The 502,322-nt window shown below is 40.6% G+C and overlaps 2 protein-coding genes and 3 pseudogenes across 5 annotated transcripts; 1 reads left to right on the top strand and 4 right to left on the bottom strand.

Moving 5' to 3' along the window:
• Nucleotides 1-77,100: 77,100 nt before the first annotated feature.
• Nucleotides 77,101-78,152, bottom strand: LOC148093287 (phospholipid-transporting ATPase IK pseudogene; annotated as a pseudogene).
• Nucleotides 78,153-81,605: 3,453 nt separating this feature from the next.
• On the bottom strand, nucleotides 81,606-82,838 carry LOC148093286 (phospholipid-transporting ATPase IK pseudogene; annotated as a pseudogene).
• Nucleotides 82,839-86,289: 3,451 nt separating this feature from the next.
• LOC148093285 (phospholipid-transporting ATPase IK pseudogene) lies at nucleotides 86,290-86,979 on the bottom strand (annotated as a pseudogene).
• Nucleotides 86,980-100,347: 13,368 nt separating this feature from the next.
• Nucleotides 100,348-116,528, top strand: CBR4 (carbonyl reductase 4). Its single transcript, XM_087815967.1, has 5 exons — nucleotides 100,348-100,621; nucleotides 102,748-102,868; nucleotides 103,612-103,748; nucleotides 106,197-106,331; nucleotides 115,915-116,528. Exons 1-5 carry the CDS (start codon nucleotides 100,480-100,482, stop codon nucleotides 116,091-116,093), a joined length of 714 nt encoding a protein of 237 aa, XP_087672093.1. The 5' UTR covers nucleotides 100,348-100,479; the 3' UTR covers nucleotides 116,094-116,528.
• A 14,582-nt stretch (nucleotides 116,529-131,110) lies between these two features.
• On the bottom strand, nucleotides 131,111-475,992 carry PALLD (palladin, cytoskeletal associated protein). 4 transcript variants are annotated; one of them, XM_087816541.1, is made up of 22 exons: nucleotides 475,875-475,992; nucleotides 460,917-461,885; nucleotides 331,748-331,926; nucleotides 324,608-324,674; nucleotides 323,254-323,359; nucleotides 320,691-320,765; nucleotides 316,444-316,585; nucleotides 316,037-316,060; nucleotides 303,973-304,092; nucleotides 301,218-301,560; nucleotides 167,789-168,463; nucleotides 158,401-158,536; nucleotides 155,135-155,233; nucleotides 154,333-154,383; nucleotides 152,954-153,175; nucleotides 149,241-149,390; nucleotides 140,585-140,679; nucleotides 138,533-138,665; nucleotides 136,181-136,388; nucleotides 133,602-133,767; nucleotides 132,973-133,106; nucleotides 131,111-131,858 (listed from the first exon to the last, which is right to left on the bottom strand). In XM_087816541.1, exons 2-22 carry the CDS (start codon nucleotides 461,807-461,809, stop codon nucleotides 131,686-131,688), a joined length of 4,191 nt encoding a protein of 1,396 aa, XP_087672667.1. In that variant the 5' UTR covers nucleotides 461,810-461,885; nucleotides 475,875-475,992; the 3' UTR covers nucleotides 131,111-131,685. The 4 variants fall into 4 exon arrangements, with proteins under 4 accessions (XP_087672667.1, XP_087672669.1, XP_087672670.1 ...); XM_087816543.1 differs by lacking the exon at nucleotides 154,333-154,383; XM_087816544.1 differs by lacking the exons at nucleotides 460,917-461,885; nucleotides 475,875-475,992 and adding an exon at nucleotides 363,396-363,487.
• Between the last annotated feature and the right edge of the window lie 26,330 nt (nucleotides 475,993-502,322).

Raw genomic sequence — 502,322 nt, 5'->3', positions numbered from 1 at the left:
ATCCTGGCTGGGGTGGGTGGGAGGGTTCTGTGGGTAAAAGTCCTTTTTCTGTTTTAGAAGATACCAGATGACAGCATCCGCGAATCTTGTGGGTCTTTTGTGTGAAATAATGGGGGGCTTTAAACCACTCCTATCCAGTGAGACCACCTTGGTGTGCAGATCCTCTGTGTACAGTAAAATTAGATGGACATAGGAAATAACTTGAGACATGGTGCTTAAGAGTGGCTCGTGTATGATGTAGACTTCACGATGCTCAAGCAGCCAAGCCCACGCAAAACAACCACCTGCTAGGACACACATCTGAGGTAAGGCGTGAGGACTGGCTCCTCCGTTCCCATCTGGAAAGGAAGCGCCGGGCCCTCGCAAAGGGGAGGAAACAGGGCAGGCCGCCCGCTCGCTCTCTCAGGCCACCATGGCACTAGGCCGGCTCCATATATAGCCCACGGGCTCGTTCTGGGGTAGCAATTGTGGATCCTGTGATGTGGTGATGGTTGCAGAAATCAAAGCTGGCCTTGGATTTCTACCCTTTAAGCTGAAATGTTCTTTCCTATGATTTATGTACCCACCAAGACAGATGTGTGGGATTGGCAGATATCAAGTCAGCCCCTATAATAAAACCAGAGTGAGTGAAGCTCTCCAGAAGAAAGGAGATGGCAAAAGAAATGCTTCACAGAAGCAAGGCTGTAATAATCTCTCCCGCCATCTGAGCTCGCCCCGTGGCTTGGGCACGGAGAAAGCCGACTCGGGACTCGCAGTCAGAATCTTCGCCTTTGGTTCTGAACTCTGTTCTTTATTCTGGAGAATGCATTTTTTCTTTCCTTAGGAAAAACTACATTTTGGATTATTTCTTTCTTATCTCACTGTCTGTCTGTGCCTGTCTCCACGTCTGCCTGCTCGACCCTCTTCCACCCCCTTGTCCCTGACCCACTCTTTTCAGTGTAGATGGTGAGCACTTGAGCTTGGTGTCTGGTGGAATATTCCACGAACGAGTGTCCTCGGCTAGAAATGGTCTGCCTCCTACTCCCCTTAAATTCATTTGAAGAGCCATTGAGATTTTTGTAGTTTGTTTTTACCTTTTCTCTCTTTAGTTTTAGTTGTATCACATCATTATCAGGGTCCAGAATATGTGTGTGTGTGTATGTGTATAAAACCAGCACAGCTGAATCAGGGGAACATGACTTAAATGATTCCATTTGATTTGGATTCTGAAGAAGCTGAATATATTGCTTCAGTTGTCTAAAACTAATGCATATATGCCCTACTATATTGCAAACTTATTATGTATTTATTGAGTGAGTTCTCACAAACAGCTGTGTATTTAGCTAGCACAGTGATAGGTATTATAAAAGATATAGAAGAAATGCTTTTTTAAATTTTTTATCTCCATCCCAGGATTTTTTTTTTCTGTTGCTTTTCAGAGAGAGTGGAAGGGAGTGAGAGAGAGAGAGAGAGGGGGAGAGAAACTTTGATGTGAGAGAGAGACATCGATTGGTTGCCTTCCGCATGCACCCCGGCCCGGGCTGAGGATTGAGCCCGCAACCGAGGTACGTGCCCTTGACTGGAATCGAACCCAGGACCCCTACAGTCTGGCCAGGGAGAAAATACAAACAAAATTATAACAGATTAGAGGACAATGCATGATAATAATTTTAAGGTAGAGATTACAAATACAGGTAGAGAGTACAAATACATCTCAGAGGAGAGGGAGAGGCTGGAGTAGGTTTTAGATAAAAAGGTGATAGGACCTGGGCAGTGAATGGAGAAACTCTGAGAAGATATCAGGAAGTGAAGGACATTCTGGGGACAGGACACGGGGCACAGTGGCTCTGCAGCTCTCTGGTGGGAGATAGAAAACCCATGACTCATGCAGAAATGTGTATTTGGGGGGGGGTTTCTGGTAGTTAGTTTAGGGCCAGGTACTAGGAAGTCGTGAAAGCCAAGCAGAAGTATTTACACACCTTGATGCTGCTAGAGGTTTCCAGGTACAGAGAAGAAGTGGAGAAGAGATTAGACCGGCAGTGGCCTGTAAGGGGAGAGTTACAGAGAGGAGCAGGGGGTCAGGGAGTCAGGGACAGCCTGAGGACATAGGGCCTATACCATGGGGGGGGGGTGCAGAGGAAATGACAAGGAAAGGAAAGCTAGGAGAGACATTTTGGAAAACAGGTCAATAGGCATTGATGACTGAGTGAAGATGGGAAGCAGAGGTGATCAAACAAAAACCATAACTGCGATCTCCACCAGGATGACTGTAGGGAAGGTGGAGCTTCTGAGAGGGTTGCGGAAGTTGGGTGGGGAGAGTATTTCGAGGTAAAAATAAGTTTTATTTTTGGAAATGTTGAGTTTGAAATGATGGTAGGAGTTTAAACTAAATGCCTATGGGCAGCTGAAAATATGGAATTTAAGTTCAAGTAGGGCGACGGTGAGAAAAATCTCGATGGTGTGACTCTGAACTCCTTCAAGGAAAACAGGAACGTGGAGAGAGACCAGCTCAGGCCCGGGCTGCTGCTGGGGAAGGCCGGCAGGGGGGCGGCCTGTCGCCGCACTTCCTCCGACAGCAGGGCCGGAGGAGGGCGACAGGTAAGTCACAGCCCAGGAACCAGGAGAGCTGTCCCAGGATATATCGCAGCAGAGAGAGGAGCCGAGAGAGAAGTTGGTGTTTCCCCCAATCTCCCCTCCCATCGCCGGCCATCCCAACTGAATCCCCAAGCGAGGTGCTGCATCTGACATTCTGAGAAATTCTGCTCAGGATGCTTTGGAACCGAACCAAGAAGTTCTTGGCAGCTGTCCTGACCCTTTTCCCTCCTCTGTTTAAAAAAAAACAAAACAAAAAAACAGAAAGAGAAGGAAGGAAAGAAGGGAAGAAATAAAGAAAGCTATTTCTCTTCAAAAAAAGAATGTAAAGATCTCGTAGACCCAATCAAAGCTGAAATAAAGTTTCTGTGCTCCTGGTATTTGCTGTGTAAACATGACTGTGTTTTCCTTGCATGCATCTTTCCTCTGTGAAATAAGAGCACATCATTTATGAGAACAGGCACACACCCCCCAGGTCTCCTGGGCCCATCACACGACTGCGTGCAGAGGACCCCACCCCTGGTACAAGGAGCAGCTTCGGCAAGTGCTTGCTGCCGCGGACACTTACAAGCACGTCCATTTGCTATTTGGATTCACATCTTGGCCGGCTGTTCGCTTTCTGTGATTTTTCCCATCCCTAATCGTCTTCTCTGCATCTTGTGTTACATCGCTCACCCTGGGCATGTGGCCACGGCGAGGGAAGGAACACACGCTGCTGTTGACTCGGCGGTGCTCGTGATGTCTGTTAACTCTGGTGATTTTTCAAGATCAAGAACACAGGGTGACTTGGAAAAAGGTTTCCTTCCTGATAGGACAAAATGGGAAGTGCCCAGAATAGTCTGTGTTTCTTCCTTGCAGAAAGAAAACATCCTGGGAGCCATGAAACATCCTGGGAGCCAGTCCTCAAAGACAGCACGTCCAGACGGTGGATTCCTGTGTCTCAGATTGCCAAGCATGTTCCCTTTGCCTATGCTGGGGGACCAAAGCTACCCCCTTGGAGCTGGCTGGCACCAGCTGGGAGGCGTCACCTGATGTGACTCAGGATTCTCCCCAGCAGCCTGTGTTGGTACAGACTCCCCCTATTCCTGCTGCCCTGGGTTGATAGTTTATCACACACAGTGCTAGGTAGCGTGGAGGGCTGACCTATAAAGCACAGTATTATTGCAAACTCAAGTCCTCCAAGGCTCAGCTCTGCTCCTCCGCTTGCAGGTAACTGCCAGGTGTCAGTGCAGAAAGCTGCTGAGGAAGGCTGGGGTATGGTGATTTACTATAAGTATATATCTGGCCTTCGTCCCCATTTCTACCACAGAGCTCCTAAAACCCTTGAAATTTCCTAATGAGAGCAGCAAAGGTGTCTCTTGTTATGTTAATAAGGTGATTTTGGGAGGCTTTTATGGATGGGGCTGGTCGCCAGTGGAGCCGACCCTGTGAATGGAGGGTTGGAACTTTCAGTCCCACCCCCTGACCTCCAGGAGGGGAGGGGATAGAGGTTGACTCAATCATCAGTGGCCAATGATTTAATCAATCATGCCTAAGTAATGAGGCTGCCATAAAAATTCAAAAAAGGACAGGGTTTGTAGAGCACCTGGGTCGGCGAACACATGAAGATTGGGGAGAGTGGCATACCTTGCTCTTTGAATATCTTCCATCTGGATGCTCCTGAGTCATATCATTTTATAAGAAACCAGTAATCTAGTAAGTAAAATGTTTCTTTGTGAGCCACTCTTGCAAATAAATCTAGCCCAAGGTGGAGGTTGTTGGAACTTCCAATTTGTAGCCTGTTGGTCAGAAGCACCGGTAATAACTGGGCTTGTGCTGGTGTCTGAAGCATGGAGGAGGCGGGCAGTCTTGTAGGACTGAACCCTTTACCTGTGGAATCTGACACTGTCTCCTGGTAGATAGCATCAAAATTAAATTCTTGGACACCCTGCTAGTCTCTGAGAATTGCTTGGTGTTGTGTGGGAAGCCCCCCCACGCCCCACGCCCCTGCCCCACTTCCCCAACACACACATTGGAATGGGGTATAGGCACCTAGATTAAGGCCCACCTGGAAACTATTTTGTAATTACTCATTAAGAGTATGAGTTAGGCATGTTCTCTAAGTGTTTGTAGTCTTTCAGTGTTCTTTGAAAGGGGCCAGTTACTCAGATATTTCAGGTTGGTCTCTGCACTGTTCAGTCTTTTCAAGCAAATAGATTTTTGTTTGTTGTTATTTTGCTTATCCTTAAAGAGGGGGGCGTCTATGTGTATCTGGTGATGCGAACTGAAATGTGTTCTTTTAGACTGGGGTGGCTTCTGTGCAAACCTTTGGGAGATGGAAAATGTTTAGATTTACTGTAGTTCTCTTTGACATCTCACAGATAAGGATGAGAGTAGGTAGAAGGTTGTTGGTGCCAAAGGCCATCTCTTCTGGGCCTAAAGATTTCGTTGAGGAATAACATGACCCATCCATCCCCAGAGAGCAAACGTCGCCATAATGGCAGGAAATCCAGAGGTCAGTCTTTCTGAAATGCTCCAAATCTTTTCATCCTATCTGTCTGCGTTTCCTAGTAGTTTGGGTGTGGGGGTGGGTCCAGATGCGCTTGATCCCATGTTAGTAAGTGATTAGAGTGGAGAGGAGCTGCTGACTGAACAGGGCCTTGTTATGTCCAGAGCCCAGAGCTGGACAAAGCCCTGCTCACCTAGTGGCCAAGGGTATTCAGGAGAGAGGCAGTATCTCCTGCAGAAATTGATCTTGGAGTTTGTATTCCATCTCTTCCAGTCTTCCTGGCCGGGACCTTCAGGTTAAAGATGTTGCATATTATATTCATCTCAGGGAAGGAGGCTCCCAGCCACACTGGCCTAGGGACTTTAAGTCAAACCCCTTCGATTCCTTGTCCGCTCTGAGTGTAGGGGGGCTGAGGGTGGTGGTGAGCACAAGCAGCTAAGCAGTTGGGAGTGGTTGGGCCTTTTCGGTAGAAGGGGATGGAGTAGGGATTGAAGTTGTCCCTGAATTTTGTGTCTCTGTAGAGCAAAGCCCTTTGTAGGATCTATGGAAACAGCGACTCCCTAGAGCCAGGCTTGGTTGTGGGAACCTCACTCTCTACTAGGCCCAAGCCCAGAGTGTTGCAGGCCTTAGTTACCAACTCTTTCATCATAAGCACAGTTGCACCCAGGAGAGGAGCCACAGCTTTGTGCAGTTGCAGAGCACACCATCAGGCGTCTTGTGTGTGAGTGACCCGCTGCAGCAGTACCGCCAGGGCCTGGGCTGGAATGACTTCCAGCTCATCACTCTGCAGACAAGAGCACCCCACCCTCCTTTTTTGAGGAGTGGAGCAGATTTCCTTTCAAACCCTCAAAGCACAAAGTGTCTTGTGAGTTTACCCCTTCCTCCAGGCAATTTAGGTTTTGACCCATGCCTATTCTCCTCACGGAGGGTCTTCTCTTCCATTCTCACCAAATTAGGAAATGTCTCAGTGCTCATTTCTGGCAGGGTACCACCTTCAAAAGGCACCCCACCACACACACGTCTCACAGCCATCTGAAGTTATCCAGGGCAGTGACCTTGCTCTAACTACACAGCTGCCCACGTTGGAGCCAGAGTAGAGAGGGACCTGACTATCTCAACACCCCATCTGTGCTAAATGTAAGCCCCAAGCACTGCACCCAGATGTCCCTGGTATGGAATCCAGCATCTGGTAACTTCTAAGAGGCATCAGTGGGGCAAGTTGTTGCTGTGCCAAGTGCCCAGTGGCCTCATCTCCAGCCTCACCCAAACCTGAAAGGTTGGAGGGTTCCCACTGAGAGTGATTATCCTTCTCTCAGACAGGACCTTCCCCTCTGATACAATGGATCATGGCCTGGTTGACCCTCCTTTTTCTCTGGTCTTGACCACAATCCATGTCAAAGAAATTCCTGTTTTTGAAATGTGGATAGCACTATCCCTTACCCACTGTGAGTTGAATAGATGTTTAACTACATTGTTTTCTTGAGGTCGTTTCAATGAGAATTTAGAAGAGAAAGGGGCATTCTGGACACGATGTATTGCGAATTCTTCTGGAGTGCTTTAGGGAACCTACTTCTACTGCAGAAAAAACATCTCAGTTCTGCCAAGTTGCCCTGGCCACTTCGTAGCGTCTCGTTTCGAATTCCTGACAGTGGCCTAAATTGCCCACACCTCTGAATCTCCACTCCTGGAATGCTAGACTCAGTTTAATGAGTTAATTCTCAGAAAGCCCTTAATGTGCAGGTTCTGAGGGTTTGAATTGAAAAGTAGTCAGAATTAAAGAAAGTGTGCCCTCCAGGAAGTAGCAGTGTTAGAGAAACTGGTTTGCGTAAATAGAAAAATGAAACATTCAGTTAAAGCACTGAGTGAGAACTGACTGTGTACATGTTTTAAATCTATAAAAGAAAAATGTCTTTTACCATAAGGTGATTGGGTATGATCTCTGAGGAATCATGAAAAAAAACAGGGTGTCAGTGGGCGGTCAGGAGATGGGTAGGGTATGGTGTGCTTCTGTCTCCCCTCTGCTCTCTCCCACCTTCTCTCCCCCCACACCCCTCCGGCTCTCTGCCAACATTCTCTCAACTTCCTTTTTCCCTTCCCTTTGTGCACTTTGTTTTTTAGGAATTAAATAGAAGGCTGGCAGTTTTGAATTCCAATTGCTAGTTTGCAGCTTAAACAAATTTTGCAGGAGTTATGGAGAGTATTAAAAAATTCAGAGGTATATGGAGTATTTAGTCATATTACTCTGGATATAATTCTTCTCCTTAAAGATGACCTTCCTCCCTTGTTTTCTCACCTTTCCCAGTCTCTTCTCCTTTCTTAGACTTTTCTCTTTCTCACCTCCAACCCCAATTCTAATGGTCTGAACATTTCACTATAACGAAATAGTGTATATTTGTGCACAAAATGATTGAATTAATATAATAATTTTAAGATTGGTGATTCTAAGAAACCATTTGAAATAATCTTACAATGCTTTTGTTGGCCAAAGATATATAAACTAGATTAAGTGAGACTAAAAGGTGATGTTTAATGAAGTTAAATAAGGCCCAGGTGATATAAACTACCTTTTACAAGCCTTTCATGTTTTCCCGTGGTAGAATCTAAGTATACAATAATAGCAATGAAGTTCGAATGACCAGCAGGTGTGCCTGGGATAGGGTAGAGTTGTTTGTTTTGTTTCCCCAACATTTATAAGGTACGCACTATGACAAAGAGTGGTGTGTTTAGACTTGAGGGCATGGGGTTTTCTTGGGACATTTGACATTGCAGACAGATGGGCTAAGCCTTGTCTTGATTTTCAGGGATGTGGACAGGCTTTGAGGACATTCCATAATGTAAGCTAATGGTGTAGTCTTCAAAAATAACAGAGAATATGGAATTTCTCAACTCTCGCTTTCTGTCTGTGTTCTCAAAGAAGAATGTTTTTCAAACTGAAAACTGCAATTCAAATATACAAGAGGATTGTAGGAGTGTTTTCCCAGTTAGGAAAATTGAATCCCAGGATGCAGAGAGAGTTTGCAGAAGTGACTGAGAAGTGGTTTGAATAACTTCTGAGGAATCACGAAACAGAATAGGGCCACAAGAAATGGGGAAATTTTCTCTGTAATTTTCAAAAAGAGAAAGAAGGCCAATTCTAGACACTATAGATAAGTGAACTTGGTATTGACCCTTGGTTGGAGTCTTGAAGAGAATGCGAGAAGCTGGCTTCTGAGCTCTTAGAAAGGGAAGCAGGGATTATGAAGAGCTAGCACAAGATCACTAAAAATAAATTGTGTCAGACGGTTTTCATCTCCTTCCTTGACAGGATTATTGGACTGACAAACTTGTAAATGAGATTGATATAATGTGTCTAGATGCCAGGAAGGAATCTGACATGTTCACTCTAGCACCATGGGGAGAAGGTGGAGAAGCAGGGTATTACTCACTGTTGTTGGGTCACAAACAACAGAAACACACTCTAGATAGTTTAAGCAAAAAAAGGGATTTTATTCAAGGATATAGGGCAGCTCACAGACTCTCCAGAAGAGATAGACAACCAGGCTTGGATATCACACATCAGAACCATATCCCAAAACCACAGAGCTGGTCTCGTGAGGACATGACAGCTTTTCAACACTGGTCTGAACACCACTGTTTGTATTGCTGACACCACCGATCCTGAGGTCCCCAAAAGGGCATAAAGCTGCCCCCACCCTCTGCCAGCAGGGAATCCTGAAAGTCCCAGCTTCTTTGCATCTCTGGCTCCTGGGTTCAGCATGCCTCTGACTGGTGAAGCCTAGATTGCATACCTATCTCCTAGCTGCAAAGGAAGCTGGGAAAGCCGGTAGCTGACATTTTTTCACCTTTCATACTGGGAGGTGGTCTCTGCCTTCTAAAAGACTCATAAGGTAGATAATGGCCCCAGATGGAAAAGGGGTTCGGATGATGGCTGCCGTACAGAATGGCTAATGTTCTCCTCACAGGGGTTGAGGAATAGGGTAATTGGGTAGGTTTATACATGGTTAAAGGATCATATTAAAGGTTGTTAAATTAATCAGTCCTTTTTCATGTAAAAGAAGGTTTTTATTGACATACCACAAGATTTTTTTAAATCAGTGGTTTGGCTAAAGATAGAAAATATGCTTATTTTATTTGCAGGTGACACAGAGCTAGAGCGGAATGCTAATACATTCAAGGGCAAAATCAGAATCACAAAAGACCTCTAAAGTCTGAACCAATCAGTCCATATTTCAAGACTAGTCTATCAGTAGTAAATGGCAGGCTCTGTTTTGGGGTTTTAAAAATCCAGCTACTCAGATGTGTAGTTGCTGCTAAGAAACAAGTCATAGTTGAATGTGGCTGCCAAGAAAGCTGATTAAACCCTAGGCCGTGTGAATAGATGCATAGTATTTAGAACAAAAAGCCTGCCTCGCTCTGCACGAAAGAGACCAGAGCACTGTGCCAGGCTGTGAGCCCCAGCGTTACGAGGGACCTGACAAGTTGGACGGTGTTCAGAGGGGAGCACCGGGAAGGTAAGTCGTCTCAGACACCCGGGATAGGAAGAATGGTCACGGAAACTGAAGGAGAAAGGCCTTGAAGGGAGCGGTAAGATACAGGCATACCTTATTTTATTGCACTTCACAAATGTGTTTTTTTACAAAGTAAAGGCAAGACCCTTCACCAGCAAAAAGATTACAACTTGCTTTATTAAGATTCTTGTTTTATTGTGGTGGTCTGCAACCGAGCTGGCAATACCTCCAAGGTATGTCTGCAGTGGTCACCAATTACCCAAAGAATTCAACGTGGAAGAGGGCTCAGGTTTATCTCACTAGGTGTCAAGAAGTGAGCCTAAGGCCAATAGTGCAAATTATAGGGAGTCTTTAATAAAAGGGAGACTTTTTTATCTGAACAATCCAAAGCTGGAAGAGCCTGTGCTGAGAGGTAGTAAGTTATCTGTTGTGAAGAGATCCAGATAAGAGATTGGTGGGCAGCATTTAGAGGTGCTGTAGAGGGGCCTCAAGCTATGCTTAGATTAAATAAACTTTCAACTTCTTAAATATTTTTATTAAATTTTTTAATTGAGATATAATTGACGTAACAGGTGTGCAACATAACAGTTCAATATTTGTATATACAGTACCGTGAAATGGTTACCATAATAAGCCTGGTTAACATTGGTTATCATACATAGTTACAAAATTTTTTTCTTGTAAGGAGAACTTTCAAGAGCTAATACCTTAGCAACTTTCCAATACACAATCCAGTATTATTAACTATAGTCACCGTGATATACATTACATCCTCATGATCTATTTATTTCGTAATTAGAAGTTTGTAGCTTTTGATTCCCTTCACCCATTTTGCTGCCACCTCCTTTCCCCCCTCCCCCACCTCTGGCAACTAGCACTCTGTTTCTATGAGTTTAGTTTAGTTTGTTTTGTTTAAGATTCCACGTATAAGAGAGTCCATTGGTATTTACCTTTCTCTGTCTGGCTTATTTCACTTAGCATAATGCCCTCAAGGTCCATCCATGTTGTCACAAATGACACCATTTCCCTTCTTATGGCTGACTTAATTAAAGACCATTGTATATATATTTATATGCCTCATCTTCTTTATCTATTCATCTGTCGATGGACACTTAGGTTGTTTCCATGTCTCAGCTGTGGTAAGTGATGCTGCAGTGAACATGGGGGTGCATGGGTCTTTTTGAGTTAGTGTTTTCATTTTCTCCTGATATATATCCAGAAGTGGAAATTACTGATTATATGGTAGTTCATTTTTAATTTTTTGAGGAACCTCTTTACGGTTTTTCATAATAGCTATACCATTTATATTTCCAGTAGTGCACAAGGGTTCTCTTTTTTCCACATCCTTGCGAACAGTTGTTATTTCCTATCTTTTTTATAATAACCATGGGAACAGGTGTGAGGTGATATCTTGCTGTGGTTTTAGTTTGCATTTCACTGACACTTAGGGATAGTGAGCACCTTTTCATGTGCCTGTTGGCCATTTGTATGCCTTCTTTGGGAAACTATCCATTCAGATCTTCTGTCCATTTTTTTAAATGGGTTGTTTGGGTTTTGTTATTGAGTTGCATGATTTTTTATATATTTTGAATATAACCCCTTGTTAGATATGATCTGCAAATATATTCTCCCATTTCGTAGGTTGCCTTTTCATTTTGTTGATGGTTTCCTTTGCCATGAAGAAGCTTTTTAGATCGATACAGTCTCACTTGCTTATTTTTGCTTAAAACTTTTAACTTTAAGATTCTATTTTTTATGAAAATACAAGGCATTCCAAAGGTAAGATAACTAGTTCTAACATACATGTGAACATTTTAAAAGATTGTTTAATATAAAAAATGCCTTAACATGTTTTATGGAACCTCCAAAGGCAGAGTAGACCTGCTGTGGGGTGGGGCGCACAGATGGCCAAGGGCCAGGGTCTTCCTGGGCCTGTTTGATTTGGGCTCCATGCATGTGGGCCCCTAACAAAAAATAAATTGCCAAGAATTCTGAGTCTTAAGGACAGACTCAGAACAGAGCTGAGGCAGCAGTCCCAGGGAGCTCCATGTTTTCTGGCCTCACTCAAGCCAACAAGCTACTCCCCAAGGACAGCCAAAGCAGACAACCAGTAATCTCTAGTTGAGTCTCCACTGAGAACTTGGGCTACACCCAGTGTCTAATGGAACTCACAGAACAACCTCATTTTTACCTTCATGATTTGTAATACTTTTATCTCAGTTGCTCATGAATCATTCCAGTCACGTAGGCCTGGGAGCAGCAGCCTCCTTGTACAGAGGGGAGAGGGAAAGAAATGAAATTACTCCAGAGAAAACCAGCAAGGACGTTTAGCTCCAGGGCTCTTGGAGAACCACAGTCTGAGCCTCTCACCCACACACCTGGAGAAAAATAACTCAGAGGCCTAACAAAGGGAAGCATACTGGTCAGACTGGTTGAACACCTGGCAGACTGCACCCAGCTACACAGGGGTGGTGTCTGTGAGGTACTCCTAACCATTAAAGATGTCATTTAAAGAGGACAGTTGTAGAAAGTGTGTACATTATAATTTTCTGTTTCCAAGATATCAGATTAAAGCAAGAAGAAGTGAGGAAAAACCTAGACACTGTACTGTGCTATGTACCATATTATCTTAGATTAGGCATCACAGTAGTGGTGGTGATTAGGATGGCATTGGGGCTATCAGTGTTTATATCATCGTTCAATGTTCATGTCCCCTATATGAAAAACCAGTTGTTTCTCTCTCCTGAATACTTCCCCAAGTTAGAATTCTAGAAGTTCAAAGTAATGCTTTGATAGTAGATTTCTGGAAGTTCAAAGTATTCCTGCGCTGGTCAGGTAGCTCACTTGGTTAGAGCATCATCCTGATACACGAAGGTTGTGGGTTCGATCCCTGGTCAGGGCACATACAGGGATCAAGAATCAACCAATAAATACATAAATAAATGGAACAACAAATCAATGTTTCTCTCTCTCTCTCCCTTCTTCTCTCCTTCCTTCCTCTCTCTCTTCCTCTCTCTTAAATCAATAAATTTTAAAAAAGGTATTCTTGTATGTCTGGTCCAGGTCCTGCTGATCACTCCCCCAAACGTTGGCAAATTCTCAGCATACAAGGCTGCCTTTGTGATTGAAACCTTTTGGGGGCATAGAGAGGGAGGGCGGGGCTTTCTAATGGGTATAATGGGTTTTAAATTTATAGTGGCATCTCAGATGTGCAAAAATGGAACTTTCTTTCTCTATAACTACACTCGATTTGCCTATGAGGTAGTGGAAACCTCAATCTTGGCACTTTAGGATAATTGATTTCCTTCTGGCTTAAAAGCCTCTTTTGGGTAATTCCTCAGTCAATTCAGGATTTTAACTCCATCAGGGCTGCTTTCTCTTGTCTTCTCCTCCTGGTTGAGTCCTGGGTGAGTCCCATGCTTTCTATTCTCTGGCCCGAACTGGCCTCCTTAGCGGCCTCACCTTGGTCCTGGGTGTTGGCCTCGGTCCCTGGTGCCTTCACCACTGATCCGCCTTGTCACCTCTCAGGCAGCATGCGGGGGCCCCACCTCCGCAGGGGCCAGTGCTGCTCTCACCAGCTCTTCATTCTCGGCTGCTCCCTCACCCTCCGAAGGAGCTGTGGGCTCTTTTCTCGAAGCCTTCTATCAATCCAGGTCTGTGCTAATGACCTTTCGACTATACTTATCTTTCCACCCCATGCTCTTGCAGGGCAGGTGGCAAGAGTTTTAGAGGGAAACAAGGCCCGACCCCTTCTGCCCTCACTCCCTTACCTTCCACCCCAGCCAGCAGAATTTCAGCTCAGGAGGCAGGGCATAGCCCCCTTCCCCGATAGGTATGTGCTCCTATATAAGACTTTTTCCCTCTAGGCTCACCCCCCACCCCCACCCCCATATCCTGAGTCAGAAAATATTTTTATTGCTTCCTTTTTGATGGAGAAATGACCTTGTACCATGACCTCTATCCTTTAGAGGTTAAAAACTATAAACTCTATGCCCTGGTCCTCCAAGCTTTTACTATCATCTTAAAGCTAAGCCTTTTTTGGAGTTCAAAATAAAACACATCTCTCCCTCCCCCTCCCCCCCTCCCCTCCCCCTTTCCCCCTCCCCTCCCTCTCTCCCTCTCCCAGCTCTTTCAAGTCTCTTCAACTTCGGATGCTGCAAATTATAAATCCATTCAGCACCTCCATTAATTGCCTTCTTCGGGCTATTTCCACTTTTTTCTTAAGTAACGGATGGTGTTGAGCCAATAGGTGGAGAGCCAATAATTTTGGGAAGAAAAAGAACCTCAATTTAAAAATTTTAAATATTATTTTAATTTTTGATCACCCATATACCTCCACTTTAAATAAATGAAGATCAAAAAAATGTGAATAAAAGTCAAGATGGCATCAGTCTAGTTTTTCCCAGTCCCGTAAGTAAAAGCAGGTGTCCCTAGTAAAAGCTCAAAGTAACTCACCAAGTTTGTTAATATTGCTCTGTTTCCAAACCATCCCACAAAGAAAATCACATGTAGATGACATTACCTTCACCAAAATCTAGTGGACACTTATGCCATTGGGATTACTGTTTACATCTGCAAAGAACTGATAGACTTTCAATAAGCACAGTGGGCATTATTTCTCCTGTAGCTTATTGTCATAAAGGCTTTATGTTTTAGAGAAAAGCTAGGCTTTTGTTCTTCAAGTCTGACTTGAACGAGTTTTATGTTGTCTTTGACATATTTTCTGTAAATTTCAGTTATAGAAATGATGGTGCAGTTCAAGGTCAACACCAGTGGTAACTGGGATGGCTTTTGTGCTCCCTCTGGGCCTTCCTCTGAAGTGTTGCTGCTAGCACAGGTGTCACCAGCGTCCCCTCACTTCTAGAGGCCATCTCCTCCACCAAGCCCAGTCCACCCCTGGTCTCCTGGATTGTAAGCAAGTGTCTCAGCAGAGTTGGTGAGCTTCTGGTGGATGGTCCTGATGGCAGGTGGAGAAAGTGGTCAAGAGGAGGCAGCTCTAGGGGACCCAGAGAAATGTATGAGTTTGGTGGAGTTGAGTCTGGGCTTATTGGTGAAACAGGGAGAGAGAGAGAGAACGAAGCAGAGCACATGATTTTTAGTGAGGAAGAGGGAGCAGCGTTTAATTTGGCCAACAGTTAGAGTGTACTATTTCCAACGTTTTCAACATTTTACCCAGCACTTTTCTACATGCTGTGGGGCATAGAGGCGGATCCTGGTTTTGTGGAGCCTGAAGTTTACATAATCTGGGGGGCACTCTTTACCAAAAAAAAAAAAAGTCATATTACCAAATTTGTTATGACATAAGAGGCAAAGAAGTCACAACAAATTACATATTTTAAAAAGTTAACAAATGGTACAAGATCACAAAATCCAAAAAAGGGTGCAATATTTTGTTAATTAACTGGATGCTATAGTTCTGTACTACCTTTTTCTTCCTACAGCCTTTGGCTGTATATTCTTTGGTCACCCTTTTTAAAGAAAACAATGTTATAATTTCATTTTTTCTAGAGAAGAGAATCATTCCATCTTTCCTCTGGCATGGCTGATTGAAATTTGGTCACGGATCGTTTGAAAGAATTGTTATTGGTAATATCAGTTACAGTTCTAGGGTTGTTGTTAAATTTGGGATAACCTCCATCAGGTTCTCTTTATATATAAGCTGTAAAATCTGGAAGAATTTTCCCCCAGACTGGCTTCTGGCTCCATGTGTTTCAAACTATGTTTTAAGTTCATGATCCACACACTTGTGGATGCCAGAAGCCACAGCACAATCTATGCTGTGATGCAAACTCTTGTCATGATGCCGGGTGAGTTGGCCCAATGGGTGGTAGCTTTCCTGGAAGCCATTCCGACATTGGATGACTAGCAGTAACTACACACAGACGTGTCTGTGAACCAGATGAATATATCCCACTAAGTCCAACTAAACGTGTCCTTAACTTCCCCTTAGCTGGATCCCCAAGATGCTCAGGGTCCCTTCTATACCATCTAACACAAGGGGGGTAGAGTGGAATGCAATTGGTCTTAATCATCTGAAGTTAAAATAGCTTATGTTTGTATATTTTATTAAAAAAACAGATGAACACATTGCTCGGGGCCCTCCTGGGACGTTGGAAAGAGCCTGGGCAGATGAGGGATTCTGAAGCTTCATTCTCATTGACCTCACAGTGTAGCCATATCTGATGGGATGGAGAGTACTGAGCAAGGATAGAAACCAGATTTCTGCAGAGAAGACCAGCCCAAAAGACCACAGCATGCAACGTCCAGTTCAAGGTCAGTGACCTGCTGACTACGTCATTTGAAGGAGAGCTGGGGGTGAAGATAAATAATGCACGAGTGGCAGCTCAGGGAGAGACAGGGAGGATGTTTGCAGGCTCTGGAGCACTTGCTTGCCCCAGCGCCCACTGGCCTAGGCAGATCACCCCCTCCCCTGGCACAGCCTCCTCACTGTGAGTTTCAGGAGAGATTTTAGCAAAGTCCCTTCTACCTTAACTTTTCAGACATTCAAGTGATGTGATTTTTCTTATCACTCTGTTTTTCTTCTACGCTCTGCTCCCTCTGCGAATGGCCGGTACAGCTGGTGTTCAGTGACATATCTGTGAACAAGGAGCCCTCTTTGATACGTGGAAAACGCAGTGCCCCTGCCATCGAGGCGTTCGCTGGAGAGCACATAGACTTAGAGGCCACAAAGGCAGCATTTAGCTGAGGTATTACAGTTGCTACCCATTAGGGTATATTTTCCTCTGCCTGCAAACGTTAATGTGTTTCACGGTTGCTACCAGGGAAGGACTCGGGCCTGGGAGACCCTGGTTCAACAATGACTGTCTTATGTAAGAGTCATTTGCTTTACGACCACCTCAGGAATCACTAAGGGACATAGGAAGAAATACACAGGACCGGTTGTGGTGCTGCCCTTTCTCCTTGTAATTCAGATGGGAAAAGATAAAGCCACATGGCTCTGGGGACCTCTTGCACAGGGCCGGAACGACCAAAAAGTCACTAAGGAACAGTGACTATGCGTGGGTGTGAGCCAGTGCTTGTCCTGGCACCGCCGTGCCTATCTGCTGTGATCTGAATATTCTCTAAACACTCTTCCTGTTCGGTGCTGTCAGAATTTTAGGAGCGATGCTTAAGTAATGATCTTTTCCCCTCCCCTTTCCCTATTTTCTCTTCCCTCTGAATCACTGCCAAAGCAACTAGAGTCATAAAATTTTAGAGCTGGGAGCTCAGGGAGAGAGGTTTGGATCCTGATGAGCCAAGCACGGAAGAGACTTGAAAAAAAATTGAACAACCCTTCGTTGTGGATCCTACACATTTACTTAATATTAGCTGGTGTTGGCAGAGGTTTATATTGGAAAGACTGCAGCTTTCCGTGCCCCACATAAGCAAGATAAAACTCGGGGAAAGGAGTGATGGTTTAATTTAGAAAGGCTCTGGTTTTTATTGGATGCTAAGCAAATCATGCACTTTACAAGTCCTGCGACACCCGAAGATTTAACCCGCATTTTTAAATATGCTCTATAGGGTCTATGGAGAGACAGATGCCAAGATGGGGGCTTTGAAAACATGAAACATCTGTAAGTAATAAGCCTTGCGTGTTTCACCTGCGGTTGCTTCTTTTCTTGATATCATTTTGTTCTAATAGGAATTTCGACCTGGCATCTTCTTTCTGTCCCTTAAATGCTATTTGCCAAAACATATACTTTTGGGACAAGAGGCACATTGGATGGTCAAGCTGAATTCTGTTATTCCCCAATCTGCCACCTTTTGCTTTTAATACTAGCATTTGTATTTATGGACCCATTAACCATATCCAATGTAAGTAATGAATGTACCTAGTGATATTAAGTATTTTTCAGCCAGGATTTCAAATGCTTTGGTTTAACTAGTAGAACCCATCTCTTGCAATTCCTTTGCGTTCAACAAGCTGGAGGTTCATTCACTCTCCCTCTGCCCAGGGAGACTGGAGTTTCTCAGAGGGGACTCATTTCCTATTCTGATTTATATATGTCCAGGCCTGGCTAGGGCTCTGTTCCTATGCCCTGACCTCCAAAATAAGAGATAACAGCACCTCTGAGAAGATGATTTCTGTTATCCTGGCAATCAATATAGATGTGTAGAATTGATTTTGTGCTCTAACAGGCTCCTATCTCAACAATAGTGAGAGATTCCAGGCCATTCTGCCTGCTTTGCTGGGCACAAACTTGGCAACAGGAAAGAAGAGAAACCATGTTTTCTTATAACTTGTCCATGAGGAAAAATACAGTGGGAAAGTGGTAGGTAAGCCACAAAAAGAATGGAGATGTGAGGGTGACTCTCCAGGGTTCCTTAATGAGAAAGAGAGCTCTATGGTATTGACCTTCAAAGCCTAAGACCCCAGAGGCATTGTGACTCCACAGTGGCCCCAGGAAGCTAAACATGAGGGATGCAGTAGTCAGGGTGACTTTTAAAGTTTTTTATCAGCTCCTCTCCCACAGGGAAATGTGGGACTCAAATGTTTTGCTGGAAAGGAAGCAGACTTTAGGAGGTCTGGTTTCGGGGGTGCTCCGGGAGCTGAATGTTACATTTTATTTGTTCCAGAAAGTCCTGGCAACTTGGTACAGCACATATGATCAGCGCCATACGCCTGGCCTGCCTCAGTCCTGGTGCCGTGCATGTGACAGAGACTGCAAAGCAGCATGTGTTCTTGGGGAGATGACAGACACAGGAAGGAGAAGCTGGGAGCACCAGAATTGTTCCCAGTGGTGCAGGGAGGAGTGGGGGCAACTGCCTGGCAGAGATGCATGTTGGTTGGAAGAAGGGGGTGACTGGCAGAGCTGGCAGGAAGAGGGTAGACTGTGTGAGCTAACTAACAGAAGAGGCAGCAAGCAGTCTGGAGGAACCTCAGATCCCAAAGCCCGGAGAGAGAGGGGTTTCATTTCTCCCCACCAAGGAGCTGGGCGGGAGGCCCAAAGGGACCTTTCACAGGAACTTTGGAAAGGGCTCCTCCGTCCCAGAGGGATGAGCTGTGAACTGGATGCTGACTGTTTTCAAAGGCTTAGAAGTCAGAGGCAGTTTGCTTCCATTAGTTGAAAGATATTCCATGGGGAGGATTTCTACTTAGATTCTGGCTTGAAAGAAATGCCCACCCTTTCTCCACTATCAAGATTCTTTCTCCTTACAGAAGTCTAAAGCTCACAGGTTTGCCCCAGGGTTTCTCACATTTCTCTCAAGTGGAATTACCAGTGTTGGGCCTGAGAAGCTGATTTACCAGAACATTGCTGTCACCATCGGCCTACCATGTGGCTGGTGTGGCTGATGTTTATCAGAGAGTGGTGTTTCCAGCAACGGCCTGAATGAAAGAAGTGAGGTCAGAGATGTTTGTTGGCTTTGGAAATGCTGAATTTTCTAAAGCATAAGCCTTAGTTAGACTTTTGTAAGCCTATGGAAAGAGACTCTCATGGACCTGTCCAAAGGAAGGGAGCAGAAAACAGGAAACCTTTGGAGAAATTGTCACTGGGGTTCTCTTTTCCCACCTTTCCTTGGACACACAGGCTCACACCCAGCCCTGGGAGGAGAATAATGTTCCCACGGTATGCTTTGGTGCTTCGGCTCAGAAAGGCACCATGGCATTAAGTGACATAGTGACCCTGTCTTTAGAAGGAAGCCTGAGCTCAGGGACACACTATGGGGGTGAACAGAAAGGAAGTTCCTCTGTCACTGTGCTTGAGTTACAAGTAATTGTCAACATGGGAGCTTTTTGACTTCTGTTGGTGGTGGATCTGTGACTTCCCAAGCTGGTGGCTGACCTCAAGAGGACGATTATAGACATTGTGGGACCCATAGCCTGAAAAAAGAATTACTACCTCCCTCTCTATCCCATGACCCCTGACAGTCTGGTCAACATGATGGCCTTTTGTTCTTAGAGAGCACAGGAACTTTGGAAAGTGGGGTCATTCCTTTGCTTGTGTAGGTCATCTTCCCAGACTTGCCTAAGTCTTCTGCTCTGTTTTGCACATCTGTTTTTTGAATGTTTTTTAAAACAAATTATGAGCTACTGTATTTCAAGCACACCGAAGAGTGCAGAAAGTCATATAACAGATAAACAAATATCCACCATCCAGATTTAATAAACACTAACATTTTGTCTCACATGTATCAGATATTTAAAAAAATTGCACATAGAGTTAAAACCCATGCATATCTATTTTTAGTATATAGAAAAGCATAAACAAGTTTAATTCTTAATTTATACACAGTAGCTTCCTTTGAGTCTTCAAACAATGGAACCTTTTGGAGTTTTGCACAGCACTAAGGACCCAGTAACTTGCCCCAACCAGAAAAATGGCCAATAGTGTTTGTCTCAATACTTGAACAAATTTAATCAGATTTATATTGTGTATCTTTCTCCACCAGTTTTCCAAATGTCCACAGAGTTAATGCTCATCCCGGCCAAACGCCAAGCTCCCTCTGGTTAGAAAGGCTATAGGTATGAAATAGTACACTCCACCCACGCAGGGTCTTGCCCCACTGAATAAGAAAGGATTCCTAAATATTTTTGGAAACTTAAACAACCCTTTAAATAATGTTCAAAACTTTTCAGTGTCCACATCAGAAAAACTCTTGGAAAGCCAAGTGTTACTTCACCTATTGTGACAGAGGTTAGAGTATTTAAAACTTTATAGAGAGACAGCGCTCCTGAATTCTAGTCCCGAATTTCCAATTCAAATCATTTCTACCAGAGCGCTTGCAAATGGTTCAAACTTGAAATGCCTGAAGCTAAACTCATTCTCTTTCCATCTGATTATGTCCTCTCTCCAATTTCTCCAATTTTTCATTAAAGGCACCGCCAGTCTTCCAGCCACACTGAGTCAAAGCCTTGGAGCCAGCCTCAATTCCCTGTCGCCTTTTTCTTCAATACCCAGTGATTCACTAAGTCCTGAGTCTTTCCTCAAAATGTTTCTCACATCTGTTTACTCCACTCCAGTCCCACTGCTGCCATTCAAGGGGAGATATTTTTCACCTTTATGGTTTGGTTCTTACAGCAGGTTCTGCCTTTCTCCTTTCAATCTATTATCAATATCAGATTAATCTTCTGAAAGGAGCATTTTATGCCATTCTTCTCAAAGTGATTCAGTGGTTCCCATAGCTTACCAAAGGCCAGCTTTTTTTCTTTTCTTTTTTTAAAATCCAGAACCTTTAATGTTTTTCATAATCTTTTCTATCCCCGCCTTTCTATATGTTTTTACCCCTCTGAAGCTTCTGCCCCAGGCACACAGCACTACTTGTTCTCTGTAATTCTCTGAGTGATGTTCAGTTACTTCCTCTGCCTGAACCTTCCCTCCCTTCCTTGATTAAACTAACCAGCCTTCATGGGGCACCTAATATGAACGAGATTTTGTGGTATGTTCAAAGTACAACAGTGAACAAGAGACATAACCCATGCCTGCACAGGCCTTAGAACCTAGTGGAGAAAACAAAAGAATAAATAGGCAATTGGCATTCCAGGCTATGCAGGAAGTACTATGACAAAGAAAGACAAGACTCAGGCATGGAGTTCAGAGCCAGCTTTCTAGAGGAAGGGACATCCAAATTATGGTTAATTCTTTACGATGGTTAGCTAGGTGAAGGAGAGGGAGAAGAAGAGGAAAATAACTTTGCAGCAGAGGGAATTGTTCTGCTCAACTCCTACCCATCCTTTAATACCCAGCTCAAGTGCTTTCTTGACCAGACAAGTATATTGTCACAGACCCAAATTGTAACTCTGACTCTGCTACTTGCTAGTTGTATAAATGACCATGGTTAATTTACATAATTATCCTAAGAGTCCATCTCTTAATCTGTAAAAATATAAATTCTTATATCAAGAATTTACTTATTCAATAAATATATATTAAGCATAAGAAAGAGGCAGGTACTCTTCTTGGTGATAAAGATACAACAGTGGTCATGATAGAAATCCTGGCTCTATGGCACTTATATTCTAGTAGGGAAAAAATAAACATAGAATAAATATGTAAATTATAAAGTATAATAGAGGACGAGTTCTATGGAGAAAATAAGAGAGAAGGAGATAGAGAGTGCCAAGGGGTTGCAATTTTATTCATTCATTTATTCTTTAACTCATTTATTTATTCAAAAAGTAGTATTGAACACACCAGGCACTGTTCTAGGCCCCGGAATACAGCAGGAAGCAACAGACAAAAATCCCTGCCTTTATGGAGCTCACGTTCTCCTTGGGGGGAGAGACAAGAAACGAGACAAAGAATTGGAAAATATGGAGATGTTATGTAAAGCCACAAGAATGGATAGGAAAAATAAATAGAGGTATTCAAATATTAGACAGGGAGTCTAGGTAAGCCTCCTGAGAAAACAATAGTTAATCGAAGATGCAGAGTAAAACCATGGAACAAACAGAGGAAGAGAATTCCAAGAGCAGCAAGAATGAAGGGGTCACAAGCAGGACCATGCTGGTGTGGGCAGGAGAAGCGAGAGGGGCAGGGCAGGCAGAGAGCTGGGTAGTAAGGACGGTGAGGCAGGTCAGGTTACTGTGAGGACTCCGGCTTTCATTTGGAGTGACACGGATAGGCAGTTTGGAACAGACGAGTGACTTGATTTTAACAGGATCACTCTGGCTGCTGGGTCAGCAATAGTCTGAAGGCAGACCCCGGGGGAGCAGTTGGAAGACGGCTGCGATAACTGAGGCAAGGGGGAATGGTGGCTTGGATTAGGGTGATAGCAATGGAGGTGGGGAGAAGTGATAGGGTTCTGGATCTACTTCAAAGGCAGGACCAACAGGACTTGTGATGGATATGGGGTGCTGTAGAAATAATTTGACCCCAGTATTGTCTTGAACTGGAAGAATGAAATTGCTCTTGACTGAGATAGAGGAAGACTCTGGGAAGAGCAGATTGGGGAAGTATTAAGTTTCGCTTTTGACATGCTGAATTTGATTTAGAATGCCAATAAGGTTTCCCTGAAAAAAAAAAAAAAAAAAAGATCAGTAAAGGCTTGAAGGAGACAAGGACTGGAAAGGACAAAGTAACAGGATGTGTAGAGAGCACCCAGCGAGGCGCAGTGCTAGACAAGCTCAGCCCAGTTCATTCCATCCACCATCCATAAAGACCTGCTTATGCTCCGGGGGCAGCAACTGAGGCTAATTCATCATGGCATCCTCCCTTCAGTGGCAGACCCTAGCTTGTCCACTGTAGCTGCTAAACAGTATTTTCTGAGCGCAAGAGAGAAAGGAATTAGCTATCATCTGTAAAGGACACTGTCCCAGCCATCTTCCCTTCCAAGGATGAGATTCTGGCCAAGGTGCTTTGCGTTTTGGGGGGAGGGGAACTGGTGGGCTGTATCCACACTCTTCTGGTTAATGCAATATGGGGGTTCTCCCAATGTGGCACCACGTGCAAGCAGAATCAGCAGGGCTGGGGGTCAAATTCCTGAACTCTTTCCCAGATCTTTCCAATCCGAATTTCTAGGGGAAGAAGCTGGGATCTCTCTATTATAGACTCATCGAGCGATTTTTCAGAAACTGAAATTTAAGAACTACCGACACTAAAGACGATGACCGCTCACCGACATTTTTCCTTGGAGGCAGATCATTTCTAGCTGTGAGGTGGTAAATTGCAGCCGCTCTGCAATTTTATGATAATGTATGCTCTTCGCCCAGGCAGACCGCTCCAGTTGAGTGGGAACCTGGCTGGCTCAGCCCCACGCACGTTGTCAGGTGATTGCTTCAGCAAGAGAGGCCTTTTGCCAAATGCCTCTCTGTTGAGCTTTGCAGTTTAAGGAGAAAGGCATGAGGGAGTGCCTAAATGCCCGATCTCTCACGATTCTAGGACTTTTCAAACAATGAATACAATCTCGTCACACCTTCTCAAGAAGTAAGGCAGAGCACCTGTTTCACCCTGAACTGCAGTGGAGCAGCAAACCCGGTTTCTTCACATTGTCGGTGAGTCTGTCTCATGTTGACTTTTGGTACCATATATGAACAGGGGCAAATGAGAGAATGAACCGAAGATTCAGCAGCTGAAGAAATCAACCTGAAAAATAATTGGGCAAAGGAGGAAAAGCCAAGAAATCAGACAAAGAGAATCTGAATGATGAGGCACCGTGGGCCAAGTTGTCCATGGCCCTAGCGCTCTGCCAGCAAATTAATGGATGAAAAGCCTAAGATCCCTAAAATGAGAGTGACAGGGATTGCAGGGAGAGGGAAGGGGGTTATGAAGGAGATCAAGAATGCAGACTTTGGGAGAGAGAGGGGCTGCAGCCACAAGAAGAGTGCTGTAGGCAGAAGGAGCGCATTGAGAAAGGAGAGGCCTTTTTTTAAAAAAAAAAAAAAAAAAAAAAAAGGAAGAAGAAATGGAAAAAGAGAAAGAAGCACTTCGGGATAAAGGAGAGAAGATTGAAAGTACACAATCAGTTGGCAGCTCAGAAAAGAAAACCCCACACAAAACACCAAAAAAACAAAACAAAACTGGAAAGAGAATGTAGCTGAGAGAGATGACGTAAGAAACAAGCATTGCTAGCAATGCTGCGTTACCAGCCATGGGTTTGAAGCCGATGTCCTCTGTTCCCATGATCATAGCACCAAACTGGGAATTCAGCAATAAAGAAAAGTAGGTCTCATGATCTGAGTGCATACCCCGTCCAGGAAGGAAACTGCACCAATGTGTGTTTCTGTGAAATAAACTTACAGTCTTAGCTTGTTGTTTTTTAATTTTATTTTTTCCATTACCATTTATTTCCTCTATGCCCTCCTCCCCCCGCCCCCAATCACCACACTGTTGTCCATGTCCATGAGTTCTCTCTCTTTTTCTCCCCGTTTTTGCTCAATCCCTCCCAACACCCCCCACCAGAGCTGTCCGCTGCTCTCTATGAGTTAGCTTGTTTTGCATTGATGTCAATAAATCACATCATTCAAAACAAAACAAAAATCAAAAGAAAAGGCCTTTTATGGCCTGTCTCCTCACACCGCTAAAATGTCAGCTCCACAGGGCAACGTTAGTGTTGTTCATGGCTCTCTCTCCAGCGCCTAGGAAAGTGCCGGGCGCACGGTAGTCGCCCAGTGAATGTCTGCGGATGAATGAAGAAATCCCTTCCACTTCCTGAGGTGAAGAGCCAAATTTACACACATGTCCATCTGTGGAGTATCACTGTTTCCTGTAGTTTACTTCCACATACCTCACCCCACCAGTTAACTGCCCCCTATATAAACCTCTGCAGTTTTCACTTAAGATATAACTTTCTGGTGACCCCATAAAAAATTGGCAGAAATTCCCGGGAAGGATGATATTGTAATTGGTCTTGTGGGGGATCCATGGAGGGATAAATTTCACATTATTCATGTTTCCAGATGGGCTTTAGTCCCCAGGGTAGTCATTCCAGAATCTTTTCTCAGTCTTAAGTTTACTCCAAGAAATATAAATAATGATTTAGGGCTTGATTGCTCCCACAAAAGGCTCCCCTGTTTTTGGTGCAGAGTGGGAAGCAGGGCAGAGGGGAAGGCAGCTGGGAAGCAGGCTGAGGGCCTGGCACCCACAGGGAGGGTGCTGTGTGGGAATGAGATGCTGGTTCGCAGGGTCTTCCTGGAGGATTAGGGTTTGGGGGGCAAAGAGATGGGCTAGAGATAGAATAGTCTGCATGGTCAGGGAGTTCAGGAAGCTTTGAGCAGCAATAGGCCTTGGGTGCTGGCATACCTAGGTTGGAGTAGATATGGGTCCATCTCACCCTTTTACAAAAACAGTCTTCAAATGCCAAGGCTACTTAGCTCAGCTGGTTGGGGTGCTGCATTACTAATGTTTACTTCTGGCATTTCTTGAGATTTTACTAGACTAATATATTAAATCCTTCAACAAATATTTATGTGTCAGCCTCTGAGCTGGGTACTAGAGATACAGCCATGAATGAAGATGTGAGAAACATTTTTATCAGTGAACTCTTGTCTGTTTCATGGCCTCAGATATTAGCCCTAGTCAGATATTTCTCAAATGCCTATTGTTGTTTTCAAAGGGATACACGCAGAGGAGATAGATCATAGTAAATTCTTCAGGAATTTTCAGCTCTGGGTCAGGGGAACCCCATATTCTATGGGTATAATGTAATGGATTGAAAATCATCCAGTCAAACACACACTAGGCATTCAATTCATGTAAGGCTCTCCCAGGGTTCCAGTGTGAGACCTATTCATTTGTGAAGAAGGATGGCATAGCTTCCCTGGGCTGCTGCAAAACCTCCCAGCAGAATCCTTGCTTCCACTCTTGCTCTGCAGAGTCTTTTTTCCACACAGTGGGCAAAGTGTTTTATCACAACCTGGCTGAAAATACTCCATGGACTTCCAGTTGCAATTAGAATAAAATGCCATCTTCTTATCAGGAGCAGCGTGGCCTTAGGACCTGGTTCCTGCTTACATCGCTGACTTCTCTAGAAGCATATTGTGGCCTTGGAGTTGACCTGAAAATTTTTCCCACGTTTTCTTTGCTTACCTAGCTCCTCATTATGCAGGGCTCAGGTCAGATGCCTTCTAAGAGATGTCCTTCCTGACCACTGCATCTTAAGGTGCTCCGTACCTCTTCTCCATAGTTTTGTGTGTTTTTTTTAAAGATTTTATTGATTTCATAGAGAGGAAGGGAGAGGGAGAGAGAGATAGAAACATCAATAATGAGAGAGAGTCATTGATCAGCTGCCTTCTGCATGCCCCCAACTGGGGATCGAACCCACAACCCTGGTATGTGCCCTGACCGGGAATTGAACCACGATCTCCTGGATCCTAGGCCAATGCTCAACTGCTGAGCCACATTGGCCGGGCTCTGCACAGGTTTTTTTTTTCCATTAGCATATATCATATTCTTCGTAATAGAAACTTTAAGCTGTTTATCCTAATTATTTGATTACATGTTATTACCCATCTCTTCCTACTAGAATGTAAGTTCCTTGAGAGCAGGTGGTACTCAATAAATATTTATGAAATGAATTATTGCCTATCACATTTCCTAAGCACCCAAAGGCTTTCTGGGAATGTCTGTGACTGTTACCGGATTGCCAATGGTTTGACAACACTTTAGAAATCATATTTGAAAACGTGGTACATGACACAGAGCCCCCTGGCACCTAGTGTTAACCTACTGCTAATTTTTGTCAAATTGACTTCAATTAAATTAACACCAGGCCTGTTACTGGAAAAAACACATGTGACTAAAAAATCCCATTAATTCTTCAGGGAGTCAGACAGTAGCCCAGGAAGGAGTCCATAATGGGTACTTGTTAAAAGAGTGGATGTCATCCCACACAGTCTTTACTGGAAATGCCTTGCTGTGGCAGAGCCCAGGAGCACAGTGCTACCCAAAAAAGGCATAGCCCATAACGGGGCTGGGGCTGGTCGAAATGTGATGGGAGGGTAGTGGCCCAGTGGTCTCACACTCCATGTCATATTGAGACTAGATGTTGGTAGGATGGTCCCAGTGGTAACATGTTTGGTAGCTGCACTTACTGAACTGACAGCCTCTCTGTTTAAAACTGACAAAGGGAAAATGAAGGTTTCCCTTGTTTTTTTTGTGTGTGTCGCACATGAATAACCAATTGCTTGGAAGCTAGTTAAAATTTATATTTTCCTTGTCAGGTTTTTAGCAACTGTGAAGATCAGGTTAATGTGTCTCCCCTACCTTTGCCCTCTTGGCTAACTAGTTAGTTATATTTGCATTTATTTTTATATAAATCTTTTTCTTCTGTCCCTTTGACAGCATAGTATCAGAAATGGCATATTATCTTCACAGCTGTTCCATGTCGGAATGTGTTTGCTCTTATATAAATACAGAGACATAAAAAGACACGTTGCATACATATATTTGATCCTTTTAATGACTGAAGGTCAAAGATTGCTTTTTTTCCCTCAGTGGAATGACCATCAACAAAAAAAGATTTGTCAACTAGTAGGAATTTGAGAGTTTTCTAATCCTGCTGGAATAGGAAGTTCTAAACATTTGTGAAATAGATTTTTCCACCGAATAGGTTCATTTACAGATCCTAAACCATACAATTGTGTCACTGACTCATGGAAAAGAAGACTCACTTCAACTTCAGCATGTTTTTCACACCTGCTGCGCACCTGGAATGGTATCCTTCGGCTCCTTTCTCAGTTCAGTGGAACTATCAAATCTCAGAACTGTGGAAAACAGACAAGCTTTGCTCTAACCCTTTCTTCATGTCTCTTCTTGACCTACAGCTTACATAGAATTGCAGCTGAGAATCACTTACCGGCAGCTGTAGCCCCATATCTTCTCTCCACATTTCAGAGAAATAACTGAACTGGGAATTAAGGGTTGTCTCGAGGTTTTACAAATAATGCCTCAGGACCACGGCTGGTCATCACCCTGTACAAGGGACCAGGATCGGAGAGCAGGATATGAAGTTTTCTCACCCCAAAGAAACCCCGGAGAGATACTCTCTTAAGGTTTATAGGAAATTTGTTTCTGACTCTAGGGTCACAGAATAGCTCACCATGAATTTTAATTGGCTGCCAAGTCATTGCTAATTCGTCTTTGGCTTTGGCAGAAAAAAATTAAGTGTTACCAAAAGGAATTTAACAGGAACAAATTTCATTTTTATTTTTATTTTTATATGAGTATAATTCTACAGCTGCTGAAATTCTAACAGAGGGGGTGGTAAATAAACATATGGAGCTAGAGTGCATTCATTTTCAGAACTTTCTCTTTAAAGAGGAGTCTGGAAAACGGTAAGGTTCATTTTGGATTATGAAATTTTTATTCTGACAAGGGAGTTGTCATCGTGCTACTGCCAAAACCAGGCCAAACCAATTTGGTGATGCTGTGAGACAAGCTGAAGGGACAGGGCATAAGAGGACCTGTCACACTGTACAGGTCAAATGCAACCAGCACCAACTTAACTCTAGTTTGAGAAACTGAACTCCCAGGTCGCTGACCTCCCTTCCTGTCCTCGGCTTCAGAGGATCCATCTTTGTTCCTACCCATTCCTCTCATTTCTCTTTTCCCCATTTTTTCCCCCTGACTTTTCTCTCCTCAAACTCATTTTCTTTCTTTCTCCTACTTGGTATCTATTACATATACTCATTATAATATGTTGTAAAAATTTGAAGTCGAATCATCAAACATCCAATTATCTGTAATGAAATTGAGCCTTCTTTCCGGGAATTTATGCTTCTTGACAGATAATGTCAACCTGTTCATTCAACACGCATTCCTGGCCACCTTTGCCGTTTCCTTTATTGGAGAGGCTAGAAAGAAAAATTCTCAACTCCCCAGCTTCTCTTTCTCTCTCTTTTTAAGGGACTTTAAAATGTTTATAGGCTTTTCTCCATAAAGGTCTTTTAGCTTCCCAATTTCTCTTGCAGCTAGTTGAAGCCTTAGGAATCTGATTCCTGGTTGAAAACCTCTGTTGAATTTTTCAGGCCTGACCACAGGCAGTTCCAAAGGCTTTACCTGGCAGACCTCCCAGGAGCAAGCTGTCTGCAGACACCGAACCGGTTCTCAGCCAGTGTGTTGCAATCTCTAAGGGGTGTTACGTCAGGGACTGAAGGACTCCTGGCTCGCCATGCTCTTATACATAGTTGCATTCCTAGCCCAGGGGCCCCTGTTTGAGGGTCTCCTCACTGGGGAACCTGGGAGACATTTTTTCCCTCTGACTCAGTACTTTTCCACTCCTGGCCCCTCTCCTTACACTCCTCCTTCCCCACAGGCCCACAAAACTGCAGTAACTCCTCAAAAGTAAGACAATCCAGGTCCGTGCTGACCCACCCTGCCCTCCAGTGGCGTGGAGCACCAGTTCACGGGGAAAACGAAGCTGGGAAGTCGGTGCTTTCTCAGGTTAACCTGCTGACACTGCTGCACTAAGAGACTTAAGGCTTCACTGTTGCTTTCATTTTGGCTCTTTGTTGCTTGAATTAGCAACTCCAACATCTAGCAGGTCAGCTCTCTCTCCCAGCTCACCTGAGCTCTTGATAGAGCTCTGTGACATAACTTTGGACAATAAATGGAAGAAGAAGTCAGCTGGGTGGCATATAAGAAAGCTTTTTCTTTCCTGCTCAGGCAACTAAGGTACTGAGGGTTGGGGGACAAATGGCATTCTGCCTTCATCTGACTAGACCTCAGATGTGATGTCTGTAGATGCAGCACTGATTATATGACTGTAATATGCTGAGCCAAGTCCTTAAAGACGTTGAGAAGAAAGGTGGAAAGAGCCTGGGTTCTTGAGCCACTGCAACAGCCGTGGGATATTTGTCTTTTCACTTCCTCTTGTGTAGGAAAAATAAACTTCTTATAGTCATTTAAAAGTATGTCCACAAATTCTTTGCCCCTCTCCCCATCAAAAGGAAATGTCTACTTCCCCTCTCCTTAGCTATGGAGCAGCTTCAGCTCATTGCTTATAACAAACAGTACAGCAAACATGATGCCCAGGCCAGGTCATAAAAGGTGATACAGCATCTCTCTTTCTTTTCTTCTCTCTTTCTCTGTTCTCTCTCTTTCTCTTTCTCTCAACACATGCCTTGGAGGCCCTTAGCTGACATAAGCTGTCCAGCTACACTGAAGCAGCCACACTAGAGAGACCACATTTTATTTATCTATTTATTTATCTATCTATTTATTTATTTTACTTGGGCAGGATCCTACAGCTGCTAAAAGTCTAACAGAGGGGATGGCAAATCAACATATGAGCCAGGGATAGAGAGCTGGAATGTGGAGCCCTAGGATTTGGATTACTTAGGATTTAGTGTGAGTCATTCTTAGGGGACTGAGGGGGAGTAATGAATGCTACTAATTAGCCTGCTAAGTGTTCTCTGTAACTAGAGGATATTTGGTTGCAACTAGAAAGCTGAAGTAATTATCTCTTTATTATGTCTGAATCTATTTCCATGATCCACATGGGCATTTATGACTGGTTAACTCAGATAAATGGACGACCAGGCTAATGACAGCATTACGGATTCATGCCCTGTAGCTTCCTTTTATTCTGGGGCAACAGGCTCCATGCCTTGTAGTACAACGTGGCCACCAAAAAAGTCTTCCTAACCTAACTTTAAACTGTAGGGGAGATAAAAAAATTTTTCATCTACTTTCTGAGTTCTTGAGTGAGACTCCTGTAATAAAAGAAAGATTAACGAGAAAAACAAACAGAAGTTTATTAACATGTTTACCTCATGTACACATGAGAGATGCCCAGGGGAAAAAGAATAACTCCTGAAGGTGGCTTAAAATTTGCAATTAAACATCTGAAAACACAAACATTATTTTATCATATAATATTAATAAACCATTTATTATGTATTTATCTGTGTTTCCAGAGCTTGGTGGCCACCCTGGAGACACTTTTTTGAGGGTTATCTTTACCAAAACTCAGTATTTCAGCTCTCAACCCCTTACGCCTGCTCTGAGAAACGCTTCTGACCCACATAAGTGGGCTCTGAGTAACTTGCCCTGTGTTACGTGGCCTCGCTGGCCTCAGATGACTGAACAAGAGGTGAGCACTTGGTTCAAGCAGGATCAGTCGAATTCCCTCGCAGAAGTAGGAATGGAGAGCCGGCCAGCCAGTCTCGGCTAATGACTGGACCAGCCCCACATAAATTCATTAGCTGTGGTTCAGCCTTATTCAGCCTCATGGAAACGGAGGCAGAGGAAGCCGGGCTCTAACCTGAGAGAAGGTAGCAGATGTCCCAGAAAAAGCACAGGAAAGAGGGCCCAAGAGTATATCTATTTAATTTTATTTTTTCCATCACCATTTATCCCCTCTAAGCCCCCTTCTACCCCCCCCCCCCAAACACCACACTTGTCCATGTCCATGAGTTCTCTTAATTCCAGACTTCCCCAGGGGCTAGCTACACTCCTGCCCTTAGCTCCTTGGCACACTTCTGTATCCTTATAGCAAATTCCTTCTTTGTGCTTAAGGCGACTTCAGTTGGTTTTTGTTACTTGCCACCAAAAAAGTCTACCTAACCTAACTTTAGACTGTAGGGGAGGAAAGATAAGTTTCTGCCTACCTTTCTGAGTTCTTAGATGAGACTCCTGTAATAAAAGAAAGATTAACGAGAAAAACAAACGGAAGTTTATTACCATGTTTACCTCATGTACACATGGAAAATGCCCAGGGAAAAATGAGTAACTCCTCAAGCTGGCTTAAAATTCACAATTAAATAGCATCTTAATAATGTCAGGGAAGGGGGATGCAGGGTTCTTAGGGGAGAGTAATTGATTTTTAGGAAAAATGAATAGGCCCTTAGAAGAATAGATGGCTGGCGTTTTTTGTGGTGCGGTGTCAACTTCTAGTCTCTTCTGTGACAGTCTTCCCTGGCTGACAAAGCTCCTGGGAGGGAATTGATGACAGTGGAGTTCCTTTTGGAGGCTCTGTCTTTCGGCAGATAAGGGGAGTTCAGCAAACTGCATTTGCTGTTTCACAAATGCCTGCAGCTCAAAATAATAAATATATCAGAATAGCAGATTTTGGGGGTGGTACATTCTGCTACCCTTCAGAGCCTTGTCCACCATCTCCCCAGGGTATGCCACTGGCCACGAGCATCAGTTAGGACCTTGTAGATAAGAGAGGATCCATTGTCACTGAAGTGGAGACAATTTATGAGCACCTAGAATGGCACGAGAAGCATCTTCTTTAAACGCGAAGGGCAGAGGCATCCGTCCTGCAGAGCATGGGATGCTCTCTTTCCAGACCCAAATTGATTTTTTTTTCTAATAGAAAAGTTTCCCTGAGGTACCAACTGAAGAATCTGCTCTTTGCAAAACAATTCCAAATCCTCACACGCCAGCAGATCGTTTTCCACACTAAAATGGAAACTTTTCCTCAGATAGCCGCAGCTGAATTGTCCTCATAGGTTACTTGCATTTTTTGTCACTAAAACTAACTCCACCGAGTCTAACCAAACAAAACTGCTCTCCTGGCTTAGTTCTACATATAAGGCCTCCAAACGGCACTTTGGTATTTTTGTTTGTTTGTTTGTTTTCAATCCTTACCCAAGGGTAGGTTTTTCAATGAGAGGGAGGGAGGGAGGGGGAGAGAGAGAGAGAGAGAGAGAGAGAGAGAAACATCAATGTGAGAGAGAAACACCCGTTGCCTCCTGCATGTGCCCCGACCAGGGATTGAACCTGCAACCTGGGTATGTGCCCTGACCGGGAATTGAACCTCTACTCTTTGGTGCTTGGGGTGATGCTCCAACCGACTGAACCACACCGGCCAGGGCTGTTTCTGTTGTTTCGGTTAGCAAGCGGGGGCAACACAAGGCTTTCTTATGTCAGTCTGACCCTTTTTCTTTACAGCTGGTAACTTTATAAGGCTGGGCAAAAAGTAGGAGGAAATGGCAAAAGCTTTTTAAATGTGAATGTGAAAGGCTAACAGCCCAGATATAATAACAGGAAGCAGAGGGCAGGGCGCAGGTCAGTAAGGAACTCCCTTAAGGGCCAGAGGACCGCTTTGTCCCAGGACCAAGCGCTGTGCTTGGAGGAGAACAGGAAATGAAGAAATGCTTGTGGGCTTAGCTGATTGAATGAACAAATGATTGAAAGGATTGATAAAACAAAGGCCAGAAAACTAGATTACCCACTGCTAATAGGACACGCATTTGTTTCTGTCAAATTTCAAGTATGAAACCTTCCTGAATTTGTCCACTCCAGTTAGAATCGGATGTAGCCTCTGGATATGAAAAGTAAAATTCTAAAAAGCTTGTCAGGCTCCCACAGTTAATGATCGTATACTATTTTGAATGTGAGTGTAAGTCACACCCTTGACCTCCCCACTGTATAGATAAGCAGGGGGATTCACTCTGTGCTTTCAGGTAAATTCTTGCAGCGTGACCACCTCAATATGCTAATGTCTGCTCTGTTTGGGCCACCTACTTCACAAAGGACAAGAGTGGGAGGAAGCCCCTCTGCCCTAGTGTCTCCAATCTGGTGCCAGCCCTGTCCCGGGGCACAGGGAACCAGCGCCACCCCCTTTTAATTACAGTCTCTGGAAGAAGAAGCTGAACCCCTTCTGATTTGGAGCAAGGCTGGTGTCGTCATCTTATTAACAATAACATATCCCAGTGCTCCAGTAATTACAGACCTATCCCTGAAGCAATCAAATTGCTTATTTGAAAGAAAGACTGTTTCCTTTCCCTAATGAATGTGAACAGTTCCCCAGAGCCCAAAGGTGATGTGTATGAATGCCCCACTGTAACAGTGAAAAGCGATTATAAATAAATGACACAGAGCTGCTCTGTTCTTAAAAATCACTGCATGATCAATTTGAGAGACATGCGTGGAGATGGGACTCAGGAGATTTTGTTTTAATTATTCTGCCCTAAGGAAAAAGATACTTTGTTCTTTGCTGGTACCATTTACACTGAAGCTTAAAAAGACTTTGGAAACACTCTCTTTTTCCTCCTCAAATCACTGGCAAGTACAGTTGCCCTCATTTTGTAGGAGGGGAAACTGAGGTCCAGATAGATGAGTGTGTTCATTCTGAGCAGGCTCTTTAAAGGTTCATATGTCATCATATCCAACAGATTTTTAGGTCTCTCCCCTACTCAACTACTCTGATAATTGTTTATGTTTGAAAATCCACCAAAAGGGGAGAAATTAACAGAAGGCTATGAAGAAGAAAGTGCCAACTTTTAAAAAATAATTTAAAATGAGATGTGTGTATGTGTGTGTGCGTGTACACAAGTGTGAGTACATCTTGGTTTTGGGGTCAGGAAATAGTAAGGATGGAAAGATGGGAGGAGGAGAGGACATTCTATTTCAGCCATTGACCCTAAAGCAACTGCCTTTCCCTGAAAGTTGTAGCATGTGAGGTAGAGGGCTTGGGACAGCCAGGGATTGGAGCTGGACTGATGAAAAATCATCTAAATTATGTTTTTTTTGGAATAAAGAATAATAACCTTGGAATAAAATATTTTAGAATATAAAGAAGAAATCTCGTTACTAGTTGATACAGGACCCCATCTGAGTCCACTTGCTGCCCAGAATGGCAGCTTCTAATTAGATTTTCATTCAAGGGTCACGCTGCAGACTACCAAGAAGACTCTCAGAGATCAAACTGAGAAATCAACCCGTTAGCCTTTGCCATTTATACAATACGAAAATGAAATCCATTTGAAATTCATAGACATGAGTCCAGAATTCTCAACAAGGTAAACAAAAAATTAATTCCTCAGGATCCCCAATATATATATATATTTCCAGAGATTCTTTTCTGCGTTATTAAGCTATCAGTACTTCTTTGATGAGTTTCTTGGTTCAGGATGACATGTTCCATTGTATTGCATTTTTGCACAACTATCAGCCATATGATATTCATCAGGAGTTGGCAGAACTGCCCCCCTCTGAAATTCAGAGGAACTTTATTTCTGCTAACTTTTAAAGGATAAGAACATAGAAATTGCTTAAACTGTTTCTGAAATGTGGCTATTGCTATGGTTTGATAGTTTTACAGAAATCAACTAATCACATCGACCAAATCACTAGGTAGTTCAGTAAATCAATCAGCCTAAGTCATTATCTGGGTGCCGATCAAATCAATGAGCTGCTTTTGTTTGGGTTTTTTGCTTTTGTTTGTTTTGTTTTTGATATAGTGTAGGCACAGTTCGAGTTAAGGAAACCAATCTTGTCAATGCTTATGGAATAGAAGTGGACAATAGATTTGCTGTGACTAGGTAGCTCAGTTGGTTGGAGCATTGTCCTGATAAGTCAAAGTTGTGGGTTTGATTCCTGGTCAGGGCACATATAGAAGCAACCAATAGATGCATAAATAAGTGGAACAACAAGTCAATGTCTCTCTCTCTCTCTTCCTCCCTCTCTCAAATCAATAATAAAAAAGATAAACGGACAATATTTTTACTATTTTATTTATTTACTTATTTGTTAATTCTCACCCCAGAATATTTTTTTCCATTGCTCTTCAGAGAGAGTGGAAGGGAGGGAGGGAGTGAGGAAGGAGGGGAGAGAGAGAGCGAGAAGAGAGAGAGAAACATTGATGTGAGAGAGACACATCGACTGGTTTCCTCCTATACACACCCTGACAGGGACCAGGGATTAAACCTGCAACCCAAGTACCTGTCCTTGACCAGGAATTGAATCGGTGACCCTTCGGTGCATGGGCCAAAGTTCTGACCACTGAGCCACACTGGTCAGGGCAAAAAATGGACAATATTTTTAAAATGTGAGAGTCCATGTGGAAAACAGAGCCTCATTAAAGAATTAGATGGAATTAAATGGGTTAAGCTCACTAGAAAAATAAATTAAAGGGAAAGGCTATTCTTGCCAGGGAATGAAGTCTCTGCAGAAATTGATTATAGGGAGGTTCCCTCTGGGCCTTGGAACAATTAGCTCTCAGAAAATTAGAGGACAGTCTTTGTGCTTCTGGGGATTCGAATGTAGCAGGTGTCTCCTGTCCCTTAGGAAACCGTTCACTCCTTCCAGCCTCTCATTTTTTGGATGCTTGCCCCTGCAGGGTAAACCCAAACCTTTGAGAGTTAAAGATTTCGCGTCATAAGAAGTGTGAATAATTGGATTCTTGGAAGACATCACTTTTGCAAGATTCTGCCACAGATGTACTTCCTGGGATGCTTTCTATTAAAAAAAAAAAAAAAAATCCCTCTCCTACTAAGAAAAGACAAAGAACTAAGACACTGTATTTCCTAAAGTGGATGATTGAGAGACTTCTTTTTCTTTTTTTTTTTTCTGTTTCTTTACTAACTTTATTCTTAGGACAAAGTGAGCGGTGGGAGAAGGTGAGTAGGCCTTAATCTTCTAGATGCCCGAGAAGAATGAAATGTGACCTTCGTAGTGGGCATTGTTAGGCATTCAGAGAAAACCGGGGGAACACAAGGGAAGGTAGCAAAGAAGAGCAATTTTCTCACTTTACCTGCTGAGAACGATTCGATGCGTTTATGCTGGGTGGGTGTTATTAACCTGATGAAGGACAATCTGCCAGAGAGTTAGTGCAGGATCTCGAGTGTAAGGAGCTAGAGAAATAGACATCTCCCGTCTGTGTGGAGGAGGGGGTGTGGGAAAGGGAGTCAGAAGAGGAGGGTGAGTGCTTATCCAACAAGGAGGAGTCAGCACACTCTTCCTTCAGGGTAAAAGACTTGACACATTTTGGTATGAGGTTCAGAATATTGTATATTTTTAGCAACTGATGTGAAAATTCCTCCTAGGGTGAGAGACTTCTTTGGGAAAATTGACTCGATGAATCCCCCTGGGAGGAGAGGTGGCTCCCGGGGTTTAAGGAGGTCACGGTCCAGTTTTCAGAGGTCGGAGTCAGGTGAGTTTGTCTAATAGAGAATGGGGCCTACGAGGAAGAGGAGATGATATAGATAGATGATAGATAGATAGATGATAGATAGATAGATGATAGATAGATAGATAGATAGATAGATAGATAGATAGATAGATAGATAGATAGATAGATAGATGATAGAAAGACAGCTGAGCAGACACAGACCGCAGAGGGGCTTCAGGATAAGCTAAAAGTGGCGAGATGTTTGGTAGAAATGGATGTGTGTGTGTGTGTGTGTGTGTGTGTGTGTGTGTGTGTGTGTGTGTGTGTGTCATGTATTTGGGAAGCAGTGAAATTGCTCACCTAGGCGTGGAACTGAGGTAGAATGTGTGGACGTAGGATCTGAAAGCAGAAGGGCCTTTCAATTGTAAGTCCATGGGAGGGGCACAGGCGCCACAGCGGGCCCTGCCTGAGGTCTGACTTACAGAGTAAAGCAAAGTGGGAACTGGAGAAGGTATGTTGTATTTTACTATGTGGCTGCAGAGATCAACACACAGCACATTGGACTCTGGCCTGAAGAAGAGAGAACTGCTTTGCAATATAGAAATCTACTTCCAGTGGTGGTTCTCATATAACACTATACATTGACACATCTTTCTGGAGGGAAATTTGGCAGTATCTGTCAAAACTTAAAACGGGTGCAGCTTCCAACTCAATAATTACACTTCAAGGAATCTACCCTATAGAAAAACACGTCTGCAAATAGGTAAGATCAAGGAGGTTTTATTGAAGTATGATTTGTAATAGCAAAAACTTGGAAACAACCTGGTTGTCTACAAATAGGGTAATGGCTACACTGATTATTATACAATTGGAAGATCTCCAAGATGCTGAGAGCTGATGTGTGTGTGTGTGTGTGTATATTTAATATTTCATTATGTTTACTTATTTATATTTTAAATATGTTTTTATTGATTTCAGAGAGAGGAAGGGAGAGGGAGAGAGAGAGATAGAAACATCAATGATGAGAGAGTCATTGATTGACTGCCTCCTGCACACTCCCTGCTGGGGATCAAGCCCGCAACCCAGGCATGTGCCCTGACAGGGAATGGAACCTCGATCTCCTTGATCATAGGCTGATGCTCAGCCGCTGAGCTGTGCCAGCTGGGCTGATATTTTTAATTGATGTAAAATTCACAAAGCTTAAAATTAACCATGAACCTTTTTTTTTATAAAACATATCTTTATTGATTTCAGAGAGAGGAAAGGAGGGGGAGAGAGAGAGATAGAAACGTCAATGATGAGAGAGTCATTGATCGGCTGCAGCCCGCAACCCGGGCATGTGCCCTGACCGGGAATCGAACCCTGATCTCCTGGATCCTAGGTCGATGCTCAACCGCTGAGCCACGCCGGCCGGGCACCATGAATCATTTTAAAGTATGCAATTTAGTGACATTTAGGACAGCCATAGTGTCATACAACTATCTCCCTTTTGTAGTCCCAGGATATTTTCATCACTCCAAAAGGAAACCCCATACCCATTAAGCAGTCACTCCCCATTACCCTGAAAATGATTTTTAAATGTCAGAATAGGGGATACAGTATTATCCCACTTATGTTTTTAAAACCCTCCCGACTCTGTCCTGTATACCCACACATCTATAGAGGTTGTGTACAGTCATGGTTATAGATGGGAGCTCTGGAGCCAGCCTGCCTGTTTCATATCCTGGTTCTAACAGAGACCCGCTGTGCATTTCTGGGCAAATATTTAGCCTCTCTGTGCCTCCATTTGCACAGGTGTAAGTTGGGGGTAATAATAGTACCTATAGAGTACTTGTGAAGAGTAAATCGGTGAGAACAAGCCTGATACAGACACTACTTAGTCTATCTACTTCTTTGTTGTTTGAATTTTTCAAAGCCCAAATCATACACGAATAAACCTATTTTCAGCTAAGGGAGTGGATGTGCTGAGCATGCATCCCAGAGTCACCCCTTTCTGGACACTGTGGGCTGCTCCACCACAGTGGTCGCCTCTAGCTTAGATCAAAGGCTTCGGGGAGATGCTTGTTTTAGTGCAAGCAACAGGGTAGTCTGTCCTTTAAAATTTCAACAGCACATCAGAAATTTGGGCTTTTAAGTATCAATGAAATTTCAATGAAAAGATCCATGTGAAGTCCCTACTTTTGAATTACATCTAAATCAAGGGCCAGCACACAATTCGAAGAGGACAGGGAGGAGTCTCTGTGAAGCTGAGGTATCTAAAGCGGGAAGGAAGGAGGGAAGGAGGGAGAAAAGAGGAAGGGTGGAAATAGGCATTAGGATGAAGGAAAAGAATGGAAATATAATAGGATGAAGGAAAAGGATTCTCTAATGGTAGGAAGTACAAAGAAGCAGGCATGAGAGACACCTGCCTCTGCTTGGGTTGCAGCCTCAACTATAAATGGTTCAAGCTAAAAGGGAGCCTGTGTAAAGCTCGTCCCTCAAAAATTAAAAAGAGAGAACTAAGAGGAGCATCATTGGTCCCATTTAAAAAAAATTTAGCCCAGCCAGGCGTGGCTCAGCGGTTGAGCGTCGACCTAGGATCCAGGCGATCGGGGTTCGATTCCTGGTCAGGGCACATGCAGGGTTGCGGGCTCGATCCCCAGTTGGGGGCCTGCAGGAGGCAGCCGATCAATGACTCATCATTGATGTTTCTCTCTCTCTCCCTCCCTCCTCTCTCTGAAATCAATAAAGATATATTTTAAAAATAAAATAAAAAATAAAAAAAACTTAGCCTTAATTTACATTGAGGTCAGAAATATGTCAATACAAAGCTGCTATGGCTCTTTCTACATTTCCCCTTCAGGCTGAATACCATCACCCCTCTTCCTGATGTGGCCATAGAAACCACTGCCCTGAGAAGCCTTTAAATTTGTTTCTAAATCTGAACGCAGCCCCATGCAGATTCTCGGGTGCTGGGCCCTCTTAAGTTTGAGAATATCTGATGAGGCTTGAAGATGGTAAACAGAAAGCTCAGGTCCCATCCATTTCCTTAGCAGAAGAATGTGGAAGTGCCAGTATGGGATTTGCCAAGTCTTGCAGAATGAAAAATCGAACTGCTATCTTTTCAAAGGGAACATTTTAAATCTCAAATGCCGCAGAACCATCGAAAATGAGGACAATAGCATTTTGCTAGTATTTGTTTTCAAAAGAATTAAAAAAATGTTTTGTGTGCTTCTGTTGATTTGATGAAGAGATTGGAAAGGGTTAAGCAGGGTTTGGCATCTTCAAAAGGGCGGCTTTGCTTCTGATAGCATTCCAGAAAAATTAAATGTGTTGTGAAGGATAAATTACAGTTTGATTCGCGTTGTCTTGTTAAAATGTCACTCCTCTTTCCCAGCAACCTACTTCCCGTCTCATTAAGCCAGTTGACTAGATCTATCTAGACAATTACAATGGTGATTTACTACCTTTACTGCTCAGTTGTTCCTGGAGCTGAAGGGCAGGGGAAGGGAAATAGCATTTCATCTTCTGTGTCTCATGGAGGATGACCAGGTCCTCAGCTGTAGCATTAAGCACAGCAGTAGAAAGCAGAGACCCAGTAACGCGTTTTCACTGTTGTTATGAGCTGAGATATAAAATGAGATTTATTTGCAACAATCTGATAGAGAAAATTGAGTCCTGGGGAATGGATGTCCCAGAAAGCCTTTCAAGTAGCCAGGAGTTACTAAAGGATGTGAGTCACACAGCAAAATAGGAGTCGGAAGAGAAAAAAAAAATGAGCTTTGACATTTTCTGCAGCCAGTTAAAGATAAAGGAATTGACCAGTTTGCACACTGTGAATTATGGCCACAATTACAATCTTCCTCCGATTCAGTCTCTCCCAACAGTTGGATACCTTGGGCTCTTAAAAATTGGTGCCATAATTCAGCTTTTTGCTTTTTTAAAAAAAATGCTGTTCTTCCACAGATGGAATGTCAAATAAACAAACCCCACAAATGGTGCTCTCCTTTTCCCAAAAAGTTTAATTCTAATAAATAATTTCAAATAATTGTGATTCTAGAATTGCACATTTTCTGAAAATTACCATTGAAATTTGAATTTGATGATATAGCCATCCCTAGAGTGGAAATTCGAAGTTTATGTTCAATTTCATTTACTCAGGTATTTTTTCAGCAGCCAATATTTGTCACAAGTTTGTGTGTCTGACATTGCTGGGCTATGTTCAGAGATAAGATATATGTGATTTTTCAATTTGTGTGATTTGCTTCCAGAATATTTTCCAAGCCTATACATGTTTGCAACTACCAGAGATCAAATATAAAACTAAAAATAAAAATGTGAAAGTTCCTAAATATATGAGGGCTTTGCCAGAATCAGGGATGCCTCCCTTCCCTGTAAGGCTAACTTTAGTTCTTTTTATTAAGCAAGGGGTCTGAAGCTCAGAACCTCAGGGACTGAGACCAGTTCTTCTATAGGGTTCTCTATGTTCTATCCAAGATAATGCTATACAACATTCTTATAATAGCCACGCCTGTTTTGGCTGCTTGGGAGAGCAATTTTTTCAAAAGTTACAGCAATATGGACTCTCACTTGATTTTGAGATTTTTGCCCCTGCCCCTAATCTATATCTACAGCTATTTCTAGGAATGACTAGATGACCACTTTGAAAGGAAAAACTTTCTGACACCTTTATTACCCCCTCTAGACAGAAATGAGGGTCATGATAGCAATCAAGGGTAAAGGGCACATTCTGTCATAACTCACCACCTCACTTGAGGTGACCGGGGTTGGCCCAATGGGCGGCTTCTCTTTTATTCTTCTCAAAGAGAGCTTGTGTTAGAATCTGCAAGCATTTCTTGTTTTGCTTGTTGTGAGTATGTACAATTTATCTTTCTGGGGAAAGCACATACAGCTTTTGTGTAACTTGCTTAATAGTCACAATTTTTTAATTTTTTGTTTTTTCCTGAGAGAGGCGGGAAAAATGATGAATTGCATGGTGGGTGACAGGGAGTCTTTCTTTGGCCCATAAAAAGTAATTGAATCAAGAGTTTCCCAAAACAATGCCATTGACTTGAAAATTCACATTGGCATTCTATCTATAGTTATCTTATTTTTTGACCTATTGTTCATACTTGAATAACATTCTGAAGTTCAGTTCTCTAACTAAAAATTTGAAAATACTTTCATTGTTTTATTTACCATTCATCTCTAAGTCCAAAAGATATGTATTGTTTCCTGCTTTCTTCCTCCCTACCCCAAGCTGTTCCCTCTTTCTTTCTATAATTGTAATATTTTAACCTATCAAACTTAAAAGTACATGAGAAATTTTTAAAGAAAACAACTAGAGATTCCATTCAGAAAAGATACTTTGGAGAGTCAGTTACTTATTTTTTCTGATTATTAAGACTGACATTTTTTTTTTTTTAAAAAAGCTTTTTGCTTAGAAATAATTATAGACTCACCGAAAGCTGCAAAATAAATACATAGAGGTCCCTGTGCTCTTCATTCATTGTCCCCTGATGGTGGCATCGTATATAACTGTAGTGCAATATTAAAACCAGTAAACTGTCAAGTAGACTATAGACCTTATTCAGCTTTCTGCCGGGTGTGTGTGTGTGTGTGTGTGTGTGTGTGTGTGTGTGTGTGTGTGTGTGTGTTTATAGTTCAACATAGGCTGAGCCCCTGCAGTCACTGCAAGGAAACTCCTTCATTCTACTCCTTTACATTCACATCCTCCCACTTTCCTCTGTCCCAAACCCCTGGCAACCACACAGTAGGTAACCTTTTGAGACTGACTCTATCACTAAGCATAATGCCCTTGAGATCCATCCAGGTATCAATGGTTCATCCTTTTACGCCGCTGAGTAGTATCCTATGGTATGGATGTTCCAGGTTAAACCATTCACTCTTCGAAAAACATTTGGGTTGCTTCCAGGTTTTGCTATTACAAAGATAGTTGCCATAAACATTCACGTACAGATGTGTGTGTGTGAATGTAAGTTCTCATTTCTCTGGGATAAATGCCCAAGACTGTATGAGTGCTAGGCTGTATGGGAAGTGAGTGTTTAGTTTGTACTGAAAAATTTTCCAGAGTGGCGGTACCATTTTGTATTTCCATGAGCGGTATGGGAGGGATTATTTTTCTGTGTCCTTGCCAGCATCAAACTCTTTTAGATCAGTAAAGGAACATCAAGACATGGTACAAAGTCACACGAAAGCTGCACACAGTCTGAGCAATGTGTGTGTAAAGAGATACTTGGCTTGTACATGAGCCTTAGACAACTTTCTCAAGAGGGCTGGCAGCAACATGTGCTCTCGTATAAAATTCCCTGGGCCTTCTCAGCCTGTGGCCACCTACCGGTTAGCAATGCTGCAGCTGAGAGAAAGCCACCTACAGTCAGCTAAGCACAAGGGGCTGCTTGCTCTATAACAAGAAGTCCAGCAATCAGAGGTTGCAGAGGCTCAAAGATGATGGCAGCTGTTGCTTCAGGAGTCACGCCAACATTCCTTTGGGAAATGGGGAAGAAGAACGGCCAGTGTTTGCATCAGGAAGGAAAATATTTTTCCAGGGACATCACTACTGTCTTCTGTTTTTGTCACATTGCCCTGAACACTGTCCCAAGTCCCTTGTGGCTGGAATGTTGAAAGGAGAAGGGTCTTGGAATGCTGGTTATGTCAGGCACTGACCATTGTCTGCCGCAGGGGACAGTCAACATGGACAGTCACCTTTGGCCAGCCTTAAGGCTTCACCTGATGACGCATGGTCTCATCTTGCAATATCCCAAATCCTTGAGTATTGCTGGGTAATAACCATGGGGTACCTCACTTGTACATACAAACAAAGTCCTGTCCCACTCAGCACTATTCTTCTCTGGCAGGTCCCAGTGAGGTACAATGATGCCCACAGGGCCCTGCGCGTCTTCAGGCCTCTGCCATGGTCCCCTTTCTGTCCCCATTGAGGAACTAGAACTCTCACAGCAGCTGGGCTGCAATTCATGCCACACTAGGGAGACAACTCATCATCTCGCCATGTGCACCCTTTCCACACTGTGTGCTTTGTGTCTCATGAAGCCCCTCCTGAACCTATTTTCTCACTTGGGCCTGTCACCTTTCTCTCTTCATTGGTTCTGACCTGGTCCATGGGGCTGCGCAGGTGACCAGACACTGGCGATTCTTTCCACGGATATGTTCTCTCCTTCTTGATACTCACACAGAAGTACACCTTAGCACGCCCCTTCAGAGGCAACACGTCTCATGCAAATAGACAACTGTGGGAGGGACTCACCCACCTGTCTAGACATGAATCTCAGTTTAAGCCTGAAAGGACCACCCTTGTACACTGTCTTCCTGTTTGATCACCTGTGTTAATTTAGCCGCTCTAACCAGCAGCATCCTCCCTACTGTTCAATATTTCCCTGGTGGTAGTGTTGGAGCCAAAAGGGACTGTTTTCCAATCAAGAATGAAGACCTAGTTAAAGCCTTCCTTAAATTTCAGTGGGGCAAAGAAAGCTCCTCCTAGTTTTGCCTCCTATAATTGCTGCCTTCTTAACTTAGTATATGCAATAGTAGTTGGGATCTGTATTAGTTGAGATGCAAATGCCAGTTGCTGTAACAAAGACTCCAATATAACAGTGGTTTAAACAAGACAGAAGTTTACTTTCCTCTCCGGGCTCAGAACTGTTATGGCACCTCCTCCACATCACCTAGCTGCCTTTCATCTTATTGCTCTGACATCCTCAACAGATGGCTTCAGTCCTGTGTCCTGTACGGCTAGCTCTCACCATCATGTCCACACCTAGCCAGTGAGAAGGGGAAAGTAGGTTGGGAGGAAATACTCCTTTTATTTTATGTGCATAACTAGGAAGTTCTCCGCATAGTTTTTGCTTGAATACTGTTAACCTAACTTTTGTGCCATTGCTCCTTTAGCTGCTAGGGAGGTAGGGAAGTGGGTCTTTGTTCTAGATAGCCACAAGATGAGCTAGAGTTCTATTATTATCACAGGGTTACAGATATTGGGGAGCAACTGGCAGAATTGGGTACAGTGCCCTCTAGATTTGGGGCGAGGAAGGAGTGCTACAATTTAGGGAAGTGGTTCTCAATCAGGGCGGTTTTGCCTGCCAGGGGACATTTGGCAATGTCTGGAGATATGATTGGTTGTCTCAACTGGGGTGTGTGTGCTACTGGCATCTAGTGGGTAAATGTTGCTAAACATTCCACACTGCCCAGCCCAGCCGCCATCACAACAAAATTATCTAGCCTCAAATGTCAGCAGTGCTGAGGTTGAGAAACCCTACCTTAGGAATTTATCTTTACAAAGCCTTAGCCCACCATATGTTAATCCCTGTTGGATTTCATTTTGTGTTTTCCTAAGAAAATTTCTAAGACCAGTGTCTTCTTAGGTGAGATGTGGGTGATCATGAGTACGCTTCTAATAAATTAGAATTGAAACTTGCTATGGTCTGAATATTTGTGTCCCGCACCCCATGTCCCCAGTTCATAAATTGAAATTCCAATGCCTGATGTGATGGTATGAGGAGGTGGGGCCTTTGGGACAGGCTTAGGTCATGAGGGTAGAGCCCTCATCAATGGGATTAATGCTTTTATAAAAGAGACCCCACAGAGCTCCTTTGCCCCTTCCACCTTGTGAGAACAGAGTGAAGAGCTATTAGCCTGAAAGAGGGCCCTCACCCAACCAAGTTACTGGCACCTTGATCTTGGACTTCCTGCCTCCAGGCTGTGAGAAATAAATTCCTTTTGTTGATAGGATACCCAGTCTGTGCTATTTTGTTATTGCAGCTCAAACGGATTTAGACAGTACTATAAGACAATTTGTCATAGGTCATTTTAACAAAGAACGAAACTTGTCGACCATCGTGTATATTTGCATAGTAGCCATTACCATCCCAGCTTTACTCCTAAAGAGGCAGATTTCCTTCTTTGGGTTTTCCCAAGCTATTTAATAACATAGAATACACCACTAATCCAGAGGAAAGCAGGAAATCTATTCAATTAAAGACAAGTGTAATTTTGTACAATTAATCATAATCTTCTTAAGGGAAATAAAAATAATTTGTTTTTAGTAAGAAGGAACCTATAATTATTCATGAGAGCAGAAAACCCACTCATGAATACATCATGTTTACTTTGTGGTGACATACATTGCAGTTTTGCTGTTAGTCTTTGGCATGAAAAAGTATATGTTAAGTCTTGTCATTTCTGGTTCTGATAATCTGCTCTGATGACAGATTAAAAATGCAGTTTGGTGTTTCAGGTCATAAATCTCAACTAATCAACCTGCGAGAACAGCACCAAACCCTCCAGAGAGGTTTCCAACACGAGACGATGACACTTGGTAATAAACTGCAGGATTAGTGATGTGACTTGTCACTGGTTCAGCCAGAAGAAGCAGGAAAAACGTCACGGTTGCTACAGTGACCACTCAGAAGTTGTGTTCTATAAATCTGGGAAATCAACTTCTGGAAACTCTCCCCTGGGATGAAGATACACGGCATGTCAGCCATGTGTCATGAAAACCTTTGATTATTGTAGGTTGTGACTTAGGCAGCCGACATTTTTCTTGTGCCCAGAAATAAGCCTGGTGTTCCTCATTTCCTCTTTCCCTGGATCTGAGGGACCTTCTAGGTCCTTCATAAAACTTTATAGGCAGCTCCCTTAAAACATCCATTTCACAGTGAATCACAGACTACTTTTGCATTTTTGTTCCATTTCTGTCTACTTCTTTACTCTTCACATCTTTAGTTTGTCTTTCCTATGAGACAGTAAATATCTTTTTTAAAAAAATATATATTGATTTCAGAGAGAGGAAAGGAGAGGGAAAGATAGAAACATCAGTAATGAGAGCGTCATTGATTGGCTGCCTCCCGCACATCCCCAACTGGGGATCGAGCCCTCAACTCGGGCATGTGCCTTGATCGGGACTTGAACCGTAATCTCCTGGATCCTAAGTCAATGCTCAACCACTGAGCCATGCCCAGCCAGGCTTTATACATCTTTATTGATATTTGTGTTTTAGCTTTGCTTAATACCATGGTTTTTAAGCTTGCTCTTGGAGTCACAGTTACACTTATCACCATTTTGAGACTGTATGCCATTAAATTGCTCTTAATTGGGAACACAAAAGAATTAGGAGCACAAAAGAACAGAGAATAAAAGATCTGGATTTTGTGTGATTATGAGATATTTTAAGTAGGGAAATAAGTGCACACATATATATGAAAATGATACATAGAATTATATATTGGTGTATCTGCTGATATCTAGTAAAGACCATTTAAAGTAGAATGTATCAGAAATGTTAAGCTTATGTGGCAATGAAGGAAAGCTTTTTAATATCTCTGTTAATTTGTGAGGTGGAAGGAGCACAGCTCTAGCAACCAAAACAATGGCCAAAGCACCTGGTCATGCTTCAGTACTTATTAGCTGTGTGTCTGTGAGCAAGTTACATTAACCCCCACCAGCCTCACTTTCCCTGTGTGTAAAATGGGGATTATGATATTTCCCTTTCCAAGGCTGTTGTGCATATAAATCAAAGGAATTCACATGTCAAGTACCTAGCACCCTGAGATACAGGAAGTAATAGGTATCAGAAGAAAAAAAAACAGAGGAAAAGAATGCTTTTAATATTTGTTTTTTATTTTGTTTTTTAATTTTTATATTTTTAGAAGGATATGAGACAAGGCTCTAAATAGTGATTACTAAACCATGGTTCTCAGGGCACATGCCCAGAGTTCCCATTGAAATAAAGACCTACTAGTTATTAGTAATTCTGAAGTGACAGCATTGTGCTAAGTGCTTTGTATAAGGTCAAATCATCTTATGCTTAAATAACCTGATGTGAATATCATTTTCCCCATACTGCTGATAAAGAAATTTTAACCAAAATTAAAACCACAATGATCTATCACCTCACACCTGCCAGAATGACTATTATCAATAAATCAACAAACAATAAGTGCTGGGGAGGGTGTGGAGAAAAGGGGACCCTAGTACACTGCTGTTGAGAATGCAGACTGGTACAACCCCTGTGGAAAACACTATGGAGTTTCCTCAAAAAAGTAAAAAAGGAACTTCTTTTTGACCCAGTGATCCCACTTCTGGGAATATATCCTAAGAATCCTGAAACACCAATTTGAAGGGATATATGCACCCCTGTGTTCATAGCAGCATTATTTACAACAGCCAAGATCTGGAACTAGCTCAAGTGCACACCAGTACATGAATGGATAAAAAAGCTATGGTACATTTACACAATGGAATACTAAATGGCCATAAAAAACAGAAATCTTACCTTTTACAACAACATGGATAGACCTGGAGATTATTATCCTAAGTGAAATAAGCCAGCCAGAGAAAGACAAATACCATATGACCTCACTTATAAATACCAGAGACCTCACTTCTAATGAACAAAATAAACTGACAAATAGAAATGGAGGCATGGATACATGAAACAGACTGACAGATGTCAGAGGGAGGAGAGAGGGGGAAAGTGGATGAAATAAGGTGAAGGGATTAGCCAAAGAACACATTGTCATAGACACAGACAACAATGTGGTGATGGCCAGAGAGAAGAGGGAGCGGGGGCTGGTAGAGGTAGGCAAAGGGGGGAGAGGAATGGGGTCACCTGTAATAGTGTCAACAATAAAAGTAAAGTTAAAAAAAAGATTTAAAAAACACAAAAAAGATGCTGTCATGGCTTAGATCTGGAGCGATCTTTCCTCCTGGCTTGCAGATGGCTGCCTTCTGGCTGTGTCCTCACATGGCCTTTCTTCTATGTGCACGCAGATGGGGAGAGAAAAAGAAAGAGAGAGCTCTCTGGCATCCCTTCCTCTTCTTATAAGGGCACTAATCCTATGGGATCAGGGCCTCACCCTTACTGTGTAGATGAATATTTGTGGCTCCCAATTCATATGTTGAAATCCTAACCCCTAGTGTGATGATATTAGGAGGTGGGGCCTTTGGCAGGTAATTAGGGCCTGAGGGCAGAGCCCTATGAATGGTATTATAAAAGAGACCTCAGAGAACTCCTTTGCAGTGCCAGATTTTAGTGAGATGATGGCTATGAACCAGGAAGAGCATCCTCACCAGACACTGGATCTGCCAGTGACCTGGTCTTAGACTATCCAGTCTCCAGAACTGTGAGAAATAAATTTGTTGTTAATAAGCCAATCAGTCTCTGATATTTTGTTTTAGAAACCAAAATGGACTAAGACAGCTCTTATGACTTCATTTAATTATAATTGCCTCCTTAAAGGCTCTATTCCAAATACAGTCACACCCTCATGTACATCTTGAGGGGACATAGTTCAGTCCATACAAATGAATTCCAACTGGAGACATAGTTATTCTTTATAATATTTCTTAGTTATTATTCATTTACTTTATGAATGTTACATCCTCAAGGAAGCCTTCTCTGACCTGAGACCCCACATTGGATGAAAGCCCCCAGCCATACCCTCTCCTAGTAACCTGAACTTCTCTTATTTAGGCCTCTCACTATTGCATTCAAATAGTAATTGCATGATTAATTGTTTAATATCTTTCTTCCTTGCCAGATTATTTCCCCAAAGAAAACAGGAACCAGGCCTATTTTAATAATAGCCATATCCAACACTGGTTCTTGTCCATAGCAATAAATTCCTTTTAAATGAGTTATTTCATTCACTCATTTATTCATCCATTAGCTAATGCATTTAGTATTTGCAAGACCTAGGAACTGTGCTATAAACAGGGAAGCAAAAATTAATGTGCCTGCATTCAAAGAGTTCGCAATTTAGTACAGACCGTTCCTCTGGAGAACCCGATGAAAGAAGTGGTTCCTCTCTCCAGAAATTCCTCATTTATAATGAATGCGAGATTTTGCATTGAGCTCTCTGTTCACAAATCCCTGGAGGCGTATTCACTGTCTTCCTAAAATTCCTTGGTTCCTGGAGTCAGGATCCTGTCATGAAAGGCAGACTTGAAAACATATACAAGGTAAGGGGGGTAAAGGAGGGCATGAGCGTGTCCTGCCATGGGTCAGAAAGGGCTTGCACTGGAAGAACTATGATTCCACAGGAAGCAGCGAGAGCTGTAGAGGTTAAGAAGGTGGTGTTTGTTTGGAAAGGCCTGGGGGTGTAAAAGACCATGGCACCTCAGGGAACTGCAAGGGCAGGGAGAAGTTGTCAGCGGAGGAGACTGGAGAGGTAACTAGATCAGGGAGGACCCTGCTTACCCCTGGGCTCGATGAGTAGTTTTGTTGTTGTTTATTGCAGGTGTTCTTCAGGGAGTGACAGGATCAGATTTGTAGTTTAGAAGGAGCCCTCTGGTGGTGGTGTTGAGGGCCGATAGGAGCCAGCAGACCAGCTGTACTAGCCGTCCAGGTTCCAAGGCCTGAACAAGGGCTGGGCAATGGGATTTGAGGAGAGAGTATAGGCTGGAGTGATACTTAGGAAGGAGAATCAGCAGAGTTTTGTGCAGTGGATGTGGATCGTGTGAGAGAGGGTAGGATTTTGCTTCAGGCATTGAGTGCAGGATGGTGGTAGGTTTAGAAGGTCTCCTTGGGCAGCCCCTTTGGCATGAATGCAATTCAACAAACGGAAAGTGCCCACAGACACTTTTCATTCAAAGTGCAATAAGCTTTTGTAAATGCTAAAATGTGCATTCCTTACCACTGAGATTACCCAGCAGATTGGAATGAGGAATGTCAAGAAAACCAACCTGCTTTTGAAACACAGAGGTTGTATGTGCGCAGTCACAGTGAGGTGACATTCTGATCTTTTTTCTTGCAGTGAGAGAGAGCATGGGCTGCACTGAGCAGCCAGATGGGCCACATGCAGTCTGGGTACTGTGGCTTACTCATTTCTTATAAATAAGTTTTCCTATAGGTTAGGATTCTTGGGGATTATAAATCTTAATTTATGACAAAAATATCTGTGAAAGGTACAACCCATTTACTATTACTGCAGTTTCCGACTTCATCTACTAGGACAGTGGGCTTTCAATTATTTTTTATATATTTCTTATTTTTTTAATTTTAGAGAGAGAGGAAAAGAGAGGAGAGAGAGACGGAGAGACAGAAAGAGCTATGGGAGAGGGTAATATCCACCATCTGCCTCCCCACACCCTCTACTGGTGATTGAGCCTGCAACCCAGGCCTGTGCCCTGACTAGGAATGAATGGAACTGGCAACCTTTTGGTGCACGAGACTAAGCCCAAGGCTAAGTTAATATTTTAAATAACAGCTTTATTGAGATATAATGCACATACCCTATAATTTACCCATTTAAAGTATACAACGCTTTCAGTTTCTTTTTTATATTTAAAAATACTGTTTTTTCTAAAATTCCTTTTGCAATTAAATGGTAGTCCTTTTGTACAAAGAAAAAATACTACAAAGTATGTATATTTAAAAATTTGGCTACCAGTTTTATACATAAGAAATTTTCTCATGTGCCTCTGGTTATCAGAGTCAAGAAAGAATATAGTCTTTTGTGGGTTTACATGAAAGAAAAGTGGAGAATACAGTCAAAATATTATCAGAGAAGTGACTCGCGCAGTGAGAATAGAAGAGAAGACTGAAGGTGGACTGTCCTAATGGCTCTCTCCGCTGCCCTGCTGGGGACAGCAGACCCAGTGCAATTTACAGCCTCTCAGCTCACTAGCAAGGGGCCAGGGCACCTCCCCTGCCAGCACACCTGGCTAACGGTGGATGTGCTGTCACGAGTGTATTCTCACCCAGGGTGGCAGTGGTGTTGCACTGAGGGGAAACATAAATAAATAATAGTCTCGAGTTTACACTGAAGTATGTGTTGGGGAGAAAAAGAAAAAAAAAGCGCAACCTAACCATTACTGTAGATACACAGTGGGAAAAATTGGAAGAGTTTGAGAAGTTTGGATGTCACCTCACATTGTGTGTTAATGATCTTTGAGGTTGATGGGATAGATCTAAAAAACCATGCTTTTTGCTAAAATAACAGTTGTAGGAAAAATATAACCCTTTTCCTATTGAAATCAACAGAGTTGTCCACAAAGATTGAACCTCTCTGGTTTGCCCTGAGATACTGGGTGCCAGGAATACAATTGGCCTTTAGGCTGACCCACATATTGGTCATTTGTATAAAACAGATTTTTCTTTCCAAAATTGCATATGAGTGGATAGCCAGAGAGAGGCTTAGACCAATTTGGTCCAGCCCATCCTGATAGCACTGCTAGACTATTTGTCCTTAAATGCAGCTTTTATCTTCTAACTTAAGGGGTTAAAGTGCCTCCCTATTTAATGCTTCATCTCCTTTAAAGTTTACCAGCACCATCCCAACTTTCCCATAACTAGTTCATTTCCTCGTTGTTTCAGATACACCAAGAGTCACTCGTGTCTGAATGTTTGCTTCTATTGTTTAACTTTCTATTGTATTTGCTTTTAGTAAAGTCTGCTTTGGGGTGTTGTCCTCTGCTTACAAAAATCGATGCCATTAAAATAGCATTATATAGTTTTTCATGACAACTAAGTCCACTATAATGCTAAGTCCACTATAATGCTTCCTGTGTCCTTTATGAGGATCTTGAGGAAATTTCACTCAGATCTCTCCCCTGTACAGGTGTATGTGTTTCCTATAGTTATTATTACTTGTAACCAATCATGTTTCCTTAGTTGCTTTGGCCACTAGGAAAGGTGGAATCACATATGCATCTCTTCTTTAGTATTGAATATATTCTTATGGCTTGACTTGCATAACTTTTCCTCTGACCTCATGCTATTGTTCAGGCCTTGGGGGTTGAGGGTGGTGCCCTGCCTTGTAAAGTCATTTCCTCATGTGTTTTTGAAGACAACACACATTTGTTAACCTAATAGTTTCCACGGTTCAGGGATCTGGGCCCCGTGTAGCTGAATCCTCTGCTTATGTCTCACAGGCTTGAAGTCAAGGTGTTGGCTGATGCTGCGGTTCTCATTTGCTCAGGCAATTTCCAAAAATTGAAAATAAGCTGGTATCGTTTGTTGTATAAGTCCTTAGATAAGAAATATTTAAAGTGCTTTTCAATCACAGTATTTAAATGATGGTATTATAATAGATATTTTGGGGGAAAACCCCAATCCCATTTAGAAATTTTAAACTGCATTCAGTATTCTTATTGTCAGTGTTAATATTTGTATTGTTGGGCTTTCCCCCATTTTAAAAATTGTGGTAAAATACACATAACATAAAACGTAATGTCTTGCCCTGGCTGAGTGGCTCGGTTAGTTAGAGCATCATCCCATGCACCAGAGAGGTTGTGGGTTCGATTTCCAGTTGGGGCACATACCTAGGTTGTATGTTCCATCCACGGTAGGGGCACATGCAGGAGGCAGCCGATGGATGTTTCTCTCTTGCATCAATCTTTCTTACTCTCTATCTTCCTTTCGTTTCTCTAAAATCAATGAGCATATCCTTGGGCAAAGATTAAAAAAAATTTATTGTCTTAACAATTTTTTTAAAAAATATATCTTGATTGACTTCAGAGAGAGGAAAGGAGAGGGAGATAGAGAAATAGAAACATCAATGATGAGAGAGTCATTGATCGGCTGCCCCCTGCACGCCCTCGACTGGGGATCGAGCCCACAACCCAGGCATGCGCCCGACCGGGAATCCAACCTCTACCGCCTGGCTCCTAGGTGGACGCTCAACCTCTAAGCCATGCCCGGCTGGGCTTTCTTAACTATTTTTAATTATACAACTCAGTGGTCTCAAGCACATCCATATTGTAGGGTTAAGGTTAGGATTAGGCAATCATTGCTACCATCCCTCTCCAGAACTTTTTTTCATCTTGCAAAACTGAAATATCATACTCATTAAATAATAACTCTCTATTCCTCTTCCCCTGTCCTCTCCTTTCTCTATGATTTTGACTACTCTAAATATCTCATATAAGTGGGATCATACAGTATTCATCCTTCTTGTGACTGGTTTATTTTATTTAGTATAGTGTCCTCAAAGTTCATCCGTGTTGTAGCATATTGCAGACTTTCCTTACTTTTTAAAACTGAATAATATTCCTCTGTGTGTGTGTGTGTGATTTTGCTTATCCATCTTCCCTCAGTGGTTAGTTGAGTTGCTTCCACTATTTAGCTATTATGACTAATACTGCAATGAACACTGGTATACAAATATACCTTGCTTTCAGTTCTTTTGAAATCCAGAAATGGAATTGCTGGATTATATGGTAGCTCTATTTTAATTTTTAGAGGAACCACCATACTGTTTTCCAAAGTGCCAGTTTACAGCCCCAACAACAGTGCACAGGAGTTCCAATTTCTCCACACCCTCACCAACACTTACTTTCTTTTTAATAGTAGCCATCCTAATGGGCATGAGGTTTTGCTCATGAATTTTTGCAAGTCATTTCAAATCCCTTTTGAATCTAGGTGGAATAAAAACAATATATAAAAAGGAATGCTTAATTTGCTGAGTTTTTTCTCTTCCCTTTCTTTTATTCTGCATTCAGCCCTCAAATCCAGCTTTTCTATGCATTCTTCTTTCTTCTCCCTTTTCTCTGATTTTTTTGTGTTAATATACTTTTGCACTTTATGATTTTGTTCTACTTGCTAGTGTTTCATGTGTATTTAGTCCTGTTGTCTCAGGTTGTGTGTGTGTGTTTAGTAGTAGGAACTATGGTTTACACTTTACACTTTCCTGAATTATCTCTAATGAAATGATACTATATCAAGAAATGCTTCCCTTTTACAGTATAATGGTAATAAATGCTCCACTTTTAGCTTATTAACTCTCAAGAGTACTCAGCACATACCTTCAGAATTGCTGGAATCTGTTTTTCTTTGCAGTAGCTGATGCTTGTTTTATGAGTCCTGCAAGAGCATTCAATCACTTAATTAACATTTCTTGAGTTCCTATTATATGGAATTTTTGACAGGGCATCTGCCTTTGAGATTAATGGTAATGTATAGCTGGGGTGAGGCCCATTTCTTGGCCACTTGGGGACGGGACAGGTCGGCTAGATAGCTTTTGGTATGAGTCTGATATTTGGGAACCACTTCTTCAACAGGTAGGGCATCTATTCCCCAGCCAAAGACAAATACTGGATGAAAGGCAGACACTAGAACTCCGAATAGTGTATAGCAGACCCTTGAACAACACTGGGGTTAGGAACACTGGCAGCCCCGACCCCAGGGAACATCCACCTATAACTGCATATATTCTGGGTACTAACTGTGGTGATCAACTTATCTTGGTATGATGGGGACAGTCTAGATTTTAAAACAAAAAGTCCAGGGTCTTAACAACCAGGCAAAGTGGGGTGGTTGGTCATCACAGCTCTAATTTCGACCCCTAGGTCCCAAGCGCTTTGGTGCAGCGCGCCCGCGCCTCTTCCCCTGCAGCCTCAAGACTACAAGTCCCAGCATGCAGTGCAGCCCCTCCTCGGCCAATCGTTGGCCATCCTGGCTCGTCCGCTCTGGCGTCTCCTCGCGGCTCAGCGCCTGGGGACCCGCGCGGCTGACGTCGGCTCGCGGACGCCTTCCCCTCAGTCTTCTTCCCCAGGCCTCCCGGAGGGCGGGAATCCGGCGGCAGGAGGAGGGGTAGACGGTGCTACCATTCCAGGCGGTTGGGCTTTTTTTCTCGGCGGTTGAGCTTTTTTTTTTGAACGGCGGTTGAGCTTTTTTTTTTTTTTTTTTTTTTTTTTTTGAGCGGCGGTGGTATAGAAAAGGGGCTGCCACACTCCTAGCCCGCTTTCCTCCAAGTCTGCGACTCACCGGTCCAAGATGGACAAAGTCTGCGCTGTTTTTGGAGTCTCCCGGGGCATTGGCAGGGCAGTGGCCCAGTTAATGGCCCAGAAGGGCTACCGGCTGGCCGTCATCGCCAGAAATCTGGACGTGGCCAGGGCCGCCGCCGCTGACCTAGGTGGTGTCGAGCTGCAGTCGTCCAGTTGCGTGGCTGCGGTCCACGCGCCTTGAGTCTCCCCGTTTGTTGAGGGCTCTGAAGTTCAGCAAATGCAGCTGCCCACGTGCAGGGGCTGGCCCCGAGCTGTGCTGCGGGCTGTGCGGAGACCGCCCCGCCGCCGTCCTGTGCCCGCAGAACTGCCCGCCGCCTGCCGGGCTGCCTGCCAGGGCGGCCCAGGGCTTTCCTTTGAGGCTTAGCCGTCTCGTGAGGGCCCATTAAGCACCCCCCTCCCTAGTGCCAGCCTGGAGGAGCTGCTTTGTCGTGGCGTCTGGAAGAACAGAGCCTCACAACAGTTCACTTTTTATGTGGGGCAAAGGGCTCAGCCCCTGGGGCAGGATCGCGGGCGCCCTGGAGGCAGGAAGGTTAGGGGGTGTCGGGCATAACAGGCTGTGTGTGGACCCGCAAAACGGTTGCATAGACCTGAGCACCAGCCAGTTTTGAGATGTACCTGGTTTGCGCTAATACCTCCATAGGCACTTAGTTGTTAAATTCTTTTGGTGACTTTTACAAGTGGGCATTTGAGATTTGCTCTGACAAATTCCTTTTAATTCCATTTAACCCTCATTTTTTTCCTGTTTAATACTGGATCAGTAACTTGTTTTGCGAATTTAAGTCTCTTGATGGTAGGGAGAAATAGGATGTTTGAAAGATATCTACATGCTGCCTTTTGTTTAATTGCTAGGATGGACAGATGCACCTCGTTTACTATCAGGGAGGCACTGGGGGGAAATAGAGGCCTGGGGATGCAGCTGGTAGCTGTAACCTTTAAAATAACATTACTTATGGGTTCACCCTAATTGGTTGCATAGGTTAGGAGAACATTAGGCTTTCTAAAAGAAAAGCAAAACATAAGTTATAGACCAGGGAGAATGTCAGGGAATGCTTCTTGCTCAGATTCCTTGCCATTGTTACTTTTACAAAGGGGCGAAAAAGGAGTGGTCCATATGGAGTCACTGCAAGCCACCAATGTTTGCTGGACCAGAAGAAAACTGTTGGTTGACCTTGCAAGGGTGGTTGTGGACCCAAGAGCTCCTCAGATGAAAGTCAAGAGTGAGACAGGATGGTTTTAGGCCTTTCATTTCTTTGATTCATGTTCCATGAGCAGTTTACACTCAGAAAGTGTGACTTCCCAGTGATTTACGGTTTTTAAAGGCTTCAGGGGGTACTTTTAGTGTTAACTATTAGGCAAGGTTAGCCAGAAAATAAGCATTTTTTTAAAATTCTACATTTTACAGTGTTAAAATGGTATATTATTAAATACAGAATGCTCTTTGAAGTGTAATTTTGTGTGTGTGTGTGTTTAATGTAAACATTTGGAAAAAACATTAAAAAGTTAAATAACAGTGACTTTTAGTAAAAGGGTTTTTTTTTCTTGGTTTGTAGTTCTAGCATTTTTACAGCTATATGTTCTGTCTTATCTTTCCTAATCAACAGGCTTGAAGAACAGTAGTAGTAGTAATAACAATACATGTGCCATAGTGAAGAAAAAAGAAACCGTACAGTTTATGCTCAGGGCAGGACCAGTAAAACAAATGGACAAAAATCTAACAGAATTAGACATACATTTCAAAAAAGGATTATGAAACCCAGAAGAATTTTGAGTTGAGTAGATAAGGGTCAGTGTCAAAGCTATAAATATTAGATGAATTTTACAAAACATTATAAACACAAAAAGTGCCCTCTTCCCACTTTTTGTTAATTAAAAACAAATTTTAAGATTTACATTTTGTAGTGTCACTTTATTTCTCCTTGTTCCCCACTGGCCCCCATCCCAGTTTTATTAGAGTGAACTCCACGAGAGGAGGAACCCATGACATCATCTTTTATCTCTAGGTTCTAGATTAGCACAGGCCTAGTTCATAGTAGATGCTTAACAAATGTTACTAGATAAATTTTAAGTTCCAGTTACAAGTTATAAGTAATTCTAACCTTTGTTGTGTAGGTGGTCATTTGGCATTTAGATGTTATGTTGCCAAGGAATATGACATTCAAAATATATTTGAAGAGATGGAGAAAAATTTAGGCCCTGTTAACTTCTTGGTAAATGCAGTTGGAATTAACAGGTTGGTCCCAAATTTAAGTATATTTCTAATGTCATTTTTTTCATAATATGTCTTTGATTAGTATGAGTTGATGTGACAGTTAACTTGTTTTACTTCTAATTGGAATTAAAAACTGTATTTTAAAATTTGATCTGTGAATACATAGTCTTTTATTTTAAGATAATACAATAAGGGTACAGTTCGATCAGTTTTAACATTATAATCAACATTCATGTTGAGCTGTAGAACTTTTCCAGCACTTCAGAAAGCTCTCTCAGTTTCTTCCCAGTTATTAGTTCCTTATGCTTAACTACAATTCTGACTTCTGTCATCATACATAAATTTTGTCACTTCATGAACTTAACATTAATGGAGTCACAATGGGTATTTTTTTTTTTTTATGATGAGTTTGGGACCAAGTATTTAGAAAAATATGTTAATTTTCTTGCTAAACAAGGAATGCTTAGCATGGCAATTGCTCAGTTAATTCAGGCTATTTTGGCTACATGGCACCACTTCTCACAGTTAGGAATATTTGCCACTGTACCTGAGGGGGTAGGAAGGTGGCTTCCAAGTGGATCCTTTCTGGCTTATCAGTTATTTTAGTGCCTCTGAAACCAAGTTTAAAATGGGACTTTCTAGGTATTCTAGCTCAGATACAAAGCACTTCTTACACTCTCAGTAAAAATGTTATGTATTTCTTGATTTTTGTTTTACACAATTTTTAATTTGCATGCTTTTTGTTTTAATTTATTTAGGGATAGCCTTTTAGTAAGAACAAAAACTGAAGATATGATGTCTCAGCTTCATACTTACCTTTTGGATTCTATGCTGACCTGCAGAGCTGCCATGAAAACTATGATTCAGCAAAAGAGAGGGTCTATTGTGAATGTAGGTGAGTCTTCACCTTTGTGAATTAATGATTATTTTTTAGTACCATAAAAATATTTACTTGGCTAAATTGGAATTTTCTCATGGGTGAAACTTGGATGAAATGTGTCATTTTATTATCTGTGGAAAAAGGACTTGATTAATTGATTAATGGGTAAAACAGGAATCACAAATTCACATCCTTATAGTGGTCAAGTAGGTGTTAAATGAGTTCACACCACTAAGTATTAGAAAAATGACAGCACAAGCCATGTGATAAGGGACATAAGACCCAGCTTTGGTGTCCAGAGGCCATTAGAATGGCCGGAGCAACATTGCTTAAATCCAGTAGAATGTTGCTATGCACAAATGGGGTCCCAGTTTTGCCAGCTATTTTGATTTTTTTTAAGAGAAATTGAACATCCTGATTTTTATGTGAAACCTAATTTTTAAAATACAGAGAAGGAATTGAAAACATTTATATATTGAGGGCTAAAAATGATGTCTAGAGCAGCTGCCGGGGTCACTGATTAATCAAGTACAGAGGTTAAGAGGATGCTTTCTTAAGAGAGTGACTTTTTCAGTTTTTTAGCGTGGATATAAGTAACCTGTGATCTTCAGTTCTTCTGACTTTAGACTTAAATTGCAAAATGGCTTGAAATTTTATTTCATTTTGGTAATTTGAAAAGAGCAGCGTCCAATCTGCTGTTTAATTTTAGGTGGTGATACCTTAAAAAGCCACAAAAGGGGGATACTACTTCATTGAAGTAAATGACCCTGTGCTTTTTAATTTAGGAAATGGCTTTCCATGCCAGATGTAGGGTTTTTCTTTTTTGAAGTTGAGATGAGAGAAGAATAATGTGCTAATAAGCATTAGAACATTTTTGACATTTATCCTTAAGAATATAAGAGATCAATTTTCTTATAAAAGATAGTAAATGAGTCGACCTTTACTTTCTAATGCAGCCAGGTAATAATGTTAAGTTCTTGTAAGCTGGTGGTGTACTGGCCTGTATATGAGCCAATATGGAGGAGTGCATTTGTTTAACTCTAAAATATCTCCTTTTCAGATATATTTTAAAAACCCTTTTTATTCCCTTGTATACATGCAAACCTTTAGAAATGTACTAACAGTAAATAAAAATAGATAATTTAAATCAAGAGAATCTTACTACAGAAATGACCACTTTAAACTTGTAGAAAATTGATGGTATTTCCAAAGTTACCCCTTTTGAAGAGAAAAAAAGTATTATGTGGCATGAACCACAGCTTTTAAAACTTCCTTTGGCCCTTTTTCCATGCCCGTCTTTTTCTTTCTTTTGTGTGTTTCTCCCTGTTCCTCTTTCTTCCAAGTCCTCCTTGCTCTGTCCATCTGCATTTCCCTGTCTGCTATCTGTTTTCTTTCTTTCTGTGCTTCACCGTTCTCATCATTTGTTGTGGGTTTTTTTTCATTCATTTTTTAAATCCTCATTGGAGGATATTTTTTCCATTGCTTTTCAGAGAGAGTGGAAGGGAGAGAAGGAGGGAGGAATGGAGGTACAGAGAGAGAGAGAAGGAAAGAGAGAAACATCTATGGGAGAGAGACACATCAACTGATTGCCTCCTGCTCTCTACCTGGCTGGGGGCAGGGAGTGAATTGGCAACCCAGGTAAGTGTTCTTGATGGGGAATCAAACCTGTAACCCTTTGGTACCAGAGTCAACACTCTACCACTGAGCAACACTGGCCAGGGCATCATTTGTTATTAACATATAATGTAGATAAACATTTTAATATTGGACTTGTTGATTATAATATAAAAAGCTTTGGAATGTTTTCTAAAATAAAATTACTTTTTTCAAAAATTTTTTGAGGTTCTCGATTAATTTCGTACCATAAGGATAGGTCACTGGTGCAGAAAATTACCTCTCCACTTATGTTTTGCATGAATTTATTTGCTTACAGTTGATATTTGAATTATGAGTTGTCCTTTCATATTCATATAAATGAGGCCACCCAAGAATCTTTAGTAGGCAATGCAAGTTATAATACATCACTGAAGGTAACTAAATTGCAGTTTCACCAAAAGTTAGTAATTGATGCTTTTCAGTGTTTAGATGGACAGTAATTCAAATTTAGTGAGATTTATCATCAGGTGAACTATTCTTAGGCTGAAATGAATGCTTCCTTATGTCTGTGTTGTAGAACTGTAAAATTAATGAGCCACTATCTGAACTTTCCCGGTTTCACCCCTTCCTACTAGAAGCCTTTATCAGTACTGTGCAGTTTTCACCATGTGACCCATTCAGAGAGGAGAGTAGGTTTCTTTCACTTAACGGATCAATTCTCAAACCCTTTTTGGCATTGAGGTTTCAAGTAAGCATCTTCCAAATCCTGTTTTCTGTGTATCTGGAGCAGATTCAGGCTCTTACCAGTCAAGGGACAATAGTTAGAATTCCTAATTTTAGCAAAGGACAAGGTAAAATGATTTGTATCTTATTTGTTTAGTATAAGTTATCTGCATATGCAAATAACCCCATGAAGTTGGTTTGGATTTGCTTTCATTTTTTTTTTTTTTTTAGGAAGTATTATTGGTTTAGAAGGCAATGCTGGTCAGTCTGTGTACAGTGCCAGTAAAGGAGGATTGGTTGGATTTTCACGAGCTCTTGCTAAAGAAATACTAAGAAGGAAAATTAGAGTGAATGTAGTTGTACTGGTCAGTGAAAACTTTTTTCTTTTTAAACATAATTTATGTATGCTTATGACTTTATAGAATAATTGCAAAGACTGTAAGTACATCAGCATCATTAGTGCTTCTCAGAGTATTGGCCCAGGAACCCGGAATCTGCAGTGCTACTAAACTCTTGAGCAGTGAAATGCAGGAGGGCCTGCTTACGTCCTGACAGGACTTCCACGGCCACACTGCCAGGCTGTGCACCACCCTCACGGAGGAGGCCAACAGTAATGCCCAGCTGTTTTGTTTGCATAAACCACGTTGCATATTTTACTGAATGATAACTCCCAAACTAAAATCACAAAAGAAATGTCTCATTTAAAAATCAGTTATAAATTAAGAATGTAAGAACTTCAAGTGTGTGTATGTCTCTGTGTGTGAATATAATACATCTTTTTATTTAAAATATCTGAATAGCTCTATAATACAATATGCTTTTAAGAGTGCAATTCAGAGGAAATAAACAAGGCTGTGTAGGTGATATTGTTTGCACATTTCACAAAGCAGTCATGTGCACTAACTGATCTACTGATTACTCCAGAAAGTCAGTATTTATTCAGAAAAAGAGTTGCCAGAGGTCATATAATGTTTCTTTTCCAAGTAGACAAGATACCTTTCATTGGACCTCATTGTACCCCAGAGAGCTAGCCAATGTTTGTGTTTCAAATTCAACACAAAGAAAAATTTAGAGGCAAGAAAGATATTTACATACAGAAAGATATTTTAAAAAGAAACTCCATGAAGTAATAAGATGTTATAATGATTTTAGCAGTAGTTGCCTGTTTAATGACCAAGTGGAAGCTCGTTGTGTAATGTCATGAGGGAGGAAAGTGGTAGTGCATCACAATAGAAATGAGAACACTTGTACTCTGGCATGAACAAGTTGTATTCCATATGCAGGAGGCTTCTAAAATCAGACATATTGGGAGTGGCCAACGGTGAAGATTGTTAGAGAGGTGGCTGTTTAATGAATTTTCAAAATAGAAGTCACAGTGGGCAACTTACCATAGAGCTGCCTTCCTGTAGGGAATCTATCAGGAACACTTGTGTTCTTGTTAAACATGCAGGAAAATCCAAGCCATCTGAGAGGCAATTCACCTGTAAGACAAAACAAGTGTGATTTGAGCTAAGGACACAGAAATCAGAGCACCTTTGAGAAGTCTAGAGGACTACGCAGCCAGCATGGTTTAGCGGTTGAACATTGACTTATGATCCAGGAGATCGAGGTTTGATTCCCGGTCAGGGCATAAGCCTGAGTTGGGAGATCGATCCCTGGTCAGGGGTGTGCAGGATGAAGCGGATCAATTGCTCTCACCATTGATGTTTCTATCTCTTTCTCTCCTTCTCCCTTCCTCTCCCTGAATTCAATAAAGATATAGATATATATTTTTAAAAAAGTTTAGAGGGCCATTTTTGTGCACTTGTTCCTTTTATTTTTTATGCTGACTTTGGGTATTCCACATTACTTGAAAATATTGATGGATTAAATGGGACATAAAACCAATTATGTTGGTTTGTTAGTAAGTGGTAATTGGAAAATATTAAAACATAATGACCAGAAGTATAGTACAGGTTCCTGCAGGCTAAAGAAACTCTTCATTTTTTTTGGGGTCATAGAGAAGGGAGCCACTAATTGGCCTATTAACGGTACTCATAGATGGACATCTGGGCAGAATAGCTCTAAAATGATTGTGTAAAGAATCAAAGAGTGAACTGGTGACTAGAAAACAATTCCCTGTACCTTCTATTTTCTTTAAAATCTTTAAGTTTTAATTTTGGAAAACTGTGAGGTGGAAAGGATGTTGTATATCATTTATTCCAGTCATTTTTACAGTTTAGAAGACTGGGACCTAGGGGGCAGTGACTCCCTAAAGGTTTATGTCAGGACTCTTACTAAAAGCTTTATCTTTTGATTTCTAGCTAAGGTAAGCTTAAAAGTAATGATCCCTTAGATTTCCTTTGTATCATTAGCAACCTTTTAGATCTTTTTGTCCTTTTGCTGATATGTTCTGTTGAAACTATGTGCAAGTATCCGATTTTGAAACTTTCATCTTTATATTATTTGCCTTTTGCCAAATTACTAGTTGATAAAATTGTCTGAGGTCATTAAGAGGGTAATAAAAAGGTGCTAAAATTTGAATCTACCATTATCACTCATTAGATGGTGTGATAGAAATTTTGGTTTGATATTTACTCGCTTTTGAATAATGTGAGTGTTTTCATCTACCTCTGCCAGTTAGCCATGGAATTTTGTGCTAGCTTACTACAGGTATTTAAGAATTGATTACCTGTATTAAGAAAAGACATTTTGTGTAGTTTATTGGTTATAAGAAAGAGCAGGCAAAGTAGACTTTGCCACCTTTTCATTTCAAGTCACTAATGGCTGCAGCTTGGGCGCTAGAGTTGGTGTTCCCTTTGACACTGATGTTGAACCAGCAGGGATTAGGGGATGGTCAAATGTCTGATAGCCCTTTTGCTGTATCAAGTGCCTTCATCCCAACTCTTTGTTTAGTCACAGAGACCAGCTCAATTCAAGCATTCCAGTCCATGAACATTTGATAGACTCTGGTTTCGATACAGTACATCCATTTTTCAAAACCAAACCAAAACAGGATAATCCAAAAGTTGCACTGTCATCCTGGCACTGCTTTCTGTTTGTGTGTGCTTTGTGCAGTGTGATTGATTTTAGTGTTAGCCTAGTTTATCCATATGGAGAATAGATTTTTGTGGTTTGGGACTGCATGCATTTCCTTCCTTTTCTCTTAGCGATTGCAGTGGTGTGGGTAATGAAGAGTTAATTCCAGGTCATAGTGATTTAAAAGCTGATGGTTTAGAGGTAATGCAGGTGTTCTTAACTCATAATCAGTCATTCAGCACACTTCCTTACTGTAGTGTCTCCTATGTGCAAAGCCTGTGTTAGGTTCCAAAAGTACAAAAATGAGTAAGATACTTCTGCCACAAGGAGCTAAGTACAGTGGGAAAGCCAGACACATGAACAAATAATTGCAATGGCATATGATGAATATAAAGATACATGTATGGTGCTATGGAAACGCTGAAGAATGAATGCTTAATTTTGTTAGAGTGAATTAGTTGTCAAGGCAACAGGCTAAATAGTGGGAATCCAGTTTGTATACAAAGGGAAGTTTTATGAGTCTTATGGAAGTGTGTTTGTATGTATAACCTTTTCTGAAGATCTTTCCACTGCAGTTTATACCACACACAAAAGCCTGCTGCTAAAAATGTGGTCATTTAATAAGGTGACCTTTATTACATTTTATTGGCTGCATATAAGTAGGTTTCACAGTACGAACATGCTTCATTGGTCAGAGGCAAAGTATAAGTTGAAAAAGTACAATTATAATGATTCTATGGGTTACTTATTAACTTTATTTTCTATAGTAATTATAATCAGATTCTTCACCAGATCTCTTAATAGACCTGACAAATATCAGAATTAACAAATAAATATCTTTTCATGTCAGTTTTTCTGGTCACCTTCAAACCGAGCTTCCAATTAAGGAACATAATTGAAAAGCAAATCATAACAGGAAAAGCAGGGGCAAGGAAAATAACAAACCAGGCTGTCATTCACTGCCTGATATTATTGATTTCTTTTTTCTTTTTTTTTAATCCTCACCAGAGGATATGTTTTTATTGATTTTGAGAAAGAGAGAGAAACATTGATTCGTTGCCTTCCATACGTGCCTTGACCAGTGATCTAACCCGCCGCTTAGATGTGTGCCCTGACCAGGAATTGAACTTGCAACCCTATAGTGTACCAGATGAAGCTCCAACCAATTGAGTGATCTGGCCAGAGCTATTAATTTTTTTTAAAGATCAGTTAGTTGCTAAACTTTGATATTACTTTAAATATAAAATACTCATCATTGATAAATCTTACTGATTGGAAAATATTGAATATACGAAAACAGTATTTGATAAATTGAAACAATAATGGGTATGTGTTTTCCATAGATAGTACAAACATGGTATAAAATTCAAAAGACCTAAAGGAAGAGTGAGTCTTCTCTCCTCTGCTCTTCTAGTTCCTTTCCTCAAAACAACACAATGTTAGTTTCTTCTGTTTTTCATATACAAGCAAATAAATTGTGTATTTTTAAAAAAACAGCCCGGCCGGGTGTGGCTCAGGGGTTGAGCATCGACCTAGGATCCAGGCGATTGGGGTTCGATTCCCGGTCAGGGCACATGCCCGGGTTGCGGGCTCGATCATTGACTCTGTCATCATTGATGTTTCTATCTCTCTCTCTCTCCCCCTCCTTTCCTTTCTCTGAAATCAATAAAGATATATTTAAAAATAAAAAATAAAAATAAATAAAAATAAAAACACACACAAATTGAGTCATACTGTTCACAATGTTCTGTACCTTGCTTTATTTATAGACCAATATATCTTGGAACTGATTCCGTATTATTCTATATAGTGCTGCTTCACTTTTTAAATAACAGCTTTAGGGAAATATAATTCACACAGCATACAGCCCACCCACTTAAAGTATAGGACACAGTGGTATTAGCATAGTCTTACAATTGTTCTGTTCCCACCATAATACATTTTGAACATTTTTATCATCCCAAAAGAAGCCCTGTAGCCATTAGCATTTACTCCCCATTTCTTTCCAATGCCCTGGCTTCTGGCAACCACTAATCTTTCTGCCACTATAGATTTCTCTATTCTGGACAGTTCATGTAAGTGAAATCATGCAACATCTTTTGTGATTGCTGCCTCACTTTTAATGTCTAGTTAAAAGACCGTAATTTCTGTTTTATGGGTGTACCATAATTTATTTAACCTGTTGCCTCTTGATGGACATTTAGGTTGTGTCTGATCTTTTGCCATTACAACTAATAATGCAGTGACAATACTTGCACGTAATTTATTTTCCACAAATGCAAGTATATGACTGTAATCCTGGGAATGAAACTGTTAAGGCTCAAAGGGTATATGCATTTAAAATTTTCACAAATAATATAGTATTGTATTTATTTGTTAGGGTACCTTAAGTGTTTTGCCCCCTCCCTTTTTTTTTTTTTTTTTAAGTTGAATAGCTTTTATGTAAACTATGTGGAGAAAACCTTGTGGACAAATGCTTGCATAAACTTGGCAGCTACTCAAAACAGACATTATCCTAGGTGCTCTTATGGGCTGTTTGGTGTGGAGTTGATTTTTGCACACTGCTTCCTTTTACATTTTTACAAACATAATATTAAGTCATACATATTTGTTCTGATTAAAATCTTGGTCGAGTTTTTGTCAACAGCCTTGTTTCTTCTGCCTTAAAAAAGTGTCTGGGATTATTATAATTCTTTCTAGGTCCTAGAGACTTATACCAGAGAATGGACTTCTGAACTAGTATGTATATCAAGTAGTGCACATCACATAATTGTTAATACTGGTGGTATGCTAATATTCTGGTGCCTTATTTAAATATAAAGTCTCTACTGTGTAAAAAAAATGCTCAATACTAAAATAGTGCCAAGTAATATATGGAAATGAGATGTTATTTATTTATACTATAGAGCTAGCCAGGAATGCATAAAGAAAATACATTTCATTTATCACATTAAATTCTCATTGGAAAAGAAGCATACACTTGCTTTTATGAGCAGGAGTGTCCCTGTTCCTAAAGAGTTTCTATTTTATAAAAAGTAATGACGTGTGTGTCATAGTATACAGAATTAAAAGTAGCAGTATCCTGTTCTAAGTTGGCTAAGTGCATGTCATTTCAGTAGCCAGCTGGAAACCTCTAACTGTGCAACAGGTAATCAGTACTAACACCGTTTGTTGGATAGTGGCACCTACTGGTAGTTTGTAAAGCCCAGTTTGAAAGGCATTGTAAATATGTATGTGGTAAAAAACGAGGAGCTAATTTCTGGAACATTACAAGTGAAAAGAATGACATGGAAGAGAGTTTGTGGGGCTAAGGAGAGGGAGCACAAACTGAAAAGCAATGCGAACATGGGTGTGTGGAATGTTTTAGAGCTACTGATACCTCTGCTCAGGTCTTACATAGAATCCAAAAGACTGTTGATATGTAGTGCCCTGTGAATATATGTATAGGTGAGGATTATGTGGTTCATGTGCTGTAGCATAAAATGACATTGAAATTCGGTAGTGCTGAAGTAATTTATCATTAGAGACTAGCTTCACATTTTTTATTTGATTTCTGGTAAATTGGGGGGAAGATACGAATTTTATAAAGCTGCAGGTAGATGTTTTGCATTTGTGAAAATAGAATGTACAACCCAAAGGATGAATCCTAATTTTAACTATAGACTTGATAATAACATATCCGTATTGGTTCATCAAATGTACATACTAAGGCAAGATGTCGAGGAAAATCGAGGTTGGAAGAGGCTCAATGTGATAGGGGGTGGTATTTAGGAACTCTTTCTACTTCCTCCTTTATTTTATTTATAAACCTAAAGCTGGCCTAAAAGTATAAGTCTGTTAAAAAAAAAGTTGCAGATAATTGGGTCTTTGGACATGTTGCTGTCCCTATCAAACATCATAATCAAAGAGGAAAAGCCAGTATTGGTGAATTCATTGCTTTCAACTTGGTCTCTGATGCTTACTTTATTTTAGGCTTTAGTGTAGAGGTCAGTGATGAATAGCTTCTGTCCCATGAGGTTTGTCATTCCAACTACTGGTTTGGGTAGAGGCTGTGGTATAATTCCCCTCGTGAAATAATTCTCTTGCTTCCCAAGCTTGAGCAGTGGAGGAAGAATCTTCATGTGAGGCTTGTGCCTGAACTTCATGATCCTATTTCTAGATTCTTATAATCATTGCTGGACTCAGAGGGCACCTGTTTCCCTCATTTACAAATCTAATCTAACTTGGACACGGACCACAGCCGAGCTGAATCCAGGCTGTACTGCTGAGCAAGTGCATCTAAAGCTTTAAGATATTAGCCTTTATCTGTTCCATGTATCTGGCTTAGTTGGTTGTTTTTGGAGGATCACAGTCTGCTCTCACAGCCTGTATCTCCATGTGCAAGAGGCTTCTCCACCTCATTGAGATTGTCTTTGAACCTGTCTCACTGCCTAATCTCCCTTCCTATGTAAACTTCACGTAAGGAAGCCATGGAGACTACTTAATGGAGACATAGTTTCAATTTTTAAATCATAGTTTCGTAGAGCTAAAAGAAATCTCAGTGATCTATCATTTTCAATCTACTTCACTGATTTTATCACACAGAAACAGCCACCTAGTTTTAGAGAGTACATGACTTTCCTCGGGTCATAACTTTCTTTGATAGTGTGAGCAGAGTAGGGAACACAATGTAGTTTAATAATGTGTCCTAAGGTAGTGGTCTTTTTACCACAAAATACTGCCCTCGAGAAGAAATCACCAGAGCGAATTAGAAGTTGAGACTAGAATTTGTCAATCATAGTTGCAAGGTCTCTCAATAAATCATTTTTATTATAGTTTATTGAGATCTTATAGTTTATTAAGATTAAAATAAATTATTTATTTATTTATTTATTTATTTATTTATTTATTTATTTATTTATTTATTTCTGAGAGTTTGAGAGTAGGTGGGGAAATATTTTATGCCAATTTTTCTAGAATTCAAAATGACCTTAGATTAAAGGATAATTGCGTCATGAACTCTGGGAAGAAACAAGCTTTAAATGTTACACTCGTAATTTTAATTCATTCAACTTCTTTAACGTGTGAGTTGAATTCTTTCTAATACACTCTCTGAGGCATCTTTGAAAATAAGCGTGCCCAAAGACATTGAACTTTGGATATCAGGGAGCCCAACGATAGTTCTTCTTGAGATGACTGGATTGTCCACTGATTATTGACTCTTCAGTGTAGAGGAAGCTTCATTTCCAGTTCGCTTAAAATTATGCCAAGGCTGGTTATCCAGTTTTATCATTATCTGTGTCAGCTGCTGCTTTTATTCTTGCATTCCTTCTGGCCATCTCATTGTTCTTAAAGATGAAAGGGAATGAGGGAAACTTTGCTGACTTTTTAAATAAATGTGGTAACAATGGAATACTACTTGACTGTAAAAAATAAAGAACTCTTACCCTTTGTGAGAGCATGGGTGGACCTGGAGTATATTATGCTAAATGAAATAAGCCAGGTAGCAGAAAAAGACAAGTACCATGTGATTTTACTAATATGGGGAATCTAATGAACAAAATGAACTAACAAACAAAATAGAAATACACTGATAGATACAGAGACCAGGATGATAGCTGTCAGAGGGGAGGGATTTGGGGAGCTGGGTGAAAAATATGATGGGATTAAACAAAAACCAAACCAAACAAAAAAACCCAGCTCAGCCCGGTCAGGTGTGGCTTAGTTGGTTGGAGTGTTTCATGTTGTCCCACAGCTCCCTTAGACTGTCCTCCTGTTTATTAATTGTTTTTTCTTTTTCGACCTCTGATTGAGTGATATTTTCTACCCTGTCTTCTAATTCACTGATCTAATCCTCAGCTTCCTCTAATCTGCTGTTTATTCCTTCCAATGTATTCTTTATTTCTGCTATGTCATTCTTAATTTCCTTCATAGTTTCCATATCTTTTTTCATGCTGTTGAGCATCCTTACAATCAGTATTCTAAACTCTATATCTGTTAGATTGCTTATCTCCATTTCATTTAGCTCTTTTTCTGGGGACTTCTCTTGTTCTTTCATTTGGGGTTTTGTTTTTTTTTTGTCTCCCCAGTTTGGCTGCCTATTTGGGTTTGTTTCTATGTATTAGGTAGGCCTACTGGGACTCTCAGTGTTTTTGAACAGTCTCTGGTGCAGGCCATTGTCAGATGCTATTTGTGACTGGCCTTAAGTACGCTGTTTGGAGCTATCAACATCCCATGGCTTGAGGTCCCCCCTGTTGTGACTGTGTGTGTTTGGACAGGACCAAGATGCACACCAAAATCTACTTTGGTCCAGAAGCAGATCAGGCAAAGACTCAGCACCCTGAAGTCTGCCTCTGCCTGCAGGCTGATTAATCTGATTCTCTTAATGAGCCTCAGGCTGTAGAAACTGTGGGGTATGGCGAGAGGTTTTCCAGCAGGGTAGGATAATTGCTTCCCCCTCAGGCAAAAGCTGCTTGGAAGGTAACTGTGTGCCTCTGCAGAATGGGGGAATGACTTGGTACAGCAATCCAGAGGGGTGCCCTCTGAGCTCTATCTCCAAAGCCCACAACCCTAGATTTTCCTCACACAGCTTCAGTCCACTCCTCCCTCCCTCTGCTGGAGCCCAGGGTGAGTGGCTGCACATGAAACTTTGTGCGTTGGTTCTTTAAGAGGGTGCCTGCATTTCTAGCTCTCTCTCCCTGGCAGACAGAAACCCAGCTGCTTTTCACAGCCAGATGTTATATGGGTACCACATAACGTCAGTTTTGGTGCTCTTGGCTGGGAAGCCCAGCCTGGGATTGAGGCCCCAGAATCCTCAGTGGGAACCCCCCACAGCTGAGATATCCCTCCGGACCTTCAGCTGCTGCCTGTGGGAGCTCAGCCAGCCCTCTTATGCCTCCACACTTCCTACCAGCTCTATTTGGTCTCCACTTTTCCTCCTTGGTTATGAGGGTGCTCTCCAGCTCATCTTCAGTTGCAGTTGATTATTCAGGATGGTTTTTCTGTATTTTAGTTGTAATTCTAGTTTGGTCCTGGGAGAGTGTCAGTGTAGCTTCCACTCAGTCCACCGCTGTCTTTAATCTCCCAGGAGACTGTGTTTTTGAGATTGCACATTAAACTTGTACTTCACATGTTATGTCTAACTCTTAATCCATTATTTTTTATGACCATAAAACTTTTTAATATTTTTCTAATTATTGTTCCTTTTATGAGGACTACTTATTTGCTTTCTTTTTTGAAGCTTAAATTATTGAATAGTGAATACTGATGATATAAGTTAAGTATTTTATTGGGAGTATGTATTTGTATGTCTCAGATTAACCACAAGATTTTATTAATAAATCTATAGTCCTTCTGGCATATATGTATAATATGAGTCACTTAGGACTAGTTGCTTACTGTATTACATAACACTTTATACTACATAACTTCATGCTTTAGAACATGTTCCCTGCAAGCTTTACTGCATACACCAATGCCATGTTAAAATTTTACTTTTCTCTGTATACTTGTATCAGAATTGGATATGACTGAAAGTTTCTTCTTATATGAATGTTGGAAATACTGGCCTTTCTAATCACCAGCTGTCCTAGTTATAGCAAATGGAACTAATTTTTGTCATAGTGCCTGACTGGTCCATGGGACCACCTTTGTGATGCCTTCCTTCCCTCTACCCTACCATCCACCCCTCTACCCAACTCAAGTGAAAATTAATGAATTCTGGAGTACTTTGTGCATACCTCTATAAGGATATTCACTGGACTTTCTTACATTAGAATTAAGGGTACAAGTGACTATTTCCTCCATAAGTTATATGTTCCCCAAGGAATAGAATTTTTATTCATGTTTATATGTACCCACTTACATTGTGGTATGAGTTGGGCCAAATATTTGAGAATCAAAGATTTTAGTGTTCAATAAATGTGCATTGAGTTAAATTGAATAAAAATGTAGGCTTGATTGCTAGCAAACTGTATTTCCTAAACGGTTTATTAGTAACCTCAAATTTTCTGGAGCAAATTTATTTTTATTTGAAATTGAGCCAGTGTCTTAGTGTCTACCCTTTGCTACTAAATAAACATTTCTCTTTTAGGATTTGTTCATACAGATATGACAAAAGACTTGAAAGAAGAACATTTAAAGAAAAATATCGCCATTGGGAGATTCAGAGAAACTGCTGATGTGGCACATGCAGTTGTGTTTCTCTTAGAATCACCATATATTACAGGGCATGTTCTGGTAGTGGATGGGGAATTGCAGCTCACGATATAATTTATAGATGACTCAGGTATAATGGTAATTAGAATCAAGGGCACACTTAGCTGATTAGACAATTATATCTACATGAGTGATAGTTGCTCATCAAACCTACTCATGCCACAAATGTGGATTTCCATCTTTATATGTATATATCTGAAAAGAACAATATTTGACCAACTGTGTTTTCTAAATGTTATGTACCTTATAGACTGTGGCGATGTTAGTATATAGACATTTTTCAAGTGCTATGAACAGGTATTACCTTAATTTATATATTTTGTCTCAAAAGTGGAAAAACTTATAAAGTTTAATTTTCATGAGTTATTTTATTATATCAGGCTGAATTCTCTAGAAGTTAACCTTGTGGGCCATGGCCAAAATAAGAGTATTTACAGGGCATTGGTTAGTTGTCAGTATTTTAGCAACCTGCTAAAATTAAACATTGTATTCTTTTTCATATGCCTCGGATGATCACGTTTTTATACAGGTTGAAAAAAACCCAGAATTGGTTTTATACAGACATGAATTTAGAGTCTGGTAGTGTTTTTTTCCCCAGTGGCATTACCCCTGATTGAGCTGCTGGGCAAAATAGTCTACAAATCTAAGGGTGGTGCAGTTGATCCGTTGTATAGAAATTCTCATTGATGATGAGCGTTAACCCTTATCTTAAGGTTTAAATAGCTGCTAAATTGATCTCATCAATTTAGGAAGTGAAAGTGTTTTCCTTAATCCATAAAACTCTCAGTATAACAAACTACTTAAAAATAGTATAAAAAATAATGACATTTTAAAAGTTAAGAGCATTTTTAATATAATTCTTATCCTAAAATTTTAGCAAACAATTACTTTTGAGCAATCATAAATGATAAATATGCAGCAACAATGGATTCGATGTCTTTACAAGGAACAAAAGCATTAGTCTTAAAATGTTTGCCTGAGAATAGAGATAAAAACACAAACTGAATGTAAAATATCAGGCCACATCTATTTTGCATTGAACTATTTTGTGAGGAATAGTGTGATATTTTAATGTGACAGGCTGCATGTTGATTTTTATTACTTAAAAATGTTTTAAATACTGCATTTTAAAAAGTAATCCTTTTACAGTTTTATTGGAGCTGAACATTATTTTATATAAACAGATGTAATTTTACATTGAAAGTCAGTGCAAAGCATGAATAGAATATAGTAAATAAATTCAAAGTAATACAATGAAATAAAATAAAAAGTAATAAAGGCAAATCTATGTTTTAAATTAAGATTGCTGATTCCTTAAAATTACTTTAGAATATTTCTTTAAAATAGCCTTCTTTACATACAGGAGTCTTTTTAGGATGTGAGAAAGTCCATTAAGTGTGAATAAAATTAATATGATTAATCAAATTGTCTACTAAATGAAAGCATGGTAATTTACAGAATTTATCAGGCACTAGGAATTCCAGGCACATATAAGAAATGCAGCATTAAAGATGGTTTCAAATGTGGTAATGATGCTTCTATGCTAGGAGAGTTTATGCAGACAGAGCAGACCATTTTTCTAATGCTGTCTCACCTGCAGGCCTTTGGCTCCCTGCACTTCTTTATTTTGACATCCGCTCAGGCTTGAATTCCTTTCTCTGGACACCTCGTGTTCTGAAAGTATCAGTGAGGCTGATTTGACTGGTGATTAGGAAGAAAGCAATGTATTTCATGGAACTGATGACACTGGTAGGTTTAAACTTTAAATGTGTATTTACACTTTAAGAAATATAACCCTTTTAACTCTTCCACCCTGTTCCCCAGCCCATATCAAGCTGTTGGTGTAATATGAGGAGAAATCTTGAAATTGGTAAAATAAGCTTTCACTGTTCCATTCCAGATGAATTTTCCACCCACTTCCACTAATCTGGTAGAATTTGTCATTTAATACTTGCTGAAAAAAGTTGCCAGCTGTTGCTTATGTTCAGAGGTTCAAGAAATTCAATGAATTCTTAACAATAAGTCTAATCTGTGGCTACTATGTGACAAATATGAGCCTATAATCCAAATTGTGTTTAGCATTTTTTAAAAAATGGTTTGTGCTTAAAGCCAATGTATTATAATTTTTGCATGGAAGGTTTTAACATTTTTGCTCCTTTTCATACTTTTATCCATATTCAGCTTATGAGATAGTTTTTAACTGCTTTCTAGAGATAAAATTATACATTATAAATTATATGGGGGTCAATAATAGGTGCAAAGAAGGTCATTTAATTTATATGCTTCTCTTATGTAGAATAAAGGGAGACTATTCTGGATATACAAGAGTTTTGCCTTATGTTGCTGAAACATTTTTCCAGGTTTTCAAAATGGAAATACGTGCAAATTGAGAAATCGTACCACTACCCTAATTTGAAAAAGATGCTAAAATATTTAATAATTTTTAAGTTTCCTTTATATTCAGGGTAAATACCTCTGTCTTTATTTATTTTTTATATATATATTCTGTGTCATTCATTTTTTAAAAAATATATCTTTATTGATTTCAGAGAGAGGAAGGGAGAGGGAGAGAGAAAGAGAAAAACATCAATGATTAGAGTTGTCATTGATCAGCTGCCTGGATGCCCCCAACCAGGGATCGAGCCTGCAACCTGGGCATGTGCCCTGACCATGAATTGAGCTGTGATCTCCTGGATACTAAGTTGATGCTCAAACGCTGAGCCACGCTCAACTGGGCTTTATTTTTTTATTATTATTTTTAATCTTCACCTGAGGATATTTTTTCCATTGCTTTTCAGAGAAAGTGGAAGTGGGAGAGAGAGAGTAGAAGGGGGAGAGAGAGAGAGAAATATCGATGTGAGAGAGGCACATCAATTGGTTGCCTCCTGCACTCACCCCAGTCTGGGCTGGGGATTAAGCCTGCAACTGAGGTACATGCCCTTGGCCGTAATTGAGCCCGGGCCTCTTCAGTCTGAGGGCTGATGCCTCTAACCACAGAGGGGCTAGGGCCCTCTGTCTTTATTTAGAGTGATCTTTAAGCAAGTTGTTGTAGTTTTCAGCATACACATTGCTCACAAATATGTTAATTCTATTCCTAAATACTTCATGTATTTTTAGAGATGTAATGACATGTACAACATTCTATTAGTTTCAGGTATTTAACATACTGTATCTGTATATATTGGGAAATGATCACTACAGTAAGTCTACTGAATATCCATCAGCAACATAGTTATAAAACTTTTTTTCTTGTGATGAAAACTTTTAAGATCAATTCTTTTAGCAATTTTCAGAAATAGAATATATTATTGTTAACTATAGTCACTGGGCTAGTAAATTGGCCTTTTGATATGGTTTGTAAATAAGCTTTCTGCCTAGGTAGCATGAAAAGAAAAGAAAACACACACAAAAAAGGTGAAGAACTAAGGTATTATCCTTGTTAGAAAGCTCTTGATAGTATTAAAATTTAAGGGAAGTAATTCCCTCCTTATGATTTAATATAGAACAGTTTGCAAAGACAAGGCATTAACTTGGATTTCTTTCCTCCTTTTTCATCCTTACATATTGCACTTGGTTCACTGTAGCTGTCTGAATACACTGTCACTTTAGAATCATTCTAGTATTTGTGGTACAGTTGCCTCATGTTAAGCATTCCGCACTATCATGCCATGTAGTATGTAAAACTAGTGCTTAAAGGCACTTTTGATAATATGAATTGTGGTTACCTTTGAACAGTTGGTTTCCTTTAGCATTTTAGCATTCCAGACCACTTTATTTTATTTTTATTTATTTATTTATTTATTTATTTATTTATTTATTTATTTATTTATTTATTTTTGAGCTTCAAGGAGCCCTGGGGTCAGAGAGACCCTGGTATATTAGTAAAAGGAAAGGATGTGAAGCTCTTGTTTTTGGGCGAATGCCTCCTGTTTACTGGTTGACATTTCCTGAGCCTGGGCCATCACTGTTCCTCCCCATGCTGGGTGGCTGCCCCACCAGAACAGGTGTAACTTATTTCCCACTGGGCATTGGCAGCCACTTCATGGGTGACGACGGCTACCTCTCCAAGGACGAGGGCTCCATATCCGTTGGCTTTTCATTTGTGGACCATTCTCTTCCATTTGGTGGCAGAGTGGTGTCGGACCTGGAAATTGGTGCCCTCCTTCCTTTTTTTTAAAATCCTCACACAAGGGTATGTTTTTATTGATTTTTAGAGAGAGAAGAAGGTAGAGAGACTGAGAGAAACAGAAAGAGTGAGAGGGAGAGAGAGAGAAAGAGAGACAGAGAGAGAGAGAGAGAGAGAGAAACATCAACGTGAGAGAGAAACTTCTATCGGTTGCCTCTCGTACCCGCCCTGACTGGGGATAAAACTCACAACTTAGGTGTGTGCCCTGACTGGGAATTGAACCCATCTGCAACATTTTAGTGTACAGGACAATGCTCTAACCACTGAGCGACCCATCCAGGACTGTGACTCCTTTTGCCAGATGAATGGCCAGCTCTTCTGGGACAGCAGAGTCTTTCAAAAGGACACCGCCTCCAGAGATGCTGGCTAGTTCTTTAGAGATGACTAGCCTGAAGGCAGTGGCTTGCTCTCAGAAAGTGTCATCTGGCTTTTTCTGGAGGACAGTGGCCTCTTCTTGGTTGGTGGTAGAATCTTGGGAGAATATGGCCTTGCGTGCTTCATTGGCAATTTCTTGTGGAAAGAACCAATTGCGAGAGAGCCATGTTTTTAATAAAAGAGAACTGCTCCTCCACAGTCAAGGAGGAGCTCATTGCAGATGCCGGCTGCATGTTTTTTGCTGGACGCCTTCCCCCGGTCTTGGTGCCTCTTCTTCTTCAAGGGAAACATCTTCCTCTAGTATGAGCATGACTTATTGATGCTTGGGGCCAGTTCTTCATCAGATGGGATTGTGTGATCCGCCAGCATGTCATTGTTGACCCCTGCTCACCTCCACACAGTTGTGCCCTGCGTGATGTCTGTGTAGCCTTCCCTGTGGGCAAAAGCATAGCTGGAGCACTGGGCACACGACTCCCAGTGTAGGTACAGCAAAGGCTCCCCGGTGATCTCCTCAGTTGGATCTCTTCCTCCTCCTCGTTGGGGTGTGACTCCTTGAGGACTTGGTAAATAACACCCAAGATCAGTACGGGTAGGGGGTTTAATGACACATTTAGCAGGATCACCAGCAGGATGGAGGGGTGGGACAGCATGTTTCCATCAGCATACAGAAACAGGAAGGTCTTGGGGGAGATTGTGAAGAGCCAAAAGCTTTGGCAGGCCCAAATTATGACAATGTAGAAGCAGAGGCTGAAGAAAATGGCCAGCACAGATAGGACCATCCAATACTTAATGATGATGATGACCTCCATCAGAATAGACAGCAGGCTTGATGGGTCGACTACCACAACAAAAGACTGGTAGTCACTGAGGGGCCCTGCTGTGTCATGGCTGATCCACAGGGTTGCAAAGAAGTTAACCAGGGAAGTTGCTGTGCCATGGGCAATGGTTTGGAGGAAGACCCAGTAGTTGAAGAGCTCATCTGTCTGACTGGTGATGTACAGCTTAGGCAGCTCTAGTGTCTGCTTGGTACTTATGTCCTGCTTGAAGAGCCCAAGGTACAGAACCGGGAAGATGGTGTACAGCAGGTTGAAAAGCACCAGGAGCCAACCTTCATACAGAGTCTGGGAAGTGAAGCCACTGTAGAAAACAAACCACATCTGAATCATCATGTTGCCCAGCATCTTCTAAATGAAGTAGCATAGGAACTTGCAGACTCACATGTAGGACCAACCAATGTGCACCAGCAGCAGTTGCCTCAGGAAGCAGAACTGGGTCAGCATGCAGTCTCTATACTGCACTGCCTGCAAGCCCTCCTGGCCCACCAGCCCTACATTGATGTCTGCAGTCTTGATGATGTTGATGTCATTGGAGACCCGTTCAATGGCCAGGTTCTGGTATTTCTTAACCAGTGCCACAATCAAGGTCTTCTGATTAGCCATCACCCATCAACACATGACCACTTGACACCTTGAGGCCAGTACCACAGAATCCTGCTCTGGCCACATCTCAGGGATCTTGCCCAGTGCTCCTTGCTCTGTGACAGCAGCAGCTTGTCCAGAAACTCTCCGTTAATGACCACAGCTGTCTTGAAGTGTGGAAGATTTTATTGCTCTCCCAGTAGGCCTTCAGGGTCTGAATTATTTCTATCACCTTCAGAATGGGCATGTCCTTGGACAGCAGCTGTCAGGCAAAGCCAAAATTCTTGGCTGTTTTTGGCTTGTCTCTTATGAGTACCATACACTGGAGGGTTTCAAGGACTCCATCATGGAGCCTGAGTTTAATGGCTGCAGGCGGTTTTGCTCCATCTCCTCCTACACCTGGTACAAGGCACCTCCTACACCTGAAAAAGGATGCTGGCCTCCTGTTGTCCCTGGTGCAAGCCCATGCTTGTACTCATCCACCTTTTTACAGGCCAGGCACAGAATGAGCAGGATCTGCTCCACTTAGGTTTGGGCCACTTTGGTGGTCCACTCTGTCAAGTTTATAGTCAGTGTCTGTGCCTTTGGTGTAGAGGTAGATGGAGCTGTCAGGCTTTCAGATGAGCACATACATCCACTTTAGGATGCTGTTGAAGCCATCATGGCAGAACCTGGTACACCTGCTTTGTCCCCAGCTCCATCACCGTGATGCTATATTGTGTGCATGCCATAGGCATGTAGCAGAAACTAGGAGGCAACTTTGACTAGCACCTCATCAGGAGAACCTGCAGGTACTACAGCTGGTTGTCTTTCTCCTACACCATTATGCTGTGTCAGATGGCCAGCAGGCAGCAGAACTCCAGCACCATCTTGTCCTTGTTGCTGTGCACATCACTTAGGAACCTCATGATTTGGGAGAGCAGCTTCCCATTGGCACATTTGTTGTAGAGGTAGGTGTCTTCCTTAACATAGAGCCTCCTCCTCATATGGGTGGTAGACAATGGCATTGATGCAGCACTTCCAGAGGGTCATGATGTGCTGTGTTAATGTGCCTGTCTTCTCTGAGAAGATGTACTCAACCTGGCCCAGCGGGTTGTTGAGGCTGGTGCTGTGGGGTTTCGCAGCCATGTCCTATGGCTCATAGTTTATCCACATGTCCGAGTTGATGAAGGTGCTATTTCCCAGATAGATGAATTTGTGATGAACATGGCTATTGGCACCATGACTCGTGAATAGGAGGATAAATGCCAGAAGGTGAGGAAGGACTCTGTGGCCACACTGTACATGTGCTTTTCAGACACATAGTACTGCTTGCATGGCATTGAATTTCATGACCTTGTACCAGAAACCCAAGGTCAAGGCCAGAGAGATCAGCACCAGGGACATGAAGGTTAGGGTTACCAGCCTATGCATCAGACAGTCTATGTTGGTTCTCAATGGACCATGCCACAGTTTCTCACGATCTTTGTGTCAAAACTGGCTTAGATAATTGTTCTGTAGCAGGTATTCTGTTCCACATCCTACAACTATGTAAGAGGATGTTGTCACTGTCTGGGCAGTACTTTTTGCCAAGCACTTTAGGCACCCCATAAAGTGATGCATCTGACTTTTGTGTTCCTCACACATCTGACCTTGTCAGATGTACGAAGGCTTATCCCGCCACAACTCAGAGCTATCACATGAGTGATGGAGACCTTGTTCTGCAGCACCAAACACATGCTCTTTAGCTGGATCCTGAGGGACTGCCACAAAGAGAGAATGTACCTGGTCTGCTGGAAGTCTGTCTGTGTGCTCACCTGGCTCATGCCGGGACTCCTCCATGTCCACATTCACATTTTGGATGGTGCCTTGGGGCTCCTTGTGCAGGGATAGCAGCAGCTTGTCCAGCTTGTCTCTGTTAATGACCAAATCCAACTTGATATATGACAGGTTTTGTTGCTCTCCCAGTAGGCCTGAAGTGTCAGAACTATCTTCTCCTCTTCCAGAAAGAACTTGTCCTTGGACAGTAGCTGGCAGGCAAAGCCGATATTCTCTGCTATCTCTGGCTTACCTCCTGTGATGACCCACACTTTGGTATCAGTTTTATTCCTTGAGACACTGGATGATGTCAAGCATGCCACCCTGGAGCCTGTGTTTAATGACTGTGGCTCCAAGCAGCTGGAGGATCTGCTGTTTCCTCCTATACCTTGCCACAGTTCTGAAGAAGATACTGGCCACCTGGTACTGCTGGCACCACTCCTGGTGCATGTCCTTATCCACCCCTTTCCAGGCCTGGCAGCGCATGCTCAGGGTTTGCTCTGCAAAGGAGTTGTTAAGACCTCTTATGTGTCCACTCTGTCAAGTCTTTCTCACAAAAACAATAAAAGATGACAGTGGCTGCGTCTTTAGTGTAGAGATAGATGGAGCTGCTGAGGTTTTAGACCAGCGCTGACTTCCACCCTCAAAGCTGTTGAAGACATCATGGCCAGAACGTGGTACACACTCCTCCCCCATCTACATCACTGCCATGCTGTCCTGCAGGCATGCCACGAGAACATAGCTGAAATGCCAGGGCTTCTGTGACCAGCGCCTTTTCATCAGGAAAAGCTGCTCTGGTACTACAACCATCTTTCTCCTGCACCATCACTGTGTGGCAGATGGCCAGCAGGTGCCAGCACTCCTGCAACATCCTGTCCTTGTTGTGCGCGAATCACTCAGAAGCCTTGGATTTAGAAGAGCAGCTTCAAAAAGGCAAATTTGTTCCAGATGTAGGGGTCTCCTTAATGTAGGGCCTCTAACTCATCTGGGCAGTAGACAATACCATTGATGCTGTACTTCTTGAAGTCATAATGTGCTATGTGACCATGCCTGTCTTCTCTGAGATATACTCTACCTGGCCTGCTGGGTTGTTGAGGTTGGTGCTGTCAGCTTTGGCAGCCATGTTTTGGGGCAGGTAGTCTATCCGCATGTCCGAGTTGATGAAGGCACTATTCCCCAGATAGATGAATTCATCTATGGTGAACATGGCCGTGGGTACCATGACACTGCAGGATGGGGAAGGCCCAGAAAATGAGGAATAACTCAGTGCATGGTGGTGTTTGCAAGACTTTGAATTTTGTCACCTTGTCCCAGAAACCCACAGTCAAGGCCATAGATATCAGCATCAGGGATTTAATGTCAGAATCACCCACCTGTTCATCAGACTGTCTACCTTGGTTCTCTTCAGTTGGACCTTGCCATAGTTCCTCATGATCTTTGTGTCAGAACTGGCTTAGATGATGATTTTGTAGCAGGTGACAGTGTTTCCGAACCTACATTCAGGTAGGATGTTGCCACTGTCTGGGGAGTATTTCTTCCCTCCTGCTTCAGGTGCCATGTAAAGTGGTGCATCTGACTTTTGGTTTCCTCACACACCTGACCTTGACAGCTCCACGAAGGCCCTCTCCTGTTGCACCTTGGGGCTGTCTCGTAGGTGTTGGAGTTCTCGTTCTACAGCTACAACTTTGTGCTCTTCACCTGGATCCCAAGGGCCTACCACGTCAGAGAGATGTGCCTGGCTGCAGGAAGTCTGTCCTCTGCTCACCCAGTTCCTGACAGTACTCTTGCTCATCCACATTCACATTTTGGACCAGTGCCTGGGGCTTCTTGCTCTGTGACAGCAGCAGCTTGTCCAGAAACTCTCTGTTAATGACCACAGCCACCTCGACCTGTGGCAGGTTTTGTTGCTCTGCCAGTAGGCCTCTAGGGTCTGAACTGTCTTCCTCTCCAGAACGGGCACGTCCTCGGACAGCAGCTGTCAGGCAAATCCAATACTCTCTGCTGTCTCTGGCTTGTCCCTTGTGAGCACCCACATTTTGGTGTGCCCTTGCTTGAGACTCAGGATGGTTTCACAGATGCCATTTTGGAGCCTGTATTCAATAGCTGTGGCTCCCAGCCGCTGGTGGTTGTGCTCCATCTCCTCATACACCTGTTGTAGACAGTGGCCCCGGTTCTGAAAAAGCATGCTGGCCTCCTGTTGTTACTAGGGCCACTCCTTGTACATGTCTCATCCACCTTTCTGCAGGCCTGGCACAGTGTGAGCAGGATCTGCTCTGAAAATGAAGTTAAGGCCTCTTTGTGGTTCACTCTGTCAAGCCTTTCTCACAGAACCAATCCAAGATGAGAGACAGTGCCTGTGCCTTTTGTGAAGTGGTAGATGGAGGTGTCAGGTTTTCTGACCAACATGGACATCTGATTTCAGATGCTGTTGAAGTCCATTATGGCCAAGACCTGGTCTGCCTTTTCTTCCTTCAGCTTTATCACTATGATGCTGTCTTGCATGTGTGCTAGGAGCATATAGCCGAAATTTTGGGGTCTCAGTTACCAGCACCTGCTCAGCAAGGAAATTGCCTAGTACTACAGATGGTTGTCTTTCTCCTGCACTATCATTGTGTACCAGATGGCCAGCAGGTGCCAGAACTCCAGCACCTTCCTGTCCTTGTTGCTGTGCACATTGCTTAGAAGCCTGACACTTTGGAAGAGCAGCTTCCCATCAGCACATTTGTTCCAGAGGTAGGTATTCTCCTTAACATAGGGCGGCCTTCTCATCTGTGCGGTAGACAATGGCATTGATGCAGAACTTTTTGAAGTCATGATGTCCTGTGTGGGCATGCCTGTCTTAACCAAGAAGATGTACTCCACGTGGCCTAGCTGGTTGTTGAAGCTGGTGCATTGGGGTTTGGCGGCCATGTCCTAGGGCTCATAGTTTATCTGCGTGTCCGTGTTGATGAAGATGCTATTCCCCATATAGATAAATCGTATATGATGTACATGGCTATGGGCACCGTGACTCTTGCTGTGCAGGATGGGGAAGCCACAGGAGATGAGGAAAGACTCTGTGGTCACACTGTACATGTGCTTCACAGACATATAGTGTTGCTTGCATGACCTTGAATTTTGTCAGCTTGTCTCAAGTTCAAGGTCAAGGCCATAGAAATCAGCATAAGGGACATGAAGGTCAGGATCACCAGACTGTTCCGTGGACGATCAATCTTGTTTTGTTTTCAGATGGACTTTGCCACAGCTCCTCAAGATTTCTGTTTCAAAACTGACATAGATGACCATTTTATAGCAGTTGTCTATGTTCTGGATCCTACAGCCATGTAGCAGGATGATGCCACTGTTAGGGGATATCTCTTTCCTACCACTTCAGGTGCCCTATAAAGTGGTGCATCTGACTTTTAGGTTCCTCACACACCTGACCTTGCCAGTTCCACGATGGCGCTCTCCTGTTGTACCTTGGGGCTGTCTCATGGGTGTTGGAGTCCTTGTTCTGTGGCACCAACCGTACTTTTCACCTGGATCCTAAGGGCCTGCCACATCAGAGAGATGCACCTGGCCTGCAGGAAGTCTGTCCTCTGCTCACCCAGCTCCTGACAGGACTCTTGCTCATCCACATTCACATTGTGGACCGGCTACTGGGTCTCTTGCTCTAGGACAGCAGCAGCTTGTCCAGAAACTCTCTGTTAATTACCACAGCCACCTCGACCTGTGGCAGGTTTTGTTGCTCTGCCAGTAGGTCTCTAGGATTCGAACTATCTTCCTCTCCAGAACGGGCACGTCCTCGGACAGCAGCTGTCAGGCAAAGCCGATATTCCCTGCTGTCTCTGGCTTATTCCCTGTGAGCACCCACACTTTGATGTTCCCTTGCTTGAGAGACTGGATGGTATCTGGGATGCCATCCTGGAGCCTGTGTTTAATAGCTGCGGCTCCCAGCCACTGGAAGTCCTGCTCTATCTCCTCCTATATCTTGTGCAGGGTGTGGCCCTGGTTCTGAAGAAGGATGCTGGCCGCGTGGTACTTCCGGCACCACTCCTGATGCATGTCCTAAACTCTTTTGCAAGCCTGGCACAGCATATTCGTGGGTTGTTAAGATGTCTTCTGTGGAACCCCAGGCGCTGGTCCACTCTGTCTAGTCTTTCTCACAAAAGCAATCAAAGATGACAGTGTCTGCGCCTTTGGTGTAGAGATAGGTGGAGCTGTCAGGGTTTTAGACCAGCACTGACTTCCACCCTCAAAGCTGTTGAAGACATCATGGCCAGAACGTGGTACACACTCCTCCCCCATCTACATCACTGCCATGCTGTCCTGCAGGCATGCCACGAGAACATAGCTGAAATGCCAGGGCTTCTGTGACCAGTGCCTTTTCATCAGGAAAAGCTGCCCTGGTACTACAACCATCTTTCTCCTGCACCATCACTGTGTGGCAGATGGCCAGCAGGTGCCAGCACTCCTGCAACATCCTGTCCTTGTTGTGCGCGAATCACTCAGAAGCCTTGGATTTAGAAGAGCAGCTTCAAAAAGGCAAATTTGTTCCAGATGTAGGGGTCTCCTTAATGTAGGGCCTCTAACTCATCTGGGCAGTAGACAATACCATTGATGCTGTACTTCTTGAAGTCATAATGTGCTATGTGACCATGCCTGTCTTCTCTGAGATATATTCTACCTGGCCTGCTGGGTTGTTGAGGTTGGTGCTGTCAGCTTTGGCAGCCATGTTTTGGGGCAGGTAGTCTATCCGCATGTCCGAGTTGATGAAGACACTATTCCCCAGATAGATGAATTCATCTATGGTGAACATGGCCATGGGCACTATGATGCTGTGCAGGATGGGGAAGCCCCAGAAAATGAGGAATGACTCAGTGGTCACACTGTACGTGTGTTTCTCAGACACTTAGTGTTGCTTGCACAACCTGAATTTCATCACTTTGTCCCTGAAGCCCAAGGTGTAGGCCATAGAGATAATCCCCAGAGACATTAAGGTCAGGATCACCCACCTGTTCATCAGACTGTCTACCTTGGTTCTCTTCAGTTGGACCTTGCCACAGTTCCTCATGATCTTTGTGTCAGAACTGGCTTAGATGATGATTTTGTAGCAGGTGACTGTTTCTGAACCTACATTCAGGTAGGATGTTGCCACTGTCTGGGGAGTATTTCTTCCCTCCTGCTTCAGGTGCCATGTAAAGTGGTGCATCTGACTTTTGGTTTCCTCACACACCTGACCTTGACAGCTCCACGAAGGCCCTCTCCTGTTGCACCTTGGGGCTGTCTCGTAGGTGTTGGAGTTCTCGTTCTACAGCTACAACTTTGTGCTCTTCACCTGGATCCCAAGGGCCTACCACGTCAGAGAGATGTGCCTGGCTGCAGGAAGTCTGTCCTCTGCTCACCCAGTTCCTGACAGTACTCTTGCTCATCCACATTCACATTTTGGACCAGTGCCTGGGGCTTCTTGCTCTGTGACAGCAGCAGCTTGTCCAGAAACTCTCTGTTAATGACCACAGCCACCTCGACCTGTGGCAGGTTTTGTTGCTCTGCCAGTAGGCCTCTAGGGTCTGAACTGTCTTCCTCTCCAGAACGGGCACGTCCTCAGACAGCAGCTGTCAGGCAAAGCCAATACTCTCTGCTGTCTCTGGCTTGTCCCTTGTGAGCACCCACATTTTGGTGTGCCCTTGCTTGAGACTCAGGATGGTTTCACGGACGCTGTCCTGGAGCCTGTGCTTAATGACTGTGGTTTCCCGCCGCTGGAGGTCCTGCTCCATCTCCTTGTATACCTGGTGCAGGGCACAGCACTGGTTCTCAAGGATGCTGGCCGCCTCGTTCCACTGGCACCATTCCTGGAGCTTGTCCTCATCTACTTTCTTTACAGGCCTGGCACAGCCTGCTCAGTGATTCCTTTGTAAAGGAGTAAGGCCTCTTTTGTTGTCCACTCTGTCAAGTCTTTCTCACAATATTAAAAAAATATGATAGAGCCTGTGCCTTTGGTGTAGAGGTAAATGTAGCTGTCGGGGTTTCAGATCAGCACTGACGTCTGCTTTCGGATGCTGTTGAAGCCATCATAGTGAGGACACCTGTTAAACCCACTCCTCCCCCTGCTCCCTCACCTTTGATCCTGTCCTGTGTGTGCACCAGGTACACATTACCGAAATCTGAGGCTTCTGTTACCAGCACCTGCTTATCAGGGGAAGTTGCTTAGTACTACAGCTGGTTGTCTTTCTCCTGCACCATCACTGTGGAGCAGATGGCCAGCAGACGCCAGAACTCCAGCACTATCCTGTCCTTGTTTCTGTGCCCATGGCTCAGGAGCTTCACGTTTTGGGAGAGCAGCTTCCCATCAGCACATTTGTTGCAGAGGTGGGTGTTCTCTTTAACATAGGGCCTCCTCCTCATCTGTGCAGTAGACAGTGGCATTGATGGAGCACTTCTTGAAGTCATGATGTCCTGTGTGAGCATGCCTGTCTTGACTGAGAAGATATACTCCACCTGGCCCAGCGGGTTGTTGAGGCTGGTGCTGTGAAGTTTAGGGACTATGTCCTATGGCTCATAGTTTATCCACATGTCCGAGTTGAAGATGCTATTTTCCAGATAGATGAATTTATCTATGATGAACATGGCTATGAGCACAGTGATGCTCTGCAGGATGGGGAAGCCCCAGGAGATGAGGAAAGGCTCTGTGGTCACACTGTACATGTGCTTCACAGACACATAGTGGTGCTTGCATGGTCTTGAATTTCATCACCTTATCTCAGAAACCCAAGGTCAAGGCCATAGAGATCAGCACCAGGGACATGAAGGTCAGGATCACCAGACTGTTCAGCAGACTGTCTACCCTGCTTCTTTTCAGATGGACCTTGCCACAGTTCCTCATGATCTTTGTGTTATAACTGGCTTAGATGATTGTTCTGTAGCTGGTGTCTGTATTCTTGATCCTACAACCGTGTAGCACAATGTTGCCACTGTTTGGGGAGTATTTATTTCTTCTCTACCACTTTAGGCGCCCCTTAAAGTGGTGCACCTGACTTTCAGGTTCCTCACACACCTGACCTTGCCATTCCATGAAGACCTGCTCCTGACACACTTTGGGGCAGGCTCATGGGTGTTGGAGTCCTTGTTCTGTGGTACCAACTGTGCTTTTCACCTGGATCCTAAGGGCCTGCCACATCAGAGAGATGCACCTGGCCTACAGGAAGTCTGTCCTCTGCTCACCCAGCTCCTGACAGGACTCTTACTCATCCACATTCACATTTTCGACCTGCTACTGGGTCTCTTGCTCTAGGACAGCAGCAGCTTGTCCGGAAACTCTCTGTTTTTGACCACAGCCACCTCGATCTGTGGCAGGTTTTGTTGCTCTGCCAGTAGGTCTCTAGGGTTCGAACTATCTTCCTCTCCAGAACGAGCATGTCCTCAGACAGCAGCTGTCAGGCAAAGCCAGTACTCTCTGTGGTCTCTGGCTTGTCCCCTGTGAGCACCCACATTTTGGTGTGCCCTTGCTTGAGACACAGGATGGTTTCACAGATGCCATTTTGGAGCCTGTATTCAATGGCTGTGGCTCCCAGCACCTGGAGGTGCTCTGTCTTCTCCTGCACCTTGTGTAGGGTGGCTCTGGTTCTGAAGAAGGGTGCTGGCCTCCTGGGGCCCCGGCACCACTCTTCGTAAGTGTTCTCACCCACTGTTTGCAGACCAGGCACAGCATGAACAGAGGAGAGGAGGTTAAGGCCTCTTTCGTGGTCCACTTCGTCAAGACTTTCTTATGCCAACAATTAAAGATGACAGCTTTTCTTGGATTATCTTTTGTGTTTTACTAAGAAAATGTCTATGTCCCGTGTCCTTTTAGGTGAGATTTGGGTGATATCAGTATGCTTCCAATAAAGTAATATTGAAACTTGCTATGGTCTGAATATTTGTGTTCCCTCTCATGTCCCCAGTTCATATATTGAATTTCTAATGCCTGATGTGAGGGCATGAGCAGGTTAGGCCTTTGTGCTCTGCTTAGGTTATAAGGGTGGAACCCTCATCAATAGGATTAATGCTTTTATCAAAGGGACCCACAGAGCTCCCTTGGCTTTTGCACCATGTGAGAACACAGCAAAAACTTGCTGGATATGAACCTGTAAAGGGGGTCGTCACCCAACCTTCAAGATTAAGTTCCTGGCCCCTTGATCTTGAACTTCCTGCCTCCAGAACTGTGAAAAATATTTTTGTTTGTTTGTTTATAAGATATCCAGTCTGTAGTATGTTGTTATAGCAGTCTAAACAGACTTAGAACTATAAGACAGTTTTCCATACGTTACTTTAACAAAGAACGAAACTTGTCGACCATCGTGTATATTTGCATAGTAGCCATTATCATCCCAGCTTTAGTTCTGAAGAGGCAGATTTCCTTCTTTGGGTTTCACCTACTTAATGACATAGAATACACCATTAATCCAGAGGAAAGCAGGAAATCTATTCAATTAAAGACAAGTGTGATGTTGTACAATTAATCATAATCTTCTTAAGGGAAATAAAAATAATTTGTTTTTAGTAAGAAGGAACCTATAATTATTCGTGAGAGCAGAAAACCCACTCATGAATACATCATGTTTACTTTGTGGTGACATACGTTGCAGTTTTGCTATTAGTTTTTGGCATGAAAAAGTATATGTTAAGTCTTGTCATTTCTGGTTCTGATAATCTGCTCTGATGACAGATTAAAAATGCAGTTTGGCGTTTCAGGTCATAAATCTCAAATAATCAACCCACAAGAACAGCACCAAACCCTCCAGAGAGGTTTCCAACATGAAACGATGACACTTGGTAATAAACTGCAGGATTAGTGATGTGACTTGTCACTGGTTCAGCCAGAAGAAGCAGGAAAAACATCACAGTTGCTACAGTGACCACTTAGAAGTTGTGTTCTATAAATCTGGAAAATCAACTTCTGGAAACTCTCCCCTGGGATGAAGATACACGGTGTGTCAGCCATGTACCATGAAAACCTTTGATTATTGTAGGTTGTGACTTAGGCAGCAGACATTTTTCTTGTGCCCAGAAACAAGCCTGGTGTTCCTCATTTCCTCTTTCCCTGGATCTGAGGGACCTTCTAGGTCCTTCATAAAACTTTATAGGCAGCTCCCTTAAAACATCCATTTCACAGTGAATCACAGACTACTTTTGCATTTTTGTTCCATTTCTGTCTACTTTTCACACTTTTATTTTTGCCTTTTCTATGAAAACAAAATGCATCTGAAAATGTAAGCTCATGTGGCTAAGAAGGAAAACTTTGTACTATCTCTGTTCATTTGTGAGGTGGAAAGAACACAGCTCTAGTAACGAAGACAATGACTGAAGCCCCTCGTCACACTTCACCACTTATTAGCTGTGTGTCTATGAGCAAGTTACATTAACCCCCACCAGCCTCACTTTCCCTGTGTGTAAAATGGGGATTATGATATTTCCCTATCCAAGGCTGTTGTGAATATAAATCAAAGGAATTCACATATAAAGTACCTAGCACCCTGTCTGAGATGCAGGAAGTAATAGATATCTGAAGGAAAAAAAAAAACAACCAGAGGAAAAGAATGCTTTTTATTTATTTATTTTTTATTAGAAAGCTTTTTAAATGAGAAATCAGAAGAATGATATGAGACAAGGCTCTAAATAATGATTACTAAACCATGGTTCTCAGTGCACATGAAATGAAATAAAGTCCTACTAGTTTTTAGTAATTCTGAAGTGACAGCATTGTGCTAAGTGCTTTGTATAGGATCAAATCATGTTACGCTTAAATAATCTGATGTGAATATCATTTTCCCCAGTTTGCTGATAAAGAAATTTTAACCCAGAGACTTTAGTAACTTATTCAATAGCTTATGGTACAGTCAAGATCAAACACAGATAATCTATCTCTAGTTAAACACCATGCTCTATTGCCAATTGCATATTTATTTATAGAGTCTTGCCTAGAATAGCAGACTAAGTGTTTTGACTGAAAAACATTCATGTTTGTCACCTTCTAAACAAATTGTTTTCAACAGATTTTTTCCATCTCTAGTCAGCAGAAGAAAAACCAGATAATTTCCATAATTTTGGTTAAGGATAATCCATTTTATACTCATTTATTTTAAATTACCATATATGGTTTAGGAGTTAGCCTTATAAATTAGCAAGGCAAATTAATATGTCATTTTAAAAAATAAGATGAATTACCCATTTTTTTCTACTTATAGGTTATGTAAGGACCCGTAAATATTTGTTTCCTAACTCCCTAGTGCCCTAACTTCAGCAAATTTTGATATTACTTTCCAGAGGGGACTGATTCTTACACCTTATAATGTTGGCACCTGTTCACTTAAAAATAATTCATATACCTCTCTTCAGATATTATCACCTCTTTTTGTTTTATATTTTATGTTACATGTGTTCTGGGACCCACTACTACTTACTTGGAACAAAACATTTACAGATTTCATGGAGCATTGAGCTCAGCTACTTTCAAAAGAAAAATAAAGGATAATAGTCTGTTAAGGACATTAAACAATGTACATTTTGCATTTAAAACAAATTTGCTTATTTTTAGCAAAGATCACCTATGATCTTGTATGGTTTTATCTGACCTACTGTTGAGTACCTGCCTAACCCATGTCTCCATTAATAATGGCCTTCCACTCTGAGCGCCTGTGGCAGGGGTGTTTGTCTATGGTCGCACCTTAATTCTTTGAGCTCCCAACTCACACAGCATCCCTCTTAATGCACCACCTGGTCATGACCAATCTGATCCCGTTTTGAACAGAGAAACAGGGTTTAGCCACTTGAACTGAAGAGTCTTATGGTGCTAGAGCGGCAGTTTTCAACTACCGGCATGTTGATGAGTAATAAAGTGACTCTGCAGGGAGAAGTAGGAATTTAGAATAGAAGAGAGCAGAAAAGAGGGATCTTGTGGCCTCAGAGCAAGAAGGATGCAGAGAAATGTGCTGCCGTGGAGCCTGAAGCTTCCCAATGACCACTTCCATTTCCCTTGGGGCCCCAGCTTGCTTCTTGTTGATGTGAAGTCCTCTACCACCATCCCTGGGGATCTGAATTGCTTTAGTGGGCCTCTCTTCTTTGCAGCCAGAAGAATCTCAACTACAGTTACAACTGCCTTAAGGCTGTTTCCAGATATGGCTTCATGTGTGTGTGCTAGACTTTCAGGGCTCCTGTAGGATCAGAGGGGGACACTGTACTATACTGGCTACGAGAGCATGCTCTATAGCTATACTGCCGGGGGTGGAAATCCCAGTCCTGCCCCTTACTGGTTGTGTGATCTTGGACAGTTTAACTTCTCTGTGCTTTGGTTTCCTTGTTTGCAAACATGAGAAATATTTTTCTACATTATAGTTTGTTGTGAGGATTAAACACATGTAAATAGTGTACTTGGTATGTGGTATTCAAGTATCCAATGAGCAGTAGCCGTTATCTCAGTAAAGCCTTTTACACATACACAGAGTCACACATATGCACATATAGGTACATATATACACATATATAATGTACATATGCCTATAATAGACATACCTATAATACAAGAGTATATATTTTATATGTATGTATATGTATTCACATATATAGATGTATGAACACACACACCCCTCATTACCTGCCCCAAGTCTGTGCTCCTATAGCTCTTTGTCCACATTTATATTATACCTTCATCACACTGCATTATAAGCTACTCATGTATTGTTTCTTTCACTACATGTGTGCTCCAGGGATGTGTCTGGTGTTGGTGATATTCCTGAGCTCACAAGAGACTTGTGTTTTTGGATAGGTAAATGTAGGTGATACTTCACTATTAGATCTTCATCCTCTTAACAGTTGGCTCTCTGTTAAATTCACATGTCCCTAAGAGACTTAATGCTTCCTGCTGTTTTATTTTATTATTTACACTTAAAGGGAATGAATTTTAAAGTCCTCCCTGAAAGTAAGCTTTGGCAAGAGAATAGGAGAGAGGCCTTAGGAGTTTGGATGTCTGTGAGCGATGGGCAAATGAGGAGGGTGAGATTCATAATCTTCATACATTTGTCCTGAAACAGTTCTCATGATAACATATCTCTTCCCAACTCAACTCACATGATCAGCAGCAGTGCATGATATCCAGCTGTGCTCCGCAGCTTGGTTGTAGTAGAGAAGAAAGCAAACAGTCATAATGTATTAGTCTGCTGGAGCTGCCATAACAAAATCCCACACACTGGGTGGCTTATTTATTTTCTCGTAGTTCTGTGGTCTGGAAGTCCAAGGTCAAGATGCCATCATGCATTGTATCTGGGGAGATCTTTCCTCCTGTCTTACAGGTAGCTGCCTTCTCGCTGTGTCCTCACATGGCCTTTCCTCTGTGTGCACACAGGGAGAAAGAAAAAGAAAGAGCTCTGGTATCTCTTCCTCTTCTTATAAGGACACAAGTCCTATGCAAGCAGGGCCTCACCCTTACTGTGTAGATGAATGTTTGTGGCTCCCAATCCATATGTTGAAATCCTACCCCCTAGTGTGATGATATTAGGAAGTGGGGCTTTTGGGAGTAATTAGGGCCTGAGGGCAGAGCCCTATGAATGGGATTAGTGCTCTTATAAAAAAGAGACCTCAGAGAGCTTCTTTGCCCCTTCTACTTCTGCAGTGCGAGGTTATAGTGAGATGACGGCTGTCTATGAACCAGGAAGAGCATCCTCACCAGACACTGAATCTGTTAGTGACCTGGTCTTGGACTTCCCAGTCTCCAGAACTGTGAGAAATAAATTTGTTGTTAATAAGCCATTCAGTCTCTGGTATTTTGTTTTAGAAACCAAAATGGACTAAGACAGCTCTTATGATTTCATTTAATTATAATTGCCTTCTTAAAGGCTCTATTCCAAATGCAGTCACATTGAGGGTTAGAGCTTCAACATGAATCTTGGGGGGACAGTTCAGTCCATACATATGAATTCCAACTGGAGACCTACTTTGAGTAAAATTTTTTGTGCATGTCTGGTAGGCCCAAGTTTTCTACTCTGCATAAATATGTAACCAAAATCCAAACTGAGGGATGGGTCTCTGTAGCCTGCAGATAAGAAACAAAAAGCAGTGATCATTAAAATGAGGTCCCCACAGTCACGTATGTGCAATCTAGAAATGCAGAAGCCCTTACATTTCAGTTCAGTTTCAAATACTAAAACCACACGGTGTAGATTCTGGCTTTCCCAGGTGAACTTGGAAGAGTCAGAATGTGCAGAACCCAAATGCAGTCAAGGGTGCCAGGAGGAGTCTGTGGAGGAGGTGAGATGCCCCAGAGCCATGTCAGGGCCTCTGAAACAGATCTGTTAGACTGAGGAGTGACACATCAGGATGAGAAAGGCTCACTTAAGTCTGGGAAACACAGCAGGTGAATTGAGAGTCAACTGAGACAGTACAGCCAGAAGGGCAGAGCAGGGAAGGTGCTGAAGAAACAAAGAGGTGGAAATGAAATGGTAGGAGGATGGGATCCGAGGACTGAGGCCAGAGCTAATTTTGGGAACACTGAGTTCTCCTATGTGTGGCTTGGCAGACATACTACACAGAGGGCTTGATCTGGCCTCATACCACTAGAAAAATCTTGGCAGATAAAAAAAGGGGTTTCATGAAATTTCAGGCATTATACTCTTTCATGGCACTTTCTGATGAAATGTCCAAGCTAGGTGATCTCATCTAGGAGTAATACTAACCCTACTTTGACTAATGAACTTTTTGATCATTAAAAGTGAATTTTTAAATTAGGATTTTTTTTCTTTATGTATAAATTGTGTTATCTTCCAGCTAACCCTGTAGCATGTCAATGGGTAATAACTGTAGTTATTCTTTATAATATTTCTTAGTTATTATTCATTTACTTTATGAATGTTACATCCTCAAGGAAGCCTTCTCTGACCTGAGACCCCACATTGGATGAAAGCCCCCAGCCATACCCTCTCCTAGTAACCTGAACTTCTCCTATTTAGGCCTCTCACTATTGCATTTAAATAGTAATTGCATGATTAATTGTTTAACATCTTTCTTCCTTGCCAGATTATTTCCCCAAAGAAAACAGGAACCAGGCCTATTTTAATAATAGCCATATCCAACACTGGTTCTTGTCCATAGCAATAAATTCCTTTTAAATGAGTTATTTCATTCACTCATTTATTCATCCATTAGCTAATGCATTTAGTATTTGCAAGACCTAGGAACTGTGCTATAAACAGGGAAGCAAAAATTAATGTGCCTGCATTCAAAGAGTTCGCAATTTAGTACAGACCGTTCCTCTGGAGAACCCGATGAAAGAAGTGGTTCCTCTCTCCAGAAATTCCTCATTTATAATGAATGCGAGATTTTGCATTGAGCTCTCTGTTCACAAATCCCTGGAGGCGTATTCACTGTCTTCCTAAAATTCCTTGGTTCCTGGAGTCAGGATCCTGTCATGAAAGGCAGACTTGAAAACATATACAAGGTAAGGGGGGTAAAGGAGGGCATGAGCGTGTCCTGCCATGGGTCAGAAAGGGCTTGCACTGGAAGAACTATGATTCCACAGGAAGCAGCGAGAGCTGTAGAGGTTAAGAAGGTGGTGTTTGTTTGGAAAGGCCTGGGGGTGTAAAAGACCATGGCACCTCAGGGAACTGCAAGGGCAGGGAGAAGTTGTCAGCGGAGGAGACTGGAGAGGTAACTAGATCAGGGAGGACCCTGCTTACCCCTGGGCTCGATGAGTAGTTTTGTTGTTGTTTATTGCAGGTGTTCTTCAGGGAGTGACAGGATCAGATTTGTAGTTTAGAAGGAGCCCTCTGGTGGTGGTGTTGAGGGCCGATAGGAGCCAGCAGACCAGCTGTACTAGCCGTCCAGGTTCCAAGGCCTGAACAAGGGCTGGGCAATGGGATTTGAGGAGAGAGTATAGGCTGGAGTGATACTTAGGAAGGAGAATCAGCAGAGTTTTGTGCAGTGGATGTGGATCGTGTGAGAGAGGGTAGGATTTTGCTTCAGGCATTGAGTGCAGGATGGTGGTAGGTTTAGAAGGTCTCCTTGGGCAGCCCCTTTGGCATGAATGCAATTCAACAAACGGAAAGTGCCCACAGACACTTTTCATTCAAAGTGCAATAAGCTTTTGTAAATGCTAAAATGTGCATGCCTTACCACTGAGATTACCCAGCAGATTGGAATGAGGAATGTCAAGAAAACCAACCTGCTTTTGAAACACAGAGGTTGTATGTGCGCAGTCACAGTGAGGTGACATTCTGATCTTTTTTCTTGCAGTGAGAGAGAGCATGGGCTGCACTGAGCAGCCAGATGGGCCACATGCAGTCTGGGTACTGTGGCTTACTCATTTCTTATAAATAAGTTTTCCTATAGGTTAGGATTCTTGGGGATTATAAATCTTAATTTATGACAAAAATATCTGTGAAAGGTACAACCCATTTACTATTACTGCAGTTTCCGACTTCATCTACTAGGACAGTGGGCTTTCAATTATTTTTTATATATTTCTTATTTTTTTAATTTTAGAGAGAGAGGAAAAGAGAGGAGAGAGAGACGGAGAGACAGAAAGAGCTATGGGAGAGGGTAATATCCACCATCTGCCTCCCCACACCCTCTACTGGTGATTGAGCCTGCAACCCAGGCCTGTGCCCTGACTAGGAATGAATGGAACTGGCAACCTTTTGGTGCACGAGACTAAGCCCAAGGCTAAGTTAATATTTTAAATAACAGCTTTATTGAGATATAATGCACATACCCTATAATTTACCCATTTAAAGTATACAACGCTTTCAGTTTCTTTTTTATATTTAAAAATACTGTTTTTTCTAAAATTCCTTTTGCAATTAAATGGTAGTCCTTTTGTACAAAGAAAAAATACTACAAAGTATGTATATTTAAAAATTTGGCTACCAGTTTTATACATAAGAAATTTTCTCATGTGCCTCTGGTTATCAGAGTCAAGAAAGAATATAGTCTTTTGTGGGTTTACATGAAAGAAAAGTGGAGAATACAGTCAAAATATTATCAGAGAAGTGACTCGCGCAGTGAGAATAGAAGAGAAGACTGAAGGTGGACTGTCCTAATGGCTCTCTCCGCTGCCCTGCTGGGGACAGCAGACCCAGTGCAATTTACAGCCTCTCAGCTCACTAGCAAGGGGCCAGGGCACCTCCCCTGCCAGCACACCTGGCTAACGGTGGATGTGCTGTCACGAGTGTATTCTCACCCAGGGTGGCAGTGGTGTTGCACTGAGGGGAAACATAAATAAATAATAGTCTCGAGTTTACACTGAAGTATGTGTTGAAAGAAAAAAAAAAGCTCAACCTAACCATTACTGTAGATACACAGTGGGAAAAATTGGAAGAATTTGAGAAGTTTGGATGTCACCTCACATTGTGTGTTAATGATCTTTGAGGTTGATGGGATAGATCTAAAAAACCATGCATTTTGCTAAAGTAACAGTTGTAGGAAAAATATAACCCTTTTCCTATTGAAATCAACAGAGTTGTCCACAAAGATTGAACCTCTCTGGTTTGCCCTGAGATACTGGGTGCCAGGAATACAATTGGCCTTTAGGCTGACCCACATATTGGTCATATGAGTGGATAGCCAGAGAGAGGCTTAGACCAATTTGGTCCAACCCATCCTGGCAGCACTGCTAGACTATTTGTCCTTAAATGCAGCTTTTATCTTCTAACTTAAGGGGTTAAAGTGCCTCCCTATTTAATGCTTCATCTCCTTTAAAGTTTACTATAACCAGCACCATCCCAACCTTCCCATAACTAGTTTATTTCCTCATTGTTTCAGATACAGAAAGAGTCACTCTTGTGTCTAAATGTTTGCTTCTATTGTTTAACTTTCTATTGTATTTGCTTTTAGTAAAGACTGCTTTGGAGTGTTGTCCTCTGCTTACAAAAATTGATGCTATTAAAATAGTGTTATATAGTTTTTCATGACAGCTAAGTCCACTATAATGCTTCCTGTGTCCTTTATGAGGATTTTGAGGAGGAAATTTCACTCAGATCTCTCCCCTGTACAGGTGTATGTGTTTCTTATAATTATTATTACTTGTAACTAATCATGTTTCCTTAGTTGCTTTGGCCACTAGGAAAGTCAGAATCACATATGCATCTCTTCTTTAATACTGAATATATTCTTATGGCTTGACTTGTGTAACTTTTCCTCTGACCTCATGCTATTGTTCAGGCCTTGGGGGTTGAGAGTGGTCCCCTAAAAAATCGAGGTGTAGAACAATATTTGCAGCATACAACATTTTGCATAAGAAAGAGGGTGAAACAGGATAGATATGTGCATTTTCTAATATTTTCAAAAAGAAAAATGGAAGGATAACTTTAAAAATTAACAAAATCAGCAGTTTATAGTGGTAGGAAGAACAGTGGAAACAAGGACATGGATGAAAGCTATACTTTCTGAATGTACAGTTTTGTGGTTCATACTTAAGAACCATATCAATGTTTTATATAATTAAAAGAAAAATTAAATAGATTATAAAAACAAGGAAATTTCCAAACAAGCTGGTATCATTTGTGGTGTAACTCCTTAGAGAAAAAATATTTAAAGTGCTTTTAAATCACATATTTAAATGACAGTATTACTATAGACACTTTAGGGATAAAATCCAATCCCATTAAGAAACCTTAAACTGAATTCAGTATTCTTGTTGTCAATGTTAATGTTTGTATTGCTGGGGTTTCCCCCTCCTATAATTTTTAAAATTGTAGTAAAATACACTTAACATAAAATTGATTGCCTTAACCATTTTTAAGTGTACAGCTCAGTAGTATCAAGTGCATCTATATTGTTGGCAATCATCACCACCATCACTTTCCAGAACTCTCTTCATATTTGCAAAGATGAAACATCATACCCATTAAACAATAATACCCCATTCCTCTTCCCCCAACCTCTCCTTTCTCTATGATTTTCACTAAGTACCTCATGTAAGTGGAATCATATAGTATTCATCTTTCTTGTAACTGGTTAATATCATTTAGCATAGTGTTCTCAAGTTTCGTTCATGTTGTAACATATTGCAGAATTTCCTTTCTTTTTAAGGCTGAATGATATCTGTGTGTGTGTGTGTGTGTGTGTGTGTGTGTGAGTGTGTGACATTTTTCTCATCTAACTTACCTGGATGGTTATTTAGGTTGCTTCTGTTGGGGGTGGTGGGACCGGCACGAGGTGTTAGACCGATGGGGTCAGACCAGACCTGGGTTTAGCAACGTTGGTACTCGAGTTTTGGCTAGGAAAGAATTCAGAGCCAAGGCTCAAACTACGTGAAAACATTTATTTAGAAAATCTCAGAGGTAGTAAAATAATTCATAGATGAAATGGGCTTAGGAAACGAGTTATAGAGGCAAAGGAAGGGCCCTTAGAGCTTAGGAGTGAGGAAGGTAAAAGTGAGGTGCCTGGGAGGAAGGGGAAACAGAGGAGGAGGGGCAGGGGAAAGGTAGGGTGTCCTCCTGGGGGGGGGGGAGAGCACTCTGGGTCCTCTGGCTTAAGGGTTTTAAGGGTAGAGATTTTAGGGGCGGTCCCAGGGGAAGAATAGAACATTCATCAGCTTTCCAGGTGTGTCCTTTCAGGGTTGTGGTCTGCACTGATTGATTGGTCAGCAGCGGGGCAGGGGGTCATTATCCAGTGTAGCTGGTCCTGAGGTTAGCCATGACATTGCTTATCTGGCTTTGCTGCTTTTCTGGGCCTGGAGCTGAGATACAACTGAGGCCTAGAAATTACCTCTAGGGAGGAAAGGTCAGAGGGTCTAAACCCAATGACCAGCAATATGTTAGGTGAGGAAAGGTCACCTTGGGGATGAGATCCCACCCTACAAAATTGTTCATTGCTATTTATGTGGGGCTTTTCACCCTGGTGACATCTGTACCTGGCCCACCCTCCTTGCTTTGCTCATGTATGATTTAGCCAATGTGAATAACGCTGCTATGAACATGGGTATGCAAATATCACTTGAAGACCTTGCTTTCAATTCTTTTGAGTATATACCCAGAAGTGGAATTGCTGGATTATATGGTAGCTCTATTTTTATTTTTTGAGGAACCACTATACTGTTTTCCAAAGCAACAGTTTACAGTCCCAACAATAGTGCACAAGAGTTCCAATTTCTCCACACCCTCACCAACACTTACTTTCTTTTTAATAGTAGCCATCCTAATGGGCATGAGGTTTTACTCATGAATTTTTGCAAGTCATTTCAAATCCCTTTTGAATCTAGGTAGAATAAAAATAATATTTAAAAAATAATGCTCAATTGACTTAGTTTTTTCCTCTTCTCCTTTTATTCTGCATCCAGCTCTCAAATCCAGCTTTTCCATGCATTCTTCTTTCTTCTCCCGTTTCTCTGATTTTTTGTGTTAATATAATTTTTCACTTTATGATTTTGGACTACTTGCTAGTGTTTCATGTGTATTTAGTCCTGTTGTCCCAGGCTGTGTGTGTGTGTGTTTAAGTAGTAGGGGCTATGGTTTACACTTCATCTCTAATGATATTACATCAAGAAACGCTTCATTTTTTACTGTATAATTGTAACAAATGCTCAACTTTTAGTTTATTAACTCTCAGAGTACTCAGCACATGTCTTTAGAATTGCAGGAACTTCTTTTTGTTTGCAGCAGCTGATGCTTGTTTTAGGAGTCCTGCAAGAATATTCAATCATTCAATTAACATTTCTTGAGCTCCTATTACATGGTGTCCTTGACAGGGCATCTGTCTTTGCAGCATCCTTTGAGATGACTAGTAACGTTCAGCTAGGGTGAGGCCCATTTCTGTGGCAACTTGGGGGAAGGGACAAGTAGGAGAGCTTTTGGTATGAGCCTGACACTTGGGGGCCACTTCTTCAACAGGTGGGGCATCTATTCCCCAGCCAAAGACAAACACTGGATGAAAGGCAGACACTGGAACTCTGCGAATAGTGTACAATTGACCCTGTGACAACGCTGGGGTTTGGGGGCACCAGCAGCCCTCACCCCAATGGAAGATCCACTTATAATTGCGTATATTCTGGGTTCTATGGTGATCAACCTGTTTCCATTTAATGGGGATTGCCCTGATTTTAAAACGAAAAGTCCAGCGTCTAAATAACCCCATTACTTCCAGGTAAACTGGAGTGGTTGGTCATCAGCGCTCTAATTCTGAGCCACAACCCCGTCTCTCCCCCGCCAGGTGCCTAGGGCTGTGGAGCACGCTTGAGCAGCTCGCCCACGCCTCGTTCCCTCCTGTCCCAAAACTACAAGTCCCAGCATGCAGTGCAGCCCCTTCTCAGCCAGTCCTTGGCCGCGTTACGTCATTGGCGCCCGGTCCTCTACGGGCGCGGCGCTTGGGAGCCGGTGCGCGGGGAAGTCTACGTGCTGACGCTTTGCTCTCAGAGCCCGTCCGGGCCTCCGGGATGGTCAGAGTCCCGCGGCAGGAGGAGGGGTGGGGCGCCTACTTTTTCTCGCGGCAGTTGGCTTTTTTTTTTTTTTCTCCTTTAATTAGAGCGGCGGTGGTTTAAAGGTCGCGAATCTGGAAAGGGGCCGGCACTCCTAGCCTTCTTTCCTCCAAGTGTGCGAGTTCCTGGTCCAAGATGGACAAAGTCTGCGCTGTTTTTGGAGGCTCCCGGGGCATTGGCAGGGCAGTGGCCCAGTTAATGGCCCAGAAGGGCTACCGGCTGGCCGTCATCGCCAGAAATCTGGACGTGGCCAGGGCCGCCGCCGCTGACCTCGGCAGTAGGTATCGAGCTGCAGTCGTCCAGTTGCTGCGGTCCACGCGCCTTGAGTCTCCCCGTTTGTTGAGGGCTCTGAAGTTCAGCAAATGCAGCTGCCCACGTGCAGGGGCTGGTCCCGAGCTGTGCTGCGGGCTGTGCGGAGACCGCCCCGCCGCCGTCCTGTGCCCGCAGAACTGCCCGCCGCCTGCCGGGCTGCCTGCCAGGGCGGCCCAGGGCTTTCCTTTGAGGCTTAGCCGTCTCGTGAGGGCCCATTAAGCACCCCCCTCCCTAGTGCCAGCCTGGAGGAGCTGCTTTGTCGTGGCGTCTGGAAGAACAGAGCCTCACAACAGTTCACTTTTTATGTGGGGCAAAGGGCTCAGCCCCTGGGGCAGGATCGCGGGCGCCCTGGAGGCAGGAAGGTTAGGGGGTGTCGGGCATAACAGGCTGTGTGTGGACCCGCAAAACGGTTGCATAGACCTGAGCACCAGCCAGTTTTGAGATGTACCTGGTTTGCGCTAATACCTCCATAGGCACTTAGTTGTTAAATTCTTTTGGTGACTTTTACAAGTGGGCATTTGAGATTTGCTCTGACAAATTCCTTTTAATTCCATTTAACCCTCATTTTTTTCCTGTTTAATACTGGATCAGTAACTTGTTTTGCGAATTTAAGTCTCTTGATGGTAGGGAGAAATAGGATGTTTGAAAGATATCTACATGCTGCCTTTTGTTTAATTGCTAGGATGGACAGATGCACCTCGTTTACTATCAGGGAGGCACTGGGGGGAAATAGAGGCCTGGGGATGCAGCTGGTAGCTGTAACCTTTAAAATAACATTACTTATGGGTTCACCCTGATTGGTTACATGGCTTAGGAGAAAGACTGTCTAAAAGAAAAAACCCACATAAGTTATGTTAGGGGGATTTGCCAAGGGAGAGAATGTACAGGGCTTGTTGAGAGTTTAAAACAGATTTATTGAAAACCACTTGGGTCTAGGTGGAGTGAGCCTAATGGGCAGTCACCACCCGGGAGGGGGTGGAGACTTTTTTGGACGGGAGGGGGAGTCCGGAGTTTGTACAGGTGTTCTCACTGGTTGGTTGTGGTTTGGCAGAGGCTTGTGGTCACTGTGGTTTGTAGGCTGCCAAGTTCCCGCTTCTGTGACTGCTCCTACCAAAATGGGAGCTTTGGACTTGGGTTGCTAGGGGCCTTATAAGTAATAGACCAGAGAGAATTTCAGTGAATGCTTCTTGCTCAGATTCGTTGCCATTATGTTACTTTGACAAAGGAGCGAAAAAGTGGTGGTCTGTATGGAGTCACTGCAAGCCACCAATGTTTGCTGGACCAGATGAAAACTGTTGGTTGACCTTTCAAGGGTGGTTGTGGACCCAACAGCTCCTCAGGTGAAAGCCAAGAGGGAGCCACAGGATGGTTTTAGGCCTTTCATTTCTTTGATTCATGTTCCATGAGTGGTTTACACTCAGAAAGTGTGACTTCCCAGTGATTTACGGTTTTTAAAGGCTTCAGGGGGTACTTTTAGTAAAGGATAAACAACAGTTGCTTTTAGTAAAAAGTTTTTTTTCATGGTTTGCAGTTTCAGTATTTTTACAGCTACCTGTTTTGTCTTCTCTCTCCTAATGGTCAGGCTTGAACAGTAGACATATAATAATATATGTGTCATAGTGAAAAAGAAAAATGAAATCCTAGAGTTTATGCTCAGGGGAGGACCAGGAAAACAACTGGACAAAAATCTAACAGAATTAGACATACATTTCAAAAAAAGAATATGAAACCCAGAAGAGTTTTGAGTTGAGTAGATGGAGTCAGTGTCAAAGCTATAAGTATTATAGGGTGAATTTTACAAAGCATTATGAGCCCCAAAAATGCCCTTTCCCCACTTTTTGTTGATTGAAAAGCAAGTTTTAGGATTTACATTCTGTAGTGTCACTTTATTTCTCCTTGTTCCCCACTGGCCCCCATCCCAGTTTTATTAGACTGAACTCCACTAGAGGAGGAACCCATGACATCATCTTTTATCTCTAGGTTCTAGATTAGCACAGGCCTAGTTCATAGCAGATGCTTAACAAATGTTACTAGACAAAAATTTTAAGTTCCAGTTATAAGTTATAAGTAATTCTAATCTTTGTTGTGTAGGTGGTCATTTGGCATTTAGATGTGACGTTGCCAATGAACATGATGTTCAGAATACATTTGAAGAGATGGAGAAAAATTTAGGCCCTGTTAACTTCTTGGTAAATGCAGCTGGAATTAACAGGTTGGTTCCAAATTTAAGTATATTTCTAATGTCATTTTTTCCTTAATATGTCTTTGATTAGTATGAGTTGATGTGACAATTAAGTTGTTTTACTTCTAATTGGAATTAAAAACCGTATTTTAAAATTTGATCTGTGAATCCATGCAGTCTTTTATTTTGAGATAATACAATAAGGGTACAGTTCGATCAGTTTTAACATTATAATCAACATTCATGTTGAGCTGCAGAACTTTTTCAGCACTTCAGAAAGCTCTCTCAGTTTCTTCCCAGTTAATAGTTCCTTATGCTTAACTACAATTCTGACTTCTATCATCATACATAAATTTTGTCACTTCATGAACTTAACATTAATGGAGTCACAATGGGTATTTTTTTTTTTTATGATGAGTTTGGGACCAAGTATTTAGAAAAATATGTTAATTTTCTTGCTAAACAAGGAATGCTTAGCATGGCAATTGCTCAGTTAATTCAGGCTATTTTGGCTACATGGCACCACTTCTCACAGTTAGGAATATTTGCCACTGTACCTGAGGGGGTAGGAAGGTGGCTTCCAAGTGGATCCTTTCTGGCTTATCAGTTATTTTAGTGCCTCTGAAACCAAGTTTAAAATGGGACTTTCTAGGTATTCTAGCTCAGATATGAAGCACTTCTATTCTCAGTAAAAACGTTACGTATTTCTTGATGTTTTTTGTTTTACACAATTTTTAATTTGCATGCTTTTTATTTTGTTTTATTTAATTTAGGGATAGCCTTTTAGTAAGAACAAAAACTGAAGATATGATGTCTCAGCTTCATACTAACCTTTTGGGTTCCATGCTGACTTGCAGAGCTGCCATGAAAACTATGATTCAGCAAAAGAGAGGGTCTATTGTGAATGTAGGTGAGTCTTCACCTTTGTGAATTAATGATTATTTTTTAGTACCATAAAAATATTTACTTGGCTAAATTGGAATTTTCTCATGGGTGAAACTTGGATGAAATGTGTCATTTTATTATCTGTGGAAAAAGGATTAGATTAACTGATTAATGGGTAAAATGGAATCACAAATTCACATCCTTAGAGTGGTCAAGTAGGTGATAAATGAGTTGACATCACCAAGTATAAGAAAAATGATTGGCCCAGCCGGGCGTGGCTCAGTGGTGAGCATTGACCTATGATGCAGGAGATGGAGGTTCGATTCCCGAACAGGACACATGCCCTGGTTGGGAGCTCGAACCCTGGTGGGGCACATGCAAGAGGCAGCTGATCAATGACCACTCTCTCATCATTGATGTTTCTCTCTCTCTCCCTCTCCCTTCCTCTCTTTGAAATCAATAAAGATATATTAAAAAAAGGAAAAATAAAAATAAAAATGCCAGCACAAGCCATGTGGTGAGTGACAAAGACCCAGCTTTGGTGTCCAGAGGCCATTAGAATAGCAGGAGCAACCTTTGCTTAATCCAGTAGAATGTTGCTATGCACAAATGGGGTCCCAGTTTTGCCAGCTATTTTGATTTTTTAAGAGAAATTGAACATCCTGATTTTTACATGACACCTAGTTTTTAAAATACAGAGAAGGAATTGAAAAATTTTATATATTGGGGGCTAAAAATGATGTCTAGAGCAGCTGCCTGGGTCACTGATTAATCAAGTACAGAGGTTAAGAGGAAGCTTTCTTAAGAGAGTGACTTTCTCAGTTTTTTAGCATGGATATAAGCAACCTGTGATCTTTAGTTCTTCTGACTTTAGACCTAAATTGCAAAATGGCTTGAAATTTTATTTCAGTTTGGTAATTTGAACATAGCGGCGTCCAATCTGCTGTTTAATTTTAGGTGGTGATAACTTAAAAAGCCACAAAAGGGGGATAGTTCTTCATTGAAGTAAATGACCCTGTGCTTTTTAATTTAGGAAATGGCTTTCCATTCCAGATGTAGGGCTTTTCTTTTTGGAAATTGAGACGAGAGAAGAATAATGTGCTAATAAGCATTAGAACATTTTTGACATTTATCCTTAAGAATATAAGAGATCAATTTTCTTATAAAAGACAGTAAATGAGTCGACCTTTACTTTCTAACACAGCCAGGTAATAATGTTAAGCTCTTGTAAGCTGGTGGTGTACCGGCCTGTATATATGAGCCAATAAGGAGGGGTGTATTTGTTTAACTCTAAAATATCTCCCTTTCAGATATATTTTAAAAACCCTTTTTATTCCCTTGTATACATGCAAACCTTTAGAAATGTACTAACAGTAAATAAAAATAGATAATTTAAATCAAGAGAATCTTACTACAGAAATGACCACTTTAAACTTGTAGAAAATTGATGGTATTTCCAAAGTTACCCCTTTTGAAGAGAAAAAAAGTATTATGTGGCATGAACCACAGCTTTTAAAACTTCCTTTGGCCCTTTTTCCATGCCCGTCTTTTTCTTTCTTTTGTGTGTTTCTTCCTGTTCCTCTTTCTTCCAAGTCCTCCTTGCTCTGTCCATCTGCATTTCCCTGTCTGCTATCTGTTTTCTTTCTTTCTGTGCTTCACCGTTCTCACCCTTAGTTATTAACATATAATGTAGATAAACATTTTAATATTGGACTTGTTGATTGTAACATAAATTGCATTTGGAATGTTTTCTAAAATAAAATTACTTTCCAAAAATTTTGTGAGGTTCTCGATTAATTTCATATCATAAGGATAGGTCACTGGTGCAGAAAATTACCTCTCCATTTATGTTTTGCATGAATTTATTTGCTTACAGTTGATATTTGAATTATGAGTTGTTCTTTCATATTCATATAAATGAGGCCACCCAAGAATCTTTAGTAGGCAATGCAAGTTATAATACATCACTGAAGGTAACTAAATTGCAGTTTCACCAAAAGTTAGTAATTGATGCTTTTTAGTGTTTAGATGGACAGTAATTCAAATTTAGTGAGATTTATCATCAGGTGGACTATTCTTAGGCTGAAATGAATGCTTCCTTATGTCTGTGTTGTAGAACTGTAAAATTAATGAGCCACTATCTGAGCTTTCCCGGTTTCACCCTTTCCTACTGTGCAGTTTTCACCATGTGACCCATTCAGAGAGGAGAGTAGGTTTCTTTCACTTAACGGATCAATTCTCAAACCCTTTTTGGCATTGAGGTTTCAAGTAAGCATCTTCCAAATCCTGTTTTCTGTGTATCTGGAGCAGATTCAGGCTCTTACCAGTCAAGGGACAATGGTCAGAATTCCTAATTTTAGCAAAGGACAAGGTAAAATGATTTGTATCTTATTTGTTTAGTATAAGTTATCTGCATATGCAAATAACCCCATGAAGTTGGTTTGGATTTGCTTTCATTTTTTTTTTTTTTTAGGAAGTATTATTGGTTTAAAAGGCAATGCTGGTCAGTCTGTGTACAGTGCCAGTAAAGGAGGATTGGTTGGATTTTCACGAGCTCTTGCTAAAGAAGTAGCAAGACAGAAAATTAGAGTGAATGTAGTTGCACCAGGTTAGTAAAAATTTCTTATTTATTTTTAAACATAATTTATGTATGCTTATGGCTTTATACAACAATTGCAAAGACTGTAAGTACATCAGCATCATTAGTGCTTCTCAGAGTATTGGCCTAGGAACCCGGAATCTGCAGTGCTACTAAACTCTTGAGCAGTGAAATGCAGGAGGGCCTGCTTACGTCCTGACAGGACTTCCACGGCCACACTGCCAGGCTGTGCACCACCCTCACGGAGGAGGCCAACAGTAATGCCCAGCTGTTTTGTTTGCATAAACCACGTTGCATATTTTACTGAATGATAACTCCCAAACTAAAATCACAAAAGAAATGTCTCATTTAAAAATCAGTTATAAATTAAGAATGTAAGAACTTCAAGTGTGTGTATGTCTCTGTGTGTGAATATAATACATCTTTTTATTTAAAATATCTGAATAGCTCTAATACAATATGCTTTTAAGAGTGCAATTCAGAGGAAATAAACAAGGCTGTGTAGGTGATATTGTTTGCACATTTCACAAAGCAGTCATGTGCACTAACTGATCTACTGATTACTCCAGAAAGTCAGTATTTGTTCAGAAAAAGAGTTGCCAGAGGTCATATAATGTTTCTTTTCCAAGTAGACAAGATACCTTTCATTGGACCTCATTGTACCCCAGAGAGCTAGCCAAGGTTTGTGTTTCAAATTCAACACAAAGAAAAATTTAGAGGCAAGAAAGATATTTACATACAGAAAGATATTTTAAAAAGAAACTCCATGAAGTAATAAGATGTTATAATGATTTTAGCAGTAGTTGCCTGTTTAATGACCAAGTGGAAGCTCGTTGTGTAATGTCACGAGGGAGGAAAGTGGTAGTGCATCACAATAGAAATGAGAACACTTGTACTCTGGCATGAACAAGTTGTATTCCATATGCAGGAGGCTTCTAAAATCAGACATATTGGGAGTGGCCAACAGTGAAGATTGTTAGAGAGGTGGCTGTTTAATGAATTTTCAAAATAGAAGTCACAGTGGGCAACTTACCATAGAGCTGCCTTCCTGTAGGGAATCTATCAGGAACACTTGTTTTCTTGTTAAACATGCAGGAAAAACCAAGCCATCTGAGAGGCAATTCACCTGTAAGACAAAGCAAGTGTGATTTGAGTACACAGAAATCAGATCCCCTTTAAGAAGTCCAGAGGACCATTTTTGTGCACTTGTTCCTTTTATTTATTATGCTGACTTTGGGTATTCCACATTACTTGAAAATATTGATGGATTAAATGGGACATAAAACCAATTACGTTGGTTTGTTAGTAAGTGGTAATTGGAAAATATTAAAACATAATGACCAGAAGTATAGTATAGGTTCCTGCAGGCTAAAAGAACTCTTCATCTTTTTTTGGTTCATAGAGAAGGGAACCATTAATTGGCCTATTAAGGGTACTCATAGATGGACATCTGGGCAGAATAGCTCTAAAATGATTGTGTAAAGAATCAAAGAGTGAACTGGTGACTAGAAAACAATTCCCTGTACCTTCTATTTTCTTTAAAATCTTTAAGTTTTAATTTTGGAAAACTGTGAGGTGGAAAGGATGTTGTATATCATTTATTCCAGTCATTTTTACAGTTTAGAAGACTGGGACCTAGGGGGCAGTGACTCCCTAAAGGTTTATGTCAGGACTCTTACTAAAAGCCTTATCTTTTGATTTCTAGCTAAGGTAAGCTTAAAAGTAATGGTTCCTTAGATTTGTATCATTAGAAGCTTTTTAGGTCTTTTTGTCCTTTTGCTAATATGTTCTGTTGAAACTATGTGCAAGTATCCGATTTTGTAACTTTCATCTTTATATTATTCGCCTTTGCCAAGTTAATAGTTCATAAAATTGCCTGAGGTCATTAAGAGGGTAATAAAAAGGTGCTAAAATTTGAATCTACCATTATCACTCATTAGATGGTGTGATAGAAATTTTGGTTTGATATTTACTCGCTTTTGAATAATGTGAGTGTTTTCATCTACCTCTGCCAGTTAGCCATGGAATTTTGTGCTAGCTTACTACAGGTATTTAAGAATTGATTACCTATATTAAGAAAAGACATTTTGTGTAGTTTATTGGTTATAAGAAAGAGCAGGCAAAGTAGACTTTGCCACCTTTTCATTTCAAGTCACTAATGGCTGCAGCTTGGGCGCTAGAGTTGGTGTTCCCTTTGACACTGATGTTGAACCAGCAGGGATCAGGGGATGGTCAAATGTCTGATAGCCTTTTTGCTGTATAAAGTGCCTTCATCCCAACTCATTGTTTAGTCACAGAGACCGGCTCAATTCAAGCATTCCAGTCCATGAACATTTGATAGACTCTGGTTTCGATACAGTACATCCATTTTTCAAAACCAAACCAAAACAGGATAATCCAAAAGTTGCACTGTCATCCTGGCACTGCTTTCTGTTTGTGTGTGCTTTGTGCAGTGTGATTGATTTTAGTGTTAGCCTAGTTTATCCATATGGAGAATAGATTTTTGTGGTTTGGGACTGCATGCATTTCCTTCCTTTTCTCTTAGCGATTGCAGTGGTGTGGGTAATGAAGAGTTAATTCCAGGTCATAGTGATTTAAAAGCTGATGGTTTAGAGGTAATGCAGGTGTTCTTAACTCATAATCAGTCATTCAGCACACTTCCTTACTGTAGTGTCTCCTATGTGCAAAGCCTGTGTTAAGTTCCAAAAGTACAAAAATGAGTAAGATACTTCTGCCACAAGGAGCTAAGTACAGTGGGAAAGCCAGACACATGAACAAATAATTGCAATGGCATATGATGAATATAAAGATACATGTATGGTGCTATGGAAACGCTGAAGAATGAATGCTTAATTTTGTTAGAGTGAATTAGTTGTCAAGGCAACAGGCTAAATAGTGGGAATCCAGTTTGTATACAAAGGGAAGTTTTATGAGTCTTATGGAAGTGTGTTTGTATGTATAACCTTTTCTAAAGATCTTTCCACTGCAGTTTATACCACACACAAAAGCCTGTTGCTAAAAATGTGGTCGTTTAATAAGGTGACCTTTATTACATTTTATTGGCTGCATATAAGTAGGTTTCACAGTACGAACATGCTTCATTGGTCAGAGGCAAAGTATAAGTTGAAAAAGTACAATTATAATGATTCTGTGGGTTACTTATTAACTTTATTTTCTATAGTAATTATAATCAAATTCTTCACCAGATCTCTTAATAGACCTGACAAATATCAGAATTAACAAATAAGTATCTTTTCATGTCAGTTTTTCTGGTCACTTTCAAATCGAGCTTCCAATTAAGGAACATAATTGAAAAGCAAATCATAACAGGAAAAGCAGGGGCAAGGAAAATAACAAACCAGGCTGTCATTCACTGCCTGATATTATTACTATTATTTTTATTTTTTAAAAATTCCCACTTGAGGATATGTATTTATTGGTTAGAGAGAGTGGGGCGTGGAGGAGAGAGAGAGAAAGAGAAAGAGAAAGAAACATCCATGTGAGAGAGAAACGTGGATCGGTTGCCTCCCCTACCCACCCTGAGCAGGGACTGAGTGTGCATCCTTGGTATGTGCCCTGACCTGGATTTTAACCCACAGCCTTTTTTGGTGTAAGGGATGATGCCCCAACAAACTGGGCCACACCAGCCAGGGCCACTGCCTAATATTACTGATTTATTTGTTTTAATTCTCACCCGAGCATAGGTTTTTATTGCTTTAGAGAGAGAGAGAGAGAGACGAACAACTATGTGAAAGAAAAACATGGATCGGTTGCCTCCTGTACATGCCCGCAACCTAGGTATATGCCCTGAACGGGAATTGAACTTGCAGCTCGTTGGTGTACTGGACGATGCTCTAACCAATGGAATTAGCCGGACAGAGCTACTAATTTTTTAAAGATCAATTAGTTGGTAAGCTTTGATACTACTGTAAATATGAAATAAATTACTCATCATGGATACATCTTACTGATTGGAAAATATGAAACAGTATTTGATAAATTGAAACTGTAATGGGTACATTGCTTTAAAAATATGTTTTCCAGGATCCAGGCGATTGGGGTTTGATTCCCGGTCAGGGCACATGCCCGGGTTGCGGGCTCCATCAATGACTCTCTCATCATTGATGTTTCTATCTCTCTCCCTTTCCTTTCCTCTCTCTGAAATCAATAAAGATATATTTTAAAAAAATAAAAATAAAAATAAAATGTTTTCCATATGTGTTGTTGAGCAGCATTTGCTGCAGGCCTTTCCTTTCTTCATAGCCTTGAGTGGGTTCTCTCTTCAGTTCCACTGATCTACTATATGTGTATCCCTTCACCAATACCATACTGTCTTGATTATGTAGCATTGTGGTCTTGAAGTCAGGTAGTAATTTCCCCAATTTTGTTTGCCATATATAAAACTACTTTGACTAACTTGAGAGTTTGATAGTGACGTTTGAAAGTAAGTGGGGAAATATTTTATGCCAATTTTTCTTGAATTCAGAATGACCTTAGATTAAAGGATAATTGCGTCATGAACTCTGGGAAGAAACAAGCTTTAAATGTTACACTTGTAATTTTAATTCATTCAACTTCTTTAACGTGTGAGGTGAATTCTTCTTTCTAATACACTCTCTGAGGCATCTTTGAAAATAAGCGTGCCCAAGGACATTGAACTGTGGATATCAGGGAGCCCAACGATAGTTCTTGAGATGACTGGATTGTCCACTGATTATTGACTCTTCAGCGTAGAGGAAGCTTCATTTCCAGTTCGCTTAAAATTATGCCAAGGCTGGTTATCCAGTTTGATCATTATCTGTGTCAGCTGCTGCTTTTATTCTTGCATTTCTTCTGGCCATCTCATTGTTCTTAAAGATGAAAGGGAATGAGGGAAACTTTGCTGACTTTTTAAATGAATGTGGTAAGATTTTATGGTAGAGGAGATTGTATTTCATAATGTAATCTCTCAATGAATCACAGAACTATAAACTTGTTATTTTATTCCAGGCCCTCATTATAGATAATCTGAAGTTAGTACTGTGCATCTTTTTCTATAATTTTTAATCTAAATACAAAAATAATATGTATCTGTTGTAGACATTTAGGAAAGTACAGACAAATACGAAGAAGAAAAATAACCATTATTTGTAATTCTAGTATCTAATTATAATCACTGTTAATATTTTGGTACATATATAGAGTTAGTAGTATAAGTATTTTTTTGTTTCTTTAAATTTATATATTTTTGAGGTAAAATGAACATACAACATTACATTACTTTTAGGTATACAACATTGCTCTTCCATATTTGTATATATTGAGAAATAATCACAGTAAGTATAGTAAACAACATTTGTCCCCATACATAATTAAAAATTTTTTTCTTGTGATAAGAATTTTTAAGGTCTACTCTCTTAGCTACATTCAAATGTACAATGTACAATACAGTATTATCTATAGTCGCCATGCTGGACATTGCAGTCATTATTTATTTTATAACTAAATGTGTACCTTCTAATACTAGTATGGCTCGTTTGTAAACTGTTTAACTATACAAATGTTTTCTCTTAAATATCTTTCAGTAGAATCATTTTAATACCTATATATTGTTCTATTTTGTGGATGTATCATGATTTATTCAACTAGTTCTTTTTTTTAAAATTTATCTTTATTGTTGAAAGTATTACAGATATCCCCCTTTTTCTCCCCATTGATCCCCTCCACCCCACATCTGCCCCACCCTGCCCAGGCCTTCACCACACTATTGTTTGTGTTCGTGGGTTAGGCATATAAATTCTTTGGTTAATCTCCCCCCACCCACTCCCCCACCTCTGCCTTCCCACTGAAATTCATCAGTCTGTTCATGCTTCTATGTCTCTGAATCTATTTTGTTCTTCAGTCTAGTTTGTTTATTAGATTCCACATCTGAGTGACAGTATGTAAAACCGAATGAGGAAGAATCAGAAAACCTGCAGAGGCTCATAACAACTGATGAAATTGAAGCAGCAACAAAAAAACTCCCAGCAAACAAGAGCCCTGTTCCAGACAGCTTCACAGGGGAGCTTTCTAATTCTTTAAGTTGTAGGGTTAGATAGTTTACTAAAAATTTTTCCTGCATTTTGAGGTAGGCCTGCAGTGCTATGAACTTCCCTTTTAGGACTGCCTTTGCTGTGTCCCATAGCTTTTAGGTTGTTGTGTGTTCATTTTCATTTGTTTCCAGGAAGTTTTTGATTTCTTTCTTGAGCTTATTGGTAACCCATTGATTGTTTAATAACATGTTATTTAGCCTCCATGTGTTTGAATGTTTTTGAGTGTGTTTAGTGTAGTTGATTTCTAATTTCATGCCATTGTGATCTGAGATGCTTGATATGATTTCAGTCTTCTTGAGCTTGTAGAGACTGGTTTTGTGTCCTAATATGTGGTCTGTCTTTGAGAATGACCCATGTGCACTTGAGAGGAATGTATATTCTGCAGCTTTGGGGTGAAATGTCCTATAAATATCAATTAAATCCATGTGATCTAGTGTGCCATTTAGAGTCACTGTTTCTGTGTTGACTTTTTATCTGGAAGATCTATCCAGTGAAGTCAGATGGGTATTAAAGTCCACAACTATGACTGTATTGCTGTTGATCTCTCCCTTAAAGTTGTTAAGGTTATTATTGATAGGTCCTTATTTATTGCCATTATAATTCTTTATGCCTAAGTTTCCCTCTCTATTTCTTCTTATTGTTACAGCATTCCCTTTAACATTTCTTACAGTGCTTCTATTTCTACTTCTAATTACAACAGTACCTTTAACATTTTCTGCAATGCTGGTTTGGCGGTGATAAACTCCTTTAGCCCTATTTTGTCTGGGAAGCTCTTTATTTCACCATCTATTTTGAATGGTAGCTTTGCTGGATAGAGTAGTCTTGGTTTCAGATTCTTGTTTTGTATTACCTTGAATACTTCATGCCATTCCCTTCTGGCTTGTAGAGTTTCTGATGAGAAGTCAGCTGACAGCCTTATGGGGGCTGCTTTGTAGGTAACAGATTGCTTTTCTCTTGCTGCCTTTAATATTCTCTCTTTGTCTTGAATATTTGGCATTTTAATTATGATGTGTCTGGGTGTGGGCCTCTTTGGGTTCTTGCTTGGGACTCTGTGCCTCCTGAACTTGTGTGACTTTTTCCTTCACCAGGTTAGGGAAGTTTTTTGCCAACAGATTCTCTACTCCTTGCTTACTTTCGACCTCTCTGGCATTCCTGTGATGCGAATATTGTTACGTTTCATATTGTCCCACAGCTCCCTTAGACTGTCCTCTTGTTTTTAATTGTTTTTTCTTTTTGGATCTCTGACTGAGTGACTTTTTCTACCCTGTCTTCTAATTCACTGATCTAATCCTCAGCTTCCTCTAATCTGCTATTTATTCCTCCCAATGTCTTCTTTATTTCTGCTATGTTATTCTTAATTTCCTTCAAAGTTTCCACATCTTTTTTCATGCTGTTGAGCGTCCTTGCAGTCAATATTCTGAACTCTATATCTGTTAGATTGCTTATCTCCATTTCATTTAGCTCTTTTTCTGGGGACTTCTCTTGTTCTTTCATTTGGGGTTGTTTTTTTGTCTCCCCATTTTGGCTGCCTATTTGGGTTTGTTTCTATGTAGGCTTGCTAGGTCTCTTAGGCTTTTTGGATGGTCTGTGGTGCAGGCCAGTGTCAGATGCTGTTTGTGACTGGCCTTAAGTACACTGTTGGAACTATCAGCATCCCATGGCTTGAGGTCCCCTCTGTTGGGACTGTGTGTGTTTGGACATGACCAAGATGCATACCAAAGTCTACTTTGGTCTAGAAGCAGATCAGGCAGAGACTCAAAGCATCCTGAAATCTTCCTCTGCCTGCAGGCTGATTAATCTGATTCTCTTAATGAGCCTCAGGCTGTAGAAACTCTATGGGGTATGGCGAGAGGTTTTCCAGCAGGGTAGGATAATTGCTTCCCCCTCAGGCAAAAGCTGCTTGGAAGGTAACTGTGTGCCTCTGCAGAATGGGGGAATGACTTGGTACAGCAATCCAGAGGGGTGCCCTCTGAGCTCTATCTCCAAAGCCCACAACCTTAGGTTTTCCTCACACAGCTTCAGTCCACTCCTCCCTCCCTCTGCTGGAGCCCAGGGTGAGTGGCTGCACATGAAACTTTGTGCGTTGGTTCTTTAAGAGGGTGCCTGCATTTCTAGCTCTCTCTCCCTGGCAGACAGAAACCCAGCTGCTTTTCACAGCCAGATGTTATATGGGTACCACATAACGTCAGTTTTGGTGCTCTTGGCTGGGAAGCCCAGCCTGGGATTGAGGCCCCAGAATCCTCAGTGGGAACCCCCCACAGCTGAGATATCCCTCCGGACCTTCAGCTGCTGCCTGTGGGAGCTCAGCCAGCCCTCTTATGCCTCCACACTTCCTACCAGCTCTATTTGGTCTCCACTTTTCCTCCTTGGTTATGAGGGTGCTCTCCAGCTCATCTTCAGTTGCAGTTGATTATTCAGGATGGTTTTTCTGTATTTTAGTTGTAATTCTAGTTTGGTCCTGGGAGAGTGTCAGTGTAGCTTCCACTCAGTCCACCGCTGTCTTTAATCTCCCAGGAGACTGTGTTTTTGAGATTGCACATTAAACTTGTACTTCACATGTTATGTCTAACTCTTAATCCATAATATTTTATGACCGTAAAACTTTTTAATATTTTTCTAATTATTGTTCCTTTTATGAGGACTACTTATTTGCTTTCTTTTTTGAAGCTTAAATTATTGAATAGTGAATACTGATGATATAAGTTAAGTATTTTATTGGGAGTATGTATTTGTATGTCTCAGATTAACCACAAGATTTTATTAATAAATCTATAGTCCTTCTGGCATATATGTATAATATGAGTCACTTAGGACTAGTTGCTTACTGTATTACATAACACTTTATACTACATAACTTCATGCTTTAGAACATGTTCCCTGCAAGCTTTACTGCATACACCAATGCCATGTTAAAATTTTACTTTTCTCTGTATACTTGTATCAGAATTGGATATGACTGAAAGTTTCTTCTTATATGAATGTTGGAAATACTGGCCTTTCTAATGTCATCAGCTGTCCTAGTTACAGCAAATGGAACTAATTTTTGTCATAATGCCTGACTGGTCCATGGGACCACCTTTGTGATGCCTTCCTTCCCTCTACCCTACCATCCACCCCTCTACCCAACTCAAGTGAAAATTAATGAATTCTGGAGTACTTTGTGCATACCTCTATAAGGATATTCACTGGACTTTCTTACATTAGAATTAGGGGTGCAAGTGACCAGTTCCTCCATAAGTTATATGTTCCCTGAGGAACAGAAATTTTATTCATGTTTATATGTACCCACTTACATTGTGGTATGAGTTGGGCCAAATATTTGAGAATCAAAGATTTTAGTGTTCAATAAATGTGCATTGAGTTAAATTGAATAAAAATGTAGGCTTGATTGCTAGCAAACTGTATTTCCTAAACGGTTTATTAGTAACCTCAAATTTTCTGGAGCAAATTTATTTTTATTTGAAATTGAGCCAGTGTCTTAGTGTCTACCCTTTGCTACTAAATAAACATTTCTCTTTTAGGATTTGTTCATACAGATATGACAAAAGACTTGAAAGAAGAACATTTAAAGAAAAGTATTCCCCTTGGAAGATTCGGAGAACCTATTGATGTGGCACATGCAGTTGTGTTTCTCTTAGAATCACCATATATTACAGGGCATGTTCTGGTAGTGGATGGGGGATTGCAGCTCACGATATAATTTACAGATGTCTTGCGTATAATGGTAATTAGAATCAAGGGCACACTTGATTGTACATCATATCTACATGAGTGATATTTGCTAATCAGACCTATTCATGCTACCAATGTGGATTTCTGTCTCTATATGTACATATCTGAACACAGTATTTGACCAACTGTGTTTTCTAAATGTTATGTACCTTATAGACTGTGGCAATGTTAGTATGTAGACATTTTTCAAGTGCTATAAACAGGTATTACCTTAATTTATATATTTTGTCTCAAAAGTGGAAAAGCTTACAAAGTTTAATTTTCATGAGTTATTTTATTATATCAGGCTGAATTCTCTAGAAGTTAACCTTGTGGGCCATGGCCAAAATAAGAGTATTTACAGGGCATTGGTTAGTTGTCAGTATTTTAGCAACCTGCTAAAATTAAACATTGTATTCTTTTTCATATGCCTCGGATGATCACGTTTTTATACAGGTTGAAAAAAACCCAGAATTGGTTTTATACAGACATGAATTTAGAGTCTGGTGGTGTTTTTTCCCCCAGTGGCATTACCCCTGATTGAGCTGCTGGGCAAAATAGTCTACAGATCTAAGGGTGGTGCAGTTGATCCGTTGTATAGAAATTCTCATTGATGATGAGCGTTAACCCTTATCTTAAGGTTTAAATAGCTGCTAAATTGATCTCATCAATTTAGGAAGTGAAAGTGTTTTCCTCAATCCATAAAACTCTCAGTTTAACAAACTACCTAAAAATAGTATAAAAAATAATGACATTTTAAAAGTTAAGAGTATTTTTAATATGATTCTTACCCTAAAATTTTAGTAAACAATTACTTATGAGCAATCATAAATGATAAATATGCAGCAACAATGGATTCGATGTCTTTACAAGGAACAAAAGCATTAGCCTTAAAAGAGAATATTTGTCGGAGAATAGAGATAAAAATACAAACTGAATGTAAAATATCAGGCCACGTCTATTTTACATTGAACCATTTTGTGAGGAATAGTGTGATATTTTAGTGTGACAGGCTGCATGTTGATTTTTATTACTTAAAAATGTTTTAAATATTTACTGCATTTTAAAAAGTAATTCTTTTACAGTTTTATTGGAGCTGAACATTATTTTATATAAACAGACGTAATTTTACATTGAAAGTGAGTGCAAAAGCATGAATAGGATATAGTAAATAAATGCAAAGTAAATAAAAATAAAAAGTAATAAAGGCAAATCTGTGTTTTAAATTAAGATTGCTGATTCCTTAAAATTACTTTAGAATTTATCTTTGAAATATCCTTCTTTACATATAGGAGGCTTTTATATTAATTTCACTTTTAACTGCATAAATACCTCTATCTTTATTTAATTTGGTCTTTAAGCAGGTTGTTGTCGTTTTCAGCATATACATTGCTCACAAATTTGTTAATTCTATCCCCAAGTACTTTGTGTTTTTTTAGAGATATAATGACATATACAATATCCTGTTGGTTTCGGGTGTTCAACATAATACAGTGTTTGTGTATATTGGGAAATGATCACCACAGTAAGTCTACTTAATATCTACCAGCACATAAAGTTAAAAAAGTTTTTTTCTTGTCTTCAAAGATCAACTCTTTAAAAAATTTCAGAAATAGAACACATTATTGTTAAGTATAGTTAGTGGGCTCATACATTACATCCCCAGGAATTATTTATTTTATAACTGAACGTTTGTATCTTTTGACCCCCTTCACCCATTTCACCTACCACCACTCCTTTTCTCTGGCAAACACCAATCTGTTCTCTGTATCTATGAGCTCAGGTGTTGTTTTGTTTTTTGTTTTTTAAAAAAATATCTTTATTGATTTCAGAGAGAGGAAGGAAGAGGGGGAGAGAGAGATAGACACATCAATGATGAGAGAGTCATTGATCGCCTGCCTCCTGCATGCCTCTTACAGGGGATCAAGCCCACAACCCTGGCATGTGCCCTGAGTGGAAATCGAACTGAGATCTCCTGGATCATAGGTTGATGCTCAACCGCTGAGCCATGCCGGGTGAGCTCAGGTGTTTTTTTTTTTTAAAGATTTCATGTGTGGGTGAGATTATATGGTATTTGTTTTTCTATGTCTGACTTATTTCACTTAGGACAATGCCCTCAAGGTCTAACCATGTAGTCACAAATAGCAAGATTTCATTCTTTTTTATGGCTGCATAATATTCCATTGTATATGTATATACACACAATATATATAATATTCCATATATATAATAATATTCCGTGTATATCACATTATCCATTCATCTATCAGTGGACATTTAGGTTGCTCCCATATCTTGTCTCTCGTAAGTAATGTTGTAGTGAACATAGAGGTGCGTATATCTTTTTGAGTTAGTGTTTTCATTTTATTTGAATGAAATCCTAAAGTAGAATTGCTGAATCATATATTGTAGTTATTTTTTAAATTTCTTGAGGAACTTCCATACTGTTTTCCAGAATGACTGCCCTAATTTACATTCACACCAACAGTGCACAAGGGTTCTCTATTTACTGCATCCTTGGCTATAATGATTTTTTGTATTTTTGATATTAGTCATTTCGATGCGTGGAAGGGGATATCTTACTATAGCTTTGATTTGAATTTTTTTGATTAGTAATGTTCCGGAACGTTTCATGTACCTGTTGGCTGTCTTATTTGGAAAAATGTCTAATCATAACCTCTGCCCATTTTTTAAAAAAATATCTTTTTATTGATTTTAGAGAGGAAGGGAGAGGGAGAAAGAGATAGAAACATCGATGAGAGAAACATTGATTGGCTGCCTCCTGCATGCCCCCTACTGGGGGTCTAGCCTGCAACCCAGGCATGTTTCCTGACCGGGAATCAATCTTATGACCTCTTGGTTGATGGGTCTGTGCTCAGATGCTCAACCACTGAGCAACACTGGCTCGGCCATTTAAAAATTTTTTTTTTCTATATAGTTGTATGAGTTCTTTATGTATTTTAGGTATTAACCCCTTATCAGATACATGATTTACAGATCTTTTATTCAGTAGGTTTCCTTTTCATTTTGTTCATGGTTTTCTTTGCTGTGCAGAAGCTTTTTGTTTGATGTATTCACACTTGCTTATTTTTGCTTTTGTTGCTTTTGCTTTTGGTGTTAAGTTTAAAAAATTATCACCAAGACTGACGCAAGGAGCTTACTGCCTATGTTTTCTTCTAGGAGTTTTATGGTATCAGGTTTTACATTGAAGTCTTGTCTCCATTTATGGTATAAGAAAGTGGTTGAGTTTCATTCTTTTGCACGAGACTGTCAGTTGCCCACCTTTTCTTGAAGAACTTTTTTTCCCTATTGTATGTTCTTGGCTTCTTTGTTGTGACTTGTTCATATATGTGTGGGTTTATTTCTGGGCTCTCAATTCTGTGCCATTGGTTTCTGTGTCTTTTTCTTCCAATACCGTACTATTTTGATTACTCTAGCTTTGTAGTATAGTTTGAAATTAGGGAGTGTAATACCTGCAGCCCCTCCCCCCCCTTCAGGATTGCTTTGGCTGTTCCGGGTCTTTTGTGATTCCATAGAAGTTTTAGGAGTTTTTGTTCTATTTCTGTGAAAAATGCTGTTGGGATTTTGGTAAGGATTGCATTGAGTCTGTAGATTGCTTTAGGTAACGTGTACATGTTAACAATGTTAATTTCTGTAATTTCTGAGCACAGAATATCTTCATTTTTTGTGTATTTTCAGTTTCTTTCAGCAGTGTTGTAGTTTTCAGTGTAAAGGTTTCACCTCCTTTGTTTAGTTTATTTCTAGGTATTTTATTCTTTTAGTTGTGATTGCAAATGGGATTGTATTTTTTTAATTTCTTTTTCTGATGGTAGTTAGTATATTAGAAACACAATAGTTATTTGTACGTTGATTTTTTTATCCTGCAACCTGACTGGCTTCATGTATTATTTCTAATAGTGTTTTGGTGGGGACATTACAGTTTTCTATATAAAAACCATGTCATCTGCAAATATAACAGTTTTATGTATTCCTTTCTAGTTTGGATGCTATTTATTTATTTATTTTTTCTGCTTAGTTGCACTGTCTAGGACTTCAGTAGTATGTAGAATAAAAATGGTGAAAATGTGAATCCTTGTCTTATTGCTAATCTTAGAGAAAAAACGTTTAGTTTTTAACCGTTGAGTATAATGTTAGCTGTGAGTTTGTCATATATGGCCTTTATTATGTTGAAGTACTTTTCTTACCCATTTTATTGAGAGTTTTAAAATTGTAAACGGTTATTATATCTTGTCAAATGCTTTTTCTCCATCTATTGAGATGATTGTATGATTTCACCCTTCATTTTGTTAACGTGGCATGTCACATTGACTAGCAGATATTGAACCATTTTTACATCACTGGGATAAATCCCACTTGATCATGGTATGTGATTCTTTTAATGCACTGTTGTTTTTGATTTGTTAATATTTTTTGGAGACTTTGCATTGATGTGCATCAGAGATATTGGCCTTTAGTGTTTTAATTTGTATGTGTTGTCCTTTCCTAGTTTTGGTGTTAGGGTAATGTTGGCCTTGTAAAATGAGTTAGGAAGCATTTCTTCCTCATTAATTTTTTGGAGGAGTTTGAGAAGGATAGGTATTGCATCTCTGAATGGTTGGTAGAATTCACCTGTGAAGCCGTCTGGTACTGGACTTTAGTTTTCTGTTCGGTTTTTGATTACTGTTTCGGCTTTCTTACTAGTGATCTATCCAGATTTTCTATTTATGTTTCAGTATAGGAAGGTAGTATGATTCTAAGAATTTATTTACTTTAGGTTGTCTGATTTGGTGGTGTATATTCTTTCATAGTATACTTTTACGATCCTTTGTATTTCTGTTATATCAGTTGTAACTTTATTTTTTATTCTATTTATTTGACTGTTCCCCTTCCCCCCCCCCCCCCCTCGATCCTAGGTCGTGCTCAACCACTGAGCCACACCCAGCTGGGCTTGTTTTTTTTAAAAAAATTTTATTTAAATTTTAAATTTTATAATTACAGTTTACATTCAGAATTATTTTGTATTAGTTTCAGTTATACAGCATAGTGGTTAGACAATCATAAACTTTATAAAGTGGTCCCCTTGATATTTTAAGTACCACCTGGCACTGTAATAGTTATTATAATATTATTGACTGTACTCCACATATTGTATTTTACATGCTTGTGACCATTTTGTGACTTCCAATTTGTATTTCTTAATCCCTTCACCTTTTCACCCAGCCCCCAACGCCCCATCTTCCTAGCAACAGTCAGTCTGATCTCTGCATCTATGAGTCTGTTCCTGTTTTGTTTGTTTATTTTGCACAGAGTATGTGCTTAGTAAAAGTTATTTCCATTCCTGTTAGGAATGCTTCTGGTACATTGTATCTGGAGTCCTCCTAGTGCTGGAAGCATTATGTATTGTACTCTAGTATTTTCTACTTTTATTAATGTGCTTTCTGAGCTTTATTTTTCAAGTCCTTTTTTCATCTGTTCATCTTGATCTAAAACATATGTGTTATGAGCAGTATGATTTCTGGTTTATTCACAAAATGTTGACTCTGATGTATATCTCTGAGCATATCTCAGAGAGTGAAAGCTTGTTCTAAAAGCAGTGCTGCTGTGTGGATTGAATTATTTACATCAGACACCTTAACTCCCCTTATTTGAGGGGTCAGTTAGAAGTAAATATATGTGCCCTTAGGCTGTTAGGGAACTGGCCAGCCACTGTGCTACTTTCCCATGGCTTTCCAGACTGTGACTCATTTTAATCATACCTTTCCCTGTGGCTCTGTTGTACTGAGTGCAGACAAATCCTTGTGGCCATTACTATTCCACGGTGGGCAGCTTTTATGCTCTTGGCCCCTGCTCCATGGTCTGCCTTGACCATTATCTTGACATTCATACACATGTCAGTTCTCAGGCTGGTTAACCTTCCATCCATAGTGAGGGTGGGCAGGAGCTGGGGATATATTCCCGCAGAATACTTGGGAGTGCTACCTCCCACAGTGGTTCTGCTTTTCAATTTTCTACAACTGGGAAATAGTGTAACAGTCTTGTGAGTGAGAAATGTGAAAGCAATTGAAGAGAAAACCATAATGGCATAAAATACATTCTGCCATCTTTGAAAGAGTATTAACCATTAACAGTGCCAGCAGTATCATTTTTATAGTTTAGTATATAAATTTGACTTTTTTTAATCCTCACCTGAGTATATGTTTAGAGAGAGGAAGGGAAGGAGGGAGAGAGGGAGGGAGAAGAAGAGAGAGAGGGGGAGAGAGAGGGAGAGAGAGAGGGAGGGATGGAGAGGGAGAAGTGAGAAATATCGATTAGTTGTCTTCCATATGTGGCCTGTCAGGGATCGAACCCACAACCCAGGTACGTACCCTGATCAGGAATGGAACCCAAAACGTTTTGGTGCATGGGATTATGTTCCAACCAAACTGAGCCACCCTGCCAGGGCTAAATGTAGTTTTTATGTAACTTGTACAGTAATGGAATTTGGAGAATCATTTCCTGTTCCTCAGAGAGAATCACTTCAACCTCTGATTCGTTTGGTATTAATCTCTTTATTTCTAATTAACATATTTCTTGTTTTTCAGAATTAGCCATTTTATATCAACTTCCCACTAAGGAAGATGAAGATTTAGTTTTCCTTGACAAGCACACTTCTCATTCTCCTATCCTCCACTATACTTTTGTCACAGACAGCAATTACATTATTGTAATTATGTAAATGCTCTTCATAATTGAGCTGTATAGTATTTTACAGTTACTTTTCTTTTTCTGCACAATATTTTGTTTTCCCTGGAATTCATAATCGTATTGTTTGTTCATTTATTTAGTTTTCTGTGTTCTCAACATCACTAATCCCAAACCCTTCCCAGCTGTGTAAATATCCTGTTAGCGTATGCAGAAACACTGGGTAATTTACCAATTTCCTGTCTTGGAATTTGTAGATTGCTTTGGGTAGTATTGACATTTTAACAATGTTAATTCTTCCAGTTTGTTAGAAAGCATGGAATATCTGTTTGTGTCTTCAATTTTTTTTTTTATCAGTGCCTTATAGTTTTCAGTGTATAGATCTTTTACCTTTTTGGTTAAATTTATTTTTTAGGTATTCTTTTTTATGCAATTGTAAATGGGATTGTTAATTTCTGTCTGATATTTTGTTATTCGTGTATAGAAAAACAACTGATTTTTGTATATTGATTTTGTATCTTGAAACTTCACTGAATTTGTTGATTAGTTCTAATAGTTTTGTGGTGTAGTCTTTAGGGTTTTATATATATAATATCACATCACCTGCAAATAGTCACAGTTTTACTTTCGTCCTTTGTGATGTAGATGCATTTTATGTTTTTTCTTATCGCTCCGAGAAGAAAAGTGGTGGGAGTGGGCATCTTTGTCATGTCCCTGTCTTAGAGGAAAAGCTTTTAGCTTTTCGCTGTTGAGTATGACGTTAGCTGTGGGCTTGTTGTACTTAGTCTTCATTGTGTTGAGGTATGTTCCCTCTGTACTCACATTGTTGAGAGTTTTCTTATCATAAATGGGTGTTGAATTTTGTCAAAAGCTTTTTCTCCGTCTGTTGAGATAATGAGGTTTTTATCTTTCCTTTTATTAACATGGTATAGTCCATTGATTTGCGGATGTTGAATCATCCTTGCGTTCTGGAATAAATTTCCACTGGAACATGGCGTATTATTCTTTTAATGTGTTATTGAATTTGATTTGCTAATATTTTGTTGATGATTTTTGCATCTATGTTCATCAAGGATATTGGCTAGCAGTTTTCTTTTCTTTGGTGTCCTTGTCTGATTCGGGTATCAGGATAATGCTGCCCTTGTAAAATGACTTTGGAAGTGTTCCCTCATCTTCTATTTTTTGAAAAAGATTGAGTAGGATTTGTATTAATTTTTTCAAGTGTTTGGTAGACTTCACCTGTGAAGCCATCTGGACTTTTGTTTGTTGAGAGGTTTTTGACTATTAATTCAATCTCCTTATTATTGGTCTTTTCAGACTTTCTATTTTATGGTTCAGTCTTGGTACGTTGTTTCTAGGAATTTATCCATTTCTTTTAAGTTATCCAATTTGTTGACATATAATTGTTCATAGTAATCTTATGATCCTTTGTATTTATCAGTTTTAACATCTCTTTTATTTCTGATATTTCTCTTAGTCTAGCTAAAGTATATTTTGTTTATCTTTTAAAAAACAGCTTGCTCTGATCTTTTTTATTTCTTTAACTAACTTTGGTCTTAGTTTGTTTTTTTTCTAGTTCCTTGAGGTGTAAAGTTAGGCCGTTTGAGATTTTTTTTTTTCTTGACGTAGTCATTTATCACTATCAACTTCCCTCTTACAAGTGTTTTTGCTGCCTCCAGTGAGTTTTAGTATGTTGTATGTCTATTTTCATTTGTCCCAAGGTATTTTTTGATTTCTCTTTTGAATTTTTCTTTGACACATTAGTTGTTCAGTCGCATGTTGTTTAATTTCCACATATTTTGCTTTTTCCAGTTTTCTTGTAATTGATTTATAGTTTCATATCATTGTGATCAGAGAGAAACTTGGTATGATTTTATTCTTTTTACATTTAATATGACTTGCTAGGTGGCCTAATGTAGGAACCACTCAGGAGAATGTTTCATGTGTGTGTGAGAAGAATGTGTATAATGTTGTTTTTGGATGGAATGTTCATTTAGTGTCTATTAAGTCCATCTGGTCTAACCTGTAGTTTAAGGCAATTGTTTACTTATTAATTTTCTATCTGGATGATCTATTCATTGCTGAAAGTGGGGTGTTAAAGTTCCCTACTATTATTGTATAGCTGTGTATTTCTGGCTTTAGGTCTGTCACTATTTGCTTTGCATATTTATGAGCATACATATTTACAAATGTTACATTTTCTTGTTGGACTGACTCCTTTATCGTCATATAATGACCTTCTTTGTCTTATTATAGTCTTTGTGGTAAAGTTTATTTTGTCTGATATAGGTATAGCTATCCCAGCCTTCTGTTGGTTTCCATTTGCACGGAATATTTTTTTTTCATCCCTTCACTTTTAGTTTTTGTGTCTTTACATCTGAACAGTCTCTTGTTGACAGCATATAGATGTCTTTTTTAAAAAATTAATTTTTTATGTATATATTTTTTATTTAAAATATTGCAAATGTCCCTTTATCTCCCCAATGACCCATTCCACCCCGTCCCACCCCTTTTCCCAGTCCCCACCCCTACCATTGTCCGTGTCCTTGGGTTGTGCATATATGCATATAAATTCTTTGGTTACTCTCTCCCTCTCCACCCACCCTCCTCCCTCCCACTGACCTTTTGTCAGTCTGATCTATGCTTCCATGTCATTGAATCTATTCTGTTCATCAGTTTATTAAGTTCTTTAGATTCCACATATAAGTGAGATCATGTGATGTTTGTCTTTCTCTGCCTGGCTTATTTCACTTAGCATAATATTCTCCAGGTGCATCCATACTGTCCCAAGGGTACAAGAACCTTCTTCTTTACAGCTGCGTAGTATTCCATGGTGTAAATGTCCCACAGTTTTTTATCCAGTCATCTACTGATGGGCACTTGGACTAGTTCCAGATCTTAGCTATTGTAAATTGAGCTGCTTTGAACATAGGGGTGCATATATTCTTTCTGATTAGTGTTTCAGGATTCTTAGGATACATTCCTAGAAGTGGGATCACTAGGTCAAAAGGCAGCTCCATTTTTAATTTTTTGAGGAACCTCCATACTGTTTTCCATAGTGTTTGCACCAGTCTGCATTCCCACCAGCAGTGTACTAGGGCTCCCCTTTCTCCACACCCTCGCCAGCACATGTCATTTGTTGATTTGTTGATGGTAGCCATTCTGACAGGTGTGAAGTGATACCTCATTGTGGTTTTAATTTGCATCTCTCTGATGATTATTGACGCTGAGCATTTTCTCATGTGTCTCTTGGCCATCCGTATGTCCTCTTTGGAGAAGTGTCTATTCAGGTCCTTTGCCCATTTCTTAATTGGGTTGTCTTCCTCTTGCTGAGTAGTATGAATTCTTTGTACACTTTGGAAATTAGCCCCTTATCAGATACATCCTTGGCAAATGTTTTCCCAGACTTTGTATTTTGAGGCTGTTTTCTTTTGCTGTGCAGAAACTTTTTAGTTTGATGTAGTCCCATATGTTTGTTTTTCCTTGTTTCTCTAGCCCTAAGAGATGTATCAGTGAAAATTCTGCTACGTGGGATGTCTGTGACTTTACTGCCTATGTTTTCTTCCAGGATTTTTATGGTTTCATGACTTACGTTTAAGTCTTTTATCCATTTTGAGTTTATTTTTGTGTATGGTAAAAGTTGGTGGTCTAGTTTCATTTTTTTGCATGTATCTGTCCAATTTTCCCAGCACCACTTATTGAAGAGACTGTCTTTACTCCAATGTATACTCTTGCCTCCTTTGTCAAATAGTAACTGACCATAATGGTGTGGGCCTATTTCTGAGGACTCTGTTCTGTTCCACTGATCTATATGTCTGTTGTTGTACCAATACCAGGCCATTTTGATTACAATTGCTTTGTAGTACAGTTTGGTGTCCAGCAACATGATCCCTTCCACTCTATTCTTTTTTTCAAGATGGCTGCAGCTATTCGGGGTCTTTTTTGGTTCCATATAAATTTTTGAAATGTTTGTTCTAGATCTGTGAAATATGCTGTTGGTATTTTAATAGGAACTGCATTGAATTTATAAATTGTTTTGGGTAGTACAGACATTTTAATGATATTAATTCTTCCAATCCATGAGCATGGTATATTCTTCCACTTGTTTATATCATCCTCTATTTCTTTTTTCAGTGTCCTGTAGTTTTCCGAGTACAGGTCTTTTACATCCTTGGTTAAGTTTATCCCTAGGTATCTTATTTTTTTAGTTGCAATCGTAAATGGGATTGTTTTTTTTAGTTTCTCTCTCTGAAAGTTCATTGTTGGTGTATAAGAATGCCATTTTCAGATGTTGATTTTGTATCCAGCTACCTTGCCAAATTCGTTTATGAGATCTAGTAGTACTTTGACAGAGTCTTTAGGGTTTTCTGTGTACAATAGCATGTCATCTGCAAATAATGACAGTTTTACTTCCTCCTTTCCAATTTGGATCCCTTTGATGTTTTCTTCCTGTCTGATGGCTGTGGCGAGGACTTCCAGTACTATGTTGAATAAAAGTGGTGAAAGTGGACATCCCTGTCGTGTTCCTGTTTGTAATGCAAATGGTTTTAGTTTTTTCCTGTTGAGTATGATGTTGGCTGTAGGTATGTCATATATGGCCTTTATTATGTTATAGATGTCTTTATAAAAAAAATTTTTATTCAGCCATTCTGTGTCTATTGATTGGGTAATTTAGTCCATTTACCTTTAAAGTAATTATGATAGGTATGTAAATACTGCCATTTTGTTAATTGTTTTCTTGCTGTTTTGTAATTTCTTGGTTCTTCTCTTGCTCTCTTCGTGACTTGATTATCTATAGTGGTATGCTTAAATTTCTTTATCTTTTGTATATCTACTATAGGTTTGTGTGTGTTTACCATGAGGGTTATATAAATAAACATGTTTTAAGTTGATAATGACTTAAGTTAGAACATATTTTAACATTCTATATTTTTGCTTTGTCCCCCCTTATTTTACGTTTTTGATATCATAATAGCTTTTTATTTTGTATATCCGTTAACTATTGTAGTTATTTTGACTCCTTTTATCTTTTACCCTTCACACTGGCTTTGTAAGTGATTATCTTTTAATTTTTAACTTTTGACATTTTAATGCGTCTTGGTGTGGGCCTCTGGGTTTCCTGCATCTGTATATCTGTTTTCATGCCCAGGTTAGGGAAAAATTTTCATCCATTATTTTTTCAAATATGCTTTTTCCCCTTGTTCTCTCTCTCCTTTTGAGATTCTTATAATGTGAATGTTGTTCCACTTGATGTTGTCCCATGAGCCCCTTAAGTTATCTTTATTCTTTTTCATTTTTTTTTTTTTTGTTCTTCTGATTTGATGGGTTTCTCTGCACTATGAGTTTACTGTTCCTTCTGCTTCATCAGTTCACTGTTGAACACCCTATGGTATTTTTCAGTTCAGTTATTGTACTCTTCATCTCTGTGACTTCTATTTGGTAATGTTGCTTTGTTGGAATCCTCACTTTGCTCATGCATTTTTCTCCAAGCTCTGTGAGCATCTTTATGACTGTTATTTTGAACTCTTTATCAGTTAAATCATTTATCTCCCCTTCATTAAGGTCTTTTTCTTAGTTTTTAATCTTTTGTTTGGAGTGGATTCCTTTGTTTCTTCATTTTCCTTGACATTCTGTATGTTTCTTTTAAGTAAAACAGTCACCTCTATTAGTCTTGTCTTATTGTTTAACCCTCTCCAGGCTGTTGATTTTCTCTCAAACCTTTGTAATTGTCCAAATAGCTTACTTTATTCTTAGTGGCTCCCAGTAGTTATGGGTGTGCTAAAACCTGTCAGAGTCCCAATGGATAGGACCTCATGGGTGAGTCTGTGCATGCAAGCCCTTTAAGAACTGTCTTTCAGATTGCTATAGCCTTTGGGTTTCATAGATGCAAGCCTCATTGCTTTTGAAGCGAAGTGTTTTGGGGGCACTTCTTTCATTTGCAGGTCTTAACAGTTGGGGTGTTCGATGTGAGGTTCATACCTCTTCATTCCTCAGGGAGAAGCTTGGTGGTGTGAGTTCCCTCCCAATTGTGTGTTTCTCTGCCAAGGGGTGGGGTTTTTGGCAAGATTGTGCCTCAGCCTCTCCTTTCTGATTCAGTGTGTTTTTTGACCAATGTATGTGAGTCACTCAGCTAGATTTGGTTTCTTTCAGAGGAAACTGTTCTGTAGGTACTTGTAGACTTGGTATGTTCAAGATCTCCTGGATCCCAGGTCGATACTCAACCGCTGAGCCATGCCCGGCCAGGCTATATTTAATTTCTAGGGGAGGGGATATGGTATATAGTCACAGATATGTAGTCACAGAATACTTCTGCCTAGGCCATCACATGAACCAGTATTATTTTCACACATAAAATAAACTGTTTTCAGAATTCTAAGATGGTTCCCATTGTCCCCCACTTCCCAGTATACACACACCTCTCAGTCATGCAGTCAAACACAAGTTGCTTTGAAGTGATTTTGCATATGTAATTATGTTCCACATGCACTGATTTTAAGAGGGATTATCTGAGTGGGCTTGACCTGATCATATGATCCCTTTAAAGGGATTGGGCCCCTGTTGCCAAGAGAGTCAAAGAGTGACAGGGATTTGTCTGGAGGGAGATTCTCATTGCTGATTTTGAAGATGGCAAGGAGTACAGGTGGCCTGTAGGAGTTGAGTGGCCCCCAGCTGACAGACTAAGTGAGACTCCTGACCTACAGCTGCGAGAACTGAATTCTGTCATAGCAACTTAAGCTTGGAAGAGGATCTTGAATTCCAGATGAGAACACAGTTTAGTGAACATAACTGATTTTAGCCTTTTAAGACCCTGAGCAGAGAATCTAGCCATATCATGCCTAAACTTCTGACCTACAGATCTGTGAGCTAAGAAATGAGTATTGTTTTAAACCTCTGTACTAATTTGTTACAGCAGCAATAGAAAACTAAAATGACTGAATACTTTGCTTCACAAAATTGCAACTATAACTTGTTAAATATTTATTGATGTTAAATCCACATTACACCAGCACAACAACCCAAAGTAGTATGATAGTACTATTTTTTTATAAATACAACATAAAAGGTGGCAAAATAATGCTACTTAATCCCAAACCCAGCAAATTAGCAAAAAGTCACATTCAGAAAAATTTGGCAAGTAAGATATGACATAAGTCATAGTACTACAATATAGGTAGGTCCTTGAGGGACTTAGTATGGTATCTTAAATTCCATATTAGTAATGCATATAAATGTGGTCAAAGAAGCTGTACCACTGCATAGAACATCTGCCACCCAGTGCTCAGCCTATTAATCATTTAAAACCTGGTTGGTTGGTGTTCTTACGAAGAAGTAGAAAGCTGTACATGTGAAGCAGTAATATGAAATATATGGGGTGTTACACAGATATAAAAGTACTTTAAAAAATACTATGTATTGAATTGAGTAACTGAGCTAAGAGAGTTCATCGTTTTTATTATAAATAATGAAAAGTATACGTGATTTGCATAAGGAATACAGTGTTTTCTTTTCATAGCAAAGTACCATTAAAGCCTCATGTTTTATAGTATTAGGCCAAATTATTTTTTCTTTTTAATATTTATTGGTTCCGACTTAAAACCATCAAGTCTGGTCAGAATCAACAGTCTAGCTGATGCAGAATCAAGTGCATTTAAAAATCAGTCTTTGCTGAGGTGCCTTTACAAACTCCTCAGAATGCAGCACCTTCTTAAAGCAAGGCTTCATGGGAGCAGGGATGTGAACTGATAAATTTCACCATGTCTTGGTGCCATTGAAAAAAATAAACCTGTTTTTGTCTCTCTTAAGTGTCCATTTCCCTCAGGTAGACTAGATGCTACAGGCAATGTCTCATTTACGCCAATCTTGCAGTCTCAGTCCATTGTCAACTTGCTCTAAACATCTAAAATCTTCAACTACTACACAAACTTCAGACACACTAAGATTTCCATAGCACATGTGCTCCAACTTCCAGCTGACCCTAGATTCCCTAACTCGTGAATGGCTGTTTTTTCACCTACATGTTAGATTAATTTTCAAGAAAAGCCTGGCCTTTACCATGTCTCTTGCCCCTTCTACTTTTATCTAAATGAATACAATGTAAGTATGCTGGTACCTTTTCCTTCCTTCCTTCTCCCTACTTCTTTCAGACCTTTGTTTCCTCCAAATTCTGAACACTTTGGTTATTTGGACGCCTTCCCTGGAATGGACTGTATATATTTCTGTTCTATTCAGAATACTTTATATTATTTATATTTAAATTAGCCTTTTAATATGGTTTGTAAATAAGCTTTCTACCTAGGTAGCATGAAAAGAAAATAAAACACATAAAAAGGAACTAAGGTATTACCCTTGTTAAAAAATACTTGATAGTATTAAAATTTAAGGGAATTCCCTCCTTATGATTTAATATAGAACAGTTTGCAAAGACAAGGCATCAACTTGGATTTCTTTCCTCCTTTTTCATCCTTACATATTGCACTTGGTTCACTGTAGCTGTCTGAATACACTGTCACTTCAGAATCATTCTAGTATTTGTGGTACAGTTGCCTCATGTTAAGCATTCCGCACTATCATGCCCTATAGCACCTAAAACTAGTGTTTAAAGGCTCTTATGATAATATGAATTGTGGTTACCTTTGAACAATTGGTTGCTTTCCTTTAGTATTTTGGCATTTCAGACCACTTTAATCACATCAATTCAAGAGTTGTTCTGTGCAATGTGTACATTTCTATTAGTATCACCTACTGAAACTCTTAGTTTGGTATATCAAGTAAGAAAAATATTATTTTGGTTTTTTAAATTTCTTACAGTCAAAGGTATGTTTTTGCCTTTTACATAATGTGACAAAGGCATATGCTGGTCAAGGCTGTTTCAGTGTTTCAGCTTCAACAAGAATGTCGGATCACAGGTCCTCACTTTCCACCAAGCCGGCATTCAGTGTCAGGTGAGATGGATTGGCTTCAGGTTGGAACGCTGCTTTGATGTCTAGTCCCTGGTCCGAAAGTGCTGCGTAGCGACTGGCTGAGGGGCGTACTTTTTTTGGCTTGGTGCTCTGTGGCTGCTGATGCCACTGGGCTACAAAAAAAAAAAAAAAAATTTTAACCAAGATTGCTGGGAAGCCCTCAGATGTTTCACACACATAATGTCTTTGATATACACCAGGCACTTGTTCTTTATGAAAGACTGAACACATCCATGGTGGAAATTCTAAAATTTAAGTACAGTTTCACATTTTACTCATGTTTCAGATTTACTGTCTATACAGATTATTGGGACTAGAACAGCTAGATAATAAAGACAAAGTATAGTTCATTTGACAGTAAATATTTGCTATTGCACAGGGAATTCTTTGAAACAGTCTCCAGGTTTCCTAATTCATCTCCCTCCTCTTTTTTAATTTTCAGAGTTCATAATGTATAAATGCCACAATATTTAGAGTAGTTTTGTATCCTGGATGGATCTTTTAACACTAATCAATAGAAAGGAGCTGGGCAGTAGGGAAGGTTGAGGTCACTCAGTTTCTGAAAAATGTCACAAAGTTATTTTTTATTCAAGAAGAGACATGTTCTTAATTTTTTCTGGTGGTTTTCTCTATGTCAATAGATCACATAATGTTGTACTAGTTTGTAAATTCAAAATGATTTTCTTTAAATTTAGGATGCATGTACACAAATACAAAAACAATCACAAACCTATTGTTCAGCTGCTTAAGATATATTAATGAGAAAAGCACTAAGCCACAGAAGTATGCATTCCAGGATCAATGGTACACACATTTAGAGTGCAGTAAGACACTGTGATAGGATTATAATATAAAGGCAGTCATTTGCAAAACACAGTAACAAGAATAATGTGAAAAAAACATGGTTATGCTTTTGCCTACTGTTAATGCCTATGGATGCTTAGGTAAGGAAGCCACAACTGACTAGCCAACATAAGAGAAATCAACATGCATATTTTGCTAATAATGCAAAGTTCCTGCATGATACTTGGGTATTTGTTCTCCTGGTGTAGTTCACTATTAATGTTGAGAAACTATAAATAGAAAGAGAAAGAGCAATATGAAATTTTTGGCAGAAAAAACCCCACTCAAGTTTATAAGATTAAATAGCCGTAATGTGGTTTGCTGTCCAGACGTCTGATTTTCCTAATGTAATGAATAAATGCAATAAGATGGAGTGGCACTCACTATAAACGTCCAGCCTGGCAGTGCAGGATACAATCCCCGCTTCATTCTTGGCTGACACTGTGTACCACCCGGCGTCTTCTTTTGTGGCTCCCTGAATGAGCAGGCAGATGTAGCCATGATTATCCTGGTGCATGCTAGAGGAAAGGATAAGGCCATTAGGGTTCTAAATTTTTAAGAAGTGGCTTTGGACATGAAGCATCATTTTTAATTAGATCATTAGAAACAGAATAGTGCAGGCAGGCGATAATAGGGTCGTCCTCATTCTGGAGAGGCTGCTGGCCCCATTAAAGTTAATGGGAGAGAAGGGCAGACGCCAAGAGGTTGAATAAATCTGTGCACTTAATTTCTAGTTAAGGCTTTGCCTTTACCAAACCACTGAATAGCTTCTTATCACCATTGCAGCAAAAGATTTCGTCTTTTCTTTTAGATATAAACACACACAAGAAAATCACAAGATTAAGTTAGAATGTGTTCATCACTTCTCTTCTACAGGCTTAATCACAGATTAGGGTAGAGAGTGATCTTTGCCTTTGATATCATCAGTAGCATGACTCTTACACAGATTTTCATGCTCTGTAAACTGTGTTTTCACGTATCATTAAGATTAGGCCAAGTCACTGTATTCTCACCTCACTCGGTCAGTGCTGTGAGTGAGTGATTCATTTTCTTTCTTCCAAAATATCTGAGGTGGTGGCACTCCGGAAACACGGCATTCCAGTCGCACTGGGTACCCATCAGCAACGCCAGTGTTTTGCAGCTTCTCGAGAAACACAGGGGGTTTGTGTGCTTCTTTAGCTAAGAAAACACGACATGAATGATCTGTCAGTGATAGATGAAAGGAGCACTACAAAGAATTCAAAAGCTTTTTGGAATATTGCTTAAACAGACCGTTTAGTTTATGATACTATTTGTCACGTATGCTAGTCCTTTCTCCAAATTATTATTTCACCAAGAAAGGTGACTATGCTTCATTCCACTCATTTGTTTCCTCCGTTAATTCAAGTCTGACAGGCCCACACAGTCCGTCGGCCATCTGCTCCACAGAATGCCTGTCTGACAGACTGCCCGAGACTTCTGTCACTGCTGGCATCTGGGCCGGCTGCGGTGCTAATTCTGTGAATATGCAGGCACAGCCCTTCCAACCACTGCCACCTAGTGGTGCTGAGGGGGACATGTGTTTCTAGGAATCAGATCCACTTGGAACCCTCTCCCTGCTATCTGAAATGTTTGCTATGAAGATTCTGAAACTTTGTAAGTCCTGGCTTAAGTGAGAAGTACCATAGGATTTAAACAGAGAAAAATAAAGGAGAGGCAGCTTTATCTAAACATGGCAGCTTTAAATCATTACCTATAAATTATAGATTCCAATTTGTATTCTTCTAAGGGCTATAAAAGGACAACTTTATCACCTTGAAGGAAGGAAGCCATATAAAAGGATAACTTCATTAGTCTGAAAAAACCAGAACTGACTGTTAATAACACTCTAATGTCACCATCCATGGGGAAATTGTTTTCTTGGATCTGAGGTGGAAACAACTTCAGAGAAAAACTAAGGTTTAGTTATTTTCTTCTGAGCTACCAATAATGAATTTGAGGATGCATGTCTTTCTCTACCATTTCCTGTCCTCAGGAGTGACAAATATATCAAAACAAAGCAGCCAAGGGAGAGACAGGTGAAGGGACAGATACTCTACCTGAACATTTCAAATACCCACGACTATCTAAGACTGAATTACGCAGAGTTGTGTTTTATTGGGCTTTACATGGTTACTTGACCTAGTCTATTTTGGGGGATGTGGGAACAGACCCTATTTAGTATTCCCTCTGGGTTCCAGTTTTGAAGTATAAAGTGTATAAAAAGTGTCTCAATGTCATAGCAACTCACCAGGAAGAACAGCAGTTACCACTGGGGAGCATTATGCGGGGTACCAGTGATGCAGAGCCTCACAGATGTAATCCTTATAAAACAGGTGAGGCATTATGATGTTCCCCATTTTTCATATGGGGAAATGAAATTGCAGCGATGTTATTTATTTGCCAAAGGACACAGCTAGTAAACGAGAGCTGGGATTGGAAGCGAGATCTGATGACAAAGACTTTGCTTCCAATTACCATGCACTGCCATCCTCTAACAGAGATGTCTCTCGGACCTCAAGGGTCAGTCCTGAGGACAGATGGCACATTAAACAGGAGAAAACCAAATGGTTTTAGTCTGATGAGGGATAGTTAGAGGAATGAGTGAAATCAATCCTAGTGTGTAGTAGTAATGAACACTGTCCACAGAACTAAAGCGTGGCTAACACGTAGCACCACAGTCCACATATTCACTGCTACTCTGCTTCCTGAAAGAGCTCAGTGGCTCTCAGTGTTTGGAAGAGCACTAGGAGTCAACAGGCCTTGGGAGACTGGCCCTCAGCTGACTAATGGGACCCTGGGCGAATCAATCTAATTTCCACATCCCTAACAGGATGAAAATTAATTTGCTCTAATTATCTTATAGGGCTGTTGTGAGGACTAAATGAGACACTGTATATGAGGCGCTTTGCTAGTAGAGGTAGGATGAGAAAAAACATTTTCTTTTTTTAAGAGAACAGATATCAGAATCTTTTTTACTTATGTTCAACTCCTAAGGATGTTATAAACCTTTCCATAAATAGACTGTCCTTATCTAAGGGTATGACTTAACATAACAATATTTTTACAAAGTTTACCTGACAGTATAATCAGTTAAAAAGCAAACCCTAGTTTAAGTTGACTATGACATTGGGGGTAATGAAAGGTTTTAAATTTTGGATTTGAAATCAGTGTATATTACATTACTTTAAAAGGTAGGTATATCTGTAGAACTTTATGCCTAAGCAAATTCTTATACACCAAGTTTGGTTTTTGGAGTCCTTGCTGCTATTTATTGCCCTCTCTGTATGTAACACCGAGGGCCCCCCCACACAAGTAGGATGACCCGGTAAAAACAAAATCCTTCTCTCTCTCAGCCAAGCTAGTGAGAAAGAAGAGGTAAATACTGAAGAAAAATGAATGTTTCTGATTTGCTAAGCTTTAGAACATGCCCTAATTGGCTATTTTGATGATACGATCTATTTTTTCAGCAGTTTGATTTATTTTCCGTATTGGTTACTGGTGTAAGATTAGTTCATATTTCTAAATCTGATGGCTGTTCTTGGAGAGAGAGAGGATTCACAGCTGAGCCTACCTGCAACCACAAGCTCCAGGCTGAATGAGTTCTGTCCTGCTCGGTTAGTGGCTATACACGTGTAGATGCCGGCATCTCGTGATGTGACTGGCTCTATAATCAGAGAGTGCACCCCATTCTCACGCACGAGCATCTTGTGAGCACTGTCAGGGCGGATTGGCTTTCCATCTAGTTGCCAGCTTAGATCGGGGGTTGGTAACCCACTGACCTAAACCAGAAAGAAAATGCATATAAACTTCTCTAATATTAAAACAATGAAATCAGTAGCTAAGAAATCAGCATAAGTTCCTCCTTTGGTAGTACAAAAGATGGTTTTTAGTATCAGCTCAGGTTACTCTTTTGCTTAAAACCTTTCAGTGGCTTCCAAAACACTTGTGGGCTCATGTTTAAATATTTGTTACAGAGTAACCTAGAGAAAAGTGAAATGGGGATTAAAAAAACTTATCTTACCTCACCTAGGGTTATAAAGATGACTGGGATGATGTCAGCATCGGGCCCTGAGCTCTAACAAAAAAATGTCCAACCATCACAGATACTCAGCTGGCATTTATACCCTGTGAAGCTTCTCATCAGAGTTGCCATAGCTCTGGAGACATTAGTTAATGCATCCATCAGCAAGTAGGGCTATTACTGTTATTTGATAATCCTTGAAACTAACAAGAACAATATGAAATTACCCAGAAAGCCATATCAACAAATTAGCATCACAAAATCTTGAGACCATGACAGTTGTATTGACCAGAGATCAGACAAGAGCACATTTAATTGCTAATAACAGGTTGTGAAGGGTAGGGAAGGCTGCCATCTGTCAGCTCTTCACAGCTGTGCCTTTGGTTTTGAATGGGGAGAAAAGCACCAATGAGGACGGCCCTTTTACCCACCCCACATTTACTAGTGGGAAATTACATACAAAAAGATGTCAGTTGGACTGCAAAACAATTTTTCTGATTTTGAGCTCTACCAAAATCAGCCAGAGAACTCAAATTCCGTTCCTGCTGCTCATTTATACTACCTAAAGGATGTCCCCCCTGATATGTCACAAAGGTCTAGAGAATTTAAAGGAAAAATATTAAGTACATTTAAGTTACTGGTCAAAAGGATGAGATTTTGGAAGCAAACAGCAGTAGTTGGGCAGCATGGTTTGTGAGAGGGTCAAGCTCTTATGTTCTCCCATCTGTCCCCCTGCTCTCCCCCAGATCTCCACATACACTGCTTTACCTGTCAGGTCACTGGAAGTGGAATGTAGAAAGAGGCAGTGAATACTTCTGGTCAGGTTCTAGGCCTTCCCAAGTGTAGAAATAAAGTGGCACTGCTTGTTCCCACTGTACTACGTTAGAACCCAGACCAGCAGGACCATGCATTGCGGAGGGCACAGTATGTTTAGTAGGACAGGCCTAAAGCACTGTGTACTCTCAACCCACCTAACTCACCACATACCTGTGCCAGTGGAGAGAGCTATTCACTTTAAGGCAAAGAGAAAATGCTTGATTCGACTACACCTTTTCTAACCCCAGTCTTGGTTGCATAAGTAAAGAAAGCCTGATCTCAGGAATTTAAGGTTATTATAATCAGGTCATAATTTAAATAGATCCTTTTATTTCTACAAGCCCAGATTTACTTTTGTAAAAACAATGCCCAAATCCTCTAAACTGATATTTGTGCTTTGCAATCCCAAAGAAAACCAGCAGAGGGAGCCCAAATAATTTTTAAAAACCTTAACCATATTTAAGATCAGTAAGTAACGGGGCAAACAATCAAAAAGTTTTTCAGAGCAGTGGTTTTTAAACATTTTTGGCCTTAAGCTCTTTTGAGAAATTGATGAAAGCTTTATCACGCACACCATGTGTGCTATTTCAGAGTTCACACATGCAATGAACTCTGACCTCCCTGAGTTCACAAGCCCTGCTGTAAAATGGGTGGAACAAGGCTGTCACTCTCACTTCTCTCAGAAATAAAACAGGGGAGGAACAAAATCAGAGTAGTACATGCATATAAAATTTTTATGAATAAAGAGTGAAGCTCAGCTAATTAATGATTAGGACATGTGACTGATTAATACATTTTTTACTTCAACAAAATGAAAAAAAAGGATAAAACCTTCCACTGACTTTCTGGAATGTGGTATATAGGGTTCTAAGTAAACACAGTCAATAATCATTTGAAAGTAAAGGAAAAGCATGATTTAAAACAGTATATAAACATCCTGTATATTTTGCTGATTGTTTTCCTCTCTCAAGCTGGAACACATATTAAAGGTGTATACTTTATAAACTTCCCCAAAAGAAACTAAAGAGAAATGGCAGTGAGGGGAGAACAAACACAACAGATTTATAGACAATAACAAACTCTTACTTTGCAATCCATTCTGCAGAGTTTTCCTTCTTGCACAGTCAGGTTTCCAGGAGCCTGCAAGAAGTGAGGTCTGAAGAACCGCTCCTGGATTGGTTCATTTTCATCTCCACTGTCCCTTGACCTAGAACGAGGCCTGAGAACAAGATGGATGATAGACAGACAGTAGTTATTTCCACGCTCTTAGTCATCTGTTTTGTTTTTTTTTAAAAAAATACATGGGGTAATAATATAATACCCTTGCGTGACTTCTGTCCCCAAGGTTTACGTAAAAAAAAGTCAGCAAAGCAAAATCTTGTTTCATTTGGAAGTTTATTATAAATTTAATAGTCTGCTAATTGCACATCTTAAACAATTCTGCTCTCCTAATCCTTAAAACTAGTATAAATCATAAAAGGGGAAATGGGAGAAAATGGAGTATTCTGTATTAATGTTTTTTCCTAAATAAATATTTGTAAAGCTGTATGAGAAATAGCAGCAGCTGTTGCTCATTTATTTATTACCAAGTCTTTTTCAACAGAAATTACTGTAGCTTTCCACTGTGATTTTAAATGTATCGGAAATTAGAAGTTTATTATTTTATAGAAACTTAATATCTTTCTAATCAAAATTCCTTTTCATATTAACCAGGAAAACAAATTGCATTTTAAGGTTTTCTTTTACATCGGTTATCCACTTACCTAAAGATACTTTTTTTTTTTTTTTTTACTTTTAAATAAAATTGTGGAAATCTCCCAGATTTTGTGCATCTCTCTTGTATGTTGCCAGAGGCATCTTTAAGAGCAATACAAGTTTAAAGTACTGGCAGGGAAGACTTAAGAAGAAAAGAGCAAGATGCTGAATGCAAATTCTGCCTGTAATCATTAGAAGATAAGTTTAAAAACACTTAACTAGAAAAAGAGTAGAACAGACAGAAGATTGGTATAATAGGCTGATTATCAACTTTTTAATATAGTTTACTCTATACAAGTACAGATCTAATTTTTGAACAAAGTGCTTTTCTAGGAAAAGTGGTACATGGGAAAGCTTAACTATATTGAAGACCATAAGAAAAGCAGAAGAAAATCAAGAGAATGGATGTGCTACTAAATGTGTGTTTACAGCCATAGATACAGGCCTAGGATCCTGTGAGCAGATGTTGCCACAAACAAGTCAGAATTACATTTGTACTTGCTTAGGTGCCAGAACAGTCTTCCAAATGAACAAAGGGCTCTGTGGGTCCAGACACACCACTTGTCTGGTGCTCACTCAGTTCTTCCTGGTGCCTTCTGTGAGCCTAGTTTAGTTTTTGTTCTCTCCATCAAAGGTGTTTGCATGTGTGGCCTCTATTTTACTGTCAGGACTATTTGAACATGCCCTGTCTATAAAATATCTAAATAGGAACCCGAGATGACAGGCTGGCTGACTTAACATACTCTTTTTTAAGTGCAAATGTGTTACTAAGAAGCAATATCCTTCCCCCATCCCTGCCCATCACTATTCCATCAGCATCCTTGCATAAACTCAGGGCTACTAGGAATAGAAAGCATTCTCAATGGTTAGCAGATATTTGTTGAGTATTTAAAATATGAAAAATATTACCTATAAGGTTATGGTCTAAAATAAACTTTTGAACGAAGTATCTGAAAAATGAAAAATGAACATTAGCAAGCTAGCTGATTTTAAGAAACCTAGTGACAATAGTTTATAATGGTCAATCCATACAGCTCTTGGTTTTGAATATTTGTGTAGCATTTACTCATATTTTCGTCAATGTGCCTGCTATTTAAAGGTGCCAGGGTTTGATTTCTTCATGTAAAAGTGGGCCCTATTTGACACACTAGTGATGGAGTATCTGAGCGGGCTGAATACACCCGCTCCCTAAGAAATGTTTGCTCCCCCCCTTTCTGAATTGCAGAGGAGCCTAATCAAGGAGCCATGCACTGTATGCACTTGACAGTTATACTCACATTGTCTCCAAACTACGCTGCCTTTATGGTCACCGTGATCCTAAGACAGTTGAACTTACAGCAGTAAAATAATAGTAATGCTTAAGGAAAGGAACATCTCAAATACCTCCTGACATGAGGAAGGCCCGAGGGAGAGCGGGGACTGCGACCTCTTTGGTTGACAGCCTGTACCATTAGCCGTCCAGTACAGCTGACGCGGCCCTGCCGGAGACATCGGGGAAAGGAATTAGCTGCTATGCAAAATAACTAACATGTTCTCCATAAGACATTATTAGCAAATCAATGTGTCATATTAGTGAGGACACCAACCCCTCTCGGAAACGTACTTTCCCAGAGTTAAACAAGCTTTACTGTTTTATCTAGGATGGCATTTAAAATGACAGTCTCGCTGAATTAATCGAGATCTGGTGAGGTCTGCCTAGCACAGGAAGCCAGGTTGTAAAATACAGCAGCAGGACATCCTGTCTGGTCATGATTCCATTTTTGTGGTCAAATAGCTACTGGTTGTAGCTAATTTTGAAATCAAACTAGATGATTTTAGTTTTCTGTCAGATCTTCTCAGTAATATATTTATTGAATGTTAGTAGTATCTCTTCCAAAAACCATACATTAAAAGAGGTGGCGGCATGGTAAAATGAGCATTATGAAGTAAGTATGCACAGGGATGACAGGAGAGCAGACTGGGTACAGGGCGCCCTGTCTGCGTGCAGCGAACACATTTCAAAGACCAGAAGCAGTTAAGTACCTACAGTATGTGGTCATATGATAAGGGCCTACTTAATGAAAAGCTGTATTTCATCTCTAAATTTGACAACTGAAAATCTCATAAAAGCTGTCATATGGGTAGACAAAAACAGCATTTACAAGACCCAGGTGACATGAATGAATCACCCACTGTCACTTTGGCTTTTTGTTTTAGCCCCTTCTCCTAATTTTTTTCCTCACTGTTATAAGCAGAGCAGCAAAATAGAGGATTTTCTCCTCTACTTTCTCTTCTCATCTCCCAGGAAAATGAGCAGATATACTTATAGATTCTGACAGTGGCCAAAGGGGAGCAGCAAGGAAGGCGAAACAAGAAGCCAGTTTATTATCGATTAGACTAGGGAATTCGGGCTCAGGGTGGAAGAGCAGTCCCCAGGTGCCTTCATCATCAAAATGAAATTTACCATTGACTTCCATTTTCATTCCAAGTTGCCAGTTAGACAGGTAGCAGGGGCAAGGTGCTCTGTGTGGTCTGAAGAACTGCTTTCTGAGTTCCACCTGAGAGTAGTGGGCTGGGATGAGGGAGAGGACACTGGCAGAGGGAACGGAGGAAAAACCCCACAGCAGGATGCAGTGAGGGGCAGGGACCCAGCTAGTGGGGCTCACCAGATCTTCCCAGAGCCTGGACTTCTCAAGGGCCATGACCACTCAGAAAAGGCACGTAGGAATGTAATACGGACAGGAGGAGAATCGGGAATTACCAAACAGAAAGAGGGGGTCATAAGAAATACTCCCAAGTAGTCTTTATACCATCAGATATGTACATTCTTCTAGCACTCACAATATTTGCTGTCAGGGTCACAGTTCAAACACTGCCCTTCCTGAAAATTTCCAAGGAGACATGAAGTATGACATTATGAAGGGGAATTATTTCTAACTTAGATTAATTGTAGCTGAAGTTCAGGCCACATCATACAAATTCTCCTATGCCGAGTTCCTGGCAAACACTTGTGATTCCCTAGGCTAGCTTGAAATCTGAAAATGAACTTCATCTAATCTTTCCAAATCTCTGTATGTTCTTATCTCTCTTTTTTGGATTCTTTCAAATACCTCTTTTAACCAATGCCTCCCCTGCCCATCAGTGCTCTTAATGCTGGGATGAGCCCCAGACACCTTCGTATGACACTCCCTAGCTCTGGAGTCAGTCTGGGTTTGTGAATCAGTTCTGTCCTTTATAAGTAACAACTGCCTAAGTAAGTTTTCTTATCTGTAAAACAGAATCATAAATTAATCCCTTATGGGTTGTTAATCCCTCATGGGCTCTTATGACGATTAAATGAGTCAACAGGTGTAAAATACTTGCTACTGTATTTTGTATATACTCAATGCTCAAAATGTTAAGTTATTACAGCACTGAATATAAATATAATAACAAAAACCAAATGGATATGAAGCATCTCTTAGAACTGTTTTGTTAAATACAATTTTTTCTCCATGTAATGGAGTTCTTTCCCTCTCTCTGTCTCTTTTCCTCTTTCCCCTTCCCTCTCTCTTTCTTATTAGGAGGTAATTTACTCTAGAGGAAAAAACAAAATAATCTTAGCACAGGAAGCAGAATATGTGGAGAGTAGATCAACCTTTTTAGCTTCCGCTGGTGCTTGAAGGTGCCAAGCACACAGGTATATTCAAGGTGTTTGTTTATGCAAGGGCTGCATCTGAGGCATAAGGTGAAAGATATCCTGCTCTGCTCTAACCATTTGACAATGCTTAGGATAAGTCCCGCCTCCTCTCCTCTGTTCAAAAAAAGTGGCATACTACTTTAAACATTACACATTTCTACAATGTTTTCAAGATTTTCACTGCTACTTCTTAGACCCATATGCACAAATACTGCCAGAGATATTTCCTTAAGTTCCCAAATTTAAGAAAAAGGAGTGTAAACATCTGTCACCTTTTTACTCCTACATCATGCTTCACTTCTGAACATCAAGGGAAAAGGTATGGTCTTTGGGGGGCAGAATTATTAGTTTGATAATATAGTATTGGTTAACAGTTGTTAACCAAAAGTAGGTTTACAGTTGTGAGTACTCGAAACAGTTTATTCTTGTGTTATTATTTATTAATCATTGTATTATTTTCTGTATGAACTGTAAACCTATTTTTGCCCCACTGTATCTGTTACTAATCAATTAATGACCAGGAACATTTAAAGAACATCCAAACTAATAAGATGTATAATTTTGACATCTGAATTTGGGGGAAAAATCAAGAATTTAATGAAGCACTTTCAAAAAGATGCCTCCAGTGTGCACAATGGAAAGTGCAGGCTTTTAAGCCTGAACGTGTTACTTATGAGGAAGATCATACAATATTAGCATTAAGTAATTGTAATCACACTAATGTGCCAATTAACCCTAGTAATCATCATAATTAGGCTCTGGGCACATTAATGCTGCTGCATTTGCTGTTAACTTTCTCATTTCTTTCTGCTTTATTATTAACACATGAAGTAATAATGGAAGTAAATGTTTAAAGCGAAGCTTGAAATGAGTGAAGCAACCTTATAATGCTAAAACAAAACACAATCAACAAACTATCTTTTTAAATTTAACTCAGCTGTGTGCTACTTTTCTATTCCAAACAAATCCACAGAGTTTAAAGCTACAGTACAAGTAATAAGCTGAATTCTTAAAGTGATTCTGTATTAAACATCCAGCTTGTAAAGACTGTTTGATGCCTCATGTAAGGCCAATTATTTATATAGTATGGAAATAACATTTATATTTCCTAGCTTATGAAATGTAACTTGTGGCACACAGATCTTCATAAAAGCTTGCCACTGTATACATAATGCAATGTGAGGAAACATCAAACTGCAAAACAGCCATTCCAAAATCCAAGTGCAATACAGAGTAACTTAGCAACACAGCAAAACAAAGTAAAACATTCATGTTTAGATTTAGCTGTGCCTTAAAGACAGGATTACAGTCTAAAGTAAATTGTATTTGTGATCCTCATTTTGGCATTCGGTTTGCTGTAACACTGCACAATCACTCATATCTCACTACACTATGGGGCCGCTTTGGTCTCCTATGAATTGCCTGAGCGGCACACATCGAGTGTGATGCACAGTTTGGTGTATGTTTAGGGCTGTGTGTTCTATCCCAAGTAGAATTTGGATGTAGTCAGCAATGCCTAATGTATTTCTTATTCCCCAAAGGTTGACCCAGGTGGAAAAATAGTCTATAAAATACTCTGCTGAACTTTAGTGTTTTCCTCTTTCTTTGGTTCGCACCCTTTCTCTCTTGGCTGCTTTCAGTAATTATTTTCCACTGCGCAGGGAAGCTCTGCTGTGTTTCACTACTGCACCAATTTTTCCACTCCAGCCTTTTCCTCTCTCCCTTGGTCATTTCACACATGTAGGCTACAGTGTACCAGGAAAAATAGGCATAGTTGTCTCTCTTTCAAACCCAGATACTTTTAAAATGTGAAAAAATTTTAAGATAACCACAGGGCATCAGGGAAGCAGGGAGTCAATTTCAGTTTTCTGTTGACTACATGTTATGCTTTTGGGATTAATACGTATTTTGAAAAATTCAGTTTTTACTTTTGAATTTTTTTCAGTGCCTACTATGTCATGCTTCTTTTAAATCATGTTTTATTCACAAATTATAAGAAGGGCAAAATACTTTAGTATACAATAAGAGATATAAAGTTGAGATTATGATACTGTTAAACATTTCTATTACAGTATTCCCAAAGCAACAAATGACAACTTATGCAAGGGTTAGGTAGAAAAACGGTCTGCCACTTGTCATGGTATAAATACCGCTTTGTTTTTCTAACTGGTAGTGAAGCTAAACCCGGACATAACTGCTACTGAAGACCCTAAGATGGAAAAGGAGTTTTACTTTTGAAATTGAAATCAATCAGGCAACATGCTCAGAAACTTGGAATAGTGATTGGCTATTACCAAGTGCTATAAATATTCTCTCACAACAATTTCAATTTCAGTCCTAAATGCCCACTTTTAGGATTTCCTCAGACACTCTTCCTGAGTTTTCCCTCCTATGCCTGCCTTTGGTCATTTAGGTAGGAAAGGAGGTTTTTAGCGCCACCCTCTTGCTTAGAATAATGGGCAGGCCCACTAACTGGGAGAGACAGCGGCACCCTGGGGACCTGCTTGCTCTGCCCTCTGGGTTCTGTGACTCGTGCTCCCTCGGAGCGGTCGTGTTGCTGTTTGCTTACTCATGGCTATTCTGTGAGGGGCTGGGCCTGTGGCTACCTCATGTACACGGGTCCACTTCTTTCTCTGCCTTCTCTTCAAAGGGAAGCAGAGTCGGAGGACCAGCGAGGGTTAACCGTGGGCTCCTCCCGGGCCTGGCACAGGGCAGAGCTCCGTGTGGCCAGGAGGGCAGTGGCCTCTCCTTGGGCTCCCGGCCCTGAGGACGCTGGGAGCAGAGAGCAGCTGTCAGCGGTGCTGGTGCCGTAGTCTCAGCTCCCTCCACCCAGGCCCGCAGCTGCGGCACAGCCGCGTCTGCTGCCTCGCTCCTTTCCCATGGGGGTGGTAAAAAGGAAAAGCCAGGAGGTCAGGAGACCACACACCAGCAGCATTTTGGGTAGAAATCCCATCCCAAACTGATTTGCTTACTATCTCACAGTACTGTGGGAGCGGGACACCTAGACACATAACTAACCCTTTACATCCTGTCTCCTCAGGCTTCTGCCAGCTCTTTGGGCTGCTGCTCTAAGACAGGTTATTGGGTGTCTTTGAATTAAAATAATGACAATAACTAGCATTTATTGAAAGCACAGTAATGTGCCAGGTAAACTGAGTGTTTTACATGTATTATTGAAGCCCATATTATTATCATTTCATAGATGAACAGGAACAGAGAGGTTAAGTGACTTGCTAAAGGTCACACAGATCAGGAGTGGCAGGGCTAGAAATCTAACTCTGGTCTGCTTGTTGCTCAGGTCCTTGTTGCTCTGAATTCTGCACTACACCGTCAGTACCATCAGTACTGTTCTGCAGTTCTAGACTGTCTGTCTCTTGATTTCAATCCCTTCCTCCATTTCTGTTTCCAACAGGGATCTCCAGCAGCCCTCTTTTATCTAGTGACCCATCACAGTTTGTAAATAGTTTAAGCGCTCAGAGACCACTAACCCTTGAGTCCAGGCTGCTCCCTTCAACTCTGCACACTGTCACTGGCCCTGCACAGTGAGTGAGACCTTCCCCTTCACAACTTTTCTACATGTAAAAATTCATCAGTATAATTTTAAGAGGACTAGAAGCAGACTCGTAATCACAGTTTTACATCTTTGCTCTTTTGTTCTATAAAATTGCTTACTCCAAAAACAGCTTAAAACATTTGCCAGGGAAAAATGCCTAAAAATCAACAGCAGGATCCCAGTACTGTTGTGTTTAAGGAACACAGTTAATTCTGTCTCCGTAATATATCCCAGCCTTTCTAGGGGAAAGAGGAATAAAGAACCCAACAGGAAGAAAAATTTTAGATTTTGTGAAATTCTCCACTTTTAAATAGGCAGAGAACAGAAAATTGAAATTTGTTAATAAGTCAAGGAAGTATACTGAAAATACAGTAAGAAAAAAAAGCAGGCTCCACTTTTGTTCCCTCAAATACACCAAATGTGAACACAAATAAACATTAACATGTAACTTTTTAAGTAAAGGTGGTGATTTTGACTATTTTGGAAAGTGATGGTCATATATCCATTGATTAAAACATTAGAACTTCAAGAAAGTGCACTAATGTGGAAACCACCCACTGGCACCGAAGAGTTTGCTGTGTTCTGTCACAACCTAATTTTTGGTGGATTACAGTGGTGCCTCCGTTTTCAAATGTGATCCATTCCAAAAGACCATTTGAGTTCTGAAACATTTGAAAACCGAGGGATCAGCAGGCGATAGCTGGGCCTCAGGATCTTGCCCTCAGCGGAAGCCGCTTGGCATGTTCAACTTCCGAGAAATGTTGGTCAACGGAGATGTTTGAAAACTGAGGCACTGCTGTATTTGAGGTTCATTCTAATCTTAATATTACTGAAGAAATGTATATCAGGTAGGAGGAACACTGAATAAGCTTAAAAATTTGTAAACTTTGCTAAAATTATTTGTGTCATTTTCTAACACTTCATATTTCCTTCAAAAGAAATATGGAATGATATAAATAGATCACAGATTTTAGAAAATGTCCAGGACACCCAGCTGGGCGTGGCTCAGCAGCTGAGCATTGACCCAGGATCCAGGAGATTTGTAGTTCGATCCCCAGCAGGGGGTGTGCAGGAGGCAGCTGATCAATGACAACTCTCTCATCATTGATGTTTCAACACTCTCTCTCCCTCTCCCTTCTTCTCTCTGAAATCAATAAAAATATATGTAAAAAAAAAAAGTCCAGGACAACCTTCATCAGTTACGTAATAAAACTTAATTTTAGCTTCCCTTTTTTTTTTTTTTAAAAAAAAGCATGTTATTTACATGACTTCTGCAGACTTTGTAAAATTATCCTATCACACAATGAATTCGTAAGGTACAAAGTCACTTCTTACCCATTTTTGTGTCCCCTACCTGGCATAGTGCCTAAAATATATAACATATTCAATAAAAAAGAATTTGCAATTTTGGAATGGTAACATGATACCCCGGTAGCTGCCTATTAAATTCTAAGTAGTCAATTGATTTTTTTAAAATCCTAAATCTAAGGGCAAAAACAAGAAAAAACATTTGAGTGGAAACAAATAAAAAATCCTGAATGCTATAGTAGTCCCTCCCCCTTATCTACAGGGGAATCCCTTCCAAGACCTCCAGGGGATGCCAGAAACCGAGGTTAATACCGAACGCTGTGTATACTGCTTTTCCTCTACATGCACACCTATGGTAATGCTTAATTTATAAATTAGGCACAGCAAGCAATTAGTGACAACTAATAATAAAATAGAACAATTACAACAATACACTATAATACAAGTTATATGAATGTGATCTCTTTCTCTCTCTCTAAATACCTTATTGTGCCGGACAAAGGGATGATTTATGTCCTGGGCAGGACCGCACAAGATTTCATTGCGCTGTTCCGAATGGCATGAAATTTAAAACTTATGAATTATTTCTGAAATTTTCCATTTAATATTTTTGGACTGCAGTTGACCACTGGTAACTAAAACCATGGAAAGTGAACCTACAGATTAGAGGGACTCTTGTATATGGGCACTATCAGAATTATGATTTACACTTATATTATTTAAATTCCATTGATTTAAGTGTGTGTATATTGCTTTTAAATACTTTTTTGTTTTCTACTATAGCACATACAACTCATCTCATCCTTTCCTCCTTTTTTTTACTTCATAGACTTAATCCTTTCTGAAATGATATTTATTTTTTTACTTATTTTGTATACTGGCTTATTTCCTGTGTTGGGACTTTGTCTTTCCCACCACTGCAAGCCCATCACCTGTCATAGGTGTACACATTAGGCCCTCAATAGTACTTGTGGAAAGAATGCACATCTGCACCAGAATTATTCATCTAGAAAAACCCCTGGTGGAATGAGTAAATACTCATAAGAATTTTTCTATCCCCACAAACTGAGATGGTGTAGAAATTGGAAAAATAGTTTTGCGTCAAAGAGGTATGATTGTACCTTTTAATTAAACAGTTCCTCTGTTCAAATAAATGCCTGTAAGCACTGGACAGCTGACCCCTGAACAATGTGGTGGTTAGGGATGCTGACCCCCGCAGTCGAAAATCTGCATATAACTTTTGTCTCCCCAAAACTAATAGCCACTGGTTCACTGGAAGCCTTACTGATAACATAGACAGTTAACATATATTTTGTATGTTATCTGTATTATATACTGTATTCTTACAAAATAGTAAGCTAGAGAAAATAGAATGTTATTAAGAAAATCATAAAGAAAATACATTTACAGTATTTACTGAAAAAACCCACATATAAGTGGACATGTGCGTACAAACCTATGTTGTTCAAGGGTCAGCTGTACACAGAAATGAAGCAAGACCTATATATACCCCTCTTCACCTGAGGGTTTGCCGCCATAATTGTGTAGTTCCCATCATCGTCTAGGGTGGAGGCCGCGGTGTGGAGAGAGCACGTCCCGTCAAGATCTCTTTGAATGATGTAGTGATCATTCTTTGGAGAGATCTGCTTTCCATCTTTAAACCAATAGATCTGTGAAAGGAAACAAGATTTAACATTAAGGATGTGTGTAGTACTACTCTGCTTGGGGTACTGATAAATAATAACTGTGTAGTCTGCGGACCTGCTCTTGCTCTGAGTTTTCACGTTCAGATGTTAACCAGAACATCTGAATAGGCAATTGAGTTTTGAGTAAAAAAAGTAGGTAACAAGCAAATTTAATTCTATTTTAGTTTTTAAACATTATATATCCTCCTTTTACTTTTAAAAATATGTATGTAAGTAGGTATTTACAGTCACATTATATGAGGACTTTATATTGAATGTTAACTGATTATTTTTCTTTTTGCTTATTTCAGATGTACTCTATTAAAATGTATTACTTATAAAGTGAAGGTAGAAAGGTTATTTTAGAGAAAACAGACCCAAAACTCTAATCATTCCACTGAACTGTGTTACACAAATAAAACAGGGTGGTGAGGAGGGAGGCAACAGTTAGGGTTGGTGGTGGGTGGAACTCTGCTGCTTTAATCCTGGATCAGGAGCGTATGATCAATGGTTGAAAGTATGCCAGCTCCTCCCATTATGTTACAGAAAACACAATAGTATTTAAATGTAATAATTTTCAAATAATACTTTAACTTAGGTTGGTAGAGAATTAAATGTGAAAAATAGAGTAAAAATTAATCTTAACTACATAAAGACGTTTTTAAATTGTCAGGAAGGGTGACCTACAGAAGGGGGATCTTCTGTAGATCCCCCTTCCTTCCCTTACCTTTAAACAAAACCACTGGTCAGTGGACCCCTCTTATGATTTTTTATTTAGTTGCTGAACTACACAGTTGAAAGATGGGGCCCCCGTCATGAGTGACACTACCAGCAGCCCTGATATGACTGACATGCTGAATTAATGCTTACACCAGTCCACCTCCAGACTTAGTGGTAGGGGAGGAAATAAATCTCTGCTTTTAACCCACAGTAAGTTCTTTGTTGTCAGTTTTGTTCCTTGCAACCAAAAGCATTCCTAACAGATTCCTAACAGATTCCGACTCCTTTAGAGCCTTCAGTTTTTAAAATGAACTTTTTCCTTAATATGAATCAATATGCAAATTGAGACCACACTATGGTCTCAATTCAAATTCAACTCCCTGTGAAAGCCTTCGAATCTGAAAAATCGTTTTGAAATGTCCATTTCTAAGGTAGGAAAAGGCCTGAAACAGCACTAATAAGTAAGTGCATAATAACCAGGGTCGGACTGCTGTAACTTTTCCAGCCTCTTTTTCAATTAGCTCCAAATTTACAGAAACTATATTTTTAGTCTCCAGAACCTAAAAATTAATCAACTAGACTAATAACTTTTAGTCCTAAAAAATTAAATTATATAAAGCATGATACTTCATAATTATACTCTTAGTGGTTTCATAATTGATGGAACAGGGAAGCTGTGATTAGTAATACAATTACTTTTGCATTCTGCTACTGTGCCAGTTCTTCAGAATCATTTCTTTCCCTTAATCATGTTTTTCACCTCCATTATACTTGGAATACAACTTTCAAATGATAAGAAACAGTTATAAAATTTTACCAAGACTGCTAATGGGAGAGGGGAGGGGAAGGAGTGAGAAATGAAAACAGAGTGAATGAGAAATTCATTTCAGTCCTCCCATGTCTCAGAACAAGCATGTCAAGGGTATAATAAATTTTTTTAAACATAAGCCAAAAAAAGGATGTATTTTTAAAACAATGAATGTTTCATACTTTAATAATCGTAATATAATTTATATGTCATGCAGGAAAAACAGTTCTTCAATGAGCCAGGGAGGCAAGAAAAAGAAGGGCAATGCGGAAAGGAGAGGGGGGAGGAAGGAGGGGCTCCCAAAGCTGTGGGACACTTCAGGCTGGACTAGAGAGACAGTTACGTTATGAACAGCCTATCTTCAAGTTGAACATCGTATCGTTTAAGAGAAGGAATCAACAATCTTAGAACAACATGAGTAATCTTAAGCACTGAATAAAGTTTAAAATAACGTGGGATCTTTTTGTGAATATGTTTCTTACTGGGTTTCATTCATAAGCGGCAAGTTTATTTTTAATACATGCATTTGGTATCATGTTTGTGAATACACAGCAATTATCAAAATTATGCCAAGGATATAATAAAGATGTTTTCTCTAATAACAGTTTGCTTAAGTCTCATTTTATTAGGGAGTGGATATGGGTTTGGAACTTGAAGGCATTCCCCCCTCCCCCATCTTTTTCTGACTATAGGGTTGGAATTTGGTTTTAAGGAAAGAATATGGCAGTAAAACTTACCTTATTGAGAAAACAGAACAACATATACAGAGCATTAACACACCGAAGGTTCAGGTACGGTCCTACAACTTTCCTTCCTTCCATTCCGATTCTCATTTCAGCTCTTTTCTACCACTGTTAAGCTTTTCATTTCGGTGAGTGTATTTTTTATTTCTATGTGCTTATTTTACAAATTTGCCTTGTCTTTGGCACTGTCCTATTCTTTCTTAAACTTTCTATTTCCTTAAAAATTGCCTCAATCATTTTGAACAGTTATTTTATGAGACTGTTCCATATTGGGCACTTGACTTTTATTTTCCTGTTTCTTGTTTATTTCCTCATATGGGTTTGTAAGTGTTTACTGGGAACTCATTTTTCCTCCCTCCTATTCTATAGAAGTCTGATATGCCCCAAATTGGGAAAGTGTCTATGGGGCAAAATAATTTTTGCTTGCTTCTACCAGAAACCTAAAGATTTTAATCATCTTGGACTCAGTTTCCTATTAAATTCTCGGCTTTTGGCTCTTTATCACGTGACAGTGTAAACTGAAGTTTTAGTTTATCATGGGTGTATTTTTTAAAAAAAAATTCTTTTCTCTCAAGCTCTAGGGAAAAGTGTAATCTTGTTATTGCTTTGCTGGGCTACTGAGCAGTTATTCTAGTCTCCCATTAGAGACAGGACAACTCTTTACCCGCATTTCTACATACCTGTAAAGGAGAGATCCCAGCTAGGTTAGCCTAGCCCTCCTGAGTACCAGATGTTCCTTTCATTTTTGCATTCTCAACAGTATTCCCATCCCCATCCCCTTTGTAAATGTAGGAAGTTTTGTAGATTCAAGATCTAAGTTTTGTAATCAGTGGAAAGCATCCTTTTCTGTATTGTACCGGGCACGGGGTTCCTGTTCAAGCCTGGCCACTCACCTGCTCTCTACCTTGGGAAAGTTAATTAGCCTCACTGAGCTCAGTTTAGTCATTTGCAATTTGGGAGTGGCAATGATGACATCACATAAGTAAATGATGTAGGTGTATGAAAAGCTCCTTGTCCATTCAATTGTCTATTCCTATTCCTATTCCTATTCCTAGTCTATTCTTTAAATCCAAACTATACCCCGTTCCACCCTTATTGATTTCCAAGGCCTCCTGAAGCTGGCCCTGAACTTACAGTTCTTCAGATATTTTACGTCATGGATATTGAGAAAGGTGGTCTGTAGCTCTTTCCTACCATATGGGCTGTATTTTGGAAGCTAAACTCTTCCCCCCCCCCTCAGAAAATAAGACTCTTAAAAGGGCATATTTTTAGCTCACTTTTGGCTTCGGGCTCCCAGTCACTCTGCATGTGAAAGTTACAGGCATTCCCTCGAAGATCTTGTAGTGTTTCAGCTTCATCTCAAAGAATGGTGCCGCTCCATTTTCCACAGGCACGTCCCCATAGTGAACTTCATCGCCTGATTCGTCCACAGGAGACCTTTCCAGCCTGTATTCAATTTCACTGATGAGTCTCTGTTCACAGCTGGACACTTTGTATTCCTGTAGCAAACAGAGCAAGATCATGTTAACCTCAACCCCTCGTGGTACAGTGTGTCCTGAGTCTCATCCCCTCTCCACTTAAGGCCCTTAGAAGAACAGTGATATTTTTATCACAGAGCCCAAAATCAAGTCTGAGTCCACTTCAGTCGCATATGAAACAGAAAACATCTGGAAGTAAGTATATACGATATTTCAAATTATCTTCCTCCAAAAAACAAAACCCAAAACTATGAATATGAATGTCTCTTTTTTTTGGGGGGGGGGGGGGAACAGAGAGAAAGGCAATGGCTAGATTTCCCTAAACTGTTCATAAAAATAAGCACGATGGAACACTGGTTTCTCCCTGTGGGTGGAAGCTGACGCGGGGGGCGCATGTCCCCGAAAGGGCCGTGGCAGTGGCAGTGCGTCTGGCCGGCAGCTGCAGTACTGCGGAGCATTTTATCGAAAAATGGAAAAAGTGGCACCATGGTTTTTTTTTCACTCAAAACAATCCTCAGCCACATAGCCTCTGGACTCCATTAGGAACTATTTTCCACTCTCTTTAAAAGAAAAATAGGATAAAAAATAGGATTGTTTAAAAAAAAAAAAAAAAAAAAAAAGAGTGCAATGAAATGTTGGTTAAAAAAGCAAAAGCAAAGCAAAGGCCCCACCATCTTCCTATGGTGATTACAGTGGATGCTACAGTCGCTCGCTGGCTTACAAAGTACAGTGAAGACAAGGCAGCCTGTTATAAGACATTTTCTACTCAAATGGTAAATAAAAGATTGTTTTAACTAGATTTTCTCTGAAAAAAGTTATTTGACCTTTAAAAAAAGTTTGTTGGCTTGAGAGAAGAAATATAACATTATGAATAAAACTGCAAAAAATACATGAGTTGTTTTGTCTAATTACTATTAAAGATTTAGCACTTTTTCCTAGAGTTATAAGGAGAAAACTTTTTACAATTTAAAGTTCAGTGTATCCAGTAATGACAATCAAATTCCAGTGTGTAGTAAGTGATAAGAAAAATCACACTGCAGGAATTCTGTTCATCTGACATTAAATGAAAATAGACCTTGTCATAGTGTTTATAATTCATACATGGCAGCAAACAAGGCAGAACATAAGAAAATAGATACAGTGAAAGACTGGAAAGAGAAGAAAGGTGGAAGCTTAACCTTTTGACCATCCAGAGGACTCCCTACAGAAGCATGAGGAGACCCAATTTCCTGTAATGGCAGAAAAAAAGAAGTGAAGACTAATAATAGAAATAATAAGAAACTAGCAAGATTTCTAGTTTTCTTTAAGGGAGATTTTTGCGGTAGCTGTATTTAACAGAAAAACTTTCAGATTCATTTCTCAATAGACACAAGAAAGAGTTTACCTGATCTTTTAAACTTGTTTTTAAAAACTTTAATATGGAGACTACATCTGGAAACAGAAGCAGTGGAGATTAAAAAATGGCTTACATCAAATCCATGAAGTGACTTTTTTTGGTAGTGGCAGGAGAACAAAAACAGCATTTTAGGTTTTCTGCTGATTAGTGATTTATAACTGTATAAGTGAAGGAAAATAAAGACATAGTTTTTCTGTACACAGATATTTACTTTGACTAGATATTAAAAATGTAACTGGAAATAGTCACTAGGTATTTCAAACAATTTTAGGGAAAATAAGTTACTCCACACAAAGCTATTTTTGCACGGAAGCACAGGACAGGAAAAACAGATACTTGAAAGGAGAATAAACTGATCAATAAGAAGGTAAAAAGAACAGATTTCACTGAAATAATTCTATGCTTCATTTAATACACTGTCTGGCACACAGCGTGGGCTCAATAAATACAAATAAGATAATGCTTTTCTTTGACCTGCCCTGTACTTTCCACAGAGCCAATCCCAAGAATAGTGTCTGTAAAGAGTATGGGGAGAGGAGACATAGTAATTGTTATTTTTCTAAGGAGTTGAGAGGAACACGTACCTGATTAGTGGTTTCCTCTTCTGGCTCCTGAATGTTAAAGACAGTTGCACTGTCAGCACCTAGTAATCGACGGGCCATTCTTTCTTCATACGTTAGCTTCTATACAGATTGAATCACAAGAAACACAAAGTTAGAAAAGCCACAGTTGTATACTGCCTCATGCGAAAGAATGAAAAACCCCAAACAAACGAGTTTTGGTGTTTTCCGTAACTCTCCACCTTTAAATACCTGCATGTCAAAGGACTCTGTTTCCTTCCCTCACTTCAGTTGTCCTGCCTTTCATCTCCCCTTCTGGTGCCAGGGGCCTAACCCAGTGCTGGGAGATGGGCCAACTAATCTTGAGAGCCACCAACTGACAGAGCACAAATTCAAGGTGAGTAAAATAAGTAACAAGGCAGAAACCACGCAGGAAGAGTGTGTTGTAAATTTATCCTTAACGATAAAGATTTAGACTACCTGGCAGTGATGAGGGTCTCCCTTTTAAGAGCATTTCTCTAGGTTGCTGTGTAACATAGGTGTTGGAGGCAAGTAGAATAAGCCACGAAGAATGACTGCACACGGGTGAGTTGGTAAAAGACTACGAAAGACACTCTAATGCTCATAACCATCACTCAGGATTCTACTCAGAGGAAAACTGCTCGCCTGTCAAGCAAGGAAGCTGGTCATGTTTTCACATCTCGCAGCCAGCACTTCTGGATGTGGCCAAAACCATTTCTGCTGGGCCATTCTCATACAAAAGAAATGCCCACATTTTTATTCTGTCTGTTGGGCTGATTCCTGCTCTGGAGTGTTGGTTCTAAAATGCCTTACAATTACAGGTCTGGGATGAAATTTAAAAGACAATTTTCCCCACAGGGCATTTTATAAACTGTTTGATTGAAAAGAGGATGATTAGTAAGGCGGAACCTAAAAAAAGACTACCGAAATTATTTCAGATAAACTTCTGAATATAGATACACAGTCTATTGGAAACACTCTAATTAGAAAAATATGCTGGGTAAATTTATAATTTCCAGTAATCGCTGGTTCCAGTCCCAGCTGAAAGCGGGAATGGAAACAAGTCAAGTGCCAAATGACAGCCAGCCCCGAAGTTCAGATTATCTCCTTTAGTAAAGAAGGGGCAGAAGACAAGAAGAGGTAGTCACGGAGTGTTTCAGTCCAGTATGTTGTTATATACATTAATTTTCTCATGGTTCTTTAAAAAAAAAAAAATCAATGAATTCTGCTCCCTTCAAAGCCTTCCTACTGTTTCCATGGAGAACTGTATCAACATCTAAGGGAGGACTGGAGTGATTTCCACTCTGCTCCTAATAAGCAGAAATACCCATTTGCTATCTAGTCCTTCACTGGAATGCTCTGGCAACATCAGAAGCTGACTTCACAGTTTTGTTTCTAACCGCTATGCCATGTGGATACACAAGCTCTGTCTCTGGAAGCCAATAATATGTAACATAAGGCAAAAGTTGTTTGAGGGTCCCACTTTCTAAAAGGGGAAACCTTACTTTTCCTATCCTTTTAGACTCTCCAATGTGGGAATGTATGGAACTTATTGTAAATGTCATTCACTGCAAAACAGATTATCTATGTAAAAGACATATAAATAAGAATACTATATACATATAATATATATAGTATGTCATAATAGCTTAGAAGTCTTACTTTAACAAAGAGAACTTTAGTCCATAAGGAATATTTAAACCACCAAAAAGGAAAAAAGAAACAGAAAAACTGGAGAGATGCCTTTCCTTACCTGGCCTGAAAAAGTTCCCATAAGCACTTGTTTTAATTTTCCAAAGGCTTCAGTTGACAGAACCAGGGAAAACTTTCAGAGTATGTACACGCACACACACACACTCATTTCAGGGAGAAAACATTTCCCTTTGTGAAAATCTCCTATTCTCGGTGAAATGAGTAACTAACACAAGATGTCATTAGAATTTTAGTCTTCCTGAACTCAGATTAGGATGCCCTAATATCAGCATTCAACACCTTCCTCTATTCCCAACCTTTCTAATCAAACATGGTCTATTCTCCCATTTTGTCAATGCTTGATCATTAAAATTCCTAGAAAACAGTTGGCATAGAGAGCTTTCTACTCTGAAAACGGTGTCTGAGAGGGAGACTTTACACCAAGGGGCCCTTTTCCTCTTGTACTTAAGGGCCAAGCAAATTTTTCTGGTGCTAATTCCATAATAAAGACACACAAAGGCTCCTTTCCTTTACCCCAGAAATCTTATTTGCTAGACTTGCTTTTCCTGTCCCCTTAAAATATTCTGATGTGATAAGAAAAGGGTCAGTGAAAAACAAAAACCAAACAGCTGATGAGGAAACATTTAAGTCCAGTGGAAAGAACATCATATATATGTGTGTGTGTATTTTTTAACCAGATCTCTTTATCTACTATACAATTCAGGAGCCTTCAAACATAATTATTTTTTTTCTTGAGTTTAGTTCTCTTGCTGACAAACTAGAACAAGATTGTGAACCAGCCCTGGCTGGTGTGGTTTAGTGGTTAGAGCACCGGCCAGCACACCCAAGGGATCTTGGGTTCAATTCCTGGTTATGGGCATGAACCTGGGTTGCAGGTTGGACCCCGACCCCCCCCCCCCAGGCCACGTGTTTGGGAGGCAACCAATCGACGTGTCTCTCTAGAATGGATGTTTCTCTCCCCGACCCTTCCTCTCTTCTACTCTCTCTAAAAATCAATGGAAAAAATATCCTTGTATGAAGATTAACAACAAAATGACTGTGAAACGGGCCTTACTCTTTCAGATTACTGAGTCAGTGTCTAGTAATCGTCCTAGGAGAACAGAACCGGACGCGGGCGACGATTTCCTTAGTAAAGATACCATTTGTGTAGAGCAGTACCGTCGGAATCCCAGTTCCGGCACTTGAATGCCAGTTCCCTGCTTTGGGGTAGATACAGGGGCTCTCGGGCTCAGCTTCTCCCTCGCCTGTCCCCAGCCCCACCCTCTCGAGGGTTTGCTCTTTCCCCACGTCACAGTTCTGCCTCTGTCCTACTCCAGGCCTTAGAACCAGCCGCCCTTCCTGTGTCTCCAACTTGCTATCTTGCCTCCAAGAACAGTTTCGGGACTCACAGAAGGAAGCCATGTCACCCTGTCCCTTTTCCCCAGATTCAAGGGATAACACTAAGAGGATGTTCAGATTCAGGGGTAATAAAGTCAATTCTGTGGACAAAGCTTAAGAACCTAGGTTTCAGTGAAGCGAGGGGAGCTACCACGCCAAGCCCGGGCCCGTCTCCATACCGGCTGGCCGTTGTTCAGCAGGTCCTCCTTGAACCGAAGTTTTCGTTCCAGGTCTTGAATGACAGCGTCCTTTGTGCCTTGGATCTCCTCGTCAGAGGCTATCCTCGCAGTCCTGTTGGCCTTCTTGGGAAATCCCCTGCGGGACAAAAGCACGAGGCGGTATAGTCCATTGCCGGGCACATAAATCCACGTCAAACATTCAAGTCCAACAAAGGGTACAATGTGTGACCGTGTCTCTTCCCTCTCCTTTTTTAATGCTACAGCTGTTCCAACTAATTATGGAAAGAACCATGAACGCTGGAGTCAGTGTTCAGGTAACACTAATTGGAACCAGTTTTCGGAGGAAGTTCAGATACCTTAGGGGAATGTGCCGCTGTGGTTAGCTAACTGCCAAGGATAGGGACGGCCTGCGTTTCAGCTCTGGGGAGGCAGCCATGTAAAGTGAAAATATGATGTGATTTGTAATCAGACCTAGGCTTAAAATCTGGCTCTGCCTTGTGTTAGGTTTGTGACTTTGAGCCACTTTCTTAACATTTCTTATGAGCAGGAATAAAAACATATACCACATGTGACTGTTGAAGGGATTTGAAAGAGAACATCTTTCTTTCATGCGTTCATAAATTCAATCCTTCTGATCCTCCATAAGGAATTCATTCAACAACAGTGCTTAGCCCACTCTAAGCAGAAACTAAGTTTGTTACCTTCCCGCCTGTCCTACCTTGACTAGGGAAGGCCCGTGGTATGGGACAGGGTGTCCTATATTACAGGACCCTGGGAAGACTGCGGCTCCTGCTATGCTCGGTGCGTCCCGAACTTCCTCAACCTCCCGCAGAGCCCGGGGCTGTCAGGATAGGTGAGGGGCCAGACCCTTTCTCTTCAGGATCAGCGACAGTGCCCTGGGCCATGTGAGCTGGGGGCACTGGTGCTGGGGGCTCGATGGCTGGGGAATCCACTTTTGTTGGTGCCTTAAGCAATTTGCTTCCTATTTCTCACAAGGCTGTGGGCAAAGATCCAGGAGAAATGGAATACCTGTACCATCTCCTCCTGAGGTCCCTCCTGCTCTTCCCAGCAACCATTCCCTCCTCCTGTGCACTCCCCCTCGTTTCCTTGCTGAACTCCCTCTTAATTTGTTGGGTGTTCATCTTTCAATGTGCTTGGAAACGGCGATCCCCACCTCTCTCCAAACTCAGGGGTGATGAATCGGAGTGGTCTCAATCCCCTGGACAGTAATGAGCCAGAGGCCTGTGATGGAGCCCTGGCCAATGAGATTGGGAGAATGGAGGTGGGAGAGGGTGGGAGAGAGAGGGTGCGGTGCTCCAGTTAAAAACTCCCCATCTCTAAAGAGAAACACAGAGGAAGAAATGTCCCTCTTCTTTCACGGGCTACCACTGTGTCAAAAGTGTAATGTCCCAAACCGCTGCATCTACGGTGTGACCAGGAGGGGAGAGCCCACGACATGCCAATAACAGCTTGGAAAGAAGAGCCTGGATCCCCGATTGTTTTGGGGACACTGTGTTAATGTACTATGGAACTGCCTGACCCCCCACTTGTTATGTAAAACAATAAACCTTATGCATTTAATCTGGTAGTTGAGTCTTCTGTTACCTACAATGGAAAAACTCTGATAGCTTTTCCGGGTCCCTCCTTTCTAGTCATTTGCCTCTGAAGTTCAATAGGATGATGTTAGACATTGGTTTTTAAAAAAACAAATTAAAGAAATAAAATATCATGATATCCCGTGTTAGTAGTATCAGAGTGGTTAGTCAAACTTTAAATTGTATCCTGGGAATGGATCTAGATTTTTAAGGAGCTGGGCAATGAACTTGAGACATATTAATAGCAAGGGCCATAGGACTTATGATTTATAACCTCAATTTTTAGTACCATGCAACCCTTTAACAAAAATGCACACAGTTTGCCAACTTTCCTAAGCCTAGAGCCTCTCTCCTTACTCTTTTTCCCGGGGCAATGTCACCAGCCTTCAGGCTTCAGTCTAATGTCTCCTCGGAAAGGGGGACCCTGACTAAGTCAACCCCATTGGCCACTGGACCATGTTTGTTTTCTTCATAACCCCATCACACACTAGCATCCTATGTTCTGTTTCACTGTCTCTCATGCCTCTTGTTCATCACAGTGCTTGTCGAACAGGCCGAATGAGTGAACGAGTGCACTGTCCGTCTCCACTTCTGATCTCTCTCTAAGCTCCCTCTCCTCAGGCAAGAAAACCTGTGCCAGAGCCGTGTGAAACCAAACCACATATAACAAGTCACGCTCAGAACAAGTAAAATTATTACACAGTTTTGGAAATAAAGCTCTTCATTGCTTCTGACTACAGCTTTATATCTGAGGACTAGAAGAGCTAGGTTCTGAAGTCACCTGAAAGCTAGTACTAAAGACAGCCAGCTCACTGCACATCAGCTCTGCTGGGAACATATGGGTTCCCATTGGCACTTTACACCTGACAACGTAACCAGTTGCACAACTGTATGACATCCTCCGAGGACAGGAGGCTTCCCCGTGTGTCCACAGGCAGACGCCGCGAGAGCTGTGCTCTGCACAGATGAGCACTAAAGGGCCCAAAGCGACTGTGAGGGGCGGGCAGAGCACCTGAACTAGAGAGGTAGGGGACTGTGTTTACAGGACAGCCGCAAGTTCTTTTGAACAAGTACACACCTATTTACTACTGAAAAAGTCCTGTTGCTTACGAAGCATTTCTCAGTACACCTGACTCTTTCAGGGGATCTGAGGACTTAGGACAAGTGCTCTCGGACAGCACACGCAGAGGACATGCACTTCAGTATGGGGTCCTGCCACCCAGGTATTTCATAAATCCACAGTACAGTGAAAACTACTCTCTGATTCAAATACAAACCCTGATTGTTCTGTTTCTTTCAACAAGCCGATTCCCTAAGCATGTGAAGATCACCAGCATTAGAAGGGCTGATGATCCCTGTTTCCCGCTGTTTTTTAAGATAGTACTTTGCTTTACTTACAGAAATTTAAGGTACATGTATTTTCTTGATTCTGAGCAATTAACACTGAAATAAAAACCGATCAGTTGAAAGATTTTTAAATGTCTAACAGTCACTGCACAAATATTTCTTGAGCACCTAGCTTCATCAGTACGGTCTCAACACCATGTGATGCGGAGGAGACAGCCAAGTCCTCAAGGATGGTCCTTGACCACAAGAGGTTAGTGATCAAGTTGGAGAATAAATGAAGGCATCTCTGTGGCAGCAGCCCCAGGGGCAGCGGGAGCGAGCAGAAGTGGAGAGGACTGCTGGCCACGACAGTGCAGAGAGCCCGCGAGAGGAGGCACCTAAGATCTGGAGATGAGGGGGATGCTGACAGACAGACGGAGAGGAAGGATTCAGAGTCAGCACGACCAATGGCACAGAGGTCAGGATCTCTTTTTACCACTTAAACGCTGAGTGGCTTGGGCTAGTTCCCTAATGGCTATGTGCCTCAGTTTCCCTCTCTGTAAAATGTAGGTATTAGTAACATGAATCTCAGAGCATTACTGGGGAACTACATGAGGTAACCAATGTGTAGACAGGCTCACAGAAACTACCCAGCGTGGAAGTGACTCCCGGAGACAAGACTGGCCGAGGGAAAAGGAACGAAAGAGGAAAGGAGGTAAAAAAGATGGCAGGAACTCTGGGCCAGAGTTTCCAAAAAATGTGGAAATAACCTTTACTGATGGGCTTTTCAGTGTGCAACTCTGTTCTAAGAATACAGTGTGTAGCCCGGCCGGGCGTGGCTCAGCAGTTGAGCATCAACCTAGGATCCAGGCGATCGGGGTTCGATTCCCGGTCAGGGCACATGCCCGGGTTGCGGGCTCGATCCCCAGTCGGGAGCGTGCAGGAGGCGGCCGATCCATGACTCTTCTCATCATTGATGTTTCTCTCTCTCTCTCCCTCTCCTTTCCTCTCTCTGAAATCAGTAAAGATATATTTTAAAAAAAAAGAAGAAAAAAAAGAATACAGTGTCTAATGAAACTAAGTCACTAACAAGGATTCTATTCTATGGGGGGAGGGGAAGGAGAGAATGGATGGAAGGCAGGACATACCAAGAGGTGGTGAGCACTGCGAGGGGACGGGAGTGGGAGGAGGTGACTGTGTTAGTGCAGTTAATCACACGTCTGAGCAGCTGACACTACAGCTGAGGCCCAAGTGACAGGAAGGTGCCAGCTGTGCGGGCCCCATGGCTGGAACGACAGGCAGGGCTGACAGCTTGCGAGCCCCGAGGAAGGAGGCACGGGGGTGCAGGTTGCAGTGTTTCTTATACTTGTTTTAATATGGAACCTTTTTTTTTTCTCCAGAGAGTATTTTATCTGGACTAACGTAAGTCAGAAAATACTTTAGGAAATTGTGTTGAAAACTGAGTAAGAGTTAAGGGGTTAGTTTATAAGGTCTGGGTTAGAAACCAAAATGGAGTGTTTGGAAGGGGGAGGCACCAGGAAAGAAAAGTAGTTATACGTTTTTGAGGCAAAGTTTTGGTAAATGGGTTTGTTTTCCTATAAAACTTTGTGTTGGAGTTTAATGTAAAATGGTTGTGGTTTGTTCCCCTAAATGGCACCTACTTTTGATAAATGAAGAGCAACAACTTGTTAGGAAATAAAGAGGAGTGACAGAGAGATGGTTTGCACAATTAACAAACAACATGCTTATTCCAAACCAGCACCCTTCACAAAATCCACATCAGAAGCAAACCTCGAGCAGTAAATGATCCATCGCAGCCTCCCACACCAGATCCCTCAGTGTGCTCACACCCAGCCCAACTGTGCGGAAAGCAGGACTGTTTACTCTGGCTCCTACAGCAAGTCACTTACCGTTTAAAAATAATACTCATGGGGCTGGGGGCAAAAACCTCTCAAGCATATACACAAGCATCTGGGAGGTAAGATCTTCCGGATTCAACTACCCCCAAATCCCAGGAGGCTTCCCCTCCCTTGACTTCTGAATAATCTTGAGAGCATCCTCCCCTCGATATACTAGTCTAGGTCAACTGGGTCTGTGTATTTCAGGAACTCAAATCTCCAGAGTCCAACACTGATTTAAGAGGTCATGAGCCTGTCTAGCAACTAGTGAAATTTTTTTAACTACTTATAGTCCTCTCATAGTCAGTGATACCTAATGGTAACAAAATTCCACAAAAATCCAGAGTGAACAAAATCATTAACATGCTGGCATTTCTCTATCCGTCACGTTCAAGAATGTAATATGTGAATTAATATATAAAAGAGCCCAAGATACACATACTGAGTTTTTCAAAAGCCAAAGCTGTTAGAGTGCAGTGAGTACCTGAAGCTTCCACTTAAGGAAAATAGATCACTTTATACTAACACTAGCTTCTCCTTACATTACTTTTTGGGTTCGCTAAAGGATAAACTCACATACCTACACCTATTTGCTAATCCCATACAGCTCAGTATAGAGCCATCCGTGACTGAGCAGGTCTCATTATGAACAGACATTTCAGCTTAACTGTCGCTAGTCACAGCAGACCCTGAGACCTCTCCTACTAGTTTGCTGGGAGATACTTGCCCAGGATTGGATGCAACTCTGTGTAGAATCCCCTATGGCACAGGACACTAATGAGCCCAATGACCAGACCCTGGGACAGCCCCCAGCCCCCTCAGGCCTCTGCCTCTAATGGGGAATAATAGGGTCCCCACCCACCTGCTTCCTGCAGGACAGGAGAAAGGCAGGAGCCATGAGATAATGTCTGCAAAGTCCAATGCGGCTTTTGTCTTTTCTGTTAGTTACTATCTAACCACGGTCTTGACTTGAAAACTGTCTGAAGTGCATCGGAATCTGTTTACAAACTTTTCCTTAAGACTCGGGCAATTCTGTTTTGTTGGTCTGCAGTGGTTTTCTTTAATTAAGAGGTATCAGACGGTATTAGAGATAAACCAGGGAGGGTCACTAGATCTAATGAATACCCTCCTTGCTTAAGCTTATCCCAGAACCCTGGGAAATCCCTTCACCTCTTGGTGCCTCTCACCTTGAATAAGGACAGTGTTCCCACCCACCTGTTTCTTATAAATGAGGTAGAAGAGAGATGAAGTCTATAAAGGGCCCAGTGCCCACAGAATAAAAGCTCTCATTGAGACATGCTTTTACTTTTGAGAAACATTTCAAACCAAAGCCCTACTTCTATGAGAGGCAACAAAGAGTGTATAACCGTGTAGCGCTTTGGCTATGTGGCACCCCCTTATGAGAACAGATTCCAGGACTGTCAAGGTGAGCAAAAAATACAGCGCCAGTCGGGTTCTCGGGGATGGATCTGAAGTGATTCACCTGGAGCTTGGTGCAGCCGCTCAGAGGCCAGCAGAGACAGGACTGCTGCTGTGTCTTCAGGTGGCGTTCCTCACTCCTCTGGATCCCGCCACCTCTTAGGGATTCTTACTGTGTTTCGTAGAAGAGTGGGGTTACAGCAATGGAAGCCGTAAAACTATCAGCAGTTGTGAGGGGAGTAGAAGACATTCATTTGATAAAAGTGCAAACAGATTTCTTTCTAAGGCACGTTCTCCTCCTGCCTCCATCTGAGAGATTTAGTCACCTGAACACGTGTGTCTGTCGGCAGCTTTGAGAAGGGCAGTACTTTCTCTGCTAGTGACCCCAGTGACCCTGGAGAAGAATGTATGAGTCTGAAGGAAGAAAGGTACCCGAGGAACAACGTGTGCAGAAGTTCCCCAAGCCGCCATCAGCCAGCAGGCGAAGACCGCTGCCTCCAGGCCTCTCGCTGTCACTCGTCTTCCTGACCGCGGTTTATCACCGGCATCCATGGCCTTTGCTCCCTGCCTTGACCTCTGCTACCCAGACATTTGAGAAACAGAACCTTATCTCCGCAAACTATTTAGACAGTGAGTAAATAACCAGCCTATTCTTTAACAAGGACAATGCCACCCAGGCAGGCAGGCTGAAACAGCTAGTATGCAACGGATGACTAAGAAAACAGATGTCTGCAATTTACACCTAAGATTTTGGTAAAACAAAGCAGGCAAAAAAATAAAAATGGAATGTATTTCTACTTCACTGAGTCATGTGTCATCAATCTATTTACTGCAATTTGACACACACATTCGACAGAACCATCCAATTAGAGGAATAACACAAGTGACACTGAATTTGCTGTCACCGTGACCACAGGTAACCAATGAAATATAAATGAAAGTAATTAAAAAGATTCATTTGACAAGAATTTGGCAGTTCCTCCAAGTTCACGGATGCCAGTGAGTCATGGCAGCCCTGAAAGGGGCACTCGGTCTTTGGCAAATTATGTGGATTATCATCACGGATAAGTAGCTACCTTTTTGTTTTTCATTCAGAATGCAAGCAAGGGATCCCACATTATGCCGGAGAGAAAAATGTTCTAAAAGTCACATGTATCAGACCCAAAGAAAGAATTCAAGTGTGCGATTCAGCAACAGGAAAACTTCTTGAAGACAAAGGATAACCACGTAATGATGGCTTGTTAGGCTGGCACAGAGCTAAACATCTGCTGCCTGGTATTGCCACTTACTCCAGTGTCACAGCACCTAACTATCTGTGGGTACAGTTTAGTATAGCCACAACATCAGCAGAGCTTCTCCATTAACTTTAAAGAAATGGCAGGAAGTACTGGGCTCTTGCGGTAACAATTATCAAATATTTTGACTCCATAAAATGAGCAACTGTGATACATGCTGATTAGAAGCAAGTGCTTCTATTACTCGAAGTAAACTCTGAAAATTGCTTATCTTCTTAAGAGAATTTCAAAGTCCAAGATCAGAATACACCACTGTTTCTCCTTAGGATGATAAAAGGCATGACCCCCCAATGCCTGATACACTAATCTTTGATCCAATCCTACGTGAGGAATATTAAATTATTTACAGAGTACTTATCTTCCTAGGAAGCAAGATTTGGTACCATTTCATAGGAAGAGATGATAAAGTGTCATGCAACAAACTCCCACGTTTTGAAGCTAACAGTTAGCGTCTTTGTAGCAACATCATATTTCATTTCCTAGCAGCCAAATAAAAACTCAGAGAAGCAGGGGAGAAAGGTTTTCTCAGGCAATTTGACTGACTCAACTTTCAATAGAAGCCCATTATCACATCATTATGATACAGACCCCTCCTTTATTCCACTTATGTGTTCATTTGACTGAACTTTTTCCAGTAGAGATTTGAGAAGAAGCCAGACTTTAAACTTAGAATTCATGTCCTGAACATTTAGAAGGTGCCTAACAAAACAAGACACGGCTGACTGAAGCTCCTGGACACACCACGTCAGTCAGGCACAGCGATGCTCACTCTAAGGTGGCTTAGTACATCCCAGAATGGGAAATTCTTCCATGTAGATAAAAATAACCTGCACTCTAAGGCCTCATTTTTATTCTTTAGTGGGGTTTCCTCCTTTTCTTTCTGAGCAATATTGGGATTCTGGCAGACTCCGAAGTAGGATTTCAACAGGAAGAGTTGAGATAGGGAACTGGCTTGACCTCTGCCAGCGCGTACTTATTTCGGAACTCTTTAGTAAAATGACATGTGCTAGCTTTTACACAATTTACTCTTCAACAAGACATGCCAAACACCTGTACTGTGGTTCTTTTGAAGGCTTTACTGTACTTTTGTAGGCGTCATCTTACTTATCCTCATAGATTTTCTAGATCCATGTCACCTCCCACGATATCACCGTTGGCTGGGGAAAACTGGCACCACCGTTTCTTCACTAGGTTGCACACGCCCTCACTTATGTGTATCAACAACATAAAGATATGTACACGCCCCCACCCCCCACTTCCAATCAATCACTACATAAATGTAAAGGCTTCTAATTCTGTTAATTTAGATCGTTCAGAAACATTAAGGGTATACTTAATAACCACCTCTACTGTAATATTAATCTGAAATATTAAGATACGTAGTTTGGTGGTATGAGCATGGATTTGGCCTCAGACAGGCATGGGTTCAAATCTCAGTTTGGTGGCTGTGTGACTCTGGGCAAATTGTTGAACTACTGGAATCTTCAGTTGTAGGCGAGGCAATCCTATCCCTTAGAAGGGTATCAAATGAGAGAACATACGTGGACTGCACTATGCTCAGGAAATTACTGTAGCTGAGGCCACCATCAAATTTAAGAGCACTGCTTAGATTTTGGGTAGTTTCTGATAAGATCTCGCATTATTGAATGCAGAGGAAAAAGTGTTGATCTTAGCAACAGTCGATCGGCTTGTTCTATGCAAGAACAGCTTGGTAAAGTTGCTGTGATAAGAATTTAAAAATTGGGTGAAGTATGTAAAACTGTTTCAAGGGCACCCCTGGGCCGCAGCTTCAACGGGCGCGCGCGCTTTGGCGTGGAAGGGGCGAGGCGACCTCAGGTGGGGGGGTGTCACTCACGCGGGGGTGACGCCCTTGGGCAGGCCCAGGGCGTTGACAGCGACAGGCTGCGGCTGTGAGGGCAGCAGGGCGCTGAGGAAGGCGGCGGGCGTCTGGCTGTGGCCGAAGCGGGCGGCAGGGGAGGCGCAGTGCGAGGCGGGCGCCGAGCTCGGGAGCGGCGGCGGCGGCGGCGGCAGCGGGAACACGTCGGGCACCGGGAAGGCCGCGGTGGGGCTGAAGACCGGGGGCGGCGGCGGCGGGGGCGACGGCGACGATGGACACCACGGGACCTCGGCCTCCGTGCCGAAGGGCTGCGCAAAGGGTGGCGCGGGCGCTCGGCCAAAATGCTTCGGGGTCGGGGACATGGGCGACGGGAGGCTGGAGGAGCTGGGGCTGGAGGCCGGCGTGCCTTGGCTGGACGCGGGGCCGAGGTTCTGCGCGGCGATGAACTGCTTGGGGCGCGCGTAGTTGAAGGAGCCGGAGGACTGCATGGCGGGGGCGGCGCGGGAGGCGAGCGCGCTCATGGGCTCCGGGGCCGTGGGTGAAGCGCAGGCCGCCAGCTCGGGGAAGGCGGGCGGCGGTGGGAAGGGCGGCGAGGGGGGCGCGCTGCGCGGGGCGCTGGTCACCAGGTGCCGCACGCTGGCCTCCTGCTCCAGGCGGATTTGGTGCTGCAGCTGCTGGATTTTCAGAGGGTCCCTGGGAAGAGAGAGAGAAGCGACACCTTCAGAGAGGGCACTAGGAGGAGGGTCCCTCGGCGCGGCGAGGGTACTCGCGGGCCTGCAACGCCCCGGGCCTGCGGGCCGCGCTGCGCCCGGTGCGCGGGGCCAGGGCACCTGCCCGGATTCTGGGCAACGCGCGACGGCCATGCAGCGTGGCCCGCGCGCTCCAGGTCTGATTTAGGTTTTACCTAACGATCCCAACCAGTTTACAGGCCGTGATGGAAATTCTGACTTCCAGGAGCCGAGTTTCATTTTCATAGAAGCGCAAGTATTAGAAGAAAAACTTGAGACATGAGTCTCAGTCCTCGCATTCGTGGCCAGTTTTTGGAAAAAAAAATTCTACCAGAATGAGAAAGTGAAAAAAGAAAAAAACACACACACAGTTGAGTTATTTTTGGCAGATTTAGGTTAGTCCAGTTTGCCTACTTCCTGCTGTCAGCTCTGCCTTGGATAAACACAACAGGCTGATTTTGGAGGTTAGATCCACTTCAATTTCTGCATTGGTTCCCTAAAAGTATGCAACATTTACTATACCTGAAATTTTAGTAGTAACCTGAAATGCCATTTTTTTATACAAACCTTAATAAGGACTGATACTAATATTTTGTGCCATGTCTAAAACACATGCAAGTGTTAATAAGCGGTAACAAATTATTAATTTTTTAATAACGCAAGTTTAATTCCCCAAGTACTTTCCACTGAGAAGAGATTGAATTTTAATTTTTGAATTAAAATTTTAAGTTAACTTTTGAATTTTAATGTTTAGCAATGAGCTAAAATCTTACTCTATTTTACTCAGAAGCTTTCCTGTTGAACTGAATTTTGCATACCAGATGTTTTCCTTCATTCACTGCAGTGACCAATGCTGTCAAAACAAACTTCAACAGAAGGTGGCACTACAACCAGCCGGTAACACAGGCCAGGTTCCACGGATAGGCAAAAAGCTATGCTCCCACCCTTAAACCTTTTTATTTATTTATTTTAGAAAGAGAGGAAGGGAGGAGAGAGAAAAACATCGATGTGAGAGCGAAACACTGATTGACTGCCTCCTGCATGCCCCTTACTGGGGATGGAGCCTGAAATCCCCAATGTGCCCTGATGGGGAACCTTTGGGTACACTGGGCCAACTGAGCCACACTGGCCAGGGCCCAACTTTAAACCTTTTAAAACTAAAAAACTAAAAACTAAAAATCTTTCGTATCTATAAGTATTTAATCTTCAAAATCAAGCTTTTATAAATTCAAAGCAATAACAGGAATTGAAGTTGCTGGTCAAGGTACATAGGTCTGTTACCAAGTATCATTAGCTACGGGAACATCAGCAAAAAAGTTCTATATTCCTTCCTGTGTCTTCTATTTGCTTTCTGTACTCATCCAGTAAAGTGGTTACGCTTAAATCCATGAAAAGACAGAGCAAGGAACATTTTTTTGGGAACTGAAAAGTATTGAGAGAAGATGGTTCGCTATACTTAATCCTTGCAGAGCGTCAAAAGTTCCACCACCAAAGACTCTGGGTCCTATGGAACTTGCTCTTAGCATTTTCAAAGCATACACGCCATTGCTGGAATTCACCAGAATGCCTAAGTCCAGATGTCTGTGTGGTTAGGATAGACTGTCCAGCACATGTGCTCCTGTGTTCAGAACTGGCCCAGGAATAGAACTCATAAAAACCACCCACCAGCTCTAAGAAACATCCAGCGCTCTCATTCTGAACCCCCTAATGCTCCTTTCTGATCTCCCTGCCTTTCCCAAGTCCTTCTTGATTCCTAGCTATGGCAAAAAGCATCCTATTGCTGGAATGTTCATCATCAGCATTCACCTGCCCTGTGCACTGGGCTGGGAATGGTCTGTGTGGTCCTCCTCAAAGCCACCGCGCCCCTACTCTGGGCCAGCCTGGGCTCACAAGAGCCAGACCCTCAGCTGTGTTTTCAGGTATTTTAAGCTTGGTCTGACATCAGCAAATAGCTGCTGCAAACATCATGTCATACCTTGTATGTGGTGTGAGGAGTCCTCTACCCAGGATTAGGGAGTGGCTCCTGAGAAGCCAGTCTTCAAAAAAGCCAGAGCAGGCAAGCCCAGACCACCACGAGACTGGTTCTAACTTTCCTTATGGGGTCCAGCCTACTCATTCGGGCAGTAAAAAGAACCACCAAGTGTGCTAACCCAAGCGAGCTCAAAGCGGCTGAGATGCTACTTTTAGTTGTGACAGTTCAAGAAAGTACTGATGCAGCATTTCACAGGAAATGAGTAGGCATCCCAGTGCTTTAGCTACCAGTGTGCAATGCAAGGAGGAGCTCTGCTAGGGTTTCCAGTCCCTCCATTTTGCACTGGGTGAGGAATACAGTATTCAAGGAATTTGAGGGGTGGGCGAAGGGAGAGCAAAACAATTATTTTGAATCGTCAAGGGTCTGACTTGATTTCTGTGCGAATCATCATTTAAAAAATACTTGAATTAAATGGACCTGACAGCTGGATTCTGAGATGATGAGATGCACAATCCTAAATTGTTTTCTTCGTCCTCAGTAAGTTTTTTGGTGTTTTTTTTTTTTGGTAAAAGTTGATTTTATGGAGATAAAAAGGCAAAGGGAATGAAAGGTACCAGAAAGAGATTACCTATAACCTTTGGGAGTTACTTAAAAGTTATTTATTATATAAATCCATCACTTTTTTGGTTTCTCCATTTTTTTCTGCTTTCCTTTTCTCTGAAAATGAAATAAAGTAAAACTGAACTGAACTTCTTGGAAATACTGGGTAAAGGTTGAAAATTTAGGTTAAGAGTTCCAGACAGCCCTAGTTGCAACTACAACACTTAGAGTGTCATAGTTAAATTGTTCAGTTTTGCACACCTACTCCCTCAAACCCCGCCCAGCTCTTCCCCGCTTTCACCACCACACCCCCAATTCAAAAGGACTAAGAAGTTCCCTACTCTTACCCCTCCTTCAACTGTAAAGTTTTCAATACTTGAGGAAATGAGATGTCTGGATTTTTGTCATGCACCTGTCACAGTCCCTTTACAAATGGGAAAGGAATTTTAAGTAACCTGCTTAAGGTCACAGAGCATTATCTGCCTGAGCCAGGTTAGACCAGTCTGTCCCTGGCTCCTTTCCCTACACCAGACATGTCCACAGAAAAGAATCCTGACCTTGTACTAGACTCTTGTGGGGCATTGCTTCATGAGTTATAGAAATGTCCAGCCACTATGCTGTACACCTGAAATAATATAATATTGAATGTCAACTGTAATTGGAAAAAAAACTTTAAAACAGAAGTAAAAAGTCATCTTTCCCTCCTAAGGATTTAACTCTCAATGCTTCCTTGCAGCCATAGCAACCAGGGCCTTTATTTAGTGTCTGAATCATCAGTAGAGGTTTTAAATATTTACATATTTAAGAATATATTCAAGAATATCTCACTTCAAACTTGATTCTCTTTAGGGTGAAATGGGGCCACCATGAGAGAGAGTCTTGGCAGCTCAGGAAGGGAATATGTAAATACTTACTCAATGCGTTTTCCTCCTACATCACAGAAGATCAAGACCCCTCTCCCCACCTGTCTCCCCCACGCCCCACAATGGTTTGGACACAGCTTTTAACAAGAACAGTTTTACAAATAGTCAGATGCAGCAAAAACTCAGGTTTGATAGACAGATGTAGAACCCAATTTATTTTCCAATTCAGTAATCTCTCCTGCCACGAGATTAAAGCAGTCTCGGAGACAGTAACCAGCCAAGTGGCAGTGTGTACAGGAGAGAAAGGCTGGACTCATCGCAGTTGGATGGTACTGGCTTGGAACACAACTCCGCCAGCTCCTAACCGCGGGTGACTGCGAGGATTCAGTGAGCACGCTGCCTGGGGCATAGTAGGAGCTCAATAAATGTTCCAGAGCAGAAGAGACGACCCATCCATCCTGGTTACTTTACAAAACGGAGGTTTAAAAATGGAGATAATGCTCTCCTTACTAGGGGGATTTTCCTCATCTGTTCCTCTGCCCTGCATGCACGTTGCTGGCAAGGACAATAGCCGAGCCACATGGGGACATAGGGAACTAGAGATGGGGTTGAGTGGCCAGACCAGCTAAGACGGCTGGCCTAGCAGCTGCTCCTCAGCCTTCCACTCACACCGCCATGGGGGGTGGGAGGCAGGGACAGCGCTTATCATGTTCCTGGCACTGGGCTGACTCATTTACAACCCTGGGGTGTTGGTGTCATTAGCCTCATTTTTAAAATTCCCCATAGATTAGCGAGGTCGAGTAACCTGTCTAAGGGCAGAACCTGGTTTGCTCCAAAGCCTCGCGCTACATCATTCTCTCCAAAGTGCTCAGTCAAGAAAAAAGACTTAATGAAATGTTAGTCGCTGTTCCTGCATATCATTTTTCCTCCGGGGAACTGCCGCCCAAGCTCAAAATAAAGGATGTGAAAGTAAACTTCTGGAAAACAACTTTTATGTAAATTGGAAATTCCCAGTGTGTCTCTCTGGAGCAATGTCTGGATGGCAAGAAGCAAGTCATCCCCTGCCCATACAAATAAAGAGGGAGCATTTATAATCATCTGGGGAAGCTCCTGGGATCACAAAGCTGGAAAACACTGTGCTTGCAGAATAAATATGCTGTTGGTTTATATATTCTCTCTCATTTTTTACTGTGTGACACAGAGGCCCCTGCAGGACGAAGAGTTGCGAAACTGTACGCTCTGAACCACGAGCTCCTCTGGTCCTGCTACTTATGGCACTTTGAAGGCAGGGACTGTGACATTTCGGCATCCTCACAACACCCAACCCAACACTAACGACGGCAGACACATCACCGTCGATGACAACACCGATGCTAATTTCTGGCTGCAATTTCTGTACCCTGCAGCGCTCACCAGGCGCAGTCCACAGGGGAGTCCTATCACAGAGGGCCCTAGAAGGACTGGGGCATTTTAAGAATTTTCAAAATGAAGGTAATTAATTAGGCGACAAACTGCTGTGTGTTCCCACAGCATGTTCCTCTCTGACTGGGATTAGCTCAGGATCTTACGTATGAGAGCTCGATATATTAATTCTGAGGACTTATAGAATATGAAACTCCTACACGGGCTTCAGCCCAGGCTGCACTCATTACAGTTCCCATCTACGACTTGATTATGTCAGTTGTCTTGTTCTATTACTGACGCTTCCATGTATGCCTTCATGTCATAGAAACTAGGTCCGCTTGGTGAGGGCCGAGACCTAACAACTTGCCTGGTTTAGAACTAAGTTACTACTGCCCCCCCCCCCCGCCCCCCCAGTAAAAGGTACAGAAACCACAATCTTGAGAACAATCATTTACACAACAAAAATAGGTTAATATAAGACAAATGAAAATGTTCACATTGGGTTTAGGGGAGGTTATACGTACAAAAATAACTATGAATTTAAATACAGTCCCCAGAAGGTTGGGGGAGAGGGCAGAGGTAGACCTGGATTTTCTACAAAGTACCATAAACACGAGAATGTTAAAATGGAATTAAAACTGACCACTTCGGGAATGTGAGTTTAACATGTATTGCAAAATGCCATAGGTTTCTTTACAAAAGACCATTTCTTTGATCTTTAGTTCATTCTGAGCCTTTCGTAAACCATGCTGACTCTAGACAGAGCCAGGACTGAGTGCACTTAATTACACAGGAGGGTTCAAGGAAGAAGTGAAATGAGCACACGCCTTGGGTCTCTTTTTAGAAAGGCCCGTCTCTTCCACTTAAGAGTAAGAACCGCATTTGGCTTCGCTACAGAAGAACAGTAGCTCTTTATGTCTTGATACATCAAGTTGATCTCTATTTGAAGTCATTCCATGTACCATGAGAAAGAGAGGGAGCAACTGCTGACCAAGTCATAGTCCTCCTGGGAAAGTCTCTGGACTCTCAAAGGACGGCTCTGTCTCTCATGGAGCACAAGGAACAGGGAGAGAGAGGTTGGGAGACATGTTCCGACAAAGGCCAATGCCAGCAGGAGCGGTTCGTCAGAACTTGAACCCTGCAGCCAACCTGCCAGATGCAGAGAGTTCTCCCTTGGGAGGTCTGTGGAGACCCAGCACTCCGTGGGGGGGACGGTCATCTGGCCTTGTGAAGGTGGCAGGACGTGGTCCAAAGCACTGGCCGCCCCACCCAAAGAAAAGGATGTGTATCCCAACATAAATAGCATGCGATAAGGGCCAGGCTTTGATGGTGTTTACAGTCTTGATAAGCCTGATGAGGCCGAGTGACGTGGAGCTCCAGCATTTCAATCTTAGCCTTTTCTGGGGGAGGAATGTGAGGTCAGGTCCTAAAAGCATCAGCTCCACATCACAGTTAAATGCCTTAAATAATTTTCATTTCTGTTGCCACACAGGCCAGTGAAAATAGCAGGAAGATATTAGCTGCTGATTCTTGTGAAAACTATGCTCATTTAGTGGACATGAAAAGGAAGGAATATGGCATTCCCAACTAAAAATGTTTGGTATTAATTCTTAACATAGATGAAGTACATTTTCAAAGAAAGGCCTGTTCTTCAATCAGGAGAACAGGCAATGCTTGAGGCAAAATCAGTGATCTCATTTCTAACCACAGAAAAGCCACCTGAGAGAGATGTTGAGGAACTTAAGGTCTTAAGCACAAAATTTCTCTGAGATTTTAAAGAATTGGGGTGGGGGTAGGAAAGATGGACAAATACTCAACTTTCAGTCTTACAATGAAATAGAGAATTTGCACATTTTAGGGTTTCATTTGGTTAATGTTTCCTCAAATTTCCATTTTATCATTGAGAGACTTGTCCCATCCCTTCTGTGTCATTTCCATTTTAATTTGTTTGCTGAATTGAGTATCTCTAAAACAGTGGTGCGTAGTTTGTATTTATAAGAATGAATTATTACTAAGGGCAAAGTGTCATATCGCCCAAAAGAAACAACCATTACTACCCACCTGATGGCTTTATTCTACTGAAAGAATAAAATAACAATATTCTCACTTCTCTACACCTTTCAGACATTTCATCTTCATGATTTCCTTCTCTGTTCACCTGTAAGATGCTCAATAAATACTACTGCATCTTATTACGAAGCTAGCCATGCCAGTCTGCTATACGGCACTCGGCGTCACACAGCTGTGTTTTCTAAGGGAGTCTGGAAATCTTGCACAGATAAAGTCACGTTCTTTTTTTTTTTTCTCTCTTTTTTTTTTTAAAGAAGCATTTTTTAAATTTATTTTTATTGATTTCAGAGAAAGGAAGAGAGAGAGAAACATCAATGATGAGAGAGTCATTGATCGGCTGCCTCCTGCATGTCCCCTACTGGGGATCGAGCCCGCAACCTGGGCATGTGCTCTAACTGGGAATCGAACCTCTATCTCCTGGATCATAGGTCGATGCTCAACCACTGAGCCAGACCGGCCGCACAAGCCGCGTTCTTTTTGTTCCCTTGGTACAAGGATCAACAGCATCACCCTCATTCCCTAATCTCTGTCTCTAACCCAGTCCTCAGCCTTGAATTCCATTTTTTTTTTTTTTTGGTCTCAGCAAAACATTTACTTTACTTCTAAATAATTTTTAAATTATACTTATTTGTTGGAACAGTAACAACCATAACCTACAAACCACACTTTGTACCACTAAGTCCAATCTCAGCCCAGATCTATTTTTGGCTTCACAATACCTTGAGGTAAAGAAGAATTTCACTGCATTGTTCAAGTTGGGTCATAAACAGCCCCCCCCCCAAAAAAAATTAAAGCAAAACAACATAAAATGCTATATAAACAAAAAATGGTACAAAATAAGAAGAAACTCAGGTTCTAACATCTGCTACATAAATGGAAACAACTGTGCTCATCTTCAATATCAACTTCGCCCTTTATGATCCCTCAAAACTCCATTCTTATTACAGTAACTGTATTTCTTTTTTTTATTACCTATTTCCATCAAAGATAAACATGCTACTCCACCTCAAACTTAGCATGTCTAAAACAGTCTCTCACTCCAGTCTAATTTCTCCCCCTAGTAATGTCTGATATTTGAAGATTCCCAATATTTGGCCCAAGGCAGCCCTAACATTCTTATCTCCAACTACTACTCTGTCTCCACTTTTCCCTTCCAAATTAGTCTCACTGGGTTTTCCTTCCTCTTGGCCTTTTTTCATGTACTGCCCTCTTTTGGAAGCCCACCCCCACCAATTCCTCTCCACCCACCGAGGTTGTTTTCACCCTTCTGTGCCCCTTTCAACCTCCATCTCTTCTCAAAGCCCCTCCTAATAAGATCTAGCAGCTCCTCCCTCCACGCTGCTCCAGCCCACAAGGCTGGTCTGGCTCCGTCAGGGTTTGGCAGTGACATTATCGCACCCACAGCCAGGTCTCACAGTTCCAGGCTCGTGGTCTGTGTGTCTTCTTGGTGATTCCCACTGTGCTTTGCACACAGATGTCACTAAACACCTGTGAGGAGATTGCCAGGCACCCTTTTATGTGGAGTATGGGAAAGGGAAACAGGCAGAGCTCTTTTATAATATTGACAGTACTTATACTTCTGACTTTTCAGTACCCAAGATATGAAACTCCCATCCCCCAAATGAGTGTTTGTGAACCTGGTAGCACAGTTCCTAATTTGGCATCCGGGAGGCACTCCATCGGGTTCCAGGCAGCTCACCCTGTACCAGCGCCCATTTTCCATTTTATTTGGTTATCAGTCAAAAATGCCCCAAGTTTGTGTTTACCTTGAGGAAAAATGCCTCTGGGATATTTTCAGTACGTGCTGAGAACTTGAGTCATCTCCAGGCAATTCTTTGCTTTTGGGGGCCCATTCTTCCCATCACTGCAATGTTCTATGGCCACTTTTTCAAAGCAGAGACTGTATCCTGAGATAACAAAGTGGGTCCCTGGGCAGAAAGAGGAAATGGTTTCCCTGTGTGCCCATTGTGTAGCAGGTCATAAAGACCTAATAGAGTGTTACCAACAAGGCAGCATTGACCGTCGGTGCTGGGGCTGGAATCTGAAGCGTTGATGTCTGGATGTCTGGACTTGTTGTTCAAGTTGTTGCGAAAATATGGCCAGTTCTCAACTGCTGATAGGAAGTTAAAGAATGTGTAGGTGAAGGTCAGGCTTTATTGCTGGAAGGAGAATGGAGGCACTGGTTGGTGTCTTGGCAGTATGCATTTATAAAGCAAGTAATGACTCAGTAGTAAGTGGAGAATTGAATGAGCTTCTCCTTAAAATCACAGTTGCTCGAAACTCTAAGAGGAGCAGACATCTGTTTTTACCACCTATCATTGTTCCCTTTGTCTGGTGAAAACATTCTTCCCTTTCTATAAGATCTGCTTCTACCCTATTCCTCATGGGTCTGCCAATCACAAGTCCCCAACCCTTGGTCACAGGGTCAGATGTGACCCAGGACTAGCTAGTCATTGTATGGCTTGGGCAAATCCAGAACGGATAAATACAGGGTGGGACAGAAGTAGGTTTACAGTTGTTCTGTGGAAAAAGACATGCAGGTTATGATTATTAAAATAGCTTTATTAACTCTATGTTTCAAGCACCCACAACCATAAAACTATTGTTGCCCCACCCTGTAGTCCAGGTAAGGCCAGGCCAATCAGGGCTTTTTTACACAGAAGACGACAGGGAAGTGTGACTCTATTCTTTAACCACTAACTATAAGGATAAATCCCCCAGAGCTGCTGGTGGCCATGGAAGGAAGACCCTGCAAAAAGGAAACCAGTGCACACATAAAAACTGAAGCCACCCGGAGAGATAACAGACAAGGAGACAGACAGTTAAAACGGAGATGCTGTCTTAGCACCTGGTCCAGGTCTAACCCTCAGACCAGGTTCATCTCTGAACTTCAGGTACAAAATAGTTGGTCTCTCTCCTCTCCACAGGTGTTTTTTTTCTTTCTTAAGTTAGCTTAAATGCTCTCTCACACTTCTGAGAAAGTGGCCTTGGAGACCAACCCACCCAATTTCCTTATTTCATAGACACAGAAAAAGAAACAGAGAGATTAAGTAACTGCACAGAATTACCAGCTTGTTAGTGCCAAAGGCCTGACAAGAACATCTTGCTGGTTAAGAATATTAAAAATTAATCTAATAGCACTATCTGAAGTGGATGAATCACTGAATGGATGAATACAGAGACTGTTCATAAAGTGAGACACCACCAGAAAGACTAAAAACAAATACAATGGTGCTTCAATTTTCGAAAGTCTTTGTTGAAGAACATTTCGGGTTATGAACGCCGTGACCCCGGCAGTAAATGCTTCAGTTTTTGAACACGCCTTGGAAGCTGAACATGCCCCATGGCTTCCGCTGAGGGCAAGACCCTGAGGCCCAGCTGCGGGTCCCTTGGTTTTCGAATGTTTCAGAGCTCGGAAGGTCTCCGGAACGGATCACATTCGGAAACTGAGGCACCGCTGTAGTTAAAAGTGTTTATCTCTGGAGAGTGAGACTAGAATGAGGTGGAGGAAGACTTATATTTGTATTTTATAGTAATCTCTACTTATACTTTGAATATTTTTTAACCTTGTGCATATAAAAATTATATAATCGTTCAAATATATACAATTCTTAAAACATAAATTATAAACATATAATTCTTAAAACATACAATTCCTGAAGCTTATATTTTAAAGAAAGTCACATCATAAAGGAAGACATAGTGTTACTGTCTTAGCAACTCAATAGTCTGGAAGCCTGAGCACAACCGTTCCCTGTATTTGAAGTCACCCGGGGAGGCTCTCCTCCAAAGAATGTCATCAGTCATGACTATCACTGCCAACTACCACCACCAGCACCACCGGCATCACTAACACTGCTGCTAATGACAACAGCTCGCTATTCCTGAGCACTTGCTCTGCACCGAACACCCTTATACACGCTTCATCTACATGAACTCATTTAATCTTTATAAAACCCTAGGAGATAGGCCTCTTTTATTATCTCCATTTTACAGATAGGAAACCTAGGCACAAAGATACACTAAGTTTCTGAAGGTTACACAGCTGGAAGCAGTGCAGATGGGGTTTAAACTGAGGTCTGGCTCATGACTACTACATATGGTACCTCTACTCGAGGCAGCAGGACTTGACTAGCACGTCTACCGGCACTGTGCTTTCTTCAGCCACAGAGGACCTTTCTAATGCAGGTCCCACCCAAGACTAGCTGTAACTCTGTCACTCCTTTCCTCTTTGTTTCTTTGCTCCTGGGACACTGACATTGCGGTGGAGCTCAATATAGTTACATATAGAAACAACCTGGCTGTGTCCCGAAGGCATTTCATTGATATAATTTTAGGTAAGTAACGTTTATGATCCATATACTAAACTTTGCAAACTTATATTTACTGGAGAAACTATATGAATATACAAGCAACTTGAAAGAGTTGGTTTTGAAACGAAGAGATTAAATTTGCCCCCCAGAATTTCTTATTTCAGTATCTGCATTGTCAACCAGCGTACACGACACTGAGCAACTGTTAAATGCTTGGTCTCTACTAACTAAACAGCATCTAGTTACAGCCACACACCGAAGGCCGGAAATGCAGTGCAGGGACAGGAAAACGAGACTAATTGTTAGACATGCTCGGTGCACACTTTGCAAGTTAAGAGTGAATCTAAATTTTTGAGAAGACTCAAGAGGCATGTCATGTAATAGTAATAAACACTACCATGGGGTTCCTTGGCATAGAATTTCCACATACTTACTGTTCTGTCCTTCACTCTCCTTTTTAAAAAAAAGATGCTCATCGTAGAAAAAATAAAGAAATAAGAACCACGTCCTAAGCAATTGGAACTAAGCTCTTAAAAATGGCTTTTTTTCTGAAATCAGACAGCCCTTTTTAGCATCTCCCGCCAATGGGGCACTTAGCGCTGTCCCTGCCATTAGTGATCGTGCCACCAATTATTTGTGTGGCCTGGACAAAGAGAGGCCCACGTTTCTTCATATCCGTGAAACAGAAAGTTGGACTATTTTTAAATAGTCCCTTTAAATATGTTTTAAAGTTCCACCAAGTTATAAAATCCACTATGTAGTCTTTCAGTATTGGACATCTGAACATTATTAAGTTATGTTAGTCTATCTCTTGAGAGACTTCATCACTTAAATGTACTGGAATTTTTTGAAAAAATGTATCTTCCACATGCCGATGAGCAACACTGATTTATAAAGATGCCTCTTTAGGCTTCTATTAACATCGACCTATCACTGAAGAGCTAAACAGCATTTCTGAATAAATAAAAAGCTGCCAATAACATTTTCTACATATTTCAATCTCGCAGAGTAAATGATGAAAGGAATGCACACTTGGACCTGGGTGCTCAGAGTGCTTTATTTCCTCGTCAAGGTCGCCCACTGCTAGTTTGATGTTAATGGCCAAGATACACAGCCAAGGGTCCCGTAGTGCGAACGCGGGCCTCGCCTCGCCCGCTCGCAAGGCTCCAATTTGAACCTTCCATCCAAAGAGGGAAAAAGTTCCTGAGAAAAAAACCACCACGTCAAAAATGCATTTTGGCAAGCTCGAGGGATGTAGCTTAGCAGCATGAATTAAGAGACTTGTGACCGTGAAAAAGAACTGTAAATTTTAAATGGCTCTGACCTTCTTAGCTTTTGACCAACTGACTCTGACATTCCTTAGAGGCGGGAGGATGAGACGGGGCAGCAATGATAGCGCCGCCCTCTCCCCCAGGAGGCAGCTCTAACCCTTCCAGCAGCGAACGAAGGCCATCCAAACGCGTCTCACAGCTGTGACAAACCGGGGTCCCTCCCCGAGAAACGCTGAAACCACTAAAATAATTCTTAGATAAAACAGCCCAATTATTTCAATGCAATTACTCTTAAGGAAAAAATGGACAGAAACTTATCATAGCTACATGAAGTCTCCAACACGGTTGGTTATATATGACTCTGTATTTTCGACTCGTTCACCCGGCACTCTACCAAATGGAGTCTTTTCTAATACAGTGTTTATGTCCATTGCCAATATGATAAAAACCATGCGACATCTTGAAATGCCTTTTGAAAGAACACTTTATAGTATGTACGGACGTAATGGGGCATATTTTACTGTATTTCATTCATCTTTTCCAAACTATGTAATTAACAAAATTTATTGTATACCACATTGGGTTTTTATGACTATACGTTAGGTGGTCTTCCTTTTAGGGAGGTAGTATATACAGCTGGATCGGGTTGTTCTTTTTAAAATATAAAACAAATAACAGTATATACACCTGGATAGGATTGTTCTTTTTAAAATATAAAGCAAATCATGGAAAAAGCCACTTGCGTGGGCACGGTATCTGGGATGACATGTACAGGAGGTTCATGAAAGGTACAGATGGAAGCACCTGGATCATGGTGTCCAGCAGGGTAATAGGAAAGTCTGTCCAAGTGCCGCACAGGAAGCCAATGACAGAGCTTAAATTAATAACTAGGTCTTTCTGCTCTTAGCCTCTCCGATAAAGACATCAAGGTACGAACTTCTGGCTTTCACTAACGGCTAAACCAAAAGTCATTTCTAACAAGAATGACAGGTAACCATTCTAAAGAACAAAGGAAATCTATGTTCCAGGAAAGCTATGCATCAGTCAGGTCCCAACAAGGGCTACTTCCTCCTGCAGAGCGAGGAGTGAGCCTTTGCTTAGGAATAACGTAGCACCGGCTGTCCAACAGTTACATGTGTCAGGAACACAGCCATGTCATTCGCGTGTGTGGATGTGTGAGCATATCCATACGAACAACTCAGCATGATGCATGTTTTCAAGTTTAAAAATGATGAAATTATTGTCTAAGGTTATTAGTACTGGGTAAAAACAATACAAAGTATATTGAACTACACCTGGATTCCTAACCTGACCTTTGAAGTATGCTCTGCCTGGATTGTGTCCACCGGTAAAGAAAAGCATATTTGTAATCTCAGAAGCACAAACCATTCATACCAGGGAACCAACATTGGTATTTTTGTTGTCAATGCCTTCTGAATAAGACAGGATTAATGTAATAGTTATAAGTATAGAGGCATCAACGTTACGAATTTATTAGTGATTTTTTTCCTGCTGTGGACATTTGTCGATCTCTAAAATATATCATAAGGGTAAATTAAAGATCCACAGAATTTTAAAAAATGTCAAAATGAGCTAGAAGACATTAAAGTAATTTATGGTATAGGTTAATGACTTAATAGACGAAACTTCCCTCCCCCCTTTCACGAGCATCATGCTATCAACTTCAAAAAGTATTACTATGTAGTATCAGTAGGACACTTAACACTGAAGGAGAGGGGCACCCTATCCTTCACTGTGTTTCCACGTGGAGGGACTTCTAGGAGAGGAGCATTCCTGGCCTGTACTGACCCTCCCCTCTTGGTGGGGATGGGCGGTGGGTCTGGGCATGCTCAGGTCAGCCCTTCCTTCCTCTGCTTGCTTTGGATGTGCTGCTCCCAGGGAGAAGGTGTTTTTTCTTCTCCCCATCTTTGGAGGTAGGGCCTGCCCCTGGAGCCATACAGTGCTGCCTGGGATGGGTAGGTGAGCCACTGCACTCAAGCGTGAAGTATTAGCAAGCTAGCTTGGCCCAGCGACACGTTCCTTTCCCCTCTAGTTCTCCCCAGTACATATCTGAGGCTAGGATCTCTCTCTCTCTGATGCCTCAGTTTATCACTCAAATGGTCCTAAACTTGAGTAGGACGAATGGATAGCTCTCCTCCAATATACATTTTCATGCACTTTAATGGTCTGAAAGAACCTTAGATATTAGTGCATCCTCAAGCCAACAGTCATTTGTTCAGCATGTATCTGGAGAGGTTGGTCCCAACTCTGGTAAAGGGCAGAGAAGGTGTGGGTGGCCTCAGGTTGACTCAACACAACAAAATAAAATCATTAAATAGACACACTTCCTCTTGGGAGGCAATCTGTGGACCATCTATTGACAACTCAATATGTGCCTTTGGTGGCAGGGCCTCATTCCCTACCTAGGGAAATGGAAGAGTTCCTTTCTATCATCTCCTGTTCTAGTAAATGCAAATTTATCTATACCCTTTCATTTCCAGTATCCCTACCCTCTCCTGAAGATAGAAAATACACCTGTATATACTTTCATTCAGCTGATCTAAATACTTAGTTCAAATCTACCCTGACAAATGGCATGTAACATTTTTAGTTTCTTATCCCATAATACTAGCATCATTTTGATTATGAAATGGGTTGAAAAGGCATCAATGTAATCTTTTGACCAACAGAATTCAACTTTTTTGGCTTAGAGAATTAAAGAACAATGATAGTTCTTGAAAATCAGTACAGTAGTCATAACAAACCTTTGTATAAAAAACTGAACTTAAAATTATAACCAGTAAGTGCAGACATTTCTATACAATATTTCTTTTTATCTCTTTGGAAATTAAATTCTATTTCTAAAAGTGCATGTGATAAGAAATGCAAAACAAAAATCCTATTGGATTTTCATATACCAAAAAATGAACCTCAACCCACAACTCACATCTTATACAAAAATTCACTTGTATGAAGCTTCAACTTAAATATGAACTTGAAACTATAAAATTTCAAGAAGACAACATAGGAAAATCTTTGTGACTATAAGTTAGGCAAAGATTTCTTAGATAAGACACCAAATATATGATCTATAAAAGAAAAAAAAGTTGATAAATTGGACTTCGTTAAAATTAAAACTTGTGCCCTTTAAAAGGCAAAAGATACAAAAAAAGATACCTTGAAAAACATGTCTTCATCTCATACTTTCTTGCTCCCAATCCAATTTCCCTCCCCAGCATCAACCTAATACTGCTCCACTTCTTGTGTTTCCTACCAAGCTAGCCCACACTTAATAAGCATAGATACACACCACAGGGCTGGCAAAAGGAGATTTACAGCTGTGAGTATGCGAAACAGAGTTTATTCTTTTTAAAAATATTATATATATATATATATTTTCCCATTGCTTTTCAGAGAGAGTGAAAGGGAGGGAGGGGAAGGAGGAGAGGGAGGGGGAGGGGAGGGAGGAGGAGAGAGGGGGGGAAGGGGAGGGGGAGGGGAGGGAGGAGGAGAGAGGGGGGAAGGGGAGGGGGAAGGGGAAGGGGAGAGGGGGGGAGAGAGAGAGATTGAACGGTTGCCTCTCACACGGGCCCCAACCAGGACCAGGATCGAGCCTGCAACCGAGGTACATGCCCTAGGCTGGAATCAAACCCAGGACCCTTCAGTCTGCAGGCTGATGCTCCAACAGCTGAGCCAAACCCACTAGGGCAATTCTTGTATTATTTATTAATCATTGTATTATTTTCCACACGAACAACTGTAAACCTACCTTTGCCCACCCCATATATGATAGTCCTACTGATCTTTAAATCAAGATTTTTTTTAAACACAAAACTTTCATATTCAACACATGTATTAGATTATTCAGTGTAGTCCTACACTTTTGACAGCATTTACTGGTCAAGCACCAAATTCTTTGGAAGTAATTAGATTTGAAAAAAAAAAAATTTTTTTTTAATTTGTTTGCCTCAGTTAAAACAAAAAAATATTTCCTAAGCTATCCGTCTGTGTATTATTTAGGCCATGCTTCATATCTTAGCTATGTTGGCTATTATATCCTGGGGGAGAGATGTAATCGGGGGCCTGGTACCAAAATATTATTTGCAGTACATAGAAACCAGGTTCTTCGGTTGCCTCCATTTCCTTGGGTATTGGTGTTTTTAAATAATGAAATTCTCACTTAAAGAAAAACATGAGAATCTCTTTAGTCATTTTGATAATTAGTGGAAGTGTCTGCCTACAGCTGAGCTGAAAGCATTTCTCACACCACAGCCCCCTTCACTTCCTAAACAACTTATTTACTACGTACATGAGCAAGAACACTCCTGTCGGGCTTTACCTCATTACCCTGTTTTATTTCTTCAGAGCATTTCTCATTGAAATTATTGCACTTACGTATCTGTTTTAATACTTTCTGCCCGAATGCCCAGCCCTCCCCACTCCGGCTCTGGGAGGTGAGCGCCTTAAGGGAGGGCACCTTTTCTCTCCAGCTGTACAAGGCTGTGGTTTAGGTACTAGAGTGGGCCCCGGCACACAGTAGGTACTCAACAGACACTTCTCCACTGAATGAACTATGTGTCTACTACTAGGACACATAGTTCTTATTTCGGCTCTATGGTTTGATCCCACAAATTCAGCAGCAGCTTCCAGATGTCATGACCATTTAGAGTATTTCGCATTATTTCTGCTACACTGGTTTGGAGCATAAAGGTTGGTATATACCTTTGGTATGTACCCCTAGACCTGTGCTGCCCAATTATGACAGCTGCCAGCCACCTGCGGCTGCTGAGCCCTTGAAACAGGGCTGGTCCAAGTTCAGATGCTCTGTAAGTGTAAAACACATACCAGAGGGTGAAGGCTTAGTACAAAGGGAGCATAAAACGATGTCATTAATATGTTTACATTACTTACATGTTGAAACTATTTTTAATATAGTGGGTTAAATAAAATATATTATTAAAATTAATTTCACCTATTTTTTTTTTAATCCTTGCCTGAGGATTTTTTTCCCATTGCTTTTCAAAGAAAGAGAGAGAGAGAGAAACATTGATGTGAGAGAGACACATCGATTGGCTGCCTCCCACACTTGCCCCAACCAGGGCCGAGATCGAGCCTGCAACCCAGGTACGTGCCCGTGGCTGGAATCAAGCCTGGGACCCTTCAGTGTCCGCGGGGCCGACACTCTAGCCACTGAGCCAAACTGATCAGGGCTACTTATTTCTTTTTCCTTTCTAATGTGACTGCTAGTAAGTTAAAACTGCCTATTGTGGCCGGTATTTTTGATTCACATTATTTTTCTACTAGACAAAGCTCCCGGAGGCCTGGCTGGCTCTAAAAGTTCCCTCCCTTCTCCAGGGGTCACTGTCTTGTCATCCTACTGGCCACTGCCCTAGGGGCCCGGCTGAGCCGCACTCGCAGGCAGAGCCTCGGGATCCGAGGACCTGGTCTCTGGGGCGGTGGCGAGGGACTTGCCCATGACAGTGGCCAAAAGTTCTGCTCCATTTCCTTCCTTACTTGCTGACTTCCTAGCCAGCAGTACCAGAAACCATGCTCTGATTGTGTTTCTCCAACTGTCCCACTGTCCTACGGCATTCACACACGGGGGCCGGCTTGGGGCACCCTCAGTCTCCCCGTCGCGGTGCAGGAGAGCACCCCGTCATCTCCGGCAGGACATTCTCCTCGGGCGACACGGGGAGACTGCGCTCCCCCAGCGGCCTGCCTGCTCCATCACTGCAAGGCCAAGGCTAGAGAGGGAGCCGGTCCCAGCTGCTGCGAGCGTGCGTGCCAGTCCCGGGAAGAAGCGGAGGCAAAAGCGAAGGCCAGCAGGCTCTGGGGAGGAGGGGACTTTGAATTTTCTCTCACGTGAAATACAGTATAAGCTTTGGGTCATGCATTAGAGCAAAACAAAAATGACATAATATGTCAACAAAAGAGGGAAAAAACAAGTTACGGAGCCAAGGTTTTATGTTTAAATAAGGGTACAAATTAGATTTTTCTCTTCAGTTTATAAAAGCATGTGAATGAAAGTCTTAACAGAAAAGTACAAAAACAATAGCCTGCTTAAGATGTACAGGTTGTTACTATATTTAGAGTAAGTTTAGGGGATCGGAGAGCAGCTAGAATGAGCAGTGCCAGACAGTGGGTAGAGCATGGCTCTTCAACACATATTATCTTATTTATACAAGATTACTCTCAGTTCCTACTGCCTCCTTGCTAAAGTATACCCTGAAAAGTAAATACAATCTTCTGAACCATCGTATTATCATTGAGTATCTATCTTTTGACCCAAAAATCATGATCTCAGAGAAAATCTTATAAGTTAAAAGGGAGACTGCAGCAGATACTTTCTTCATCCTCAAAGCAGAAGGTAAAATGTTAATAGAAGCATTACTTATGCTTGCTCAACCTTTATAAAAACAAGGTGCCTGGAGAAACATCTTAGAATACACTGACGAGTGCATAACTTAGAAAAAATGCCTCCTGGTATTACTGACTCAGTTTGGCTAAATATAGTTGGCAATCCTCGTGTTTCGTAGCTCATTTTCCCCTGGAATTCAGCTAATATAAATAAAACCAGCAAAGGGAACCTGGCCCCCTCCACGGCCATTACATCACTCTTCCTAATTAGGAAAGCTTCTTTAAACGTGACATTTTGCTCTAAATAATCAGAGTTTAATTCTCAATGAGCAACTCTAGACAGGGAGCTGCTCTAATCAGGGAGGCTGCTATACACCAGGAGAAATGTGGGTGACATATAGGCTCATTTTATTTTATTTTTTTAATAAACTATATCTTTATTGGTTTCAGAGAGAGGAAAGGAGAGGGAAAGAAAGATAGAAACATCAATGATGAGAGAGAGTCATTGATCAGCTGCCTCCTGCACGCCCCCCACTGGGGATCGAGCCCACAACCCGGGCATGTGCCCTGAACAGGAACCAAACTGTGATCTCCTGGATCACAGGTCGATGCTTGACCGCTGAGCCTCGGCCGGCAAGGCACAGGCTCATTTTAACAATGATATTTTAATTCCCCAAACAGTAGCACCATTAGGAAAGCATTAAGAAGACACATTTAATGTTTCCTGCTGAAGGTACATTTAAGAAATCACATTTAATGTTCCTCAAAAGTTTGCTTTCTATGTATGTTTTTATAGATGCCTGTGTTATGGTGAACAGAAGCAGGAGATGTGAGAAATTCTTAGACTCTTGATTTATTGCAATGGCAATACTGGTCTGACCAATAATTTTTACATCTGATTGATCTTAAGATGATATAGAAGTTAATAAGCTACTAAGAAAGACTCCTCCTTCTCTCCCCTGAAACATTCCTCAATGTGATGTTTAATTTGTTAGACAATTTTGGGTTATCAGTTTTGCTCTGAGATATTACCATAGTAACATGTAAATCTGGAAGCAAAAAGCAAAAGTAAACCAGAACTACCTAACTAAGAAGCTTCTACACAGCAGAGGAAACCATCAACAAAGTGAGAAGGCTACCTACTGAACAGGAGAAAATATTTTCAAATCATGTATCTGATAAGGGGTTAATAACCAAAATATATTAAAAACTCATACAACTCAATTACATGAGAAACAACAATCGCATTTAAAAAGTGGGCTGAGGAAGTGAATAGACATTTTTCCAAAGAAGACATACAGATGGCCAACAGGTACGTGAAAGTGTGCTCAGTACCACTAATCTTCAGTGAAATGTAAATCAAACCACAATGAGATATCACCTCACGCCTCTGAGAATGGCTATCATCAAGAAGACAAGAAATAACAAGTGTTAGTGAGGGAAGGGAGAAAAGGGAGCCCTTGTGCGCTGTTGGCAGGAATGTAAATTGGTGCAGCCAGTATGGAAAACAGTATGGAGGTTCCTCAAAAAGTTAAAAATAGAACTACTGTATGATTCAGCAATTCTACCTCTGAGTATTTATCCAAAGAAAATGAGAGGCACTACCTGGAAAAGATATATGCACCTCCATGTTCACTGCAGCATTATTTATAATAACCAAGACATGGAAACCTGTGGACAAATGAACAGAGAAATGTGGTGTGTGTGTGTGTGTGTGTGTGTGTGTGTGTGTGTATGCTCCCCCCTCAAACACACACATAATGGAATATTATTCAGCAACAAAAATGAAGGAAATCTTGCCATTTGTACAACATGGATGACCTTTGAAGGCATTATGCTAAGTGAAATAAAAGAGAAATAAATATGATTTCACTTCTTTATGGAATCTTAAAAAAACCAAACTCATAAAAAACAAAGAATTGACTGGTGGTTGCCAGGGGTTGGAGTGGGAGGGAGGGAAAAACGGGTGAAGGGGGTCAAAAGGTACAAACTTCCAGTTATAAGATAAATAAGTCCTGGGGATATAATGTACAATATGATGACTATAGTTAACAGTGTTGTACTGTATATTTGAAAGTTGCTAAAGGAGTAAATCCTAAAAGTTGTCATCACAATAAAAAAAATTGTAACTATGTGAGGTGATAGATGTTAACTAAACTTATTGTGATCATTTTGATAGACATTTTATACACATATATATAATTGTTACATTATACACCTTACACTAATACGACATTATGTCAATTATATCTCAAATTGGAAAAAATAAAATAAAGTCATATTTTAAAGTGTTGCATAATAAACTTGTTTGCAAAAAACCCCCACAAACATGCTAACTAATCTAGACTTGGTGTGAAAGGTAAGATTTATGAAGTTAAAATGTCTGTGTAAAATAAAAATCGATCAAAGCAAACCTCTTCTTTAAACAATCACTTTTCCATGAACACAAAAAGGGTTATTCATCAGTTTGCTGATTCTACGTAGTATTTTACCCTTCTTTCATCTTGACATAAGGACTATTTTCATGGGAAATAAAAGAGTTGAAAAAAATGTCCTAAGTCTAAAGCCCACAATGGTGCAATGTAGTGGTGAAGCTAATACTACATTCTAAAGTGATTAATTTATAAAAAAACAATCCTTGGATGCAATGAGTTGAGTGGGCTACTTGGGGCAGGCAGGAAATAAGAAACTACTCACTTAGGCCTCATTTTCTGCTTTGGTTCACGAACAAAATCACAATAATCACATGTTTGTGGAAATGTGGAGGGTGAGGAATGGCTACGAGAGAAGACTGTGGAGGGAAGGACACTGGCCCGTAAAGGAGGGAGGGTGGTTCTAACAGTCCCAAGTTTATGCTTCTAACCCTAGCCTGCTGCTGAACTCTTTTCTTTCAACTTTTATGGTTTTTTTTCAAAGGAAAGAAAAACAAATACACCTGAATCTCCTGCACTCAGGACAACTTAAAGTGGATGGTGGGCGGTCCTCACTGTTTCCACAGAGGGCCCGGCACCCCCACACTGGGAAATACCACTGATGAGCCTCAAGTGCTTTCCAGTCTAACGGGCCCTTCCATCTTCTGGGAACTGTACCCACACACCTGTCCCTGGATTTGGATTAAAGGTCCCGGGGTACTCCACGGGCGTGCAGACTCTGGGGGTGCACTGCCTGTGTTTAAATTGCTGGGTGAGTGTCCCTGAGCCTGTTCCCTCATCCTTAAATGGGGGTTATAATAGCACTGGCCTCGCTGGCTGTGAAGATGAAGTGAGTTATGACATATGAAGTGTGAAGGAAGCACAGCTTGAGCAAACCTTCAGTGAGTGTTAGCAACTCATACTCAGGATGACCCTAATTAAGTGTCCACGTGCGGACCCTTTTGTCTGGGACAAGTGTCGAACTGGATAGAACTCTCGGACCGCAGGCAAACTGACAGTCCCGGGAAAGAGGGAACGTATGGTCTTCCACTCCTACTATATAAGGTCAAGGTCACATAATGTAGAGATAAACCGGTTTACAAAATTAACAAGATTTGTGCCTCAGTGGGTTCTAGCGAGTACGGGATTAGATGGAATGAGGCGGCCTTAATTTTAAAAAAATCGCTAACTGTAATTTTAAGTGTTTATCTTACAATGGACCTAACAGTTATGTTAATCACCCATTTGTTGAACTTAGAACATTCCTTTTCAACATTACCCCAAATATATTGTAAAGTTTAGTTTAAATCATTTTAGCAATGCTTTCATTCTTCCTCACAGAGGCTCTTTTCCAGTCACCGGGACTCTGGAAGCAGGGGAGGAGAGAAACGTTAAATATCAAGGTAAACAACAGTATGGTCGTGTTCACCACGGACCCAGTTCTGCTCAGCACCGAGGGACACAACTGCATCTCCACAAGCAACGAACTGGCCGCTTCCCCTGACCTGGGGAGCTGTCCCTCAGTACGTTGTCATTATAGAAACAGAGAAAACACATCTGTTAAAAATGAGCTTTAGTGGAAAAAATTCAGCTGGCATTCTCTTTTCCTCTCTGTCGTCTTTTTTTAAATAGCATCTTATGTAAGTTCTTTACTATATATAGTAGAGAACGGGGAGCTGATTCAACCTGTGGGGAGGCCGTCAGGCTTGGGCCATTTCCTATCACCTTAAGTCCAAAGCAGCTGTACCTGAGGGACAGCAGGAGCGGCCAGGCCAGGAACCCAGACTGACACTGCTGAGCTGCTGTCTCCTCTTTCTGGATCCTCAGCTTCCCCACTATAAAACTGGCACAGAGCCTGTTTCTGACCTAACGCGCTGGGGGTGCCTGTGGAACCTCAGAGAACATCTGGGAAACATTTTTTTGGCTTAGTCAACAATGTGTATTTTCCTCTTTATGTCCATCCAAGATTTGTGCAAGAGCCAGAATGCTAACATTTCAGTCTAAGGGTCCTAGGCCATCCTCCCATCCCTGGCCAGCCTGCCCAGGCAAGATAACCGTTCATTTATTGTCTGTTTCCTCCCCTAGGCTGCAGTCTCTATAAGGGCAGGGTCCACATCTGTTTTATTCCCCAATATATTCTCTAAAGTTTAGCACACAGTCCACGAATGAATGGGTGAGTCAGTGAATCAGAAGAGGCAGGGCAGCTAACATTTCTTGAATACTTAGGAAGTGCCAGACACCGTCCTGCTTTGCACATATGCTTCCCTCCCCTCTCTCAAACACATATATGTAAGTTCTCTCCAGTACCTACTAGCTGCGTGATCTCTGACAATCTTTCTGTAACTCAGTTTTGTAACCTGTGTAATGGAACAATAACAGAGCCTATGTAATAGGGCTGTTATAAAGACTGAATGAGAACCGTGCTTGGCACAGAGGTGTGCTCTGTTATTTGCTGTTCTAATCCTCTCTTCCTCCTTAGTAAATGGCACCTTCACTGATACAGCTCCCCCCACTCCACCCGTCAGAGCCCCAGGTGTCATCCCTGCCTGTCCATCGCCTGCCTTTCTCTCTCCTAGACATCTCCCACATGGTGTTCTATTCAGGCAGCCCAGAGATTTTTTTTTTTTTCAAATTGCACATCTAATCTTGTGACTCTCACTCACTGGCCCCCAGTAGCTTCCGTTTGCTCTTGGGATATATTCCGAATTCCTTCCCCTGGCCCAACAGGCCTGGTCGGCTGGCCCGAGGCTCCCCTTGCTGTCTCACTGGCCCTGCAGTCCGAGTGTCAGCCCCACTCTTCCACCTGTGATTGGTGCCTCCTGACTTAACACCTCCCCCCCCCCATTCATCCTTCAGATGTCAGCATCACTCCCTGGGGGAAGGCCCCTTCTGCATGCCTCCAAACTGGACGAGGGCCTTCAGTTTCCAGTCCTCAGAGGTCTCGGCACGTTCTGTTCACGCATTTGCCACAAGAGCACTCTCTACAAGTCCTCTATCCAGTCTCTGAGGTTCCACCTACCCAGACCCTCGGGGGTCCCAGGAGGCAGTGTGACAACAGACAGAAATAAGCACAGGCTGGTGGGGGGACGCCTGGGATCTGTGTGAACTTCTCCCAGTGGCTCCTCCTGACTTTATCAGCATTGTAAAATAACCTAGACCACACTTTTAAGGCCAACATTTCTACCGAAGAAACAAAAAAACAAAAACCATCTCTGCACATGCGTGGGAAAAGCTAGGAATTACGCTGCATTAAATAAAAAGTTACTATGTGAGATGCTCATATAATTCAGTTCTCTTAGCTGCTGCTACCTCACCTCTCACTTTCCTGCCACTGGTGGCTGTGACTCCTCTCCCTTCACATAGCAATGTGGTCTATTCTGTTTCTCCCCAAAAGACTAGATTGATGAACACTGATTTTATTAATCCCCAAAAGTAAACGACTTTTTTTTTTGCAAAGTTTAACAGTGAATGAACAATTAATATTACCAACAATAAGTAAGGCAGAAAAAAAGGCGATTCCAGCCCCAAGTCTTACTATTTGCTTACTATCTACTCGTGAGTCAAACATAAATATTCTAAATACAGTATGTAGATTTCTTGATATCTACAGCCAGAAAACATTACAGGGAATTAGGAGAAATAGTGGCCACTTAATTCATCTAACAGTCCACAGAACAGAATACATCTATTTATTATGGCCCAGGGGAAAATTTAATGACCTTTCAAAATAACCAAAATTCAAGCTTAAAGAGCAAATACAAACAACTCGTGTACCTACTACTGACTTTGGGGGATGGTCCTTTTATTGTTTTCATTCTGCCTCTTGCCCACTAAGCTCGGTGCTAGGAATCTAGAACTGAACAGAACAGACAATGGCGCTCGCCTTCACCAAGCCCCCGAAAGCCAGCAAGTGGTATGTGGCCTAAAACAGAAGTAAGACTGTTTAACTGCATTAAAGCAATGGGATTCATCCCCCTGATTCATCCCCATATTTCTCCACTATACAATTTAATGTATTCTGCAGCACTGCGTCTGATGTGGAGCTTTGGCGTGCCTGGTCAGGTGGCACGGCGGGGGATGGTGGACACTGTGTCTCTGGCCTCTCCATTTCTCCAGCCTTGCTGGGCGGCTTCTCCAGGTCAAGCTCACCCAGGAGGGTAGGTGGTTTCCAAATCAATTCCACTCTCAGCAAGAGCTAAGCTCTGGTGACCAAGCTGGCATACGCGTCACTAGAATCGACTGGACTCCCTTTCTCTGCCCTTAATGGCGACTTTTGCCTCCATTGTCCAGAGGCCGTAACATGTTTCCAGAACACACGAATGTGGTGGGCTGGTCTAACGGAGTTATTTCGCTAGAATCACCTACTATTCAGGGTGCTCACCCAATGGGGGTAAGAGAGTCCTAGTTGCTTTTTTTTTTAACTTCTATCATGGTTTTTGATAAATTACTCATTAGAGTGCTAAGGTGTAAGTCTTTCGTTACAAAAAGGTTTGAAATGAACTCAAAAATTTCACAAGAGATCGGATGACTGTCCTATTAACTTGCCAAATAAAGTTTTATCCCGCCTCTTTCTTTCGTCTTACACACATAGGTCACTGCTAACGTGCGGGAGTATAAGAGAAAGACATGTTCTGGAGGCGGAGAAAGGTCAGCAGTCTCCAAAGTAGAGCATGAATGGTGGTGTGAGACACCAGGGAGGAAGGGAGAGGGTGTAACAACTGAGACAGAGACAAGAGACAAGAGACAAGAGACTGCAGGCAACGGTGCATACGCTGCCCGGCTGACTTGGCCCCACTGGCCTCTGCCTCAGTGATGCTCCGGCCAGATTGATTCATTCAGCAAATTTTTCTTGCCTGCCCACAATATATACCAGGTACTGTGATAGGATCTGGGGACATTCATGTTAAGCCGGAGTTAGAAATGCATGTTTTGTCCAACACTGGCTACTTCTGAGCTAGACCCAGAAGAACATGTTACTAACAACAGAATTAGTAATTATATCATTAGAAATTACAGAAGTGGCAAAGCGACATCGACTTTCTCAACAGTGGGCTACATTTTCCCGGCCTTACAAGCAGATTTGGAATGTGAAGAATTGTCATCTTTTAGAGGACTTTATGCGGGAGTTTAACAGTGCACGCCCAGATACACCATATTAAAACACGCCATTTTACAATCAGGGACATGTTTTCCTCTCATCTTTTGAATTCTTGGTGGGAGTGGGGGCTGGAGGGAGAGCACCGGTTCCCTCCGGGAGGCAGGCTTCAGAAGGAAGGCCTCTCGCTCGGGAGGCTGGATACATGCAGGCTGCAGGCCTCACAAGCTTCCTCCCCCAACTCAGGTTCCGGCAGGTCACTAAACTTCAGGAACTAAGCAAATTAAGCTTCCTGGCTCTACCCTCAGACAAAAACGTGTTCTTTGTAGTCATAGCCTTCATGTCTTAGTATTTTTCAAGTATGAGGGAGGATTAGGGGAGTTGATTGCATTTTATAATTAAACAAATACACTGAACAACTGGTTAGGAGTTTATTCGTTGTGTTTTATGACACCAAATTTTACCTAATTCATTCATATGCATCCATAATAAAAGAGAAAAAGTATACTCCGGGATCTCTTTTTCTGGTGGGGATATGAGGGTGAGAAGAGGGCGTAGAGCTGGGGTTGGGTTAGCATTCTCATCTTACTGTGTACAGCATGATAAGATCAGCCACACGTGGTCTGAATCTCAATACTGCCAGTTACTTAATCTCTCCAAGCTTCAGTGTTTCTCTCTTTAAAAATGGGCAAACAGCCCGAGCCGGTTTGGCTCAGTGGTTAGAGAGTCGACCTGCAGATTGAAGGGTCCCAGGTTTGATTCTGACCAAGGGCATGTACCTCTGTTATAGGCTTGATCCCGGGCCAGGTCGGGGCGCATACGGAAGGCAACCAATCGATGTGTCTCTGTCACATCGATGTTTCTCTCTCTCTCTCTCCCCCTTCCACTCTCTCTCTGAAAAGCAATGGAAAAAAACATCCTTGGATGAGGATTACAAAAAAAAAAAATATATGGGCAAACAGCCAGGCCGGTGTGGCTCAGTGGTTAAGCGTTGACTCATGAACCAAGAGGTCACTGGTTCAATTCCCGGTCAGGGCACATGCCGGGGTTGTGGCCTCGGTCTCCCAGCAGGGACTGTATCGGAGGCAGCAGATTGATGTTTTTCTCTCATCAATGTTTCTAGCTCTCTATTCCTTCTCCCGTCCTCTCTCTAAAATCAATAAAAACTTTTTTTTTAATGGCCAAGCAATACATACCAATGAGATTTCTAAAGTTGAAGTTGAACCTGGTTTTTGAGAAACTGCAGTTTCCTTTCACTCTTCCTTCAATATTGATAAACACTGAACATTCAGCTTGGTTTGTGCTGAAATCCTTTCTAAGGTCTCTCAGAATCTAGTAGAGAATTCAACTCAGACTTTTAAGAGCAGCCATCAAGTTCTCTACAGGTTTGTCAATGAGTGCATTGTTACTACAAAAACTGCCACGCGCCAAAATATACAGTCTCCTCCTTTCTCCTTTCCCTTCACAAGGAAAGTCTGCCAGAGCATTGGGGAGATCACCTTAAAAATGTACACCTCTCCCCTTCTGGAGTTTATACAGTGAAGAAAATCTGATCTGGCTTCTTGAAAAGCAAACAACAGCAAAACATCCCAAGCACTTAACATAACCCGGAGTCTTCAAAAGAATCGCTTGCACAATGGGCATCCCGAGGTCTGGGACCCATTACAGCTCAGTTCTCCAGGGGCAGCTTATCTCCTCCTCAGATGCTATCAGTTTCCAAGGAGAGATAAAGACAAAAGTCAACTGGCGGACCCAGTTGGAATGCTAACGTGTTCGAGAATGTTGCAACACGCGAGGCCTAATTTATGTCTCGATGTGAGTGGCTCTCATGCCGAGGATTGAATCAGTATATTCTGCGTTAAGGAAAAATTCTCATACCCGGCAGGGAGCGTTGCAAAATAACCTCCCCCTCTCCACTGAGTGTGAGTAGCACTCTTATTCTGTTGCCTGTTAGGGGGGAGCTCACTTGTGTCTGCAGTGAACTTGGAAGTAATCACACTACAAAACAGCGTGGTGGTGAATGAATGTCTTGAAATTCTTTCTTTCTTTCCTGAAATCAGAGCTCCAAGTACTTTCTGACATTGGTAAAGTCCCAAAATGAAATACATATATTTATAAAGTTGAATATTCTCATTACCTGGCAAAAGACTATGATTTAGAGTGAGTGACTCTAAGCCTTTGCTTTCAACTATTTATGGTGCAGAACAAAAGTCCATTCTATGCTGAAGGCTTGAATTCTACCCATTCTTAGAGCTCAGAGCTCAGTTTTAAGTGTGACAACTATCCTGACTTTTTGCTTTCAGAGACTGAGTGTATTATATTTTCCTCAAATTATTCTATGGTCAGTGATGGTGTGAGAAGCCTTCTTTTAAGGGGACAAAAAAAAAAGAAAGAGCGAGAGAAAATAATTCTGAGTAGAACTGTGCCCAGTCCGTATGGCCTGCTTGCTGGGTTGAAAGGCAGTGAAGAATGGCTCTTGCTCAATAGCTCTGGTCTCCGGTCACAGACCACAACGATTAGTCCATTCAATCTCTAACTTACACACATTTACACTGCAATTATTAGCATTATTAGTCTTAGAACCCACTGAGGATAAGCCCAAGGAAAAAACAAAGTGGCGGGCTCACGTCTGCATGAGTGACCCTGGACTGAGAGCATGAAGCCTGCTTTCGGCCTGAACCACTTTCACTTGGCCAGGGGAGGGGACAGAAGGCCTCCACCCAGCTTTCTCTGTCACGCTCTGAGAGGGCCTATGTCCAGCCACTTAGCCCTTCTGGGCTCAGTTTCCTCACACGTAAAACGAGTAGAGGAGGTTAGATCCTAATTCTAGAAAATCCTGAGCAACTTTTACTGGAAACGAAAATAATCCCAAATAACACTGACTGGGAAATAGAAGATCAGAGTACGGCAGTTAGCGCCACTGTTACTAGCTGGCTTGTAATATTCCTGGGACTTAGTTTCTTCCTAATCTTTTTTTCAAAAGGAATAAGTTATTCATTGTGGGAAACTGGAGTGGAAGAAAGTTAAAGTTCTAAGATAATAAAGTCAATGTGAAAATTCTTCCCCATAACCACCCATTCTCATGTAATCCCTACTCCCCAGGAAAATCACTGTTAATGTTTGAGAGCTATCTTTCTAGAACCTTTACCATGCAAATATAAATAGATCTAACACACATATGTTTATAGTTTGGGTTGGAAAAATTCAGTCAAGCATATGCATTTCCCCGCTGTGGTTATTTTAAATCTTCCAACACACGGCATGGATGCCCTCCCATGTCTGAACAGCTCTACTCCATGCTTTTTAATGGCCTTGTCGTATTCCATAGTACAGACATACCACTCTCAATTAATGACAGACGTGATCTCTATAAGGACTCATTAGTACAAAAGGTGTAGCGATGAAGATCCTTTGTACAACTTGCATACTTTTTTTGAGTTTTTGGTGGAAAAAATGTCTAGAAATTCTTGGGTCAAAAGGTATGTGAGCCAAACTGCCCTCAAAAAGATATTATGACTATCTGAAAAAAGGAGGAAAGAACAGACAACCATTTCCAGTCTTTTTCCAACTGAACTTTCAGTTCAAATTAATTAAGAAGCTTTAAAACCAGAATGGAAAATGGGGGCAGCTCTCAAATCTAGTCCCCTCTTGGCTAGTTCAGGAATCTCAAGCTTTTTCTTCATTAACAAGTGTTAAAACTATGTTTTGCTTTGGTCTCATATTAACATTTTTTTCTTGGTAACATTGCTAGCCATAAATGATACTATAGTTGACCCTTGAACATGGGTTTGAAGTGTACGGGCCCACTTATATGCGAATTTTAATAAATACAGTAAATGTATTTTCCTTATGCTTTTGTTAATAACACTTCTTCCTCTAGCTTACTTTTACTGTACAAGTATAGTATGTAATACATATAACATACAAAATGTATGTCAATCAGCTGTTTATGTTATTGGTTTATGTTTTTGGCATTGTTTCTAGTCAAGAGTAGGCTATTAGTAGTTAAGTTTTGGGGCAATCAAAAGTTATACATGGATTTTTGACTGTGCAGGGGGTCGGCACCCCTAACTCCCACATTGTTCAAGGGTCAACTGTACTGCTTATTTCTAGAAGTGGGTAAAAAATGAATGTCCTGGAATTGGTATATCATTACTTTTAAAAAACTTCATTAATTTGAGACAGAGAGAGAGACATGGATTTCCTGCTCCACCCATTCATGCACTTACTGGTTGATTCTTGTATGTGCCCTGACTGGGGATTAAACCCACAACCTTGTTGTATCAGGAAGATGCTCCAACCAACTGAGCTACCCGACCAGGGTGGTATATCATTACTTTCAAATCTTACTTATTTAAGGGACAACAAATTCCTTTATAGCAGTGGTTCGCAAACCTCTATTGGACCTCAGAATTATCTGGAGAGTTTGAAAGAGCACAGATGGCTGAGTCCCTCCTCAGAATTTCTGATTCAGTAGGTCTGGGATGGGGCCCCAAAATTTTAATTTCTAACAATATCCCAGGTGATGTTGATAATACTGGTGTGAGGACCATGCTTTTTTAGAATGACTGCTTTCCAGAATGTTCTTTATTAGGCATAAACTTGCAATTAGAGGACCCACTATCCTACTCTGGTTAGATTTTAACTTACATGAGTTTGAATGATAATCGGTCACCTTAATTACGGAAAATATATTTTCTTTCTGTTAACTCCACTACCATGGCATACAGGCTCTTTACCTGTCACCTGTAAGCAGCAAGCTGCAAAATTCCACAAGGATTGTTCCCTGGTGACCTTTTATGCACCATTCCTACTCTCCCTCACATAACTGGTGTTTAAAATTCATACAAGACAATTGCAAAATAATTCCACCTCTTTCTCGTCTTGCAAAGGAAACTCTTGATCAGATGTTACTGGTATTGACACTGATGTCTTATATGCTATTTAAAGCCTTAAGTGTTTGATAATCACCAGGTGCCCATAGCTGCTTAAATTACACATATCAAACAGACAAATTTAGCTCTCAGTTATCCAAGTTATAAAAGCAGATGTGAAAACGAATGACACACAAACCTGAACCTTCACTTTAACTGTATGTGGTGGACCTACAGCACACTTCCAATATATTTTCTATTCTAGATCTCATATCTAAGAATGAAAATAGGAAAGTGTGGGGTGGATGTAAATTGAACAAAGGTACAAGATAATATTTACATATACATGATAGGAGAGTGAATTTGTTGGCAAGGAGGAAGAAAGTAGGTTATGGAACTTGTGTTTCAAGAAGAGATAACCAGATTTATCAGGATGATTGTGTAACTAGAGACTTTTCACCAATCAGTTGTGATACACCTAGTTCATGGTGTGTTTTAGGAGATGAAGTTACAGCATTAGCAGTTGAATTCATGTTAGAGAAGATAATTTAGTATCTTCTCTTAGGCTATTACTAAGGGAAAGAAGGGAGCAAAAACAGTGATTTTGGAACATCTATTTGCTCTCAAACCAGAGGAAGAAAAGCTTCATTCATTCAGACCACATTAATTTGAAATCTGTGTTGCCTGTGAGAGTTCTTCACTAACAATTGAGAAGGGGGCTTGTTAAACAAATCAATGGTATAAAGATCAGCAAGACTTTAATACAGGCTACTCTCAAGTCCTTTGGCAGCACATATTACATTAATATTTAAAACTGTGGCTCTACTTCTCACCAACACTTTCTTAGTCTTGACAATTTCAGTTCTTTGTATGATAAATCTTTCTTTTTAAAGAAATTTTATGAGTTTGGAGTCTTATAAACTCATAACAGCCTGTCTAACAGGTAATCAAAATCAGATGATGTTATGAAAAAGAACAAAGGTATTAGTAAGAAGTGATAAATAAGCCGTAAGATGCCTTTTTTTTGCAGCATCTAGAAAGATTTCTTACCACAGAGATGGAACCTATGGATAAGGCATAGGCATATCAATCACACTGATGGATTTTAAAATCAAAAGGCTTCTTATATGGACAGATATGAAACATTCTGATCAACTTATGAATGTATCCCTTCATGGAAAAAGCTATTTGCATGTTTTCCAGTACACTCAGGGTGTGACAAGCAAGGCCTTTCACAGCCTGGTCACGCCCTCCTCACCTCCCTCTGCACCAGTCACATAAGCTGCCCACCATCCTCAAAGACATACAACCTCTGGGCCTTTGGACATGCAGCCGAACTCCCCTCCCCTGCCCAGCTTCAACTTTGTCAAACTTCTCCACCGTCAGGCCTTGGCTGTCTGCTGAAGCTTCCCCTCCACCGCCACCCGAGGGCTTTGTGTCTGCTGCAGCCGCAGGCCCAACTGATCCCTTCTGCTGTGGGGCTCTCCCCTTCCAACCGATCCCTTCTGCTGTGGGGCTCTCCCCTTCCAACCGATCCCTTCTGCTGTGGGCTCTCCCCTCCCAACCGATCCCTTCTGCTGTGGGGCTCTCCCCTTCCAACCGATCCCTTCTGCTGTGGGGCTCTCCCCTCCCAACCGATCCCTTCTGCTGTGGGGCTCTCCCCTTCCAACTGATCCCTTCTGCTGTGGGGCTCTCCCCTCCCAACCGATCCCTTCTGCTGTGGGGCTCTCCCCTTCCAACCGATCCCTTCTGCTGTGGGGCTCTCCCCTCCCAACCGATCCCTTCTGCTGTGGGGCTCTCCCCTTCTCCAGCGCACGCGAGGGCCTGGCCAACCTCTTCTCCACGCAGGGAAACACTAAGCACAGAACACACTGCCCAGGCATCTGCGGAGTAAATGAATGATGCTGGATTGGTCTGCTAGCTTTTGAAAGCATATGGAAAGATTTTCAAGTATGTCATACCCCAACAGTAACGTTTTAATATTTGGAATTCATTCTCTGTTTATGAGGAAGTTGGCAGGGAAGATATGCTGTGGGATATTATAGTTCAATTTCCTGTTGCACAACTTTCTTTCACCTCATATATTCTAATAAATCTTAGATAAAATTCTATTTCCATGGCTTAAAGGATACCACGGAAATCCCAAAGTCTTGTACACTGAGGGTGTATGGGTTTAATGGGAGACTAGAACTCGGAAAAGCTCGACATGAGTTCTGAGCTGCCTGGCCTCTCAGAAATGCTTGAGCTTCTCAGGGCTCACTTTTTCCTTCTGGAAAGCAGATATGCATATAATTTTTTAAAGGATAAACAATGATCTCACAGGACTGCTGGAAGAATTAACATAGGATGTATATAAAAACACTGAAAATTAACAGTATTGAAAAACAAATAACGCAATTCATTTGGACTTGGGTATAAAGAAAGATCCATCGAGAGCCACCTTTATTTCCAGACATGGTCAGTCATGATTGCTAATATTTAAAGGTGATCTAGTAATTGTTTGCTGGAGGAATTGTGACCTAAAACCAAACCAAACCAAACTAGAGCTCTTTGTCGAATCAGATACATTACTTTTCTCATGGGTAATAACCCACAGTAAATGCACAGTTATAAACCCCATTTTCATGGGCAGGGGGAGCACACCTACACTGACTGCCCTTCTCTAATCTGCTACAATACAAGCATTACTGATTCCTCCTTCACTTTCACAAAAGTTGTTAAAAAAAGAAAAAAAAAGTAAAGGTGTAATTACTCGAGGCAGTATGAGAGGTACCCATATTTTGGCAAGGTGTGGTAAATTTGGCAGGTAAGTTCAATTTCCGTAACATTGCTTCCAGCCCAGGAAATGTCTCAGGTGGCCTGGTATGGGTAAGCTCCTGCCAGGTTTTCAGGTATGGACTTGCTACCCTTGGATGACATCATTTGACTGAATTCTTTATGCTGCTTGCCCCACAGAATTAGTTTCCATTTTTCTGAAATACCTTGTGTGATTCCAAAAGCCTAATATGGAAGGCCTCGAATGCATGCGATGAACCAAAACAGCAAAAGGATTTACCAATGTACACTTCAGAACCACTGCACAATGGAAGATTTTCTGATTATAGCATCACTATTACCTGGAATAATGGGCTACAACTATGGCCACAGCATTATGTCAACATAGCTCTTACAGCACATAAATATGATATTACATGTGTCTATCCTGAGATCTAAGAACTGAGATCATGGAAAATCAAAGTAAACTGAAAATGTTCTTTTCAAACTATGTAAAGTTTTCTCTAACGTGAGCTAAACAGAGAAGATAAACTCTTGACCAGGTGGAGCCTGTGCTTTTTACAAGCTGAACTTTTTCCTGTTACTCTAGCTTAGGGGTCACACCAACTCATTAATTATCCCATGTTTCCCAAATTACAGTATGTCCAAAGGTACTGTCTTCTGAAATACAAATTAGCATAAAGAATTCCAAAAGGTTTGCAGGGCAGTCTTCATCTATGCGACACGGCCCGCCAGTAGTAAACCTTACCGCATTTAGAATTCCTGTCTGGGAAAGCCGAGGGAGTCATGCTTAGAAATTAGAGCTGGGTTACATGACACTATATATTTCCCTGGGACTTGTATACTCGGATACATACACAATTACACATTTGTTTAATCACCCCATCATCATTTTGGGGGGTAACGGGCACTTGGGACTTTTGTGAAGCTTTATTTCTCATATAGTTTTACTGATAATGCACAGACTTAGAATTAGAATTAGAATGTGGCACTTACTCAGACTAGATGTCTGAGGTACATCTTTCTACTTCTCCAAGACTAGGGAATCAAATTCCCTAAGGTCATCAACTTCTCAAGTGTTTCAACCAAACATCCCATGGAAGAAGATGAGGAGGAAAGAAGTAGATGGAATTAGATGGGAATGCCTTTTATTTCCCTTCGTACGTGGCACTGGGACATTACAGCTGAGAAGGCTATTTAACCCCCTTTCATCTAGCCTCTTTATTTTATGAGAAGCCAACAGAGACCCAGGGGCAATATGGGTTCTCTGGGAAGAGACAGCTGTCTGTGGAGTGCCCGAGCCATAACTAGTAGCCCATCAAGAAGATAGGCTTGGGGTGACAGCCACTTCTTCAGCTGGTTCGGAAAATAAAAAGAAGGCAGCAAAAAGCATGCCTGAAAGTCACTGATGCATTTGTAAACTCAAGATACCTACACCATTAACTCAAGATATCTCCACCAACATGCATATTTCTGGGTTGCCAAGAAAAACACCACCAGGTGTATGCTAACCTTGCCTGACGATGACCCACAGGTTCGGTCAGATCCTGTGGTTTCATAATGCTTTAACCTTTAACCTGACTGCTAAGAGCTAGGATGCCGTCAGTCTTTCCCTGATTCATAATTTTAGTTGATGCCTATTGCCAATAAAATAGATTGTTTTAAAATGGAAGTTGCAGAAGGGACACTGAGTTTGAAACCAGACCTAAAGCACAGTGATGAAGGATGGGCTGATTATCTCAAAGTCAGAAGAGAATCCAAAAGCTATTATGTAAAAGAACCGTACCCAAGATTCAGTTTGTCTTAAGATATTCAGTTCTCATCATATTCTTTGCTAATTATTCAAATGACTGAATATTAATAATGTAGCTGGATTACTCTGTGAATGCTACATAATTATTTTGTTTATATAAACCAATAATTGTTTTACGACACAGGCTGTGAGATCATGCACTATCAATGTGATTTTGAAATATATCCTAATTGTAGATGTAAGAACACTATAGTAAAATGAAACAACTATAAAAACCACAATAACACTGAGCAAACATTTAAGAGTCCAATGTGATTATCCTTCCCTTTCATTTTCAGATTTGTATTTGGCTTAATAAGCAGACAATCAAAATGACAGGGTTAGAAAGAAAATAAACATATGGCAAGACTGAGCTCCAAGCAGACTGTAGAAGCCACACTGGGCCTGCCTGGGAGCTACTGACATTATAGAAACATTCACAGAAGGAAGAGACACACAGCAGCCCGAGTCCCTGCAACACAGTTACAGCCACTCAGACGCCAGCCCAGGGCAGGTGGCCAAGTTGCAGAAAGTGCCACTGTGTAGTCCCCGGGTAACCCAACCAGATTCTTCCATGGGCATTCCTTTCTCAAGGAAACTGGTCTTTGGGATTTTAAACATTTAGCATTCACCCTTAAAAACTTTCCTCCTGAACTTGCAATCAGTGTTCTCAATCTGACTGCCAGATTTGCCACCTGGGCTTAGGCTTTAGGGAAATTCTGCAGGTGCCCTTGGTGCACATTTTCAAGTGGTAATATCACCCTGCATCTCAGAGGACAGATGCTATGTGGGCTGAAAAGAAAAACACAGTTGGAGCCAGGAGATCCAAGTCCTACGATAACCGCCCCTTGGAAAGTCACAACCACTCTTCAATAGGTTTTTAAAATCTATGGAGGGGAGATAAAGGCACCACACCTGCCCTACCCACCTCCCCTACTAGGATGCAGGAAAGGTCCTAGTATTTTTAAATGAATAAGACTTGGCCTTCATAAATAGCATTGGATTTCACATGTCTCAGCCTTCATATGCTTGCAATGGGCCTAGATTTAGACTTTTCTAAATCTCTCACTATAAAATAATTCCAAGTTAACTTTTCAAATTCTATCATTTACTTGTACCCTGAAGCAAGGAAGGTGACCTCCACGGGGGAAAAAAATCTGGCAGCTTCACACATCTGGTGGCTTCCCTGAGCATCTATCACTCTGCTGAACAGTTCTGGGAAAGCAGAAGACAAACTGATATTAAACGGAATAATTTTGTGTGTTTGCAAACTGACAGCTCCTGCTGCTTGTGTAAGAAGAAGGGCCAAGGAATGCTTGGACTTGGACCACTGCCGTCCTATCCCTAGATGATTTTTCTGCCTTTGAGGGAGGTTTGCAAATTCTTATGTACCACTCTCTCTTGCAAATAAAAGCTTTGGAGAGGCGAGGTCCAAACTCCTTATCTACTGTCCCTGGGTATCTTGCAGTCACTTGCCTGGGCAGATTTATAGTTGCTGGTGTGGACAGTCTGTGCTCAAACATTCAGTTACATAACACAATGGTGTGACATGTGAGCACATTTGGACGAATTTTGTCTCTTAATAAGTGCCTAAAATAGATCTTTTTAAAAATCCACATGTCACCTTTCATATAAATACAGCCATTTATAGTTATGAAGACACATAAAAACATGAGGCTCTACCAAGAAAAACCACACATTTTTTCAACTCCAGTTCTGAATTAGTACATTTGTGGTTTTCCTGGGAAATGCTTTACTTCAATATTGTCATTGGGCAGGTTTTGCAAGATTATAGCTTAGTCAAATGAGAGGATCTTTATGCCACAGTCAGACACTGAGCATCATTTTTTGTGACTTTCTGCTCTCTTTGGGGGCAATGCCATTTTCTCCAAAGGCTTTAATTAACCACTGGTGAGGATCATTCCCAAATCACTGTCTCTCACTCTGATCTCCTCCCAGAATATCAGACTTAGATTTCTAATTGCCTCCTGGACACCTCCACTTGGTATGTTCAAAACCAAATTTGCCTTGCCTTCAGGTGTCCTCCACCTCCTGTCCGACCTTTATAAATGGCAGTGCTATCCCCCCCATCCGGCAGGATCCTGAGAGTAATGGTTGAGGCAACCCCCTCCCTCACCCTTCACATGCCATCAATGCCAAGTGCAGTTAATTCTACCTTCTAACCATCCCCAGGACCCAACCACTTCGTTTAGCTCGTTTGCCACTAACTTAGTATCTATTTCCTGCATTCTTCTAACCACCCAAACTGGTTTCCCTGTTTCCCAGGGGCTAACCCACCAGGCATGACAAAGTAGAAGCAGAAGACATCTTTGTTGTCTTCAACAAAGGCATAACCTGGGAGGAACGAGGTTTGATTTAGGGAGTCACTGGAGAGTAATACAAAAGAGCATACAATTAAGAGTTGTTTCATAGTCTAAAAGAATTCAATCTTAATATTAGAGAGATGAGGTCAACTCAGTGAAATAACAAGCAACAGAATAAACTTGTGTTCAGGCGCTGTTTTAGGGACTATTAAGTGTCAGAGCATTTCAGAGTAGGGAGAGATTAACGTGATGATCAAGATAGAAAATTTTAAATGAAATTTCTGGTCAAATGTGTGTGAAGTTTATTATAGTAGTCACTCAGCAAACTCTAATCATACATCTACTAAGCGCTGGGCTTTGCTCCATATAAGTGACAAATAAAGAATAGTACGACAGTCCCTCTTCTCAAGAGATAAATGAGATTACAGGCCTCTGAGGTCCAATGAACTGTCGATGTCGAGTCAGAATTCAACCTCGGGCAGGCCCGGAGAGTGCCCATCACCAGCTAGATCCAGGCGTCTCCTGTCCTGGTGACTGTTGCACACCTCCTCTCTCCTCAAACTTCCCTCACTCACTCTCAGCTGATGGCCCCCTTCGTATTTCACTGAGAAAACAGAAGCAAGCAGTGGAGAACTTCCACGGGCTCCCACCGCCTCTTCTACCCACTCCCTGCACCGTGGCCCCAGGCGCTGCCTTCCAGGCTCGGTGCTGAGGCCACGCACCCAGCATCTCAAGGATGTCCCTCCCGCAACTGTCCCCATCCGCCTTTCCTGACCTCTGGATAGACAAGTTCAAGCCCTTCCCCTGTGGCTCTTCGACAGCTCCCGGTCCCTTGCTGGAGGAGACAGTGACTGATGATGGTGCCTACTCGAGTACCTAGTGTTACAGAATAAAACGGTTTGCTGCGAGAAGCAACGGTGTCTAAGCACATACTCACGGACTCCTCCTGCTGACTCACAGCCACTTGTCAGCCTGATTTTCTGCCTCCCTGACCATATCCTGGCCTCTACCCCGGAATTCTCCAGCTCCTCCCTAGCTTTATTTCTCCCCATAGCACATAATTCCGTTGGAAGCACAGGATGTTTATTCTGTTTACAGTTTGTCTCCTACCACTGGAATATAAGCTCCACGAAGGCAAGGATTTGTGCATATTCGTCTCCCTAGGTCACTAACTTTATTCCTGGAGCCTTAGCCAGTATCTAGGGCACAGGGCTTGCCCAGCAATATCTGCTGTGTTAATGAGGCCCCAGCCTGGCCACTGCTGATCTATGTGACTCTGGGCTGATCACTTACCGTCTCAGAATCTCACTTTCCTCCTTTTTAAGGGGTGGGTGCTGCCAGAACTCACTACGTGGGATTGTGGTGAGAGTTAACTGACAAGAGTGTGTTAAACATTTTCTGATACAAAGTAAGTGCTCAACAAATGGTATTTATTATATGGTTATTTAGACTATAATTATACACCCAAGTTTACCTGAAGACTGTCCACTCCCAAATAGGTACTTGCTTGAGAATTTTGTGGACTGGCATCAGAAAGAAAAATAAAATGCCTGTAAGTTTGCTTTCCTTCTGTTACTAAAGATTCCATTTAAAACCTAACTCCTTGGCCCGGCCGGGCGTGGCTCAGTGGTTGAGCGTCGACCTAGGATCCAGGCGATCAGGGTTTGATTCCCGGTCAGGGCACGTGTCTGGTTGCAGGCTTGATCAATGACTCTCTCATCATTGATGTTTCTATCTCTCTCTCTCCCTCTCCTTTCCTCTCTCTGAAATCAATAAAGATATATAAAAAATAAATAAATAATAAAAAAAATAAAACCTCTTTGACTTAAAAACAAAACAAAATACAACTAAGTACTGCTGATGTCTAAGTCGAGGTTCTATAGCAAAAATTATGTTCAGTAAGGAAATAATGACAATGGACAGGCAGCTTCCATCCCTTGGCTATCCAAAATAGGTCCCACAGCTGACTGACAACAGGGCTACATGTGTTTCCCATGTCCTTTTTCCTCTCTTTTCTTTCCCCCCTGTTGCTAGGAAGCCCCCTACTGCTGGGATGCCCTCCCCAGAGCTCTGTAGGACCCGGGTGAGGTCTCTGTTAGCATAAGGGGAGTATGAAAGGAAATGTATCTCTGTGTACCTTTATTTTCCCGGCAGGGTTTAAATGGAAAAAGAGAAGGCGGGGTCCTTTTTGCCATTGTTGCTGGGATTAAAAACCATTAAAAAAAAAAAATCAAGTTGGAGCTCTGAGTGCATTTTCCCACAAAAAACATGTTAAATATAGTGGCTCAATTCTAAGGTACTATTAATAAAACAGAATACTTCAGCTACAACTTCTGGGCTGTGCTGGGAACCGAACCACTGAGTGTGCCATAGTTTCCAATGAGAAAGCGGGTCCCGAGTTCCCAACAGCCAGTTCACAAATCCACACTGAGAATCCAACCTGTCTGAAAGCGGAGAGCTGCTGGCCAATTCTCAGCAGGTTTGACAGTTTCTCAAAGGCATCACAGATGTTTCGAAAAGGGGGACCAAGATTCAGATTCTGATGGATGGTGGTCCAGGGGTGCTTCGTTTCTATGATACCCGAAACGCGGTGGGCCTACCTCAGAGCATTTGTGAGAACTCGAGGTTGATGGTAAAGACTGTGACACACCCAGCAGAGCCCGGTTAGTGATAACTAGTTAACAAAGGTTAGCTCTGCTCTTCCTTCCCTTGGTAAAACTTCAGTGTCTATTCCTTTTACTTGGTTTTGTGCCTCTTCCTATGAATCTATTTTTAATGCTTCTATATGGAAAAAACATTGCAAAGTTTTGCCAACAGAAACCAGAAAATGGTCATTTGCTCATTTCTTCTGGCTGACACACCTTGTCTACAAATGGCAGCGTCTCCTCAGGCTTATTTCCCATCAAATAAGCCTTTCTGCCTCCCAGAAGTCCATGCCAAACTGCAAATCACCCTCTTAGCTTACCCTAGCGGTGGGGTTTTGGCAGTGGGGCCAACACACATTCAGTGGGAGACTCAGAACTGGCATTAACTAACCACTCCACATCTTCGGTTTGTTTCCTTGTAGTCATTATCCAAAATACACAAGTAAGAGAGGCTCACCTAACTGGAATAGCTTATATTAACAATTACGGTTAACCCTAGAGTGCATAACCAATAAGGCAGCTAAGATTTACTGCTCAGGAAGAGATCTGTGCCTTTAACAGTCCATGGGGGTGGGCAGAAAGCTGTGCATACCACTGGTTTCAGAATGGTGTTTCTCCTCTCCGCCACCTCAGGCTTGCCTTACTTCCATTTTATCTCCATGCCTCTCCTACAAGAATGGGCTACTGCTTTTCACTCATAAAGTCTCCTTAGATGAAACGTTTCTCATCTACCATTGTTCATTTATCCTTTGGCAAAATCTGATACAGGGCATCCCTGTAAAAAATTTAAAAATCCCTTGTATTAGTGTAAACTCTCAGAGATTTTCTAGGGCCAAAAACCTGGGACACAGAACTAGGCCGAGCCTAGTGCCACAGTTTTATTATGATCCTGGGCAAAATTTTTATTTTCCCTACACCTTTCTTTAAAATCTAGTAGAGTTCCATTTCTTGTTCTGCATTGCAATATTATTACAATGAGCTAATAAGTATAATGTACTGGGAACGCTTTCCAAGAGGAGTTTAGGGCTCTTTTAATATATCTTTAATTTTTAAAGTATATATTTAGCATCTATCCCCTCTCCCCATTTACTTGAATTATTTTGCAAGATATTAAATAGTAGGTAATTTTAGAAGTATAGTGAACTTACCCAATGTTTATCTGGATCTTTTGAAATAAATACTGTAAGAGTATAACACATTTTGATATGAAATTGTTCCTTTGGAAATATACAAAAAGGAAAGACAATGTATAACACATAATTTTACAGTTCTCAAAAATTGTGAAAATAATCTGGAAAGCAGGAGTGGGGGTGGGGACGGAAACCAATAATTGTTTCAACAGTAATTGTTTGAACAAATGAATAAATGCCTCTTGAAATAATGACTTTAGCACCTTGAACAGTGTAGACTCCTTGATAATTTCCAGGTAATGTGTTATAATTCAGTACTGTATAGTTGTTTCAAATATAGTAGAATATAAGATTTCCTACAGTCCAGGGAAAATATGTTTTAGGGGGGGAAAAAGCAACTATCCTCAAAAGTAGTACAAATCCTATAACTGTTCTACAGTCAAGTTTTAAACATCAACCACAATGCCATATGGTAAGTCATGTTCACCTTTTATTCTATCTTAAACAGTTTGAGAAGTCAACTGAACACTAGAGCCCACAGGATACACTGAAGCATACCAGGGCTACTCTAACTAGGACAGCGATCTATTGTTTACAAAGTCAGTGTTCGCACCTGGGACAGACTGAGCATTCAGTTATCACACCACTTAAAGCAGGTGTTATCATACCAGCTGTCAGAATTCTATGATTCATGGGTTTCAACAGTCACAAAAAATAAAGCCACATTATTTTCAACCACCTACCCAAGCTCTTCATGCAGAGCCTCAAGTTTTCACACATCCAAAGAGATGGTCAGGGTGTTTGCATATTTTGTTATGTGCTGCACATGTCTAGTTCCCTATTAATGGATGTGGTGTGGGCACTGGGAAACCCATCCCGATGCTTACTCTAAAGACAAAAAAGTAGAATAAATATTGAATAAATTTTATTTTATATATATAATGAACAGAATAAGTAAAAAGTAAAGCTTAGAAGTTGAAAAATCTGTTGGTTATATAGCTCTTGCCTATTCATCACACATTGTTCAAGGAGGTACTAACCACTTAACTTCCTCTCTCTTAAGGTAGAACTCTTACAATCACTGTGAGGCACAGGAGTACAGATACTTCAGACTATCTCGTGTATCAATCCATATAAACAGATTAGGAAGAAAACGTCCCTCAAACCTCTTATCACTGAATCAAAGTCAGCCAGGTCTTGAGAAAAAGAATATCCTCTTTCCTTGGGGATGTAAAAAAGCTGATGCCTTTTCACTGAGGTCGAAGCAACCAAACCAAACTGTCCGGACAACCCAACTGGCCAGTTTTCCCTTAGTGGCAGTTATTGAGACCGTTCTGACAGGAGCCTTCAGCACACAAACCAAGAAACTATCCTTAAAGGCAAAACTTAGCAGTTTCCAGAGTTGGAAAGGCCACCGAAGAGCCTGAAGGACTGGAGTGGGGTGGGACTGGTGGGGAGCGTAGCTTTTCAAAGGCTGGTTACTCAAGAATGTACTGTTTCCATGCATCAGAAACTTGGGCCTGCCCCTTTCTGCCTTTCTCAGGCTAGCTCTGTGTGGCTGCAAATCACAATGTAGACCCGGCTAGCGCGGGACTGCTGAACGCTCGGGGCTGACGAGTGCGTGCAGCGAGCGGTCCCGGGGCTTCGCCTGCAGCCTGCAAACCAGTAGCAGGGCTCGGCGAGTCCAGGCCCGCGAAAGCCAGACCTGGCTCTGGAGGGTGCGGAGATGCCCGCGCCCAGGGCGACCCACTGCACCCCCTCCCCCCCACTCCCTTTAGTCCCCGGCGAGTGCAAAAGTCCCAGCCTCGCTCCAGGCTCAATAAATCTAACTCTGTTCTGGAGTCTTGGACCACTCACCATTCCGGACAGATACGCCCCCCCCCCCCCCCCCCCGCCGTTAAATAAAGCAATGGAGAGAAGCCCCAGCCTCGGGGCGAGGTCCGCTTCCTGCAGGGGCCAGCCCCCACCCCGTCCCGCGCTCCAGGTTTGGGAACACAGCATCCAGAGGGGCCAGGCGGACTGTTCAGGATCCTTTCCGTTGGCTGCTGAAGCTGCAGCCACGTCCCAGCCGCAGCCGCAGCCGCGCCGGAGCCGCTAACAAAGCCGCGGCCAGGACCGCGCGGAGCTGAGCAGCAAGCCCGGGACGCACACCTACTCTGTGCCGGCCAGAGTCCCCCAAGTTACACGTAACACACTTTCCCCGAATGGCGCCAAGGTGGGGTGACCTCTTCCTAAAGAAATGAGGATGGGGTTGGAGAGGGGCGGGGGGCCGTGCCCAGGCTTGGCTCGGGATGGATGGATCCCTCCTTTTCCCACCAGCTGCCAGGGAATGAGATCATCTCCCCCCACCCCGTCTCTGCCAGCCCCGCGCTCCCCCCCTCCCACGCCAGGTCTGACTCCCCTAGGAGAGGGGCCGCGGTTCAGGGAGGAATGCGCTCGGGAAAGCGAGCAAGGCGCGAGGGACCAGTCGCGGCGGCAAAGCATCCCCAGTCCCCACGCTGTTAGGATACAAAATTCCCATCTGGAGCTCAGCTTTCAGTGGCGATAGTACAGACCCGGCAAGGGGAGGGAGCGAGCTCAGCCCGGGGACCACTGGAGGGTGGAAACTGCATTCACAAGTTTCTCCCCCACCCCTCCACTCTTCCCCCGCTAAAGCCCTCCCACCCCCAACTCTCCGGCCACCCGGCACCCTCCACTCCCTTTCATTCACCCTTTTCCACTGGCCGAGGGTCCGAGTCCCCAGCCTACCTCTGGTCCCAGGGCCTCGCCGGTGGCTCCCCGATCGGGTCGCGCAGCCTGGGGCCGCGCGGCGGGCGGGCACCGGGCTATATACCCCGCGCCGTGACTCAGTGACTCTCCCAACGCTTGTGCCTCTGGTCCTTCAAAATAAGAGTCTCGGCGCGCGGAGGCCGGCGGGCGGAGGAGAGGAGGCGTGGCTCGGCCTCCAGCGCCCGGCTTAGCGCCGGCTTCCCCGCCTCCGCCTCCTAACCCAGCCCCCCCTCTGCATCCTCCCTGGTCTCAAGCCCCCTTCCCGGGCCGCCAAGTGATGAATTGGGCTTCCCCTCAACTTTCAAAACTAGATAACGGGAAAGCATTTAACTTTTTTTTTCTAGACCAATAGAGACGTTGGTTGCACGTTAGGATGAGTTGTGATTGTGTTGTTTATGGTGTTTTTCCCTCTATAGCCTACGAAGTAGTGTCCAGTAAATCTGACTCCGGGGCAGCACTGAAGACAAAGTACTGAAGGAAAGCTCAGGGTGGAATGGAAGCCGTCCCGAAGGAATGACAGGCGGGGCGAGGCTGGGCGAGGCGAGGCAAGGCGGGGCGGGGGCGGGGGCGGGGGTGGGGGAGGGGAGGAGGGGGAGGGGATGGGGGAGGGGATGGGGGCTGGGATGGGGGAAGGTCCAGCTCCTTTGGGCTGCTCCCATTAAACCTAGGCGCTGAGGATTTGCAGGTATCATGCAGAATGCAGCACTTAAGTGGAAAAGCACAAGTAATCATTTGGTACACTTCCCTTTTTTTTTAACTAAGAAAGAGAAAGGATAATTTCTAGATTTCCATTAATTAGTTTACTCTGGTCCGTGTATAAATGAGTAACTGAATTCAGGAGCCCTTAGGGTAAGAAGTGTAGCATTCTGATTTAGCAGCGTCTTAGGAACGCGGTCCTTATCTCCCATTCTTCTGACATAAACTACTAGAGGCTCTGAGTCACTTGTTTTGACTTACTACAGTGGGGATTTCTATAGAAGTGTTTTAAAGGAAGAAACTGACTCATTGATTCCAAAATTAGATTCCTGTGTAAAACTTGTGAACTATGTGGGCTTAACCCTAAGTCCAGATCAGCAACGTCTTCCTTTCGCACACTCAGTGAAGGAACCCCTCACTCTGTGAATAATCCTCCAGTGGTTGGGTTATCACACTGTATCACAGTCATTTCTGTCCTGTTCATCCCACCACAGTGTGTGCTCCTTGACCCCTGGGACCAAATCTCCTTTACACACAGTATCTGTCAATAAAACAAATTCGTGAGTGAATGAATGAACTCTAATACCTAACATTTATGAACACCTACTGCTGTGCCAGCCCTTTCTGCATGATGGTCACCAAGTAAATGCCAACTAGATTTGAACAGCTAGTAGACTACTTTTAATTTAAGTCTAGTAATTTCATCCTTACCTTCATCATTAATATCAGTAGGGTTTCTAGGTTCACAGCTGACCCTCTCTTTCTGAAATAGCTTTATTGATTTTTAGCTTAAAATTATGTCTGTAAAATATTCAAACAGTAACTCCAAAGTGGATGTCTCTCTGTAATTCTACCCTCAGAAGATAAACATTGTTAACACTAACAGCCTGCTCTTCCCGACTTTTGTATATGTATTTAAACATATATTTAAAACATAGATTAGATCATTATTTACATATGATTCTGTAACCTACTTTTTTTTAACCAGGCATAATACAAGGCATTATCATCTTTTCAATTTTTGAGATGGTGATAAGTAAAAAACTTAGTATGTCACTGTTTAACTTTGCCCATCTTTGAATTTTTAGTTGGCTCATTTCTGTGTTAAATGACCATTAGGGCAGCAGAAAGGCAGCACTTGGTGCATCACAGGGTTTTCCCAGACTGCAGTGTAACACTGAAGAAAGAGCCCTAAAAATATACCACACGGCCTGGCAATTCCATTTCTGGGTATTTATCCAAAGGAGACGAGAACACTAATTTAAAAAAGATATGCATGCCTCTAGTTTACTGCAGCATTATTTACAGTTATCAAGGTATGGAAGCAACCTAGGTGTCCATTAATAGATGAATGCATAAAGAATATGGGATACACACACATACACACACAATGGAATATTATGCAGCAATAAAAATGAAATGTTGCCATTTGCGACAACATAGATGGATCCGGACGGTATTACGCTAAATTATATAAGTTAGACAGAGAAAGACAAATACCATATGGTTTCATTTATATGTGGAGTCTAAAAACAAACCAAACCAAACCAAACCAAACAAAAAACAGACTCATAGAAACAGGCACCAAAGGGATGGTTACCAGAAAGGAGGGGTAAAGGATGGGTGAAAAGGGGAAGGGGAATATAGTCAACAATATTGTGATAAGTTTACATGGTGACAGACGATTGCTAGAATTAGTGGGGTGATAACATTTTAAGGTATCAAAATGTTGAATCACTACATTGTGCACCTGAAATTAGTATAACCAATATAAGGCTGTATACCAACTATACTTAAATTAAAACAAATTTTAATAAAATAAAATGAGTTAGGACTTAGTGGTCTGTGTCATTAACTGTGGAACTCTGGAGTTTCCTTGTTTCCAAAACAATGGAATTCATTTAATGAATTTTAAAGTTACACTTCTTAAATTTTGCGGTTTTATGACTTAGAAATCCATTGTCAACATGAGCACAAAAAGAATAAAACAGAGAAGCATGAGCTACTGCCGCCTCAAGTGTTTACATAGCATGGGAGTGTGTCTGGGGTGGAACAGACTAGCAGAGTTGATTAACTGCCAGAAAACATACCAATTTCTTTACTCTCAAGAGTCACCAAAAGAAGGGTGACCCCTCAGATCTGCCATCTCTGCCTTATTCCTACCCCCGCAGCCCATAAAGAAGCATTCACGGGGACCAGTTTTCACTTCTCAGAGCTCAAACCCAGGAAGACTTAAGGAACTGGTGCAAAACACTATTAGAATAATGCTTTCAACTCTTAAAGATGTAGGCGTGAAACACGGGAGGCAAGGCTTCATCTTAGCTGTTGCTTGGGCGAGTCCCAGAACTGGGAAGATTCTTATCAGTAGAGCACTGACAGGAACTTCTGCCAAGCCTGAGAAAAACACTCCATCCTCTGGGTACTCTGCAGATTTCTGATCAAGACCCTCCTCTGCAGATTGCTCGCTCTTTCTCCTTCCTCGGCTAAAACGTAGAGTTCTGAGGCTTTGAGGTAAGATGAGAGGTTTGGTGAACACGTGTACCAGGGGCTGGGCCCGTGGGGTCCCTCTGGCCTCACTGGAGGAGCCTGGCAGAGGGGCTGTTTTAGAACATCCACCACTAGCTTTGCCATTCGCGCTTTGGCTCACTAACCTATAGTGTCATATGTACCAATTGAATTTGAGATGACGTAACTTGCCAATTTTCTAGTTGTTTATGGAGGAGCGTGTAATGTGTGAAGGTAATCCTTTAAATCATTCCTTTACTCTCCTTTTCATATTCTCTCTCACAAATGAAGAGTGAAACACAGGTGGTTAAAAAAAAAAAAAAGGGCAACTGAAAACAAATGGCATTCACTGAACACAGACAGGTACAGACATACAGCTATAGAGACGTGATTGCTGGCAGGTACTACACAGCACCTACCTCAAAAACGCTCACCGGAGGCATGCTACTGTATAAAGTGGACAGTGTTAGCAATTCAAATAAATGTCATCTCGCCAAGTGTCCATTAGAAAAGCTACCATCACAAGTATACTTTGCCCAACTATACTTTTCTAATATACAAACTAAATCCAAAATCTGTATTTTCATTTTATTTGCATGTAGCAGTAAAAGGCATTTTGCTTAAAACACTATTTTAAAGAAAATTACCAAAAACTTGTGATTTTCTTAGAAGATTCTTGGCTTTTGGGTTGGCACACCCTCTATTAGCGGCTGTTGCTACGTATTTCCTCAGAGTGATCTTTGGTGTACATAACAGATGTTCTAATATCAATTTGGTATAAGAGTCTACTTCCGTTCATTTCTGGTGCTTTGATATTAGTTTAAAAACTTGTTGATTTACCTCTTGCTGTACTTTTTAAAGGTACAGAATCCTGGTTAAATGGTCTTGATATTACATTTGCAAGGGCACCAACCATATTCAGCAAACAAGAACGAGACTAGAAAAATAACAATTACAGATTCTACCTGATATTGGATCCAACTAATATTATTCCGGGCAAAATGTTTCTGAGAGCAGAATATTTAAGACCAGCTTTTATTTGTTTCTTTTTAATGAGCACTTTTCAAAAGTCTTGGACCACTCTGAATTTGACTCTGTCATTAATTGCAGCATTTTATATGGGACATTTCTTTCTATAGCAACAACTACCAAATTATTATAGCAAAAGTAAGACACCTTTAAAAGCAAAAATGTGGGTCTTCTCAAGAGGCTAAGCTCTGTGCATTATTTGATCATGAATCCAGACTATTAGGGGAGGAGGGACAGGCAAACCTCCAAGGACAATTTATACTTTCAACATAAAAACAAGTTAATGTATCCCATGGCCAAGATCACTTTCTGGCTCTGGTTTGTACATAACTTTTTATTAAGAGAAGGGAGAAAGGATTAAAAAAAAGAAAATGGAACTGTTTGTACTTGTGTAAATGTGACTAGAACTCAGAGGACATAAAATACCGTGCAGAGGGAACATGACAAGCAGAAGGTCTGCAGTTGTGGAATGTAAAGAAAAACCATGAAATTGTAAACAAAGGAACAGACTGAGTTTGTGAGAGCAAAGTAAGCCCTGACCCAAACAAATGCAGAGGAATCGGGGAATCGGAGCTGGCAGGGGCCTGCAGGGAGGGCCTAGGGGAAGGGTGTCCTGAAAAGGGCCTGGGCTCTGGAACCAGACAGACTGGGGTCCATCGCAGCCTCTTCCTTGGCCTTACACTCACAGAGCTTCTGTTTTCTTATCTATAAAACGGGGGGAAAGGCTTACCTTGGACGGCTGCTGAGGAGAGAAAGCGAAATGCTGCCTGTGTAGCACCTAACACACTGTTTGGTATGTGGCAGGTGGGGGCTAGTTTTCTTTCCCATTTACTGTGTCCATTTATATACTTAAAGGGGCTCAGGATTATTTATTTATTTATTTATTTATTTATTTGTTTGTTTATAACAAAACACAGTATTTAGTTAGAAACAGAGTGAAAAATAATCTGAACTTTACCCTGCGGCGCTCCGCCGCTCACTTCACATGCATGCGCCCGCCTTCCCTGACTGCAGGCCATGGGGAAGCATGGCTGTTACCATCGTGCCCCCCTCATGGAAGAAGGCAGCGAGCACAGAAGGGTTGGGTAACTTACCCAAGGACACAGAACTGTTAGGTGAAGGGACAATAACATAACTTGTTAACTCCAGAACCCAAATGCCAGGGATTATAAATTTGGAGTAAAAAAGTACATATATACAACGGAATACTACTCGGCCGTAAGAAAAGATGAAATACTGCCACGTGTGACAACGTGGATGGATCTTGAGAATATCGTGCTAAGGGAAATAAGTCAGCCAGAAAAAGTTAAGAACCGTATGATTTCACTCATATGTGGGATATAAAACTGAAAGGAACAAAGGAACAAAAAAAAAAACCCCAAGCAAATGAAAACTCACAGACACAGACAACAGCAAGGCAGTTACCGGAGGGAAGGGGGGGTGGAGGAATAAAGGGGAAAGGGGGTCAAATACATGGTGACAGAAGACGACGCTGGGTGGTGGGCACATGATGTAATATGCAGATGATGTACCATAGACTTGTACACTCAAAACCTACATAATCTTATTAACCACCGTCACCCCAATAATTTGTTATGCAAAGTCCATTAACAATCTCAGGATTCTAAGATCTCCATGAGCAAATCGGTAATTCATTATTGCAAGGTTTTACTGTGCACAAAAATGTTTGCTTGACCTGAAATAGTTAAGGCAGCTTCTAAACATGTCCTGCTTCACCCACAGAAGAATCTGACTCATTATTAAGTATCCTTTTCCAAATCAAATGAGTTATGCTGGCTCTGATGGAATCATCCACAGATTCCATGTGCATTACTGAAAAGGCATAGTTACAAGCAGGAATTTGCCTTTTTATGTGAGTAAATGGTGAAATACTGTTACGCACTGACTGGTTAGTTTAACCTTACCCTGCACAACAAAAACTTTAAGCTTGTGTCTTATAAATATAGTGACCGATAATGGACTACTATGACATCATCAGTTTAGGATTACACAGCTTTCCATTTATATTAATTCCAATGGCAATTTATGAAGTTATGGGTGAGATGACACATAACTTCCTGGGCTGATTCTCTTAATATTATTACCTTTGGGGATACCATAACAAGGAACCTTGTGTTGCACTTCATATAGATTCATTTGAATGCTTCCAGAACACACAGGTCAGCTATTATCCTATTGCTGCTCCCAGAAATACAGGAAGTAAAACTCCCTTGGTAATAGAGCTGCTAGAGGTGTTGTGGTCCCTTTCTCAGAACGATGATTTAAATAGAAAGGAAATCATGGACTTCAACAGGATACAGATAGGAAACTGCATTGGCAGGAAAAAGGGAATCGGGCCTGTTTTCCCTAACCCTGAAACCTTCCCTCTACCATATCCTTCACATCCTAAACTTGAGCATCCATTCCCTTGAATTAATAAATGGATATCCTCTGGTTCAGATTAATGGATCATGTTATCTGAAGTACTTAGTTTTTTGCATTAGGGAAACACATAGAGGTTTGCTGGGGTGTTGCAAGTAAAGGTTTTCTAGCAAAGATATCCAACTACCAAGAGAACTGTTGAGATTATTTTACAGTATATGTCTTTGACACAATAAAATATGCAAGCCTAGACCCTGGTATGGAAAAGAAAGGAGGAGAGAGAGAGAATACGAGGAAGTCATATATTCCAATTAAATTTTCTTTAAAAACAAATTTAATGATGGATTTTACATTGGAAAATTCCCTAGATATAGAACTTAAGAGCCATAAGACAAAAAAATTGGTAACAGTAGTTAAGTGAATTAACTTATGTGATATATAGTTTACATGACTGACAGTTAACTGACAATAATATTGATACAACCTGTTATGGGCTCATTAAATGAGTATACTGTGCTGCCACTGACACAATGAAGTACTAGATTTCAGGAGAAAAAAATTAGGATGTTTACCTAAGATTCCATTAGATGCAAAAAATATTCCCATTGTTCCAAAGAATTGAGATTATTCTTATATCAGTATATTATATTTGTCTCTTTGTTTTCAGTAATCTTAGAAAGAGTTAACTAATTTTGAGGTAATTGGATCCCTTTCTGGGAAATCAAGAGACTCTTCAAATTAAACTTTGGTTCAATCTGTGATATTCAAAAAGACTAGTGGCCTATAAATGTTTTCAAAATGACCATGTCCTTTGTAATGTCTAATGAATTGTGGCAGATAGTAGAGTTCAAAGAGAGAAGACTACAGTGAAGGAAATCAGAGCTGAGCACCAGTTTTAAAAATGTAATTTTTTAGCCAAGTTGACAAAGAAAGATTCAGAAAGTAAAGTTTTCAATGGAAGAAAGAAGAAAGACAGCGACCAGAAATAAAAACTAAATTCAGCCCTGCCTCCTTAAAACCAAGCCCTCTGCAAATCACTATCTGGGTTTTTACAAAAGCCACAGTACAGATTGATTTATTAGCAACGGGTATGTACACGTTTCAGCCCATTGTTGCATTTAGTTCATTAGCTCACAGGCAGTAACATCATTGTTCCACCATCATTTGTAGGTGGAACAAGTTAAGCCTGACATCACTTTGGTGTCATTGTTCCCTTGTTTGTTTGCCCACTGTATGACACTTAACAAAACCTCATGTCCCAGAGATGGATAAACTGGTCTGACAATTGACTCCATTTTCAAGAACAAAGGCACAGTCTTATGGCATCACCGAGAAACTCGTTTCAGATTCTCTCACCTGCCCCGTGGTCATCAAGCTAAGGCTGAAAGACCCTACCTGAGCAGCCCTACTGAGCACCAGTTTTTAAAATGTAATTTCTCACCCAAGTGGAAAAATGTAAGATTTAGAAAGTAAAGTTTTCAATCCCACAGGGCTTGCTGGCTTGGGGCACCCACTGGCTTATCTAGGCCCAGTGGCATTATTTTGGGAGAAAGGGATCCTTGAGCAGGGCCCCTGTTGCTCAGAGACAAACATCAACAAAAACAGAAAAAAGCTCAAGGGGGCTAGCAACATTCAGTATGACACTGAGAGAAAAAACGATGAGGCCAGTTGTGGTTTATGAAGCATCTTTGCCCATCTTAAGCAGAGCCATCTATAGGCACAGCGGGAACAGAGCTGGTGCCCACAACACTTTTGGCAGAAATTTTAAATGTTTGTATGCTCAGAAGGAAGAACAATGAATATAAATGAATATTATCATGATAACTATGTAATAATGAATCCCAGGTTGGATTTTATTCATCCTCATACTAAAATGCAGTTGTAAATTACAATCCTTTTTTAATGAACAAAGGAACCCACAAAGACAAAAGTGCTTGGGGCCCACGACAGTCACAACACAGCCCTAATCTTAGGTAGCTGACGTTTGTCTGAACTCTTGACACTTTTGTTAGATATAAAGACAAGCTTTACCATCTAGTTTCTCTATTCACAGTTGTTTTCGGTGCGAGCCTAAATCTGTAGGTGTCAACAGTTTTTAAAAGAAGAAAACCAGGTCTCATATTCTCTAGCTCTTTATTATAATTTCAGCGAGGAGACAAAAATCAGCTGTTAACAACAGGTGTTCTGCAGTTGTTCATTCATTTGGACATTTCTTTTATGAGTTAATTACTGATAACTCCCTTGTGAACAAACTGAACATCTGGGAAAATAAAACTGCCCACTGAGAGTAAATGACTGGAGCGTAGGTGAAGCACAATAGTTAATTCATTTGGATACCCTTAAAAGGCTTGACACAGATCCCTGAAGCACTTGAAGTTGGGCTTCTTCGTGTCTGTACAATGAGTTAGCGACAGGTTGGAGGCTGCGACGTGGGAACATGAGATTCCGATCCAGAATGCAGCCCCAGATACGCCCCTGGTCACCCACTCTCGTTTAGACACCGCCTCTCCCTGAGCGTCTACTGACCCTGCTGTCCTTCAACCTCATCGGCAAAATGCTCTACTTTGCCCTTTTTAAATTCCTAAAGAGTTCTTTTTCAATTCCAACTTGTTCTTGGGAAGACGAGAGCATCTTTGCGACCAAAAGAACACCTCTATTTGGTAAAACAATTCCTAAGCTTGGATTTTTCCGGCTTTTTAAAAGTATGATTGACAAATAAAAATTGTATACATTTAAGGTGTACAATGTGTATTGATATAAGTATACCTGTGTAATTATTACCAAAATCAAGCGAATTAACATATCCATAACTTCACAGAGTTACAATTTGTGTGTGTGTGGCGAGAACACGTAAGATACCCTCTCAGTTCAAGTATACCAGGCTTGAAATATATGAAAGATCTCATCAGGTTCTGAGTCCCCTTGGAAATGAGGTCTTTAGGCAAAAGTCCCTTAATCTCATGGTCTCCTCATCTGTTCAATGGAGGGGATGGATGGCATGATCACTAAGTTTTTCTTCAGCTAGATGGTTCTGGAATCAGACCGAAGGTTACCCACTCTGACCTGGGTGTAGGACTTTAATAGCAACTCTTCAAATGGGTGTTGGGCTATTACACAGAGCAACAGTCTTCAATGACAATCCATTGAAAAGTGAGGGGAAAAAAAACAACTAAAACCTCTCCTTATCTTAGCTTTAAACTTTTCTATCTTGTGTATATTTTATAATACATAATATATGTCTGAATTTTACACATACATATAGGGGTATATATACATATATACACACGTACATACATGTATATACACAAAATATTTTACCAAAGGGGATACAGTGACCAAAAGAACTTAGTATCCCATTGTTTTAAGGTACAAACAAACTCACAATCAACTCAATTCACCAGATGTTGTCTGGCCAAGGGTCTGCTTTAGGACTTTCATTTTTAGTTTCCCCTTTAACACTATTTAGCTCATAGACATATAGCTGCAAATACAGAAATTTAATTTGAGATGAAGCAATTTGGTCCATTTTCCACTAGTTTGGGGAAGGAGATGGAATGAAAGAATTCCTTCCATTTATTCCTTTATATGGAGATTAATCTTAATACCCTAGACAGCTGAAGACGTGAGAAAGCCACAGCAGCGGCAGAAAGGCTGCCCGCCTGGACCTGCGCCCCCATCCTGGGAGCTAGAGTCGACAATTGTGGGTCTAGCTTTATGTCTGCTTTGTTTGGAGCTTAGATGTCACGGACAAGCAGAGCATTTGACCTGCCAAATCTTTTTTTCTACTGATGTGGCATAACCCATAATCCAAGAAAATAGAGACATTCGCTATTCAACAATTTTAACTGAGATCCACACAGTACGTAAGAATAGTATCATCAGATTCCTTCATTGATATTACATTTAATATTTCAAAGTGTATATGTCTGCCTCCAATTTTTATTTATGTGGGTAAGTTTTGGAGCTGTCTCTGCAATGATCATTCTCAAATTCAAACTGACAAAATTACCACTTGGATACCTGGCTCGGATATGTTGAAGCCCATTATTTTTTCTCAGTTTAAGTGGAAGTTCTTTCTCCTACTTTTTGACATTTTCAAGAGAATTGTCATCTACCTGTGATGCATTAAATGCATCCTCGCGAGGTTTCACTACACATCGATGAAGTAGTACGACTTCATATCTAAGAGTGCGTGCTTTGGGTCTGAATCCCAATTTTGTCATTTGTTGGGTGTGTTTTGGGCAATTTATTTACCCTCTCTGTGCCTCAATTTCCTCCTGTGTAAAATGAAAACAGTAATACTCCACACCTCGTAGGGCTGCTGTGAGGATGAGATGAGATGCAAATGACTTGGTACAGTGCCCACGGTATTGCTGCCAATAAGCTTCGCAAATTCTAGATTTCTATTGTTATTACTGAAAAGCACGACCACGTGGTGCCATCAAGGAGTTTATAGTCTAAATAAGTAACTGGATGAAGCAAACTGTTAAGGTATCACCTTGACTAAGTCAATAATATGGATTACAACTCTTCAAACCCTTAGTCTATCAAAACAAGACTGAAGGAAGTGCTATTTAAATGCACCACAGGAGGGGAGGGAGAAAGGAAGGGCAATACGTAGATATATGACAGAAAAACATCCAACGGGGAACTTAAACACTATATTCAACGAAGGAGTTGCCTCCGCCACTAACTCACCGTGAGATCCTTTACAATTCACTTCGAGTCCTGTGTCTCAGTTATCAAATCTACATTATAGGGGTTGGATGAGAGTACATCTAACATCTACAATTATTAGTTATTATTAACCATCAGAGAAAATTTCATAAAGATATATTTATTTGTTTCTCTGATTTTTGACACCTAGGTTAGGTTTGTAAGTAATTTGTGCATTGACCTAAGTTTCAAATAACTTGAACAATTCAAAGGAGCTGATTTATGTGCAGAGCTGATTTATGTGGAAGTCTTTACAATTATTTTCAGTAGCAGAGGGACCATCCAAACTGAAGTACTGAAAGATTAAATGGACTGCTCTCGCGGAGGGCTGAGGTTACAATTCTGAGCTCTGGACAGCAAGGCGGGGACCAGATGCTGCTGGGCGCTCTGAGGGGCAGATCCCCGGGTGGGCGCTCTCTCGCTTCTCCTCTTTAAATCGGGGCAGTGCTGGTGAGGCTTCTGGGTCCTGGGCTGACTCTGCTGGCCTCTCCTGCCCTCACATTAATCTGGAAAGATCACACAGAAATAGTCTGGGAGCCTCTGCAGCTACACCTTGTTTTCCTGGGAGAACTACAGCGAGCTTTGCTATTACGCAAGTGACTGACCAGGAAAGCAGAGCTCTGACGCCCCAAGTCCAAGTCCGCTCCAGTATCAGTAACGACGCAAACAGAGCACTACATTTGCTGCACAGACCAGCTCCAAAGCCTCAGTTCTTTCATACCCTAGAAACTGCCTCTGCTTTCTCATGTCTTTTTAAAAGGTGTTTATTATGAAAACATAAAGTAACAATGGCAACAAAAATGTATCCACATTCATAGTACACTAACACTAGTATTTTCTTATGTTCTTTCCCAGTCTTCGAAGGGTAACACCTGTAATTATATAAGCTAACTTTCAGCATCATTATATTATTTATCATGACTGTTTTTGCCTTCATAGTCTTAATCATCCCTAGTTTTTAGTTCGTTTGTTTGTTTGTTTTAAAATATAGCTTGATTTCAGAGAGAGGGAAGGAGAGGAAGAGAGAGAGAGAAACATCAATGATGAGAGTCACTGATCAGCTGCCTCCTGCACGCCCCCCACTGGGGATGGAGCCCGCAACCCGGGCATGTGCCCTGATCAGGAATTGAACCCCGATCGCCTGGATCTTAGGTCAACGCTCAACCTCTGAGCCACGCCCGGCCGGGCAATCATCCCTAGTTTTAGTGGCTGCATCATATTCCATTAATTGAGACAAGAGAATTAACATTCTGTGTGTTCTTTGGCTATTAGGTGTCTTTCTTACTATTGAAACTGTACAAAATGATCTCCAGGTTTAAACATTTTTTCCATCTTTTGAATTATTTCCTCAGGGCAAATACTGAAAAATACGATTTTTGGGATTAAATACTATCTATATAACTTTTGACATTTATTGCTAAATTGTTTTCTTAAAAAAATTCAATTTTTGTTAGTGATGATAAACATTTTCTCATAAGGTTAACAGCTTCCTGAAGAGGGTTTATAAAGTTGGCTTATTAAATAGAGCTTATATCTAAATTTAAGGGGGTGATTATTTTTTATTTATTGATTTCGGGGGGGAGAGACAGACACTGATTTGTTGTACCACTTACTTATGCATTCATTGTTGATTCTTGCATGTGCCCTGACCAGGGATCGAACCTGAAACCTTGGCATATTGGGACAACACTCTAACCAACCGAGCTATCCAACCAGGGCCAAGGGGGCAATTATTTCTGAAGCCCACATGTACTGCATTCTGAGATCACCTTAATGCAGTGTCCATCCTTGTGCACTATGATGTCCCCTTCTTAGGCCCTCCAGTCAGCTCTCTATTCAAATCTATTTACATTAGTGTCCGGCAGTTTCTGATTCAAGTATGGGCTGTCCAATTCTGTATATGGCGTAGGAGCAGAAGGGGAGGCCCATCCACTTGCCTGCCTGAAAGCCGCCAACAACTTAAAGTTATTGAGGGTTTAAAAATTTCTGACCCTGGATGAATCTATTCCTAGCTGTGAGCATAAATAAATTGATTTCTTGGTTAATGGCAATCATTTCTGTATCATGGTTTTGCGGTACAAAAAGCTGTTTCTAACTATGTTTAGGAGTATCCTGAAATTCTTTCTCCAAACCTCTGTGCTCCTCCACCCATACTACAAAAAAAGGATCAAAATAAAATCTGGGTTAATTCATATTATTGCTAACAAATATTATTTACCATGGGAGAGAGTTTGGGAGATGAGATTGAGAAGAACAAAACAGGCACTGAGAGCTTCTCTACGGAATCTGCCTCCTTTGACATCTTCTTTAGTAACTAGCAACATATTTAAATTAGACAGTATGCCTAATGGACATTTAACTAATTTGTTAAGAGTAAGCTTTTCCTCAAAGGATACGATTATAACTCATTGCTCAGGGCATGTCTGAAAATGGGATCCAAGATATTTTTGTGGCCTCTTGGAAACTTTTCATCATCTTTGGCTAAAAGTTTCATAAATTATACATAAAAGGAATGCCGCAGTGCTTCTAACGTACAACTTGCATTTTTCCATGTTTAACAAGAGAATGCTTATTATTTCAGCTGTTCAAAGAGTTTCTAAACATTGCTTCAGACACATGTCTACAGAAAGCCAACAGCAAGGGAGAGAGACAATTTGTAGTTCTCACCCCTGCTTAAAGCCCAAAGAAACGATTTCCCCTATATGTTTTGCGCAGGCAAGTGAAACAAAAATCCTTTGACATTTTTCTTTGCTTATTTTTACTCTCCCAGATGGCCTCGAATTTCTGACATGCTGCTATTCTGAAATCCTTCAGTGCCTGACTTCCTTATTTGGTCGCTGGAAGTATTCTTTGTCTTATTCAAACATTCTGCTAAGCTTGCAAGCCTCTTTTCACCCCCACCCCTTGCCCAGTGCTCCTCCTTTCCTACACACACACACACACACACACACACCACACCACACCACACACAGGCTGGCTCCAGCAGGTCACTCTGACTCAGCCTTCTCTGTTGTTCACTTGCCAATCAACCATTAGTTATGCCCATTTAAGGAGTACCTTTTGGAAATCATAAGGGAGCAGAGAACTTACAGCTATTTGGAAAGGCTGCTCTGTTGCATACACTCTAAGTCACAGCAAAGCATGTATTTCACCCAACTGCCCTGTTCATATGGTAGGGTATATATTTAAAAACAAACAAACAAAAACAAACAAACAAAAAACCCTCAAAACACTCCAGGCTGCCTAATTTGTGGTTATCTTATCCCTCAGTGTTCTGGCACTTAAATTTGGCCGATAGAGTGGTTTTATTTTGTTTCCAACTTTCCCCAATCTGTGGTACATGCCAGAATACTCCCATCTAATATTTTGAGAAACATATAACATAGGCCCAAATGGGTACTCTGATCACACAAAGAAAAGTGCCGGGTCCCTAAGTGAAGAACACACTCCTTTCAGAAATTATTGCTCACTTGCTCTCTGGAGTTGAAAACTGCCAGGCATTGGAGTGCAGAAGGGTATTCTCTGGTTCCTCTGCTCAGATGTGTGTGGAGAAAGCCAGCTCTCTGCATTCCCTATTTAAGAAAGAAGTTGCGAGGCCCCATCCAATAAAACAGAGCAGTGTTTCCTTTACATATAAACAACTGAGAAATTCCTTGGGCAAGCACATAGCCTTTTGGTTCCTGGAACAAAGCGGACGGTGGTATTTATTATGTCAAATAAACACATCATCCACACTCCAAAGGGAACCCTGAAACAATAAGCCGAACAAAGCAGTTTTGAAGGTTTTAATCCTTTTGCAATTAGCTCTTGTCTAACTCGACTGAGAAATTAGGAATGAGCTATTTTCCCAGACGTGCCCTTTGTGATTAACTAGCCACGGTGTGTTCCCAACACGTGCTCTGAAACAGAATCAGAGCTTGTTTCCAAAGGTAAGTAATATAAGCATACAGGATATCCTATCACTTAACATTATTTCTGGTTATCCACTGAAAAGAGCCCGAACACCCCTTTGTCCACTGTGCTAATCATCGAAGCCCTGCTACTTGTCAGTCGCTGGGCTAGACCCTGCGACCAACCTTATTACAGTTGCCACTCTGGTTGTTACAAGGAACACAACGAATTCTATAGAAAGCACATTCTCCCCCTTCCTTGTTGCCATTCCAGTGAATTTTGCTTATTTGTGTTCACCATGGTGACCACTGTGGAAACAGCATTCGGCTTACAGAATTCCCAGAGTGTACTTACTGACCTCTTCTATTTAGCAAACCTTCAGGCTGGCTTGGATAAATTCTTGTTGGTAGACGTCCTAAGTCCTTCTTGGGTATCGGCAGGGCATAAATTATAAATATGCCTTCAATAGTTTCCACTGGTGGAAACTTCAAGGAATCTAGACGAGCCTCATAACACGGCTTGTATGTTCAAACCTGTCCAAGATTTAGAGCACGTGGAAGTTGTGATGCTGTTCTACTTAATTCTATCTTAGGAATACCAAGCGATTCTGCTAGAACAAAGGACATGGTCTGCCTGCAACACTGAAGCACAGTCACGCACATGCCCAGGACAAAGCAATCTGCGGAAGCCTGTCTCTGAGTTTTTCAAATTAATGTCTGCTTTTGCGCATCTGTCTTGTTACTGACAAGAAAAGTGGTGGCGGTCACTAAAAGATTTAAAGATTCATTGTTTTATGGGAGAAAAATTTAAAATTGATAAAATTCTACCATGACTGGGAAAGACATCCCTGTTCACTTCCAGCCCAGTGTTCTGGGAGGCATCCTGGGGAAACACTGGCGTCCAGAGACCAGCCCAAGACTGGGCTTGGAGACCTGCGCACTCTTGCCAGTTTTGAGGAAGTCATTTCATCCCTATGAAACTTACTTTCCACATCTCTAAAATGCAGGCATCGCTTTAAATCAGAATTCCCACTGTGGAGAGGGCTCAACATTCACAAAAAGCCCAGCAGAAATTGTGTATTTGCTTAAGAGAGACCGTATAAGCTATTACATATTGAATTTTGACCCCCCCCCCCCATTGCTCCTGCTTTGCTGGTAGACAAGTTTGGTACACGAGTTGAGGGATTTGAAATCTGAGTTCTTAGTGAAAAATATCAGGAATTATAAATTAAAACAAGTTCCCCAACTCCAAAAACCTAAGCTCTTAGGAGGAGAAACATTATCTGTTCTTATATTTTTTGTTTGTGGTCTTCACACTGGTGATTCCAAAATTCAGCTAGAAATTTCGGCTGACTGAGACTCAACTTTTCTCTTAGTGTTCTTGGGATCATTACTTTCTGAGACTGATTTGACACTTCTCAAAAATGCTGGCAAAACTTATTATTGACAGGCTCCAAATGCCTTTTTGTTGTTGTTGTTTTATCCCATGCTCTCCCTACGGAAGTCAGAGCTGACCTGAGCTGGGTGCTTTCTAGGGCCCATCCTTGAGAGTCCCTTACATCTCATCACAACCCCCGGCTCAGAGACACGAGGGATGCTGGGGGGCTCCACAGTGATGTGGAGCTCAGGGATGGGGGGAAGGTTTCTGATGCACACATTCTTTGATCATGACCATAGCTTTTAAAAGCTGAAAGAGTTTTTTTATAAATATAGGGGAGTCAAAATACTATACACATCAAGCCTACCATTTAAAATATATCTGATTATGCTATTAATTTTTTTCCATTTTAAGTAGATTGTAACCGCCTTGCTGTGAAGCAGGGAAGGATTCTCTGAACAAGTCCTTCTTTCGCCTCCCCTGTGCACCGAGGAAAGTGTTGGGGGCCTGATGTAGCAGGGAGAGCCCTCACCTGGAGGTGAGAAGACAAATTAAGTTCTATGAGTCCAATGAAATGAATAATATTTTCATTGTGTCATTTTTTCCTGTAACTTCCACAAGCTTGAATCTTTAATTGGAGTTATATTTTAAGAAGAAAATGCATCATTTAGACCTTCAAACATGAGACAGGAGATTCCAATTAAAAAATATATATTTTTTTTTTAAAAGAAAAAAAGAACCCACACCAAAAGAACTCCAGGAACGATGAGTATCTCTGTAGCAGCATTCCCCATCTCTCTGCCTTTGAGGAGGTCTCTCCGCGCCAGCCCCCTGCATGCTTTCTGAAAGCCCGATCAGAGTATGCGTGTGGGGGTGGGGAAGCAGTGCAGTTTATAGGCCTTGGTCTAATTTCCACACCCATATTTATATTCCAGGTTTTGATGGGGAAAGAAGGAAAATGCTTGCCATATGCTTCCCACATTTCTTTCAAATGCAAAAAGAAACACACATACTCTTGATTATACAACTTTAAGCAAACAAGTATAAATTGAAAGCTGATTACTCAGATTTCACTCTGAACCTAAATACTCATCAAGGAGACCTAATTGTGAATATAACATGCTCATAACATAATGTCTTCTCATTAAACGTGTAATAGGAAGAGCTGCAGAGATCTCCCCTGAAATGGAAAATCTTTGCCAACTAGCAGGCAGGAGAGAGGCTGTAACTGAAATTATTACCAGCAGTGTGATGGAAATGTATTTTCCCTGACATCTGGCCATGACTCAGATCGCATCCTGGATGCTTCCTTGCTGAAATTTCTGCCAACTCTGTTCCATAGATGCTGCCCTCCTTGTTTCTCCAGGCCAATCAGCTCTCTACCTGACAGAATCTATGATTAACCAGAAGAGGCTCAAGGGAGACATTTTTATGTACACAGTGCCCTGACAAAGAGTTAGGTGAACCACTTTTGTGAAATGGCAAATAGAGGGCAGGGATTCTCAGCAAGTCCTGGATACCCCTTACTAGTGGTCTGTACTGACATATTTCTAAGGAGGTGAGAACTGGATAAAGAGGGTCAGGAGGAATCCTTGCTTGGCTCTTTAATTGGCTTCAGGCCATAGCTTGAGGTTAGTTTTTCTCTGAACCTAAGTCTAGTCTTTGTCTTACCAATCTAAGAGAACAAGAAGAATTTTATAGAGTAATTTATTGACATGTTTCTCATCTGTCATCATAACCACTCTCCTCTCATGCTCTTCCCTCTCTATTATTAAAATACTTTTCCACTCTTTGATGTCTACTTGTCTAATAAACTTCCTGAAATAACTCTATAGCAACCACCTTTCTCATCTCATTCAACAGATTTTCAGCAAGCAGATTAGGATAGGACTGTCACCTTCATCCAATATTTCTAACTGGTTTTCATGCATCCATTTCACACCTTGAACACTTGAAGCTAAACACATTCTCTTCTCCTTGAAGCCTTAATAGTCTAACTATTCTTTCTTCTCAATTCAATAAACAGTTTTTGAATACCTAGTTGTTAAAAAAATTCTTCCCTGTTTACTGATGAAAAAGGTAGATCAAGATATTTATCTTCCCTTCCCAGTTGAGGCAACTGCACTCTAAAACATAATTGCTACATTGCTTCTATAGGAGAGAAGGAAAGGGGAACGTGTTGAACAAGACAATAGGCACTACAGGAGTACTGGGAAAAGATCAAGCAAGAAGATATGAAAGGCATCCTAGAAAATATGTTTGGGCCCTGTCAGTGTGGCTCAGTGGTTGAACGTTGACCTAGGAACCAAGAGGTCATGGCTCTGTTCCCAGTCAGGGCACATGCCTGGGTTGTGGGCTTGATCCCCAGAAGGGGGCATGCAGGAGGCAGCTGATCAAAGATGCCTTCCTTGCTCTCTAAAAATCAATAAGAACATTTAAAAAAAATAAAATATGTTTGGGATGTCACATTACTTTTCATATTAGCTGAACTGAAAATCCAGGCAATTCTGTCTCTTTTGGTTGCTCTCATAAACTTTTTTTTTTTTTTGGGGGTACAAAATTGCTTCTTTAAAAGATTCACTGTGCCCTGGCCGGTGTGGTTCAGATGGTTGGAGTATCATCCCATACATCGAAAGGTTGTGGGTTCAACTGCCGGTCAGGGCACAAGCCCAGGTTTTGGGTTTGATCCCTGTTCGGGGTGTGTAAAAGAGGCAATTGATGGGTGCTTCTCTCTCTTTCTCTCTCCGCCCCTCTTCCCCCTCTTCCTCTCTCTCTAAAATAAATAAAAACATGTCCTTGGGTGAGAATTAAAAAAACCCCAACTCACTGTAATAAACGTTGCTTTCCTCTCCCATTCTCTTCCCACCTCTCACCACCTGTTTTATCCAAGGTATCTCCATCATCTGACCTGTGATCACCCAAGTTTCCTGTCCTCAACCTTTAACTTTGGAGGGGAAATGCTATCCAAGCCTCAACTTGCGTTCCAGGCGCCAGGCCTCCCAGTCTCCTCCAGGGCCCACATCCAGCTATCACACTTTTGCTCTCTTGAATTTTCAACCCTCAACTCTCTTCCTCTTGTCAACGGGCTCCTTACAATTTTCTCTTACCCTAAGACCATGCTCCAGGGACCTTTCTTGATCATTAAGGCACCATTTTTTCCTCTTTCCTTTCATCACCAAGTGTTTTAAAAGCATAGGCTCTCCTCCCACTCTTTACATCTTCCTTTTCTATTTTCTTCTCAAGCCCTTCTCATCTTGCTTTCCCCCCTTGCATTGCACGCCAACTGGCCTGAGGAAGTCCTCTGAAGCACCAAATCCAAGAGCCTCTTCTTAGGGCTTCCCTGTTTAATCATCCCCCTTAAGAAGGACCCTGCCTCCCTCAGAGGCTGGCCTCCACTGTATGCCACAACACTATTCTTCCTGTCCCTTTTTCTACTGCTTTGACCACTCCTACTCAGGTTTGTTCACTGGTTTCACTTTTTCCTATGTCAGACCCTTAAAAGTAGGCATTTCTCAAACGTCTGCCTTCAGTCTTCCTCTCTTCTACTCTACAAACTCTCATGAGGGTATTTCTCCCATCCCATGGCTTAAATCATTGTCTAGGTGGAGGGCTGAAATATGTGTTTAGTCTCAGCCTCTCTTCTGAGTCCCAGAAACATCCTTCCAACCACATATTCAATATGTCCACCAGCATGCCCACCAGCATCTTGACCATAGGTCCAAAACTGAACTTCTCCTTCCCTTGATTCTACTCCAAGTGCCTTGGTTCAGATCCCCATTACTTGTCATCTGCACCATTATAATCACCTCCTAACTTGTCTCTCCAATAGGTCCTCTACAAAGCCAGTTCCCGAAAATACACATCTCATTTCAGAACTTCTGTTTCACATAATAGGGCTGGCTAGGTATCTTGATCTTCCACTGAAAACAACAAAGGAATGCGTGATAAATTCCAAAAATCATTTTCTTCAGATACTGAAATACTGTCAAGAAGGTTTTATAGGGAGAAATTTAAATAAAAAGTGGAGCACTTCAAGCTGTTTTACCCCGAGGGAATGTTCCAGAAGCTAGAGAATGAGCTTTTAGTTTTCATGGCCTCATGACAACAAGACAGAAGAAAAAACCCAAAGCTGGCCTGACATGAGGAGTGTAATAACCAAAGACCCTTCCCCATGAAGTTGAGACCCCTTCACCAGAAGGCCCTCAGTGACGGGGAACCGGACGTTAAAACTGTCTAGCCACACACCTGTGCCAGGCCATGACAAAGGAAGTTCCCCTGGCATTCAGAAGGACAGAGGAAGAAAAACAGTCTGGAGAAGCTTAAACTACAGGTGACCCTTTTTTTTTTTTCTTTTTCCCATATTTACAACCCAGATGGCCATCATCAGGATGATTAAAAAAAAAAACAAAAAACGAAGAAGAAGAAACAAAACAACCCTCAGGCCTTGAATGAAGTTTAAAACAGTTCCAGACTGGTGATTTCTTTAGATGCCTGCCGGGCAGAACAACTTTTCTCTAGTTGAAGGCACCTTCATCCCAGGCCTCCAGGAATTCTCACAAACAATTTTCCAAAGAAAACAGTGGCTTACAGGGGAAAAAAATAAAACTAAACAACATGACCAAGGTCACATGGAAATAAGGTACCATGAGCAAGAACAAACACAAATAACAGAAGAAACAGACCTACAAACACTTCCAATATTGAACTTAGTAGATATAGGAAATAAAAATAATACCATGTATAAAACAATAAGACAAATCTTTTCATTTTCTCATTCTAAGCCCTTAGTTGTTCTCCGTTGCAAAAACTTAAAATTCTCAGCATTTTAATGTTCAGTTTATCTGGATGTGCTTCCTCGTATGCATTGACTCAATTTTCAACACAGAGCTCAAAATGCCACCTCTTTATAAAGTCTTCTCAGATCTTCTCAAAAGGAATTAATAAGTTTTCCCTTATATTCTCATGGGCTTATTGCAGTATATAATAGTCATATCATATGTTCTGTTTTTCTCATTGGCTTGTAAACTCTTAAAAATCTCAAGTGTCTCTTTAAAAAGAAACAATCTCTGAATGTGTCACAGCACCTTGCATGGTACTTTCTATACCATCAGAAATCGACAAGAGTTTGTTGAATCAACTTCAGTTAAATGTCACTCACCTTGCTGAAGTTTGTCACAGCTCTCAAATTCTTGCAGCACTAAGTAAAATTTTGGTTCTCACAGCTTGTTACTGGCCCCCAAACCTCTCCAGACAACCTGAAGTCTTGTCAGTTTTGTCCCTGCCCCTTGTAAATTCCATGTTCATTTTTTAACTTCTAACTTTTACTTGTGCTGTTCTCCCCTCTTATTAAGTAAGCTCCCTTCTCTCTGCTTATCGAAACACTGTCTTACTCATTTTTTTTTCCAGATTACACGTGCACTGCACTGATGTTTAAGTGTTGAGGTTGGGCACCACAGGATGTGTCTTGATCTCACATGGGAGTGCCTAGAGCAGCTCACAGTGTAAGGTGGGCAATCGATATGTATTTATTGAAAGAACAAGTGGAACTGTGTATGGACGTATGCATGGACACACAGACATCTTGTCAACTCACATACATTGTAAGCTCCAGAAAAATAACACATATCTTAACTTTTTTTATTCCTCAAATAGAACAGCTTGATAAAAATTATCCATGTTAAATGACCAGTTCTCCCAGTTTGGGGGAGACCATCTACATTAAATTTTTACTCAACCAGGAGCAAACAGCAATAAATGAATAGCAGCCTAATTTTTAATTTATTGAGTATCTATTATGTTGTGCTGGACACTGGGCCAGGTACAGGAGAAACAAATATGATAAATGAGATAAAGTCCCTGCTTTCAAGGATCTCACCTTTGGATAGGAAAACAGAGGTAAACTATGACCTAGAATTATAAGGTGCCAAATGCTATAACTTAACCTTAACCAGGATGTTAAGTTAACCAGATAAGACTAAAACAATGAGCTCTGTAAGTAAGAGGGGAGCAGAGGGAGGCTTCCCAGTTCACAAAGGTCTTTTTGAGCTACCCCAAAAGGATGAGTAAGTTGGAGTTTAAGGGGGAGTTGGCAAGGTCATTCCAATTTCGGGAAAAACTATGTGCACAGACATGAATTTCTGCAGGAGCCTAGCATGCTTAGAGCAGTGAAAATCAGTTGGAACATAACCCTAAAGGAAATTAAGGCAAGTTTAAACATGGGCCTGGCCTGAGAAAAGGAGAGCGAGTGCTTCAGGCCTAAAATAGGAGAAAAGAAATCCCCTAAATATTTTAATTTTTCCTGCTCTCATTTTTATATTTCCTTCCAAATGGTACCTGAGCTCAAGCCTCTCTCTCCCTTCACACAAAGCTGTCCTCAAATCTCACATTCCTTAGCGGAAAAGTTGCTTACTACACACCCTGTTAGAGACTCAGCCTACAGACCAAAAAAGGCTTGTGGACCTGCTGAACACTAACCCTTTAAATGCACAGCAGGAGGAATTTAGCCTCCCACCTAAACTTGGTTAATGTTCTCAGTTTGGAAACTCAAGATAAAATGAGCAACTCCTGGTCTTTTTCCTTCACATCTACCCATATTTATCCTGAATATATAACTCTTGTGATGAAAAGAACAATTCCTTTTAAAGCACTGACATAGATTTGATGTTGTGGAACATACATATAATATTTACCCAATAGCAAAACTAATTTATATGCTTATTTAATAATAGGGCAGGTGTGGGTACATGCCTCTGAAAAGAGATATTAGTGACTGTTTAACCATTGCTGCCCAGGGCTGCTATCCCAATAAATTAAAGTGGGGACATTTGGTTCTATGGCTCTGCATCCACATTTGTCATCGCCATAAACCAGAAGTGTCACAGGTGACCAGAGCCATAAAATCTTACAAGGAGAGGGGACTTTGATTACTACTGCAGAATTTGTTTAAGTTGCTATGCAGTAAAAGATAACGGTCTTGAAACTATGAAGATTGTCCTGAAAAACATCTATTTGTAGACCCTCAGGCTAGAATCCAGATATTACTAGATAGGTGATAAACTAGCTGGTTTCTGGTTTCTACCAACTTTTGGACAAATATTTGGGGAAACATCCCAGGGCTTCCTTACTGAGTTGTAAAGTGTTCATGTTAGTTTCTGAGTGAATATATTTTCAGTTTGCTTTACAAAGAACACACCTTTTTTTACTTTTATATAAAAAAAAAAAAAATTGGAAGGATAATTTTCTACCTGGTGCTATTTTGGGCAATACTCTCAAGAGCAATATGTATGTGATTAACATACATTGTGCCCAACACAGCAAATGATAATTTAAAAATTCGAACCTAAGAGTGATTCTCAATGACACACTAGTGAGATGGATTTAATTGACATTTAGAGAACATTTCACCCCAAAGCTGCAGAATATGCATTCTCCTCAAGTGCACATGGACATTCTCAAAGAGAGATCACATGTTAGGACACAAAACAAGTCTCTACAAGTTCAGGAAGACTGAAATCATATCAAGCATCTTCTGGGACATTTACACAATGGAATACTATGAGCTGTAAAAACGAAGGATCCCTTACCCTTTGAGACAGCATGGTAGGATCTGGAGAGAATTATGCTAAGTGAAATAAGCCAGTCAGGGAAAGACAAGTAGCACATGATCTCATTCATATGTGGAATCTAGTGAACAAAATAGATCCAGAGACATAGAAGCATGGAACAGACTGACAAATCTCAGAGGAAAGGCGGGGGTGGGGGTGTGTGTGGGGACAGATTAACCGAAGAACTTATATGCATATATGCATAACCCAAGGACACAGACAATAGTGTGGTGAAGACTCGGGGGGGGGGGGGGGGGCGGGGAATGGATACAGGGAATCAATGGGGGGGAAAAGGAGACATTTGTAATACTTTCAACAATAAAGATAAATTTAAAAAATAAAAATAATAAAAAAGTGAATTGAGATAGATAATAAATAAATAAATACTCAAATCTATTGACCTGGCCAGTTTGGTTCAGTGGTTAGAGTGTCAGCCTGTGGACTGAAGGGTCGCGGGTTCGATTCTGATCAAGGGCACATACCTTGGTTGAATACTCCATCTCGCCCCGGTCTGGTGCATGTGGGAGGCAACGAATTGCAGTGTCTTTCTCACATCGATGTTTCTCTCTTTCTCTTTCTCTGTCCCTCGCCCCCCCCCCCCCAACCGAAAAGTAATGGAAAAAATATCCTCAGGTGAGGATTGAAGAAAAACAAATTCAAACCTATTTACAACTATAAAGCTATCTATAGTAAATGCAAAAGAAAAAAGACTACAGGCTAATACCAGCACAGACCTGCCCGAACAGCATGCACAGAATCCTTTAGCCACAGGAAAAACAACTCTAAACAAGCAGCCCTCGGTCGCACACGGGGCGTAAGCGAAGCCCACAGACAGCAGAGGCTGCGCTGGGGCCCTCTCACCAAGCCAAGGTCAAGGGAATGCTCCCTCTAACAACCCGGGCCCAGAAGCTGTTCTTTAAACCCTCACAGTCATGGCCACCGTGAGAGATCCTAAAAGAAAATTTAAAAAATTCCCAGAGCATTTATCAACCAGAGTAAAGTTCCTATTTCTGGATGAGCCAGAAAGCAGTTTCATAGGGCAGGTACCTTCTTTGTATAGATCCTTTCTGTTAGATAGTTTTTGTTCTCTGTGTTGCTCGAGCAATTAACTCTTGAGAGAATCTAGAATTCAGACCTTGTGGTATTTATGGCACAGATAAGTAAAGCAGTAGTTTCCCCATTAACAGAGAATTCCTAATAGGTAACCCCCACTTTGGTAGGCTATCTACACTTCCTAAATGGTGAACGGACAGAGGGAATAAAGACATTGTGCTGAGGGTGCTAGCTGGTGGCCCAAAATAAAATAAAATAAAACATAACATAAAAAATAAAATAAAATAATAATAAAAAAAAAAATCCATGTCTTCTTCATGGGCACAGAGCTAGATTTCTTTCCCCAATTCTTTTACAATTAGAACTCGACGAATCCATAGGACAAAGGCATTACCAAGTATTACCTAGACATTACCCAGGCTGCTCCTGCCCTCACTTGGAGCGGTGAGGTTTCATTTGCTCCAATGGACCTGTTTCCCAGCTGGCGGTGTTCATGTGGGTGGCCGCAGAGGGTTTGCCTAGAGAGCCAGCAGCGCCTCAGTACTGGGTGCTGAGAAAGACAAAGGAGCGGCATTCTGACCCCTTTATTACTTTCCTTGGGGTGCAAATCCTTAGTGTAGTCTACTTCATCTGGGATATTTGGAGGCAGCTCTCTCCTTCTGTCTTTTAATGCTTAAAAAAATTTTTTTTCTATCTGCATGTATTTTAAAAAAGCATTTACAGCTTAAAAAGCTTTAAAGCAAATGCTCATGTAACCCCTGCCTAGGTAAAAAAATAGGACAGGGCAGGCACTGCGCCTTCCCCATCAGACCCCGGGCCCCCTCAGTAACCACTATCCTGACTTGCGTGATTGTCTTCACACTTGGTTTTCTTTATAGTTTTACTACTCACCTATGCATCTCTGAATACTAGCCTCTGTTCCTCCTTCCTTTTTAGCTTTATTTATGTGGAATATACTGTATATATTCTTTGTCTCGCTTCTCTCGACCTTCAATATGTTTGTAAGATCTATCCACATTGTTTTTGTCTAGCTAGAGTCCATTTACTTTAATTGCTAAATAATATTTAATTGAATGGCTCCAGCACAACTTCCTCACGTGTTGTACTGTTGATGGACTTCTGGAGATGTTTCCAGTATCTGACTATTATGAGCAGGGCTGCCATGTGCATCCTGGCCCATGCCCCTGGGTGCATTGAGGAATATGCTTAAGAATGGAACTGCTAGGTCACAGGGTTTGTATAACACTGAGCTTATTAATGATACCACACTCCTCTCCAATGTGGTTTTTACCAATTTACTCCCACCGGCAGTGTATGAAATATCTTTGCCAGAACTTGTCAGACTTTTAAATTTTTTGCCAATGAGGTGGGAGTATGGGATCTCTTTGTTGTTTTAATTCATAATTTCTTTATTACTATGAGGCTGAACATCTTTTCATGTTTATCGGCCACGTGAATTCCCTCTTTGTTGAAGTGGCTGTTCAAATCTTTCGCCCTAATTTGAGGGAGTTCTTTTTTTTTCTTTTTAATCTTCACACAAGGATATTTTTCCATTGCTTTTCAGAGAGAGAGGGGGAGGGGAAGGGGAGGGCGAGGGGGAGGGAGAGAGAGTGGGAGAGGGAGTGGGAGAGGGAGAGAGATGTGAGAGAGACACATGGGTTGGTTGCCTCCCATTCGTGCCCTGACAGGGGCCAGGGATCAAGGCCGCAACCAAGGTACATGCCGTGCCCTTGGCCAGAATTGAACCTGGGACCCTTCAATCTGCAGGCTGATGCTCTATCCAGTGAGCCAGACTGGCTAGGGCAGGAGCTCTTTACTTATTTGTCGTTCTTTATTTTGCAGTCTATATATTCCAGCAGAGGTCCAGTGTTGATTATATGAGTTGAAAATATTTTCCACTCCATGGCTTGTCTTTTTACTCTCCTCATGGTGTCTTTTGATGATCAGAAGTTTTTTTATTTGTGTATTTGAAATTTATCAAACTTTCCCTTTCATGTCTTGTTTAATCCACCTGCAATGAAGTTTTGTATATGGTGCAAAGAAGAAATTCATTTTAAAAATAGAAGCACAAAAGTTAGCAGGTATTATTTATAAAGGGAGGAACTTTTAAAGCAAATGTTTTATACTTTCTTCCTTTACTGCAGATATGTAGCCTGCTTCTGACAGGGACAACGCAATGTCAATCTGTTAATTCTCTTGAGAAGTAAGACTTTGTATATGTCATGGCCCTCATGCAGGGAATGTCCCCGTGGGTACTCTATAAAATGTGTGAATGCACACTCACGCACATACTATAAAAATGCTTGTAAATTCATGGACAATTTTTAGAAATATGCACAGGAAATAGTTATAGTAGCTACCCATGGGTAATGTATTTTTAAAATTTTGTGCCTTGAGGAAAAATAATATAATGTTTAAGATAAATTACCAGAGTAATTTAGTGGGTAAATAGTATCAGATATACCAAAATTTATTTACATATGTTCTTTCAGGAATCCATCTATCAAATAGATGTGCTGATTTTCAATTATTCCACATGTGCTTTTCCCATAGACACAAAATACTGTTTAGTACAGGACTGCATTGAATTAAAATGTGCTCAATCTTCCTTCAAGCAACAGGACTTGAATTCCAAACAATATTTCCAAATTCATCACCTAAATAAACGATAGCACAAGCAATAAGAAATTTGCATACAAGTTCAAAGTAAGTAGGTATAGTATGACTTAAATAATTTGTGTTAGAAATTATTTTGAAGAGGCTTTGCCTATCTTTCAATCAATTGACTACCCTGGGTTAAGCAAAGGACAAGAGTTTTCTCTTCCTCCTTCCACATTTTCTACTGAACAATTTAGCTGTGTGAGGAGCTATGATTTCTCTCACTCTTTCACAGATGAATAAGTTTATTTCAAGTTTGATGAACAAGGGACAGCAATGAGTTACTTTAAGTATTACAGTTCTAGCAAATAAGTCAAAATATGTAGACTTTTAAAGCTTAAAACATTTCAGCAGATATTTACTATGTGTAATTTAGTAGCATAAAATCAACCAACCAACCAACCAACCAACCAACCAACCAACCAACTAACCAACCAATCAACCAATCAGTCTATTCTATGGTCTCATTTAAAATGCATTTAAAAAGTTAATAGTGATACCTAAAAGTTAATACCTCTATAGAGGTAGGTTGCAGGAAATTTGTAATTTCCTCTTTGTACTTTCAGTTTCTGCAAATCCATATCTATATTCTATCTACAGTAGATATTGTCATAAGAAGCTTTTTTTTCTAAGAAATAAATGAATTTTACTGTATTTCAGCAATTAAGAAAATGGCGTTGCAAATTTGTAAGTTCTAAACCAACTTTGATTTTTAAAGAAAACCTTGATATTTAAGCTTTTACTAATTTAAATTTCTTCTAACAACACTTTTATTCACAGGAGTTTACCTTCTACATGGGGCAGGGTAGGGGGACCACTTAGCTAATTAAAAGGTTCCCTGCCTGGAGAAGCACAATATTTAGAAGTATACTTTTAAAAATCTATTAATACTAGAGAATATTCTGGAACACACCCCACAGTGCCTTAAATTACAAATGCCTGACTTTTGACTCAATTAGGGTAGTGACAAAGTAGGTGACTGACACCCTTTCCATAAAGATAAGGTGGGCTTATTTGTGTACAACTCTGATTTTGACACCCTCAACAAAAGTGTCATTGGTTCTAATTTTATGACATTGAACTCAAGAAAAATAGCCAGACTGAGATCAGAAGGAAAGTTCCCTAACTCATTATGTTGAAAAATTCTACAAGAGATTTACCAAATTTGTGATGATTATATAGAGGAAATGTGCTCTGTAATTAGGAGGGTGTGAAGGGGGTTCCATAGAGCTCTCAGGAAAACAACAGAACAGTCCTATTGCATCTAAATCTGGAATTTGTGTGTTCAGTTGTTAATTTAGTCTCCGATTTTTTTAATTAACTTTTTTTTATTGTGAGTGAACTCGAGGAGTAGCTTCCCCTCGCTATGGAAACTAGCAATTCTATCTGTATCGCTGCCACTTCTCCCAAACCTGCTCTCCAAAGAAGGCTGAGAATATATATTTGAAATACCGATCCAATGCTCACACATCTAGTTTCTTTTCCTTAAGGCACCCGCTCTTTTCCAAGGTGAAAGTGCCTAAAATTTCCTTGATTATGATGTTATCCCAAAGTAACATTAACTCAGGGTGATCTGATAAACTTCTTTATTAGGAATTAAACAATTTCCTGGAAAGGATGGTGATGAACAGATGAGTAGCTGTTTATCCTGTTAGGTTGTCTGGGTGGTCCAAATAAACCAAGAGTTTAGATGAGTCACAAAGATATTGCTACACAGTATTTGGTAAAGAAGGTTAGATGTCCAAGAGAGGATTAGTGTGGTACAGATACAGGCATTTCAAAACAAGCATACACTCATTCAGAAATATCTGAAAGGCATTTGATTTCTCTTTTCTCTCCCCCCCCCCCGCCCCCAGACTTTGTTTTTTTCAAGATAAGCCATTTTTCTGAGAGAGAAAAATATTCAAAAGCTTCATAGATATGAACAGGTCAAAATCACAAGCAAAATGATATCTCCCCTTAGTTACATTTTTGTAGGGAAAGTGAAGACAGCCACTAATTAGCCCCTCCAGCTAATGAAAGACTGGGACTGAGGCTGCCAAAGGCTGGTGGGTGTGTGGGTGTCTTCAGACTTCTGCCCAGGGAGAGGGACCGGTTGCATTTCCTGTCTTCAAGGAATTTCAAGTTGCTGCAGGAGAGGGTCAAGCAGGTCAGGCACCTATGAGTTCCCCTTCAGGCCAAGTGGGGCAAGTGGGGCCCGGGAGGGAGCCTGCCTGAGTCTTTATAAAAGGAACTCCGCACCAAAGGACTGTCTGACTGAGCGAGGAAACCCAACTGGAAAGGCAGGTGGGGGTGCGGGCTCCTAGCAGCCCTGAGGCTGAGGCCTGGAGAAGAGGGGCCACCCACATCTAGAGGAGCAGCAGCAGCTAGAAAGTTGGGAAGGAGGTGAGGGAGGAGAGTCAGGGAGACGAGGCCAACCCTGCCCCTCCCGCCTGTAGAAGCCCCAGGCAGATCCAGGCCTTTCTTGGGATCCTGTGAGGGTGGATTGGGGGAGGTTTTATGTAGGACGGGACCTGAGTGTGGATTGTTGTACCAGACAGGATTTTAATTACTACAATAAGAATGCTTTAGTTTCTGATGAGAAAATTTCTATTTAAAGCTAATAAAAAGGCTAGGGGGTCTTCTAGGATTTCATCCAGTGCAGAGGAAGAATGGAACGAGAGTGAGAGTTTATGGGTGAGGAGGGGTAAGGATAGTTGGCAGTGTCCTGGATGCACAGAACGTCAGCATGCTCTTGAACCCGTCACACTTTTAACCCTGCCAACTCCATTACATAAGTACTTTGCCACCTACTTTTTATGAGTGGGCAAGCTGATGCTCAGAGAGAGGTGAAGTAGTCTCCAGCCATGCCAGTGAGTGGCAGGGTCAGGATTCAAACCCAGGCCATCTCACTTAAATATCGGAAACAATCCTTTCTGACACTGATTGAGTGGGATAGAAAGAAGCAGGAGGGAAAGTTAAATAATTTAACTAATATATAGTTAAAGCACTTGTCTCCATTCTACATATTTATTTTTACTTACTTATAAATTACATATATATTTCTGCACTAATATGTACCTTTAAAAGTATGCCTCCCAGTATAAATTTTAGAATAATAAGATTAAAGATATATATTTTTTATGCTGGATACACATACTAGACATATTCATACACAGACATTTTTTGGAGAATTCTTTCATTGTAGTAGACCACTTTAAACTCTGTCCCTAGAGTTCCTGGGGTATAAGGGCTCACCCCTCTCTAATGTTTGGGTTATTTTTATGGAACAATTTGATGATGGAAAGGCTTGAGTTGAACGACATAGGAAAGCTTCTTGGAATGGAGAGATTTCAGGTGAACCTGAAGGATTCCAACATTTGGGGTAGGTGAGGGAAAGCAGAAGGACCATAAGGGAGACTCAGAAATGGGGTAAGGGCTCCAGAAAAATTTTTTTCATTTAGCAGTATTCCTTGGTTAATTCTAATAGTTTTCCTCAATTCATTCAGTATCATGTAAAGTTAGTCTTATGATTTTTTTTTCCCCTTAAGCAACCCTGTTCTGAAGAAACTTCTATTCTAAAACAGGAGTGTGGTAACTTTGAGGAGTCAGGTCCTAAATGGCAGCTTCTGCTCTGTGATGTAATATGAGGTGGGAGAAAAAAGCTAAGATCATGAAAAAGCTCCACAGGTATCTTAATTCAATCATATTTACCTTAATAGATACCAGTTATGCCCAGGCCCGAATCTCTGCTGGAGTGCAAAGGCCTTGTATTCTCTGAAATCGTGCACAAAATTGCATCTATGTGCAAATGTGCATTTTCAGATGTAAGTGTCCATCCACGGTTTTCATCAAATATTTGAAGAGTTCTTTGATCCTCAAAATACAACTTATTGCATTGGGTATTTATTTGAATAGTTCCTCCTTTAAATCAAAACTCATCTTGGGAAGGAAAGGGCAAATATGATTTTTACCCTTAGCCTGGAGCTACCCATCAATAATAGGATAAATATAATTTAAACAGATTTCAAAAATCATGCCTCCTCAAGGACAGATAGTGTTTTTACTTCATGGAAAGTAGTGCATTTTGCATAATAATTTAAAAATTATACAAGTTAATTTTTAAAACCCTCGAAAGGAAAATAAAAGCCACCAGCAATGAGAGAGAATCCTACTGCTCCACATCCTCACCAGCACTTGGCATTGTCAGTATTTTGGATTTTGACCATTCTAATGGGTATGTAGTGGTATTTCATTGTTGTTTAATTTTTGCAAACAATGACCTATGCTGTTGAATGCCTTTTCATATGCTTACCTGCCCTCTGTATATCTTGTTTGGTGAGGTAATCAAGCCTTTTTATTTTCTGTATTTCTGATAGCTTGACATCTAGGGCCCTGCTGACCCTGGAGAAACTGCCCTTCCCAGGGCTAGCCAATTCCTAGAGTTAATAAATGAGATGCCTTTTATAAGAAAACTAATCCAGAGCCACATCACCAGCACCTCCTCTACAGGGCTCTCACACTCATGGCCATTAGTCCCCTGTCCTAACCACCCCAGAGTCAGCTAGCAGAAAACTAGAGCAGCCCTTATGCCACAAAGCCTGACAGAATTGCTCAGACTAGCCAATACTAAGCCTGCTTACCTTGCCTTGCCTGTTCCTTCTCAAGGAAACCAAAATAAAGACCCATACCCCCATTTCTCCCTGGTTCCCTCTGCCTCCTGACCAGTCCTTGTGCTTTCCCCTAAGGCCCTGCATGGCATGTCCCTCCTCTTGGGATCTGTGTGTAACAAACTCTCTTCAATAGAGGTCACCTCCAGATTTGTTGGCTTCACCACATATGAATAATAACACATTTTAAAAGAATATAGATCCTCACTTCATAATTATTTCTTAAACTGAACATTTATATTCCCTTCACTTTTTTGTGGACATAATTTTTTTTTCCACATTGGAAAACAGACAAATTTTCTACTTAAAGAAGTAATGCTGCAGTTAAGCACAAAGAAGGTAGGATAATAATTGTTACATATTCTGCTTTTCTAGACATTTTCCTAAGGAAGATCCAGTTCAATGTAATTGTAAAGAAAATTCCTTACAATTTAGGAATTTGGAAAATTCCTGGCTTGTGATTTCCCTTTTGGGTTGCTGCTTAAATGAAAAGTAGGAATTAGGTGATTTCACCATCTCTCTATGGGAATGAGCAATATCTGCTGTCACTGAAATTTTTGGGATTGTTTGCTATACAGCAAAACCCAGTGAAAGCTAGCTACTTAAGTCAGGGTAGTTATAGCTTAACAGTTTAACATTACTGAACATGTTTTAAATAAAGGTATACAAACTTTTTTGTTGTTTTAGCAGATCTCAAATCTCATTTACAATCATTTTAAGTTAATTCTTAACCAAATGCATATACACATACATAAATGTGTGAATGGATTGATTTGGTCCTTTGATGGCTGCTCTTTGGACCAAGTGCAAAGAAATATTGAAATTCCCAAAAGCTTATTAGAAAGCTTAGAGCAATAAAAAGGTAGTTAACTACCAACAAACATCTGAATTCTTAATAAATTAAGAGAAAAGTTGTGAGAAATGCCTCCTTATATACAAGTGTTCTCATCAACTAAGTGTAGACCAGCTCTGTCCAAGAGAACTTTTGGAGATGCTGTAAATGTCCTAAATCTGTACCATCTAATACGGTAGCCATTAGTCGCACATGGCTATTCAGTACTTGAAAAGTGGCTAGGGTGACTGAGCAATTGAAATTTTAATTTAATTTACATTAATTTAAATTAAAATAGTCACATGTGGTTATTGGCTCCTATATTAGCACAAGTTTTAAAAAATATATTATATATATATATTTTATTGATTTTAGAGAGATCAAGAGAGAGAGGGAGAAAGAGAGAGAGAAACATCGATTGGTTGCCTCTGGTACAAACCCCAACCAATAATCGAACCTGAAACCTGGGCGTGCGCCCTGACTGGGAACGGAAGCAGCAACTTTTAGTGCCTGGGACAACGCTCAACCAACTGAGCCACACTGGCCAGGGCATTACCACAAGTTCTGACAGTCTCACTAATTTTAATTATATTTCCCTTCCCCTCTTGAAAAAATACTAAATGTTAAGGTAACTTTTATAGTACTTCCGGAGAAACTGCAGCTATTAGGCATCAAGCCTGTAGGTGGTCTCTCTTGACCTCTTGGGCTCAAGAGGAGCACATAAAAGACGATCCAATGGAGAAGCTGAACAATGAAAAATATTCTAGCCACTTAATCTTCGAATTCCTACCATGCAGCATAATATCTAGCGCATCATAGGTTATTAATCAATATTTGTGAAAAATGAATAAATAAGGTCATGAATGAACTGGAAGGCAACTTATTTAATTCTCTGACTGGGGAAAAGAAAACCATGGGGCAAAGGGTAAACATTTTTCTGACTTTTAGAAACATTATCTCTCATCTTCTAAAAAAAAAAGTTTAATGGGATACACATAATAGAGACTTGGATGGATGGATGGAAATAAAGTGAGCCAGATAGACTGAGAGATAATTAGCTTGATATATGGACTTTAGGAAAAGATTCTCAAATGCTAACTTCCCTGGGATGCCTCCGTCTTGCTTTGGGGCCCTATTACAGGTTGCAGGACAAGCCTTTCCATGTTCTCAATCCATTCAGTTGCTTTTCCTGCTTCAGGAGAAGATACTGAATTTTATATTATAATTTTAAAGTTATACAAGTTAATTTTTAAAGCCTTCAAAAGGCAAATGAAAACTGCCTGCAATACCACTACCCAGAGACAAGTGGTTATACTTGTGTTGTCTACCCACCCAGTCTTTTTTTCTTTTTGCTGACTATACAAATGTGTGCATGCAATATTCTAAAATTAAAATTGGGTTGTACTTAGGAGTATAATCTGTTTTTCAAATGTTCAAATATTGGTGAATATATTTCTGTGCCAATCCGTATGCTTCTACCATACTATCTTTTAAAAAAAAATGTCTTTATTGATTTCAGAGAGAGGAAGGGAGAGGGAGAGAGAGAGAGAAACATCAATGATGAGAGAGTCATTGATCGGCTGCCTCCTGCACGCCCCCCACTGGGGATCGAGCCCGCAACCCGGCCATGTGCCCGGACCCGGAATCAAACCTTGGTCTGGTTCGTGGGTTGACACTCCACGACTGAGCCATGCCGGCCGGGCATGCCATACTACTTTGATCATTTTTATTGGCTACCCAGTATTCCATTGTCCAAAATATTCATGTGAACCATGATCTTATCGCTCCCACTCCAGGCATTTTTCTATGTGGCTCTCTGAAGCTACTTCAACTATCTTGTTAAACTGGTCTTAAAATTCCACATAAATCTCTACAATTTATTAGAATTGACTCTTCCCTCTCTCCCTAAATCTTTCAGTCATGTTGTCCTCTCCCTTGGAGATGAAAGGACTTCAGATCTGAGACTGAAATGCTTTACAGGGTGTCCTCCCGACCAGCAGGGGGGAGGGGGTGCTATGCTGTCAGACACACAGCTGTCCGATCTCCCAAGCTAGGAGTGGATTTGGGGATGAAGAGGGAAACGGGTTCATCCCTAAAGCAAGCATGGGAACTTCCAGAAGACTCCTGCCGGATTTCCAAGGAGTTACCGGACTGCTTCCCAGAGTATGGGGAACCTTTAGATCAAAGAGTAATTGTTCCAGTTCCTCACCACAGTTCATTGTTTTGGCCTAACACTGAAAGTCTTTGAGTGCATCAGCATGAAAAATAGATTCGCACTGGATTTATTCGGTATGTAATCCAAACATGTTTGCAGAGAAGATAAGGGTCTGATGATGCACAGTTTGTTCCAGCCAAGTCACCAACTTGGAACCGGAGGCCGAGGCCGAGGCCGAGGCCGAGGCCGAGGCCAGGACCGGGACTCACTTTCATCTTTTGCACGGAGCCCCCCGCCCTCACATTCACGTGCATAGCTGGCGTCTGGGAGCATACAGCGCCCCTTGTTAAAGTGGGATCCCACTGGCGGCCAACTGATTCACCAGGCGGCTGCCCGCTCCATACTAACAGCTTAACTGAAAATTAATGAGACACAGCTCGGGCTCCTTTATGTTTCACTTGTGACCACCTTTCTCAAAAAAAAAAAAAAAAAAAAAAAATTAAAAAAAAGAAGCTGGGGCTTCATGAAAAGGAAAATGTCTGGGCCATCATCGTGGGCTGGAATGCACCCACAGCCAGACGCGCTGCTCAGACCGGCCTCCCCGCCAAGTCCCGGGGAAGCCACTTCTCCGAGGCAGGAAAGAAAACCCCACAGGTATCCCGGGACCGGACTGAGCAGAGCTCAGCACCGTCGGCAGCTCTGCGGGCCCGCTCCAGGCTGGAAAGGCCTGCTCACAGGGACTACCGTGCGCGTCACAGCCTCACGCCCCGGCCTGCCAAGGAACTGCCCCTTGCCCACCTCCACAGCAAGGGGGAGGCGGGGATCCCTGCTTCCGCGGCCCCTTCCCCCAATTTGGGTTGATAGCAGCGGTTTATTTCTTCCAAATTAGACTGAGGTGTGTGTCAAGTTCAAGACTCACTGCCCTGATATTTCCCTTGACCCAGTTCCCTCCTCTCAACATTTAGGTGGTCGCCTCTGTGCCGACGGTTCCCCAGCCTCAAAACTCAGCCCCAGCTCAGGCAGCCCTCCGCCTTCAGGCCGGCGCCCCTTGGGTGTTTCCATAAGTACGTCTTAACAACATGTGCAAAATCGGTCCTCGTTTTGTCCCATGAAATAACTCTCCTGCTTGGTTTCCTAACACCTTCAGGGGCACCGGATGCCGGAACCTGTGATCTACCTCGAACATTCATTCCTCACTTACTTCCTTAATGCTCATTAAGGATCAAGGGACACCCACAGACACCTCCTGGAGGAGTCTGGCCATTGTCCTGACAGTAGTGGACCCGGCAGATTCTTGACTATGTAACTACATGACCGAATGTTTTTGGAAAATTACTCTGTTCTCAGTGTCATATCATCTTATCACACCTTCTCAACCAATCATATCTCCACCTCCAGCATTTATGTATCTCACAAATACATAACATTTACTGTGTGTCAGGAACTAGTATAGGTATTTTACAAATATTAACTTCTTAAGTCTTCATAACAGTCCTATAAGGAAACTACTGTTATTACCCTCATCTTACGGATGAAGGACACGAGGCGACAGCATGGTCACTTTGCCTGCACTGGTCTGATTACCTTGCTTTACTTTAAATATTAATTGGTGTTTTATCTGAATGTATAGTGCTTGTTCATGCTCCTCCTGGTCTCATCATCTCTTGTCCAAAATGCTCTTCTCTGCCTCTCTCCCCACTTTACAGATATGTGCTGGTCTCTAGGGCCCATCAGAGCCACACCTCCCCACAAAGGCCCAGTTGCTCCAGTTCACTTTAGTCCTTTCCTTCTTTGAAAGTCACCCTGACTCACTCTCTGTGTGATGTCTGAGCTACTGCTTGCAAATTACTTAACTGTCATATTTCCCAACTATACAAGAAGCTCCTGAAGGTCCGCGGTCAGCAAAATATTCTTTCATCTTCCTCTAATACTAAGTAAAAATATAGCTGGTACTCATTAATTGCTATTTAAGTAAACCAAAACGGTAAGTATTGCCATTATTCAAGAAAATAGAATAAAAGTGACCTAAAAGTGTCTTTTGCTTTTTGCAGCTACAATGAATATACACTTTTCTCTGTTCAATGAGAAGAGCATGTTATATATATTTGTGGGTAGCAATGCTGTTTTCTCGTTTTCATTAGACCAGGGGCCAATAAACTATGACCTGTGGTCCAAACTTGTGCCACTACCAGTGTTTGTAGATAAAGTTTTATGGAACAAAGTCATACACATTTATTTATGTACTGTCTATTGCTAGTTTCACACCACAAGGACAGAGTTTAGTATTTGCCATAGATTAATTTCCTGACCCTACCTGTACACTTCTCAAATTAAGCATCTACCTATAGTTTGGGATCAAAATCAGAGTAAACATAATTTGCTCTGTATCACAACACAGTTGCAGTCCACTCAAAAAGAGTAGCCAAGATAGTGTGCATTCACAAGTTTTTTGCTTTTTATAGTTTCTCTTGAACCCCAGCGTCCCACGGTAATTCACATCTTTGAATGTTTCACACAGTTGTACAAAAATGTTAAGTCTCAGTGACTGTCAGCAGTCTGATTGTTGTTGCCCAGATTTTCCATGCTGATGGAGGCAAGAAGAGACATGGATAACAAAATCAGATAACGCCCAACCATTTCTACCTGGTTTCAGAAAGCAGGTAGGGACAGCATTGAGCTCTAATGGGTGCAAGAGTGGGTTTTTGTTTGCTTGTTCTTTCATCAAAGCAATGTCAGGGAGAGCAGGCCTTCTCATTAATCATAAGCAATAATGCAAAGCAGTCAGGTGATAAACTAAAAGCACATATTTTCAATATAGTGATGAAATGACTTTAAGTTTGTAATTGAACTTTTTTTGGTTCTGTTTCATTCTTGGCTTCTGGGAACCACAGCTGTAGGCCTGAACCGTCTACCGTGACCCTTCATTTCTGAATCCCTCTCCTAGGAACCTGCCTAGTAACCAGTCCAGTTCTCCTATGACAGTGTGATCCTAATAGTCCCTCACAGTCCTCAGGAGTTCTCACTCTGATCACTGCCCGGTGTCTGGGTCTCCTGTGCCTGCTACAGGTTTCTTCCATGCTGACTGGTTTCTTCCATGCTGACAGCTGGCTCAACTCCCTCAAAGTTCCTAACAGCATTTGCTCCCAGACTTCCTGTCATCATGTCACCGGGTGTGCTGTGCTGGGCCTCTTGCCTGTGACCCTACACCACGTGTTGATTACTCTGGCTACTGCACCGGCCCTGCTAATCACCTGCAGTAGTAACAGCCCAGGGAGAGCGTGGTTCTCCATCGGCCATTCCTCAGCTGCCCTGCCCCATGGGCTTAACTGGGCTCCGCCAAGCATTGAGCAGAGATGGGAAATGAAGGGATGATCATTCTAAACACTCACTAAAGCTTCTCAAGTATCATACTGCACAACCACCACAAACCTGCTGCATTTATAACCAGAGTCCAGGAACTTTCCAAATTTTTACTGCTCACTAAAGTTATGAAAGGCCCTGAGGACAAGCTGCCTTTCTGCTCAGACATCACATTCAACCACTGTGTCATCACAAGAACTGAAACAAGTCAACAAGTATCTGCCACTCTTTTTCTTGGTTAAGTACGTATCAGCATGTTAGCATTTTTAAAAATGTTCACTTAATGTTGTCAAGTGCAGACTCTTGTCTATGGCTCTTTTTAAACAATATATACATACATATGTACACACATGTGCATGTGTATGTGTGCACACTACATATGTCATCTTTGGCACTAACCTGCAGGCCATTCTCACAGCTAACCACGGGGTTTGTCCATAGCCAATAATTTTATAATAACTGGATACAGAAAGGGAAAAGCACAAGGGAGGGTAAGAGAGATTACTGGACAATTTTATGTAAAGAAAAAACTCCCAGAGCTATGAAACGGGATAATTATATTATGAGGAATACAGATCTTAAGAAATAAAAAAATATTTATCTAATCTGTAATATTCCATAAAGGTAAGTGAGGAGTAGGAAATGGTAGACTAAAATCGTCAGAGAGCAAGACTGGATCAGCCAGGGACTTACTGTCAAAGATAACTTGGTGTGCTGGGGGGTTAGTATGGCGAGGTTCTGCTCTGTGCAAAAGGGGGAAAAGAAATACTGTGACAGACAGACTAACAAAAGTATAGGAAGAATTTACAGTTCATTAGAAATGAAGACAAGGAGGCAGAGCAAAATCTATACCAAAATGAAGAACTGTAGAAGAAACTTGAAAAGAACATGATGGGTACATGGCCTTGGCTGGAATCGAACCTTGGACCCTTCAGTCAGCTGGCTGACAGTCTAACCACTGAGCAAAACTGGCTGGGGCAAGGATAATCTTTTTTAAAAATGAGGCTGAAACAATTGGCTGTCCATATACAAAATAAACACTTCAATCTATACCTCATATCATATACCAAAATTAATTTAAAATAGATCATCAGTCTAAACCTGTAACATAAAACTATAATATGTATGCCTGGAAGAAAACAGGAAAACATCTTTCTGAATTTAGATTAGGCAAGAATTTCTTAGATATAACATCAAAAGCATGATCCATAACAGATCATTTTGACAAAGTTAAAATTTCAAACTTCAATTGTCGCTGTTGAGAGAATTAAAAGACAATCTACAAGCAAGGAGAAAATATTTGCAAGGCATATATCTGATAAAGGATTTGTATCCAGAATATATAAATAATATAATAAACTTAATAATAAGAAAACAACACAATTAAAAATAGGCAAAAGAGCCCTGGCCAGTGTGGCTCAGCTGGTTGGGCACTGTCCTATGCACCAAAAGGTTGCTGGTTCGATTCCCAGTAGGGGGCGTGTAGGAGCAGCCAGTTGATGTTTTGATCTCACATTGATGTTTCTCTCCCTGCCTCTCTCTAAAAATCAATTTAAAAATCTTAAAAAAGTAGGCAAAAGATTTGAACAGCTGCTTCACTAAGAAAGACATACAGACAGCAATAAGCACATGAAAAGATGCTCTAATCATTGGTTATCAGGGAAATACAAATTAAAACCACAATGAAATACAGTACATACCTATTAAAACAGTTAAAATTAAGAACACTGATCATACCAAATGCTGGCTAGGATGTGAAAGAATTGAACTCTCATACACTGATGGTGGGAAAGTAAAATGATGTACCATTTTGGAAAACAAGTTGGTAGTTTTAAAAAAATGCTAAACATCACCTAGCATATAACTTAGGTGTACAAATTCCTAGGCTTTTATCCAAGAGGAAAGCATAAGTCCATCAAATACCTGTACATAAGCAGCTTTGTTAACAATAAGAATTGGAAACAATTTAAATAATTTATCAACTGAATGCATAAACAAATTGTGATATATATCATATGTATAGATCTACCACACATGACATATAGTATATATATCATATGTATAGGTATATAATACAAGTCATATGTGTATATATATGGAATGGAATCTTATTTATCAATCAAGAGAAATAAACTATATACATGCAAAGCAACATGGATGAATTTTACAATAATTATGCTGAGTGAAAGCAGACAAGAAAAAGAGTAAATATTGTATGATTCCATTTATATAAATCTCTAGAAAACACAAATGAATGTATAGTGATAGACAGATCAGTGGTTACCTGGAAGGATCAGGTAGCAGAAGGAGGGGATGACCAAGGGGTAGGAAGAAACTCTTTTTTTTTACAAATTTCCCTTTAAAAAAAAAAAAAATGTTTTACTGATTTCAGAGAGAGGAAGGGAGAGGGAGAGATCTAGAAAAATCAGTGATGAGAGAGAATCATCAATCGGCTGCCTATCACATGCCTCCTACAGGGGATCGAGCCTGAAACCCTGGGCAAGTGCCCAGACTAGAATCGAACAGTGATCTCCAGGTTCATGGTTCAATGCTCAGTTGCTGAGCCACACCAGCCAGGCAGGAAGAAACTTTTTCTGAGAATGATGGACATATTTGCTCTCTTGGCTGTAGTAATGATTCCAACGGAACATACATATGTCAAAACTTGTCAAATTGTACCCATTAAATATGTGCTACTTACTGTATTTCAATTAAAAACACAAAAAATGTTAAAAAATCATCCAAAAAGAAAAAAATCTACCAGGCTGCTACTATAAGTTAAAATAATGTAATAACTTTGCAGGAGGGCAGGGAATTGGGGCGATCACATGGAAGGAGCTTCCTGGGCAAGTGGCAAAGTTCTATTTGTTGACTTGGGGGGTGATACATGGCGCTCGCTTTCTATTCCTTCATTATACATGAATCCATTATACATACAAATTATATAATAAACTGTATTTTATAATTATTAAGCCATATATTTGTTTTCTGTGGTTTTCTATATTTGTGCTTTATTTTGCAATAAAAAGATTTTTTTTGAATCCTAAAAAAATAGGTAAGAAAATAGCAGCTAGAGAGGAAGAGACATGTAAAATGTGACTCAGCTTACGATAGGCACATTTCCAACTCTATTCCCAGGGCTATACAATACTGAGGAAAAGGAAATTGAAATGATATGTGGATAAATTGAAAATGAGGTTAAATAGACTTGTTAAAGGGCTGGAGCATTTAATGAACATTTCCTAAACGTTAGAGGGGAAGCTAACTAAATGCTATCTGAAATTGGGTGTGTACCTGTGACCTTTAGGACTTGAGTGGGAGACAGGCAGTGGGGTGGGTGGGGAGGCAGGGTGGGGCTCAGCAGATGCCATTGAAACTAAGAAACAGACATTAATAAGAAAGAGAGGCAAGGGGCAAAAGGTCAGCCGGTCTTGGCCGATCCTCGATGAAATGCATTACGCGGCAGTCTATGGTGGCAGTTTCCAGCCCAGGTTCTAGAGTCTGCTTATGTGGGTTCCTATGTTATTCTGCAGACACCTTCACATGTACTTGTCTGTCTGCCTCAGTTTCCCCATTTTAAGGTAGTGACTTACAATGGTGGGAAACTGTTGTGAGAATTAAATGAGACAATGCCTGACATGCAGTAAGCATGCTACTTCTTATTACAACTTAGTTTTTAAATTTATAAACTTCAAATCTTAGTAGTTAACTAAAGGAACATAATTTAAAAAACACACAAAACACTTTATTATATCCCAGCCTATTTCTGGGGCTTGGTGTGATAAAAACCTGCTCTAGAAGCTCCTGCCAGGAAATCCATTTAGAATATGTTTTCATTTTGGGCTTCTTTAGACACTGGCACTTTGATGGACGGGGGGCAGGAGCAGGTTTTCAAATCACGTATGGGTGGCTTTATAAACAGTTCTTTCCTTTAAGGCAACAATTTCTGGTCCTTGGATCTTGAGCAATACTAATTTCATTTGTTACTGTTATTTTCAAATGATCCCCTTATACTAGAAATTCTTAAGAGAATGTCATAGAGCAAAAGACAAGCCAGGATGCCTTAAACAATGACTGCCGAGGAGTAATGTAAGTTCATGACACACACACGAGTGCACACTCCAAATAGAGAGGCCTACCCACCACCTATCCCTCCCCTCCTTCTTTCCTTTCTTCATCTTCTTTTTGGTATGGCACTTATTGGTCTTTTATCAATTCTTCTGATTAATGCATGCAGTACATTTATTGAGACCTGCTAGTGCTAGGTCCTGGAAATACACAGATGAAGGGAATGCGTGTTTCCTGCGTTTAAGAAGTCTGCCTCCATTGGGGTGTTTGCACTATGGGCGTGTGTCGTGCACAGACACAGGAACTCTCTATTCACAGGCTCTCAACTCAAAAGCTTCTATAGACAAGAGCCAATCTTAGCCCCAGGACCCTGTGTCCCTGGCTGAGTGTGGTCATTTCAGTCTTGGGCATCATCGGTCTATTGCTGTTCGTGCTTTTTTTGAGGATGTTCAGCAGTTATCAGCCCCATTTTACAAAGAGAGAGACTTGAAAAATACACAGAAGTGTACAATTAAAATAAAAATAAGAGCAGAGATAATATGAAAACTGGAAGAGGGAGAAAATGGTGAACGTCCTTTGTGTGGAACCACTTTGGTGCTAACTCAGCAGCACTGCAAGGTGTCAGGAGCCTAGATTCTGAAGCCCGACAGCCTCACTCTGCCCCTGTTCACTCTGTCACCTTATGTGAGCTATTACCCATCTGTGTCTCTGTTTCCTTATCTGTAAAGTGGAGATACAAATAGGGCTGCCTCGCCTAGCCGGTGTTGCTCAGTGGTTGAGTGTAGACCCATGGACCTGGAGGTCAAGGTTTGGTTCCCAGTCAGGGCACATGCCCGGGTTGTGAGCTCGATCCCCAGTCGGGGGTGTGCAGGAGGCAGCCAATCAATGGCTCTCCCTCATCATTGATGTTTGTATATCTCTCTCCTTCTCCCTTCCTCTCTCTGAAATCAATAAAAACATTTTAAAAAACCATTAAAACACACACACACACACACACGCACACAACAGGGCTGCCTCACAGGGCTTTTGTGAGGGTTGTGGACTTGGAATACCCTAAATACTATTAATAGTATTGTCCCAAAGAAGAGAGTCTATATGTTAAACAACCACAAACTGAGACTATGCTTGTGCTGATAATTCTAGTATCAGCAAAATGGTTTGATTATTAATGCAAAATGTGTTTCTTTTACAAAAATATATATACTGCTTTCCTTTCCACGCCCAGTGTATCCTAAGTACCACTTCAGGGAGTCTGTCCTGATTAGCATGCTCAGTGTCAATGGCATGCTACTACGGCGGCTTTCTCAGCTTCCAGGGGACAGGAAGTGGATACTGGGGACGGGCTGATGAGTGAAACTTCAAAGCAGCCAGGGACAGCCTTCTCTATGGGCAGAGCCCACCCAAGCTACAGCCAAGGGAGTTGGTAGAGCAAAGGAGGGTGGCTCTGATGGAACCAGATGGTAGAGAAACCCAACTGGGTGCATTTGGGGGTGATGGCTGAGAACACGTGTAGACAGGGTCCAGAGTAAGGAACGATCCCGCTGGTAAGAACTGAACTGCAGGATACTGATTCAGTGTTTACAGGAGGGCCAATGCTGGGCATGGTGATCCTTGGAGAAGGAAGAGATGTTTGTCATGTGTGAATGTCTGGGTGCATGCCTTGTATTACTCCTGGGGAGAGACAGTACTGAGCAACTACTGAGTAAGAAGGACCAACAGTAGTGAGACTCATTGTTTCTTTCAGGCTATGAGCAAGTATAAGGTTTTGATGTTCAGTTAAAGAGAAAATAAGTGCATTGTGTTCTAATGAGGTCTATTAAATATGTCATAAGTGCCATGCTTTGAATATTAGGTTTGAATACCTCTGCAGTATGGGGTAGTCACACATTTTTGTTTTTATAGTATTTTACATACTTATGTCTAGGGATTCATGCAAATGCATGCCAAAGGGGTACGCTTATCACATAGTTTCAATGCAATACCACTTGTGTTTTTGAGGAGAGATTTCTAAGACCTCTGCAGGAATATCTATTTGCATTATTGGTTTCAGAGACTAAGTTTTGATTTTTAGGAACCTGTTTATTGGTTCCTGAAGCTCTGGTTATAACCGAGTTTATAGGAAAAGGGGTTTCTGTAGAACTTTGGAAATGTTCATGGAAAGTCTTAGAGAAACACCTGATCTGGGAAATAGTAGAAAGATCCACTTCAATGGAAAAAGTCGGCAGAAAAGTATAGAAAAAAACATAGTGCTCTGTGAAAACCGGGGACACTTCCTTCTCAGGAGGGTGAGAAGCCAAGCTGAGCGCTCTGCTTCTCCTGGGGCAGCTAGGAGGCACTCTGTCTCAGGCTCTCTGTAAGAACCTGTCAAATCGGCAGGCAGTGCTGGAGAGCCGCTGGGGTGTGCAGCTCGACTGTGACTGACTGTGAATCTCCTGTAGTCCCGCACTGGTTTCAGAGCCAGGGCAAGCAAGAAGCGCAGGACATGGCCCCCACCTGAAGGGATCCAGCCTTCTTTGTTCTAACTGGCAACCGAACCTTTGAAATTGTGCCAAATCCTTGCGCTAAGCTTGTGGGTAATGTGAATCTGAATATTAGCAGAAAGGGCATAATTTTAAACAGCTGGTTCAGGGGTATATGCTGAGTACACGTAGTGATAGAAAGAACCACTGTGATTGGTTCGCCAATTTGTTAATTTCTCTCTTTCCCTGGTCATCCTTGACCTCCATCTGTGACCCTCTTCCCTGACCCCTGCCCTCTGTCTCCCACAGAGATAGTGCCATTTAACTTCAAATAAAGCAAGAGCACACTTTGGATGCCTGCCTGTGTTTCATATGGACGCTGCTGAAAGCTTTGCACATAGAAGGAAATCTGTGCAGGGCCTCATTTGGGAGAGATAAAATATATTAATAGCAGTGTTTATGTTCTCAGCCTGTAGATAACTAAAAACCAGCAAGATTTCACATCAGGTTTTGAAATGAAAAATATCACCCACTCAATGGAAGCACAAATTTCATCCCTTCTGCCCTCTGTTAGTGTTCCTCCAGATTTCCCTGCTCTCCTTGAGATCTCTGAGTCACCACGGAGGGAGACCCAACGCTACGTCTGGCCAAGTTTTGCAGGTTTAGCATTCTCGAGAAAAGCAGACTTAAAAGGTTTCCTCTCCGAGGCTCCTCAGACAGTCTGGAGCAGAAACTGCCCTGGGACCTGTGATAGAGTAGACACCAGGACTGGAGCAGGCAGGAGGAGTTCAAAAGGGCAACGCAGGCCCACAGCTGAATTCTGGGCGGTTGCTTTGAAACCAGCCAGGCCCTGCCTCTCACAGACTGAGGGAGAGTCCCCAGGCTCCATGCTCAATCTTAACCCTACGTGTTTTGCCCTTTGAGGGATTCAAGCCTGCAATTCCCAATCCTTTCTCTCTCTCCAGAAAGATGGGAGCTTACACAGACAAAGCAAATTTTTCAATGTCAGTGGAAGGACAGTTTTAACGAATGTCTCCAGATTCGTGCTCGTGGGCAGGCATGTGCACATGCACACTCTTCCAGGATTAAGTGTGCCTGAAAGTATGATTTATATAAGCAAGGAGAACAGCTCATTTTTAATAATTGACTGGGCTAAAATAGATGTTCTTCACTGGAAAAGTCACCAATACACATTCAAACAAAACACATACGCTTCAAGTGAGCTGCCTTGGCTGGACTTATTTTTATATTAATTTAGTCTGTGCTCTCCAAAAATTGAGTCTATGTTACACTTTCCTAATAAGAACAATTTTAATAAGTAGGCTGTATGCATCTGAATCATGAATACACAAGAGTATAAACATTTGTAAGAAACATTTTTGAAACCTATTGTCCTGAGTCCATTAATAGAATATATCTTTCTTCTACCCTTAACCTTGACCTTTATTCCAATATCCAATCTGCCATGTCTTAGAGCAAAGTGTCCTTGGAGCCATCTCAGATAGACGAGCTGTCTTAGCCCTTCCTTCTATGACACAGTTTTCAGATGCCACAGTTTAGACAAACTAAAGTTTGTCTATTGATATGTGGCTGCCAGGATAGGGTGTGATCGTGGCCAGGCACATTAAACAAGAGTTGTCCCCCCTTATCCACTGAAGATGCATTCTAAGACCCTCAGTAAATACCTGATATCGTAGATAGTACCAAACTCTATATTTTTCACAAACATACATACCTATGATCTAAAGTTTAATTTAAAAATTAGGCACAGTAAGAGATTAACAACAATAATCAACAATAACTAAGAGGAACTGTAACAGTATACTGTAGTAAAAGTTACATAAATGTGGTCTTTCTCTGTTCATGTCTTCCACCCATAGATTTAATGCCTTTTCCATCTTAACTGAGCTCTTATCATGCACTGAGGCCATAACTTTTGTAGTGTGAGATGCACCAACAAAACTAGTACAAATTTATTTTTCCTTCTTCACAATTTCAAGGATAGAAGATTCATCTTTATCATAAATTTTAGCAACCTCAGCACATGATTTTTTTCTTTCCTTATTAAGTTGAGAACTTTCAACTTCAAGCAGGGGGTGGGGAACGTCCAGCCCACAGGTCGTAGCCACAAAATAATTTGGTCTGGCCCTGCCAAGGCAACTGCAGGCAGGACTTGAAATTCAATAAATCTAGGAGGCTTTTTTCATAGCTAATTTTTAAGTTGATAATTTTGTATGGCCCGAGAATGATGTTATAAATAGCCAAATGGCCCTTGGCTGAAAAAAGGTTCCCCACCTCTGACTTAAAGGAAGCACTTTATAGCTACTCTTATCTGAATGCCAGCATCACTACTCTTGCACTTATTAAGGGGTCATTATTAAGTAAAATAAGGGTGACTTAAAACACAAACACGCACATGATTCCAGGACAGTTTGTCTGATAACTGAGATGACTACTAAGTGACTATCAGGCGGGGAGCTTACACAGCATGGATAAGCTGGACAAAGGGATGATTCACATCAGCGGGCAGGACGCACTGGGATGGTGTGAGATTTCATCACCTTGTTTAGAATGACGTGTAATTTAAAACTTGTAATTCTTTATATTTGGACTCTTCCAGTTATTATTTCGAACTGTAGTTGACCATGGGTAGGTAACTGAAATTGCAGAAAGTGAAACCGCAGAGAAGGAGGGACTACTGTATGTACTTGTCATGTGTAAAAGAGCTATGTCATTGATCAACAGAGATACATATAAGGGAAGGGTGAGTCCTCATGGAATGGGGAAGGGAGAAGAAGTCAGGCTAACTTCATAGAGGAGGTAATATTTGAGCTGTGTCTTGAAGGATAAATAGGAGTTTTCCAAAAGGACAAATGGGGAAGATGAGAAAGATTCTAGGAGATCACAGCATGTGTGGAAGTCTGAACCATGGTGGGTGCAGTAACTGCTGGACAATGGTTGCAGACAAGCCTGGGAAAATGGGTTGTTGTAGGGTGAAAATCAGTCTTGGGCTAAGGTTTTCTGCTGTGGGTATGGGGAAATTCAGGAGCAGGTGATATGATAAAATCAGAGACAAAGAGTGACACAAACATCAGCAATAAGGAAAACCATACATGCTAGTATTTTTGTAAAAAATAATTTATACATATTAATATAAGAAAAGTTAATGTAATCTCTGAGTACTGCTATTTTAAGGCTACTTTTAATTTTTTTACATTACTGGGAATATATATTACTTGTATACTAAAAAGGGGAAGATCATTAAACATATATGTAATGAATTGGGGAGAATGGACTGAAGAGTAGTTCATGTGGAAAGAACCCAGTGGCTTTGGTTGACCACAAACAGTCTGTGCCAAGTGGCTGAAACACCTAAAGTAAATGCAGATTTAACTAAAAAAGCACAGGATCTAGATTAAGTACAAGTAAGACGGTTGGTATAGTCCCAATACTTCCCATTTTCTTCAGATTGGTTCCAAAGTATAACATCTAGTTCTGGGGGCCACAATTTAAAGGCTGAAATTGAGTTTGTCAAGAAGAGGACTGTCAGAATGCAGAGGATGTCTGAAAGCTGAGTCATGAAAGGAAGATCTATGATATCTTGAGATATTTACCCTGAAGAAGGGATAACTTAGGGGGGTCATTGTATCCACCTTCAAATACTTGGTAATTTGCCATATCAATGAGAGATAAGACTCATCCTTCACAGTTCTCAAGGTCAGAACTAATACCAACAGCTGGAAGTTACGGGGAGGGCAGTTTTGGCTGGACACAAGAAAAACAAGTCTAAATCACAATGTTATGGCTAGAAGTGACTGGGACCATATCCAACAGCCTCATAGTTGACAAAAGGGACTCATTTTCAGGTACAGTGACTTATCTCCAAGACCATTCAGTGGGTCAGTGGAAGAACAGGGCCAAAAGAATTCTCATGCCTCCAAGTCCAATATTCTCTTCCCCAAGCCCCAGCCGTCATGCGGCCTCTCAGCCACTACAGGTGCCCAACAATGGCTTGCCTTTCTCAGGAAGTGGGTTCCTAGTCTCTGGATGTGTCAAAGCACAAGCTGGATGACCACCTGTGAGGGTGCTCCCAGGGAACGTCTGTGATGGGCAGGATGTTAGAATAGATGATCTCGCAGACTGAAATACGCTGCTGAAATTTGAATTTTGGAAATAACTTGAGGATTAGGGTTGTGTTAAACAGAGCTCTAATACTCAGTAAAGAGAAGACTAGGAACATAGGAATAGTGGCTGGTATACAAGAAGGTGGAGGAAACTTCTTAGTAGTTTCCCAGTTTCTTAACAGGACCCGTCATGGGTACTATCGGTATTATTACAGTGGTACCTCACTCCCACACCTCACATTTGGCAGGGGTGTGTTGGGTGGGGAGAAAATGTCTTTTTGCTTTTGGTCCCTACTCTGCCAACTAGAAATTGCGATATTCCTACAGAAAGGGATTGTGTCCATATGGGTGTGCCCTGAGTGATGGCAGAATGCCACCTGGAAATCGTCACAGAACAGATTATAAAAACACTCAAAGCATTTTCATTCATTTTGGTCCATGCCAAGAAAAGACTCACCCTCCTCTCCTCTCACCCTCACCCACCACACTTAAAAAAATCCACACACCCATTAGTAATTTGGCCATTTATTTGGCTCACAATCATAGGAAAAGGGCTGAATTGCTTACCTCACTAGTTGCATATCCAGATCCTGAATCTACATTGAAAAGAATGTACAGTACAGGATTTCCCTCATTACCAGTGCACTGGAGATGACAAATTCATTAATTAAAAGCTACTTTCTGGCTCCTGGTATGTCTGTTCTTTGGGAAAGAGATTAAGATCTGTGGTACAGGGTCACTGACCTACAAAACCGGAACCCACTTTCACAGTGTAAACTGGCTCCACACTTAATGTCCATGGACATGTGGCCAAATTAATCTGAGACAAAACTGTTCAATTGGTGCTACTGGGATATGATATCTTCACTTGGAGGTCATTTTATGTCCCTGAGTAACCATTCTTACTTGCATTACCTTGGGCTCTCTTTGGATGAAATTTCTAGTACACTACTATCCTTGCATTCCTTTTCCCAATTAAAATGGGGCCATTTCTAACCTCACTTCCTCAGGGCCAAGCTCTAATGCTTCACAAGGTGGCTACTGGCTATTTCAATCAATTATCTCTTCTACCTTCATCATCATTACCGCTTCTATTTATGAATTTTTAAAATTTGTTTTATTTTATTTTTCATTACAGTTGACATTCAATATTATTTTATATTAGTTTCAACAGCATAGTGGTTAGATGCTCATGTCCTTATGAAGTGATCATCCTGATAATTCCAGTACCCACCTGATACCATACATAGTTGTCAGGATATTATTGACTATATTCCGTATGCTGTACTTTACATCCCCGTGACTATTTTATAACTACCACTGAATATTTCCCACCTGTCAAACATTGTGCTGTGTGTTTTACATATATTATCTCATTTATTCATCACTATTTGTATCCTCACTTTTCAGATGATTAAAATAACTCGCCCAAGTCAAAGTTATTAAGTGCTGGAGATGGGATTCAAACCAGCTTTCTGACTCCCAGTCCTGTTCACCATCACACTATCAAAGGGGACCTGGAAGGGAGCCTGCCTACTGCGAAGAATGGCCTTTCTAATTTATATTGGAAATTACATACTGGACAGCGTATGGACACGTGTCCCACATGAAGAAGAGTTATCAGATGCAAAAGTGAGGCGTGATATGAAGTAAATTGTGAGCCTGCTCTGACCAAGAGGAGGGCAATGAGAAGACACGAGAGGGGTGGTGTTCACAGATGCTGGAGGACAGGAGAGATGTGGGAACCCAAAAAGCATGTCAGAGAGAAGGACAATTTGGTCAGAGATGGTGCAGCTTGATTCAGGTCAATGGGATGGTATGAGAAGCCTGGGAGGAATCTTTTTTCCTGATACCTGGAAGTCAGCTAGAAAGAACTGGGGTTGAACATTCTGAGGGGGATATTTTGATCCAAAGGAAAAAAATTATAAAATATTCCTAAGGGCTAAGGTACAGAGAGAGGTTTCTAGCCTAGAGAACATATATTTATAAAATATATTTTATATTAAATATGTGTAATATCAAAATAAATCGCCTATAGGAAAATGACAGAAAGAATTGTTCTTATATTAAATCACATTGTTCTAGGTCAAGTAACAAGAGTTAGTCACCCACTCCTCTATTAATTCATTCACAGATACAAGGTGGGGCAAATATAGGTTTGCAGTTGTTCGTATGGAAAATAATGCAATAATTAATAAATGGAAATACATGAATAAACTCTGTGTTTTGCATACTCACAACTGTAAACCTACTTTTGCCCTACCCTGAATTCATTGAGCACTTACTATTTACAAAGTGCTGTGTTTATAAAAAGATATATAGTAAATATATTCCTTAAAGGGAAAATTTGTGGTATCTCTTTTTTCCCCACAATAGGACTGCTGTCAGTCACCGTCTGTGAGAATATCAGAGAACGTCATGGATGTGAATTCAGGACAGAGCTCTGAGGCTTTGTGGCTAATCTTCAGGGAGAGGGAGAGGCAAAGACCTGTGAGAGGCCTGATCACCCCTGACCCAAAGGACGCTGAGTAGAGTTCATTTCTCTTAAAGAAAAGTCTGTCATCTACTTCCCATGTATTTAAACCTTTTGAATGCAGTGTCGCCTAAAAGAGTGAGATGTGGCTTCAAATCTTACTCTAGCCCTCACTCCATGTGTGACCTGAGGCCCCGTGATGGCTCTCATGTTTCCTCCTAAGCGAAAAGGAGATAATATCATGTACTTTATAGGGTTCCTGAGAGAATCAAAGAACCAAAAAATGGTGGATACCAATCTGATTGGTACATATCGGTACGCCATAGTGTCTGAAAATTGGGTCTAAATTCCATGAATATATATTGAAATAACTGATTTTATCTATTAAAACAATGTAATAATGATGGATTTCAAGCTATGAGATTAAATATATATCAAAATCTTTGTGTCAAGAATGGCATTTTTATGTTTTAAGTTCAATAATGTATAAATGTTCAATAAATATTAGTGATATTGTGAAGCAATTTAAAATAATCAGTTTGTATGTATATGTACTTGAGTCTCAAGTTATCTCACAATGTTTATAACTATTATGAAATGAATTCTTAATGAATCAAAAATTAAACTTGCCTTTATCTTCCCTAAAAAACAAAAATCATAGTGAAATAAGAATTTTAGAGACTGGAATAAAAGAGCATTACAAAATAATAGAGCCTACACATGGTTCATTAGGAAAGAGTACCTGGACCTCCAGCCCTTCACGGGTCCAGGGTGATGGGAGAGACAAGAAGAATACCATGTTCCTCTGCAGACACTCAGGCATTTCCCAGCTACCTTACAAAGAAAAGTGCCACGTACGATACTGTAATTCATGGAAATCAAGAGGACATGGTTTTAACTGGAGAGAAAGGATCTCAAAGATTTATGCGAGGATAAAGCAGAGACTCAAGAGCATCCCTACTGAGGAGCACGGGAACCCAGGGGACTCACTGGTGAAACTTCCAGTTGGAGAAATGCTGCTGCTTGAATGCCAAAGACAAAGTCTTTGGAAAGGGTTGTGGGAAAAACATATTCCATGGAAATGTGTGTCCTATAATTTTTCCATATGAAAAAGTAAAAACATTTCTTCCTACCCAGCAGTGTTCGAATGTATAATTGCCTCAGGAATGAGAGGAAAGAACTCCTGAGAGGCAGGTCTAGGTTCAAGCTCAACTTTTGTGAACCCTTGGACTTCCAATCAATTCTTTGGTTAAAAGAATGACTTTGGTTAAAAGAAAATAAAAATGCATCAGATAATATTCTAAACATTATGTGGCACATTTTTCCTCCTTGGCAAGTCCTACTGAGCTCGAGCCACACTTCTCAGGAAGGGCAAGACTCAGTGGACAAAAGAAACAGAAAAAAATCATGACTCAATTCTGACTTTTGAAACAGGTTTTTAAAGTTATCAGAAAAACAATAGGCACGAGTGTTCTAGTTTTCAATGTTCAGAACCAGGGAATCCGAAGGGGGAAAAAGAAGTCTTTTCTTGGTCTCCCACAGCCGGGTAATGAATATCCAGACCCAATCTGGGGACACTGAGGCCAAAGAATTTTCCAACATGCTCATGAGTGAGGCAGATGTTAGGCCTGGTGTAGGGGGTCACATTTCTCCGCAGAGGGGGCTAGTAAAAATCCTTTCTGGCTGGCAGAATATTTTTCTGAAGAAACTGAGAGGGAATGAGACTATGGTTCATTTGCAGCTTGGGTCATTTTTCAGGTGACCAGGACCCACTACTCCCTAGGACTCATGAGGGTGGGGAAGAGGAGAATGAAAGAGATGGAAACCTCAGGTAGGTTGAGGGGGAATCCAAAATCAGAAAGGCCCCATAGAGCAATTTGGTACTTGGAAGTAGGTCACTGATCCTCAGGCCCAAAGGAGGAAGTCAGCAGAGCAGCAGAGGGGATCGGTGGGTGCAGGTCCTCCGCTGGGCTCCCAGTGCCCATGGCCAGAGCACGGCACAAGGGAGAGTCAGGCTTCCAGATGTTCCAGGGGATATGAAATGAGAGGGCCAAAGATTCGGAAGATCCTGGAGTCATGATGAGGGGTGCAAAGGATATGCAGAGTCCGAGGCTGGAAGGCAGAGGAGGTTTGCAACAGGGACAGAGGCTGACACCCAGACAGCGCACACAGAGGGGAAAGTCATCTCTGTGGAAGCCAGGTTAGACCAGAGGCCTCTTACCCGGCAGCCGCGTATTACATGGCCTTCCTGTGGTTACAGTTTCCTCCTGCCTCACGGAAAGAAGGAAAGGATGGCTGGGTAGGGGTTCTTCGGGACTGAGTACCTACAGAGATTGAGTTAATCTGGAAAAGTCTACTGTTTAAAGCAGGAAGTGACTCATTACCTTAAATAGGTGAGTTGAGGATCATCTCCCTTCCCACCAAATACAGCAAGTTTAGTTCATTCCTTATAAACAAAGGGGCTTTTCTGCATATGAATTTTAAAAACCTACTACCTATGAGTACTTAGTGGATGACTGAACTGGAGAACTGGAAAAAGGATAAGATTGGTGAGGCCAGGATAACACAACATACATTTAATCTAAGAAATACATTTGCACAGGCCTAGCCCACTGATCTGCAGTCCAGCATTTATTTTTTTTGGTGAGAGAAACTAGGGATTTAAACTATGCACAAGGAGGGCATGTAGGAGGGGGAAAAAACCCATTTAAAACCTTTTAAATTTACTGTTCGTGGTTACAAGTTTCCTTAGGAGACATAATATTTTTTTTCTCTCGTCTAAAAAAATAATTTGGACTAACCTCAAAAAAGCTGGGTTTAATGTTTCTCAGACTGTTTCCAAGCAGACTAAAATACCAACAGCTTCATGTCCACAGGGAGAGGTTTATGGTTCACCAAGTTTGCATGATTCATGCTGAAGAGTTTACACGCCTGAGACGCATGATGTGACTTGTGAATGTAATGTATGGGACGCAGAGACCTAAGCGGGGTTCTCTACAAAGGCTGCCTGACCCGGGCTCACTGCTGAGAAAGTGGAGACACTGAAAGGAAGACAAGAGCGAGAGAACAGGTAATATTTCACATCCAGTTTTGATTCGCATGGGAAAAGCATTCTGGTAGCAGCTTCAGAAATTCGAGTTAGATCTATCTCTCAGCCAACAGTTTCAGATACTTATTCAAACCTTCTCCAAAGCAACAGTTCTGGAGCCTGAGATATGAGTTGCAAATGTGTTTTTTTGTAATAAGGTAAAGTCATGAAAAAGTCATCAGGATTGCTGAGCCATGCCCAATGCTGTCAGACTTAGATAATTTAATGTATGTGAAAAAGCATTTTAAATGGTCCATATGCTGTCCTGGCCAGTCTAGCTCAGTGGTTAGAGTGTCGGCCTGCGGACTGAAGGGTCCCGGGTTTGATCATGGCCAAGGTACCCTGGTTGCAGGCTCAATCTCCGGCCCAGGTTGGGGTGCGAGCGGGAGGCAACCAATTGATGTGTCACATCGATGTTTCTCTCTCTCTGTCTTCCACTGTCTCTGAAAAGCAATGGAAAAAATATCCTCAGGTGAGGATTAAAATAAATAAATAAATGGCCCATATGCTTAAATTAAGTTTTGTGAAAAGGCGTTATATATTCTAAAGTAGTATGATAAGATCAGTTACGATTGCTACTGTTCTTATTCTCACTTTTAGTCATCACTGCCATCAGCACCTACGACAGGCCAGAGGTCACTGGCCACACACCTAACTGTTGTGTCCGTTTGGCCGCAGGAGAAAGAGGGGGCTCTGAGGTCTAATTACAAACAGACACAGATCTGTTTCAAGACTTACTTCCCCCCATCAGAAAAAGATCACAATACTTATTTGAATGGCAAAAATGGCTGTAAGCAAAATAATGAATGTAAGCTGTTTTCATAAAATATTCAAATAATTTCTTTATGTTTATATTAATTATTCCAAATCATTCAACGGGCAACTGATGCAAATGATGCTAATACAACCCCTAGGCAATGGTGACACTATCATATATAGGCCATTAGCAATGCAGTAGATTCTTTTGGCAGGCTGGCCTTCCAGCTTTTACCGCAAGATATTTCTTTCACTTGGAAAAAATACGCTGGAGTTTAGAAGTCATCGAAAACCTCTCACCTTGCAGATAAGAAACCTGAGGAAATCAACATTTCCAGTCAGGTATTACGTGATTTGTATGACTTCGCTGGGTCTATGTTCTTGCCTCACTCAAGTCTTTGAGTCACTCCATGGATGCATCTCTCGCTAAAGTCAACCAGGACCTCTGTCTCGCCAAACCCAAAAGATAATTCTCAGTCCTCATTTATTTTTTAAGACTACTCAGCAGCACTGACAGAACCGAACACTCATTTCTTCTTGAAACGCTTCCCTCATTTGGCACCCTACTCTCTTGGCTTTCCTCTATCTGACTGGCATTTCTTCTCATTCCCTTCCAGACCTCTCTGTTGGAGTGCTTCAGGGTCCAACGCCCGGGCCTCCTTTCCATTTACATTCACTCTGTCAAAAGAAAACAAAATGTCTCATGGCCCTAATACTATCTCTTTGGTGGTGTCTCTTAAATTTAGAGATCTAGTTCAACATCTTTGTGATTTGTATTTCCAACTGCCTACTTGACATTACCAAGCAGAAATCTATAATAACACCTCAAACTTAACGTGGCCAGGACAGAACTCTTAATTCTCTTCTATCTTCCACACTGTTCCTCCCTTACTGTTCACCATGTCCATAAATACCGTCTTTCACCCAGTTCTCAGACCCAAACCCAGGAGTCATCCTTGACTTTCTTTCCCTTACATCCCAAATATTATTCATCAGAAAATCCTATCATATATATCCTCAATCCCCATCACTTTTTATGCCCTCTACTACCATCACCCACACAAGCCACTGTAATTTTTTGCCCAAACGACATTACCCTGCCAACTGATCTTGCTTTTTTTTCTTCCTACGTCCAGCCCATTCTCCATGCAGTTGCCAGAGAGATATTTTAAAAATATAATTTGATCATATAACTTCCTTGCTTAAAATTTTCCTGTAGTTTCCCAACATACTTTGAACAAACACCAAGCCCCTTATCCTGGCCCATAAGTTTTCTGTTTATTTCTCTAATTTCATCTTTCATCTCTTTCCCATCATGCTATGCCCACTCAGATCACCTTTCTCTAACCTCTCTTACTCTAAGCTCCTACACATCAAGATTCTTGCACTCCAGGTCTTTTAAATTTGATCTTTCTTTGCTGAAAATGTTCTTCCTCCAGATCTTTGCATGGTTTGCTCTTTTTGTATCACTCAAGTCTTTGCTCAAATTTCACTTCCCTGACCCTCTATCTAAAATGTTCTTTCTCAGTGTCATTCTCTATGTCTTTATCCTGTTGTGTTTTTCATTTTCTTTTAATAAGAACAAGGGTTCCAAAATTATTTTACAATTATGGGATTTAAATTTTTATAAAATTTACTGGAGTGACATTGGTTAATAAAATTATATAGAACCGATTGGGAGAAGATACTTGCAAACGATACCTCTGATAAGGAATTAATAGCCAAAACATATAAAGAACTAAGACAACTCAACAACAAAAAACAATCCAATTAAAACATGGGCAGAGGACCTGAACAGACACTTCTCGCAAGACGACATACAAATGGCCAACAGATGTGTGCAAAGATGATCCACTTCACTAGCTATCAGGGAAATGCAAATCAAAACTATAATGATATACCACCTCACACTGGTTAGAATGCGTTTTTTGTTCGTATACTCAACAATATTCAAAATTATACTGTTTGGTATTTGTTTATCTACAGACTGTCTCTCAGACTAAAATTTAAGCTCCATGAGGGTGGAGCCCGTCTTGGTCACTGTTCTATCTTCTCTGCTGAGAGGAGTGCTTAGCACGTTGGAGCACTGAATCATGCACCAGAGGCATCCCCCGAACATTTGTAGTGCATGCTGAACGAAGGCTGAATGACTGAGAGCAAACATTAAAGAGAATGATGGGACTGAGACAGGGAGGTGAGAATAAAACACTTTACTCTGAGATACCCTGTGATATTTCGATTGAATCTTTACTTTTGATTCTATCTAAAGTCATACAACTGTTTTTCTTCAGACTGTTCCCATATAAAAGTCGTCGCAATGTAACAAGCTTAAGAAGGGCCAGAATGGAAAATAATAGTCAGCATAATTTAACAGTATTTGGAAAGCAATATTTGTAAAACCACAATTTTGATCTTATCTCAGATTTGTTCTGGAACTCATCAATAGTAATTTTACTGCACAGCACTGAGGAATTTGCATTCAGATCGACCCATTTGAATGAACATAAATCTAATCATTACCTTAGGCTTATGAAATACACCATATGACCAAAAAAGGTAAACTAAAAGGTACACTCACATGTAATAATCTTAACTAAACAGGGGTGACTAAATCTGTAAAAACACAGAACGGAACAACACTGATAATTTGCCATAAAAAAATAGTTAGTAGTGGATGAAGCTTCTCAAATATAGATTAGCAGTGATTTCTTATAGGTTTTGGCATACATCTCAGTTTCCTCTAAACAATGAAGAAAAACATGGGTGCATCCTTCTTAAATCTATGCAAGGACAATTACTATAGGCTCCAAACATTCAAGGGGGACAGAATTCTTACTAAACAACAAAAACAAAAAGCTTTGGAATTTTAAATCCTAAAGTTTCTGACTTTTTCTTTCCTTTAAACTATGTATATTATTCTTTACTAGGTTATATATGCTGTATAATACATATTTGCTATATAACACAGTACCCTAAAACTTACTGGCTTAAAATAACAATAAGTGGTGTTACATGTCCTCCAAGGATAAGTGATGAGAATATACTTAATTTCAACTGAGATCTGTCAAAACTCTCTCTTGTTTGCTCAGCTGTCCCACTGCTGCATAAAGACACTATTAGAATATTTTAGGGGTTTTGTACCCTGATGAAAGCTTTCGTCACAAATCAAGACTGTGTCTTTCTCCTCGGATCCCTCCTCTTCTCACTTACCCTTCTCCCTCTCTAACTTTCTCCTCTAAAATATTTTATAATTATTTACACTTTAAGAGAAGATATTCGATGCTGGAAGCAATAACAACCAATATACACTGGGAATTTAAGTAAGTTTGGCGGTCACTAAAAATTAATTATGGAGGTCACCAGTAGATATAAATGGGAAAACAATTATTACCATAGTTTCCAAGCATACAGACGCTGATGCTAACATAGTCATTGAATAGTTATCAGGGATCACTGAAAAATGTTTAAATAGATCTATCATGTGAAAACAGGAAATAAAAAAATAGGGAAGGACTATCTCAGAGCACAGACTGTATAACAGAGTTTTAAAAGGTACACATTCAGAATCATCTTAGTACCCACAGCCTCACACATGAACTTGGCCAAGGAAACCATCCTCCATCCCGGGCAAAGGCACAGTAACATTTGCCTTTTTATTAAGAAAGTTATGAGAACTGATTAGATTACTGCAAGCAATGAAAATAGCTCCAGCATGGTACTCGAGCAATCAGCTGTTAAGTTGGGACCTGACCTTGCGAACTCCTACACTCGGCAAGGCTGCCGGCTAACGCGGCGGGGCTTGGCGTCGCACGGAGCCCGGGCCGGCGACCGCGCCAGCCCGGCTCGCTGCAAGCGGCCGGTGATGTTCTGGGCGACCCTCGGAGCGCTGTTTAGGAAACTTTGCTTATTTCATCTCCCTCAGCTCTGTGAACACGACCGGCCTTCCCACGCTACCGATGAAAACAGGCCTCCTAGGTCCTGTCACTCCACCCTCCCTTTTCTCTACTCTTCTAACCACTAAAATCACCAGCAAAGATGGAGAATATTTATAAATGACAGTAGGAATAATACAGTGTCTAGTTAGTCTGTTTGACAGCAGGTAACTCTCTGCCCAAACGAACAGGATACACGTGCATGCTCTCCTTCCAAAGTGGAGCTGAAATTCTTGAGTCCTTGCCCCTGTGCGAACTGTGCCGGTGCTGTCAAAAAAATTTTAATGCTTCCAACTTGATGTGAATAATGGCTTGATATTTATTAAGCGGTGACTAAATTAAGAAAAGCAAGGTTTAGAGACAGTAAGTATTGTGCCCAAAGCCACACACAGTCATTAAACTGGAGAAGCCAGGACTGGAGCTCAGGGGTATCTGATTTCAAAGCTGCTACTACAAGATATTACTCCCCTAATGCGATGATTTACACCAAGTAGATTTTATAAGTCAAAACTCCTAATATTAATTAATTGCTTTTATAATTCAACAAACCTTAATATTAGCATATATTGTGCTGCTTGGGTGGCTCCAAAGATGTAAAATATGATCTCATTACTGTAACATCTATTTGGTGAGTTTCCCTTACCTCTAGCTACTGACCGAGGCTTTAATGATACAGAAAAAAATGACGCAGGCCTGTACACAGGAGAGAGAAATGGTCTACCCAAATAACTGTAAAGTACAGTGATACTGTGGGGATTAAAAGGAAAAGAGTTCCAGTTAGAAGCATCAGGAAATATTTGTGGAGAGAAGATATTTGAGTGGGGCCCTCAAGAATGACTCGGTGATGGGTATAGGAGGCCAGAGGAAGAAGTGTTTACGTCAAAGCCAGCTAAATAGGATAATGTTTTTAACCTCACTGAATTTTTCTTCTTGTTGGAAAATAAATTAATCTTTGACTTCAACTGCTAAGATTACAGGTAGCTACTAGATTATTACTGCTTCTTGAAAAAGATACGTCTTCATTTTAAATGAAAAAGTAACACTAAATAAATTGTGGTTAATTTTGTTTAAAAAGTTATAATTTCTACATGTGGTGGCCATACCTACCCTAAGGTGAGCTGCAAGTCACACACCCCTGCTCTTGAGTGCAGGCCGAACTTATGAATTGTTTGTAACCAACAGAAAATGGAAAAAGTGCTAGAAAGTCATTCACTTGATTAAATTACAGGTTATGGTAAAGGTGGTGGGATGTCACTGTCATGATTATGTTACCTTACATATGACTCTGTCTTAGCAGTCTAGAGAGAGACTCCCCTGCTGGCCCTGAGAGCTCTGAAGATGCAAACTGCCACACTGTGAACTGTTCTGGGTGACAGCCACATGGAGGAAATTTCAGGCAGCCTCTAAGTAGTGAGGGCAGACTCCATCCAATGATGAGCAACAAACTGGGGCCCTCAGTCCTGCTACTGAAAGAAAAATGAGCTCTGGCAACAACCTGAAAGAGTTTGGAAGCAATTCTTCCCCACTGAGCCTTCAAATGAGGATGCAGCCCAGGTGTCTCCTTAATCGCAGCTCAGCAGATGACCCAGCTGACCTGTGCTTGGATGCCTGACCTATGGAAACTGTGAGATGATAAATATGTGCTGCTTTAAGCCACTAACTTAGAGGCAAATTGTTATACAGCAATAGAAAGCTAATACACTGCAGAAATCAAGAAAGCTTTTTCTGTGTGTGAAAATCTTGAAGTATTTGCTCCATATTGTTCAGAACTATCTTCTAAATCAACTGCTTATCTGAGTGATTTATTTATACCAGTGGCTAATAATCACCTGGCAAGTTTGTTAAACTACAGATTGCTGTTTCCCATAGCCAGAGTTTCTGATTCACTAGAGTTGGGGTAGCCTGAGAATCTGCATTTCCCACAAGGTCCTGGCTGATGCTGATGTTGGGGGGGACCACATTTTGAAAAACAATAATCTATACTAATTTGTTTTCTAAACATTTCTGTGTCAATTCACATCTCCAAAGAAAAGGTTTACAATATGTGCTTTTCAAATATATTATCTAAAATGCTGCAGCCTTTGTCATCAACATTGTACAAACATTTTCTCCTGTCCCTTCATCCTTCATTCATATTTCTCTCTTCTGAGGAAACAATGACAAATAAACTCAGAAAATGGAACACATGGGAATATGAGATGGGAGCTGATAAGAAAAGGTGTCAGACTTTTCCCAATATTTGAGTTGTGACTTGGTAGTAACTGGAATACTAGCAAAATAGGGGCAAAATATGAGTGGCAAAAATAATTATTCTCATTCTAGCAGTTATGATCCTTCAAAATGTTGGGATTCCTTTGATGATATTTACAGTATCTCAACCACAAGATGTTAATATTCTCTAAATGCCTCTAATAAAAAGGTGAATTTTAGCTTCGGAAAGTAGCTTGGCCTCCCTGAAACTAGAGGGACAGACAATATGACCAGTAGGCCCTTGCAGCTCTTTATCCCACAGCTTTACAGAAAGCTTTGCTTGGCTTCTGTTTCTAATACAATTACGTTTCCCTGTCTTCTTTACATGTGCTGATCATAGAGCCTGTATGTCCTTGGATAGTTGTAGTTTCAAATATCCTATCTCACTGTCCTAACATGTGTCTGAGTTTTTGACTTGAAAATATGGTCACTGTATTTACATTTTTACTCTTAAGAATAATACCTGCAATTGAAACTAGGCTATGCATCCTTTAATGTCCTCTCTCAATGTCTAGGACCTTGCTGATAATGAGACATGCTTTTACACAAGGATGCAAATTACCCTCAAACTAAGGTAAAACATCCTTACCCAAAGTCTCTACCTTGGGTTAGTGTCCTGACACGTCCGCTCCCATGTGCCTCTGTGGTAACAGCTCATCTGTCCACTTGTCTGGCCGGCTAGAGTGCAACACCAACCCTACCATACTGTAAGGTGTGAGAAGCCTCAGGATACAGAAGATAAATACACAGTAACAACAGCTCTCTGTTACTAAGTGCCTGCTGTGTGCCTTTATCTATACACTGAGGCAACTGATCTAAAATCTGTTTCACTTCCCATCTTACCTCCAAAGTCTCTATTTATCAGATGAACTCTACTTTAGCCCAGATACTTTATGGCTGGCTCCCAGGTATAAATTGCTTTTTGTGGAGACATCTCCAACCTGAGTACGGTTATTTGATCATGCAGATTTCTCAGAGAAATGCCAAGTGCCTTTTTTTTAGATGCTACTCCTACACCATTTTCATTAATGACTTCTCAGCCATTCTACTACTGTCTCAACCTCTTATGATTGTTTTTCTCTCCTAGGCAGAATCTTTAAAATTCTTAATATTTTCATATTTTTTTACCTTTCTATATACTAACTTATTTCTTCTTTATTTTTTTTAAGTTTTTTTGTTTTTTTGTTTTTTTGTTTTTTTTTTTTAGAGCAGTGTTAGGTTCACAGCAAAATTAAGCAGAGGGTACTGAGATTTCCCTGCCCCCACACATGCAAAGCCTCCCCGTTATCAACATTCCCCACCAAAGTGCTACAGTTTTTATAAATGATGAACCTACATTAACATATTCTTATTACTGAGAGTTCACAGTTTATGTCACTACATTCTATGGGTTTGGTCAAATGTGTGATGATATGTATCCATCATCAGTATAGTATCCTACAGAGTAGCTCCTCTGCCCGAGAAGTCCTCGGTGCTCATTCACCTCTCCCTCTCCCATAACCCCTGGCAATCACTGACCTTTTTACTCTCTCCATAGTTTCACCCTTTCCAGAATGTCACAGAGTTGGAATCATACAGTATGCAGCCTTTTCAGATTGGCTTCTCACACATAGTAATATACATTTAGGTTTCCTCCATATCATTTCATGGCTTGATAAGCTCATTTCATTTTAGCACTGAATAATATTCCATTACCTGGATGTATTACAGTTTATTAATCCTGGGAATTAATCTCTAATCCATTAAAAATAATAACTTTCACAAGATCCAAGGTTCATAATGTTTTTCTGTCCTGGGAAAAGAATTGCTACAATACGCATAAATTTTCAAATATTTATTGAAATGTACTCTGGGCTAAGCATTGTGCTAATGCTAGGGAAACGTGAAGAATAAAACACTGTCTTTGCCCCTAAGGTTTCATATTTTGTGTTACAGGGGTTTTCTTTCTCAGGTTTTATGGCCAACGCAAGAGTTCCAAATCTTGATGAAGGGAATAATTTGATTAAGGTAATCTGATAATCCAAGAAGGCTTTTCAGACTTCACAAAGGCATACTTTATGCTTAAAGGGTAAAGAAAGAAAAATGGGAAATGGTGACAGACTAGGGGACTTGATCCAAGCTGGTGAAAGGCGAGAAAAAGAGATGGAAGCATGGGCATTTCGTGGGCCAGCATGAGGTAGGGGCACAAATCAGATTTAATTTGGGATGCATGATTTCCTAAACTTAGTGTACTTATGATAGGGCAAAACTTAATGAACAAATCTGAGGGATCAAACTCAATGTTCCTGAGCACATACAGCAGCAAAAAAGTTAATTTGGAAAAGTTTCATTCAACCCTTCTCTTCTCTCGAGCTCACAGAACTACGCATTTCCTCAAAGGTAACCAGTTTCTTGGGACTGCTTAGTTCACATGCAAAAGAGCATGAGCAGTTCTCACGTGGATAATGCATTTCCTACCCAAGCAATCTCACTCAGAATTTTCTAAGTGGGTTGTATTCAATTAAAAAGGTTCACTGTGAAAGTACCAGGATAGAAAGGAGTGAAAGTAGTAAGCAGGAAAAAACTCTTTTTAATATACATTTCTTAATACATTAGAAAATGTGTTGCTAAAAGGACATTAAAATATAAATAGGGAAACATAATCTAAAATTTAGGTTATTATATTATCCTGATTCTCTCTTTAAGTGTTACATCTTTTTTTTTTTCAAAGAATGCATCATTATTTGCCCAGTGTCTGTAGTCTCTAAACACTGTTTGTACTTTAATATAGAATGGGCTACCAAATGCAGTATTAACAATATATGGAGGTGACTCAAAAGAAATGTTGAACCAGAAAACTTGGGTCCTGGGCTCTGGCTTTGATGGTGATGGTGATGGTGGTGGTGGTGGTGATCATAATGATGATGATGATAAATATCAATTTTTAGTAACTTATTGAGTACGAGGCATTATGCTAAGTTCTTTCCATGCATTTTCTGTAATGCAATCATCTCAACAGTTCCATAAGTGCTATTATCACATCATTTTATAGATAAGACTAAAGCTTAAAGAGGGTGAATGACTTATTCAAGGTCCCTGACAGAATACTGAGGTAGAATGAACATTCATGCTGATCCCTGACCCCAAAGCCTCTACTGTCCTCTCTACCCCACCATAAGACCACATCTGCCAGGTCATTTAAGTTCTGGGGTCATCTTGTTTCCTGGAAAAATGGAGGGGCTGGAACAAATGACCCCCGAGGTTCCCCTTAGCTTTAAAATTTTATGAATCCTCTGGTCCACAGCTGGAAGACCCTGAGTTTGTGGAGTCGTTCCTCCCGAGGCCTATCTTGGCTCTGCTGTGTTCTGTTCTGCACCCTGGAGTCTGTCTGTAACCTGAAGACTGTGGTGGGCTGTTCTGCAGGTACCCTGCCGACTGACCATGGTCCAGAGAAAAGTGAGCTGACTGCTGCGGGAATACTTTCATTTCACCGGTCCATATTCCCAACCAGCTGACCCAGTACAATAAACAGAAGCAGAAAGGAAAGAGGGCCCCCAGGACTCATTCCTTAGCGGGAGCCCCTTCCTGGAGGTGCACGCTCTGGAACTTTAATTAGACACGACCCTCACCAGGGAGAGGTTAGTCTTTCTCCTCAGTTATCTGGAAAGGGAACTGCTGATTGTCAGGAAACAGTCCATGACAGAGGTGACTGCCTCAGAGTGGGGTCCTCTGGGTTGCGAGCTTTCACAGAGGAGAGGCCTTCCCTGGCTTCTGACATCCGGTTACTTTGCCCTCCCCCGCCCCCTCCTCCAGGGAGAGCAAGGGCAGGGAACCCCACCAAGCTTTCGTACTTACTTTTCCCTCTGGGATTCCCCTCTATCCAGAGCAAAGACTTCTCAGACAAAGGAAGCAAGTTCCCATATGATATAATTTGGAAATTTCCAAATTCCCCCGATTTATGCTGTGTTTGTTTTGGAAGACCCAGGAGATGTCCACAGATAAGTGAAGGTCTCCTGAAGGGTGTTTTGAAAAGATTGCAAAACTGAATCACAGTGAAAGTCAAGCTGCCAGCAAGCTTTTATTTTTAGGCTCCATGCCAGCCCTGAACAAACAAACAAGCAGAGAATAAACAAGAACAGCAAGTTAAAAGGCCCAGTCAGCAACCTCACTCAAACTCCACCTACAGCAGAGACTGGGGGACCAGCTCCCATCCAAGTCCTAAGCTTACCTGTGAGCTACTTGTAGACCTGAGATCATGGCACTGCTCCCTTATCAGGAACTGAACAAAACTGCAGGATCTGTCACGACAAGCTGAGTGGGACTCTGAGGAAAGGAGGGCCTTTCACGGGGCTGCCTAGCTAGAGGGTAAGAAACAGCGTCGTGAAAGTCTTTACCTGACAAAGGAGGCAAGAGTCTGCGAGGGAGACAGCCGTTAGAGGGTCATCACAGGGGAAGTCCTCAGTGGCGGGGGGAGGTTGGGGGGGGACACAGAGGACAACGGAATCATCTGTGTCTCCTGGAGGGCAGAGCATGCTATTCGCATGGAAGCGGTCGTCGGGCAAAAGGGGAAGAGCAGGTGGGGAGGCTGGAGCTCCAGGGAGGGAACCCGAATCACTGAGACGGAAAGGAGGGAATGCGTTGCCAAGGCATTCTTTATAGTTTAACCAAACTCCAACGGCATGCAATAAATTATTTAAATTGTTTTCTCATAGAGTGCTAAACAGGGGTGATATAACTATAAACCACAGCTTACGACCAGCATATGTCGGGTTACCATAATGAATTAATATGACTACACTAAAAGCAAATAAACCAATCATTTCAGTTTTCCTGTGCAACACTAGGTCTTTGGAAATAACGAAAAATTCAAAAACTCCTATTATTGACTTTCTTAAGCCATAGCCGATCTTAGTAAGTTAGTATCTGGAACACCAGAATAACTTAAGAAAAAGAACTCCTGGGTCAGGTATGTTCCTCAAGCGGAAGCTGTTCTTGTCCTCTGAATGTCATGTATTTGGCCTTCTAGGCAAATGACTTATTTATCAGAGAACATCTTAACACTACCATGATATTTGAAACAAACACAGTCTTCTCCTCCAAGTGACTTCTTTTGAATATGTCTTTTCCTTCTCCAGGTCAGGTTTGGCTTCAATATTGAGCCAGAGGTCATACAGCTAAGGTCACCTCCTTTGAGGGTTAAGCAAAAGCAGGAGATGGGAGAGTGGAACCAGCCTAGGTCAAATAAGGAAGGCAGGTGTGGGCAAGAGAAATGGGGTAGAGAAGTCAAGAGGGATGGAGGAACCAGCAACGATTGCTATGCTGGAGCAGAGAAGTCACGATCTCTTTGTAAAAAGTGGTTAACTAAAACCCGGTAATTCCTCTGAAAAGAAAAAATCAGGTCTAGCGCCATCCACATGGCTTTCTCAGAAACCACACAGAACAGCTGAGCATGTTAGCCTGCTGGGCAATAAGAGCAAAGGCAGCTGGCTGCCAGGGCACGTCCACTTTGGAAGCCAGAAGCCCAGGCTTTCTCTAGAGGAGCCAGGACACGTTGAAATAAAGCCACTTGCCTTTGTGTCCTGATCTCGGGGCACCGGGCTTTCATGTGCTCTGCCATACAGGACCATAAAGTCAGCTGGTGACTAAGTCTGGCTCTCTCCACTCTTCCTCTGCTCCACAGTGTTCCTGTTTGCCCTCAAAGATTTGCCCAATATGAGCTTCCTAGGACCACTGAAGCTCAGCCAAAGAGGCACTGGCATTCCAGGTTTTTATAGGCTGTACTACTCTTTTTTTCTCACTTTCTCTCTCAAGACAATTATTTTTATCAAAAAGATTACACACACACACACACACAAATATAAGGAAGGAATCTTTCTCAGAACTTGACTTCATCGCTAGCTCAGAAGCCAGCAACCTCAAATAATAGAGATGAAAAGAAATAAGAATAGTTTTCTGAACTGTCACTATTCTCTTTAAAATTTCTTCCATTTTTGGTATCTTCGAAATATGACAATGCACCAACTGGGTCAGAGCTCTCCACCACCCAGAGTCTGATCTGGTTGTACAGAAATGAGCTGCACAGAGGAGAAGATCTTGAAGCCAGTGGAAACATTTTAAACTTGGGATGAAGTTAATCAAGCCCATATTACACTTAACATTCTTCTCTATTAAATAAAGGTCACTTCCTTCAAGATACTATTTTGAGCAAATAAGATTTTTGCAATTCTGTAAGACTGAAGTTAATTAAACAGAGTAGCAAAATGTAAAACAGATGTCACAGAACGTTTTCAAAAGATTTTAACGGCCTTCAGCCTGTTTTCTTAGACTCATTTGTAGTCGCTGTCATTCTCTGTTCTCAAGTTCATGAGTAGTTGGAATGGGAGGATTTTATATCAACTTCATATAACTGGTACTTGAATGGCTAGCTATTCAAAGAGAAGTACAGTTGGCGGAGCCTTGCCGAGTTTTTTGTTTGTTTTTTGTTTTGCTACACAATTTGGCCAGCTCTTTTGGCTTAAACTCTTGAACTTAACATTTTCCATCTTTCAAAAGAACTTTCCCTATCACCAGCTCTGACTCTAGCTTTTCATGGTTCTTTCCGGTAGTCTCATGCTCAATTATCCTAAAAGCACCTGCTAGGTTGACTAAGAAGCTTAGTATCTGTCAATTCCAGCTCCGAAAAAAAATCATAGCACAATGAAATTTGGGGAGATAAAAGTCATCATTAACTCAAGTGTAGACAACTACAATTAGACTTTGAGTGTATTTTTTAAGATATGCTATCCAAAAGTCAAAATTATAAGATTAGATTGAAGAGATTAAACAGGTTTACTTTTTTTGAAAAGTGCATTGGCAAGGAACTGGAAGAGTGATCAGGTAGAGGGTAGAGAGTCTTGTCACTATTTTTCTTCTCTTATAATTTTTAAGAACAACGTTTAGAATGTTTCCGAGGGTTTGAGACCATCTGATGATGACTGAGATATGTCCCTAGTAGCACGACAAAATTTACAAATAGTTTTTATACAGTATGCTCAACCATCGTTGGAAAAGGTCACGCACCATGTTTTACAAGTTCCTACGGACATGGTAATGAAGAGGAAGCAATGGATTGTTATGCTGTCTGTTGTTTATCTAAGCAACCCCATGCAACCTAGAGATCAAGAGTTGTTTTAAAAAGAAACAATGATCTCTGCTAAATCAGGGAAGAGACAACTTCAGTAAATGCCACAAGTCTGAAGCCAAGGGACAAGGGAAGAATTCCACTCACAGCGGTAATAAAGTAGATGTGAAACAGAAATGAACACAGTAGGCGGGTACACCCATCCTGAGCAATGGCTTGTTTCTGGTAATGCCTTTAACATGTGTTGTGGGGAGACCCAAAGCTTCTATATTATCATAAAAATGGGCCATTTTCCCTGCCTGGACTTTGTGCTTGAAAGTCTCCTACTTGTTTTCTAAGAAAGTTTTATAATTGAAACTCTTTGCTCAATAACTATTATAATTATTAAAGTTGTCATTTGCAACCTGTAATATTCTAAGTGTTATATATGCACATATAAAAGTAAAATGATGGAAACTAAAGGAATTGATCTGCTATTAGTCGGAGTAGCTGTGAACATGTGGGTTAAAAAGGATTAACGTGGGGAGAAGCTGGAGGCAGAGAGATCAGTTTAGATGTGGGTTTACTTGGAAATGAGATGTCCAGGCCTACAACAGAGTGGGGGCAGTAGGAATGGAAGGTAAGGAGAACTCATATTAAAGAAAGAAAATTAAAATGACCAACCACGTGGGCTGTTCATGATACACGCCACATACAAGTTTCACGTATGTACTCTGTCTTCCACCGGCGCTCCCTCGGTCACCTTGCACTCTTAAAGTAACACCCCACCCCCACCCCATGGTCGGGTCATTGTTCTAAATGTGTCTTTTGAGAAGAAGAACTTAGTTATAGAAAATGACTCTGGAAGCATAATTGATTCCAAACCCTGACTAATAACAAGTTTTAAGTTCTCCTTTTCCAAATCCGTTTCTGGCCACAAATCAATGAACAATGCAAAGTGAAATGGCCTTGAAAGCTGAGGAACAGGACAAAGGTAATGCGGTTTAAAAATGAAAAAGAGTGGTCAGATTCTTTCCGCGCTTGGAATTCACTGGCGCTACCCTGCAAGCCAACTTCATGGTCCGGGAAACGCACCGGGCCACGCACGGGCCCAGCCGCTGCCGCCTGCAGCCGGCCTGCTCCGCGTGCTGCGCGCAGCCTGAGCCACTGCGACGCCACTCCACTTACAGCCGCCTACGCTCTTTCGAAGGCTTAGGAGCATACGCTGAATTATCCCTTCTTTCTCTCGTATGGCCTGGGTCTGTTTTATGACTAAGAGGTCACTGTAGACACAGGGAACAAAGAGTTCTACCAAACAGGTTCTTTGTAAATCTAGGTGTATATCTAGAGACTGACAAAGCTGCCCCATGTTAGTGGAAAGAACCAGAATCTCGCTAAAGAATGTAGAAAAGAGTGCAGGGAAAACAAAGCAGTGTGCTTTCGTTTTACTGAAGGGCACCTTGGTAACAGAGAAAATTGTCTTAGGAGAGAAATTGGCATCTGCCATTTGTGTGATCCATTAAGTAAAATGAGCATGCTGTACAAAGAGAGTATCTTTTCCGAAGTCCTTGTTACTGATATAGCCAATAATTTTCTTTTAATTTGCCTTAATCTTGCAAATGTGTTTGCTTTAGTTTCTCACTCTACAGATGTCTTCTCCATCTGGCACTCAAAAATACTGGTACTTGCATACAACTTTTAAAAAAGGAAGACACCAAATGTTTTACATCAACAATCTTAGAGATTTGAGCATCTTGTTAATTAGCCTCCAGTCCACCATTTTGAGGATTATTGATAAGCACACTCGATGTTTTAGACCCAGTCACTTAACAGGTCAGATAAAATCTGGGTGTTTAAAAGACAAGGGAACAAAAATGGGTATTCTATTTAGCAGGCATAAAATCTTATATAGCCAATATTGTAAACATGGTCATCACTTTGCATATTCTAGTTGTGCTGTAAAAGGTACCTAAAGTTGCCTTTTTTTCTTTTAATCCTCACACAAGGATTTGTTTTTATTGATTTTTTGTTGTTGTTGTTAAGAGAGGTAGGGGGTGAGAGAGAAAGAGAGAAAAAAAAAATCCATGTGAGAGAGAAACACTGATTGGTTGCCTCTTGCATGCTCCCCAACCAAGGACTGAACCTGCCCCTTTTGGTGTATGGGATGATGCTCCGACCAGCTGAGCCACCCAGCCAGGGCCTAAAGTTGCCTTCTGAAAAAACTAAATTTTAGAAGAATACACACAGACAATTCCTCTCCACTCTGTTACACACAATCAGATCGAGCTCCTTTTCTATCTGAACATTTCCCACTTCATGCTAGTAACCATTCACCTCCCCCCACTGCTATTTCCTCTAATGGTCTGCTTTTCTCTCCCTGTCTCTTCATCATAATTGTCAGCACATTTCTGACACTGAGGTCACTAGTAATTGAAAGAATGAACTTGAGAGCCAAGCTTTGTGAATGTTTTAAAACATGTTGTGGCAAATGATAGTCTACTGCTTGTTAGCTTTTAACAGCCATCCTGCTACACCTAGGTTGAATTCTGATTTTTTTTTTTTAAGATAATGGATGGATATCCTAAAAATATTGAGCTCTCTGCAAGCCCCAAGAATGTTATGACTGGTTTCAGCCAGTCATGTGATCCCACTCCCCTTTGCCAGATACTCACTTTCCCATCCTTTCTTGGAACTAAAAATGGACCCAAGATACAGTTGTGGTCAATGACACTTAAGGGAAAGTCTGCTGGAAAGGATTTTCTTCAGAATAAAATAAACAGAGCCTCACAAAACATTGCCTCTGCCCCATCCTTCCTGTTCTGGAGACTGGTGTGAGGACTTGGTATTTGAGTGGTTGCAGTCATCTGATAACCATGAAGGGAGGGTCAAGAGACTCCAACTGTACCCTGAGTTCTCTGAGTTCCTGAAACAGGCCTGGGCTGCCAATACACATATACGCTGTGTGTGTGTGTGTGTGTGTGTTTTGCTTAAGTATGTATAGATAGCAAAATTAAGGGGTGTATTTAAAAAGGCAAATACTTTGTACTCACAAAATGATGCCATTTTTGAGAAAGGGAAAATGAAAAAAAAAAAAAATTGAGTCAATGAATGGAGTCAAATTAAAATGTGATGAGACTTTCCATAGCAGAGCTCATTCCACTGATACCATATCAATAGAGAGTTTCTGGGTCTTTCTCTGCTATCTCCATTTGGTAAAGTTTGGGTTAACCCATGGAACATTATTAGTAAACTGTCCAGCTATTAGTAGGAGTAACTTTACTTTTCACATGGTGGTAATAAAAGTAATTTGCAAATGTAGGAGGTAGAGGAACAGGGAAAGAGAAAGTCAGAATAAAAAATGATGACTTAATGTCCACTTTCCCAAAAGACACACTTCCAGAAACCATCAGGGACATAGACCCAAAGCTAAAACCTATTGCTCCCATCCAAAAAACAAAAACCGAAACAAAACAAAAAAACACCCTTCACGTGGTTTTCACCAACATGATTCTTGATTGTATAGACAATGAAGCAGTCTACTAGAAGAACCCAAAGCAACAGTACTCAATTAAAATTAAACAAAGGAACAGACAGAAATTTTTTTTTCAATTAAAGAAAAGGAATTTTAAAGTATGAATGAGTTTGTGGCCCCCACCCCCAATCTCTTTCTGACACCCCAATTCTGGTCACAATATACTAGAAATGAAAGGATTAGATGAAGAAAAGAGACAGACTTGGTTAATAAAACAATGCATTTTAATTTCACTATAATAGATGGTTAATATGAGTAATAGAGAGGTCTTCTTTCTCACAGGAAAGTGAGGAGTCTCTTCTAAAACTCTACTTCCTTCTCACTGGTGGCCTGGGGGAAATACTGCCTGAAGGAAGTACTAAAAGAACTGAAGGGAGTGAGGGCCAGGATGGGGGGGGGGGAGAGCAAGGGGGGGAGCAAGAACAGTTAGGGTGGGGAGAGGAGGGCTTCTTGACGGCCTTTATGGAATGGATGGTTTGGCTGTTAATGAGAGAGTACTCAATTGTTTTGACCCATCTTTTGAACTCAGTGGGTATGCTGATTGTGTAGGAGTGAGATACTGTTTTCCTGTGTTTTCCCTGGCCTTAATGTTCCCTGCCTTAAATAACATTTCCAAGAGGCCCTGCATTGTTCTGAACTCTAATGACCCACAAGCAGACAAGAGTAGAGGAGTGATTGGTTTTCTCCAAGAAAAGACGACTTGATTTCTTGTCAATTCAGGTTGTTCTAGCCTCATCCCAAACAATACATATTAAATTTCTTCTGCATATAATGGTTTAAGCCTTCTCTAGATTATCTCTAGATTTGTTTTTTAAGTTATTTACACTTTAGCACTGACTCTATGTCAATCCATTACATGATCATAGGAGAGGAAAAGGGAAAGTGGGAGCTTCAATAGAATTGACCAGAAGTGTGTCAGAAATTCTTTGGAAACTCTTTGTACCCATGACATTACAGAGTAGGGAATTCTCCAATGCCAGAGACTTAGATGGAAATTCTAGGTATATTTTACTTCACACCTTTCTTTGTTACAGAAAGAGATGTATATAGGCCCTGGGGAATTTTAAAAAACCTCCCTAGTGACATCTCAGTTGGTTATTAAAATAAAATGCTTTGTTTCTTTTTTCAAAGAAGAAAATGAGACAACTCATTTGAATGAGTTAATGAATGTTCAGTCTTTAGCATCATTGTATAGCATGTCTCAAAAATGCTCCTTCCATGGGTCTATTAGCAGTTTTCTGCATGACTACACATATACGCTTGCACAGAACAAGCTATCTAGCAATAGTTTGCAGCCTACTGTCTTAGCCTATCATCAGCACTACCCCCATTTCTGATACTTAGCTCACTAGAGTTCATTAAATGTAATTTCCAGGAATAATAGGGTGATTTGGATGAAAACAAAAGCTTCTCCCAATTGGTCAGTGATTTTCCATAAATATAGGTCATTTTCCTCAGCACGTTTTTAACATAGAGGAAGAAGAAAGGAGAATAACATGGGAAAAATTCACTTGTAGTATTTTGCAAGTTACTTATTTCAGAACCCTTCTATACGGGTAGTCAAGCATCTAAGGGCACATGGTTAACATTCTCTTAGTAATAACAAAAGCAACCATAGGCAATATCAGTTGAGTACGTGTCCTGAGGCATGCTCTGTGCTAACACATTATTTCATGTGACCACAACCCTGTGAAGTAGGAGATGTCATAGTTCCCTTTCACTGAAGCACCAGCTGAGGCTTAGGGGCACTGAGAAGCTTATCCAAGGTCACCTAACTTGAGGGTGGTAGAGGGTCTATCTCTGTCCTATACAGCTTTGTTGGCCTGGAAAGCATCTTCTTTTAAAAACAAGCTCTAAAGTCACAAATTGGCATTTACTTAAACATGGTGGATTGAATGAATGCACTTATTTTTGTTTCTTTCTTAAATCCTAAAAAATAAAAATCTAGAGTAAAGGAGTGAAAAACTGTATATTCTTTAGAATAAACAGTGAATGGATGAGTTGTCACTGACGGCAGGAAGGAAGCTAATTTGAGCAACTGAAAACTTGACCACTAGATTCCTCTGAACTTGGGAGGGAGGGATCAGGCTGAATATGAAAGGACTGGCTGAAAGTTTGTAGGAGGTCAGCCAGCTCCACTCCCCAACTCCTTGGTAGCTAGTCAACCATTCCTCCCCCACCTCAAAGAGACAGGAAGGAAGCTTCTATTATGGGGATGTGGAGCCAGCATAGTTTCAGATCCAGAAACACCTGGTACAGCAGAATGGCGATGCAAGAAAAGACTGAAAATGGGAATAAGTAATTAAATGAGTGTATCTACTAAATGATGAAATCCCCCTCTCCCTGCTCACCTCCTGAATGTTGTCTGCCCAGCATGTATCTGTCCCATCCGCCCTTGTCCAAGAAGGGAGACTGAGAATCTTTTCCGATGAAGAAACCGATTAACCCCCAAAAAAGACTTGTAGATACTAGCACTTGGGGGTCCTTTTTTAATCATAAGGTGACATCTACTAGCTAACAAATCCCAATCCATCATACAGTTTTCAGTCAACTTTTTGGTGCCAGCTTTTTATAAAAGCTTCAAGCATGAAATTTAGCCCAAATAAATACAAAGCAAAAAAGGAACTTGAAAGAATAGAGAAAATGCAAGGAAAGGGGAAACAAAGCTAAATTAGAACAATGATAACAACCCCCCTCCAAAAAAAGCCCTCCAATGATTAATACCTGTAAAGAGATAAAGGACACAACTGCATTCATGATACAGAATAGAATGCCATAAAAATTTTAGGGAATGAGAAAGAAGCCTTGGAAAATGAAAAATATAACAGAAATAAATTCAGCAGAATGTTTGGAAGACAAAGGGGAAGAGGTCTACAGAAAGCACAACAAAATAGGCAAGAAAAAAAAAATCAGAACATCGGGTAGGCGTTCTGACATCATAACAACACAAATTTCAGAAAAAGAGAACAGAGAGAAAATTTAAAAATGTAAAAAAATTTCCCAGACTGTATACCCATGAGTTGTTAGATCTAAAAAGCCTGTTGTAACTAACCTCTGCAATGTCTGAAAGTATTACATATCATGAAGTCTCAGAAACCTGAGGATACTAAGAAAATATTCTATGTATTTTCAGAATGGGAAAAAAAAATAGGTCATATGCAAAGGACTGGAAACCAGATAGGCACTGGACTCCCCTACAATAATATTAGAAACCAGAAGAATCTGAAGTAATTCCTTCAAAATGTTTAGGACAAGTCTATAATTCCAAATCCAGCCAAACTGTCGATTCGGTGTGAGGAGAGAATGAAGACTTTTTCAGACAAGCAGGGTCTAGGAACTGTCTGTCCTGCACTCTGTCTTTGAAAGTCACTGGAAGGTGTGCTTCTGGCAAATGAGAGACTAAAACAAAAGAGCAAATACATGGCACTTAGAAGTCAGGGCAACCAGGGTAAAAAAAGTGAAAAGCGCTCCCAGGATGGAGAAGGGAATCCTAGGGAAACAGCTGTGCATCGAGCCCGGAGAGGAGCTGGCCGAGAATGGAGCAGAAAGTGGGGGAACACAGGGTGGGAGATCTGCGTTTCAGGGGCGCTCCTTGCACAGCAGGAAAATGTCACGAGAAAACCAATGTTTAAGAAAATGATGAAGATGCTCACTAGCTGTACTGACGGCCCCAACGAGACCCGACACGGATATACATAGTTCAGTGCAACAGAAACTCACGACTGGGGAAATAAGAGTCAATGCCTCACAGCATCTTTGCTAACTATTTCAATAATTAACACTGATTATTTGTACTTGTACAAAGTCTTTAAAATAATTTTTGGGTGTGACTTAAGTAATTCCTTATTTTAAAATGCCACACGAATGTGAAACATGAAGAGTTACACAAGTTACATGAAGACTTTCTGAAGGAGAAGACGTGCGTCATGTCTGCTTCCTCTCCCGCAGGATGACAGTCACTGCTTCCCCGAGAACAAGCATCCAGCCTGTTACTTGCCTTGGTCAGGCGCGGAGTGCCCGGAGCAAGGTGAACGCTCTTGGCTAATGAACGTGTGTAGCGGGGGTTTTTTCCAATTTCTGTAAATTCCATGATAATCCTGCTTCACCTTTCAACAATATACTGAAGTGCATGCTAAATTCAACAGGAACCCAGGAATAAGCAGTTTGTTTCCTAGAATAAGAGCTATTGACTCTTATAAATTTCATGTGGAAATAGACCAAGGGGGAAGTTTGACACTAAGAGGGCGAAATGACCTCTCAATCTGGGATTTATAGCTGACACACTGCTCATAACCAAGTGGAATGCAGTCAGCAAGAAAAGTATGGTTATTTTCTCATATCATGTGAAATTAATTTATTCTAGACTACTCAGTGTGCATAATTCAGATGGATAAGGATCTGGGAGAAAGAGACAAATCCAAAATTTTAATTTATCCATCTCTAGACATCCACAAAGTTGGTATGACTTTTGGTCACTTTTCAGGGTTCAAGCTCTTACGAAAATGGCAATCAATCTAACAGGCCAACCTCCTTCCTGGCCCCGTGACACGGGCTGGGCCTTGCAGGATGGCCTCCCAAGAGCACACCACATTGACAGATGTCTTCAATCCCTCCTGGCTGGCATGGACCCCTAGCGCCCTCCTAATTCTACCCAAATCCAGATTTATATGTTTGGGGCCTGAGCTGGATCCGAGCCGAGGCCTGCCTGCATTTCATCCATTCCAAGGTACTCCCCGTAGGAGGAGAGAGCTGATTAGGTGAAGCGTCGGAGGCGAGCAAACGCCCTGTGCAGCACCAAGGCCAACTCTAGAGTCAGTTTCGGCTTGTGTCCTCTGTCCTGACCAAAAGCACCAAGAGCGTAGACAACATTTAAAATACACCTCTTCCTTGTTCCATTTCACTTCCAATTTTAGTAAGAATTTCAGTCCACTTAGATTGCTTACTTCTAACACCAAGAGTATAAAACAGAAAGGCACTTTCTAAAGGCAGTTTTTGGGGCCCTGTTATAAAGCAAAACAACAAAATGCAAATGGGGACAACGGTTCTCTGCGTAAATAAACTTTTCAAGTGACAGGTCGTTCAGGAGCCATCTGATCGCTTTTAGAAACCTCTCTGCCAGTTTTTGGTAAAAATAAAAAAAGTCGTGATTATAGTTCTTTCCAGCAGGCAGCTGTTTAGTATCAGCAAGTTTGAGTAATGACAAAACCAAATATAATCCTGCTTTTAGAGGTAGAATAATTAGAGCCAACGTGGAGTGAAACTTGCTGTGATTCTAGAATGTTTCACCCTGAGCAGTGCTCTCCTGCATGTGGAAGGCTGCTTTGTGAGGGAGTCAAGATAAATGTGAGCATTTCCCATCTGATGTAGAGGATCCTCTGAAGAAAGCAAAGGCTATGAAGGAAAAGAGGGCACCAGACATGAAAACAATCACCTGGAGCAAGAAATTAACAACCAACCCCCGCCTTCTCCCCTCCTCCCCCCACCGGGGCTTAACCACTTTGGAGGTCCAAGCTACAAACTCTATTTTTGAAACTATGGAGAACAAGACATTTTTTTACTTTGCTCTGCATTGCACTTAGGCCGTCTTTTATGGCCTTTTTTTTTTTTTTTTTTTCCTACAGAAGACATTATTGCACTTAATGATACATCCTTGAAACCAGATGGCGTATGAACTATTTCAACAAAAAAAGAAACAAGGACAAGAACATATTTGTGGTCTTTCCAGAAATCTTTCACAACCTTCACATTTAATGGCAATTACTAGAAAAGCAGAAAGTTTGAAATTATAGCTGAGGCATATAATTACCTATATTTGACCTATTTATAAACTCCTTTGAGGAGAAAGAGTACCAGATAGCTGCACCTACTCTTTTTGATTCCTGACATAATAGAGTGAAGTAAAAATATTTAGATAGTATTTTAAGTGATTCATTGGTTTTACTAGTTTCATTTCAGGAGGCTCACAGCTGGAGTCCCTCAAATGCTACCTACTGTGGCCACATACATCATTATACTTAAATTTAAAAAAAGAGAAACAGACCTCAAGAAATGGAGCAGGTCACAGAGCAAATGCATTTTCAAGGTTTCTGAGTAGAGATGGGGTAGAGTAGTGAACCCTAGCAAACACAGAAAGAATGTAGATATACAAGTTAAATAAATGGACTTATTTACTAAGGCAATGCCTCTGAGCATCATCAAAAAACCTCAATAATCAATGTGTATTTTCACAATTGCCGCGGCAAACGGAGGAGCCAGTGTTATCCTAGCAGGAAACAGAGGTTAGAAAACATGAAACTGGTAGAGCCAAGTTTGAGGCTCTGACTGCAATGAATGTAAAATGTCCTTTTGAATAATGAAGCGAATCTGTATGCTCAAATTTATATGTGATTTATCCAGCCATGGAAATAAAAATCTACAGTTTCACAGAACCTACATATTTTACTGAATTAACTTAACATGTGCATTATTCTTAAAACAAAATGAAAGAATATCTAATTCCTTGCCACACATGGAAAAGATTTTCAAAAAACGACATCGGCTCCAGTGTTATCCGCAAGGTCTGTAATGACAACTTTAGTCAAGCAAGGAAACCGTCATTCTTAGGTTTGTTGAGAAAATGAACAGTCTGCTTTTGCACATGTAATCGAAACCAACTAAAATAAACCTCCTTGTACAAATGTTCTCACCATTAGGTGATATATTAGCTTGAATGGAAAACTTACACATTCACAGAAAAAAACGAATCAATGGTAGAAAACTGGCAACCTAATGTACTTCAGCCTGCAGGAGACAGACATAAATCCTCTAGTAGTAACAGTTGTAGACATGAAGTGAAAATCAACATATAGGGATTACAGATTCATTAGTTGAGAAGAATTGTTTCAAAATACACAAATATAGAACTAGCCTTGGTCAATAAAAACCCAACTCAAGGTCTTACTTCAATAGGAGAGGTTAGTAACTACAAAGTGGATCATGGTGCTGAAATATAACTGAAATCAAGAGGGGGCTAAAAAAGAAGTATGAATTACACTGGAAATGGATCTATCAGCTCCAAAGACGAATACAATTAGTGGCTCTTCATGAAATGACAGCAAGCGATCCCGAGGATGACATTCCTGTTCTCTCGCCTTATCTCCCCTATAGCCCCTTCCAGTTCTTCCCTCCCCAACCATCCCTTAGTGTCCCTTGTCTCGATCCCTTTCATCATCCATGAGATTCCTTAACTGTTTCTAATCAATATTCCCACTTCCCCAAACTCTTCCACTGGAAGTGCTTTTGCCCTTAACTGTGATCTGATTTTCCCTGATGAGGTTACTAAACCCATCAAGATCTTCTCTGCACCGGGAGGGTTCCGTGTGCTCTTTGCTTCCCAAAGCTGCTCCTGGAACACTTTTGCCAGCATCACTCCATGTCTGCTTCTTTTCGAAGCCTGTGCGCCCCACCTATAATCACTCTTCCCTGCTTGTCGCCAACCACCTTGGTATTTCCTCATTTTTCTCAATGTCTTTATAGTACCTAGCATTTAGTTTCCTCCCATCCACTTTGGCAGTCATCCATGTTAATGTTCCCTTTAACATCTTGACTTCACAGTTCCTGTGACCTTCGCTTCCACTTAAACTGTCCATCCGAACAGATATCTTAAATCCCTTTATCACTTGGAAGGAGTTCTGTCTTTAGATCTTGAACTTTCAGAGTCCTCACTCTGATCACCTAATGTTCCCCTTTTGTATTTTTCTATCTCACACTCCCTTTGAGTCATTTACCTTGTTGGTGTAACTTCTGTTTTCTTGATGCCTCCCATTTTCTTGAGTCCAGTCTCTTTTCCCCTTAAATCCTAATCTGGTTTAATCTGCTTCTCTCTCGGACCCTACACTGCGTGGGGGCTGATTTCAGTGATATGTCTCATGATCGACAAATTAAATACAGCATCCTCACTTTGCCAGTACCACCAACTATGTATGTCCTTTGTTTCTCTCTTCCGAGTGCTGACCGTGGCTGAAATAAAGTCATGAAACCATGCTCGTTCACGGAATCGAATATGAGTTTTCACTCTCTAATTTCAAGTGGGTTCTCAAGATTGCTAGGAAGTACATGATGCCTTTCTTAGTATTTCTTAATTTCTCCTAGTTCTCTTCAGCCTTTTTTACTCTTCGTAACCTCACAGTTACCACAACTATCCTTCCTGCCAAGGCAGATGCCTCCATCACATAATTGATGGGTAATATTGTTCTATAAATCAGAACTTCAATTTTCCTTCACCATATCTTTTCTCCTTCCCCACTGTTTCTAAGGGAAGGTTTTCATCCTTTCTGTGGAAGGCCTTGTATGGATTATACATTAAATATTGGTTTTGTAAATATCTGGCTTATTTTTGGCTTTAAAATAAAACGTCACCTTATCCGTATCACTTTTATCCTAACACCTGAGACGCGAAATTGAAGGAATGGAAGTTTTGGTTGGCGGGGGCGGGGGACGGGGTGCTAAAGGAGAGTGTCTGTGGGGGAGCAAAGTCATTTTGGAGTACAGGGCCTTTTTCTAGGGAGGGCTTTCTAGCATGGGTCCTAAAAACCCAGATGGAACCCTGAAGGCCCTGGCTTCCAGGGCAAGAGAGGAGCTCCGAGAGAGGGTGAGGCATCCGGCGCCAGGACGTTCTGCTTCCTACTGCGCTCAAAACTGAGCTTGGTTACTGTTGTTTCCAGCAGGGAGCATCCAGAATGAAGAGCAAGCAACATGAGCTGAGGTTTTATGGAAGAGGAAGGGTGAAAGAGAGGGGTCAAAAGTATTTACTTCTTTTAAAATAATACTTTGTCATTATAAAAGTGATAAACATTATTGTTGAAAAGTTGGAAAATGAGGGACTAGTTAAACAGAAACTATAATCTGCTCAAAGTCCTACCACTCAGAAAACCACAGAAAACATTTTGGTGTATTTCCTTCTAAATGTATAATACTCATTTTAATTGGTTAAAGTCTTCTATTGATTTTTTTCATAGTTATTGTTAAGCTGCACATATTTTGATTCTAGTATTTCTGGCTTAACACTAAACTGTTAATATTCTGACATCGTATCCATAACATTACCTCTGAGCACACTGTTCAAATGTGGCTCCATCTTATCTCTGAGCTGAGCCCCTCTTCCCCTAAAAATAAAAGGTCCTTACTCAGCAGAAACCACATTTCTCAACTTACCTTATAATCACCAAAGGCACTCCCATACTTATTTAGGCAAAATGAGATGTAAATGTGGAAGAAATATTGACCTATCATGTACATGTTCACAGAAAGCACCAGATATTTGAGATGTGCCTATGGTATCGCTTACGGATGGTTGAGTACCACTTCCAACGTACTTAGGGTTCCTGTAAGTATTTCTAACTATACTTGAGACACCACATAAGACTATTAACCATAAAAACAAGGACTCAGCTTTCTTCTGGAAATGTAATTAATACATTATATTCACCAAGAGACTAGCATAGCAAAGCACTATTATCCTAATAACTAAGAATGTGACACAGTGACAGAGCCAATATTTACATGAAAAAAGCATGAGGAAGAATACATCCTTAGTTAAAAGTTTCATACTTCAGGAAGTTCCTTGATTGGACTTTCCACTTTAGGGAGGGGTTGTTTTCCAAGTGATCCAACACCAACACTGTTAATGCAAACTCATCTATTATATTTATGAAGAGCCCATATCCACACAGCCAGGCGCATTGGGACGGAGACCATAACTGTGCCTACATTCCTTAGTTATCATTCTCCAATGTGTTTGGGGAGTGTCGTTTGTGTGTGTATGTGTGATTTTGTAGTAAAAAATTAAAAAAAAAAACACAAAATGACTTTTTGCCCTAATATTATTTTGAAGGCCCCTCTGGTTCCATACTTTCCACTTTCACTGCTACTAAATTGCTTTGATATTTGACTAGACTCTGCAGATAATAAAAATCATTTAACGAGAAATGGGAGCTGGTGTCTAAGTTTTCTGGATCAGGAGCAGAATGGCTAATCTTCCAAACATTAAAATGGGAAGACAAGGCAATTGGATTGCACCAAATCTAATTTAGGAACTGGCCTTTCTACAAAATTGTGTGATGTTAAAGGGTGTGTAGAATTTTATGTGTATATTCTTGCCAAAATGATCTTAGATGTCACTGGATTACAAACTATTCAAAGATAATGCTTTTGTCTCTTTCATCTTTGGGTCCTTAGCACCCAGTATCACCCGACACTTGGCAGATGCTCAATTAACAGTGAGAGAATAAAAAGTGTGCTAGTTATTTAAATACATTTACGTATATTTAAGAACTTCTTTACAACTGCTTGATGGTGACATTTCTTTGACCTTTGTTACTTATTTTGCCCCAAATCGTTTGCCTTAGCATCCTTTTGCCTTTACGCTTGTGTGTATGTGTATTTAAATCTACCAGGTAAGGTTTATACTAGAAGAGAACCCAGGAAACCATGTGTTTTCTAATGTCAAACAGTAATAGAGTGAAAACTTGAACCCTAACTAGTAGAGGTTAAAGGATGGAAAAATGTTCCACTTTCTGAGTTACACTGACCAAGTCACACGCTGGAGGCTGAGCAGCCGTCCAACATAAACAGGACAGGAAGGGAGTAGCACAGAAGCTCTCAGCCCTTCATCAAAAGTCTGGCATCTGATGGGGGTGTTAACATGTCAAGTACACACACCTTGAAATAGTTTGATTGTACTGTGGCCAACTGACATTGCAAGTCCGTACTAGAGAGTGAAAACGTCCTCCTAGACCTTCCAAATAATCTCATTTTCTCCACAGTGTTTTAAAGTAAGATGTTAATCAAATGAGAACAGAGGAGACATGAGGAAGGAGCTGAAAGAGTTCCCAAATTAAGTAACTTGGTTGGACAAACTTTTCTATCCCAAGTGATTCTTTTTTCCCCATTTTGTAAAAAAGTTAAATGGATTGGGGTGACAGTAATAGGATCATATAGGTTTCGGGTGTAGGCTTCTATGATATGAGATCTGTATATTACACTGTGTGCCCACCACCCGAAGTCAAATCTTCTTCCATCACCATATATTAGGCTCCTTGCACCCCGCCCCCCCCGCCTCCCATGGGATTCTTATTTAATTCTTTCATATTCATTTAGTTCATGAGATAAACAATATCAATCTTAAAAGTATTGTGAGTGGGAAAACGGTGGGACTGGTGAGGTAAATCGAGGCTCGAAGTTAAGCGGAACAAATGGGGTTGCTCTAGATGTGGGAGAACTTTCTCTTCTTCCTCCTTGATCTGCTCTTGCTTCATTCATGCAAAATGCTTCTGATCATTCCTTTTGTCAGGCCCTGGTCTAGGCCCTGGAGAAAGGGCAGTGAACAAACAGCCAAGGCCCCTACTCTCAAAAAGCTTATATTATAATAGTGGGGGAAGACAATAGGCAAACTGAGAAGCAGGTAAGTGAGAAACTATGAGAATTACCTGCCATGGGGTAATTAAAGAGGCTGATTTATTGGAGAATGGCTGGGCGGCTGCTTTAGGTTGGGTGGCCAGGAAAGGCGGTGGCATTAAGCTGAGAGTTGCAAGCGAGGAGGAGGCAGCCATTAGTAGCAGAACATTCCAGGGAGTAGAACATTCCAGGCAAGGGAACAACTCGTGCTTAAATTTGTGTCCAGGAGCACGGAGGAAACCATAAAGAACTTCCAAATATAGTGAGCCCGGCCCAGCTAAGTCACTGATAAAGAGGGCGATACAGTTTGCTATTTCCTTCTCTCCTGTCTCTTAAACACATCGTTTCTCACCCCCGCATGTGCAGGGCAAGTACACGTCTGTGATTTTACACAGAGCATTATTACTGTGCTTGTTATGTTTATTATTATGAAGATGTAGCTTTACTTTGGCTACAAAGTAAAGAACTGGACGGGGGTGACACATAAAATCCCTAATAACACAGTATGAATGAGTTTATAAGAATTAAGAAAAGCAGGGATTTTGTTTCCTATTCATGCAGCGAGCCCTAACTGAAAAAATATTTCTTTTGAACCTTCAGGCAAGATTTATAGAGAGTGGGAGGCACCAGACTTATTTGGTGCACTCCAAACAAGGCAAATAATAGAACAAATAGTTCATAAGTTGGGTTTATGTTTGTTCCTTTCTCTTTTCCTCTGATAAGAAGTCTGATTTAAGTACCGGTTGCTTCTTGTCTCTGCACTGTAACAGGAGATTGTGTTAGTCACATAAATAACTCTTACTTATGCATTTTCTCCTGTGCAGTGTCTAAGTGCACTTCTGGTCCCACAGCAAGTGGTAGGCATTCCTCAAACCCAGTGTGCATGGCACTGACACTTGTCAAGCGGCCCACATGTAATTATGTTTAACTATGCTTGAGGGACAGTGTCAGGGACAAAGATGCTTGGAGATGCAGAAACTAAAGTAGATGCCTTCTTGATACTGAGCCAGGAACTCACCCTCAGGACAGGTATGACAGACCCAGCTGGAGTCTGGGAAGGTTACAAGGCCATTGGTAAGGATTTCTGTTGGACAATAGAAGGTGATGGCTGGACCTTGTTAGAGAAAGGAATTTGTGACATTTCTATCATTTCATTTTAGTCTTTTTCTTTTTTTTCCCCTTTCCATGATCAGTATTGGAGCTATTTGAGAGAGAAAAAATACAAAGAGATTTTCTTTTTAAAAAATGTTCTTTTTTCAGGAATCTGAGAAATCAAACACCATTTTTCAGGTTAACTTATTGCAAGAATCAATATTTTAATTCCTATTATTTGCCCCCTCCTAATTGTTTCCTATTTGTTTGGTTACAAATGATTCAGATGAATGAAATGTCATAAATTCCCAAGTTATAAACCTCTCCTTTTAGGAAGGGAAATAAAATCGTAGGCTAATGAGAAAAGATTAGAGCAATCCACAGTTTTTCATTGACAACCATAAGAGGCAAAATCTCATTTCCCCCCAATGTATAAAAAGAAATAAAAAGACGTGTGAAAGAATTTTACTTGGCAGTTACCTACAGTCATTCATTACCAATAACTTAGATGCCATCCTAAATGACTGGCAGATGTCATTCAACAACATTCCTCTTTTAAAACAATGAGCAAACGTTTTCAGAAAAGACCGTGATAATAGAGAAAGTAGTGGAAGACCTCAGACTAAAGCAGTAAAGTCAGTTACTCCAAGAGGGTAGCTTGCAAGGGGAGAAGCAATGAGAGCTAACTTTTTCTTTAATTGCTTCGGTATTGTTTAAATTGTCACATCAAAGTGCATTTACTTTGTAATGAAAACAAAAGCCAATAAAGTAGTATAAATCCTAAGTAAATTTTACAATTAATATATATTTTAAAGTTTCATCACATACGATTTTCTACCTAGAAAATGGCAGGCATACAATATGAAAATTGCTAAATGATGCTCTAAGGATATACTTAAATGCCTAAAGATTTGAAAAAAGAAAACAGTGGTAAAACCTGGTACCAGTAAATGTTACTTCTAAGCTACCAGGTTTTGTGATTAGGTGCTCTGCCTTTCCCTAAATTTCCTCATGAAGGCAAGAGTAAGTACCCCCTTTATATGGATCTCAAACACTAAAGTCTGTTTTTCCTATATCTTATTTTATATTGAATATCTGACTAATAAGCAAATCATGATGTCACTCTTCAAACTTGTGCTTAAGCTACTCATCCTCTTAATAACCACAGGATTGTTCTGTCTGTGTTTTGCAGACATGCCCCAACCCCCCAATATGCACACTAGCATCACCATAAAGCGGAGCTAAAAGCAGAGGAGCTGTTGAAACTCCTGAGATAAGGAGGACTGAAATGCCTGTTAACAGCTCCTCCATTGCTCTCCTGTGATTTACATCTAATTTATGACAGCCATTACGGTGGATACAGGTCACTTAATCAAGAGCACAGTCAAGTCTTAGTCATTAAGCAACATTCACCCTTTCTTCCCCAGGAGAACAGGTCCCTTGTTTCATTAAAAGCACTGCAAATACATATTCAAAATGCAAAGATACAAAAGGTCAGCAGTGGCAATTAATTTTATGGGTTGAAGCCATATGAGTGTAAATCTCTTTTAAGACTGCCACTTTTGACCTCATTTTACCTGTTCAGAGTCTCAGTGGAGTTGGAGCATAGGTATTAAATGTTCACCTGGCACCTTTCACACTACTGTATACAAAACAAGTAGCCCTACTGCCTGAAAACGGAGCCCGGGTGGCATATAAGAATTAAATGCGTAGACAGATTTTTGAAAATGCAATAACACAAGATTGCCCAGAAGTCTATTTTTATAAAATTGTCTGCCCATTTGTTAACTTAAGGTGTTCATTTGGCTGATTTATTTCATTAGTCTAATAATGTTCACGAAATCACTTGGTAAACAATAAAGTGATATGCAAATATATAAGATATTCTAACAAACGAGCTGGTGACAGAGAAAAGAGACTGTTCGGTATCAGAGAAACAAATAACTCCTATCCTGAAGTCATCTTTCCTGCCCCAAATCAAAAACATCAGACATCATGGGAAAATCTAAGGGGCTTTCCTAGATCCCGGCGCGTTCATTCCCAAGGAAATGTGACCTCATCGAGTATGTATACATTTTATACGACTCTGACCTTTCCACCGACCTCTATCAGGGCAGTAATTCAAGGTCTGTTATGCTATGATAGAACCTTAGGAGGGAACTGATTTCTGCCTCTCTCGGACATTGCAATGGCTCCATTCATAACAACTCTCCGCTATGGAGTGCCAATGGAAACAGCTCATGCGAGGTTTATCACCCTAAGAAAATAGTGGAAATAAAGTATGAAGCTGGTATTTGTGAAAACGGGCAGTCACATGGAATTCCAAAGCCTAGGAGGTCGTGTTGTGAAGGGTGCTCTCCTTCCTGACAAGCCTGGTTATCTCTGGTGTCATTCCCCTCCCCAGGTTCTGTACAATGAGTTTCCATCCTCAGCTTTTAGTCTTCCTGTGCTTATCTATATCAGATTTCCTTACTGATTCTTACATTTAAAACACTGGGAAATGCTTTTAATAGAGAGCTCAAAGTAGATCCCCCTGCCCGTCACCTCTGGGGAGCGGCCACATCCTTGCTGTACATTGGAAGGCGACGCAGAGCACAGATATTTTCACAGCTGAAAGCAGTTACAGCTTTTAGCAAAGGGCAGAGGTAACCAAGCTTCTCATTTACCTTCTTTCTTTTTAGGTATCTTTTGTATTTTTTCAAAGACCCCACCTGGTAGCAAAGTCACGTCGGCCAGGGATGGCTTGCCTGCAGAAGGGGCAACGTGCCACCTAGCTGAGTCCAGGCAAAAAGTTGTCGCTGATCACAGAGGCAATTTAGCAGGGGTATGGAAAGTACTATAAAACCATGCAGAAATACTCACAGTTTCGGCTTGGCAAGCAGAGGCGGAGGCTCCTTGGTGGGCGACAGCAGGACAGCTGGTGCTGGAGGAGACTGACTGCCGTCAGCCTTGCCGTTCATCAGCCCGTTCAGGCCGTGGCTGGGACGCACGCCGTCCGTGTCCCTCTCTGCAGAATTGAGCTGCATCTGAAGGGCGGCCGTGCCGTGTCCCAGCTCGGGGCTCTTCACCTGCTGCACCTCAGCTGATTTCTTTGAAGCCAACTCAAAAGGACTTGTCTCCAAGATCGGAGGGGGAGGTGGAAAGTGCTGGAAATGATCATTGTTGGATTCGCCCGTGGAGTCATAGTTACAGTTTTCAGTGTTGGCTAAGGAAAGGGAAAGAGAGGGAACCAAATTATACAATGACACTTATTCAGCAGTTATTTTCACACTGTTATGGATCGTCTGAGGATCCCTTGTACCCTGTTCTTACAGAAGAGGTAGCTGTGCTGCTCGCATCTGACGCAGAAGCCACGCCAGCTGGAGGGCTTGGTTCTTTCCAGCTTGTTTGGGTGACTGCTACGTGTTTCATTTCCTGAATGGCCCACAAGTGGGAAGCCAGCTACCTATTCATTAACAAATTTCAAGCAAGAGCTCAAGACAGATCTTAGTTAAAAAATGACAGTACAAACAGTATCAATTAATAATGCCTTGTCCTCACATTTCAGCCATGGATCCGACTGAACATCCTATCTGAGCTTTACTGATATTAGCTCAAGCTCTAACGGTTTTATGGGATCAGCAATGAATATTCATTCTATTTAAAGCTAAATAAAGCTTTGGAGCCTAAGGGAAATATCTTATGATCTCATAATTTTTTTTCCAGTTCAGATGATTGCCACAGCTATAACTCAGTACGCGCAAGCACACACACACATGCACACACACACACAATTTTTGTTGTTGTTGTTACCCTCAATAAACTGAATGTGTCTTGAGGTAAGGTCATGTCTTCCTTGGATTTCTCACTTTGCCCAAAGCCCAGCAGAGCTCCTGGAATGCACTCAAAAGTGCTAACCAAGGTGAACGAAGGATAGTTCAGAAGTATTTATTATGTTTGGCTTATAGTAGATTTACCCCAGATAAAAATGCCAATTTTTGCCACACAGGCTTTGAGTCTAGAGGTTGGGTCACACTGTTGGAGTACTGAACAACTGCTGTGGCCATGTGATGGCACAGTCCTCAAGCCAACTCAGAATCAAAATACTGGGATCCGCCCCACTCTGCAGCTCCAATCCGGCACACTTATAGCACTCACTCAATCAACTGCTCACTCATGACGGTGAACTTTTACGTTTCTTTCTTCCTTTCTTTTCTTTTTTTCCGTTTCCCTTCCCCTTCCCATCCCCCCTCCCTTCTCCTTCCCCCTTCCCCTCCCCTTTCCTTCCCTCCTTCCTTCCTTTCTTTTTTCTCTTTTAGCTTTCAATTCCCTCAGGTGCCTTTATTTATTTTTTCTGTTTTTATTTTTCTGTTTTAAATTTATTATGATGATGATTAATCTTGTTTAAAGTATTACGGATGTCCCCCTTATTTCCCCCATTGACCTCCCTCCTCCCCGCTCCACCCCCCCCAGGCCTTCACCACACTATTGTCTGCGTCCATGGGTTATGCATATAAATTCTTTGGTTAATCTCTTCCTGCCTCCTCCCCCACCTTCCCTCAGAGATTGGTCAGTCTGTTATTTTAAAGATGATGCTCAACTGTAATTGATAGAACTGGGTGCCAAAACTCACCACAGAGCAGGAATTTGGGGCACTTTAGGGAAGTAATTTTGAGGCTCATCAGCTCTGCCTGAGCATCCACATTTCTTAAGATAAAGACACAGTAACAATTCCCACACTAAGCTCCCTAACCCAGTCTTGGTTGTGCCTCTGCTGCCCCCTAGCACCAAGCTCCGTCTTCCAAAGAAATCAAAGTGCAATTTGTTGCGCTCTCCAACAAATTCAGCCCCAAACCCCATTTATTGATTCCCTATCATGTGCACTATGTGGCAGGCTTGGTCAAAGAGATATTTTAAAAATTACTATAAAATAAATAACAGAGATGAAGAAATAAAAATAAGGTATAGCAAATCAGTTATAGCAGAAAAGAGCAAACTGAAGCTAAAATAAAGGAAAAAGCTGTTTCACGTTGTCTTCACTAGCGGTAAACTTCTGAATTAAAAAAATATCCAGATAGTTTTGAATACTGATTTTAACAGTATATTGCTTTAGTGTCTCATGTCAGTTACTATCAGTGAAACTAGATATCTAAGATATTACAGTTTCTCTGAATTCTGCTAGGTTTATCTTATACTGCTTTTTCAGAAGTTTCAATCGTGGACTAAACACTGATTTATTTGTACAAGTGTCTCCTCTCATGTTGGGGCTGCTGAGCATAGTGACAACGCCTCCCATCCCCAGGTGGCCTCTGATGTGAGCATGATTCAGGCTTAGCATGAGGATGTTAGGAAGCCAGCTCCATCATTTCCAAGACCAAAACTGCATGATTTAAAAAAATAGCCCTGCATGTGTTCGGTTGATACATTATCATTATCTTTTCCTTTTTCATCTCCACTTTCACTCCCCCTCCCCCAAAGCCTTCTGTTTGCCTCTGAAACACTGGCCATCAGGATCACCCCCGGAGTGGCAGCGAGCATTCCTAAGGACTGAGCTCTCCTCCGGGGACAGTTCTTTCCGCTGTGGCACACCAACTGAGTGCTGGGGGGCAGAACCCATCATTTCTTACTCCTCACATACCTGAGGTGACAACCAGCTGCGCAGTGCTGGTTACTGAGCCGTAATCATTTCTTGCCGAGCAGGTAAAGATCCCTGCGTCTTCAGGGAAAGTCTCAGCGATGACGAGGGTACAGATCTCCTCTGGAGGAAAGAAGAGTAGAGAACACACCTCACCAGGGTGAAACCATGAAATCACTTTCAAGTCAGACCCTCTGCCTTTCTTAAACAAGCAAATTAGATAATGATTATTGAAGAATACTTTACAAAATAGTTCACAATAGACTCTCTTTACATTCAATTTAGCAGGTTAGGCCAGAGGGAAAAGGTTTGGAGTCAGACCCATTCTTTGTGATTTCAAGCAAGATCAGCTTTGGTTGCCTCATCTGTAAGATGGGGTAACGTATACCCAGGGGGATGGCTGTTAAGATGAAACAAGATGTTTGCAAAGTGTGAGTCTCTGCGCTTCGCATGTGGAAGATGCTCAGGAGATGCCAGCTCCATTCTCTTCCTGCCTAGTTGATTGTATGGGGAAGTTCTTCCTGCTACTGACTCTTACTTCTGCTCAACTGAAAAGCAATTAGTGGGGGAAATCAAGCCTCTCTGACATGAGGACAATGGGGGGGGGAAAGAACATAGTATGTAAATGTTTGACCTGCGGACAATTATTCTGGGAGCTGCTGTTACACCATGTGGCAGTGTTATGCAGCATGAAATGCCCAGACTCTAGAACCAGTTGCTAGGGACCTGCCACACGTCTTGACTTTGTGAATCTGGTCAACCTCCCCAGATGGCAATGTTCTTATCTGTAAAATTGAGACAATAATAGAACCTACCTTGCAGGGTTTGCATTAGTAATGACTCATTAAATTAACCACCACAGGGTGCCTGTGAGGGACGACGATGACAACAGTGACAACAGCTAACAAACAGCCAGGGAGCCCTTATCAGGCACTAGGCACTGTTACCAGCTCTAAACATAGATTAATTTGGCTTTAATTCTCATGTCAACCTTATGAGTTATGTTTATCATCAGCCCATTTTATAGCACAATTAGGCTAACTGATTTGCCCAACATCACATAGCTTATAAGTGATAAAATCAGAACTCAAACCTAGTGAGGATCCAGACTCCACACTCCTAACAACCACCTATCTATTCTTGTGATATGATATACATTGTGCTTATAACACATGTTTCTATGTCTGCCTGGACATAGAAAATGCTTTGCAGCCAGTAAATGTGAGCTGTTACCATTAAAAAGCTAGATCTAGAGTTTATTAACCATTTTTAAATTGAATAATTGTCTATATTATACCAGTAAACTAAAGATGATTATGTTGGTCAACGTCCTCACTTAACATCATCTATAAGTGGAGACTTTAAGTGAAAAAACACATAACAAAACCAGTTTACCATAGGCTAATTGATTTAAACAAGAGCTAAGTTCCTATGGCATATTTCTAGTCACAAAAACATCACCAAGCTTCTAAATACCCAAAACACTTCTATATTAAATATTGAAGTAAATGTGAGCTATATATTCTGACTCTTCCTGATTCAGTTTTACATGATCTCACTCATTATGTGGAATCTAATAAACAAAATAGGCTGAGGAACAAAATAAATCCAGAGACATAGAAGCATGGAAAACACCGAGGGAATGTCGGTGGGAAGGCGGAGGTGGGGGAGTGGGTAGGGAGAGATTAATCAAAGGACTTATATGTATACAGTATATGCATAACCCATGGACACAGACAACACTGTGGGGAACGCTGGGGGGGAAAGATGCAGGGTGGAGGGGATCAATGGCGGAAAAAGGGGGACATCTATAATACTTTCAATAATAAAGATAAATTTAAAAAAGAAAGATGAAGAAAAAACATGTAAGATCACTATCTTTCAACCTGCTTACTCCAGTATGGGGTCATGGGTGGCCAGAGCCTCTCCCAGCAACTCAGGGAACCAGACAGGAACCCACTCTGGACAGGATGCCCCTCCATCACAGGGACACTCACACCCACGCATACACTCACTCAGACTGGGACAACGGAGACCCGCCAATTCACTTCACATGCACATCTTTGGGATGTGGGAGTAAACCATAGTCCCCAGGAAAACTCCATAAAACAGTAAAGTTATTATATAAAGTATACTCTACTATTTTGTATTCTACCTTATTTTAAAATAATGATGGTTACCATCCACTTTCATGGGTCCCTATAGGATCTAGCACAGTCCCTGGCTCAAGAAATATCAGTGAATCTAGGTATTTGGCACATTAAGAAAAGGGTTTTCCAAAAAATATGAAAACACTAATTTATAAAGATATCTGCATCCCTATGTTCACTGCAGCACTATTTAGAATGGCCAAGACAGGGCAACAACTGAAGTGTCCACTGACGGATGAATGAATAAAGAAGGTGTGGTACATACATACACTGGAACATGACTCAGCCATAAAAAAAGATGAAATACTGCCATTTGCAGTAACATAGATCTTGAGAGTATTACGCTAAGTGAAATAAATCACCCAGAAAAAGAGCCAAACCCATATGATTTCACTCGTATGAACAAAACAAACAAGAACAAATGAAGCAACAAATGAACAAAACAAACAAGAAACTCATAGATACGGAAAACAGAATGGTGGTTAACAGAGGAAGGGGGTGGGGGAGGGTAGAGGGGTCAAACATATGGCAACAGAAGGAATCTAGACTTTGGAGGTTGAGCATGCAATAGAGTATACAAATTTTGAATTAAAATATTGTACACCTGAAATTTATAAAATGTTAACCAATATTACCTCAGTAAATTTAATTTTTAAAAAAATAAAGAAAAGGGTTTTCAGGTAAAGGTTTAACATTTAAAATATACAATTTTAAATACATTTAAAATATACAATTATTATTTGGTTAAAAGGTCACTAAATAGAGGGAAAACAATGAAATAATAGAGCATGAGGGAATCTTGTGGGTTTTTGGGTTTTTTTTTACTGTACTGTACACAGTTCTTGGCTTTCCAACAGAAGATAGAAAGTATGGAAATAATTCAGGTTGGAGCTTCACATAAGATCAATCATTTAGAAAGTGAGATGTATCTGGAAAGTTATAAGAGAGTGGGTCTTTTAAAAATGAATGTATAAGGTTACAGAATGAGTTAAAAGTGTACTTAGCCAGAGAAGGGTAAATAAAACTTAGATTAATACCATAAAGGATTTTAGAGACTGACTAGCCCAAATCCCTCATTTCTTCAGGTGAGGTCCAAAGTGATTCTCACAAGGTCTTGGTTAATTAATGTCAAAGTCAAAATGCTGAAGCAGGCATCCTGCCTCCCACAAGTATGCTTTTTCCCCCCTAGTCTAGGACACAGGAATCCAATGTAAAATGAAGTAATGAGAGATTTAACATGGGAAACAAGGAGTTTCCTGAATCTGAACATTTTAATTACTCTCACTATCCAAATAATTCACTAGCAATTCAACCGTACAGGAGATGATGGGCTGTGTCCTCTAAGACACAAAACACACCAGGATAGAACATAAGCCATTCAAAATGCATTGGAAAGTGGACATGCTGATATTAGAAGAAATGAACAGCCCAATCTTATTAGATTTGGTGGTAGTGGGGAGGAATAAAACCTCACATCCTTGCTGGCCTCTGAAAGATGGGCTTCAGGAAGAGGCAGGTCACCTCTTAGCAGATGCTGCTGAGAGTGGTGAAGCCTCCCCAGCTTTCAGCAGCACCTCCGAGCTTCCTGCCCAGACAGCCACTGCCTCCAGCCCCACACCATCCATCTTCCCAGGAAAGGCCTTCTCTCAACTATTTACAACTCAAAAGGCAGTGTTTCTGGAGACACTCAGCAAAAAGCCTATCGCCAGTTCAATAACTAAGAATGCTTTCGTAATAAAGACAGACATGATTCTGTGTCTTGAAACCTACATTTAAAAACAAGATAACCTCTTCAGGGGTAATATAAAGTGGTTCTGGAGTGAACACCTTGACAACATGTAGAGTTCCTCTTATGCTTTCTACAATTTTGCAATTTTTTCCTGTTAGTTTTGCTGTTTTAAGAAAATCTAAGCCTTTATATACAGTTGCCCTTCTAATCCAGAGTCCCCTTTGAGAATGAAATATTATCATCCTCTCCACTCGTCCATGGCTCTGAAGATAAATTAAAAACCCTTCATGCGGCCATAAAGCCCTAAGTGACCAGGCCCCTGTTCCTTGCTAGGTTCCTTCTGTGCCTCTCACCTTCCTTTGCTCTGAGCTCCGGACTCACTGGCTCTTGGGCCACCCCCTGGAGAAGCCACATTCCTTTGAGTCTTGACGCTTTCCTCCCAAGTCCTTGGCACTCTGCTACTCAGCTTCACATTTCCACCTCAACATCACTTTCTCAGAGAATCCTTTTTTGGTTAGACTTGGTCAGATCCACTGAGGATGACAAAGTTTCCTTGGAGACATGTATCACAACTATAACTAAATACCTTATTGTGTAATAGTTCCTAATTCCTTGACTAGAGTGTAACCTCTGTGAGAACAGAAGGCACTTGTTTTGTTCCTGGCTGTCCTCTCAGCATCACAGAGACAGCAGGTTCTCCATAAATATTTTTGAAAAATGTATGAATGAAATTTAGATTGGGGGGGGAAGATGAGTAAACATTTGCTTTACAAAATATGTTTTCTAAAGAAATTCTCAATAAAACTGATTTTCCCACAAGTTTCGTGTTTCAAATGTGACTGAACAAAATTCGTTTCATATGCATATTCAGGAAATTGCATAAAATAAAATATATGCAAGTACAGAATTAATGAATATCTAGAGAAGGTTACAAGCTTACAGAACAACATAAGAAAAAATAAAAAAGCATTGAGATGTTCTTTGTGTGATCTTCACGCATTGCTATGTCTCAGTGATTTTTACCAGATTAAATTTTAATCCAATGTCCCAAAGGTTGTTTAGCTTTTCTTCTTTTGGAAAATGTCTTCTAAAAGTGACAATAGGCTCACATTTTGTTGATAGAAAGGAGTATCATAGCTTGTATGGTTCTGACATTATGAACATGAAGAAAGCCAGGAGGAAATGAGATGAGCCAGGTTGTAATATTGAATTTTCATCTGGTAGCATCTTACTTAGACAAAGACCTCTAACACATCTGTAAAATACATTCTGGTGAGGAATGGAAGTCAGGAAATGACTGCTTATATCAAATACAGGGAGTTAGAGGCTTACTTATTTGTACTAAAAGAACTGCCTCCAGCTTAAATGGAAAATTTAAAATTATTAATGATGATAATTGTGATCCATTTTAATTCGATTTTCCCTAGTGAAAGGTTTTTATTTGAGGCCATATAATAAAATACTAAATTGGAAACTGGTTGCTGGTGATAAATTCTGTTTTTTATAGTTACCTAAAAATTACTTAATCACATCAATCTCTCCCAGAAGTCAACCCTGAATTTACACAAAAAGATGAGGCAGCAAGGATATTACTAGTTTCCTTGGGTAATAAAGGGACATTTTCATAAATCCCTTCCTTCATAGCTTTTTCTGTGGGGGCAGAGGGGTCCAGCCTAACTAAAGAGAAATCCAGCTTTTACCTTCTAAATCACATGGTTTGGCTAACATAACTGATAACACAGAACTCAGCTAAAATCAACAACATGAAATTCCGTGTGATTAAATGTAAGGCTTGTATAAATTTTTATAAAGATTTTTTTAAAGATTGTGAACTATATCATATATAGAGAAGTATATTTTAAATGTATAGTTTAAGGAATCATCATGGAATGAGTCCCTGTGGGCTCATCAAGTCTAAGAAATAAAGTATTACCAATACTTTAGAAGTTCCCTGTATGTCTCCCCAAGCTCACCCCCCCCTTTTTTTTTTAAATCCTCACTTGAGGATAGGGAGAGGGAGAGAGGAACTTTGATGTGAGAAACATTGATAAGTTGCTTCCTGAATGCACCCCGACTGGGGGCCAAACCCGCAACCTTTCGGCCTGTGGCATGACGCTCCAACCGACTGAGCCACACCTGCCAGGGCCCTTATTCTCCTTCTGAGATCACCATTTCTTTGATTTTCTTTATGTGTTTACCATATGTATATATTCTTTAAAAATGTGTTAGTTTAAAAAAAATTTGAGTAACAAGCATAAATCTTCTTGTATAAAGAAAAGGCAAACCTCTCCTTGTTAGAAAAAAGTGCCCAGGAACTACCTAGGGGCATAAAACTGGCTTCAACTTCCCTGTTTACAAAAGCCCCACAGAGGTAATCAGTGGGCAAGGTCACGAGTGAGTCCTGGGAAATATAAAGCTCAATGGGGACACCTGGTGGGATTAAGTGTGGGCAGGAGTTGGTGGCTGGGTATCTCCATACTTATTTTTAAGTTCAACATGGCCAACTCCCAGATCTCAACACCAGATCAAATCAGAACACTTGTGTGGCGGGGGTTCGGTGATCACAGCTGATCCAGGAGGCAGAGTATGGAGGGGAAAGCAGGCCAGGCCAAGCAGAGGCAAGAATTTGGGTCAGGCTTACCACCCTACCATTCTGTCACCAGGGCAAAACACGGGGCAGTGGCAATGAGCTCTTAGTGATGAAAGCCAGCATGTATCTGTCTCTTGAGTCACACTGATCCAGTCTGGGCTTGTCCCCCATTCCTGACATACAGCTACTACCCTCCTGGAGGTTCCCTTTGCCTCTCGCTTGAGTTCCTGCTTCCAATACCCACACCTTGCTCTTTCCGGATGAACTCTCTTGCTGTGGCGAAGCACACCCTACATAAAGGGTTGTGGATGAAAGTCTTAGAGACCTTGCAAAACTGAAAAATCTTGACTACATCTTCATATTGAATAGATTTCCCTGGGTATACAATTCTTAGAGTTACTTTTACTTCATAATTTTGAAGGTTTTGCTTAATTGTCTCTTTGTGTCTAGTACGCCTGCTGAGAAGTCCTAAGGCATCCTGATCTTGTTAGTATGTATATGCCTTCATGTTTTCTCCCTGGACACTGGTAGAATCATCTCCTTGGCCTGGACACTCTGAATTCACAACAATGCACACTGCTGTGAATTTATTTTCCTTTCAATCTGGAAACTGATATCCTTCAGTTTGGGGAATTTAAAATAAAATATTTCATCAACAATCTCCCCCCTTCTTTGTTCTCTCCTGGAATCTCAATTATGCATGTCTAGTCCATCTGGCAGGTTCTCTTGTGTCTCTAACAGTCTCACCTTTTCTCTTATAACGCTTCTCTTGGTCTTTTTGGTTTACTCTGTGGGATATTTCCTCTACTTTTTTTTTTTTTTTACCGACTTTTTCATTCCAAGAACTTTTTGTTTTGTAAACGTTTCTCCCTTCCTCCTCCCTTATTGCTTTTTATTTTTATTCTTGGATGCTCTGATTTTCTAGTCTGTCTGAGGAGAGAAACATTGATTGTTTTCTTCTATATAGTCTAAAATAGAGATTTCTCCAGATGTCTTTCATCTTTTCTGATCTGAGGTGGTTAGGAGTTGCTTAGAAGCTCTGAGCACAAGAGAGGAGCTTTGGTCTTCCCCTTAGCATAATCTACATGGCCTCTTTTCTGGAGAAACTCCCATACCATTATGTATAGATTTTTTTTTTTTCTCTTGGGATGTTTAATTGCCCAGAAAAGAGTCTTTCAGTCTCTGCCAGGAGAGAAAGAGTTGACAGGCCAGCCTTCTAGAAGGGTATGCAAAAAGAAGACTGGAGGTAGGAGCATACAGCATTTAAAATTTTAAGAGTCTCTCAATTTTCTTTTTGGTACACACTCACATGGGCCTTTCTCATCTCTCCCCAGAGATTTAACCAAAATTTCTTGGTTCACGGAATGCTAAGTGTAAGTCTCTGTAATTGTTTTAGGTGTCCCAAAGCAAAATATATACCTAATAGATTCAATTTTTAAGTAGTTATCTTCAGAGAACTTAAGTATTTAGGTCTTAAAAAGTTAGTTACTGTTTGAAAAAAAAAGGACACATAAATTGAAAGAAAATGCTTATTATTTTATTCCTAAATAACCACAATTACTTTCTAATGGTGTGTGAATGTGTTAAATTCTGCACCACCTTCTGCGAATCAGAATGAACACAGGTAGCCTCATTTCACGTTCTACACTGATTTTCATGTGGTACTTACTTTTTACCACACACACAGAAAAACAATCTCAGTTTTACAAAGGTATGATGCCATAGGAAAGAACGTAGTGATCTAATGCTGAAACTCTGAACTATCTCAAACCAGTAGTTATATCTATCAGATATTGAGTATCATGTGTTCGCATGAGAAATTTCAAATCTTACAGCCCCTCCATCAGTTCAACGTGGCATCCCAGGGCACCCTGTCACACAGTTTGGAAACAAAGGTTTTTACAAAGCCCACTTTTGTTTAATCCACCATGTTAACCTGGATTTGAATTAAGTTTTTCACTATGTACAATCCACTGGACTCTCAACAAACATCCTGCAACTCAGCACCTGAGTACATTTATCAAAATATAATTTACTTCACATTCTGAATCACAGAATCAAAACATCTTGAAAGCACGAGAGCCAGAATGATGGGTCGCACTGGTTAGCGGAGATTCACATTGAGAGCAGGAAACACCATACTTTCATATGTGTAATTCCCCAACCAGTGAGATACTTTTTTGTATTTTCAATTTGCATGCTGTTAGACAATGCTATAAAAGTAACTCAATATAGTTTGTGGTTGTTTTCAGACAGCTGAGTAAGGGCCTGAGTATTAACAGCTGTCAAAAGAGTCTTCTGTGCTCCCTGCCCACACCATCCCCCCAGACTAGTCTACGAAGGATCCAATCAGTGAAAAGTCAGAATGTCAAAGAAGAAGCCCAGAGCAGGTAATATGACAAACGGATGTTGGTCTTAAGTAAGCTGACTAGCTATTAATTCCCAAAACAGTCTGAAAAGATTTGTGATGCAAGTTGACTTCTGTCTAGACAGAAAAGGGGGTGTAAACCATATAAGACAGATGCAACACAGTAGTGACAAGAAAAACCTGTTTCAGTTGCACACAAATGCACTGGGAGGGAATTTGCTAGTTCTTTCTTTATCTAAATATCTAATCCCTAGTGGGGCTACATCCAGGTACTAGTGAATTGCAATTTTATTTCTAGAGCTTTAAAACATCTTACACATAAATAAGGGGGGAAGAGGCAGGGGGGAGATAGAGCGAGAGAGAGAGAGAGACTGAATGCCTGCGATCGAGGAGAGAGCAAGAGTGAATGTGTCAGAGGAAGAGAAGAGAGGGTAATAAAATCCGAATGCTTAAATGTGTTCCTGAATTTCAAAGACTATTTGTGTTTTAGCATTTGGAAAACATCACTGACCTAGTCCTATAAAATTTATCTCTTGCCTCAGATGCATCGCAGTCACGTCTGTTTTTCCCCTTTCCACATAACTGCGGCTAAGGAACAACAATCGGGGAAGCCAGTTCCTATGTGTATCTTATACAGGGGAACAGTTCAGTGGGCTACTGGATGTAACAGTCAATCAGGTCATTTAAGGAAAATAAACAGTTCAATATGTATTTTGTTTTCCCTCGGCAATGCCAATGGTCAACTACAAGGTCAATGTAAGGAAAACATTTGGCTACTAGTAAAAGAATCATAGTCATACCTAGTTTTGTCAGGCACGCCAAAACATTGTTTAAATACAAACACGTTTCAACATTTGCTTCTTCTGAGGCTCTTATAACAACTCACATAAAGAGTCGCTGGAGAATCAATCATGGGTTTAAAGTTTTTTTGTTGGTGTTTGAAAAACGTGATCATGGATTTAACACTACATGCCAGCCGCAGGTTTCCTGAAGCAGAACATTTTAATGCCCACGATACAAGAGAAAGGAGCAATTCTAATAGTGAGTGGTAAATATAATTGTGGCAAAATTATCTAAGGTGAGGGAAAACTAGTTGCGTTTGTTTTTAATAGCTCCTACAGTATATATATATATTTTTTATTGTATGGACAGATTTGCTTAAAATATTTCTCTACCAAGAAACAGTTGTTTGCAGCAATGCTATTATTGTGGTTGGAATGGAGGAGCCTGTTTTCTGAAATGCTTTCAGATCTAACAAAGGGGGAAAAAAAAGCGAGTTCCATGAACATGGGGAGGAGAGACTGTTTAATATACTATTAGGACCCGTGGTTTAAAAGGAAGGTCTTCCATGGCTTTCTTCATGATCTTGCCACGTTTAACCAAAATGCATTTTGGTAAGCTCTAGTGGTCATATTATTCCAGGAAGCTACTGAGGACTAATTTTATTAAAGAATTCATGATCAAAACTATATTCTAGAAGCAAAACAGCAAACCATAACCAAAACAGGAGTATATGTGGTGTGAAGTAAGGGAGCACAGGATGGAGGAGGGGGTGGTAGGAGATGCTTCTATTCTCTCTCCTCACCCAAATTTATTCCTTCTTAGCCAGTATACTGAGTGTTTTTGACTTTCAAACATGTACATACTCAAAAACTAAACTATGCAGTTTCTAACAAGTGTTTTGAACTTTTGGATGATGGTTAGTTTATGCTTTTCAAGCACAGATCATGGCAGACATTTCATAAATTGTCGCCGCGTCTGAGGCGAGGACAATGGTGAACACCATGCTGAAAGCAAGTCGCATGAATTCACTCCGAATTCAAAACTGCAACATCAAAAGCAGTCTTAATCCCTGTTTTTAGAATTTTTGACCCAAGATTTTAGCTCTATTTGTACATAAAGCACCAGAAGACATAAATTGTTCCATGGATTTGTTCGTATAAACATTCTTACAGATAAGAGATATTTGGTGCCTATTTCCCCCCCCCCCTTCTCTCAAATACTAAATGCAAAAGACATGCCCTAACTCCCTCTACGATTTCCATATTATCTCAGGCAGTAGACTGAGTCTCAGAAGTTCCATGTATCAGGGAGCATTATGCCATTTTATACAAAGATGTATCACAGAGAAAACACAAAACTGTGTATTTCCATGGCTTGGAATGTGACTACAGTAGTTGATGTGGTGATTGACACATTCAGTCGGGTGGCATGCTCTAGTTGTGACGCATGACAAGAAGGTACCAGATCAACTCCAGCTGTTCCCTAAGGATGCTACTCAGCATCCCTTAAACTCTGGATCTTAACAGAATCACACGCCGCTTTCAATGACCCAATACTCAGAAGTGAGGGGTTCAGGACTGAGCTGCAGTAGCCCACAGAAAACCTTCAAGGTCTCAAAGAAGGGACAGAGCCAGGTCTAGGCTCCTGAGGGACACATGGCAGGGAGGCTCTGCTTGATACTGAAGGAGAGGCACATATCTGATTGTCTACCTTTTGGCAAAAAGTAAAAGCAGTGACTGCCTGCCGATGGGGAAAATAAAAGAAAGTGGTCCCAAGGAGAATGAACTACCCAGACAAACATTTTTGTTCCCTTTATAAACATCATTTCAGTCCATGAGGAGATGAAAATATATAAAAAGTTTGAGGCAACAGAAAAGTTGGACCCAATGCTTCTGGTTAACATAGCACTCTGATGAGGTCAAATGACCCGGTAATTAAGCGAGATGCTAGGTTAAGATGACTTTCTTCCTGCTTGTAGGGTAATAAAATTTTACGGCTCGGGGCACATAAATGAGAAATGCCTGGCAGTCAGTGTTGCTTCTATCTTGGGGCTACTCTCATGCGAGACACATCTCTACGCCGGGGAGTCTGGTTGCTCGTGGGCTTTGGTCAGCAGAAGTATGCAGCAGACTGCTCTCGTCTACTGGAATTTTAGGAGGATGTTTTTTCATCATTAGCTTGGTTGGCTTTTGGAGTATAAAAGGCTATATTTTAAAAAGCCTTAAGTCACTGAGCTTGACCTTCTTGTCTGAATGGAACTTAATGTTTTACTAATAAAGAAGTTGATGTAAAATGCAGTGTACAGACCCCACGATAAAGAAGATATTGTCTTTAAGGGGGTTTCACATTTCCAGGGAACTGCTTATGGCTTTGAAACAGAAACAAAGAACTATTGAAACCCCAAAGATACATTACCAAAGGAAAAAAGAAAAGAAAAAGCTTCTTACCAGGTTCAGCGGTAGATCTGGGTTCTGTTTGCCACATGAGGAAAAAAGTAAATAAAAATGTTGTATTAGAATAGGGTTCCATTAATAATAAACCTACCTCTCTTTTCCTATTGCCTTGTCTAGGGCATGTCTGCCGAAATGTCAGACAAACTCCCTAACACCAAAGCGATCAAGCGATAGATCAATTTCTATTTCTACAAATACAAAAACTCGAATCCCAGTAACGGCTTACACTAGGGAGTACTAGGGAGTTACTTAAACTGCAGTGCCCAGGAGGTCTTATAGGAGCTTGTAGGCCTCTTTGAAAACAGAAATCAATTCGTCCAAATGACTAAACCCTTGTTGCTTTTCCTGAAGCCTGAGAGGAGACAACAGTTGGATTTGGGAGAACCGGCAGCTTCCCTTACTTTTCTGCAGAATTCGGAAGTCTGGGGAGTCCTGGATTTCACTCCCCTGTCGGAACCACTTGACCTGCAGAGGGGGTGCTCCTCGAACCCGGCACTCCAGCACCACCACCTGGCCCTCAGACGCCGCGATGTTTTGCAGTTCCTGGAATTCAAGAAACACACTGCCCATCAGGCTTTGGTGTGTTCTTACACGATCTCACAACAGAGAATAAAACTTCCAAATCTCAGAGAGAGAGAGAGAGGCAGAGAGAGAGAGAGAGAGGGAGAGGGAGAGAGAGAGAGAGAGAGAGAAAGCAAAACTGGCATCATAAAAGAAGGATCGCTGACTCAGATGAAGATAAACACCTTGAAACCTGTTCGTTATCGCCCGCTTGTCATAATCGCCGTGTAATGAAATGAGCAGGGCTTACCACTGGGCCTGCAGAAACGCTGCACCTGCCTGCAAACATATTGCCTCCTTTTGTACTTATGGAATTTTACAGTAACAGCTGTTGCCTTTCTTTATCTACATTTAAGAGTAAGCTGGTGGAATGCAAACTTCTTAAAACAATTACACACCATATGAATGCAGATTCCTATGAAAACCAGACAGGATGAAAAAAAAGACACACATTTGTTGTCCCATACTCCAGCCTTTTCATGTTCCGCCCCCCCCCCAACCGGTTCCCTATGTCAGGTTTATTAAGATTGGGGTTTCTGGTATTTTCTCATTTTGACGTGCTGAGTAAAAATTTTAAAAATGCGGCCCTTTTCTTGATCTGCATTTCCTCCCTGCTTGCTATTCCCCTTGCTGCTCTTCCCCCACTCCAACTCCAGACCAATAAATTTTTACAATCCAACAGATTAGAAATTAACTTGTCTTCATAGATACAAAGAGGTACAGCTTTTATATGTGTTATTAAATATCAAAAGATTAGTATTTCCCTTACATATGTCCCCTTCTCAACCTTTCTCCGCCAGTGTTACTTAGCAATGGGGACTACTTACATTTTTGACTATTTAAACTTCTGACTATAGGAGCATTGGCACTGAAATAGGGTACGCAGAACCCTTAATATAATTCAAATACAATAAAGTAATTCACCTATACATAGACCAAAAGCAAACAAAGTCACATTAGGAAGTGTGTGTTTTGGTTTTTTGTTTGTTTTGCTTTTGTTTTGTTTTTAAATTATCTAAAAACACAACAAATCGTATACTGGGAAAAACATATCCTGTAGCAAATGGTCTTTGGTGCTAAAGCGCTATGAAAATTCTAAAAGTCATGCTGTTGGCAAAAGAACTGAAAAAGTCTAATGTGACGTCTGAGAAGGCATTGGATAAGCATTTTGGTGGTTAAGTATGTCTTCAAGTGAAAATGTTAAGATTATTAACTATGTCTGATTGCATTCTTTCTCTTACCTGATTTTTAATTGTAGAAAATCTCTGGTTTTAAATTAACTTTTACTTTCTGATTGGGTCCAGAAAGAGCTAATTGAGTGGATCATAGCAGGAAAATGTTGCTCATGGGGCTCAGCTTGTGTGGATTAATTATTACATGCTTCTAGGCTTGTCCAGGAAGCCATTCACGGTAGATTACAAACGGTACACAAATATTTTTCATGTGTGAGCTCACGGACACCAAAGGAGACGCTGATTTATTCCTAGGATTGTGTGTGTTGTTCGAACATTAGAAAGTCAGAGATGTAGGAAACGGGCGGATGCCAAAGACCTTAGGCAGTCAAAACGCCATAGTTATTCCAAGATTACAATTTGGCTCCTCCTGGAGCAAACGTTTTTATCTTGGCAAAAACCCCAGCTAAACATAGTTAGCCATTAGGAGAACTTGCAGGGACGTAAAGAGGAGCCCTGAGGGAGACAGAGAGCCAACCTTTAGAAGTTGCACTTGGCAATCTGGATCTTCCATTCAGGGTAGAATTTGGGTTCCCTGGGTGTTTAGGGTCCATATAGGGCACCTCTGGACATACATCAAATCCACGAAGTACTGTGATTCCTTAGAGGGGTCTAACTATTTGGGAAGAAATGCCACAAGGACCTAGTTTCTCTCCTGGCCTCACGTGTGTCCCTGCTACTCACAGTCCCACAGCCCACACCAGTTCTGTGGCTTCAGCTAAGCCCAGTGGCCCGCAGGCGGAGGCTCTGGCTGTGAAACCGGGGAACATTTCCCAGAGTAGTACAGGAAAATAGAGGGAGCTCCCCCCCCTTCAGCTGGCAAAACCCACCTGCCGTCCACTGCCAACCATCATGCCCAAGGGAAAGGCCAAAGAAGATGCTACAGTCAACAAAACAAAGGCCAGCTTGAGTTACAGAGATAGGGAGATTTATTTTCTAAACCTGCCTCTCCGATCATCACAGCCCAGGCCCATGAGGAACCCTGCAAAGCAGGGAGAGACACTGCACAAAGGGAAAGGGGGAAAGGGAAAGAAAAGCAGATACAAATGAGGAAGGAAACTACGGTGCAGAAAACAGATGGTCCACAGTCCAGACGCGGGAAGTGGAGTCCCTGGAGATGTCCAGGGAGGGGTGCTCTGAGCTTCCCGCCACTCTACAATTTGAGAGTTTTAAAAAATCAACCTTAATAAAAATGTAGAATTTTGTTTTTCTTTTCTTTTCATTAAGCGAACATAGAATGCTGCATGGTTCTCTTTTGGGAAAGGGGGAAACACCACTAATAGAACGTCTATGTCTCAGGGCCTGGACTGCACAAAACACGGTTTTGTGTCTAGTGTTGGAGGATTTCTCCCAGGGCCCAGGAGGAATTCTGTAGCATTTCCACACACCAGGCCACTATGGCAAAGGAAAGCAAACTCTTACAATCTCCTTTCTTCCCCTGATGCCACCAGCATGGACTTTGTTTGCTTAAACCAAGAGGTGTGTTGGGCCCTGACACCCCCCAAATCAACTGTGTCCCAGGCAATAATAATACATTAGGGAACATGGACTTTCTGGTGATGGCCTCGTAAAGCAGCTTGTGGGAAGCTCTTAAGCTACATATAAATGTGAACGTCTACCCCTCTGCAAACGTTTCCTGCTCTGAGTGTCAAAGGACAACTTCATTGGCTGTTTACAGGGACATTGGTTTATATGACCTTTTTTTTTTGGTAGTTTATCCAGGAGAGGACTTTTTCAAAGTTGTTGCCAGCTATTATCATTTGTTGTCCATGTCCTACAGTAAATGGTCTGTTTATGAAAAAAATCTTTAATAAAGCTGGGTACAGGCTGGCTTAGGAGGAAAAAAATCACTCCTTACACGAAGAAAATGAAAATGTTCTCTACGGCCTCAGAGAAGTTTTATAGATTTGCTTATCCCATTTGTCTTTAGTTTACCTGGAACTGAGTTTTGTGAAAAGTGTAAGGGAAAAATCTAATTCAATATTTTTCACCTCTGCTGAAGAATCCATTCTTTACACAGCGGTCTGCAGGTTTCTGCAGGTACTGGAGTGGGCTCTATTCTGACCACTCGTCAAATTGTCTGGCCTGTGCCAGCTCCACAGGATCCTAATAGTACCCATTTAGGAAGTTGTGATGTCTCAGAGGACAAATCCTACCCCTTCCCTAACACCACCTTATTTTTCTTCTGTAGGAGTGTCTTGGCTATTTATAGCTATTTTTTGCTTCTGCTAAACTTTTAGAATCAAATTGCCAAATTCAGTATTAAACAAATAAATACAAGAAACCCACTGGAATTTCAGCTAAATTTGCATTACATTTATAGATTACTCTGGAAGCCATGCCTTCTTTACAATTTACCACTCCACAGGCATGGTGTTATCTTTCCATTTAAGGTGGGGGGAGGGGGAGGGGGAGAGGGTGAAGAAATGCTATGTGGAACCATTTTTGAGTTGAGCAGTTGTCTGATGAAATGAATGTCATTGAGCTTGGCAATGCAAACCACCACCTTAGAACAAACTGAAAATCAGTCATTTTTGTAACATTTCTATAAAGCTTGCTGGTTTTCCCAAGCAATATGCTAGACAGAATTTTGTCTTATTTTGTCTGTCTTGGCTTTCCCACTCTACTTGGACCTCTACCTGGCCACTGACCATGTCCACATTTCTCCGACCCTTCACGAGATTACAGTCACATAGCCATCGTTCAATAAATATCTACCGAGTCCCAAAGGTAGCCACAATGACCAATCTACTGATCTGTTCCTTTACTTTTTAAAGGCTGCTACACAAAGCCACATGTGAGTGGAACTTAAGCACCAAAGCAAATACAGAGAATGAGACTTGCAGATGTCAGACCTTTGTAAAAACAGGAGGAAAGTAGGCAGAAGTGGTTCCATCGGGTCTGCAGAGATACGACGTTGGACTGTGAACCTGGAAAAGCAGAGACACATGGATCAGATTCTAAATATATAAACGGCTGAAAAGATGGGCTAAAGAAACCTCTCATTATTAAGGTCGCTGCACATGAATGAACCGAGTGAATGAAAGTCTCTCCATATATCATTCTGTTGATCTGCTCTTACAGCACAGACACTGTCTGCTTCCTCACCGCACATCTGTTACTCTTCTCTGTTCAAAAGGATATTCAAGACAAAAGTCCCCTGGCTCCTTGGGGATCCCGAACTTTTAAATGCTCTTACCAAACGGGTTTCTGTGGGGGGGACTTCCATAGGAGTCTTTTTAAAAGTTCTCCCAGACATTATATTTTATTTTTCTAATATAGTCTGGATTCATTGAAGAAAAAGTACAAGTTACTGGCAGTGGGGGATAAATGATCAAACATCAATTGATCTTATTTTTAACTTGTGTTCTTTTTTGATATAGGTAGGGATTAGAGGAAAGGAAGAAAAAAGGAATATATTCTTTTTTTTCCCTTGATGTGCAGAAAACAAAGGTGCTGAAACACTTTCTGAATGATACTCACTTTGGGAAAAATATAAGGATTTCCGAGTAGTGAATGGAAAATATTTCTTTGTGTACAGTCATGTATTTTCAAATGCTCTGGGTTTCTTCACTTCTATATAGGTGGTTACTAGTTTTTTAACCTAAGGTGGTAGTGATCTGATATTATGTGTCCACATATGCCACAGGACATCATCAAAAAATGTTGGCAGAGTGGCAGGGATGCTAGGGTCGTGGTAATGAGTCTTATTCACTATCCTTGTAAGACTTTATGTAGGCTTGTTACTTATTCAGAAGGCCTGGGTCTCACTTTTCACTGTCTTTTTATGTCCAGAGAATATCTGAACACTGATCCAGTATTTAGTCTGTGCCAGGCATTGTTCTAAGTGTTATATGGAAATTAGCTCAATGAATCCTTGTGATAATCCTTTGAGATAGATGACATTATCTTCATTTTACAGATGAAAAAATAAAAAGGCATAGAAAGGTTATATTACTTGTTCAGGGTCCTTTGGTTAGTAAGTGGTATAACTGGCATTCAAACTCAGGCAGTATGAATCCAGGGCATTAACCTTTAGGTCACCTTGCCTACAATAAAGCAATGGAGTTTCTCTGAGCACTTCATTCTCCCAACTGTACAAATGCGATATATTACCTTCCATTCAGTGCTCCTGTAAAATGTAAACCATTTAAAAAATGTACTGCTAATAAAGATACATTTTCAAACATGTACTGCTGACATTATTATAATATTTACACATCTGGATGCATGTGTGTCTTCCTGCTTTTAGGCTTCTGTGTTACATCTTAAAACAGTCCACCGCATTCGGGATGTGTTTCACGTGTGTATTTCCCGTTTCCCACGCACAGTTTATAAATTGGGAATGGAGCTGGTGGTATGTGTTTTTTTCTGTTGTGAAAAGCCTTGCACAGTGCTAAGCATCCATTACTTATCAGTACATAAATATCAAACATCAAAAAGAAATCCACTGATTTAATCAGAAATATTTCTATAAATTCCATTCTAGCTTAGGGGTTTAAAGGAAATACCTACTATATATGCCACCTCCAAGTAACTCATACTGGTTGGTTCTTCTCATGTTTATGAACTCAAATGTATTTTCTCTACTGTCTGCATATTCTACATATCACAGAGTATATGACGCACACCTATAATTACTAAAATATCTATGAGTGCTCGATAGAGAGAGGGCATGGTAATGCTCACAAAACATATTTAACATACAATAAGGGATGAGTTTACAGTTCAAGGGTGCTGGGGAAGCCTTTTGTGTGTGTTGTATTTAAAGATACTCATCACAGCACAAAGGCACAGGAGCATGTATTTGATTTAGAGATATTTATATCTTAATATTATTACTTAAAAAAATTCGTTTTGTTTGTGTTTGCAAAGTAAACTCACGGCAGTTTCTTTCCAGTAGTTAATATTGTTGTTCTTTCTTGGGTAAAGTAGCCTTACAGCAAAATAAAAGCAAGATAAAAATGCATGGCGAAGTCAAGGAACTTTAATTCTTTTTATCATCTGTTTGGTGTTTAGAGGATGAGAATAGTTTCGTTGGTACGTAGACTTCTCTTGTCTTCTCATTTGTTTAGATGAGATAATAAATTTGGCTAAATGGAAGAGAGCACATGTGTGGGGGAATAATCAACGAGTCATAGATAAAACAGATATTTTACCAGATTATTGGCTGTGAAAAAGGGAAGTTCCCAAAGGAAATACAGATGTTGACTGACTGGTGGTGTGGCTTTGATTCAAGATTATTTTTAGTGGATTAAACGGAAGAACTTTACCTACCATTTTCTTTTCTCCCAGTTGTATTTCGACTTAGAAATTATTTCAAGGGAGTAGGCTAGTAAAATTAAAGCTATATTCTTTAAACCAAGAAGTCTGCTGGTGAATTTCACTCCCTGTGGGTCTGGTCCGAGGCACACTTACCTGTTGAACAGGGACAGACAACGGCTGGATCACAGCTGTGGTCACTCCCGCCTTTGGAGACGATGATCCTATGGTCAGGGAAACGGAAGTTGTTTTCTTCTGAGCTCTGGAAAATAGGGAGGCAAGTGCTCTGTCAGAATTATTCTAAAGCAGCAATTATTCTTTAAAGCATTTCCACAGAATGGCCCAGTTTTTTTGTTTTGTGTGTGTGTGTACTTAATCCACTTCAATGGTTAAGTGCTTCAGAAATAGGACCAGTTAGAATAGCTGTGGCCAATATATGCACAGAGTGAACCTTACAGATATTAGCATAATAAACACACGGGTAAAAGAAAAGTAGCCATTATCAGTGAAGCTAAGGTACTGAATGTGAAAATCCTAAGAGAATAGAAAATACTTAGAAAAAGTCTAATCTTTAGCAGTAAGAAGATATTTGAAATCTTTGGGGTTAGGGTTCTATATTTAATTCAAAGTTTTGGTTGTTTATTTTAAGTCTAGCAGCTGTTCTTTGTTCTGGTTCTAATTTTGTGAAGTTGAGAGTGCCTTGAAATTTTTATCTTTTTTTAGTGCATAAGAGTTACTGAGGTGTGGACAAAGGTAAAGAATTGGTTTCTAGACCCAGTTTTATTAAGTCATTGGCTGTGGAATCCCAAGCCAGTCATGTAACTTCACTAAACTTGAGTCTTCTCTGAAATGAGAGGTGGTAGAGTACATATATGATCTTATTAAAGTCCCTTTAGCATTAATATTTGGTGACTATTTGATGCTGAATAAGCATAATTGTTATGTATATACCAGCAGATCAAGATAACTTATTAACAGAGTCTTAATAGTCACAGAGTTTTCTACAAAATTCTGGCAGATTTTATTTAATTTTTGCAAAATAATTAAGATATTAACATTTTACTAACAATCCATACATCTTTGTAGGAAGAACTAAATTGTGAGATTTTCATGACAAGATCTAACTAGAAATAGACTTTATTTAAATGGAAACACATTGCTGGCCTAATGAGATATTTTCCAACTTATATAAATACATTGATCCTCACTTATTTTTAGTAGCGATTTAATAAATTCTCTCTCAACATGACTGTTCTTTTCATAAATTTATAACTGGTTAGTTGTCTTTGAAACTAACATTATATATGGTTAGATTTTGGCATATTGATGATGAAATGCAGACTTCAAAGTTCAAATTCATAAGTTAAAAATTATGTTCCAAGTTCAAGTATTTGATCTTTGATTGACAACAGTTGACTGTTTCCTTGAAAACACAACACGTGTGGCTTCCTACCCCAACAATTCTGCTGACATTCACTGCTATATAACTGATGAAACCAGAGGCACTTACTGTGGCATAGCTCCAGGTTTCGATATGAAAGCTAAACTTTCACTGTCAGAATCTGTTGAACTGGCACCTAAAAGAGTTAAAAATAATAATAAAGTTAAGATGTAAGCAGTATCTATAATTGCTTCAAAGAGTAATATTCTTTATTTTAAAACAATAACATATAGTCTTATTTATTATTATTATTATTTTTTAATCTCCACCTGAGGATATTTTTTCCATTGCTTTTCAGAGAAAGTTGGGGGGAGGGAAGAGAGAGAGAGAAAAAGAGCGAGAGAGGAACATCGATGTGAGAGAGACATATGGATTGGTGCCCTTGACCAGAATCAAACCCGAGACCCTTCAGTTCGTGGACCAGCGCTCTCACCACTGAGCCAAACCAGCTATGTTAGAGCCTTGTTTTAAAATAGAAAATGGTTCAGACCATTTTCACTTGGTCTGTGTCTTCAGAAAATCATTATTTTTAAGAAAGAACTACTATGAAAAGCTTTCTTCAAAGCAACATGTTTTTAATGCCAGATTTCTTTATTAATTTCATTTTTATCTCTTTGGCCATCTTAATCATACTTTTAAATGGCCTATAAAATATGAAATAAATTTGAGTGTGTCTGTGGGCAAAACATTCATGGTTTTAAACTTTAACCTTCTCCCAGATTTCATGGTGTGGATTATTAATGTCCTCATTACTCGTTAATTAGGAAATACTTTCTGACTCTTGGATAAACTAGAACCTGACAGTGGCTTCATTCTTGAATAAAAGGGTCTCTGATTTTGGACAATGCCTTCCCAAGTTCATTTGTCTCATTAGTGTTTCTAAATTAAGGGTGATATTTTTAGTCAAAATGCATACTGTACTTACATTTTAATGCTGTGTGTTTTATGACAAGAGATTTTAGGTGACATTTAAAATAACTGTGGTTAGAAGTATATTCTAGATATTTCCTTTACATAACTTGAGTTATTTAAATTATTTCTTTTAAAATATTTTAATGTAAAATAATACATGTTTATAGAAAAACAACAACAAATAGCATAAAATTGTGTGATATTGTAGTAAAAAACCTTTGGTACCTTCCCCAATGCCATTCTGCGTATGTTAACAATCTGGTGTGTGTTTTTCAGATAAATTTAATGTATCAACATATATATATATTTATGTACATATTTATACAAATGGAATCACACTATATGTACTCTTTGCAATCAGTTATTTTTGCCTATGAATACCTTTTGAATAGTTACATTTACTTAATTCTCTTGGATGGCTGCCTAGTGTTCCTTCCCATGACTGTAATACTCTTTTACAGCCTTTTATTGATGTTGAAACAATCATGTTTAGGTAACTGCTGGAATGTTTGCTGTCTCTTCCTATTTATATCTATAGCTACCACCTAGTGTAGGCTTTCTTCACCTAGTTCCTGGACTACCACGATAGAGTCTTATCTGGTCTTCCCATCTCCCTCCCTCTCAAATTTGTCTTCAGCCTGTGTCAGATTAATCTTCCTATCTTCTAGAGCCTCCTGAACTTCCACATCACATAACCGCGGCCCAGAGTGTTGAACATGCCCCCTGGTGTATATCCTGCCAGGTAATGGGAATAACACACACACACAGACACACACACACAGACACACACACACACACACACACACACACACCACCCCCCACCACCACCCCCCCACCCCGCCTTTGCAGAGATTACATTCTTCTGAGAACATACATGATAGACAAGGTAAATAAATACATGGTATGGTGGTGAGCGAAATGAAAAAAACAAAGCAGGGTAGGGTGTTGGGAATAGGAGAATGCAGTGGGAGCAATATTAGGTAGGGTGAACAGAAATGAACATCCATGGTTGGTAAGGGCTTTTCCTTCTTGGTGTTTTCCCATGACCGTAACTTTAGGTATAGTATCCATTCTTGTAGGAAATGCCTACCCAGTCTTTTCTTGATATTCTATCTTTTAAGATCAGCCCAGTGATTTTTCTGTGCTGTCTTCTCTGAACTCCCAGCGTTCCTGTTTATATCACTCTCCTCACTTACAACATCGCATCTGCTAGAAAATTATAAGGCCTTTGATAACTGAGGCTGTGTTAGGAAAGGAACTGCCAATTTTTGAGTACTTATTTACCCGGCAGTCTGCTAGGCACCTCATAGCATTTAATTATTATAATAATGAAACTCACTAAGAGGTGTTATATTACAGTAAGAAGTAAGAGGTTAGGTAACTTGCACAGGGTCTCATCACTAGGAAGCAGCGGTGACGTGCCCCATTCCATCTGACCTCCACGAGCTGTGCCTGTATTCCTCCGAGGGCTCAGCTTCATGCCTTGCTCCTGGCAGGCCTTGAACTTTTGGCAGGATGAATGAATGAATGAATGGGACCAAGGAATTGCAAAGCTTGTTTGGGGCCAGGCAGTAGACCGTGCAGCTAGAGAAGAGCAGCGTCTTGGGGGAGGTGGGGCAATGGTGGGAGGCAAGTCTAGAAACACAGGGTGGAACACCAGGGCCAACGCAGTTGGACTTTGTATCTAGGCACTGAGTGGTGGCTGGAAATTAACTGCAGGACCAACCGAGGGAGGAGTGGGGGAAAAACAGAGCAAAACAAACAGCAAACATCTACAATAGGTGACAAAGAGAAAGTCTGAACCATGATGAGGAGGTGGGAGAAGCTGAGCAGGGAAACAGAGAAAAACAGTAGACTCAGTTATCAGAAAGTCATGGGAACTGAGAGAGGGAATTTTTACCAGAATCATGAGTGTTAAGGAGAGGGCTGGCAAAAGTCCTATGGGACTTATCATAGACACTCTCAAAATGGTCTGAAATTGGGGAGAGAAATAGCTGATTTTCCTATAACTCCAAATATTTAGCTCTTTTTTTAAAACATCCCCTCTGATTACCTCTATTTAGAAAGGCATTTTCATTCTTTATTGCTACCTTTTTCCAGCTGATTTTCAGAGCAAAGTCAAGGACCAAAAAGGTTGGTGTCCCCTGAGAATACATTCGCTAGGTTTTGCACACCTGTCCAACCCTTGTGAAATCTCAATGTCACCTTCTGTCTCAGGTGTCAGAGCAGCTCCTGCAGATGGTAGCAGATCAAATCTCCCCATCTGTGCCAGCAAGCTCCCTCCCCTCCCCTCGGGGCAGTCCTCTCCCCTTCTGTCTTCTCCCTTTAGTCATCTGCTTTGCACCTGCTGGTCTGGAAACACCATGCCTGTCTCAGGTTAACATTTTTCTCTGCATTTATCAAACCATCACGCTCAGCACTTTATGTAGACTGCAATCTGAAGGAGGCACGGGTTCGGGCCCTTGCAGCTACTCTCTGTCTGTGTATCAGATATTTACCTGCTTAAATGCTGGCCGCATCTGTGCTGCCTCCCACGCAGAGTGAAGGTATCTCTGCTCTACTCTTGGGATAAAGGGCAGGACGAGTGTCACAAAAAACGAGCCTCCTGTCTTCACTTTCAAAAGTGTTCCCTTTCCATTTTTAAAACTCACCCAATTTAATACGGCCTTGCAAAAAAAAAATCATAAAATGCACAATAGCAAAAATTAAAGAAAAAATCATTTGGAATTCCACCCCCCGGATACTTTGGAGCACATCCTTCTAAAATTTACGCCTGTGCACACAGAAAAATAATAAAATACATATTTAAAAGATGATAATGCTGTCCTACTGCAGTTACTGTTTTCCCCATGCTTAATACATATATCATAAATATGTACCTTTATAATTTTCTAGTGGCTGCTTCAAACTCATTTGCGCGGAGTCACCATAATTTTATTATTCCACTATTAACGGATATATTATTTCCATTTTGAGACATCTCACCAGAAAGGTGTATAACATAGCAACATATCAAAATGCCCATTTCCCCATACTCATGAAATCGCTATGTTTTAATTGTTTTTATTTCTGTCAATCTGATATCTCCCATGATTTTTTGAAAAGCGGTAATTTCTGAGTGAAAACAAATTAGATATCAATCACACAGCTTCAGGAACTAAGACGTCTTCATGAAAGCAGATATCCACTTGGCCATCTAAACAGGAATTTCAAACTTGGCATGTTCAAAGCAGATATTGCCTTCCCTGTGTCCCCTAAGCCTCTTTCTCCCCAGCCTTCCCCATTTCAGAGATGGCAACACTGTCCACACGAACGGTAAAGGAGAAATCCCTGGAGCTCCCGGATCCCTCTCATCCCCTCATCGAGTCCCGCTCACGGCTCTGGGAATCTACCTCTGGATTCTTAACCCAGAGGACGCCGACTCTCCCCGCCTCCACCTACAGGCTCCTCCTGAAGCACCGTCATTTCTCCTCTGCGCTGCGCAACAGGCTGCCCACTGGTCTCCCGCTGAGTCAAACCAACGTTTAAAAACACGGGGGGGGGGGGGCAAAAGTAGGTTTATGGTTGTTTGTAAGGCAAATAACACAATAATTAATAAGTAGTAATACAAGAATAAACTGTTTTGTGTCCTCATGTTTTTCTATAAACATGTATTATTTTACATTAACATATTTTAAAATAAACCTACTTTTGCCCCACCCTGTATAAATCAGCTAACGTGACTTTTCAATTTAAACCCTCCATGGTTTGTGAGGTTATTTAGAATAAAGGCCACACTGCTAACAGTGACCATGCTGACCCATTAACAATAACGTGCTTTAGGAAACAACTCGATAGAGACATGACTGAGTCTAATTTAGCGCTGGATAAGTAAAATATAAAAATTTCTTACTTTTAGTCATAAGAGCCTAAGAATTTATCTAAAGGTCTTGTTCTCATGGATAAAAATATACCGAAATCTCTCAGGGTTTTCTTTTTTAAATTATTATTCATATTTCACAAGGCCAATGAGCTGGTGTTTTATATTAGGCCTAGCAGACTGACTCCTAATGGCACTTCATTCTAACTCTGTCCAGCTTCTTTATCCTGTTCACACTCTATCTGAAGTCGCAGATGCCCAACAGCAGGCTGGCTAAGTAAGTTCAGTGTTATTATGTGGAAAACTGTGCACTGGAAAAAAAATCCACTGTCCTTGTTGAAGTCCAGGGTATGAAACACACATGGCATACAGAACTAGGGGTGGATCTTTCCCCCATCGAGTAGCTCTTCCAGATGATTTCAGAGGCAAAAGAGGGCTGATGGGTCAGAAGCTTCTGACCAAATTCAATTAAATACAATTAAAGACCACGTTGTGAATGTTTTGGGTCTACCAGGATTAGATACTGAAACTGATTTCAGAGGTAGAGACATTCTTCCTTTTTCATATGAAAAGTGAGAATATGTTATATACAGGGTGTCCCCCCAAATGTATATACACTTGAACAGCTGATAGCTCGGTTGAGCTGTGTGGGGGAAGCAACCAATAGACGTCTCTCTCTCACATTGATGTTTCTCCCTCCCTCTCCCTCTCCCTCCTTCCCTCTCTCTCCCTCCCTCCCCCGCTTTCTACTTTCTCTGACAAGTGATGGAAAAAATATCACCAGGTGAGAATTAAAATAATAATAATAAAATATCACTTAATATTTTGTATTCTGTTTTTCCTTTAACGTGCCCATCTCTGCTGTTCAATATAAGGGACTGTGTCTTAATCTTATTTGTACCTGCACTGTCTCCCACATAGTAGGGCCTTAAAAAGTGCTGGCTGAACTGAGTTGGTAGGCTCTGACTTAAATTAATGTGAGTTCATTTAACACCTGTAGCAGAGACGCAATGCACGCTAAAATTCACCACATGTCCTGCAGTGCTGAAAGCAAACTAGGCGTTTAATTTTAAGGTGCTCTATCTGGGCTTGGATTTGAGAGACAAATCTGATCATCATTAACAACCAATTTTTAATGGGATTTTAAGTGCCCTTTATTACATTCTAAAGCACTTCGAGAAGTTTTCTGACTAATACTTACTGCTAACTTAAATTCGAAAAACCTTCATAATTTCTTTTCTATGACTTCAGCACCTCAATATGGGTATGACATAGTGGTTAAGAATATGGGCCCTGGGAAGACACTGCCGGGGTTTAAATCCTTGTGTAACTTTGAATGAGTCCCTCTAACCTCTGTGGGTCTCAGTTCACTCATCTGTGAAAAGGGAATACTAATAATACCTCATAGGCTTACAGCGAAGTTTAAATGGTTATGTAGGTATATTACGTGTGCATTTATAAGTCCCATGTAAGTATTAGTTACTGCTATATACAGAATGTTTTTATTAACAGGACAAGGTCTCTCGAGGAGCTCACAGATGGTTGCTTTCAAAGATAATGCAGAGGAGCCTTTTATTAGACATAAAGGCATACACTTTCAGCGAGTGGTAACAGTTCCCTCTAAAGCTAAATCGTCAGTTCTTGAAGGAGCTAGAAGTGATGGCTCACATCCTGCTCTCTTCTGCTTTAAATAATGAAGAAATCTCGTGGTATTAAACAGTTCACGGTAGTAAAAAGATGGAGAATAAGGTACAGGAATTGAATTTTCTTTCTATATTTTAACTACTATTTTGAAAAGCAACCAATTAATAAGGCTACATACTGATTTATGGATTTAGGGACGACACAACATTGTGGTGCTTAAAACACTCCCAACTTAAATTATTGGCATGGATCAAAATGCAATGGTAATGTAAAACTATATGCTTTGATACCAAGTTTTCTAATTCTCTGCAGGCTGAGTCTTGTCAAAAAATTCTCTGCCTGCCCCTCTTTAATTCTTAGTCAACAGTCTTAAAAGAGGGAAAACTCTAGAATGTAACCAAAATAAGAATATTTAAAACATTCACTTATTCTCATGATTTCCTAAGTAATTTAGAATATAACTTTGGTTGACAGCTACAGTATTTCAACATGATTCCATTCTTTTTTTCACTAGAGAAAACAATAATAAATCGGGTACTTTACATTTTAAATAAATTTGTTAATGTAGCTGAAATGTTTCAAATTACAAGGAACCAGTGTTGACCTCAGACATGGTCGACGCATGCCTAAGTGTCAGAACTGTTTGATTTACTTATCAAGTGTTCAGGAGAAATGGGTTTTGAATCCCAGCACCACTCTGCTGCTTGCATGGGGAAAGCGTCTTCTCAGCGAAGCCCTCCTGGTGCTGAAGCCGTTGGAGCACTCACGCTCCTGGGCCGCTCACCTCTCCTTACCTTCAATGAACACCTCGGCCGAAGTTGTGTCTGAGCCACTGGGGTTCGTAGCCAGACAGGTGTAACGACCTGTGTCGTCTTCAAAGGCTTCTGCTATGACCAGGGTATGGAGGGCCCCGCCCTCGCAGTGGATCTGAATATCGGGAGTGTTGCGCAGCTCCTTCCCCTCACAGAACCATCTGCAGGCCAAACGCAGGTCGGGGACAGGAGAGAGAGAAAAAGGAAACAGTGATGCTTAAAATAATGAAGCAGCAGTGAAAGGCTGGATGCTCTGTAATCAGATGCTTGTTTGATCAAACAAGATCTGTGTCCGTATTACTGACGGAAACTCTACATTTTAGACCATGAAATGAACGGCTAGACAATTCCCCATAGGTTTTGTTTGTAAAGCATCCTGTACATTTTATCAAGCTGGAAATAAGCAACATTGTCAAGCTTGGAAAGACCACTGCAAGTTACAGAAGAAAAGGAACAGAAATTCAAAGTGTCTTACAAAATGTTTTATAATAAATGACTCTTACATTTATTACAGTTTTATCTATTATTCTTATCTAAAGAAAAATATGAAAGTAATACAAATGTTATGCTCAAAATATCTAACATATCAAGGGAAACTAATCATCGTGTTAAAAAAAAATCAGAGGCAGTGATATTTTCATTGACCCTAAGACTTCTGATCAGCTGAGCAATAACAAATTTAATGCCTTCCACATTTCCGATATTTACAAACCTTTCTAGCAGACCGCTTGGCTTCTACAACTGGGGAAATGGAGCAGTTGTAATTCATTCTTGCTGGTCAGCACTTTTCCTTTCCCAAACAACCAGAACCTTGGTGTGGGAGGCTGCAAGCTGCCAGACTATTTTAACACAGGTTCTCTCTCACACTCTTTCCTTTATTCCCCCAGCACCTCAAACTCTCAACAGGAGTTTTACAAAAACTATGAAGCCCCAACCTCCTCCCCCACCCGCAGCCAAATGTGATTTATTTTTAAAGAAATATGTAGGAATGTGCCACTTACAACTAAAAGGATTGAGGTCTCTGGAACTGTATTGTCCATTTAGCTCTTAATTAGCACTTGGAGATTTCCTCTGAGTCTAATCTTCTAGAAAATTCGTTGGACTTGGTATACCCTTTTGTGAAAATATGGCTCTGAAGACTAACTTTTTCTGTATTTTGATAGCATAATATAGGTATGTGTCTATACTTAATCTGAAAATAATGTTAACAAAGCAAGTCTGTTTGCTAATACTTCTGATTATTAACTCTGGCATTAACTCCAGAAATTGTATTAAAAATAAATATGGGATACTAACAAAAGAACAGATATGATTTGGGGAATTAAAATACTTTTCAAGAAACAAAACAAAACCCAGCCAACTGAGCATGCTATACAATGCAATGTATATTACATTCATTTGAGACAATTGAGAAGAGCCGTATTTCTTGCTTTTGGGGTATTTTGTGGTTTCCTTTGTTTTCTCAAGCCTTGGAGAACATTCCAGCCTGGAGCTATCTTTCAGTTCCTTCCTTTCTCTACTCCTTCCCCAGTCAGAGTCCAGATCTTCACCCATGAGAACTATGGCTTAAATTTTAATTGATCTTAAATTTTTCATTGACCTCTTCATCTCCAGTAAATTATGAATCCTTTCTATATCATGTATCAGATTAAAGTTCTTGAAACTCGTCCGTGCACACATCACTCCTTAAACTTCAGACCTGTATTGAGGCATTCCGTATAACTTAGCCCTGATTTTATTTTCTATCATTTTCTATACTAATCCTCTCTTTCCGTCAAATATTTGCACGGATTTATTGTTCCTGACACATCGCCCTCTTTGGAATTCTCTCCTTACACTCTACATTAATCCCCTCCTCACTGCCATGGGAAAGGCTCATTTGACAGATTAAATGTAACCAAACACCCACGTGCCGGGCACCTTCTACGTGGAAGGCCCTGCGCTGCATGCTGCAGGTGATAGAAAGAATGCCTGGTAAACTCTGAAACTAGTTGAGGGGTTTGTCTGTCTATATTGTCAACTAGAATTTTTCATCTTTCATAAAAAATATATAAACCAGTTATTAAAGAAAAAAGGAAGCATGAAAAAAAATGAAATAAAGGTTTAAAAGAGAGAAAGGCTAGTTGCTTTGGCCAGTCGTGCTTCACAGGGAAACCTCCGTCGGCTCTCCACGGGAGGGTACAGCTCGACCCCTAACTCCCAGCTCTGCGGACTTACAGCCTGCTGTAGGTCCACTGCCTGTTTCTGCATGGCCCACGAGCTAAGAAATCGTTTTTGTATTTTTTAATGTTTGAAAACATTTTTTTAAAAGTATAATATTTGTGACATAGAGAACTGTATAAAGTTCAAATCTCAGGATCTATAAATTTTTTTTGAACACAACCATGCTCATTCATTTACATATTATCTACGGCTGCTTTTGCATTATGACAACAAAGCTGAGTAGTTGCGAAAGACTGTATGGCCCACAAATCCTAAATTACTTACTATCTGGGCTTTATAGAAAAAGTTGGCCAACTCCTGCCCTAACTTCTTGCCTCTGGTCCAAGGATCACACTTTGAGGAGCATCAGCATCATTTGGGAGCTTGTTAGAAATGCAGAATCTGACCCTCAACCCAAATCTACCGACTCAGTGCAGATCCCCCTGGTATTGCATGTGCATGTAAAGGTTAAGAAGCTCTGTTCTATTATGTTCGGATCACACTAACTTGTTTCACACAGTGGCTCTCCATCTAGGTTATTCACCTCTTTAACATAGCAACCACACTTTATGTGTTTTGTACCTCTGGTCCCTTGTACATAAGTGTATGGAAAATTGTGTTCTGTTTGTTTGTTTATCCCGCCTCTGTACTAAAAAAACCGTTAGCATTATTCATTTGACAGTTGATGATATATCATTCCAGGGTATCTTCTGTGTTGTTTCCTTACACCATTATTTAAGGTCTATTGCATTTATGCTTTATTTTCCCATCTAGAAAATTGACTCCTACATTGCAGAAAAATGCATTTTTTAAACTTTTTTTATTGATCCATAGTATACTGCACGTAATTGATGCTTTACAAATACTGTCTGCCACTCATTCCTTTAGAATATGCTTTCCATTATGAATAAAAAATTGTGAAGGATCTGTAGCCTATGAGATTTGGAACAGGTTATGTATTATATATCAGTCCTTGATGTTTGCAATTCACATTTTCTTATCAAAGTCCCTGAAAAGTCCTGCAAAAAGAATTTAACATTGTCTAATCTAGCATTTACTTATTTGACCATGATATTCTTTCTCATTTAGCATCTACTAACATCCCATGTGTAGCTGCAGAATGCTTTTCTAGCATATTTATCCCATGGAAACTGTAGTTTTAAAAATATGAATTAAGATAAATTATAATCTGAGAAATTATAAGTGTAAGGTTGAAGAAAATAATCAGTAAGCACAATAAAATACTTGAAATATATTTTAATACTGGCAGAAAGATTAAGGCACCAAATGCATTTTCTGCTACAGTCTACCACATCTATTTAGTCTCCTGAAACGGTTCATTATGTCTTCAGCACTTGCATAGGGTGAAATAGTTGGTGCTTACGAACTTCTAGGCTGACCTGTTTTTTTGCTTTTTAAACACTCATGGTTTCTGTTCTCCAACTCTCTGAATAAAATTTAAACAGCATCTCAGATTGTAACACATAGAAGACATAATGGACAGAAAAGACTAAATTTGTCCAAATCAGGTGGTAAGTATAATAATTAACATGAGTCATGATATTGCTTTGACACTGTCAGGGAAAGTCAGACTGTCATTGATGGAAGTACCTGTCAAGTGATCAGTTATGTGTTGCTAAACTGTAGTAAGATAGGGTGTGACTCAAGAGGAGGAGGGAAAAAAACTGCAAATATTTAGATGGTAGACTCCCTTTAGCAACAAAAAGGGCAGCATGGTTCCCGGCCAATATTTAGATAAATGTGTGTTTAATTTGTGATTGGAACCATTTGCACATTGGAGCTAGTAATGGCCTAGCAAAGGGGCCCTTCCCAGGAATGGCCAGTTCTTAGCTATAATAAATGACTCTCCTTCAAGCACTCCTTTCATTTGAAAACTAACTAACCCAGAGCCACATCACTACCACCTCCTCTATGGGGCTCTCACACTCAGGGCCATTAATCTCCTCTCTTAATCACTCCAGGTAGCAACTAGAGACAGCCCTACACTCCAGAGCCCACTGAAATTATTCAGACTGGCCAATCCTAAGTCTGTTTACACTGCTTCATCCATTCCTTCCCAAGGAAACCACAATAAAGGCTCCTGCCCATCTTTCAATTTGCTCCCTCTGCCTCCTGACCAACTCTGAAGCTTCCCTGTGTGCCCCACCCCCACCTCCACCAGTATAGCATGCTCCCTACTCTTGGGAACTGTAACAGTCTTTCAGTGGCAATCATCTCCTGATCTGCTGGCCTCACCATCCCTGAATGATAATAAAACCTACATTAAAAATTTTTTATTCAACTTATTGGAGTAACATTGGTTAATTAAATTATATAGGTTACAGCTGTGCAGTTCTATGATGCATTATCTATATATTGCATTGTGTTGACCACCCAAAGTCAAATCTTCTGTCACCATGTATTCAACCCCCTTTTCCCTTCACTACCTCCCCCCCCCCCCAATTTTCCTCTGGTAACCACCATATGCTTTCTGTGTCTATCAGTTTTTGTTTGTCTTATTTGTTCATCTGCTGCTTTCAGTTTTATATCCCACACACGAGTGAGGTCATATGATTCTTGACTTTTTCCATCTGACTTATTTTGGTTAGCATGATATTCTCAAGATCTGTCACCATACACAAAAATTAACTCAAAACCTACCATTAAAATATTGAACTAATCAGAAAAGATAAGCTTATAGACAAAGAAAGGACTGAACAGATAAACAGCTTAATAATAACTATTGTAGTTTCTCCTTAAGATGTATATGGAGAATTTATCTTCTCTCATCTACTCAAAATGAATTGCACTTAAAAAGCATAAAATGAAACTCTATATAATTTAATGCACATATCAGAAGAGAAAGTCAGCCTTGTCCACTGTTTATGTAGCAGATCAAAACCAAATCACCTTCTTATCTAACCTAAGAGCATCCTAGAATTTTGAAGTTTTGACACCACAAGGTAGATAGATGAGACGTATGACCATCATATTTGTTTTGTCAAATTTCTTAGAGGTCATCATTCTATTGGCATCCTGGCAAAGGACTCAAAATATTTGATATTCTTGAAAGAAGTAAAAGTCAGATCTTCTGATTAAATTTTGACCTCCTGAATTTTTCCTAAATTCTTACTGCTAGTGCAACTTAGGAAAAGCAATACTGGCATGACAAGCTAAAATGTAAAGCACACAAAACGGGACTAAGTACGGGATTGGTAAACCCGTGGCGCAGGCAAGGTCCCCTTCCCCTGGCCTGTGGCAGATGCCACTAATTAATCAGAACGTTGTTCCTGGTGAGACTGAATGTCCGCAATGAAACACGTTTGCCATGTTCCCTTGGTCTCTTTCTAGAAAACACCTTTTATCTTTCCTCCATATCTTGAAAGCTGTTTCTATTTATGATGAGCTCAGAGTGGAAAAGAGGGTTTGGTTGAGCGGCAGCATGTGCAAGCATGTAATGTGGCTAAGAGAGAGTCTCCTTAGGTAAAATTCCACTTGAAGACACACCCAGACTTTTTTTTTTTTTTCCATTCCATTTGTAATACCTGGAAGCCATTTATCTAGTGGGTAGGACACTCGGTATCATTTTGGAAAATCCAAATCCATTCCTCTACGTTTGCATTCTGTACCTCTGTTAAATTTCACCTTCAATCATACTTCTAGTTTGCCACTATAAAATGTTCAAATACATAAGTATAATCTCATAAAATGAGATGACACAAAATTTGGGAACAATGACAGTTCTTAAGGACTGATATAAAATTCAAATTAAGGGAAAGAGAATTAATATTTATTGAATGCCTATCATCTGCTATGCACTTTATGAATATGGTCTTATTTTACTTCTCAACCACCATATAACGTAGTTTTCATTACATTTTTATTTATCTACAGAAATGAAAAAGAATATGGACAATTCAATCCAGATAATCTTCAAAACTGCACTCTCCTCAGGACTTGCTGCTCCGCCTTCCACCCAGCTTTTTCCTATGGAGAGGAACAAGTCTGAACAGCCTTTACCGACTCTTCCTCCCTCATCTCTGGGGGAGCTACTCATCAGCTACGTAACTGCCGCCTGCCGGGGCGCTGAGAAGGAAACCCTAAAAAATTAGCATGTGTGGTAAATCCCCATTCAAAAGTATCACGAGTTAGGCTGGTTGTCAGACTGCAAGGCAGTAAACAGGGTATGAAAATAATCTTGCATTAAGTCGGAAATAAAATGTACAAGGGTTAGGAGATGTAGTCAAATTCATTCATCCAACCAAACAAACGTTTATTTATTCATCGAGGGGCTTCCTGCACTCGATTCCAATCCAAGGAACTGACTGGGGGTACAGATGACAGCTAGGCTGGGTTTCCTACTTCATGAGACTACTGGTGGGGTAAATAGAGATGAAAACTCGGTTAGAGACATGAGGAAATGCTGACTACACTTCATCTCTGAGCTTGGGTTATCCCATCACATTTGGAAGCACGTACTGCTTAAAAAAACTCTTTAAAAACTGGTTATTGTTGCCCTAGCTGGTTTGGCTTAGTGGTTAGAGTGTCGGCCTGCGAACTGGAGGGGCTCGGGTTCAATTCTGGTCAAGGGCACGTACCTCGGTTGCAGGCTCGGTCCCCAGCCCCGGTTGGGAGCATTCGAGAGGCAACCAATTGATGTGTCTCTCTCACATCAATGATTCCTTCTCTCTCTCTCTCTCTCTCTCTCTCTCCACTCTTTCTGAAAAACAATGGACAAATATCCCCAGTGGAGGATTAAAAAAAAAAAGGTTATTGTTTTATACTTATAGATTACGTTTGCTTTGGATAAAGGTTAAGATCAACTTCTCTTAGAGAGGGGATAATGTAATGGACTTCAAGCGTCTTGAATTTTTGCTTTCAATTCACAAAAGATTCTAACACATAGAGAAAAAGAATTATAGCATTTAAAGTTCTGTAAGACGGCACATTTCTTTCTATTTCTGTGCTGGGAAATCAACATTGTTTAAAATATATACTTAATGCATAGTGGATCCCGCCCCCCCCCCAGGATTTTTCAAACATTCTAACCTAAAAATGAGATAGTGCCAAAAATTCAAGGCACCAAGAGGATATGGTAGAATTAAAATTCAAGAATGTATTTTACATAGAAAAGTTCAGTACAGGGTGGGGCAAAACTAGGTTTACAGTTATTTGTATGGAAAATAATACAATAATTAATTTAAAAAGTAATATAAGAATAAACCTTACCACAGTAAATCTACTTTTGCCCCACTCTGTATTTAATTGTTCACATTCTACATTTCAAGGTGAGGTTGAATGTAACCTCTGACTTGGTCTGAGGCCAGCTACTGGGGGAGAGTGGCTGTATTGACTGTTAGGGATCAAAGGAGGTTAAAGGAAAACTAAAATCAGGGGGTTCCCAGCTGCTTTTGAGCAAGTGGCTGTCTTTGAAAACGACCAATCATCTCCATTCTTGGGTAGTGTAAGAAAATTTTCCTCCCTGATGTGGCCTTCCTATTTTCTTCTCTTATGACCCTGGCAACTAGCAACAGGGCTCAGAACTGTATACTGGAGTTGGGGTATACATCTGGGAGAGCTCAGAACGCTCTGGTTCTCCAAGACAGGGCAATATTGTTGATTTTTATGGGAATAAAGTCAACTGCTCAAATAAGAGGAACTAATCCACTGGCAAAGTATAATATATACTGTCCAGTGTACTATACTTACAGTTTATGTTTTAAAAAATCACATATGGCATCGTTTGGCTTACACGTTGACTAAATAATATCTATTCTTATTCTACCACTTAAAAGGAAATAAAGATTTCATGACTGACAGTTTCTTTTGGTATCTTTACTTTTTTCTGAACCACAACTATGTATCATGGGAATTCTCTGTGCCTTGCATTTTAAACATGTGGCTTTTAAAATGAACAAATCCGACTTATAAACATTATAAAGCTTCATCAATGAGTCTTGGCTGATAGTCTCCAACTCAGCTAAGGAAACAGTAAATCTTAGAAGTCACTTAATAGAAACAACGAGGTGCTTTAAAATAAAAACCTTTAAAAACAGTCGAGTTTTTATTTTCTCTTATAAGTCAGTTTCCTTATGCTCAAGGGGAAACAAAGTGAAGTTGAAAGATGTCTGTCTATTTTTGCTCCACAACTCCACTGATTTGTACTTCCCAGGAAAATTTATCTTCAAAAGGATGTCAATGATTGCAGGATGGCAAGTTTAGCCTGCAGCTGCCCCTTCTCCCAAAATGCAAGCAGCCACATGGCTTCATGGAACTGCATGCTTGACAAAAACTAAAGGAACCAGCTTCTTTAATGTTATTATAACAAAACTAAAGGGGAGGGGGGGAAAAACATCAATAGTTCCGCAATGGTTATATTTTCCAGGTGTTCCTTTCCCCCAAAGGAATGGCAGGGCCCTGCCATGAACTGGAGAGCCACCAAAATAAAACCGGCAACTTAAGCCCAAGATGAATTTTGTTTATGCCTAACTCCAAGTCAGGCCATCTGTAAATATCGCGTTTCATACATCCGCAATTAAACATCAATTAATTTCCATGGAGCATTTTTTGTCTTGTCACCAAAGATTTCTTAATTTTTTACATATGTTCATATTAACCACAAGGCACACCATGTTTATTCTGTCATGTGGATTAATAGGCAGACCAAAGTGAAATTAGTTCTTGTCTAAGTTTACTGTGTCTATAATTTCATGACTGCTGAACCCAAAGACCAATAGCTAAATTTGTGTGGAAGACAGATGTACTTTAACCTCATGGTCCAAAAGAGACCAATAAATAGATGACTTTTAGAAATTCAAAGCCCAGGAAATGATAAAATAGATTTTTATCCCAAACGAGTGTCTCATGTCTAGCAATGCTCTCCTCTAATAATCATTTTATCTTCTAAGAAAGAAAGATAAAATAGAAGAGGGTGGGCAGCCTGGATAAAACTAAACTTCAGAAATGATTTTGTCTTGTTTTGTAGGGACCATGAGAGAGGTAGCTTTATGTTTGGACATTATGAGCATGCAGATATTCAGTCACTATCCCTAAAATACGACTATGAAAACAAGCAACAGAAATCTACACTATTTGTGTTGCCAGATGCTGTTAAACTCTTCAATTGCTCCTAATATTTTCCACTTTGGTGATGTAGGAGAAAGGATCTAGGATTGGGAGAGTCGGCAGTCCTGGGTTCTGGTTTCGCCTGGTATAGATCAGCTAAGCTGAATGGGAACCTGTAGTTTTCTTCTGAGGCTTGAGTTTCCTTGTTTGGGTAGTTATCTCATATGTGTCCCAAGAAAGTAGTTCTGCAGCAAGTTGAGAGATACCACTGAAAAAGGGTTCTGTGGCCAGTTAGGTTCAGGGAGCACTCATTCACTGGGTTAAACAAAATTAAACATCTGTCTTTTCTAAAGAACTTTTTAGAAGTTTGTACTGAATTTCCAAGAGAGACAATGGTAGGCATCAGTCTCCGTCTTACTGGACCACGGAACAGATAATTTGAGAATCATGCTGAAGGACCAGTGTTCTGTGGAACACGGTTTGGAAAACACTGGGTTAAAGGATATCACAACATCCCATCTAACTCAACAATAGTATCATTTAATACCTGGCCTACATTTTACAATAACCTCTTCCTGTGCTCATGACAAACATTAGTAATAGGGCGAAGCCCTCGTTCCCACTTGCCTCAGATTTGGTTTCAGAGTCCTTTCGGAAGGTGCTCCCGGCAGCCCCTGCTCGTTGGTTAGAGTTGGCACCTGAGTTGAAATATATTCTCCATGCCTATGTCTAAATATTATTTTCTTAGGCAGGAATCAATGTGAAATGCTGAGTGCTAACATCCCATGTATCCTTGACTGTCAACTCTAAGAATTTTTTTGGGGGGTGGGCAAGCTGCCATTTTGCCATGGAACATGAATTTACTGATTTTTTTAAATTCCCCTTTTGGAAAATGCTCTGGGTGACCATACAGAATACGGTCCATCTATTAAATGTTCAAGTCAGAACATTTCTGAGAGTGAAACAGGCTACCATTAATAATTACAGGGACCCACGGGGATTGTTCCAGGCACACCAGGATGTGTAGTTGTCCTATTTATACTTCATCGCAAAGAGCAACTTGAAATTGTGATTTTGGTTTTAGTGGATATTTTCCTGCTCTGCAAATGCAGTTTATTCTCATGAGTAGACAAAAGCAAATTTCACATTATATTGGGGGGGGGGGGTCAGAAAGGGCTCCCAACCCCCCTGTCACTCATTCACAAATTCTCAAGTTACACCTGTTAGTTAAAAAAATAGATTCACCCTCACCAGTCCTCTATGCAAACACAAAAACAAGTCAGCATGACCTGACAAGTCACACTTCAAAGTTACCTGTACTGTGAAAATTTGTACTGAACGTTTGCAAGCCTTCAAAGCGTTGGGGGGAAAGAACGGATTAAACAGACAGCCTGAGAGTGAGGAACTGCACACATAAAACAGCTAGAGGTGCGCATTCAGCTATTTTGCTGCTACAGTCAGGGCAGGTAGTTATTAGCCATTGTTATAACTTGGATTACATTCCACAGGGGATAAAACGGGAGATGTTTTATTAGACACTGCTGTGTCAATCTTCTATGCTTTTGGAACTTGTCCACCAAAATACCATAATTACCTGGGAATTATGAAATCCAAAACGGCTACCACCAAAGTAGGGCATGGGGCTCCAGGCCCTCTCGGTACCGTCAAGTCTACAGAATTACAGGAACCCCTGTAAAACAGTTCGCGTGTGGACTCCTAGGAAGCCCAGTCATTATTTCCTTGCATTGGGTGAGCAATTACACTGAATACAACTATGTCCTCAGCAGTGGAACATCCTTCCCCAAAGTCAATGTAAAGGAGGTTTCATCTACAAGTTTTCCTCGTTTATTAGTCAGATAGCGAATGAGGGGGAAATACCCCTCTTTCTGAGACAGCTGAAACTTTAGAAGTCAAAGGGCTTTGCATCTCTGTCTTTATCTCTCCAAAGGAGCCTTCAGCTAGCACTGCACTCGGTCAGGCCCCAGCAGTCCAGCCGAGCTCAGCCGCTCCAGGCAAGGAGGGCAGGGTCAGCTTCTCAAATCTGGTGGGTATCTTGGCCCAGGGTTAGGGAGGGCTCACTGGCCTCCTCGCACAGTATTCTGGCTCTAGTCTTGTCTAACGATAAGTGTCATTAGATCAAACGTGGCCAGTGTGATCTCTGAGCAACCCCAAGACAAACACCGAAAACTGCCCTGAGTGCAAGCAAAGTTAAATTGTAAACCTTGCTAACTCGCGTCAAAGCCACCCCCTTTCCCAAATGCATTTCCCTGCTTTGATTTTGAGTTCCTTCTAGAAGTCTCCCTTTAGAGGTCAGTTTTCCAAGGGGAGCTATAATAAATGAAGTATCCACTGTATGTGCAGGGGTGGGGGGCTCTCTCTTCATTAGACAATGAAAAGTGAGGTGCAGAAGGAACTATATTGTTAGCAGGTAGCACTCAGGGGCCCTGTACCAACTATCCTATCAACTAAATAGCGAATGCCTTCATCAAAAATGTTGAGCAGTATTTTATACTCACACACTCACACACACAATCACCACACCGCGTACCTATTTATACACACATACCTGGATTTAACATCTGACATGCTCCTTGAGCCAAGTTCCTGAAAGAGTCTCAAAGATTCTGCAAATGCTGCTTTGCAGCTACCTGATTCTAGCCACACAGGTACTCCTCTAAATTATACCTGTCTTCTTCCTCCCGACAATTTGGATCAAATACATACTTTTGAATGTGTAGGAAAGTGAGCCATTTCTCATGCAAGCTGCCTCCACTGCGTCCCCTCAGATCCCGGGCGCGGAGCTGCGGCTGGAGCGGGGAGGGGCTCAGGTGTCTGAGCGCGAGCAGGAAGTCAGGGCTAATTATACCTTGTCATATTTGGCAATCTGAGTAACAAATAAAACGGCATGTCTCATTTCAGTTGGTTTCTCAGAGCAAATTACCCCAGGCTGATTTTTCATTCCAATGGATTAGATTTTTTTAAGTGTTAAAATTCATGGTATGATTAGATACAGACTTCAATCTTTTTCTTTGAAAAAATATGGATTTTCATGATGAAAAAGCTCTCCTTTTTGATGACAATCAGAGTACCTTCCACCTGGCTACATTCCATCATTCCATATATCCTGAATGCCCCTGTGATCACACAAGACACAAGTTTTAAAAATTGGCTCCAGAGGCACATAAAAACTTTGCAAAAGATAAAACAAAAAACTCTCTAAAACTATTACGTGGTGCAGGTACCAGGGAAGGGCAAAGGCTCTAACGTATGCAATTTACTAGTTACAGGAAGTTATAATAGTTACTTTGGTTGCGTAAATAAAAATGTGGGGTTTTTGCATCTAAAAATGTCACTGAGGATCATGTCTACATAGATTTGCTGTGCAGGGAAAGGACAATATAGTCAAAATTTGTCTTGTGAAGCAGCATTCTAATTCTGAGCCCAGTACGTGTATATCAGGACATCTAGAGCACATGGTCTCTGCCTCGGCCACACCTCTCTTGGTGCTCCTGAGACCCGCTTGTGACAAGAAAGAGAGCCAACACAGCTCACTTTATCCTAACCAGCCTATGTACATTGTATGAAAGCTTTTCATCACTATCTATTCATTCTGGCAATTTATGGATGCTGGGGAAATAAAAAATTACCCAGTGGTAGAAAAAGGTGGAGGAATCCATGCTATCTATACATGCTAGCTCACACTCAAACTCTCTCAATTGGGGGGGGGGGCAAGAATGATCATAGTCTCCCTCCAAATTTAATGTTCCATTGGTCCACAGTTTTTCCAGGTTATGCCCAGGCTTAAAAATATAGGGTACACCCAAAAATGTATATACGCTTTCAATAATTCCAAAGGCAGTGTTTATTAAAATACATTTTTTTCAAAATGTAATAGAATCTATAGACATTGTGTGTACACATTTTTGGGGGACACCCTGTATTTGCATGGGCACTATGTCAGGTCAATTTTGGAGGATCTTCTCTGAGGTTTCTTACAGCTAAAATTATTCCATATGCCCAAAGATGGAATCAATTGGAATGGGGCACTGAGCTCCTTGTTACTAGATTTACTGAAGATGGAGGAACAGATGGCAGAGATCTTGTACAGAGAATTCAAGAACTAGATGGCTGAGAGACTATGAGGGCTGGTGCTATTTCTTTTAGCAAACAATGACAGCTGATGCCTGCAAGTGGGACGAAACACCGAACGCCCGGTGCCCTGAACACTAAAGAATGGCACAATCCTATTAGGATTCGTTCTCTAGATTAGCCTAATTCAATCAAGATAACTCTGGAGATTTCCAGGGGCTTTTCAATTAGGATAGTTCATTGGGGATGCATTAGCTGTTAAATGAAGCTTATATTCAGCACACAAAATGCTGCAATGTTTCCATGTTTGCAAACAGTTTGCATTACAAAATATACTTTTAAAATTATATACAAAAACTTGAGTCAGTTATGTGACAGGGAATTTCCTCTAGTAGAAAAGAGCTGGAGGGGAGGGGGATGTTGGAGAGCTGGAGGGATTGAGCAAAAAAGAAAAAGAGAGAACATGGGCATGGACAACGATGTGGTGACTGGGGAGGGTAGCAGGTGGACATGGACGAGGCCACAGAGGGGATAAATGGGGATAAATAAAAAGAAAAATAGGAAAAGCTCTCCAAATTCATTATTACTTATTACTAACTTGCTTTGTACTAAAGTTTCCAGTTCTTCTTTCTGAGGTTCATATTTTGGTCGTATTTCATTAATGTAGAACCTCTCTCACTTTGAAAATGCGCGTGTTAGGAAATCACGTGCTAAAGTTCAAATCCAAAGAGGTGTACTTTGATATTTCAAAAGCACATTTGAGAGCTTTAAAAAGATTTAAAATTTTTCTATCATTTAACTAAAGAATAATTGTTATGAAAATCATTTTATACATGTATTTTGATAGTTTCCTGAATTCTCCACCCTTTCCCCAATTTTTCACTTTCTATTTTTCAATATTTTTTTCTTGGAGAAAAAAATCACATACCACCTAAGGAGTAAAAGAAAATCATGATTCCTGCTTCAGATTGGCTCACCCATCAAAGCATCTGCTGAGACAAAGCAGCACTTTTCTCTACAGAGGGACCTCCCTGCCACCGACATGCTATGTGGGCGTCTACACAGCTACATCTGTCCCTCGACATTTCAACCCTCAGAGCCAAGCCTCTGGAGCAGGTCCTGGCCTCCCAGCTTCGGTGCAGAGTGTTTAATCTGCTTCTACCCTATCAGGTATTGTCTAATCCCAGCAGTGAGGGGAAAACTAACAACTAATGGATGCCCGGGCCAGGTGGCTCAGTAGGTTGGCGCATCGCCCCATGCACCAAAAGGTCGCAGGTTTCATCCTGGGTCAGGGCACATAACCTAGGTTGCAGGTTCGATCCCCGCCTGTGGCCCATACAGAAGGCAATCGGTGTTTCTCTTTTACATCTGTGTTTCTCTCTCTTCCTTCCTCTCTCTTAAAAAATAAATCAATAAACAGATCCTTGGGTATTACAAAAATAAATAAATAATAATGGAAAACCAGCCCTTCAGCTTGTTGTGCAGAATCACTATTTTTAGCCATTCACTCTGTTCAAAAGTTACTCTGAGTAAGATGCAAAATGGGTATTTTTGATCAATGTAGGTAGAATGCAGATATCATAATCTTGACCTCACATTTTTTTGTCCTCACGTTGCTGGAAGGAAGCGTACAAAGCTCTCCCTCTTCCCCCACCTCTTCTCCCTGTAAAGCATCCTTATGATTTGTACGTGACTAAAAATTAAAGGACTTCATAGCTCTAAAAAGCTAGTGAGATGAGAAAGATTTTCTAGCCGGTGGCTAAAGAGTTAACCTTAGACATTACAAAGAAAACGTTACATCTGTTGCCAGGTCATTTACTGCAGTGTTAAAAGCTAAAAGAGCAGTTTGCCCAACACTCTGGAGCCTAATAATGTAATTGTAACTAGTATACTGAGGAGATGGAACAGTGTTCTAACACTATTTTAGAAGTGATTTATTGATCCCCGCACAATAATTTTTCAGCGATTCATACAACCAGAATTTATAGATTTATTCCTAACTTCAGGAAAAATTGACTTCACTCTTGCACCCTTTGCCTTCTCACATTAATCTTTAAATTGCAATTAGCTAAGTTAAGTCATGTTCTTGAAAAGGCATTCCCTCCACCCTCTTGGGGGACAGGATCTGATTTTGCAAAGTTTGGATTGTATCACTTCATCTTTAGAAAACCACTTGTTTAAGCACATTTTTATTATTAGCAAATAATATCATTAGAATGTACATACTTTCCACGAAGGAGAAAGAAATATGTGGAAAGCATGGTTGTACTTTGCAATATTATTACACACATATGACATGTGTAAGGTATGTGGGCTTCTTTAGCTGAGGTGGTAGCGGAGGGTGGGTGCAGGACTTTTCCAATGGGGAGCTATATAAACATCTAAAAGGGAAATGAAAACATTTAAAATATAAGCCAGCACTCCCACATACTGAAATTTGTTGTAACTAAAATGGGAACATGAATCGGTGTAAACTCTTAAGAAGAGAATTTGGCAACACCAACATTTAGAATATACATGCATTTGACCCAGCACTTCGATAGGCTCCCACGAGGGCACAGAGACATATGACACATATGTATAAGGACGTTCATGTTAGCACTTTTTTTACTAAAGTAATAGGAAAACACTCATCTTGCCCTCAATGTCCATCAAAGAGGAAATGGCAATTTGATGAATGATATCCAATAATTATGGAGATACTATGCAGTCTTTAAAAATAATGTTACATAAAGCTGTCAAAAACATATAACCCAGTAAAACCACAGCAGTACAGAATGGAACAGTAGACTTCTGGAAGGTTATACAAGAAACTTGTCACTTTTAAGCTACACGGAGAGGAGGGCTTGATGTTGAGGAAGATAGAGAACATTCACATTTCATTGGGGAGCTTTCTGTATACATTTTTTTTTTTTTTTTACCACCAGCAAATGTTTCTTCATACATGTTCAACTTATTAAAATGTACAAAGCAGAAACCTAAAGAAAAACAGGACAATATAGCATACCCATTCTATGCAGCATTTTAAAAGTTGAAAAGAAAGATATAGCTTTTAGGGCAATTGTGTGCCCTACTCAAAGAGGCTTGCATTATTTCATAATTCATTAACTACTGGGGTCTTTCGACCCATATTTTATTTGTACTACCCTCATAAGGTTAGTAGGGGGGTTAAACAAGGTGATGCGTGTCTAACCTTTGGTTTGGGGCTTGATGTATTTTACCCAAAAAGGTGAGCCGGCTGTTGTACTTCCTTACACAAGCCAAGGGAAGAGTCCACGGCAGGGCGCCCAGAGCAATTCAGAAAAGTCTCTGACTTTGGATGTAGGCAACTAAATATCAGCCTTCTATATTTTCTCCTACTTGAGAGTCCCTCCACCGGACCTGGGTTATAAATGAATGGGTTTGTAATATTTGCCTTTATTCTTTTATCTGTCTATGACGCTTCCCACTGCTAGGAGGGCCACTGCATACCTTCTGAAATCATGGTCACACTAAGAACGAAATGGACCCAATTAAAGAAAACAAATGTTGGTATACCATCTTACACACTGAAGTGCTTACTCCCAAACCTAGGTCTATCGATGCAAAGAGATGCTTAAAATAAAATCCACACCAGCCAGGGATGATCTCATCTTGCTCCGGGTAGCGGGTGAAAACTATCACAGTATCATAAATGAGGATCTGTAGAATGTGACATGTTAGGGTTGTATTCTGTTGTGTTTCCTTAACGACCAAGCAACGGCTTATAGGAAAGTTCCTGGCTCTGCTGAGTCCGTGTCCCAAGAACAGAATCGCTTTTAACCATGAAGTGATTCTCGCGGGCTTCAAAGGAATGTGGGCTCTATCCTCCCAGAACCCATGAGGCTGGATCTTGAAAATCTTGCTGGGAGAACAGAGAAGCTAATTAAGAAGCCCAATGAAGACCTGGCCCCGTAGGAGAGGACCATGATGCGCCCACTCCCATGCAGCTTTACTCCAGTGGGGAAGAGAGGTCATAAGAACTTAAACTACCACATAAATAATATCACTTCAGATAGGGCAATGCCATAAAGAAAACAGAACACGGTACGAGTGACCGGAGCTCCATGAGATAGGGTAGTTGTGGAAGGGTGGGGTCATTCCATGCTGTGGGAGTACAGTGGTTTTGTGTGTGTGTTTTACCAAGATTGTGTAAGAGTCCAGATATCAGAAAATAAAAAGAGCCTGAAAGCAGATGCTTGATGCAAAAGTATACCTGTCTGGAGATACTCTAATAATGAGCTTTTAATATCACCTATCTCCTTTTCCTTATTAGATTTCTTAGGACTAACTAGCAAATGCCTCACCTTCCAGGCCAATAGAATTTACACTTTCTTTCCTGAGAGCATTCTCTCATATTAATTTATATCCATAAGGGCCCAAAAAACTTTCACTTATGACTGAATATATCATTCAAATCTATCTCTACAGTGAAATGGCCCATTTTCTCCCTCCGTTATGTCATAGATTTCTAATTCTCTCTCAAGCTAGAAAACAGCTGTCGCTAATGCGTATGGACAGATTTCAAAATCGAGGCTACTACTACATTATAAGCATTTCTCTAGTAGCTGTTGCGCTGTTCAGCATTCTCCTTTGTCTGCAGTGTTGGGAGGGCTCCGGTGAAGAGGGAAAGCAGAGGAAAAGGAGCTTGTTGGGCTATTGGGTAAGGCCTGCCTGTGGTACTCCCCGAAGCATTTCTGTACTTTACAAGCAGCACACAAACCAAAAACCAGGAGTGAGCTCATGTCAAAGCACCTTCAGAAGCTGTCAGAGACCCCAAGGGAATGAAGGACCTTAGTGGGTGGAAAGGGGCAGGGAAAAAAAGGGGGAAGTGATGTAGCCTTGTTCTAAGTATGCAATTTGGGTAAAAAAGAAATTCCTTTCTTAAAAATAAGTATTAAATACATGGGAGTTCTGAAACTTGAGGGGTGCACTGGAATATTGTGGTTACATGGAGGGGACTCTGAAAACCTGCCTGGGCTTTTTTTCTGACTACTTTTGAGAGCACATGTCCCTCCCCGGCCCCCACTCAAGAGGTCGTCTCACACATAGGCTTATTCCTGTTGGTATCTACTATTATGATTTGTCTTCCTAGCAGCCTTAGAAATATCTTTTTTTTCCCCTCTGTAAATATTTTAATAACTAATCCTGAACTCTGAAGGGGAAAAAAAAGCATGAATAAGAAAAATAGATTCCATTGTAATAAATGTTCCAGAGACTCTATTTTGCATGGCAGTCAATACAGTCAGCCAAATGCTCCTGAAGAACTTTACTAAGCTCATCAGACCCTTAGAAAATTTTACATGTCAGAGAAAAAAATCTGAATTCTAATCTTTACCTTTTTCAGTACTTCTAGGTCTAAAGGGCTACTGAAGTCTTCAGTTTTTTTCATATTTGATGATGAGGGTAGCACTTTTATTTTTTTAAAAATGTCTTTATTGATTTCAGAGAGAGGAAGGGAGAGGGAGAGAAAGAGAGAAACATCAATGAGAGAGAGTCATTGATCAGCTGCCTCCTGCATGCCCCCTATTGGGGATCAAGCCCACAGCCCGGGCATGTGCCCTGACCAGGAATCGAACTGAAATCTCCTGGATCCTAGGTTGATGCTCAACCGCTGAGCCACGGCAGCCGGGTGAAGGTAGCACTTTGAAGCCAACTGAAGAAAGGAGGGCACGCAAGAGAGAGGTAATACTATTTTGTCTTTTGAGTGGTGGACTTTTCAATTTTGTTTTTTCTTTCCCAAACTATTTTTGCTATGCAAATTGAGAGGGCAGACTATGTTTTCATAATAGTTTATGCATAAATATTGTTTTATGTGCTAGTAACATAAATACCTTAAATTTTTTAGTAGTTTTGAGGACTGAAATCCTCTCATACCAATATGTGGAGAAATTATCTGTATTTTAAATTGTATTGTTATCAGAAAAGTATAAATAAGGGTTCCATGTCATAAAGTGTTATATTCCTGAATGATGAGACTTACACAGCTGTCAACTTTACCTTCTGAGACTACAATGTAAGACATCACAGCTAACATTACTATTTATTTCGTGGCAAAGAGAAACAGACTGTTTCTATAGCCATTGCTTGGAGCCATGGAAATTAATCTTATGCCACTGATATCAAGGGGGAACCAGAGGCCTTAGGCTATGTGGTGGCTGTGGGCCAGATCTTGATTCATTCTTGGAAGCCTCATCTACACCATTTCACAAGTGACACCTGGAGACCACTTTAAGTATATTTCATTTTGGTGTTAGGATTGTTCCGGAGAGAAGAATGTTTTAGGGGTGGGTGGTAGCGTTGTAAATAGGGACTGATGGACTGCTATCTCCAAAATCACACAGCCCTGTGCTCTCCACACACTTGTCAAAGCTTGGCAGCGAAGCCCTGGGCTTGGCCTGAGCAGGGCTGGAGTCCTGCTGTGGAAGCAGATGGCTGGTGGCCCTGAGTCTGGTATCAAAGAGAATTCACCATCAGCATTCTGCTGGGTGGGTTCTAACTCAGAGTACCACCTCCCAGCTCTCCCGAAGGGAGCCCCTCAGCAATGTGATCCAGGGGGAGGAGGGGCAGGCGCAGCATCTGGCAGGGGACCCTGGCCCTGCTCCGCCTTCCCAAGTCTGTGTGGGAAAGGGGAGCTGCCTGCAGTCAGGAAGAGGTGGCGGATGGCCTGGGATCTGCTTAGGTGAAGCTACATGTTGCCGTCCTTTGAACAGCAGCCAGGAGACCACTTTGCCACCTGGTGATGAAGTTGGCTTCCTGCCCCAGTTTCTTCTTAGAATAGCAAACAGCATACAAGGCTCAGCATCCCTGTGAGGTCGTCTCCTAGTTTTTAATAATTCCTTGTATTTATTTAGTGCCTTTTTCCTCTCCCAAGAGCTAACTATAAGAGTTTTCCATATGTTACTTCAATAATCCTCATTATAGCCCCGTGCCTGGGCTGGTTAGAGAACGGTGCTAATGGGGCCAAGGTCAGCACTCAGTCTCTCACGAGCCCCCTGTGAGCAGCCCCATTTGCACGGAGAAAATCTGTTTCATGGTCTCACTCCGCACAGCTAAACATAACCAATTATTTCAGAGAAGCTTACAAGAGGCCACAGTGATAACAGGTGGTAATAATAATAATGGCAGCTCACATTTAATGAGTGCTCACTCTGTGCCGGGTATTTTCTAAGTGCTTATTACATATTAACTAATTCAGTGCTCCATGAGAGAAGTACTACTGTTAGACCCATTTTAAAGAAGAGGAAACTGAGGCCCAGGGTGGTTAAGGTCACACAGGAAATGGCGGAGCAGGGATTTCAATGTCATCAGTCGGCTTCAAGGAATCAATCTCTTAACCACTGCTCAGTACTGCCCCCATAAGCTGCACTGTGAACGGCACACCTCGGTACACAAATTCATTATCATGCCTGATACTAAGCACAACTTACTAATGCAGAGAAAGATGTGAAGAGCTGACAAGAGGGACTCAGCTAACATTTAAAAGACACTACTAACAATACACGTCAGGTGCTATGGCATACATACCACAGCTTCGTCTCACTTAATCTTTACAGCAGCATTTAGAGGTAGGTGCTATTGCCTCCATGTTATAGCTCAGGATACTGAGGGTGAGAGAGGCTAAGTAATCTGAATACTGATGTATCGCATAACAGCCAGAATTAGGAAAGAAATCTGTCTGCTTCTAGTGCATACGCTATTTTCATGAAATTTCAGACACTCCCAGTTTAGTTAAGGAAAATATACCATATGTGGCTACAAGGACAATGCTGGGTGATGGGAGAGAACAAGAGGTTACTCTCTAGAAAAATAGGGATACCCTAATCTATATTATTTGCTTATTAGGAGAATTCAGCGACCCAGCCTATCTATACCATTCAGACAAATCAATGCTCAACAAATGTTTAAAACACATTAACATCCAAAGAGCTCCAGTCTGTCATTTGAAACAAATGGGAGTAATTACTTAACCACTTCCCTCTCTGTATGCACCAAATGTTTTGTTTGTTTTTGTTTTTTTAAATGAAAAATATCTTTATTGATTTCAGAGAGAGGAAGGGAGAGGGAGAGAGAGATAGAAACATCAATGATGTGAGAGGGTCATTGATCGGCCACCTCCTAAAGCCACCCCCGCAGGGGATCAAGCTTGCAAACCAGGCACATGCCCTGACCGGGAATCAAACTTCGATCTTCTGGATCATAGGTGGATGCTCAACCACTGGACCAGCCAGGCCACCAAATGGTTTTGAAAGAAGAATGGCCTCCAGAAAGCATGGCCTCTGGCACCAGACACACTTAGGCTTGAGCCCTGGCTCCGTCATGCCCTCCATGAACTTAGCCTCTCTGAGCTTCAGTTTCCTCATCTGGAAAATGGAGATAATAATGGTACCTGTGTCATGGGATCATTAGATTAAAGGAGAAAATGAATATAAAGTAGCTCCCAATCAGAGCTAACTATCACTATTAAAGTGAGGATCTTCATGGGAAACCAACATGTAGAACTCTGCTCATATTTCCTGGGTTTCGTGAGATCACCCGTGATCTATAAATGGGGTTCACTTATGTGTCACTCTGCAGCTTCAGACACTCTTAACCAGTCTGCTTTCTTAAGAGTGCTCATTTGTGGAGGGGAATTCTGCTTTTTCAGCAGATAGAGTTTCACAGTGCACCGGCAGGGTGTATTGGGTACCTTGATTAATGGCTCAGCAGATATTCACATTGGTAGTAATAACTAGCACATGTGTATTGGAAATCATACACAGCATATTGTGTGCTCATATTTGATAAACAGCAGCAAGATGTTAAACAGGGATGGTTTGGCTAGCTAGCTGTGATAACTGTTAACACTACAAATGCCAGCTTCTGGATTGCAAGATCCTCACAGCTTAAATATCAAAACCCAAAGAAAGAAAAGCCCCAAATTGTTTCCTGCATATTATCCTGAAGTCAGACGACGCAATCTGGATAGGAATTCCACCCGAAAGCAATACTTCCACTGTGGTTAGCAAACCAGACTGTGTTTCCTTTTTAGTTTAACTTGACCTAATTAAGGATGGGGGCGTAAAATCTTGACATAATGCTCTGAGATCCTTTGACAAGTCATTTAACATTAGTATTATTCCGTCACTTGCCAAGTTGTAACATACAAGGTAAGCGCTTATTTCAGCAAAACTTAAGCTTGCTTGCATGGACAATGTTCTAAGGCTCACACCAACAGGGCTCCAAACATCCCTGTCCCTCCAGCCCCTCTTCTCAAAAAGAGCTCTCACATCTGCTAAAGATAAGGCAAGGTATACATCTGACAATCACTCAGGAGGCCTATGCTGGGAACTCTCTCTTCAGGACATCACGAGATAGCAGAGGCCAAGGTAGGGGGGGAAATGTGGTTTCTTCACACTACGTTACTTGCTGTTTCAAAGTGTGTTATTGTCACCTGTTCCATCATCACAATCTGGATATGTTTCTTAAGAAGTGCAGAAGCATCAAGCCTATTGTGTAGAAGATGCCTGCACTTGAAAAAAGAATCTAAAAGAGGCAGCGAGTGGAACAGGTCTACCAAGACTGAGAGTCCAATTGGGATCCATGTAAATTTTCAACCACTCGATTTCAACCACAGTCTGCTCTGACCCCAGAAGCTATTTTCTTCAGGACTGTACTTTCTACTCCATAAAACATGCATAAAGCAACCTAGCCAGAGACCTCACGTATTTGATGAGCCTGAAAGACTGAAGTGACTTCTATGTAGAAGGGCTCAGTATTTTTAATTCATTGAACACATAATCTCTAAGTGCCCTGAGATGGGAATGGGCACCGGGTATAGCCTTCCTGGCTGAGCTTCTTATCAATGAGAGGGTAACACGACCCAACTCATGGGAAGGAGCCAGCACGGCGCCTGTGCACTGTGGGTGACCAATTAATGTTGACTGCACTGCACATTCTCTAGTCATCTCTTGGGCTAGTGGAGGAGACAGGTTTTCAAATTTCAATTGTGAGCTTTGCTGAGTGGTTCACATCGTGGTTCACGTCTCTCTTTGAGGGGACTGGCCGTGAACCTTTCCCTCAGAGATTATAAACAGTACCCAGCTGGAGTGCATGTGATTCAAAGGCTTCTCAGATAAAGACCTCCTGGAGAGTCACCAGATTCCCTCTGGATTCATGGTTCAGGTCCATTATATGATTACATCTGGAAAGGCCTGGAGAAGACAGGCTTTTGATCTGGAGCCATACAGACAAAATCAGGGCCCAGAGCTTATCCAAGAGCTGAGTGGGGAGCCAAGACAGAGTACTCAAAAGAGGGGAGTCAAACAGGTTGGCAAAATGAAGGGGCCCCCAGTAGGATTGGACAAGGGCTGGGTAGCAGGTTCTGAGACCATGGCCATGGGCCCAGAGTAAGCAGGGAGCCATCAAACAACTATCTGGATTAGGGGTCTGTGGCTGGTTTTTGTGTGTCAGCTCTGTCATTGGGCAAAGGCAGACGTGCTGCAATTAAAGAGTCTGTTCTGGAACAGTTAGTGTAAGAGAGGGTTTCTTCAAGTATGATCTTCTGACAAGAACCCTCTGAGGTACTTATTAAAATGCAGGTTCCAAGGCTCCACTCAGGCTTCATGAATCAATATAACTTGGAGGATTTGTATTTCTAACAAGCACTCCACCCCACCATGGGATTTTTAGAAAATCTAAGGTTTTAAAACCACTGAAATATGGTAAAGTGCAAGGAATTTAAAAACAGAAAACTTGAGTTCTCTTCTTGGCTGTATGATCTTGGCAGTCACTTGACCTCATTGAACCTTAGTTTCTTCATCTGTAAAATAGGGATATTGTATTTTGCCATAAGGGTTGGTTAAGTTAATGAAGATCAAAGGGGTGTGTGAATGCAAATGTTTGTAATTATCACGTTTTTGAGGCCAGAGTGAAATCTTGGAGACTACCACCATTGTACCTACAACAGATCTGGGCTTGGTTCGCTGTCTCAGGACAGTCCAGTGTTATAGCCCTTAGCTATGTGTCTCCTGGAAGGTTCTCCAATGATCTTGTACTTTCTCCAGCACTTATAACTCTGTCTGGTGGTCAGTTTGAGCGCCAGCACCGGGAGTTGGACTGCTTGCTTTTTGAATCCTGGAGTCATGAGGCAGAAGAGCTTTGAGGGGCCAGAAGTCTCAGGGGTCTGCTCCTCTACGGGTGAATTCCAGGGACTTTTAATGTGCTAAGCTACTTGGGACAGTAGCTGGGGTTAAGAATTAAGAGGAGGAAGAACAGGATTAGAGTCCCAAGTGAGCTGATGAATTGGAGAAGTAGTCGGGAACAAAAAACAGCTCAATAGGAAACGTTCTGGATGATACATGGAGGAAATGATCATTATCACAAATGCGGGCTAAGCAAGGTCCAGCCAAATGAGGATAATAATCTGAAAACAATCCAATGAGGTCCGGCGGTCAGTTAAAACATGAGCGTGAAAGTTGGCTGCACGAACGGAATGAAGCACAGCTTGAAGGAACTGTGAGGTAATCGTCACTTTATCAGACCTTTATGAGACTGCTTTGTCCAGTTCTGGACTTCACAGTTTGAGAGGCATGGAGTACTTGGAAATAGTTCAACAACAGAAATAAAGATGATGAAATTGTTGGAGGACAATAAGTATGAGAAAAAAAAATCTGGTATTATTTAACCTAGAGAGAAAGAGAGCTAAGGGGAGACTTAACTCTTCTAGTCCATGAATTAGAGTTGAGAGTCACCACTTTTTGTTTGTATTATGCTGAGGAGTAAATAGGCTTAAGTTCAGTAGAAGGGATGTATATTAAGGAAAGAAAAAAAAAAATTGTGATGAATGTTAAAAAAAGAAAAAAAAAGAGCTTAAACAGGCTCTGGTGGCAAGAGAAAGACTCCTTTCCAAACACTGATTCAGGGGCCACACCAGACTGAAAGATGTGGATGTGACAAATGCTTCTTTAAACTATTCTGAAAGTTGAAAGGAAAGACAATACTGACTGAATTTGGAATCAGCCCCAGTTCCAGCCAAGAGCTGTGATTTGAAACAGGCAGTTGACTTCTCTGGTCCTTAGTTTCTGCATCTTTAAAATAAAGGTAACAGACCAGATGATGCCCAAGGTCTTCTTTCTCAGCTCTAAAAAGTCACATTCTGTAATATTCAAGAGTAATAAGGTGACTGTATTTAACATGTAAAAGTTTTCCTTCCAATAAAGCATCAACAGTAAACATGCTGGGGGGTGGGAGTGGGGTGGCATCTGGTCTGGGCTTGATGGGCTGATGCCATGGGTTGGGGTGGAACAAACTGTGGAGAGCTATTCCCCTTGTAGGGAGTTACCTGGCTCTGAGAGAGAGGTGGAGCAGAGAACGCAGGATATTCCTGAGAAGGAATATGCCTGGAGTGGAAGAGGAGCTTGAGGGGTGCCAATAAGCTACCCAGGAATGAGGACAGGGAAAGGAGAGAAGACGGTGGGACAAGCTGATGAAGATGAAGCCTTAGCTAAGGACCCAGCCAAGCCCTAGGACCTGGTCTAGACTCAACAGCCAAGGAGGCCACTCAAGGGACTGCCAGAAGATTAACAGCAAGCCAAAACCAAGAGGATGGGTCTGTATTCAGGTAGGAGATGCTCCAATTCTTCAGAGACCTGAAGATCTGAAAGCACAACGGCTTTGAAGTGAGACAGACTCGGTTTCCATTTTGCTTCTGCTACTCATCACCCACGTGATCTTGGGCCAGATGCTTATCCTTGTTAGAAATAAGTTCCAGACAGTAAAATGGGGATACTAGATCTACCTCGTGGTTATTTTTATGAGCATTAAACATGATTATGCGCCTGATAATAGTGAGCATGTACATAAATGCTGCTGTAATTCTGATTTGGGCCTGGGAATGGAATTAAGGCAGACTAAAAAGAAACTTCCATGACCTTATGGTTTATAGAAAGGGCCTGAAACTGGACTACTACTACTTACTAATGATCCAAACTAAGTTTCTCATAACATGTTCACCTATGTTCCTCCATCTGATCCTCAGGAATATTTGACTTTGAAGTAGGTATTATTACTGCCCCATTTCAAAGATGAGACATTGAGGCTTAGAGGGGATAATGCCTTGTCCAACCTCAGTCAGTAAGTTGTAGAGCTGTGGTAGTGGCTTAAGTCTTCTGGCTTCATTCATTGCTTTTTCTGAACATCTAGTTCATGGGAGAGAAAAAGGAAGAACTTGGGAGAAGGACTGGCATTTTAAAATTATAACCAAGTTACCCGAATAACATGAGACTGAACTTGTACTTTGATCTGACTGCTGGCAGTTGTCCATGAACAGTCCCTTGACCTTGAAAGGTTGCTAGACCCCAAGCCTCCTCTCCCAACCCCAGTGTGCTGCCAACCCCGTGAATACAAGCAAAGTCACAACCAGATTAGCACAGCTTTCCTTTTGTCACACTTACTGAATGAAGAGGATTCTTCTGTTTGTGTCTTTAAATAGAACCATTACCACTGATCTGTAGTCCTCTCTCTCTCCAGGAGCCCTTAATAAACATTAAAATCATTACTGAGTCGCTTCGCTTTTTCCTCACAGCCAAGTAACCGTCTCTCTGATCTCTCCTCACAGAATTCCTTTCCAACCAGCAAAGCATGCCTGGGACTCTCTTCTCCTCCTTTAGATATTGACCCCAGGACCAGACACTTCTAGTGAGGCAAGAGTCACTGCTTCTGAGCCTAGAGAATGGCTCTCCCTGCCAAGCACAGACATTGTAGCTTCTTTTTTCTTTCTCACCCCAGAATGTGCTCAGACACTCTCCCGGACCCTTTCCTGCTCTGGGATTATTAAAAAATTTTAAAGGGCTGACATTTTCTTTTCAAAACAGAGTCCTGCTAGAAGCATGGAATATGACTAAGTAATTTCTTAAAACCCCTTCCAGCCAGTGATTCATCAGACATAGACTTTTAAACTGGAATGGACTGATATATATTCTGGGCCAAATGTCTCATTTTTGCAAATAAGGAGAGTGAAGTCCATAGAGGTGAAGAGCTGTGGAGGCTGCTTGCTACAGTGGAAAGAACATGGGATTTGAAGTTAGAAGTTCTGGATCTGAGGCCAAACTCAACCAGCCACATGCTGAGCGACCTTGAGGAAGTCATTAACCTCTAGAGCTTCAGTTTCCATACTTGTAAAATGGAAATAATACTACATACTCTACGTGCTTCCTAGTGCGGTTCTGAGGATACTTTGGCATTATATTTACAAAAAACAAGGCAAATGTAATCGCTTATCAACAATGCTGCACTATTAAGTAGCTTATTCAGAGTCACCCTGTGGCAAAACCAGGATCCCCAATTCCAGTGTAACTCAATTTCCATCCTACAATGCTGCCTTCTTGACATTTTTCCAATTCTATAGTTTAAGACTTTCTCATAAGCCATCACACTAATTTGATCTCCACATGCTTTCCTTTAAACCCCTGGATATACACAGACTCACACTGTGGGACTCCAGACTGGCTCAGATGGATTAGAGACCAGCAACTTTGAGGACTTGTTGGGGATCTCTCAAGCAGCCTTCCATGACATCACGGTTTTGGCCCTCAGACCTCAGGCTGATAGCTTTAAAGGGACGGGGTACATTCGTGAGCTAGCTTTCCCTGTAGCTTCTCGAACCAGTTTCATAATACCAAACTGGACACTGGAGATGGCTACTTGATAGCTTGTAACGAATTATTAGTCTACAGCATGTACACTGAAGACTGAAATAGGATGAGCCTGAACCACAAAGTAAAGTGATAATAGGTAGTCGAAGTTCATGCTGGACAGAGATTTGGGAAGATGTTTAGTGGTAATAGGTGGTTTACTGTGCTAATTTGTGGTAGTCCACATAGGAGAGGCAGAAGATGGCAGCTTAGACTCACAAATGAAGTGTGGGCCCAAGAGACCACTGGGCTCTGAACCCCACCATCAGTATTAATGCAGTGGAAAATATCAATCATGTTTCATCTGGCCTCATTATTAATCACGGTATAATGGTCCTCAGGAGGTGGGAAAATCTTCTCTCCATTCATCAAGAGACATGAATCCATAATGCCATACTGATAATCTGTGACCCTCTGGTACAACGAGGTATCTCTTTCATAACCAGTGCCTCCCCAAGTTTGGTGGGGGATAGCCTTCTTTCAGTTATTGGTGAGTTGAGTCTATTCTCTGACAATGTTCTTCGGCCCTTGAAGAGCACAATAGGGAAATCCTACTTTTCCCTGTTTTCTTAAGCATAAAAAAATGTTTCAAATTTCAGAAATAATGGTGAGGTCAAGACTACCATAAATAGAGAATATAGCTGTTCTCGCTAAGCAATAAAAAAGAAATAAAAGGGAGGGGGGATACTGTGAGCCAGTTCAGCCAACAATTTCCATGTTAAAAAAAAAAAAGTTCAACTTGGAGCCATGTGGTCTCAATAAAGTAGTAAAATATATTTTCTTTACCCTACACTTCATGTGCCCATAACCTTCCTTTTAAATCATCGCGAACCAGCCCCAAATCACTGACCGCAAATCATTTGGTGGCTTTGGTCTCCAGGCAATGGAATGTGCTGGAGTAGACGGGGAGTCGCTACCAAGAGTGCTTAGGGGGAGCTTCCACTCCCTCCACACAGGCACACAGACCCCAGCAAAGCCCCAAAAGGGTTCCGCACTGAGATAGCACATGACATCACAGCTCAGTCATTCAGGAAAAAATTGCAATAGCTGCAGAACAGCACAACATGCCACAAACCACAGCGGGCAGATAAAGCCGAAGAACAGCTTTTCTTATGAAAACATTCACGAATGCCACAGGCAGCTGGCAGAGACACGTTTAATTACATTTACAGAAACCCATTGTATCCATCAGGCTCACCATCTTTGGAGGTGACCAGCAAGTAGGAAGGTCAGAGAAGCCCATCCTCGAAACAGGAAAGCCAGACGAGCTCGAAGTTTATGTCACTGCATTTTATAATGTGTGTTATGATGAGATTTGACCCAGCTGTAAAATCATTTGATAGGCTCTGAAAGGATTTCCAAGTGAACCAGACCTCAATAAGCAACCTATCTTTAAATTTATAGCTGGAAATTAAGTGCCGCTGAAGGTGGGAGAAATCAATTATTCAATTCATGATTAATTTAAGAGACACCAAGGTTGTCCCAGGCATAAACAAAGCTCATGTGACTGCCATCTGCCATCGCATCAGAGGACCAAGTCTTGTATTTTGCAAGTGCCTTTGGAACTTTTGTTTATTTTTTTTTAAAAAGAACAGGTCAAAGAGTTAAGTATATACCCTTAGAAGGGATGGTAAATGTATTGGGGGTGCCTTTAGACTCCTCAGAGAAAGTTCAGTGTGCATTGGTAAAGTACGATTAAAGCTCAAGGGAAAAAACTCTCCAAATTTAAATGCTATCTTAAAGAATCCTTAAGCATCAGCTTACAAGAACTACTAAAGTGGAAGTTTGAAAGGAGTCAAAGAATCTTCTTTGAGATAGCAAGGATATGCCTGAAAAGTCCCGTGGACTTTTCTAATTTTAGCCCCAGCCAACGATCATGGCTGCTAATTCCAGTCTGTGATTTCACCTGAGCGAAGGGGGCAAAAAAACAACCAACCAGCAAAACCACACAATGAGCAACCAGCAAAGGAAAAACCTATGGCCATCAAAGCAGGTCTCATCCCTAAAGGAACAATGAAGAGTTACACAGTGGCTAGAGACACTAATGTCTAGCGCCTATAATCTTCTCAGAAACATGTTATTTTATAGCCTGGTAACGTATCTGGCAATAATCTTTTTCATCAGACACCCCAGGATAACTTTCCATTTCAGTTGGAGTGAGGGCAAAGCTCAAACGCACGCTCGTCATATCTTCACCTACCTCTAAAGCCATGGTCGGAGAAAACGCAAGACTCTTGGGTTACTGGAAATAACCTGTTTGCCATTATGTGGGGAATTATAAGCTAGGACTTGCTTTTTTAAATTGCTGGGTTCAGCAGAGATTTCCCATGGATGTATCAGCAACAGAAATAAACAAGCATTCCACTGGCTCCACTTGGAAGTGTGAGAAGGGCTATTGAAAGCCTTTTCAGCATGTGGACAGGAATTCAGCTTAACCTACCGGGATGTTAAAGTACATTCCAGGATCCTGATGATTGTCTTCATCATTAGAAAGTTGAAAACAAACTTCAGTCCCTTTCTCAGGTGGTCCTCCCCTTTGGCCCTCGCCACACACCACATAACCCCGCTCCCTTCATCAGCAGACCATCTGCTGTCAGGTGAGAGGTGACTTAAGCATCCTTGCGGAGCTCACGTGTCAGGGTCTTTATGTTTGTTGTGCAGGTAAATTGGGGGAAATCTCTCTTTAAAATTCCTGCTGGTTACCTCCAGATTGGCTAATTTCAAGAACTGAATCCTTATAAAACAGTGACAGCATGCTTTCCATAAAAACGAGTGGAGAATGTCAGTTTTTCAGCTTAGTCTTCCCATGGTAGGCGCGTCATCAGGAAAGCATTCTTCCCTATTGTATTCTGCCTGCCACTTGTTCCCCAGGACCGTAGCCAGCTGAATGCTAACGAAGACAGGGACCCCATCCAAAGGGTTTCAGAAGAACACGAGAAGGAGAATGGAGCAATTGAATTTGTTAGACAAAGGACTGCCATCAAGTAAAACCCAACAAAACACACACACACACAGACACACACACCTTTCAGGCATTGAAGAGCAACAGGTGTGAAAACGCCCAGAACTGTCATGGGGAAAATCACCAAAACCTGCCATTAAAGGGTTTCCAGCTCAAACTCATCCAGCCACTAAGTAGCAATCAGGCTGTCAGAGCCTTGCTCGCTCTGTGCAAGTTTCCTTCCACTCCAACCAGGACGGAGCGGATCACAAAGGCGGAAAGAGTGCAAACCAACCTGGCGCGAACCGCTCCAGGCACAGAAACGCCGGAAAGAGAGGCTTCTCTCCAAGTATCTTATTTTCAAAAATGGGATCAAAGGGGGGGAGAAACTCAACCTCACGCCTCTCTCCCCTCCCCCACCGCAACTCTAACAACAGAGAAGTCGCGCGGCGCGGGACGCACCACCCTGCCCCCCGAGCGCGGCCAGGGGATGGATTAGGAAAAACCGCGGCTGCGGACGGGCTTCTGAGCCCGTGAACACCGGGCACGGTGCGCGTCACAGGAGTACCCGCCTGCCACTGCCCAGAAACGCGGCAAAGCTTTATTTCCTGCACCGCTACATACACTTCATGCTCTCACTTACCGGCTGAGCTGGGAGCACCCTCTGCCCCTAAAGCAGGTCCTCTCGGGGGGCGCGGGGGGGGGGCTTTCGGGTCTCAAGCTATCCCCGGCTTGCAGCTGCAGGGCTCCGAATTCAATCTAGTTTGCAGAAGGCGGCGGAGACGGGGAGCCGGCGGCGCGGCGGCCAGAAGCCCAGCCCCTCGCGGGCGGTGAGGACGCGCTCGCGTCCGCGGGCTCCCGGGAAGCCTCCTGGCGGCCGGCAGCGCAGGCGGCCCCGCTGCAGCCGCCCCGAGTGCGCCGCGTCCCGCCGGCCGCCAGGGGCCTCGTGCGCGCGGGGCTGCGGGGAGGGGCCGCGGGGGAGGGGCGAGGGTGTGTCCTGGGGGGACGGCCGCCGACTGCCAGGAATAACAGAGAGGGGGCCGAGGGAGACCCGCTGCCCGCGCGCCCAGCTCTTATCACGCTTAAGAGGCTTCTGCTTTGCGGAATTGCGCTCGCCCGCCGAGAAGGACATAGGCTAGTGCCGCCCACGCTTCCCAAAGCCCGGGCGCCTGGGGCCTGAGCATTTCTTCAAAGACCTTCCGCGCGTGGAGTCGACCTTGGGGGGAAACCCAGGCGGAGACCAGCAGTGAGTGTGCACGTTATAAAAGAAATAAGTGCCCATCTTCACCTTCCGTGTACACCCTCCCCAGCGGGGTCTCTTTCAGTGACACTCTCCATCCCCATTACTTCTCGTGAATTACGTCGCTTCCCTGGGGCTGCCTTACTGCAAAGCTGTACATTAATTACCACATTACACACGAAGCCCCCAGGGAAAGGAATGCCAAGCATAAATCTGGTTTTTGTTCTTTTTTTAATGTTGAACATGATTAAGTTTGCGATTAATCAAGTCTTTCCACCAGCATCTAGGAAGAGACCCAAGACTGCGACTCGCTGGGAGACGAACGGGCGCACTTAGCGTTATGTCATAGTGGCTCAGTGACCGCGCAGGTATGATGCAGAAACAATGTGAGAAACAGGACCGACCATTTAACAAAGACTCGCCTGCTTGCTAACTGTAACTAATTAGCAGACAGGACCTAATTTTTGAGCATTTTGAAAGGTCATTCCACACCTTCCATTGTTCACTGTCTTGGAGTCACAGCACTGCTTGCCAATGGTCAGCCTGGGAAACAGAAACCCGGGATTGTATTTGGAAACTTAAAGAAGAGACTCATAAGGGACCCAATGAAGCTATTAATTTTAATGTAGCATATAAAATGTCAGAGGCATGACACATTCTTGAGGTCAATCAGGAACCATACCAGAACGTGTGTTCCAGAAATAGAACTATGTTGGGAGGTCCAAAATAGAGAGAGTGTAAAATAATTTTTTGAAATGAAAATGAAATGTTGAGAGTTTACTATATATCTATCTTTAGTTCATTTTTTTTCATCCTGAAGAGAAGTGGTGGATCATGAAATATTCGATTTTTTTCTGTTATTAAATCCCCCCCCCCTTTCTTTGGGGATTCAATGTAAAGTTGGTAAGGATGAGTTTGGCTTTTTAAGTGAAAATACTCTGAGTTTGGCAGGTGCAGTCTCTTCTTGTATGCCATTAGGTCCTTTTATTTTGTAACTCTGCGCTTCATTTGTAGAGTTTTACTAGACTCACCAGATAGCAGAGTCAAGTACTTTGGTTCATCTGAAAGGCATCACTGTTTTTCAGGGTGGCCTTGTTGGGTGGGTCTCCCTAAGATACATTTCAGATCCTAACCACCTTTCTCATCTCCAGGAAGGCGTGTTAGAACAATCTTTCCTCTGCGAATTAGCAGAAACATTTTATTGATTAAAATGCCCAGGCAAAAGCAGAAGGAAAAATTGGGGCCAGGGGTTCAGTATGTGATGGTCATCATGAGCACAGAAACCTGAGCAGCCCCTTCAACTACCTTTGCTAAAACTGTGAACATTTTTGAAGTGTGAAACTTAGTTGAGATATCCAACATATCAAACGTCTTAGTCAAAGATGACACTCCCTTCAGTGGGCCTGTTTGCTTGTGCAGATGAGACTAAAGGGATAAATGAAGTTTCTGCCGTCCTTCAACATCGTTTACGCGGGGAGACCTTTTGGGTGGCAGCTATCGGGGCATCCAAATGTTCCTGGAAACTCTGCTTTTTGTTTCTATGTCCTGTCCATTTGCTTGTGCTCCAAATACTCAATTTGTGCTCCAAATTGAGAACTATCCCAATACTGAATATCCTGTAGAGTTTCTTGGGTCAGGAGAGGGAGCGGGTGACAATGTGTGTGGTCTATGGGGCACTCATCTCAGAGGGTGAAGAGGGGAGCTTGCTGAAAATGCAGATTTCCTGGGCCCTACTCAGAACTACTGAATTAGGGTCTTTCTGTCTGAAGACCATGACAGCAGCCTTTGTGTTTGTATAACTGAACGTTTTGAATAAGTGACACATTCACATAGTTTAAATAAATAGAGGTATATATACACTGCAGCCCCCTTCCTACCACTCTTTCCCATAGGCCTAGTCCGTATATCTCCTCGAAGGTAACCGCTGATATGAGTGTTTTCTGCAGATTTCCAGGTTACTTTAGACATGTACCTGCAAATATAAATTCTTGCTCTTCTTTATTTCTTAAAAATACTATATGTAGAACTATATCCATTTCCTTGGATAAATGCACCACAGTTTATTTAATCAGAACCCCACTGATAGACGTTTGGGTTCTTTCCAATATTGTGCTATTCATGTTACAAATTTCCACATATAACATTTTACACGTGTGTAAGTATGTCTATGGCATTAATTCCACAGTGGGATTCCTGGATTCTGCGTTTCTAATTTTGATAGATATAGCCAAACTGCCCTTCAAAGGGCTAAACCCATTGACACTCCCACTAACAATGCTGGCTAGTGCTTGCTTCCCCCCAGGCCTTGCCAACAGAGTGTGCAATCAAATTTCTGGGTGTCTGCCAATCTGATAGGTGAAAATGATGTCTCAGGATAGTCTGACTTGTATTTCTCTGATACTGAGTGAGGTGGAGCAACATTTTTATATGTTTAAGGGCCAGTTCTATTTACTTTGTTGTGGCCTCTCTGTTTATTTACTTTCCCCATATTCTACTGGGTTCTTGACCTTTTTCTTTATAGAGTTCTTGAAACTCCATATATATTAATATAATTATCCCTTTGTATTATGAGCTACAGGTTGTTTTCTCATTTTGTTATTTGGTTTTTGACTATGCTTATGGTATTCTGTGGATGTGCAAAAGTCTCTGAATTTATCAAAAGTATATAGAAATGCCTTTCCTATACCATATGCTCTTGAGATTTAATTTTTTTACATTTAAATATTTGGTCCATTTGTATTTAACCCTTGTTTAGTTTATAAGGCATTAAGGTATGTATCCTGCTTTGTTTTGTTCCAATTAATGATCCACTTACCCCATGAACACTTTTTTTAAAAAAATTTTTAAAAATACATAACATAAAATTTATCATCAAGATCCCTCCGTGTTGTGGCACCTGACAGGATTTTCTTCTGAATAATCCCCCATTGTATGGAGGAAATATACCATATTTCCTTTATCCCTTCATCTGTGGATGGACATCTGAATTGCTTATACCTCTTGACTATTGTGAATAACGCTGCTATGAAAATGGGTGACCAAATATCTATATGAGATCCTACTTTAAAATATTTTGGGTGTATATGCAGAAGTGGTACTGATGCATTACATGATATGTCTATTTTTTATTTTGCTGAGGAATCTCTATGCTGTTTTCTATAGCAGCTGCACCATTTTACATTCCCACCAATAGTGCACATGGGTTCCAATTTCTCTACATCCTTGCCAACACTTTTTATTTTCTGTTTTTGTTGTTGTTGTTTTGGTTTGTTTTTTTGATAGTGGCTATCCTAATGGGTGTGAAATGATATTCCATTGTGCTTTTGATTTGAATTTCTCTAATGATTAGTGGTGTTAAACATCTTTTCATATGCTTGTTGTCCTCTTGAATATCGTCTTTGGAGAAATGTATATTTAAGTCCTTTGCCCATTTTTTAATTGGGTTATTTTTGGGTTTTGTTGTTGGGTTGTAAGAATCATGTATATATTATGGTATTACCTCCTTATCAGATATATGATTTGCAAATATTTTCTTCAAATCCTTAGATTGGCTTTTCACTCTGGATTTTGATGCACAGTTTTCCAAGTTTTCTGTAGTCCCGTTTGTCTGTTTTTGCTTCTGTTGCCTGTGAGTTGGCATACTACCACTTTATAACAGCAGTCTTTTATCTGCTGTTTTGAGATGCCATTTTTAACATGTATTAACTTCCTGTATAGAGTTGGGTCTATTTCTGGACATTTTCTTGTTTCCTTGGTTGATCTCTTAGTTTAAGTACCTCTACTACACTGTTTTAATTTTTGAGGCTTTTAATGTTAATAACTTGTTGGCCTAATTCTTTCATTGCTCTTCTCTCTGAGAGTTTCCTGTTTTTCCTTATGAATGTCAGAGTAAATAAACAATAATAACAACAGAAATCCCTATTACTATTTTTAAAATTAGAATTAAATTTAGATAATTAATGAAGGATCAACATCTTAATGTTGTCAAGTTTTCCTAGCCAAGAAAAAGGTAGATCTCTTCATTTGTTTAAATCTTATTTTGTGGCCTTCAGGAATGTTCTACAGTTTTCTTCGTAAGTGTCTTGCAGATTTATTGTTGCATTCATTCCTAACTATTTTATCTTTGTATTGCTATTTAAACGGGGTCTTTTTTTCATCACATTTCCTTGCTGGATATAATGAAATAATTACTGTGTATTCATTTTGTACCATTTTATTTTACTAAATTATCTTATTGTTTATAGATAGTTCTCAAGTATCTTTTACTTCTAACCATGTAATAATATCTGAAAATAAAGATTAACTTTCTGCTTTCAGATTTTTATACATTTTTTTTTCTAATTTCATTATCTATTAGGTCTAGTACAATGATAAATAACAGTAATGATAGTGGGTGTTCTTGCCTTATGTTTGATTTTAGTGGCAAAACCTCCAGTGTTTCCCCAATAGGCATGGTATGGACTTTGGCCTGGGAATGATATATTTTATTATGCAAAGAAAATATTGTTATCATCATTTTATTGAGGACTTTTTTCTTGGGTCAAATATGACTATTGGCTTTTGTCCAAATGCTTTTTTTTTTTTTAAGTATTTTTAGAAATGACCACATGATTTTCCTCCTTAGATCTATTAATTTGATGGAATATGATAAATTCCTTAACAATGAACTGCCCTTGCATTCCTGAAATAAGTTATATTGGATCATAGAAATTTTTTAAAAATGTGCTGGTTGATAATATTTGCTAATATTTTAATTAGAATTTTTGCATTGATATTCCTAGTTGAGATTTTGATATAAAACATTTTTGTTTTATTGCATTGTGATCAAATGTTGTGTGCAACATTTCTATCTTTTGAAATTTATTGACTTTTTCTTTGTGGCCTAATTTATAGTCAATTTTCATGTATGTCTCTTGGCTACTTGAAAACATGTGGCTGTCTATACTTTCAGGGTATAGAGTTGAATAATATATATCTCATTATTAATTGTGTTATTTATGTCTTCTTTATACTTCAGCTATTTTATCTTGACTTGTCATGGACTGAGAGAGTTTTCATTTCTATATATTTTCCCTTGCTTTATATTATTCTTCTGTAATTTCTGCTTTATAAGACAGCTAGCTGTATGTTACTTAGTGATTATGTATTCATAATAGTTATAGCTTCATTTTGAGTTTTATCATTTAACATTACAAGTATCCTTTTTTTAATTTATCTGTTGGTTTAAATTCCTCCTTATCTGATAATAAGGTCACAACCTTACTTTATTTTCAGTTCCCTTTGCCTGGTATGTCTCTTCTTTCACACTCAGGCTTTCTGAATCACCTTGATCTGCATGTGTCTCTACATACAGGATCTCATTCTGCGATGTAGTTCACTGCCTCCATCCTTGCTCACCTGGTTCCTGTGCCAGGCATTGTTGCAAAGCAATGGACATCGCTTTTTGATATTGCTCTCAAGTGAGTCCTCCATCTTCAGAGAGAATATTTTTCCTGGTGCTCTGTGAAATCCTAACGCCTAGTTTGCTTTCACACTATTTCATGAACAAAATGTATCTATTGTTTAGGCTTGTATTTACAGCATTTTTTTTTAGGAGTCCCTGTGATTTCTATAATAGGGTAAATTTAAGCAACTACTTCCAGATTCAGCTTTAGAATGATTATTTCAGTAGTGATACAAATGATATTCTACTTGGTCAGTATGACACACGATCTCCCAATAATGCTCCCAATAATACCAAGTTTGAGAGCAGGTATCCCCATTAAACAGCTGGGAGAGATTGGAGTAAGGCTTCCCAAGAAATTATTTCCTCAAGATTTCTTACACAAGTAGACAATTCAGCTTTCTGGTGCACTATGAAAAGACTTTGATGTGAAGAGAAACGTTTTCTATGGCCCAAAGGACAGAGTTTCAAAAAATAATAAGTAAAGTAGGTTTAACTCTCTTCTGAAAATGCTAACATTGTTGAAACACTAGAGTTTACTTAGGGAAATCACCGAATCTGCTTTTCTGGGGAAACATTAATAATAAAAGAGATCCGCATCTCTCTCAGACAGTTTGAGTGTGGTCCTGCCCCCAGGCACTGTGACCAGAGAAGCCTCAGTGTCAAAACGGACATCTCAGGAATCCAGATGATCTGTCAGGAGATTGTTATCAATGATATTCAGATTTAAAAGCATAAAGTGGTTATGGAACAAAATGCTACCTAATGGAGAAATTCAAGTCAGGACCTAGTTACTGCCTGATAATGTTACTTTCCTTTTGGTGTTAGGGACAGGGTGATTACGATCAACTTCAAATGGCTTCATGTTAAAGGAAACATTAGAATGTCCACATTTCTCTTTCTGAGCTGAGAGAAAGAAGGCAAAGGGGGGAAATACGTGGAAATCTTTCGCATTGAGACACCTCAGGATTATGTTTTCTTCTAACCAGAAATTCCCGAGTTGTCCCAAGATTCAACATCTGAATCACGCCGACAAGCAAGACATTGTTTGAGCAAGACTGAAATTCTGAACATTCTTAGAGGCTTCATAAAAATCCCCAAATGATGGACAAATGCTTATGTTGTGGTCATGCAAAGAAAAGCCCCCTCGTGATTTGGGATTGAGTTTATTCATTTTATATTTATAGTATCTACACCAAAGGAATGTTGAATTTGGCATGGGGAGAGGATGGGGAAGTAGGGAGAAAGGCAGGAATGGAGACCAGCTTTTGTCTGTTTGTGTGTGAGAGAGAGAGAGAGAGAGAAAGAGAGAGAGAGTGTGTGTGTGTGTGTTAACCTAGAGCCTATGGAGTATGAGGAGAGAGTGTGTGATAGTTTTGTTTGTTTGCTTTTAAAGCAGAATCTTTCTTCGGGTCTCTAGTGTGGGAGAGTGACTGGAAGGATTTTTAATTTTTTTTTGTTAGCAGCACCATCTGTTTACAATGAAAGCTTGGCTTCCACTCTTTGGCCCAAATAAAAGCCCTAGGGTGCCCATATAAGTCAAATGGATGAAGCATGTGTTTGCAGACCTGAGGAATCGCCCTCTTTTGCCTGCACAAGGCTTTCATGGTAGATCCACACAGCCTCTTGTCCCTACATACAATCAGGACGAGAAGCTTCTGAGAAGCAAAGGTGGGTCACAGGTCACTGGAATTCACAGCCCAGGCAGCTCACCTGCCACTTAATGAAATGATGGACCCCTGGGGTCACACTTGCCAAGAGAGAGGTTAGCAAGTGGGGAAAAGAGCCCTACCTTTCACCACTTGTTATGGGATTCTCACACACGTGGGAGAGGGATTTGCACACCCAAAGAAGGAAGTGTGGAAATACAGTCTTTGCACAAATGCTAAACTTGGACCTGAGCTCCAGATAAAAAGGCATGTTTCCATAAACAGGAAAGCATAAAGTGAGTAAACAAGAGAAAAGGTTCTAGTACCAGAATATCAGGCCTGGGGTGGAGGGTGGAAGGTAGAGGCTAAGGAGTCGAAAATTGGAGCCACGGGCCTGCCTTTCTCCTTCTGGTTTGTGTTGGGGTGTTTATCGCAGGTGTGTGGGTTTCACAGCTCGCTACCTAGAGGCTGGGGACTTCCTCCCTCTCCTCAGAAATAAGCTTCAGATAAGGACCTGTAGGACGATGACAACAGTGGATAAACTACAAGTCTTGAATATTTTCATTAACGATGAGAGAAGTTGCATGTTAGGATGTGATTTGCATGCCATTCGATCAATCAACTGTTTATTCATTGTTTATTGAATCCAGCCTCTGCTGGATTATGTGATGGAAGGCCCAGGCCTACACTTTCAGAGGTTGATCAATGGCCGGGGAATAGAAAAAAAACAAAACAAAACAAACCCATATGCATTTGAAACAGCTGCAGAATAGTTAAGTTTTATCTGCTAGTCTGAAATGTGGTTCTCAAGTTGTGTGCATCAGAATCGAACGGGTCTGTGTAAAATGCAGATTCCCGGGCCCCACCACTTGTCTCCAGAGGGTCAGGGCAGGGACCAGGGATTTGTATGTGAGAGCAGTATCCTCAATGCTTTGATGGAAATGAACTTCAAAATGTATTTTGAGAATCACTAGTGTAGAATATTATATTACTTTATTTAAAAAGAGGTGGGAGGGAAATAATATTTACTGAGTTCTTATTACCTATAGCTTTTGCACACACCATGTCATTTCATTATGACCAAAATTCTGTATCCACAAGTTAGTCAGGGCGTGCACCTAAAGTCTGGACTCCTCTCTTAACAAGGGTGCCGCCTGTTCCTGAGATGGGAGACGGTCATGGTGTGCAGGAAGGTTGCCCAGCCTGGGTTTGGTGTGTGCTTGTGCCAGGCCCTGTCCCCTGAGCCAGCTTCCACATGGCCCCAGAGTTATCTAGCAAATGCAAATCTGACCATGGCATAACATTGTACTATCTTTATTACTCTGTGGCTTACTTTTTTCATCAAGCAGTACAATTTAGACATCTTTTTGGTTGGGTTCCCTGGTTTTTTGCCCAAGGAGGACAATTTTTTTTGGAACGGCCATTAATGCAAAAAAAATGAATAAATAAAATTAAGTATCATTAATCAAGCCTGTTGACTGCACTGTTAACTTGGAGCTGGGGTGGTTTGTGGCTCGGATTCAGTTAATTTCTGTTCCATGGCAGCAGGCTGTGTGTTTTATCCGCTAGTCTTGAACATTTACACCATGAGTCAAGAAAATGTGTGGACGGATTTGCACAAACTCATCACTATCACTGGAAAAGCTTAAGGAGCACATTCTGCTGATCGTTGGTCAGGAGAACTATATTTTCCATTATGGAGCAACATGTTTTTGTTTAAGACTAACTTTGGTTACAGTTATAGCTGGTGTTTTTGAATGCTTTCAGAAGACTAGTCCTGGGGTGAACCCAGACTCCTGGATTCTGTTCTTTCAAGGAATCTCTTAGCAATAAGATTCAGAAGTGTCTGTTCAATCCTAATCAGACTTCTCAAACATTGTGTATGTGTGAGGTAACCCCAGAGCTTGTTATAAATTATACAGATTCCTTAGTCGCTCTCATCCTTCACTGTTAAGGCACCATAGAGCTGAGATGGTTTTATTGATGAGCCCCACCAAAGTGTGGGAAATAGCCGACCCCAAACTTCTCTAACTCTACCGTTGCCAGCCCAGTCTAAGCCACCATTCTTTCTAGCCCAGACAACAGAAGAGCCTCCTGACTGGTTATCCCCACAACAGCAGGTGTCATCATCTTAACATGCAGATGGAGTTAGGTCATTAACTTATTTAAAACAATTATGTGGCTGCCCATTGAGATTAGATTAAAAGCAAAAGTCATTTAAATGCTCCATGGGACATGCCTGATGTGGCTGCTGCTTATTTCTCCAACTCCACCACCATCTTCCTCTGCATTCCTATTTTTCTTTCTATTTTTCTTTTCTCTTTGCCTCTGTTTTTTTTTTGGGGGGGGGAGTGTTCATTTGAGAGAGAGAGAGGGAGAGAAGGAGAGAGAGAGGCATCAATTTGTTATTCTACTTATTTATGTACTCATTGGTTGATTCTTGTATGGGCCCTGACCAGAGATAAAACCCACAACCTTGGAGTGTTGGGATAATTCTCTAAACAACTGAGCTACCTGGTCAGGGCCTGCTTGTTTTCTTTTGGCTCCTGGCCCATATCAACGCTTTTCCCATCTATTTCTACCTACCCTTCAAGTCTTAGCTCTTAACATTGTTTGCAGGTAGTTTTTATCACGTGCTCTACTACCAGTCAACGTAAAATGTATAAATACATTTCCCGCATACAATGTGTTAAGTCATCTCTCTCCTCAGAAGGTCTTCTTCCATCATCGCACTCTGCTTTCCCACCACCTATCAAAGATATGCTGTGCCTTTGTGTCCAGCGACTCTCATGCAGAAGTGTGGGCTCCATGAGCATGTTCATATCTGTAGGTCAACATCTAACACAGACCTGACACATAGTAGCTGCTCAAAAAGAAAGGAGCAGTCAGGGCCTGGTCATGGATGGGCATCCACCTCATAAAAAACTGTACATAGTATACTAAGCATCCAGATATGTTGGATGTTGTATTAAGAGTCTGATAACAATTATTGTTGCCTTCCAGAAATCCGATAATGAACCTGAAGCACAGCCATGTGAAAGAAACATATTCAAGGATTTATAAAAACTTAACAGATGTGGCAGCTGAGATATCAAGCAGGAGTGAAGCTCAGGAATAAACAAATACCTAGTTCCTAGTAGCCAGTGTTTACCTTGGAGGAAAGAACTCATTCTCATGGCTGGGCAGAGGTGGCAAGTAGCATGTTTAACCCCTGATATTATCGAAGAGCCCCAAACCATAACAAAGTGAGTATGGGCCCCCTGCCATGCACATTTCCCATATTTAGAAGGGATTTCTGTATCTCCTCCTAATATTTGAAAATGGCTGACCTTTCAAAATTATTTCAGGATGGGTGTGTAACTGAAAGATTTTTGAGATGCACTGACATACTATTCTTGCAGATTACTTGTAATACCTCTAAGAGTATGGCCTGTATAGCTTTAGTAACAATCATAATAGTTATCCTTTATTGAGAGAAGTGATTATTGATATTCCAGACTTTATTTATATCATTTAATTCCCACAATGACCTTGCAAGGTTGGTTATAGAAGTACCCTCATTTTATAGCACAGGACACTAAAGTTTGAATAAGTTGGGTACCTTGCTGAAAAGCACGAGAAATGAGTGAGAGGGCCCTCTTCAGACCCAGGGAGCCTGACTCTTCCTGTGCTGTTCACTCCTAGTCCTCTCACGATACTCTTTCTTGAACTCTGACAGATGGCACAAGGTTGCGGATTCCCCCATCCCTGGATCAGCCCCCATCCTGCTCTGGTGACTCAGGAGCTGCTTATGCCCTGAATCCGAAAGTGAGGGAACCCGTCTCCAATCCCCATTTCTCCACAGTGGACTGCTTGCTTAAGAAGTCAGCTCATCTACCGGCAGGCAATGATCAGGTCTAGGATTATGGAAGCGAAAGCAGACTGTTTCTCCTGGTGTCTGTATCATTTAGGAACTGGTGCAGCCGCATATAACATCTACCCTACCCACCTCTCCGCTAAAAACAAAACAAAAGTAAAAAATGAGTGACTTACAAATTACACTAGACAGACATTTCTTGGTCATGTAAAAGGGACGTAACACTAGGTAGAATGTTTGGTTCTGTTACAGCAGCATCATGATTGACAGGGATTCAGGGCTCCTTCCACCTTGCTATTTGCTCTCCTGCCCTAATGCATCAGTGACCTCATTTCGAAAGTGGCTGCTTGAGTGCCAGTCATCCATCATGTCCCTATTCATCCAGGAAGGAGGAAGCAGTTAAGAAAGACAAAGGGCATGTGTCAGCTGTCTTTTAAGGTGCCTGTAGCACTTCTGTTTGTATCCATCTCCGTGGTGGTCTGGACTTACTTAGTACAATGGGCCCAGCCAGGGGTTGGGAGCCGGGCACTTGCCTAAACTCAGGGGTTCTACTACCTGAGGAATGGGGGAGAACTTGCTTTGGGGCAAGCAATCAGCAATATCAACACAGTTTTCGTTCTAGAATCTTTTATGACATCCCATAGCAGTCATTCCCAAAATTTTAGGGTCTTAAAAATTACCTGGGAAGCTTGCTAAACATTCAGATTCTTGGAGCCACTGTTAAAAATTCCGGTTGGGTAGATTCGGGAAGGCCCAGTAATCCTGATTTTTCTCAGGCAGCCTACCTGTCCCCTCAGGTGATTTTGAAGCAAATGGTTAGGGACTCACCAGCCTCTTGAGAAATACCATGTAAGGTTCCAGTTAGAAACGAGGAGAGAAGAGAGAGAAGAGAGAAGAGAGAAGAGTGTGATGAAATCTGTAAAATTATATGCATTATCTAACCTGCGTCTCCAGTAGCCACAGTGGAGTTTCCCAACTGAAAGAAAAGCAAGTAAATTCTTTTTTTTTTTTATGAAAAGGATGAGCTCAACAAACTATTTTTTCAATTCTGTTAACCACCCTACTCTGGATGAATTTTGGATGTTTTTCAAATTTAGAATTTACTCTTTAAAAATGATCTAATGTGGATATTTTTTATCTTTAGAACTGAAATGAAAATAGCCTTAACCATCTCAAAAGATGTATGTAGTTATTAGAATCCCTTCTCCACATGATTTAAAATAAAACAGATTAGAGAGGTATATACAAAGTGAAGGCAAGATATTCATGGTTAGGTTCTTTGGTCACAAAATTAAGGTTGACTCCTTGCAATACAACCCAGCTTAAACTCACAGCCAAAAGGAATACATGAAGACTAGGCAAAAAAACACTATGGTACTCATCAAAACCCAAGGACGGGGGGGGGGGGGGGGGGGGGATGGTCACGCCATCATTCCTTCTTTAACAATCACATCATAAATAATCTTCCCCAGCTAGCAACAAACTCTTCATCCATAACTTGAAGGCAGAGACCTCATAAATTGACTGGAATACTGTTCCCCTGTTTGACCACAAGGCAGTGATTATTTAAAACTATTGATGTATTTTTCAGAGTGAGTCACTGGTGGGATTCAGAACAACCGACATTCATCGCTGTGGTGACTGACACCTCAAAGGTAATGCGAGAGGAATCACAAGCACCCCCTTTGGCTGGGTGGGGGTGGGTGCAGCCACTTGGTCTTTCAGATGTCATCTCAGACATCTCTGAATTTCATCCTGAGGATCACTAACACTGCTACACGTCCCACCTGCCATTGGTGGAGCTGCTTTTGATTATCTAGAGAGAATGAATATAAAAATAAAACCTAATCCAAGAAGGAGTGTAAATCCAGTCTCTTTGTGCCCCGTTGAAATGTAATGTCAGTACTCAAGAATTCCTTTTGCCACTAAATGGACTCAGGCCAGATCCTGACACTCAGACCCCAAGTTCTATTATTTTCCTTGTGAAACTGTAAGGAGAATGTCTTCATGATTGCCAAGAGTATGTGTGGATAGATGGTAATGAAGATAAATCATTTTTTCCTTTCCTGATATCCGAGCCCTTTGTGGTATAGGCCACGATGGGGCTTTAAAAAAATAAAAATTATATATTTATTTTCATGATGTTTGGATCAAAAGTGTGTGAAACTGAAACAGAATATGATTTCTATCCTTAATGTATTTTATATAAATTTTAAAAGTAATGTTTTATGAAAGTTGTTGTTTTTTTTTAACTTAGCATCTTCCCTAGGAATGAGGGGAAAAGTACTCAAAAGAGGCATGCATTGCAAGAAATGAGAACCAGACCCTACATATAGCAGTTTATTTCATTCTCTTAGCCTATTTCTTTCATCGCGTTACCCTAATTAATCAGCTTCGTCATATCTATGCACTCATGATTATTGGCTCCAGCTATTCCTCACATTTGAAGAATCTTGCTGCCATCGTGTTTTAAATACTTACAGCCTATTGACAATATCACTGCTGTTGCTTTTTACTCATGTATTCAGTTTTGGACAATTCAAGCGGCTCATTGAAATGGCAGTCCCAACTCATGTGGTCTACCGTGCAGGGCTGTGGAGAAACACATGCTTTTGGAAAGAAGACGAGCCTTTCTAATTAGGATTTATTTCATTTCATTGTATTTTTGGCTCCTTTTTCAGTATTTGGTTCTTTTCTTATGATTTTTTTTTTTTAAATAGTGAAAGATATACCCAAGTTAGTGGACAACATAGGGGCCCAACCACATCTGGGAGTGTGGATAGCAATGAGAGTTCACTATACAAGAGCAAAAGCAAAATGAGACCATTTAATAAACAATTGTGCATGCAATAAAAAGCATGCATGATACTTCTAAAGGGGTTTTCACCAGAGTTCCATTTGTTTATTGCTTCTTTATGGTTTTCCAGTTGGAGAAAGCTACTTCACACATGTATGAGACACATATGAGCAATTTCCAGAGAAGAAGAAATCTTTGGCAAAACCCATCTAGCAGCCAGCCAGAGCAGACGCTCTCTCCCTCTGTTGGTCTGGAGGCTGTTGTTTTGGGCTTCAGGGCTCTCCCTAGGGCAGCACTGTCACTATCATGGGCCTCCCATTAATTTATTGCTATTATTACTTTTAAAAAATGAGCAACAGAGTCCACAGTGTCTTTTTTAATAATCGTAAAGTCCAGGGCTTTTAAGAAAAAATGATTAAGACCAATGTAATGCTTACATGGTAGAAAAAAAGAGACAACAAGAGGCAGGAACCCAGCCAAGAGGTAAAGAGACTTTTCATTTTCTTCATTAGACTGGAGATTCTCTGCTAGAGTCAAGGCGCCATCCACACAGACAGATTTACATCTGATGGACATTACTTATGACATGACTTAAGCAGAGAAAGAACAGCCGAAACCAAATTCTCCAGTCTTTAAATAGATTCCCAGCTACAAACCAGAAGAATAACACTATTAGGTCTTGAGGGCAGCTGGATTGGAGCTCTACGAATCAAGTTTCTTCTCACAATGTTGGCACGACTCTTTTGGATCCATGTGTTATTTATGTGGCACCACTACCATGTTTTTCAATGATCTTTGGACTCATGCCCATGAATTAGTTTAATCTAATTCTTCCACTTTTATCCATAATGAGTTCTAGTCTTCATAGCCAGCATGACTTGGGGCATACTCTCTATCTCCTGGAAGACTTGGGGTAATCCCAGAGGCTCATTATTTCTAATTACTTTAAATCTGAAAGTGTAGTACTGAGCTCACTCCACAAACCAGCCAAAGGAGGTAGGATTCTTCTCTCTACCACTTTCCTCTCAAACATAAATATGTACGTTTCACAACCAGACCCTTGCGGCCAAAATCTAAACCCTGCATCGATTTCTGGCAGTGTTATCTGGAATACAGGATGTAGCACAATTAACTGTAGAGAGTGTTGACACACATCCAAAAGATGAGCAAAAGATGATGTGGGTAGGTAAAGATGAGGGCTGGGGCAGGATATTGGGCTGGGGGAGTTCTGAAAAGAATTATGGTCTATGCTCTTTAATTCAGCACAGCCATTGAAAACATGTGGTGCCTCAGTCAAGACATTTCTTAGCAATATTTCAGGGTCTCTATTCATATTGGGCATGAAACTAGAGTGACCAACTCAACAGGATTTGCCCTAAACTTTCTTGCTTTCAGCATTGAGTGTCCTGTGTCTCAAGAAACCCCTCCATCCTAATCAAAACCAGGATAATTGGTCACCGGAGAAGGACAGATACAAATAGGTGTTTGAGAGATGTACATGCAGGCAATGCATTTCAGAGTGCCATTAGAAATTAGTTTTTCTGTTATGACATCTCAGAATATTTTCATTATTCCCCACTTGTTACCAAAGGAAGCTGGCAAGGAAAAGACATTCAAGAAGCACAACTTTCAGCAATTACATGAGCAAGATGGACTTCTTCATGACATAAGCCTGGTAATTCTGAATACTATATGGGGATAGTGTAGAAAGCTTTTTTTAATTCCATGGTTTCAGAGACACCAATCCTAAAGTATAAGCATTCATCTTTCTTTCACACCTCCTTCCTCTAAGGGTAATTATGTACTGTGCTGTTTGGCACCAAGGCCCTAGGAGAAGACTTCCAGAAAGCTGAGCTCAGCTCTGAAGCACCATGTAGACCCCTCCACTCTATCCCTTAAGAGCTTGTAATAAAACAGAAAAATATTTTCTTCATGAAGATATTTTGGGTGACACATTTCTGTTTCTCTTGGATGGGCTACCATGTTGAGACAGTCTTCAAAGCAGGTGCAAGGCAATCTGGTTTAATTCAGCTTACATTTTGGGGGCAAATGCCTTGGATATTGGACCCAAAGAATAATGCGCAGCTGCACCTTGGATAAAATCATGACACAGAATGCAGCCAAGAAATGCTTTCACCATTGTTCAGCTATTGAAAACATGGAGGAAAAGAGTGGAAGGTCAACATGACACAAGCCTTATGGTTCTTGGAGTGTCATCCTCAAATCAGATAAAACCGTGGAGATTTCTCTAGGATCAGAGTTACCACTGTGGGAGAAATTGTGTACTGAGTCTGGATGGACCATGGGAACCACAACATGTAGATGGTGGCATTTGAGTTCCCTTAATTAGAAGAGATGGTCTTAGACATCATAGGCTGTTCACTTTTTTTTTTTTAACCCAGATTTTAAAGACACAGCTGTGGAATGTTTGTGCCCCTCTAAAATCCATATGTTGACCTAATCCCAATGTGATGGCATTTGAAGATGGGGCCTTTGGTCATAAAGGTGCAACCTTCATGATGGGATTAGTGTCCATATAAGAAGAGAAAGGAGAGCACTTGCCTCCTCTCTTTTATGTTCTCAGCTCCATGTGAGGAAAGACACAGCAAAAAGACACCTGTCTACAAACTAGGAAGGGGTTCTCTGTAGGAAATGACCACACTTGAACCCTGATCTTAAACTTCCAGACTCTAAAACTCTAAGAAATAAACATCTGTTGCTTAAGCCACCCAGTCTATGGTTATTTGTTATAGCAGCCTAAAGCAGACACCTTATTTCTTTACAAAACTGAGCCGTTTCAGGAAGTGGAGAAGTGGGTGGTGGGTATTTGGGCTGGTGTATGTATCTGACTTCATTAATGGGAACTACATCCTCTGAACTCTTCTAGCAGGATAAAGAACCAAGCAGCCTTTGAAACCACTGGCAAAGGCCATGTACCACCAGAAACTAGAAAAATTTGTAAAGAACATTAGATCATGTCCCAGGAAACTGTGTGTTGAAATGGTGCTGGAAAGGCAAAACTTCAAAATAGATAAAAGCTAGAAGCTAAATGTAGCCTGCAGCATGTGTCATTTGGACTAGGTCATAGAATAAGACTTCACAGGCCTCAACTTTAGATATAGATAATCTGATAGTCCTGAAAAATATATATGTGAAGTTGAGAGTGATGTCATTTTGATGTTGAGGGACTTTTGTTTTTGTGCTCTGTTTTTTTTTGTCATACATTAGCAGGAAAGGGAGAGAGAGAAGGGTCCTACTTCCAAGATATGATGGAACACAGTTTATAGGATCAGAGGCGACCAATTCAGGTCAGTGGGGAGTGATTTATAGCCAAGAGTTCTTGAACAAGCTTAGACTTCACCACAAACTGGTGGAATGACCTGAACTTTCATTGTTGACAGAGCTCATTAGAGAAAAGAAAGAGAAAGAGGCAACTGTGGCAATCCTCAGAGAAACAAGGTCACGTGGCAGAGCTTGGGCTACAGTTCTTAGAGTAAACCTGACAACTAGAAAATACTCAGTTTGATGTTGTTATCAGATCCAGACCAGCAAGGGCCTGGTCACAGATGACCAAGGGTCCAGCCAGAGTCACCTAGCATTCAGTCATAGACAGCTTCCAGGATTTGCTTCCAGGATTGGTCACAAACTGGTTAAAGATTAAACCCTAGGTATTAGCAAATGGGAGACAGATATGACAGTCTTGCTGCTGAATATTTAACTTCAGGATTAGTCCAGAGTCCCCAGCTTTACTCTCAAGTGCCTTGGAAAGAATTTTACTCAGCTCATCAGAAGACAGGAAGGAAGTGGGTGTTGAGGCGTGGACTGGAACAAACCCTGGGTGCCTCGTGCGGATGGCTCCTTCATTGTACAACACTGTATTGATTTCAGGAAGACAAAACTTGGTAAGGCAAGAAGTAGTTCTTGATTTTCCCCTTCCTCATCTACTACCCTATGGCTATTGTACTGACCTGAGTAGTGGTTGGAGAAAAATGAGAGATACCAAAAAATGCCAGTGATTCTTTTAAGGTGAATTGGACACAGAAAAAACCTAAATGAATGAAACCAAAACAACACCAATACCAACAACAGCCAAAGAGCTCTGGATATGGGAGAAAGGCTAAGGGAACGAAGGGACTGGGGTGGGGGCGGGGGAGAAGAGAAACACTAATGAAAAATTTTAAAAGAAATTTTGATGTGTATTAAACTATGTAATTCCTCCTTAGCTACTTCAAGACACTTCAGGAAGCACTTATATTTCAAGGATTTTCAGACATGAATCTGTGTCTGTTTGGGAAGCAATATCATGCTGCTATAAGTCCTGAAGTCTCAGGCTCATGAAGACTAACACTATAGTGCTTTATGAACATTATAGCATTTGAGAGATGAAACCATCTTGAGATGCAGATGTGGGCTCATTAGATGAGTGATGAGGCTTGCTACGGGTATGCTTCAGATTCATGCCTCTGAAAAATCGTGCAATTTTAGTTATAACTTTAGTTATAAAGCATGTAGCTACTCACGGCAATGAACCCCCTAGTTGTCTGCTCAAGGATCTCTCCTTCCAGACCATGTATTGATAGATGCAATGGGATCTTGCTCTACGGCCACAGCTAGTAAGTTACCTTAAGGATGGGCATGTGGCCAAATGGACCACAGAGTTTCCTCTCTGGAATTGTGGAGAGGACACATTTGGAGAAGGAGCCAACTCTTCAAGTGGTAGGACTTATAACATGCAAACTTGGGAGGCTATTTTCAACCCCATGGCCTGGGAGACAGAGGAAGATGTCAGCGAAGCAAGGGAGAGAGAGCGGTAGGATCCTGAGGGTGTAGGGTTTCTCGTCATTTGTTTCTGAAGCTCAGTGACATCCTTGTCCTTGGGTTCTCTTACCCTAATAATAATGTTTTACTTTTGCTCTGTTTCTTGAAACCAAGATAGTTCTTTGATAACATTCACAAATCATTAGTATTATAGAGAAATGGGTGACAACTTGACCCAGCCTCTCGACTGGATTATGCTAGCTTTGTCACCCTGGACAAGTTACTTAAACTTCCTGCTTTCTCAGCTATAACATGGAGATGATAATTTTATCAGCCTTAAAGATCTGTCATAATTAAATGTGCCAGTAATACATGCAAAGCACTCAGAACAGTGCCTGGCCTCAATCAATATTATCAGTTGTCGCTTTTACTATAATTATTAAAACTTTGGAATATAAGAATCTTCCATAGTTGGTTATTTAATTTTTGCAGGAAAAAAACTCATATTGAGTGTGAATAAACTTTCAAAAATATATAAAAACCTTGGCCCTGCCGGGCGTGGCTCAGCGGTTGAGCGTCGACCTAGGATCCAGGCGATCGGGGTTCGATTCCCGGTCAGGGCACATGCCCAGGTTGCGGGCTCGCAGCCGATCAATGACTCTCTCAGCATTGATGTTTCTATCCCTCTCTCTCCTTCTCCCTTCCTTTCTTTGAAATCAATAAAGATATATGTTTTTAAAAATGTATAAAAACCTATATGTATATTTGCTTAGCAAAAAGTCTGAAAACCAAAATATGAACAGTAAATTCCTCTGGTGGCAGGAATTCCTCCTTTATATACTTTATGCTATCTAAATTTTTTATGAGAAGAAAACAATGTTATGTTATTTTGGGGGGTAAAGGTGGTGTTAAGAGTGTAGGTGGTAGCAGCTACAGAGACGAGGTGGAGAAAAAATGCTCATTGTGGGCTCCCAGATGTACCCAGCCCATCTCCAGAAAGTTCTGCATTGCTCATCCTTGGTTTAGGCTCCCTTGCCTAGTCTGTGGGTCATTTTCTTGGATTCTCCTCACTAACATTTATTATAGCACTCAGGGTCCCTTGCCTCAAACATTGGACTGTTTTCTGGTGTCCCATGTGCTGGTTCCCAAGCAACTGACTGTATGCTAACTGTTGGCTGGGAATGTTTTCTTCATGCTTAGTTCTTTGAATTTTTGGATCACTCATTAGACACTAGACAGCCTACTCAGTCACTAGTCATGAATGTAACAACAGTGTTTGGAGGCTTTTGACTTCTATTTTGAATCACCTAACAAACTTTTAAGAAATATAGATTCCATTCCCAGAGATTCTGTCTGCCTAGTCCAGGACAGCCGTTGGGCATGGGGACTTGTTAAATCTCCCAAATGAATCTAATGGGCAGCCAGGCTTAAGAATCTCTGCTGAGAACACAGGGCCCAAGTGAAAGCAAAGGTGAGATTATTTTGAACTGGAGGAGCACTTTTCAACAAAAACTAATTCTGTTTCAGAAGGCATGCAACTGCAAGGATTTCAGTTAAAAACAACACAAAGCAAAATAACAGAACGTTGTAGAAAACTGTATCAGTTGAGAACTTTGGTTTCTTATCCTGTTTGCAACACTGAATAGGACTGAATCTGCCAGGCATTCTCTCAGAGCCTCATTAGGCCCATGTCTGAATTTCAGATGAGTCACCAATGACATTATTAGGTAGCAAGCATTTTCCCAGTAAAGTTTTTTCCAGTACTTCATGACAGGAATTCTCAGAGGAGTGCCTTTTATTCAACCTGTTCACTATTAAATCACATGCCCTTTTAATATTCCTATTGCAACATAATAAACTTACACTTTATACAAATATGCTCTTTGTTCTTTCAATTTCTCTGTGCCTTAATCAAGCATTGCTAGTCTGCTAATGTAACTGTCCTTTTTTGTTATGTCTAGAGATGTTGAAATTCAGACATTATTATGTCATTTTTTTTCAGATTGTTAAGCTTATTGTTAAACTGGCCATGCTAAGTTTTCCATTTATAAGATTTGTATGAGATTTATCTAGAAGTTGGTTGTTTCTTCTTTTTAAAAATTGATTTTTAGAGAGAGGGGAAGGGAGAGAGGGAGAGAGAGAGAAACATCTATGTGAGAGCGAAACATCGATCAGCTGTCTCCTGCATACCCCCTACCAGGGATCGAGCATTGAGCCCACAACGCGGGCATGTGCCCAGGAATCAAACCGGCGACCTTTTGGTTCACGGGACGACACCCAACCAAGTGAGCCAGCCAAGGCAATTTGGTTGTTTCTTAAGGTAAATCAAGACACCTTCTTTGATTGGGTTCCTACCTGGTTTAAATTAAATTAGATCTCAACAAAATAAAGATCATGGATGGATGGTTTGCTCTCAGTCCCTGTGACTACTCTTGATCAAGAGAGAAATTTGCTTGTGATTGTCAGTGTCTCTTTGTCCCTCTTGTTGTCTGTAGTGCCGCTGAGGTTATTGTCTACCCCTCTATCACTATAGCACTAGTCAGGCTCGGTTACATTTTCCTCTCATCGTTACTCATCACAACTCACCAACTAGATTCTTATGGGAGGGTTAAAACAAGGAGTCTGATGTAGGGTAGAATTTACCAGATTATGTTTCATAGCTCATCCCATAAGATACTTCTGGATATAAAAGATCTCATGTTTACCTGAGTTTAGGAAATGCTGCAGACTCTCTCTCTCTTGTTGGACATTTACAAAGCACATTAGCATATAAACTTTCTCTGAAATGTCTGCAATTAAAAAAACAACAACTGTTTAGCTTTGTTTATTTCAACATTTCCCAAACTACTTTGACTATAGATCTTTTTTTTTTTTTTTTTTTTTTTTGCATTCTGTGGACATTTTGAGAAGGGTTGAATTTATCAGCTACACAACACTGGGCAAGTCAGTTAACTTTTTGAAACTTACTTGCCTCATTTTTAAAAAGGGAATAATCCCTGTCCCTACACCTAGTGAAAATCCCTTGTAAACTGAGGGTTACTATAAAAATAAGAAATGTCCTGAGCAAAACATAATGAACAAACTTAGAATTATGATGTAGATTTTTTGTATTTTGAAAAATAGTTCTTTCTTGTAATCATTGATATGATATAATAAAATGTTATTGACAGATAATACATTCATACTTACTGGAAATATAGTTTTTTGTATTTTTAGGAATAGTTCTTTCCTGTAGTTATTGATAAGGTGAAATAAAATGTTATTGATAAAATTATACCTTTATAATTAACCAGACATATTTTCATCTGAAGGAGATTTGATTACACCTCTTCAAGACTACTCAAGAGCAAATCAATAGCCTTAAAAATACTGCAGGATATAAAGATTCCTAGATAAACATTCTTAGGTAAAGAAAAAAACTGCTGTATTTTTTTAATCAGGAAAATAAATCCTGAGACATTTTGAATTGTAACTTAGCCAGGCCAAGAATGTTTAATTGGGCTATTAAAATGTTAATAAACACTGGACGTTTCCAGATGGCACTGGGTTGTACAGGCTCTTTCAAGGATTCTCCACATCAGGCCAAAATTAGAAATAAATGTGGACTTGATAGGAGTAGGATTTCTATTTAGAGTAGTTAATCCATGCCTGGGATATCACTGCATAGTTTTAATTCATTTGGGTACATTTCTCCCCTAAGCTGCCCTCTAGGAACCACATTTTTCTGCAGTTCCTTAGATAATAATAGTCCCTTACTTTTCAAGGTAATTTGTATTTTTATCTCCCTTACAGCATCTGAAATGGCTGAAAAGGAGTCTGGACACAGAGTACACTGCAGACAGGTGAGGACAGGCTGAGCAGCATTACTGGAGCCCCGCCAACACTGGGGTAAAGCCCTGGTGCCTGCGCTCCTGGTAGGACTTCTATGTGGGCTCCCTTCCCACTTTACTTAGCCTGATTGTGGAGCCTGGCTCAAAATCCACATCCTACAGAAAGCCTTCTGGGGTCCCTGCTCCTCTGGGTTCCCATGGACTCGGGCACATTTCTCTTACGGCAGTGTTCACAGTGGGTGATGCTTGTTTATGTACCTGTTAAGCTCCTTGAGGTCAGGGGCTCTGTGCTAGTAAAGATGCAACAAATAGTTGAGTGGCCAAGTGAATGAGTGGCCTACAATGTGCTTGCCAGGCATGTACACTGTCCTCTTTTGACAACTATCCGTCCCTTCCAAAACCTCATTTTGAAGGGTTTTCAATGCGTAGTTGTTATGCTTTGTACCTTATGACTCTACCAGTGTTGCCCTAACTGCTTAGACCAACTGCTGACCCAAACATTGACATCTACAGGCTCTATCCTAGGCTGTGGTTGCCCTACCTGATTGTCCCCTCCTGTCTTGGTTTGATTCAGTGGGAGGCACACAGTTACAAAGTAAAGAGGGCAGAAGGGCATCGAAGTAGAGAGACTCAGAAAGATGGTCAATGGAAAGCAGAAGTTGCACCATGAAACACAAGGAGAGAGCTACTGCTGGGCTGTGGAGCCCCTGGCATATTCTTTTCCAGCAAGAAATGCATTCCCACTTCTCCAACCCAGGCTGGGCAACTGCTGAGGCCTTGCTTTCTTTTACAGCCCCTAATGTGTACGCGTGTTAAACCTCTATTACTTGAGCTAACCTAAGCACGTTAGCATACCAGTCTACCAGTCGATGCGTTTTATTTCTATTTTTACAAATCAGGAAGCAGAGGGTTGGGCTTGCTCAAGGAAAGGAATAAGAGATAAGGCTTTGTGCCTGTAGCCTTTCTCCAGAGCAGACCTCAGCTCTCAGGCAGGTTTCTCAGTGTGGTCCTGCATCACACAGTGGTGGCTGGTTCTTTCTAACTAGCTGTTTATGGTGTTCTTATGCATGTGAAGTTTAAGAATCGTTGCTTTTTAATAACTATATGGATGGAGCTAATGCCCTAAAGGTTTTCTGGACCAAAGTGATCAACAGCTAGTCTTGTTACCTGCAGGCCATTCATGCCCAAAGAGCAAATATCATGATTTCATTTATCTGTGGACTCTAAAAGACTAAACAAATGAACAAACAAAACAGGAACAGACTCATAGATATAGAGAATAAACTGATGGTTGCTAGAGCAGAGGGAGGTGGGGGAATGGTAAATGGGTACAAACCTCCAGCTATAAATTAAATAAGTCACAGGGATGTAATGTACAGCACAGGGAATATAGTCAGTAGCCTCGTAATAACTTTGTATGGTGACAAATGGGTACTAGACTTATTGTGGTGATCACTTTGTAAGGTATATAAATGTTAAATGGCTAGATTGCACACCTGAAACTCATATAATATTGTGTATCAATTGTACTGTAGTAGTGAAAGAAGAGTTTTGCTCTGAAACAAGCCACTCAGCCTCTTTGATTCTGTCAGACTACAGACACATTGTTTTAAAATAAATGATTTATCAAAAGCAGATTTTTTGGTGCCTATGTTGTAACTGGCTACGATTATTTTTTAAAAGGCCTATGGCAAATCCAAACTTGCAGAAGAGAAAACATTGAGACACAAGGAAATAGTAATAAATCACTGATTTCTTAATATCCTTGCATCATTTGGGTAAGTATGCTAATAACTGCTCATGAGCAAGCCTGCTCGCTCCCCTCTCCCCAGGCAAAGCTGCCATTGCATCATAGGTGTTATATCCTTTATGAGTTACCTTTTCCTTTTTAAGGCAGACACTCTTGCAAGTGCCCTAGAATATACCCATCAGTCTTTTCTGAGATGACTAGAATCTCCTACTCTCTTGGACCCTATTAGAACCACTTAAAGGCTAACATGTCTTTATATCCCCTATAAAATAATGATTGCTCTGATTTCAGAACAAAATACCTCAAATAGTTCTAATCACCCAATTATCATGATACTTTATTCTACTAACTAAGGCATTATTCAAGAAATCCCCCAAAACTTTGGGTTTACTTTTGTACTAAAGTTCTGGTCACAAGAATGAGATTAATACAGAGTAATAAGAAACAAAGCTCAAAATAAAAGAGAATAGTTAAGAATGGTGTAGGTCATTTGCAAGCAAAATTTCTCTAGGGCAGACCCTTTAATTTAATGTTTTAAAAAGATGAGTCTAAAGAAAGTAGTCATTTATGCATGAGAAGTCACAGAAATAGTTTTTGAGCAGCAGTTTTAAATATTTTTATTATAAAAACAAAACATTTTATTATAAAAGAGGAGGGAATAATATTAAAATATACAAATATTTATAAGTAGAAGTCCAATCTCTAGAAGTAGCAACTGTAAATAGTATGATTTGTGCCTGCCCAGAAATTTTCTACATAAATATAATTATGTATAAAATGAATTATGGCTGGACTATATATACTATTTTACAGTGTACTTTTTTTCATTTAAAATATAATTTAAATATCATATATATGTATATAAATTATTCTTAACTTATTTTTTAATAGCCACATAACATATCATAGTATGGATATCCATAACTAACTTTACTAGTCCTCTATTAATAGAGTGTTTCCATTTTTTTCCTTGTTACAAACAATGTTTCAAGGAACATCCTTGTACATAAAGTTTTGTTCATTTGTGAGAGTCTATCTATAGAATGAATTACTAGAAGTGAAAGTGTTGGGTCAAAGAATATGTGATTCTAAGTTTTGGTAAACATTGCCAACTTGTCCTCCAAATACACAATTGGAATTTCTACTTTCACCATAGGGTGTGCTGAGGAGTATGTACAATGAGCTAATTGATCTCCAATAGAAGTTATTTTGACATAAAGAAGTGAGCTGTTTAGGAAGTTCAAGTCACTTAAGCAGTAATTCATTAAAATAACACAATACATTTTTAAGTAGAAATAATGAATAGGCTCTTGGCTTATTTGATGATCAAATTTATGAAGAAGAGTGAATCATGCTAATACATTGAAAATGATTCAATTCCCTGTCTATTTGAGAGGAAATACTAGCATGGAAAACAATAGCATAAAGCTCAGACTACACCACCACAATGAGGCCATCAGCTACTAAGGGGAGTGCCATCAATTCAGAGTCTTTAAGGTTCATTAGTCACTATGCAACAGTTGACATTCCTTGAAATATTACAAATCACGTGAAAGAAACTTTTTAGATTGTTTTCCAAATTTGATAGTTATTTTAAAAACATACATATTTCCAATAAATTGCAAATCTAAAACTCCTAAACTATCAAAATTTTTTTAATTTTGATAAACTGTGGCTTATATTTCCATTCTCTGTATAAAATATAAAATTTTCACATGACATGACATGACATGACATGACATGACATGATAATCAGAAAGTATGCCATCAAAAATGCAGGTATAGCCCTGGCCAGTGTGGCTCAGGTGGTTGAGCGTGGCCCATACACCCAGAGGTCACCAGTTCATTTCGGGTCAGGGCACAGGCCCGGGGTTGCTGGTTCGTTCCAGGGTCGAGGTTCGTGAGGGAGGCGACTTATCAATTTGTCTTTCTTACATTGATGTTTTTCTCTCTTTCTCCCTCTCCCTTCCTCTTTCTCTAAAATCAACAAAAACATATTTCTTAACATGCAGGTATAAAGGTATTATAGAGGTATGCAGGGCATTAATACGTACAAATATGTTATTTTTCTGGATTTTGCAATGTTTGTGGTATTTGTTATCTTTTAAACATTTATAATTTATTTGAATTTTTCTCATTCTAAGTGAAAATTCAAGGTCATACTTAATAGTGTATTGTTTTTCTTAAAAGTCTTCCAAAATTGTATGAGCTTCGGGCACAAATGTGGAATCCACCCCTGAGTTTATGAGGCAGCCTGTTTCCCCAGGCTGTTGCCAAAACCAGGTAGTATTAAAATTTTTATGCTTGCCAATCTGGTAAGTCATAGAGGGTACATCATAGCTGTTCTAATTTATATTTCTATAATTATGAGTTAAGTTGAGCATTTTTGTATGATTATTTTCTATAGAATTCCCTGTTTATTACCTTTGCCTATCAATTACCTGTCTTTATTTATTTATTTATTTATTTATTTATTTATCTGCGAGAACTCTGGGTATAGCACAGTTCTTCACTCTGTCAATCATGCTGCAAATTTTTTTCTTGGTTGGTTTTGGTCCTTTAATTTTGCCTATGGTATAATTTTTTTTTATCTCATTCAAAAACATTTAATTTTATCAGACTTACTGATTGACCGCGTCATTTTGAAGACAGTAAAAGTTCTACATTCAATATATTAAGGCGTAGATATGGGTTGACTCAATTAAATACTTATAATGTTAAATAAGTATAATTTCATAAACTTCAGAAACCTAGATACTTTGGTTTACTTTCTGTAGGCAGAGAGATGGTTAAATGTTTTTTCTTAGAAATCAAAGATTCTGGGTAATTTCTCCCCTTTCCTTTCTCTACAAGGTAAGTTACTCTGCACTTGAAGAGAGAATAGGCCCCAAAACTTGCATTTTCATTGCCAAGAAGTGACTTTGAAAGTATAACCCTAACCTACCAGAGCTGCTATCCTCCAGAGGAAGTGCCCCACCTTTATTCCCCCTGGACAGAAATGTCCAAAGGTCACCTCCCAGGCTCTTATCTCTGTATAGATTTTGATGAGTGAACAACACCAACCTCAAACAAAGACAAGAGTGCCCCACATGGAAACACATTCTGTTCATTCAAAGGCCTCCCTTGGGAAGACAAACCTTAGTTTCTCAGCTGCCTGACAAGCTAATTCTCACCTTTCAGGTCCACATCAAATGCCACCTCAATGAGACTTTTCTGGATTCCCAAGGAGTAATTAATCACTCTCTTATAGCATATGTTTCACAGTATCCCTGTAGCACTTAAGATGTATTACAATGTAATGTGTAGTGTGCGTATTTCTGCTCCATGGGACCATGAATTTTTTGTATGTAAGAGTATCTCTCATTCATCTTTAAATCCACAAAACCCTGCATGGGATTTGGCACATACTAGGTACTCAGGACATTTTTATGGAATGTGCTTAAAATCTATAAATATGATTTAACTGGAAGATGGAACAGTATACCCAAACCACCAAAAAATCTTATCTTATGACAGGTACATTTATAACGACAGGTATGTGGTATGGGTTGTTTCGGTGATAATGGGAAATAGACCGCTCTGTGAGTAGGCAAAGACAGGCGCTGTGGGCAGATTTTATTCTTAGGTTTCTCAGATCCCCCGCTTTCATGACTGAGTCTACATCCATCCTCAGGCTCATGCTCCAAAGACATTGCCACAGGAATCTGGACACACTGTCTTGCTTCACTATAAATGGGTTAACACATTTACTGCAATACAACCAACCACACTTGACATTAAGTGAAAACTGCTAACATCTATAGAAAGGCAGGATTTTGTCATTAACATGACAATACACTTACTTTAATAAACATTCATTTATATAATTATACATAATAAACATCTTGGACAAAGGCTTCAGAGCCTTTTAAACATTTATAGTAAGTGATGGGATCTGGTAGCGGAGAGGAGAGCCCAGGAGGCCGCCCTACCATGTGCTTCTGGCGTCATCCCATCTGCTGGTTATGTAGCACAGATCTTCTCAATAAATCACTGTGCTTGGAAGTGTAAGCTTCTCACTTACTCTTCCACATTTGCCTAAATAGAGCCAAGCTGGGAAAGTTACAATAGCCTGATACTTAATTGGTTCTAGACATGAGCACTGACAGATATTGTTAAAGAAACCAAATTATTGATTCAATGAAGAGAGCAGATAACCTCAGGCCCCACCACCTCTCATCCTCATGGAGGTCACAGACAGAAAAAGACTCATTTGGGGCCTTTATTGACATCTAGCCAATTTATCAAATCCACGGCCTTTTGACGATTTATCATTCACTTGGAAAAAAAGCGCCCCACAGCAACTAGTTCAAATGCATGGACCGTTAGCTGTAAAAGAGATAAATCATTTACTTGGAATACATAACTCTCTAAGAAGATTCTACCAATTGGGATTCCTTCTCAAAGTCATAAGCCCAGCAAAATTTCTATAGCAACTCAGACAATCCCACACGGAGTTACTTATGTTTATTCTGGTCTTGATCTACTGTCTATTAAAATATACCACAGGTTAAAAATATCTACTGAGTCTGGTATAGGTTCAAACACCATGGACGTATCACTGGACACATAACCTGTAAGGCATCCCTGGCGGATTTCAGAAGCCTACTAAGTGTCAGCTATTGAATGTCTAGTCAACACCAGCTGTATATAAAATCCTCGCAAGAACACACTGTATGCTTGTCTGTAACATGTCCCAGCTGAGGACCGGAGAGGGTAGACCATCTGTCCAAGGTCACAAAACAGAGCCAGAATTCAAATTCAAGTTGGTTTGATCACAGATGCATGCCCTTTCCACCATGCTGGCTCCGTTCAGCTCTATACAGCCTGTCAAAGAGATTCACATCCTCTGTTACAAACATCTGATGTGCGAATATTTTTTAGGACACTGCCTCTCCTTCCACACATCTGCTTTGAGTAACTAATCAGCCAAGAATGATGGTATCACGTGGGGACCTGGATAAGGAATTGCCCTTCCCTTTTTCGAAGTTTCCACATGCCTTGCCTGTGCCCACGTGCTTTTTTCCAGCTTTTGTTTAGTAACTCACAGGCGAATTTCACCCGAGTCTTTTCTGCTTCCACTTACATCATCATTAAGCATCTCCTTCCCTTCCCTCTCTATTTCAAAGCTTGCCCAGTTTTTAAAAACAAACAGCCCCTTTCCCTATCACCTCTACTTCTTATTATTTAATTTGTTACTCCAAGAGTTTCCTAATCGTGACTGACAAATGCGAGAGAGCCAATAATGACACACGTAACCCAAGGCCCATTGATGCCCACGCTCTGACTCTACACTGGTGGATGATTCCTTCCTACGAGCCTCCAGAAACTCATCTTATGCCACGTCTTTCCACAAGCACATGATTTATGAAGAATCATAATTAAACAACCATTTTTATATCTTAAAAATGTTTAGGGACTCTCATTGTAACAGCATTGTTTTCTTCTATTTTTTCATCTCAAATGAGATGAAATAAGATGAGATGAAAGGAGACATGCGTAGAGTACACACAAAAAATTGTTAGGATTTTGTGGCGTGCCTGCTTTGTAACATTTCTAATGGGAATGTATTCTGATTCCAAACAACTGACAAGTAAATGGCAATATACTACTTTTAAAAATCACTGCTTGTATTCTATTTCAGGAGACATGCACACTTCCATTTTAATTATTTCTGGGTAACCAACTTGCTTTTGGGGTCCCCCTGCCGTCTGGCCTCCCCCCCTTCACTTTCCGGGTAGCTGGTAACTTGCCGAGAGAGACCCGGCTGGGAGCAGCCGCGCATGGAAGAGCACGTGTGCGTTTGGTGTGAATTTCAAATCTAAACTTTTGATTATCCATGGTTTCACCTATACCACTTCCCTTCCTTTTGCCTGGTGACTGGTAATCTCTTTGTTAAACAAGGTACTTTTCTTGGCTGAATAGACATATACTGAGTAGGAAGAGTAACCTGAGGGGTTTCTCTTACTCCCTTTAATTAGAACAGTCTCAGCAGAGGGAAGGTGGTGTGAATAGCCCACTATTTTGAAAGAACCTCTAACTGTTGTTGAAAAAAGGTTTAGTAAAAGAGATGAGAATTTTAAGAGCGAAGAGGGAAAACCTTACGAGAGTATTAGATTTAATTAAACATAAACATTTAAAAAACATATATCATGATTTTAAAAATATCCAATGGAGCCTATAAAATAAAATTTATAGGCAACATGATTCAGGAATCGTAGTTTTACTGTGTGTCACACTTCATTGTCTCTTGGAGCAATTTTTGCATAGTTGACTATTTTTTCAACTGTAAATCTCAGAAGTAAAACCTTGATTCATGTGACTGTTTGGCGTGGTTCTAGACATGTAGGTGTCTTGTAAATTTTAAAACTCAAATCTGTCAGGACAGTGACCTAGATTCCTCTTCAAGTTGGGTCCTGTAGGGCTCATTGCCTCATACAGTACAATGGCTCTATTCTTTACACCTTGGCTTCTAAAGAGATCAGACTAAGTTAGAAAAGGCACACGATATGGAAAAAGATAAGTGTTTTTTTTTAATACCTCAAATTGCTACCTCTACAATAGTGATTTGGTATCTAAGGATGAGCCACAACAAAAGAAGAGTCAATGTCAAATGGTAAAATCAAGTAAAGCATTTTAACTTGTTTTTTTTTTTCTGTAATGTGGCGATCTTCATGCAGTGGAGCTCCTGACTTTTAGGAACAGGTCAGTTGGTTCAATTGTGTGCTCCTTTTCTAACAATCGGCTTTTGAGGCACATCTTAGCATGACATAACCAGTTTTTGAGATATACCAATATTACATAGAAATAGAAGTACACACGCATAAATGTAGGGTTGATATTATTGAGTGAATTTCTCAGGTTAAGGTCAACATTGGAGGTAATTTTGTGTGTATGTGTGTGTGTGTGTGTGTGTGTGTGTGTGTGAAGACTGCGCTGGTGATGAGGAAGATCTACAGTAGTAGAAATTGTGTGGCTACCTTTTCCTGAATGTCTGTTATCCCCTAGGCTGTGCTATACACCTACATCTCTAATTCCCATGTCAATGTTGTAGGAAGACAGTATAATCTTCTCTTCATAAACTGGTAAATCCAGTCGTTGAGAAGGTGAGGATCCAGTTAGAATTAAATGGTGAGCCTTTGGCTTGCTGGGATTTGAACCCATCACCTATGCTATAGAAACCTATGCTCTGGGGATCTTGACGCAGACTCACAGCATTATTAAATCTCCCTAATGCCACTGTGTGGGAGGAGACATTGCAGTAACTCTGAGAAAGAAGCTGGGGTTTGCGTAGTGAACAGACAATGCTCTTCATCACCTATGTCACCCCTCTGCTCACTTCAGGGTGCCTGCCCTGCACTGGAGTATAGGTTTGCTTCGGTATCAGTTAGACTACAGTGTGCTACCAACGTCTCCTACACCCCAGCCAGCCCCTTGCACATCCTGCTCCTAGTCACCAGGGATCATTCCTCACTCCTACCAGAAAAACAGAATTCAAGACGATTCGTCCTGATACTTAGAAAGCACTTAATGTTTGATTGTTGAATAGATGACATGAAGTAGCAGTGTGCCGTTCACATACAGAAGCCCGGTGTCATCCTTGTGGGTTCCTGATGGCATTGTAACAGTGTGGTACTGACTGCTGTCAGAATTTCTCCGAGGAAGAGAACTATTTGTTGGAAAAATTCAAGATATACACAGGTCAGCTGACCTTAAAACTTGTTTGGAGGGGTTAAGACGTCTGGTCAAGCTGGAGAAAGAACTTGGAGCTAAGTTTGCTTGTCCCAGAGGCTTCAGAAAATTCTGTCGTGTGACCTTCAGTGCAAATGGACTTCCTTGTAAAAACTGGTGAGGGGCTGGTTTTACACTCAGGTGGACATGGGCTCACACAGAGGCAGCAACATGCAGGAAGGACAGAAGCAAACGAAGATCCCGAGAGCAAAGGCAGCCCGGGATTTTAAGAAATCTTCAAGGGTTGACGTCTTTCTCGGGCATGGCATCAAGCAGAGGGGCCCATTAGGCTGCATTCTCTCCGCTGCAAGAAGGCTCAGCGAAGATCTGTATTACAACGTACTTAGCAACTAAGCTTCTCATCCTTAATAACTCCCTAAACTTCTCTTTCCTATCTTTGGTATAGAGTGTCAGTTGTAAAAAGAAGTGTCAACTGGTTACCCTCACTCTGTGCTTTCAAATGTGAAGAAATTGGCTCAGCAACATGTATTTGGCGATGGGGAGACTGGGGGGACAGTGGACTGGGATTTCCAGGAAAGAAGGCCTCATGGCTTGACAGAGGAGCACAGGCAGGGGGAGGCACGGGAGGAAATGAATAAGGAATCGCCTATGAAAAAACCGACTCAGAATTCTGACTCAGAGGGATTCGGGCCAACTTCTGATCTCATCCTGGCGCTTCCTGAAGCACCTGGGCTGTCCCTGAGCTCTCCTACCTAGACTGGAGCTTGGGCCACACCTGTTGCGCCCCCAGGGAACAAGCTGCCGGGGCCCAGCCTGCAGTGGGATGACGCGGCTGTCCCATTAGATCAGGTGCGGATCAGAGCGACAGCTTTTCTAGAAGCACAATGTATCTTGCATCTCAATCACGGCTAACGAATCACAGCGCGTTCAAGCTCTTTACAGAAGATGCGAACTTTCTTTCCCTGCCCAGGGAGCCAGTTCTGGGAGCCCGTGTGTGTGTGTGTGTGTGTGTGTGTGTGTGTGTGTGTGTGTGTGTGTGTGTGTGTGCGCGCGTTTGACAACAGCTGGTTTTACTCGGGTTTGTCCCGTCATCTCGAGTTTGACAGAAACTCTGACTTCAAGTGTTGACCCAAATATGAAAACTTACTCAAATTGAGAACTGAATTCTATGTAAGGTTGTAAACTGGGCATTTTGTAGAAGGGAATACCTGAAAGACGAAATGGGCTGAAGGGAAATTTTACTTGAAGGTGTTTGTGTTTTTTTGGTGGAGATTGAACAAGGCTTGTTCCCTAAAACGTCATGTTCATCCTACATTTTAAAAATTAATTTAGGGAAGTAACTTGAGAAGAATTATTAACCCGAGTCTGCTATAAAAACAAAACAAAACAAAATGCTATAGGGAACTAGTTCCTTTTCTCCATAAATATCTTCAGGCAACCCATCTGGGTTCGCGAGGTAGGCACAGAGGCTTTAAGAGGCTCCTGTCTTTCCCTGACCAATATTTTTTTGCCTTTGAAGATTTTTGGAATGAGCCAGTTTTATAGCTTAAGAGGTTTGGCTCTAGGCATTTTTCACAGATCCAAACTCCCAGGGCTACCAGTGATCCTGGGAGGAAACTGGGAACGGATCACGGAGTATAAAGCAAATCAGTGAGTCAGAGTTGCACAAACGCATGAGCTCACCCTCTGAGAGGAATGTGGACACCGCACAGCATTCTCAGACCGCACCGCACTGACCCAGATCCAGCAGGGCCAGGCAGCACCAGGCTCACCCGAAGGGCGACTCAGCCAAGTTCCTGACTAAGTGAATTTGGTCCCGGAGAAAGGCAGCAGGACCCTAACTTCCCGTGACTATCCTCACAGCCCTCCCCCCTCCCTCTTGTCTCCCCCTGGTAGTCCCCCCTTGCCTCTGGAATCTCTCCTCACACAGCTTTTATATGCTTTCCATTGCCTTCTAATGAGTCATCTGAGCTCCACCGGGCCAGCGGTGACCTCTGTTCTTTGGCAACTGAGAATGGCAGGAGAGCCCCCCAACTCAGTATCCATAGGAGATTCCTGAGTGGTGGGAAACGGGGGCAGGGGGCGCAGTTCCCACTCCTCAGTACGGCTGGTTAGGGATGAGTGCACCAGAGGACAAGCCGAATAGGACAGAGAGCAGCTGGCCAGGGTTAGCCTCGGCATGCACAAGGTCTGAGGGAAAATGGAAAAGTTGGGGGGAATCGGCTAGACCGCCCCGGTCATGGCCTTCACGTCCACTCTCCCTAGCGCCGAAGCCTCCCTGCACTCAGCAGCCCCCGGCAGGGCCAGCGCCGGGCAGGCCTTCCTGGCAAACCTGGTGAGCTGGCTGCTGCTGCGGCCAAGCAGGGCTGCTACTGAATGATGTAAGCGGTTCCTGTTCTTCAAGGGCAAAGGGGTGTGTTCTAACAAACTAAGTAAAAGGTAAAAACCATTTCAAATTTGATGCAGTGATTTGACCGGATGCTACCTACATGGCCTTCAAAAACTTTCTCCTTCGGGGATGTACTGTCATGACTCCCGAACTTTCCAAATTCCTAGACTCTTGAAGACATTTCCAGCTGCCATCATTTGAAAGATTAGCAGATTATTTGTTTTATCTGCACAGCAGGGTTTCTCAGACTCAGCGCTATTAACATTTTGGGCTGGATGAGTCTTTGTTTGGAAAGCTTTTCAGTGCATCACAGGAGGTTTAAGCACCATCTCTGGTCTCTGCCTTCTAGATGCCAGTAGTATCTCCCCCCACCCCCACCCCATTGTGACAACCAAAAATGTCTACAGATATTGACAAATGTCTCCTAGGGGACAAAATCCCCCTCCCATTGAGAGGCACCGCTCTACACGGACACTGTCCAGGATGTTGCACTTTTCATCTAACTCACCATTTTATCACAAGGTGTTCTTGGTCATATCCCCTTGCATTGAGGGAACTTTAATTTTTTTACAAGGAAATCCAGAAGAAAATATCCTTAAAGTCTGCAAAAGCTTTAATGGAAAACTGAGAGATGGAACTGATGATTACTTATATCAGGGTTTGAAAGATGCCTAGTGTTTAAATCAGGCCTGTTCTGCAGATGCCCAAATTGCCCTCAAAAGCATTACCCCTTTGAACCCAGGAAGCAATAAACTCTGCTGCGAGGAACACTGGGCTGGCTGATGACCAGAAATTGGATATATAATTAGAATCTAATGCTAGATTCTAATCCATACTTGGAAATCGATCCAACTTACATTTTAGCCTGGCAAGTCTATAAATGTCTGGCTACCTCAGTTTTACCAGTTCTAAAGTAAAGGTGGAGACTTGCCCCCCTTCTTCCAATTCTTAAATTAATAGTCAGCTAGGGCAAAGGTAATTGGGGCCAGATTCTAGGCAATGGTCCATTCTGGGCTGTGCTGGGTGATGAAAACTCAAGTTGAGGCTCAGTTATGAGGTCTGGTGAAGTGTGTTAAAAAATGTGCTTTGTATCCTTCAGATGAGAGTTCTATATACATTTGGGACATTTCTAGTCTCCAGTGGTTTGCTATGAGTTTGGGGAATACTAGAATAAAGGGAGTAGAAGCTCAGCTTTCTTTTTGGTGGTAATGGAAATAGAACCCTGATAGTTATTGCTTGGATAGAAAGCCATTCTTTTTTTTTTTTTTTTTTTTTTCAGGTCTCCTGAAGACCAGGAGAAATGTAGTTTACTATATATAGATATAGCTATCTTAAAGTGCTCCTTACTTGGGCTAAACCAAAAATTGTCAAAGAAGTTTCTTCTCAATTTCAAACAAAATTTCCAGAATATAAGCCAATTATTAATACCGAAACACAGCTTTAGAGTGGCTAGACCTACAATAGTTAACAGAATTACTCTATAGGGTTTCAGGGAAAGGAGTTTATTTAGCCAATGCTATTTTCCTGACATTCTGCTATGTAAAGGACCTTAGATCCAATATTTTAAAATAGTGTGTCAATTGTGTGGAAACCACAAATCTGGTCTCCTAAGCGTGCTAAGCGGATTCTGCAAGTCAACTCTTCCATTGTTCTGAAAACTTGGCTCATGTAAGTTGTGGGTAGTAGGCTGCTTGGTCCTACCCCCCGCCAGGGAGATTTTCATCAGTTATATGTCCACATGCTCCCTCAGCTGGTGCCTCAGAAAATAACAGGCTGCACATCAGACTGGCCCTGAACCCTCAGAATTAAAATGTGCAGGCCAGGGGCACACAAGACTCCTGCCCACCGGGGACTGGATTTCCAGTCCCTCTCCCTTTTCTCTTCTATGGAAGGATGCTTTCACTTGTGGTCATTATTGTCTAGGCGACTTGTCTAATCCTTCCTTCATAAATAATCTTAGAAGTGTTGGGTTAGTGGAGAGAAGCAGGAGTAAAAGCACAAGCCTGTTTTCAACTCTTTTTCTGGGACCTGCCAGCACAACGGAAGTTCCTCTGTTAGTCACACCTCTAATGTCCTCATCCATAAAATGGGTTAATAATGTCGTGTTCCCCCCCCTTCTTATACTGGCACACACACCCATGCACATAACACATTCTTACACTTTCACATACACTCACGTATTCTACTTATCCTCGAACACAAACCACTCACAAGGTTGTTGTGAGAACTAAACCAGGTAATAGTTATGAAACCACTTGGAATGTGCTGTCAACTTGGAAGTATTTTTATTATGCATCACAGACAGTATATCCTGTGAGCCTTACATCTTTAAGCAGCTTCTCAATATATTGGAGACACTGTTACCTCTGTTATCAAATAGATTTTTTTTCTAAAGCAAACATGTATTCTTGTCAATTAGAATTTCTATTGTATTAACTCATTTGAATTTTCATTATAGTAAAACTTTTCACGGTTATTTGAAACTGGTATAAAATGGTTAATAGGGAAAAGCTCCAGTGGAAAATGTGTACTTTTCTTGGTGTGTGTGTGTGTTTCCTTGTAAAGGGAATATTTTGCTCACCACCATATTCCCAGTCCCTGGATGAGAATAAATGTTTGTTAAATGAATGAATGAAAATATACAATAACTTTCCATCGAACACTCCCCATCAGGTCTACCCATATTCGCCATGAGAGAATTTTCCGTCACACATGGTTCACATTTGAATGTTCTATTCAGAAACACAGCTGGGTGTTCCTAAAGTTTACTCATTTTTGGATAGCAGAAACAAACCAAAGATTAAAATCGAAGACATTTAAACAATGTTTCTGACATGCTTGGTAATTAAGATAGAAAACAATTCTTTAGATCCTTTAAAAATGACATTTATTTTATGTAGCCCACTTTTCATTAAGCAAATCATACCAATTAAGAGTGTGAACACATGTTATAATGAAGGCTTAAGCTGAAATCGAAATGGAAAGATAAAAATATACAAAATTATTTTTTGTTGAGATCCAAGAAAGATCATTCATGAACATGTCTCTTTAAAATTATATTTGCTTGATGGGAGAGATCCAGTAAAGCTTTCACCTTCATTATTTGGCATCTGTTCCAAATCAACCTAGACAATAATGTTATAGAAGTCCAGCGGAGGGATACTTATGAGGTGTGGAGATCAGAATTTATTAACATTAATTGCTATAAATTAAACTTGAAGAAAAGAGGTGAAAAAACTTGAGGGTTTTAAGGCACTACATAATCTAGGGCAAATTTTTCCATAATGTTCACATGTAACGGTTTCAGATTCTGCAAAATCACATTGGAGTGGGACAAGATAAGTAAGCTAGAGATGACATATGATCTTTACTTGGCACAGCCTTTACATAACTATAAGTGAAATCTCACTTTACACACAGCCTACACATAGCAGAATATCCTACTTGGTCTTTTCTCTTATTCTTTAGGTTATAGGATAAATATACTAGGGCTGAAATATATAGAAGAGACTTATAGTCCTATCAGGGAGGAAAAATGAGAAAGTTTCCTAATGAGTATGCTGTTTACTCTTTTATTATCAACTCTCATCATTTTTATTGTATTTATTGTTATTTTATTACCAACTCTAGTCATCTGCCCCAGTCCTTCACGGCTTTCAGTGAAGGGTGAAGTACTGGAAACAGGTAGTATAAAATCATTCAGGTAAGAGTGGAAAGTCTTCTGTGCACAGGCACTGGCTTAGGTTAGAGGCACAAATGAGTGTAGCACACAATTATATTTTAAATATCATGTAAGAAATTATTTTGAAAAAAATTTTGATGTGATAAAAAAAGCCTTCTTAACTAACCAAGGTTCATCTTCGCAATGGGGGTATCAACATGATGCTGGTGTTTTCTTTATCATTTTTCCTCTAAATAATTATCTTAGGAACACTGACCTAGACCATTTCCATTTTAACTACTTAATATTATATGCATGTTTACCTACCTCAATATATGTTGATTTACATCTACTCATGCATATATGTATTACCTACTTTTAAAGGAATTGCTGCAATACTTGAGTATTCCCATAGTTTTCAAGTTCAATTTCTCAAACGTTCATAGACTGAAACTTAGCCATTGATTGCTTTTGATAGTAATGATAGCTGACGGTCATTGCTTACTTACTGTGCGCTTCAATACAGAATTTCATTTCATATTCACAACGTCCCTCTGGGGAGACATCATTCTTACTTGCATTATATGAAGGTACAACATGGTGCTCAGGGAGATTATGTAACCTTCGATCAGTTGGACTCTACATGGTGTGACCAACACCGTGTAGATTTCCTTGACCTCCCAGTGTGAGAGAGTTGATGGGTCTTCCTAAAGACTGAAAGCAAGGTCTGCCTCAGGTGAAAGCAGAGAGCCGAAGCCTATTTTTATTTTTCCTGTATCCCTTTCTCTGGTCTCCATATGCTTTTTTCCCTATGAAAAACCCTTTCTTTAGTTGAAAAATAGAAAACTTCTAGCAGTTAGTTAAAACTTGAACACATACAGAGGGACCAACTGGAATTCTACAGGACAGTCTTTCACCAAATGTTAATGGGTGTGCCTCCAAGACTTTTTTCTGTTCAAATGAGTTTGGGAAATCCTGAGTTTAAAAATATGAACAGCTTTTTTTTTAATCATAGACTCCTCCCCCCATAACCTTAGGAATCTATCTGCCAATCATCTATCATCTATGTATGTTCTTTCCCCGCCTCCATATCCATAAACATTTCCCACACTCATTATCTAAAACACTAATTTTGGAAATGCTTTTGTAAAAGCTATTTAATTCAGAATTGCTTTTCTGAAGCCCTAAATTAATGGAGGGCATATGTCCAGAGAAACTGTCTACCCCAGGAGATAATGTAGAGCAAACAAATGTTATATTTAAATTTCAAATGAACGAGTTATTCACGAACAGCCCAGACCATCTTGTCTCAGTATGTGCTGTACCCAAAGGAAGCTCACATTAAGCTCCGGGAACTTGTAAAAGTAGTTGGGTCTTTCTAAAAGTTTCTCCAGGAGGTCACGGTGCCTTGTACACATTCCTAGACTTCCTCACTCACGTCTCCCCTCTTCCCACAGTTCTGCTTCTCAGGTAGCTGCCTCAGCTCTTTGCTTTTCTCTTCTATTGTCCGTCTCCTCGGCTGCTGGCTTTCTCTTTTTACTTCCCTTCCTCCCTTCTCTCATCTGGTGTCCTCCAAGAGTCCCTGGAACTGAATGTCTTTCGCAAAGATCAACAGTGCCTCTCTCCCTTTTTGCAAATTGCCTCTCTACTCTCTACTCCTGTCCTCAGCACAACAAACACCTTTTTCTGTAGAAAGGGAAGGAAACTTGCAAATACCTTTGATGTATTTTAAAACTTCCTCATATAAGAAAAATCTGAATTAAACTATACTAAAAAGTTGATAAGCCCAGTTTATTTGTATTTCTTCAATCATTTAAAATTAATATACTGAATTTCATAAAAAGTAAGGCCCTCCATATTTTATATACCAATTATTTTATGTACCACAGAGAAATAGAATGTTGCCGATTGATTATTGCTGCAAGCACATTTCCTCCAAATATGGACCATAGATAGTCAGTAATAGAGTCATCTGGGGTTGCTCATTAAAAATACAGATTCCTGGGCCCCCGTGTAGGTTTATTGGAACAGAATCTTGTGGCAGGATCTGGACAGCAATGGTTTTTAAGCTTTTCAGATGGTTCTAACCAGCACCCAGGAAAGAGAACTTCTCAAAATCAGACCAATAGCAATGGCATGACTTGGGTGCTTTGTAGAAATGCAGAATCTCAAACCCTACCCCAGACCCAATGGAGCAAAATCTGCATATTAACTAGATGCCCGGGAGATTCATAGGTACGGTAAAGTTAGAGAAGCGTGGTACACCAGGGTAGTGAAAGGGTGGTTTCTGGACCAGCAGCAGCACCGCTTAGGAACTTGTCAGAAATGCAAATTCTTAAGCCTCAACCCGAAACTAGTCAATCAGAAACCTGGGGGATGCGGTAGGGTGGGGCACCAATGATCTGTGTTTTAATGAGCCTCCACGTGATTCTGATGCATGCTTAAAGCGAGGGATCCACTGCTGTAACCTATCTTTTTCTTAAACACACCTAATGACAAGAGCTCATTACGTTAACTCAAGACGGATAGTCAGCTGGGGCAGATACCTGTTCTGCAGTCACGGTGATTAAGAGGCATTAACTAGCATCTCAAGGGCTAAGTAAGCCTTTAATCCCTGATATTAAAATAATAGCAGATATAACAATTGTGAAAAGATAGGTAATAAAACCCTGATGAATGCTGATCTCCATTTCTGAGTCAGAGAGTGATAAATACATTCTACGCCTGAGGAATTTTTCCAGCTTTAATCTTTTACTTTAGTTTTTTTTCCCTCCTGAGTCTTCAGAGCAACTGTTGACAAAGCCATCATATTATGAGTTCTCTGTAGTATCTAATAAGTTCTGCTTTGAAACACTGCCAAACTCCTACTCAAATTCAGGACAAAAGAGTGGGTACTAAATATTCCTTCTGCCTGTTTACTGAAAGGGGAGAGCTGATGACGGGAAGGTGTAGGGGAATGCTTCATCATGCGGCTGATTATTAAGTGCCTACCGTGAGTCAGGTGATAGTGTATACTAAGAATTCAAAGGCAAAAAGGCAGTTTCTTCCCTCAAGAAGCATAGTCTATTAGAGAGACAAACATAACAGCTAAATAATTTCACTACAATATGATGCGTTGTATAATGGAGGCACGAAAGGGTCCTTATAACCACTGGCTAAGTTTGAAGATGGATTTGAGGAAGGTGAGGATAGTAAGTAGAAAGACCAGGAAGAAGCTACTGTAAACTGAACAGGAGGAGGCTGAACAGTGACAAAATGTAGAGAGGACATCCATGTAAGCGTCTTCTAAGACAGAGTTATTTACAATCAGTTACTGTTCTCACTAGGGGTAAAAAGTGACTCAGGTGATTCAAAATGATTTTTCCAAAAAAAAAATAAAATATCTCTGACTTTGGAAGTTTTTATAAAAGTCATATTTTAAAGGATCCAATGAATGTCGGATGCTTCTCAACATACCCTTCTTATTATCTCCAGCATTCCACAACTATATTGTTTATGCCAGCACTATGCTTAATTAAGCACCATGACAATACCAATAAGAGTAAGAAAGCAAGATGTGGCACAGAGCATCCAAAAATGCAGAGCTCCTGGCAAGCTAGGGATAAACCTTGCAAAAAAGAGAGATGTTTCCCAGAAATTGTTTCTCTTTTCACTAAAAGATCCAAAAGTAAGAAGTTATATTCCAAGGATAAATGAGCATAGTGATGATGGTTATGTTAGTAGTCTCAGCACTTAGAGGCATAGTATCAGGGTTTATATTCCACACCAATGATGTGGTGCTGCTTCATACATTTTAAGAAGGGTACTCTTACGTTTTCTTATTACCAAGTGAACAGAGGTTAGGAAAGAGGGCCTTCTATAAGCATGACTTTCTCCAGGGAGACCTCTCTAACATAGTTCCTCTCCAACTTCCCATGTTCTCTTAGAATTCTTTGCATTCTTTGATCATAGCACTCATCCTTCTATTGTCCTTTTCCCCCCTGATAAAAGCCAGAAGGGTGTTTGGGTTATATTTACTTACAAGACCATCAATCTTCTTAGCCATTCATTCATTCATTCATTCATTCATTCATTCGTTCATACTCTACTTTAGGTGCTGTTTTAGGCACTGGGGATACAGCATTGGAAAAGGCAGACAGACTCCCAGTTACTAAGGAGCTAAAGGTCTAGTGGTGGGAGATGGATAGTTAAACATATACACAGTGAAATAAAGAAATAATCTCAGGTAGCAATGAATGATATACAATTAACAAAACAAGGCAACGGGATGGGAAGAAATGGGGTGGGAGAAGGAATCTTTAGCTAGAGTGTTCAGAACTGGCCTTTGAGCTGGGACCTATGATCATGAGAAGATATGGGCTTTAGAAGTCATTCCAGGTAGAGGAAACTATAAATGCACAGGCCCTGTGATTTCCTATGCTTGGAAATGAAAACAGCCCAGTGCCCATCAGATGAGTGGATAAAAAAGCTGTGGTACATTTACACCATGGAATACTATGCAGCTGTAAAAAGCAAGGACCTCTTATCCTTTGAGACAGCACGGAGGGATCTGGGGAGTATTATGTTAAGTGAATAAGCCAGTCAGAGAAAGACAAGTATCACATGAACCCACTCATGTGTGGAGTCTAATAAACAAAATAAACTGATGAACAAAATAGATACAGAGACATAGAAGCACAGAACAGACTGAGGGATCTCAGAGGGAAGGCGGGAGTGGGTGGGGAGAGATTAACTAAAGAACTTATATGCATAACCCATGGACACAGACAATAGTGTGGTGAAGGCCTGGGGGGTGGGAGTGGGGTAGAAGTGGGCAATGGGGGGAAAAGGGGGACATCTATAATATTTTAAACAATAAAGATAAATTTTAAAAGTTAATTAATTAAAAAGGACCTGATTTTTTAAAAAAGAAATAGAAATTCAGTTTACTCAGATCATAGCTATAGGAGTCAGATGAGAAAAAGAGTGTTAGATCAGGTTGGAGAGGTGGGTAGGTGCTAGATTTACTTGTAGACCATATTAAGGATGGTGGCTTTTGTTCTAAATGCAATAAAAAGCTTCTGGTGGGTTACAAGCAAGCTAATGTCATGATCATATTTATATTTTTAAAAGGTCACTCTGATCACATGGAATACAAAAGAAGAGCTATTATTCAGAAGGTAGCTGCTGATGTCCAGGGAAGAAGATGATGGCTTGTACCACACTGAGCAGTGGAGTGATTAGATTTGGAGGTTATGCCAATAGGCACTGGTGATGAAGTAGGCAGTGAAGGAATGAGAGCATGACTCCTGTGAAAGTATGAGGAAGACATTGGGAAGTAGGATGTCAAATCGTGTTCAATTTTGGACTAATTGAGTTTGAGAGGACTATTGGACATCCACATGTTCTGGAAGGGTTCAAGAAACCAGGGCAAATCAAATGGTGGAGAGTCCTCTTAATATTTTTATATCACTATGGAAAAGTAATTAAGATCCTGGCCTTTGAAGGGAGACAGACCTGAATCTGTACCCCAGGTTTCCTATTTAATCAACATGTCATCTTGGATAATTACCCTCTCTGAGTCTTAGTTTTTAAAGCTAGCAAATATCTACTTCCCTGGACTGTCTGGGAGATTAAGTTAGATTGTGTATGTGAAATTCTTCTGGGAGTGCTTGGAACATAGTAAATGTTCAACAGTGATGTCCAAAACTGATGATTCTAATGGCGGTGATGATGAACTGGGGAAAGGGACAAATGCAGTGGGGGGCTTCACAGGCAAGTAGAGAGAGAGTTGTGTCCACTGCTCTGAGAGTTGCATCATGAAGGACAGGATGTCTATTTCTCAGTAAGCTGTGTATTTTTCCTCATGCTTTAGGATTCTATTATTTCAGGTTTTATGAGGGCCAAGCCTATTCCCCAAGTTAACATAATGTACGTAGAATGTGTTCTCCTGAACATGAATGAAATATTTCTTTTGGTATATAAAGTTTTTAATATTTTTACTAAAATATACAGTTGACCCTTGAACAGCATGGGCTTGAGCTGCATGGGTCCATTTACACGTGCATTTTTTTCCAATAAATACTATAAATGTATTTTCTCTTCCCTATGATTTTTTTAATAACATTTCTTCTCTAGCTTACTCTATTGTAAGAATACAGTATATAATATATGTATGTGTGTACTACATACAAAATATGTGTTAATTGACTGTATTATCGGGCTATTACTAGTTAAGTTTTTGGGGAAGCAAAAGTTATGTGTGGATTTTCAATGGCGCAGGGCAGATGGGTCAGCACCCTTAACCCCCAGGTTGTTCAAAGGTTTGTTGTACATAATGAAAAATTTACCAGGGGCATTAAGTACATTCACATTGTTGTTCAACAATCACCACTATCTCCAGAACATTTCATCTTCCAAAATGGAAACTCTATAGCCATTTAACAATGCTGCCCCATTCTCCCCTTCCCCAGGTCCAGCAGCCATTATTCTATTTCTGTTTCGGTGAACTGACTACTCTAGGTACCTCCTATAAGTAGAATTATACAGTATTTATCCTTTTGTGACCAGCTTACTTCACTTAGCCTAAAATCTTCAAGGTTTATCCATGCTGCAGCATGTCAGAATTTCCTTCTTTTTATGGCTGAATAATATTCCACTATGTGTATATACCACATTTTGTTTATCTACTCATTTGTCAATGGATACTTGGGCTGCTTCGACCTTTTGGTTCTTATGAGTAATGCTCTTGTGAACATGGGTGTACTATATAGGAGGTTTTATGAGGCAGTATAAATATTCAGTTGCTTGTTACTTTATTTACTGATTTTCTCCCTCAACAAATATTTCCCCGAGTAATTACACAGGCTGGCACTGACGATGCTCATGTGCAAAAAGTCTCTAACTCAGCCAGTTGTCTGCAGTGCTCTGAAGAGGCAACAGAATTATTCAGAACATCAACTTCTGTCCAGGTTTAAAGTGTGCAGAGGAAACTTTAAGACCCTTTGGCTTAGCAATTCACTTGGCAAGCAGTTTTTGAAGGATGATGTTGTACATGACAAAAAATTTGCTTCAAAGTATTTTTCGTTCTGCCCCACAAAACCATATTACAAAGAATGCTAGAAATTGTCAATAGGTGACAAGGAGAATTCAGAAAACTGAGTGGCGTGTCCTGTATAGTCTTCAAAATTCTGGGTCTATGAAAAGTAACTTATATTTTAGGAGTCAACTAGAATTTAGAGGGAAGCCAAGGACTGTCATGAAATGTTTTCCTTAGATATACCTTAAAACTACTAATGGGTTGAAAAGTTATATAAACATTAACCTTGTGTGTATTGTAGCAAATCATCTCTTGAAGTGGATGAATTTGATTAACTTGGAGACTGCGCTCAAACTTAGAAAAAAATAGTTCTCTTAGTTATAAAATGGATCCAGTTAGAATCTCTTCTACTTAGATAGTTCACAGATTCACACATAGAATAAACAGGTGAGTTGGCTGGTAAGTGTTTAGAGCGTGTGCCACGGAGGAAACGGAGTAGAAGAAAAAGAGGCAGCCGTGGTGAAAAATGGAAGAAAGGAGAAATGAAAAATGAATGGGAAGGAAGGTAAGGACGGAGGGAATGAAGTGCCAGATCAAGTCACAATCCCAAGTGTTTGAAGATGTCTACCCTGCCATCATTATAAAAGACTAGGGCTGAAAAAAAAAAAAAAAGATCCAGAGAGTAAAGATCAAGATTACAAAACCGACTCAGGTATAAAGCCTACAGACATTTATATTCACCTCCTTGTTACCCCTGAAATGTGATTTGAGAGGAAATGCAGATGGGAGTAAACTTTTTCAATTTTAGGTATGTTGGAGGGTAAGAACTGATCAATATTCAGAAATTCACCAAGAGTGTCAATCCAGGACAAAAAAATGAATGTGAACAGCTGTGTTCCACAATCTGACCTCAGGACATTGGATCTTTCGTATTTCCATAATATGACTGTAAAAAATATGTCCCTCTAGCCTTATTTGCTTCCCTTAATGGATAATGCTTCTGGCTTGGATCTTTGTGTGGAAAAAAAGGATCTTTTGTCTCATAAAATGTTACAGATGCTGCTATGGTAACACACTTTAATTTTATTCCTATCTCAGAAGATAAACATGGAAAAATGCAATTGGCAATTTAATCTAATATTTAGCATTAGCTGTAGGTCCACAGAGCATTTTGGTTTTGTTTTTAAGGAACACTGGCACTTTTGTTAACCTGCTGTACTCAATTAAGCAGAGTCCTAAAGCCCTGTCTAGAAGGTATTACTCTGCCAACTTAAAAATACCATGTGGCCAAGTTTCAAAACCCACAGGGGAAAGAAAGCATCCTGAATCTATGACAAAATTCTTAGGTGGCCAGAATGAGTTTGCATTTGTGGGAATTTTCTTTGGGGCTAAAAACAAAAGCCAAACATCTCAGCATTTATAAAGACAGTATCAATTTGGTTTGAAATAAAACCCATCAGTTGAACAGAGAGACAATTATTGAATATTTTTTTCTGTTCATAAACCCTGTAACACACTGCATTAAAACCTTTGACATTAAAGCAAGTTGTTTACTTTGCACTCAGTAAACAACCAAGGTTATTGTACCCAGAGGAGGTAATTCGAAGCCCTAATTCTCTGTTGAATTACAGCAATATACATTTACACAAGAGGCAGAGGTTTCCATGCTTGCCAGCACCATAAAACAAGACAAAAAGCACAAGTAGAAGGAAAGACACAGGAAACATGGTCAATGTTGCACTGTATGGATCCAAATCTGTGACATTTCCTTTCGAATTGCAAAAAGAAACCAGTCTCCAACCATATTTTTAAAAAGCTCATCTCTGCAGTTACTCTCACTTCACAATTTTTATTAAATCTTCTCTTCTGCAATAGAACAGCTTGGCAGCAGATGAATTAATGAAGGGTGTGGTCAATTTACACAAAGCTTCGGTTACAAAGCAGTGTGGGTCAAGTCTGCCTTTGATTCACCAGATGCCACGCTAACTGGTTCCAGAGTGTCCATTCTGCTAGTGTCTCAGAACTAGTTCATTCATTAAGGGATCAGAAAACATGCAGTCTGCTAAATTTCAGTTATTCTAGAACTTTCTCCTGTGATAAAAACCACCATTGTTATTCATTTATACACAGACCTTTAGAAATACTATCCGTAATGAATGTACTCACACTACAGTACTTTTCAAATACCACAACATATACAAATTGCTAATAATTAAACTGAAGTGCCTACCTAAGTTGTCCTTGAAGCAAACTTCAGCACTTTGTAATACTTTCCCTTCATAAAAGTCCCCAAGTATTTACAGTCGGTAGATGAGATCACGCTCCCGAAACGGTAAAGATTAAATGAGAGAGTGAAAGAGAGGTTGTTCACACTAACACTACTTGTATTGAAAAGATTCGACAGCACTGTCTGAACTCTCATTGGTCACTCAGCGGCTGGGACAATATTTGCCCAGTTGCTATGTAGAGAGGGGTGGCTGCCAATTCATTTCACTAATAAGCCTGAACCTGGCCTTTGCAGATAAGAGTGGTTATTGTTTGAGTTAATGCGTTTGCTGATAAGATGCTCACAAATGAAGGTAAAAGAGACATTTTTTGGTGTGTGACCAACTGTAGGATTGCTATGGACGTTTCTCTGCCACTCTCCAAATTCTAACAGCTGTCGCAAAAAGTAAACCAAGAGATGGCCTTATTATTATTTTTTTTTTAAGACTTTCCCCTTTTGGGAATGCACATCTAAAAAGACCATGCTTAAATATACATATATATTTAAAAGGACACTATACCTGAAATATAAAAGAATAATTCATCCACCCTAGCTCTGAGAACCCATTAAAATATAATTAAAGCAGCACATGGTGCCTTTTTATGCACACACACACACATATAATTTTAAAAAATTTCTTAGTGGAGGTTTACATTAGGAAAATTTCCCCTAATTTCAAGTGAAGCCGTTTGGATATGGTATATATACACATACTCTATCACCAAACTGTGTGAGCATACATAATGCACACATCTGTATGCAAGTTTGAACAATACAGGACTAATGTAAAGCACATGCCAATTTAGGCAGGATTTAAAAGAAATTCAAAGGCAGATGTTTCTCTTTTTGTATTTAGAGAAACACCCTGCCATTTTTTTTTCAACTTATACTGAGTGTGAGTGCATTTTTGTGGGATCGTGTGAAGTGAGGACTGTTTAGATCCTGAATTTAACTTCATGTAATGAACAGAGGCACATGAAAACAAGCATATTAGATATGCCTTTAAAAAATAATTTTTAGTAATGGTTTTCATGTGCCAAATACTAAGAAAAAAAACGGAATAAATTACTTATCTTAACAAGTCAGGTGCTTTTTAGTTCTCTGTGTACCTCTAATTTGCTCTTTATTGCTAGTTAAGTAAAGCACAATATATTTTTTGGCTATATATTTGCTTATTGGTTATTAATAGAAATAAAAACTAATAAAATAATAGATTTATAATAATAGATTGACAAAATTTCTCATAGAACCAGAAGGGACCATGGTGCTTTAAATTCTGTACTAAGACTGAGGAATTTCAACTTTCATCTTGAGTATTTTTCAAAATTAAAATGATAACATTTTTAGGTAATTGAAAAGAGCCTCCATGGACAACCCAACAGGTGATGTTTTTGGCATCTAAAATAAATAATTTCTTGAACTCAAACATATGAGGACCACGTGATGCTACTAAGCTTTGTTTATTTCTACAATAGACAACTGACAGGGCAAGGGCGGGAGGCATGGTCATCACTAGGAAGGGTACTGCAGAATGCGGTTCCCGTTGTTTTTCTGTGTTGCCTTCCCAATTAAGACAAGATGTTTCGAAGGAAAAACCTGGCGAATCCCCAACCTCAGGGCATTTGCTGATCTCTGCTGAGCCAAGCATTCTAAGCTATGTGGAGACCCTTCATTTTGTGCCCGTAAAAAACACACGCATAGCCCTGGCCGGTGTTGCTCAGTGGTCAGAGCATCGGCCCGAGGACCTATGGGTCAAGGGTTTGATTCCTGGGCAAAGGCATGTACCTGGGTTGCGGGTTCGCTCCCCATCTCCACGGTCAAGGGCTGGATGAGTGCGGGAGGCAACCAGCCCATGTGTCTCTCTCACATCGATCTTTCTCGCTGTCTCTCTCCCCCTCCCTCCCTTCCAATCCTTTCCAGTCTCTCTGAAAAGCAATGGAAAAAAAATGTCCTCTGGTGGGGATTAACAAAAAAACAAAACAAAACCACACACAAATGATCCCACTGTTTATATCAATATACAGATTTTTTTTGCTCAGCACTTTAATTCAGTATCTATTTTCATTGAAACTAAGGCTAGAAGAAAATAAGGAGATTGATATTCCTTATGTTACTGTGAGAAGAAACATGCTAAGAAGCAATATGTCTATTGAACAGACACATGGAATCAATACAATTTCCAAAATGTAAGTACTTAGAATTGGTAATTATAGGTGTTTCCCCATAAAAACTGGAAGAATTTTATTCCTTATAACATGGTCTAAATCTAGAAAAGAGTGTGAGCTGAAGTTGGCGTTTCTAAAAATATATTACTTTTTAGTAACTGATACTCCAAGCACTCCCAGAGAGAATTTTCTGTTGAATGATCGCCAAAGAGATTAGCTAAATGCTAAGAGGCCATATCCTTTCTCTTACGTTATCTCTGATCTATTTCACACTATTATAATCAAAATGCCCCTTTGTGTCCAGAGTTTGGTCACAGGACAAGTCAAAAATTCTATGGGTATTTTAAGAAAGAAAGAAAGAAAAAAAAAGCACTATATAACACAAAACACACTAATTTTTCAACAGATACCAGCATTATTTGGTGAGATTTAGAAGACAACATTTTCTCAAGGCTATAAAATTTCATGGAGCATACAAAAATATGAAAAGGAATCAGCTTTTTGATTATGACAGGTATCTTCCCCCCAATTCAAAACAGATTCTTTTCAATGAGCTTTTCTTTTTTCCCATGAAGTGGGGTGACGATGACAAGGTAAAATACATGATCAGCAACAAACTAGAAATGCTATGAAACAACAAACTCTTGTGTCTAGGAAGGGTCTTTCCAGAGCATCAGCCTGAAGGCTTGCTTTCCTGCTCGAGTCCTTCATGGCTTTCCCTTGCCGTCCAGATGACGTGAGAACTGGCCACCCTGCCTCTCCAGGCTCACCCTGCCCCTCTCTCTGGAGCTCACCCTGTTTCCGTCAAGTTTGATTGGTCTTGGATGAATGAATGCACAGTATCTTTCTCACCTCCAGCTTTTATGCTTATGCTTCTCTTGGTCCTTCCTTGCTTCTCCTGACTCATCCCTAAGCCTCCTCCAGGGCTCAGCTTTGGCGATGCATTGTCCCCTTGCTCTATATTGCCACAGCACTCAGGTTTCCCTTTTTTGTAGCACTCATCACATGTTTGCAAAGGGCAGGAACTGGCTTTAAATGTCCCCTGCCATGTCCTCAGAGCCCATTGCAATGTCTAGCTGGCATACAGTAACCAATAAATATTTGTTTCATGAACATGAGTTTGAGCTGGAATAGATGCTTATGTTGGTGGCAGCTTGGTCAGAAACAAAGTAAAGGATTAAAGTTTTCTCAAGGGTAATATAATATTGACTTTAGGAAAATATGTGGCTTCTTTTTTGGAGCAAAAATAATGAGGATGGTTCTGCTTTTGATCAACCTAGAGGCTTATGGCTTAATTTTAATCTGCAGGGATTTTCTCTAAAAACATGAAGATGCAGTCCTAAAGTTAATAATTACATAAATTACCTTGGAATCTTAGATTAATTTAGAATGTGTAGTACAAATCGTGATCTAGGTTGTTGTTTTCATTTATTTCCATTTCTAGATTCAGTCCCCAAACTCTGAATTTCTCCACAGATTTCTATCATTAGTCTCTGTCTAGAATTTTAATAGGTGTTGTATATCCTTTATTGGCCATATACAGTTAATATCTTATTTCCCCTACCCACAATTTTAGATTATTTCATCTTTTCTAATAAGCTCTTGAAGAGCAGTGTATTGATTTTTAGGGAGAGGGAAACATTGATCTGCTGCTTCCAGCATGCCACCTACTGGGGACCAAGCCCACAACCTGGGCATGTGCCCTGACCAGTTCATGGGTCAAGGCTCAACCCTGAGCCATGCCGGCCAGGTGAAGAGCAGTATATTTCATTTGTATTTCTATCTGTGCCTAAAGCACAGTTTTATGCTATAGAAACTCCTCATATTCTTCTATGAATATAGACAAACGAATAGAATGATAAGCAGTTATATTTTTACAGAAAGAATTATAAAGAGATTAAATGTGAGAACTGATAGCAGACTGAGGGAGAAGAGGTCACCTCAGTTGTAACACTGGTTATGTTGGAATCTACATATGGCCTTATCTAATCTCACCTTACTAAGAAATACTGGCTTTATTAACATTTAAACAAGAGACCTGGAAATGCTAATTCAGGTATCTCAGTAAATGTTGAGAGAATTCTCTGTGAGTCGCATTTGAATAGTGTGAACTATGATAATGTCATAGCAAAGGACAGCTAGGCTCAGAATGGAGCTTTCACCCTCCCCAACCTAGTGAGGCCCAGACAAATTTTCTTTCATAGCACTTCTAGAATTGCCTCACAGTTCCTTTGCTTCTATTGAACAGAGACTGAAAATCAGCACGTTGGGAAAGAGAGGCTGTAAGAGAGAGGCTAGTTGCTGGAAGACCTTAGTTTGTAATTGACATCGCATTAGGCAAAATTTTTATAATGTATTATATCTATAAATGGGGAACCCCACCACTTCCTTACAAGCACTTTAGCTGAGGATGTGTAGTTTTTCTTGCTAAAACTTCAGACCTCAAAATATATATTCATTTAAAAGACATATATTAAAATTACCAACATAAACAAAACCTGAGGGGGGAAATTAATAGTTTCATATGTGATATTTTGGGAGTTTCTCAATGTGCTCAGTTGTATTGAGACTTGGCTTTAGCCATTGAGATGGGTGGTGAAAGATATCTGAATGATAACATGATGCCTCAGATTATAATTTATGTGTCCTTTAATTAATAGAGACTGTAGACCAAAAGAGACTGATGTAATAAATCATAAATTCCTAACTGGGCAGGTCATGGTGGGTAGTCATGCCCCAGGCTCATAACTTCTATAGTGAAGGGTTTTTAAGCAGACCCTGTCCACTGTGCTTGTGCATCTAGGTTAACACCTTTGAGATGGCCAGTAGTAATACCTCTGCAAGGTATAACCGCCCCTAAGAAAGCACATGATCTTAACTATCCTACAATCTGATCCCCGCCTTGCTTTCTACCACCTTTATGTAATCTTCCTTATGTTCCCTCCTTAATTTCAAATAAATAAAAGCAGTGAAAAACTGTTGTCCTCTGGAGCATTTGAGATCTTGCTCCCCGGCATATGTTGTCAGTTTGGCTCAAATAAACTCATAAAGTTCTCTACAAGTTTAGATGTTTCTTACGTCAATAAGACCCTCAGGTGCTATTTTATTTCATTTGCTAGCAGGTCGGATTAATGTGGTTCCATGGCTTTAAATGTCTCTATATATGCCACTTTCCAACCTTTTATCTCCATCTTTTCCACTGAGCTCCAGATTCTTATATCCAACTGTTTTGAGATCAGTAATCAGGTAACTGATAGGCTCTCCAACTTAACACATCTGAAATAGAAATCGATTCCAACCCTCTTCTCAATCACCTACCTGTGAAGCCTTTCCATCCACCAGTTGTTCCCATTTCGGTTAATAGACCCACTAAGCATTCAACTGAACAATCCTCAAATTTTCTTTCATTCCTCCATTTCTCAGTTTCCACAACCAATCTGTCAGAATGTTTTTCCAGCTCTACCTCCAAAAATAGATAGTAAATTCTACTTCTTTCCACCATTTCCATGACTCCAACAAGCCACTCCTATTTTCCTGTTGAACCCATCTCTCTCCTTGCACACACTCTCCAGTTCATTCTGCACAAAGGGCATTGGAGCCACATGTATCTTCTGAAAACAAAGCTTAGTCATTTCCTCTCTTACAATCACGTAGTGGCTTTCCATTGCAATTAAACAAGAGCCAGCTCCTTTCCATGGCTCAGGCCCCATACGGTTTGGTTCTGTCCATGCTCTAGCCATGCTGGCCTTTCTGCTCTTCACACATGCCACTCTAGGTCCATTTCAGGACCTACCTCCAATGGTGTTCTGGTTACTCTCTAGCCTGCATCCTTGATCTTTCTCAAGCACTTAACATCATTTGAAGTTATATTACTTATTTGTTTATTTATTTACTGTCTTGTTCATCTTGCCAGAACATAAACTACCTGAAGGCAGGAACTTACCTTGTTCATAATTATATCCCTAATACCCAGAACACTGACGCATCTCTAAGTCCCCTTTAATGATGAATGGATGGTTAAATGAATTCAGGCATTACTTTAACTCCTATGCCTTTGTTTTCTACTTTAAGTATTGTGATGTTTAGAGAATATATATATATATATATATTCTCTAAACATCACACTAGGTGATATATATATCACCTAGTACAGTGTCAGAAACATGAAACACACTGAACAGATATTTAGTGACTATAGGAAGAAGGTTCTTAGCATACACTGGGGGATAGTTTGATAGAGTGGAAAAGAATCTTGAAGTTAGAAGTTCTGAGTTTGAGCTCTTGTTTATTTTATTATCTAAATAAAAGACCCAGTCTTTTTACTTTTTTGAGTCTTAGTTTTTTCATCTATAAAATAATAAATCAGTTGTAAAGAGAGTAAGTGCTTAGGCAATGTCTGCAAAAGTGGTATGTAAAGTCTAAAGTGCTGATCAAAGACACGTAATTTAAATGTTGCTATGATGTGGAAATGTCTGTTGAATAATGGAAGGAGGGAGTTATGGTAGCTTTTATTCTTTGCACTAACATTTCTCCTGAAAAATAGTTAAGTGCATATATGTTGAACCTCAACACTGATTTCATTTCGGATGGACTAGTCCTTCCAAAAAACAATGGATGGGATCTCCTCTAGTCCAAGTAAAGGTAAACTTTGGTAATCCCTTTTAAGGGCTTGGAAAAATAATAAAACTAAATAATCTGTGAATCATTGGCATGAATGAAACTTTTACATAAGAAAGAAGTTTATGAATATGTTTTGGACTTTCTTTTCCTAACTGAAAAAGAGTTATCATCTCTTACCAGGTGGCCTGCTTATTTATGAGTAGCCTTTTCCAGCATCTGTCTGTGGTAACTTTGGGAAAAAGGATTCCAGAGTTGGCATGAGCTTTACTGGCTCATCTCAGACTGTATCTAGGGAGGCCTAGGGACACAGGACCCTACAGGACTGGGTCCTCAGCAGGGCCTGCATGGATCTCACTGTCATCTTCCTGGCTCCAGGGCAGATTAACTGGCATCTGAAATGCCTCCTCCTCAACTGCAGATGTGTTTTCTTACTTTTCTACTGATGGTGCTTCCTCTGCTATTGCAAGTAACACTGCTTTGTAAAGCAAATGAATCATAACTGTCTTAGTTCGGGCTGTTATAACAAAATACCACAGACTTCGGCTTATATAGAACAGAAGTTTATTTCTCACAGTTCTGGAGGCTGGAAGTCCAAGATCAGGGTGGCAGCATGGCCAGATTCTGGTGAGAGGCCTCTTCGAGGTTGCAGACTTCAGATTTCTCTCTGTATCTTTACATGGTGGACAGGAAAGAGATCTCTCTGGGGTCTCTTTAATAGTGACACTTATTCCATGCTTGAGGACTTTGCCTTCATGACCTAATCAAGTCCTCAAAAACCCCACATCTTAATACCTTGGCCATTAACTTTTCAACATATGAATTTTGAGAGAACATAAACATTCAGACTCTAGCATTCTGTATCTAGTAGTCAGGGGTCTCCAGAGAAAAAGAATGAATAGAACATACATATGTGGAAATTAATTATGGGAATTGGCTCATGCGATTATTGACGCTGAGATAGGCCACAGTATGCCGATGTACTGTGTGCAATCTGGAGAACAAAGAAAGTTGGTTGTATAATTCAACCCAAGAATGAAGGTCTGAGAACCAGGGGAGCCTAGAACTACCTATTGGAGGCCGAAGGGTGGAGTGATATGTTGGTGTCATCCTGGGATCCAAGGCTTGAGAACCAAGAAGTCCCATGTCCCGAGGCAGGAGAAGATGAATGTCCCAGCTCAAGAAGAGAGAGAGAGAATTCACCCTTCCTCCACGTGTTTGTTCTACTCTGGCCCTGAGCCGATTGGATCTTTTGCACTCAGTCTACTGACTCAAATGCTAATCTCTCCTGGAAACAATCTCACAGACACATCCAGAAATAATGTTTTACCAGCTATCTGGGCCTCCCCAAGCCCAATCAAGTGGACACAAATAATTAACAAGCAAAATAATCAACAGCCTACTTAGACTAGAATATTTTTGTGTGTTACCATTTTTCAATAGAATACAATCTTTGTCCATTTCTAGCATGGCCATCCAAACGGCAAATCAGCTTTCTGTGAAAATATATTTAAGGGTTAAAGTTCTGTGAGGATAAGATTGGATCTGCTTTCCATAATGTTAATATACCTAGTTTTTAATATAGTACCTGGCACTTGTTAGATACTCAATATGTGGTGGTTACATGAATGTCTGAATGGTTTAATGAGATTCTTCTCTGATCCCTCGATGGCTCAATCACAGAAACAGGTACTACGGGGACAGATACTACCTGGGGAGGTACTAGGAATCACTTACATTATTTTACTATCATTTAATTCATTTTGATTACTCAGAAGAATTTGTTTTCCTGATAATTGTACTCTTTGTCCTCCAGTTGAAGTAAAACTTTTAGAGAACGTTTCAAAAGTAATGTGTCTGTTTCAAATTATGTGTGAACCTGACGCTAGAAATTGCTGAGTAGTTTCAGATTACACTGTCAACATTGTGTACAGAGCTAGTATTTTCTACTGTCTGCCTCCTTTCCAGCTGCAGTTTTACTGGATGAGAAGGACTTCATGCTTAAAGGATTGTGTAAGGGGATGGGTGTCATTGTGGAGAGCAAGTGAATGGCTTTGTAGAGGAGAGGGGATTGTGTTTTAGGTCATGCAGTGCATTTCGGACACCTTAACTACTTTGCTTCAAAGCCAGCTGCAAATCTAGTTATTGGTCCTCAGCAGGAATATTCTTTCATCTGTTTGAGTTCATGCCCGTCATGAAGTGACTGTATTGATAATCACACCCCTTCATATTCCACCTGAAACTGTATTTTGAGGGTAACTTTTATAGATGAAATATATGTTGAAATGTGTAAAGGTTGTAAAAATGTGTAAAAATATTTATAAAAATATATTGCCATTTAAATTTCACATGGACTCGAATATTTCTTTAATAAGTAGGTAACATTCGTCAGTTTATATATCGCTTTATTTAAGAGACTCAAGTTTCTCTAAAAGTGGCTGTTATCACTACAATAATGTTCGTTCGTTAGAAACATGCATATTTAAACATGTTATCTTAAAATATTTCAACTATGTTTGAATTTTGATAAATTCTATTGTCTAATGATCAAAATCCAGTGTCAAGGTTAGGTCACACTTTACCCAGTTCAAAAGAAAAGAGTTTTTGAATCATTGATCGGAAAGGTTGGGTCAATACCCCATGCTCTGTTCACTTAAAGACCCCTCTTTTCAGCAAAGGTGAACTTCTCCATTTTTTTTGTAGTCTTGCTATGCATTGGCTGGCTAACTTGTTAAACTAATTTGAGCTCTTAGAGATTAAAGACTTCATATGAAAATCACCTGAAGGCAGATATTCTGTGGGCAAATATAAAATGTTGTGAAAAGCTTGTTATGGCTAAAAATCCAGGGTTCCTTTGCACTTTACTGCATTCCTCCTAAGAAAATATTTCTGCTTTTGTTGCCAAAGGCATTTGTGATTCCGGGTGAGTTAAAGGGGGAATTTCTAGTGTCACGTCGGAACTACAAGGAGCTATTTTAGATAAATTAAATTATGTGGATAGTCTCACCACGCTAACCTAGTCCTGTAGTAACCTCAGCCTGCGATTTCAATCGCTATGTGGAAAATTACATTACAATGTTAACCTTGTCATTTTGTAAACACAAAAAGCAGACACACCTAGGTCATGCTTTACAATAAGTGGCAGATCATTATTGCTTCCTTTGGTATTTCCTTTGTAACGCTGACTATGATGAACTCCTGGCACCATGACAGTAAAGACCATTCCAGAGAAATTCCATTTTCACTTATGTAACAGGATGTTAGAATGGGGCTCTTCCGGCCTCTGCTTCAACTGGAGCCCAAGTGTGGAAGATGTCAGGGTCCCACGTGTGTGAGAGACAAATCCACACATGTGGGTTTTCAAAGAAAATAATTAAGAACTAGTTTTCAGAGTCTTGAGCCCTTGAGGTTATGAAAGAGATACACAGTGGTCAGAGTTTGGAGAGAAAGGAAAAACTGGTCAGGAGGTTCATTTGGAGACCACTGTTGCCAAGCATGCCCTGCTTTGTGAGGGGGTTGAGAGAGGGTGCTGCCTCCAAACCAGGAGCCCGGTGATGGGGGAAGGGCCACCCCTGGAACTCTGACATGTGTCCCTTGCCTTTGGGATACACAGAGGATTGGTGCTTAACTGTGCCCGAGGAAACTGAAGCGTACTGTGGACTGGGGTTTATTCTGTGCTAGAAAATTTTGCAGAGAGAGAAGCTCTGGATCCCTGTGAATGGAGGAGTCAGGGAAGAGCTGATATGTTTTCCCTCCCGGTTTGCGGAGCCAGGGATACGGAGCATGTACATGCGGGACAGAGGGCAGAGCTGCGGTAGGCCCAGCAGGGCAGCTTGGAGGCATGAGAGGGGACCTCGTCTGAAAGGGGCTGGAGACGAAGCACTGCTTTGCAGGGGACAGGGGAGTCACAGATAGCCGTTGGGAATGAGAGTGCCTCTGGCAGGTCGCTGGAACTGGGGAAGAGGGGCTCCGCAGAAAAACTCTGTGGAGCTCACACACGTGCCCAAGGAGATAAAGGGCTGACTTTAGCCATCACAGCTCCAGCGAGAGCAAAGCCACCTAGCCAACTGGGGACTATCCTGCTCTCTCACCTCCCCTGGGATTCAGCATTTCTATTACTCATGGCAGCTGTGCTTGTGAGTTCCAGCGAATGTAGGGAGTCTTATTTAAGAGTGGACACTCTGCATCCAGGGAAAAGAGAAGATGACTGGGTACAGTGGAATAAACTTAAAGGGACAGCGGAAGAGATGAATACATTGAGAGTTGCTCACTTTCTGTGGCGTGCTAGTTCAACATGTTGGTTGTGTCGAGAATGAATGAATGGATATGTTTAATGGCTATAGGTTTTAAAGGTTAGCACTCATATAGAGAAGCACACAAAAAAATAGAGTTTGACAGTATTTCTGTTTTGGCATGAACTTAGAGCTACTGGAACATCCTCAATACATGGGACGTTATAGGGCAGCATATGGTGAACAAATAGCAAATGGAAATAGGAGTTGAGAGCCCACTGAGCATCAGTGCTTCCCCCATGAGGATGACTTCTAACCTGTGCAAGGAATTAGACAGGGCTGCAAACTATGGGAAGGAGCGGCTCACTTCTTTAAGACTTTGCACCTTAGTCACAAAGGAGCATGGAGCACCTTAAACTTTAGGCGCAAGAGAGCATCAAGGGAGTGGCCCAAACCTTAGCACTTTTCCAAGCGCTACTTTCTCTCCAGCACAAATTTCTGCACTTTCCCGGATCATTTTTGTTAAGCTACTTTCAAATAGGATGTGAAGTCTGATATTAACAATGATCTTCCTCTTAGATACGATTTACATGCCTAAAGAATAGCAGAGGGTAAGGGTTTCAAGCTTGTGTGTGGGACAGATATTTTTGGCTTTTTCAACTCATGCTACCAAGAGATTAATTTGCACACATTGGAAGCATCCTGCTGCGCTCTGCTTTCTCTCATCCAGGAATTCTCCATCCAGAAAGCCCATTTTTTGAGGAATGGAAAATGTATGTGAACAGAAGATGGAAAATACTTCACTCTCTTGGAAGCTCCCTGCTTTAAGAAGTACTAAAAATATGAACCATCATTTATGAGCACATAATATGTATTAGGAACTCTCCTAAGAGGTTTTCTAAGCAGTTTCTCTTGAATCTGTAGTACTGGCCTTTAAGGTTGTTCCATCTACACTTTACAAGAAAGGAAACGGAGGTCTGAGAAGGTTAAATAATGTGTCTTACGTCCCGTGACCAGTTTGCATCTGAGCCTGGAACCGATCCCGTCTTTTTGACCGGGTTTCTTAACACATAGCTCTTAACCACTGTACTCTACAGGGCTAAGCTTTGGAATAAATTATTAATAAGGTGTCAAGACAGGCCATGATGCTGAATACGTCGATGGATAATGAAGGATTAAATCAACTGCCTTGGAATGAACTGCATCTGTTTTCGAATCTGTTACACTTGGCAGGTCTGTTTAGAAATGGAACAGCTGGCCTGCTTGCTCTCGTGGCGACCCTCCTCGCCCCCTGACTTAATTGTATAACAGAAAGCAGAGAGAGGGATGATTGATCTGCTAATATTGAATCCTTCCTTCTAATAGTCAGATCCAGACTTCTAAAAAAAAATTGAACATTGCCTTGTGGCTGCTCTGGAAGAAACCCAGGGGGAAGCAAGTTTTCCCAGCAGTCGGAGTCGGCAGAAGGCTGGCCCACGTGCACAGGCCTGGGCGAAGCGGCTCCAGCCCCAGCGGCATGTCCCAGCGGCATGTCCCCTCCTCACGAAGCAGATCCAGCTTATCTCCCTCCTCGTGGGTCACGGAAACGGTGCGACCTGCTGCGGGTGTCCCGCAGGCTCCCACCCCCTGGAGCAGCTTCAGCGGCCTTCGCATTCCGCAGTTCCTTTCCCTGTGCTCTGCTCCTCAGCAGCATCCACGTACATCCGCTTAGCAAATCGCGCAGGCCTTTAGGGTGCATCAAGTTCAACTCAGCGAAGTGACAAGAAATGGGGAAACCCGAAATAAAGATATTTGTTTTGCCTTATCTTATACAACTCACTAGAAGACTGGACTCCAGAAAAAGAAACGAAGTATTTTCATTGTTAAGGTTTTTCTCATGATAAATGTATCTCATTGCATATAATTAAAACTATAGAAACATATACAAAAAAATCACTCGAAATCATGCTACCTAGAGGCAAGCACCGTTTTCGCTTACCTTAATGACTCTCATAAAGGAATTACCTCCTTTTAGAGTTAGTGCACTCTATTTGCCTTAACTTTGTCCATCCCTACTTTTTGTAGATTTTTATAAGAGCCCTTATGTGACGCTTTCTTTCCAGATGGACTTGCCCTCTTCACAGTCCCTTTAAGTCCCTTCATGGAAATGGTTTTTCCTTTCATCACATATGGGGGCAGTAAAGGATAGGCTCTTCGACTGGTTTCAATTCCAAATTCCTCACTTACTGGTGGGTAAGCTTGAGTGTTATCACTTAATGTCTCTGAGACTCAATGGTCACATCTTTAAAATGGGCCAATGATACTAGAGACTGACCTCCTAAAGATGTTGTATGGCTTTAATAATTCCACACAACATGCAAGGTATTAGCATGATATCTAACGTGTGTTAAATACATAATGATTATTAGCTTTTAAAATTTCTCTCAAGATTTCCACAGCTTTCTAGATGTGCTATGATCTTGTACTAGCAAGGCTAATGTTTGTCACTGAGTTTCCAAACAGGAAAACTAAGGTAATGAATTGGATGGATTTTTTAATCTTCACCAGAGGATATGTTTATTGATTTGAGAGAGAGAGAGAGAGAGAGAGAGAAATATCAATGTGAGAGAGAAACATTGATTGGTTGCCTCTCATACACACCCTAACCAGGAATTAATCCCAAAACCTAGGTATGTGCCCTGACCGGGAACTGAACCCACAACCTTTTGGTGTACTGGATGACACTCCAACCAACTGAGCTACCCGGCTGGATGAATTTTTTGCTAGCCAGTTTGTATTCAGAGCTCATGTACCAAATGGGTGGTGTAAGATACCCCTGGTATAAAGTTCCAGTGATTCCTTATTTTGTAGGAAACTTCCTTAAACACATAATCTCCCACTTGTCCACACTTTAATCTGCTTGCCTCTTTTCTGCCAACTCAAAAAGCAAACAGTTTGCTCAAAAAGCAAACTTCTCAACTCCTCCCCACTCAAAAAGAAAACTCATAGGAGCTTAATGTTATCTGCAAATTGGAAATGCCACGGCATACTTCCTTTTCCAAATCATTGTTGCAATATTAAAAACATACATTTCCAGCACTGGTCATAGGAGAACACTGCTGTCTAATTCTACTTCGCTTAATGTAAACGTGTCCTTGGTTCCCCACCTCCAAATCAGTTCATTGTCTGTGGATAGACTGCTTTAAATGTAGGATACGTATGATTGGTTTTTTGTTTTGTTTTTTTTTAGCAAGTTACAAATGTGTCTCGCAGCTTCCTGATTCAATTAAAACAAAAGAAAACAATGAAAAAACAAAACTATTCTTATTCAGGACCCTTTGAAAATCTTAACAAACTCGTCTTCAGTTTTACTTTCATCCATATGCATATCTCCCCCTCCAAAGGGTAGATAACAAATTAGTCAGCCATAGTTAGTATTTTTGAAACTTTACTCTATTTCTTTTAACTAATGTACATAGTACTCAAGAATTCTACTGCTTGCACACAAGAAAGTGTGACTCCCAAGTTTGTAATTATGAGGTACACTCATGGAATCTTTCTTATTAATGAGGTCATATTGCCAGTTCTTAAGCAAGTTAAAAAAATATAGCTAATAGTTTCCTAATTTTAGCCTGAGGTTTCTTTTAATTGCTGAAATGATGGGCCAAGAACACAAGCAAACAATTCACAAAAGAAAAAAAAAAATCAAAAGATGACAAACATTTTAAAATGTAATTAATATTCAAGAATGCAAATAAAAATAGATTTATGTTTATCATTAAATTAACGGAGATTGGAAAAAAAATAGATTATCCAGTTCAGGCAAGAATGCAATAATCGACTTTCTCCTATACAGGCCGGTATAAGAATATCTATGCATAACCTTTTGGAAAACATGTTCGCAATAAGTCTATAAGAGGTACAAAAATTTGTAATATGTAACAAAGTCACAAGTTATAGTGCATAGATAACTCTAAGCTTTTGTCACCAGACTTATAAAACGTAAAACTCGCTGAAGCATTTAAGAAGTTTGTAGCAGCTACATACCAGTACTGGCAAATTCTCCATTAATTCAAAATGTGTACATTAGCATTGATAACAAGATACATTGTTATAAACCATTTATTCCACAACACAATGGTGGCATGTAGATTAAACATTAGTTTAATGAAAGAACATGTATTTGGGACAGAGTATCTAACTGAAAATCAAAGCCAAATTAATATGTGAAGAATTCATGACTTGTGCCTCTAAGCAGACAAAAATACTGACCCCCTATAAATGAGAATAATTTGCTTGCATAGCAAAAATGTGATTTTGAGAGTCCAGTGTGATTAGTAAAGTTACAGAAGAGTGTACTACATAGTGAGTGATGAATGTGAACCCAGAAGTCCAGGTGAGTGTCTGGCACGGAGAGACTCTACTAGTGGCTCTTTAGAAGCTCATAAATATCTCTCGCTTGGAGTCCAGATTGGTTCTAGGGACTTACTGTGTTTTGTCATTTTGCCAAAGAAGCCAATTTTGCTTCAGTTCCACATTTGGCTTTCCCTGTGAGTTTTATAGGGTTTTATTCTATTTTGTCCCAGAAGAACATAGAACTATAATAACTAAAATATTTGTACATTTGTGGGAGCTCAGATGGCTTGGATTTGGTAAATCTCTCCATTAAATGATGTGATTGGAGTATGGATTTTATGTTTGTCTTTGTTTTCATTTTCTATTTTGATGAAGATTTTATAGTTTCACACTGACTCAGACATGGGAAAGCCATCCTTTTTAAGTTAGGAGTATCCCTGTGGACCTCCTCTTTCCCTTCCATCATCTATGCCCTCTCCCCCACCCCTCTTGAATCCTAGGCCCACATTCATCTTAGGCCTTTAATAAGTTGTTTTGATACCAGAGGAATGGCACTGTGTTTCGAGAGAAATGAGCCTGGGTTTTATCCTCAATGTCTTGTATTCTCTATGGTTAACAGATAAGTTCTTTAATTACTCAGATTTATATTCTCTATTTATAAAATGATTACACAAGGATATTGGGAGAAATACATGTATGAAAGTGTTTTGTAAATAATGTAATTCTACATAAATAGATTATCATCAGCAACATCAGCAACTTCGTTTTGGGGATAGAATTTCATTGTCTTTTGCCAACTGCTACTTAAAAATAAGATATTTAAAAATCTCTTGGTTTTCTGAGTGTTAGAAAGTGTGTTGTTTTTTTTAAATCCCAACACGCATATTTTTCCTCCAATGAATGGCCACAGATGTCTAATAGTTACCTTCTCTAAAACAGAATAACCATTTGATGGATATCTTTGGTTTTGCATTTCTCACCAAAATACTGAAATAAATTGTGAGATATATTTTCCCTAGAAATGGAATACCACTCTCCTTTTTTGGAAATAGTTGGGTGAAGTCTTTAATGAGAAGGAGATCCTGTGTTAAATATGTCAAGATCCTGTGGTGCTAGATGTTTAAAAAAAAATCCATAGAATAGGTAGAAAAGATCAATTAATTAAGTAGTTGATTTTAACAATATGTTGTTTACTTAATATTAGCATATCAAATAGGTGAACATTTAAATATTTAAACTGTTAGCTTAAGCCTATGTTTTGAGACTGTACAAGCTCTTATACAGAGCCATCTGATTTTTTTTAAAGAATGGTTTTGAACACCCACCAGGATGAACATCTGTTTTCCATTGACTGCTCTTATGCTTTTGGTTCAGAGGCTGCAGCACTGACTTTTTATTTTAGGGGTGTGACATCACAATCACTTGACAATTTTAATTACTACAGTAAAACCTTTGTAAAAGGAGAAAATTCATCACTCGAAAGGGATACTATGTGGCAGTTTAATGAAACACACAGAAGGTGGGTGGGTGTCTTTTCTGAGGTAGTTACTCTCTCCTTAATCTTTAATAGGAACTTTCATTTACTTATCACTGTCCCGAAATTGTATTTAAAAAGTGAACTGCACGAATAAAAATATTTAAGGTAATAATTTTAAAGAAACTTTAAAACCAACCATCATGTAAATTAGTTTTATAAGAAACTTCTTGTATATTTGTTGCCCTTTATTATATCATGGGACCCCCCTCCATAGAGCTTTCCATTTAAAGGTCTGCTGGGGCTTCAGTATCTCAGACAGTGATTGCAGCTGGGACTACACGTCACATTTCCCAGAGGACGCCCAGGGGTCGCCCAGACCATTTCACTAGGAACCTCTGGGGGTTGGAATCACTGATCAGGACTTTATCTAACATTTCTGAGACTCAATCTCAGGGAATCTCTTTAAATCAAACTAATCACTGGAAAGAAATGAGTCCTCGAAAAGATCATCTCCACCAACTGCTTCTTTTCTCTGTGTACAGGAGAAGACAAAGATTGATCAAAAAGAGTAAGATCTGCTGAGCGCATTCAAGACTTTTCACTTTTCCCTTTTTCCTGAGTCAAAAGGAAATGAACCTTTTCCTCTTTTTTTTATCTGATAAGAGCAGAAAAATAGCCCTTTCCCTCTTTAAAGTAGAGCAATGATTGTAAACGTTAGCTCTTAGTGGCCGAGCTCCCCCCCCCCCCCCCCGTCATCTTATAGAATTTCTCATCAGCAGCTTCAGATAAGATAGTTGCTGTATCTCATTAGTTTTTGTACGTTAAGCACCCGGTGCATTCGGTCTGGTACATAGTAGATGCTCAAGGAGCAAACGCGGAGTCACTGTATGTGTCAAGTGTTCACCGGGAAGGAGATACGGTCATGGGTGTCCCAGCAGGCTCTACACTCTTCGAGGCCTTGTTGACAGGGTCATCCTGTCCTCACAGAATACAGGGATGCTAAGCATGTCAATGATACAGACATTTACATAACAATTATCTTAGTTTAAAAAGCTGATTTTGCAAGTGTGTGTACACAGACACACACACATACCTCTTGATTTTCGTAATGATCCGAGTCAAATTTGCCAGAGATTGGTTTTTCTATTTTATAAGTGGGGAAACTGACGTTCAGAAAGGTTAATCAACTGGCCCAGCTCCTAGGACACCCAGTGAGTGGTAAATATGGGCGGACAATCCAGGGCTTGAGATTCCTACTCCTTTCCTTTTTCCACAGCACCTTACAATTCCTTGCAGGGTGAAGGCCTATGGGTCACATCTGCAGGTGACTCAAGGGGCAACAGAATTAGGACCCCAAAATATTCCACCAGGTGGGAATGCTGGCCAAGAGAACCCCAAAGATGAAATTTAATAGAGAAAATACAAGGTCCTACATTGAGATTATAAAATAACATTCTTTAGTGCAGACTTGGGAGAAGACGAGGGAATCTCGCTTGTTCCCAGGAAGCAGAATCTCTGGCTCTGAGATGAAACAGGTGATGTAAGTGCAGGTTGCTTTTGCAGCATCGATGGAAGTATAGTACAGTCCAGGAAATGAGAAGGGCCCTGTGTTCTCTGTGCCCGAAGTAAACCATTTGGGATTTTGTACTATGGCTTAGCCACCACATCTTAAGGGGATAGTGACAAACTGACCCTGGTTTGAAGGAGGGTGACCACGGTCGTCCACGTGTCAGCTGGCATCCTCAAACCCCACGTCACATTGGACTACCTCCTCCCCTTCCAGGACCTATAGGGGGTTTAAGGACCTTGAGAAACCTCTGTGAATTTGCTGGGGCTTAAATTCTCTGGTCCTATGCTCCTGCTTCTTTAAATTTAAATTACATTGTCCTGCCCGGCCAGACGTGGCTCAGCGGTTGAGTGTCAACCTAGGATCCAGGCGATCGGGGTTTGATTCCCGGTCAGGGCACATGCCCGGGTTGCGGGCTCGATCCCCAGTCGGGGGCATGCAGGAGGCAGCCGATCAATGACTCTCTCATCATTGATGTTTCTGTCTCTCTCTCTCCTCCTTTCCTCTCTCTGAAATCAATAAAGATATATTTTTTAAAAATTACAATATCCTGCCTGGATTATACGAGCCTATTGTACTCTTTACCGACCCAGCTATCTAGGCTTCTTGTTCTGGTTTCCACAGAATTCCATTCACACAAGGCTTTTGGGTGCTAAGAGGTTTTACTGATAATTTGGGGAGATAAGAAAGGTTTGTGGAACATGAACAATAAAAATTTTAAACTGAAAAGCAGACATCCCCCTTCTTAATTATTATTATTATTTTTTGGTTGGCCCTCCTGCTCCTGGGAATTTCTTTCTGTCTGCTGATATGTTCTCAGCACTCTTACTGGCTGCTCTGCCCTCTCACTTTTGTTCTGCATTCATTTCCTCTCAGATTTCCTGCAGAAATTCCACATGTTTTTCAGATTACTACCTACAGCAATCCACCTTCCTCGGATCCTTACTCTCAAGCTCAGTTCCAGCCAACCTGCGCCTGTACAACCATTAAGATGCTCAGTTAAACAAAAGGCCCACTTTAAGTTTTCATCCTAGGATGGAATTGTGCATTTAAGTAGCATTCTATTTTTCTGTTAATTCAGGAAAATGATGGGCCTGAACTAAGGGCATCTTCCTAGCACTTATTTTAACTAAAATAATTAAATCATTTAAAATTGCTGTGTGAGGAATCATTCCATCTTTCCCTCCATAATCATATATGAATAGAAACTATTCTTCTTGAATGTAGAAAGTGTGTATTATGTAAACTCAGCTGCCTTGTCATTATAAATGAATACTGGCCATTATAACAATATCACCTTTGAGATAGGGGAAGAACAGTGCAACGTTGTGCGTATGGAATGGATCTAGGGCAGACGTGGAAACAGGGTTAACAAAAAGCTCAGACTAAAACAGTGAGGAAGGTGAGCATTAGTTTGTACACAATGTGCTACACATTAGCTGGAAGAAGCAAAAGAGAAAAAGAAATTGAATAATCTTGAGTTTAGTTGAAAGAAAGTAAAAAAAATAGTCGTTGATAGCTGGGCACTCAGGCTTTAGAGACAGACTAGGTAAGGAATTTGAGTTTTGGAAACTAGAGAGGATGGGGGGAAAAAAGCTCATGGGGAAATTAGTTCCAGCCTGAATTCGGGTTGTTTCTGGAAACCACCATCTGCTTTCTTCTCAATGACTGAGAGAATTCGCCTAATTGTCCAGACTGGAGTAGCTGAATCTAAGAAATCAGACTTGAATTTATCCAGATAATGCTGGCCTCTACCCAAGCTGAGTGATGGTCATTTAAAGGCACATGTATGGTGTTTGGGCCCTAACAGCCCCCTAAGTGTGAAGTAACCTGTGCCCTCTAGCCCTGGGGATCTCAGAGAGCAAGGTTAGCTGGATCAGCAAGGTTAGCAAGGTTAACAGTGTCCTGGTAATAACAAGGAGAGTCTCTTTTCTTTTAGGGCTGACTGACAAATACAATCTGCAGACTTATTATTTGTCAGGGCTGCCTGAAAGGTGGGAGGGGCAGGGTACCCTTCCCCATCGGGCTGGGTGTGGGAAGGCACCCCTCAAATAACGGCTCAGGCTCGGGGGACACGGTGTAATAAGTTCCATATACAATGATTAATAAAATTAATGCTTTAGTTCACTTAATCAACCTTATTAGGGCTGTGGAAATGTCGATTCCTTGTAACAGCAGCAGAGGCAGAGTAAGAAAACTTCCTGAAATCATGGTTTCTACACTAAACTAGATGCTCCACTTAGTAGCACGTCTTGCCTCGTTAGTTCAGCTAAACTCAACTATAGCCCCCGGACAATGGAGAGAAGAAGACTCTGTGGAGAAGGAGGGTATTATAAAAAAGAAGAAAAAGAAGATTTACATAGCACCTACTGTGACTCATGTGTCATCCTGATCGCTTTTTCATCTATTAACTCGTTTATTCCTCTCAACAATACTATCAGCTCTATTTTACAAATGAGGAAGATGAGGCACAGACAGGGCAAGTGACCTTCTCTGTGTCACATGGCTGGTAAATGGTGGAGCTGGGAACTGAGTCCTAGCTGACAGCTCCAGGGGCTCTTCAGTACCAGGCTTCCAGAGGTAACGTCAGCTCACAAGGATTTAGGATCTATTTCAGTAGATGCAGCACAGAATCTTAGCAGAACAAAATACTGTATAATTACGCAATGTGAAAATGGTAGGCAGGAGAGGTCCGAGGAGGCAGGCGAGTGGAGGGGGCTGGTGCAGGCTTTCTGGCCCTGGCCCTGGGTCCTGAAGACAGGTGAAAGAGTGAAGCTGCATTTGTCTGTGACTTAGTGAATGTGTTCAGGATGCTTGAAAGCGTTTACCTCCCCTTGTGCAGAGTACAAAGTTCTTTTGCTTAACTATTTGAATAAAACCTATGAATTCTTATTTGATATGCAAAAGAATCCCAGAGGTATTTTTATCTCTGTATTTTCCAGATGAGAAAAAAAATGACCACCCTGTGCTGCTAATAAATTCCAAGGCTGTAGCCAGAGTCCCGGTCAGGCCGTGTCTGGGGCAATGATGCAAGTTGGGAGGCTGTTATAAAAGTCCAGACTTTTCTGAGAATGTGAATGTTACATACCCAAGGTTGGTTTCTGCCTAAGTTTTCCATATATAAAATAAAAAGAAGTAGCTTTACACAGTCATGGGTTTATTTTCTTTATTTATAGAAACTGCTGGATTACGTCCGACATGATGTGTCAAGATAGGTAAAAGAATGGTTTCTCAGGTGAGAGCTCTGAATAAACTGCTTAAGGATATTCTATGTCGCTAAAAACCTGACACAGTGGGGTTCATCAGGGAAGGACAGTTTTATTCAGTATGAAAGCACAAACTCCAGAGCCAAATTCCCTGGGGTAGAATCCTGGCCTTGTCATGCACACCCTGTGTGATGCAGGACACAATATTTACTCTCTCTGTGCCTCAGTTTTCTCATTTGTAAAATATGGATAACAGTATAATCTTAAAGGTGTATGTGTGGCCTGGCCAGCGTAGCTCAGCGGTTGAGCATTGACCTATGATCCAGGTGATCACGGTTCAATTCTGGTCAGGCACATGCCCAGGATGGGGGCTCAGTCCCCAGGAGGGGGCCTGCAGAGGCAGCCAGTCAATGACTCTCTCATTATTGATGGTTCTCTCTCTTTCTCTGAAATCAATAAAAATACATTTTAGAAAAAGAGTGTGTGTATCTGTGTGTATACCTGCGAGTGTGATGGTTTTATGAGCTTAAGAATTCGAGCATATATTATATCCACCACCATTTCCCTCTCACTCCTGTAACTAAAATGTCAGCTCCAGAGGGCAGAAATTTTGTTTTGTTCACTGCTATCTTCCAGGCACCCTGAAGAGTGTCTACACATAGTAGTCGATCAATGAAATCTGTTGATTAAAGGGTCCCTTTTTAACATTTTGCAGCAAATGAATTAGGTAATCAAACAGCTTATATTTCTTTAAAGACAATATATACTATAAAATGTGTGTGAGAGAATAAAATACATAAAAATTCAATTCCAAGATCTTTTAGTTTACAACAAAATTTGAATCACAACTAATGAGACAATGAAGAGAAGACATTTTTCTAAGAGAGGAGTCTGGATTTTGTTCTTGAGAATGCTGTTGTCTGAACAATTCACATGAGAGAAGAGCAAAAATAAAGAAAAAATATAAAAACCTAAATAGCATACAAGTGGATGAAGAAGGAATGTAGTTGCCTCCCTGAATATTTATCTCCTTCTTAAGTCCTGCTGAATTAAAGAATCAACTGCTCAGCTTAGTGAGTCCTAAGTAACAGTGAGTCAACATATCTGCATAAACAGTGCAGTGTGTTTGTATATTTTCCATTGTTTTCTTTTAAGTATAAATTTCATTGAAACAAACTGTAATTATTAGGGAGACAGTGCAAGCAACTTTGCCGCTAGGGAATTCTGAGGCAAACTACAGTTTCCAAGATAAGTCAACCAATTTAAAGTATATCTAGAGTCTTTTCACAAAAATGTAACGGGAGATGAAGGCTGGGGTGGGGTGCAAAGCAATGCCAAACAAAACTCCAGCTCGTTGCAGTTAATTCAATAATGTTATGGTGCAAAATGGCCCTTTATCATTCCAGCAACAAGTGATTTTTCTCTTCCCACCTCCTGGAAGCTCTTTCTGTTCAGGGAGGGGCTCAGAGAGTCATTGGAGATATAGTAGAATGTGCAATACTGTGAACCCAGAAGAAATATATCTGTCAAAACGGGCTTCTTGTGGTTCATTGAGCCCAAACTCATCACTAGAGTCTAGTGGCCTGTGCTGACAGGCCTCGCACGCACTCTGCGTGATGGGAAAAGCCACAGGCTAAGCTTTTCACCTCCTGTACAGCGCTTCTGCACCTGAGTCAACCACTAAGGGAGCTCTTGGTTTTGTCTTTAGACCAATGTCCCATCCAGTCAGAACTGCATGATTGTATCCTCACTTGCATCTGGACAAACCAGTCAGAACTGCATGATTTGCAAACCGCATTTGCATAAAAAGGACCAAATTGGGTACTTGGGTGGAAACCTTATAAAAGAGCCTCCCCTTGGTCTGGGTGAAGCACACTTTGCTTCCACCAGAGGCTGCATCTCCCGGGTGGCGAGCTGTGCGCCTAAACAAAGTTTCTCCTTTCCACACCTTTTTGGGGAACTTTTGTTAATAATACCCACAACGTTTCTTGGCTAGAGAGGAATTTATGTATCATCTTTCGATGCTAATGAGTCACTAAAACATAAAACAGGAAGACATAAAACAAAAAGGGAAGGAAGAATGTAAAAACAAACACAAACATACCTTCTGCTTGTCTGTCAAAAATGGACAACGTAAAGAAGGACTGAAACTCATTTTTAATAGCTCTTGTCACTTTAGCCAGCACTCAGGCTCCTGTCTAGCTGAAGTAGAATTGTCACCATTCGGCATGACGCTTTACTTTAAAGCCCATTTCAGGACAAAACCGTCATTAGGGCAACCTCTAAGAACATGAAGGGTGTGAGATGATTTCTGCAGCTTTGTGTATCAGAAGCAGAGAAGGAAGCCTGGAGAAAGGCAAAATTACTGTAACAGACACAAATCAAACTTAATTACCCACTCTTATGATGTGAAAGCCTTTCTGATCTCTTAAGCTTGCCTGTAATTTATCTTTGGAGGCTCCGCCTGTGAAAGTGAAAAGTTGAGAAGAAACCTGATAGTAGCAGCCTATTATCGTCAGTAATTGTGCAAAGGCTTCATGGAAACCAGCTAAAGCATCTGCTAAGGAGAAAATCATAAGGGCTCATGTTCCAGCACCAAGATTGGAGTGACCTGGTCATGATAGTGTCACAATTAATGTTCTTTCTTAGCTTTAGGTGCCATTAAGATTCTTGGAGTACAATATGGTTTCTTTCATAAACAGTATGACAAATCTGAGTATTGCAGCTGTGTTTCAGGTCAGAGGAATCACCAGGGAATCAAAAAGGATGACAAAGGTTATTCTGAGCAATTTGGTGATGAGACTGAATGCTGCATTTCACGTAAATTAACTATGGAAAGTTTTTTAAAAATATGTTTTTATTGATTTCAGAGAGAGGAAGGGGGAGAGAGAGAGAGAGAGAGAGAGTCACTGATCGGCTGCCTCCTGCATGCCCCCGACTGGGGATGGAGCCTGCAACCTGGGCATGTGCCCTGACCGGGAATCGGACCGTGACCTTCTGGTTCATAGGTCGACGCTCAACCACTGAGCCACGCTGGCTGGGCAACTATGGAAAGAAATTGTGAGAGGCCTTTGCAGAACCTTAGGTTTTCCAATGAATCCTAATTTAAAGAGCAACAGTGAAACAACATGACTTGGGGGCTGAAAACTTAGATTTGAACTTAGATTTTATAATTTTCTAGCTGATAAACTGTGGAAAGTCATTTAATATCTCTGAGCCTCAGTTTTCCTCACTTGTAAAATGGGATAGCACAGCTGCTATGAAGATTAAAGTAAAATTAGGTCTGCCGTTAGGATGTTTAAAAACTAAATCCCAAGTTATAGTTCTGGAAGCTAGCTCTATTACACATTATAACCTTATCTAGATCTGTGGAAAATGTCTGTTTTCTATAGTCCATAAGATTAATCATTTATTGTAGGGGTGGGGGAAGTGCTAAGTTCCAAACAATGTGAGCATGAAATCATAGCTTCCAAAAATTGGGATTGCTGCAAAGACCAAGGAGGGACTTTAGAGTTGGGAAGATTCCCTCCACCCACCCCCTTACCCCCAAGACCCGGAATTATTCCAAAAGTATTCCCAGTGTAATTTGCAATTTAATCTGAAACCAAGATTGATTTTATGTTCAACTTTGCATGGTGGCCCCTGTTCCAGAGAGTGAGAACAAGCTAAATGGAATGAGTACCGGGAGAACGGTAACATAAATTAATCTAGAAAAAAACAACAAACCAAAAACCATTAGTGTCTAGGGCTAATTAATTAAATTAAAATTATTTTCATATTTTTATTGAAATTTAAAACAAGTCTGAACTTGGAATGTCATGACTTTAGCCACTTCTCATTCTATTACATCTTTAGACTCTCTTTTTATGCTTACCTTTTCATTTTAAAAGCAAGGATGTCAAATATTTTACTGTATTCTAGGTGGAAAAAAGGGATTGTGAACTTACTCAGAATAACTGACCTTATTCTTCCAATCACGAGGCACAATTTATAATTATATACATTACCCATAACTCCCACTTTGTTTCAACTCAGATTTTTTCCTTTAACTTAATACCCTACTTGCTTAAGGAAATACTTTGCTAAGTGTTCACTTATAATGTCTATATACTAGAACAATAGAAATAAAAACACAGCTTGTTTTGTGTTGCCACTCTTGTGTGTTAAAATGGGGGAAAGGACCCAAGAATATAAAATACCACACAGGAAGTCTCCTGAATGGTTATTCTCACTTTAACTGGGAGAGTGTCCAATTTATGACACTAGTAACAGGTTAAATGTGAGTGTAGCAATAGGTATAAATTTTGTTGAACTGGTTTTAAAGAAAATAAACTTTTCCTTCCCATGAATCTTCACCCATTGTGAAGCTTTCAAATATTTAGATAAAATTTTCTCTCTTATTTTCATCTGCTTTTGGAATCTGACTTTGAGCCAGGATTTGAAGCAGACATACTGGGCTTTTGCAAAAAAAACCCCTTGTTCCCACAAGATTGCCAGCCAAATTTTGCAGACTCAAGATGTTTGGAGAGTTTGGATAATCATCACAATTTTTGGACGCCTATCTGAGGTAAATATAAATGCCAAACCTTGAGGGTCTCATTATTACTGTGAGTATGATTCAATATGAGGTATTTCTATCCTTGGCTGCTTGATCTGAGATAATTATAAGGTTTCTTAATCGAGATTTAATTGGAAATACAAAGTGATGCATGTTAGTTTATAAAACATTGCAGGTAAACAATTTGCTCCAGTGTACCAGTTGAGCAGAAAACAAATTAACACATTCTTAGAATTGTTAAGTGACAATTATGCTAAGGATTGCTTCAATATTTGAAAAGATTTTATTATTTATGTATGGTTTAAAACATTTCTTTGTTGCCATAATTAAAACACTATAGGTGAGGACTGGGGTTTTTTTGGTTGTTGTTCCTGAAATCTCCCTCAGTTTTATATTCTCCACCTAAACAACGTAACAAGTACCCCACAGGCATAGCATTTTAAGAAATGTGTCTCTAGTCAAGATAACTTGTAAATGCTAAGGTCTAGGAAATTTTTTTCAGTGCTAAATATTTTCAAAGGTATTATGGGGGAGGTAATGGGAGAGGGAATAAAGTGAGTGGTTCATTAATGCCTTAAATGCCAAGAGAGCTTTATCTTCTTTACAGAGTTTGGGGGGAAACTCGTTACAGAGCTTGTTGCAATCTGAGAGAAAGAGGCTTCCTTAGCATGTCATTTGCGCTCATTTTGTTTTGCTGAAAGGTCAAAGGGAATCCATTTGGGCTAAAGGATGAATCAGGGGTCTTCGGTGGAGGCCCTGAGAAGCATGAGAGGGTCCTAGCTCTGGGGTGATTTGATTATTAAAGCTGATACTTGAAAGAAGAGGAACAGAAAGGTTGTCACTTTAAGATTCAGGACACTCCTACTTAACTCTCCTTTGAATTAAGACAAGTAAAGAGTGACTAAAAAATTACAGTTTATTAAGTGAGGTTTCTAACAGGCACCTTGGAATTCTTTAAATCTTGTTGTACATTACACACCATGTTGCTTATGTGATTTTTTTATGCGATGATGTAATAGCTGTATTTTTATGTAGAAAGAACATGAGCCCAGATTTCTGCTTTTGCTCAGTTACCTCCTAAGACTAATTTTTGGACACTTGCCATTCATATGTTTTCTTTCTTTCTTTTAAAGAATAATGGCAAAAAGTTTTAAATGATTGTTTTGTAGATTCTTGGTATAGCTATACTAAGGGAAGATTATTTATCAGTTGTTTAAAGAGATGACTAAAATACCCTTAGTTTGCCTCAACTTGCTGAATTGCCCAATTGGGGGTCAGTTGGTATTCAGACGGGTTAATTCTCACTGTTCTGTCTCTAGTATTGCAAGATGTTTAACACTAAATGCCACAAGCATCATTTTCTATCTACTGTGATACCTGCAATGTGATAACCCTGTACATTTTCAAACATTTCTTGGAGAATGATGAATGATATATGCATACACACTCCAATGCTGTTCCCCACCCCTTCCAGCACTACCTGAGAACCTCTGGCCCAGGATATGTAGGTTTAGTTCTCTGAATCTCAGTCATTACAGAAAATAAATAGCAGTTCTGATAGTAGAAGGAGAACCCAATTAAGAATCAAGACATCTGGATTCTAGCTGTAACACTGAATCTTTTGGAAAATCATTGATTTTCTTGAACTTCAGTTTACCCACCTATTGACTGGTAATAAACTTTCCCATTTAAGAAAAATTTTGAAAAATCAAAATATCTTATGTACATTAAAGTGCTTTTAAAAGTATAAAAATCTACATAAGGATATAATATAAATAACCCTCAGCAGTCATTATCTTTGAGTAATGTAATAAATGATAATTAATGAGCATGAAAGGAACTATTAATGTTTTAGACACTGTTCTGGGACATGTAGAGAATTAAAAGGAGACTAAGGCACGAATGGTGTGAGTGGATCTTACACCACAGAGAGGAAGATAAAATGTATGTGGTTAGAAAGATGACAATACAAAGGTAGTAAGTGATTAGAACCAGGCATCTGAAGTTAGCAATATGTACTAGAGAAGTTTGGAAGAGAGGATGTGTTCAGTGGAAGATGTAAAGAGCTAAAAACTGTGAGGGAACCGCCTCCCCTATTACACCATTTGAGATGCTGGTTCTCTTTCATCATAATACACATTAGAAAAGTACCAGTCTTCTCCATATGGATTTTTTTTGTAGGTCATAGATCTTGGGAATATAAATGATTAAAACTTTCTTTTTGGGAAATATTATCAGATGACAACCCATTTGCCTGTTGGCTTTAATAAGACAGAGAAGAAGTGGTTAAAGAAAGGCAATTATTTTCAAAAACATATGGCAGGCAGTTGAAATGTCCTCTGACGGACTCTGGGGCTGACACCTGTGCTCTTGGAGTCCTCATAGTCTCTGTCCTTTCTCAGGCTCTGGTCTTACTCCTATTGGCTTTGGTCGCTGGGCCCTGGCATCAGTCCCACTCTTCTACTTGGAATTGGCATTCCCAGATATATAGTTCGAACTCAGCTTAGAACCATGGAAATCCATCCTGACCCTCTGATGGCAGCTTTCCTCCAGAAATCTAGTTAATGCATTACCTGGAAAGAAATTTCTACCCTTGTCTTTCTTAAGTTGTTAAAAGACCTCAGTAATGAAGAGATTCCTATATTTCAACAACATGATGAGACATGTAATATATTATGTAAAATTATTTGATCATTCAAATATTTATTAACCTGAACTTTCTCAAAGAGAATGACATTGTCAGTTGCCAAAACTTGCATTTCTACTCTTCTTTCTTGTATCTTTTGCTGTGGCAAACCCTCCCCCCTTTGTTGAAGATGTCTTTCTTTAACTGTGATATTGAACTCTCCAGATTCCTTTTCCTCTCTGAACACTCCTTGTCAGGTGACACTGGCTTCTGTCAGCTGCCCTAAATGCAGGGCTTCCCACAAGGATCAGTCATCAGTCTTTGTCTCTTGTCCACTCATCCCATGGCCCAGCTATGTCTACACCGGACATCCCTCCCAAGCTCCGGCCTCTATTTCAGATCACAGTCAAGACATTTTATGTGTATTCTCTACCTGCAGCTCAAAATCAAAATAAACATATTATCTATCACCTTTTCCCTAACATCAAAAATAAATCTATTCCTCTTTTGGTCTTTCCTATCTGAATGACATAATCATTCACCTAGTCATTCAGGCTAGGAGTTTCAGGAATCCCCTTTATCATTTCTTTCTCTTACAGTCTTAATTTCCATAACTCACAAAATCATCAAACATATCTTCAAAATGTTCCTTGAGCCTGGCTTCTCATTTCTATTGCTGTAGCTTTTTTCTCCCTCAGTTTCTGGAAACTATTATAATAACCTTCTAATTGAATTAACAGCCTCTAGTCTCTTTCCCTGGCAATTATTTCTACTCACTGCTGCCAGACTTAATATTTTCTTTTTAAATAATTTAATTATAAAGATAATAAAATATCATTTTAAAAATTTAAACAATAGCAGAGTAGAAAGGAAAAAGTGAGTCTCCCCTTCTACTTTCCTGAACTCCTGAAAGGTTGACGTATGTCCTCCAGACATTATTCTGAAACATATGCACACAAATATGATCTGCATTATTGTCCTCACGGGTTGAGTACTTGTGTTGAAATGTCAGGTGTTTGTCTGACTCTTCATTTGTGTGACCCATTTTGATGCTTAGAAGCTTTTAGAATTTTCTCTTCATCTTGATATTTAATGAAGAGCTCTGTAAGTCCTTTAACATTTATTCTGCCCAAATTCTGTCTGAAGATGCCTGCATTTCTTCAGCAAAGACTAATCTTCTCCTATTATTTCTTTCAATGATTTCCTTCCCCTCCATTATCTCTGTTTTTCCCTTATGGAATTCTATTTGGCCTCACAAATCTCCCTTAAGTCTCTATCCTTTCCCCATATTTTTCATCTCTTTTTCTTTGTGATCTACATTCTAAGAAACCTCATAGAAACTTTCCTTTCTATATGAGATAATTAGCCCTCTCCTTTGATTATTCAGACTATCCACTAAAATTTTTATTTTCAAAGTTCTATTTTAAATTTCACTATGTCCTGTTCTCCCCCCACCCAAAACAACACATTTTTATTTTATCAACACTATATCTTCCTGATGTTAAATAGGAGTAAAAAAACAAAACAAAACAAACCCAAACCTTCTCTTTTAAACTTTTTCTTAAGATACCTTGGCTTCTTCATGGGATCAGTTCTATTTGTTCATCCTGACAAAGAGAGAGAAGCAAAGTCCTTTTATGCTATTTATTTTCCTATAACACCTGGTGATTTTTGGTAGTTAGATCATATTTATGAATCAAGACCTAGGATGGCTGGTATAAATAATGTGTTATGTTTCCTCTGCTGTAGCAAAGATCTTATTTCCTTGTGATTTTTTTGTAATAGGAGTAGGGCCTATGGATGGGAAGTTTCCCCCATAAGACACCCTACCCCCAACCCCATACTGTCAAGGCAGGAAAAAATTTACTCCAAGGACAGAGTGATTTTCTGTTTAACATGCCTTCAGGAGGGCAGCTGTTTCTGTCCACCTGACAGCCATCATCTTTATGAAGACAGCATTTGTATCTGCCTTGTATCTGCATTGCATTAGCATCAATCTAAGGGAGGGTTTTCCATCAGCATTCATAATTTTTTTCCTTACGTGTGATCTGGCCGTTTTGATTTATTTATAAATTTTATAGCATGAGTTTCTTAAGCCAAGTTCATTAGAACCGAGGCAGAAGATATGTGACTGGCATTACCCAGTGTCATATCCAGTCATTCACTCCTTCTGACTTAGCAGCTTTGCTCCAGATTGAAACATTGGTACTTTATCATTCCTCTGCTTTAAGACGAATTACATCCATACCTGGAGTATACTCTCCTGAGATTTGAAGGCAGCTACTTGTCCATGTAATTTGTTTAAGCAAAATTATCATAAGATTCTGGGCCTAACCATGGATTTGGGATTCATCATCATCAGCTTAAAAATTATATTCGTCTTTTTAAGCAATGTTGTTTGTTACTTTAAAATGGCTTTATTACCAAATAGTGTTACAAAAATCATCACGTATCCCACAATTATACATATTCATATATTCCTACATATTCATATACATATAAAATCAATAAATCTTGCTACTATAAGCAATCACTAATAATAGACTATATTATTTCCCTTTTTATCCATGCCTTGAATTAGGGGGAGAATATTTTTAAAAATTATTTATAGTTTGCACAAGAATTTCTTTCATGGAGATAATTCTCTGTTGGAAATATCTAGGTGTGAGATGACTCCAAGACTACAGAGGAGGGGAATGCTGCCCTGTCTATTAGAAGAAAAATAATTTGGAACTTCTATTGCTATCCAAGAGAGAAGGGAAGGCTGAAGAAGTGGAGGTGGGTTGGGGAGAGACGTGAGAACAAGATGGGGAGAGGCAAGAGAGGTGGTCCTTGATTGTTACGGGTGCACATGCATGTCTCCCCAGATTATTTGCCTTCTTAGCTCACATATATTGTGGGCATTCCTGATCTCTCATCTGTTTCTTTTCACACCATTTTCTGTGAAGTTCATTAGGCTCACAAATGCAAATTAAAAAATTTAAATGTGAAACTTAAAGAGATGCTGCACTTACACATCTGAGTCCACTCAGTGCAGCACAGAAGCAGCACGTACGGGCACAGGAGCCCAGAAGGCGAGGAAGGAAATGGAAGAAATCCTAGGGTATATTTTGAACTTCCACAATCCATAAACTGGCAAGAGCAGGCAACAGTTATATCCCTATCTTGAGAGACAGGAAATTTCAATTACAAATAACTGTGTTGTCTGTCTCCCTCCTGCGATTCCAGGTTTCCTGAAATGATGGACCCAAGCACTGAGCCCTCTGACACCTGGCATAACTCTACCTTTGGAGAATATTCCATAAATATTCATTATATGAATAACATATTCCAAATTCATGCAATAAACATTCAATAACATGAAAGAGAAAGGGCAGAGAACCCACTTACAGTGACATATTTAGTTTAGTGAGAAGGTTGAGATTATCAGGTAAAATGCTGTACTTCCCATAGATGAGACTGACGAATGTCAGAGGGATGGAGGAGGGCGGGTGGGTGGAGGGGGAGAGAGCAATCAAAGAATTCATAAGCATATATGCACAACCCAAGGACACGGACAATGGTGGGGAGAGGGATGGGATGGGGTGGAACGGGTCATTGGGGAGAAAAGGGGACATCTGTAATATTTTAAACAAAAAGAAAATTTAAAAAAAAAATGCTGTACTTCCAGTCTTTGAGATCTTATGAATTCTCTTTCTCTGTTGCCAGTTGCAGTGGATAAATTAGAGTTAGCTACTGTTATTCCATTTCAGTCAATTATATACATTCACTATTTTGGATTGTAAATTGTCCTGAAGGATTTATTCCAGCTATCTCAGTGTGCAATAATTCCTACACAGGACCTGAGGAATACAGCAGGTTTATGAGATAAAATATTTTAAAAATGTGTACCATCTAGAGTGGGGGAAGCCTGGTTGAAAAATATAAAACTAGTTCAAAATTTACACATACTGTGAAATGAAATGTTTAAACTAATATTTTAGGTGAAGAAGGTATATATTTTGCTTTGATGTCTTAAAACATTTAGTTTCATTAATTTAATCTGGTTTGCATTCTGCAAAACGTCAATATTGAGTACTTTTGTGTATAATTATGTGATTTAAAATTACACCTGCTTTATTTGAATTTATAATAGTCTTCTACTGTCCTTTGAGACCTCCTACTAGAGAAGCTGTTGTTGAATCAGATCTTAGTTTTTGAAAATGAAATGTCTCAAAAAATTTTTTTCATAGTAAATGATTATTCCCTAGTTTTAATAAAAGAGACACAAGTTAAATGCAGCAATTTGCCAGCTTAATATTTTGGAGGGGAAAACTGGCTATGGCTTTTCCATCTGTGACTTGGATATGCAGCTCAGTGAGGGTCTGAGGAGGCCATGCCCTTCTCAACTGTGTGATGTCCTGCTCTCCTTCTTCTGGCCCTCACACCTGTGCTCACACTATGCTGTAGGTTACATGACTGAGGAAGGGAGCCAAGCTTTGAAGGGCAGAGAGCACAATTCTTTATTTTTGTCTTTTCCTTTTTAAAATTTTAATAATTTTTAATTTTTCAATTACAGTTGATGTACAATATTATATTACTTTCAGGTATACAACCCAGTGATGAGTTATTTGTATAACTTATGAAGTGCTCACCCTAATAAATCTAGTACCCACCTGGCACCACACAGTTATCAGAATATTATTCACTATATTCCCTGTGCTATATGTTACAGCCCCATGACTATTCTGTAACTACCAATTTGTACTTCTTAATCCCTTCACTTCTTTTATCCATCTCCCCAAGCCCCTTTTCATCTGGCAACCGCCAAAATGTTCTCTGTACTGCTGGGCCTGTTTTAGGTCAGCTTGTTCTATTTTTTCTTTTTTTTAAGATTCCACATATAAGTGAAATCATATGGTATTTGTCTTTCCCTGTCTGACTTATTTCACTCAGCACAATACCCTCTAGATCCATCCATGTTGTTGCAGATAGGGAGGTTTAAAAAAAATTTTTTTTATGGCTGAGTCATATTTCATTGTATATACATGCACCACTTCTTTACCCATTCATCTGTGATGAACACTTAGCTTCCATATCTTGCCTATTGTAAATAATGCTGCAATGAACATATGGATGTATATGCCTTTTCAATGTAGTGCTTTGGGTTTCTTCAGATAAATAGCCAGAAGTAGAATTGTTGGGTCCTTTCTTATCTCTTGTTATAGTCTTTGTTTTAAAGTCTCTTTTGTCTGAGATAACTATTGCTAGCTCAACTTTATTTTGGTTTCCATTTTCATGAAATATCTTTTTCCATCCCTTTACTTTCAGTCTGTGTGCAGAGTACAATTCTTAAAGGTACCCCTGATTCATAGGCTGGGCATGTCCTCCTTACCATTAATTTGGACCCCTCTGCCTACCTCCATTTTGACTTCTAATCCAAACTATGACCCTGTTTTACCACCCTTCTCACCCTCACCCTGTGGTATCCTGTGTCCTGGATTCTCATTAGAGTCTACTCAGTCCACATAATAGACATGCAAAAAATGCCTGAGAGTACACCTGTGGTAGTCAGTCCTCAAATAGACTAGTAAGTGAATAAAAATAATAAAAATTGTTTGAAGTCACTGAGTTTTGGACTGTTTTTTATGCATCATTTTAAAAAATGCAAAACACCACTTCAAATACATAATGTACCAATGATCCCCGATATACCACTAACCAAAGGCATATCTTTGGGTACTTCACTTCACCTCTTTGATCCTCAGTTTTCTGCCATGTAAAGTGGTGATACTGTACAGTAATAATAGAGCTCACCCTGAAGGGCTCTCCTGAGGACTGGATGAGAGAATGGATATAAGGTCCTTAGGAAAACACCAGGCATATATCATGCTCAATTAAGTGTTATTTATTATTTTTCTCACTAACAGAGAATGCATAAATAAGGAAATTCCACCAATGACATAAAATGTGTTTTCCACCTTCACATCAATGTGATTCTTTTACCAAACATCAGAACTGAAGTTGAAGTTTACTTAAAAAGCCTAAAAGCAAACAATAAGAAGTAAAAGGGAACATAGAGCTGGAAAAATAATTTCCAAGCTGGATAACTTGCCTGTGAGTAATCTGGAATTTTTCTTAACGATTTCAGGGTAAAGCATTTAGGAATTGGGCATGATGCCACATATAGGTTATAAGAATTTTGGGTCATCTCTCTACATAGATATAGGCAATCAGAAGAAGGATGCTGTAGTCTCAGGTAGAAAGAGAGGATGCAATAAATATCAGACAACACAAGGAGGGTTCCACGACAGAAGGAGATCCAAAGGTGGTGTTGGGGTATAAGTAACCCACAGCGATCATGTGTTACCTGTGGCTATAAAGCAGATTGTTACCACCCTAAGCCTGCAGCACCAAGGGAGGAAGCAGCTTCCTGAACACAGAAGAGAGTATCATGTTGAGAGAAGAACTTCATTTGATGGTTGGAGACAAGACAAACCAAGAATGAAGGTAGGGGACTAAGTATCCTGAATTCCTCTCCTTCTTTATTCTGATCTACCAGGGTTCCCTGGGGGCAGAACCCAACCAGAGCCTGAAGAAATCTGTTGTGGTCCACCTAGGTGAGCTTCCATGGGCAAGAGAGGTGGATGGAGAAGAGTGGAGAGAGGATCCATTGGGGCTCATGAAAGATAACCAGTCAGAGGATATGGGGGGGGCAGCAAAAGTTTCAAGAGCAAACTCATATTTAAATACTTGTATTTTCATAGCTTTAATACAATCTTGTATCAGCTTGGTCCAAAGGAATATTTGCACGTTTCTTTTCTGATCCATTAAGAAAACTTTGTGAAGGCATAGGGAACCCAAAGGAGGTATTGTCTTCATTTCCTTCCATGCCTATACTGTTAAGTCATAAGGAAGCCACCCGTGAACATTACTCTTTTCAGCAATGACTCAAGTCACCTTAGGATTGTTGTCGCATAAATGTGGTGAGCAAACAACTATTTCCTTATAAACAGCTGAGACAAATTCCACAACTGGTCAGCAAAGCAAGAGACTCTTGCATGTTAACTTATTTTCCCTGGAGATCTAATTTGGTGTATGGCTGTGGTGATGGTCTCTAGCACTCAACTATCTCTAGCTCTGCCTTTTCTCATTTCTTCTTGGAACAGTTTCTGAGGCCATCTGCTTCTAATCCTTCACCTGGCCTCTTTCTGATTCTCTGTTTTGAGCCTTCATTTGCCTCTCTGTAATTTTTTAACCCCTGACTTCAAGCATTTGGTTGACTAAACATAGCCATGAAGGTGAGGGTTTGAGAAATATTCTACATGCCAAGAGCTTTGGATAATATCTAATACTTGTCACCCATCATCCTGTGGGCATTAAGCAGAGGTCATTAGTGCAGGTATGGCATTATGTTGGAATGCTAAAAGGCAAACTAAGTTGTGTTTCTATAAGTCCATCTGAAGGGTAAGCAGGCTTCCTAGATGAAAGTGAGGCAAGAGGGCAAAAGATAGCACTCAGTGTGGTGAGTGAAAAAGAACTGATCCTCAATGTGGATATGAGTGAGAGAGATGAACCCAACTCATCTTTCAGTTTGGATCATAATTTACTCTTAATCCATGGGTGCGAGAAAATTTAACATTTCAACCAGAGCAAACTGTAATGAAAGACAGGTTTTGGCTGGGTTTGATCTTTTCCTGATTTGTCAAAATCTGAAAGCCAGACAACCATCAAAAGGAGAAGAGAAGAAACACATGTGTGACAGTGGAGAACTTGAGGAAGACCCCATGGAGTCAAGAATCTGCTGAGACCACATAGTACATTCTGAATTGTAGGTAGCTAAGAGCTAGTCTTATGTTCTGAGAAAAACATGGCTTTGTGGGCTCATGAGGTGTGAGTGGGAAGCTGACCTTTGTGCTGGAAGACAACAGGTTTTTTCTAGTTCTTGTTTGAAGACACACCTTTAAACTCCAAAGAGCTAAAGCCATTTTACAGACCATATTAGATGAATAAATGTTAAAATTTTAAGATTTACATATGTGGAATATAATGAACAAAATAAACTGATGAACAAAATAGATCCAGAGACTTAGAAGCATGGAACAGACTGATGAATCTCAGAGGGAAGGTGGGGGTGGGTGGGTGGGGAGAGATTAACCAAAGAACTTATATGCATAAATGCATAACCCATGGACACAGACAATAGTATCAGGAAGGCTTGGGGGGAGGGCGGATGCAGGGTGAAGGGGATCAATGGGGGGGGGGGAAAGGGGGACATGTGTAATACTTTCAACAATAAAGATAAATTTAAAAAAGATTTTAAGATTTACACATGAAAGGGACAAGGTCAATATGAAATTTTAAATTACCCAAAGCAATACAGCGATTTAGCACAATCTCATCAAAATTCTAATGCCATTTTTGTAAAGAAATAGAAAAAAAATCATTAGATTTAGATTTGTATGAAATTGCAAAAGACCATGAATAGCAAAGCAATCCAGAGAAAAAATAATGAAGCCAGAGATACCACACTACCTGACTTCAAAGTGTACTACAGTGCTATGATAACCAAAACAGCAGGATATTGGCAGAAAAACAGACACACAGACCAATGGAACAGACGTGAGAGCCCACAAATAAAAACACATGTATATGGGCAAATAATTTTTGACAAAGGAGCCAAAAACACAATGGATAAAAGAAAGCCTCTTCAATAGATGGTGCTGGGAAAACTGGAAAGCCACATGCAAAAGAATGAAACTAGATCACAATTTGTTCCCATGTATAAAAATTAACTCAAAATGGATCAAAGACCTAAATATAAGATCTGAAACAATAAATTACATAGATGAAAACATAGTTACTAAACTTATGGACCTTGGTCTTAGAGAAGATTTTATGAATCTGACCCCAAAGGCAAAGGGAGTAAAGGCAAAAATAAATGAATGGGACTATATCAAACTGAAAAGCTTCTACACAGCAAAATAAATCACCAACCATACAAAAAAGTAATCAACCAAATGGGAGATGATATTTGCAAACAATAGCTCCAATAAGGCATTAATATCCAAAATATATAAATAACTCATTCAACTCAACACCAAACAAACAATCCAATTAAAAAATGGGCAGAGGACCTAAACAGACACTTCTCCCAAGACATACAAAAGGCCAACAGATATATAAAAAGATGTTCAACTTCACTAGTTACTAGGCAAATACAAATCAAAATTACAGTGAGATACCACTTCACACCTGTTAGAATGGCTATTATCAACAAGACAAGTAATAACAAGTGTTGGAGAGGTTGTGGAGAAAAAAGAGCCCTCATTCACTGCTAATGAATGTAAACTGGTACAGCCACTATGGAAAACAGTATGGCAGTTCCTCAAAAAATTAAGAATAGAGTTATCCTATGACCCAGCAATCCTTCTTCTGGGTATCTATCTGAACAACTTGAAAACATTTATTTGCAAAGATATATGCACCCCTATGTTCATTGCAGTATTATTCATGCTGGCCAAGACATGGAAACAACCGATGTGTCCTTTGATAGATGATTGAATAAAGAAGATGTGGTACATATATATAATGGAATACTGCTCAGCCATAAGAAAAAAAGAAATACTGCCATTTGCAAAAACATGGATTGATGTTGAGGAGAGTACACTAAGTGAAATAAGTCAATAAGAAAAAGCTAAGAACCATATGATTTCACTCATTTGTGGGATATAAAACTGAAACTCATAAACAGACAAGAGTATGGTGGTTACCAGAAGGAAGGGGGTGGGGGACTGTAGTAAAGGGGGCCAAATATATGGTGATGGAAGATGATTTGACTTTGGGGGGTGGGCACACAATGCAATATACAGATCACGTATCATAGAAATGTATGCTTGAAACCTATATGATCTTATTAACCAGTGTCACCCCAATAAATTTAATTAACAAAAAGAGAAAAATAAATTGCCAATGTAAGTATTATAGGTATATATTATATATTATACAGTGGTAGTAAAGTTACTTTGATTTGGAGTAGGATAGGCACATCTTATTAATGGATTCATCATTCTACCTTCATGGCCTGTTAGAAATTGAAAAAAAAAAACAAAACAAAACAATCCAAACACACAACATTTCTTGTACTAAAGTGATTTACTGTTGGCTTTTCTGTGGAATTTCAGTTGTTTAAAAGTGATGGCATCTCTAACTTGAGGTAGCCTATTGGCATGTTGCATCAACAAATAGTAAAAACAAACGGGGTCTTTAAATCATATGCTCTAGAAACCTCCAATTAATTTTTTTTATCTCTAATATTAAAACCTGGGATACAAACGAGTTGGTCAGGGTATTTGTGGAAAGGAGCATATACTATTAGGCAGCACCTATTTCCTCTAAATGGAACTAACCACAACCTGAGGTAAGATGTCATTTTTCTTGAGCACCCCCTGCCCTGACTACACATGTAACACCTGCCTCCCTACCTTCATCACACAGCATGGCTCCTGCTGAGTGTTAGTGACGCCGGGCTGAGGAATATCTGTTATTTTGATGTGCACATGGGCTTTTAATGCAATAATGACACTCATCCTAGATATCGTCCAAAAGTCAATTTGATTTCTTCAATACTAATACTTCCCTCTTAAATAGCTGCTTTTTCAAAGTTAAAATACTTTATTCTGTAAAAGCCAACCTTCCTGTATTGTATTTTATAATGGCCTTTTGTAGAAAAGGTCTATCAGAAATCGATTGAACTAACATGTTGTTGGTGTTGCTGGGCCCGCTCCCCCTTTCTTTCAGGCAGCACGGGTTTTGCCCGTGTTCTTGGAGTATGGAATGATCGCATGTATCAGGATTCTGGCCAACATATGACAACACATTCTTAATTAAAATGCTGGCCACCAAACATAAAAATTAAATGGTACCATACTAGATCACAAATCATATCTATTATGTTCTGCTTGGGATTACGGCTCTGTTTACGAGAGAAAGAAAGAGACCTGGCTAAGTGGCTTTGATAGTGGAAGTTGCAGTCCATGCCCTCACAAGCCACATCAAAGGAGATCGTTCCTGCTAATAAAGATGCTGGCTCTCCCTCACATCAACACGGCAGAGTGGGCTGGGCGTGTGCGCAGTGCAAGGTTTTCTCACACGGGCCAGTAAATCATTGAGCATGGCTCTTTTCTTTTCCAGATTTTCCTAACATTGCATGGGGCAATGGAAGGAAGTCATTCGTGGGCATTTTGCTTTTAGAGAAATACGACTACTGCCTTAGGTGTTTGTAAGGGTAAGCTGGGGATCACCCTAATTTTCTGTTGGAGCACCATTCTGTAAGAAAGCCTGTGCACCCCACTTGGTTTTGTTTGGCAGTATAGTGTAGTGGACAATTGGGCAATTTTCCTAAACAATTCATGCCTTAGTTCCTTTTTTAAAAACAAATGGAGACAATAATACTCCATTTATTGACTCTAACATGCCACTGACTACATAACACCATTTTTTAAATAAATATGTTTTTATTTATTGATTTTATTTTTAGAGAGAGAGAAGAAGGGAGAGGGGTAGAGAGATAGAAGCAAAGATGAGAAAGAAACATGGATCAGCTGCCTCCTGCACGCCCCCTACTGGGGATTGAGCCTGCAACCTGAACATGTGCCCTGACGGGGAATCGAACCAGCACCTCTTGGTGCATGGGTCGACGCTCAACCACTGAGCCACGCTGGTCCAGCATGACACCATTTTTTAATGAACCATTAAGAAAGAAAAAACAGCATGTAGTACCAATAGTGTAATAACTCAACCAAAATGACAAAATAAACAGTTCTGACCAAATCTGGATGTGCACAGGCAATGAAAACCACATCATGACAGTGGTCTGACAGCGACTGTAAAATGCTCTTTACTGAAGGGTGAACTCTTAGAATCCAAGAAATATGGTAGGATCTACCTCTAGGAATAAGTGAGTTTATAAATGGAAACATCTTTGAAGAATGTCTGGCACATGCTAAGTACTCAAGAAATGGTGGCTATTAATATTATAATATCTATCATTACTAGGAGAATGACAATAACTTTTCCCAGATTTTAACTTCCGTAGCTCTATAAGAAAAATAAAGAGGAATTATTTTAACTGATGACTTTAGAATAATCAGCTCAGGGTTGAGAAGAAAGGAAATGACATTTTACTTCCTACAGGTTAGTTATATGTATAATTCTGCTCCATGACTGCACAGACATACTGCTACAGTCAACTGTCAAAGTCTCTTCATTAGGGGATGACAAGGCCCCTAGACAAGTGTGACTAGGCCTAGCTGAGCTCTTACGCTTGATCAAGCCTCTTATTTGTGACTAATACTTCAGTAGCAGTATTGCTCTAGAAAGCTTGCTGGTTCGGTCCACATGGGCCCCTTCACCAAAACCAAGTTCGGATAATGATGTGGAAAATTCTCAGTCTCCGTCCTTTGGTTCAAAATCCAAAACTGAAACTGCAACGTTTCTGCCTCATCTCCCTAGACCGCAACTACACTTATATATTGCCCTCTCTGTGCATAAGCACAGTGGGAACATTCTCTGCTAGTGCAATTGATCTGTGATACCTTCTTTGGTGTTAAAAATGATTTTGAAGATCTCTTTGCCTTTTAAAGAAAGAACCAATTACCTGCAAATGTGGTTTTTCTTCCTCCCACCTTCCCTCCTTCCCTCCTTCCCTCCTTCCCTCCTTCCCTCCCTCCCTCCCTCCCTTCCTTCCTTCCTTCCTTCCTTCCTTCCTTCCTTCCTTCCTTCCTTCCTTCCTTCCTTCCTTCCTTCCTCCCTCCCTCCCTCCCTTCCTTCCTTCCTCTCTACTTCTCTTTCCCTTTCTCTTCCACCTTCCTTCTCTCCCCACCTCCTTTTCCTTCCTTGAAAATTCTCCTCTATTATTTGGAAATCCTTTCCCCTATACTTGTTTTCCCTTTTTCCATTAGAAAATACCTCTCCAATTCCAGCAACCAAGGCTAAGAGCCGTCGCCTTAGGAAAAAAATCCTTATTCCTTAGTGTACTTTTATTTGAGTTTCCTGGCCCACATGTGGATTGTATAACCAGTGATTGGAAACCGTTCCTGTGGCCTAATTTACCACATGCTGTTGTACGGAACCAGACTTCGCTGTTAGAACTCATAACCAAGAGGGCAAAGTTTCCACTTGCAATTAGCAATCTTTCTTCCAGGAAAGGCTTTGATTGGGTTTCCGCTAGCGGTGCTCAGGTGACTAGCAGTTTACTCCTATTCCAGCAGATATTAAATATGACACTATTTCTTGGCTCAAATGAAAATTAAACAGGAAAAAATAATTTCTATTGCTACACATCATTTGAATACACCAACTGTGGGAACTTTTTGCATCTTGGTCAGCATGGTAAGCTGTATCAGATTTCAGACTTATAATTGTACTGGGTACAGAGGTATTATAAAGTAACTCCTTGTAACCGCTGAAAGAATTCAACGTCTAAGTGGAGTTCCTAAATTGCTGTAATTATGCCTAAACACATTCAGTGATCCGTAATGCGGTACTGCCCCAAGGCAAATGAAGAAACATGTTAAGAAGTACTTAAAAGTAACTAACTCAACAGAAAAGATTTGTGACATTGAGTAGTTTTGACTGTGAAAGTATCTGAAACTTCAGAGTCAAATTCTTTCAAAACAACTGGTTCACAGTAGTTTGCATAACAATAAATTAAACTTGCAAAAAGCATATTATTTTCCTTCTGAGAGCTTAGCTGTTTGATATAATACTTAGGAAGAAAATACAAATCAAATCCAGTTTAATCTAGCTGAGGGGAAAGCCTGCATTTGTTACTTAAATTATTTTTAGTTTTCTTCCTGCTGTAATTATTAGAATACAAACCCAGGGAGTGGCTAAAGTGTTGGGGAATCACTTTTTTTTCCCCAATTGTTCAAAGTATTGCAGATGTCCCCATTTTCCCCTATTGACCCCTTCCACTCTGTACCTGCCCCCACCTCCCCACCCCCCAGGCCTCCACCACACTATTGTCTGTGTCCCTGGGTTATGCACACATGCATATAAATTCTCTGGTTAATCTCTCCCCACCCATCCACCCACCCCCACCTTCCCACTGAGATTCATCAGTCTGTCCCATGCCTCTGTGTCACTGAATCTATTTTGTTCATCAGTTTGTTATGGCTTTAGCAAATATTTGACAAAGAACCACCAAGTAAACTCAGGAAAAATGCTAAACCATTTAAAAAGCAACAAGGAAACAAGAATCAAAGAGATTTGATTTTTTGGAAGGCTTTTTAAATTGACTGTAATCCACCTTCACAGTTTTGAGGTTTAGAAAGAGAAGATGGGGAGATAATTAGTCGTAGGTGGGAGGGGCAGAGATGGAAAGGAATGACTTTGCTTTGGCTTTGATCCCATCCCCTGCAGTGAAGGAACAGAGAGCCAAGTGAGGTAAAAGTTTCTAGAGAATGACAATAGGCAGAAACAAGGGGAAAGTATCCCACTATATTCCATGGCAGCCACGACTTTGACCTCGAGATACAAATGAAGGACTCACTGTCCAAATAGGGTCAGAAACACCATTTAAGTTATATTGTGTTCTTTATAGATTTTTTTGGTTAGCCTATAATGTTGAAGTGTGCTCTTTCGATAAGCTCTATACCATTGTGAATTTTTAGCAACACAAAAGAGAATTGTAGGATGTAGGTTTTCAAGAAAGGAAACAGATTCAAAGGTGTTTGAGAAGGTAGGGTGTAGGGAGTTTATACCAAATTGATGACAATAAACAATAAAGTGAACACTTTATAATAGTATCTTAATATTTGGGTAAAAATGTAAATTGGTGCAGCTACTATGGAACTCAGTATGAAGTTTCCTCAAAAAATTAAAAATAGGACTACCATATGATCCAGCAATCCCACTTCTGGTTATACATCCAAAGGAAATGAAATCGCTCTCTCAAAGAGACCTATTTTCTTTTTGATGAATGTTTAGGTTCTTTCCAGGTTTTTTGAAACAATGCTATGAACATTCTTATACATGTACCCTTGTACACATGAACAAAAATTTCTTCCAGGTATATACCTAGGAACGGAAGTTATTCATTTATTTATTCAATGAATATTTATGGAGCACCTATTACACTCCAGGCATCATTCTAGGCCTAGGGGACACAACAGTAAGAATCACATGGAAATCCTTATACTCAAGGAATTTATATTCTACCGAGTAAGACAGACAATACCAAAAAAAAAAAAATCAAACAAGTAGAATATAGTATATATCAGGTAAATTCTATGGAGAAAAACAAAGCCGGAGAGTGGAATGGACAGTGGAGTGGGCAGGACCTGTTCTTTTACACAGGGTGGTTATGGAAGGCTATACTCTGAAGGTGACATTTAAGGAGGGACGTGAAGGAGATGAAGAATCCGATCCCGCATCTATTCAGGGGAAGAGCATTCCAAGTAGGGGAAAGAGCAAGTGCATGAGCCCAGAGACAGGAGGACGCCTGGCATGTTGGAGCACAGCAAGGCCACCATTGTGGCTGGAGCGAACGAACAGGGGTGAGCGAGTAGTAGGAAATGAAGTCAGAGAGATGGGCCTTAGCAATGCCTCTAAGGACTATAGATTTTACTCTGAGATGAGAAGGCACTGGGTAGCTTTGCACTGTGTTCTGATCACAATTGCATGAAAAAGAATCGTGCCGGGGTGCTATATAGACTGTGATGAGCAAGGATGGAAACAAGGAGACAGATGAGGAAGGAATGCAAATGTCCAAGAGAAAGATCACAGTGGCTTGGACCAGAGCCTCATTAGTGGAGGTGGTGAGAAGTGGTCTGATTCTGGATATATCAGAGGTAGAGCCACATGGATTAGCTGGATGGATTGGATGATGTGAGGTGTGAGAAAAAGAGGAGTTGAAGATGATTCTAGGGTTTTTTTCCTTGAACAGCTGGAAGCTGGATGGAGGACTGTCATTTGTTGGCATGGGTAAGATTTAGAAAGAGAAGGTTATTGGAGAAGAGGAGAATCAGAAGTTCAGTTTTAGATGTATTAAATCTGATATATCTGTTTGATATTCAAGTAGGCAATTGGGTATTACCTGAAAGTTTAGGAGATGTACATCTTTAACTTTATTGTGTATCACAAAATTGTTCCCCAAATTGTTTGTACCTATTTACATTTCATGTGCAATAACAACATTTGTATTGTCAATTTTCACATTGGTAATCTAATAGAACTATCTGGTATCTCATTGTTGACAATATTATTTAACAAAACAAAACTCCTGGGCTGAGCCACCTAATTCTTAGTGTTACAAGCACTGCATGTACACTCATAACCTACTAGCTGGTGGCACTATTATTACATTTTCCTAAACCAAAGGGCAATAAGTGGGATATTCCACATATCCTTAGTAAGAGAAGTGAATCGGCAACCTGCTTATATTTCTATTTTCTTTTGGGGAGGTGGAATTTTCTACAGACAGCATTGCAGTTTTGATACGGCTAATCATTTTGCTTTGGCTTTTGGTGAAAGATCAAAGTCTCACTAACGTTAACTAATTGGAGGCATTGGAGATGCCAAGTTTTGATTATAAAAAGAAAGAATTTAATTGCTTTTAATTATATACATTAATTGAAACTTCCCTAGGCTAATAATGATGACTTAATAGGCATGTTACAATTAGATATGAATAATTATACTTAGAATATTAAACATCCTTGGACTATATTGCTGGATTCCATTTTTACTGCAAAGAATGGGTGTTTTTTTCTTTTTTTTAAAAAAATATGTTTTTATTGATTTCAGAGAGAGGAGGGGAGAGGGAGAGAGATAGAAACATCAATGATGAGAGAGAGTTATTAATCAGCTGAATGCTGCACATCCCCCACTGGGGATTAATCCCAAAACCTGGGCATGTGCCCTGACTGGGAATCGAACCATGACCTCCTGGTTCATAGGTCAATGTTGAACCACTGAGTCAAGCCGGCCAGCCAGGAAATTCTGACTATTAAAAATTTAATGTAATAATTCAAATTGTCAACAAATAATTTGCATATAATTTGAGTAGTGTCTAAATTGTATGTAACTGAATATTATCTAAATTGTATATGACTTCACTTATTACACATAAGCTTTCCTCCATCAACTTTTCTCTCTTTGGTTGAGTTTTTGTTGGAACTGTGCAAGAATAGGGGAGGAATATAGAACTTTTTCATTCCTATTTATGGTGACAACTGGTATATTGTACCAGTTATACGTTTGTGGGAAGGAGTAGTGAGTATACATAAAGTAGAAATGTCTTGAAATTACTGGCCTGGCTTTGATACTACTGTTCCCATCAATCCTTCCTTTAGCTGGGGCTACTTCATCTACATCTGTAAGTTTCACTATATCCAGGTTCCCAGGCCAAATGCTTTCTATTTAGGCCAAATTTAAGAAGCTCCAATCCAGCAGCATAGTAGCCCAGCCTTGTCAGTCCAGCAATTTGTTTCCCTGTTCGGAACCCAGCACAAGTTTAGTCACTAAAGTCCTACCTCATGTAATCATGTCCAAGTCTCTACTTCCTGCTCTGTCCTTTTGTCCTTGTGAAGCAGTAAGTAGCCTTGCCTTTTCCTAGCCTAAGTTCTTAAAAGGTAGAATTTTCTCCCTGTGCTCCAGTCCCCTGTATCTGGAACCTGATACCTGCTTCCATATTTTTCTGTGGTACATTACTTTTAAGTAAGTCGGGATCTTACCATTGGCAACTGTACCACATCCCACTCACCTCCTGTACAGCTAGCTGCCAACTCCTCGACACTGAATGTCCCTACACTTACCAGCTGGTGTCTGCTGGGCCTCTGCTTATAGAGGTCTCTCCCCACAAGTTCTGTCACCTGCTTCTGGACCTATGTAGGTGGCCTACCAATCAATAGGTCCACCTAATCTCTGCTTCTGAGTCCCCTGGACTCATCAGTAAGAGTCAAGTTCTAAAATGTCCCAGTGCAGGGAACTCTTTATTAAAGGTTTTCTTTCTTATATAAAATTTCCCTAAAAGACTATTTTCTCTTTAGACTGTCATATGTCTCATGTGGAAAAGGAGCTCAGTGAATGTTCTTATACATTTGGTGCACTTACCAATCCATGGCAGAGTGGACCAAAATCTTTTTTTAAAAAAAAAATATATCTTTATTGATTTCAGAGAGGGAAAGGGAGAGGGGGAGAGATAGAAACATCAATGATGAGAGAGAGTCATTGATCGGCTGCCTCCTGCACCCACCCCCTACCGGGGGTCCAGCCTGAAACCCAGGCATGTGCCCTGACTGGGAGGGAATCAGACTTCAATCTCCTGGATCATGGGTTAATGCTCTACTGCTGAGCCATGCCAGCCAGGCAAGGACCAGGATCTTTAGAACAGAAATTAACAGAATCCAATACCCATTTACTTTGCCCCTCAAAAAAGCAAACAAAATTAACTCAACCCTCCCCTCCCCCCCAAAATCCAAAATCAAAAAGATACAAAAATGACCAGGTAACTATGGTCATTTAAACAATGGAGCATTCTCATCAAAGACTTAATTACTCAAGAAGGCCACAACTTGTGATGACTTATGAACATTGGTAATGGGCTTTGGTGAACAGAGAGATGACCAGAGAAAAGTTGTTAATAATTCTGTAGCTATTAATTAAATTAACACCTCCTTGTTTCCATAAAGAAAAAGAGGCAGAAGCATGAATTTGGTGGCCCCACAAATTACAAAATGGTTAAGTGAACTTTGGTTCAGTTGAATTAATTATTTGATGTTAAATAGATTTTTGTCAGTTTTGAAGGGGTATGATATACTTACTTGCCACAGTAATACATTTAGAAGGGGCCTATTTTGCAGGTAAATGTAAGTGGAGCCCTATGTAGTTTGATAACCTGTGGAACTGTTTGAGTAACATGTGACTATATTTCTAATGAAGAATGATTTGTTTCCAAGATTAATGGGTTTAAAAAAATTTAAATAGAATCCAAAAGAAAGACTCAATTTTATTTCTATTATAGGCAAAACTACAAGAAAAAGTATTTATGGAAAAGATAGCTATTAAGATGACAGAATTTAGGATGCTATATTTAATTGAATAAACCCATTAAGAAGTTTATTACTGCCCCCTGCTGTCAGTTTCTAAAAGAAATATAGTAAAATTACTGTATAAACTGACTTAAGGTGAATTAGTTGAATGAATTGGTTGGGAAAAAAATTCCCTGCCTCTACTTACACCACTTTTTAGTCAGTAATGCTAATGCTTACTCCATGCTTATGAACAATGATTCGTCAAACTAAAAAAACCAACTCCAGCAAAGTGTGTGTTAATGGATATAAGGTGATGGGTAAAGTTTGTGGTTTGTGAAATTATGTATTAATAAAAAGTACCAGTGTTTTGTAGCCAATGATGTACTTTATCATTTCTCCAAATTTCATAATTTTGAATTTGCTCTTTTATATCTACATAATTTAGGTAAAACATGTTTCATTAATAAAAGCAAAACTTTCAAAATGAATGGCTTGTTTTTTTAATAGTATAATCCTGACTTGAAATGTTATTTTCATTTTGGCATACGAAATTAAAACCTGAAGAAGAAGAATAATAGGTGATGCTGATGTAGCAGTCACTAGGCACAAGGCCTTGTTTTACTCTTTCACATGTTATTTTATTTAGTCTTCATAAAGTAGAACGAGGGCAGTATCATTATGATTTCCATTTCACAGGTGAAGAAACTGGGTCACAGAGTAACTTGCCTACTTGGTACAAAGGTGGGGCCGTGACGGGAAACCCTGCAGTCTGACTCCAGGGTCCCTGCTCTTAACCTTTGGCACAGAAAGTATAAACTCTGCAATTAAGGAGGAAGAATCTATAGAAATTGTAACGGCCATGGCGATGTGTTTGTTGACTCCAGCTAAGTACACACTCATGTCACTGTTACTCTCCGTGCTCCCCATGCCCGGTGGCTGCGGCCGGTGCCTGAGTGGCAGACCTGTAGCGCTCCCACTTGGGTTGACCTTTGGTAGGAAAGTCCGCCCCCTTTGGCCGCTCAGCGTGGGAGGCTTGTGGGTGTGCTTACCTTAGGTGACTATGCGCCCAGTGCGCCCGGGCCTTAGACCAAATTATCTATCTGGTGGCCATCCTTGTGGCTGGCCTGGGCACACCTGTGCCTTTCGTCTGTGTGCTGCCAGGCAGCTTCTAGTTTTAGCCACGCTTTCAGCCGCCTTCAGCAACTCATATTCAAATTAGGCACACACTTTTCACAGTACTTTGAATAACTCAGTTGCGCATTTGAAGTTTCCCTGGCTGTTATTAATTCCGGAGTCCACCATAACAACCTGTTTGCACTCCTCTGTGCCTGTCTGGTCCTTTGCCTTCCCACCGTGTAGGGTCATGTGAGGATATAGCCCCGTTCCTCCTCCCAGTCAGCGGAGCGATGTCTGCCTGGCCAGCGGCCACGAGGAGCAGAGCAGCACAGACACAAGTGTTTCCCACGTCCTTGATGGCCAACAAGCTTCACCAGGCTCTCTGTCCTTGGCCTGCGCACGGGCCTTTCCCAGCACCGCTCCGTCCCTCTCTCCCTCTCCCTCTGTGCTCGGCTAGATAAGCCCCTAGCCCACCCCCCTGAGTGCGAAAACTCCCCACAGGCCAGCTGCCAGCCGCCATCCTGTCTTCCCCAGATGTACGTAATAAAGGCTATGTCTTTCCCCTCTGGTCCCCCCCTGTGGCTTTTTTCAGACTAGCAAAGAACAGCACGGTGCCCCCAGGACTGGAGCTCCTACAGTACACCCAGTATTAGGTGGTTCATGACAACAAATATATCCCACCAGGGACAAGAAGGTCAACTAGCATTTGCAATTCTGGGATGCTTTCGCCTTGCAGGTACTTGAAAACACTACTTCAGGCTCCAGAGGGCTAACTATAGAGGAAATCTCTTCTCCCACCTTAAAGCAAAACCCAAACTCAACACAAATCATTTGATAATTCGTAATTAAATTTTTTTTTACCTGACTCGAGGAGGTGGGTTTCCAGTGACTCTACACTCCAAATAAACTCTGCTTCCTTCTGCCACTTCTTGGCTCCGCAGCTTCTGGATGAACCGAGGGGCCGAGGGGAAGTGGAGGGTGTTCTGGGGCTGCGGCCGAGAGATGCTGCCGCCTGGCACTGCCCCGTCCTGGGCCGCCTGGCAGCGGCGCCCGGCCTCGGGCAGCTTGCCCTCCGCCTGCATTTCCTGTTGGTCTCCGGTGGGGCTCTGGCTGGCTGAGGCGCTCCTCAGGCCTGACGGCTGACTTTTAGGGGACAGGTACCCGCTGTCTGGCGACGAGGATTCCCCATCTGCGCTTCTGTTTCTTGGCTTTGCTGCTTCTCTAAATATGGATGTCAGCTCCTCGATGAAATTAGCTGCCTTGTCACACAGCTGGCTCTGGGGGCCAGCCTTACCTGGGCACGCCGCTTTGGGCTTTCCAGGTGTGGTGGGAGTTTTGGCTCCGCGCTTCTCAGCCTTTCGGAGGCTCCGGATGTAGCTGGGTCTGGCAAGGAGGGGTGAGAGGCCAGGTTTCCTCTTTGAACCCGGCGAGGAGATGCCCTCGGGCTGTTCTTCGGGCCTGCTGTCCGGCGGCCTTCCGGGGGAGGTTGGCTCACCCGGTTTGGTCTCCTTACAGGAAGGGTTTTCACAGAGGCTGACAGGACAGGTGTTGAAAATCTGTGAGATCTCCTTTTCTGAGTCAAAATCTTCTGTCTCGGACGTGGCTATAGCTCTCCGGGCCAGGTCGAGGCTCTTGTTTATCTCTTCCTGGCTGAGAAAAGCAGATAGCTCGGGAAAGAAGTCAGCATTTTTGCTTTCTTCCTGCATGTCTGATAGGGAATCATAGAAGGAGTCATGGGAGGAGGTCTCTGACATACTTGAATGGTCTTCATACACTCTGTCTGCTTTCAACGGGAAAGCTAGAGGCGCTGGAAATCAGTTTATTTCTGTTCTGAAAGACAACACAAACAGAATTGCTATGAGCAGCACTGTGTGTGTGTGTGTGAGTGTGTGTGTGAGTGTGTGTGTGTGTGTGTGTGTGTGTGTGTGTGTGTATTATCCTAATACTACTAATTTACAGATTGGGAGAAACATTAAGGTCAACAGGTATATAGTTGGCCCTTGAACGACACAGGTTTGAACTGTATATTTTTTTCTTTTAGTAAAAACGGCCTGCTCTACCTATTCTCAGTTTCACATCTGCGGATTGAACAAACCTATGGTGGAAAACAGCTTTTTCACGTTCCCAACTGCAGATTGCCAGATGCAGATTGGCAACTACAGATTGGAAAAACTGTTTTCTATCCATGATTGGCTGAGTCCCAAGCTGCAAAGGGCCAACTGTAGTTAAGTTTTGGGGAAGTCAAAAGTTATACATGAATTCTCAGCTCCAAAGGAGGAGAGAGGGGTGTTGGCTCCCAAAGCCCCCCTGTTCAAGGGTCAACTGTACTTTTTTTTTTTTTTAATCCTTACCCGAGGGTTTTTTTTAATTTTTATTGCTTTTCAGAAGTGGGAGAGAGAGAAACACTGACGTGAGAGAGGCACATCGATTGGTTGCCTCCCACACCCATCCTGTCCCATAGATCAAGCCTGCAACTGAGGAAGGTGCCCTGGGCCGGAATTGAACCCTGGACCCTTCAGTCCGCTGGCTGAGGCTCCAACCACTGAGCCAAACTGGCTAGGGCTCAACTGTACTTTAAAAAAATTTTTTTTATCTATTATATGAGTTGGAAGAAGCATTAAGTATACTTGAATTTTCATATTAATTTAATATTTGCCCTGTGAGTGGATATTAAATATGTTACTAACCAGCACTGAATAATTAAAAAAGATATCTGGAGTAGGCACTCAGTGACTATGGGTGTGGCAGGGCATTCTGCCCTTCTCAGAGCCTCCTTCCCTTCCCTCCACCCAAAACACCTTATGAAAGCTCTAATTTCATTAATGTTATGTAATTAGTAGCTTATTGATATTTTTAATAAATCTGACCTTGCTTATAAAATAACCACAAAATATGTTTTGATTCCAATCTTCATTTGTTTTAAGCTTTCAATGAACTACCTGAAACCTTATTGTCTCATTCTTTCTTGTGTCCAGCCATGTTCGTTCATATTCATTCAACAGGTTAATTTAAAAACATAGTTAATAATCACTTACAAGGTTTCAGATGCTAGAGGTGTAGTCATGCTCTAGACCGAGATTGGCAACTATTTTATAAAAGGCCAGATAGTAAATACTTTTGACTGTGGGCTATATGGTCTCTATCATATTTACTCAAATTTGCCATTGGAACATCAAACCAACCACAGAAATACATAAGTAAACAAGCATGTCTGTGTGCCAAAAATACTTTATGGACACTGATATTTGAATTTTATATGTTTTACATGTCAAACACATTATTTTTCTTTTGAATTTGATTTTTTACAACAGTTGACAATTGTAAAAATATTCTTAGTTTGCAGGCCATGCAAAAACATATGGCAGGATGGCTTTGGCATAGTGGCTGAAGTTTGTAGACTTTTGGTCCAGACTGTTGACACGATCCTTATGTTTAAGGAAGTAAAAGTCATGTGGTGAGATAAAGAGGGGGGAGTGGAGAATACATTAAACAAATAATATACAAATAATCTAGAATTTGGATAGGGTGTCAAAGGAAAGGGAAAAGAACTTGGTTGCTATGAGAGCCTTATCTAACCTTCATAGACGTGTGAGATAACTATGTGCCCTGAATAGGACATTTATATAGGAATATTACCAGCATTAAAGAAAAGGTGTTTCATTATCTGCCAAACAATTGGGCATCAATTTAAATTCCACTGCAGTTTGAACTAAATATTGTGAGCCAGTGACTCTCTAAGTGTGCTGCTTTTTTTCTATATATTGCTCATAGAATGATAAAGGGAAGATCTAGAAAACTTGCTCTGGCCAGTGTGGTTCAGTTGGTTAGGTGCCATCCTGTGCACCAAGAGGTTGCTAGTTCAATTCCCAGTTAGGGTACATGCTCAAGTTGTGGGGTCAATTCCTTGCAGGGGGTGTACAGGAGGCAGCCAATTGATGTTGCATCAATGTTTCTCTCTTCTCCCTCCCTCTCTCTAAAAATTAATAAACTATTCTTTAAAAAAAGATCTAGAAAACATCTTAAGTGATTTTGCCTCACAATTGAGTCTGGAAGTCAATAAAGGAGGCTTGCTGGGTCTTGTGAAGCTCAACTTTATAAGTTTTATAAGTTGGATCAGGAGTAAACTTGGTGACACATTCATTCTCTGGAAGGTTAAGTATGTCTTATGAGGACAGAATTGAGCTGCTTGTTTACAAGCAGTTTCCCATCTAGGGATTCTGCCTAGAGTAATGAGATTTTCTTTTAAGTGAAATGTTATTTTCTCTCATATGAACCCAAAGAGCTAGCTTGCATTTTCTCACCCCTGAAAGTCTCTAATCTCAAAAAGCATTATGTAGAGAGTTCCAGAAATGCACCTCAAGAATCTGCTGCCACATAGGATGTGGTGATCCACAGAATCTGCTAATTCAACAGAAGATTTGTAACCAGAGATCCTAAAGCTCAATAGGAACCCACCCTATTTTCTGTAGTTGAAGGTTACACTTGTGTCTTAGATGTTCTCTTAGAGAGATTACTCACTTTGTTGAGCCTGAATTATGAGATTCTCTACATTCTAGTCCTGCTCTACCTACTGAGCCATATTCCCCCCTGTTGTCCAAGTAAATCTTACAAATCCTCTAGCGTGGTCTTGTCATTGTCCCATCTTTATCAACCCAAACATTACTCTAAATCCTTTGTTTAGCCTGTACTCCAGGAGGGAACCATTCTGATTGCTCAATAATTCTTTAAATGTAACCCATCTATGGAGAATAGCTATATTCAGTGTATTTCGAATATTTGAATATGTTTAGTTTTAGTTCACTTTTTGTATTGAACTCAGTACTGATAGAGCTTGGGGAACATTTTATTACCAACTCAAGGGGTTCACCACTTGGAGTGCTCTATTAAAAATCAAGATGTGGTTGTCACAAGGTATTTTTATTTTCTTGCAGCAAGTAAAGGAGACAGGAGGTTCATACCCAAAGCTCTACCTCCCCAAGGGAGTCTTAGCCATTGCTTATATACAATATTTGGTCAATTACATGTTGATTTCTTCTTTTTGCAGTTGTCTACACTTATCAGGTTGTGTTCCTGTCAAGCTTATCCTGTTTACAGCTGGTCTGCAAATACTGGGCTACATTTTAACATTTAGCAAGAACAGCATTTAGTAAGAATGGCTCAGACCTTGAGATCCTTGTCCTATCTAACAATTTTGTGTTAACGACACCTGGAGTAGGTTATGCTGAAAGTCCAGGTAGACAATGGAAACAATACCTTTCATTCTGAAGTGACTAACTTTTGAAACAGACTCAGGGATAGATATACTACATAGAAGAGAATTCCCCATTCAAAATGTATTTATGGAGCATCTAGGACATGCCACTCAGCATGCTAGGCACCGGGATATAATTTGGAAAAAACAAGGTTTCTGCCCTCATTGAACTTAATAGTCTGTAAAAGATACAAATAAGTAATACACATATATAATTTAGCATGTTAAGTGCCGTGATGAGCAAAGAACAAAGTGCTATGTTAGCATCTAGAAGGGACAACAGGGAGCGGAGCACACTCCTGGCAGGACACCACATCTTCATTCTGTACGGCAGTGGACAGGTACGACAAGTGCTGGTAGATCTGATGCCACCTGTCCGAGGTCTCCAGCTGCAGCTCTTTCCTTTCAAGGCCTTTTCTTCCCATCTGCCGTGGCGTTGTTGCTAGGGTGGCTGCCAGAGGAGTGGAGGCTGGCCTCCAATAGCTGCCTCTCCTGCTGAAGCTCTGTATCCCTGAGCTCATCCAGAAGGTCCAAGATGGTATTAAGAGTGGGGCTATTTTCCCTTTTTGCTTCTGCTTGTGCAATCTCGTAATTTCTCCATGGAAAATGGCTTAGCTATAAGGTAAGGCTTCATTTCCTTGGCCATCTGGAAGTACGTACTTGTCCACTGGGTGGTGGCAAAGTGCCCAGTCTCAGAGACGTTGTAGCTGCAGCACACTTTGGATACAAAGGATCCCTGGGAGCAGATGATGAGCTGCGCACCTTGATCCCTTCTTTGCATAGCACATCTGCGGAGGTCATGACTTTGCTTTCCAGCGTCTGCAGCTCTGGGGTCCTGTTGGTTTGCAGCAGGTTGTGCACCGCGTCCTGGAGCTTTTTCTCTTCCTCAGCAGCGATGCAGTACTACATGCAGTCAGCACCAGTGTGTAAGTAGTAAATATAGGAAGGTGATTTGGCCTTGAGTCCAGCATGAGATAGAAAAGGCCATGTCAGTACTTAGCTGGGGAGTTTTCACTCCAGGCACAGCACCAAGGTGACCCTGTGTTATTGAGGAGGTCGGTGAAGTTCCATCCATGCCTTGAAAATTTCTGATTTTCCCACTGAGAGCCTGCTGCCATGAAGATTGGTGTCCACCATGCCACACAGTACACTGCCATGAGGCAGTCCTCTTCCACCAACCTCCAAGACTCTTGTTCAGTTTTACTTGGTGCGGGCTCCTTGATGAATCACATCTTTGTGATGTTTCTTGATGTTCCATTAAAAGTTGTTAAAGAAGCAGACCTTTCCTTGTATATGATGTCCACCCAAAAATGTATACACACACTGAATAATTATAAAGGCAGTGTGTTTTAAAATACATTTCATTTTCAAAATTGAGCTATCAGCTGTTAAAGTGTGTATACATTTTTTGGGGAAAACCTGTATGTATACTTGTGGAAGTCACTGAGGATGCCTTTGTCCTCAAAGAGTCATCCTTTTCAAGAGGCATTTGCCTCAACAAAGGCTATCTGGAATAAACAGCTGTTGCAGGAGTAGGTAAAAAGCCAGGGTGCCTCCTGTGACAGTGGCTCCTTTGTTTCGGATGTTGGTTGATTTCGATAACTGTTTGGGTTGCTTGTTTTTTACTTTTCCTTCTTCCCACACTTTAAATTCTTGCTCTTATGTTTTAAAGTCACAAATAAAGAGAGCCCATCCAATTCTAGGCCCCTACCCTCAAAGCATGCTCCCTCCACGCCCTCCTAGTTAAGAACTGGCTCTGTGCCCCTGTAAGTCATGAACTCTTTTTCCCTTCCTACTTTCCTAATAGTTATCACAGAAGGGTGTCTTGCAATCATAATAAGAATCACAGGCTCGGGCCAGTTGTAACATCAGCTTGGAAAGAAGAGATGTCTGTGGGAAGTTTATGGAGCCCAGGTGAGTGCCCCAGGCATTTCTAGCTAGTTACTATCAATTGTCTGAGATTTGCAAAAAGCAGTAATGCCTTACGCTGGCTGCAACACTAGGACTTTACGACAGCGACTGCATAGGTCATCACTAGGCGATAAACATTTTTTAACTCCATTATAGTCCTATGGGACCACCATCTCATATGCGGTCTGTCAATGATCAAAATGCTTTTATGCGGCACATCACTGCACAAAGTCTTACATCCCCGTGAAAGTCAGACTGACTCAGGTAACTCAGAGAGTTTCCGTTCAACAGAAATCCATCCGGAGATGGGGAAAATAGATAAACTTTAGAAAACAGGAGTGGGGTCAGAGAGGGCCTGAGGCCATTCCAAGAGCTTGCATTTTATCTTATGTGCAGTTGGGAGACAAAAGAAGACTGTTAAGTAAGTGAGAAACATCCCAGAGTTGCAATTTAGAGATATTACTGATTGCAGCCTGGGTTGGGGACAGTCAGGGGATGAGTCAGGATGAAAGAGGAAAGTCACTGAGAAGGCTTCTATAGAAGTTAGGGGTTATGTGTGTTTCTCATTGTTTCATTTTTGGTTGCCCATTTCTGAAGCTCCTTGTTAGTTTTGGCTAATTCCTCATATTATGAGCCTCAGTGAGAACTGAGTTTACTTATCATATTGGGATGTAAAACATCCAAATATTTGCTTTCCCAGCATCTTGGAGCCTGGGCACAAATCTTGGCACGTGGCCTGGACTTGGCAATTAGATGCATCCATTTTGGACTTGGAAGCAGGGTCCGTGGTGAAACCATTCTGACAGCTGGACATGGACAGTGACAGAAGGGGCAGACCTGGAGTGTTCAGGGCAGCAGTGATAGCTATGCAGGGGAGTATCCCGCGCTGGAGATGGGAGCTGTGGTGTGAGCTGTTCAGCTGCAGCACAGGGACAGCCACACAGGGCCCCTTCTCTGGCACAGCTCTTATTGTGGTTTTGCCTCTTCGTAGACACCTGGCTTCATTCTGTGAGTTGCCACAACTCCTGTTAATAAATCTCTTTGCACTCAAGTGGACCAAAGAATGTTTGTGTTGCTTGCTACTAAGGTACACAATGGACAGTAGATTAAAAAAAAAGATGATAGAAGTGTGACCAAGTGACACTGAGGTGGAAAACAGTGAACTGAACCTTTGGGTAGATGATAGAAAGAACAGAAATTGACGATTGATTAAATGAGATGACGCAAAGGCAGGATTATAGATTACTTATTCAAACAATGGGATGGATGGTGCCATTAACCCAGTTAACACAAGTGAGGGAGCAAGTTTTGAGAGGAAAAAAAAAAAAGCTTAATTTTGACTTGCACTTTTTGCATCTGAGGGAACTCTGGGACCTCTGCTGCTGATGTCTGGAAGGCAATTTGAGATAGTGGTCCACAGCCCAGAGAAGGGAAAGCAGAGCTCGTTTGGGGATTACTAGCCCATAGGTGGCACCATAAGCGTGGGAGTGGATAAGGTCATCAAGAGAGAAAAAGGAAAGAATCCTCCAGGGAGTTAGGAGGAAACCAGGAGAGTGGGGTGTCATGGAAACGACCCATGAAGGAGGGTGTGCGCTTTTGATTTAGCAACTCGGAAATTTAGCATAATTGGCAATAGCAGTTTTGGTGTATGCGACAAAGATATAAACCAGATTCCAGATATGCTGAGAAATTATGGAAGGAAAGAGTATAGATTGCAAGTGCGGTTGACTCTGGAGAAGCTCATAGAAAGGAGGCGAGTCAGTGCAGCTGGACCACAGCATGGAATGCTTGCTACTAAGGTACACAGTGGACAGCATTAGGATGGGGTGCAGGGACTTGTTTCAGGGCTAATGGCTTCTTAATGAATTCATATGACACACATACACACTACCAACAATGATCATGATAATAGCAATGGCTAACGACTCACAGCTCACCGTGAGGCAGGCATTGTGCCAAGAACCGTTATGTAGATGATTTCATTTCAAATTCTCACACCACACCCCAGTTTAGAAAAAAGGAAACTGAGGCAGGAAACATAAGGAAGCCATGATTCAAACCCAGCCCATGACTCCAGAGCTCATGATATTAACCATACACTTTACTGCCATTATATTATAGTTTCAACAACTGAGCATCCTAAGCAACGTATCAGATTAATAAGACTGTGGAGCAGAAATCAGAGTTCTGCTACTAATTTAATTATATTTAGTTAAAGTGAAGATAATATGATACATTTTAAAACTTCACCCAAAACATTGTATGAGGATGCTTAAAGCAAACTTCTGAACGATGAAGCAATTTCCAGTTCTTTTTTTTTTAAGTAGGAAGTGTTTGCCGGAGGCAGATTAAATCACCTGCTTATTAACTTATATTTTGGTTTTAAAGAGGTGCCATCTGACGGGATCCAGTTGTCAGGATTAGGTGTAGCTTTAAAACTGCTTGCATGGTGAAAAAGAAAATAATAGCTCTATGGCATATATCATTCAGGTTTAATTTACAACCCAGTTATTGCTGCTAGAACATGCACGTCTTCTAGGGAAAGTGCTCCTTCAACGTTGATGAACAAGGGAGGTTTCTAGGTGGCCCAAACCCACTGGAAAAGTATGCTTCAGAGATTTCCGTGTCAGTCAACACCCCGAAGTAAAAAGGTTGTAATCAAAAGAAATACAACTGCAAACATCATCATTATTTCCCTGAGATTTCGTGTTTTATTTCAAACAGTGCTTTTGGCAATTCTATGCTGGTGTGATAGACGCCGAAATGAAATACATTAAAAAGAACTAATTATACAGTCTTTAATGAGTAAAGAGGAAGAGAGGTAAATGCCAAAAACATTAAAGTGTTCCATTTCAGCAAGTAGAATGGTAAGATTTTGAAATTTTGAGGAATATTTTCCTACAACTTTTTTTAAATTTAAAAAACATATATCTTTATTGATTTCAGAGAGAAGAAGGGAGAAGGAGAGAGAGAGATAGAAACATCAATGATGAGTCATTGATCGGCTGCCCCCTGCACGCCCCCTACTGAAGATCTAGCCCATGACCCGGGCATGTGCCCTGACCGGGAATGGAACCGCAGTCTCCTGGATCCTAGGTCGATGCTCAAGCGCTGAGCCACGCCCGGCCGGGCTCACCTACATCTTTAAGTCTTTTCTGCACATCCCCCTATCATCTTCTCTTAAGGAATTTGAATTGCTTGGAAACTTCTTTCTCAGTCTTTTCTCCTTTGTGTCTTCTTCTTCATCTCCATCAATAATTTGGCCTAATTGTCACTTCCCCTAAAACTCTCACAAACCACAACTATTTTCTACTTTCTTAAAATTTGTGTAGTTCTAGCTTCTTCTCTATGGGAGAAATGGCTCTTATTTGGCCCTGCTCATTTTATAGTCATTCTTTCTTTCTCCCATTTGCCCTTCCTGGAATGATAAGTGAGACACGAACTCAATTGAATAACTGTTTTATCACTTACTACGTGGAAGGGAGGCTTCCAAGAGGGCAAAGGTGAGCCAGGTATCTTTCGTCTCCTTTAATGATGTTGTTATCCAGTAGGAGAGATTAGAAGGATTAGACAAGAGTAAAAATGACTTAAACACAGGACAAACATGATAATTGCTATTAAAATAGTTTAAACAAATAGCTATAGGAGATCTAAGATGGCAGGAATGATCATATTTACAAATTTGGTCATGTCACTCCTTTAGTATTTTTTCCGCTGATGATCCCCCGGGCTGACGAGAGAAGGTCTGGAGCATCGTATGCAGGTTACGTGCGTGCCTCAGGGCAGTCTGCTCCGATGTGAGCTCTCAGGCCTCCTGCTCCATCGTCATTCCCACCCACCCTGCAGTCACGCCTCACTGGCCTGCTCAGCATGCCTTGAACATGGCATGTTCTTTCATGTCTGCGTGCTTTGCACATACTGTTTCTCTTGTCCTTCCCTTCTGTTTCTGTGTTTCAAATCCCAGTTCATCCTTGAAAAGTAGTAATTTCACTTCTTTTTGGTGCTTTCTATGATTCCCAAGCAAGTATGAATTCTCTCCTTCTTCAGAAAATGACACTTGCCCAGTATTTATTATAGCATTCATCTTACTAAATTATAAATATGAGTTTAGAGAACCTTTCTCCTTTTGTGAAAATCCTGAAAACAAGAGCTGCAGCTGACAGTCATTATACGGCTAGTGTTCAGCACAGTGTCAGAATCATGGCAGATGATGGAGAAAAATATAACTGGTATTTGGTACTTGGTGTTGAGAATTACACCTGCTGTAGGGTCTCGCAAGTGGTATCATGGAGGCAGTTGCATGTGTCATGCTGTTCTGAAGGCAAATTATTGTAGGTGAATTTTGACATTTATGCATAATGCTAAGCTCAATCTTTTTTTTAAGTACAGTTAACATACAATATTATATTAGTTTCAGGCATATAACATAGCCATTCAACATTTGTATACCTTATGATGTGATCACCACAGGTCTAGTACTATCCATTGCTATATAAAGTTATTATGATATAATTGACTATATTCCCTGCAAACAAGTAGTGAAGCAAAGGTTTGGGAGGGTCAGTAAATACTCTGAGGCAGTTCAGATTCCCTCCTACTTTGACCTTCAACAGGTAGCTTATCAGTATCTTGGCTTAACCCAAGCAAATATTGCTTTCAAATGTAAACTTTAACAGTCACCTATTTTGTTAAGTCACTGTACATATTTTATTAATTCTTAAGGTGTTTTATGCCACTTAATTTATACAGTATTTCTAATTGTAATTTTAAGTGATTTTCACAACTTCTCCCTATGTTAATATCATCTGAATTTTATTGGACTCAAGTTCTACTATGAAATATAGGACATGTAAGTTTTCACTGGATATTTTATATTTGGTATGCATATCATACATGATGACATGAAATTTTTATCACAGATTGTCTTGGCATTATTATCCTAGTATTTGGGAAAAACATTTAATTTTGAATTCCTGAATATGTAATATACCATATAAATTTATAAAATTCACATACATGTGCAAATATACAAATACTAGAAAAGATGGGCAAATTTTGAAATGATGAATAACATTTGTTTTTAGAGTAGGTGACTTTTGAAGATAATTATAAAAATCAGATCTATGATATTCAGGATAATCCTCTTTTGTCAGTGAAAATATACTGTGGGCCATGCCCTCTGGGAGGCAGGGCACACTATAGGCTGTTGAAATGTATACTATTTCCCTGAGTTGGGAGAAACTTGGGGAAGATAAGAATATGCACAAGAAATAGCTGTCTAGTAGAAAGAACTCAGTTACCAACAATATAAGCTAGCCTCCCTGAGGACTTACTATACAATATCTTCCAAATTATGAATTGCCTGCTTTCATATAATAAATTGTTTGATTCTCAGAATAACTGATGGGGTAGACATTATTTTTATTTTTATTATTCCTATTGCCCAAAGTATAGCATAAAAATGTTCTATTATTTAGCCAAAGTTGAACCATCAGGGAATGGTGGACTTAGGGTTGGAAATGTGCATTTAACCACAAAGTTTTCTTTTCCCATTGGGAATATTAAGGATATTTACTTAAGAATTTAGATAAGTGGGGATTTTTGCCATCTGCTTATGAAATACTTTGTGGAGATGTTGACAATTATAAAAGAAAAAATGTTTGATGTTACAAAAAAGCTGACAGGCACTAAGGATCACACAATATCCCATACCACATCGACCAGGCAGTTTAAAGAATCTAGACAGTAATGTTTCAATAAGCATTTAAAAATGTATATATGGTTAGGAATAAATACAGGAAAAAGGTTGGAAGAACATGCACCAAACAATGAATGTTTATTACCTCTGTGGTAGGGCTTAGACAGGGACAGGGTTGAGGGGTGGGACATTTAGGGGAATCTTTTGTTGCTTATTTCACATTATTATTTGATTTTTTAAAAAAGTTAAAATCATGACTGATTTTAAAATTTAAATTTAGTATTTTTATTTATTTTCATATTCAAAGAGTAACTAAAATAGTAGTAAAAACTGTTGGTACAATGATTCAATACTAAAAATATTTAAAAATAAAACCTAAACTATGAAAACCAAAGTTGGAAACTTTAAAACATTTTTTTCCCTTCGTGTTTTGGAATTGCAGGCCGTCTCTAGTCAAAATTTCTTCCTTTTGCTGAAATAACTTTCTAGGCCCAAGATGGAGCTACTCTTGCCGGTGATGCTACATCAGCAAACTGTAACGTAGATAATCCTTGTGTCCTTGTAAATGCTCTGCTTGACCAGAAACACAGTCTACCCAGTCAGCCAGTCCCCAAATGCTCGGCCACCGGGGCTCTACACTGACCTTCTTGTTCCCTCTCACCCCAAATAGGTGGCCCAAGCCAATCACAGCTTTTCTAATTTTCTCTTCCATGTCCTTTATTTTTTATCCTATGAAAGCTTCCTGCCTTTTGCCCTATTTGACAGTTTTCCAAAAAGAGATTGCTTCATAAAGTGTTTGTTTGTATCACCTAAATTGTCTTTATTCCTTCCCTCCCTCCTTCCTTTTTTACTTCCTTCCCCCCTTCCCCTCCTTTCCTTTCCCTCCCCTCCTCTCCCTTTCCCTCTCTCCCTCTCTCCCTATTTCCCTCCCTTCCTCCCTTCCTTCCTTCCTTCCTTCCTTCCTTCCTTCCTTCCTTCCTTCCTTCCTTCCTTCCTTCCTTCCTTCCTTCCTTCCTTCTTTTCTTTTCTTTGTAATGTTCCTTTCACTAAGGGCCCTATAGAGCAAAAGTCAAACATGAAAAATTTCTAAAATCTTATTTGATGCAATAAATGCACAGTTTTGTAATTTATTTCTTAATAATGCATGTGGGTTTCTTTTTTCATTAATCTTTAAGTAAATTGTTATTACAGGAAGATATGTCATATTTATTCTACAGTTTTCAATACCCTCCAAACAGTATATTTTATCTCAATTTCAGGGGCATAATATAATAGCTCAATGAAAGCCTCATAAAGTATTTTACAGAGAGAATATCTGGAGTTATTCCTGGGAGCTTCTTCATATTATCATCTTTATCCACCATATTGAATCAGTTGCAAATACCTAGATTTTTACTTCTAAACCATCCATTTCCATTTCCACTGTCCTCATTCAGGGCTTCATTCCTCTCACCTAAATTCAAAACCTATTTACTAAATTTGTTTCTATATTTTCTAATACGATTTAAGAGTTACTAATTACAGTCAGAGCTGTTTTACTCAATGTCTGTTTTCTTTGCTGGAATTTAACAGGACACGCCATGAACTTTAGATGACCTGAATTCCTGACTGGAGCTGTTATCATGATAGCCTTTGATACCCTTAATGGAGTGGAGGCTCTTGTCTTGGAAGATTTCAGTTGGTATGTCTTTAAGAACATGCCACATTTATTTTGAAACCTGATTAATGTTTCCTCTCTACATTTTTAAAAAATGAGGTAAAGAAATCTAAGCGATTGTAATTGTCCAGTGTAATTTAGATCTTACTCTGTTGTGAAGTCTGCTATAGGACCTTTTTTAATCCTCAGTTTTAGCAATAAAACAGAGAAGCTCAGACAGAGAACTGGCATAGAGTCACCAGGATACAGACCCTAATCCATACCGGATGCTAGAATGTGAGAGAACTAATTTGTTTTCTAGGAATATCTAATCACGCATTTACGAAATTGTTGGCTTGATAAATCTCTTAGGCTTTGTCTACCGTTAGCAATAATTTGTCAAATAGGCTCTACTCGGATTTTTAAAATCCGAATAATTGAGGTAAACCTTCACATTATTTCTTTGAGGAGAAAATATTGGAAAGTGTATTTATCAAGTACGAGTAATAAGAACTGAATTTCTGCACATACATGATTGAATAGATTTTGAAAATATTATATTGTCAGGTAAAGTGCTCTATATGTATTCACATTATTTATACTAAAAGGCAATTAGTATTTTTAGCAAATCTGAAAAAGCAATATGAGCCTTGAATCATTTCGTATTAACCTCATGTATTGGCTTCAAGACTATTTCATGTGTAACTTAAAACAACATGTTATAAAATTATACTGTGATGTTTAAATTTAACTGGGATGCAGTTTCCCTTAGTAAGTTTTATCTTTTTAGGAAAGTGTGTGAACTTTATGCATAGATATAATTTTAAATTTCTGCTATTACTGTCAAGAGATTAAAAAGAAATCCTTTAAAAGTGTAATTAACAACTTAAAATGTTACTAAAACCTAAAGTATATCATTTAAGCCATCAGTAGTTAGCTTAAATATGGGTGAGGTTCAGATTAACTTCATTCTTATTTTCTGTAAAACAAAACATACACAATCTTGACAAATGTTGGTTCCATAACTACCTTTAATCCTTTTGGAATTGGTAGCAGCAATTTAGCATGCTTAAGATTAATAATAGAAAATGCAGTTATTTGACAGCATAGGTAGAAATAAAGCATGAGATAAATCTTATATATTCTGTTTTTGAAAAGACGACAACACTCCCATTACTTTGCCTCTCCAAAGAAAAGGAAAATCAAGGCACCTTCTGAGTAGTATTATACCTTCAGGCAAACTACTATTATAGTTTTAGCTTTTTGAAAAAAATTAACAAATGTTGCCCTACAAGTTAGTATATTAAGATATATCTTACAGACCTTTTCAATCCTTGGTTACTTTGAAGACTCCAAAAAGGTGATGTAGTTCAGATGAGTGTTTCCTCTTTTCTGGGGGAGCGGAGGTTGGCCTTGCCTATTCATTACAGGCTGCTTGGTTCGTGGTCACTTTGAGGCAACTGTGGCCTCAGAATCGCATCTGTCCTCTTACTCCACTCAACTATATTTGGTAACTGAACTCATGTTTCCTCAGACTGCCACCATCAGGAATTCCAGCAGTGAGCTGGGAGGCAACCCCAGGCCTGAGGGCTGGGTTCTTAGACATTGAAGGGGCTTAGTGTAGAAAGAATTTTTTTTATGGATCTAATAAACACAGGATTTGCACTTATTTCTCTACACACTGACTTTGTGGTTGAAATTCATCACCTTTCTTTTTAACATATTCTTAATCAATTAGAAATATGGTAAGTGATTCTAAGGAGAAAAAGTGACACTCATAAGGAATACTCTTCTTACTATAATCTTCTGCTCAGTACGCTTAACTTTTAGTCATTTTATAGATTATCTTAAAATAGTAAATCCAGCAACTATTAAAAATTTAGCCACCTGTCAAATTGAGTGCAGAGTCCACTGTTCTCTTACTTCAAGTTGTTAATGAAACATTATTATATGACTATGATGTGTATTAAAGACATAGTTCATAGTAGGATTAAATAGACAAAGATACAGGGAATGAATTTTATACACATTGCAACACTGAGTTCTTAGCCCAATGTCTATCACATCATGAGCATCCAACAAATATTTGTTGAAGAAATAAATAAATGTTGAATGAGTATTATTCAGGACAACTATGGACCCTCTTACAGTTGTGAGAAATTGTTCACAACCATTTTATTATTCTGTAGAATCTCATGGTAACATACTCTAACATTGTGAACTTTCAAATAACAAGTAGCTGTGACAAGAACAGGTCAGGGAGCAGAGCCAAATCTAAGGGGCAGAAAATAATCACACAAAACCTTTCTGTTAAGTTCACTTGAAAATGAAGTGCTGCATCTTCCTTTGTTTAGATAATACCATTATAGTCATTCCAGTTTCTAATCTAAAGAACACAGAAGATGAAAAAGATGAGGCCCTGGAAGAAGTTTCTGGGACCTGGATCAGGGAAGGGACCAGAGGCTTCAACTGTATCTAGTGCTGTATTTCTAAAAAATGGTAATGATGGGAATATGGAAATATAGTAACATTTGATACATCTTGGTATTGTTGTGAATGTCTGTTATATTAATATCTATATATTTTTTGTTTAAAAATGCCATAATCAAAAATTAAACAAGAACATCTGTTGCATCTTAAGCCAAAATAAATGTGGAAGAGATTATAGGAATAAATATGTTGTAACCTCTCCATGATATTACCTTTGTTATGGACAGCATTGCTGAGATTAACTAGACAAGTGGTTAAAAATACCATATATAATGAATATATTAATATTATCATTATTAAATTTAAGATAAATAAATGCTAAGCATATGACTCAACATTCATCTCAATGTTATAACAGATTTCATTGTTGTATTAATGGAAAATTATGTAGGAGCCATCAGGTTTTTCTCCCCCCTCTGGACCAGACTGCATCCAGGCAATAACTTGTAAATCCCAGGTTCATTTTACAACCTCACCTAAATTGTGTCATGAGGACATGTGCACTCATGCTGATATTTTCTCTTACTAAAACATTCCCAGGAAGATAAATATTCTTGACATTAGTAACTCATCCATTTTTGTGGTTGTGTCTTCCACAAATGAATGAAAATACATTTCCCCTTTCTCTTTCCAGGAAATGCAGCCAAGTTTTACTATCTTTAGTGTTCTTTTGTTACAGGAGAAAATTGATACCTTTTATAGAAATAAAAAATTGAAAGTAGCATGTGACATTGATTTGTATGTATGATTGAAATCATATTGGATTATCTGTTGGAGATGGGAGCTGGTGGTTCTACAGGACGAAGCTGGTTCCAGCCTGGGAGAGAATGCGGTTCTTGGAACCAGGAAGGACAGAGGAGCGGAGGGTTTTGTAATTGGCCATGACACTGAGCAGGGTCTGGGCAAAGATGCCTGGTGCTGGGCATTAAGCATCATGGCCTTGGGAGCTGCAGTGAAAGAGGTGGGCACCTCTACTTTCTAGTGGGCCATGGGATTAGAGCAAGAAACCTCACAATGAATCTTATGGTGATTATTTGGCCTGACTAGAAGGAGGCGTCTCCCATATTTCTCTGGAATGCCTGGTTCCCAAGTCTTGCTAAATTACCAGGAAATTGATAAAGTTGTAAGAAGAAAAAAGAAGAAAAAAAAATAGCCTGTGGTCCTGAGAAAGGCCTTAAAGCTAGATACAGTTTTATTCAAAAAGATAAAGAAATGCGACTTTTCTTGTATATTGTGAGCAGTGCAGCAAACCATGCTTGTTTAAAAAATATAAGAATCTGAAAAACAAGTTATTTTCCTTAGAAAAGTTTCTTGGCCAAGGCTCTTAGGTTATTATAACAAGGTCCAATTGCTATTAAAGATGAAATTAGCGCAGTATTACAGTTTGTTATGCATTTTCCCTCCTACCCCTAGAGCCGGTTTTTGTGCATCCAAGGTTAGGAAGTAAGGTCAGTGATCCCTTCACTGGGTCTCAGTTCATCTTCCAAATGATTACTTACTCTTATAAAAATTTCTGCTCCTTTGAATTGCTTATGTTTCAGCTGCCCATCCTCCATTCACTCTTTCTCAAGACTTTGGATCTAGTGGGTTCTTGAGTCTCCTCATGCCAAGCGCTTCCAGTATCCTGGGTGATGTGAGAATCTATTTGTCTGTACTCCACACCTTGGCATTTTGGTCCTTTGAGCTGCTTATTTGTAGTAATCTTTATTTCCATTCTTCTTACAGGTGACATAAATGGACCTGCTCCATCCCTCAGATCATGTATTAGTTACCTACTGTTTTATAAAAAATTATTTTAAAAATTAATGTCTTAAAACAATAAACATTATTTCTGTGTGCCAGGAATCCAGTAGGATCTTAGCTGGGTGATTCTGGATCAGGGTATCATGAGATGTCAAGATGTTGTCCACAGCTTCTTTCATCTGAAAGCAAGGCTGGGACTGGAGGATCTCCTTTCAAGGTGGCTCACTCCTGTGCCTAGAAATTTAGTGCTGTTGTTGGCAGGAGCCTTATGGACTTCTTCATATCACTGCTTGAGTCTCCTCACATCATGGCAGCTAGATTTTTCCAGAGTGAGTGATTCAAACAAGAGCAAGTCACAAGCCACAATGTCTTTTATGACCCAGACTTGAAGATCGCATTCCATTTTTCTGCAATATTCCTTGGTTACACAGGGTCAGCACTATTCAATGGGGGAGGAGACTTCACAGGGGCATGAGTATCAGTTGGCAAGATCGTTGGTGGTCATGTCAGAAGCTATTTACCACACATTTATTCCAATGGCCACTTAGACCTGCTCCTATAGCATGCTCCATTTTCAAAATTGCAAACTCAAACATCTCATTACTCTATGACTACACTGATTCTTCTTTTTCATCGAGACTACCAGGCTATAGATCACTCTATTTTCATATTATCTATTAGTTTGCCTTATAGTATATTTTATTAAAGACATAGTATATTTTGGTGCACTGGTTTACCTTTTAGATGATGAGGATTCTGGTTGTTCAGACAAATAATAGGTACAAGTCATCAAAGCTTTTTTGATCAAAGCAGTGTAAAAAGGAGTGTACAGACTTGCTCATTTATCCTTCTTTGATCTTTTCTCCCTGGTGGTGGCCCAGGAAGCCCTGAAAATATTCTGAATCTCAAGGAGCTGGCCTAATAACTCCCTTTCTGAATATTTTTTCTTTTCCCTCTATTCCTGGCATGGTCTACCAACAAACAGGGATCAGAGGGCACTAAATAAAATAGTAACTGAAAAATCTGATCAAGAAAAACATATATAAGTAACACAGACACAGACAACAGTGTAATGATAGCCAGAGGGAAAGGGGGGTGGGGGTTAGGTGGAGGTAGGAAAGGTGGGGGAAGGGATGGAAAAAGACTTTGCTTGGGGTGATGGGTGCATGATACAATGTACAGATGATGTTTTATTGAGTTGTACACTTGAAACCTGTATGGTTTTGCAAACCAATGTCACTCCAGTAAATTCAATTTAAAAAAAGAAAGAAAAAAGCCTAAAAATAGAGGCATAAATGCTTACAGAATTGTCCTAATGAGCCACTTTAATGGCCCATCTGGCAATACGTGTCTTTCAAATCATGGCCAGTCTTCCTACTTTTCCCTCTTACTTTGTATCTGGCTTGGAGACATGACAGAATCAGGTATGCCCCAAAGACTTGTTTGATTAAACTGGTTATATCCACTTGCATGTAGCAGTAAACTTCAGATTTGTCCCTCATGAGCTATATTTTATGAACTGTGGTTATATCTGCTGCACATGTGTAGCCCAAGCTAGTGGGTGGCCTCTGGATCACATGCTTCTGCTGCTTGGGATGTTTGCCAATTTGTGTATGTGCACAAAAATGATTTTACCACAACAGTAATAAAAGTAGAGTTGAAGTTGTCTGAGAATAGATTCCATAACCCGTGTTTAAATATGGGTATTTTGAGCACAGTTAGGTATTATGACTCTTAATCAGAAATCATCTTATTTTCAATTTGGCTTATAGGGCTCAATTGTAGAAAAGTTTGTTGTTGTTTTTAAAATATATCTTTATTGATTTCAGAGAGAGGAAAGGAGAGGGAGAAAGAGAGACAGAAACATCAATGATGAAAGAGTCATTGATTGAGCCCACAACCCGGGCATGTGCCCTGACCGGGAATCGAACCCCGATCACCTGGATCCTAGGTCGATGCTCAACAGCTGAGCCACGCCCGGCCGGGCAATTGTAGAAAAGTTTTATTCCTCTGGGTTTAAGAGCCAGTCACATTAATTTCAAAAGCAGGTTTTATTGAATTTAAGCAGAATAAGTTTAACATTTCTTTACAAAGACAGAATAACATGGATATCAAATTGAATAAAAGGAGAAACATACCAACTTCTGTTTTGAATAGTAATATGAAGTCTGGAAAAATTATTAGTAAATAGAAGTCAACAGTATATTAAAAAAAGAATACATCATGAACAATTGAGTTGTATCCAAGTAATAAAGGTTGGCTTAATTAACATCAAGAGATCTAATACTTAATTTGCCATATTAATAAGTCAAAAGAGAAAACCCTATGGCTTTCTCCATAGATTATTAATGAGTCTTTGGACAAACTTTAACATCTACTGTCAATTTCCATCTTTGTGGGATGGGAAGAGATGGGTTCTACCTTACAATGATATTAAGATATATTAAAGTATATGTGTTTCTGTGTGCATGTGTATTCATACACACATTTATTCACACAATTATTATTGGAGGAGAAGTAGCACTTAAGTATTAACAATTCCTTATGGAGGAAAAACAAGAAATGGAATCATAAATTAAATGAAATTACATCTTATGCTTGTATAGGAAGAACATTACATTGAAATGGCACCATATGTTAAATAAACTACATATATTTTGGTCTATTTCTTGGCCTCATTCAATTCCACTGACCTTAAAAAACTGGATCCCTGTTTCACTTCATATACTTCAAAGCAAAATAGAAGTTCTTTAGGCTCACACAAATTGGGGGGGGAGGGGTAGGAATTAGTAAATGAGTATGCACTTATGAGACTAGATAAGATTAGGATAAGAGTATTATACATAACTGTGTGTGTAACATCATCATATATAGGTATGTATAATTAAATCTACATATTGTTATGTATGTCTAATTTCTTTTTCCTGGAATATGAATTAAGAAGCTTAAAGTTTTCCTGGAAGGTAACAGTGGCTAATCTGGGAGAGCAAATGCACTCTGATTGGGGATGTGAATAGGGTTGGGTGGAAGGCTTTACTCAAAGGTGGATGTTGTATTGCTACTTTGAAAAATGGCATCAGAGAGGGAAATGGCATCTTGACTATTACTCTTTTAAAAAATTTATCCTCACTCTAGGAAATTTTTTTGATTGATTTTAGAGAGAGAGGAAGAAAAAGAGAAACACTGATGTGAGAGATAAACTGATGAGTTGCCTCCCATACATGCCCCAGCCAGGGTCAAACCTGGTGCAACCTGTGTTTGTGCCCTGACTGGAAATCAAATCCGCAACCTATTGGTGTATGGGACGACACCACAACCAACTTAGCCACCCAGCCAGGGCTTGACTATTACTCTTTTCACTCCTTAAAGTGAAAAGTCCTTATTAATATTAATAATTTTTAAAATGTACTTTCTAATATAGTATTATAAGAAGTGATATGGAAAACATACCCTAAATGTACTGTTAAATGAAATAAGCACGTTGTATATGAGTTATTATATCCATAAGATTAAAGAAAACTTTCAATTATTTTCCTTTTTGTATTTGAAATTTGTTGTGCTTGCATTACCCTTACTGTAAAAATATGAACCTGCCCAAAAAATTACCACACAATGAGCCTAAAGTCATTTTGATCTTTCACAATCCTTTCTTGAATGACAAACTTACTAGAGAGTAACATTGTTTGAAGTCCTTCAGGTACAAAATAGAGAATAATTAATTAAAGCAATTTTGAATTCAGTATGTTTCAATTCAGAGAACTGAAATAAACTTCATTGATTTTAATATATTAAACAAGGTTTCCACTACTGTGGGTCAGCTGTTGCCTGCTAATTTGCAAATCATAAGACCCACTTATAGGTGGACACATTCTTCATGTGAGCATTCATCTTTGTCTGGCTAACTTTAAAATGTCATATCCTTTGACCTACTCTATCCTAGATCTGCTCTGAGGACATAATCCTTACTACAGGAAAAGCCTTGTGTAAAAACCTATTCAATTCCACATTATTTAAAATAGCCAAAAATTGAAGCAACTTAAATACAAGTTATGGAATGACTGAGTAAATGCGTGGAATTTTGAAGTAGTCATAAAAAGTGTCTTTCCGGTGTTTATATTAGCATAGAAAAAAGCTCATTATCTTGTGCTAAGGGAAATAGGAAGGAAACCAATAGTGTTAGTTTGAACATAACTTAAAAAAAACTTAATCGTTGCATGGCTGAAAGTTAATGGTTTAAATGGAGTTGGTTTGATATTTTTAAAAGTATGAAGATGTCACTAAACTGTATGAGGCCATTTGTGATTTTTTGTTTTTGTTTTCCCATTAGAAGGGAAAGGCAAATCTTCCAAAATAATTGTATATTTAAAAATATCTTTGAGACTTATTTGACCTAAATCAAAACTCATAGCCTTTTGTTTCTCTTAAAGTCTGCATTTTACATGCCTCATGGAGATACTTAGGAAAGATCAAACCTGCAAGTGGAGTGGTTACTGCCAGACAACTGGGGACAGCTGTATAACAATTTCAGAAGCTGCTGACCAAAGAAAGTCAAATGTGGAATGATGTGGATGTCACTCCCTGGGAAAAGAGAAATGAAAGAAGAATGCAGTAAAGGAGGAAATCAGCTGTTGGACCAAAGAAGGATTTAAACATTGAAAAAATGCCAACCATGGAAGACAGTTGCCCGCCACACAAAATCCCGAGATCAGTCCATCGTCTACTTCTGTTGGCCTAGCGATTTGCTCAGCTATTGCTATTTTGGGAAGGAATTTTCACAGAGCTGGCATATCTTCAGCCCCAGAGGTTTCCTCTGATTGACTGATCAACAGGTGTTGAAAACGCCTGTGACAGAAATATTGCAGACCCAGTGCTCTCATCTAACTTCTGGAACTGTGGCTGTAGTTTCACTGGAGTGTATTGTTTCTGAATCAAGGAGTCTTTCTGCAGGAGAAAGGCTAACCAGATTACTTAGAACATTTATAGGTAATTGCTTTTCCATAGATATAGCATATGCATTAGTTAATACCATGCTTATTTATGATTTAAAAACTGAATATTGTATGAATGATTACACAACTGAAACCTAAATGAATATGATATAGAATGAACTTTTCAAAGAAATGTTGTTGACATTATAATCCTAAAATATATTAAACTATCTTGACTGAATTTTGTTTCAAAAGCAAATTGTCACAAAAGCTATTAGAACAATGCATTAGAGGGGGAAAAAAACAAAGAAAAAGCATAAAGTGTTAGATTATCAAACACTTAAGGAATATAGTGTTATACTCTTTTTATACTAAATTTTATTTCTTGATTTAAAAATATTATTCAAAGCAAAAGAAACGTGTATATGAATTATTCAAATTTTCATTAAAATTTTAAATAAGGCCAAAATTACCAACATATTTATCATGCCATACATTCCTGTTGTATTCAGAGTAAAAGCCAAAGTCCTTTTTAGGTCTCAGGGGTCACACATAAACTGCCTCCTCACTTTATCTTTGTGATTTAATGTTCTCCCATTCTTACCCTAGTCTTTGAGCTTCAGCCAAACAGAGCTTTCTGCTGTTCCTTGAACCCATGCGGCTCCCTCTACCTCAGGGCTTTGCCATATCTCAGTCACCCGTGGGATCTACCAGAGAACAGAATAGCAGGGCCCATCACTTCCTCAGATCATCAGTCAAAAAGTCACCTTGTTGGTGGGGCTTTCCCTGGTTATCCTATCTAGAATTTTCTTTTTCCTGCAATACTGTATTTTATATTCCCTCTTCTTTGTGTATTTTTTTCTAACGGTTATCTTTAACACAATATTCTTTTTACTTCTCTCAGTATTGTTTACATTCTCCTCTAGAATGCAGGCTCTGAAGAAGGAGTTTTGCATTTTGTCTACTTTTGCATCCTCACTGTATAAAAAGTACCTGGGACATAGAAGATATATATTTGACATTATAATCCTAAAATATATTAAACTATCTTGACTTAATTTTGTTTCAAAAGCAAATTGTTACAAAAGCTATCAGAACATGTTTAGTACAGGACTAGAAAGGAATGACTAGAAAATATGGCGTTTGAGTACAATTTGTTTGATAATATTGTTATCACTCACCATAAGACTTTTAAGACTTGTAACTTAGAGAAGGATATGTTTTCTAGTGCTCCGTTCAGGGTTCCCAGCATTTCCCGATGATGATGATGATGATGATGATGATGATGATGATACGTTCATCCTGTTGCTTTGCACTTGGCCTCTTTACAAAAACTAATTCATTTAATCCTTTAACAATGCTGTGAGTTAGGTCATATTACTTGCATTTCATAGATGAAAAATTGAGGCTAGTTAACTAACTTATCCATTATATTGAAGCTAATATGTGGTGGGATTGTTGTTAGATAGGTCATCTGAATTAAAATACTTATTTGTCATCATGAAGCTATGATGTTTGGGAGATCTAAAAAGAGATGAAATATGAATAGGCAGTTCTAATCTGAAAGCCATGAAGAAATGTTAATGGATTTTAAACCAGGGAGTGACATGATTAGGTTTACATAGTAGAGAAATTACTCTGGCAGTAGAGTAGAAAATGGAACAGAGAGAACCAGCTGGAGCCAGGAAGTAAATAGGTCATTGCAATAAACCAGATGGCAAAACATGAAGCTCATTCTAGTCAGTGAAAGAGGTGACATAAAAAAAGAATTTAGATATGTCACGAGCTAGAATTTACTGAGGATTGAGGGAAGTGAGGAATCAACAGTGGCTTCCAGGTTTCTTACTTGGGCAGTTAGAAACATATGATGGTGTTGTTAGTCATGATTAGGAACATAAGAAGAAAAGTAGATTTGGAAAAGAATAATGTAGCTGAAATCAAGGGAGAAGAGTACCTTTCAAAAGGAGAGACTAGTAAAAACTCAAAAGAGGTCAATCAGTCAAGGACTAAACAGCGTTGCTTGGATTAGGCAATCAATAGATCATCATTGGTGATATTTGGCAGATGAGCTGCAGGGCAGATTCTGGTCTAAAGGTAGACCAGATTAATCATCTTTAGGAGTATGAAGGGTAAGAAGTGGAAGTGATGAGTGTATACCCCTACAAGATATCATATTGAAAAGGAAAAGATGAAAAATGGCAGACGTTCACTCTTTTTATTGTTTTAAAGATGGAAGTGACTTGAATATTTTAGTGGAAAGGATTTTAAATGCCAGTTGTGTTGGATTTCTGTTGCCTTTGTAATAAATTACCACAAACTTAGTGGCTCAAAACACACAAATTTGTTCCCTTACAATTTTGGAAGTCAAACCTCTAAAATCAAGGTGTTAGCAGGGCTGCATTACTTCTGGGGGCTTTAAGAGGAGAAATATGTTTTCTTCCCTTTTCTGGATTCTGGAAGATGCCTGGATTACTTGGCTTGCAGCACCCTGTTCCATCTATAAGTCAGTAACATAGCATCCTTTCTCCTTTCTGACCCCGTGCCTCTCTTATAAGGATTCTTGAGATTACATTGGGATAATCAAGGATAATCCACAATCTCAAAATCTTTAAATTAATCACATACGGAAATTTTCTTTTGCCATGTAAGGTAATATTCACAGGTTCTGGGGATTAAAATATGGACATCATTGGGGGCCACTTATTTGTCTACCACAGTTCTCTCTGTGTCCCCAATGATACACATCTATTTCATATGCAAAATATATTTACTCCATTCCCAATTCCCCCAAAGCCTCAACCCATTACAGTATCAACTCAAGTCTAAACTTCCATCTAAATCTCATCAGATCAAAAGACACAAATATCATCATCTAAATTATTTAGATCAGGTATGGTTGAAACTTAAGGTATGAATGAATCACCCTGAGGCAAAATTCCTCTCCATCTGTGTGTATCTTTAGAGCTAGAAAACAAGTTATCTGCTCCTAAAATACAATAATGGGACATGCCAGTCATAGACATACTTTTTCAAGAAGGAAGGAAATAGAAGGAAAAAAACGTGTCACTGGTCCCAAGAAATTTTGAAATTTTGCAAAGCAAACTCCATCAGATTTCAAGGCTTGGGACTAATCCTTTGTAGTTCTGGGAAAAGGTAGTGCATGTTTGCAGCTGAGTAGTTTAACAGACTTTTTCTTTGTAGATTTTGGGGAATCCTACAGCCTTCTTTCATTTCTTATGGATCTCCTATGTAGTCACATTGATCCACTTGATTGGATAAGAGTCTTTCTTGAAAATTCCATTTATATTCCTGATTTTTGCCGAGAAGCCTGAAGGGATTCATGAGCCACATTCTTAATCCCTTCATAAGCACTCTGTGTAATTACTCTTACATTTTGAATTTTTTGAGGGACTAGTAAGAGGTTGTCCAACCATACTCTTGGATTACTTGCCAGAATGATTTCCTGGCAGTGAATTCAACAATAAAACATTTACAAACATTGGTGTGATGGTGGATTTATATAGTTATAGGTCTATTAAAAATTAGCATTTGTTTTATTTGAAAATCAATAATACTTTGCTCATGTGGTATTATTCACCATTTACCTGATTAATCTTGATATTTCATTCCCTAACACACCACCACCATGTTTTTCCAAATGCTAACATTTTTATATATTTGCATCATATCTTGTAGAAGAAATAAAATCACAGGTACATCTGGAATTCTTATCCTTCTCTCTCTAACCCAATATCCCCAGAACGCATCCCATGATTCACCTGCTGGCCTCTGGGCTTGGTGTCTTAGGTCTGAAGTTTTGCTGGTTTTGTTTTTCTTTTTTTTTTTCTTTTTTACATATTCATGAACATTGTTATTTTTATTTTTTTTAAGTTTCTTTATCTTTATTGTTGAAAATATTACAGATGTCCCCTTTTCACCCCCATTGATCCCCTCCACCCCATATCCATTCCACCCCCAGGCTTTCCCCATACCAATGTCTGTGTCCATGGATTATGCGTATAAACATGTAAGTTCTTTGATTAATCTCTCCCCACCTCCATCCCCCTCCCCACCTTCCCTCTGAGATCCCTCTGTCTGTTCCATGCTTTTATGTCTCTGGATCCACTTTGGTCATCAGTTTATTTTGTTTATTATATTCCACATATGAGTGAGATCATGTGGTATTTGTCTTTCTCTGACTGGCTTATTTCACTTAGCATAATACTCTCCAGTTCCCTCCATGCTGTGCCAAAGGATAAAATATCCTTCTTTTTTACAGCTGCGTAGTACTCCATGGTGTAATTGGGCCACAGCTTTTTTATCCACTTATCTACTGATGGGCACTTGGGCTGTTTCCAGATCTTAGCTATTGTGAATTGTGCTGCTATGAACATAGGGGTGCATAAGTTCTTTCTGATTGGTGTTTCGGGTTCCTTAGGATATATTCCTAGCAGTGGGATCACTGGGTCAAATGGCAGCTCCATTTTTAATCTTTTGAGGAAACTCCATATTGTTTTCCATAGTGGCTGCACCAGTCTGCATTCCCACCAGCAGTGCACTAGGGTGCCCTTTTCTCCACACCCTCGCCAGCACTTGCAGTTCGCTGACTTGTTGATGGAGCCATTCTGACAGGTGTGAAGTGATACCTCACTGTGGTTTTAATTTGCATCTCTCTGATGATTAGTGACGTTAAGCATTTTTTCATTTGCCTCTTAGCTGCTTGTATGTCCTCTTTGGAGAAGCGTCTATTTTGGTCCTTTGCCCATTTTTTAATTGGATTGTTTGTCTTCCTTTTGTTTTTCTAGAGAAAAATGGGAATGGGAAAGTAGAGTCCAACTGCTCCATAGGGATACTTTTGACTCAGTTTTCAGCTCCTATCTCAACCCCAAATGTACCTATAGTTTGCCAATTAAAAGCATTTGCAAAGAAGCAGCTGGTGCCTTTAATTCCTGCATATCTCTGGCCTTCTGCGAGACTGCTTGCTTCTCATCAGCATCTCTTTCTGAAGGGGTCTAAGTTCTGACCTTCTCCGCTCTCTAATTTAGTTAGACCACTGCTTCATCTGTTTATCATTTTCCAACATTTTGCTGATTTCTGGTATCTTCTACCATCTCCTACCCCAATCTCTGTCCTTTTAGGTTTGTACGACTATATTTGGGGATTTTGCTTTCATTTGGAGAAGAAAGGTAATAGGAATATTATAGTCTTTCCAAATTTGATAACACATAAGATGTGTAATTGAAAGCAGGCTATATTGGTGTTATCAATCACAAAAGGGTTAACTGTATTTATGGAGCCCGCTTGTGTAAAGATTGGAAATTGTGGATTATACTTACAAAGGATTAAAAAAAAAAAAAAAAAAACTCACTATAATAACTCAATTGAGACACTAGTGTAGGTAATTTGTTATATTAATTCATGAAATTTATATATTTGTCTTTCAAAACATTAAAACTTACTACAAAAAACTACATATGGCCTCTGGCTTCCAGTTCAATCAAAACATTAACAGTATAACACATCATGTTTTTTTAAGTCATACTGCACTCGTTATAGGTTGGGTCCACCCAAGAAATTTTTAGAGCATTACTTGTGAGGCCATAGATTTACTACCATGTTCAGAAAGCAGGCTTTGAAAAAGAATGTTTAGCTGATCAAGATTAAATCAGTGCCTTGGAAAAATAAAGACTAGGAAAATCATACGTTAATTATACTTCAGTTTTAAAAAGGAGGAAAGTCAGTCTAATGTACATAGTAAGAAAATTTGGTATGTAAGCAAGGCAAAAATAATAATAGCCAACAATTACAAAATGCTTTACCAAGTTCCAGGCACTGTTCTATGTTGCTGAACTATATTAACTCATTTAATCCCCACTGTTACCTTATAAAGAAGGTAGTATTATCTCTGTGTTGTAGATGAGGAAATAGATTTCAAAGGAAACTTAAAAACTCATCCAGGGTCACACAGTCTAGTGACTGGTTGGTTTGGGACCAGAACCCAGGCAACTTCATTCCAGAGGCCATGTTTGTTTGTTTGTTTGTTTATCTCCATACTAAATTTGCCTCCCTGTTCATAGCAATACAAGTTAATGTATTGCTGGTTGCAAATGACATCTTACATAATGGCATTAAATGTGTTTATCCTACTGCTTTAAAGCAACAAACCAACTTAGGTCAGCTAGAAATAATTTCAGGACTCCTATCATATTACTGTGCACTGTGAATCTCTAAGAATATAGCACTACAATTCTCCCCAACTTATTTGAAGGAATTCTTATTTTAAAAAATACCTATTACTGTTTCATAGAAGATTAGAAATACTGAGCTAAATGAGACACTCCAAACACAGTTTAGAAGAATTGATGTTTGGTGCAGCAGAAAGTGTAGCATAGTTGGAGTTCTAATCACGGCTCTAATGACTAACTCCCCAGGTTTGGGTTTTGTTCGATTATGAGAATGACAGAACTTGCACTCTTTTCTTTCAGGATTGCGGTGAGATTCAAAGAAGTTAAATATATTAGGATTTTATTTTTATACTATGCTATGCAACATAAAGTATCATCATTTAACAATGTATCTGCCAGCTAGATAGTAAACACTATATTCAGACTGGTAAATGTGTACATTGGATTTTGTATACCATAAATTATTTATCACAGGTGGTCACGTTGTCTTTCTATGAATGAGAGTATCCCTCACTTAAGGAATTGGTTTTCTAAGAATTATGAAGTTCTTACTGACTTTATGCTTCTATTTTGGTTTATAGAATAATAGTGATGCAATTTACAAAGTGTCTCTTATCCTTTTATTAGTGCTTCCGTTTTCTCTTCTTTAAAATGGAAATAACTATTCCTATGCCACAGATTTGTTATGAGGATTGAATGAGATAATGTACATAATTCACTATTAAAATAGCTGGTGCTTTCTTAGTACCCCCTGTAAAGTTGATTATCAACTTACAGATATTGTTTTTCAGCTTACCAACTCTGTGTATCACTAAAAGGCAAAGGAAACTCACCTGTTCTCCTCGACACATGTAATTAGCTGATATGCCTTAAAACGACCTAAGTCAGTGATTTCCAACTGGTGTACCACAAGGATTTAAAAAACATGCAATACCTGACTATTAATACCTGACAATTAAGTTAGGGACACTGACCTCTTTTCCCTTAGATTGTCAAATTTAAAAAAAGACAAGAGCCAACACAACAATAGCTGTCCATTGTGAATTAATCAAAATTATGCCTATTTTTTTTGTCAGATAGGCAAAAAATTTATTTTTTGGTGTGCCAGAGAAACTTAGTGATTAGCTTATGAGTGCTGTGGGATGAAAATAATTGAAAATCGCTAACCTAGGTAATATAAAAGATGATATAGGAAAATGCTATATCAAAGATCATTGGTTTCTACTACATCTTCATTCATAAACAATCATAATTCTACATGGATTTTTTGCAAAAATCAAAATGAAATAAAATAGATAAATAAATAATGAGTCAAAGCCATAGGTGCTGCTGAGCATATATCTGAACCAAGTGGAAAGAGGCTGAGAGCAGTTCTCTCCAGGACGGCCTGGTGCTCACGGCCTCTCAGGGAGCCTAGCAGCTGTTCCTTGATGGCAGATAATTCGAGGTGAAGACTGTGCAGCTCTTCTCTTTGCCCAGGAACAAGCCACATGTGGGTTGTAGGCAATATGTTACCACAGCTGGATTAAGAACAGCTCATCCATCCTGTTCCAACCCTTCCTTTCTGAAATGATTTCCATGATAGAATAACAGAGAGGACCACCATTGGCTGTTCCCTTTCATTCTTCTCTCAGTTTAACCTGCTTCCCCTCATGATTGAGCAATTTCAGTTTAATCTTATGTAAATCTTGTATAAATGCACACCTCAGAAACTTAATCACAGTTGTCTAAACATTTTTTAAAGTGTAAGTCTCTATATCTATCCCTGGGCATGATGTAAAAGAGTCCAAATTTAAGAAGACTCATACAAGAGCATAGCCATGCCGAAATCATTTGGGGTCAGAGTACCCTATAGTAGATGTGTTGCTTTCCAGTTACTCCATTAATAGCTACTGAGAACAGAAGAAGGGACTAGTCCCAAAATGATAATCTTGTCAAGTACTCCTAGCCACTACATTCACAGCTGATTAAAGACAATCCATTTGGAACTATCCTATGCAGAGTAAACCATAAAAAAAAAAAAAAAAAATTATAAAATGCTATACAATTAGAAAATGACTGGGAATTCTATAATAAAATGTCAAAAATTATTTTTAAGTGATGGGTCTTAATCATATATCTATTCTCTAGGCCAAGAATTGGTGAATAGAGACACATGAGGGCAGGACTATGTTCTACAGCATTTGGTTTGGGTCAGTACAAAGCAAATGAAAAGTTTTTTGAAGTCAAATAAAATTCTAGTTGAAAACCGACATGACACAGAATAACTTCAGCCGGGTTTTACACACCCCCTGATCATTACAGCTCACAGTTGATGAAGTCATTTCCTTTCAGTCACTCACTCAGGCATTCAGTCTACAAATCACTCAGTGTAACAGGTAGTTAAGAGCATTAGGCCTGAGGAGATTAAAGACGATGGTGGACTGAGTGGAAGCTACACTGACACTCTCCTGGGACCAAATTGGAATTACAACTAAAATATGGAAAAACCATCCTGAATAATCAACTGCAACTGAAGACGAGCTGGAGAGCACCCTCATAGCCAAGGAGGAAAAGTGGAGACCACAGAGACTGGTAGGAAGTGCGGAGGCATAAGAGGGCTGGCTGGGCTCCCACAGGCAGCAGCTGAAGGTCCGGAGGGAGATCTCAGCTGGGGGGATTCCCACTGAGGACTCTGGGGTCTAAACCCCAGGCTGGGCTCCCCAGCCAAGAGCACCAGACCTGAGAAAAGTGCCCACATAACATCTGGCTGTGAAAAGCTGCCAGGTTTCTGTCTGCCAGGGAGAGAGGGCTGGAACTGCAGGCACCCTCTTAAAGAGCCAACACACAAAGTTTTGGATGCAATCACTTACCTTGGGCTCCAGCAGAGGGAGGGCAGAGTGGACTGGAGCTCTGTGAGGAGAACCTAGAGTTGTGGGCCCTGGAGATTGAGATCAGAAGGTGCCCCTCTGGATTCCTGCACCCAGTCATTCCCCCATACTGAAGAGGACATCTTTCTTAGGCAAAAAATTTGCTGCTTTTGCCTGAAGGGGGAAGCAATTGCCCAACCCTGCTGGAAAACCCAGGGGAGTTTCTATAGCTCGATGCTGATTAACAGACTGACAACAACCAGCCACCCCACCTTGTGGAGTTTCTACAGCCTGAGGCTCATTGACAGAATCAGATTAATCAGCTTGCAGCCAGAGGCAGACTTCAAAGTGTTTTGAGTCTTTGCCTGATCTGCTTCTGGACCTGGGCCTTGGAAAAGCAGACTTTGGTGTGCATCTTGGTCCTATCCAAACACACCCAGCCCCAGCAGAGGGTTGTCGATAGCTCCAAACAGGGTACTCAGGGCCAATTATGAACTGCATCTGACATTGGCCTGCACCTAAGACTGTCCAAAAAGACTGAGAGTCCTAGAAGATCTACATAATACATAGAAACAAACCCAAACGGGCAGCCAAAATGGGGAGACAAAAAAAAAAGCCCCAAATGAAAGAACAAGAGAAGTCTCCAGAAAAAAAGCTAAGTGAAATGGAGATAAGCAATCTATCAGATACAGAGTTCAGAATACTGATTGTTAGGATGCTCAACAGCATGGGAAAAGCTATAGAAACTATGAAGGAAATTAAGAATGACATAGCAGAAATAAAGAATACATTGGAAGGAATAAACAGCAGATTAGAGGAAGCTGAGGACAGAATCATCAAATTAAAAGACAAGGTAGAAAAAAATCATTCAATCAGAGATCCAAAAAGAAAAAATAATTAAAAAACGGACAGTCTAAGGGAGCTGTGGGGCAATATGAAATATAACAATATTCACATCATAGGAGTGCCAGAAGAGGTCGAAAGTAAGCAAGGGTTTGAGGACCAGTTTGAAGAAATAATGGCAGAAAACTTTCCTAACCTGGTGAAGGAAAAAGTCACACAGTTCAGGAGACACAGAGAATCCCAAGCAAGAAGAATCCAAAGAGACCCATGCCCAGACACGTCATAATTAAAATGCCAAGAATTCAAGACAAAGAAAATGTTAAAGGCACCAAGAGAAAAGCAATCTGTAACCTACAAAGTAGCTCCCATAAGGCTGTCAACTGACTTCTCATCGGAAACTCTATTGGCCAGAAGGGAATGGCATGAAGTATTCAAGATAATGAAAAGCAAGGATCTGAAACCAAGACTACTCTATCCAGCAAGACTATCATTCAAGATTGATGGTGAAATAAAGAGCTTCCCAGACAAAAAAAAGGCTAAAGGAGTTTATCACTACCAAACCAGTATTGCAGGAAATGTTAAAGGAACTGCAGTAATTAGAAGTAGAAATAGAGAGGAAGAGAAACATAGGCATATAGAATTAAAATGACAATAGATAAGTATGTATTAATAATAACCTTAAATGTAAATGGATCAAATGCTCCAATAAAAAGACATAGGGTGGCTGAATGGATAAGGAAACATGACCCAAATATATGCTGTCTACAAGAGACCCACCTCAAAACAAAAAGACTCACACAAGATGAGAGTGAAGGAATGAAAAGAAATTTTCCACGCAAATAGAAATGAAAAAAAAGCTGGGGTAGTCTTATAAGACATATAAGACAAAATAGTCTTATACTCATATAAGACAAAATAGACTTCAAAATGAAGACCACAATGAGAGACAAGAAAGGTCACTACATAATACTAAAGGGATCGATCCAACAAGAAGATATAACTCTGATAAACAGATATGCACCCAATATAGGAGCACCTATATTTATAAAAAAAACTTCTAAAGGACTTTAAGGGAGAGATGGACAGCAAGACAGTCATACTAGGGGACTTTAACACCCCACTGATTTCACTGGATAGGTCTTCCAGACCAAAAAATCAACAATGCAACAGTGACCCTAAATGATACACTGCATCAGTTGGATTTAATTGACATTTATAGAACATTCTACCCCAAAGCTGCAGAATATACACTCTTCTCAGTAGATGAGTGGGTAAAAAACTGTGGTGCATTTACACCACGGAATACTACGCAGCTGTAAAAAAAAAAAAAAAAGAAGGAACATTTATTCTTTGGGACAGCACAGAAGGAGCTGGAGAGTATTATGCTTAGTGAAATAAGCCAGAGAAAGACAAGTACCACATGATCTCACTCATATGTGGAATGTAATAAACAAAATAAAATGATGAACAAAATAGACCCAGAGACATAGAAGCATGGAATAGACTGAGGGATCTCAGAGGGATGGGGGGGGAGGGGAGAGGATGGGAAGTGGGTGGGGAGAGATTAACCAAAGAACTTATATGTCTATAAGCATAACCCATGGACACAGACATTGTTATGGGGAAGGCCTGGGAGTGGGGTGGATGCGGGGTGGAGCGGATCAATGGGGTAAAAATGGGACATCTGTAATACTTTCAACAATAAAGATAAATTTTAAAAAAATAAAAGAGCATTAGGCCTTGGAGTCCGACCATCTGAATTTATATCCGAGCCCGACAATTACTACCTATGAGTCCTTGGCCTACTTAACCCTCTCTCTTTCCCTTTCCTCATCTATAAACTGTGAATAATCACTGTATTTATTATAAAGACATTGAGAAGGTACAAAGAGAAATACATATAAATGCTTAGCAAGTGCCTTCCACATAGTTAAATGCTCAACATATGTTGGTCATTGTCATTCCACACATAATTATCGAGCAGCTTTCAGATCTAAGACCCTATGAGCTAGCTAGAAAGCTTAAATTATTTGCCCATGGTTCTACAGCTAATAAATGGTCTCTAATTCCACCTACCTTTGCCAAAGCACAATATTCTCTGTATCTATTGAATTATTTTATATAAGTGCTTTAAATGCTACAGTGTTAGTGCTCTATCCCAAAGCACAGAAGATTTAATTTTGATTTCTTTTGTTGCTGAAATTGATACCATTGTAATAACCTGGTTATCATTTAATAGAAAAGGAGTGAAAGGAGAAACCAAAAGATATAGGCATGTCATTTACACAGCTTTGCCAAAAAGTTGCATTTAACATTCTCTAAGTCTATTCCCCACTCATTAATGGGGAAGGAACTAGACAAGCAATTTAGGCACATGCCCAGTAAGGTCTGAGTGAGGTGGGAGGCTAATTGCCTGTCAGTTACACCTGGAAACACCTAATTGGCCAGGATGGGTGTGGCCACTGCAAACTCAAGTAATCTAACTATATAAACTTCCAGATAAAAGAAGTCCTCCCTTCTTCTCGCTCACTGGCCCTCTTGGGAGCCCTGCTGCAGGGGGCTGCGCTGTACCCACATGGTGCACAGGCATGTTGGGCTCCACACATGGACTGATAAACTTTAATATGGCCTGAATGCTGAACCACACCAGCTGCAACATGGAACAGAAACTCTGGAGGCTGGCCCTCTTTCTAGCTCTGCTGAATTCCCAGCTGCCCCTCTTTCAGTACTGGTTTGGGGGAAATGGGACATTGCAACCCGAGGAATGTAAGTCTACACCAATAAAACCTGCTTCCACATTCCATCGTCGAGTGAGAGCCTCAGAAAATTCATTTTCTGAAGATATCTTAAGAGCCTGATTCCCACTCATATCTTGGAAGTCTGGCCCTTTAATTTCTCCGGAGTCAAAATGGGTCCAACAAGTTCTTAATGTAAAGACAGACTCTTGTTGTTTTGCCTTTCAATGATACAGATTTATCAGGTGGGGTTTCCCTAGATGTTCCCCACCTTTCACCCCAAAGCACATATACAACACACATAGGCAAACTCTACTACAAATTGATACCTGGCTCTCTTTCACTTTAACAATCTATTCCCACAGCTCCACCCTGGACTGTATTCAGAAACTTGAGAATCATAAACTCCATTTCCACTTTTCAGAGCCCTCTCCTTTCTGGCAGACTCTTGGACTCCTGGCAGCCTCCTCCTTTTGTCTCCCTAGGTTCATCTGCATGAGCAGTCACTTAATCTTTCTCATTAACACTCTCAACTACTTCAACCACTGACTTTCCTCTGTATCTACCCTACAGTTTTGTAACCTGGATCAATTAAACGATCCTTTTCCTGTGCCATAAAATTGTCTAATATTTATCACCTCCAATGTGTTGCTTTTGACCACCTTTCCCTATTTCTTTTATAGTGGCCCTGAAAACTCTACATCATTTTACTGTTCTCTTCAATCCCTTCAGCATGGATATTTGCTATTTCAAAGAGAATCATCTCAACTGTCTGATACCACCTATATCATTACTTATAGCCTACATGGACTATTTGCTGCTCCATAAACAATACAACAAAGCCCCTTTGATTTGGATTTGATTACCTCCAGCTTCCTGAACAAGCTCACCCCATTTTTTCTTTAATTTCCTATATCATTAACCTTTTCCTGTCTACCAATGTGGTAGGCTAAATAATGGTCTTCCCAAAATGCCCATGTCCTAATCCTCAGATTTGTGAATATGTCACCTTACAAAGTAAAAAGAACTTTATAGATGTGATTAAGCTGAGACTCTTGAGATGGGGGGATTACCTTGGCTTATCTATGTGGAACTGTTTAATCACAAGGGTCCTTATAAGAGGGAAGAACTGTTAAGCAAAAGGAACAAGGACTTGATGATTTGGGAAATTCTCAGCCTATCCAGATTGCAAAAGATACTAAAAGTATCTTTACATGGTAAAGAGTCCCACCATCACCACCCTGTCCCACCCCAAACTATGCACTCGGGCAATGACTTTTGGAAATTCCAGGTAAACTTTACAACCCCATCTCCATGTGTGTGCTGGGAAACGTGCACTTATTTTAATATTTTCTTTAATAAAATATTACTCAGTTTTGAGGCTCTGGCTAGAAGCTGGTCAACCCTTTAAGTCTACACCAGCAACCACCTCCTATATTGGGCTCTAACACTCCAGGCTACTATACGCTCACACTAATTGCCCCAGGGCTAGGTACCAGACAACCAGGGGCAGTCCCTGTACCCCAGAGCCCACTTAAGTTATTCAAATTAGACAGTCATAAATCTGCTTACCCTCCCTCACGAATTCCTTCCCAGGGAAACCAAAAACAAGGCTGGTGCCCACAGTCCTTTTTCTGCCTGCTCTTTGACCCTGATGCTTCCTCTGAGGGACCCTCCCTGGGAAACTGTGAATAACAACTGTGAAACTCTTTCCGTCTCTCTCTTGGTCTGCATTTGTCTGCATCATACCTCACCCAAAGTAGTACAGTGAAAGCAAGTTTACCAAGCACGTTCACATTTACCAACAGAACCCATTCCCAGGTGTATCTGAGGTTGAAAAGTGGTGTCAGTGGCCTTTCACAGGGTCCCAGTCCAGCTTCCAAATAATTATTTCTTCTTCTTATAAAAAGTCCTGCTCTTTTGAAGCTCTTGCCATTTGGGTTGGTGGATCACCCTCCACTCTACCTCATTTAATCAACACTTTGGATCTAGATGGAGTCTTGGTTTTCTTCTTCACCCCAAGTCCCCCCATAATTATCCTGGATGACCTCAGCACACGTTTGCCTATTTATTCCACACTCTGGCATATTGCTTGTATTTGTTTGGCCTGCTTATAGCTGTATATCTTCACCTCTATTTATCTCCAACCCCCTGGTTCTACAGCTACACTGGGATGTGCTCCACTCCACAAATCCTAAATCAAAATGTGAATCAGTTATGCATCGTTAGATAGCAAGCAAATCACTCCAGAACTTAGAGGCTTAAAGCAATACAGGCAAACCTACTATGTTTTTATTCAGACCATTAAAAATGACTCTCAATGATTTTAAAGCCCTGAAACAAAGTGTCTTCTACTCCAGGCCAGCTCTTGTTTGTGAATTTCCAAATCTTTAGATCTATTTATAAGTGGTTTAGCATCTGCTTTAAAAAGTTCATATCCTTTGACCTGTCCTATCCTACTCTTCTCTGAGGACATATATGATATCATGTTTACCCCACCATTACCTATAATAGCAAAAAATTGGTAACAATCTAAATCTCCAATGGTTAAGTAAACGTGTGGAATTTTAAAGTGGTCACAGAAAGCGATGTTTACGAAATGTTTATAATAGCCTAGAAAAACTCATTATAGAATGATAGTGGAAAGAATAAGAAATCATTTGTATTTATAATATGAATGAATTATTAAAAATGTAAGCATTTTTTTTATGGCCGAAGATATTAATGTTTTAAACTGAGTTGATATAATGAGGAATAAAGGCTTGACTGAATGAGACAGTTTATTTTTTTATTATTTTGTTCACTAGAGGGGAAAGGCCATTCTAACAAAATAATTGGATATCTAAAAATGACTTTGAGACTTATTTGAACTCACACAAAACTCACAGCCTTTTGTTTCTCTTAAAGTTTGCATTTTGCATGCATGCTTCATAAAGATACTTAGCAAGGGACTGCCAGGCTTGCAAGTGAAGTGGTCACTGCCAGATGACTAGGAACAGTCGCCTATCAATTTCAGAAGCCGCTTATCAGAGAAAACAGAAAGTCAAATGTGGGAGGGTGTGCTGCCACTCCCTGGGCAAACAGGAGTGAAGGAAGAGTACAGTAAAGGAGGAAATCAGCTGTTGGACCAAAGTGGGATGTAAATATTTTTAAAATGCCAACAGTTGAAGACAGTTGCTATGCCACACAAAATTCTGAGGCCTGTTCACTGTCTACTACTGTAGGACTAGCAATGTACGCAGCACTATTTTGAGAAAGAATTTTCACAGAACTGGCATATCTTCAGCCTGTTACGTTTTCTCTCATTGGCTAATCAGCAGGTGTTGAAAAGCCTGTGGCAGAAATATCACAGACCCAGTGTGCTCATTTTAATTTTATACCTGCATCTGTGATTTTTCTTTCTCTCTTTTTTTTATCAAACCTTTTCAAGGTTGACATTATTGCAGGTGTCCCCCTTTCCTCCCATCTTTGCCCACCTCCATGCACCCTCACGTCCTCCTCCCTTGTGCATCTGTGATTTCATCTGAATGTTTTGTTTTTTCAGGATGAAGAGATAAATAAATTATTGCTGACATAATTACTTTTCCATGGGTATTCATATAAATTTATTAATACCATATGTTTATTTATGATTTGTAAATTTAATATGGTTGTTATGATCATACAATTCAAACCTAAACAAATTTAGTAGAGAATGAACTCTTTTTGTAATGAAAGATGTTGGTTTTATGGGTTTTAGAAAGCATGCAACAATCTTGGCTTTATTTTTTATTTATTTTTCAAATTTATCTTTATTGTTGAAAGTTTACAGATGTCTCCCCTTCCCGCCCCCCATTGACTTCCTCCACCCAGCTGCCACACCCTAAGAGATTAACCAAAGAACTTACATGCATATATGCATAACCCATGGACACAGACAATAGTGTGGTGAACAATCTTGGCTTTAAAAAATCTATTATATCTGGAAAAACAAGTCATATTGAAATGCCTTACAAAGCTACATGCTGAGTAAGCTTCTGAAACAACCATTAAATCATAATCAGAGAAAAAGTAACAAAACAAAACAGTATAATACTAGATTGCTACACTCTTGACAAATAACTTTCCAGAATTTAACCATAAGACCTAAATTACATATGACCTAATGAATGAGGGGGTGATTTTTCTCACTGCTTCTTCATTTAACAGTCCACTTTGGCACGTTTCTAAACCTGAAATGAATGAATGGCTCTTCACAGTGGATTATCACAACCTTAATGCTGTGGACCCCATTAAGGCCCTCATACCCAATACTCAATGTTATTAAAATTATTGGTTTCATCCTATCAGCAGCAGCTAAATAATTTGCTATTATATAAATGACTAGTACAGTAGTCTCCCCTTATCTGTGGTTTCGCTTTCTGTGGTTTCAGTTACCCATGGTCAACTGTGGACCAAAAAATTAAAAAGAAAATTCCAGAAATAAACCATTCATTAATTTTCAATTGTGCACCACTCTAAGTACCTCGATGAAATCCCGAGCCATCCTGCTCAATCCTGGAGTCACCCCACCATCTAGTTATTACAAAGTCTGCTTCCCACAGTCCCATTTGTTCACTTTGCTCCCGAGTTAAAGCCCTGTGTGGCCCTGCATGGTTTTCAGGCTCCGCTTGCCCTGGGCTATGGGTATATGTGACTAATAAACTGCTGTAAATCATATCAGTTCAGCATCAGGTGTCCCCATAATTCTAGGGCAGGAATCATTCCCTCACCAATGGGGTAAAAGGCGGCATATTAGATAGTTGGAGGGTTCTAAAAAGAGAGGAAATGCTAATAGGTAGATTTAATGCAGAAGCAATGAGGAAGTTGTCTAGGTGTCTTTTAACGGACTTGACATGCTCAGCTTTACATGCTAAAGTGTAACCCTGGCAGCAGAGTGGACAATGGCATAGAGGGATAGACTAAAGTCAGGAAGGGAACAGGCTGTTAACAGTAATCCAGATGACAAATGGTGACACTTGCTCCATCCCTTAAAAAAAGGGAGAGGAATCAAGATGGCGGCGTAGGTAACAGCTGCACCCACCGCCTCCCGCAACCACATCAAAATTACAACTAAAATACAGAACCACCGACACTCAGAGCCTCCTGAGATCTAGCTGAACAGAAGCCCCACAACCAGGGAGCTGAAGAAACACCGAGACTGGTAGGAGGGGCAGAGATGCAGGCGGGTCAGGGCTGAATTAGGGAGACGCGGCCGCGGGCCCACACCTGCTGCCGCAGTTGAAACCCGGGAGGGCACCTCGGCGGCGGAGGTTCCCCAGAGGAGTGAGGGGTCCCAGCCCCACATTGGGCCCCCAGCCCAGGGCTCCAGGGCCTGGAAGAGATGTCCCCACAACTCCGGGATGTGAAACCCCGCAGGCACTGTCGCTGAGGGTCATGGAGGCTGCGGGAGCCCCAGCAGCTCCTCTCAAAGGGCCGGCGCACGGACTCACTCGGACGCTCCCTCTGAGCCCAGCGCCAGGCAGCAGCCTGAAAGGACCCGGGACACTCGGGGAGGAACTAACCTGCCTGGAATCCGGGCGAGAGGTGGAGGGCGGCTTCCTCCCGGGCAGAAAGGCTGGCAGAGGCCGTGGCTCCTTTGGCGAGTCCTCCCCGCACACGGCCGGCAGGCAGGCGCCATGTTTGAATCGACAGCACCTGACTCCCACCTTTGGCCCCGCCCCGTGATTCCCGGAGGCCCCGCCCCTCCCCACCTGCAGCTCATCCAGGCCATTTCCAGGGGCTTTTCTGTGCAAGTGGCCTCTTGAGCCCCATGCTTAGGACTTTCCTAAAATCTCTCAAACAGGCAGCAGCGGGCCCCATACGGCTTGATAAGCGGCCCCAGGCCTGGCACTAGCGGCAGCCTGCATTGGCTCATAGCTTGGCCTCTCCTGGGCACCTCCAAGCCCAGCACAAGTAGCAGCCAACTACGGTTTGCTGTGTAGCTCATGCTGGGTGGCCCTGGGCAAGGCACTGGCAC

This window comes from Miniopterus natalensis, chromosome 4 (assembly GCF_054644295.1).
Source record: "Miniopterus natalensis isolate mMinNat1 chromosome 4, mMinNat1.hap1, whole genome shotgun sequence".
Classification (NCBI taxonomy): domain Eukaryota; kingdom Metazoa; phylum Chordata; class Mammalia; order Chiroptera; family Miniopteridae; genus Miniopterus; species Miniopterus natalensis.
Note: the sequence above shows the minus strand (reverse complement) of the source record. Positions and strands in the feature narration are given on the sequence as shown.

Bases quoted from the DNA above. Each gene is read 5' to 3' on its own strand.
- CBR4 (XM_087815967.1), top strand. From the start codon at position 100,480: ATGGACAAAGTCTGCGCTGTTTTTGGAGGCTCCCGGGGCATTGGCAGG. The intron at 100,622-102,747 runs GTAGGTATCGAG...TTTGTTGTGTAG, and splicing joins CGCCGCCGCTGACCTCGGCA to GTGGTCATTTGGCATTTAGA. The intron at 102,869-103,611 runs GTTGGTTCCAAA...TATTTAATTTAG, and splicing joins AATGCAGCTGGAATTAACAG to GGATAGCCTTTTAGTAAGAA.
- PALLD (XM_087816541.1), bottom strand. From the start codon at position 461,809: ATGTCAGAGACCTCCTCCCATGACTCCTTCTATGATTCCCTATCAGAC. The intron at 331,927-460,916 runs GTAAAAAAAAAT...TTTGGCCTGCAG, and splicing joins AACCCACCTCCTCGAGTCAG to ATGGTTCTGTGAGGGGAAGG. The intron at 158,537-167,788 runs GTGAGTGACACC...TTTGTCCCGCAG, and splicing joins CCCAAGGGCGTCACCCCCGC to GGGATTTCCCAAGAAGGCCA.